The sequence below is a fragment of the Carcharodon carcharias genome, chromosome 8 (assembly GCF_017639515.1).
Source record: "Carcharodon carcharias isolate sCarCar2 chromosome 8, sCarCar2.pri, whole genome shotgun sequence".
Classification (NCBI taxonomy): Eukaryota; Metazoa; Chordata; class Chondrichthyes; order Lamniformes; family Lamnidae; genus Carcharodon; species Carcharodon carcharias.
This window is the reverse complement of record NC_054474.1, coordinates 159,600,196-160,176,911: the sequence shown is the minus strand read 5'-3', so window position 1 is coordinate 160,176,911 and position 576,716 is coordinate 159,600,196. Positions and strand designations below refer to the sequence as shown.

The following is a 576,716-nucleotide window of genomic DNA, read 5'->3' as shown; positions in this document are numbered from 1 at the left end:
GAGGAGGGAGCTCAAGACCTAAAGTTGTTGAACTCAATATTGAGTCCGGAAGGCGGTAAAGTGCCTAGTCGGAAGATGAGGTGTTGTTCCTCCAGTTTGCGTTGGGCTTCACTGGAACAATGCAGCAAGCCAAGGACAGACACGTGGGCAAGAGAGCAGGGTGGAGTATTAAAATGGCAAGCGACAGGGATGTTTGGGTCATTCTTGCAGACAGGCCACAGGTGTTCTGCAAAGCGGTCGCCCAGTTTACGTTTGGTCTCTCCAATGTAGAGGAGACCACATTGGGAGCAACGAATGCAGTAGACTAAGTTGGGGGAAATGCAAGTGAAATGCTGCTTCACTTGAAAGGAGTGTTTGGGCCCTTGGACGGTGAGGAGAGAGGAATTGAAGGGGCAAGTGTTACATCTTTTGCGTGGGCATGGGGTGGTGCCATAGGAGGGGGTTGAGGAGTAGGGGGTGATGGAGGAGTGGACCAGGGTGTCCCGGAGGGAGCGATCCCTACGGAATGCCGATAGGGGGAGTGAAGGGAAGATGTGTTTGGTGGTGGCATCATGCTGGAGTTGGCGGAAATGGCGGAGGATGATCCTTTGAATGCGGAGGCTGGTGGGGTGTTAAGTGAGGACAAGGGGGACCCTATCATGTTTCTGGGAGGGAGGAGAAGGCGTGAGGGTGGATGCGCGGGAGATGGGCCGGACACAGTTGAGGGCTCTGTCAACGACCGTGGGTGGAAAACCTCGGTTAAGGAAGAAGGAGGACATGTCAGAGGAACTGTTTTTGAAGGTAGCATCATCGGAACAGATGCGACGGAGGCGAAGGAACTGAGAGAATGGGATGGAGTCCTTACAGGAAGCGGGGTGTGAGGAGCTGTCGTCGAGGTAGCAGTGGGAGTCGGTGGATTTGTAATGGATATTGGTGGACAGTCTATCACCAGAGATTGAGACAGAGAGGTCAAGGAAGGGAAGGGAAGTGTCAGAGATGGACCACGTGAAAATGATGGAGGGGTGAAGATTGGAAGCAAAATTAATAAATTTTTCCAAGTCCCAACGAGAGCATGAAGCAGCACCGAAGTAATCATCGATGTACCGGAGAAAGAGTTGTGGAAGGGGGCCGGAGTAGGACCGAAACAAGGAATGTTCCACATACCCCATAAAGAGACAGGCATAGCTGGGGTCCATGCGGGTACCCATAGCCACACCTTTTATTTGGAGGAAGTGAGAGGAGTTGAAGGAGAAATTGTTCAGTGTGAGAACAAGTTCAGCCAGACGGAGGAGAGTAGTGGTGGATGGGGATTGTTCGGGCCTCTGTTCGAGGAAGGAGCTAAGGGCCCCCAGACCATCCTGGTGGGGGACGGAGGTGTAGAGGGATTGGACGTCCATGGTGAAGAGGAAGCGGTTGAGGCCAAGGAACTGGAAATTATTGATGTGACGTAAGGTGTCAAAGGAATCACGGATGTAGGTGGGAAGGGACTGGACAAGGGGAGAGAAACTGTTTATACTGTTCCATCATTACATCCCTGCTTTTGCATTCAATACTTCATCCAAAAAAGGAAAGCACTCCATATGCTTTTTTAAACCCTCTTATCCACCTGTCCTACCACCTTCAGGGACCTGTGGACTTGCACTCCAAGGCCTTTCACTTCCTTAACCCCTCTCAATATCCTCCCATTTATTGTGTATTCCCTTGCTTTGTTTGCCTTCCCCAACTGCATTACCTCACACTTATCTGGATTGAATTCCATTTGCCACTTTTCCACCCACTCAACCAAACCATTGATGTCTTTCTGGAGACAACAGCCATCCTCTTGACTATCAGCTACATGGCCGATTTTTGTGTCAACTGCAACCAGATCATACCTCCCACATTTAAGTCTATTAGTCTCCATTCAGTTTGGATAAAGATGATTCAGACATATATTGACACAAGTTTCTGCTTTTATGCATTAGACTTTGTTAAATGTCAGGGTACTAATCTCTACTTTCACATTTATGACTGCAGAGAAACGTGAAGGGACTCTTGATCAGGAATGGAATTTAAATGTGTTTGTTGTTGGAACATGAATTGTTTGCTTGAGCTTGTATGTTAAGGTAATTGCAAAACAAAATTTTTATGCAGTTTTGGAAATTGCCTTGTACAAATTTATTTCATGATCTTGTAGAGCTCTCTTCTTGGACTCTGAAGATTCTATTATTTTGTTTTGCGAAAAGTGAAAGTTGGTAATCAGTAAATACTTGAGATATCAGTAGCAGCATGGATACGAAGTTGGATAAGTGACAGGAAATGGAGAGATGTGGTGAAGCTTTGTTTTCTCAGACTCGAAGAGGGTACAGAGCGCCGTTCTGGCTCAGTACTAGGACCACTTTTCTTGATTATATGTTAATAACTTATACTTTGGTGTACAGGGTACAATTGCACTATTTGCAGATGATTCAAAACTTGGAGGTATAGTGAACTGTGAGGATAGTGATAGACCATTCTGTAATTGTAAGCCTAAACTAAGGATGGAAAAATTGGTCAGCCAAGCAAAGTTTAACATTTTAATTATTAATGTAATTGTTAAGATAAAAAATAGTAATTGTGGGATGTGTCCTGTTTTCATTCTTGACTAACCTGAAAAGTAAAGAATTTTTAAAAATCCTAATCAATGAAACAATGCTTTGTCAGTCACTGTTGATGACTGCAATTTGAATAAATGCGTAACAATTAAGTACACTGAGCAGACCCCAAATTAACATAATTTATTTAGAGATCCACTAAAAACATTTATAACTTCTGAACAAGTATTCAACTTGAAGTAAAATCAAAAAAGTGTCTGCCTTCACAATGAAGTTTGCTACTAGTTTGTTTTATCATGTTCCTGCACAAAATAATCAAATTGTGTGGTCGTTGCAATTTGATTTGTTAGTTAATTCAATGTAAAGAGAGTCTGAATTAACCAACCTTGAATTAGGAGTAGATTGAAGTTCAGATAACATGAAAAAATTGACTTCAAACCAGTCAATTAACACAGCAGTTATTTAAAGCTAACTTCATACACCACTGATAGATAATTTAAAATTATCCAATGTTACACGTACATGAAAACTGCTTTATGTTGTGCCTCAGCCACAAGCTCCATAATATTGGTCTTGCATGGTCAACAGTTACATGAAAACAAACCTGTCAGATTTTTTAGACCAGTGAGCAGGAGGATCCTTTTTTATTGGGTCTTCCTGACTAGCCTTCCTGGAGCCAATAAGTGTGCTGCTTCAGCAATAGCAGCTACTATCTTGGAACAACACCATCATGTACACATACTGCCGTTTGCTGTGTAGAGATGTCATGACAACATTACTGTTCCACACAGCAAGTCTAGAGAAATATTAGAAAGGTGAATGTGGAAGACCAGCCCAGTTAACCCTACAGACAACAGTATAAAAATAACTTTCATTTACTAGGGTTATTCACACTAGCCATTTTATGTCACTGTGATGCCAATCTACATTTCTGAGCTGCAAATAGTTTCAATGTAAACAGTCAGAAAGTTTCCAGTCAGAAATATAACTGGAGTAAATAACTCAACACCCTGAATATCTCTACATTAATTCAAACAAAGTCAATGCAAATTTGAAACTGAATTGTACATTGAGTTTAAAACTTGTGTTTAAACAGTGGTAAATGTCATATAATCAATGAAATCAGTTGATATCTGAAACACATCAGTAAATAGAATAGGGATGACTATTTCTGTAACCTGGACAGCTACTGTTAGGCCTGTTCTTTCAGTCATGGCCTGTCACTTTACTCGAGCTCTAAATTAATTGAATGTGAAAGGCTGAACTGTAATTGCATTTTCAGTCACAGGGGTTTTGAAATAGGAGCTTAGTTCTCTCCAGTGCTTGAGTTTGACAATTAAGTTGTGTATGTCATCCATAGGGGGAGTGTACAATTATTGTAATAGCTTCGAACAGCATAATTACCTCAGTGATAGCATCTGCTCAATTAACTTGTGGAGCACAGAGAAAATCCAAGTCTCCTGAAATTGTTGGAATTTGCAGCCTTCATAAGCCTGCTATGAGATCAATTCCCAATGATAATTGAATCTGTTATCTCTCCCTTTCCCTACCCATATTTAATAATCTCTGTTTGAAATGGGTCAGAAAAGGGTTAAAACCGTAGGATTTAATTATCAACCTGATTAACAGGAAATGGCAAAGTGCGACATGTAATAAGATATCGATAACAGGATCAGCCCATCAGGTTCAAAGAACTTCCAGAAGTAGTGAACACAATTAACCATAATCTGTCTGATTTTTTTTTTGGCAAAATGAGTCTGGGCCAGTAAACCTATTATAGCTGAGTTATCACAAACTCAACAAAGCCAGTGAGTCAAGCATTCTCAAACTATATACTTGAGGGGAGGTGATGGCGTAGTGGCATTGTCACTGGACGAGTAATCCAGAGACCCAGAGTAATGCTCAGGAGATCCAGATGTGAAATTTGAATTCAATAAAAATCTGGAATTAAAAGCCGTTGTCGATTATTGCAAAAACCCATCTGGATTAGTACTGTCCTTTAATGAAGGAAATCTGCTGACCTCACCTGCTGTGGCCCTACATGTGACTCCAAACCACCCGCCATTGACCTAGGCACCGGAAATGACAGTGGTTAATTCAGCCCTGCCCACCTTGCTAACATCTGGGAGCTAGCACCAAAATTGGGAGGGCTGTCTCACAGACAAACGACTCACAGGAGGAGGTTCCACAAATATCCCCATCCTCAATGATGGAGGATGATGGATCAATGATGACATAATTTGCTACAATCTTCAGTCAGAAGTGCCAACTGGATAATCCATCTTGGCCCCCTCTGGAGGTCCCCAGCATCACAGATGCTAGTCTTCAGCTAATTCCATTCACTCCACGTGATATCAAGAAATGGCTGAAGACACTGGATACTACAAAGGCTATGGGCCCTACAATGTTCCGGCAATAGTACTGAACTCCAGAACTTGCTGCGCCCCTTGCCAACTGTTCCAGTGCAGCTATGACACTGGCATCTACCCGGCTATATGGAAAATAGCCCAGGCACTTCCTGAAAACAAAAAGTGGGATAAATCCAATCTGGCGAATTACCACCCCATCAGTCTATTCTTGATCATCAGTAAAGTAATGGAAGGGGTCATCAACAGTGCTATCAAGTGGCACTTGCTTAGCAATAACCTGCTCACTGACGCCCAGTTTGGGTTTTACCACTCAGCTCCTGACCTCATTACAGCCTTGGTTCAAATATGGGCAAAAGAGCTGAATTACCAAGGTGAGATGAGAGTGACTGCCCTTGACATCAAGGTCGCATTTAACTGAATGTGGCATCAAGGAGCCCTAGCAAAACTGGAGTCAATATAAATCAGGGGGGAAACTCTCCGCTGCTTGGAGTCATACCTAGCACAAAGGAAGATAGTTGTGGCTGTTGGAGGTCAGTCATCCCAGCTCCAGGACATCACTGCAGGAATTCCCCTGCGTAGTGTCCTCGGCCCAACCACCTTCAGCTGTTTCATCAGTGACCTTCCTTCCATCATATGATCAGAAGTGGGGATGTTGACTGATGATTGCACAATGTTCAGCACCATTTGTAATGACTGAAATACTGAAGCAGTCCATGCCCAAATACAGCAAGACCTGGATAATTTCCAGGCTTGGGCTGACAAGCGGCAAACAATATTCACGCCACAAAAGTGTAAGGCAATGACCATCTCCAACAAGAGAGAACCTGACCATTGCCCCATGACATTCAATGGCATTACCATCACTGAATCCCCCACCAGCAACATCCTGGGGGTTACCATTGACCAGAAACTGAACTGGACTTGCAATATAAACACAGTGGCTACAAGAGCAGGTCAGAGGCTAGGAATCGTGTGAGGAGTAGCTCACCACCCGACTCCCCAAAGCCTGTCCATCATCTACAAGGCACAAGTCAGGAGTGTGATGGAATACTCCCCACTTGCCTGAATGAGTGCAGCTTCAGCAACACTAAAGAAGCTTGCCACAATCCAGGACAAAGCAGCCCACTTGATTGGCACCACATCCACATTCATTTCCTCCACTACCAACGCACAGTGGCAGCAGTGTGTACCATCTGCAGGATGCACTGCAGGAATTCACCAAGGCTCCTTAGATAGCACCTTCCAAACCCACATCCACAACCATCTAGGGGGACAAGGGCAGCAGATACATTGGAACACCACCACCTGGAAGTTTCCCTCTAAGTCACTCACCATCCTGACTTGGAAATATATCACCGTTCCTTCACTGTCGCTGGATCAAAATCCTGGAACTCCCTTCCTAACACATTGTGGGTGAACTGCAGCAGTTCAAGAAGACAGCTCACCACCACCTTCTCAAGGGCAACTAGGGATGGGCAATAAATGCTGGCTCAACCAGCGAAGCCCACATCTCATGAATGAATAAAAAAAAATGTAGGTCTGGGCAGACACATTGTGTGAATTGTGTGCTCCCCCACTGTCTCCCTCTCTCATCCAAGCCTGTTTCAATGTTGAGTTTAATTTTTTTTATTTGTTCTTGGGATGCAGACATTACTGGCAAGCCAGTGTTTGTTGCCAATCCATAATTGCCCTTGAGTGGCTTGCTAGGCCATTTCAAAAGGCAGTTAAGAGTCAACCACATTGCTGTGGGTCTAGAGTCACATGTAGGTCAGACCATGTAAGGATGGCAGATTTTCTCCTCTAAAGGACAAGTGAACCAGATGGGTTTTCACAGCAATCGATGATGAGACTAGCTTTCAATTCCAGATTTGTTAACTGAATTCAAATTTAACCAGCCTGGCCAATTTGGTGGGATTTGAATCCATGTCCCCAGAGCATTGACTGGGCCTTTGGATTACTAGTCCAGTGACATTACCATTATGCCACCATCTCCCCCTAAATTGAAAATAGTAATCCAAGCACCATGCATATTGTTCCTCTCAACCAAAAATGGAACATTATTGACGCAGGAGCCCAGATTTTGCTGTCAAAGTAATCGTACAGCTAATGGGAATCTGTTATTAACATGCAAATTGTACAACAACTTCAGGTGAGGGGTAAATGTGTGGTTCAGTTCAAATATCCAAAGATTACTGTCTGCCTCAACATTGAAATTCATTGATTAGTGTAAGGTTGCTGTATTTGCAAAGTAGACGCATATTTGCCACAGAAAGTTCAGATTGTTTCAAGCCTAAGTACCCTTCTCGCAGTGTGAAGAGTGTTAATTACTGCCAATCAAATCCTCTGGCATTAAAAATTAATTCTCTCAAGTATAGAGACACCTTCCCTCCCCCTTCCCCCTTTCTCTTTCTGTAACTGATTTGACATTCACCCACTCCAGCGAACAGTCTGCTCAATGTTTTTGCTGTTTATTTTACAGTTCTTCAATCTCATTGGTTAAGGGGGTACACAGTTTCTGCACTGTTCACTCTGGCCCTAGATGCCCTGTTTCCCTCACAGTGTCTTATCAGCTGGCACTTTCAGCAACTTATCGCACAAATTTAAAACCTAAATATACGTGAGCAAGTATAATTAATGGCAGACACTGTTAACTGTCCTGGTGCAGCAAAATTTGGCCCATGGTAATGTTAAGGTTACTTGGATCTCCATTGTGAGAAACCCAATAATCATTGAAGCCTCTAAAGAAATTGAATGGCGCCTTGTTTTTCTAACTTAAAAGCACAGTGCATGCAATGGAAATTGATACACCCAAAAACATTTATTATAAACATAAAGAAGAAAGGAAAGAATTTGGATCTACATAGCGTCTACTGTGTCTCCCAAAATCCCAAAGTACGTAATAACTAATTACTTACTTTTGAAGAATAGCCTCAGTGGTTATGTAAGCAAACATGGCAGCTGATTTGTGCACAGCACGATTCAACAAAAACAATCTAGTATATCATGCTATACTAAAAGTAAGGTCTGTCATGCTGATTGCCACCAAAGCTGGAGAGAAAAAGGGAAACATCTTTGTTGGACATAGCAATGCTTTTGGGAGTTTTAAGCTGTTTCTACAACTTAAGTCTCAAGAATAAGATTGTTGCAGTGTGCAGCTGTTCTTCTCAAGAGCCTCCACTGGGAGAAGAACATTGAGCACATACATATAGCTGATCTTGTCACTTTGGCCAATATGCATGCACCAAAATAGTTGTTCTGTGAGATCAGCAACATCTAGGAAGGCCCAATGAAAAATTGGACTTCCATGTAGCCAATAAAACAGATCGTAATCTGACAGTATTATGTTATTATGACTGCTGACTGTAGACAACTGTAGGGGTCTGTTTTATGACCCCTTATACTGGGTCCAATCCAGTCCAATGTTTCCTGATGACTTTGCTGCCACACTCAATCACACTGCAAGTTTTGATGTTACGGTTCAGGCTTTCTGGTTAAGAAGAGAGTTTCTGTAAATAGACAATCTCCTATTATCCAAAATCTGCACTGTTGTGTGCTGTGAATAGTTTAGCATGACATGGAATCAGCAATTAACTATAATATGTTGTACTAATGCTCAACACGCATTCTTCATCTTCTTCTTGAGTTCTTTGCCCGAGGACAGGTTCCACCCACAGCAGCACAACCTGCTCCATGGGTAGGGCAAGGAGGAGGGCCCCGAATCCACCCCAGATAGAATGGGGATCAAACTCCGTGTTGTTGGCACCAATCTGACCCATACCAGCCACCAGTCAACTGAGCCACCAGCTGTGGCAGCATAAATTTTTCACATGCATGTTTAGCCTGGAGCTATAGATGGTGATGGTACAGGCTCCAATTTCTTTCCATTGGAGAGCTGAAGAGAATCTCTCCCACTTTTACCACCTGCCTTTGCTATATGTTGGAAGGATCTACAAGTTGATACCTATTTGGCCACGTTATGAATGCACGTTTCTTGGCCATCAAGCCCTAGAGTGGGACTTGAACCCAGCACTTCTTGCTTAGAAGCATGGATGCCAAGACCTCCGTGTTTTACAAAAGAAAATAAATATCACATGTCCCACTATTCTCTGGTTCCAGCTAATTGACTGATTTATATACAGGTGTTATGATCCCTGTGGGAAAACTGTAAACCAAACTAACCAAATTTACTGAATGGCCCCCAAATGAAGAAAATACCAATAAAATTCCACTTTTGTAGCTTTTACTTTAACACAAATTACACATGAATTAACAGCCAAATTATACTTCAATTAAAAAGGTAAATTTTATTTTAAATAGTGGCTACAACAAAGATGTGTCTCGCGCAACTGCAAGCATTCACGTCACTCCCATACAAATGTGGCACCACTTGGCTACACAGTTCCACAATACGTTCTTCTTTATTCAGGCAGGGTGGGTCAGGAGTCCTATTCCAAAACAGCTTTCACCGTTGAGCTTTACTGATACAATATCAACATCAAGGCACACTTCTATTAACCCCTCTCTTCCCTCAGGTCACAACAGACTTGAAGGTGTAGCTTTCCAGAATTCATTTTCAACCAACCAACCAGCAACACCACCATTTGGCCACTTTTGGGAAAACACCCAGCTCTTTAGTATTATGACACAGCCGATGGTAAAGGCTGAGTTGTTCAAATCCCAGAGGGAAACTTGAAACAACTGTCATAACCCATTTTGTAATTTGTATGTTTCGAGATGCAGGCTTTGAATTCAATAGTAATAAGACCACCTAGTCTTGAAGTTTTTTAATAAAACTAAATTATGCATTTATTAATATAAGAAAGATTATAAACACATACACATGCCTACAAAATTGCTACTATAATAACTACAAAAATCCCCTCGTTAATCTGACTGTCAATTACATCCTGTTAAGGCAACAGTAAAAATCATAAATTTAAAGAGACACCTGGCAAAGCACAGCCTGGACAGTTGCATTCAAAATAAGTTTCTTTCAGCTCTGGATCCTTGCAGACAGCAGCTTTAAGCTTCTCACACTTGTTGAATCTTAAAATTGCCTCTGCTTTACATACAATCTCCTTTCTGCTTTATACATATTGTTCTCTTTGAATGTAAATTTTCCATTGTATCACTAGGCTTTTGATTTTACCTCTTCTAACAATAACATCTTTTCATTCCACCAATTTTATTAGTAAGCTGAGAAAAATGGATTGCTTGGTGTCTTCTAGCTAGGTGCAAGATTTCAACCATTCTTTTGAATGGGTTATTTAAAAATGCAAATTGCCCCCTTCTCTATGTTTCTAAACTTCCCCATGTTTATCTAATTACCATTTCAAATCTATGCCTTTCTATACATCAAAGCCTCTAGACCAGCTGGCTTTAATCCAATTAAGGCACACACACACAAACACCACTAAATACTATTTTAAAAAATAATTTCCAATAACATTATAGACATTAATATCTCTTCATGACATTAGTGTCTCCAAGCTATTCACACACCTGTCTAGGATTTAGACCTTTCTGGCCAGCTCCTGTCTTTTCTTCTGCCAAACAGAAAATATGACCTCTTCCTGAGAATGATTTGCTGCTTCTCGCAATTCAGTGCATTCCTCTTTCTGTCTCTGTTAACTTTTTTTCGTGTGTCTGCATCTGGGCCTTCAACCTCTAAAGCCTCTGCTTGTAGCTCTCCTTGTGTCTAGTCACACAGCTTCTGGTCTTAATTCTTGGCTGTTGGAACTACTTCCAGGTCACATGGATCAGCATTTTTTTCTTATCCAATCATCCACGAATTATTCAAACAAGTTTTGTCACAGGTGATGGAAGCAGAGTCTTTGAGTATTTTTAAGGTAGAGCTAGATAGATTCTTGATAAACAAGGGGGTGAAAGGTTATCAGGGGAGTAGGCAGGAATGTGGAGTGGAGGTTACAATCAGATCAGCCATTGAATGGCAGAGCAGGCTCAGAAGGCTGAGTGGCCTACTCCTGCTCCTAGTTCATGATGTATGTCTGTATGTATCTTGTGTATGGAATTGCATGACAGCATGCCTTATTCAGTCCTCACGTATCAACTGATTTTTTTTGACTATGCATAACTTGATTAGGACCTGTGACAAAACTTGTATACCTTGACTAAATTTTAGGTGGCAACCTTGGCTCACCGGTAGAAGCTGCCTTTCTGAGTTACATGGTCATCGGTTCAAACTTCACTCAAATTTCTGTGTACACAATCTGGATAGCAAAGCATTGAGTGAGTGTTGTGTGTCGGAGTTGCGTTCCTTTGGATGAGATGTTAAATTGGCCTCCTGTTTGCTTTCTAGGGATCCCAAATAAATTTCTATGACACTATTCAAAGAAGAATAGGGGCGTTATCCCAGTGTCCAGGCCAACTTTTATTTCTCAACATCCCCTAAATTCAGATGAGATAGTCACATTTCTTTGCTGTTTGTGGGATTCTGTGTGCAACTTAGTGCTGTGTTTCCTACATTACAATCGTGATTGCATTTCAAAAGTGCATCATTGGTTGTAAATGCTTTGGGACACCTTGAGGCTGTGAAATTCAGTGTTGCCTGGAGTAATGAGGATATTGTCTCCCTGTAAACTATCTCACTTCTGAAAATTAGCAAAAGCAAAGTATAACAGGTGCTGAAAACCTGTAATAAAAGCAGAATGATGGGAATACTCTGCAGGTCAGGCAGCATCCGCCGAAAAAGAAACAGGTTATTGACTTGAAACATAAGCTATCGTCGAAACGGAAAGATAGCATCAGTTATTTAAAAGAACTGTTGCTATTGTGGAATTATACTTAGTGAAAATCGATAGAAATAATTTAAAACATGAGAAATAAAACCAGAAATCTGACATCCATCAGACATTCTTGGCAAAAACAGAATTATCTGGAAAAACTCAGCAGGTCTGGCAGCATCGGCGGAGAAGAAAAGAGTTGACATTTCGAGTCCTCATGACCCTTCAACATAACTCATTGAATGTTAGAAGAGGGGTGAAATATAAGCTGGTTTAAGGTGGCGGGGGGAGGGGTGGGGAAGTGTTGAAGGTGGTGATATTATCTGAACGCATGTGCTAATTAAGAATGGATGGCAGGGCACTCAAGGTACAGCTCTAGTGGGAGTTGGGTGAAAAAACTAGCCCAGCATACAAGATTTAAAAATAATGGAAATAGGTGGGAAAAGAAAAATCTATATAAATTATTGGAAAAAAACAAAAGGATGGGGGAAGAAACAGAAAGGGGGTGAGGATGGCGGAGGGAGTTCAAGATCTAAAGTTGTTGAATTCAATATTCAGTCCAGAAGGCTGTAAAGTGCCTAGTCGGAAGATGAGGTGCTGTTCCTCCAGTTTGCGTTGAGCTTTACTGGAACAATGCAGCAAGCCAAGGACAGACATGTGGGTAAGAGAGCAGGGTGGAGTGTTAAAATGGCAAGCGACGGGGAGGTTTGGGTCTTTCTTGCAGACAGACCGCAGGTGTTCTGCAAAGCGGTCGCCCAGTTTACGTTTGGTCTCTCTAATGTAGAGGAGACCGCATTGGGAGCAACAAATGCAGTAGACTAAGTTGGGGGAAATGCAAGTGAAATGCTGCTTCACTTGAAAGGAGTGTTTGGGCCCTCGGACAGTGAGGAGAAAGGAAGTGAAGGGGCAGGTGTTGCATCTTTTGCTTGGGCATGGGGAGGTGCCATAGGTAAGGGTTGAGGAGTAGGGGTTGATGGAGGAGTGGACCAGGGTGTCCCGGAGGGAACGATCCCTACGGAATGCCGCCGGGGGGGTGAAGGGAAGATGTGTTTGGTGGTGGCATCATGCTGGAGTTGGCAGAAATGGCGGAGGATGATCCTTTGAATGCGGAGGCTGGTGGGGTGATAAGTGAGGACAAGGGGGACCCTATCATGTTTCTGGGAGGGAGGAGAAGACGTGAGGGCAGATGCGCGGGAGATGGGCCGGACACGGTTGAGGGTCCTGTCAACGACCGTGGGTGGAAAACCTCGGTTAAGGAAGAAGGAGGACATGTCAGAGGAACTGTATTTGAAGTAGCATCATCAGAACAGATGCGACGGAGGCGAAGGAACTGAGAGAATGGGATGGAGTCCTTACAGGATGCGGGGTGTGAGGAGCTGTAGTCGAGGTAGCAGTGGGAGTCGGTGGGTTTGTAATGGATATTGGTGGACAGTCTATCACCAGAGATTGAGACAGAGAGGTCAGGGAAGGGAAGGGAAGTGTCAGAGATGGACCACGTGAAAATGATGGAGGGGTGGAGATTGGAAGCAAAATTAATAAATTTTTCCAAGTCCCGACGAGAGCATGAAGCAGCACCGAAGTAATCATCGATGTACCGGAGAAAGAGTTGTGGAAGGGGGCCAGAGTAGGACTGGAACAAGGAATGTTCCACATACCCCATAAAGTGACAGGCAAAGCTGGGGCCCATGCAGGTAACCATAGCCACACCTTTTATTTGGAGGAAGTGAGAGGAGTTAAAGGAGAAATTGTTCAGTGTGAGAACAAGTTCAGCCAGACGTAGGAGAGTAGTGGTGGATGGGGATTGTTCGGGCCTCTGTTCGGACATTCTTGGCTCTGTTTAAGGTCTTGAAACCTTTGTACCAAACATTTTATTCCCCCAATAGGCTGGAGACTAAACTCCAGAAGCCTGTATTGTTGGAAAGTGCTCTCAGAACATGCAGCTCCATAGTTTTTTATGCTGCTTAGCTGCCATTTTAGTAGTTCTTCATGAAGGCATGTGAGACTGGAAAGATCAGTAGACCACTGTTACTTAACTCCAGTCACACATTCATCTTTGAGACTGCGGATGGAGAATGGGAAAGAAATTTAAGGAATCACTATTGCTGGAAGCCTATAGCTGAGGTGCATCTTTTTGTGCATGTCTCCAATCAATCCTCTTGGTTGAGTAAGGTCTATCGGACAGGAAGACCATGGGAGATAAAGTAGGAGAGGTAATTGAGTGGTCCTTGAGCAAATCACTGCATAGAACTGCGGCACTCAGCCAGACTTACTGTGTACTCCTGGTTTAAGAGAACATGAATGCTAATGACATGCTGGGATTTGAGCACATGTGTTAAGATTATTGTAAGCATATAGAGGTTTCCTCTTAATGGACCATAGTGTATATAATCCCTATCTACCAATTCAAAGGGGCCAGGGACAATCAGCTGCTGTAATAAAAAAATCTGTGAAAACTTGCCAAAATGAAGACATTCCTCCATCACTGGAAGTCCTGTGTGCTTTGTCTGTCACAGATTGTAAAACTCTAGCATTGAAATTATGCAGCAATGAGAGCATAATGTAAATCAATCAGCAGGTTTGGGGTAAAATGCAAAATTAATAATTTCATGATCATTATCATATATATACTATACAGGCTACCAGCCACTTTGTGTAAGAAAAGTAAAAGGGGCTTTCGTCACCTTCTCCAATATATAGGTGCCTTATAGCGTACACTAAAATAGTTTAAAGTTACAAATCCATATTTGATTATGTCTGTATGTCAATCCAGCTTTATGAAAACTAAGATAAAAGCAAAATACTGCAGATGCTGGAAATCTGAAACAAAAACAGAAAATGCTGGAAATACTCAGTAAGTCTGGATTGACATACAGAAATAATCAAATATGGATTTGTAACTCTAAACTATTTTAGTGATATGTCAAAAGGCACCTATATATTGGAGAAGGTGATGAAAGCCCCTTTTTCTGTTCTTCATCTGAAGAAGGGTCATACAGACTTGAAACGTTAACTCTGTTTCTCTCTCCACAGATTCTGCTAGACCTGCTGAGTTTTCCAAAATTTTCTGTTTTTGTTTATGAAAATTAAATTGTGTTTAATGAAAAAGCAAACTTTTAGACTTCTAGTTTTGACTTCAATTTAGCTGCGCATAATCTCATTTGAAACTAGTTTGACTGCTGCTTCATACACAAGCTTGTTGTTGTTGTATTTAAAAGAAGCTTGAATAATACATTTTGCATGTCAAAAGCTTGAAAGGTGCTTTGACGCCTTGCTTGACTCAGGCATACTGTTCACACATCTTAATACCAATTTATAAGACAATTTACAAAAGCAAAATACTGTGAATGCTGGAAATCTCAAATAAATATAAATCAGTTCTGCTGGAAGGTTGTCGACCTGAAACATTAATTCTGTTTCTCTCCACAAATGCCGCCTGACCTGCTAGGTATCTTCTGCATTTTATGTTTTTGATTACAAGAGAATTTACTTCCTCCCTGCCCTCTTTCTGCAGGAAGAAATCAATGGAGAGGAACCTGCTTTTCCTTGCTAAAGACCCATTAACAGTTCAGATCAGAATTGAACATTGCTTTTAATGGAATTGTATTTGCATTTTAGAGATCATCTCATTTAAAATGAACAGGTGGCTAAATGCTCTCAAGAGAATGCAATTCCTTAGTTCAGAAGCTTGAATTTTACTTCAGTAGCAACATATATAGGTCTAGTGTGTACCTTGTTTTGAGGATTGAAGGACATAATTACAGGAAAAAATTCTCAACCTAGTTAACTATCTCGTTGCTATCTTATGATTTTTTTTCTCTCCCTCTTTCACTATTGCATTTGTCACATCCCATTTTTTCCTTATAGGCTCCAGGGAATAGTCACCACTTCATATATTGCGCCGACTTTTTGTTTTGTCACGTCATTTATTAATGTAAAAGGTTAACAAATCCTTTTTTTATTAAAAGGTGAAGCAAAACAAACAGGAGTTTAATTAAAAGGCTTGGATTTTCACAGAAAGAAAATTCTGTACTTAATTTTCTGGTGATATTGGGCCATATGTAGCTTTGAAGGTTTTAATTTTTCTATTCCCAGTCTTGCCTGCAAACTCATGCATTTTTCATCAATGTTCATGGTTCTTTCTTCCAGTGCTGTGAATAGTATTGATCGCATGATTAAGTCATCAACCTTCAGTAAACAGCTTCATTTTCTTACCATAGCCGTCTGTTTTGTGAGCTCCTCTTGCCTACACCCCCTACCCCCCAGCTTTTTTCCTTTTTAAAGCTTCTATGCTGCTCTGCTCCATGCTTCAGCCCATATTGTGGGATTATCCATGGCAGGAGGTGTGTGTTTTTGCAAGGTGGAATTGCTGCAGTCAATTTTTCACTCTCATATTCTCTCAATGAGTACTGCAGCTAGTGCCCATTTGACAACTGGTGAAACTTGTCCAACATTGAATGATAGTCAAGGGGATGGTGGTTTCATGGCTCTTAATAAATGCTTTATTTCATTGGATAATGTTTATGTCTGCATGACAAGTCACTGCATTTTGATGAAATTCACTGCATTTGAAGAACTTTTGCATATTAGAAATGGGCAAGCCTCCTTATTCTTTCCACATCATTTACCATATTTCATCAAGTTCAAGATCTTGAGTTCAAATAGAAAACTAAAAAGACTGCTTTCTGATTGTCATAGTGCTTTAGCCATGTTTGTCATGGAGAGGGTTGAACTTCATGCACTTATCATCTCCAGGTTCAGCTGAGTTTTCAGATCATGGTAATTAGTATAGATTTGAGCAAGTTATAAAGGGACCTAAGTTAATTGTATAGACAAAATGATGACAGAGTTAAATGTGGGGAAATGTGAGGTCGTACACTTTGGATCCAAGAAAGACAAATTAGACCATAAGATCATAAGACGTAGGAGCAGAAGTAGGCCATTCGGTCCATCGAGCCTGCTCCACCATTCAATGGGATCATGGCTGTTCTTCTACCAGTTACTTGACAAATCGTCTCTCCCCCAGTGTAATTGATACTGTTATATTCAAATTAGACATTATCTCTGGAACCCTTCAATATCCTGAAGATGGAACTATAAGATAACTCCCATAAAAATTCTTCCCCCACTTCCCAGTAACCTCCTGCAGAATCATCTCCACCCTGTGTACCATGCTTACTGTTATGGCCAAGGACAGCACAGAAAACCTGAGAGAAGCCTGTAAATAAGACTTGTCTGTTAAGGCAGGAGCAGCAGCAAGAGACAAGAAGACAGATTTTGAACAGAATCACCTGCAGCAAAAGACATGAAGGACAATTGAAGATCAGACACCACACATATCATACCTGACACGAGCTCCACAGATTTCATTCTATCATATTGTTGGTTGGACTGTAGCAAAATGCCATCCTCCTGCACGTACTCCAGTTATGCTTCTGTATCCAGATAATAATCCAGGGCAGGTCTTGTAATCCCAGAGGACACCGCTGAATGTTTGTTGGATCTCTGCACTGACTCTCAGTCATCAGTTTATGGATGGTATTAAATTTAGCCTATGTATTTTATTCTACACAAACATTTGCATTCAAAACCAGAAGTGAGAGAAAGAAGAGTGGAAAATTGCAACTTCCCAGTAACCTTGAAACGTTAGGATTATGACTGATATTGCAATTTCAGAAGATACAGCTGAATCTTTGGGCTTGCACACTGGAGAATGAGGATCCCTGCAATCAGCTTCTAGCATAACAATGCAACTATTAATTATTACTGTCATTGATACCAGCCTATTAGGAAAGAGCATTTGATACAACATAAAGTAACTTAAAGGTGAATGTTGGAACATGAATACTGTCAGCATGTGTCCTTCATTAGCGATGTGATTCCTAACTGTAACCATGACCCAACCAAGCCAAAGTCAAGGGTGGGAATTTAATGATCCTCAACAACCTTACAGAAACCAGAGCATGGTCACACACCACGAGTTAGGAAATGTTAAGCTCCTCACACTATGTATTACATCAAATTCTTTCCTTTTTTAACAAAAAGCTTAATATACAACATATATATCTCTAGGAAAATAAGTTATTTGTTTTAAAAGTTGCAACTTCTTTCAGGAGCTGGAAATTAACATTGCATTTTGAAATTGAGTTTCACATTAGGGGAGAACAGTTATTTTCCACGATGTGAAACTTTTGACTTTGTCAATTCAAGACAAATGACAAACAAAGGGTTAGCAGTTCTCTATGTATGACATTACATTCAGAATCAGTTTTTAGTATGTCACAAAATGTGTACAGATGGATATTCTGTGTCCCTCCATAAACACAATGCGGTGTCAAACTTTGGAATGATCCTTAGGCCTAAAAAAGCAATGAAGCATCGATGGTAATATGATAATCCCAGCTGTGAACCTTGAAAACACGATGAGGATGTGCCCACTGCTACTTCGATCAAATTTGGCTGAGTTTGTCGGGTGCTACGCAGCTGTAGATATTTGCATCCCGCTGACTTCCAGTAGACAGTCTGATGATGAGCCATTGATCTGTGACCAGAATGAATATTTCAGTAGTGTGCTCACAACTGCAGGGTTGAACAGACAAAACTAATCTTCAGGTTGGGCTTATATAAGTCAGTGAAACTAAACGTCCTCTTGGTGCAGCACCACTCGAGCAGAAAGGTGTATTTTTCCTATTAACCTGTTAACCTTTATCCAAAACCCCTTCAGCCAAGCTGGGAAAACATTAATGATCGGACTATGTGTAAATCCAACACTTCTGCCTAAAAGAGATCTTTTACTCTTTCATGTTTTTGCTATAATTTCAGGAAAGTGCACGGCAATATAGCAAGCTGACAATGCTCGCTCTTTATTAACCCAAAATTCATCCACTTTAACTCACTTTTAAGGACCTCAAATGTTTTGGAAGTTCCGGCTTCTTTTAGTTAAAGGTTTGTATCACTTACCCACTTTGTGCACTCAATTAGCAGGCATGGTGATTAGTGTAGATTTGAGCAAGTTATAAAGGGTCATAAATTAAGTGTCTAGACAAAACGATGACAGCGTCAAATGTGGGGAAGTGTGAGGTCGTACACTTTATATCCAAGAAAGACAGATTACACCATAAGATCATAGGACGTAGGAGCAGAAGTAGGCCATTCAGCCCATTGAATCTGCTCCACCATTCAATGAGATCATTGCTGATCTGATAATCCTCAACTCCACTTTCCTGCCTTGTCCCCATAACCCTTGATTCCCTTACTGATTAAAAATCTGCCTATCTCAGATAAGAGAATATTTTCTAAGTCATTAAGAGCTAGAAACCATGTGGAGGAGGAAAGGGATTTAGGTGCCCAGATATGCAAATCACTAAAAGGTAATACATAGGTACAGAAAGCAATCGAAAAGGCTAATACTGTGTTGGCCTTTACCTCTTTATGATCGTGCCTGTATTGGTATCAATGACATAGAGGGATGAGGTCCTACAAGCAGGTTTTAGGAGTTAGAAAGGAAACTTGCAGGCAGGATCTCAGAAGTAGCAATCTCCAACCACTGGTAATAAGTATGGAAATAGGAAAGGACAGATGAATGTGTCGCTTGAGGGATGGTGCAAGATGGAGGGTTATGGATTCTTAGGACCTTGCAGTCCTGCAGAATGTGGGACCTGGTCATGCCTTTTGGGTTGTCACCTCAACAGGGATGGGACCAATGTCCTTGCCAGTTCCATTGAAGAGGGTTTGAAATAACATGGCAGGGCAATGGGAATCAGGATTAACATTAGAAAGAAAAAACAAGATGCACAAAAGAGTGGAAGGGGCAGATAGCACTAGTGAAAGAAATAGTAAGGCATTAGGTGAGGTCAGAGTAAGAGGAAATGCAATCAGGTTCACATTAAGTTTACACTGCAAATGTGTGAATGCACAGAACATGGTAAATAAGGTTGGTGAACTGCAAGTGCAGATAGACACAAGGGAATATGATATGGTGATAACAGAGATCTGGCTCAAAAAAGGACTGGACTGGATATTAACTATTTCTGAAAAAAGATGTTCAGGAAAGATAGGGATGGAAAGAAAGGAGGGGGGCCGACAGCATTGATTAAGAAGAATATTACAATGCTGGAGAGAGAGGATGCTCTAGAGGATTAAAGTACAGAATCTATTTGATTAGAGCTAAGAAACAATTAAAGTACTATTATACTGCTGGGTGTATTCTATAAGCCATCAACTAAGAGAAACAACTGCAGCAACTTGTACTCTGCTTATTCTCAGCTTCTGGATCTGTCCTTTTCTTCTGGAGTCTTCTTCAGCTCTTGTTCTGCTCTAGTGGACTCAACTACTGCACAACTTGGACTGATCTGTGTCCTTTTACATCTTTTAATAAGGCTTCAGTTTCAATTTCCCAACATTAGCTTGCTCCTGATTTCCTTAAAAACTGGGAAGTTCAGTTTCATTACTAAGTTTACTTTTTCTGCTTCCCTTTTAGTTTCATTTTCAGTTCAGCTTCTGTTTTGAGGTAGGGTTTACCTAAAAAAAAAGATTAAATTTAAAAATGTAGAATCCCTCACAATGGAGTGAAGCTGAAAAAGGGGGTTTATGACATGTCAGGTTGATAATACAATTTAGAACCAGGCTGAATATAGAAAGTTCAGAGGGGAAGTGAAAGATGTAATAAGAGAAACAAAGAGAAAGTATGAGAAGACAGCTAACATAAAAGGGAATCCAAAAGTCTTCTGTAGGCATATAAGTAGTAAAAGGAAGTAAAAGGCTGATTAGAGACCAGAAAGGGTATATACGCATGGAGATAGGTGCATGTCTTAATTAGTTTTTTGCATCTGTCTTTACCAAGTCAGAAGCACAAAGTAAGAGGTCAGAATAAAAGCAGAGGTAGTTGAGACACTGGATGGACTAAACATTTGAGAAAGAGGAGGCTAGAAAGGTTAGCTGTACTTACAATTCAATCAGTCACAAGGACTAGATGAGATGCACCAGAGGGTATTGAGGGAAGTAAGAGTGAAAATTGAGGAAGCATTGGCAACAATCATCTAATCCTTCTTAGACACAGGATGGTGCCAGAGGACTAAGGAACTCGAATGTTACATCCTTGTTCAAAAAGAGGTAAAAGGATAAGCCCAGCACCTATAGGCCAATCAGTTTAACCTGAGTCATGGGAAAGCTTCTAGAAATGATAATCTGGGACAAAATTGACAGTCACTTGGACAATCTGGATTAACGAAGCAAATTCAGCCTAGATCTGTTAAAGGAAAATCATGTTTAACTAACTTGATTGTGTTTTTTGATTAGGTAGAGGAGAGGGTTGATGAGGGTAATGTGGTTGATGTGGTCAACATGACTTCCAAAAGGTATTTGATAAAGTGTTATAATGTAAGAGGCTTTCAGCAAAGTTAAATCCCTTAAAATAAAAGGGACAGTGGCAGCATAGACACAAAGTTGGCTGAGCAACAGGGTACAGAGTAATGATGAATAGTTTTTACGGACTAGAGGAATGTATACAGTGGGGTTCCACAGAGGTCAACACTAGAACTACTGCTTTTCTTGATCTGTAAAGACCTAGACTTGCATGTGTAGGGAACAATTTCAATATTTATAGGTGACACAAAACTTGGAAGGATTGTGAACTGTGAAGAGGACATGGACGGGCTGGTGGAACGGGAGTATATGTGGGAGATGATATTTAATGCAGCGAAGTGACATATATTGATAGAAATGTTGAGGAAATGCAATAAAAAATGATACAATTCTAAAAGGGGTGCAGGAACAGAGGGACCTGAGGACATAATGTGCACAAATCATTGAATGTTGCAGGGCAGGTTGAGAAAGTGGTTAATAAGACATATAGGATCATGAACTTTATAAATAGAGGCACAGAGTACAAAAGCAAGGAAGTTATAGTGAACTTTTATATTTAAAAAAACTGATCCGGCCTCGACTGAAGTATTGTGTCCAATTCTGGATGCCACACTTTTTAGGAAGGATGTGAAGGCAATAGAGAGGGTGCAGAAAAGATTCATGAGAATCTTTTCTTCTTTTTTCATAAATCTTGGTCTTTTCCTGCACCTGACCTTTCTAGGTTTGTGAGTAGGTGAAAAATCTGTAGCTTTATTTGTTACCGCGTGCATGTATATCTTCCAGTGCTAACAGTGGATGCACGAGTGATCACCAAAAAGTGTATCTCTAGCGTGGTTGATGTGTACTATTTAAAAGGGAAAGAAAAAGACATGGGTGGAAATGTGTCAGAAACTAAGTATTCTGATTATTCTGCAACGAGTGGCCCACCTGACTCCAAAAACCCCACAAACACCTACAAAGCACCAGTCAGTGATGGAATGCTCCCCACTTGCTTGGATGAGTCCAGCTGCAACAAAGCTTGACACAATCCAGGACGAAGCAGTCCACTTGATCAACGATGAGGTAATGCAATAATAAAAAATATACATTTTATATCCATCACCTTAGACATTCACTCCCTCTACCATTGGCTTCGGTGTGTACTATCTACAACATGTGATGCAACAAATCACCAAGGCTTTTTTGACATCACCTGCCAAATCTGAAACCTTGCAAGACATGGGCAGCAGGCACTTGGGAACACCAACATCTGCGAGGGCCCATCAGTGCAAGCCATTTATAAGATCGGAAGGTTCAGTTTCTATAGGCCTGAATTTTTCTCTGTGTCACATGAGATGGGGCATGTTTTTATTTTTCAGAGAAAGTTTTTTATTTAATTTGTAAAAGGCTTCAGGAAACCTCATCCCCCTCGTGGATGAGGTTTCCTAAAAAATTTAAAGGCCCCTGGGCCTTTTCACCAAGCGTGAAATTCAGGTTAATTACCGAGTTAATGGCCTTAATAGGCCTATCAATTATCGGCGGGCATGCAGCGGACTAATAGAGCAGAATTTATATTGTAACCACCTTGGTTTCAATTTTTCGTTTCTGCTGACTTATCTGATGTCAGGGCGCCACTGGGAACACGAAAAGTTGCCTATAGGGTAGGAAAGGAAAAATCAGTCAGCATTCCTGTTCCTAGTTGCCTTCCAGTGACTCTTAAGAGTGGAATATATGAATATAAAGAGCAGGTTCAACTGTCAAATGACCTGCCAACAATCACTCTCTCAGGTCCCAGATAAAGAATAGGCACTTAGTTGAAGTAAGGGACAGACCCTAGTACCCGTGAAACTGCACAGCAGCAAATGTCTATTTCCTTCCTCTGCTCTTGAAGGCATTATATTTTTAAGAAGTGAATTTACCCTAAGTAAGTCCCAGTCTGACTCTCTTCCAATTTTTTAATGTAACCATAATGTAGTCTATTACATTAAGATTTTAAAAATTTTATTTTGCAATCTAAAATCTAATTCCAATATGTGCAGTGAGTTTGGAACCTACGTGTCCTAACAAGGAGCTTTTAAAAGATGTAAAACCTTTTGCTTCTGATGCTTTTTTTAAACTAAAATGAGATGTGACCTTTTGCTTATCACGTTGTTGGAACTTCACCAGAATAAAGGTGCAAATGAAGTGACAGCAAGTACACAGCACTTTTGCTGATCAGCTCTCTTCACTGCTAATGGAGTATATTAGGCTCAGCATTTGGTGTCAAACATGAAATCCTGAGAAAAGATTGCTACGAAGCAACCAAATGAGCAAGTTCAGTTTTGATACTAATTACTATAATTCATTCATATACTTCCATTTTGATAACTTTATTATGGCTATGAAGAATGTACAAATTTTTGGAAGCTGTTTGTAGGATGTTTAAATTGCTGACTTTTTTCCCCAGTTGCAGTTCCCCGCTCCCAGAGACTGGATCAATCTTTGCCCATGTGAAGAGGTGACTGAGTGAGTTAATATAACAGAATCATATAAATAAATCATATAAACAGCTCGGGAAGATACCATTCAATGCATCATATCTGTGCTTGGCCTTTGCTAAACCAATCCAAAATCGATCCCATTGCCCTTTCCCCGTAGACCTATATCTTCCTATGATTTAAATGTTTATCTTCCCATTGACAGCCTATCATATCATGAGACAAAAGTTTGCACCCTGGTGGTCAATTCTGTTTAAGCATCACCTGGTGTGGCTCAGGAATCTTACTCTGGCATGGCAATCTCGGCTGCATTTGCTAAAGAGGAGGACATTAGACTGAGAATATACAAGATTAGCTGGCCAATGTTTTCTCTCAGCCCTATTCTTGACCACCTGAACTTTCTATTTCTGCTCACCTCTTCCAATGCCTGTCCAAGCAGCTAGCCTTCAGAGGTCATGGCTGTTGGCAACTGTCTCCCAGATGTCAATGTCAGTGCCCGCCATCATCATATCTTGCTTGCAGGTATCCTTGTAGCAGAGGTCTGGACACCTAGAAGATCATCAGTGGCCAGTTCACTGTACAGTAGGTCTTTGGGTGTCCAGCCATCATGTTTATCTACTTTTTCTTTAAAATATGGAATGGTCTGCCTCAGCTGCTACTTGTGGCACAGTTTTCTGTGAAGAAAGAAATTTCAAATAATCTTGATCTTTTAGTGATAATTCTAAGATAATGAATCCATTATGATTGTGAAGATTTAGGTAATTTTGTTTAAAAATTTTCAGCGGTGATCAGAGTGAGTATTAACATTGCAAATAGAACCCTTTATCAGTCAAGCACTTCAAAGGCAAGTTTAGCACAGATTCAAAGTAAACCCCCTACCACTGTGCTCCAGCAATGTGCCTTAGCCCCAACCTCAGAAGAGGGTGTCATTTGCATTTCCCAAGTCAGATATTTTATATCCTTATGTCCTCACTGTGTTGTGATTGCCAACTTGTGTTGAATTAGGGGAAATATGTCACTCTTGATCTGTGCCCAAGTAGGAGCAGAGTTAGGACTGTTTAATAATATTTTACTTATGATCAGCAGAGAGTGAGCCTCTTTTTTTCCCTACCAGTTTTCTTGGGTTGAAACCATGATACAGAGTTAAATTATCAGCGAATTTACCCAACCGAGTCCTCCTGATATTTTATTTGTATTTTTGCTTTTCTCTCATCTTATCTGAAACATTATACTATTAGTATTCTCCCTTGCAGGTTGACACATATACCACAGGCTGAAGTATTGTGTTCTAATGAGACTTACTGCTGATTTTTGTTCTCCACAGTTATATATTTGGATATAAGGATTCAACAAGAATATTATAATTGATGGCTCATTAGTGGAAGGTAACCCATAAGGTTAACAAATAGTCTGACATAAGCTGATTAGTCTCTTTATTTATTCATTTCATAAATGTGAGGAGTTCATCACAGCCATTGCAACTAATCAATATAAATAAGCTGATTCTAACAACATAATGTGACACTTTCAAATGCTGTGCAAGTGAGATCACACATCGTCGCCTGTATGTGTTTCTCCCAATTCAGCTGTTTCATTTGTTAATTAATCACATTCCTATTTGATCTATTTATACAAAGTTTGAGATGGCCTACTTACTGTGTTAGCAATCGCTCCTACTGTGTGCTGCAATGTATTGAACTTCTCAGATGATTTCTCATTAGCTGCATGTGGTTACCCACCAGGCACCCTGAGGACATCACTACTGAGACCCAGATCATTAAGCTCTGATTCTCGCTAACCGTTGATAATGTAGACGAAAAATGATGGTGGATGTTAGGTATCCTGGGTGCACCATGTAGATTTAGGAGGTTCAAAGTTCAATCCCTAATCCATATTTAAAGAATATTATGATGGTTATGATGTCCCCTCATGGAGAATTGGAGAATACCTTGCTGCGATTCATTGGCCTGGCTCACATGTGGGGAATATGGGTAAGGTGCCAAAGACAAGTAGGGTCAAATTTTTGAATAAATTCAAACGTTGGAACCCCCTTCCTAAAAAAAAAACTGATTTGTCAAAACAATGTATTCGATATACTAATGTACAAATGAACAAGTCATAGATCTCTAATCAATCTAATCTATTTAATTGCAACCCTAGAAAGTTTAAAACAATGAAAATGGGGAGACTGTATTGCAGATGTTGGTTAATCCACCGTGATTGTCAGCAGTGTCAGTGGGTGGGCTACCATAAGTTCTTGAAACTTTTCTTTTGGTGTAAAATAGCAAGGCTTAGAAATTACATGTTTTGCTGTTTTTGCAATTTATAATCATGACAGGCAAATTTTGGGGCTGCAAGAGGGCATAGAAGCTAATTGCATCAGTTTACCACCCCAAAATCAATCCCCATCAAATTCCTTCATGCTTTTTCATCTTTGCTATGATTCACCTGTTAAGTTGGAGTGAACTCATTTACACATACTGTATTATAAGGGCAAGTGGCACCACAGTACTGAGTATGCAAGTTTTACATTCTCAGTGCATGATGCAACCTAGGTAAGTTAGAATAAGAATTATTGCCAGGATCAGTCAGGGAAGGTTGAAGTGAAGCACTTGAGAGATGGAAGAGTGTGACAAGATTCAAAAGTGAAGCTGGAACAGCAATTTGCAGCAATCATTTTATTTAAAAAAAACTGGTATTTTGCATACACTGATTTGGACTTCTGCTTCTGACAGCATTGAAGGTTTCTCAGGAGTAGTTTGACATTCCCTATGGTCATATCCCTATATGGTAATAACATGGAAGAGGAGTAGGAGCAACAGCGCACATTAGATCTAAGGCATGTTAGGCAGCATTTAAAGAGTATGGACTCCACCAGATAATTGTTCTCCCATGAAATATATAGGCAGCACAACTCGTATAAAGATCTTAGTGAGGAGATTTATAAAGAGAGTGCATTTCACAAAAGGGGCAGTAGTGGAGCACTGCCTTCTGTTGTATAAGGACCTATAGCCATTGTAATCTGCCCACCGTGCTCTCTCTAACTCTGAAGATGACAATTGCTCCTCATTTTCTCTGTCATTAGGACATTGCAGACAGTCAAGGGGACCTCTAATGCAATGTGGGAATTTGTCAATTTAACAGGAAATAGGACAGGGGACCATAAGGAAGAAGATGCCCACAAGAGGTCATGGGTCAGCTTCAAGTCCAGAGTCCAGCTTCATCTCCCTCTTCATCATCATCATCGTTGATCACAAGGAAGTTGTATCTCTGTTCCTCGTCCCCCTCCTCTTAATCATTTTATCCTCAGTTGCAGGAAAGAAGGGTACAAGCTAAGAATGAGTGAGTATTACCCCTTTGAAATTAAAGAGAAGGATTTGGAAGTTTGTGTCTTCTGTGGTGCTTCATGTGAGTGCTACAAGGACTGGGTAAGTCTTCAGTCACTAGCCTGACTGGTACTATGCTCCCAACAAGAGCAAAATCCCTGTCCACGCCTTATAAAATCTGAGGTGTTTTTAGTTTGCGGATTCCTCCTTTGGTAGCTTGCCTCTCATGGGAATTATGCACCATCTTCTGCTGCAACAGCATCGAATATATAAGTTGATGGATAGCTTCTGAGCAGTGAGTGCCAAGTAGCTTGAGAAAACTGAAATAAGAGAAAATGGCCTTATCATCCTGTAAAGTGGAAGATAGTCAGCTCTTGCTGTATGGCTAACTGAGGATGAACAGTGCTGATACTTATAAAAACAAAAAAACTGCAGATGCTGGAAATTCAAAACAAAAACAGAATTACCTGGAAAAACTCAGCAGGTCTGGCAGCATCGGCAGAGAAGAAAAGAGTTGACGTTTCGAGTCCTCATGACCCTTCGACAGAACTTGAGTTCGAGTCCAAGAAAGAGTTGAAATATAAGCTGGTTTAAGGTGTGTTTGGGGGGGGGGTGGTAGAGAGAGAGAGAGAGAGAGAGAGAGAGAGAGAAGTGGAGGGGGTTGGTGTGGTTGTAGGGACAAACAAGCAGTGATAGAAGCAGATCATCAAAAGATGTCACAAACAACAGAACAAAAGAACACATAGGTGTTAAAGTTGGTGATATTATCTAAACGAATGTGCTAATTAAGAATGGATGGTAGGGCACTCAAGGTATAGCTCTAGTGGGGGTGGGGAGAGCATAAAAGATTTAAAAATATTTAAAAATAATGGAAATTGGGAAAAGAAAAATCTATATAATTTATTGGAAAAAAAACAAAAGGAAGGGGGAAACAGAAAGGGGGTGGGGATGGAGGAGGGAGCTCAAGACCTAAAGTTGTTGAATTCAATATTCAATCCGGAAGGCTGTAAAGTGCCTAGTCGGAAGATGAGGTGTTGTTCCTCCAGTTTGCGTTGGGCTTCACTGGAACAATGCAGCAAGCCAAGGACAGACATGTGGGCAAGAGAGCAGGGTGGAGTGTTAAAATGGCAATCGACAGGGAGGTTTGGGTCATTCTTGCGGACAGACCGCAGGTGTTCTGCAAAGCGGTCGCCCAGTTTACGTTTGGTCTCTCCAATGTAGAGGAGACCACATTGGGAGCAACGAATGCTGTAGACTAAGTTGGGGGAAATGTAAGTGAAATGCTGCTTCACTTGAAAGGAGTGTTTGGGCCCTTGGACGGTGAGGAGAGAGTAAGTGAAGGGGCAGGTGTTGCATCTTTTGCGTAGGCATGGGGCGGTGCCATAGGAGGGGGTTGAGGAGTAGGGGGGTGATGGAGGAGTGGACCAGGGTGTCCCGGAGGGAGCGATCCCTACGGAATGCCGATAGGGGGGGTGAAGGGAAGATGCGTTTGGTGGTGGCATCATGCTGGAGTTGGCGGAAATGGCGGAGGATGATCCTTTGAATGCGGAGGCTGGTGGGGTGATAAGTGAGGACAAGGGGGACCCTATCATGTTTCTGGGAGGGAGGAGAAGGCGTGAGGGCGGATGCGCGGGAGATGGGCCGGACACGGTTGAGGGCTCTGTCAACGACCGTGGGTGGAAAACCTCGGTTAAGGAAGAAGGAGGACATGTCAGAGGAACTGTTTTTGCAGGTAGCATCATCGGAACAGATGCGACGGAGGCGAAGGAACTGAGAGAATGGGATGGCGTCCTTACAGGAAGCGGGGTGTGAGGAGCTGTAGTTGAGGTAGCTGTGGGAGTCGGTGGGTTTGTAATGGATATTGATGGACAGTCTATCACCAGAGATTGAGACAGAGAGGTCAAGGAAGGGAAGGGAAGGGAAGTGTCAGAGATGGACCACGTGAAAATGATGGAGGGGTGGAGATTGGAAGCAAAATTAATAAATTTTTCCAAGTCCCAACGAGAGCATGAAGCAGCACCAAAGTAATCATCGATGTACCGGAGAACGAGTTGTGGAAGGGGGCCGGAGTAGGACTGGAACAAGGAATGTTCCAAATACCCCATAAAGTGACAGGCATAGCTGGGGCCCATGCGGGTACCCATAGCCACACCTTTTATTTGGAGGAAGTGAGAGGAGTTGAAGGAGAAATTGCTCAGTGTGAGAATGGGTCACCCAAGAAAGAAAAGTAAGACTAAAGTTAATTGGTCAAGTCATTAAACATTCCACGCCAGCAAGTTGCAGTTTTGGAGGTAAAAGAGTTGGCACTCATGCTACTGCAGCCTCCCTCCACGTAGCACCACTCATCATCTTGGCAGATTTTCCGCTGGGATCACCTAGCCATCTGTCCTTCCTTTTTTTGTTTCTCTGAGGAGGGTTTACAGGCCAGGCTCAGTGAAATTGTGGCTTCTTATTCTCTGCCACTGCCTTTGTCGTGCCCAGCTGCCGCCTTTGGCTCCATCTGCCTGGTTCTTCTGTATTAAACATTCCTGTAAAGTGGCACAAAAACAATTGTGATACATCCAATCAAGTTGGTTGATAGTCAATACACTTAGCTAAATACTGCTCCTTTCCTGCTGGCCCCCTAACCCAGTGGCTTCTTAAAGGTTGCACTCTAATATTTATGCACCCCAGCACATAACTCTTGTTTTATACATATTTTGATATCACCAGTATAATAGTTATGCAAATAAGCTGATCCATGAAATACCTCTCCAGATCATTGTCAAGCAAAGTGCATTTTTTTATTAGTGTAAAAGCAGTGCAGCTCACCACATGGAGTTCTAGGCTCATGTCTCTACTCTTCACTTTTGGTCACCTCTTAAATTGTTGCCTTCTACAAGTGTCCATTTCACTCATTGGCTAATGTTGTGAGGATATCCAGGAACTTGGCTGTTCTATAGCAATTTCGAACAGAATTCCGAAGAATTGAGCCATGATTGATTTCTTTTTAATCTAACATCCTCTTAGAGTCTAGTTGCCGAGATCAGACGTTTTGCTTGGGGTGGAAGCGGGGTTGACTTTTGGCGGCTGGGACGCACAAAGGTGCAGCGGAATTTAACAGCAGGACCTCATTTGGATTCTCAGCTCTGTTTTCCAACGCAATAAGCAACCAGGTTAAGAGGCTGACCATTTGTCAGGTGTGAAGGCCTACATTAAGGAGCTGCAGCCAGGGACCAGAGAAGAATGAAGGAGGAAAAGATCGGAGGGAGGTAGGTGGGTTAGTTGGGGGAAATTGTGCAAAGGCGAACACTTTGGTTTCTCCTAGCCCCCAAGAAGCCCTGGAAAAGCACCTAGCTGCTGGACCCCACAGTTCTTGCCTCCCTTTAGCTGCCAGGTTATCCAAGCTGTGGGAAACTCAGCTTCAAGCCACTAAATCGAAATGGCTGATTAAAATCTGAAAAACGCAGCCTCCTTATGGACGCAAGATTAGATTACTCAACTGTCCTTCAGCTCTACCCCCCTCCTCCTCCCCCCCCCGAAAACGGTTAAACTGGAACTTTGGCCCCTGGGTTGGGGGTGTGTTTCCCACTTAAGAATTTAACCCTGCCCCTAATCTTCCCAAAACATAGGTTTTGAGATTTAGGACCTAAATTGTTATTTGTTCCCAGGATCTCCTGTTGTCAAAAGTAAACTCATGCAACTACTCTTTAAAGAATAAGTTCAGCTCATGGTTAAAACTTTAGCAAGTAGAACATTAGAACCAACTTTTAAAGTGTGCAGCTTTAACGCAAAGCCAACTTTGCAGGATGATACGTTATGTAGGAGGATGTCTGAGGAAACACAATCCCTGTCTGGAGACTCCAACTGCTTATTGTATAGAGAAAATAGCTTTTTATTTATCTGGACTTTAGAAGGATGGCAATCAATGTTCTCACCGCTGGAGAATTTTTTGACATTTGTTGAATTGTCAGCAGGAACTGTACAATGAAAAGAATAAAATGGATGGAAGGGCTAAATGCAAGTCTTAAGGATTGGGTTATTCTCTTCAAATATTTCACGCCGGCAAAGGAGTCCTGTACCAGCAGGCAGCTCTCTCTCTCTCTCTCTCTTTCTCTCCCTCTCGCTCTCTCTGCCTCTGTCCCTCGCTCCCCCTCTGCCTCCCATGCTTCCCCTCTGCCTCTCGTGCTCCCCCCTCTGCCTCTCATACTCTCACTCTGTCTCTTAAAGCAATGTTCATATTTTTCAATGTGGGGTCTAATTTATTGCCACAGAATATTAACCCTTTTATAGGTAAACCATGGAAAGAAGTGAATAGCTGAAATAGCCAGCCAATAATAATCTCAAAAGTAATAATCAAAAACAACTACTGAAAATACTACATACAACAGATCATTCAGCATCTGAAAGACAAATGGCAGGTTAATATGGCAGCAGGTTGCTGATGACAGATTCTGACCTGAAATATTAACCTGAAAAATTGGAACAAAGCATTTTTATGGCATACAAGGAGGTTATTCAACCTATTTCACCTGTGCCTCCACTCTAGAAGATCTGTCTGCCTATGTCACTTCCCTTTCTCCATACTTAATTTATTTCCTTTTCAAATATTTATCCATTTCCCTTTTAAAAGCTATTATGCATTCAAGCATTTTCAGTCTGTGTTGCATAGTTCCCATTCTTTGCAGCTTTCCTTTGATCACTATTTATGTTAGACCTGAAAAGACTTGGAGTGAGCCTTTTCTTCTGTGTCTTTGTGTTTAAATGTCACTGATAAATATAAAAAATAATGTCTCAGCTACCACTTAATTGTGTCTCAAATTCAAAGTCCAGGTTAAATTTCAAACAATTCTATTTGCGTATATGGTGAAAATAAAACCAGACCATATATTGGCTTAAAGCAAGTTAAAAGGGAGAGCTCTTGTGGTAATTTGAAATACGTGGTTAGTGTCACGCACTTGAGAGGACCGGATTACTTTGGATCTGTGGCTGCCAAAGCTCTCGACCATTGGAGTTTTTCTTGTGTCACATCTCAGCCTGTTGTAGATGAATTGATGTGTTTAGTCAATAGCTCCATTATTATATCATATGACTTCCAGGACAGTGGAAGGTGAACTAGATCACAGAATTGTTACAGTGCAAAAGGAGGTCATTCGGCCATTGTATCTGCATCTGCTCTCTGAGTGAGTAATTCACTTAGTGCCATTCTCCCACCTTCTCCCCATAACCCTGCATCTTCTACCTTTTCAGATAACAGCCCAACTCCCTTTTGAATGCTTCAGTTGGACCTGCCTCCACCACTAAGGGTACATAGGAAGTGTACAAGAAGGCCCGAACAATCCCCATCCACCACTACTCTCCTCCGTCTGGCTGAACTTGTTCTCACGCTGAACAATTTCTCCTTCAACTCCTCTCACTTCCTCCAAATAAAAGGTGTGGCTATGGGTACCCGCATGGGCCCCAGCTATGCCTGTCTCTTTATGGGGTATGTGGAACATTCCTTGTTGCAGTCCTACTCCGGCCCCCTTCCACAACTCTTTCTCCGGTACATCGATGATTACTTTGGTGCTGCTTCATGCTCTCGTCAGGACTTGGAAAAATTTATTAATTTTGCTTCCAATCTCCACCCCTCCATCATTTTCAAGTGGTCCATCTCTGACACTTCCCTTCCCTTCCTTGACCTCTCTGTCTCAATCTCTGGTGATAGACTGTCCACCAATATCCATTACAAACCCACCGACACCCACAGCTATCTCGACTACAGCTCCTCACACCCCACTTCCTGTAAGGACTCCATCCCATTCTCTCAGTTCCTTCGCCTCCGTCGCATCTGTTCCGATGATGCTACATTCAAAAACAGTTCCTCTGACATGTCCTCCTTCTTCCTTAACCGAGGTTTTCCACCCACGGTCGTTGACAGGGCCCTCAACCGTGTCCGGCCCATCTCCCGCGCATCCGCCCTCACTCCTTCTCCTCCCTCCCAGAAACATGATAGGGTCCCCCTTGTCCTCACTTATCACCCCACCAGCCTCCGCATTCAAAGGATCATCCTCCGCCATTTCCGCCAACTCCAGCATGATGCCACTACCAAACACATCTTCCCTTCACCCCCCTTATCGGCATTCCGTAGGGATCGCTCCCTCCGGGACACCCTGGTCCACTCCTCCATCACCCCCTACTCCTCAACCCCCTCCTATGGCACAACCCCTTGCCCACGCAAAAGATGCAACACCTGCCCCTTCACTTCCTCTCTCCTCACCGTCCAAGGACCCAAACACTCCTTTCAAGTGAAGCAGCATTTCACTTGCATTTCCCCCAACTTAGTCTACTGCATTCGTTGCTCCCAATGTGGTCTCCTCTACATTGGAGAGACCAAACGTAAACTGGGCGACCGCTTTGCAGAACACCTGCGGTCTGTCCGCAAGAATGACCCAAACCTCCCTGTCGCTTGCCATTTTAACACTCCACCCTGCTCTCTTGCCCACATGTCTGTCCTTGGCTTGCTGCATTGTTCCAGTGAAGCCCAACGCAAACTGGAGGAACAACACCTCATCTTCCGACTAGGGACTTTACAGCCTTCCGGACTGAATATTGAATTCAACAACGTTAGGTCGTGAGTCCCCTCCCCCATCCCCACCCCCTTTCTGTTTCCCCCTTCTTTTTTTTCCCAATAAATTATAAAGATTTTCCTTTTCCCACCTATTTCCATTATATAAAATAAAAAAAAAACCCACTAGAGCTACCATCCATTCTTAATTAGCACATTCGTTTAGATAATATCACCAACTTTAACTTTAACACCTATGTGTTCTATTGTACTATTGTTGTTGACATCTTTTGATGTTCTGCTTCTATCACTGCTTGTTTGTCGCTACAACCACACCAACCCCCTCCACCTCTCTGTCTCTCTATCTCTCCGCCCCCCACACACACACCTTAAACCAGCTTATATTTCAGCTCTTTCCTGGACTCGAACTCAAGTTCTGTCGAAGGGTCATGAGGACTCGAAACGTCAACTCTTTTCTTCTCCGCCGATGCTGCCAGACCTGCTGAGTTTTTCCAGGTAATTCTGTTTTTGTAGTGTACAAGAATGTTGCCTGGACTGGAGAATTTTAGTTAAAAGGAAAGACTGGATCAGTTAGAGTTGGTTTTCTTTGGAACAGAGAAGGCTGAGGGGACAGCTAATTAAAGTGCATAACATTATGAAGGTTTGAGATAGAGTAGATAGGAAGGCCTTAATCCCTTTAGTTGATGAGTCCATAACCAGGGGACATTTTTTAAAATTCATTCACGGGATGGGCCAGCATTTATTGTCCATCCATAGTTGCCCTTCAGAAGGTGGTGCTAAGCTGCCTTTTTGAACTGCTGCAGTCCATGTGGTGTAGGTACACCCAAATAGATTTAGAGTAGGAGGTAGGAGGTTTAGAGGGGATTCAGGGGAACAGTTTTCACCCAGAGGGTAGTGGGGCTCTGGAACTCATTGCCTGAAAGGCTGGGAGAGGCAAAAATCCTCACAACATTTAAAAAGTACTTATATATGCACTTAAAGCACTGCACCTACAAGGCTCTGGACCAAGAGCTGAAAAGTGGGATTAGGCTGGATGGTCAACTTGTGGTCAACATGAACACAAAGGGCTGAATGGCCGCCTTCCAATGTGTAAATTTCTACGATTTTTATAATTCTATGAAACAAGGGAGCACAGTGTCCCAAAAGACTAGCAGAGGAATGCAACAGCCAGCCATCTTCAGGATTTCTGCCATTCAGGCAGCACCTAGGAGGAACATAAGATAATATTCCAAAACCTCTACATCACATATTGGCACCAAAGAGAAGTATAGTGGTAATAAGCTCTAGGTACATGTGTACTGTATGGGCTTCAATTTTAAATGATAGTTGCAATTAATCTGTTTACACTGACGTTGCTCCAGGCAAGATTCAGAAGTTGGTTCCAGCTTCCAGCCAGGAAGAATGAAGGGAAGCTGTGCATTTTGCAGTGCACATGACTGAACAGTGATGGGGAGATGGATGTACATCTGACTGTTCATGGAGTGACCAGATATAGTGAGGAGAAGGGCTTCTGTATCAGTGTGGCACAAGTGTGCATTACAGTCAGCAAAAAGTTCTTCCTGTCATCTTCAGACTGCTGCTGCTTTTTGCACAAATGCAAATAGGAATATCTCTGCCACACCCCTTGGGGTGGAGTTAACTGGGTCTGTGCCATGCATCACTGGCCTGACCTCCCTCCATTCTATTCCTTATTCTCTTCCTGTTCCCTAAGGGAAATCTTATCTGGTGGGATGGGAGAGACTTGGCAGCCCCACAGGAAATGGTAGAAAGGCATGTGCTGAGCAAAATATTAAAATATCTTAATTTAATTCTGCAAAACTTCCAAATTCCATTCCAGTGCACAATAACCATTAGGGTTGCCAACCCTCCAGGATTGGCCTGGAGTCTCCAGGCATTGAAGATCAATCTCCAAGACACTGCTGGGTGCAACCCTGGAGAAAAGTCATAAGGACATAATTTTCTTTTGTAATTTTCTTTGAACGTTTCTCTTTACCTGATATAGAAATATTGAAAATGGGGTGGAAGGGTTAGGAGTGGTGCGGAGGAAAGGCTGGCTGACGGTCAAGCATCATCCAATTGGATAATGAGTCTTTTTGCTTTGCAATTGGCATAGGAAGGCAGCATGTCACAAGGATAGATATGTTGGCCGACTAATGGCTGGAGTGGAGGTGCAAGTCTTGCGATGAAACCTCCAGGAATACATTTAATCACAGTTGGCAACCCTTGTAACCATGGAGACCTGTATACAACGGACATGATTGCCAATGATGTAAAATGTGCTCTACAATCCTTCAATCAAATCTTCATTCTTCTGACTGACCTTTAATACATGCCCCTGCCTTTGCCCAACCACTGGCAGATGTATTCTCAGCTGCCTAGGTACCACACTCAGAAATACCCTCCCAAAACCCTTCCACCTTTCTACCCCTCTCGATCCTTTACAACCCTCCTTAAAACCACTTTGAGCAAGCTTCTGGTAACCCACCTGATACCACCTTCTTTGTCATGGTGCCTATGTTAAAAGATGTTATTAGAACTACAAGTTATCAACGTTAGCAGGTTATTACCCATCTAAAGCTCAGGCACTTCCACCAGCTACTGAAAATGATAGAACTTTGGAGAGATGGCAACGTGCAGATGTATCCAGCCCTAATGAATTTTTGCCTTTCTGATTACCACTCAAAAGATTGATTAGTATTTGGCAGAAAATGCAGGTTCAGACCCCACACAGGCCAAAATTCTGTTTCAGCTCTCACAGGGCATTCAGCTGTGCATCTTGTTTTCTGTTTGAATGCAATAAGTTTCTGGTCTCTTATCTTCATCTCTGTCACATTCAGCACCCACAGAGTTAAAGCTGCAGCATTTATCCTGTCCTTTTAGGAGGTCAACGAGGTGAGAAAGCTGAACTCCAGGTGCTGATTGTATTTGTCAATACAATCTTCAGAAAGTGGAGAGAAGTGCTGTCTTTGTGCAGCTGACCTTGTAGATCAACAACTATGGGCCACTGCCCATTACCAACCCAGTGTCCTTCAGCAGCCTCCCAGAGTTCATAAAGGCACATTTTCTGCCACATTACTTTCTGTATAATTAAGGATCTTCAAAATCAGTTCCGATGAACAATTTAAAAACTTTTGTTTTTTCGGGGGGTTTTTTTGGTGTAAAAAGGGAGAAAATAAGTGAGGAATTTAGATCCCAAAAGATCAGGTAAATTCAGAGAAAATCAATGAGAAGAAATTTTATTTGAAGATCGCTAAAACTCATGAAAACAGCAAATGTTTTTTTTAAAAAGGTACATTAAAGCCAAATAACAACTACAAATATTTACACAGTTCTTGCACACCATTTTGATCGGGCTCCCATTTAATCCCTAGATCATTGTATTTTTAAATTGAAATTAAGATTATGTTCTTACGTGCCACTGTGATGGTGGGATAATAAAAATTGTTGGAATAATTCGCAAGGGAACTGTTGCAGTCTTGTTTTCAGTGAGCAATGCATTTGGTGTGTGACCTAGTTCTTGACCTTGGGCTTCAGGGGGCTGTCAATGTGCTAATTGTGTCAATGCACTGTTGTTCTTACTCCATATGCAATCAGGAATGAAAGGCTGACAATTGCTGTTGTATAAAGAATATGATGGTCACATCAGTACCTAAAGTTTTCCAGGTTGCCTTAAAATGTTCCATGTTGTACAGTTTTCATTTCTCATCCTGCAGAAAATTGCGTCCAGAGATGTACGTGCAATCAACAACAACATAGGACCAGGAATAGGCCATTCAGCACTTCAAGCATGTTACATCATATAACTAGATCATGGTAGATATGTACCTGAATTCTATTTACCTATTCCATATCCCTTGACGTTTGATGCTCTTACCCAAAAGACATTTATCAATCTCATTCTTCAAAATTTCTATTAACCCAGCACGCAGCCTCTTCAGGGAGAGCAATGCAAATTTCCAGTATCCTTTGTGTGAAAATATGTTACCTAATTTCACTCCAAAATAGTGTATCTATAATTTTAAGGTGGTTCTGGATTTCCTTGCCCGAGGAAATAGTAACAATCCTATTGAACCTCATTTTCATTTTAAACAGCTCAATTTGATCACCCCTTCAACCTTCTACAAGGGAATACAAGCCATGATTATGCAACCTGTCCTCATTATTTAACCTTTAAGCCCTGGTATAATGCTGTGTGGCATTTCTTCCAAGGCTAATATATCTTTCATGAGATGTGATGCCCAAAACCAAACACAGTACTCCAGATGGGTGTCAGAACAATTTTACTGTTGTTTTCCTCCCAGCTCTCCCTAGTGCAGGAGCTCAACTGCCCCATTGCCTAACTGGCAGAGACAGGTGTCAAACCTAAAAGTTGTGATACAGCACAGTCCTATACTGGGCAATCCTTTTACATAGAATTATATGGAATATACAGCACAGAAGCTGGCCATTCGGCCCAACTAGTCCATTTATGCTCCACTCAAGCATTTCTCATCTCATCTGATTATTAGAATACTCCCCTATTCCCTTCTTCCTAATATATTTATCTCGCTAGCCTTTAAATGTATCTATTCTACTAAACTATTGGCCTCAGCTACCCTTTGTAGTAGCAAGTTCCACAGTCTCACCACACCACTCTCTGGGTAAAGAAGCTTCTCCTGAATTCCCACTTTGATTTTTGGTGACTGTCTTGTATTGATGGCCTCTAGCCTTGCTTTTTCCCATGTGGGAACACTCTCTCACAGTGCCTACTCTGTCAAAATCTTTCATGCTTTTAAATACTCAATAAGGTCACCAATCAGCCTTCTCTTTTCACATGAAGAGACTCTTCTAATCACAAGGCTATCAAGGGAACTCTCAGCAACATTTATAAAGTAAGATTACAGGTGGTGGTGCAGGCTTATTCTTCCATGTTGCTCTGATTCTTGTCTCAGCTGTACAAAGATACAAAGCAGGGATCAGGTGCACTCCAGCTCACAGTTCCCACAGGTAACAGAGAACAAGAGGATGATGCATTTCACATCTGCCCCCACCCCCCCCACACACACACACACACACACACCATTCCTTAGCAACTGGTGAAAGAGCAGTGATCAACAGAGCCTGAGAGCAGGTCACTGCTTTCAGTGGCAGGTATTGGATGATCTTCGACAGGGGGCAAAAGGCAAATTGATGCCAGGAAGCTTTTCTTTGCACATAGAGTGATTGGAATTGTGAATAAATTTTCAGGTAGGCATGGTCACAAACTCCATGGAATCAAAAAGATACGATTGAATGTTGTAATAAGGGGCTGTACCGCTCTGTCACTTTCTTTCTACTCAGATGCCCCAGCTATTCTGTAAAGTACTTTGGGCCATAAATTGCATGAATAATGATAAAGTATCATTCATTGTTGGTTTCTATGGAATGAATAAGCTGAATGCCTAGACACCAAGAATTACACAGACACAGACCCAGTGGTCTAAGCTGCATCATTTCGTCCTTTGGACATATTCTTTCTTTTCCTTTCTCCCTTATGTACTTATTTATAGCTTCCCCAACACATTTGTATCAATCCTGTGGCAGCAGTTATAAAATTACGTTATTAATAATGGGAAATAAAGGTTTCTTTAGCTGCACCATTCAGTGACTAAATCTGGAAAATTGCATTCAGTAGGTTTTTTCATAAACAGTTTACAGGTTTCTTTATTGGACTTTTGATCACTGATGGGCACGCGATGTGGGGGAATCATTTTCTTTTTATTCATTCACAGGATGTGGGCACCGCTGGCTAGGCCAGCATTTATTGCCCATCCCTAATTGCCCTTGTTCAGGGGGCTGTTAAGAGTCAACCACGTTGCTGTGTCTGGAGTCACATGTAGGCCAGACCAGGCAAGGACATCATTCCACTAGCTGTCAGTTTACAGGATTCTTTCATGTGCTGAAAAAGTGTCCAAGATTGTAAAACTAATACAGCCTCTCTGCTTTTTGACAGTTTTTTTATTATTTCATGTCATGAAGATGGCTAACTGTCATGTGGTAAAAGACAAATGCCTAGTCATTCAGCTCTTGCTATAGCCCACCGTTTCAGGAGCAATCTGGTCACAAACCAATGTGTCGCAGTAGGGATGGTGTGCGTATTTTGTGTATTTCATTCTTATCCTCTTTTAGGTCGGTCACCCATGTCCCATTTGCTTGTTTTGATGTGCTCTTGGGATTGTTATTCTGAAACAAACCACCAGGATGAATGTGATGGTACCCCACCCCTTAAAATGACCTTTTCCTCCCCTCCACCTTCCCTGTGAAAATTAAATGTTGTGGAACAATTATACAGTGAGTCTTGCAAAGGATATGGTGAGAAGGTCAGTAGCTGAGGTCAATTCATGGAAAAGTGATGTGTTTGCAGGACTCTATAAATGTCTTTTCCTGCTCATGTGGGGCTCTGCAGGATTATGTGATTTATGGTGGGTCCATATTTTACTTCAAATCAGTTGTGCTGCTTTTATGGCACTGATTAATTGTTCCTCCATTCCTTCCCACCAGTGTCTCTTCCTTTGTAGATCTGAGCTGTATTTCTGCTGGAACAATTCAAGACTAATCTTACTGTTGTGCTGCCTTCTTATGGACTTGCATCTTCCTCAGTTTTGAATATTTAGCCTGTTCTTTACACTCGCTGTGTAAAGAAATTTCTCCTAAACTCTTCTTTTTCTCAGTAATAACTTTAATTGATAAGCTCCCCACCGACCCCCGTCACTGATTCCGCAAATAGGCGAAATCAGTATTTCTTATTCACTCCATGAAAGCTCTTCAAAATTAACTGTTCTAAGTCATTAACTATGGACTGAATCCATGAAATTAGAGGCAACATGAAGTTTTTTTACTTAGTGCTCTGGAATGCGCTGTCTCAAAGAGTGATTGAAGCAGATTCAGTAGTAACTTTCAGAAGGGAATTTGATAAATACTTGTACAGAAAAGGCTTACAAGGTTATGGAGAAAGACCAGGGAGTGGGACTAATTGGATAGCTCTTTCAAAGAACTGGCACAGGCACGATGGACCAAATGGCCTCCTATGACTCCTGCTTCATCAATATGGATGTTAGAAGGAGGAGAAGTATACGGATCATGCACAATTGTGAAGCCTCCATGGTTGATTAAGCTGCTGACACACTGTTATGAATAACAGCCACTTGGCTGAGATGTGAAAGGGTGACCAGCACCTTCCTGCAAGACATCAATGTTTTCAGGGAGAGGAACACAGGAAAATAAACTGACACTATTATGTTAAATAGATGACAATAGATTTTTATGACATTTAAAAGTGAACATTAATTTTTTATTTCATGGATAAATATGGGTGATAAAAGCCAATCAGCCCATTTTAGTTCACAAATCCAGAAAGATCCCCCCATCATAGCACCTCATTGTTCCTTATGTGTTTTCAGTGTCTACATCACCACTATCTTGCAAGAAAGTTCATTCCATGTGTTGATCATCTTTTGTGTGAAGAACTCTCTGACATTTGACTTTTACTAGATTGAATCTCTAACCCTTTGTCCCCCTCTGATTTTTTTGAATATACTTTTCTAGACTCTTCCATCCACTACCCTCACTTCCTTGTTTTTTTCTTAACACAATGATACATAGTATTTAGAGTACAAGCTATTAGGCCCAATAGGTCTATGCTGTTGTTTATGTTCCACACGAGCCTCCTCCTACCCTCTTCATCTAACTCCATCAACACATCCTTTTTCTTTCTCCCTGATGTGTTTATTTGGCTTCCCCTTAAATGCATGTATGACACATGTCTCAATTTCTTCCATTTCGCGATATTGGCCTTCATTTGCTACACTGACTCTTTGAGATCTGACCAAATCATCACTTGATCAACTCAAGTGCTACTCATTGTCCTCAGAAATCTCCAGGCTTTTGCCTGCCTTTGTGTTCCTTTACTATGTAACTCTTTCCTTAAGCTTCTTAGAATAATGATATTTTGTATTCATATTGCACTTGCAACAGAAAAATACCCTAAGGTGCTTCATAGGGGTGCAAAAAAAAGGACTCTGAAAAAGAAGAAAATATAAGGAGGAGAGTTCAAAAACTTGGCTAAAGATGTGTGTTTTAAGTTTTTCACATCTTTCTCCCGTGGTTAAACTTACCATTTATCTTCCATCCTAATTATGAATAATTGTTTCCGTGCTCTCCATTTAGTTTTAATACTTTCTGGGATTTCCCTTTTATTTTTCATAGTTGCCCAGTCCCCCTCTTTGTAACTTTACCTCCTTTAAGGTGATCCCTGTTAATTTTAGTTATCAGGTGCCCCCTTTTTAAACTTCCCCATTGCCCCCACACCATCAGCAACCCCCACCCCCACCGCCACCACTTTCTCTGCACCTTTTATAAGTTACCCAGCCTCCACTGATAACTCACCTCACATCAATCTGAGGATTCCGGAGAGTGGAAATCCCCTCAGACAAATATCTGCACTGCTCTCCTACCTTAATAATAATTTAAGTGCATACTGCTCCCAATATAGTCACTCACCCAACTTTTAATCTTTTGCTGATTTCTTATTTTGCAGAGTCTCCACACCTCAATACAGTTGGAATAAAGATTGTTTCTCCTAAGGAACAGTTATGCTAGTTGATTGTAAGTTGACTTGTCCAACGTTAAGTATTTCGTTCCAGTCTATGAAACATTGCTAGAATACATTGTGATTGTCTTTTTTTCAAGAATAAAAGTTTATTTCCAATTGACAAAGTTCAGGTAAGCCCATCTCACCTGCTTCTACCATTCTTGCCAACACAATTTGCATTTATATAGCACCTTTATTGTATTAAAAGTCCCAAGGTGCTTCACAGCTGCACTATCAAACAAAATTTGACACTAAGCAACGCAAAGCAATCTTAGGACATGTGACCAAAAGCTTGGTCAAAGAGGTTAGGCTTCAAGGAGCATGGTAAAGGAGGAGAAAAAGAGAGAGGAAATTTCACAGCTGAGGGTCCAGTCAGCTGATGCTTGGCTGTCAACAGAACCATTAAAATCGAAGATATGCAAGAGACTCGAAATGGAGCAGTGCAGAGATCTCTGAATGTTGTAGGCTGGAGGAAGCTACAGACTGAGGGTGGGGCAATGATATGGATGGTATTTAAAAACAAGGTTAAGAATTTTAAAATCAAAGTGCTGCTGGACCAGGAGCCAGTGCAGATCTGTGAATACAGGGATGATGGGTGAACAGGAGTTGGTGCGAGTTAGGGTATGGGTAGTAGAATTTTGGATGAGCTCAAGGTTATGGAGGGTGGAAGATGGGAGACTGGCCAGGAATGCTTTGGAATGGTCACGTCTATTGCTCTATTTTATTTTAAACAGATTAATACTTGCTTAAAAATAACTCTTGTGTATTATACTATTTTTACTGGATTTGCCAATAGGAAATATATACAATAGTGACAACTTTACACTATAAATTTTGCATTGACTGTAATACACAATATGTGGAAATGCACACCATTATTACTCCATTTGTTTTCCATTAAGATATTGTAAGCCTGCATTGTATTTAGGGTTGAGTAAAAGATTAATGGGGTGAAAGTTCATCAAAATTTGTCTTCAGTGGATTTCATCTCCCACTTAAACAGTTAATTGTCAGCAGAGCTTCCAAACTTCTAGAATGTGTCCCTACAATGAACTGCACTTCTCTGAAGAGCCTTTTCTCTTCAAGCACAAACTAACAGTCCTTGACCATGCAGTGACCGGCTAAATAATTTTAAACATCAATCTATAACTTAGGATGAGAGCTGTGCTAAAATTGAAATGATTAGTCAATCGAAGGGAAAGCTTTTATGCGAGATAGGGTCCTGGAGTGTTGTATGCTCCATTGGGAAGATCAGCAAGTGTTCATACAGATGAATTGAAGAAAAGGAACAAGTGCAAAAGCAGGTAACAGTCAGCCTAATGCCATGTGGATTTCTGAGGCACTTAACACCACAGCAAATAGTTGGATGCCCAAAAATAGGACCTCCTCCAGAGGTCCCCAGCAACACAGATGCCAGCCTTCAGCCAATTCGATTCACTCCATGTGATATCAAGAAATAGCTGAGGGCACTGGATAGTGCAAAGGCTATGGGCCCCGACAATATTCCAGCAATAGTACTGAAGACTTGTGCTCCAGAACTTGCCACGTCCCTAGCCAAGCTATTCCAGTACAGCTACAACACTGGCATCTACCTGGCTATGTGGAAAGTTGCTCGGGTATGTCCTGTACGCAAAAAACAGGACAAATCCAACCCAGCCAATTACCTCCCCATCAGTCTACTCTCAATCATCAGTAAAGTAATGGAAGGGGTAATCAATACTGCTATCATGCGGCACTTGCTTAGCAATAGCCTGGTCATCGACGCCCAGTTTGGGTTCCGCCAAGGCCACTCAGCTCCTGACCTCATTACAGCCTTGGTTGAAACATGGACAAAAGAGTTGAACTCCTGAGCTAACTGCCCTTGACATCAAGGCTGCATTTGACCGAGTGTGGCATCAAGGAGCCCTAGCAAAACAAGTCAATGGGAATCATGGGGAAAACTTTCTACTGATTGGAGTCATACCTAGCACAAAGGAAGATGGTTGTGGTTGTTGGATGGCAGTCATCTCAGCTCCAGGACATACTGCAGGAGTTCCTCAGGGTAGTGTCCTAGGCCCAACCATCTTCAGCTGCTTCATCAGTGACCTTCCTCCCATTATAAGGTCAGAAGTGGGGATGTTGACTGATGATTGCACAATGTTCAGCACCATTTGTGACTTCTCAGATACTGAAGCAGCCTATGCCCACATGCAGCAAGACCTGGACAATATCCAGGCTTGGGCTGACAAGTGACAAGTAACATTCATGCCAAACAAGTGTCAAGCAATGACCATCTCCAACAAAAGAGAATCTAACCATCACACCCTGATGTTCAATGGCATTACCATCACTGAATCCCCCACTATCAACGTGCTGGGGGTTACCATTGACTAAAAACTGAACTGGACTAGCCATATAAATACTGTGGCTACAAGAGCAGGTCAGAGGCTAGGAATCCTGTGATGGGTAACTCACCTGACTCCCCAAAGCCTGTCCACCATCTACAAGGCACAAGTCAGGAGTGTGATGGAATACTCCCCACTTGCCTGGATGAGTGCAGCTCCCACAGCACTCAAGAAGGTTGACACAATCCAGGACAAAGCAGCCCTCTTAATTGGCACCACATCCACAAACATTCACTCCCGTCACCACCAACGCATAGTAGCAGCAGTGTGTACCATCTACAAGATGCACTGTCGGAATTCACCAAGACTCCTTCGACAGCACCTTCCAAACCCACGACCATGACCACCTAGAAGCACAAGGGCAACCAACAGATGGGAATACCACCAACTGGAAGTTCCCCTCCAAGTCACTCATGATCCTGACTTGGGCAAATATTGCCGTTCCATCACTGTCGCTGGGTCAAAATCCTGGAACTCCCTTCCTAACTGTACTGCGGATGTACCTACACCATATGGACAGCAGCGGTTCAAGAAGGCAGCTCACCACCACCTTCTCAAGGGCAACTAGGGATGGGCAATAAATGCTGGCCCAGCCAGCGAAGCCCACATCCCGTGAATGAATTTTTAAGAAGTACTGCATTTTGGAAGTAAGAGTATGGGAAAAATTCACCTTAAATGATAAGATTTTATGTTGAGTAGAGTTGAGTGGTTTGCAAACTCTTTCGTCTGCGAACCATTTAGGCAAGGCATAAGACTCCATGGACCACATTCTGGCCCTGCCCCACCCGCTTTCATTTGCCATCACAAAAAAAAATCTGAATTAATGGGAAAAATGGTGTTGCTTTTGATGAGCCCTCAATGAGGTGAGTTTGATTCCAAGCTTGGAGAGCTTCAGCCTCATGTTGGGCTTCACGTTCAGCTAGTTTCTCTTTGTTTTCAGCCCCACAAGTGTTAAAAATCCAATCTCGCAGTTGTATGTTGTGGCAGTAACACAAATCTTACTCATGGAACTACATTGTTGTTGCATGCGCTTATGATGACTTGTGCCATGCTTGCAGGAGCCAGTCTGGTTGTGTGACATCACACGAGCGGTGGGATGAGGGTTCTAGCCTGTTCTCTTATATGGATTTGGCTGTAGCATTGCATGTCAGTGACTTGCACTTTACACTGGCCCATTCACCATCTGTAGGATCCTTGGGCAGACCACATTTTGAGAACCACTGGGGTGGAGTGATAGAGGGATCTTGATGTGCAGAAGTACAGATCAGTAAAGTTGTAGTACATATAAATAAAGCCTTAAAATGGTAAACGGAATCCTCCTAGTGACATAGAATACAAAACCCAAATAGGTAATATTAAATTTGTACAAAATTGGGTTGGCTGCAGTTGGAGTATCCTGTAAAGTTTTATCTTGCTCTTATGGGAAAGTTATCAAAGTGATGGAAAAGGTGCAACACTGATTCTTGAGGGTCTTGTGAAGGATGAGGATTTATTGTTTGAAAGGTTATAAGTAAGGTGAATAGTGATAGGTTGTTTCCACTGATCAATGAGATGCTAATAAGGGGACAGAAATTTAAGGTCATTACAAAAACACATTAACCAGGAAAAGGTTTTTACACAGTGGCTGGTTAGAATAGGGAATTCCCTGACACCAAAATTCAATTATTGAAGCAGGGCCCTTAAGTTATTTCCAAAGGGAATTGGCAAATTTCTGGTCTAAAGGAATATTAAAGGGTAAGAGGAACAAGCTGGACAGTAGGATTATATTAGATGGCTCCTGGAGAAAACCACTGTCTGACTTGATTGGCTGGCCATATGACCTGCTTTTCTGCCAAATGCTTCTATTATACAAAGAAAATGTGTGTCTCAGTGTGCTTTAAATTTGTTCACCTAGTATCTCAGGAGAACCACACAGCAATAAAAAAATTCCCAAAGTGTTAACAATAAGTATGCATACCTTAAAACTGAGTGATACACTGCCTTCAGATCTCAATCTTTCATTGAGCATAACCTCAAATGAAATGACGATATCCCACTAACTGGCGCTGGTAAATGTTCAAATCAAATTCTTTCGTCAGCCTCCAGAAATCTTCAATAAGATGTTGTTGATCTATGTTTTTTTACAAATTCACTCAAACAATTTAAATGAGTAATGGAAAAATTATAGCATACATTGAGGATGAGGGAAGACTTATCAAAAATCACATAACCTCTAGGCTAGATTATGACTTCCTACCTTCGGCTTGTCCAAAGTTTTGCTGCCTGTATATCCTTTACAACCAATATTTGTTCACCCAACACCCTTGTCCTTGCTGATCTACATTAGTTCCTCGTCTCCCATTGCCTGAAATTTAAAATTCAAATCTTCATGTTTAATTTCTTCATTGCTACCTACTTACCCCTGTAACATTCTTCAGCCCCATAACCCCTCAAACAGTCTTGGATAGAAATTGGCATACGTTGAGCATGTTTTGTGGGCATAAAATTCCAATTTAGCAACGGAACAGCCTGTGCCCAATCAGCATTTAGGTAGATGCCCAAAGCAAACATTGGGCCCCTAATGTACATGTTTAAAGGTCCAATGCCCGTTGAAGGATGCCATCCAGAAATAAGTCAATGATGCACAGAGCGAGTCTGCCGGACTCAGAGTTCTTCAGCATCTCCCACGATCATCAATGAAAGGTAAGCCAATGTTTTTCCCTTAATAAAACCATACCTGCTCCATGGGAACAAGAGTTGGCTTTTCAAGCCCTCGAGTCTATTCTGCCATTTCATTAGATCACTGTTGACTTGAACCTTAATCCCTTTTCCCCTCCTTTGTTACAAATCCCTTGATACCTTTACCTAACAAAAATCTATTACCCAAGTCTTGAAAACTTCAGTTGACCTAGCCTCCATCCATAGCATTTTGGGGGAGAAAATGCCAAACTTCTGCCAGCATCTGTGTGCAAAAGTGCTCCTAAATTTTACTCCTGGTTGGCCTGGCTCTAATTTTACATGATGTTCCCTTGTTTTTAATTCCTCCACCAGAGCAAATGGTTTCTGTTTATCTGCTATTGAATCTTTTATTCATTGTAATACCTTGATTAGGAATGTAAGCTAAATTTATCCAACTTTCCCTCATAATTTAACTTTCCTAGACCCAGTATCATTCTGGTGGATCTGCCAACACCAAAATATTCTTCCTGAGATGCAATGCTCAGAACTGAACACAATACTGCAAATGGGGTCTGATCATGACTTTGTACAACTGAAGTATAACTTCAACACCTTTGTATTCCAGTCTCCTTGAGATAAAGGCCAATTTTCTTTTAGCCTTTTTGATTGTGTTTTATGCCTGCGGTATAAAACACAATCTTTTATTATCTGATTTGCATACACGGAGACTCAAATCTCTGGTCTTTCATTCTCACTATTTAGAAAATACTTTGGTTTATCTCTCATAGATTCAGAGTGGATGAACTTAGAATTCCCACAATGGACTCCATTTGCCACAATGTCGTGCACTCAGGGCAGATTCATCCAATTCTGCAGAGGTAGGCTTGAAGGAGGAACCGGGGGAAATTTTAAAATGAGAACATTGGGTCAGCAGCCCAACATATTCCTGCCTTCAAGCAATCTTGCCAGAGGCAAATAATGAATGTCAGCAGCTACCAATCCAGCAGAGGCAGGTATCCAATTTAAATACTTAAGTGCCCACTTTGGGTATACTGGGGACACTGCTAGGCTTTTCCCAGGGACAGAGTGGTCCACCATGCTGAGGGCGAGCCCTCTGATACTTACCTCCCCACTGAAGCTGCTTCTGTCACAGGGCCACAGCTGCCCCCTACCTCCACCCCATGTGCAGTGTACAGCTAACCTTCATTTGGCACTCCTAATGTGTTTCTGGAAAATTGTGAAAATTGAAAATCCTGAAAAGTGAAGATGTGCTAATCAAAAATTACTTTCCCATAAGAAAGCATGTAAGGAAAGTGGGTTACATCCTTGACCTGTAGTTTTTACATTAAAAACCTATTTTTATGTATTAATATATTTTATACAGAGCTCTTACACTACAGCACAGCTAGATGCACAATTTTCAATGAGTATCAAATAAAATGTTAAGTAAGTGAAAATAATGCACCAGCAATGAAATGATGTTTCTAACGAGTAATGTCTTCGCTGAACACAGTTTTGATGTGCTTCTGCACAACCTTCAACAGAACAATTTTTTGGTACCGTTGTCATTGAATGCAGATCTCGAGACTCTGGCTTTTTTGCCATGAACACCGAAAATTCGCTGGTTCTGCTGTTGGTTATGGCTCGTAGCCCTGAGCATGGGACCTCTGTCTAGCCTTAGGTCAACTCAAAAGATCAGGGATGACCACCCACTGAGGTCTTAAATAACCCTGCTGCCCTGCTTTGATAACTAGGTGCACAAAAATCAGTTTAATTTTAACTCTGTCAAGCAATCATTTTTGCAATTAAATCTAAGCCCTGAAAAGTCATCAAATGGATATGGAGAGCCCCTGTTGGTTGTTCTCCCAATGTCCTCCCAAACATTTGTGCTTCAAATGTCAATGTAACAGATTAACTGGCACTTCTCTTCAACTGTTTATGGGATTGTGCTATGTACAGATTGGCTGCCATGTTTGCCTGAAAAATGACAGTGACTACACTTCAAAAGTAATTTATTAACCGTGAAATGCTTTGGTACATTGCAAGGAAATGAAATGGCCCAGATGAATACAATTTCTTTATTCTTTTCTTGAGTGGCTTCCCACTTCAGTTGTAATTGACTCCAATTTGAACTGACTTCTATTAAACTTCATCAGCTTCTGAATTAATTCAACCAAGTGACCGTGCAGTCCACATATCACCTTTTATTTGTACATGTCCAATGTCAGTGACATTTGAAGTCCAGGCACAAAACCAGCACGAAGCTCTGCAATACAATCAGAAATTTATTTATACCGCTAGGACAGCATGGCTTGAATCAAACAAAACTTGGCGCAATATCAGGAGAATGGTTATCATTTGGGAAAAGTAATTTAGTTTTCTTATTAAAAGGAGTAGCAAATCTTTGCCATTCATTATAAATTAAACCTGTTCGTGCCTGAGGTTGTGTCCCAGTGCTGACTGGGATCGGCTGGAAACATCACAGTGCAGCGAAATCACAATATTAAAATCATGATCAAAAGTAGGTTGTAAAATATCACTAAAAAGTGCACTGTTAAAATGTTAAAGCCTAGAACCTTTTACATACTGTCTGATATCAGAATTCAGACACCTCATTAACAGAAATGTTTTTTAAAATCTTGTATTTTATGCCTTTGGCTCATTGGTCTTAAAACTCATGCTTGAAGGTAGTGTCAGTGGACAATGCATCCCTGCTTCGGAGCAATGGCACTCTGAGTATTAGGATAGAGCTTCATGCCTACCATTTCACACATGGGGAAAGAATTGGTCTAGTCTCTGTTCATAGCAGCATTGCAAGGAGGTTCTTTTTGAATACATTTATAAAATCACTGCACATGGTGACCAAGGCAGTTCTTTCCCTGTGCTGTGTTCCCAGTCTCAATTGTCCCATTAATGGAAGAACCATGGGAAGTGAGGCACTCACACAAGGGGAGGGAGTGTGGGCACCTCTGTGCAACTTGATCGAAAGCAGCACAGATAAAGCCTGCCCAACCCCTTGCCCCCAGTCTGCAGAAATAAATGTGAGAAAGATGCTCAGTAGCTTTAACAGCCTTTTCTGTCCAATCCATTGTTTCTTTTCATGGGGTGGGATATGTTTGTTTAAGTGATGATCACTGACAGCATTACTGAGTGTGACAATGTCAACAGATCTACTTCAAATGACAACATTCCTGAAGCACCTTTACTTAATGATTGTCTATTGATTTTAATTCAGCTCCCTTACAACATGAGTAGAGCAATGACTCTATGATGGGGATATTGCAAATGATAAACTGTTAAGATTACCAGCAATTGTAATTTTAGTTCTTTGAGGCTAATTTTAGTATAATGTGGAAACTCCCTCTTTAGGTAGCTATAGGTAGTGTCCTGGTTTAAACCAGGAATTTTTGTAAATGTGAGTTTTTGGATCACCTTCAGAAGACTGTAGGCACCCTCCAGTTTAAGATATTGGCTGAATGAATTGAGTTCCTTTTTATTGAAGAAGCTGAAGGTCCTGTCACAGTTATTCACTGTACAAACAAACTCTCGGATTATAGAAATTGGACTTTGTGGTGTTCGCTTGTTCTGATCTCTCCAGTTTGCGTAGGTTTATGGTGTGCACCACATGTGAAGGAGGTGTGTTGTGAAATGTTGTGTGTGGCAGGTGGGAAAATACCCTCCAAGTAGAAGAAGAAATAAAAGGGAGGACTTGCATTCATATAGTGCCTTGTAATGACTCTCAAGCTGCTCTAACATTGCCAGTTCCCAGTACATGGGCCTCTTGCACCTGGCAACAACCCCAGTGTAAATCTGGCCTTGCTAAGGCTAGCCACCAGGAAGGCCCATTTTTGTACATGAATTCCTCCAAGGCCAAAATAAAATCTGCTTTAGAGCTATCTCAAAGTGCTGGATGTGCAATCAAGTAACTTTGAAATGCAAAACCTGTTGTTAAGTGGGAAAATATGAAGAAAGACCAAATTCTTCTATTATTTTGTTTTTCTACCTCCTAGCTTTCAGGTTCTTTCGCTTAAATGAATGTAAATCTTTTCGCAACCTAATTTCCCCTCCACGTAACCAAATTTATCCCACAGCATTCGCTCCATCATCAAGGGCTACTCTTTTACGATGACTGAGTAAGACACATTCTGCTCTTCTTTTCACGGGATTAAGGGATCTTTTTGATTTGTATGAATGATCAAGATTGGGTAGACAAGGCATGATTTCAAAGTTTGGAGATAACATCAAACTTGGAAGTGTAGTGAACAGTGAGGAGTAAACAGTAGTAGACTTCAGGAGGACATAGACAGATTGGTGAAATTAGCAAATGCATGGCAGATACAACACGGTGCAGAGAAGCGTCAAATGATGCATTTCAGTAGGAAGAATGAGGAAAGGCTCCAGAGGTGAGATGAGAGTAACTGCCCTTGACAGGCAGCAGTTGACTGAGTGTGGCATCAAGGAGCCCTAGCAAAACTGGAATCAATGGAAATCAAGGGGAAAACTCTCTACTTGTTGGAGTCATACCTAGCACAAAGGAAGATGGCTGTGGTTGTTGGAGGTCAATCATCTCAGTCCCAGGCCATCACTGCAGGAGTTCCTCAGGGTAGTGTCTCAGTCCAACCATCTTCAGCTGCTTCATCAATGGCTTTCCTTCCATCATAAGGTCAGAAGTGGGGATGTTCGCTGATGATTGCACAATGTTCAGCACCAGTTGCGACGACTCAGATATTGAAGCAGTCCATGTCCAAATGCAGCAAGACCAGGAAAATATCCAGGCTTGGACTTACAAGTGGGAAGTAACATTTGCACCACACAAGTGCCAGGCAATGACCATCTACAACAAGAGAGAACCTAACCATCGCCCCTTGACATTCAGTGGCATTACCATTGCTGAATACCCCACTATCAACATCCTGGGGGGGTTACCATTCACCAGAAATTGAACTGGACTAGCCATGTAAATACAATGGCTATAAAAGCAGGTCAGAAGTTAGGAATCCTGCAGCGAGTAGCTCAACTCCTGACTCCTCAAAGCCTGTGCACCATCTACAAGGCACAAGTCAGGAATGTTTAGGAATACTCTTCACTTGTCTGGATGAGTGCAGTGCCCACAACTCTCAAAAAGCTCAGCAACATCTAGGACAAAGCAGCCTGCTTGATTGGCACCCTATCTATGAACATTCATTCCCTTCGCTACCGAAAAACAGTGGCAGCAGTTTGTACCATCTATAAGATGCACTGCAAGAACTCACCAAGCTTCCATTTTTTTCATGAGAACTGCAAATCAGTAGCATGTCTCTCCTCAGATTGAAGAATTAGAGGCTGAAGTCACAATGTCTCCTGAGATACCATCAGTGAACAACCTGTTACAAACAGTGCAGATCATCCCATCTCTGACTGTTTTTCCTATTATTTTCCCTGCTTGTAAGCACTGATATCTCTTTGAATCCTATCTATGCTGCCATGGCTTGCTTGTGTGTGGATAATACCATGACATTGTTCATCACCTACCCAGAAGGTAGAATTGTAGTTAGCATTCTCACTTGAAAATTGATGTCATGTTGAGAGGAGCGGAAACAGGCTAAACCTGTGTACAAGTGATCCCAGTGGTGATCAAAGACACAACCTCTCCGTCTGCAGGCAAGAACACGACCAACTGTGACAGTGGGCCGAGGTGGGGAAAGCATTGCTTCTATTCCACAGATTTAAGAAGAAAAAAGGTTGAGAACATAGAGGGAGAAAGATAAATCAAGAAGTTATTTTCTACACAAATTGTAAATGCTTGCCTTGCTATTTTTATGGATGCAGCTCAGATGTGTCGTCTTTCTCTGAGGATTAATAATGTAAATCACATTGATTGCCCTCTTGTCAGCTCTTTACTGATTTTCCATCGTCTCACAAATATTGCACCTGTTTAATCCATGGTGTCCCTTTCTGGAGCCAGAAAAGCAGAGGTCATTCCTAACAATATGATAATCAGCGGCTAATCGATTACTGCTTAATCAGCTGATCAATACAGCCTGCTGACATATGTGGCACAGAGCCCAGACCCCACCAGGGAAAAACATGCTGAGGAATGCTCAGCAAATTGATACCAAGCATGTTGCCGACATCCATCTACTCCTGACATATTTACTGTATAAATGAATAGTTAAATATCGGGCGCAAAGTAAAAGCAAAGTCTCACGAGGGTGATTTATTTTCCTTCTTAAGTTGTGTGCTCAGAATGAGTAAAAATACATGTGTTAAGGAACTCCCTCCCTAACAGCACTGTGAGTGTACCTACACCACATGGACTGCAGCAGTACAAGAAGGCAGCTCACAACCACCACCTCGAGGGCAATTAGGGACGGGCAATAAATGTTGGCCTAGCCAGTGATGCCCACGTCCCATGAATGAGTAAAACAAAGCAGGTTTCAAGTACATCTCCATGATGCAAACAAACTAAATCCTGATGAACCATTTTTGCTATTCGATTTTTCTGCCTGGTTTAGGATTTCTATAAACTGCTGGTAATAAAATGACCCCTTTATACTTGATACCTGCAAAAACTTGTGCTGATTGAGATTCCAAACCCCAGTAGAGAAATAAAAACAGAGATTGCTGGAAATACTCAGCAAGTGAGGCAGCATCTGTGAAGACAGAAACAGAGTTAACCTTTCAAATCGATGATCTTTCATCACATTTGGAAGAAGCTTTAAGCAAATATTGAGATAAGGAAAGTGGGTAGTGGAGGAAAGAATATGGAAAGGTCTGTGATAGGATGGAAAGCAGGTGAGATTAAATGACAAGGGATGATGTTGCAAAGCAAAAAGGGGCTAGTAATGGGACAGTTAGTGAAGAAACACAATATCTGCCAATAGGAAATGGGAATAGCAGAATTATTACTAACAACTGCTGTCCAAAAAATGGGCAGTGGTTATAAGCTTAAATTGTTGAACTCCATGTTAAGTCTGGAAGACTGTAAAGCATTGCGCTTTGAACTTAAGTTGGGCATCATTGTAACAATGCAGGAAACCATGGTCAGAGTGGGTTGTAGAATTCAAATGACAGGAAACCGGAAGCTCAGCATTATATTTGCGGATTGAATAGAAGTGTTCCACAAAGCAGTCATCCACTCTGTTCGGTCTCTCCAATGTAGAGGAGATTGCATTGTGAGCAGCATATACAAATCAAAAGGAGTACAAGTAAATCACAATTTTATTTCATAATGGTGTTCGTTTGAAATAATGCAAGATCATACGAACTGTCCGCCATGTTGCAAAACCGTATCATGCTAAGCATGGGGATGTGAGGGTTTTTTTTAAATATGAGGAAAACGTTGCTATTTTATCAAAATTTTCAAGATATTGCTTTTTGAGGAAGGATAATGAAAGAAACACAAAAAGCAGATCCCGAGGGTTCAAGCAATGTTCCTGGACTCAAGGGAGGAAAGCAAGCAGCTAAAAACTATGGTTAAAGCTTTGTGTACTAACAACAGTGCCAGTAGTGGCAGCTGCAGCAGTATCAGTGGAAGTGCAAATGGTGCTAATTGGTCATGTCAGGCAAGAAGAAGTCACCACATTCTAACAGGCCTGCATGAAGACTTGGCTGATTATGAGCAATACTCTGACTCAGTCTCCTATGATGTCTATGCTGAACAGAAACATGGGAGCTGATGGTTTCATGATGATACCAAGATGGCCAGCACAGCCTTGGTTTGCAAGGTTGTTGAATTGACTACTGCAAGAACCAGTGAATACCCCCTACAAAGAAACATTTAATTTCTCAACTTACTTCAACAATATGCCAACCATTGTACGAGCGTTTTAACCTTACATCCTGCAGATTATCAGGAAAAACCTACAAGACGAGGGCCTTTCAGCAGAAATTGCCGACATCATCCTATCTGCCTGGTGGCCATTGACCAGGAAGCAGCACACCAACTTACATCAAGCAATGGATGGATTTTTGCAGTAGACAACAAAGTACTCCACTGCAAACATCTGTGGAAGCTGTTTTGGAATTTTTAACTTCATTATTTCACAGACTGGGCCACAGTACCATGAACACAGAAAAGCTTTGTCTTCCTTTGTTGTTTTGCCAGGGGTTACACTTTGGGCTCTTGTGCACTGGTCACTCGTTTTATGAGAGATGTTTAAAACCTCAAACTACCAGTGCCAAGGTGAGATGTGAAGCCTGTGCTACACTACCTCCGAGAGCTTTCACCTGGTTCGTCACTTTTCAAGAATTGTCAGTGAAAACACGTATGTTAACGGCTTTGGTGCCTGTACAGCATCAGCAGACCATACGTCTTCTAGACACAAGCAATATGCAAAAAAAACTCCTGTGACCCTTAGTTTCCAAGTGAATGATCTTTTGAAGTAAAGCAAACTAGGGAAAACTGGTTGCAAGCTTGTGCTGAAAGCATACCCATCAGATCCATGTTTATGTGTTTACATTTGTGAGACTATTTGCTTCGTACTGCACACCTTTGAAACAATGAGAAATACCTTTTTGTGAGTTTCAGAAGACCTCACTAAAGAGTCACCAAAGACACTACAGCTAGATGAATAGGTCATGTCATAATCAAAGCTGGAATCGAAGTTAATGTGCTCAATATGCAGCCGCATCTAAAGCTGATTTAGCCATGATCCCAGAAGCGGACATCATGCAACATAGGATGGAGCAGTGAAAAAACTTTTCAAACATCCTACAATAAGCCCATAAAAGAGAATGCAAGTACATTTGCAATGACACTCTTGCAGCACTAGAAAGTACATTGGTACCTGCTTTCATGAGGGACATGCTTGTAAGAATAGTGTTGTTTCAGGATTAAAGACTTGAACTGTCTTTTGCGTTTTTGAATTGGATGCAATGTGATCCTCAGGAGAGGGAAAACACCTGGGAGAGTATGTTTTTCTTCTACATGTACTTGGATTTGCAACACACAAACAGGTGAAGCGCAGTATTGGGCATTACTGCCTCTGTTTCTTATATGTGCAATAGTCAATGGCTTGCATTGAAAGTGTTACAGAAACTGTGAATTTAACTAGATTTGTTATTCGTCGAGCTGGCATTGTGAGGCCAGAGTTTTGCTTTGAAAATCTTGCATTGTTTTTGAACGGGCACTGTTACAAAATAAAATGGAAAGATTAAACAAGACCTGTTTGATCTTCATTTTATGATGAAGGTGGAGTGCATTCCACCTCCTCCCATTGACTTTTCGTACAACTTTAAGTTGACATGGAATTGTATTGAACTACATAATAGGCCTATATGTTTTCACATATATTTTGGGCAGAATCTTGCCCTTGGATGGCGGGCGGGCTCCACCAGCTTGGCGGCGGGTGGGCAGCCGACCCCCGCCACTGAAACGGGGCCCGCCGCCATTTTGAGTGGGCAGGCCAATTAAGGCCTGCCCAGCGGCCTGCCCGACAGGAAGCGCCATGCGCTTCCTGTGCGGGGTATGGAGGGAATCCCCATCTGTCAAAGTGCACTCTTTCACGCGCGAAAGAGCTCACTTCTCCCTGAGACAAAGTCCTGTCTCAGGGAGACCAGTGACGGTCCAAAAAACTTTAAAAATACAGAAGTTAAAAAATTATTAACGTGACCCCCTCATGTGACGATGTCACATGAGATGGGACATGTTAATAAAGAACACATCAACTTTATTAATTTTTTTAAAATACGGACATGAAACATCATCCCGCCAGTCGATGAAGTGTCATCAATAATCTGGAGCCCGCTGGAGCTCCTGGCCTGCAGGCCAGCCTTAAGGTTGGACGGGCAGGTCTTTAATTGCTTTAAATAGCCTGTGGAATGGCTTCAATTGGCCATTGACAGGTCGGCGGGCAGACAGCTAATTCCGCCTGACGTCATCCCGCGACATTTTCCCCTCGACGAGCGGGCCCCGCCCCTAAATTGCCAAGGGGAAAATCCTGGCCTTTGTTACTGATTACATGTGCCACTCTACACAAAAGGGAATTTCAATAGTTGGCATCGATAGAGTTCATAAACTCCGCCCTCAGCTTTAAGACTGGCTGCACATGCATGCACGGGATCTCACATTATCTCTCACTCCGCCTACGTCACGAAATAAAGATGAAACATCAAACATGTAAGTTCTCGTTTAATCTTTCCATTTTACCCGGAAGAAGTATTTGGGGTCCTGGATATTGGGATAGGGAGCAGGTAAAAGGGCATGTATTGCGTCTCCTACCCTTGCATGGTAAGATGCCATGGAAAGGGGAGGGGATGTTGGGAGAGATTTAGGAGTGAGCCAGGATGTCACAGATGGTATGATCCCTTCAGAATGCTGAAAGGGGTAGAGAAAATACGTTTGATTGTGGCATCGTGCTGGACGTGGCAGAAATGCAGAGAATGATCTGTTGAACATGAGGCCGGTGAGAAGATGAGTACCAAGGAACTATATTTTGGTTCCGGAAGGGGTGAGAGCAAGTAAATGGCTCAGACACAGTTGAGGGACCTCTCAACCATGGTGGAGGGGAATCTTCAATTAAGGGAAAAGGAAGGTGTATTGAAAGGAAGGTGGCGTCACCAGAACAGATGTGACAGAGATGAAGAAACTGGATGAATGAAATAGATTTCTTACAGGACGTGAGGTGGGAGGAAGTGTAGTCAAGGTGGCAGTCAGTTTAGAGTAGCAGATACTTCCCACTTATGCATCATCTCAACTATGTTTGTGGAAATGATCTCCATTGTCTTCACATGACCAACACCCTAAATCATTGTTAGTTTGAAGATTGCAACCCCTGAGATCTAGATCTTTAGCTATTTAGCCAAAACTGACCATTTCTCTCTCAGTGAAGGAATGACACTCTCCTGCTATTCAACTCCTAAATTCTAATTCTTACATGTTCATTGACTCACCTGCTGACAAGTCTTCTAGAGGTTTAACTAATTCCTGCTGAATGTTGATGCTACTGCGGAGTAGATGAGGACATGGCAACAACTCTGGATCTAGAAGTGCCCACATTGGAATGGCTGGCCATTTTCTCTGATGAACTCCCAATGATGTGAAATCCAGAAAAGATTTCACACACATTCATTTGTCCTTGAAAAAATAGCAGTATGATCATTTCCAATATTAGAGAAAGCAAATTCAGCTGAATATACATATGAGGAACCTTGCTGAGCCCTTCCCAACCTCCTTGTGCCTATTTTCTTTCAACCTTACCCTCCTCCAGTTTTTTTTAGGGTTCTCCTATGTGTTGCCTTTTAAATACAGAGCCTCCTCTTCTTTCAGGTTCAGGCTTATTAGTGATATTAGCACCCCCCACCACCTCAGCTATTCTTCTGTGGTTCTGATCGTATGCCATTTTATTCCTTTTGGATGGAGGGAATAAAGTTGGTACAAGCCTGTGAGTATCATTGAGATGCCCCATATGAGGTCATGTCTACTATCATGATTAAAGATACAGGAGTCTTGACCCTTTAATGAAAAGTCCTTGAGGATTAGTGGAAGCCCTTGTAGGCCAAGTTGGCTGAGAAAGTGATCCAATTGAACAAAGTGTTTGGCATGTTCCCCTTTGTAGTAATGACTTTCCCTGACACCCAGCTGCCAAGGGAATAAGAGTATGATAGGTAAGTAGATGAGTGACTTCAGTGGAGCATAAAATCGAACGGGGTGTAATTGGGCATCTGACCTGACGCTACCTGTTTCACCAGGCAGTTTAAGAGGTACACGGTCAGCAAGGGGAACTTTGGCCTGAATGAGACAGAGATCTAGTGAGGATATTTAGTTCAAGTGGGAATTCAGTGGATTGGAGAATGAGGTGCTGTAGGTAAGGTTTACTGCAAGAGGTGCGACTTACAATAAGAGTGCTAGGAGTTGGGTAATTAAGGGAGTTAGGGAAGGAAGTGAAAGGTGTGTTCTTTTGCTTCCTGCTTTCTAACTTTCTCAGCCTTCAGGAAGTGGTCGTACTCTGCTACAGGAGAAGAAGCTTGTTATTTGGTGAGTACCTAGTAAGTGACTAGGGTTTATTCTGTTCCTAAGGTTCAAAGTAGTCTAGCAACTGGTGGTAAGGTTGATAAAATATATAACAAGTAAAATACATAATTGAATAAAATAATTAAATAGTTAATTAGAACACGTTAAGGATGTCAGGACAGATGATGTGTCACAGCTACAGCATGTGGGAGCTCCTGAATGCCAGTTTGATCCAGGGCAAACGCGTCTACAGTAAGTGTTTAAAGTTTGAGCAGCTTCAGCTCAGGGTTTATGAGCTGGAGGCTGAACTACAGACACTGCGACACATCAGGGAGGGGGAAAGTTACCTGGATTCTTTGTATCAGGAGGCAATCACACCTCTTAGGTCAAGGTCTCTGACTTGGTCAGTGTTCAGGGACTGTGAGTAAGGCAGGTAAGGGGAGTTGGAGCGCAGGAGTGTGAGTCTCTGCAATTGTCCAACAGGTTTGAGGTTTTCTCAGCTTGTTTGGATGAGACTGGGGGCTGCAGGGTGGATGACCTAACTGGCTGTGGCACCGTGATACAGGAAGCCATTCAAGTAGGGGGAGCAAAAAGGAATCTAGTATTAAGGGATAGTATAGTCAGAGGGATTGACACCATTCTCTGCAGCAAAGACCGTGAGCCCAGACGGCTATGTTGCCTACTGGTGCCAGGGTGTGGAACATATGCTCAGGTTTGGAGAGGAACTTGCAGTGGGAGGGGGAGGACCCAGTCATCGTGGTCCATGTAGGTACCAATGACATAGGCGGGACAAAGAAGGAGGCTCTGCATTGTCAGTATGAGGAGCTTGGCACCAAACTAAGGAGCAGAACCTCAAAGGTCATAATCTCTGGATTATTACCTGAGCCATGTGCAAATTGGCATAGGACAAATTAGATTAGGGAGATGCATGTGTGGCTCAAAGACTGGTGTGAGAGATGTGAGTTTCGGTTTGTGGGACACTGGCAACAGTGCTGGCGAAAGCAGGAGTTGTACCATTAGGACGGTCTACACCCGAACCAGTGTTCCTGTGAGCCATATAACTAGGGAAGTAGAGAGGGTTTTAAAGTAAATAGTGGAGTCAAGGGATCAAATTTGGGAAGATTGATAAATCAAAGAGAAGAAACAAGGCAAAAGAGAAAGGTATTATTACAGGAAATGATATGCGGACCATGACGAGAAGGGATGGAGAGTATAAATCTAACAGTAAATCAAGAGATGAAATTACAAGTTGTAAAAAAGAATAAACAGATAAAACTAAAAGCTCTGTATCTGGTTGCATGCAGCATTCAAAACAAAACAGATGAACTGAGAGCGCACATAGAAATAAATAATTACGATTTGATAGCCATTACAGAGACATAGATGCAGGAGGATATGGATTGGGACCTGAATATTGAAGGGTACAGGATATTTAGGAAGGATAGGAAGTGAGGAAAAGGTGGAAAGGTGGCTCTGTTAGTACATGATGGTATTAGCACAATAGAGAGGGATGACCTAAGTTCAGTAAACCAGGATGTGGAAACAGTTTGGGTAGATGAGAAATGGTAAAGGCAAGAAGTCACTTGTGGGACTTGTGTATACGCCCACTAAAAGTAACCACATGGTAGGGTTGAGCATAAAGGAAGAAATAATTGGAGCTTGTCAGAAAGGCACAGCAATAATCATGGGAGATTTTAATTTACTGGAAATGTCAGATGGACAAAGATAGCCTAGATGAGGAGTACATTGAATGTTTTCAGGATAGTTTCTTAGAACAGCGTGTTCTGGAGTCAACCAGAGAGCAGACTATACTAGACCTGGTATTGTGCAATGAGCTCAGAGTAATTAATGATCTCATAGTGAAGGCGTCCCTAGATAGCAGAGACCACAAAATAATTAAATTTTACATTCAGTTTGAGGGAGAGAGGATTGGATCTGAGACTAAGTTTTTAACTTTAAATAAGGGCAATTATGAGGGCATGAAAGCTGAGCTGGCGAAAGTGAATTGGCAAATTAGGTTAAGGGATAGGTCAATAGAGATGCCGTGGCTAATATTTAAGGGGATATTTCAGAATGCACAGAATAGATACATTCCAACAAGTAAGAAAAAGTCCAAGGGATGGACACACCATCCATGGTTAACTAGAAAGATTAAAGATAGTATCAAACTTAAACAAAAAGCATACAATTGTGCAAAGATAGGTGGAAGGCCAGAAAATTGGACAGAATATAAGGAACAGCAAAGGATGACTAAAAGACTAATAAGGAGGGAAAAATTGGAGTATACGAGAAAGCTTGCCAGAAATATAAAAACAGATAGTAAGAGTTTTTATAAATATTTAAAAAGAAAAGAGTTAACTAAGTAAGTGTTGGTCCTATAGAGAGTGAGTCTGGAGAATTTATAATGGAAAACAAGGAGATGGCAGATGAATGGAACAGGTATTTTGCATCTGTTTTCACCATAGAGGATACAAGTAACATCCCAGAAGCTGCTATAAACCAGGAAATGGCAGTGGGGAAGGAAGTCAGGAAAACTACTGCCACCAGAGAAGTGGTACTGAGTAAAGTGTTGGAACTGCAGGTTGACAAGAGCCCGGGTCCTGATGGACTTCATCCTAGGGTCTTAAAAGAAATGGCTAGTAAGATAGTTGATGCATTGCTTTTAGTTTTCCAAACCTCCCTAGATTCAGGCAAGGTGCCATTAGATTGGAAGATAGCAAATGTAACTCCGTTATTCAAAGAAGGAGGGAGACAGAAAGTGGGAAACTACAGGCCAGTTAGCTTAACATGTGTGGTAGGGAAAATGTTGGAAGCTATTATTAAAGAAGTTATAGCAGGGCACTTGGATACACTCCAGGTCATCAGGCAGAGTCAACATGGTTTTGTGAAAGGGAAGTCGTATTTAACCAATTTTTTGGAGTTCTTTGAGGAAGTAACATCTGCTGTATATAAAGGGGAACCAGTGGATGTACTGTACTTAGATTTCCCGAAGGCAAAGTGCCACATCAAAGAATATTGCAGAAAATAAAAGCTCATGGCATGGGGGGCAATATATTGGCATAGATAAGGATTATCTGGCTAACAGGAAGCAGAGAGTAGGCACAAATGGGTATTTTTCAGGTTGGCAAGATGTAACAAGTGGCACAACACGGATTAATGCTGAGACCTCAACTGTTTACAATTTATATAAATGACTTTTTAAAAAATTCGTTCATGGGGTGTGAGCATCGCTGGCTAGGCCAGCATTTATTGTCCATCCGTAATTAACCTTGTTCAGAGGGCATTTTTTTTTATCAAAGAGTCAACCACATTGCTGTGGGTCTGGAGTCACATGTAGGCTACATCAGGTAAGGATGGCAGATTTCCTTCCCTAAAGTATATTAGTGAACCAGATGGGTCTTTATGACACTCTGCAATGGCTTCTTTGTCATCATCAGATTTTTAATTCCAGATTTTTTTTTATTGAATTCAAATTTTGCTATCTGCTGTGGTGAGATTTAAACCGGGGTCCTCAGAGCATTACCCTGGGTCTCCGAATTACTGGTCCAATGACAATACCACTATGCCACCATCTCCCCGTATGGATGAAGGGATAGTGGCCAAATTTGCTTATGACCCAAAGGTAGGTAGGAAAGTAAGCTGTGAAGAGGACATAAGGAGGCTACGAAAAGATATAGATAGGTTAAGTGAGTGGGCAAAGACCTGGCAGATGGAGTATAATGTGGGAAAATGTGAAATTGTCCATTTTGGCAGGAAGAATAAAAGAGAGGCATATTATCTAAATGGTGAGAGATTACAGAGCTCTGAGGTGCAGAGGGATCTGGGTGTCCTCGTGCATGAATCACAAAAGGCTAGTATGCAAGTACAACAAATAATTAGGAAAGCTATAAGAATGTTATCAACAAAAATGGGGAGTTTATGCTTCAGTTGTACAGGACACTAGTGAGACCACATTTGGAGTACTGTGTACAGTGTTGGTCACCTTATTTAAGGCAGGATGTAAATGTGTTGGAAGCAGTTCAGAGAAGGTTTACCAAACTAATACCTGGAATGGGTGGGTTGTTTTATGAGGAAAGATTGGACAGACTAGGCTTGTATCCGCTGGAGTTTAGAAGAGTAAGAGGTGACTTGATTGAATCATATAAAACCCTGAGGGGTCTTGACAGGGTGGATGTGGAGAGGATGTTTCCTCTTGTGGGAAAATCCAGAACTAGAGGTCACTGTTAAAAAATAAGGGGTCGCCCGTTTAAAATAGAGATGAGATGAAATTTTTTCACTCAGAAGGTCGTGAGTATTGAACTCTCTTCCTGAAAAGGTGGTGAGAGCAGAGTCTTTGAATATTTTTAAGGCAGAGGTGGATGGATTCTTGGTAAGCAAGGGGGTGAAAGGTTATCAGCAGTAGGTGGGATGCAGATTTCAGAGTACTATCAGATCAGCCATGATCTTATTAAATGGAGGAGCAGGCTCAAGGGGCTGAATGGCCTACTCCTCCTTGTTCATATGTTCGTATGTTTCATATACCCCCTCAGCATTCTTTTTTTTAGCTTCCGTTTTATATGTTTTATATTTCACACAGTCTTTTGTATCATGCGGGCTATATTAATCGTATTCCTCTTTTTAAAGTCTCACTTTTTCTCTCCATTTTATTTATCCATTGACTCCTTCCCCTCTTTTATTGATATAGGGGAGATGGTGGTGTAAGGTCACTGGACTAGTAATCCAGAGGCCCAGGCTATGTTCTGGGGACATGAGTTCAAATCCCACCACGGCAGCTAGTGGAATTTGAGTTCAATTAATATATCTGGAATTGAAAGCTAGACCAAGACAACTTTCATTGATTGTTGTAAAAACTCATCTGGTTCACTAATGTCCTTCTGGGAAGGAAATCTGCCATCCTTAACCTATCTGGCCTACATGTAATTCCAGATCCAGGGCAATGTGGTTGACTCTTAACTGCCCTCAGAAATGGTCCAACAAGCTACTCAGTTCATGGATAGTTAGAGATGGGCAACAAATGTTGGCCTTGCCAGTGATACCCACATCCCATGAAAGAATAAAGGGACTCCCCTTACTCCTACTCAGAATATATCTGACCTGTACCCTCTCAATCATATTTAAATATGAATCATGTTTAAATAAATCTCCCACTAATGGCCCATCATTTGTTTCCTATTTTATTCTAAACAATTAATCTGGGTTACATCCTTCATTATCCTGGTCAAATTGGCTAATTTTCAAACCAGCAGCTTTACCTCTTTTATACTTGCTATTTTTATCTTCCAAATGAATTTAATTATCTATGGTCATTATTTACTCAATCTTCTATTTACCATTTACTTCTATCTTCAGGCTGCTTATTTGTCCTGCATCAATACCCAAAATGAGATCTAGTACTACATTCTTCCTCGCTGGGAATGTAATATACTCAGGATAATTTTAACCTATCTTGGTCAACATGAAACTGCTAGAATCAGATCAACCATCCAAACATAACTTCTTAAACTCATTTTGGAAAACCATGTCATTGGCTCCAATGTGAACCAACATTACAGGCTGCGACTCTTTTCCACTAACGACTCCACTCACTTGATTACTGTGCCTCACCTTGGTACCTAGATGGCAACAAGTCATTCAAAACTTCTGATCACAGCTGCATAAAATACATTCTTTCCTTCTAAAGGAAAAATTTGCCATTATATTGCACCTTTCATATCTTCAAAACATCCCAAAGTGCTGCATGTCCACTGAATTATTTAAAAGTGTTATCATCAATTTTAATATCCCTCACGCCAGCAGTCTTTGCTCCACACTAATACTTCTTCTTCCCTAGTATAACTCCTTGAACCATGGTGCATTATATGATTTCCTGTCTTTATGTCACTGTGCTTGCCAGTACCCTAGGAATTCTTCTTTCCCTCCTCTGGAGAAGTGTCACCTACTTCCTTTTGTGAGTATCACTATTCATTTCTATCTATACGAAGACCACTTTTTAAAATTTCCCAAGCACTGTTATTCCTTCTCTGTAATACAATGGTGTGCAACTGTCTCTCAAGCTCAGTAACTTTGAACTTTCCACCAGAAGACACATTTGACCTGGTGGTTGTACTAGACATTCATGGTTTCCAGAAGCCCTCCAATCGTGCACAGGGAGCACAGAGTTGGTGGTGAAAATAAAAGGAGAGATTAATAAACAAGATGCTGAAAGGAATTCTGACTTCACCATGGTTTAGTTATCCTTTAGCTAAGATAATTTTCAACAATTTGCTTTTCTGTTACCATGATTTCAGAATTAGCTATTTGTAAAGTTTTTTTAAATCAATACAAATGTTTACAGATGCAGAGCGGTGAGCTCATTTGGATAAAAAGGCATTTTAAATGGTGCTTTGTGAAGTAACTGCTATGTTCTGTTCTTGGGTATAAAAGGCAAGTGGTTTCAGCGTAGAATTCTGTCTAACTGTCTGTGTAATACTGCTCTGCAATTGACCTGTTTTCCCCTTCTTTAGATGTTCTCTTCTGCCCAATTGCTGCACCATACCACATGATCTATGCACATTGTGTGCAGAACTAGGGAACTCTACCTAGACAATTGGATTTGAGAGGCAGCATGGCAACAGAATTTGGTCTGCAATAAGTATTAATTTACACTCCTTTCAAGTGAAGCAGCTTATCACTTGCACTTCCCTCAATTTGGTCCACTGCATTCGCTGCTCCCAATGCGGTCTCCTCTACATTGGAGAGACCAAACACAGACTGGGTGACCGCTTTGCGGAACAGTTACGGTCTGTCTGCAAACATGACCCAGACCTCCCTGTCGCTTGCCATTTCAACACGCCACCCTGCTTTCATGCCCACATGTCCGTCCTTGGCCTGCTGCAATGTTCCAGTGAAGCTCAACTCAAACTGAAGGAACAGCACTTCATCTTCCGATTAGGCACTTTACAGCCTTCTGGACTTAATATTGAGTTCAACAATTTTAGATCATGAACTCTCTCCTCCATCCCCACTCCCTTTCCAATCCCCCTTTTTCCAATAATTCATAATATTTTTACAAATATATTTTTCTTTTCCCAACTATTTTAAAATTTATTTTGATTTATTGTTTTATCTCCACCTTTTAGCCCATTTCGATCCCTTCCCCCCCTTCCCCCCACCCCATCCCCACTAAGGCCATCTGCCACTAGCTTGTCCTGCCTGCTACCCTTAATGTCCCCATTCGCACATTCCTTAGATAATATCACCACCGTCAACACCCCTTTGTCCTTTTGTCTATGACATCTTTGGCAATCTCTTCTTTGCCTTCACCTATCACTGGCCCCCTATCGAGCTCTACCTGTCCCAACCCCCTCGACCAGCTTATATTTCACCCTATTTCTCTATTTCCTTAGTTGTGATGAAGGGTCATACGGACTGGAAACGTCAACTGTGTTCCTGTCTGCAGATGCTGTCAGTCCTGCTGAGTTTTTCCAGGTATTTTTGTTTTTGTTCTAGATTTCCAGCATCCGCAGTATTTTGCTTTTATTTAATTATTCGTTTGCAGTGCAGACCACCTTTTCCATTGCTGAAGAGCTAAGAGTGTCTATGAACGGGCACTGTGACATTATGGTAAGCACCCTGCGTAGTCTCCACTATCTCCTTTGCCCTATGACATGGACCAGGATTTTACGGGATATTATGGTCCTGCTGAACTGAATGAAGATTTGAATGGCTCGCCACATCCACTTGGGGGAGACACACCACGGCAGGGCCATAATATCCTGGCCATGATACTCATTTTGTCCTCAGAATATTCAGGAATTTAATGGACTCTGTTAGGAATCAAACCTAGGATCTCCTAACCCTGAATTTAGCACTAAACCAACAGACTGAAGTGAGCCTGTCCTTGCTCAGCTACCAGACCCACAAAGCCCCCATGAAAATTATGTTTCACTTTCAAACTTAAAAGGAGCTTTGCAAGCAGGCTGAACAAATTTGAGTGCTGCTTTTTGATTCGGAGCTGAGGCATGCAAGATATTTTTGGTCTGTAATGAAAATTTAAATCCAAGTTCCTTCAATGGCATGGTGAGTAGGTGCATTGGTTGATTGCAAAATATTACAACTATTTACAGTGCAGAAACACACCTTCTGTCCCAACAGGCCCATACCAGTGTTTATGGTCCACATGAGCCTCCTCCCACCCCTACATTGTTTGACGTAATACTGAATCGCCCAGTCCCAGATTTGATCCTCAGTCTATGTTGAGCGAGGTGTTTCAGGTAAAATAGCAGTTGAAATGCAACAATTGACTTAATTGCCTCTGGGCTGAGGTGACTTTACCCAGTGAGACTTACTGTGCCTGATTGCTACTCAACCATCTCTGTTGAAACACGTACAGCATGTTCACCAGGTGAGGACAAATATTGGACATCTGACTTTACCTGTAGAACTGTACCCATCATTGAGTGATCAGGGAAGGAAGGGGAAGAAGAAAATCTGATGCTAAGTTTCCTATTTCTTGCTAATTTCTGTAATTTGTTGTAGCAGAAAATATTTAATTTGTAAAGTAAAGGAAAACTGCTAACCTAAGGCCGAAATGCTAAAAGTAATGTTAATCTATCTATGACTTTCTAATTTTTCTATGGACTGGTATTTCTGATGAGAACAAGATGCTGAATTTACAGAATATTATTTTGAGCTGTTGCGTGCCCGGAAATCAAAAGTGATCTCACATGCTAATAATAGTCATTATTATTAGCATAGTCATGTAACAAAAATCTTGTAATGTGTTTCCTACCTCAGCTATCTAGAAAGGTGTCTGCTGGCTTCTAAAAATATACTGCATTGCCTTTAACAGATAATGTAAGTAAGTGAATAACATTTAAACTCCACTTGTCCTGGCTTTAGAATCAAATTAGAAGGACTACCTGATTTTAAAAAAATATTGATTAATGAATAGGTTTCACCATCAATGCCATTTTTTAAAAGAAGTAAAACATTTGCTGATAATTTTTGCTATTTGTTGTTTTTTTTCTGAATACAGTATTTTTTATTAAACTTTTGTGTGCTGACCATTGAGGAGCTGCTCGGCTTTGCAGTGTGAGTGAATTGAATTAACGTACAAATTCAAATGATTAAGATCATTAATGCCCTGGTTAATTACATTAGCTACTGAAAGAATTGTATCTGGGTGGTACAGAGTGGGGCTGCAAGACTTGATACATGGTTGGGTGCTGTAGTGAATTTAAGATACATTGTACACTTTTCTTTTCAAACAGCTTAGTTATATTATGCGTTCTTTGCATTATCCAATTTTCTATCAGTCACATGTTCCTCTCTGATCACTGTACAACAATCACCAGTACTCTATCTTATTTTAATTATTCGTGAGATGTGTGCATCACTGGCCGGGCCAAAATTCATTGCCCATCCTAATTGCCATTGAACAGGTGGTAGAGAGCTCTCTTCTTGACAACTGTAGCTTGCTAGGCCATCTCAGAATGTAGTTAAGAGTGTTGTGGGCCTGGAGTCACATATAAACCACATCGAAAGACTTCTCCAGGAACACACAGAGGCAAATTTGAGGTGTCAAAGAGAGTGCCCAAATCTCCAAAAAGGCCATCTACCCAACCCTTCAAGCATCAATTGCCCTCATGTGGCAAAGTCTGCAGATCACACATTAGACTTATCAGCCATCCCAGACCCCATCAAACTGGAGTGGAAGCAAGTCAACCTCGATCCTGAGAAAATGTCTCAATGCCTAAGAAGAGAAGGATAGGTCACACCAGGGACTGCAGAATTCTTTCTCCGAAGGGCATTTGTGAACCAGATGGATTGATTATCTGGTAGTTAAATGGTCATGATTACTGATTTTCCTTCAGATTTATTTAGTTAACTGAATTTAAATTTCTCAGCTGCCATGATGGGATTTGAACTCATATCTCTGGATCTTAGTTCAGGCCTCTAATTATTAATCCAGTATTTATGTAGAATGAACCAATCATAAGGCTTGGATTGCTTGTCTAACATTGCAGTATAGGTGTACAAAATGGTAAAGGGTGGAATGGAGATATGGGTACAGAGGGGAAATTAGTTTTGATACTGATACTGGCATGGACATGATGGGCCGAATGGCCTCCTTCTGTGCTGTAACTTTTCTATGGTTCTATAGTAAGTGTGATGGATGGAATGGGCGAGGGACTAAATTCTGTCATTAGTTTGATTCCAGTTTTGCTTTCAGGCATTTCAGCTCCATGGTGGTTCTGATTTGACATACAGATGATTTACTGGGTAAATATTTGACCCACTGCCTTGTGTTCCAGTTTCATCCTTGATAGGCCACTAGAACATATAACTGCAAGTGGTCCCAAGTGAGATTTGCTAACTCTTTTCCCCTCCCTATCCAAGAGTAGTATTTAACCTCCCAGACCCATGACCCTGGGGAGTCTCTCCCCATGGAGCAGATTTCATATCTAGTTTTGGTATTGATGTAACCAGAAGCAGCCTTAATTTTTTTCAAAATTTTCTTTCAATGTTGCGCCATATTTTATTGCAGCAGTACGTAGCGCCAGAGAGAAGTGATACGCCTCCATTTTTCTGCATTACCAATCTCTGTGCCGCTGTGGAGAGTTGTCCAGCAGAGTTCAGTGACTGGTCCACATTGTAAGTTGAAGGAAAAGTCATTATCAGATCCTAGCAGTCAGCTCATAGCCACGCTATTACAGGTCTGGTGCCAGGCCAACTCATCATTCTGATGAGCAACTTTCTTAATAAAAAGAGACAGAACTGGCAAAATGCAGGTGCATAACTTAACAAAAACAAAATAAAATCAATTTCCATTGTGTCAGTGGAATTCCAGTAATTATCTGGAGCAAATCACAAGATGAGGACTCCAGAATCAAATTATTAACCCATGAAATTATGTAATTTGAAAAAAAAGTGGGATGCAGATAGGATTTGAGATTTTACCAGAATTGCAATTCAATTAGTAAGAAGCAAGAGACAACTTCAAAGAGAATGCCATATCTGTCAGAATTTAATATCACTTTGTCACCATCAAAGAAGGCACACTACTCTACTATATTTACCACCAGATGTTAAGCAGACCGAAGCCATTGTTTACAGCCCCTGCTATAAATTCTGCTCAATTACCACTGATTTCATCCCCCTTCTCAGCCACTGACTCAGGTTGACTCAAACCATGCAAAACTTTAACACCCTGTTGAACCCTGTGCTGTGCTTCAAATCACACATCCCATCACCAGAACTGCCTATGTTGTGCAATGTTACCCATCTTCAGCACTAACGAACCTCATTTCCCCCATCCACTGCTGAAACTCTTAAGCATTGGTTTGTCATCTCCAGCCTCAATTACTCCAATGCTGTTTCTTCAGATTTCCTATCCTCCACCCTTCACAAAGTCCAAATCTCCCCAACAAAGCCACTGTAACCTGGCCAGCAATAAGTCCTTCTCATGTATTACTCCAATCCTTATTGACTTATCCTGGCTCCCTGCACCACCCGCCCCGCTTCCTCACACCCCCATTATATGAAACCTCTCAACATAATTTTCAAATCCCTTCTACCATCTTGTCCCACCTTATCTCTGCACCAATCCTCCCCTGGTTTTCCTTATCTCCACTCCTGCACCCTTCACTTCTCTGGCTTTCTTTTCTACAATCCTTTTCTACAGCCAGCCATTGATAATAAAGCCATCAGATGCTTTAGCACCACTCTGTGGAACTCCTTGCCTAAATCCTTGCACCTCTGTGTTTCTTGTGCCTCAGCATAGGCTGGCATTTGAGCCTCAAGCCTTGCTGGTTAGTTTGATCCATCAGCTCAGTGAATCAATACATTCAAGCAGCAGAGACCCTATGGAGCATCCTTGACTGCAGAGTCTCAGCTGAGGACAAAAGGGAGATTTACATTGCCTCCAGAGAATACACAGGCAGCAAATATCATACAAAAATATTACTGAGGAGTTGTGCACAAATTGGCAATGACAATCTAAGTATAAATAGGTTTTATATACAGGAGTATTAAATAGAAAAGCAAGAAGTCAGAGCTGAATCTATTCAAGGCATTGGTTAGCCTACAGTTAAAACTACTAGGGCAAGATTTTAATTCACTCACAACCCATTCACTCATAGGGCAGAATTTTCCCAGAATTACATTAAATGCAGTAGCGGGCAGGTAAAATGGACTTCTACACGCCAACGAAAATGGTGGGTTTTCGCGCCTTATCATCCCAAGCCCGCCTCATTATTTATTCACTCCTGCGAAACACGCCTTTTCCATGGATGGCCCGCCCACCATTACCCCACTGTTGCATCACGCCAGCTGCCACCTTTAAAAGGCAGCTGCTAGCAAAGCGCTCATCGCCACCAGCTCATCGCCACTGCCTGGGAGATTTGGCCAGCAAAGGAAAAAAGACTGTAACCCCCTGCTTCAATGATGGGTCCCTTGAGCCATCGTTGAAGCGGGAGCTGGATGCCATGGTGGCCCGGCAGGATGGGCTCTACTCCCGCTCTGGCCGCAGGATGGGCAGCAAAGTCAACAACCTGGCTTGGGAGGTGGTGGTCAGTGCAAACGCCCTGCAGAGGAGGAGAGGCACAAAGTGCTGCAAAAGGATGAATGTTCTGTCAGGGTAAGTCACACTTTTCATTATTCCCAACTCTCTCACACTCAATCCCACCCACAGGGCCCTCACTCACTGCCAGCGCAAGGGATATCACCATTCACTCCTTCACTCACACCATCATTGTCCTCATCCTGTCCATGGGACCACTCACCACCCACACAGGCTAGGCATACTTATCATCTCTTCCGGCAGGCGTCCTGGTACACTCTTCCCATCTCTATCCATGCAGGACAAACTGGCACACAACAGGAGGGAAGGGCTGCAGACAGGTGGAGGGATGCTGGAGATTAAAGTTCTGACAGAATTTGAAAACAGAGCAATCCACTGGCCGGCGATGACGGGGACTGATCCTGTGCTGACAGTGAGGTTGGCACTGCTCTTCCAAATGAGGATCCAGCGGTGAAACATCCACCAGACAACCATGCTGTGAGTGATGTGTCCTGTTTCACAGGAAACTGCCATGCACTAATTATCTCCCCTTGCTTTTGCATGCACATCTGGCAAACAGCCGACAGAGTCCATGACCAAGGGCCTCCAATCAAGCCCCATAGAAACCTTTGAAGAGGAATCTGGAGGCACCCTCCCTGAAGTCCCATCACAACGCTCACCCACATTCTCCACCAGCGCAGAGACACATATCTCAGTGGGACTTAACTTTAGAGTAGCCTCTGGATCACAATCTGGTGAGCATCTCGCACTTTCTCATCCATAGCAGGCGGAGGCAGGGACATTCCAGGTGTCCGGCATTCAGAGGACTGCTGGAGGCCAGAACATGCTGGGTCCGAGTCAGATGATGAGCCTGTGGACTCGGTCATGTCTCAGTTGCTGGAGCTGCAAAGGCAGGCTAGGGAACATCAGGAAGGGATGTCCGCTGCACTCCTCAGATTACACGGCACGATGGAGGAGTCCATCCGTTTTCAGGCTGAGGTGAAAGCGCCGGCATTGCAATGCACTGAGGTCAACACCAGCAGGATGGTGTCCGCCACGGAGACCTTGGTCCAGGACGTCACTCCTGCACTGCTGCACAGGCTTAACTCAATCACTGAGGCCATAGTTGGCCTCCAACAGTGTGTACGTGAGAGGGGTGCTGGTCAGCTCAATCTCACTCCAGCTACTCCTTCTGCTCAAGGAGTCAGTCAGGGGCCCTCAGGCACTCAAAGGGAGGAGGATCAGCAGGTACACACTCCAGGGCCATCAACCCAGGTGACTATGGGAGCAACTGGACCATCTGAATCCCTGTGACCTCCACAGCTTAAGCTTCACAGGCCAAGGAGGGTGCCACTGCCACACAGCAGGATCCTGAAAGCAGGCCAGGGCCCACCAAGTCTGGGCCAACCAAGTCTTTGCCCTCCAGAAGACGCCCCCAAAGTCATCACAGACAGGGCGTCACAGTCAGCAGGCGACCTCCACCTCTGCTGTGGATGTCCAGGGAGCACCAAGACGTAGCGGCAGGGTTAGGAAACTTAAGGAGAATTAGCTGTACAGCCTGGCCACTGGTGTTGATCACGTGTACGTACTGTTCACTATTGTCAATAAAGTTCTAAGAATGTCTCCCTGCAAGTGGCTCCTTGTTCTGATGAGCAGTGTTCTTGTCACTCAAATGTGAAACCTTTCTGCACAAGATAAAGGCAGGTGTCTCAGTCCAGGGCCTCTTCCCTGTGCTCTGCAGCCTTCAGACCACATTGATGGTCCAGCCTCTCAGGACCTGGAAACATTACTGATGCCTGCACCTCGGTGGCACTTGTCATTGCTAGGCAGGTGCTCTCTGTGTGCTCTCAGCACCTTTTAAGGTGGGGCTGGCCCCCATCACACCAACATCTGCGAGCATTGATGCTGTGCACCAGCTCTTGAAGGGTTGAGGTGCTGAAGGTGGACACAGCATCAGATGCATCTAAAGTTTCATGGCTTTGTCTCTGAGATGGCCCTGATCATGGAGCGCAAGCGAGCTGTCCTCAGCCAGACAGGAATCAGATATTCTCAGAGGCTATGTGAAGATCTATGGAGTGTCTTCACTGCATCTTGTCATCATCCTCCTGTGATCGAGCGACTGTTAGGGCCTCCGCTGCATCTCCATGACAGGAGCATTCTCACAGAGGGTATTGGCGCTGCCATAAGCCAGACTGTTCACATCATGCGATGTGAGAATCTATGGGGACACCTCACTGCATGTTGTCATCATCCTCCACAAATCTGGCAGCTATGAGGCTTCCCTGAGCACGGCTGCCTCATCTAGCCAGTGAGAGAGCCTCATCCCCATCATCTTCACCACCGAGGACCCCCTCACCCTCATCCCTGTCGACGTCGTCCTTATCCAAGGGGAGCTCCACTCCTGGAAATGCACAAAGTTGTGTGCCATGGAGAAGATGGCATCCGTGACCTCATGGATGCATTTGTGGGTGAGAAATTGTGAAATCCCATAGAGGTCATCTGTGAAGCCCTGAAAGGAGCCTATGGCATAGAAATTGAGTACAGCAGTCACTTTCACAGCCACTGGCAGTGGATGCCCTTCATGCCCCTTTGGTGCCAAATCCTGCAGTAAGTGGTGGATGTGAGCCCCCAGGTCCTTAGACATGTGCAGTCATCGGCATCACTGGTTCTCAGTCATCTGCAGGAATGGCAGGCGGTGTCTATAAACCCTGGGTGTCGCTAGGCGCTGACCAGCCACAGCTTGGTCACTCCTGGGCAGCATGTGCAGGAGCCCCTGTTGCCCCTTCTCCATGAGGTTGCTGCTCCTGCCTTTGAGCAGCCAGGAGCCTCAGTCGCTCTCTTCTCCATCTTCTACAGTCTCTGTAGCCACCAGGCATACAGCTAGGTCACCAGGGTCCATGATCCTGACGTGGTCCTCCTGCAGCATGAAAGAGAGAGACTTGGTTATCATGGCTGTACTCAGCATCTTTCCTGGCCCTGTGCGACCGCCCCTTAACGCTTCCCGGAGAGAGCTGCTCACCCCTCGGAGGCCAGAGATGAGTGCGCTGCATGGTTGCCCTTTCAAACTGCACCATGGGGGACACTGGTCCAAACCGGGATGCTGAGATTGCAAGGGGCTGGGAGCGCCTCCAGCAGTGACTGTTACATGGCCAGTGTTGGTGAGGAGATTGTACAACATGTGTGGTCCAACTGCAGTCCAATAAAGTGGTGGTGGACTCGATGTCTGTGCCGGGGGCTTGGAGGGACCGGGGGAGGGGGGAGATATGGAGCGGTTGGTGGCCCTTTGCGTTGCTTGCATGGGCGGGCAGGCTTGGAGCCCAACCCCAATCATATCACTGTGGCTGTGCCTGATCTGTCTCATTTGCAGAAGCATGGTCAGTTTATACAGGTGTCCCTAATGCGTGTCCACCTCCCTCGCTTACCCTGACCCCCCCACCGTGATTGCCTGCGTGTGGGATGCAGCACCAGGGTGGCACTTGACAGCCCCTACCCCCACTGACAACCGTCACCCCCGAGGCTGGCCAGCACTTGGCCCCGGATACCCTACCCTCACCCCACCCCTCAGCAGTCGCCTCCGGGGCCAGGCATCAGTTGCCCCCGGCGCCCGAGGCCTGTAAACAAACAGGCGGGCTATGGAGAACACGGCTGCTCACTCACCTCAGTTCCCCCAAAGTGAAGGCAGCCAAGTAAGTGCACGTCGTCTGTGTGCTGTTGTGAAACACGCCCGCCGGCGTGGACGGACGATACTGTGGGGTTCCAAGAGCCTGGTGGGGAAGGCCTTTGAATTATATGCTGATGTATTACAATTAGCTCCCCTCCGACCGATGGCGGGAAACGCAGCCCGCTGTCGGCAGGCTGGGCGGTGAAGCAGGTCACACCATATTTTCCGCACACGCCAATGATCACACCCCCCCCAACCCGCGGGCTCGGAAAGTTCCACCTGTAGAGTTAAAATCAGGCCAAATAGATATATAGATTTAGCACAAAACCAAAACAGAATTACCTGGAAAAACTCAGCAGGTCTGGCAGCATCGGCCGAGAAGAAAAGAGTTGACGTTTCGAGTCCTCATGACCCTTCAGCAGAACTGGGTGAATCCAAGGAGAGGGGTGAAATATAAACTGGTTTAAGGTGGGGGAGGGGGGTGGGGGGTGGTGGGTTTGGGTGGGGGAAGAGAAGTGGAGGGGGGTGGTGTGGTTGTAGGGACAAGCAAGCAGTGATAGGAGCAGATAATCAAAAGATATCACAGACAAAAGAATACAGAGGTGTTGAAGTTGGTGATTTAACTAAATGAATGTGCTAATTAAGAATGGATGGTAGGGCTCAAGGTATAGCTGTAGTAGGGGTGGGGGGGCATAAAAGCTTTTAAAATAATGGAAATAGGTGGGAAAAGAAAAATCTATATAAATTATTGGAAAAAACAAAAGGAAGGGGGAAGAAACAGAAAGGGGGTAGGGATGGAGGAGGGAGTTCAAGATCTAAAGTTGTTGAATTCAATATTCAGTCCAGAAGGCTGTAAAGTGCCTAGTCGGAAGATGAGGTGCTGTTCCTCCAGTTTGTGTTGGGCTTCACTGGAACAATGCAGCAAGCCAAGGACAGACATGTGGGTAAGAGAGCAGGGTGGAGTGTTAAAATGGCAAGCGACAGGGAGGTTTGGGTCATTCTTGTGGACAGACCACAGGTGTTCTGCAAAGCGGTCGCCCAGTTTACGTTTGGTCTCTCCAATGTAGAGGAGACCACATTGGGAGCAACGAATGCAGTAGACTAAGTTGGGGAAATGCAAGTGAAATGCTGCTTCACTTGAAAGGAGTGTTTGGGCCCTTGGACGGTGAGGAGAGAGGAATTGAAGGGGCAAGTGTTACATCTTTTGCGTGGGCATGCGGTGGTGCCATAGGTAGGGGTTGAAGAGTAGGGGGTGATGGAGGAGTGGACCAGGGTGTCCCGGAGGGAGCGATCCCTACGGAATGCCGCCATTGGGGGTGAAGGGAAGATGTGTTTGGTGGTGGCATCATGCTGGAATTGGCGGAAATGGTGGAGGATGATCCTTTGAATGCGGAGGCTGGTGGGGTGATAAGTGAGGACAAGGGGGACCCTATCATGTTTCTGGGAGGGAAGAGAAGGCATGAGGGCGGATGCGCGGGAGATGGGCTGGACACGGTTGAGGGCCCTGTCAACCACCGTGGGTGGAAAACCTCGGTTAAGGAAGATGGAGGACATGTCAGAGGAACTGTTTTTGAAGGTAGCATCATCAGAACAGATGCAACGGAGGCGAAGGAACTGAGAGAATGGGATGGAGTCCTTACAGGAAGAGGGGTGTGAGGAGCTGTAGTCGAGGTAGCTGTGGGAGTCGGTAGGTTTGTAATGGATATTGGTGGACAGTCTATCACCAGAGATTGAGACAGAGAGGTCAAGGAAGGGAAGGGAAGTGTCAGAGATGGACCACGTGAAAATGATGGAGGGGTGGAGATTGGAAGCAAAATTAATAAATCTTTCCAAGTCCCGATGAGAGCATGAAGCAGCACCGAAGTAATCATCAATGTACCGGAGAAAGAGTTGTGGAAGGGGGCTGGAGTAGGACTGAAACAAGGAATGTTCCACATACCCTATAAAGAGACAGGCATTTAGCCCCCGATTTAAAGAAAAGCTTTTAGAGTCATTGAAAAGATATACACAGAATCATAGAAGTTCCACCATGGGAGGAGACTGTGGTGCCTTGTTTTTGCTAGCTCTTTAACTGGTCCAACCCTGTTCTCCTGCTTTTTCCTCAATATCCTTTTCTATTCTGTTTGAAATAATGAGATTGTGGGAGACATTAATGAACCTATGTTTGTATAAACTGACAAGATGTTTAAAAGGTGCAATGTGGGAAGTTAAATTGTTTAGAGTTAAGAGTTTTGATTAATTTATGAATAATGTATTTATTTTTGAATAATTTATTATCATTCAATACAAATTAATTAGAGACTGAATTGAGAGTTGTAATTAAATGTAAGATACTTTGATGAAGTGGCATGCCTGTATTTTCTGGACGATGGGAGCATTTTGAGTGGGTGTAGGTAATTTACGGCACTTCACCAAATGGGTCATTATCATTGTGAGCCTTGATGAGTGTTGACAGAGTCCTATTCACACCTGCATCCACATACACTAATTTCCAACAGGGGTCATTGCAATAGTTAAAAGCAGGGAACTGTAGCCAATTTTGCCCCTTTGCTAATCTGCACATTGTGATTAATTGTAGCATACTACTGGTTCCCTGCCCAAGATCAGCCAACTCAACTTGGACTGGGGATTTGATACCTTCCTGACTAGTGTGGTCCAGGGATGGAACCAAGAAAAAATGTTATGCGCTTGATGAGTATGTGAATCCATTCTGTAGCCTAATATTACTGAGTGTAACTTAACAGCATGTAAGAAATTTAATTTCCAAGCGAAGTACAGGCATTATGTTTTAATCAGTCTTGCTTTGACTTCATCTATTTCACATTAAAATTATGCGTGACTTCCACTTTTTGCATGATTGTCCAATCCAACATGTTCATAAGCTTTAGCACTTTACGACAATACTTCTCTCATGGGTCCAGCTGAGAATTAAATAATATTGTTGTGTGTGAATCTGTTAGTTATTTGTCTCCAGGCTAACTATTGTCCAACATTCAATAATGGTACAAGCCATATATATTGCAAACAAGTGTTTAGAAGCATCAGCTGCTGAGGTGTACCAGTGTTTGAGTGTGGAGCAATAACTATTTTATTAAGGATAACATATAAAATTATTGTATAGCGAGAAATGCCCCAAGCATTTCACAGAGACATGAGGAAAATGGAAATGGCACAAATCAGAAGAGAAGTGGCCAAAAGCTTGGTTAAAAAAATCTCTCTTAAGGAGGCTCTTAATAGAGTAGAAGGAGGTGGACAGGCAGAATGTTTAGGGAGGGAATTCCAGTCAGTGGGATTTAGGCAAGGTCCCGATAGTGGGGCAAAGAGAGGATGATGCAAAAGAGGTGGAACGGCGAGCTCCTTGCTACAGTTCAATGGGCACTGGTCATCTTCTGGTATCTCACATAAGTGATCATTATTCACATGTTAGTCTTGACTGGTCATGAAAGCTCTTAGTAGACACAACTTAGAAAACTTGTACGAAGTGGAGAACAGTGTCAGCGCTGATTAAAATAGGTAAAGTGTGTTCAAATCCCAGTGTGAAGTAGTGCATCACTCTGAAGGTAGCCCAAAAGGTACCCTTTTCCCATGTTTCTCTGGCTTTCTGAAAGAAGGAGAGTAAGCCAAATTGGAATGGGGAAAGTGTGTTACATTAGAGTTTGAACACACAGCTTCTGACAAGGTTACTCAGGTGGTAGCCATGACTGTGTAGAGACATTTTTGGGTTGGATCATCTCACCTCACAGCACTAAATAGAATGGGCTAGTGGACCAGTGAATAGAAGTATAAGCAGCTTATAATGTAACCTAGTCACTACAGTGCTGTAATATAGAAGAACAGATTATGTCACTTCAGTATAATGTTCTGTAATGGATATTTTGGTCTGGATATTTGTTGTCCTCTCTGATTTTCTTCCTTTAGTTCCTAAAAGCTGCTGAATCATGCTGGCACATACAACCATTCAGTAAATCCTCCAAATTACCATACTTATATGTAAGTCTAAACAGTAAGGTAGTAGGCTACGAACTATCATAAACAACCCAATCCTGTCCTCACCCAAACCAACATCTTTACACATTTTTAATCAGAGTCATTGAATAATGATCAGAAGCAAGAGTCCTGGTTGAATTTTCCCACTCCTGAGTTTGGGAATATTTATGCCAATTGTAATGTCCCTCTGCACTACTTCAGCTGAAATCAGCGCAGCCCAGGGATTGAACCCAGGATCTTTCAACGAAGTTTGTTATAAACCTGGACAACAACCACTCAAATTGACAGGGAATATTAGCTTAGTTGTAATGGTTCAGTAGCACATCGCATGATGTATTTACCCCAGAGCTATAGAAGATTTCGTGGGGGAAGATTTCTTTGGGGATTCCCCAATCTCTTGCTGCAACTGGTATAAGATTGACAGAAAGCTTGAAAGAATGGTTTAAATGACCAATTATGTTTCTCTGGGATGTCACAGCAGATGATAGAAGAACCTTGCACGGAAATACCATGGAATGCCTTTCGGCATTCAAACACATGCTTACACTGCACGCACATGCAATCTGAGGTGCTCGGGTATGTGTTCTGCCCTGTGAGCACCATACCCATACTTTGATAAAACATACCCATGAATTGTATTAAAAGGTTTGAGTTTTATAAGTTCCATTTATACTTTAAGTCCATCAAGGTCAAACTTGTTCAGTCAGTGTGTCCTAAATTGAATGCAATTGTCCCAAGTGGTTTACAGCAAGTGCCTCGTGTAACAAGTTTGTTTTTGCTCCGGAAGATATTAAGTTACCTGTCTATTCCATCTGTCAAGTTTGATTTACAGCTGAAAACAGCAGGAGATTCATTCTAGACTTCACGGATCCAATTCTCCTGCTTTACACCCAAGACAAATTCAAAGGGAAGCAATTTTTAACCCCTAAACCAAATTAAGACCATTTACTGCCATCCTGGTCCAAATTAATAGCATTCAACTTTGTATTATATGTGTACTCAGTAAGTGTGTGTGTGGAGCCAAGGTAAAAGGCACCAGTGATATGTCAGGTCTCGCTTTGCTCGGCTGTTGCCAGAGATTTAAAATTGTTCTCACTGAAAGTATTTCAAATCTGATTTTTTTTTCAACTTAGGAAACTGAGCACCAAGTGTTATGGAATGTAATTTCACTGATAAAGCAAAGCATATAGTCAAGAATTTCAGTTCAGCCATCATCCCATGCTGTTTGGTGAAGTGGCACTGAATGACTGGGCAGGGATTGAATCGATTCACAGTTTCCAGAATCATAATCGGATTTACAGCAGCTGATTGTAAAATTGCATTCTTATTGCAAGGGATTTTGGAGTCATGACTCTTGACAACAGCAAATCATTGTTTGCATTAGCATCCCTGCCCACCTAGAAGATCACATCACCAGGTACAATGGCTGGTAGCATGTAGGTAATACTCAAACAGTAGGTATTTGCTTGCTGGGCTATGAAAATCGATATAGCACCTTCACACCCATCTTGTTATTTAATAGTCCAACTAAGATTCAGTAATTCTAACCAAACCCCAAATTGGGCAAAGCTGCAGTCTTCATGAAAGAACTCAGAATGGCTTAATTTGGATTACTCCCCTTTCTAAATTCACAGGACTCAAATCAGGCTTCAAGGCAGCTTCGTTGGTTTGTTGTTATGCAGATGGTATTTGGTTCCCTCTAGTGAATTCAACAAATCAATGCACACAGCAGTGTTGCTTCATTTTATTTATTATTTAATGTGTTATGATCCACATGAAGACGGATGACTTTTAAAAGGAGATTAATTTCCCAGTGAATGATGGAAAGTCACCTTTTTAAGACTTTGACTGTAACAAACAAACAAACTAAAAAATCAACATCATTCAAACATTAATTAACAGGCAACTAATACATCTAATTTCATATGTTCAAGCAAGCTACAGCAACTAATTCATTGTGTATGCACAAAGAATGTCTTACCTTGGTCAATTCCCAAAGGAAAATGCTCTGTGTTTGGATAGAGACATAGTCCATGCAAGAACACATTGGGAATATCAGATAGTAGCATGATGCTATCTGCCAGTGCATTCCTGAAATGAAGTTTTGAAATTGTGATGTCTAACATTTGCATTTGTTGATGAAATTGGGATAATTTCTCAAACTGTAAGTGAATTCTTTCTCTGTACATGGCCAGACATTTCTACATCATAAGGGTGTACATTCAATAACAGATGTATACATGACAGAAATGTACCATTTTTGGCAAGTACTGGTTTCCTTAATTTTGTCATCATAGATAACTGGTTTATAAACCTAGCTTCACTTAAAAATCATACCCCATCTGAACTTGATAGATTGTTAAGCCTATCGTTTGATTGGTTAGTGCATTGTTTACTTGAGGGAGGGGCCAAGCCACTTGATTCAAATACTAGCATGTTGTGTTCCTTGTTCAGAGAGGTTTCTGATTGTCAGTTTCTTTTTCAATTCAATTGTTATTTAAATTCACTAAGCTCCTGTTACTATTTCAGAGGAACCTGCCTACCTGTTTTCCTACCCTTCAATTTGAACGGGAGATTCCAAAGCTAGCTTGTCTGCAAAGAGAATAAGTGGGCCGAAACTTTTGAGGCGTGGCAATTACTGTCGTATTGCCACCCCATTCCTACTCTTTTTTTTACCTTACACTGGAATTCTGCATTTCTGGCCCGAACTTCCAAAGCAGACCTCTTCAGAAATGCAGAGTGTACCTCATCTGGGAGTTCTTCAAAGGGCAGGTTCATCGGGGGAAGCCAAGCCCCTCACGTTGTCTATGGCACTAGCTTCCATATTTTGGCAGGTCTTCATTCACTAACACGTTGAAAAGATTTGGGACACTTAAATAGCTTTTCACTGTGTTAGTGAATGAATGTGAGTGGGGCATGTGGACAGGATGGTTAGAGTGCCAACTGGGTAGTGTAGCAGGGTGGATAGGACTGTGATGTCGAGTCAGGTCAGGTGGGTTGGGTTGGGGGACGGAGTCAGGTTGAGGGGAGTTGAAGGGTTGGGATGGGAGTCGGAGGGTCGTGGGGGATGTTGGAGGGTCAGGTGGAGCCTGAGGGCCAGGATCGGTGGGGTGTTAGGTCAGATTGGAGGTCAGGGGGAGTTGAAGGGTTGTGGGTGAGAGTTGGGGGTGGGGGTGGGTGGTGGCAAGCATCAGTGTGAATGATTATATATAGTTACCCAGGAGTTGGAACTTTTTTTTCTGTCTAATGTTTCCTGGATAATTATCCAGTAAGTGAGTCGGAGCCCTCCAAAGTCACCAGCTCTAACTCAGAGTTGGAGACTTTTTTGGGGGGTTCCGGATGCAGGGGAATTGCTTATCAGAAGTCCAAACTTCTTTATCAAGCTCCTCGCTTCAGTGACACATCCCTCAAGCCCCTTTTGAACGCTGTGGTGGTCTGCCGTGATGTCCTCTACCCCTGCTTTGGCCACAGGATGGGCAGCTACATCACCAATCCAGCATGGGAGGCAGTGGCAGCGGTGGTCAGCGCCAGTGCCCTGCAAAAGAGGTCAGCCACCCAGTGCTGCTACAGGATGAATGGTTTCAGCTGTTCTGCCAAAGCAACTCACTCTTCTCATCACTCTCAAAGAACAAAGAACAAAGAAAAGTACAGCACAGGAACAGGCCCTTCGGCCCTCCAAGCCTGCGCCAGTCATATTGCCCGTCAACTAAAACATTTTGCACTTCCGTGGTCCGTATCCCTCTATTCCCATCCTATTCATATATTTGTCAAGCTGCCTCTTAAACATCACTATCGTATCTGCTTCCACCACCTCCTCTGGCAGCGAATTCCAGACCCTTACTACCCTCTGTTTAAAAAACTTGCCCCGCACATCACCTTTATAGTTTTCTCCTCTCACCTTAAATCTATGTCCCCTAGTAATTGACTCTTCCACCCTGGGAAAAAGCTTCTGACTATCTACTCTGTCCATGCCACTCATAATTTTGTAAACTTCTATCAAGTCGCCCCTCAATCTCCGTCGCTCTAGTGAGAGCAATCCAAGTTTCTCCAACCTCTCCTCATAATTAATAACCTCCAGACCAGGCAGCATCCTGGTAAACCTCCTCTGCACCCTCTCCAATGCCTCCATATCCTTCTGGTAATGTGGTGACCAGAATTGCACGCAATATTCCAAGTGTGGCCTAACCAAGGTTCTATACAGCTGCAGCATGACTTTCCAGCTTTTATACTCAATACCCCTGCCAATGAAGGCAAGCATGCCATATGCCTTCCTGACTACCTTATCCACCTGCGTTGCCACTTTCAGTGACCTGTGGACCTGTACACACAGATCCCTCTGCCTGTCGATGCACTTAAGGGTTCTGCCATTTACTGTGTAATTCCTGCTCACACTCTCAAATCCGTCACACATCCACAGGGATCTCACACCTCAAGGGACAACACCACTAACTCTCACACACACCCTCATTTCTCCATCAGGCTCATACCCTCTCGAGCTCACATCCTCATCCTGTCCATGGCTCCACTCACCGCACAAACATTCCACGCAGTGCTACATGTCCTGCTCACACTCTCTCCATCTGTTTCCAAGCAGGAGAAGCCTGCTCACATCAACAGGGAGAGGCCCCAGACTGGGAATGGACTGGCCCACATTAGGCCCCTCACTCACTTTGAGGAGTGTACCATTGTGCTGACTGGTGAGGACATGGACCGTGCCTGTGGTGATGGTGAGGTTGGCAGCGAACACCCTCATGAGGATCCTGCACCACATCATTCCTCTCTCAATGCAAATGTGAGTGCTCTGTCTCCTGCTTTTGACTGTGTTGCCATGCGCTACTTATCTCTACTTTGGTTCACACGGAGCTCTGCCAAGCAACCGACAACGTCAGCCAGCCAGAGCTTTAGCTCCATCCAGGTCCTCATCTCCAGCCAAGAGAACACTTTCTCCATTGAAGAGCTGGAAATAAACAGCCTGGAAGACCTATCACAGCCCTTACCCAGACCCTGCACCACCATAGAGACAAACACCTTGGTAGGACCTAGATCTAAAGCAGGCTCGGCTTCACATCCTGGTGGTCACCGCACGGACATATTTCCGCAGCAGGAGGAAGGCAGGTTTGGCTGAGCTCCCAGGCACTCGGAGGACTGCTGGGGAAGAGGCATCTGTGAGGTCCAAGTCAAATGACGAGCTCTGGATTTGGCCTTCCAACTCATCCTGGAGTGTCAGCAGAAGGTGGGGGAACATCACTCAGAACTGTTGAAAGCCCTCAACAGAGTAGCATGTGAGATGGAGGAGTGCATCCGCCTGTTCTCTGGTGTTGCCCACGTGTGCATATGGAAGCCTCCATGGAAGGATGGCGGACACCATCAGAATGCGGAGATGTGTACAGACCTGCACTCCATTGTGGGAACCATGGATGAGCTCCTGCAGTGACAATACAAGAGGGCAACGGGGCACCCCCAGTGCTCCTTCTCCTCAGGGAGTCAGGCTGGAGCCCCAGGGCACCAGAAGGGAGGAGGAGCAGCAGCTGGACACTCCTGGGTCATCCACCCAGGAATCTCAGAGGCTGCCCTCTCCCTCTGAGTCCTCTTTGCTTTTGAGCCCCTCAACCTTGTCCTCTGTCACCGCAGAGGGAGCAGCTGGCCAGTGAGTGATTCTGGAGGGAGAAATGTGTGTGTGGCAGGACCTTTTGGAGCCTCATGCAAATGCACTCCCACGCATGCGGATCCTTCACATGTCGCACTCACCTCAATGTCCTGAGCATTTTCAGTGCTGCCTGCTGGGGTTCACTTTCAGTTGTCCATCTGAGCTGACCTGCATCTCAGCCCACCCACTGATCACACTCCCATGCAGCACCTGATCTTGCCCACCACAACGGTCATTTCACTTTCATTTTAGACAGTGTGGTCTTGATTCGGTTTTTTGTGCCCTCCCCAGTCTTTCCCCCTCCCCCAGTCACCCATTTCCTTTCCCCCATCACTGTTGATCCCCTGGCATCACCTTCCACTTCCCCTCCATGACCTACCAGCCACAACCCTTTTCCTTCAGGAATGCCCAGGTGAACGTACACGTACACTTCCTTCCCGAAAATCCCACCCCCATCCACATTCACCTCCCTGACCACCTCCTTCCCGTCCCCAGGGTCCGTGTCTGCCTCCGGGTCCCCATCAACCACTTTCGCCGCCCCTTCTACCGCTGCCATCAAACCCTCATCCTCCCACCCTGCCACCCCTCTCTGCCCTCGGTCATTCTCACCATTCCCTCATTCCATGCCCACCCTCAGTTTGCTCTCCAGGAGGCAGTCATGGACTTGTCAGAACCCTCCCTTGCACGTTCACCTGGACACCTGGAAATCCCCCCCCCCGGACCCTCCTTCCTCGCTTTGGACACGTTCTCCCCTCCCCAGAACCCATCGGACTCCCCCACCTTGGTGCAGCTCCGCACCGGACTCCACCCCTTGGTCCTTCCCCCTTCCTGTCTCCTCCAGCCACCCTACTTCTTCCTCCAGCCTTAGTCCTTCCTCCTTCCCGACTCCTTCCTCCACCCTTCTTCCTCTACCTTACTTCTTCCTCCAGCCTTACCCCCTCCCCTCTCCACACTCCTCTTTTGTGCCCCCAGATTCCCTCCCCTCTCTGTACTTCTTCTTCCCCCTGGATTCCCTCCCCTCTCCGCATTCCTTCCTCCCCATGGATTCCCTCCCCTCTCCGCACTCCTTCCCCCCTCCGGACTCCTTCCCTTACACTTTCCATCCACCTTATACCTACCTCCCCAGTTGCTGTCTTCTCCCCTGTTATCCCCTCCTCCCCCTCCCCCCACCCAATCTCCTGCCATCACCTTCATTCCCCTCTTCCCAACCTCACCCCATCCTAACATCTCTTCCTCTCCCAGCCGATTCTAGACCTCCCTCTCCACCCTCTCAACCATCATCCGTTGTGAGCAGACCCCCGGTGGTGACTTTCCAACTTCTGTGGGCTGCTTCCCAGTACAGCCATGACCATGAGAATCTGCCCAGCGTGCCTTGAACCTTCTTCCAGCGTGCCATTGCTGTCGGGTTCCAGCATCTTCTGCTCTTTAGATGCCCGCGATGTGAACAGGGCCCTGGTGGTAAATCCTAACATCTGCACGGCACATTTGTCAGGACGTGTTGGAACAGGTTGGGGGGAGAGCTTCTCCCACTTTTCAGGTATTGCTGTTTATTACCTTGGCTGCTTAGATGACTCACAGTTCGATGGTTTTCTGATGGAAATCTGTCTGCAGAACAGCTTTTTGCTATCATTTTAAAAGCAGACATAATGGCTTCCTCACCATGTGACTTGTAAAAGTTCAAAGTCTTTTTTCCAAAAACAGGTGTGTTCATTACACTTCCTGTGTTGTCATTTGATACTTTGAAATTCACTCAACCTAGTTTGGATGAGAGACCATTGTAATACAATGGAAAGTTGATGGAATCCATTCATGTTTTTCTAACACACCTTGAGTTTCATTGTTTATTTTGTCTGTGAAACAGAAGACGAGTCAACTGGAACACCATAGTTCTTTTGTTGATGGTCCATCCTTAAACAAAGGGATGTGTGAATTCCCTGGGTGACTGTGAATGTCCATATTTAATTAGGTATTTGCTTGAGACTCGGGACTGTCTGGAGCTCAAAATGCCCAAGGTCATGTGATTTGTAGTGGCCATTTTAATAGTATGTTTGTGTTCAAAACTTTCTAATATTGACTGAAAGTTCATTATATACTGGAACATGACATAAGTGAAAGCTGGCACTCAAGAGGAAGAGGACCCAAAAAGGTAAAGTCAAAATTAATTTTGGAGGGACTGGAGAAGCAAAAGTGTTTCTCGGACTCCACGAGAATAATGTGCGCCACTGCTGGCCAGATTCCTTCCTTCCTGGATCTATTTTCTTGCCAGCTAGGTCAGCCTCTGAGCCACCTGATGTGCCAACCTAGAGTAGCATATTTCACTGGAACATCTGTTTGAGGCATTGCAGCTCTCCAGGGGCATATTAATGATGTCCTGTCCTCGAAATGAGGGCAGAAACGTTAATATCATAATTCATATTTAAATTTTATGATTACTACTGTAAACATGCAAAACATAATGACAATTTTGACTGCAAATATTTCAACAGCATTGGTATTTATTTTCCTTTTTTTGGTAAACCTTTGTGTTTAACAAAGTGAAAAGTGCCACAACCAGAAATGTCAACATCCAGTACCCAGACTGTTCCTAAAACTCAACCTGAGACACCCTTAATGAATCAGGATAAATGTTACCATTTCCTATATCAATCATTCTTGGTCTTCTCTGAGATTAATTTGTGGGTGTTTTTAGTTTACTGTAGAACCATGCAGATTGCCCAGTCTTAACTCTCATAAACCTTTACACCAGCAGAGAAGAGATTTTAATCCCATAGACTGCCTGCTTTAGGGTTTAAACTCAAATCCAATAGGTGAAAGGACCTCTTCTAACCCATAAGCCACTGACCTCCTGCTATTTCTATATACCATTAATCTCATCAAACTATTTTTCATTCGAAATCTTGCACATGCAGTGACATTGTTGAAGGTCTCAAAGGACACAAACCTTGTGGCCCCGGTCAGTGTGAAATGGTGCAGGGCATTAAGAATATCTGATGAATGATGAAAGTTGGGTCTCTTGGTTACATACGCACATTGCCTTTGAGATCTAATGAAGAAAGGTGGATCGCAGTGAGCTGGAAAAGGCTCAGATGAAAAATTTATCAGAACTGTAATTACAACCAAAAGAGATTTAAAAACATTCCCTTCTCTTTTTATCAGCGACATTTACTCTTACTCTTTGGTTCATAACTGCTGAAGCACGGTCCTTTCAGAGCAGCTTATTCTGGAAAACAAAAACACTCTGTAAGCTTTGATAGCTCTTGCTAGACCCTGTTGCAGTATTTGGATGCATTCCAAGAATATCCTGGTAGTGCTGACCAATCCACTGGAAATTTTATAACCACCTTGTCAGCTAGAGTCATGTATCCTAACTCAAAAGTTTTATGATTCATTTATTTGCTTTTAGTGAAGAAAATAATATAAATTCAGGTCCATGTTGCCGGGATGGTTGGATTTAGTGACAGCTGGAAAGGTCAGGTGGTAAATCTCTCTTATTACACAAAGCAAGTTGTAGACAGTGTGGCTCGGAATGGGAAGATCCTGTTATATTTTTATCATTCAAGTATAATACACACCCCTAAAGCACACAGTGATTTGTCACAACTGTGGCTGTACAGAATATGCACTTAATATGCATGGTTGTCCATTCCAATTTCTTCCACTGACTCTCCTGTGTGGTCTGGCTTAGGCAGATTGCCGTCAGCTCATACACTCATAACAATCCTACTGCAGTGAAAATAGCTTCAGAAGCAGATTGTCTTGCCTTGGTACAGGCACCTCTAGAGCACTGAGATTCCATATTTATCTCCTTCGTATTTTCTAATTTACATGTTGCATCTTGGAGACTGTGGTCTCGAAATTTGGTTGTTCAGACTACATGGTGGGCAGGGAGCATAGAATCATTAAGAGCCAGAAGTGTGCCACCCGCCAATTGGTACAGGTAACTGTGTTGGCATCAGGAGCACACATTTGGATTACGTCAAAAGTGGAGAGTTCTGTGCAGGACCCAGTTGTGATTTTGATATGACCCACCACATAATCACCATGTGCTGAACTCGCCCAGCAACACATGTGCTGACCAGTGGGTATGGATCCCTCGCCAGTTGAAAGGAACATACATTGTCTACAGGTTGGATCCAGGCTTGTCATTTCAGGCTGCTGTTTAGCTTCTGAGCATTTCATCATTCCTGAAAATTTACTGTCCAAGGAGACCAAACTATTCTTGGTACAGTAATGTTATTGGCTGCTTCGCAGGTTTGTTACAGTCATGGGTGATCTCTTAAGTGTAAGTTCTTTTGAACTTAAATCCCAATTTTGTTCATTTGAGACTTTAACCATTCAGGCAACAGGAGACAGTTTGGTGAAGTAACTTAAAACTGTTCCTCCTCTTTTGCAGCTGTGGCACCAGCTGGGGGAATAAGCTGAGCGCTCATAGAGGCTGTACAGGTGATTTGCAAAGGCTCTGGGGGACTCATGGTTTAAATGGTTTGGCTCGTTATTACAGCCAGATTCAATTTCTGAATCCCGAGTACATTAAGAACCTGCATGAAAAGCTCACCATACTGCTGGTCAGGTTGAAGGACATCAGCAGGGAGATCTGCCCTCGCAGAATTTGAGCATGATGTTAGCAGGACCCACTTCAAGTCTGGATCATCTAAAGCACTGTGGGCCTTTCTAAAATCACCCTATTGACTTCAGTAAGGTCACTCCCCGGTTCAATGGGCCTAACTCTCGACCCAACCACTTCATTTTCTCCTGGGGAAAGGGGGCGCACGTGAATCTCTGTAGCTTGGACCTGGCTCTGTGGGTCATTCACACTCCGTGCACTAACCACAGCAGCGGTATGGCTAAAGCTCTGTAATACGGAGATAAATGCAAGAAGGGCCTCTTCATCGGTTGTTCTGTAATTCTAAAATCCTGTGGTGCTTTTCTCTGTCAAACGAAGCTGAGCAGAGTCACATGATATTAACTGCTGGTGTCCTCTGGTGGTTACAGTTTAAAAGGTGAGAATACTACAAGGTTAACTGATCAATATACTTTATTCGTGTGATCCAAACTAAAACTAATCACTAAGCATCATTTTCCCGACATAAGCTGCTATTAGGGCGCCAGGGCCAGGCCAAGCAACAAGGAAGACACCAGGGGGAGAATTTTCTCCCTGTTGAGGGGATTGTGCGGGGATGCATGTGAACCCAACTGGTGCCCCGGATTGGGTCCGCGCCGCTATTTTACATGGGCAGGCCAATTAAGGCCCGCCCAGCGTGACGCGTGCCTGGAAGCGCTGAGTGCTCCCTGTGCGGGGGTTGGGGGTTGGGGAGGGGGGGGGGTGATTCCCTGAGCCGGGGCCTGCGACATGGCGAAAGAGCACAGAAATCTGCCTGAGACACAGAGGTGCCTCAGGGAGATTAGTTTAAGCTTTATAATGCTGAATAAAGGGAAGAAAACCTTTTAAGACATGTCCCCTCATGTGACAGTGTCACATGAGCTGGGACATGTCAATGAATTTCCTTTTAAATGTTTTATTCAATTTATAAACACTTCATGAAACCTCATCCTGCCCATGGATGAGGTTCCATGAAAAATGCGAAGGCCGCCTGGACTCTTCGCCTGCCTGTCAACTTTGAGGTTGGACGGGCAGCGTTCTTAACTGCTTTAATTGAATTTTTAATGGCCTTTATTGGCCACTGACATTTCGGCGGGTGCACAGTCGGGTTGGGGGGGGGGGGGGGGTGGGTGGGGTGCGCAGAGAGAGGGCAGGGGGGGAGAAGGGGGTGGTTGCTCTTTGGGGGCTGCCCTTTGATGTTCACGAGGCAGCCACCCCACCCCATCCCCCCAAACCCAGACTGAATCCCCCCTTCCAACCCACCTCCTCCCCACCACTGCCCCTCTCTCTAATGATCCCAAGACCCCGGACTTACCGGCTCCAGGGATCATAGGCCTTTGGCTCCACTCCAAACCAGTGGAGCTGGCGACTGCCACTGATGCCTTTGCAGCACTGCCGGGGCTGATGGAGGTGCTAGCTAATCTGATTGGCTGGCAGCTCCGGAAGGCAGATCTTCCATCCCACCGAGGGGGGCACGTCCCACCTGGCCCTTGTTAAACAGCCCCGCAGCACTTCATTGCTGCAGGGGTGGCTCAGCTCGGAGGGTGTTAGCTCCATGGCCAACATGGTTTCTGGTAGGGGCAGAGGGTGTGTGCTGTTGGCCCCTGCCCCTGCTGCCCCTCCCCCCCCCCAACCCCACCCAATAAAATCCAGCCCATTGGCTGCAACAGAGAAAGAGAGGGTTGTGAAAATGTTGCAAAAGAGAATGGACTGTAAGTTTAATGTCATAGGGTTGTTCAAAATGTTAATATGTTGAATATCTGAAGTTTTGTTTGCAGTGGAGGCTTTCTGGAGGGTAACTATACCCCTCACCTGCAAGCAAATCTCTAAGATTGTAAAATGGATGGGGGTGGAAGGCGTGAAATCTTCAGGTTAGGGGACAGAACTCATTGAAGCTCAAACCAAATAGGAGTCAGAACTGGATGTGTAGGGAGCATTCTGCCATTAAATAACAAATGATAAGCTTGTCATATTTAGCAGCTGGGTCGAGCAGAGACATCTAATTGCCTTAGTAGTATTCTGTCAATAAAATAGAGATGCTGACCTTGTCATACACCCTATGACTGGCTACAGAAACACTACCCTCGACTTATCCTTTTAAGTAAATCTCATTACGTGGCATTACATCTTTAATTACACTGCAATTTAAATAATCACCACAGAACTGAGCTCCTCAGCATATAAGCTTGACAAGCAAAGTTAAAAATTCAGCAAAAAAAAATCTAGTGGTGCAGCAAGAATGTCAATGTTATGCTTGTGATTAAACAGAAAGATTCAATAGAGTATCTTAACATAAAGCTTACATGTGATTTTCCTCCCTGCCCCCCACCTCCCACCCCAGTGCTCGTCAAGGTCTGTATAAATAATACATATATGTGTCTGTGTGAGTCTCGGTCTGGCTGGTGCCTCAGGCTGTTTTACATTTCCAGATAATTTGTCAGCAATCCCTGGGATGGAAAAAATGGAGCTCATTAATTTTTACTAATCTGCATTCTTCCACTTTAATAATATATTGATTACTCTGGTTTTAAAATTCCCTTGTTAGCACTGTGGGGAGAGAGGATCATGCTTTTGATGGATGATTCTGCCGGAGCCCATAAACTGCCTGTTAAATGATGAGGTGAGCACCTTTCAGATTGACCTTCCTACAGCGGGATGCCAGAGTTGTACATTGGTTCAGGTTGTAAGAATCAACACTCCCTTCCTCACTCCCCGGCCATAAATATGCACAAATGCATCATTGGTGAGTGTCCCCATTCGTCTGTCAATCATGTTGAATCCGTTCTGGGTATCTTAATGCTTTGCCTGCCCCTGAACATGTGTTAATTATTTCTGGGTGCCCCTTCATCTGTGTATGCACGTTGACTGCTACTGAACAGCGCCATGCATTAGCTAAGTGCATTCATGGGTTAGTTCGTTATTGTTGTGAACAACTTGTGCATGAATTTATTTGTATTATGGGAAAACATGCATCAATTGGTCAATGCATCTCCAATCCATGCATGAATTTATCAATGCCAATTGGCTCTCCAGTAAATTATTTGATCACGCTGAGCTGCTACCTTCCCCACCTTGTATCAGTCATCATTCATCACTGACAACATTATTACCAGCAGGAATAGTTTTTGTCTTAAATGTCTGATTCCACTGAATTTGAACTATGAACAATGTGCAACTTGTTAGAGCAGTGCAACAGGAGATCACTAATGAATGTGGTTCACAACATGTAGAAAGCTGATGAAAGGACATTGACCTGAAATGTTAACTCTGATTCTCTCTCCAGAGATGCTGCCTGACCAGCTACGTATTCCCTGTGTTTTCTGTTTTTATTATATATCTTGATGTTTTCCAACAGTACACAAGTGGAGGCATGTATTTTTCCCCAACACTGCCATTGCTCACCTTCATGAAAACATATCTGTATCTATATCCAGAATAAATAAGAATTAGTTACTCAGAAGTAAAGTCTTATCAGGTAAAAATTAATAGAACTTTTAAAATCTAATTTGAGTAACCAATTCAGCTGACCTTTTTCAACTTGAAATTTTCACATGAACACACCTTGAAGGAATCAAGTCCAGTACATAGTAATTAAGACTGCCACCACACTTAGCCTATAAGCCATTACTGCTGACATTACAAACAGTTGCTTTTTATGTTCACATCACAATTTTATGCTCCTGAATTCCAGCAGAAGCCTGAGCCATGAACCTGTCCCTTGTGGGTCAGCTTTCAGTATGAGGCGAACACTCAGTGCAGCAGCTGCTGGATGTGGAATAGTTGCACTTCCAAGATGAGAAGAATTTTTGCATTTGCCTTTCTGTAACGTGACCTTCAGTTTGCTGTGTGACAGAAGGTACCACAGGGAATTAGGGAGAATTCCTTAGCACCTAAACCTCATCTAAAAAGGAAACAGTATTTATTGAAGGGAAAGAGGAGATAGTAAAAATCAGCTTAAAGAAAGGTTTTACAAATCTCTACTGCACCCTAAGTTCACCCTACCCTGCACCGTCCTGTTTAAAATCTAGCAGAAGGTGGTCACACTGTGGGACTAAAATTCCTCTGGGGTGAGGATTCCCTATCATCCATTGTAATGTTGGCAAAAAAATCCATTGAAATCCCATAGAAACAGCATAAAAGGCTCTTATCATAAAGGACCTTTACAGAATCCCAGTCCTATGATTTAAGTGCTTCTAGAAATGATTCCTTTCGGGATTTTGCTGTCACATTTTTTTGCTATTGGAGCTTCTTATTTCTTAATTACATTTTTCCACTTAATTTGCCTGTTTCTCTCATATCTCAAACAATGATTAGAATTTAAAAGATACTATTTGCACATTTATTTAGTACAAATGTAATGAAACATCATATGGAACCTGTGGATAGGCTGTTAATTCACAGTATACAACTCAATTGTACGACAGTGGGATGGTGCCAGAGGAGTCAGAATGGTAAGGTTGTATTAGCTACAGAGTGACTTCTTTGTAGCAGTTTGTAGCATCCATTGGCTGCTCTATGATTAATTATCCTTAGAGACTCAGCATTGGGCCTCCAATTTCATCATTGCTACATTCACTCTGCCTACTGCATGTAGATGTAATGAAAGAAAGACAGAAACTACATTTATACAGCACCTTTCACAACGTCCCAAATTGCTTTATAGCCAATTAAGTACTTTTGAGTTGTAGCCACTGGTATAATGTAGGCTATGTTATCAAATAGTAGAACAGACCTGATGGGGCTGAATGGCCTACTCCTCCTAAAACATATGTTCGTATGTCATTCTCGATGGATAAGATAAACTGGGATAGATGGCCTTCGTCATCCAAAATTATCTTGTGAACAGAGGATGGAATCATGGCTGGAGTTCTGTTTATTTTGTTGCTAATGAAAGTTTACTGTTAGCTGACTTTGTGGAGTGAAATTGCCAGGACAGGAGAGCATAATAGGCTCATAGTGAATCAGTAATCTGTTTTATCCTGCACATGATTCTCAAGAGTCTTTTCTATTGACTTCAATATTGTCCTTTTGTCTACTTATCTATTATCCCACTCTCTCTTGGTGCTTTTTGAGTTTTTTGAGGTATCGAAATATTGTGATAAAGTTGTGTTGCATTGTAGATATTGAAAATATATTGTAGTGAAAAGCAGCAATCAGCAGAATCTTCAGACTTGCTGATCAAGAAAACATATGTAATTGTGAACCATTCAGTCATTGTCCTCTGGCCTCTTAAAAGTTGTGTCATACAGAGACACCTGAGGGATCCAACACTTCTCACTGACAGTGATGACCTATGTTGTTCAGTCATCCCACTTCATTGCTTAGGAATCATTTGATTTTTCTACCCTGTAAGATTACTGATAAAATAGAATCCAGTTACATGCCCTGTATGAAATAATTATATGGAATAATATCATGCACTCAAGCTGAAGAAAGTCATCTTCTTCTTCTACAGAATGGAAAAGGCCTTGTGCAGTTAATCTGGGTTGCAGGTATTGAATCTTTCCCCAAATATGAATTTACTGTCATCATGCCCATATGGTGCAATGTGCAGAATATGTTAATGAGGACTGAGGCAGTCACTAAAATCAGTGTTGTCGTCTGCACAATGTTATAAATGACTAATGGGATATTTTCCTGTTAACAATGTTGCATGTTAAAGTAAAATTTGTACTCTCTGGTTTGTTTAATAGTTGTGGTGGGATCATCTATATGGTGCACACAAACTAATGCTGCATTACATAATTGCTGTTCTTAATAGTGGTGATCTATGCTGCATATATATGTATATTGGATGATATTTGTAACCCAATGTCAACAATGGGCATTATCATTTTACTAGTACCTTTCTGTGATTGGTGAATTGATCGGTGAATCTTGAAAGGGGAAAATATCGTGCATGATTGGGGGGGAGGATTAAAGTGGGGAGGGGGAAATAAGGGGCCTGGAAATAGGAGAAGCGCCATGGCCTATGATTTCTCTCCCTGGCCCATTTTGGGACTGATTGGATTGCTCCACAGAAAGCTGGCATGGGTTTGGTGGACTGAATGGCCTTGGTCTATGCCATAATTACTTTATGAGAAAAACAGAAAATTCTGGAAAATGCTGTTTTTCAGATTTCCAGCATCCAAGTAGTTTTCATTTGTCGAGTAAGGCAGAACCTGTTCATAGCTCCACCCAGGCAGGATAGTTCAGAATGGATCACACTCCACAGAAAGTTCATGTTTTCTTCTTTTGATGCCAGGAGAAGTCTTCATCAAACCGCTGTCCTATTTTAAATGCTAATATTTCAAAAATGTGTCAGTAACATCCAGTGGATATTTTGATTTGGTTCTGTTTATTTTGATTTAAATGTTTTCCCTCTAGTAATTAGATTAAAACTTCTTGGTATGAGTAGGATTTTTCTGACAGTTCGAACTCCTGGAACAGTTGCCATGAAAATTCACCTGAGGTGTTACCATGTCACCACTGAGGTGAGCTCGTGCTGAAGCAGGCAACTTGTATGTCCATCTTATGCACTGCTGAAATGTCATATATGAACTTTATAAGAGGACAGTGCCCCTTTAAGTGGCAGGTATTTTGAAAGTGCCTTTTAAGTGCATTGCCAAGAATATACAAGTCAACTTGTAACTTTCAGAATGTTGATAATACTTTTGATGGAACTCCAAATCCAACTCTGACATTTAACCAAACATCAGCAAAGCTTTCTGAACCCTCTAAAAGCTTTACTGCCATGCAACGAAATTCTTGTAATAAAGCTCTATAGCTCAGCTGGAGTGTGCATTATTGTATAAGGTTTGGAGTTCAGCTTGTACTTAGTAAAGTAGCAGTTGGAAGCATTATGGGGAGCTTCATACAGGGCAGTCTTCATTCACAATGTCACAAAAGCTGGTCTTCCTTATTGTGCCGTCTCACGCTGACATTAAAAGCTCCTTCAGATTCAGCTTTCTCCCTCTCCTGAGCCAACGTCAAAAAATATTAATAAATAATCAAATTGATCCAATGGTTTGTTATTCATTGGACCTATAAATAGTTTCATATCCAGAGGAGCAATTCAGCTGAAACAGCTGGTACTGAATCCTGTTTAGTACGGTAATAGCTTACAACCTTGAGGAACAAAGGCTTCAAGTGCCTTCACATCAGCTTCTGTTACCTTTAAACAACCTTTTTGACCTGCTCTTTGGTTTGTATGTCATGCTGTATTTTTTCTTTAACCCTTTCCTTGTTGATGTACCCTCACTGATTTTACAATCTAGTTTACTTCACCTAGTTAATTTACTCTCTAGCTGATCCTACCGCTTTCCTAATTGTCAAATGTTCTCTCCTTTGCTTACTTTGAATTCATCGAAATATTTGGTCAGGTGAGGAAATTTGCTGTGATAGACTTCATCAGGCTTGGAGAAAAACAGGAGGCGTATTTGGCAAGGTTAACACTCAGCCACAAAGGCTTGGATAAAGAGAGAACAAAAGTTACAGCCTTATTGTTTTAGCTTCTCAAGCTTTTCCTATACCACACTCCCAGCGGCTATCTCTCAGTTGTCTTTGTTCTCTAATCTGAAGGTAGTAGATGGTACAGAGGCACGTACACCACAGCTCTGCTCACCGCTGGGACCTGGGTGAAAATACATTTTAGAGAAAGCTTCTCCTCTGTGATGGCTATTAAGTTGCTTCAAAGTTGTTCTTTGAGGTGACATGAGCTTCTAGAGTAGCAATCAATTGCATAATGGACACAAGCCAACAGTATAAAGCAGCCCACAAACGAGCAGAAAATCAGCTCTCATTCAGTTACATCTTGAAGTGCCTGCTGGAACATAAGCAATACGAAGGAACATATTCATGTGGTTCTTTCCTGCTGATTACATGGAAAGCGAGAATGACTTAGCATTTAATATTGCAAGCTTCATTTTCTTTGGGGGAGGAAAGGACAGAATTGTGGATTTTTCTAATTTTGCTGTTGCTTCTGCTACTGTTGTTTTAAACCTTCTTACTTGCTGCCTCCCTCCCAAAAGCCACTCTGCACAACCCTGCTCAGACCCCCACAGACTTGATCTTTCCTGTTTTCCCTTTCCTAACATGTTCAGAGTTCACTGTTTTCCACTACGCTTTAAAGATGTATTTTTATTTACCTGAGGACGGGTGTAGGAACATGAATTGCTGTTTTTGTGTGTTACAAGAACGCCCTACAGGACATCATGAAACAGTCTATAATTTGACACCCTTGACAATCTCACTCATAGAGTCGTAGTCATAGAGGTCTACAGCACAGAAAAAGGTCCATTGGGTCTGCACGGGTCAAACAAGTACCTAACTATTCTAATCCCATATTCCAGCACTAGGCCCATAGCCTTGTATGCCATGGCGTCGCAAGTGCACATCCAAATACTTCTTAAATGTTATGAGAGTTTCTGCCTCTACCACCCTTTCAGGCAGTGAGTTCCAGATTCCTACCACCCTCTGGGTGAAAAAAATTCTTCCTCACATCCCCTTTAAACCTCCTTCCCCCTATCTTAAATCTATGCTCCCTGGTTATTGATCTCTCCACCAAGGGGAAAAGTTCCTTCCTGTCTACCCTCTCTATGCCCCTCATAATTTTATACACCTTAATCATGTCCCCCCTCAATCTCCTCTGCTCCAGAGAAAATAACCCCAGTCTATCCAATCTCTCCTCATAACTAAGACTTTCCAGCCCAGGCAACACCCTGATAAATCTCCTCTGCATTCTCTCTATTGCAATCACATCCTTCCTATAATGCGGATTTCAGAACTGCACGCAATACTCTAGCTGTGGCCTAACCAGCGTTTTATACAGTTCCAGCATAACCTCCCTGCTCTTATATTCTATGCCTTGGCTAATAAAAGCAAGTATCCCATATGCCTTCTTAACCACCTTATCTACCTGTCCTGCTACCTTAAGGGACCAGTGGACATGCATACCAAGATCCCCCTGATCCTCGGTACTTCCCAGGGTCCTACCACTCATTGTGTATTCCCATGCCGCCTTTGTCCTGTCCAAGTGCATCACCTCACACTTATTCGGATTAAACCCCATTTGCCACTGATCAGCCCGTCTATATCCTCCTGTAATCTAAGGCCTCACTATTTACCACCCCACCAATTTTTGTGTCATCAGCGAACTTACTAATCAACCCTCCTACGTTCAAGTCTAAATTGTTTATATATACAACAAACATGGACATGGGAAATTAAAGAATTTGTCTCACAATGAATGCTTTCAAGTTCATGTTAAGGCACAGATTAGAAAGCAAAACAGGTCCTTTATTCTTTGTCTGGCCACATTTCGCCTAGCCTGAGCCTACTTTTTGTTTATTTTTCATTCATGAGATGTGGGTTTCGCTGGCTGGGCCAGTATTTATTGCACATCCCTAGTTGCCCTTGAGAAGTTGGTGGTGAGCTGCCTTCTTGAACGACTGCAGTCCATGTGGCATGGGTACACCCACAGTGCTGTTAGGAAGGGAGCAACAGTGAAGGAACGGCAATTTAGTTCCAAGTCAGGATGGTGTGTGGCTTGGAGGGGAATGTGCAGGTGATGGTGTTCCCAAGTGTTTGCTGCCCTTGTCCTTCTAGATGGTAATGGTCGTGGGTTTGGAAGGTGCTGTCTAAGGAGCCTTGGTGAATTCCTGCAGTGCATTTTGTAGATGGTGCACACTGCTGCTTCTGTGTGTCGGTTGTGGAGGGAGTGAATATTTGTGGATGTGGCGCCAATCAAGCAGGCAGTTTTGTCCTGGACGGTGTCAAGCTTCTTGAGTGTTGTGGGAGCTGCACTGATCCAGGCAACTGGGGAGTATTCCTTCACACTCCTGATTTGTGCCTTGTAGATGGTGGACAGGCTTTGAGGAGTCAGTAGCTGAGTTACTTGTCACAGAATTCCTAGCCCCTCACCTGCTCTTGTAGCCACAGTATTTATATGGCTGGTCCAGTTCAGTTTCTGGTCAATGGTAACCCCAGGATATTGATAGTAGGGGATTCAGTGATGCTAATGCCATTGAATGTCAAGGGGTGATGGTTAGATTCTCTCTTATTAGAGATGGTCATTGCCTGGCACTTGTGTGGCACGAACGTTACTTGTCAGCCCAAGCCTGGATATTGTCCAGTTCTTGCTGCATTTGCACCTGGACTGCTTCAGTATCTGAGGAGTCACGAATGGTGCTGAACATTGTGCAATCATCTGCGAATATCCCCACTTCTGACCTTACGATGGAAGGAAGGTCATTGGTGAAGCAGCTGAAGATGGTTGGGTCGAGGACACTACCCTAGGGAACTCCTGCAATGATGTCCTGGAGCTGAGATGACTGACCTCCAACAACCACAACCATCTTCTTTTGTGCTAGGTATGATCCAACTAGTGTAGAGTTTTCCACCTGATTCTCATTGACTCCAGTTTTGCTAGGGCTCCTGAATGCCACACTTGTTCAAATGCGGCCTTGATGTCAAGGGCAGTCTCTCTCACCTCACCTTGGGAGTTCAAGTCTTTTGTCCATGTTTGAACCAAGGCTGTAATGAGGTCAGGAGCTGAGTGGCCCTGGCAGAACCCAAACTGGGCATCAGTGAGCAGGTTATTGCTAAGCAAATGCCACTTGATAGCACTGTTGATGACTTCTTCCATTACTTTACTGATGATTGAGAGTAGGCTGATGGGGCGGTAATTGGCTGAGCTGGATTTGTCCTGCTTTTTGTGTATAGGGCATATCTGGGCAATTTTCCACGTTGCCAGGTAGATGCCAGTCTTGTAGCTTTAGTGGAACAGCTTGGCTAGGGACACAGCAAGTTCTGGAGTGCAAGCCTTCAGTACTATTGCCAGAATATTGTCAGACCCATTTGCAGTATCCAGTGCCTTCAGCCGTTTCTTGAAATCACGTGGAATGAATTGAATTGTCTGAAGACTGGCACCTGTAATGCTGGGGACCTCCGGAGGAGGCCGAGATGGATCATCCACTCGGCACTTCTGGCTGCAGATTGTTGCAAATGCTTCAGCCTTATCTTTTGCACTGATGTGCTGGGCACCCCCATCATTGGGGATGGGGATATTTGTGGAGCCTCCTCCTCCAGTGAGTTGTTTAATTTTCCACTACCATTCACGACTGGATGTGGCAGAACTGCAGAGCTTAGGTCTAATCCGTTGTTTGTGGGATCACTTAGCTCTGTCTATCACTTGCTGCTTATGCTGTTTGGCACGCAAGTAGTCCAGTGCTATAGCTTCACCAGGTTGACACCTCATTTTGAGGTATGCCTGGTGTTGCTCCTGGTATGCCCCCTGTACTCTTCATTGAACCAGAGTTGATCCCTTGGCTTCATGGTAATGGTGGAGTGTGGGATATGCCGTGGCTATGAGTTTAAATTGTGTTTGAGCACAATTCTGCTGCTGCTGATGGACCACAGCACCTCCTGGATGCCCAGTCTTGAGTTGCTATCTCTGTTTGAAATCTAAACCGTTTAGCACGGTGGTAGTGATACATAACATGATGGAGGATATCCTCAATGTGAAGGTGGGACTTCGTCTCCACAAGGACTGTACGGTGGTCATTCCTACCAATACTGTCATAGACAGATGCATCCAGCGGCAGGCAGGTTGGAGAAGATGAGGTCAAGTATGTTTTTCCCTCACCACTTGCTGCAGCCCCAGCCTAGTAGCTATGTCCTTTAGGACTCGGCCAGTAGTGGCGCTACCAAGCCACTAATGATGATGGACATTGAAGTCCCCCAACCCAAAGTACATTCTGCGCCCTTGCCACCCTTGGTGCACTGATTCATCAGCTGAGGGCGGGTGGTACGTGGTGGGAGTTTCGTACATGGAGGTTTTCTTGCCCATGTTTGGCCTGATGCCATGAGGCTTCATGGCATCCAGAGTCGATGTTGAGGACTCCCTCCTCACTGTATACCATCTCTGCAGGGATGGTGATGTCTGGGAGATTATCTGTAAGGTATGATTCCGTGAGGATGACTATGTCCCAATTTTGGCACTAGCCCCCGGATCGGGCTAAATTTGCCATTGTTGTTTCCGGTGCCTAGGTTGATGCCGGGTGGTCTTTCTGGTTTCATTCCTTTTTTTGATACAACTGAATGGCTTGCTAGGCCATTCCAGGGGGCATAAGATTTAACCATATTGCTGTGGGTTTGGAGTCACATGTAGGCCAGACCAGGTGAGGACAGCAGATTTCCTTCCCTAAAGGGGGAGGGCATTAGTGAACCAGATGGGTTTTTATAATTCCAGATTTTTACAGAATTAAGTTCTACTGCCATGGTGGACCCATGGTGGGATTCAAACCCAGGTCCCCCAGAGTATTATTTTGGGTTTCTGCATTACTAGCCCATCTATAGTACCATTATGCCATTGCCTCCCATCTACGTCTACTTGATGTAAATAATGAGTATACAAAGTAATGGGTTCAATCCCTCAGTACTTATATCTCTCAGCTAAATAAGAACAAAATTCATCAAAAGTTTGAATTTTAATTAAGTAGCTAAACTATCTTATTCTGCATTCAGAGGAAAAAGCTCTTACACCCCCAACTATGAAAGATTTATCACAAGTACTAGTTCTTCATGGCAACTACCAGAACAAATAATTTTGCAACTTACCTCATGGAGCAGGAAATCTTGCTTTATGAAACACGGGCTAAAAGTTCATTTCCACTTCATTTATATATATTTTTTCTATTTTCTGGTTCAATACTTTACAGTACCTCCCAGATATCCCCCGACCCTCATGTGTTCCCCCATCTTTGGCTGTGACACCATGCCTCAATTATATCACTCTTGCCTCTGAGTCAGAGGGTCATGGGTTCAAAGCCCACTCCAGAAACTTGAGCACTTAATCTAGACAGGCACTTCAGTGCAGTACAGAGGCAGTGCTCTGCTGTCAGAGGTGCTGTCTTTCAGATGAGACATTGAACACAGACACCATCCACTCTCACATGTGAATATAAATAATCGATGTAAATGATGCACAATTCGAAGAAAAGCAGGGCGTTCTTCTGATGTTTTGGCAAATATTTCTCCTCCAACTGTATTGCTAAATCAAATTATTTGGTCATTATATCACTGTTGTTTGTGGGACTGCTGCTGCTGATGGACCACAGTGGGACCTTTGCACAGATTGGCTGTCATCTTTCCTACATCACAACAGTGACTACATTTCAAAGGCTGTTCGCTGACAGGAAAGCAGTTTGGGATTTCTTGGTGTCCTGAAAAGCACCATATGAGTGCAAGTCATTTCTTTTCCTCTCCTAAGGAATATAAATTGTATTGGGACATGGTTCCATATGCACTGGAAATCCTCTGGTACATCAACCAGGTTGGCTTTCTTCATTTATGAATGGCTCAGTTCTTATCTGATGTCCACAACGAGCATTCTAGAGCAGGAGTCTCCAGATACCAACCAGGGGCAAGACCTCTAGATTTTTTTATGCCCTTCTCTAAGTCCCTTCTGCTGTCTTGTTTGAGATCAGCTAACAATTCAATCAGATCTAGGATCCACCTGTATCTCAGGACAGCTCCAACCTGGACACCTACCCTTTAAGTCATAGAGACACACAATGTCAATTTCAAAAGGAAGATACATGTAGGAGCTGCCTCCAAATGCCCATGTCACGTTTTCCTCAGTTTTGGATAAAGTCATTGAACGTGAAAAAGGTCATTTTAATTAAAAGAATTGTATATACTGAACAAATTGATGTATGGCAGTTCTACTCAGGAATGTATTTTGAATTAAAATGTAAATGCCAAGGCAAACATTGCACCCTAGTAAATGTCAAAGCATGGCCAGCATTAACCACATCAGCCTTTTGAACTCTGCACAGTCAGCTCCCACAGCATGTGGAAGTGCAACTGAAACCACGTAATTGAGAATGTCCTTTATCGGGGACATGTCCTCCCGCACCCGGTCTTTGAATTGGTGCCTTTGCTAAATGGAAACAACTAGGTGAATGATACAATTCCATGTGCCATCCCTTAGCCACAGATTTTGGCTAGAAAATATTTGTTCAATCTGCAATGTTCTATTTTTAAGCAACAAAAGGCAGTATTATAAATGAATAATTCAGCTCAATGACAGGGAGATGTTAGGTCTAATCTGCTGGACTAGACTTCATCACTCAGTAGCACCACTACAGACTGAGCTGGCTGAGTCCTAAACAACATAGCTTCTAGACTGGGTCTGCGACAGGTGGTGAGGGAAGCAACGAGAGGGAAAAACATACTTGACCTCATCCTCACCAATCTGCCTGCTGCAGATGCATCTATCCATGACGTATTGGTAGGAGTGACCAATCCACAGCCCTTGTGGAGACAAAGTCCCACCTTCACGTTGGGGATACCCTCCATTGTGTTGTGTAGCACTATCATTGTGCTAGATGGGATAGTTTTTGAACAGATCTAGCAAACACAGGCAACCATGAGGTGCTGTGGACTATCAGCAGCAGCAGAATTGTACTCAATCACAATCTGTAGCCTCATGGCCTGGCATATACCCAACTCTACCATTACCACCAAGCCAGGCGATCAGCTCCGATTCAATGAAGAGTGCTGGAGGGCATGCCAGGAGCAGCACTAGGCATACCTAAAAATGAGGTGTCAACCTGGTGAAGCTACAACTCAGGACTACTTGTATGCCAAACAGCGTAAGCAGCAAGTGATAGACAGAGCTAAGTGATACTACAATCAGATCTAATCTAACAAATCAGATCTAAGCTTCGCAGTCCTGTCACATCTAGTTATGAATGGTGGTGGCAATTAAACAACTTGTTAGAGGAGGAGGCTCCACAAATATCCCAATCCTCAATGATGGGGGAGCGCAGCACATCAATACAAAAGATAAGGCTGAAGCATTTGCAACAATCTTCACCAGAGTGCCGAGTGGATAATCCAACTCAGCCTCCTCCAGATGTCCCCAGCATCACAGATGCCACTCTTGAGCCAATTTGATTCACTCCACGTGATATCAAGAAATGGCTGAAGATACTGCAAAGGCTATGGGGCCTGACAATATTCCAGCAATAGTACTGAAGACTTGTGCTCCAAAACTTGCCGCACCCCTATCCAAGCTGTTCCAATAAAATTACAACACTGGCCTTTACCTGGAAACGTGGAAAATTGCCCAGATATGCCCTGTACTCAAAAAGCAGGACACATCCAGCCCACCCAATTACCACCCTAACCATCTACTCTCGATCATCAGTAAAGTGATGGAATGGGTCATCAACAGTTCAAGCAGCAATTGCTTAGAAATAACCTGCTCACTGACACTCAGTTTAGATCACTCAGCTTTTGACCTCATTACAGCCTTAGTCCAAACATGGACAAAACATTTAACTCAAGAGGAGAGAGTGACTGCCCTTGACATCAAGGAGCCCTAGCAAAACTGGAGCCAATGGAAATCAGGGGGAAAGCTCTTCCCTGGTTGGAGTCATACCTAGTACAAAGGAAGTTGGTTGTGGTTGCTGGAGGTCAATCATCTCAGTTCCAGGACATATTGCAGAAGCTCCTCAGGATAGTGCCCCAGCCCCAACTAACTTCAGCTGCTTCATCAATGACCTTCCTTCCATCATAGGGTCAGAAATGGGGATGTCTGCTAATGATTGCACAAAATTCACCATTCACAATTCCTTAGATGCTGAAGCAGCCCATTTTCAAACGTAGCAAGATCTGGACAATATCCAGGCTTGGGCTGACAAGTGGCATGTAACATTCATGCCACACAAGTGCCAGGCAATTACCATCTCCAACAAGAGATAATCTAACCATTGTCCTTTGACATTCAATGGCAATACTGTCACTGAATCCCCCACTATCAACACCCCAGGGGTTACCATTGACCAGAAATCGAACTGGACTAGTCATATAAATAATGTGGCTACAAGAGTAGGTCAGAGGCTGGGAATCCAGTGGCAAGTAACTCACATCCTGACTCCCTAAAGTCTGTCCTCCATCTACAAGGCACATGTCAGGTGTGTGATTGAATACTCTCCACTTGCCTGGATGAGTGCAGCTCCAACAACACTCAAGAAGCTCAACACCATCCAGGACAAAGCAGCCTGCTTGATCGGCACCCTATCCATTAACATTCACTCCCTCCACTACCGACACATAGTGGTAGCAGTGTGCACCATCTACAAGATACACTGCAGGAACTCACCAAGACTCTTTGGATGGCACCTTCCAACCTCACAATCACTATCATCTAGAAGGCCAAGGCAGCAGATGTATGGGAGTACCATCACCTGGAAGTTCCCCTCCCAGCCACATGCCATCCTGACTGGGAAATATATTGCTGTTCCTTTACTGTTGCTGGGTCAAAATCCTGGAACTCCCTAACAGCACTGTGGATGTACCTACACCACATGAACTGTAGCGGTTCAGGAAGGCATCTCACCACCACCTTTTCAAGGGCATTCAGGGTTGGGCAATAAATTCTGGCCTAGCCAGTGATGCCCATATCTCATGACTGAATAAAAAAAAAGTCTTATCTTCCTATTTAGCATGAACCCAGGTGATCACCAAGGTTTACTCTTCAGGAGATCTTGAAGGTTGAAAAGAGGAGGGAAGACACTGTGCAAATCAGGAAACATTAATTAAGTTGCATCAAATTTCAACTTAAAATCCAGCAGATAAATTATATGAGGTCAGGAGAGATGAGGTTTGAGAATGTGTGTGTGACCAAAAGAGGTTAGGAAACTTTCCCAGAGGATGCCTTTTCTGTATGGACAAGTGAAATTTAACTGAAGAAATTACTGCCCCTGGCGTGAAGGTGAATCCTTCTCCTTTTTGAGACAGTATCCCTGGTGAGTTCAGCCCAAATATACCCAATGGTACTGTTAAAGATCCCAGAATCACCCTGACACTAAAGTCTAAGTATACATCTCTCAGGTGAGGAGCAACTTTACAGTAACTCATCCAACTATTGTCCAGGGACAGCTTTGTGCAAATAGTATCAAATGTGGCACAATAATATGTACAGACATTCTGTCCTGAGTTTTGTTTTTGGAAAGGTCTTTCCCTATCCACTATACAATGTTCTTCTCTCCTGAAAGTGCTGACGACTCCTGAGGTTTCATCCTGCCACATATTAGTCATGCTTTGTGTATGAGTTTACACAGCAAGTCTCAGGAGGATACTCAATCTTTGAGGGATCACAGCTAAATCCAATCCTGTCATTAGCCAACATCAGCACATACTTTCCAGTTGGGATCTTTGGGCAACAATGGCTGATTCCTCCTCTTTTTCTCTCTGTAATATGTGGATGTCAAGGCCAACTCTAGCGTTTCATCACTGACCTGGCTGATATTAACTGATTCAACAAAGATAACAGATCAAAGCAGGATTGTTCCTACTTCAAAATCGTTCAGTGACAGACCAACCAGTCAGTGCCTTTACTCTTTGAGAACTGAAAGAGCAATAAAATGATGTGCACTTGCTTGAAACTCAGAAAAGTATCTGTTGTTGTACTAAGGATGTTTCCATTACCCACAATCAGTATCTGTCCCTTCTCTCTGAGGTTACTAAACAACTTTCAGTGTACATCAAATCACAGAACACCCCTTGTGGGCTCGCTGCATGAAGACGCTCTGTACTCTTTATTAATCAAAGCTAAATGAAACTACTTTTAATGATGGTAATTTCAACCCAGAACCTGTCAATAAACTTGGGACTACTGTGGTTCAAGTTTTGCTCATGACGTTTAGCATGGACTCTAGATCGGTTACGTTTTTTATTCGCTCATAGGATGTGAGTGTCGCTGGCCAGGCCAACATTTACTGCCCCTCCCTAATTGTCCTTGAGAAGGTGGTGGTGAGCTGCCTACTTGAACGCTGCAGCCCACAGTACTATTAAGAAGAGTGTTCCAGGATTTTGACTCCACGACAGTGAAGGAACGGCAATATAGTTTCAAGTCAGGATGGTATGTGAGTTGGAGGCGAAATTGCAGGTGGTGGTGTTCCCATGCATCTTCTGCCCTTGTCCTTCCAGGTAGTAGAGGTCACAGGTTTGGAAGGTGCTGTAAAAGGAGCCTTGGTGAGTTGCTTAAGTGCATTTTGTAGATGGTATACACTGCTGCCATGGTGTGCCAGTGTTGAAGGGAATGAATGTTTAATGTGTTGGACGGGGTGGTGATCACGCAGGCTGTTTTTTCTTGGATGATGTTGAGCTACTTGAGTGTTGTTGGAGCTGGACTCATTCAGGCAAGTGGAGAATTTTCCATTAATTCCAGACTTGTTCCTTGTAGGTAATGGACAATCTTTGGAAAGTCAGGAGGTTAGTTATTTGCCACAGTTGAGTTAATTCACAACCTCTGTTCCTCTCTTGTAGTCAGAGTATTTATTGTGTATGGCTAGTCCAGATATGGCTCTGGTCAGTATTAACCCACAGGATGTTGATGGAAGATTCAGCAATGGTGGTGCCATTGAATGTCAAGGTGAGATGGTTAGTTTTTCTTGTTGTAGATGTTTATTGCCTGGTCCTTGTGTGTTGCCACTTATCACCCCAAGCCTGAATGTTGTCCAGGTTTTGCTGCATGCATGCACGGGCTGTTTCAGTACCCTTGGAGTTGCAATTAGTACTGAACATAATCAGCAAACATCCCTACTTCTGACCCTATGTTGGAGGGAAAGTTATTGATGAAGTAGCTGAAGCTGTTTGTGCCCAGGACACTGTCCTGGAGAACTCCTGCAATGATGTTGTGCAGCTGAGATGATTGCTCTCCAAAAACCACAACCATTTTCCTTTGAGCTAGGTATAATTCCAACCAGATTCTCATTGGCTTTAATTTTGTTAGGGCTCTTTGGTGTCACATTCAGTCAAATGCTGTCTTACGTCAAGGACAGTCATTCTCTCCTTATCTCTAGAATTCAGCTCTTTTGTCCATGTTTGGACCAAGGCTGTAAGAGGTCTGAAGCTGAGTGACCCTGGCAGAACCCAAAGTGAGCATCGAGGAGCAGTTGTTGCTGAATAAGTGCCACTTGATACCACTATGACATCTTCTGATGGATAGTAAACGGTGGATTGGATTTCTCCTGTTTTATTCTGGACAGGACATACCAGGGCAATTTTCCACATTGTCGGGTAGATGCCAGTGTTGTAGTCTTGCAATTACTTCTAGCTATTGGGCAATATGTATGAGTTTATGGGGTTCCACAGCCTGACATGGAGCCTCCTTACATGGAAGCATGGATTAGAGATACACCTATAAGGCTTTAGAATTCTGTCATATGTGTTCCCATCTTGCAAGGCCATTCTATGTCATGCCAAATATTTCAAAACATTGTTGGGATTAGACAGGCGCAAAAGTAGTGGTGGTGGGGTGGGAGGTAGCCTATAAGAATGTAAAATTAGGACAAATGATATAAAAAATAGCTAAATTGGCTAAACTTGTAAAAGACAGACTGGCTTATAATTTTTTCTGGGGTGCACAAATACAATTACAGTTCTCATGAAGTTATGAGAGTCAAAACAAGCAGAGAGGAGGCTTTATTGTGGAGAAGAATGTCCTTTCTTGACTCAATTTTGTTGGTATGTTTCATTGTTGTGTCTTTACACTTCATTGTCACATCTCCTGGGAATTTCTCAGTAGGTGCTCGCTCTGCAGCAAAGCAGCTCCCTAGGGTTGAGTATTATGAGTGACTAGACTCGAGGATTTCCTGTGTCAGTGCACTAGTGATTCACTGAGGTTGACACCTAGAAAAGCTGCTGTGGCTTCAGCATAAACTGGATTGTGAGCTGTATTTTGATCTGACCTGATACTAGAAAGTTAATCAAAGAGAGAATTACCTGGAAAAAGTCAGCTGGTCTGGCAGCATCGGCGGAGAAGAATAAAGTTGACGTTTCGAGTCCTTATGACCCTTCAACAGAACTGAGTAAAAATAGGAGAGGGGTGAAATATAAGCTGGTTTAAGGTGGGGGGGTGGGGGAGAGAAGTGGGGGGGTCTGGTTGTAGGGACAAGCAAGCAGTGATAGGAGCAGATAATCAAAAGATGTCACAGACAAAAGAACAAAGGTGTTGAAGGTGGTGATATTATCTAAAAGAATGTGCTAATTAAGAATGGATGGTAGGACATGCAAGGTACAGCTCTAGTGGGGGTGGGGTGAAATACGACTAAAAGGGCATAAAAGGTATAGATTTAAAAATAATGGAAATAGTTGGGAACAGAAATATCTATATGAATTATTGGAAAAAACAAAATGGAGGGGGAAGAAATGGAAAGGGGGTGGGGATGGATGAGGGAGTTCAAGATCTAAAGTTGTTGAACTCAATATTCAGTCCGGAAGGCTGTAAAGTGCCTAGTCGGAAGATGAGGTGCTGTTCCTCCAGTTTGTGTTGAGCTTCACTGGAACAATGCAGCAAGCCAAGGACAGACATGTGGGCAAGAGAGCAGGGTGGAGAGTTAAAATGGCAAGCAACAGGGAGGTTTGGGTCATTCTTGCGGACAGACCAAAGGTGTTCTGCAAAGCGGTCGTCCAGTTTGCGTTTGGTCTCTCCAATGTAAAGGAGACCGCATTGGGAGCAACGAATGCAGTAGACTAAGTTGGGGGAAATGCAAGTGAAATGCTGCTTCACTTGAAAGGAGTGTTTGGGCCCTTGGACGGTGAGGAGAGAGGAAGTGAAGGGGCAGGTGTTGCATCTTTTGCGTATGCATGGCGAGGTGCCGTAGGTGGGGGTTGAGGAGTAGGGGGTGATGGAGGAGCGGACCAGGGTGTCCTGGAGGGAACAATCCCTACGGAATGTCGCCAGGGGGGTGAAGGGAAGATGTGTTTGGTGGTGGCATCATGCTGGAGTTGGCGGAAATGGCGGAGGATGATCCTTTGAATGCGGAGGCTGGTGGGGTGATAAGTGAGGACAAGGGGGACCCTATCATGTTTCTGGGAGGGAGGAGAAGGCGTGAGGGCGGATGCGCAGGAGATGGGCCGGACACGGTTGAGGGCCCTGTCAACGACCGTGGGTGGAAAACCTCAGTTAAGGAAGAAGGAGGACATGTCAGAGGAACTGTTTTTGAAGGTAGCATCATCAGAACAGATGCGAAGGAACTGAGAGAATGGGATGGAGTCCTTACAGGAAGCGGGGTGTGAGAAGCTGTAGTCGAGGTAGCTGTGCGAGTCGGTAGGCTTGTAATGGATATTGGTGGACAGTCTATCACCAGAAATTGAGAGAGAGGTCAAGGAAGGGAAGGGAAGTGTCAGAGATGGACCATGTGAAAATGATGGAGGGGTGGAGATTGGAAGCAAAATTAATAAATGTTTCCAGGTCCCGACGAGAGCATGAAACAGCACCGAAGTAATCAAATCAATTTTTATCCCTAGAAAGTTAATCACCCGTTTCGTTTTAGGGGGATTGTACTTAATACATATCCAATCCTCATTATTACAGCCTTGTAGAAAACAGCAAAATATTATGCCTAAGGAAATGTTATCTTTTTGCAGTTTATCCTCTGAAACGTCATTAAAGCTTCTATCTCCTCAGTGCTTAAGGCAAAGCCTTTTCTCTTCTCCCCCAGGTGTTGACTTCATGCTGGGATGTAGCTTCTGAGGCAACACATAGCCTCTGGCACTTTGCCTAAGCAGCCGCTTCTTAGGTGTGGAGCTGGACAAGGAATGCTGGCGAGCGATCTGACCATGAGGATGCACGTAAGAGCCGGGCCTTGTTAAGAGTCGCTGCACTCCTCGGTCCCCCACCTCAGAAATGCGCCGGGAGTGCGTTGAAATTATTTAAAGTGGAGGGCCCTGGTGCGTTTATTGGTTGCAGGGGGTTGCTCCAGTTGTATTGGAGTGCACAGATGCTCTGCGATCACAACCAACATTTCCCTTGCAAATGCCAGTTGATAAATATGCTGATAGCGGAGGGCAGTGTGTGCGTCTGCACCATTCCCCACTAAATCCTGGAGGCTTGATCGGCACCGCTGCCACGGGTCTCGATATGCACCCCAACAAGTGCCAGCGCACCGTGGCTGCAGTCTGTACTATCTGCGGGCTGCAACTGATAAAACTCGCTTTGCTAGAAACTCCCAGTTTTATTGCTCCCACCAAGAAGAAGACGAGCAGCAATATCATGGGAACACCATCACTCCAATTTCCTTGCCGAGCCACTGAGCAATAATATACCGCCTTTCCTTTATCATTAGCTGACTCAATATCCCCACCTAGCAGAATTGCACCGTCACCACAAGGAATGCATCTGTCCAATGGGATGTGTCCCCCGCCACTTTTTCAGGGACAGGCAATAAATGCAAAAAGTGTTAGCATAAGCCGTGGAACACTGAAAAATATAAATGGAGGTGTTTTTTTTAAAGTCAGACATCTTTGCATTACTCAACGCGGTGACACGGGGAAACCATCCACTAGCAGCAGGGCAATAGGTATGTTGGAAAAAAGGATTTTGTTTGGATTTTAATCGGGGAAACCCATCTAAAGCTCTTCTACGTAAAGGTGATGTTGCGCCAAGTTATGCCTCCTAAAAGAACAGAACTGACACTTTGTCCCTCTTCAATGCAGACAGGAATTAAAAAAAACATACAGCTGCTGTGGAATGGCGGGTACTGATAATAAGTTAATAAGACAGTGATTAATTGCACATCAATATTTTTTTTTATGTGGTGAGGCAGCAGTATGTGTCAGGTATGTTTGGAAAGGAAAGACCAGCAATCTTGCGAGTGAGGGCATTGATTGCCCCCCGCCCTCCTAACAACCCCCCCACCCCCCAGTCATGATGCATTGTTTGCATTTTGACCCCTCGCAATGGTGACGGGAAATTAGGCTATGGTCAAGTTGCATCAAGGTAACATGACAGGTCTTGTTTTGAAAGGCAGTTAACATCTGCCATCGCATAATTGGAAACACCGACATGTTTCTGCTTTGTAGAGATTTATAAAAATGTGTTTGTTGCTTGGAATGAAACATAGCAGGAATATTCTATGCATTAAACAGAAGCTGTTTGCAGTTCAAAAGTTTTCCTTTGAGCCTAAAGAATACTCCTGAGACTTGCTGCCAGCTATTTCCTTCCAAGAGCTGACCTTCATCAGCTTTAAAAGCATTCCTGTGACAGATCTTACAGCTCTCTACACAATTGAGTAGTGTATGCTGCATAATTGATTGTTGGAGGTGCATATGAACACAATCTGGCTTTGAGCACGTGTTATAAATGCAATATCAATGCAATATATACTCCCAGTAACATGCAGTGTGTTATAACATACATAGTGGTTGTTACTCTAATTAAACTTCCATTATGTTATAAAATGGAGGTCACTATTATTTTTGTTAACTCATATGGACAGAAAATTGACCTTGCTCATTTCCCTGTCTGATTTCTGATTTCCTTCTATGTGATCTATCCAAGTGAGCATGTGCATCTTAGTGTAAAAGATTAAATTCTGTCCCAGAGACTGCCATTTTTCTGTAATCTTCATCTTGAGCAGTCCCTCGGGATTGAGGATGACTTGCTTCCACTCTGGTTTGATGGGTTCTGGGATGGCTGATAAGTCCAATGAGCAATCTACAGACTCTGCCACATAAGGGGGCAGGTGGTGCTTGAAGGGTTGGGTATACGGATTGTTTGGAGGTTTGTGTGCTCCCTCTGATGCCTTGACTTCACCTCTGCATGTTCCCAATGAAGACCCTTGATGTGTTCTGTTTTTTCTCAAACATACAAACATATGAACATATGAAATAATAGCAGAAGTAGGCCATTCGGCCCCTTGAACCTGCTCTGCCATTCAATAAGATCATGGCTGATCTGTTTGTGTTTCAAGTTCTATATTCCCATCTACCCCTGATAACTTTTGATTCCCTTGCCTCACAAGAATCTATTTACTTCTGCCTTAAAATATTCAATAACCCCGCTTCCATTGCCTTCTGAGGCAGAGGGTTCCAAAGTTGCACAACTCTCTGAGAGAAGAAAAGTTCTCTTCATTTCTGCCCTAAAAGGGCGACCACTAATTTTAAAATAGTGCCCCTTGTTCTGGACTCACCCACAAGAGGAAATATCCTTTCCATGTCCACCTTGTCAAGACCATTCAGGATCATATATACTTCAATCAAGTCATCTCTCACTCTTCTAAACTCCAGTGGAAACAAGCCCAGCCTGTCCAACCTATCCTCATAAGATAAACTGCTCATTCCAGGTATCAATTTAGTAAATCTCCTCTGAACCGCCTCAAATGCATTTACATCCTTCCTTAAATAAGGAGACAGAAACTGCACACAGTTTCGAGGTGCATATGCCCTAATAAGCCTAATATCCTTACTTTTATGTTCAATTCCTTTCATAATAAAGGATAACATTCCATTAACCTTCTTGATTAAATGCTGTACCTGCATACTAACCTTTTGTGACTCATGCACGAGAACACCTAGATCCCTCTGCACTCGTTCTCTGTTTAAGTAATATCCTGCTTTTTTATTCTTCCTGCCAAAGTGAACAACCTCACATTTTCCCACATTATACTCCATCTGCCGACTCACTCAACTTATCTATATCCGTCTGCAAACTCCTTATGTCTTCTTCGCAACATAATTTCCTACCTATCTTTGTGTCACCTGCAAATTTAGCTACCATGCCTTCGCTGCCCTCATTTAAGTCATTGATATAAATTGTAAAAAGTTGAGGCCCCTGCAGGACCCCACTAGTTATATCCTGCCAGTCAGACAAAGATTCATTTATGCATACGCTCTGCTTTCTGCCAGCCAGCCAATCCTCTATTCAGGCTAATATGTTACTATCTACACCATGAGCTTTTATTTTCCGCAATAACCTTTGATGTGGCGCTTTATCAAATGCCTTCTGGAAATACAAAGAGCCTTCGTTTTCATTGGTCACAAGCTAAGATCTCCATTGAGTTGATGGGTATATTTGACCTCTTCAGGGATGCTTTGAGAACATCCCTAAAGCATTTCCATTGCCCTCCTGGGAGTCTCCTGCTATGACTGAGTTCAGAGTAGAGCAGTCACTTTGCGATTCTGTTGTCAAGCATGTAAACGCCATGTCCCACCCAACAGAGCTAATTTTGAGTGATTAGCTCCATGGTGCTGGGCAAGTTAGCTGGGAGAGGACACTGCCTACCTTTCTTGCCATTGAATTTGGAGGATTTTGCACAGGCACTGCTGGTGGTACTTTTCCAGTGCTTTGAGGTGCCTGCTTAGGTTGACAAGTCTCCTAAGCATGTAGGAGTATAGGGTTCACAGCTGCCAGGTAAACCATGACCTTAGTCTTGGGCTTGGGATCTTGGTCCTTAAATACTCTTTACCTCAGTTGGCTGAAGGCTGAGCTGGCACATGGGAGGCAAAGATGAATTCCATCATCTATGTGTGCCTTCAAGAGGAGGCTCCAAAGATACGGCAAGTGGCCTACGTTTTCCAGGTTCTTGCCGTTGATCTTAATTGACCGAGGGAGGTGTTTAGCTGTGGGAGCTGGTTGGAAAAGGAACTTAGAGAACTTCTGTAATACACTGTATGTTATAATATACAGAGAGGCCTGTTATTTCCCTGTAATACAATGTGTTATAATATGCAAAGAAGCTGCTATTTCCCTGTTGTACACTGTTATAAAATAGTGTCTGCCATTCTCTGCTAATGTACAATGTATATAATATGCAGTGACTGTCATTCCCCACTAGTATACGATGTATATAATATAGACAGTATCTGCCATTCCCAGCTAATGTGCAATATATATAATATAGACAGTGTTATTTATTCCTTCATGAGATGTGGGTGTTGCTACCAAGGCCAGCATTTGTTGTCCGTCCCTAATTGCCCTTGAACTGAGTGACTTGTTAGGCCATTTCAGAGGGCAGTTAAGAATTAACAACATTGCTGTGGGTCCGGAGTCACATGTAGGCCAGACCAGGTAAGGATGGCAGATTTCCCTCCCTAAAGAATATTCATGAACCAGATGGGTTTTTACAGCAATTGATGATAGTTGTCATGGTCACCATTACTGAGACTAGCTTTATATTCCAGCTTTATTAATTGAATTTAAATTCCACCAGCTGCCATATGATGGGATTCAAACCCACATTCCCAGAGCATTAGCTTGGGCCACCCTTGTTGTTTCATTGTAGGTTTAAGGCTCAAGCCCAATTTTGGCATTGAGCTTCATTTGAACGGAAGCCCTAAACTGCAGGTACCAATCGGGTATCCTGATACAACTAGCCAGTTGGGTCCAGCAGGTTCTGATGCAGAGCCAGGCCTGAGCTGACGCACAGGTAGGTCCGTGGGAGAAAAGCAAAGCCTTGCTGGATCAGTCCTAAGGCCAGTAGCAGCCCTCAGTAATTTTATTTAATCAGGGGAACACTCTTGTTCCATCTCACAACACAAAAATATAGTTTGGGAAAAATTGTCCAATCATTTTTTAGGCAGTGGTCCCTTTAAGACTGTTTAAGACCTGACAAGTAGGCAGAGCTTGCATTAAACACATTTCACCCATGTATAACTGAAGTTTATATCAGGGTCACTAGTGGAGGGCCTTGATTTACGTGGAAAAAATAGCCATGCACTCATGCCCTTGTTTCAGGCGCGCAGGTTGCTCACCCATTTATGAGACCACTTGAATATGACTTCGGCCAGGCTTTGGGCATTAATAGGAGGATCTGAGGTGTTCAGACGACCCCCACCCCCCCAACCACACACACACAACCCCATATTCAACTTCTGATCATCAATTTCTTGAATGCAAATAGGACGGTTGTAAGTTGAATTTCTCCATACAGCCTGTCATTCTCCTATAAAAGCTCTAATATACACAAAGATAAGAGTCCTCCCAGTGGCTACTTGGTGGTACTGGAGCTTAACTCCTGCAATTTGACTACAGTACATCTAATTCCTTCTAGAGATAACACACCTTTGAATTCAATGTTAACGTTTTCAGCTCACCTTATGAGTGGAAACATTATCATGCCAGCTGCAAATTGATTCTGAGGGAAAACATGTAAATATATCCTAAAACCAATATTTAAAACATAGTAACAAAATTAAGTGACTATATAAACTAAATATGAAAAATAATAGAATTGAATGTAGATTGCAGCTTCAGACGGAATGAGTTATTTTACCACATAATTGATGGCCCATTTTTGCAGTAAGAGTAAAGATGAGGCTATTAGTGCTCACCATTTTTAAGGAGTAAATTGGACAGCAACTTCCAGTGTCTGTACATGCGCAATGGAAATCGATAATTAAAACCAGAAAGTGCTAGAAAAACTCCAGGTCTGTCAGCATCTGTGGGGAGAGAAACAGAGTTAACGTTTCGACTCCAATATAACTCTTCTTCGGAACAAGAAGTTAACTCTGTTTCTCTCTTCACATATGCTGCCAGACCTGCTGAGTTTTTCCAGCACTTTGTGTTCATTTCAGATTCCCAGCATCCGTAGTATTTTGCTTTTATCATCTTAAAGCTGCCCTGGTCCCCAGTATAATTCCATTCTCCAATTTATCCGAAGCCTTAACGAGAGACTTTTTCTCTTTCATTCAGGTGCTAAGAGACACAAGCTCCAACAACTTATGGGTACTCATGCCCCCCCCACTCCCCAGATCCTTCCTCCCCTTCCCTTCCCTCTGACTCCACCTCTTCTTCTAATCCTATCTCTTGCTGTGTGTTCACTATACTCTCTGACCTTCCCCTCTCTGATGCTGAATGATCAATGGTCAGCAAACCACTCGGTTTTATCCCCTTTCATCCTCACTTTAATGAATTTTAGGCTCGGCATGACGTTGAACTCTCTTTCCTGTGCCGGCACCGCCGTGCTGAGTTCTCTGGACAGGATACCCCCACCCCCCAGCTCAACGAACCCTTTCACTCACCTCCAATACTCTCTCTCCACCTGGACTCCTCCCTCTGACCTCTTACCCACTCTTGATCTTTTCATTGAGAACTATTGGCGTGACATCAGCCATCTTAATTTCTTGCTGTCCTCACCCACTCTAACCTATCTCTCCCTCTGAACTTGCTGCACTCCACTCTCTCTGGTTCAACCCTGACTTTCTTATAAAACCTGCTAACAAGGGCAGTGCTGTTGGCATACCGACCTCTACCTTGCAGAGGCTGAGGCTTTCCTACCTCACCCTGGACCATGATTCCACCACTGAACATCGAGGCATCATTTACAGTACCATCACTGACCTCATCTCCTCTGGATTCTTCCCTTCACAGTCTCTAAACTTGTAGTACTTCAACCCTATACAGCCCGCTTCTACCTCCTTCTCAAAATCCACAAACAGGACTGTCTTGGTACACCCATTATTTCAGCCTGTTCATGCCCCATTGAGCTTATTTCTTGCTATCTTGACTACATTTTCTCTCTCCTCGTCCAGTCTCTTTCCACCTATATTCATGAATCTTCTGACGTCCTAAATCATTTCAACAATTTCCAGTTTCCAGGCCCTAACCATCTCTATTCATTATGGACTTCCAATCTCTCTATACCTGCACAGGATGGTGTGAGGGCTTTCCATTTCTTCCTTGAATGGAGACCCAAACAGTTCTCATCCACCACCACCATCCTCTGCCTGGCTGAACTTGATCTCTCATTGAACAATTTCTCCTTTAGCTTGTCTCGAAAAAGAAGGGTTCCAAACAGTCATAATGGACTCAATGTTAACGTTGTTTCTCCCTCCACAAATGTTGCCAGACCTTCTGAGTTTTTCCAGCACTTCATTTTTATTTCAGGTCTACAACATCCACAGTATTTTGCTTTTATATTGCTGTTTGAATTGCGCTGTTTGCTACCAGTACCTCAGATTCTGCATTCACACATGTGCAATGGCATGGAAGTGGGCAACATATCCATTAGACACCCACAAAACAAGCCAGAAAAAGTTCATGCAAATGCAAATGAAATTTTAACAGTGTGGTAGCTCTTAATTACTGCCAAACAACCTCTCTGGCACTGAAATTTTGTGTGTGGACTTTAATTTCTTCAGTTTTTAATTATCGTTAGAGAGGACAGTAAAAGCTTCTTTCAATATATAAAAAGGAAGAGAGAGGCTAAAGTCAATATAGGCCCCTTAGAGAATGAGGCTGGGGAAATAATAATGGGGAACCAGGAAATGGCAGAGGAGTTGAATAAACAATTTGCATCAGGCTTCATGGTAGAAGACACTAATACCAGAAATACTAAATAATCACGGGGCAAAATGGGGTGGGGGAGGACATGAATACAGTAACTATCACTAGAGAAAAAGTACTGGGGAAACTAATGGGACTAACAACCGATAAGTCACCTGGACCTGATGGGTTGCATCCTAGGATATTAAAATAAATAGCTGTAGAGATAACGGATGCACTGGTAGTAATCTTCCAAGAGTCCTTAGATTCTGGAAAAGTCCCAGAGGATTGGAATGTAACACCCTTATTCAAAAAGGGAGGGAGATAAAAGGGAGGGAGACAAAAACACAGGTAATTATAGGCCAGTTAGCTTAACATCTGTCATTGGGAAAATGTTGGAGTCTATTATAAAGGATGTAATAGCAGAGGATTTAGAAATGCATAATCTAATCACGCAGAGTCAGCATGGCTTCACGAAGGGGAAATCATGCCTGACAAATTTATTAGAATTCTTTTGAGGAGGTAACAAGCAGGATAGATAAAGGTGAGCCAGTAGATGTAATATATTTGGATTTCCAAAAGGCGTTCAATAACGTACCACAAAAAAGGCTACTTAATAAGATGAGAGCCCATGATGTTGGGGGTAGTGTATTACTATGGATAGAGGACTGGCTAACTAATAGAAGAAAGATAGTTGGGATATGGGGGTCATTTTCAGGATGGCAACCTGTAACTAGTGTAGTGCCACAGGGATCAGTGCTGGGGCCACAATTATTTACTATATATATTAATGACTTGGATGAGGGAAATGAACATACTATCGCTAAGTTTGTGGATGACACAAAAAAAGGTGGGAAGGCAAGTGGTGAGGATGACACAAAAAGCCTACAGAGGGATATAGACAGGTTAAATGAGTGGACAAACATTTGGCAGATGGAATATAATGTGAGAAAGTGTGAGGTTATGCACTTTGGCAGGAAGAATAGAGGAGCTGAATATTATTTAAATGGAGAAAGACTGAAGAAAGCTGCAGCAAAGAGGGATTTGGGGGTCCTCGTGCATTAATCCCAGAAATCTTACATACAAGTTCAATAGGTAATAGGTAAGGAAAATGGAATGTTGGCCTTTATTTCAAAGGGAATGGAGTATAAAAATAGAGAAGTCTTGCTAAAACTATGCAAGGCATTGGTTAGACCACAGCTCGAATACTGTGAACAGTTTTGGTCCCCTTATCTAAGGAAAGATACACTGGCATTGGAGTTAGTCCCGAGAAGGTTCACTAGGTTAATCCCAGGGATGGAGGGATTTTTCTTATGAGGAGAGGTTGAGTAGGTTGGGCCTGTACTCATTGGAGTTTAGAAGAATGAGAGGCAACCTTATTGAAGCATGTACGATTCTTAGGGGGCTTGACAGTGTAGATGCTGAGAGGTTGTTTCCCCTTGTGGGAGAATCTAGGACCAGAGGGCATAATCTCAGAGTAAGGGGGCGCCCATTTAAAACAGAGATGAGGAATTTCTTCTCTCAGAGGGAAGTCAATCTGTGGAATTCTTTACCACAGAGGGCTGGAGAGGCTGGGTCGTTAGGTATATTCATGGTTGAGATAGTCAGATTTTTAATCAGTAAAGGGAATCAAGGATTAAGGGGAAAAGTCAGAGCAGACTCGATGGGCCGAATGGCCTACTACTGCTTCTACATCTTATGGTCTTACTTAAAGATTTTAAAAGTTAAGGTAAGTTTTTTACTTTTTTCTTTTTTGTGCCTCATCACCCTCATTCACTCTTCTTAATCCCAACTCTTTCCCCCTCTTTATTTAACTTCCTGTACATGATTTTACATTGAATTAACTTACGTTTATCTTAGTTTAGACTCTGTAGGGGAGAAATTCATTCACATATTCTAGCTGCAATATGCAAACTATATTGAATCCCCGGGGGCAGGCATCACTGCCTGTGTGGCCCACATGAACAAATTTCTCCTCCTGCATGGCTCAGTGAGGATCTTCAACCTGATTGGTTGCTTGCCTTGTTCATACAGATCTCAGATCCCCGGCAGAGCACTTTGCACTGTGTAAAAGCCCAAGTGGGCAGGTGTGAGGAATAGTGAGCACCATTTGTTCATCACTAACTGTAAAATTCTGGGCAATATGTGATGTATGCTCTCAAGGCACCCTCTTTGTACACAACAGTCTCCCACTTGCACAAATAAGATAAAAAGCCAAGTTAATCTTTTTGTTTATATGGGAACAGGTACACTAGTCACTGTATAATGCCTCAGTCAAAGGAAGACACTTCCTACAATACAGCACACTTAAACATGGCACTGTTTTATTAATCTAGAGTCTCTTGACCTTGATGGCAAAGATATTGGAATGATAAGAAATCTTTATTAGGAACAATTTGCAGCTGTAAAAGTTGAGAACGATCTAACCGATTTTGTGAAGATTAAAAGAGAGGTCAGACAGGGGAGTGTGTTCTTCCCAGATTTATTCAATTTGTATCGTGAAAATATTCTTAGATTGAAGATCTTTCTGGATTATTAGTTGGAAGTTACAATTTTAATAATATAAGATATGCTGATTACACCATTCTTATTGCTGACTCTGAAGATTTCGGATAGAGTAGTGAGTGAAAGTGAGAAGAAAGGGCTGAGCATAAATTGTAAGAAAACAAAATGTCTAATAGTGTCCCAAAAGAAAATCATACCAGAACGTAAATCACAGTGAAGAACGACAAAGTCAAACAGGTAGACAAATTTTCTTACCTAGGAAATATGTTAACATTGGACAGAAAGTGTGATAAAGAAATAAGACGAAGGATTCAAAAAATGAAAAAAGTTATGATCAACTTGAAATTAGCCATGAAAGCAAAGCTTAGAAACTTAGAAAGCTGCATCACACCAATTTTGATGGAAGCAAGTGTCGGATGATCAGTGAAGCAATGCAGAGAAGAATTGAGGTCACAGAGTTGTGTTTTTTGAGGTAAATAATGAAGATATCTTGGGGCAAATCACACTACCATTGAAGATGTGCTGGCTGAGATCAAAAGAACTCTGCTGACCAAGATCAGGAAGAGACAGTCGGAATTTCTTGGGCACGTAATATGCAATCATGACCTGAATATTGCCATCGGCGTGTGGGGGTGGGCCCAACATGCCGACACGCAAAATGACGTGCGATAACATCAGGTGTGTGTCCCGACGTCATCGCGTGTCATTTAGATCTTTCGTTTGGCTGGCACACACCAGCAGCGGCTGCAAGCCCGCCAAACTGTCAAAGGTCTATCAAGGCCATTAAAAAACCAATTAAAGTAGTTGTCAACGCTGCCTGTCCAACCTTAAGGTTGGTGGGCAGGCGAAGAGCATAAGTGGTCTTCGTGTTTTTCAGGAAACCTCATGCATGGAGGGGATGAGGTTTCCTGAAGGTTTTATTAAATAAATAAATAATGTTTGCACAATTCACAAACATGTCCCAGCTCATGTGACAGTGTCACTATCACTGAGGGGGCACGTGTAAATAATTTTTCTCTTTCTTTATTAAAAAATTTCAATATGTACTTTATCTCCCTGAGGCAGCTCTGTGCCCCTCCTTCCCCCACCCGCACCGGTGGTGCTGAGCGCTACTGGCTGTGCCTCACGCTGGGTGGGCCTTAATTGGCCCACCCACATAAAATGGCGGCGCGGTGCCGATCGCAGGGGGTGATCAGCTTCACCCCCGCACCCGACCAGCCCACCAGACACAGGGGAGTTTCTCCCCAATGATTTTGGAAGTCTGATGCTGATGGGAAAGATCAATGGTAAAAGAGATTGAGGTAGACAAAGAGCCTCGCAAACTAAATGAACGTACCACCAACAAAGATGATCCACGCCTCTAGAGCAAGATTAACATGGAGGTCCGTGGTTGCCAATGACCTCTCAGAGCATGGCACCTGGAGAGAGAGATTATGTGATTAAACTCCTGGCATGGAGTTCAACCTGACAATCCACTGACTTAAAGGGAAAAGAGCTGTTAACCAAGTCAAACATTTAAGTAGCAATTAAATTTTGAGCACCAACCTAATGTTTAAATCTCAGAATTTTAAGTAAAGATTTTTTACTCTGTGTTCAATTAAATATGCCTATTAAAGCTGTAGTCATACAGTTCTTCTCTTGCCCCTACTTGTTCCCTGGAGATGCTGGCACTTTCTAGCATATCATTATTGGCACCAATCAAAATCTGTTACTTTGTCTAAATGCACTCTGTGTGAATTTAGACAGTGAATGCTGGTAGGCTGCTTGACTGTGCAAGCATTGCAGCCAATGATGACTTCATCGCTTGTGTCTATACAAGCAGCACTTTGAATTTCAGTGGGGTGCAAAACAGATGGTACGGAAGCTGCTGCCCCTTATCGCTTCTGCTCGATTTTCCTTTTCAATGGATGTATGACAGTGACTAATTTGCGACCACCCATTTTAAGTCCCCATCAAAGTTCTGCACACATGCACTTTCCAGTAAAGGGGTCATGAATAGCGATCAGGAATTAGAACCCTGGCAAATTTCCACCAACCTAGACCAAAAGTCCTGACGCCAACTATAAAGAGCGCAAGCCCTGACTCTCTCACCTCCCCTCCCCACCCGCACAGGTAGCGCTATCGGCCATGCATCACACTAGGTGGGCCTCCCAACCAGCCCGCCTGACATTCAGAAAATTCTCCCCCATATTTCCATTCAAAATTCCTTTGTCTACATCTATAATGGGAATTTTGTTTCATATATTCCTTCATGGGCTGTTGGCCTTGAGAAGGTGGTGGTGAGCCATCTTCTTGAACTGCTACAGTCCATGTGGTGTAGGTACACCCACAGTGCTGTTAGTAAGGGAGTTCCTATGCAAACTTCCATTGCTATAATTACACCCTCCTGCCAGCAAGTTACTATGACAGAAAGCATGCAATATTTTTAATAACTTATAGATATAAACTCACAAAATTCTTTGGTTTATGTGGTTAATTCTGATTTTGCAAAATTAAAAAAAAATTGAAATAAGCTGCATCTAAAGATCCTCACCATTGCAATTGCTTGCATCTATGAAAACCCTGTAAGCTCTACCACTGATCCTCAGACAGCAGATCAAAGCCACCATTGTTATACTGCAGACCCAGCAACCATCTCATCATGTACATCAATCAGCAAAATGAGCCAGCCTCCTGATTTACACATAGCCACTTGATGATAGATTCTTTCTTTAACTCTCCAATGAAGATTTCCAAGTTCAGGCATTTTCAGATAAGGGAGTTAGCCCGCCAGGATTTCTCAACAAATGCCGCCAGTTTCCCCAGTCGAAATCCAAGACTTCTTTTGTTAGATATCTAAGATCCTCAAGCTGTTTTGTCTAGATACTTATATTGCAGGACATGCACCTGGAATATGTGGAAGCCTCCTATCCACACTCTCCAATTATTTACCACTAGTAAGATTACAGTAGTGATTAAGTGCACCAATTTTCCTTGACTGCTCAAAATTACAATGAAAGACTGTGTAATTTTGTCAGATGAAGGAAAATTTCTTGAAGGCTCACAATTTGTGGACAAATGTTAAATATTGTAAAATTCCTTTTTGCATATTTTGGGAGGGGTAATTTTTTTGTGATTGCCAGTGAGAGGGATAGGGATGTGGATTTCAGGGTGGAAATTGTTTGCCATTTTTGCCAGTTGGTGTCAGCAACACACTGTCCTTACTCATTAATAACATGAGTCAGTCACAGCAGGTAAGATTTCTACTCTGCCACAACAATGGGCCAGATTTTGCAATCTAAAGAATGGTGAGGCTAATGGTGCCCATTGTTATTTATGCGCAAATGGTACAGCAACTTCAGGCAAGGGGCAAATGTGCAGATAAACTCAAAACTTAAAGATTGCTGCTTGAGTTGTACCAACCTGCCATTAACTTTGTGGAACAAAAACAAAAATAGCTGGAGAAACTCAGCAGGTCTGACAGCGTCTGCGAAGAGGAACACAGTTGATGTTTCGAGTCCGTATGACTCTTCATCAGAACTAAGGAAGTAGAGAAATGAGGTGAAATATAAGCTGGTAGAGGGGAGTGGGACAGGTAGAGCTGGATAGAGGGCCAGTGATAGGTGGAGGCAAAGAAGAGATTGCCAAAGATGTCATAGACAAAAGGACAAAGGGGTGTTGACAGTGGTGATATTATCTAAGGAATGTGCTAATGGGGACATTAAGGGTAGCATGTGGATGTGGCATTTCACTGCCTGCCACACCAGTGAAATGTATTACATGGCGTGAAGTTCCTGTATTGCGTGATTGATGCAAACTAATCTTGCCGCAGTGAGTTCAAGTCTAATTAGCTCTTTTAATGTATTATAAGTGTAAATTACCACCAGTTAACTTCCCTGGCACTGAAAATTAGCGATTACAAGTGAGATCCCACTTTCCTTCAGATTTATATTATTTTACTTTTTTTCTCTCTCTTAACCTAATCCATCTCCCCTTCGATTTCTCTTTCTGCACCTGATCTGAAGTTGAACTAACCAACATATCTTTTTTTATGGTGCACTGTTATGACCGATGCAGTTGCTAAATTGGAGTTTTTTAAAAATCCCAGAGGGAAGCTTAAAACAACTGTGATAACCTATAACTTTAAGTGTTATGTTTGAGATGTGACTCTAAATTAAGGAATCAGACCACCAGTTCATGAGGTTTTACATTAAACTAAAGGAAACGTTTTAATAATTTACACAGGTTAGAATAGATATACACAAGGCTACAAATTACTACTATTGCAACTTTTAACAAACTCCCAAACTAATCTCCATTAAGGCAACAGCAACCCACAGACTTAACCAAACATCAGGAAAAGCATTTTCACCTTAAGAATTCAAAACCTGTGGAGCCAGTTGGTGGCTTGCAGCTGCCTTTTGATCTCTCATTGCCTCTGCTCCGAACACTTGAAAACTACTGAAGTTGTACCTACCAGCCCCATTGAGCGTTAATTCTCATTGTATCAACAACCTCTGAACTAAACCTCTCTAACAATAAAGCCCCTTTCATTGTACCAACTTTATTTGTGATATAAACATATTGCTTGGTAGCTACTAGAAGGGCATCAGTTTTCACCCCACTTCTTGAATGCTCTATTCAAAAAATGCGAATGTACGCTATCTCTCGTACATATCAAAACTAGTACCCATCAAATCACCCAGACTAACCCGGCTTTAATCCAGTTAAGACACACCCGCAGACTAAACCTCTATTTTAAAAGAAAAATATTTTCCAAAATATATACACGATTAGCTTCATGCCATGCACGGCTGATTTGTTTAAGTGTGGGGGTTCTTTTTTTTTTGCATGGCTGCGCAAGTACTTGTGTGCAGCCTGCAGGGGAACCTTTGGATTGCTGCACAGCTTAGAAGGAACATTGACCCACATCTTCTGGCCAGTGGTGATTCTGGGGCGATCCCTGCTGACTGCAAAGATCGCTCCATCCTTGCCTTTTCGCGCCCTTCTAGCCAAGATTTCCTGTCCCAGCTGCAGCCACGATGCTTTGGTGCAGCCACCCACAGAGAGCAATGGCGGAGAGGAGTGGCGCAGAGGATCCCTTTTTATAACATCAGCTGCCGTATTCAGTTAAGTACTTAAAGGTCTCAACGGTTCCAGCAACTTGCCATGCAAAAAATTTGTAAACCCAAACATGCAAGGGCAAATCTACTTGATGGCAGACACTGTTAGATGCCCTCGTAATGCAAATTGTGGCCCAATGTGTTCTCAGAAAAGAGATGTGAAGGGAAACAACATATGCTCCCATTAAACCAGCTACCAATAATGCAAACCATGGCTTTTTTCCGGGTTTTAATTCAGTAGTTGAGTGAATTGTGATACATCTTACAATAACAGAAAAACCTTTCAAATATTTATGACTAAACATTTGCACAATTTTTGCAGAAGTAATTACATAAAACTCAGAAAACAATAAATTCAAAAGTCTCGTCGGGACTTAAAAAATTTATTAATTTTGCTTCCAATCTCCACCCCTCCATCATTTTCACGTGGTCCATCTCTGACACTTCCCTCCCCTTCCTTGACCTCTCTGTCTCAATCTCTGGTGATAGACTGTCCAGCAATATCCATTACAAGCCTACCGATTCCCACAGCTACCTCGACTTCATCCCATTCTCTCAGTTCCTTCACCTCCGTCGCATCTGTTCTGATGATGCTACCTTCAAAAACAGTTCCTCTGACATGTCCTCCTTCTTCCTTAACCGAGATTTTCCACCCACGGTCGTTGACAGGGCCCTCAACCATGTCTGGCCCATCTCCCGCGCATCCGCCCTCATGCCTTCTCCTCCCTCCCAGAAACATGATAGGGTCCCCCTTGTCATCACTTATCACCCCACCAGCCTCCGCATTCAAAGGATCATCCTCCGCCATTTCCGCCAACTCCAGCATGATGCCACCACCAAACACATCTTCCCTTCACCCCCCTGGTGGCATTCCGTAGGGATCCTTCCCTCCGGGACACCCTGGTCCACTCCTCCATCACCCCCTACTCCTCAACCCCCACCTATGGCACCTCCCCATGCCCACGCAAAAGATGCAACACCTGCCCCTTTACTTCCTCTCTCCTCGCCGTCCAAGGGCCCAAACACTCCTTTCAAGTGAAGCAGCATTTCACTTGCATTTCCCCCAACTTAGTCTACTGCATTAGTTGCTCCCAATGCAGTCTCTACACTGGAGAGACCAAACGTAAACTGGGCGACCGCTTTGTGGAACACCTGCGGTCTGTCTGCAAGAATGACCCAAACCTCCCTGTCGCTTGTCATTTTAACACTCCACCCTGCTCTCTTGCCCACATGTCTGTCCTTGGCTTGTTGCATTGTTCCAGTGAAGCCCAATGGAAACTGGAGGAACAGCACCTCATCTTCCGACTAGGCACTTTACAGCCTTCTGGACTGAATATTGAATTCAACAACTTTAGATCTTGAACTCCCTCCTCCATCCCCACCCACTTTCTGTTTCTTCCCCCTTCCTTTTGTTTTTTTCCAATAAGTTATATAGATTTTTCTTTTCCCACCTATTTCCATTATTTTTAAATCTTTTATGCCCCCCCACCCCCACTAGTGCTATACCTTGAGTGCCCTACCATCCATTCTTAATTAGCACATTCTTTTAGATAATATCACCAACTTCAACACCTCTGTGTTCTTTTGTTCTTTTGTCTGTGACATCTTTTGATTATCTGCTCCTATCACTGCTTGCTTGTCCCTACAAACACACCACCCCCCTCCACTTCTCTCCCCCAACCCCCGCCCCCCCCACCCTTTCCTTGGATTCACCCAGTTCTGCTGAAGGGTCATGAGGACTCGAAATGTCAACTCTTATCTTCTCTGCCGATGCTGCCAGACCTGCTGAGTTTTTCCAGGTAATTCTGTTTTTGTTTTGGATTTCCAGCATCCGCAGTTTTTTGTTTCTTTCCTTTTTTTTCTCTAAATTTTAATCAACGTTTTTTTGACTTTGCGCCCTCAATGAGGAACCTTTCCTTTTGAGAGTGCAGATCCAAACTTTGGATATCTTGTGCACATGATTTTCCATCCACATTGCAGACATTCGTGAGTGGTAAGAACAGCAAAACTTAAAACACCCCCGAAACAAAAAATGCAAGTCCTGAAAGTATGCCTTAAAAAATGTTTTTTTCTAAAAATAGAATAAATTTCTTACAATTCAGGTTGCATCCCAAGACTTCCTCATGATAAATGAAAATGGTCACTCCCATAAACAAGCTCCTGTTGTACAAGGACCAAAATGTTATATTATGCGTGTGACCATTGGGGTAACAGGCCACACGGTTACACAAGCTTTCCCTGATGCTATCACAGAAGACATTGTGAAACTTGTTGCAATTTTGGCAAACTATAAATTCCTAATAATACATAAATGTTTATACGATGCCTGAAGTTTTATGGTCTGAAATAGGACAGTCTGTCACACTTTGTATTTCCAGTTTTTAAAAAAATTGAAGACTGCTACAGCTTAGAGCATGAGCATTGATATCACTCACTTCAAATGTCACACATTGTTTGAATTGAAATAATCTGGTTTTATATTCCATAGCTGAAGCTTCACCTTCACTGATTCTTCAGTCTTAAAGAGAAAATAGCCTCAGGTCAGCTTTAGGCATAAAAGGTGCATTTATTTTTCTAAAACCTGTTCCAACTTGATCTCACAACAATACAGATGGAGTCCTATCCAGTAGATTGTGGAAAGCAGGCAGGAAACTATGAGCAATTTTGCTCAATTTTTCCCCATTCGTTTCTCCAGTGTCTTTACAATCTTTCTTCTTCCAATTTCTTCTCCTCTGAGTTGGAGTCTAGAGTGGGGTGGGAGGGTGGGGCAATACCTTAAGCACTGACAGAACTCTGCCAGCTCACCCAAATCACCATTACGTAGAATTTACAACACAAAAATAGATCATTTGACCCAACTGCTTATGCTCCACACGAACCTCTTCTATCCCACTTCATCTAAATCCAGTGCACATTCTCATCAGGTGTGAACGTGAGTCAGAATTACATCAAAGACATTGTAGCCCCAATTCTTCCTGCTCCCTGTGCATTTGCAGTGAGCAAATCCCTCCCCAGCAGCTGCAGAGCCTTACCCCTGCTGCTCCATTGTCTCTTTCTATGACAGGGTTTCCATGTTGTGCTGGCAGTTAACAGCTCTCTAGGCTCAAACAGATATCAAATGTTAATTAACAACCCCTGCCTATCTGCATTAATGTATCAATTAAACCAGCGAACTCTCACTCTCAACACTGATTCTGGGTTTCTTGTTTTCATGAGAATTTTACCTTTATTTTAAAAAATTACAAAATAATTTTTTATGTTAGATGTTCCTCATATGCCTGTGCTTTCCAACAGGTGACACTGGCTAGGAAACAAAGGGTGGAATTCTGCCCCCCCACCATTACACTAAGTGCAGGAGCGGGCATGAAAAATGGCATCTATCTGCCAGCCGCAATGGTGGGTTTTCACACCATATTGTCTGCTCCCCGCTGCATTAATTATGCACACATGGGAAACACGCTAGATCACTGGCAGGCAGCCTCTGATTCTCCTGCCCCGCCATCAGCTAACCGCTCCCTCACTCTAGGCGCCATATTTAAAGTGCAGCTGCGCATAGTCTTCCCGATGTCGGCAACCCAGGACTGCTGCACTGAAGACATGGTCCTGGACCCCAAGAAAACGGCAGCCCCCAAACTCAGTGGCACCTCACTGGAGTGCCTGCTGGATGCAATCGAGATCTGCCACCATGACCGCTACCTCTGCTCTGGCCACAGGAGGCCTGGCAAGGTGACCAATCCAGCTTGGAAGGCAGTGGCAATGGTGGTCAGTGCCATCGTGGTACACAAGAGGTCAGCCATCCGGTATAGGACGAGGATGAATGATCTCATCTGTGCCACCAGGGTAAATCAACCATCTCATCACTCTCAACTCACAAGCCCTTCACACATTCACGTTGATCTTATACACTGCCACTCACTCTCCCACACACGCCCTCATATCTCCATCTGGCCTCATCTCCTCTGGAGCTTGTGCCCTCAGCACATTCATGGCTCCACTTGCCACCCAGACATGCCAGACATCCTTGTTATCTGCCCTGGCATTCATCTTGCTCACTCTCTCCATCTGTCTTTATGCAGGACAAGCTCATGCACGATCGCAGGGAGAGGTCCCATACTGGGGGTGGAGTGCCGGAAAGATTAACATACGAAATAGGAGCAGAAGTAGGACACTCAGCTCCTCAAGCCTGCTCCGACATTTAATAAGATCATGGCTGATCTGTTTGTGTTTCGAATTCCGCATTCCCATCTATCCCCGACAACTTTTGATTCCCTTGCCTAACAAGAATCTATCTACCTCCGCCTTAAAAATATTCATTGACCCCGCCTCCAGTGCCTTCTGAGGCAGAGTTCCAAAGTCGCACAATCCCCTGAGGGAAAAAATTCTCTTCACCTGTCTTAAAAGGGCACCACCTAATTTTAGAACAGTGCCTCCTAATTCTGGACTCACCCACAAGAGAAAACATCTTTTCCATGACCACCTTGTCAATACTGTTCAGGATATTATATACTTCAATCAAGTCACCCCTCACTCTGTACCTGCTGTACCTGCATACTAACCTTTTGTGACTCATGCACAAGAACACCTAGATCTCTACACCTCAGATTTCTGCAGTTGTTCTTCATTTAAGTAATACTCTGTTCTTTTTATTCTTCCTGCCAAAGTGAACAACTTCACAGTTTCCGACATTATACACCATCTGCCAGATTTTTTGCCCACTCATTCAACCTATCTATATCCAACTGCAACCTCCTTATGTCTACTTCACAACATTCTTTCCTACCTATCTTAGTGTCATCTGTCATTAGCTAACTTGCCTTCACTCCCCTCATCTAAGTCATTGATGTAAATTGTAAATGTTGATGCCCCAGCACAATGGAAACAATCCCTGCCTGTCCCAGCCTTTCCTCATGAGACAATCCGCTTATTCCAGGTATCGATCTACTAAACCTCCTCTGAACCGCCTCCAATTCTTTTACACCCTTCCTTAAATAAGGAGACCAAAACTGCACACAAATTTGAGATGTCATCTCACCAATGCCCCATATAACTGAAACATAATGGTAGGATGGTGGTCACCATGGAGACCTTGGTCCAGGACATCAGTCCTGCATTGGTGCAGGAGCTGCACTCCATCACTGTAGACCTTGCTGGCATCCATCAGTGGCCATGCGAGAGGGGGGCAGGGGCATCTTGATCTCACTCCAGCTGCCCCTTCTCCTTGCATCAGCCATGGGCCCTCGTGCACCCATAGGGAGAAGGAGCAGCAGCTGGACACTCTGGGACCATCCACCCAACTGACTCTGGGACTCTCCAGCCGATCTTAAATTCCCTCTTCCTGTGACCCCCATCACCTACAGCACCACAGGCCAAGGAGGGTGCATCTATCCTACAGCAGGACACCCAAAGCAGGCTGGGGCCCTCCAGATCTTGACTCTCCAGAGGACGCCCGCCAAGGTCATCACAGACAACAGGGTGTAGCAGTCAGCAGGCTGCCTCCACCTCCGTTATGGATGTCAGGGATGAGCCAAGATGTAGCAGTAGGGTTAGGAAAGGTAAAAAGATTTAGGAGCACAACGGTGGCACGGGGTATTCACAACATGTTATATAATGTTTGCAAATGTAAATAGAATCGCACCTATTTCACAACTTCTCTTGTATATGCCTCTTTTTATGATGAGCTGTGTTGCTGTCAATCAGGTGTGATACCATGATCCCTGCCCCTACTCGTCACAGATGTTGCTTTCATGGGGATCTCATCTATGTTGTGAGTTATCACCACAGTTTGTGGTCCTTTTCCAGATCATTCTCGACATCAGTAATGCCTTGACCTTAATGTTAAATGTGCTTGGGGAAAAAAACCTCATTCACATGTTTTGCAGGGTTGTCTCATGTTTATTCTTGGCTATGTAAAATTGAGGCAGAGGTGTTCTATCTCATCTGTATTCTTGAAAGGTGAAAGTGTAGTATACAAGGGCAGATGTGTTACCGCTTGGAGAAGAGTCATATAGTGTGCAACTCCATGTGCGCTCTGTCCCTTGGCAGAGTTTTCGTGCTATGAGCCCATGCTTGGAACTCGTGCGATCTGCTGTCAGCCAATTGCGATTTTGACTTTCAGAGTGTACATCTGCTAAGCTCAACAATAAGTGAGGGCACCTTGCTACCTCAAGGTGGTAAAGCCCTGCTACATTATTGTTCTGGCACTCAAATGTCCAACCCTGAGCATCTCTCACCCTGTAGTTGTGTCTATTGTGACAAAGCTTTTGTCACAAAGTAGGGATGCAGCGCTGTGCATCCCCTCACCTGAGCACTAGCCGAGGCCACTGAACTAATTTCAAATGATGATTTCTGGCAGGCAAAGAGCCTTTGAGCTGCTCTGGAAGTGCACATCATTGCTTTAGACAATGTGGAGGAGAGCAATGGGATAGGAGCGAGGATGTACTGAAGCTGAAGCGTGCTCTTTATTAGCAATGACTCAAGACCTTGAGGGCTTCATGGTGTAGACCATAAGACATAGGAGCAGAAATTAGGCCATTTGGCCCATCGAGGCTGCTCCGCCATTCAATCATGGCTGATAAGTTTCTCAACCCCACTCTCTTGCCTTCTCCCCATAACCTTTGATCCCCTTACCAATCAAGAACCTATCTATCTCGGTCTTAAATACACTCAATGACCTGGCCTCCACAACCTTCTGTGGCAATGAATTCCATAGATTCACCACTCTCTGACTAAAGAAGTTTCTCCTCATCTCTGTTCTAAAAGGTCTTCCCTTTACTCTGAGGCTGTGCCCTCAGGTCCTGGTCTCCTAATAATGGAAGCATCTTCTCCACGTCCACTCTATCCAGGCCTTTCAGTATTCTATAAGTTTCAATCAGATCCCCCCTCATCCTTCTAAACTCCATCAAGTATAGACCCAGAGTCCTCAAACGTTCCTCATGTGTTAAGCCTTTCGTTCCTGGGATCGTTCTTGTGAACCTCCTCTGGACCCTTTCCAGGGCTAGAACATCCCTCCTGAGATACGGGGCCCAAAATTGCTCACAATATTCTAAATGTGGTCTGACTAGAGCCTTATAAAGCCTCAGCAGCACATCCCTGCTTTTATATTCTAGTCCTCTCAAAGTAAATGCCAACATTGCATTTGCCTTCCTAACTACCGACTCAACCTGCAAGTTAACCTTAAGAGAATCCTGGAGAATGACTCCCAAGTCCCTTTGCCCTCCAGATTTCTGAATTCTCTCCCCATTTAGAAAATAGTCTATGCTTCTATTCTTCCTACCAAAGTGTATGACCTCACACTTCCCCACGTTGTATTCCATCTGCCACTTCTTTGCCCATTCTCCTAACCTGTCCAAATCCGTCTGCCGCCTCCCCACCTCCTCAGTACTACCTGTCCCTCCACCTATTTTTGTATCATCTGCAAACTTAGCCAGGATGTTCTCAGTTCCTTCATCTAGATCATTAATGTATGAAGTGAAAAGTTGTGGTCCCAACACTGACCCCTGTGGAACTCCACTAGTCACCGGCCACCATCCTGAGAAGGACCCCCTTATCCCCACTCTCTGCCTCCTGCCAGACAGCCAATCTTCTATCCATGCTAGTACCTTGCCCCTAACACCATGGGCTCTTATCTTACTGAGCAGCCTCCTGTGCGGCATCTTGTCAAAGGCCTTCTGGAAGTCCAAGTAGATAACATCCATTGGCTCTCCTTTGTCTAACCTACTCATTAGCTCCTCAAAGAATTCTAACAGATTTGTCAGGCATGACCTCCCCTTGATGAAACCATGCTGACTTTGCCCTATTTTACCATGCACTTCCAAGTATTCTGAAATCTCATCCTTAATAATGGACATTAAAATCTTACCAACAACCGAGGTCAGGCTAATCAGCCTGTAATTTCCCGTCTTTTGCCTCACTCCCTTCTTAAACAGGGGGGGTTATATTAGTGATTTTCCAGTCCTCTGGGACCCTCCTGACTCAAGTGATTCCTGAAAGATCACCACTAATGCCTCCACTATCTCTTCAGCTATCTCCTTCTGAATTCTGGGGTGTAATCCATCGGGTCCAGGTGATTTATCCACCTTCAGACCTTTCAGTTTTCCTAGCACCTTCTCCTTGGTAATGGCCACCATACTCACCTCTGCCCCCCAACTCTCTTGAACTTTGGGGATGTTACTCGTGTTTTCCACTGTGAAGACTGACGCAAAGTGCCTATTCAGTTCCTCCGCCATTTCTTTGTTCCCCATTACTACTTCTCCAGCGTCATTTTCCAGCCGACCAATGTCAATTTTTGCCTCTCTCTTACCCTTTATATATCTAAAAAAACTCTTGCAATCTTCTTTTATATTACTGGCTAGTTTACCCTCATATTTAGTCTTCTCCCTCCTTATTTCTTTTTTAGTTGTCCTCTGTTGGTCTTTGTTGGCTTCCCAATCCCCTGGTTTCCCACTGCTCCTCACCGCATTGAATGCTTTCTCTTTAGCTTTTATGCTGTCCCTGACTCCCCTTCTCAGCCATGGTTGCCTCGTCCTCCCTTTAGTATGCTTCTTCTTTCTAGGGATGAATTTTTGCTGTGTCTCCCAAATTACTGCCAGAAACTCCTGCCATTGCTGTTCCACTGTCTTTCCTGCCAGGCTCATCTCCCAGTTAATTCTGGCCAGCTCCTCCCTCATGCCTCTGTAGTTGCCTTTATTCATCTGTAATACTGTTAGATCTGATTGCAGCTTTTTCCTCTCAAATTGCAGGGTAAGTTCTATCATATTATGGTCACTTCCTCCTAAGGGTTCCTTCACCTTAAGCTCCCTTATCAAATCTGCCTCATTACACATCACTAAATCTAGAATTGCCTGTTCCCTAGTGGGCTCCACCACAAGCTGCTCCAAAAAACCATCTTGTAGACATTCCACAAATTCCTTTTCTTGGGATCCACTACCAACCAGATTTTCCCAGTCTACCTGCATATTGAAATCCTCCATGATCATTGTAACCTTGCCTTTCTTACACGCCTTTTCTATCTCCTGGTGTATCTTGTGCCCCACATCCTGACTACTGTTCGGAAGCCTGTACATAACTCCCATTATGGTTTTTTTACCTTTGCGGTTCCTCAACTCTACCCACACAGATTCTACATCACCTGACCCTACGTCATTTCTTGCTATCGATTTAATTTCATTTCTTATTAACAAAGCAACCCCACCCCCTCTGCCAACCTGCCTGTCTTTTCGATAGAATGTATATCCTTGGATGTTTAGCTCCCAGTCCTGATCCCCTTGCAGCCATGTCTCCGTGATGCCCACCACATCATACCTGCCAATTTCAATCTGCGCCACAAGCTCATTTACCATATTTCATATACTGCGTGCATTCAGATACAACACCTTCAGTCCTGTATTTCCTGTCCCCTTTCTCATTGTCGTCCCTTTATCTGATGTGCATGAAGTTATATTCCTAGCCCTAGAATTTTAGTCTGAGAATTTTGGATTTTGCAAGGGCCAGGGTTGACCTTGAGGGCACAATGCCTGTGTTAAAGAGGAGGCATTTTAATGTCTGGCAGGCAAGTGTTTGACATTGTCATGCTCAAGTGGCCTGCATCCATATCAAGCTGAGGATAAATACAGCCCAGGATTCCTAACTAGAATGCCGGATGTCAGTATGATTTGGAAGAATGCACCAGAGATGACTGAGTCATCTTTAAATGGATTCAGAGCAGTGGAATGTCATCGACTGTCTTGTCCTAAGTGTGAATTATCTGATTCACCATCAATGTTACAAAGAATGCATTGTTCTGTTGCTTGAGATGGATCTCCTTGAGGAGCCTTGTCAGATTGAAGACATACAGCCATGAGCCCACTGAGGATTGTGCAACAGCTCCGGCTTCTGGAAGGTTGCCATTGTGACTGGGATACTGGAGAGATGCTTGAAGAGGCTGCACCTTCTGATGTCTGATGCCGGGACGCCTTCCTCCAGTTAGCACTGCATCTCAGCAAGGACACATGCCGAGGCTTCAGCATCCTTCATAGGATCAGGTCTCTGTGAGCCTAATGTGTAACTATTCACTCTTATATTGAACTCTTATATAACTCGAGTGATCGTATTCTCGGAGACCAGTCATCTTAAGAATGGCATTCCGGGTTCCCAAAGATAAGATGGTGCCGAAGGACGGGCCATACAGTGGGAGTGAAGTGCTTTTCCGCGCTCTTTCATTCTTTGCACCGCATGGAATTGTGGAAAAATCTCACCTGAAAGCAAAACGATTTCGACATATTCACTCTTATATTGAAGTACATGGTTGAAATGAGAGGAATAGCAATGCTGGTGTATATGCTGGCCCATGATGGAGGGCACTTGTCCAAGAGGGTACTCACTGCAATTCGTCACCCCCCCTCGTGGAATCTGGTGGCAATGAGGGCCTCTCACGCACATGCACACCAGCCTTGTCTGGCCCGTGCTACAGTATCTTCCCCTGCAGTCTCGGCTTCTTCGAACTCACCACCCTCATCCCTTTGAGATCCTCCTCATCGGAGGAGAAGTGCAGCTACTCCATCTCGTCACCTGGCAAGTCCTCCCCCTTTGCCTCTCTCCTCATTTGGGAATGCACAGTTTGGTTGGGTACCCCATTAATCGGCCTCCCCAGTGCATGCACCTGCCCTCCAATCTGCCCGCAGATCCCTCAGCAGCAGAGCTTCTCCTCATTTAAATTCTGTACTGCGCCATCACTGCAGGTTGGAAGATGGTGGTGCTGAGCTCTCACTGCCAGACCAGCTTGGACCCTCCCTGTGTGAGTGGGGAAGTGCCTCCTATCATCCCAGAGGAGCTTAGTGTTCAGGTTTCCCTCCCTCACGGACCCCTCAATCCTTTATTCCTTGATCCCATTGCGTTTGAGGTGCATATACGTTTGTTAGTCTCTGGACATTTTGAAGTGGATGTGCCTGTGCCTCTTGTGGACCTCATCCCTCCCCATCTTGAGGCCACTTACACAGTTAAACAAAGATCCTCGGATACCCCCACAATGCCTTTTCCTTGTCTGTAGGCTGCAGATGCCTCCCCTGACTGAGTGTGCCAGCTGTGGCACAGTATGATTCCAGAAATCTCTCAAATTGAGGCGCGGGATGTTACAACCACACCCTGTGCACAACATGCTGGGCACGACTGACACTGGACTGACATGCCCTCCCCCTCCCTGGTCTGGGACAAGGACAGTCTTTGCAAGCTCGGCGATGTAAACTGAAACGCTTCTTCACTCAGCACTCCTCCCATTCTGGCCCCAAGTGGCTTATGACAATCTGTAACATTATCTCTCCCCGTCCTGCCACTGAGAATGCTAACCCTCTGCACCCACCACCCCCCCAGTCATGTGTTTGCAACCTTCCCTTCTCGTATCCCCCAGTGCAACTCTAGCCCTGCAGCCCCTTCTCCTATGTGAGGCCGGTACAATCCTAGCCCTGCAGCTCATTAAAAGCCTCCCCCCACCTTACCACTGGTCTTGTAGATAGAGACCTGCCTCTGACTCCTCACTGAAAGCAATGAGGTGCTGCCTGTGAAGCCTAGCACTGATTCCCATGAGCTTTGCGCAATACAAGGTAGGCAAACTGACCTCGAAGTCACGAAGCCGGGTGCAATGTCGCTTATAAACGGTTGTGAAACACGTCATTCTAAATCCACGCCGACATTCCCAGATGATCCAAAGCAGGGAGATGATTCTGGTGAGGAGACCTTATAATGAGATCCAAATGTATTGAAATGATGTTCCCGATATGCTGCGGTGGGAATCACGGCCTGCCATAGATGGCTGGAGCACGCAATCACGACGATGTATGGCCGATTTTTGGTCTTCTCGCAATATTTTCTGCTCCGGCCCACCATGACGCTTGCTGTGAACAGGAGCGGAAAATCCAGGCCAAAGGATATGAACCTTGGGGTACTGATCCCAGTTGCAGCATCTCAACTGCTCCCCCAGCTAACAACACCGCTCAGTGATGTTTTTCTTAATCTGTCCATACAAATGTGTGGTTTTTATGTTCCATCTGAAAGGTTACTAGGAACATAAGAACATAGGAACAGGAGTAAACCACTCAGCCCTTCAAGCATGTTCTGCCATTCAGTGAGATCATGGCTGCTTTGGTATCCTAACTCCACCCATTGGTCCTGGCTCCGTATTTTTTAATACCCCCGGCTAGCTAAAATCAATTGATCTCAGGTGTAAAGTTATTAATTGAGCCAACAGGTACTGCTTTTGTAGGAGATCATTCCACAGTTCTACCACCTTTGATGTGAAGACGTATTTCCTAACTTCTCTCATCTGCCTGTGATCTTACGGTTATGTCATCTTGTCCTAGACTCCCCCTCCAGCAGAATGAGTGTGTCTCTATCTAACCTGTCAATACCTTTCAAAATCCTAACAACCTCTATGTTCTCAGTCATTATTGAATGCTGACTGCAGATTGCATTTGTTGCTGCATTTCGTTGATGCCTTGAACCTTCACCTGTTTTCCCAAAAGGATGAAAGAACATCAACAGAAGTGTGAATGAAGAGAATTATGATATTTTGTCAGCTTTACTGCCTGCATTTCTGTTTCGGAGGAATGGGTGGGGACAGGGCTGTATGGGGTTGAACACTTATAGTATATTCATCAGAAATGCAATTAAAGGATGCTGGACGGAACTTTTAAATTTCAGGACTATTGTCATTTCATCTTTGAACAGTTTACACGTTGGGTAAATCAAATACTTTGTTGTTGGCTACTTACATTTTTTGCTTGTGCAATTTTAACAGTTGTAAGTAAAATTAACTGTTGGCTTAGCCTGACAGAATTGTCTTTTCTGGCTTTACAGGGAAGACAGAAGATGGTAGGCAGCCATTGTTGTCTCTGTTGTGTAATACAGAGGAAAGGGTCATTGTCTCTCCTGTGGCATTCTGCCTTTTTATATTAGCCACAAGTCATAAATGTCAGTTCATAGGAGACTCCTATTTACTGTGAACATGAAGTAAATGTGTTGGCAAGAAGCCTAAAGTGTGGCATTGGGGATTCTGGATTCTCTACTGCACTGTAAAGAAAGCAAATTTTAGAGCAGGTACAATCCTTTCATTGAAAGTGATGAAAAAGTAAAACTGCAATGCTCTAGTCAGTACATTTTCTCCACCTCTTCTAAAACAAAGCTTTTCTTACAAAATAAATGATCAAGATCTGACTATGGTGCCCTTTTGATGTCATCCTCATTATGTTGTCTTCAGAGAAGCTGCAGTGTGCATCTGAGGAAACCACTGAACCAAGTTAATCCTCATCTACTCTGCAGTAGCAGCAACACAGTGGTCTGTGTTCAGTCTCTTATTTTTTCATTTATGAGTCTGTGGACTAGCTTAATAGTTGTGATGATTCCCAGCAAAGAGGACCTTTCTGTGTCATAGAAATGTATTGATACCAGTAAAGAAGTAAAATAGAAAATATTCTGTCTTTCCTCCATTTTTGGTATTCCAATGATATGTCCCTTTGACAGGTAAAAGGATAGACAGAAGTTCTCTCAATCCTCATCTAACGTATGTCTGAGTCTGGATATTTGGAGATGCATATTCTATTAATATTATTTATTCTCTGTGTTTCCTTCTCTCTGATTATCTCTGATACTATCTTTTTCTTTAGGAACCTCTTGACTCTGCCAACTGAATTTCTTCAAGTGATGCATTCCAACCCCACTTATCAGTGCGGATACCATGTAAAACTCTCACACTTTTCTGCTCCCCAGATACACAAACAGCTGACAACCATGATGTTAAGCTACTCCTTTGGAGCTTTTGAGCAGCTAATTGTTGTAAAGTTGTTTGGTGTCTCACTAAGAGGTCTGGAGGCTTGTATAGTTGACCATAAACTGTTTATTGTTAACACACAACTATATACATATCTCCAAGGTATAGGCGTGACAAGGTGCTATCTTCATGCTGACTTCTTTCAGATTCTCTCCACGGACAGTCTACCATCATGTGACATGCTGCATTATAATGGGCGGTACTGTTTCCCCAGTCCCACACTAACCCTTACTACCCGAACACCCTTATACTACACTGATCTAGACATTTCTTAAATTACAGTCCTGCTTCCCAGATCTCAGTGCAGATTGAGCAACCAAGTAGAAATTAAAAGATAATTCAGAGCTGCATAAGATTTAAACTCAAGTTGGGATCTGCTGTGATTGCAAGAATTGTAGTGTCTTCACTAATTCCTGATCTTCTGTATTGAAAGTAAAACTCATCACACAATCTCCTACACTAACTCTTTTGGTGCCATAGTGGTAGTGTTACTGGACTAGTAATCTGGAGGCCTGGACTAATGCTCTGGTGGCAGGAGTTTAAATCCCACTAGGGCAACTGGAGGAATTTAATTAATAAACTTGGAGTAAAATGCCAGTCTCATTAATAATGATAATTGTAAAATCTTCTCTGGTTCTCTAATGTTCGTCAGGGAAGGAAATCTGCCAAGCTTACCTGGTCTGGCCTATATGTAACTCCAGGCCCATAGCAATGTGGTTAACTCTTAATTGCCCTTTGAAATGGCCTGTCAAGTCTCTCAGATGATGCTTAAGGGAAATTAGGGATGGGCAATAAATGATGGCCTTGTCAGTGATGCTCATATCCCAAGAATAAATAAAAAATAAATCTTTCCTAGGATCTCAAAAATTTTAATATCCCTCGGTATTTCCTATTGTTCAACAATGAAGTTTTTAAATCTCAAGCATAGTGTTCATCAAATCTGATTTATTTTGTCTTCTCTTTTATTCTTTTAAAGTTTACTGGTATCCGCATTCTTGACTTTGGTCTTTTGGTATGGTTTCTCAATTAGAAAGGTACTCTAAAAAATCTCCCACCAGTCCAGCTTCAGCTTGGGAACTATTTAACTTTTATTTTAATTATAATGCAAGCCTGGGGCTGACTTTCCTGTCAACACTTTGTTTACATTCCGATTAAAATTTTACTGGAATATGGGTGCTAGTTCAGTGCACCTGTGAATTCGAGTACGCAGTTCGTAGAAAGGTTTAGGGCCAGCCGTAGAACTTGTGTGTCCTGCCCAACGTCACTGAGTGGATATCAGTCTCCCACCTGTGATATAAGTGCACAGGATTTGGATAAACACTGTAGTAGAGTTAAAAGGTGTAATGTCTAGGTAGGTACTGGTGATTTTTTTTAATGAGTTTACTTTACTGGGCTGTAATTATTAATCATAATACTTTGTTATTTTTGTATTGGTATATTTGTTCAGTTTGATTTGAGAATATCTTGTGATTTTTGGATGAGCTGATTGTATTGTAAATGTTTTGTAAGTTTTACTCCACTTGTATTTACTACTTTTTAACCCTTTGTTCAGATAAAAGGTCCCTTCTGAGACACTGGGTTGGAATTTGCTGGAAAAATAAAGGTGTCTGAAGAACACAAGCAGTTATTAATGTGCAAATTGGCCAACAACTTGTGTTGAAGAAGCGAAACCCTGGGAATTGTGAAGCGCCACAAATAGTTGGATGAGTTGCGCAATACGTTGTTAACTTCTCAAAAACAGCATCTTAACCTCCCCATGCGTTCCTTGAAATTGCTACATTTGCCTATTATTTGCCCATTGGTCATCCATGATGGAGAGAGGACACGTGGTGATGTGAGTGATTGAGATGGGACTGCCAGGAAGAAGGAGATGGAGAAGGCCTTCTTCTAAGACCAGATGGAAGGATGCAATAGTGAGAGACTTAAATAGGTGAGATTTGAAGAGGAATAAGTGTTGACGGGAAGAGATGGAGAAGTGTGATCAGCCAGCATTGATGTGACCCCCAAGTAAAATGCAAGAAGCTGAAAGAAGGTAAATATAGTTGTATCTCTCTGCACAGGTGCTGACAGACATGCTGAGTATTTCCAGCATTTACTGGATGTAATAGAATGTTACATGGTGCTTGATAGGAGCATTAGCAAACAAAAATTGACGCTGAGCCACATGAGATGCCTGACAAAGCTTGGCCAGAGCTAGATTTTAAGCAGGGTGACCCAACGTCCCTTATTTAATAGGATCGTCCCTTAATTGAGCCTACTGTCCTGTGTCCTGGGTTTCATGGATCCAGGATGCTGTTATTCCTGTAATTTGGACCTTTAAATCTTGTGCAGTACCCTCTGCTGGTCTCACAACTCTTGGCAGTAACCCCCCCCCCACCCCCTTGCTGAAACAGCTCTGCCATCATACCCCACCCCAATGCCGGAATGTCCCTTGATTTTCTCCATGAGAATTGGCCACCTTAATGTTAAGGAGTGTTTTTAAAAGGAGGAACGGGGGAGGGGTTTCTAAAGCTTAGGTCCTTAACAGTTTTTTTTTTAAAAAAACCTTCTTCCATGGGATTTGGACATCAAGCCAGGCCAGCATTTATTTCCCCTCCCTAATTGCCCTTGAGAATTAAGGTGGGGCGGGGATGAGCTGCCTTCTTGAACCGCTGCAGTCCATGTGGTGTAGGTATGGTGAAGGCACGGGGCTAACAGTGCTGGTTTTATGAAAGCAAAAATGTTATGTCAGGTTTACCATCACCCGCGGTCTTTTATGTTTATTTGAAATATGAGTTGCCGCCGGCGAAGTGAGTGTCGCGAGGGGGGAACGGCGGGCGGGCGGGCGGGCGGGGCACCCGCGGCGATTTGACCCTCCGGCCGCTGGGCGGCGCTGAGCTCGGCTGAAGGGCGAGTTTCGAGAGGGGGGGGCGGGGCGGGGGCAGGGACGGGGGCTCCTCCTTCGCTCGGGGCGGGGGGGGGGGGGGGGTGGTGGCAGAGCCGGTTTGTCGTTTTTTTTTAAAAGTCCTTCGTTGCGGGTCGCCTCCTCCCGCGTCCGCACTGAGACCGAGTCAAGTCAAGTCCAGTCAGTCAGTCAGTCAGTCAGTCAGACAAGAGTCCCGTCACCTCACCCCCTCACAGAGACGCTGCCCTGCGGTAACGGCTGAGTCGGGGGCGGGCGGCGGCGGCGGCGAGGGGGAGAGAGGGAGAGAGGAGGAGGAGGAGGAACACCACCATCACCACCACCATGGGGACCGTGTGAGCGGGATTTCTACACATCAAAGGGGTTGGGGGGGGGGTGGGTGGGGGGGGGGGGTTGGAGGAAGAAAGAGAAGAAAATCCGCGGGCCGGCGTCAGGAAATGTCCGGGAAGCTGGAGAAACAAGGTGGGCAAACAACGAGGGGCGGGAGGGGAGGGGAGGCTGAAGGTCATGCGGCCGCCAGCCAGAGTCTCGGCTGCCCTCCTCCCTGCTGCCAAACCCCCAGGCTTCCGAGCAGCCGTAGGCCTCGGCGAGGCGGGTTGCGGGTTCTCTCCGCGGCCGACGGCGGTCGAGCCCTGATTTACTTATTTATTTATCTAGGTAGTTTGTTTAAGCGCCTGCGATGATTTGGGAAGTGGCAGATGCCACCGGCAGCATTCTCCGCTCTCCCTTATTTGGTTCTGCGAGATGTTTAGAAGGGGGCAAGTCGACAAAAGGATGCCCGCCGCCGGGAAAGTCGGGCGGTAGCTTACGGGAACGTGCTGCTCATTTTAAAGAGGCTGCGAGGAGGCTTCAGCCCCGCTCACTCAGTTTGTTGTTTGTTTCTCCTGGACTCTGCCTTCATTATTTTTTTTTTCACGGCCCCCCCCCCCCCCCCGTCTGACTGAACCTGGGTTTATCTCCAGGAGGCGCCGGAGAGCAAGGGGCGGGGGTTAGGGGGATGGGTGATGGGTGTAGCCCTCACCTTCCCCCACCCCAAGCTCTTCACTTTACTAATATCCTTGTGGGTACTTCACTTGCTTTTTGCCACCCTGCAGACCATACTGCTGAGATCAGGAATCTACTGAATGGGGAACTGGGTCCAAACTTTCATCCTGAGGTCTTTGTAGATCTTCACTGTTTATGGGTGGTTGCTGTTGGTCCACTACCGTGCATGTATTTGAAGCTCAGCTGTGTGGATGGTGGGTTCAGTGACCTCTGATTTCAGTGTGAGCTTAGTGACCCCTGTGTCAACAACAATTTATTTATAAAGTGCCTTTGATGTAATAAAATGTCTCATGGTATTTGACAGGAGCATTAGCAAACAAAATTTGACACTAAGCCACATGAGATGTTAGGGCAGGTGACCAAAAGGCTTGGTCTGAGCTAAATTTTAAGGAGCGTTTTATTGAGAAATGAGTGGTGGTGAGGTTTAGGGAGGGATTTCTAAAGCTTAGGACCTTGGCAGCTGAAGAAGGCATGGCAATGATGGTGGAGTGATTTAAAATTGTGGATGCTTAAGAGTGCATAATTGGAGGATCACAGCGATCTCAGAGGATTGCAATGCTGGATGAGATTAGAGATGGGGAGGAGCGAGACTTTGGAGAAATTTGGAAACAAGAATGAGAATTTTATAATGGAGGTGTTGCTCGACCAGGAGCCACCGTAGGTCAGCAAGGACAGGGATGATAGATGAATGAGACTTGATGCAAGTAAAGACATTGTCATCCAAAACTCTGCTGCCTTTGAGTTGTGGAGGGTAGAATGTGGGAGGTCGGCCAGGTGTGTGTTGGAATAGTCTAGTCCAGAGGTAACAAAAGCATGAGTGAATGTTTCAGCAGCAGATAAGCTGAAACAGAGGTGGAGTTGGGCGATGTTACCAAGATGGAAATAGCTGGTGTTAGTGATGCACTGGATATGTCATTGAATTCTTTACCTGGTTGAATTGTAAACCATGACAGAGAACAAAAGGGGGCCATTTGGCCCATTATAATTGTCTTTTTTTGCACCTTGCCACTTCATGTCAACAGAAAAGATGTTCAAAATAAGCTATTTATTTGTGGGGTGGAATTAGTGAAGAGAAATAAATTAGCCTATTGAGTTGGTGGGGGCTAATATACTGCATGTTTGAGTATTGGTGAGGATTATCTTATGAGGAAAAGTTGGACATGTATCCATCGGAGTTTAGAAGAACGAGAGGTGATCTTATTGAAACATGTAAGATCCTGAGGGGACTTGACAGGATGGACGCTGAAAGGATGTTTCCCCTTGTGGGAGAGACTAGAACAAGGAGACACAGCTTAAAAGTAAGAGATTTTGCATTTAAGGTAGAGATGAGAGGACATTTTTTTCTGAGGATCGTGAGCCTTTGGAACTCTCTTTTCTGAGGAGATGGTGGCATCATGGTAATATAATTGGCCTAATATTCAAGAAGCAAAGGCTAATGTTCTGGGGACGTGAGTTCAAATCACACCATGGCAGCTGATGGAATTTAAATTCAATTAATAAATCTGGAATTAAAAGCTAGTCTCAATAACAGTGACCATGAAACCATTGTTGTAAAAACCCATCTGGTTCACTAATGTGCTTTAGGGAAGGAAATCTGCTCTCCTTACCTGGTCTGGCCTACACGTGACTCCAGTCCCACAGCAATGCCCTCTGAAATGGCTCAGCAAGTCACTCAGTTGAAGGGCAATTGGAGATGGACAACAAATGCTGGCCTTTCCAGTGAAGCCCAGATCCCTTGAAAGAATAAAAAAAAAAGTGGAGGCAGGGTCACTGAATATTTTTAAGGCAGTGGTAGATAGATTCTTGACTAACAAGGGAGTCTAAAGGTATTGGAGATAAGTAGAATGTGCAGTTGAGCACACAATCAGATCGGGCACAATTTTATTGAATGGTGGAGTAGGCTCAAGGGGCCAAATGGCCTACTCCTAATTTGTATGTTGATATGTAGTATAAGCTGTGAATGAATTTTGAATGAAAGGTTGCTGTTGTATTAATGGTTACATGATAAGTAGGGCAATAACAGGACACGATAAGTAGAATGGTTTTCTCTTTTTGGTGGGTGAGTGGAAGATTGAACAATTGCATGTTCCTTGTCTAGTGCTGTTGTTATGTTTCAAATAACGGTGAGAACGCTGAGCAGTCCTATGATTGTATTCAGTAGTGCCTTATATTTGAAATGTTCCAGAAGCAGATTGCTGAGGTCAGGCAGTTCAGATTTTGCATATGGTTTTACATAATTATTCAAGTTAAATTGAAGGCCACTATAATTAAGTGGTTAGGAAAATGTGGTTGCTGTGCCTACTGAAGGTAGTGTGACCAGTCCATTTCCATACTGTCAGGGGATTCTATTAAAGTGAATGTAACAGCTTAAAAAAAAGACCATGTCTCAACACTGATTTATAATGGAATGTAGAACTGAATTGAATCCATGACCATGTTGTTTTATGTTGGTGGAGGGGTGGGTGAATAATTTAAAATAGATACAGCCTTTATTTTCTGACTTCCTAAAAGTGAAAGCAGTCTTTCCATAGTTTTGATGGTCTGAATCTCTAAATTGCCTATATGCTTGAGATTTTTTGCTTTGTATGAGAATGTTTCGAATTTCTCACTTTCAGCAATGGTTGATGTATTTTTTCCCCCTGGGTTTTCAGTGCCCTGTGTTGAAATCCTGTAACTGAACAGAAGCTGCAGTCTTCTGTCTGCTTGAATTTGTTTGGTGCACTGCATTGATTTATTTTCTTTCTTGTCTTGTCGTAAAGTTGTGCATTGCAGTCTTAAATAGAAGACACACCCCGCCTAAGCATGGAAGTAAAGTTTGCCCAAGCATAAAGGCAGCAATTAAAATTGAATTTTTTATTTTTCCTTTTTTTTAGTGGGGTGAGGATGGGTGTTAAGTGTGGGGAGAGAAAAGAGAGAGGCATTGAATTTGGCTGCAGAATTAGCTGACTTAAAAAATAATCAAATGTCTGCAGCAGTTGTAGAATAATCATGTACTATATTGGCTGCTAAGTTTTTGTTTTAAGAAAAAGTCAGGTAGTAATATGAAAGGCAGGCATAGATAGAAAGTTGGCTGGCAAAACAGAGTTAGAGTAATTGTGTGCTGTTAGAAATGGAGAAGGATTTGGAAGTTGCATACCTATGGAGCCAGTGCTGGATGATTTTCAATTTTTAATATTTGTAGATGTTTGGCATTTGGAGTATAATCTAGAAATTTGCTGGTGATCTAAAAGTGGGAAGGGGGTTTGGTAAACAGTGATGAACGCAGTGAAATACTCAGGAAGATGCAGGTTAGCAGAATGGGTGAGTGGATGGCAAATGCATTTTAATGTATAATGTCCCAGACTTTTGAGGTAAACAAGAAGTGGGAGTATGAATTGATTAAAATTATGAGCAGTTAGATAAAACCATTCAATAAATAAATATGTGCAACTAAATTACTGTGTGCGTTTTTGATTAGGCCATCACAGAAAGGAGATTAAAGCCATGTAGAATACACAGCATTGATTCACCATGATGATGCTTGGGCTGGGAAAGTTGAGTGGAGATTTGTGATCCTGGATCCTTTTCCATTGGTGCAGAGAACATGAAGAGGACTTTTAATAGAAGTCTTTACAGTAAATAGGGAAGGACTATTTCCACTGGTTGGGCAAGATCATCGCAATGGTTCATCAGTTTAAGATCTTCATTGCGAGTGAGCACATTTATTTATGTAAAGCATTATTCCAGCATAGAATGCTTTGCCAAAGGGAGTGGTTGAGACAATAACCATTGCATCTTTAGAGGGAAAATTGTATATAGTATTTCAGCAGAGAGAGATACCATATTAGGGGGCCAGGGCAGTGGGATTAATTTTCATTTGCTGCAATAAAGAGCTGAAACAGATGTTATGGTCTGAAGGACCAGCTTCTGTGTTGTAAACTTCTATATAGGCAACCAACAAGGTGACATTATACTCTCGTTATTGCCTCAGTTCATTTCCTCTTAACACAGAATGCCTAACTGTGGCCATAATCTTGGAATGTATAATTCACCCCTGATCATAATTTAAATCTGATCTGAGCAAAATATTTTATTGCAAGCTAAGTTTGTTTGAGCTTTTGAGTTTACTTTGTTGCTGGAGGCCTCTCTGATTTCAGGGCAAGTCTGCAGACATTAATAGTTGGTTGATCGCTGAATTTACAAAAGGTTACTAAAACTGAACAGTCTGTGAAATTGTTGCTTTCTTCTGGAAATGCATTATCAAACCCATAAAATGTACCATGTTTTAGAATCCGACAGCTAGGACCTCAGGAGAGATGAAAAGTTTTTTTAATATTATTTGTTCATGGGTTATGGATGTTGCTGGCAAGGCCTGCATGTATTGCCCGTCCCTAATTGCACTTGAGAAGGTGTCCATCAGCTGTCATCTTGAGCGGATGCAGCCTATGTGGTGTAAGTATGCCCACAGTGCTATTAGGAAGGGAGTTTCAGGATTTTGACCCAGCAGCGATGAAGGAATGGTGATATATTTCCAAGTCAGTATGGTTATGTCAGGCTTGTGACAAGAACATTGACTGAAAGATTTCAAACTGCTGCCATTTTGTACCTTGATATGTTTTGGAAATATGCAGCAAAGTAGCTTTAAAAACTGTACCTATTGATTGTTGGCCATTGGAAGCATCCATTCCCATTTCTTGATTTTACAAAAATTGTATGATGAATATTTGGATTTATTTACAGATGTTTTTCTGTAATGCAGCACAGCTCTTTGGTCTTTGAATTTTTATAGTGTATTCCTAATATGTTCCAAGTTAGCTGAATGATTGCTTTATTGATAGAATTCTAATATTGACAAATTTGTATAAAATTTATACTCCCTAATCTGCCAGCAGTCTGCAGCTGTGCATTCCTAAGTTTGTGGAAACTGATATAGAGTTTCTCAGTGGGCGGTGTGGAGGTCGTCATAGGCTTGCTGTCATGCATGTCACACTAGGTATCCTCTTAGGAAATAGGGTCAGATGCATAAACCCAATATCCTTTGGGGGATGTCTTGCACTCCATGTAGAAATAAGGTATAAAGTCCCTTTGAATATGTAATGGCTCCAATAATGAAACTGCTGCAAGTTTGTGCTGAGTAAGAACTGGCAGTATAGGAATAGAATCATGGATGCACAGATAGCGGACATTTAGCCCGTCATGTCTGTGTCTACTCTTTGTTGGAGCAACCTAACACTAATCCCACTGCCCTAATTTTGCTCCATCATGCCCTATCTTTTCTCTCTTCAAATGTGCGGTTTGAGACACTTTGTGCATTTTCACGGATATGCTTTTTTCAATTTTATTAGTGCTTTATGCAATTGCATCCTTAGTTGAAAAATTTTTAACCTGAGTAACAGCTACATTGGTTTATTAGTGAAATGATATTGTGCAGATAACTTCAATGAATAATCATCTGGTTGTGTAGCTTTCTTAAAATAGTAGTTGGATTTTTTTTGTTAGACTTTTTTTGTTCTTTAGCTTCAGGGTCAATCTAAGGTGAAAATGCATTCTTTGATTTGAGATTTATCTTGTACTTTGGTTGTACTGCTGCACCCACACAAATGCCAGATTGGGAGAAAAATGGAATTCTGGCAACTGACTGAAATATTACAATAGAACCAGCTGAAAAGGCATGCTAGCAGACTGTCAAAGAAGCAGCTTATTTCTTAACTAGATATGTTTTTTGAGTGGTGGATGTGTTTGCATAAACTTCACCCAGATTTTAACATCTTGCCCTCCTGGAAATATTTGACTCTCTCATTTCAATTCTTGTTTTCTTGGTGCACTTTGAAGCTTTTGTGTTGTGGTGGGTGCGGTAGATGAATAAAAATGGAAATGCCCCTCACTGAGGAGGTCATGTGACTAACCATATTGGTTGACCTGTGTAAGTTGCACTGAGTAGATCGTGAATTCAGATTGGTTAGAAATTTCTGCACTGGTACATTAATTTACATGGAGACCAAGTTGACATTCTTACAGAGATAAAAACAAAAAATGCGGATGCTGGAAATCCAAAACAAAAACAGAATTACCTTCAACACTACTTTGTTCCTTTGTCTGTGACATCTTTTGATTATCTGCTCCTATCACTGCTTGCTTGTCCCTACAACCACACGCTCCCCCCTTCTCTCTCTCTCTTCTCCCCCCCACCCCCTTAAACCAGCTTATACTTCACCCCTCTTCTAACATTCAGTCAGTTCTGTTGAAGAGTCATGAGGACTCGAAACGTCAACTCTTTTCTTCTCCGCCGATGCTGCCAGACCTGCTGGGTTTTTCCAGGTAATTGTTTTTGTTTTGACATTCTTACCTCAGTTTAGAAATCGTGTGGTATGTGTGCTTGGGAAATCATGCTAAATTCACTTGGATTTTAATTTCATGTTACCATTGAGCATTTACATTTAGCAGATAATTGCCAAAAGTCCACATTCAAAATCAGTAAATTACTTTGAATAAATCTCTGTGTTCCCTTATAACAGAGTGACTGATACCTAATCTTCTCTGGTCAAACATACAATATTGTATATCTAAGTACCAGTGGAGGTGATCAAAAATTACTATCACTGAAGCCTGTTCAAAACTGGCAATCCATGCAGGGCACAGAATCTTGAATTGATGTTGCAGTTGACCCAATAACATTCCTTTCCGGCAGTGGTTCAAGTCCTATTACTACTTCACAATGTAAATGTTAATGCTCAGGTTCTTTCTTCCGTGTTCTTTCTTTGGTGTTTGATCCTCTTTAGCTAACAGTCAGCTGAATATTTCAAGTTAACAAAGCCACGATTGTTTCTGTTCCTGTCGTTTCCAACTAAACTTTACCTCAGTTGTCAAAATATTCATGACTTATTCATTTCCTTTATAGCATTGTCAGAATTTCCACTTCCTTCTTTAACTCAGAATTTCCGCTTTATTGAACTTTCCAAACTTCCCAATTTGCACTTCATGTTTCAGAATGTCATCTGCATCCTAATTTCTCATCACCTTGCTGTTCAAATGGCCTTTGCTTCAGTGCAAGATTGCCATGCTGGCCCAGATTCTAATGCAGCTTTAACACAGGCAAGAATTAATGGAGAATATCTCACCGTTTAGAGCAATATAGGAGTTTTCAACAAAATCACTAATTTCTTGGTAAAATTACTGTTGATGTTTCTTTCAGCTGTTCCTTGCTGATATTAAAATATTGGTTGATGATGTGTTTGAGGTATAGCTGCAGGGCTGTAATTTAATCTGCTACTTCCTGACAAGATGCTGAAGTAATGATTGTGTCACAGCACTTTACTGCATGCAATCTGGATGTGGGGATAATTTTTTATGAATTACTCAATTCCAAAATACAGCACAAACATGTAATTGCTCAGTTGTTTTGGACAGCTGTAACTTCTTTCTTACACCTCTTGTTTTCTTTCACTTTTGCACTTCTTTTAGGCTCTTGTCTCTTTTCTGTCCTTCCTTCAACCTGCTTTCTTCCCCCTTCCTCATCACCATTTTCTGTTGCTGGTACATCTTGTATATGAGTATAGCCTTACCTGTAGTACTTGCTTCATTTACTCTTTTACCATACACCAAATGGTTGAGTGGCATCTGGCGATTGCCCTGTTAACTTTTTTAAAGAAGTCCCAATCCCTTACTTCAGTATGTAAAGCTGCCATGTTACGCAACATGGAAGCATGTAGACCAGTTGCTTTCATTGCGATGAAAGGCCATCGACCTGAAACATTAAAACTTTCTCTCAGGTGATTCGTATTTCTAACATATTCCGTTTTTATTTCAGAATTCAAACACTTGCAATATTTAGCTTTTGTTTTGACAATAGATAATAAAAGCAAGAAAATACCGACTAGAGCTTTTGCTTCTGCTGACCATCCTGTGCCCCTCCCCTACCAACTTAGAAGTACATTATATGAAAATGTGGATGTCCAGTGAAGACCAGATCATAATTGGAATAGCTGCTATTGCCTGCTGACACCCACTTACCTGCTAACCTGTGATGGCAGCCCTTGTGAGGTGCTGCCCACAGACTCCAAGCCCAGTGTGAATGAAATCATATCTAAAGAAATACATTGAAAATATAATTAAAGATGTGTAATATGCTGTAGGGGGTGTTGAGCGTCTCAGCAGAAGATTGTGGTTTTGTCTTTAGACTGCCTATCACTGGAATCTGCCTACAATCACAATCATGAGTTCAGTCGATTTGTGAGAAGGATACGTGAAGCACAGAAAATGCTCCCTCAGGTGTTGGATGATATGCCTAGCTTGTTACGCTTTAATTGTTCGACTTTACAGCTAATTCTGAAGCAGTATTTAATTTTCTAGCCTCCTGCTTAGATGTGCTTGTGAAGGTTAGCCTTCAAAAAAGGAAAAAAAATGTTCAACCATTGAACTTAACTCAACTTTGTATCTTGACATTAGGAAATGGGAGGCAAAAATGGCCAGGATTAGAGTATAATTTGTTGTAGATCACGGTGTGTATATTGACCCAGCATGTAGGACAATAAAAAATCATGTTTTTCACATACTTGACATATAAGTCGATGCCCCTGGCCCCCCCTTTCAGCCACAACTATATTCTCATTAGTAGTTGGCCTCAATTTTTGACCCCACAAATGGATGTTTTACTCACCAGTGCCTTATAACTGGGTGTAAGGAATCAAGCAGGCATTACGGTCTGTGTTGTGAAGATGTGTTGTAGTTTAAGACACCCCCAGAAAGAACAGACCCCATATGACAATTGACAAAGATGTCGACCACCCATACCCACATTGAAAGCTTACTTTTATACTTGGCATATACATCAATCCCTGCTTTTGAAGGGATTTCTCGAGGCTTCAAATATCGACTTATATACCGACATTTACAGTATATATTTTCGCATTCCCCATCTGAAGGCATTGATTTCTTCTGGGGTGTGGTTCATTAGTGGGGATAATTATTTTAATTATTTTTCGGTATCTCACCAAGTTATTTATTCGTTCATTGGATGAGGGCGTTGTTGGCTAGAACAACATTTATTGCCCATCCCTAATTGCCCTTGATGAGTAACATGAGGTGGTGAGCTGCCGCCTTGAACCTTTGCAGTCCATATGTTGTAGGAACACCCACAGTGCTGTTAAGAAGGGAGTTCCAGGATTTTGACCCAGCAACAGTGAAGGAATGGCGATATAGTTCCAAGTCAGAATGGTGTGTGACTTGGAGGGGAACTTGCAAGTGATGGTGTGCATCTGTTGCCCTTATTCTTCTAAGTTGTAGGGGTCGCTGATTTAAAAGATGATGTCAAAGGAACCTTGGTGAGTTGCTGCAGTGCATCTTGTAGATGGTACATACTGCTGTCACTGTGCGTTGGTGGTGGAGGGAGTGAATGTTTAAGACGATGGATGGGGTGCCAATCAAGTGGGCTCCTTTGTCCTGGATAGTGTGAAGCTTCTTGAGTACTGGAGCTCCACTCATCTAGGCAAATGGAGAGTATTCCATCACACTCCTGACTTGTGCCTTGTAGATAGTCAATAGGCTTTGGGAAGTCAGGGGGTGAGTTACCCTCTGCAGAAGTCCCAGCCTGCTCTTGTAGCCACAATATTTATATGGCTGGTCCAGTTCAGTTTCTGGTCAATTGTAATCTCCCAGGATGTTGATGGTGGGATATTCAGGATGGTAATGCCATTGAATGTCATGGGGAGATGGTTAGATTCTCTTGTTGGAGCTGACTGTCACTTATGAGCCCAAACCTGAATATTGTCCATATCTTGCTGCATATGGACATGGGGCTGAGAAGTCGTGAATGGTGCTGAACATTGTACAATCATCAGCGAACATCTCCACTTCTAACCATATGATAGAGGGAATGTCATTGATGAAGCAGCTGAAGATGGTTGGACCTTGGACATTACCCTGAGGAATTCCTGCAGTGATGTCCCGGGTCTGAGATTGACTTCCAACAGCCACAACCATCTTCCTTTGTGCTAGGTATAACTCCAACCAGTGGAGAGTTTTTCCCGATTCCCATTGTCTTCAATTTTACCAGGGACCATTCACCTTGTACAAGCCTGGACAGTTAAGTATCAGCAAGCCACTGATGTGGGTACTTGTTCTAGCTTAAATCTGATCCTTCTGTAACCTATGTTTACATGTGTACTTCCAGTGGAAGTCATAGTATAATGATCAGGAAAAGGTGTCATTCAGAGTTTTTCCCATTCTTAGCTAGGGGACACCTAGACCAATTTTAACTTTGTTGTTTGAACCCTTTCTAGTGCCTCTTTAACAAAAATGCAGTGATCAAAACTCAACACTACTTTGCTCCAAATATGGTCTTGCCCAGTAGTAGTCTTGACGTTACTCCCTTGGATCCACAACTGGGACTATTGATGTACATGCTGTCTTTGGCAGTTACTTTGAAAATCTGCTTGGCAGAGTTAGAGTTAAATTCATGGATATGTCTTGGCCAGAAATAGATTCTGTTGCACCGTTGACTTGCTAAGTTGGAATGAGCATAGTCCTGTGACTTACTATAAATTCAGAAACATATAAAATGTTTCTGCAAATTGGAGGCTGGCGGTAATGTGCAGTAGGAATTTTTTTTTCTAAATCGGGAAGCCTGGGTGAAGGGTTGAGACCAGCAGTGCAGGACACAACTAAATAAAATAGAGCAGAAAGAAGAGCATGTAAAGCAAAACTATTGATTATGCACTGCCAGGAATGGGTTTCTTAAGCCGGTAGATGGTAGGTAGAAACACTGGGAGGTTTAAGGGATTGCGTAGTTTTGAAGTCCCGGTATAGAATCGGTTAGCAAAACTCTAGAAGTGAGATGGCAGTGATTTTCCTTGACATCAAGGTAGCATTTAACCAAGTGTGGCATCAAGGAGGCCTAGCAAAGCTGAAGTCAATGGGAGTCAAGGGGAAAGCTCTCCTCTGGTTAGAATCAGACCTAGCACAAAGGAAGATGGTTGTGGTTGTTGGAGGTCAACCATCTCAGTCCTGAGACATTGTTGCAGGAGTTCCTCTGGGTAGTGTCTGTTGTCCAATCATCTTTAGCTGCTTCAGCAATGACCTTCCCGCCATCATAAGGTCAGAAACTGGGATGCTCGCTGATGATTACTTAATATTCAGTATCATTTTATTGGAGTTTTTTTGAAGGAGTAACATGTGCAGTGGACAAAGGGGAGCCTGTAGGTGTACTGTGCGTGCATTTCCAGAAGATATTTGGCCAGGTGCCACATCAAAGGTTATTACAGTAAATAAAAACGTATGGTCTAGTGGGTAACATATTAACATGGATAGAAGATTGGCTGGCTGGCAGAAATCAGAGTATGCATAAATGGGTCTTTTTTTGATTGGCAGGACATGATGAATGGAGTCCCACAAGGGTCTGTACTGGGGCCTCAACTTTTTATGATTTACATGAATGACTTAGATGAGGGGAGTGAAGACATGATAGCTAATTTTGCAGATGAGACAAAGGTAGGTAGGAAAGTATATTGTGAAAAGAACATAAGGTTGCAGATGGATATAGATAATTTGGGCAAAGATCTGGCAAATGGAGTTTACTGTAGGAAAATGTGAAGTTATTCACTTTGGCAGGAGGAACAACAAAGCAGAGTATTGCTTAAATAGCGAACAGCTGTATAATGCTGAGGTACAGAGGGATCTAGGTGTTCTAGTACATGAGTTACAACAAGTTCAACATGCAGGTACAGCAAGTAATTAAGAAGGCTAATGGAATACTATCCTTTTTACAAGAGGATGTTATGCTTCAGTTATACAGGGCATTGGCGAGACCGCACCTCAAATAATCTGTGCAGTTTTGATCACTTTACTTAAGAAAGGATGTAAATGCATTGGAGGCGGTTCAAAGGAGGTTTACTAGATTGATACTTGGAATGAGTGGAGGAAAGGTTGGACAGACTGGGCTTGTTTCCATTGGAGTTTAGAAGAGTGAGTGGTGATTTGATGAAGTATACAAGATCCTGAACGGCCTTGACAAGGTGGACATCAAAAGGACATTTCCTCTTGTGGATGAGTCCAGAACTAGGGGGCACTGTTTTAAAATTAGGGGTCACCCTTTTAGGACAGAGGTGAGAAATTTTTTGAGGGTTGGAATTCTCTACATCAGAAGGTGGTGGAGGTGGGGTCATTGAATATTTTTAAGGCAGAGGTTGATAGATTCTTGTTAGGCAAGGGAATCAAAGGTTATCAGGGTTAGACGGGAATGTGAAAATTGAAACACAAGAAGGTTAGCCATGATCTTATTGAATGGCAGAGTAGGTTTGAGTGGCCGAATGGTCCACTCCTGTTCCTATTTCTTATGTTCATTTGCAATGACTCAGATATCAAAGTGGTCCGTGTCCATGTGCAGCAAGAGGTGGACAGCATTCGGGCTTGAGCTGACAAGTGGCAAGTAACATTTGTGCCACAGAAGTGCCAGGCAATGACCATCTCCAATGAGACAGAATCTAACCATCTTTCCATGACGTCCAATGGCATTGCCTTCACTGAAGTCCCCACCATCAACATCCTGGGTGTTACCATTGACCAGAAACTGAATGGAGCCAGCCATATAAATACTGTGGCTACAGGGCTCCAAGAGCACGTTAGAGGCTGGGAATTCTGCAGTGAATAACTCAACTCCTGACTCCCCAAAGCCTGTTCATCATCTACAAGGCATAAGTCAGGCATATGATGGAATACTCTCCATTTGCCTGGAAGAATGCATATTGAATGACATTAAAGAGGCTCGACACCATCCAAGATGAAGCAGCCCACCTGATTGGCACCGCATCCAACACCTTAAACATTTACTCCCTCCCACTGATGCACAGTGGCAACCATATACTCTGCGCTGCAGCAGCTCATCAAATCTCCTTTGACAGCACCTTCCAAACCTGCAATCTCTTCCACCTAGAAGGACAAAGACCACTGATGACTGGGAATATCACCATCTGCAAATTCCCCCCAAGTGTCTCACCATTCTGACTTGGAACTATATTGCCATTTCTTCACTGTCGCTGGGTCAAAACTCTGGAACTCCCTTCCTACCAACACCGTGGGTGTACCTATACCACACAGACTGTGGAGGTTCAAGAAGGCAGCTCACCATCACCACCTTGAGGGCAATTAGAATGGGCAACAAATGCTAGCCAGTGACGTCCACATCCCGTGACAGAATTAAAAAAAATAGAATCGGCCTCATTAGACTTGATTTTGATATGGCAAGGTTGCAATGAACAGGAGTGTGTAGGATGGCATATTTGAAGTTTGTAACAAAAACAAAAATTGCTGGAAAAACTCAGCAGGTCTGACAGCATTCTTGGCAAGGAAGACAGTTAACTTTCTGATGAGGAGTCCTATGGACTCAAAACGTTAACTCTGTCTTCCTTTCCACAGATGCCGTCAGACCTGCTGAGCTTTTCCAGCAATTTTTGTTTTTGTTTCAGATTTTCAGCATCTGCAGTATTTTGCTTTTATTTTATATTTGGAGTTTTGCTGGTGCAAGGGAGGAAAATTTAAAGGAATGTGGCAGCATTGACCAGAGACGAAGAAAGATGGGGGAGTGGGAGATTATTCATAAGTGAGCAAAAAAAATTACCTGTCACATGACCACTTAATTTTTTTGTATCCTGTCCCAAGAGTGTGAAGAGGTGCCAACATCCCTAAATGTAGGACCAACATCAGTGATGTATTTTAATTTTGAAGAGCTAATTTATATAAAATTTCATGATTTAAAAACTTAGGTATGACTATAACAAGTAAAACCTTGTGCCTCTGGTAGTTTTTACAAGAAAACTTACATTTTGTAAATTAATACATACAAGCAGGAAAGTTTTTTTGAGGTTTGAATTCAGGAGATCCTGAAGGAAGTAGTGCAACTTTGAGTTACCATCACACTTCTGCGCTTTTCCTTGATAGTTTTTAAAAGTGATGTGAAGTCAGTGTGAGTTTGTGTCCTACAATGGTAGTGCTAAATTGCCTGTTTTTACAAATCTACATTTCGCCACTAAAATCCTAGCTGTTTGACAGTCCAATTTTAAAAATTGGCAGCCTCTTCCTCTAGTGACAATGTTTACATAGGCCAGTGAACGTACTGTCACACATAAGCTCTCCCTCAACTTCCAGCCAAATTTATTCTATTTGTGTTTATATTGAGTTGTTTGTTTGCCCTGTTTAACTTTTGTGGAAAGGGCAGTTTGAGTTTGTTATATTTTTAATTTTGATGTTTCATTGGATTCAGCATCACTCAATGTCCCATAATAAGTGAGTGTCCTCTACAAATGCCTTTGCCTGCCCATTATCTAGAGCTATCAATATCTTGTGTTGAACAGAGATGCCTTGTCAATTTACACTGGCTCCCTGGAATGTAACCTGTGGTGTCACATGATCTTCATGTCTTTTTAATTCCCTTAAAGGATGTGGGAATCACTGGCTAGGCCAGCATTTGTTGCGCATCCCTAATTTCCCTGAAGAAGGTGGTGGGGCACACTCTTCTTGAACTGCTACAGTCTGTATTGTGTAGGTAAACCCACAGTGCTGTTTAGGGAGGGAATGTCTCCAGGAGGTAGATATTCTGAATGTCCTATCTATTACAACAGGAATTGTTTAGTGTTCCAATCATCAAGGAAAGAGGAAGTGTTTAACCATTGCATTTGTGATATTTTTTCTTTTCTATAACTGTGAAAGTATGTCATTAATGTTTTCCTTTGAACTATAATTCTTGTATTGCTCACAGGTACTGTGAAAATATTGTACTGACATGGTACAGAAAGCAAGTAGCCTGGAGGCAATCAACTAGCTAAACCGGGTGGTGCAATGAGCGAATGTTGTTCTACAAAGCTACCTAGATAAATTGTCTAGTTTTTTTTCCCCTTCTTGTAAAGACGGAAGTGTATCATTTTGGAGGATGTGGTTTTGCCTGCTCAATTTGCTGCAAAATTTACTGGTCTAAAAATGGGCCTACCTAGCACCTGCTTTTAGTGAATGCTGCACGTTTATTTTGGGGTTGTTGTTGGCTGTGAGACATCCTAAGTGTTAAGCCAATAGCAGTAACAAGGTCCAGTATGAGGCTCTATTTGTGCCATGAGAAACCAGAGATTGCCTCAGTGAGGGGAAATCCTCATTGAAACAACCTGTAAGCAGATTGGTGGCAAATCTTCTATGCTGGGAATGTGCAAAAATAAAGCCTGGAGGGAAGGGAATATTTAAAAAAAAACTTTTTTTTTCCTCCCTTGCCTTTTCTATTTCCCTCTTTTCCCTTCCATTTTTGAAGAAATCTGAGTTCTGAAGCCTAAAGAAATCAAATTTGCAGTCAGAATTTGAGACTTAGATAACTGAAAATGAAGCTGGAAAAACACCGAAGTCAAAATGGGAGTGTGCATGTTCGGTAACCCAACCTTGATTCAGAAGTGTGAGCTGTAGCCGTAACATTTGGGTTGTCAAATCTTTTGTTGTGACTCAGTTATTTCCTTTCTCTTTGTCCTTGCCAATCGGGAATAGATGGTTCCGACATCAGAGTGACTAGAGGAATGTTCTACTATGTCGTTTTGCTTTTGAATGTTTAAATGGTATTGCAGTGAGGTGATGTTCAATCAGTTGTATTCTGGCCCTTATATTTTTTCACCTTTGCTAATTACCTTGTTCTATTTGCTATACTTATCGTGCTTCACCATCAATTTAGATAAAATTGAAAGATGTTTAGATAAGACACCAGGTCTGCATGTTAGGTGATGTTGTGGCTATTGTGAGTAACCAGTTGTTTTTTTTTTAGGGTTGCTGTTGGTCATCAGCTTATTGCATTATTTCCATTCTGCTGTTTTCCTTTGTAAATACTATGTTTAATAGCATCTCCTGTCAGTTCCAAAATGAGGTTAGGAGGAATGAAGCTGTTAATAGTAAGTAATTTGATGGAAAGGAAATAACATTGCAGTATAATGTAACCTGTAAATGAGGACTGTCTCCTTAAAGGAAATCTAGTTCCATTTGACTTTTTGTTTCTGTGTACAATCACTACCGTGACCATTTCAGAGTTGCGAAAGCAGGACCTGGCAGGGGAGACACTTTTTGGCCATCTGGACTCCTTGAGCTGCGGCAGCATTGACATTAATGACTGGTTGCAAGCTCCTTCCAACCATTCAAAATGGCGATAACATGTCCATCAAGCTGCATCCTGCTTTGAGTCACAACATCTTGATAATGAGGCAGAGAAGAAAAGTAAAGGAATCAAATAACACACACTGGATCCCACTATCTTGTGGGACATCCTGTCCTGTGTGCCCTAGGATCTGAGTTGAGAATTAGCCTGTTCAGTCACATGAAGACCCATGGCAGAAACTTGCGACCCTAAGTAGACGTCATTCTTGAATGGAGAGACAGCTGCCACTTACAATGTAGGGCTCTTGTTTACACTTAAAATTCATAGCTTTTGAAAATGTAGGGTGAGGATGGGAATTACAATGTTAACAAAACAATTGAAATGCAATGAAGTGAGGCAGATGTGACGTTAGCTTTGGTTTAGTGGTATCGAGTTCTTGCCTTTTGAGTCAGAAGTTCGTGGTTCAAGTGTCACCTCATCCTTGAGCATGTAACCTAATCTGACTTCGGTGCAATACTGAGGGAAAGCTGCACTATTGAAATTGCCGTCATCTGGATGAGATGAAACAGGAGAGCCCTGTCTGCCCTTCTGGTGGATGTAAAAGCTTCCACAACAATTTTCAACAAAGAGCAGAATAGTTGTACCAGTATCCAAGGCATCATTTACCCCTGTACCAATGTCACAATGGTTTGCAGGACATATTGTCAGCATGAATTGTCAGCATGAATTGTCAGCATGAATTGTCAGCATGAATAACAATAGTGACGGCGCTTCAGAAGCACTTCAGGCCATCCCAAAGTACTACTCAGCCAATGAATTTGTGGAAGTTGCTATATAAATGCAAATATTTTCTTTCAAAATGAGAAATGGAGTAAACACTTTGATATTCACATTAAGTACCAGAATACATATAAGGTTGCATATTGTTTAACAATGGTTAATGTGTTTAAAGTTTAGCATTAGAAACAGCAAAGGTTGATGATATCACAGAACAATTTGTCTGCACGAACTAAATCACTCATTTTTTGACGCGCAACTCTTCCAATTAGACATGGTTGTTGATCAGCGTGCATGGTAACTAGGTTTTGTCTATTTGTTGTGTGGTTGCGGCACTCGTCCTCCCAACACAACACAATTTTTTGTTCTCCTCCCCTCTTTCCCTTCACTCAAGTCTACCTACTGTAGGAGTAACCAACCAGAGTTTGTGTTAAGAATTTTGCTGAGACCAACGACATTCACCATTATTAAGGAGCAAATCAAATCCAATTTCAGTCTTTTAACATGAGCAGTTAAATGTGGAGATCTGGAAGTTGCTTTCCCAAGTTATCCTGCTATTCCAAAAGCTTTGCTATCTTGGCATTGAAATATATGAAGTGTGTGAGTTTGTACTTTCCGCTAGACACTTACTGGACAAGCTAGCAAAAGTTATGACACATCCATTCAAACCTAAGTGAATTTTTAACGATGTGATTGATATCAGTTAACGCTTAGCAATCCCTCTGGCATTGAAAATTTGCCTTTAAATATTTGGAAGCCCACACCTTCAGACTTTAATTATTGTTAGTGATTTAATTTTTTAACTTTTTCTTTCCGCTTCTTACCTCAATTCTTCCTCCCTTTTTGCTTTCTGTACGTGATTTTAAATTGAATTAACTATTCTAACTCACTTCTGGTTTAGACTCTGTCTTAGTGAGGATTCTTAAATATGTTTGATCTGGATGTGTTGCATTCCCTGTTAACGGAAGTTCTAGACCCTCTGATGAGGGTGCTGTGCAGTTTCAGCCCTCTAATAAATTGCAGTTTAAAGCCCATAGAAAATCTGTGGCAAGTGTAGATGCAATAAATGGCGAGCACCGTTAGTTCATTGCTGGCTTCAAAATCCAGGCCATTGCATTTTCCAAGCCTTCTCCATGACAACAAGTTTGTCTTCAGAGGCATTCAGTGTTTCATTACAGGTTTTTAGGTCTAATGCATTGGCAGGGATGAACCTGACCACAGCCAACTGAGAATGACATCAGTGCTATCAGATGATGTGCTTAAGTGATGGATAAGGGAATTGACTGTTCCATTATGCCACAGGATAATATTGCCATCTTGATTTTTGTTTCACTGTTGGCATTTCATGGATAAAGCACTATGGTTGTAATGGTAGCACTGTGAACTTCTTTTCTCACTTCCATACACCAGAACCTGTGTGCAATCTCTGTCAGCATAGCTTGAATTTAATATTTTCATTTTAATTTGAAATGCACATCATCCTATGATTTCTTAACATTCACCTGTGAGGTTAAAGCTATTTGTGAACCAAAGAGTTATCCATATAAATTGCTTCCCAAATCTCATTGTGTATCCTTTATTCACTTGCTTTAGGAACAATAATATATTCTATTGTCATTATCAGTGACTTTCGAGGTTGTCTTTATTTAGTATGGAATGCAAGACAACACAAAATCACAATGTTTTGATTAGGTTTTGACCCTATTAATCAAAGTACTAAAATTAATAGATTAAAAATTGCCCTTTGTAGGAATATACTTTGTAAATTGAAGTTATCTGCTTGGAGCTATGATAATCACACATTGACCAATCTAAAGCTCACCTGACTGGAATGTGCGACTATGTGATCCCTGGTTTTGTCGAAGAATCTCCAAACACTAAAGTATGACAATTTTTTAAAGATTACTCCATCTAGATTTAGGCAACTTTAATAGCTTTAATATATCTACTTGTCAAATGTCAGTTTAAGCAGGTAGCTTCGCTAATTGTTGCCTGATTTCCACTGTGCATTAGTGAAATTCCTCTTAAATCCCCTTAAAATGTTGCGGTGTGCATCTATTTTCTATTAAATTCAATTTCTAAAATTGGATATTGTAGAATTAAAAGTGTGGCATTAAGCACTTAACTAGATGAGCTGCATTTGGTTATTGCAAAATCATAGAGGTTGCTGCATTCTAGTTGTGCAAGAAAATTAGCCCTTCACATTTGAACTTTAAGCATCACTGGTCTCACATCTCTGGATCCAATTATGCCATATGTTAGGCTAGAATAGAATGGCCAGATTATTGAAGATATACACTGTAACTTCAATTTACCTGTGTAGTTTGACATTTTTTCTGTCAAATTAGTTTTCTACAACTACACCTAAAATAATATTTAATACCATTAGAAAAGATTTTTATGATCAAGTCTTATCACATTAAGTGCTTCTTTGTTTTTTTTATATGCCCGTAATATATAATTTAAGCTTTTCAGCCAGAGTTCTATTTTTTTTGCTAGATTAGCCTCTGTTATGCTAATTTATGCACACATTTTTAAATTTAACAGCCTGGAGCATTCCTTGAAGAAATGTGCTATCAGTGTCTGCTGGACAAAATCTAAATTATATTTTCTAAAACTGCTTGCAGAGCTTTGAGTGTAATCTTTACACCAGCCAGTCTTTAGCAAATAAAACATTAGGATTTGCACTACTCAGAATAAGATCATTGAGTGAGTTGGGAGGGTCTGCTTTGATTCCGTCTTGTATCAAATTCTGCTTTGTATATAAAATGCAGAAATTGTATTTCACTGCAAACCCAAAATTAAAAACTGTTTTACACTTAGACTATTTGTATATTATTAATCCCTAGCTAATTCATGAAATGCTTGCCAAATAATTGTTACAAGACATACAATAATATAGTATATGATTTTGAATAGTACACTGAAACTTGAAAGCGAAGCTGTAACAGTTTATGGGTATAAGCTGAATCTGAGATTGTGGTGTAATCTTTACTTGCCTTCTGTCTCATTGCATTGCACATTCTGTTTCTACTTGTGGAAGCTGTGCATTAGGAGATGTTTCATTATATTATGAGCACATAGTAAAGCTTTGGGGGTTTTTTTAGGCGATTGACTAAATTTTTCTCAGCTCTATTTCTCACAGCCCAGTACTTATGTGAAAATGGGTGGTGCTGAATTAAACTGTTTCCTCATTTACATCCTGTAACATTGCTAAGCAGTCCAAGGTCAGACCACTAACATTGCCTGGCTTCTACTCCATTAGCTCGATAAGAAAGAGAGACTTGCGTTGATGTAGTGCCTTTCACAACCTCAGGATGTCCCAAAGCACTTTATAGTTAATAAAGTATTTTTGAAGTGTTGTCACTGTGTAAGATAGGAAATGCAGCTGCCAATTTGTACGTTGCCTCATCACATAAACATCAATATGATGAACAGGTAATCTCTTTTAATGATTTGGTTGTGGGATAAATATTGGCCAGGACCTAGCAGAGCTCCCCTGCTCTTCTCGGATATTGCTATGCGATATTTTGCATCCACTTAAGGGGATAAATGGGGCCTCGTGTTCCGCCAGTGCCACTTGACTCCAGATCTAATTACAGGCTTGATCCAAACATTGACAAAAGAGCTGAACTCCAGATTTCATATCACTTCATCCATCTCTATTCATTTCAAAGCCTCTCATTAGAGATGAGATAAGGTGGAAGTGACTGCTCTTGACATCAAGGCAACATTTGACTGAGTGTGGCATCAAGGAGTCCTAGCAGAACTGAAGTTAGTGGGAGTGGGGGGGAGGTGGAGCTCTCCACTGGCTAGAGTCATACCTAATACTAAGGAAGATGGTTGTGATTGTTGGGAGCCAATAATCTCAAAGCCAGGACATCACTGTGGGAGTTCCTCAGGATAATGTCCTAGGCCCAATCACCTTCAACTGCTTCATTAATGACCTTTCCTCCATTATAAGGTCAGAAGCGGGGATATTAATTGACGATTGCACAGTATTCCATACCATTCGCAACTTCTCAGATATTGAAATGATCCATGCCCTTATCCAGTAAGACCTGCACAACATTCAGACTCTGGTTGATAGGTGGCAAGTGAACTTTTTGCCACAAGTGCTAGGTAATGACCAACTGCAGCAAGAGAGAATCTGACTATCCCCCATGATTTTAAATGGCACTATCAATGCTGAATCTACCACCATCAACATCTGGGAATTACTGTTGACAGAAACTGAACTAGACCAGCCACACGCATGCTGTGGCTACAAGAGCAGGACAGAGACTGCAGTGAGTAACTCACCACCTGACTCCCCAAAGCCTGTTGACCATCTACAAGGCTCCGGTCAGGAGTTTGATGGGATAGCCTCCATTTGCCTGGATGAGCGCAACTCCAACACTTGAGAAGCTTGGCACCATCCAGGGTGGTATTACTTAGTAATATTATGTTGGGCCACAATGCCAACCAATGCTCTGGAATATTGTAACATGGTATGATTGGATAAGAGTCAGCCTTTTCCCCTCCTGATTCCAGCAGGACCTTTAGCTGATTTATTTTACCCTAGGCCAAATTCTTTAAGACCAGATGGAGGTTTTACACTGTTGTCTTGGCCGAGATTAGCTGAATTGATACACAGGTTTTTAAAAACATCAAGATTGTAGTCGATTGGTAAGAAGATTGAGGGACCTTGTAGCAAAAATTAAATCAGATTAGAAGACAGTGATATCCTGATTTGGATGTATTGGTAGTACTAGATGCTAATATTCATACTTGGTAAAAGATACAAAAATACTTGATTCTTTCATGTTCTGCATCAGTTTGAAGAGTAGTGATTGGGTATCTCTTTGTTAGAATGCTTTGACCTTTCTAGCCATTCGCATCATTGAAGCATTTTAAAAGAATAAAAACACATTTCAGTTATATTTGAATACAGATGTAGTTTCTATTTGCAACTAGAGGAAACCTATTATCAGTAGCTGTTAAATTGCTTCTTCAGGCTATTATGGGTGCCCTGGAGCCTCTGTTGAGAAAGGGGCAGGGGTGTGTAAAATAGGTCATAGTGCAGGAGAAAGCTATTTATGTGGATTTTAATAGGTTTTTGACCTCTTCAATTAAAGGTTAAGTTTATGGTATATAACACCTGACAAAACAGGTCCCCTTCACTGCTCTGAGCATTGACAAGATCCAGAGTGGATTTATGGCAAAGAGGAGGCAATATCTGTAGGCAAGGAGTGTTACTGCCTGCACTGGCTGTTGCTGATTATCCTGGAGGGATAGATATCTGATGGGCAAGTTCTTTTGCGAAGTTCCTTTCACAAGAATCTGGATTGAGCCGATGGTGTTGAACATATCTGCTACCAGTACTGGGCACCTAAAACTGCAAGGTAATTGGCACTACATAGACTCCACAAGACAACAGCAACTTGTATTTATATAGCACCTTTAACAGAATAAAATGTCCCAAAAAACTTCACAGGAGTATTATAAAGCAAAATTTGGGACCAAGTTGAATAAGCAGATAATAGGGCAGATGCTTGAAAGTTTTGGTCAAAGAGGTAAGTTTTAAAGAGCGTTATAAAAATGGAAAAAGAGATTTAGGGAGAGAATTCTCTAGCATTCAGGGCTTAGGCAGCTGAAGATATGGCCACCACTGGTGGTGCAATTAAAATTGGGAATGCTGAAGATACCAGAATTAGAGGAGTGCAGATATCTTGAAGATTTGAGGGGCTGGAGGTGATTACAGAACTAAGGAGTAGTGAGGCCATGGAGGGATTTGAAAACCCCAAGATGACCATTTTAAAATCAGTAACCACCAGCCACTTGGCTAATGGGTGGATCAGACTTGGTGCGAATTAGGACCCGGGAAGCAATGTTTCAGGTGACCCAAGTTTACAGAGGGTAGAATGTGGGAGCCTGGCTAGGAATGCGTGGGAATATTTTAAGTCTAGAGGAAATAAATGCAGATGAACTGTGATGAAAGCAAAATACTGAGGATGCTGGATGTCTGAAATAATAAACAAGGTCTGACAGTACCTATGGAGAGGGAAACAGTTAATGTTTTGAGTCCAATGTGACTTGCCTTCAGAACTGAAGAAGGGTAGAAATTTCTGCCCTTCAGTTCTGAATACGAGTCACATTTGACTTGAAACGTTAACTTTGTTTCTCTTGCCACAGATGCTGCCAGACCTGCTGAATTTTTCCTTTTTCAATTCAGATGAGCTGAGGCAGGGGTATAGTCGGGTGAAGTTATACAAGTGGAAATAGGCTTTGGTGTGGATATGTGGTTGGAAGCTCATCTTTGTAATCCTGGTGGCATATCTGACCCAAACAGTCTAGTCCAGCATCAGGCAGTTCTCGGGGAGAAGGATGAAGCCAGTCGTAGCAGGGATTGAGACAATGGTGTCTGTATCCTCAGTTTTTAATTGGGATCTGTACTGAATGCCAGACAAGCAGCCTGACAATTTAGAGACATAGAGTAAAAGAGGAAGGCGGTGGTGAGATTGAGCTAGGTATCCTCATCATACATGTTGTTTAACAGGGTTAACTGACTTATCTTTTTGTCCCACTCCTGAGTCGGTTATAACGAGTTTGAATTTAAAAGGGAAGCGATATTGCTAATTTAATATTTAACTGTGTATAGCTTGGTGCAAGAAATAAGCCAGCCACGGTCCTTATGTTAACAAGTAGAGTTAGTTTTATTGCTAAAACTCATATCTGGTAAAGATGCAAAAATTATTAACAAAAGGTTTAAAATGTACGAATATGTCTAACTACCCACTAATACAAAAATGACGTACACATAATCCCCCCAAACATGCACAAAAAGAGAGGAAACTCTGCAGAGTATCAATTTAAAAAAAAACTTAGCCAAGTAAAGTTTAAAAAAAATTGTGGATAGTCCTGAGGCTTGTTTACAGCTGAAGGATCCTTCTCCACAGTGGGGCAGTTGATCTGCAGTTGTGGCTGGTCGATTCCGAATTCTCCTTTTTAAGAACTCTGGTTTGCAGCAATGAGATCTTTTGGTGTTTTTTTTTCAAATCACAAACTGTTCAGCTTTGAGAGGGATGAGGTAAGGCTATTGTCCCTGTGGCAGTCTCTCTGACTATTCTAAATCCAGTATCCATTTTATAGCCAAGAACAGGACCACATGACCTCTCTCTAAGAGCCCTGTAGTCTGTCTCCATAAAAAGCAGCTTGTGTCCTTTGCAAATGTAACATAGTTGCTGTATATCCCCAGTTGATGACATAAATTTATTATTTTATATAACACATCTTCATAACAATCTGGAAATTATTTTCTGATGATGTTGCCAAGGGGCAGCATGTAAAAGGCAAATGTCTGTTGTATGATACTAATGGAGGAGCAGTGAGATGAGACAACAGCTGGAATCCAGATATGGGAATGCATGCTCATCAATCCAGATCTTGGTGCTACTATGTTTAGGTTGCAAAAGAATAAGCCCATGCTGTACACCACCATTTAATGAGATGTAGTGTGGATCCATGATGTGGACAGGCGATGCCCTCATATTTTGTGTTCCATAGGCCACTAGCAAGGAATTCCAGGGACCAACCATCCAACTGGCAAATAATTCAAATTTATGCTTGTCAGATGTTTAATAATGAACAAATATCCTCTGGTGAGGAGAGGTAAATTGCATCTCCTTGCAGTTGAAGTAGTAATACGGCAGTACTCCAGAACATTGATGATTGATCAGTCAGCACTAATGCAGTCTTGCTAATTAGGCTGGGATTCTTCCAAAAAGGTCCAGATAAAGCTGGTAACCAATTCCAAATAGGTTGAGTAATCCTAGTTGGGCCACCCTCTGGAAGCTTATCCTGCTCTGCACTGATAAGTTGTGTTAATTTAGATGTTTAGCAGGACATTGGAGTCCTTAATCTTTTTTCTCTCTAGATTTGGGTAAGTGAGGTGTCCCAGTGAAACCTACCAGGCAAGCAAAAGTCTGCAGGGGTAGCTTTCAGTAGTTTGATGAAGTGACTGTTAAACAAGGTGGTTCCACACACCTGTCAGAATGTTTGACCAGTTTTGAAATCAATGTCAGTATTGATAATGTGATTATTTAAAATCGTGGAGGTTATAGAAGGCAAGTAAGACCTGAGGGAACTAACAGTTTTGATGTTGTGGAATGTCTGTGGGAGATGAGAATGATTTCAATACTAATGTATTGAAGAAGAATAGCATTAGAATGACACATTTGGGGCTGGGATGGAATGAGAAAATCACTCATTGTAGGTTTAAAGTGGAGAGCTGATTGTATTTTGGGTGTAAAATGCAAATGGGTGTAAGTTGTTTTTGAGTTTTGATCTATAATTAAATAGCAGATGGCAGATACGCAAGTATGAAATGGCCTCATGACATCAGTTTTTTTTTTGTTGACTCTAGGAAAGTTTATCAAACTACTTCTAAGCAAATTGATCAGTGAAAGGGTCACCAGATGCCTGTTGGATGAGTAGCAAAGTATCCAGTGGTATGGAGAAGTAATGTGAAGACGTGTTGCAGCCACCCTGAGACTTGGATCTAATGAGTTTTAGCATTGAACATCTCTTCTCTACAGAACACACCATTTAAAACTGAAAGGTTGTTGTTTACCCAAATGTAATGAAACGTTGTTGTAGTTGAAACACTTAATTGCTTTTTGAAACAGAGCAATGAACCGGAGTTTTGCATTTTTTGGACAGATTTTCGATTGAAGTACATAAAAGTACATTCTTACACAAGCTGTGATGTTAGAATTGTATTTTTTCTAATAGCGGTACTTTTTATAAAAAAAACTATAATTCTCTCTCTCTCAAATGACAGCCATTCAGTTTTAATAGAAACATTTTTGTGGTTCATAAATCTGTGATTTTCTTTTTCCATTATATACAAACACATGAATGAGGAGCAGAAGTAGACCATTCAGCCCCACGAGCCTCCACTGCCATTCAATTAAGATTATGGCTGATCTGAATGTAATCTCAACCCCACATTCCTGCTTACCCCTGGTAACCTTTCACCCCCTTCTTAATCAAGAATCTATCCAGCTCTGCCTTAAAAATATTCAAAGCTTCTGCTTCCACCACCTTTTGAGGAAGAGTGTTCCAAGGACTATGAATCCTCAGAGAAAATTTCTCCTCATCTCTTTCTTAAATGAGCAACCACTTATTTTTAAACAGTGACCCCTAGCTCTAGATTCTCCCACAAGAAAGTACATCCTCTCCACATCCGCCTTGTCAAAATCTTTTGGGATCTTAAAGGTTTCAATTAAGTCATCTCTTACTCTTCTAAATTCCAGTGGATACAAGCCTTACCTGTCTAGCCTTTCCTCATAGGACAATCTACCCATTCCTGGTATTAGTCTAGTAATCCCTCTGAGCTTCTAACACATTTACATCCTTCTTTAAGGAGACCAGTTCTGTACACGATACTCCAGATATGGTCTCACCAATGCCTTGTACAAGTGAAGCATAACATCCCTACTTTCGTAATCAATTCCCCTTACAATAAATGTTAACATTCTATTAGCTTTCCTAATTACCTGCTGTACCTGCATATAACCTTTTATGATTCATGCACTAGGACACCCAGATCCCTCTGAATCTCAGAGCCCTGCAGTCTCTCACCACTTAGATAATCTTGTTTACTCTTCCTGCCAAAATGAACGATTTCACATTTGCCCACATGACACTGCATTTGCCAGATCTTTGCCCACTTACTTAACCTATCTCTGTCATTTCGTAGCCTCCTTACATCCTCTTCACAATTTACTTTCCCACCTATCTTTGTGCTGTCAGCAAATTTATCAACCATTCCTTCAGCCCCTTCATCCAAGTCATTTATATAAATTGTAAAAAGTTGAGGCCCCAACTCTGATCCCTGTGGCACACCACATATGCTTAGTGGTGTTGGAATGTTTTTGAAATTATTGTCATGCTTGAGCATTGGATTCCAGAATAGTGCAAAAACCCATTTAGAAATCCCTTTCATCTGGAGAATGATTAATTATACATGCAGGGCTTGTATTTTTGATATTGTCATACGTTCTTAATAACATGAGTATTCAAGATATTTTTAAATCAAGTACTTCTACAATTCTGTTTAGCATAATTTCTCTCTTTCAACTTGGTGAGCTGTCTGGCAGGGTTGTCTTTCTACTCCCCATGCAACTATCTCCCCTTATCTCCATTTTACCTTTATCAGGCAGGTTTTTTTGTTACTGCCTAAATGCTCCTCTATAAAATTCTTTTTTTTTTTTTGCTCCTGAATAGTAAAGGCCATTTCCATTTAATTTGATCCTACACCAGATTTGTGGCCTGAGAAATGAAGCTTTGTTCCAGATGGTCCATATCTATCTTGGCACTCTCCCTCCTTGACTTTAAACATATTCTCCTTTGCCCTACTAGTACATCTATGAATACATACTTTAACTTGTTTTAAAATTTTTGAAAATGCTAAATTAGTTAATGCCCATGGTTCGAAGTAGCACAAGACAGGAATTTATATGAATGCAACATTAGGTGTGCTAGAAATTACTCGAATCAACTCCACTTGTTTTTTTAAAGACTTTTTCCTCAGTGTAAAAATAAAACTGAAATCCGATGTTGAGTATAAAGTTTCACTGTTTGACACATCTGGCATCAGGACTGTGCTAATTGTGCAAATATTTAAGGCATTGAAATTTATTCTAGACACAATTTAGCACTAATAATATCTGCCACATAATGGTTGAAGTTACGTAGATAATGGTTTATGGTTCCTAACAGGCAGGCCTGCTGACTGTAATTTGTTATACTCAATGCTGCACTGTTTTAACCACATCTCCATTTGCTGATATTTAACAGCAAACCTCTTCAGTCACATTTGAAGATGCTGCTCATGAGTGCAGAGACATTGGCCTGGATTTTTGTTTATTCTTCATGGAATGTGGGCGTTGCTGGCTAGGCCAGAATTTATTGCCCTTGAGAAGGTAGTGGTGAGCTGCCTCCTTGAATCACCTGCAATCCATGTTGAGGTGAGAATAATGGTGAGGTTAATGGCATCACCTTTGGAGTAAATCAGGCAGCAACTTTTGGAGTCTGCCCAAGTGTAGTTAGATGTGGAAATCTATAAGTTGTTTGTGTCCTCAGGTTTGCTGGTAGATTTGGCATTGAAATCGATGTAAGGACAGGAAATTACAGTACTCTCCTTTAAGAATTTAAGTAGCGTTGAATTTAATTTTACTTTTTCTTCTCTCTCTCTCTCTCTCTCTCTCTCTCAAAATTCCATCTTTGTTTTGGTCTTTGGTTTGGTTTCCGTACATGATTTAAATCTGACTTGCATCAATATAAAAACAGAAAATACTGGAAAAACTCAGGTCAGGCAGCATCTATGGAGAGAGAAGCAGAGTTAACCTTTTCAGCTCAATGACGTTTCATCAGAACATCAACCTGGAAAATTAATTCAGTTTCTCTCTCCACTGATGTTGCTTGAACTGCTGAGTATTTCCAGCATTTTCTGTTCTTATTTCAGTTTTCCAGTGCCTGCGGTATTTTGTTTTTGTGCCCTGCGTGTCTCTGAGGATTCATCAGTCTGATTGGTTGAAGAGACACTGTTGCTAGCCCTTCTCTCTTAAGCATGCATCCCGGGTAGAAAGTGCATTGTTGGATCAGATGTCCGATGAATGGAAGTCTCTACTCAAAAGCCTGCAAAAACTCTGTGCGGGTAGTTGTCAGCCAAGTGAACGGTGAGCATTGTTCCTTTGCCGCTGACCACAAATTCCAGGCCATTAATACTTATTTTGTTTTTACTTATTTGTCTTTGTTCCCTTTTTAAAAGTAATTCAGAATCCAGTGGTGTACAAATATTTTATCTCAAGTAATTCACCTTGCCAAGCAACCTATGAGAATCAATGTATTATAACTGCACAGCATGCAATGAGTAATTTGTGTTCCTGGAGCATATATTTTGAAGTCTCACATTTTTCTGTAAACTACCACTCCCTGTTGCACATATACAGAGGAAGTGCAGGTTATGTAATATAGAAGTGTGAAATTGGACTTGTAAAGTTCCATTAGGTTGAAAACATTTTAAAAAGCCAACTTATATCCAATAGGCAGTCATGAAAATAACACTATTAATTGTCCAAATGCTTAGAAACTTTGCCAATAACTGGGTGTGCTGCTAACGGTGTGTATTCCTGGAGCTAGCCGTAGGGAGAGATTCCTTTTTCAGCTCCCAAAACAACGTTGTAATTCTCAGCAATTTGCAGGGAATTGCTTCAGGATCGAGTTGATTCAGCTGAGATAGACACATTGGTGGGTGTAAAAACAAAAAACTGGGGATGCTGGAAATCCAAAACAAAAACAGAATTACCTGGGAAAAACTCAGCAGGTCTGGCAGCATCGGCGGAGAAGAAAAGAGTTGACGTTTCGAGTCCTCATGACCCTTCAACAGAACTGAGTGAATATTAGGAGAGGGGTGAAATATAAGCTGGTTTAAGGTGGGGTGGAGGCGGGGTGTGCTGTGGTTGTAGGAACAAGCAAGCAGTGATAGGAGATAATCAAAAGTTGTCACAGACAAAGGAACAAAGGTGTTGAAGGTGGTGATATTATCTAAACGAATGTGCTAATTGAGAATGGATGGCAGGGCACTCAAGGTACAGCTCTAGTGCGGTTGGGGTGGAAAGACTAGCAGGGCATAAAAGATTTAAAAATAATGGCAATAGGTGGGAAAAGAAAAATCTATATAATTTATTGGAAAAAACAAAAGGAAGGGGGAAGAAATGGAAAGGGGGTGGGGATGGAGGAGGGAGTTCAAGATCTAAAGTTGTTGAATTCAGTATTCAGTCCAGAAGGCTGTAAAGTGCCTAGTTGGAAGATGAGGTGTTGTTCCTCCAGTTTGTGTTGGGCTTCACCGGAACAATGCAACAAGCCAAGGACAGACGTGGGCAAGAGAGCAGGGTGGAGTGTTAAAATGGCAAGCGACAGGGAGATTTGGGTCTTTCTTGTGGACAGACCGCGGGTGTTCTGCAAAGCGGTCGCCCAGTTTATGTTTGGTGTCTCCAATGTAGAGGAGACCGCATTGGGAGCAACGAATGCAGTAGACTAAGTTGGGGGAAATGCAAGTGAAATGCTGCTTCACTTGAAAGGAGTGTTTGGGCCCTTGGACGGTGAGGAGAGAGGAAGTGAAGGGGCAGGTGTTGCATCTTTTGCGTGGGCATGGGGAGGTGCCATAGGGGGTGATGGAGGAGTGGACCAGGGTGTCCTGGAGGGAACGATCCCTACGGAATCCCGCCAGGGGGGGCTGAAGGGAAGATGTGTTTGGTGGTGGCATCATGCTGGAGTTGGCGGAAATGGCGGAGGATGATCCTTTGAATGTGGAGGCTGGTGGGGTGATAAGTGAGGACAAGGGGGACCCTATCATGTTTCTGGGAGGGAGGAGAAGGCGTGAGGGTGGATGTGCGGGAGATGGGCCGGACACGGTTGAGGGCCCTGTCAACGACCGTGGGTGGAAAACCTCAGTTAAGGAAGAAGGAGGACATGTCAGAGGAACTGTTTTTGAAGGTAGCATCATCGGAACAGATGCAACGGAGACGAAGGAACTGAGAGAATGGGATGGAGTCCTTACAGGAAGCGGGGTGTGAGGAGCTGCAGTCGAGGTAGCTGTGGGAGTCGGTAGGCTTGTAATGGATGTTGATGGACAGTCTATCACCAGAAATTGAGACAGAGAGGTCAAGGAAGGGAAGGGAAGTGTCAGAGATGGACCATGTGAAAATGATGGAGGGGTGGAGATTGGAAGCAAAATTAATAAATTTTTCTAAGGCCTTTGAGTGCCCTGCCATCCATTCTTAATTAGCACATTCATTTAGATAATATCACCACCTTCAACACCTCTTTGTTCCTTTGTCTGTGACATCTTTTGATTATCTGCTCCTATCACTACAACCCCACTGCCTTTAAACCAGCTTATATTTCACCCCTCTCCTAATATTCACTCCGTTCTGTTGAAGGGTCATGAGGACTCGAAACGTCAATTCTTTTCTTCTCCGCAGATGCTGCCAGACCTGCTGAGTTTTTCCAGGTAATTCTGTTTTTGACATTAGTGAGTGTGCTGTACAAAATCATACTTTTTTTTAAATGGATGCTGATGGATTCCCTCCCATTACTCATTTGGATCTGACTGTGATGTTCGGCCATCAATCGGCATAATGTTTTTTGAACCGAAAGTCAAGTTTTGAAACAATTAGCCTTTATCACCCAAATATCACCTGTGCAAATAGCAGTGTGGGTGTGCCCACATGGACTGCAGCGGTTCAAGAAGGAGATTCGCTACCTTGAGGGCTAATATGGATGGGCAATAAATGCTGGCCCTGCTAGCAATGCTGACATTCCATGAATGAATAAATAAAACATTTAGAAAATATAAACATTCTAACTATCAACAACAGATACTCACCATTAGTCTTAATTTTTGCTGATGTTTGGAAGCTCTAACCAGCAAAACATAGATAATGTAACTTTTAGATTTTCTCACAGCTGTCAGAGAGACAGACAAAGGTGCAGGAACAGATGTTTACAAAGGCCAATTAAAAGCCACAAATCGGTGCAAGCACATATAGATTCCTCTTCCCTTACTACTGACAAAAAAGCTGAATCTACCAGTGACTCAACATTGAGTCCAGAATTTCAGATCATAACCTCTGCCCCCATTTTTCAAACGGCAGCTATTTGTGGTGATTCTGATATTCTTATTTACATCTCCTCTAGACCCATCTTTGGTTTCTTTACTTGTCCCTTTACCATCACCTCCTTTTGCCTTGCTATCATCCCTTTTGTCATTTAACCCCTTCTGCATTCCACCTTATCACAGTCTCTTCCTTTTGTTCTTCTCCTCCCACCCCCTTCCCTGCCTCTGTACTTGCTTAAAACCTGTTGCATCTGACTTTTCCTTATCCTTAGGAAACGTTATTGACCTGAAATGTTAGCTGTTTTGCTCTTTCCAGAAATGCTGCAAGATCTGCCCTCTTCCATCATTTTCTGTTTTTGTTTCAGATTTCCACCATGTGCAGTATTTTGTTTTTATAATCAACCAATGAGTCAAGTCTCAGATTTATCCTCCAGGTGTGCTCAACACCCGTTATTCTATAGTTTTGTAGAACTTCAGATCAAAAGTACTCAACATCCTCACCCCTAAATGCTAAACTATCAGCTCCACATGATTACTGTTAAACTCTGGAAATCTGATCCCAGTATCACAAAACTGTACAACCATCTCCCAGTTCTTTCAAAGTGCAGTGAAACCTCAACATTGACTCCTGCAATTTTAAAATCAAAATTAAATACAAAGCTTAAAAGATGTATCTACTTTTATAATGGAAATTGCCTATGTGATTGTGTAAGATTGAAATTGAGGTGCTTTAGGCAGGAGGGTGTAATTTTAGCCTGTTGAGTTTACACAGGCTGTTTCCATTATTGAATATTTATAACTTATAAAGGAAATATAAAATTAGCAATGTGTAACTTTTAAAATGAGTGCTGAATTACATCTACATTCCCTAGTTCAGTCACACCTCGCCTTCTAATGCTTCCTCACCAGAAAATTTGGTTTTGACTCCATTTGCAACACCGCAGGAGATTGACTAGTCTACAAAGTAAAAACAAGTTATTCATAGTTTCAACAGAATACTGGTCAGAAATGTGGAATTTAATTCTCCAAGCTTCCAAAATCTGAGAATAGCAATTAAGAACAATGGAATTTTATTTATTCAGGCACTGTAAACAATGGTTCTAATGTTATATCCAATATGGTATTAAAAGTCCATGTTGTTAAAACCAACAAATTATCCACCTCACTGTGAGCATACCATAGGAGACTTGGTAACAAAAATACTTTTGATACCTTTCCATTATCTGGACTCGGTCACCTTGATACCAGCCAGATTCTTAAATTCATGGTCAGTGTATTAACCATTATGAGTGACCTAGTTTTCTCTCCCTAACTGAAAATGTTTTTGTTTTTCTAGGTCTACCGTGGTCAATAAACCTCAGGTTTTAATTTTCTGTTGGTTGAACAGTGGCAAAGTTAACTTGGGAATACAATGTATACTTGCCTAATCCCATTATGATTTAAGTATGCTGCTATAACCCACTTTAATAATGGATCTAGCATTTTCCCTGTGACAGATGTTAGGCCAACCTATAGTTTCCTGCTTTCTGTCTCCTTCCTTTCTTGAATAAAGATGTTACTTGGCTGTTTTCCAATCCACTGGACCCTACCAGAATCTAAGGACTTCTGGAAGATTTTAACCAAAGCCCCTACTACCTCTGCAGCCACAGAACAGTTATAGATTCTTTTATGGCAATCTTGTACTGTGTGTAGAGAACTGTGACACTAAAATTTTTTGTACTTAACAGTCTGTTACTATTAGAAGTTGGAGAAATTTGAGGTGATAAATTAATAGGATGAAGAACTGGCTTGCGTGCAGTTATTCATTTTGGTGCATTGGGAGTGCAATGCATTAAATAAACCTAGCATCAGTATTGAATAGCTGGCAACCTTTCTGATTAAAATCTGCTGGAGATGGATCACTTGCCAGTTTGTTGGCAACAATAGTTTAATCTGAAACATGCTTCATTTAATCTAGTAAAAAACATTTCACAGATCCCATTGAGTTTCAAATTTAACATTCAGCGAATCTACATCTTTTCCCCACTCTGCACTGGGGACACTTCCTCAACACGCTTGCATTCTGATTCAGGTTCTCGAGGGAAAGTTTGAAGGCGCCTTGTGACTGATTTTGCTTGGTTATTTTTATTGCAACTTGCATACTGCTGAAGCCATAATTGCTTCATGGGGCTTGGTTTTGCGCATGATGCAGGAAGTGAATTGAAATGCTGCATTGAATTTTTGTAACATTGATGTTATGTATTTTTTTAGAATCCCGTAGACCCCATAGATTACTGCCTGGCCTTTAGAATTTTGTATTCTGATCAGATCTAAAAACAAACAACAAAAGATACTACAACTGGTTCAATAATCATACAGATTACTGTTGACAGTGTCATCTGTGCCTGTTTGCGTTTGCAGTAATTATTGCTCTTGGCTTTTAGGATTGCTTCTGCTGTCAGTGTATTTGCCTTGGGCATTACCAACTGTTTCATTCTTTGCAGTGACCCATAATTTATTCTTTACAAGATATTGTATCATAGCTTTAGCAATGGAAGTTGGCATAAAAAGTAATTTCTTAATATTAGCTTTGGGATCTTCCCAATCATGATACTTGATAGGAACTTAGTAAGAATGTTAGTCATGAATCTATTTAGGGCACCGTTAACATTTATTTTAGCTCTGTTTTGTGCCTTAGTAGCTATTCCCATTTCCTCCATTGCAGGATACTTACAGTATTAGTGACAACTAAGTACTAAAAAGTGCTTATTTCAGCCTTTTGAAAAATAGTTGATTTCTTCTGTTTTCATTTTTTGAATTACCTGTATCCCTAAAAGCAGTAAGCCCCATGATTTATGAACTAATAACACACTGTTTTTAATTGGAGGCCAGCTTCAGCTCAGGTAGTGAAGTTTGTTAAGCTGATGCCATATGAAACCCCCTATTGGACTAATAAAAGTGAAAGGAGATGCTAAGTCTGGACCAGTTCTGCTTCCTTATTTCAGCTCCTGAAGGTGGTGTGGGGGAGCTCTTTGAAAGCCTGAGCTGTTTTGTAAATCCTTTCCTTTTATATAACACCTTGCATGTCGTCAGGATATCCAAAAGCACTTCAGAGCCAATGAAGCATTATCGAAATGTGGATCACTGATTTAGGAAAATGCAGCAGGCATTTTGTGCTCAGCAAGGTTCTGAAAACAGCAATGCAAATGAATTGCTAGTTAACTTGTTTTAGTAGTATTGTTTGAGGGCTAAATAATGACCAGGGTGCTAGGAAAGCGCTCCTGCTCCATGATTAGTACCATAGGATCTTTTAGGCCTGTCGGATTAGGATCTCTGTTTCATACCTCATCTGAAAAACATCAGTACAGTGTTCCTTCTATTGCATTGAAATGTCAGTCTAGAAAATGAGCTCAAGGCTCTGGAGTTTGACCTGAGCACAACCCTCTGCTACTGCCATTGAGCCGAGGTTGGTGAGAATTAAAGTATTTTTGGTGAATTTTGAGAATATGTTGTTGAAATGACAATGGACATGGTCATGTGCACTTAATTGAAAAGTTTACTGAATCTAGCAGTGTCAGGAAACTTGAGCTAACAGGCATGGATAATGCAGAAGTATCAAAAAAGCCATAACTCTACCTCTGCTGCTTCATTTTCTTTCTGTTGTTGATTTGGTGGCTGCTTCAAACAAATCCTGACATTAGTCCACACTATTTTAAACAAAAATATAGGCCACAACAAAAGGAGGTTTATCTTAATTCCTTAAGTACTTTATTTTTAAAACAGATCTCAATGGAAGCATTAACTCTGTTCCTGTTTCTCTTTCCACAGATACTGCTAGACCTGCTGAGTTTTTCCAGCGTCTTCTGTTTGTATTTCAGTAGAAGCCATCTCTCTCAATTTCTGGTTCATATCTATGATGAGTGTGTGTTTTTCTGAACAAAAGCTTACAATTCTCAATTTTTGGTTATTTTAGATTATTGAATCTCAAGTCTGAATAAAGTGCTAAAACGGTCGTCATTTGAGGATCTGAGTATGCATGCCATTGAATCTATCAGGCCTTACTAAAATGGGAAGAGGAAGGATATGAAATCGTTAAGTTAATGGCTTGTGGAAAATTGCACACTACAATGCACATGTGTATTCAGTATTGAGTCATTATATTCCTCAATAAGCCAGTGTCCACATGTTGCATTTATAGAGATTTTGGTGCATCTGCAGGTCTAACACAAGGACAAGTATTTAAATACCTGTAAATGTAGACAAATATTACAGTTGTGAACCTAATGGCATGGCATTAGGTTGATTTTTCAACACAAGGTTGTTAGTCTAATTTAGTGATTCAGTTTAGATTGACCTGTAGCTTTGAGCTTAATGAAAATTTAACAGATGCTTAAGAACTACAAAAAGAGACATTGTGCAAGAATACAGGTATTTTGGCCTATGAGATTTTTTCTTTTTGGAACTAATTACCAGAACTAAACTGGTGAGATCTGAGCAAGTATAATGAAGCAAAGGGCAACACGTCTAAATAAATTGTAGCCGAACAATAATAGGTAAATTGTGAGGGAGTGTAAAAATATTTTCAGAAGTACAGCCATCACTGTTTTTGTTTTGGTATTAAGGAGTGACAGTGCTGTTACATGACTGATATGCTTGTGCCCAGTAGAGTTAAGCATGCTTTGTTACCCAGGAAACGCTGGCTTCAAATTTGGTACTAAATTGGCCTTCTCAGGATGCAAGAGTGCTCAAGGGAAAATTGGCATTGTAAGCATTTTTTAAACTAATGCACATTGGCACAGTAGACAAAGCTTAAACTGTACCCACCTTAGTTGCAGCTAACTCCTAGTGTTTGATCTTGCCACAGTGCCGGAAGTGTTCCACTTGCCTCAGTATATTTGACACCAGAATTTTTCCTCGTATGTTTTGGAGTTATCAACTTCAGCTAATTCTGCCAAAACCACTTTACTGTAATTTGTTGACTATCAATAGGGTTGGCTTGGGTGTGTGGTGGGGCTACCCCTTTAAAAGTAGATATTGTTATCTTATTTTTTTCATTTATAAGGTGTTTCCTTTCAAGATTATCTTTACTCGTTACTTGTTATCGAAGTCTATAATTTGTGTAAAGCTCAAGCGCAATCAAAGTCTCATAAAGACTGAATTTGACCTTGAGTTTTCTTTCGATTTTTCAGCATTTCTTTTGCTGGGCAAGAGAGGTTAAAATCTGCCATAACATTGCAATATGTAACATCCTTTCACTCAAAGCTGAGCCCTAGTTTTAGCCAAATCCAGGCTTTATGATCTCCAAATTTTTTATGAAAATCTTTGAACTAGTCAATGAACTAGTGCTAATAAATTGGCATGAGGAGGGAGGGCTGTTACTATTCAACTAGCAGCTTGAACTTAGCTGCTTTTATTGGATGTCTGTTGTCCATCCATAATTGCCTTTGAAGGTGGTGGTGTGCAGTCTTTTTTGAACCGCTGCAGTCCATATGGTGTGGGAGACCCACAGTGCTGTTATGGAACGAGTTTCAGGATTTGACCCAGGGACAGTCAGGATGGTGTGTGACTTGGGTACATGAAGTTAGCTCCCAGATCAGTATGATTTCATTGACTCCTGAAAAAGTTTAAAAATGATTCCACTAACTATTAAGCATTGTTGTGTTTTTCTTCCTTTATCCCACTTCCGGTGAAAGTGGCGACTTATGCTGTGGCCAAGTTGTCACGTTCTGAGCCTAGATAGTAAGTACAAATGGAATATTTTCCTGGGAGGAAGCCATTGCAACAAATCCTATGCCAATGGTACAAAGATAAAGTTTTGGTCAAGAGGTGGGGTGGGGGGTGATGTGGATGTGAGGAAGAATGTTTTACATGCGCATGGTAAAGACCTAGAACTTGCTGCCTATGGGGGTGGTAGAAATGGAGACAGTTATTTTGAAAGGAAATTGGACGGGCACTTGAGGGGAAATAAGCCTGCAAGGTCTTTGTTGTCAAACATACTCTGCCATGGTTTGTACAAGGCTGCCTTTAAGTATATGCTTAAACAAAAAATGTAGATGTTCCAAATCACTGTTACAAATACAGGTAAAGTTTGAAAGGCTTTTTGGGGCTATCTTTTTAAGTTAAGGTAAAATGGAGGAATGAAGGGGGGGTCAATGTGTGACCTGCTCTAATCTCTGTCCAGCAACAAGCCTGGGTGTTTTGATTGTTGAAGGTTTAAAGGAAGGCCCAGATTGTCTTACTAGGTAGAAGATGCAAGATATTTACACCTGTAGACAATGGCAAGAGCTTCTGTGCTGACTTGTTAGTCTCCAATCTCTCAGAAAGGAATGTCAGGTTTTAAAAACTGTTATACTTTAAACTGCCCACTTAACTTTGAGAGAGAATGGAGTTGGGGGAAGTCTAGAGGATAGCTGATTAGCATTTCTACCTGGATACAAGACTTATGTGATTCTTGTTGCCATGGAAACGGACCTTGAGGGGGAAAGAGCCCATAGAAAGCCATTGCAGTATCGAGTTACAAGGTTTCTAAATTATCCCTGAACCAAGAACCTGAAAGTGAGCAGGCAGATAGGGGCAGCCTAATTAAACACACGTGTTCAACAAAGGACAAAAAGCTTGCTCTATGTTCCTGGGTTGTTGCAGCAGTGTCCAGGTGATTAACTTTCAATTCCCAGAGACCCCAGGGCAATTCTGAAAGGCTGGCAGCCTGACACGAGGAAAATTGTTTCAGTTTTGTTAAAGTGTAGGCCGTTACGTTTGTATAATTCAATACCCGAACTGGTCCAAAATTCCAGGAATCTGAGCTCTTTTTACACATGCCTCCAGCCATACGTTTCCATCCCTCACCTGGCGGTTTCTTTAATGGCCAATTTATATACACTTGCAGTAATCCTGAAATTTTTTTGAGGCCCTGCCAATTCCAGAAGACTCTTTTGCAGAACGCTAATTTTGTTGTTCCTTGTTGGTGCTGACATGAACTAAGACTTTGGATTATCCTCCTATCACACTTCCAACTATTAGATCAACTCTTCCACCGCCACCACTTCTACCCCCTTTAGGTAACCCCTTGTTCCATAGTGTGGTGCATTACTGTATGTGACAACAGTGATCACCTCAGAAGTAAATTGTTATGAAACATTTTGGGATGCTATGAAGGCATATAAAATGCAAGTTCTCATTTCCTGTTCCCTACCTTGTGAATTGTTGGCAATGCAAAAAATGCAGCATCCTGTGACGATGCATGGGACTAATCAATGCAAAAATTGTACTTGTATCTAGAAGTCTGCTAGATTTGATTCAGACACTTGAAAAGCCAGTAGCTGGTTTAAGGTAATCAAGTAGAGATGTTTCTAACCTCTCCTGACATAGCATATACTAAATTCCGGCATGGCAAAATACCTACAGCCTTTTCAAAATAGTCAATTTTGGATTGCTTGGATCTTTTTCTGGAATGATTAATTGGAATATCGACTATCCAGTGGATGAATGTGAATTTTTTCAATTTTTGTCACAGTTCTGGTAAGCAAGTGAAGTGCTCTACTTGAGCATTTTTGTAATAGCAGGTTATAGGTATTGCAGTTCAGTTATGCTAGGCAGTAATTGGAGTTAATAGAATCCTACTAAATGTCCTGCATATTCAAGTTAGTTAGCAATTCATAATCTAAAAATATTGACACTTTTGTTAGATTATTGTGCCGTAGTAAATGCAGTATGACTTGTTTTTGCATCAATTTTCAGAAACTGATCTGATACACTCAGCAATTCCTTACTCCCAGGGCAGCAAAGAAGTTTGATCTTGCCAGTAACGTTCACTGATTGCAAACCAGCAGAAGTGCGAAAAAGCATCAATGATTCAGTTTGACCAGTTAAGGTTCATTGGTTGCATTTGCTGGAGGTGACCAAGGAGGTGTAAGAACGTTTATCCATAGCTCACTGACTTGCTGGATGCTTGGAGGAAGTTGCGTCTCAGTTCTGCCAATAAGGCATGAAACGTCTCAGCGCATATATTCCAACACTGAAATATTTGAAACCCCAAACACATTCTTACTCATTCAATACTTCATGTTTAAGATTTTGGGAATACAATGGAGTAAAATACGTCCCAAACTTAGATTCGTACTTAAGAAAATTAAGTAAATTTAATCAGAATAGAAAACTGATTATCAAAATTCTCAGATGGATAATGGCCAAAGAAAGTCTTAGATTACTGGCAATGCCAAGCTTGCTAAAACTGAGTCTTCCTTAAAGCACTCTTCAAAGCTCAGAATGTTGTTACAATCGGACTTGATGCCTCAGTCGCTATGCTGTATTAGAAATGCACTATTCCTCTAATTTCAAAATGGTCACAGATTTGGCTTCAGCTGGTTAGTCTTTAGGTAGCCAGTAAATAGCATAAATACTATAGCTTTGTGCTAATTCTCTGTAAACCTATCTCATATTAATGCACTATAACTTGTTGAACTGAGATGTCTTGTGGTTGAGTTTGAATTACGGATAGAAAATTAGAATTGTAAGGGCCAGCTGTTTCCACCTAGTTCCTCTCATTGGGCAAACTTTGCCAATTTCTGGATGAGTTACTAAAGCGGATACTTTGCAGTAATGGATGGAGAGGGAAAGACCTGGAAATATGTTTTATATTGTTGGTGTTATTGGCAGGCATGCAGTATTCCTGCCTCCAGCACATTAGTAAGTAAAAGGGAAGTGAATTATGCACCAGGTCAAGAATGATGTTGTCAGAAGTGCCTGAAAACATTGCTGGGTGTAAAAAAAAAAGGTAAGCAGAGCTTCACTTGGGTACAGTTGATACCGCAATCCCGAATCAATGTAAAAGCTTCAGTGGCTACAACAAAATAGGCTTATAGCACCTCTCAACATAATGAAACATACCAAGGAGCTTTATGAAACAAGTATGACATCAAAACACATGAGATATAAGGTCAGATGCGTCAAAGAAGGTTTTAAGAAATGTCTTAAAGGAGGAAAATAAGGCAGAGGGCTGGAGAGGTATAGGGGGTAGGTACTCCAGAGCTTGGAGCTGAGGCAGTTGAAGACATGGCTGCCAATTGTGGAACAATTATAATTGGGAATGCACAAGAGGCCAGAATTAGCCTTGCTAAATATTACCTGGACTAACAGAAGTAGCACTCGTCAGTTACTTTTGTCAGGCTGCAGTGTTGATAGTGAAGAATGTTATTAAGTAGTGTCCTTCGCTCAGTTCTTCCTGGCTTGGATGTGTAAATTTATCACTTATTGAATGTAATAGCTGGTATTTTGCTAAACTTCCTTCTATATTAATAAACTTCTGGTTTTGGTGCATTTGGCATTGGGGTCTAATGTCCATGCTTTCAGATAACAAACTAAACCATGAGGACAGGTTGCTGTTGTTTCCCTCTTACTTAAATAGCTCATGAGTCATACGGGTTGCATCAGAAGCTGTGTCCCAAGTATTTCCTTTGTCCATCCCCATACTTTCCCCTTTTAGCTCTCCAAAGTAAAATGCTTATTATTTCTATTATATCAGTGCTCAAATACTGTCCTCCTTTGACCAAACTATATGGGGAGAATTTTTCCTATGGCGGGTGGGGCCAGGCACGGAGCCGATCGCCGCCATTTTACGCAGGTGGGCCAATTAAGGCCCGCCCAGCGTAACGCGTGGCCAGTAGCGTTCAGTACTACCTGTGCGGGCAAGGGAAGGAGGGAGAATCAGGGCCTGCGCTCTTTCACACATGCTCGTTAAAGAGCACAGCAATCTCCCTGAGGCAGCTCCGTGCCTCAGGGAGATTGAATGGGTTAGAAAACTTCTTAATAAATAAAGCAAAAACTTATTTAAACATGCCCGCCCATGTGACAGTGTCACATGAGCTGGGATGTGTTTGTGAAGTTAGGAAAATTTATTTATTTATTTTATATAAGCTTCAGGAAACCTCATCCCGCCCATGGATGCGGTTTCCTGAAAAACACAAAGGCTGCTTGGGCCCTTTGCCTGCCTGCCAACCTTAAGGTTGAACGGGTAGTGTCTTTAATAAGTTTAATTACTTTTTCAATGGCCTTAATAGGCTGTTGACAGTTTGGTGGGTTTGCAGCTGCCTCTGGCGTGAGCCCGCCGAATTAAATATCGAAATGATGCACGCCTGTAATCTTATGCGTTGGCATGTCAGTCCTACCCCTGCACGCCGACCGGAAGACTCCGACCAATGATTTGTTTTTCTCATAACACTTGTAGTTTTTAAACCTTGAAGGGCAGAAACAGCATTTCTGAACTAATTAAACTAGAACATGGCATTTTTTTTTTGTTTCATTACAGCATTACTGTGAATTTTCTCTTCTATTTTACATAAATCTTAGTTGGGGCAGTTTAGAAAAACTGAAAGGCTGTCATTGTAGCTTATTTTTCTCTGAGCCTTGCCATTGTAAGCTGTTCAAGAGATGCCAGTGTTTTTAAAAAAAAAAACAACCTGCTTTCAAACTCAAGACTGGGTGGGATCTAGATCTACAGTCTGCTTCAGAATGAGAGGTTGAGATTGATTTCAATTGTAGGACAGCAAGAAAGCTCTACCACAAAAGTAATTACAGCCATTGCAAAGTTTAGCAGGACATGTGTGCATCAATGGTGAGATGGTGATCTAATTTCCTCTTTGCAGTGGGTATGCCAATCTTGGCTTGTTTAGCCAAAGTGAAACTACATTGTTTCACTCTAGTAGCCTTCTAAAGGGTGGTGAACTGTATTGTGACCATCTCAGAGAACCATTGTACTGCTTGTTGGGGCAGTGGGAGCACCACCCACTAAAACGTTCAAAATGGCTCTCCTCTGAACCTTTAATGCCATAATTTCAGTTTAATTGTTAACCTTGGTTTGATTTATTTTTATAATGTGCATTTTAAATAGTGAAGCAGTCTACTTCATTTGTGTTTAAAAGGGATTTAAAATGAATGGCAGAGCAGGCTCAAGGGGCCGAATGGCCTACCTTTCCTATTTTCTATGTTCCCATACAGGGAAATCTTGTAAAATGGGACCTTGTGTTCTTGGGGGTGGATGTGGACTGAGACAGTAAATTTCCATACTAATGTATGAATCATTTTCAAGTTGTATTAGATTTTTGAGTATCTGATCATCTTGTTGCTGCACTTTCCTTCCCCACTGTTCCACTCAGGCTCTGGCTCATGCCTTTAGACCTTCAGGATGCATAGCTCTGGTTGTAAAGAGCATTCTAGAGAATGTTTCATCATTTGGGATGCCTCTGCGCAGCTGCGGTTGGCAGAATTAATTTCGATGTGAATCTGATGAAATCCAACATGACTACCAAAGCCCCTTAATCCTTGAACTTGATCAGCAATCTTCTAACATAATTTAGTTGGATGTTTGCAATACAGTGAAGCTAAATCATTTTTTCCTTCACCACTAATACAATGCTTTTATTCCAAGAGATGCTAAGTGGACTTTTTGAGAGAAGTCAATTACACCACCTGCAGCAGACTAATTACATATTTGGCTGTCCTTGGTCATGCACAAGAACATAGCAACAAGAGTAGGCTATTCAAGCTTGCTCCACTATTCAGTTAGATTATGGCTGTTCTGTACCTCAATTCTGCTTTGATCCATAATTCTACTTTTTCACCAAACTTTCTGTCCAGTTGAGGGTTAATTTTGTCAACCTCCTTTCCATCCACTCATCACTCTTATGTTGACCCCATGGAACATAACATAAGAAATAGGAGCAAGAATAGGCCATAGAGCCCTCAAGTTGTTCCATCATTCAATAAGCTCATGCCTGATCTTTGATGCCCTCAACTTTCCCACCTGATCTCCATATCCTTTCATTACTTTAGAGTTCAAAAATCTCTTGATCTTAGATTTTTGTCAATTTTGTCAAACTCATCACTCCCACTGCTGACCTCATGGATTGATCCAGCAGATCAAAATATCACTGCCCTTCTCCACATTTGCCTCTAGAATGTCTGTCTGCTTAGTTGTGAGCAAGACGCCTTGACATCCATATATATATAAAAACAAAAAAACTGCGGATGCTGGAAATCCAAAACAAAAACAGAATTACCTGGAAAAACTCAGCAGGTCTGGCAGCATCGGCGGAGAAGAAAAGAGTTGACGTTGCGAGTCCTCATGACCCTTCGACAGAACTTGAGTTCGAGTCCAGGAAAGAGCTGAAATATAAGCTGGTTTAAGGTGTGTGTGTGGGGGGCGGAGAGATAGAGAGACAGAGAGGTGGAGGGGGGGTTTGTGGTTGTAGGGACAAACAAGCAGTGATAGAAGCAGATCATCAAAAGGATCTTTTGATGATCTGCTTCTATCACTGCTTGTTTGTCCCTACAACCACAAGCCCCCCCCTCCACCTCTCTGTCTCTCTATCTCTCCGCCCCCCACACACACACCTTAAACCAGCTTATATTTCAGCTCTTTCCTGGACTCGAACTCAAGTTCTGTCGAAGGGTCATGAGGACTCGAAACGTCAACTCTTTTCTTCTCCGCCGATGCTGCCAGACCTGCTGAGTTTTTCCAGGTAATTCTGTTTTTGCCTTGACATCCATGATCGTCTTGTAGATGAGTGCATCAACATCATACTCTTAACTGAAATTTGGCTAGCATGTGATGACACCATAGGAAGTCGCCCCGCTTGACAATACTTTCTACTACCCATCCAAGCTGTCACAATGATGGTGTGGCCCAGAACACCGAAACTTTCCTTGGATTGACCCCCTTGTTCCTCCAGCAATTTCTGCCTTGTGCACCTCTTATTGTTTCAAACTTCTACCTTCTCCTTTAAAATGTTTGGCCCCTATTGACCCCCTCCCCACTTCCAAGTTTCTCACTCAGGTATCTTAAATGCTTTCCTACTTTTCCATCTTTGTTCCTTTTGTGTTCGAGGAATGCTGATTTGAATGTTAATTTGAATGCTCAATCATCACCCTGTGCTCACTGATCTTGTTTGATTAGATAATTTAAAAATCCTCATCCTTGTGTTCAGATCCTTCCATGGCCTTGCCCCCTCCTTATCTGTAACCTCTGACAATCCTCTGGGAGTTCTGCATTTGTCCAACTCTGGCCTCTTCTGCATTTCCCACTTCTTTCACCCGCAACATTGGCATTTGTACTTGCAGCCACCTAGGCTTTAAGCTGTGGAAGGCTTTCTACCTCTCCTTCCTTTAAGACGCTCTTTAAAGCATAGCTTTTGGTCACCTGGCCTAATTTTTTTTGGCTCTGTTGATTTTTGTCTTCTTACATTCTGTGAAACACTTTGGAAGATTTGCTGTGTCAAAGGCACTAGCTAAATGCAAGTTGTTATTCTTTGCTCTTGCCAAACAAAAATTTGTTGGAGTTGGAGTCTTGAAATTTTTAGTTGCTTCAGCATCCAGGGATTTCCAAAATCTTTTCATGCAGGGGAAAATGCTTCCTGATTTCACTCTTAAACAGCTTAGCTCTAATTTTAAGATTATACCTGCTTGTTCTGAATGCCCCCACCTGGAACTGCTACAAATAATTACTGGGCCACCCACTAATATGTGTTTTATGTTACCTTGCTTAACAGAGCCTAAGATTTGGTTTCTAAATGTATCTGCAGTCAGATGCAGATGAATGCTTGTTGGCTCCAGTTAATTGTTGTGCGTTACTTTATGATGTTGGATGTGTGGCACAGCCCCTAAGGGCACAGAAATGAGCTTCACTGATTTAGATCCAAGCACTAATTAGATCCAAGTCGAGTTAGTATGGTTGCAGGCTGACTGATCAGATGGTTGTATTGAGTTGCTTCCTTTCCCTTCAGGTGGTTAGAACAATGGAGTGAATAACAGTGGTGACTGGATTATGTTTTAATAGAACTGCTGCTTGATTGATGGAGCTTTGTTTTATCTTGGCACCTTTGTATCTCCTGTTTGTAGGGACCATCATCTGAGTGGAATTAATTCCCCCCACCTCTCAAAAAGTGGGCTGCAAGGCGGGATAGGGTGCCCTGTAATCGGGTAGAAAGGCATGAGGTGGAGAGCTTGTATTTTCCTGACTCTTTCCACCTCTAATGAAGTCAGGCAGGGAAAGTAGTGGTCAGATTTCCCCTGCCTAGGCCAATTTAGGCCTTTAAGTGACCAGTTAAGTGCTACTTAAGGGCCACATCCCACCGCCACTGCTAGGGGTCATACACCACATGGTGAGGCTGCCAGATGTACCCCAGCGGTCTCCGTGAGATCTTAGGGGTGGGGTGGTATTTCCGATTGGGCACCCTCTGTCCCATGGAGAGCCCCCCCCAAACAGCAAGGGCTGCCTCTAATGGAAGACTCCTTCCCTGCTCTGCACACACTCTCACCTCCTCCCTTCTCACTGGGGCCTACCTGACTTGCCCCAGGGAGTCCACCCCACTCTTTTCTCTTCCGGGACCTCCAGCATTGCTTCTGGCCTGGGGTGTGCTGCAGCTCCACCAGTGACCACTGCTCTTTGGTACTGTTGGGACTGAAGAGCTGAAGGTCATCTGTTTGGCAACTCTTGGAGGCATGGTCTTCACCTCAAAAGGCCCAGGAGCCTTGATGGCTGGCAGCAGACTGCCTGGTAGGCAGTTAATTTTTTTGGGACTCCCAGAAATGACCATGGCAGGGTTGCCGCCGGTTTTCAGACTGGTGGATGGGGCCATCATTGCAACCGTTAAATTCAGCCTACTGAGTGCACAAGTAGGCATTTGGCCCCTTGTGTGCTTCACCCCTCTTAATGTCACTTTATTAAATAGGCAAGATGTTACATTTGAATTTTAATTCTCCCTTGTTTGTTCTTCAGCCCCTTCAACTGTTTTACTTTTGGTTTCTCCATTCCATTTTGCCACTTTTTTGTTAATGTTCCAAAGAATTTGCAGCTTTAAAATGCATGGGAATTAAAACTGAAGTTGAACATACTCTAGGGTTTTGTTGGAGTAAATATGGAAAAACTGTTTCCATGGGGTTTATCTGGCAGCCTCCCCACATGGCAAATGACCCTCCCCGCTAGTGATGGTGGGATGAGGCCCTTAAGTGGCACTTAACTGGCCACTTAAAAGCCTCAATTGGCCTAGGGGAGGGAAGGCTGACCTCTGCCTTCCTGCCTGACTTCTTGGGAGGTGGGGGTAAGTTGGGAAGGTGATGCGTTCTTCACCTTGCACTTTTCCACCTGATTTATGACATAACTCCCAACCCACTGGCCAGAAGTGTCGGTGACAAGAGAACATAGGTTAAGGTAATTGAAAAAAGAGCCAGAGGGAAGATGAAAATTTTCTTCCTGCGAAGAATTATGATCTGTAATGCAATGTCTGAAAGGTTGGCAGAAGCTCTTTGAAGAACCTGCACAGACATGACTTACTGACTAGCTACCTTCTGTGTTCTGAATCCAAGTCTTGAAATTTGTTGGAATTTTAGTGAAATATTTTAAGGGCTCAGTTTTAATGACTTTAATTCGTTAACTCAAAGTTTGACTTGATCCCATGGCAGAAATTACCCAAAATACTTTTCCAAATAATTAAAATACTGTAATGTATACTGTAGTTCCAACTCTCAATGCCTGGAACATTTTGCTGCAGCAATCAGGAAGTACGGTTTTATTATATTTAGTAATGCATATCAACTTGGCTTTGGGGAAAGCAAATTAATGCAGCTTGCACTTTTTATACATGTCCTGTTCAGTTTTGAAAGAAAAATTGAAAGTGGATGAAGTCTCACTTAGCTGAAACTGACACCCTATTTTTGTTGCGCTTTTATGGAAATTAGTCACTTCACATCTTGATAGTGGGAACAAAATTGATGAGACCTTAGTGGCTTCATAACTGATTGTTTCTGCTCAAGAATTTGGCACTAAGTTACCTATGAGTAATGCACACTTTTTGGTAGACAAGTTGTTTTGAGCATTTACACCAGCATAATGCAAATATTTTAGTGTTAAATTACTCCCTGCTGTTCTTTACCATATACTGTGCTTCAGATACAGTTACTTGATGTATATGAATTGGAAGGGAATTATACTTAGTGCAGGGAGAGAGATTTTGTACATTAATTCTTGTAATAAATTACTTTTGGAAGTCACAGTCTGAGGTTTGGAAGTAATGTACTCCTAGATTCAGTTGTCTGAAGCTCATGAGGATTTATATTGCGTGTCTTGGCTACTTCTGAAAATTGGTTGTGTTCTCACAGTAAATTAAGAGAAACATTTCACTCACGTAGGTGCAGGAATGACTCATAATACTTCAGAGGCAATATGTTGTAAATTTGAAAGTAAATTGTAAATTATTTCACAGCTGAGTGTCAAATTTCTAAGACCTGAACGGGGTTGCATTTTATTAATGGATTTGCCAGTATTGACTGGATTTCCAAGGAAAATCTTTTTAACATATGAATATTAACTAAATTTAGAAAATTTTCAAAAAGCTATTACATTAGATGAATAAACTACCAGTGTATCCTTTTAAAGAAAAAACAAGAAGCAAAACTGATCGAGTGGTACCATTTTAATAGAGAATCAGCAGTTTTATTGCATGGGACAATTCTAAATTTAAATGGAATACTGATAAATGATTCAATTTAAAGGACTGGTAACAAATTAGCATGTTTTATCTGCATGTCTGAGAATGGAATTCAAATTCACACTCAGTGCTGTGGTTTCTCTGGATTGACACACTAAGCAGACATTGGACACTTATGGCAAGATTAGATACTTTTGGGCAATAAAAGCTGAATACTGTGGATGCTTGAAATCGGAAATAAAAATGCTGGAAAAACTCAGCAGATCTGGCAGTATCTGTGAAGAGCGAAACAGAGTTAACATTGAACCTAATATGACTCAGCATCAAAACTCATTTGATGAAGAGTCATATTAGTTTCGAAATGTTAACTATGTTTCTCTCTCTCCACAGATGCTGCTAGATACTTTTGGGCATGGACCAAATGGCTATCCATTTGGCAGAATGGCAGAAAATTGTCCATTGTTGATCTTGAATTGCTATGCTTCTGATATAAAAAAAATAGCTGAGTAGTAGAGTGTTACTCAGTTTTGGAGTAAGCCATGTTGGAGCAGAATAGTCTGAGCTTGACTGGTAACTCATTTCTATAATTGACCAGAGAAAGATGTTCCAGTTTTCAACGGCACAAGTCACAATTGAGGGAGAAAACAATTGGGAAGGGTTTCTTTTGGAAATGATCCTGATTTTAAAACTAAGGATGCAATAAATACAAATTAATAATTTCTGGAGTTCATTTGCGGATGATAACTTGAAACTTCTGATACCAAGTCAGTCATTCTTCCTAGCCTGTCGTATTCATTCTGAAATAAAGCTTAATGTTTTATATTATTCATCAGAATACTTGCTTTGACAAATGGAGTAAGAGTTAATAAAACTGCCATATTAACTCCGTGCTATAGAGAATAATGGATAGTCATTTGTTTATTCTTCAGGCAGTAATTTCATTGAGGGTGGGGCATTTTGATCGTTTAACTTCTATCCATAGTTTAGGGAGATTGAAGCTTTTGGATCATTCTAGATTTTCTCTTGTAGAGAATGTGACCAATGCGAAATACCTTGTCAGCTATAGGACTAAACTGTTATGTGGAATGGCCTGCTCCGTGTTGGAGAAATCTATAAAGTGCCAACATTTTAAATGAGTTACATTTGTATATAATATCTGCTTAAAGTAGAAAAGCTTCTAAAGAAGGAAGAAAGGACTAACCCCTCCCATTGTGGGAGACCTGAGAAGTGACCACAGATTCGTTGGAAGACAAGTTTTGTGAAGGCTTTTTAAGTTAGAGTTTATGGAGGGAGTTTGGAGCCGAGATTTCTGTCATCGGTGGTTGGGTGGTGTGGATGGCATTGATAGATGCAAGCCAAGAGGCATACATAATGTGGCCAGTCAGAGCACAGGAAAGGGACATGTTGCTGAGGAGGTTATCAGCGTAGGTTGGAGGAAGGCTGTGGAGGGATTTGTAGATGAGGTCAAAGATTTTAAGTTCACTGCAATAGGGTCAGACTCGCTAGGTCAGCAATGACTGGTGTGATAATTGTCTCAATTTTTTTTACCCCTCCTTTGTGATAGATTTTTTTCATTTCTACTTTGTTCCTGTGATTCTGGCTCTGACCTCCCATTTTCCAGCTCTGTGAGCTTTAGGGTTAGAATTTGTTTAATGGACATGGAAATGTGCTACTTCTAAATCAATTGTGATGTTTTACCATAATTTTAATCATAAGCATTTTACTTTCTTTTATACCCTCCATCACTTCAAGTAGGGCACAATCCTTAATCAAGGTAGCCTCATTTCACTAGAGATTAATTTTAAAGTTTTTACTATCCTAACAGCAAAGTTTTTGTTAGTCACATACAGAAATAAAATTTGAAGTAATTTTTACTGGTTCGGTAAGGTTGCAGTCATTGGCAATGCAGCCTGTATAAAGTAGGCAGTATCCGCTTACAAATAACTGCTTTCAGATCTCATTAAAAATCTAATGATATTGGTGCAAAATGTTACCTTTGATCTGAAATCTAATATGCAGTCTGATCTTTGAGCAGTACCTACTGTAATCACTGCAGTATTTTAATCTTCAGTGAAATGATGCTACCTTGATAGAGGGTTGTGCCCTATTTGAAGTGATGGAGGATATAAAAGAAAGGAAGATGCTTATGATGTGAGAGACAAAATATGTTGTGACTTTTGAATTTTTTGCCAAGCAGAGCATTCAGAAGGTCATGCAAAAGCTTTTTTGCATTTTTTCCACGAAAATAAACAATAATGATCTACTAGAGGCAATTAAAAATCTAATCACAGGGAGAAAACATAGATCTCTCAGGTGCAAGGGCAAGTAAAAACTTGTTGAAAAATAATTGCTGCAACATACCTAAAGGAGGAATGTATCACAGTCGTGTGCATAGTCTTGAAGTCCTTTAACCCTTTACATATTAGACGCTGTGGCCCTTTCAAAATATTCACATCTTTCATTTTATCTCTAAAACATGATTTTGCTGTTTGGAATGGAGCTAATTATGACTACAATTGAAATAATCAGAGTAGCATTTTGGGGAGAGAGGTGATTTTCAACCTATTGCTGAATCATTGTCTGCATTGTTGAATTGAGAGAGAATTTGGCCACATGCAGTCCTGATTCCTAATTGGCATTGGAACAGAGCCATGCTAAAAGATCAAGTATTGTTTTATCCCTTTAATAAGAAAGGAATATTTGGAGGAAAAGACACAGCTGGGGTCGTCCTGTTGCTTTGGGGAGTTGATTTAATCTGTTTGGGAGAGACCTCTGCCAAAGTGCAAGTGAAGCGGGGGATATTTGGGAACCCAGAAGGAAACACGGTTTTGTATTCTAAAAGTTTAGAATCAGAATTTCCGTGTTCTCTAAACTGCTCAGATAATCTTTTGTGAAGTTGTGGGTATTTGTGAAGTTTGCTGTTCTCTTATTTAAAAATGTAATGTGTTACTGAATCTTGTTCCTTTTTTTCCATCAAGTTCTAGTTTTGAAACTAACATCACTTATTTCTCTTTCTAACTTGCATCCAGTTTGTAGAAACATCATAAACTGTGGCCTGGCCTACTTGGAGCCACACTTCCATGACCCAGAGAGAAAAGCACACATCCAAGTTTCCTGCCTCCTTTCCCACATTGACGCCTGCTCTTTTCTTTATCCAAAGCAGGGTGTCCCTCTACCCTTTGACAGAACACCGCTTTCTCAATTATACAATTTCTGTGACATTATCTTCCTCTAAGGCATATATCATATTGCTTACCTCTTTCTCTATAGGCTTGTATTTTACACTCACTCTTGGTTTCTTGCAGTTTTGGCTGTGGTAGTGTACTTGTGTTAACACATTCATTTTGTTCTTTATTCATTCATGGGATGTGGGTGACACTGGCTAAGCCAGCACTTATTGTTCATCCCTAATTGCCCTTGAGAAGGTGATGGTGAGCTGCATTGAACTGCTGCAGTCCATGTGGTGTAGATACACTCATAGTGCTGTTAAGGAAGGAGTTCCAGGATTTTGACCCAGTGATGATAAAAGAACGGTGATATATTTCCAAGTTAGGATGGTGAGTGGCTTGGAGAGGAACTTCCAGGTGGTGGTGTTCCCATGTGATGGCTGCCCTTGTTCTTCTAGATGGTAGTGATCTTGGGGTTTGAAGCTGCGTGCTGCAAGGAGCCTTGGTGAGTTCCTGCAGTGCATCTTGTAAATGGTGCACACTGCTGCCACTGTGTGTTAGTGGTAAGAGGGAGTGAATGTTTGTGGATGGGTTGCCAATCAAGTGGACTGCTTTATCCTGGATGGTGTCAAGGTTCTTGAGTGTTGGAGTTGCACGCATCCAGGCAAGTAGAATGTATTCCATCACACTCCTGACTTGTGCCTTGTAGATGGTGTTGGACAGGCTTTGGGGAGTCAGGAGGTGAATTACTTATTGCAGGATTCTGAGCCTCTGACCTGCCCTTGTAGCCACAATATTTACATGGCTGGTTCAGTTCAGTTTCTGGTCAGTTCTAATGCCCAGGATATTGATAGTTGGAGATTCAGCAATGGTAATGCCATTGAATGTCAAATCTCCCATTTTGGAGATGCTCATTGCCTGGTACTTATGTGGCGTGAATGTTACTTGACACTTTTCAGCCCAAACCTGGATATTGTACAGGTCATGCTGCATTTGGACATGGACATAGAAATTATTGCTCATATAAATTATTTATCCAGGGGGACCAAACTTGAGGGAAGGGGGGCAGTTGGGAGAAGGGGGAAGGGAAGCACATTATGAACTTTATTTTGGCAGCTATATTTGAGGTTACTTTAAAGCTTTGGATCTCGAGCCTTGGACCTCTGTGCATCTGTGATTTTAAATGTTCTGTTATTTGTGAACATGCTTTCAGCTGTCTAGGCCCTAAGCTCTGGAATTCTCTCCCTAAAACCTTCTGCCTCTCTCCTTTTTAAGATATCCTACTTTGATCAAGGTTTTGGTCATCTTTCCTGATTTCTTCTCCTTTGGCTTTATGTCAAAAAATGGACAAAATGTATTTTATTGATATTGTTCTTGGGTGCCTTGGAGTTTTTTTAACCATGTTAAATACACAATATAAAGGGAAGTTGTATTATATCCTGTGTGTGAGATAAACTAATTAATTGCGTCAGTGCTCTTTATGCAACTTTGGCTCTATTAGGTTCCATTTCATTCAAGTTTATTTGGTATATGTGGGAAATGTCTGCATGAATAAAAATTAGCTGGGTCCAAATCCAGGAATGTTTGGATACATATACAATGTGTTCTTTTAACTGAAAATACCTCTTGTAACTGAAAATACCTCCACTGGAGTTTAGAAAAGTGAGGGGTGATTTGATTGAAGTATACAAGATGCTGAACGGCCTTGACAATGTTGACTTTGAAAGGATGCTTTCTCTTGTAGGTGAATCCAGAACTACGGGGCACTGTTTTAAAATTAGGGGTTGCCCTTTTAGGACAGAGATGAGGAGAATTTTTTTTTTGAGGGTTGTGAGATTTTGGAATTCTCTGCCTCCGAAGGTGGTGGAGGCAGGGTCATTGAATATTTTTAAGGCAGAGGTAGATAGGTTCTTGTTAGGCAAGGGAATCAAAGGTTATCGGGGTTAAATGGGAATGTGGAAATCGAAACACAGGAAGATAAGCTATGATCTTATTGAATGGCGGAGCAGGCTTGAGGGGCCGAATGGCCTACTCCTGTTCCTATTTCTTATGTTTTATTGCAGAATAATTTTTCTTCGCATAAAACATTGTGCATGCTCAGTACCTGGTCTTGTATAGTTCTCAGTAAGAGAAGTGATGTACAAAGCCCCTGATAATTGTGTTTTAGTTCGCTGTGACATTTTTGGACAGCCTTTGTGAGAACATGGCCAAATACAGAATAAATAGCTCACTTGAGTGTTTGGCCACTTGGAAGGCAGGCAAATTTTATGTACAAGGATCTCAATGTCCTGAGTGCTTGTGTCAGTTGTGATGGTGACAATTGACAACTATGGTTTAATTTTGCACAGATGATTTTGTACCTTAGGTATTTTTGCTAAAGGTGCTGTAGTTTTTTGTGATGTGTTCGCTATGTTGTTTTCATTAACTAGGCCACAGACAATTTTGTTGCAATTGTTGATTCACTGTAGCTGTCATGTAGTACTCCTGGATATGACATGTCTAACCAGCTGTATAGTTCCTGTTAACTGTCAGAAAGATATATATTATACATCTCTGTTTGGTTGGATGGCCTTACCAAGAAAGCTAGCTGTGTCCCTCTTAACTGGCAGTTTAGGTGAAGGGTTATAGCCTGTCAGTGCTGCAGTGCTTGTTTGACTACTCCTGTGCAATCTGTGGAAGATGATGAAGCTGCTGCACAGTGCTCTAGTTAAATGCGAGCTGATCTGTTAAGATTTTGCTACAGATGGATGGTCAGGCATGTTCACTTTTGTGGTTTCTGTATTGTGCTTGAATGCCTTTTATTGCTGATGTGGAACTGTGACTCAGCAACAGGATTTGCATTTTGCATGCTTCATCCTTTAAATTGTGTTACTTGAGGCAGACACTGCTACAGATTAAATTACAGCTGTCTCTGATAATTCAAGTGTGTTAATAACTTGATACTATGAATTTTGGTAGGCAAAACATGCCAGTGATTGTGCTCCACACAAGCCCCCCCCCTTCATCTAACTCCATTAACATATTCTTCTATTCCTTTCCCCCTCATGTTCATTTAGCATTCCCTTAAATGCATCAATATTACTTACCTCAGTTACTCCTTTTGGTAGCAAGTACCACATTTTATCCACACTCTGAATAAAGAAGATCCTCCTCAATTCCTTATTTGATTTATTAGTGAGGATCTTATTTATGGCCCCTAGTTCTGATCTCCCCTGCAAGTGGAAATAACAGCCCATAATTTCCAATCTCTGGTCGTACCCAGGATGTACCCCAGAAGGTGTGTCCCCAAGCAAGGACTGCATGGAATTGCCCAGGAAGTTCAAATTTCTGATGGGAAACTGCCCCACACTGGGAACCATTGATATGCTAATTTAAATCGGGAGACTTCAGGATGGTTCCAACTGTCATAGCAGGATAGTTACCCAGGAAAAGTTAGAAGAATTAAAACCACTTCTAACTCCTGGGTAATTCTAATACTGACCACCCCCTGCAACTACCGGCTACCCTCCTGACCCCGCACTCACCTTATACACTTACCACCTTCTTGATTTCTCGGTGACCTTTAAACTTACCTGCTAGACTTTAGAAAAGAGCCCAAGCCTGTTCAATTTTTCCTGATGGCTGTAATCCCTCAGTTCTGGTACTATTCTAGTATATCTTTTTCACCTTCTTCAGCTGTTTCTATATCCTTTTTGAAATATGAAGACCAGAAATGCAGTCTAACCAGTGATGTATGTAAGTTTAACATGACTTCTGTTTTTCAGTTCTATCGCTCTAGAAATTCTATCCCTCTCCAAATCCCCAGCACTTCTACATTTTTGTGGCTTTATTAAACTGCATCACTACTTAGTGATTTGTACATCTGTACTGCTGGATCACTGTTCTTCTACCCCATTTAGACACTAATTTCCAAGGAGTATGTGTCATCGGTCTTCCTACTAAAATGTACCACCTCACAATTCTCTATATAGAGGTTCACTGGCCAATTACATGTCCGTTCTACAAGTTCAATGTGGAGAAACAGTGCATCATCCTATTGCTGGAGCCATTATTTAACAAGACAGACTTGCATTTATATAGTGCCTATCATGACAGGATATCCCAAAAGTGCTTTGCAGCCAGCAAAGTACTATTGAAGTGCAAGTCACTGTTCTCATGTAGAAAATACGGCAGCTGACTTGCATGCAGCAAGCTTTTTCAAACACCCGTGTGATAATGACCACATAATCTGTTTTTGTGATGTTGACTGAGGAAAAATTATTGGGCAGGTCATTGGGGATAACATCCCCTGCTCTTTTTCAAAATAGTGCTGTGATCTTTTACATCTACCTCGGAGCTATTGGGGCCTTAGTTTAATATCTCTTTCGAAAGTGACAGTGCAGCACTCCCTTAGCACTGCATGGAGTGTCAGCCTTGATTTTTGTGCTCAAGTCCTGAAACAGTACTGATTCTAATTCTTGAGTGCTGCCTACATACAAGAAAGAACAAAATAGAAACAGAAATCAGCAAATCAGAAGACCTGAACACGTATTTCAGGTCAGTGACCTTTCATCTGAATGAAAGTTTAACGTATGATTTTGCTTTTAGTTTTGTGTTGGAAGCTCATTTGAATCAGCAGACTTGAAGAAAAGATTTGTAACAAAAAGCAGCCAATGTTATTTTGAGACCAGAAACCCAAACTGATTGCAGCAGCAGGAAGTAACATGATGACTTTCACCACTGAAGGTGGATGGAAGTAATGTTTTCATCTCTATTAGCCTGTTTGTGAACAATATATCTCAAAAGTTAATGGATGGACTTAATGAAACTTGGTAAAGAGAGGGTATTGCCCAAGGAGAAACTGATCAGTTTTTAGCGATGTGGATCCAAATCTGGATCCTGGAAGTTTTAAAAAATCCGTTAATGTTGTGAAACAGGATGAAATTACTTTTTGTTTTGGAATATTGTGGATTGTTTTATTTAGAATGTTGTGAATTTTCTCAGCAGTTGTGGAATTTGTCAAGCTGTCAAAATGTGAGCAGAGTTTTCGAAGCAGATTGTTATCTGTGGATTGGCCTGAAGCTGCCTTAGTGAGATGGAAGCTCTTCATTTCCTTTTTCAGCTTAGTTGCAGAATATTTACTAGATGGAAAAACCTCAACAGAGAGCTGTATAATTATAATAATTATAATTTGTTGTTATTGATACTGATCTAAGCTTCAGAGCTATGAGGACATTTTGTCACTGCCCTGCTTTTTAAAAAATTTCTGACTTTAAACTTGGTGCTTCTATTTTGTTTACCTGGTTTGGAGCGATTGTGTCCTTGTGCGAGGACTCCTGGCTGGAACTAAACTAGATAATTGTATATTTTTCTTGTTGGTCATTTGGGAATTTGGTCACAGAATTATCTGCGTATGAGATGAAAATGGCAACTGTAAGATCTTATGTAAAGTGTTTGGACACTAACACTCAGTGGAAGAGAATGCTACAGTCTACATTACATAATCAAAGATGGCTGATATATGGAATATAAAAGTTCATGTTGGTGGCTCAGGGCCAATATTCTGAAGCTGACTTAAGGCACGTTATTTTGGGCCATATAGGTGAAAAGCTATTCTGCATCCAAATAATAGCTGACTTGAGAATGCTTGAAGCTAGCACCGAGTGCAAAGAATGAATTGATATCCTACATCACTCATGTTGAGTGCATGAAAAGCTCTGTAAACTTCCCATAGAGCCATAGAAAATTTACAGTGCAGAAAGAGGCCATTCAGCCCATCGTATCTGCATCAGCCAAAAAGAGAAAAAAGAAACTAGCTGCTCATTTTAATCCCACTTTCCAGCACTTGCTCTGTAGCCTTGCAGGTTACAGCACTTCAGATGCAGATTCAGGAATCTTTTTTTAAATGAGTTGAACGTTTCAGCCTCAACCACCAACTTGGGCAGTGAATTCCAGACACCCACCACCCTCTGGGTGAAAAAGTTTTCCCTCATGTGCCCTCTAACCCTTCTACCAATCACTTTAAATCTAAGTCCCCTGCTAATTCCCACACCCCCCACCCCTCCAGGCTAAGGGAAACTAGCTTTTCCTGTCTACCCTATCTAGGCCCCTCATAATTTTGTACACCTCAATTAGGTTACCTCTCGGCCTCCTCTGTTTGAAGGAAAACAAGCCTAACCTAGCCAATCTCTCCTGGTAGTTGCAATTTTCAAGCCCTGGCAACATGCTTGTACTCTCTCCAGAGCAATTATGTCCTAACTGTAATGTGGTGACCAGAACTTACACAAAATTCCAGCTGTGGCCTAACCAGTGTTTTAATCAGTTCCCATCCATTGCATCTGTGCTTTTGTGTTGAATACCTTGACCAATAAAGGAAAGCATTCCATATGCTTTCTTGACCACCTTAACCACCTCTCTTGCCACCTTCAAGGACCTGTGGACATGCACTCCAAGGTCTCACTCCCTCAACCCTTCTCAGTAACTTCCTGTTTGTTGAGTATTCCCTTGCTTTGTTTGCCCTCCCCAAATGCATTACCTCACACTTATCTAGATTGAATTCCATTTGCCACTTTTCCGCCCGCTCAATCAAACCATTGATATCATTCTGGAATCGACAACTATCCTCTTCACTGTCAAGTACGTGGCCAATTTTTGTGTCATCTGCAAATTTCCCAATCATGCCTCCCACATTTAAATCATTAATATGTACAATAAACAGCAAAGGGCTCCTACACTGAACTCTGTGGGAACACCACTGGAAACCATTTTCCATTTGCAAAAAAATCCATCGACCATTAACCTTTGTGTCCTGTCACTGAGCCAATTTTGGATCCAACCTGCCATCTTCCCCTGTATCCCATGAGATCTCACTTTCTTGACCAGTCTGTCATGTGGGACTTTGTCAAATCCCTTGCTGAAATCCATGAAGACAACATCCACTGCACTACCCTCATCAATCATCCTTGTTACTTCCTCAAAAAAATCCCATTAAGTTAGTAAGACACGATCTTCCCCTAACAAAACCATGCTGACTATCCCTGATTAATCCGTGCCTTTCTTAGTGATAGTTTATCATGTCTGTCAAAATAGTTTCCAATAATTTGCACACCACCAAAGTCAGACAGACAGATTGACTGGCCTATAATTTTCTGGCCAATCCCCTGCACCCTTTTTAAATAATGGTACAATGTTTGCAGACCTCGAATCCTCTGGGACCTCACCTGCATCCTCTGGGACCTCACCTGCATCTAGTGAGGATTGGAAAATGATCCTCAGAGCATCTGTTTTTCCCTCCCTGGCTTCCTTCAACAACCTGGGATACAATCCATCTGGCCCTGGTGATTTATCCACCTTCAAGGATGCCAGTCCCTCCATAATTCCCCCCTCATTACGCTTATTGTATCTAAAAATTCACACTCCTCCTCTTTAACTAGCATGTCTGAAGCATCCCTCTCAGTGAAGACAGACAAAGTACTCATTGAGAAAAAAATAAAAACAAAAAAACTGCGGATGCTGGAAATCCAAAACAAAAACAGAATTACCTGGAAAAACTCAGCAGGTCTGGCAGCATCGGCGGAGAAGAAAAGAGTTGACGTTTCGAGCCCTCATGACCCTTCAACAGAACTTGAGTTCGAGTCCAAGAAAGAGTTGAAATATAAGCTGGTTTAAAGTGTGTGTGTGGGGGGCGGAGAGATAGAGAGACAGAGAGGTGGGGGGGCGGTGTGGTTGTAGGGACAAACAAGCAGTGATAGAAGCAGATCATCAAAAGATGTCAACGACAATAGTACAATAGAACACATAGGTGTTAAAGTTGGTGATATTATCTAAATGAATGTGCTAATTAAGAATGGATGGTAGGGCACTCAAGGTATAGCTCTAGTGGGGTTTTTTTTTATATTTTTTTATAATGGAAATAGGTGGGAAAAGGAAAATCTTCATAATTTATTGGAAAAAAAAGGGAAGGGGGAAACAGAAAGGGGCTGGGGATGGGGGAGGGAATCCTGCTCACATCTTCTGCATCAACCCACAAGTTACCATGTACATCTCTGATAGGCTCTACCTTTTTCTTAGTTATTCTCTTACACTTAATGGTAAAATATCTTAGGATTTTGTTTTATTTTACCTGCCAATATTTTTTGTATCCTTTCTTTTCTTTCCTAATTTCCACTTTTACTTCACCCCTCTACTTTCTACACTCCCAGAGGCTTTCTACAGTATTAAGTCTTCTGTGACTGTCATCAGCTTTCTTTTTCCACTTTACCTTGGCCTGTATGCTTCTGGATAACCAGGGGGCTCTAGATTTGCCAATACCACCCTTTACCTTGTGGGGATATGTCTACACTGTGCCCATAGAATCTCTTCGAATGCATCCCACTGATTTGACACAGTTTTCCTTCTAATAGTTGTATCCAGTCCACTCTTGCCAGCTCACCTCTCAGCTTTGTAAAATTTGTCTCCCCTAGTTTAGAACTTTTACTCCTGCTCTATCTTTGCTCTTTTCCATAATGATGCTAAATCTAACTATTACAGTTACCATCTCCAAAATGGTGCCCTGCTGCTACTTCATCCATTTGCCCAGCTTCATTTCCTAAGACCAAATCTAGAATTGTGCCCCTTCTCGTTGGGCTTCTTACCCGCCGGCTAAAAAAAAGTTCTCTTGATTGTAGTTCAAGAATTTTGCCGCCTCTGTGCCCTTCACGCTTGTATCCCAATTGATATTAGGGTAGTTAAAGCCCCCAACTATTACTGCCCTATTGTTTTTGCACTCCAATCTGTCTACATATTTGCTCTTCTAACTCCTTTCCACTATTTGGGTGTCCATAGTATACTCTTAGCAGTGTGGCTGCTCTTTTTTTTATTCCTGACCTCATTTGATGCTTCATTTAGTATACCATCCCTCCTCACAGCTGTAATTGATTCTTTAACAATAATGCTACACCACTACCTTTTTTAGCTACCTCCCTATCCTAGTTGAAACCATTATATCCAGGGATGTTGAGCTGCCATTTTTACCCCACCTTAAGCCAAGCTTCCATTATAGCGATGATATCATGCTGCCACATGTCTGTCTGTGCCCTCAGCTCAGTGGCTTTATTTATTATGCTCCTTGCATTTGCATTTATACCTTTTAATACTGCCAAATTCCTGTGCTGTACACTTTTTAACCTGTGCTGCTTCTGTCTTTCACTAATTCCCCATCACCTGTTCCCTGCTCTGAATTTGCCCTCAGGTTCCCATCCCCCTGCCAGCCTACTTTAAACCAGCTCCACCCCTAACAGCACTAGCAAATCTCCGTGTGAGGATATTCGTCTCAGTCCTGTTCAGGTGTAGACCATCCGGTTTGTACAGGCCTCACCTTTCCCCTGAACCAGTCCCAATGCCTCAGAAACCTGATCTCCTCCCTCCTACACAAGCTTTCCAGCCACTTGTTTATTCACTCAATTTTCCTATTTCTGTACTCGCTTGCACGTGGGACTGGAAGTAATCCTGAAATTACTGCTTTAGAGGCCCTCCTTTTCAATCTCTATCCTAGCTTCCTAAAGTCTGCTTTCAGGACCTCATCCCCTTTCCTACCGAAGCCATTGATACCAATATGGACTATAACCTCTGGCTGATCAGCTTCCTATAGAAGGATGTCCTGCAGCCATGCCATGACATCTTTGACCCTGGAACCAGGGAGGCAACATACTATCCTGGAGTCATGTCTACGGACACAGAAATGCCTGTCTGTTCCCCTGACTGACGAATTCCCTATTACTACTGCTCTTCCCTCTTCTTTCTTCCCCTCCTGTACAGCAGAGATGCCTGTGGTGCCACAACTTGGCTCTGACTGCATTCCTCTGAGGAACCAACGCCTTCGCCAGTGTCCAAAATGGAAAACCGGACCCCAGGGGGTTCCTGCACTACCTCCCTAATTTTCTTGGGCTTCCTGGCAGTCACCCATTCCCTTTCTGCCTCCAAGCTCCTAAACTGCGGTGTAACCATCTCTCTGGATGTGCTATCAACGTAGCTCACAGCTTCGTGGATGTGCCACAGTGACTCCAGCCGCTGCTTGAACTCCAAAACACGGAACTCGAGGCTCTGCAGCTGCTGACGCTTCCTGCCCATGTGGTCGTCTAGGGCACTGATGCCATCCATAACTTCCCATACATTGCAAGAAATGCATTCCACACAACTGAGCTGTCCTGCCATGGCTTCAATTTACTTTCCTTGTGTTAACTTTACTTTGGTTTACTTATGCAACTTTATTTCCCTATTGCTTGTGTTTCTTAAATGTAAGTAGCCCCTTTTAAAAATGTTTCTTTCAAATTCTCAGCTACTTGATGACACTCCTTAATGGCAGTTTCTCACCAATCAATGCACTTATGTTTAGGCGCAAGTTGCTGCTGATTGCCTAGCTTGAGGTCCTCCTCCTGCACTCTCCTCTAGGTGCTACGCTGCCTGGCTAGGGGTCCTCCTTTCATAATCTTCTCCCTTAATAAGATCTCAAAAATTGCCTCGCTTGTGTAGTGGTGCAAAATGCTATCCCTGAACAAATACCATCAACAAGTAAAGTAAAGCTTTGCTGATGACTGTAGAGCAAACTTTAAAACAAACTTATAACAGTGCTAGAATTTTTGATAGTGTTTTTTTATTTAGAATTAAATGCTGGTTAATATCTAACCAAGCCCCACTTTGAATTAATTCATTGCTAAATATACCTATTAGGCTTTTAGAAGCTCCAGTGTCATTACACATATAGAATTAAAAAAAAATCTGTTTCATTCTATAACTTTTCTGAGTGCCTCTGCATCATAAATGACTTCAAGGTGACTGGTGAATACACCAAGCAATTTTAAAACATAAAATACGATCCACACATTTAGGCTAATTTCAAGCCCAGTTAACTTTTTTTATGCCATTACATCACAAGACTTTGATAATAAAATATCTTTGTAACCGGCCAATACTCTGTTCACTGACCTATGTTTTGCTGTATTCAGTTTGATCATTAAATGTAATCTGGCTCTTAACCTGATACCGTGGGCATTTGTATTTTCGATGTTTTAAGACCGATAGAAAAAAAATCATAGATGTTTTCACTTGTGGGCAGACTGACACTAGGGACCAGAAATATGCGATAGCCACTAATAAATTATATAAGTAATTCAGGAGAAACATCTTTATTCAGAGTGGTGAGAATGTGACATTTGTCACCTCAACTCCTCCTTGTGGTAGCTAGATGAATGTGAAAGAGAAAAGAATGGATTATGCTGATAGGTTTGGAGGAAGTTCATGAGCATAATCACAGACATGGGCTGGTTGGGCCAAAAGCCCTGTTTTGCTGCTGTATGTTCTATATAATCATGTAGTCAAGCACAGACAACAATTAGAGGGGGTAAAAAAATTACATCCATCTTGTATTGTTAAAGTCTTGCCTCCATCCAACTAGTTGTGTAGTGACATTAATTATGTCAGCATTGACTTTCAATGTAATGATGTCTGAAACAGAATCTTTCTGTTTTCTTATTAAAGCTTTTGATCTTCAACACTTAATTTCTCCTGTGGCCTGTATCACACTTGCAGACACTAGATATGCTTAAATTTATATATTATCTTTTGCTTTCTCTCATCTCTTACTGTTTTACCTCATGAATTCTATTTGGTGTTGTGTCAATGATTCGTAGGTAATTATGTCACAAATTGTCATGGGATAAATGACCAGTAAATGTCGTCTCTTACTTAGTATTGGTTGGGGGAGAAATGTTGATTATTGCACTAGGAGAACTCTAATGCTATGAATTCTTCCTTAAACCAAACAGGCTGCACCATGTGAAAGACAGTACCTCGACATTTCACATACTTGCGATATCAGTCTGGATTATAAACTGGAGCTCTGACCAAGACAAGTGCTACCCAGCTGTGCCAAAATTCCCTCTTTGTGACTAACCATGTGAATTTTGCACTGCTGGCTTGTACAGACCTTGCCCTGAAGTGGTGATGGTGGCAAGAGAGCTATACAGCTGGAAATCAGTTGTGACATTAACTCTTCAGCATGTATTACACAGCACTAGCAAAACTGTAGCTGTTAAGAGTTTTGACCACCAGGAGCCCCAGCACGTTGCCGAATCCAGCCCGTTCACTTAAAATGGTTCGGCAATAAAAGCTAGGCCGGAGATTTTTTGGCTTGTTTTTGAATGACTTGATTTTGCTTTGCCAAGCTAACTCAGCTTTCCAATGCTGTAATGATCTAGCCTAATGACATTGAGCCATAGAAACAGAAAATACATGTGTAATTTCCTTGTTGGTTATGTTATAGAGCTGTCATTATCCTACTTATTTTCTTCATTTGTTTAGTCCATATATTAAGCTTGGGCTGAAGTCTCCTTAAAAATTAACTATGTTATCTTTAGAATCGCTGAAAAAAGACCCTTGTCAAAGCTTTTCATCTTGTACTCATCAGGACATTCACAAGAATGCCAAATGTAAAGGGAACAACAACTTGTAATGTATGAGAAGAAAGTGCTGATTGCTTGGCAAGTGGACTCTGGTAAATCTGTTGCCATGGAGAATGCACCAGTTACTGATGACTTGAGAGTTAACTTTTTTAAAATTCAAACCGGGCAGATTGACTCCGATTTTGATAGCTTACCTGATCTTAAATTAGCTGTGAGTCGAATTATGTTGTTGTTATCCAGAATTTGGTGTTTGTTGTACCTGTCTCACACCCTGAGTTTTTGGAACTCTCTTCCTGAAAAAGTAGTGGAAGCAGAGTCTTTGAATATTTTTAAGGCAGAGGTAGATTCTTGATAAGCAATGGGGTGAAAGGTTATAGGAAGTAAGTGGAATGTGGATTTAAGGTTACAATCAGATCACCCACAATCTTGTTAAATGGCAGAGCAGGCTCGAGGGGCTGAATTACGTACTCCTGCCCCTAATTTATATGTTTGTATGTAACTGGTGCATTCTCCATGGCAACGCCTCTACCAATCAGTCAACTTGCCAACCAGTCAACACTCTTTCTTCCCATGAAGTATAAATTGTTGTCCCCTTTATGTTTGGTATTCTCGTGAATGTCCTGTGAGTGCAAGACTAAAAGCTTTGACATGTCTTTTTTCAGAGATACTCCAGTTCTGTCCTGCCAAATGACTGTTGTATCTTTTATTAGAACAGTACGTTTTGGTTACTGTGTACTCCTTCATTCTTCCAGATTCCCAACGCTCCCACCTGACCTCGTTCACCATGAAGTTGATGGACAAATTTCATTCACCGAAAATAAAACGAACCCCATCAAAAAAGGGAAAACCAGTGGAAATAACTATTAAAACCAACACAGAAAAACCTCCAAACAAGGTAAGTTCCTCAATGCTATCCATTGTGTAAAGAGAATGTCATGTTAAAAACTTTGTTTACTTTATAAATTTTAACTTCCTTTCGGTTACAAGACATACAAATTAAAAATAAGAAAACATTTTTATTTTTCTTTACACCCTGTTCTCACAGTTCAGAGTCATTAAATTGTATGTTTCTTGTAAATAATTGTGTTCTATGCTAGTCTTTTAACTTTCCTCTTCTGTGGCCCTGTGTTTAATAGTTTCCCACTTTCTAATTCAAACTTTGCCATTGCTGCCATTTTATTTAGTCAGCAGCAAGGCATTTCCTGTTACCCATGGACTTGACTTCTGCATTCAATGTCTTTGGCAGGATCGCATTTCATTATGCAAGAGGATTTGATTATCATAGCAGAACTGACGCGAAGTAAAGCCTAGCCAAGACTGCTAAGCACAAAGCGAAGTCAGCTAATTGGCCCAAAGATGGGGAGTGAGGATCTCATGTCATTGTATTAATCAGTCTGTATTGAAAACTTCAGCTTTTATCTTGATGAGTGCAGAAGCATAATCAAAAATGTTTTTTAATTCTCAGAAAGGTAGAGCTGGGCAGAAAATACATATTTTCAGTATGATGTCTTCCTCCAAAAAGCACATACAGGGAAAAAAATAATTGTTACTTGAAATGAGAAATTGCCATCTTTGTAATCAAAAAAATCTGTCCGTGACCTGCCATTATGTAGTTCAACTGGAAAAGATCCACTTTGCTTACGCATCAGTGGGCCTATTAGTAAGCAGCTAATTATTTTCTAGCAGTAGTCATTCTAGATACCAGTTCTGATAATCCCCCATTTAAAATGTTCAATACTGACTAGATCTTAAGGCTTCCTTCAATTATTGCATCCACTGATGCAATGGCAAAATTTTCATTTGGAAGCAATTTGTGATGAGTAGCACTTTTTATGTTGCAATTTGTTTCGGCTGTGTGCAGTGTTTTCCTTATGGGACTGTGTATTAATGGAAAAAAATCATCTGGATCTAGTCTTCTGCTTAAATGCCTTTTTGTTGATCTCAACAAGTGAAGGTTATTATGGATCCAGATGCTATTTTCCTGATGCATATTGGTTGAGGAATTTGGATTGTCTAAGGGTAGTGTTCGGGGGTTGAGGCAAGTAAGCCATGGTGCATCAAGATAGCCTTTGGGTAGCTTATTGAGTGGCTGCAGTAGAGGTGATGTTCAGGTACCAGGAGTTAGTTCAGACATTTTTTTGAGGTTCCTGCAATCACAAGTGCAAGTTAGTAATCTTCAAGCTGTGAGGTCAGAAGACTATAAACAAACTCAGTTCCTAATATCTTCATTAATTGCTGCCCTTGGCTGTCTCATACGAATGGACAGAACTTAGTGCAATTCTCAATTTAGACTGATGAAATTTTCCAAGATATCTGCCAGCCGTTGGCACATCACTTGTTTCAGCAATGACTTGGACAAACCATGTAGTTTTAGCATGGTTCAGCCTTGACTGCACCACTGATCTGTTGCAACCTTATCGACGTGTGGTATTGGAACTGCTCCAAAAATCTGTTTGCAATGCTCAACTCTTCTTTTTGCTAGACTGCTAAAAATAGTTGTATAATATCTGAGGTGGTCACTGTATTCATGTACTTTTCCTGTTTTAATGTTGTGCTTGATGACTCATTCTCCTGTCCCATCTACAGTACTTGTCTTCTGAGTGGTTCTTTAGAAAGGCACTCAACCCAACAATTATTCTTAATCTCCATTAGAAACAGTGTGATTAAGAATTAACTTTTTGTCTTCGATGATTATGCTAAATTCTAAGTAATGTACAAAATAAATCCATTGAAGCATCCTGTGCCAGTGTAGTCTCACTGCTTTTGTATTCTCCTTTTGCTAGTTTATCATGCAGGTTCCACTCCCTCTGTTCTATTAAATCTACTGATGATTGGTTTACTTTATAAATGTTAATTGTAAGCCCTGTCGTGTATTGCATAAAATTTAAGCCAGCTCTTCAGGCAACCTGAGGTGACTTTAATATGCATGAACTTTTAGTTAAGGCATATTGGAACCAGACCAAGTAATAAATTAGATGAACACATGTAACCAAGTTAATTTGTGCATGAATTAGTATATGTAGTCAAAATAGCATGTTAAATATCTGCTTGTATAGAAGACATAAGTGCAATCGCCCTGTCTGCTCCAGAGATTTCAAAATGCTCCCTTATGCCAGGCAAAAATGTTTCTTTGATTTGTGTTCCTGTCGTCAATCCATAACTAAATGTTGGCTTTTAACCAGCTGCCAATACCTCACTTCAGCATGCTTTAGTAAATTAATTTGTTTTCCTGTAATTCTAATGCACTGCAATTGTGTTATAAGGTTGCTTTTACATTGTACGTAATTCACTATACTCTATTTTCATAGCTTCAGATTGCAGTTTTATAGATTTCTTAATTCAAAAATCAATTTTATATTCCAACATTAAGTTTCATTATTTTAAAACTGTCAATGTGGGATTTTCTCCACATTTTATGATCCCTGTGAGTCTTTTAAATTTTAGAAATTGTTATTCTAGTGTTTTAATCATTGTGGGTGATTCAACTTTCATGTGCCAGTCTTTCAGATAAATGTGACATAGCTGGTACCTGGAGCAGGCCATGGAACTCCAAAAAACTGCTGCCTAAATTCTAAGGCAAGATTGAGCATTTTGCCTGTACCAGTTGCTTCATAGACCTTTTGTCTTCCAGATTACGTTTTGACTCTCTTTGAAGACCCAATTTTTTTGTTTTCAGTAATATTGTCATTCATTTAGTGATAGAATAATCTAATCTCTGAAATGTAGAAGAAAAGCCTAAAAGGGACATAAAAATGTAGAGAAAATCCTGCAGTGTCGGCAGCACGTTTGTGTCTCTATCCGTATCCTGCTCGGGATAACTGAACTTTATGTACTTAGTACTGTTTAATTGTTTTGATGCAGTAATGTGAGCAGAGTTGAGTTTCATGTGAAAAACACACTTGTATGCAAAAACTATTGAATTTTTCAATCCTTTGTCATTTTTTGTATTGCATTTCATGTTAAAATCTTTGCGTTAAATGCACCCAAATCAATTGTTCCTTTAACTTATTGTGTGTGATATTTTCATAAATGGTGGCTGTTTCTGAATTACACACAGCTGACTTTAATTTGTTTGTTGCAGACTTTAAATCGGCTAGAGGAGCAGGAAAAGGAAGTGGTGAGTGCGTTGCGGTATTTTAAGACCATTGTGGATAAAATGGTGATTGACAAAAAAGTGCTCGAGATGTTGCCAGGATCAGCCAGTAAAGTCCTGGAGGCTATCTTGCCATTAGTACAAGTGGATCCACGCATTCAACAGAGGTGAGTGAGTAACGTTCTGTGACTCCCAAGAGTTCCGCTGGGTGCTCAGAAGTTAATTAGTGATGACGTACAAACTTGGCTGATGTGATTTTTTTTGCATATTTAATTTTAAAAAATTAATACATAACTGATCAAATGTGGAATTAAATTCTTTTGTGCAGAGTTTCTGATTCAGACAAAACCATGTCAATAGTGCAGTTTTGTTTGTGCATTGATGGTTAATTATTTACCTGGTTCCATTCCTAGCTGTCCAAGTGCAGCGCCTGTATCTCTAGCAATTTTTCTTCCACTTTGTGCAGTTGCTCTGTTGAAGCCTTATGGTTCTATCTTTGGCACATTCCTTTTACTTCTTAACATTTTGCTCCTTTGATTATAGCGTCCACAAATATAAGCCCTTTCAGTCCATTCACTCCATCCTACTGTGGACACAAATTCCCCACAATAACAATCTTAAGTTTCAGGTACTCTGCCTAACCAATCCAGTCAGTGTTCACTCGCCACATGAGCTTAGTCCTAAGTACATTTAGCTGCCTTGTTCCTATATTGCCTTATCCTCTTTGCCTCCTTTCAGCTTCCAATCCAATCTTGAATACTGACATCGTTTTTGCCACAACTGCTATCACTGAAATGAATTCTACAGCCTTACAACTCTATGTAAAGAGGTTTCTGCTGTTTGGTGAACCTCTGTTCACTTAGTTCAGTTCCTAACGATCTAACAGTTAACACTGAATCACCTACAATGGCTTCTCTCTCTGCTTACCGCACAGTTACCTCTGTTAACGTGTGGTTTATTGTGAAGAGGATAGCTGTTGACTCCAGAATGATGTTTGGCTGAGTGGGCAGAAAAGTGGCAAATGGAATTCATTCCAGACAACTGTGAGGTAATGAATTTGGGGAGGGCAAACAAAGCAAGGGAATACACAATGGAATGCTTTGCTTTATTGGACGAGGTGTAAAGTGCAAAAGTACAGTTGTAATGCTGGAACTGTATAAATTGCTGGTTAGACTACAGCTGGAATTTTTGTGTACAGTTCTGGTCGCCACATTACAGGAAGGCAGAGAGTGCAGAGGAGATTTATAAGAATGTTGCCAAGGCTTGAAAATTGAAGCAATGAGGAAAGATTGGATAGGCTAGGGTTGTTTTCTTTGGAACAGTGGCAGCTGAGGGGTGACAATTGAGGCATACAAGTTGAGGGGCCTAGATAGAGTAGACAAGAAAGACCTGTTTCCCTGAGCGGAGAGGTCAGTTACTGGAAGTACAGATTTAAGGTGATTGATGCACGGATTAGAGGGAACATGAGGGCAAACTTTTTCACCCAGAAAGTGGTAGGTGTCTGGAATTCGCTGTCTGGTTTGGTGGTGGAGGCAGAAACCCTCAACTCATTTAAAAGGTATCTGGATGTACACCTGAAGTGCTGTAGCCTGCAAGGCTATGGACCAGCTGCTGGAAAGTGGGATTAGAATAGGCAGCCAGTTTTTTTTTTTTCTTTTTCAGCTGGCGCAGACGTGATAGGCTGAATGGCCTCCTTCTGTGCTGTAACTTTTTTATGGTTCTATGATTCTACCCAAAGATCTATGATTAGTCCTGTCCTATTTCTTATCTGTGTGTTATCACTCTGTGACATCATCTGGAAAAAAGTCAGCTTTCATATGTATGCTCATGACACCCAGCTCTCCCTCACCATCATCATCTCTTTACTGCTCCACTATCTCTAAATAGTCAGACTACTCGTCCGGAAACCTACACTAGATGAGCAGAATTTCCTCCAGTTAAATATTGGGAGGACTGAAGCCAATTTCTTGTTTTGTGGATTAAGCTTTGTTTCCTGGCCACTAACTTCATTCTGCTGCCAGGCAATTGTTGAGGCTTAACTGTTCGCAACCATATTTTAACCTGCGATGAGCTTCCAACCACACATCCATGCTATTACTAAGGCAGTCTATTTTCACCTCCAAAACATTGCCCGACTCCACCCCTCCTCAGCTCATCTGGTGAAACCCTCATCCATGTCTCTGGTACCCCTCGACTTGACAGTAACATACACCTGGCTGGCCTCCCACATCTTGCCCTCTGAACTTGAGGTCATCTAAAACTCTGCCTGTTTCCTAAATTGCACCAAATCCCATTTACCTATCAACCATATGTTCACTGACCTACATTGGCTCCTGTTTAAGCACTGTCTCAATTTTTAAATTCTCATCCTACTTTTTCTCAAATCTCTCCAAGAGCTTGCCCCTCTTATCTCTGTAATCTCCTCCATCCCACGACCCAATTTTGGCCTCTTGAACATTCTCCATTTTAATCACTTCATCTTTGATGGCTGTACCTTCAACTGCCTGGGCCCTAAGCTCTGGAATTCCCTCCCTAAACCTCTGTGGTTTTATCCCGCTTCAATTTTTTAAGACACTCCTTAAAACCTATATCTTTAAGCAAGCTTTTGGTCATCTGTTCTAACATCTTGTGCGGCTAGTTGTCATTTTATTTTATAATTTCCCTGTGAAATGCCCTGGGATGGTTTAATGTATTAAAGGTACTATATAAATACAATTTATTGTTCAGCTGTAAATCACTTGCATGTAGCCTTGTACCTGGAATATCGTTCAGCTTGTTCTTGATTACTTCAGCATCTGCATCCTCTGATATCATTGTGTTTACTAAGGACAAATGCAAAGTACTTATTAAACAACTTTTTTGATCAGCATCTTCAAATTAAGAATCTTTCCAGCTCTGTCTTCCTAACTTCCTTTTCAAAATTCTTCTTACTGATATACTTTTGATGTCCTATTACCATTACTGTGTCCAATTCCTTCTTGGGAAAGACTCCAGAGTTTTTGCATCCACCGTCAGAAAGGCATGGTGTTGGTTTTTACATGTATTTTGAGAGCATTCAGCTCTCCCTTTGCATCACTTCCCTTGATTTCACAGTTACCTTGTGCAGTTAAACTGCCTGTCTGATATCCTATTGTGGATGAACTAGGATTTATTCCAAATTGACACGACATTATTGGAACCATTGTACATAGCCCCACCAAGCCCTTGCCACTGATTTTGTGTCTCTACCTAACTGCTCATTCAGACTGTGCTGGACTTGTGCACAGCAGTGGTGTCCTGCTTAACCCACAGCTGAGCTTAAAATCTTGATTTTATTAATTGAGGGTGTGTGTGTTCTTTAGATACCATATATCCTCCCATCTGACTGCCAAAACCCAAGTCTCATATTTGTATACTGTATTTCCAAGTGCTGTTACTACTTACTACAACTATCAGATAATATAATGGTTATTCAATGGTTCTTGCTTTGCCCATTAAATTTTGTGGGTCATTGCTTCTGTTCGTTTTAGAACAATTGCTTAAGCTTAACATTTTTTTCTAAAAAGATGGTTTAATTGGTTGAAGCTTAATCCCATTTTTGCCTGTAATTGTCGCATTTTAAGGGCATGCAATGTTTCAATGGATATAGTAGAGAAGGACTGGAAACACATGTCCCAAACCTATGTAAGCAACTCTATGGGAAAATCTTGTGTGCATAGTTAGCATTGTTTCCCATATATTAAAAATCTTAGTCTGCACAAACATGCAGTCAACTTTTCTCCATTGTAAATTCTGTATGCACATTTGTTTTGCAATCTCTAGCCTTCTAAACTTGCCGTAATTACACCTCCCATTCCCCTTGTATAGGTGCTTCAGTGTCACCACTGGCAGACAAGTACATTTACAGTGAGAACTTTATATAGTCTCTGCCAATTGTACATGTAGATGAGGAATGGAAATATGAAAATAAGGATTGAATATTTTACTTTAAAATGGAGATTAATTGCATCTGTGTGGCCTGCACGCCTTAGTGTCCTGTTTGACCCAGAGTTTGAAAGTCCATATATCCTAGCCCATGAGCTAAGTTGCTTGCTTTCACCCATGCCCTAATTTCACCCCATTGGAGCCAAAACCCTCATCACTGGCTCCCAAACCCTCTTCAGCTGAGCATTGCGCTTCCTCTTTGCATAAAATACCATAGGAGAATCCTCCTTAATGTATTAAAAATAATTTTTCTGGGCACTCTGTCAACCTTTCCAATACAACTTGTTGTAATCTTATTGATGGGATCTGCCTTTGTGAATTTGTCATTTATAATTACATTTTATCACCAGTAGTGACACCTTAGCATCTCAGTATTGTCAAGTCCCTTCATCTGTACTGTAGAGGAAATACTGTGTAGCACCCTGCTGTTTCCCAAATTCCTGTACGTTTTTCTATTTAAAGATAATAAATTAAAGTTTTGGGGAATTAAAAGAACAGGCTGTACGTTTTAAAATGGGACCTAAATTATTTTTGCATCCCCTGGTCCAGTCATCACCCGCTCAATTATTCTGCTTTATCTAAATTCAATAATTGACCCTGACTCGCCCATGTGCACCATCACAGGAAATGAGCTGGTTATTAAGGGTATGTGTAGCCTAAATTTTCTGAAGGCATTTAACTTTTTCTCCCTCTGGTCAATCTTGTAAGTGGAATGGCACAAGGTGCCAAATTGTGGCCTGTTTTTCAGCTTCCTGCTTGTGCACTAATTATTGGCTGTTCAGAAGAGAAAGGGCCTTGAGGCAATTCTAGCCCAATTTTCATTTTGTTTTTTGCTACTTTCTGCGGGGAGGTGCAGTGCATTACTCCTTCATACTACTTCACAATGCACCATTGAGATCGAGATGTCTAATTTGTGGTTATGTTCTTGTATATAGTGACATTCATGTATAGTGACATCTCTCCATTGCATTGGACCATTGAATTTCTCTATGTTCTGCCTTTGAGGAAAAGTATGAAGTGTAAAATTGTACTATTTCATCGATATCCATTCTAATCATATCCATGATTTTTAACACCCTATTTTACTTTATCCTCCCTCATTCTTAATTTTTCAGAAATTACTTTTATAAAAGCTAACTCCACCCTGCAAGTAATGTATTTCACTTTTAATCTAGTAGCTTTTGAACTTTTCTGAGATACCCCTGTAAAAATCCATCCCTGAGATTCTGTAATCCATAGAACCATAGAAAAGTTATGGCACAGAAAGAGACCATTCAACCCATTCTGTGTAAAAGTCTGTTTGCCACCTAAAGGAAAAACAAGCTTTCGCTACTTGTTTGTGCACAGCAGCTGAAAGAAAAGGAATGATCTGCATTTATATAGTGCCTTTCGTGTCCTCGGGATCCCAAAGTGCTTTATAGCCAATGAAGCACTTTTTTTCTTTTGAAGTTTAATCACTGTTATGATCCAGGAAACATGGCAGCCAATTTGTGCATGGCAAGCTCCCACAAATATCAATGTGTTAATGAGCTGATAAGTGTTTGTGTTGATTGAGGGATGAATTTTGACTAGGACTCTGAGGATAACTCCCATGCTCTTCAAAGTAGGGCCATGGCATCTTTTATGTCTCACCTTAGAAAACAGACAAGGCCTTGCTTTGACATCTCATTTGAAAGACAGCCCCTCCAACAGTGCCAGCCTAGATTTTTGTGTTCCAAATCTCTGGAATGGGACTTGAATCCACAACCTTCTGATTTAGGGTGAGAATACTACCAACTGAGTTATGGCTGGTACAAATGTACACCTTGTAGAGTTCCTGGGATCCCGTTATGGGAAAAGTGGCGCTTTAGTCAAGGTAAATTTTGCACAGGAGATTTTTCGCAGCTTTGCTAAGTTTTACCAGTTTTTTGATTGACGGACAGAGATTAATTTTGGTAGCTCCCAATATTTAGAAGTATGATTAGCACTAATGCCTAACAGACTTGATACATAACTGAGGGCAGCCTGCTTGACAAAACAAATTATTAATTTTGATTTCATGTCCAACCAGTGAGTTGTGTGTTTCACATGAGAGCACATAATATTCTGTTAAGAATAGCTTTGATGACAACCTTGTATTTCTGGCAACATCGGATATAACAAAGAAGAATTTAATTGGCATTTATAGTAGCTTGGGTAAATAAAATCCAGATGGCATAGAGCACTCTTTGATTTAAATATCAGGATATTATGAGGTGTAGAAAGTAATCAAAAGGGATGTTGTATTATAATGTGTTAATTATTTAAGGATGTTGCCTCCCAAGCTCAGTAAAACCATTGTAATTTTTCCTAATTACCTATGAATGCAGCAAAGAAATTTCAAAATAAAAAGCACCTGCAAGATTAGAAATACTTTCTTCCTTTCATTTTGATTTTTCATTGTTTATGATGACCTTGTGTAACTTCTGATGTCCTAGAGTATTATCATTTTGTACTTTGGTTCTCTGGTTTCCATCAGAAGCAGCATAGTAATGGTGTTCAGCAATCTGAACCAATGCCTAGTCAAACACAATATGTTGATTTACAAAGTACGGCCTTTACTGCAATGCGTTTTAGAGCAAAATTTTACGCAAGGGTGGTGACATTGTATTTGAATACTTTAATTTCTAGGAACAGGATTCATATCCAGTACAGATTGTTGGAATGAACATCTCCTTAATCAGCTGAGTGTAACACATTTACAACCTTCCTGAGGTGAAATCAAAATGTATGATACTAGTTTTTGTGTTTAAATTTGTAAAATTCTGCTGTTTTGAGGTGGTATAATGTGATGGTAACTGAAATGTTGGTGTCTTTTTAGGCTGATATCACAGTTTGATTTTCACCTCCTCAACCCCTATTGGACACAAGTGTAAATTACCATAATTGTGCACTAATTGGCATTAAATTAACATTTTTACTTGGTATAGCTGGTGTAGGGAATTAGTCTGTCCAACAGAATAGCAGGTTATGCTGGCCTAAGATTTGAATGTTGTTACTTTGTTGTATGTTAGGGAATTCTACTGTGCTTCTGACTCTCATACTTGAGTCTTTCGTGCTGGCATTGGGTTCAAAATATTTTTTGCCAGCATGTGGGTCTTTTACACTGAAATTCCTCTTGCATTGGAACCATGCAATTTTGTGCCCTGACATTTTGCCCTATCAATACATTAATTTTCCTATCAACATGCTGAGTAATAGTAAGAATACAGCTCTGCTCTGGATTGCTGTTCTATTATTGGACTATGCAAACCTGATGATATGGCATATGCAGCCTTTCACATCTGGCTGGAGGAACTTATTCAGCAAGTTTTGGATGGATACAGTGCATAAGATGACCTGTCCAGTTTTCTGAAAACTTGTCAGAAGCTGGTATCACCTGGATCACTCGCTGCTCCGTTTTCATACATGCATTTGTGCAGCTATTAGGTGAGGACAGACTTGGCTTAATGCACTTGTGATGAAATTGTCCATGACACTATTAAATAATGGCTACTTCTATGGAGGACTGCGACATTAGTGTAATCATAGAACCACCAGCATCATCAAGAGTGGGAAAATTGGCAAGGTGCGGGGGGGGGAGGTATAGAAAAATGAAAAGCTGAGAACAGAAATAATTTAAAAAAAAAACTAAATGATTCTATGTTGTGTAGGTTCAATGAGTCGAATGCCTGGATCCTCAGGAAGTATTTTACTACAATATCAGTGTTTGTATCAGCGTGGTAATTGAAATTGTAAAAATGGTAGGATAGAGCTTCCAGCAGTATAAGGTTCACAATTTACAAAATAACTAAGGTAGTAAATATCTTGAATAAAAATTTAAATTGTTGAAATCTAAAATTGAGCTAACACAAAGGCAGCCAGGTAGCCTCTTTGGAAAGTCAAGACAAGTTGACGTTTCAGGTGTGGGGTCCTTTGTCAGAACGTTTGATCTGTTTCTAAAACGAATTAGATGAGACAGTGATGTTCTTGAAGCTGCCTTTTTCCTTTGAAAGATTGTGATCTTGTAATTGTTTGGGGGGGGGGTGGGGTGAATGAGCATATTTTGTAAGTATGTTAGATTGAGCTGGTGCACAGATAGATATGAAAAGATTAAGGTAATAGTTTATTTTCATTTAAGTGCCTTCCATAAGAGGGTGTTACATTAAAAGATGAGCACTTACATGTTCACTGTTATAGTGTTGGTCTATTCAGTTGTATAATTTAATCAGGTTATTGGGGTATTTTTCAAGATTGCCTGATTATTTTTGGTCATAATGGGTCAAATTATGAAGACAGTGCGCATAAACTTGGATTTGTACTCCCATGAGTTTAGAAGGTTAAGGGATGATCAAATGATGGTCTTTAAAGTGAAGGGATTTGACGGTGGGGAAAATTCAGAATCTGGAGCATAATCTTAAAATTAGAGTTGATCCATTTAGGAGTCAAACTGGGAGGTATTTTTTTCTCCTCACACCCAGTGTAGTTAAAATGTAGAACTCTCTTCTGCCAAGATTGTGGTTGCTGGGCCATTTGAAATTTTAGGTAAGAATATTAAGGAATGTGGACCAAAGGTAGATAAGTGAATGAGATGGAGAGCAACATGATATAACAACTGGTGGAACAACATGGTAGTCTTGAGAGTTGAATGGCCTACTTTTGTTCCTACGATCAAGATTTTATAATTCAATTCCACTGTGGAAGATTGAAATTATTATCCACTGTCCTTTTGTCATAACTTTAGAACTGGAAGTATTTTGCTGTAAATGACCCAACTCTCCAGATTCTTGAGCAGAATCAATGCCTTTCACTTCACAATCTAAATCATGGGGCACATATCAACTCATTCAATAAGTAACCATAAGAGTAGAATAAGTTGACCTCACTTGTGAGCACCTTGCTGTTGTGTTAGGAATTTAATACTGATTACTGACGGGTGGTTCAGAGTATGGCTTTTAGCTGCAACCAATTTGTGGGAAGGGTATCAACTAGCAAAATGCTTTCTGAGGGTACAGGAAATTGCAAGAGAGTACATCTTTGGGAATTTGAAGTGGGACCTTGGCTCATTTCAACCGGTATTTGTATCTAACATTTCTACAAGAAGTGTTTGATGAATAGATGTTCACAAAAATTGGATATAATTTTTCACATTATTGGACAAGTAACAATTCAGGAATATGCCATTACCAACATAGGACCTGTAAGAACATGAGTTTGTTTTTAAAAAGTTGACTTGTGCTTGTTACATGATTTCTCAGTTTTCCGGTTTCAAGATCAAACTTGACTTTCATAGATCAGAACGTGGCTGTATGAAGGAAAATGTTTCAGTATGTACCTGATGTATGTTGCAATCAGTATAGAATCATGCTCAAAGATTAATGCATTAATATTCACAAGATTTGACAAAAAAGATCCTGATTACAGAGAAGGACCACACGAGATTGGGAGGTTACTCACTTAAAGAAGGAATTGCCATGAAATCGATACGTCTTTTTTGTTCAGGTGCATTGTAATTTGTGTGACAAATATGCAAACGTACAAATTAGGAGCAGGAGTGGGCCTTTCGGACCTTCGAGCCTTCTCCACCAATCAGTCGGATCATGGCTGATCTGATTGTGGCCTCAACTCTGCTTTCCTTCATACCCCTATACCCTTAGATTCTTGATTGGCAAGGGAGTCAATCTAATTCAGCCTTAAAAATATTCAGTGACCCTGCCTGTACTACTTTTTGTGGAAGAATTCCACAGACTCTCAACCCTCAAAAAAAAAAATTTTCCTCACTGGACTCTGCAACTGCAGAAAAACATCCCTAATTTTATATTCCATTCCTCTTGCAATAAATGCCAACATTCCATTTGCCTTCCTCATCACTTGCTGTACCTGCATACTAACTTGTGATTCATGTATCAAGTCAGCCAGATCCCTCTGTACCTCAGTTCTGTAATCTCTCTCCGTTTAGATAACATGCTGCATTTCTACTCTTCTTGCCAAAGTGGGAAAGCTCATATTTTCCCACATTAGACTCCATTTGCCAAATTTTTGCCCATTCGCGGAATTTATCTATATCCCTTTGAAGATTCCTCATGTTTTCTTCACAACTTACTTTCCTAAACCTGCTCCCATTTCTTTTATTTTGTTCTTTTATTTTGTTCTTTTATTTTGTTCTTTTATTTTGTTCTTTTATAAATAAAGCCTGTGACTTTCTATTTCTGTTTGTTATTTTTGTTAATGAAGCCCTCCATTTTGTATTGGTGTATCATGTAATGTCCACAGACCCAAAAAATTCATTGAAATCAACTCCTCTATTATTCCGGTCAAACATTCCTATGATGGACATAACAGTCTTTGGATTGAAGGGTGTGGGTGAAATCCTGTGAAGATCATGAGCTCTTACTGGTTCTCAGGGCGGTCACAATCAGAGGCCATAATTAATTAGTGACCTTGGTTTTTGGGCTATTCTTTGGTAATGTTGTGGAGATTTAAAAAGAAGGGAAAGATTATTTAGCTTTTTCTGTTGTTGATTATGTCATGATGTCATGATCTCTACATCTGCATTGTTCTCTCTGGCTGTGCATAACGTTATGCAGATTCTAAAGACTTTATTTAATACCTTGTTTTATACCTAACTATCCCAGTGCAGCGATTACACCTCAATTTCTCCTTTTGTGTCAGCAGTAACTTTCCCTGTGACAACCAAAGTTCCTTATTCATTATACACTTGTTACACCTGATATCATCAGCACAGGCTGCATGGAACCTAAATCTCCACCTTGTCCTCTTTTTAAAATCACCTCTGGCCAACTTATAGTCAGCCCTCTGCATATCACCTTTGACTTAGTGTCAGTTTTTGTTTGAATATGCTCTCTGAAGCACCTGGAGTCATTTCACTACATTAAAAGTGCTATACAGATGTAAGTTGGTGGTTGTGTTTATGTTGCTTCTAAAGTATTTTGAAAAGTTATTTCTACTTTAATATTAATGCAACTAGTACCTACCTTAACACATCTTATCTCACACTCTTTTCTGTAATTTGTATTGGATTACATTTGTATTTGCTGTTTTTACTTATTTCATACTTCAAAAGTGGCAGATTTTCAATTTTTATACTGCCAGATGTGTTCATGTTAACTTAAGTATAAAATTGCAAGCATAAATGGGTAAGTATCAAAAATTAAATAGTGTTGCTAATAAGGCACTGGCTATTCAAATTTTGGTTTAATGGCAAGTTGATTTTGTAAACTGTTGTTTTCTAAAGCAGAGAAAAGACTTTTGAAGAATAGGAAAATTTGACCTTCATTTTTCAATGGGCAGGTGCAACTGCCAAAGAAAGTAGTGCAAAGCTGATCAGTAACTATTTTTTACTCTTGAGACGCTTGCTGAAAAATGTATTCATATGCAACTGTTTATTTTAAAAAAGTGCATTCATGCTATTAGCTCTGAATTCGCATATTTGAAAGCTCTGAAGTCTGTGATGTGATTATATTTAAAGTATGCAGAGAGGGAACAGGAATGTGGAGCCTTTGGACACTGTCCTTTCACTATTGGAATCAGTATTTGAATGCAGTATTGACTGACATTTTCTTTTGAGCAGCTTTAATGTTCCTTGAAGTTCTTCAAATTGAGCACTTGGATTTGCCAAAGGGGCCATTGGTGTGGGAAATGAAAATATGCATTGTTGGATTTCAGAACAATAAAAGAATATATTATTGGGCTGGTATAAGGAGTTTATTTGCCATGTAATCTATGGTACACTTGGTTGCACTTTTATCTGTGTCCGCTGTCTGTGTGTTCCATTCTGTGCCATCATCAATCTTAATTTAAATAAGCCAAGTAACAATTAATAAATGCTCTGTTGTACTAATTACAGGACACTAATCAACAGGAACCAAGTGGTGTATTTGTGGTAGGCTCATACTTTTGACTTTTTTTGGTGGAAAGCTATCCAATTCAGGAATTTCTAATTAACACTGGTTCTTGTAAGTGTTTGAGGCTATTGCTTTGTATGAACAGTTAATTGTTAACTTAGTAGCATAAAAGTTTAGCTGTCCTTATCCAGTAATTGACGTGCATCATAAATGACAAGGAATAGGAAATATAGCTATACAGACAACATTTTTGCTTTATTTTGCCACATCCAAGTGCTCAATACTTTATTTTTGCTTGATTAATTAGCAGTTAAATGCATTTATATTACATTAAGTGCAAGAGTTAGCATTTTGCATGGGGAAGAGGTGGGTGCGAGGAAGAGGCAAAGGAATTTTGAAAGCGAAAGGCTGAAGACTTTGGCAAACTTTTGAAAGCCAAGAGATAGCAAGGTGAAAGTAGGATTGAGAGAGAGTAGAGACATGACAGCTAAATAATTAGCTGTGGAAGTGAAGACCGGCATGGGAACAGATGCAAAATTGATAGAAAAATGAAAGGTGACCTCAATGAAACATAAAATACTTAGTGCTTGACAAGTTAGGTGCTGAGGGGCTATTTTCCCTGGCCGAAGAGCTTAGCACTAGGAGTTATGATCTCAGGTCAACTACTTAGGATTAAGATGAGGAGCAATTTCTTCACTCAGGGTTCTGGAATTCTCTACCCCAGAAGACCGTGATTACTTGGTTGTTCAGTATATTCATGACTGAGATTGATTGATATTTGGACACTAAGGGTATTGAGGGATATGGGGATAGGGCAGGAAATTGGAGGTGAAGTAGAAGATCAGCCTTGACCTTATTCAGCAGCAAGTAGACTTGATGGGTTGTATACCCTATTCCTGCGCTGATTTCTTGCGTCTATAAATGGAGGCTAATAGCTGGACATATGGGTGGAGAGGATTTCCCAAATAGGGTAAGGCAAGGGCATAGAAGAATTTTAAAACAAGATACAAATTCTAAACATTGATTAGATGAAGTACATTGAGTCAGTGTAGCCAGTACAGGATAGAGTTGTGTGTTACGTTTTGTGCAGCAGGGGACATGGGCTGCACTGTTATCTGAAGGGTGGAGAAAGAATTAATCAACCGAGATGATGAATGGGTAGAATTAACACAAAACATAACCTGTGTAGAGCTGTTTTCTCCATATTTTTAGGATAACTTAAATGCAAATCTCCTCTCATGCTTATTGTATTAAAAAGGAAAAATAACTTCTTTCCTGTAGGTGTTTGGTTTAAATTTCTCAACAGTTGCCTGTTGGTGAAGGGCTCAGAGACTGGTGACCTAGTTGAAAATGCACATCAGACTAGTCAAAACCTGTTGCAAGATGAGTTTGTACTTCTGGTGTACAATCCTTCATTTGAACCACTTCTGATGAAGGGCTGTATGACTGAAAGGTTAATTTGTCTGTTCTCTCCATAGATACTGACTGGCCCGATGCGTATTTTCAGCATTTTCTGGTTTTGTTCTGATTTCAGCACTTGCAGTTTCTTTTTGCTTTTTAGTCTGCCAGCTGGCTTCTTTTGAATCACCTGAGATTGGAGCTTCAGTGTAAACTAGGTGCAGCATTACTTGTTTTCTTTTCCCCTTTTTCAGCTCGGCCATCACATCCTGTTTAAATCAAGTATATCAGAGCCTGGCCAATCTAATTCGCTGGTCTGATCAAGTGATCTTAGAAGGTGTGAATCTAGATGACAAGGAAAGGGTCATGGCGATGATTAAAGCAGTGCTCGATGGAGTAAAGGTATGTACAAAAACACTTGGACCATCTAAACCTGTGGTCTAATTTCTGACATTGCCTTTCATTGAGCCCTGGGAATGGGATGCTAGGTGGAAGAAAAAGTAACTGTATTTCTTGTCCTCCACCATTTGAGTCTGCATGCCACAAAACATCTCGGCCAGAATATTCCCAGATTTCCTGATCTATGTTACCTTCATTCTTAACTCTCTCTCATTTCCCTGTGGAGAAACACCTGATCCCAGATTGGCAGCACCCAGAACAGCAGGACTGAGATTGATTGTTCACTGCATAAATAGTGGACAGAAGCCCTTTCACTTCCATTTCTTCCATAGGCAAGTTTGTGATCTCTATTTGATGTGACTTAAAATAAAGATTTTGTTCTTTTTATAAATATTAAACAACACATCTCTAGAAGAAAGGAAATAATAATATTTTCTATTTAACGTGAACTTGCAATTTGATACGATGGGATTACTCATTTTCCCCTTGATTATATTTGCTTTCCAGCCAAAGGTTTCTGGATAGGTTTTGCTGATTTTTCAATTCGGTGTATACTTAATTTTAAAATAATTTGCCGATACCAATTTATGTTTAATTCCCAACATGTTGGATGTGCTCTCTTTTTGAAAATGTGAATGGACTGTATTGGCGAAGTGAACCGACCAAATCTTGAAGACAACAATGGAAAAGTGAGCGTCAGCATGACTTTCAACCCACTGAGGACTGTTTTAGTATGAGCAAATGCCTAAAATCTATATACGTTAATTGGCATTCCAGTTTGTGTCCATACTGATTTTAAGTTCTAATGTTTTAATGAAATGATAGTAGAAGCAACAAATTTCACAAGTGGCTTGTTACTAGGAACCAGAATTTGCTGCTCCTGTAATAACTATTTCTTCCCAGTGGAGAAATCTGAAATTCCATATCCTGGTGAACCAATGTAATGAATATACTTTCAATGGGTAAAACCAAAATCAGGGTTCACCTCAGCAGTTGGAAGCTTTAGATGATTATTTTTAAAGCTTTATCAACAGATATTGCACATTTTAGAAATTGGCTTTATTTTAAAGTTCTATCCATCCTTGTCATTGAAGAAAGGTTGAATATCAAACAACTAATATCCCAGATGAAAACCAGACAACTGGGGCAGTAACCTGTAGTCACCTTTATAAACAAGACAGCACAATATTTATGAGTGCTACTTTTGAAAATTTCGGTTCACCAGTAAAGCATTTTCTCCTGATGTGGTAGTTGCTGTTAAAGTTAACCTATGATGAAAGGGCATGAGGACCAGGATAAATCCCAGCCCCTTGCTCAACTTTCATATTTCAGTTCTTTTCCAGAATTGTTATTTCCTATTACTTGCAGTTTTATTTTACGCTTGTCCCATCAGCTATTATATGTGGCCTGTTTAATTCAACTCAGTTGTCCATAGGATAAACATTTTAATCGTCACTAGTTTTAGAGTTAAGTTGGGTAAATTCCCCTTTTCCTCCACTGATTGAATTTGAAAATTGGACAAATCTGTTAAAATCTGAAAATTAAAATTTGCAAACTGAAGTACTGGTGTGATGTACCTGATTTCCTATTTGGAGCAGGAAGCACCTTGTCTCCATACTGTCATGGTGTCCTATCTATCAGATTTACCCCACATACATGACTAAATAATGGTCCAAAGGAGAGGAGCACTAAAAATGCAACAAATGATGCGCACCAGCTCCCTTTAGTGTTTTACTTTGTGAAGGCAATTATAAGCATTTATGATAGTCTTGTAAATGTTGCTGGCAAATGTGTTGTTTGATCAAAATTTGAGTATAATTTGGAATTGCATGAGATAAACCGCAAAGAAAGAAAACCACTGGTCATGTTTGTGGTTGGCCTATCCCTATACTTGGCGTCCCCATTCATTCATGTTGGGATTTTGGCATTGCTTTTTCAGTAGAAAGAACTGTATGAGACTACTGATTGTCATGTGTAAATTTAGCTTTTGAGATTCATGTGCAAGTTTCCACTGAGTGTAATAGCTAAATGAACCAGATTTCAGTACATTAGTCAGCTATCTATCGATTAGATTCTTCTGAGTATCTTGACTTGTATGCACCTCAAGAATACGTAATGACCCAATAGTTAGTTTATTAAATAATCAATTGTATTATGCTCTGCTTGTTTTTCCGTAGGAACTTGTGAAACTGACAATAGAGAAGCAAGAACAGCCATCTCCTACCTCTCCTGTGAAACCCAGCCAGCCAGCCTCTAAAACTGACAGGTAAGAATGATTTCCTTATATAAACAATTCAAGTAGATAAATAACAGAGCAAATCTTTACTTGACCTGCAGTTTAAATCAGTCAGTTTCGATGTGATGTAGTATATGAAGCTTGAATTAATTAAATGCTCATTTTCCCTCCTTTACACCTCAAGTGTAGCACCTTAGGATTTTGATCTAGGTTAAAGGTGCTGTATAAATAAAATTGCTATTAACAATAAAAATACTTTTCAAAAATACTTTGCAGTGTTACTCTGCTTTAGAACTATGTTACAGATAATGGAATATACTGAGAATGCTGATCTTCCTTGCCACAAATAAAATATCCAAGGTATTTTTGATCTTTTCAGGGAGCATTTCTCCTTGAATTCTGCAGAAACGTTTTCTATGGATTTTTAATTTTAATACTTTCTTTCCTGTGGTGGATGTTTTATAAGTGGCAATCCCTGGTTGCTCTGAGTCATCGTGTGTAGGCCAGATTAGGCGCACATAGTGAATTTCCTGATAATGGGCATTAGTGGGTTTTATGGCCATGTTTTTGGTGCTAGTCTGCAGATACCAGATTAATTTACTTCATTTTCAAATGCAAAGGGATCCAAATTCTCAATCCAGAGGTATCTCAACTACAAGACTACAGCACCCATCATAGTGGGTGGCTTTTATCTAATTATTTTGATCTTGGGCTTGACTCTTGCAGTACAACAGAGCTTCCACTGACTGACAGGGAGAAGGAAATTCTGACTAAAACTACTCCAATGACAAGATCACTGGAGATACTTCCAGACTCTGTGGAAGTAGAATGCGCCCCACCAAAACCACCATTGCCTGGTATTCGCATCATGGAACACAGGTAATGGATTAAAGGGACAATTCCTTGTGATGTTTTGTATTATTATTTCAGTAATGAAAAGTCAATCATTAAAGATGAAGGGTGCTGAGGAAGCAGTGATTTAAATTAATTAAGAATATCTTCATGTTGTTCATCATAAATAATTGTTTCGCCAGCTTATCTTGATATTGTATTAATATATCTCTTGTGACATTACACACAGTATGTTGTTTTACAATGATGGGACTGTTAGACCAAAAAAAACAAAAAGCTCAGCAAGAAAAATCCATCTGTGATTTCCAGGGAAGTTAAGAATAGTGTTAGATTAAACCAAGAGGTTTATAATGTTATGAAGAATAGTGGTAAGAGGATTGGGAGAGTTTTAGAAACCAGTAGAGGGTGATCAAAACTTTGATTAAAAGGGAAGAATATCGAATTAGAATAAATTAGCCAGGAACATTAAAACACCCTTTTACAAGTATATAAAAAGGAGAGTAGCTAAAGTAAATATTGGTCTCTTGGAGACAGATACAGAAGAAATTATCATGCAGAATGAGGAAATGCCAGACACATTAAACAAATTGAAATACACAAATTACATACCAGAAATAAAGGGTGACAAAGAGGCTAGTAAGAATGAGGAACTTAAAGTGATTAATTATCAGGAGAGAAAAAGTATTAGAGAAACTTAAGGGGCTAAAAACTGACATCCCAGGACCTGACCGCCTGCGTCCTAGGGTTCTAAATGAGGCATTGATAATTGATGCGCTGATTATGATTTTCTAACATTCTCTAGATTTTAGAACAGTTCTTGAGGTTTGGAAGTTAACAAATGCAACTATGTAATTCAAAAAAAGAGGGTGAGAAGAAACTACAGGCCAGTTAGTTAGCCTGACATAGTTGTTGGGGAAAATGCTGGAATCTTTATTAAGGAAGCCTTAACAATGCTACAATTGTGCAGTGCTTTGAGACCACACCTGGAGTACTGTGCGCAGTTTTGGTCTCCATGTCGAAGGAAGTGTATACCTGCAGGGGAGGTAACACAGTGAAGGTTCACTCAGTTGGTTCCTGGGATGACAGGGTCACCTATGATGTAAGGCTGAGTAAATTGGGCCTAAACTCTTAAGAATCAGAGGTGATCTCATTGAAACATACAAGATGCTGAAGAGGCTCAGTAGGGTCAACACAGAGAGGTTGTTTCCCCCGACTAGCAAATCTAGAACAGAAGTGCATGGACTCGGGATAAGGAGTTGATCATTTAAGACTGAGATGAGAAATGCCTTCACTTGGAGGATCTTTGGAATTGTCTACCCCAGAGGATTCGCCGTGGATGCTGTATCATTGAGCATATTCAAAGCTAAGATAGATTTTTGGGGTCTCAAGAAATTGAGGGATTTGGGGAATGAGCAGGAAAGTGAAGTTGAGGCAGAAGGTCAGCTGTGGATCATTTTGAATGGTGGAGTAGGCTCAAGGGGCAGTATGCTCAACTCCTCCTATTTCTTATGTTCTGATATTACTATGTAACATGCAAGGTATTGTACGACAGTGAAGGAGCGTTTAAATCTTGATGGCCCTTTCCTAATAAATATAGTGTGGCTTGAGGAGAGCTATCTGCAGCTTGGGGTGTTTAGAGGGTTGTGGGAATTGTTTGGAATTCTCTGCCTCAGAAGGTGATGGAGGCAGGGTCATTGAATATTTTTAAGGCAGAGCTGTATAGATTCTTGTTAGGCAAGGGAATCAAGGTTTATTGGGGTTAGATGGAAAAGGAAACAGCTATGATCTTTATTGAAGGCGGACCAGGCTCGAGGGACTGAATGATCTACTCCTGTTCCTATTTCTTGTGCTCTCCCTATCTCTTTAGGGCCACAAGGTATTCCCGTGTAGAAGTGTTTTAATTAGATACATAGTGGATAAGTTAGGAACTAACTGCTATTGCTCCAGGAAGTTTGTCTTTAGCTGGACAACTGATTGTCAAGTCTGTCTCCTGTCTTTCAAGATGTTAATTTATTGAAGTTATTAAGCTTGCAGGAATGACCAGCTTTTCCCTCTCCCTCTTTCTATTCTTTTAAGGTTGTTCAGATGTGATTGTTCTATGGATATATTTTGAGCCAGTCATCAATCCGATGTTTGACTTTTAATATTTGGCTTGCCAATTGCAAACAGTGCTGTGTCCTGAGGAAACTGATGTTGAAAATGATTTATCATTATTTTGAGTGTTTACTAGGTTGACTGAGCCTTGAAAACAAAACTGTAATCTTGGTAGAATGGAGTAGGCCACTAAACCTGTTAAAAATCTTGTTTAATGTGAACCAATTGCACTAACTTGTGTATTTATAGAAACATTGACCTCAGGAGGTTGCAAGGTAGAGCCCTTGTCTTGCCCTACTATGTTATTATGTATGTGCGCGTATTATTGCATGGTTCAGGTTGCATCTCATATTGCAAGGTGGGAAGTGATACATTGCTGGTCATTGTGCATGCCTGTTTGTGGAAGTGGTCAGTAGTCACCAGCAGGGATCCAAATTCTCACCAATTTGAACGCTTCTTTCTCAATGTCATAGTTTGGGTCATCTGTTCAACCCTGATGGCATTTTATTTTTGTATATTGATTAGTAGTGTTTAAAGAAGACTCATATTTGAACTTCTGAAAAAAAAAGCTATTGCTCTGCAATTCATTTATTGTGACTTAAAGTGCTATTATTGGTGTCATACCAGGATATTTGTTTCCAGTTGGCATAATACTGCTGTATTATTAAATTTGCATGAATTTGTTTGCAATACAGAATATTATATCTTTAATCACTACGTCCTTTGCCCTGCAGCAGTAATATTTCTCCAATCTTACCACCCCTACCACCCAAGAAGAGGCAGTCTGCACCCTCCCCAACAAGAGTTGCAGTGGTACCTCCCATGAGTCGAGCTGCCAGTGGTTCTAGCTTACCTAATACCAAACAGGTATGGCAAAGCCTTTTATAGTTTGGGTGGTTGGAGAATAAACCAGATAGGATAAATGGATCGTCTAAATTACACATACAGTTACTGAATAAACATCTGTATCTAGCAACTGTTAATGCACTAATTTAATGTTGGCAATTGGCAAAGTCATGAGTGTATTAGGATATCTGATTCTCCTGTTGAAGCAGTATCATGTACAATAGGCTCTCAATCTCTGCTGGATGAGTAGAAACATAAGTAGAAATTACCTCTCCCTATTCAAAAATAACATTTTTAAGGACTATTGACAAACTAAAGATGAACTTTTCCTCTTGATGCTGGTGATGCCATGTGTAGCAGTGAAAGACACTTAAGTGCATTTACCTTGGCCAAGTTTGCAGTGAGTGTTTCAATCATTTAAGCTACCTAACAGTAGTTCATTATTTCACCAATTCTGAAGGAACCAATATGGAGCACAACCCTGTACATCACCTTTAATTAGGCTACAATTTCAGTAGTGAAATTTTGGGTCCTCACTATAGAAAGGGTATTAAACCCATGGAGGGTAATAGCATAAATGATAATAGCATAAAAGCTGTGTTTAATTGGAGAGACTTGAGATATTGAATTCTTTCCCACTGAAATGGAGAAAGCTGAGAGAAAATAAAACATTTTGTTAGTGATGAGGGGCCATTGATTCAAATTGTCAGAGTGGAGCAAATCTTTAGAAGAAATCCCCTTATAATAGAGCATTATTAAAGCATGAAATGCTTTGCCACAGGAAGTGATTGTGTCAAGAGACCATTATAGTTTTTAAAGGAACCAGTGTAGACCAGCTGGGCTGATTGGCAGCACCCTGTGCTGCAAACTTCTACAGTTCTATTATAATAATGGGAAACCAATCCCAAGTTAAGATATATCTCCCACTAATAGTTTGGAAAAACAAATTAGATGAAGAGCTGTAATTACCAGATAACGGTAATGTTGCTGTAAAAGCTTACCTCTGATAAAGGCTTGTTAACCTTCCGTTAATATCACTTGGCACAGTGGGTGCACTATATTCTGAGTCATGTAAAGCTCTAAGTACTGTAATATATTTTTAATTAAAATATATTAGCTGATGCAGAAAATGTTAGTTCATTCACTGATGGTCGCTTCTTAAGCTTTTTTTTTAAATGTAATAATACCGAATTCATTACAGGTTTGTTCATTTTCCCTTGTATATCTTGCATGGATTTTTGTAGATATACATGAGAGCAAATTAGTTCTCTTGCATCACAGTATCTCTGTATAACATCAAGATGGTCAAGATGTTAGAAAAATAATTACTTTCTTATATTTAGGACTTTGACGGTTTGGATTGCTATCTGCAAAGGCGGTTGTCTGGTGGCAGCCACTCCTATGGTGGAGAATCGCCAAGGGTATCTCCCTGTAACAGCATGGGAAAGCTGAGTAAATCGGATGAACAGCTATCCTCATTAGACAATGATAGTGGGCAGTGTTCACAAAACACAAGTTGTGAAACACTTGGTAAGACATTATTTGAAAAGTCAGTGTACTAAATTGATTTTCTTTTTTGTTTCAGCATTGCTCATTCTTATCCTTTTACCTTTTTCAATGTATTTTCTCCCATTTGAAAGGCATGATTCTTCCCCTTATGATCCCCTAAATCATGCACCAATCCCCAGCCACCTGGTTTGTTTCTGGGTCTCTGGCCTAGCTGCTTCTGAGCTGACTGCTTGGAGGTAAATTGAAAGGAGTTCATGAAATGTATCATCTTTCACCTACCCTGCTGCTCAAACTCCTTGGAGAAATGCTTGATTTACTTTATACTTGCAGTGGTCTGTGTGGCATGCATTCAGAGTTATTTTTGAGAAGAGTAAGGAGAAACTGATTCCAGAGGCAAATGATCAGTAACCAGAGGTGACAGGTTTAAAGTGAACCAGAGATGATGTAAAACAGTGGCCTAGATCGTCATCTACCAACAGCAGTGAATGTTAAGATGTTCGCCGCTGTTGTGCACTGAGACCCTTTGGGAGTCCTGACCCATGCACAGTCATTGCCTGGGAAGCTTAAACTTCCGATGAACAGATTGTGCTGCCTGGGCTCCACCGAAAAATATCCCTGACACTGTCCTCTGTGTCGGAGACTTGGACCTGTTGCACGATACTTATCTAGATACTTGGCCCACTGATAATTTTTGGTGGAGATCAGTGATCAACAGTGGAGCCCACCCACAGAACCCCACCCCCCCCCCAACAAATACATCCAACCCCCCACACTTCCCACCCCCCACCTGACTTCCCACCATCTTGTGCTGTTGCAAGCTATGATTCTTCTAAGATTGTGATAATCAGAGGCATGTATCAACATGATATCACTCTGTCAGGGCTGTGGAGTCAGCTGACAAGTAGCAGAATTGGCAGTAAGCTGATTACCAAACAGAAAACTGGAGAGGTTATAGGTATTTATTCAGACTAACAGAAGGTGGGAAGTGGTGTTCCACTAGGATCGTTCCTCATACTATTGTTATTCACCGTTTTACGTTAACTATTTATACCCTGAAACAGGTGTACAATTTCAAAGTTTGTGGATGACAAATTGGGGGTATAGTTAATACTGAGGAATACTATGACAAAATACATGGCATTAGTAAACTTGCAGAATGGTTGTATAAGTAACAAATTAGTTTTGATTGTAGATAAGTGTGAAGTGCACTTTGGTAGGAGGAACACCCATGCGACAAGGAAAGTAGGAGAAAAATTAGGCATTGGAATAAAGGGATCCAGGGGTACAGATTTCCAAATTTTAAAAATACCAACACAGGTTAACAAAGCCGTTTAAATACAAACAAAGCAATGGGATTCTCTTCTAGCGGAATATAATTGAAAAGTAGATGAACTATGTTAAACTTATATAGAATTTTGGTTAGACCACTCTTGGGGCATTGTGCAAAGTTCAGGCCTCCATGTTGCAAAAAGGATACAGAGGCATGGAGAAGGTGCAAATATAATTTACAAGGATAGTACCTGAATTAAGAGGTTATACTATCAGGAGACACTAAACAGGCTAAGGCTCTTTTCTCTAGAAAAGAGAACACTTGAAGTGTAACCGGATAGAGGTCTTTAAAGGTATGAAGGGATTTGAAAAGGTGGATTTTGAGAAAATGTTTCCACTTAAGGGAGGTTGGAATCCAAACCTAAGGGCCATAAGTGTAAGTGAGTCACTAATAAATCCAATAAGGAATTCAGGAGAAGCCCCTTTACCCAGGGAGTGATTAGAATGTGGGATTTGCTGCCACAAGGAGTAGCTGAGGCAAATTGTATAGATGCATTTAACGAATAAATGTGAGAGGGAGAAAGGCATAGAAGCCTATGTTGATAGGGTTAGATGGAGTGTGAGGAGAGTCATGTGGAGGATAAACACTGAACTAGACCATTGGGCTGAATGGCCTGTGGTGGTGTTAATTCTATGTAAAATACATTGGTGTTACCCTAATGATGTATTATCTAATACTTTGTAAAACAAGTATAGAGGTACAACAAATGATGAAAATACTGACATATACTCACAATAGCAATTGATGTGTTCAAGCATTTCTTTGAAAATGGTCTGTTGATTGGGGCTTGTTCTTGGCCAGTATTAATCCACATTTGGTCAGCAAGGAGACACTATTCAAGTGTGAATGAGCTATTGTATTTCTTTCCAACAATGAACAAACCATCTCGAAATAAGACAAATGAGGTTAGACAAGAGAAGCTTTTGCACCTGAGAGAGTAACCTATGTTGGAAATCAGGGGTTCAATTGCTTGAACTGTTGAAAGGTTTTCAATTTTTAATTACTGTTAAATCAGTCATTTACTCCCAAGTAATATTTGCTATCGAGTTAAAAGATATTGTGTCTAACGGCATTTCACTTTGATACTTTTTTTGCCTCCCAGATAATCCAGAAAGCTATGATCCCGATTACGATTTCCTGCATCAGGACCTTTCAACTGTTGATCAGATTCCTCAGCACATTTCTGGCATGTTAAGCCCACTTCCAGAGTCAGCAGTAGAATCCGGTTCACCTCTTCCTGGGCAGACATTTACATCACCACTTTGTACTTCACAACCTGTGCATGACTGGAGGCAGATGCCACAAACTGGTGTTCCACCTCTGCAAATGCCGCCAGCATTACCAGAGAAGAAGCGACGGAGTGCTCCTTCGTCAGATAGTTCAGGATGTAGGGTCTCATATGAGAGGTTTCCATCCCAGTATGACAATATCTCTGAGGAGGAAATGCAGAATTCTGTTGTACCAGCTGTCCAGCTTCCTCCATTTGCTGTAGTGTCACCAAGGCAGCAAGGAATTCCATCAATTTCAGTTGGATTCCCAAACATTGATGTTTCAGAATTAGCAGGAGTAACAGAGAAACCACCTCCACTCCCAGAGAAAAAGAAAAGGCAAAGTGAGTATTTACCTTGCAACCATATAGAAAAATGTGCGTGTGTGATATAATTGTGTTAAAAATAACATTTTATTAAAGTATTCTATATTGAATATGTGATGTAGACTTAACATTATCCTATACTTCTGGCTTCAATGCTTCCCAAGATTGACGATGCTAACATTGGCCTTTAGAGACAATGTGTTTTAAAATGTGAAGTGCATCCTGTGATATTCCTTAAGGTAAAAGCAAAATACTGCAGATGCTGGAAATGTGATATTCCTTAATCATCATATTGAATTTTGCCATTACTGCCACCCCTATTGATGGGTGTATAACTGAGTTGTAAAGCTAAAAATGCTAGTTCTAAATATGGGCCCCATTTGGAAGTATTAAGTCTATCATTATACTCCAGGAGGTTTTTTCACGGTTCAAGTTCATAGGGCATGAAGAGTTTAACCCATCGTTATGCTCTACAGAACTTTTGGTGATGCCATTGAATGTAAAATTTGACCTCAATAGTAGTATTGTAATACAGTAAAAAAAAATGTTTTATTCGTTCAAGGGATGTGGGCTTCGCTGGCTAGGCTAGCATTTATTGCCCATCTCTAATTTCCCTTGAGCAGGTGGTGGTGAGATGCATTCTTGAGCCGCTGCAGCCCATGTGGTGTACAGCACCGCGGTGCTGTTAGGGAGGGAAACCTTGACCCAGTGACAGTGAAGGAAAGGTGATATATTTCCAAGTCAGGATGGTGAATGACTTGGAGGGAAACTTCCAGGTGATGGTATTCCTATGTATCTGCTGCCCTTGTCCTTCTTAGATAGTAGCGGTCATGGGTTTGGAAGGTACCATCTAAGGAGGCTTGGTGAGTTCCTGCAGTGCATCTTGTAGATGGTACTTGCTGCTGCTGTGCGTCAGTGATGGCAGGAGTGAATGTTTGTGGATGGGTTGTCAATCAAGCGGGCTGCTTTGTCATGGATGGTGTCAAGCTTGAGTTGTTGGAGCTGCATTCATCCAGGCAAGTGGAGAATATTCCATTACACTCCTAACTTGTGCCTTGTAGATTGTGGGCAGGCTTTGGGGAGTTAAGGTGAGTTACTTGCCGTCAACTGGTTTTATGTCAGCCTGCTTGGGCATAGCATCTGTCACAAAGGTTACTGTCACATGACTAAAGTCTTGCTAGTAAATTGCTGCCATAGCTATATTTGGCTGCGGCAGGGAAAATGTGGGTGCAATTAATGGCATTCAACAGGAAAATTTGTAAAATTTGAACCAGATCCTGAGGATTGTATATGTCTTGGGAGTGTAACACCCAATCCAAGCCTGAATTTAAAAAAAAAAATCAAACAATGCATAGTAGTCACAGATTGTTACCTCAATCTCCTCAAATATCAAAGTGTACTACAAGGTTGCGACACCTGCTGTCTGCACAATTTATCCATTGTTTACCTTTGCAACAAGAGTCTGTACGTTCAACAAAAACAGTTCGACTGTCTGGGCATCTTTTTGTTCCACAAGAAATGCAAAGTTGCTGCATCATGGAACAAACCTATAGAGCCTTTTCTACCTGATTTTGTTTATAACCTCTAAAATGAGGTCATGTAATAAGCCAAGTGATCAGTGATAATCTGCCTCAAAGTATCTTTATAACTCCTGCACGATTGGGAAGAGAATTAGAGTGCAGGGGCTTGGTTACCCTTTTGCTTTTCTGTCCCAATTTACTCAAATCCAAGAAAGATACAGCACTTTCATTGTGATCACTCTTTAATTCAAAACTTCTTCAATTTCCCTTCCTAAAAGCACTGTGGGTGCACCTACACCATGGACTGCAGCGGTTTCAATGAGGGATGGGCAAGATATGTTGGCCCAGCCTGCGATGCCTACACCCCTTGAAGGAATATTTTTTAAAAAATCCACTACTGCAATGATATGCTTTGTCTTCAGAGACTATACGAAGGCTTGCAATGAGCATTGTGTCTGGCACAGAAAAGATGAAAACTTTCGTTAGATTGGTCAGTTCAGATTGTTCCAGGCCTCCGGCTGTGCAGTAATTTTATAAGTTTTATCAAAGGTTTGCATAATTAAAAATAGCTAACAAAGAGCAGTGTACCTTGTACTGTTTCATAAATGACACTTTTACAAATGAGCAGGAATTGGGAGAGGATCAAGAGAACCAATTGAAGGCAGAGGATCTTAGGAAGAGGACACAAAGATAGGAGAGTAGGACACGAAGAGGACATAAGGAGTCTGCAAAGCGATATAGACATGTTAAGTGAGTGGACAAAATTTGGCAGGTGGAGTCTAATGTGGGAAAATGTGAACGCGACTACTTTTGACAGGAAGAATAGAAAAGCAGTGTATTATTTGAAGAGAAAGACACTGCAGAACTCTGTGGTACAGGGATCTGGGTGCACTGGTACATGAATCACAAAATGTTAGTTTGCAGGTACAGCAAGTGATTAGGAAGGTAAATGGAATGCTGGCGTTTATTGCAAGGGGAATAGAGTATAAAAATAGGGATGTTTTTACTACAGTAGTATGAGGTATTGGTGAGACCATATCCGGAGTACCGTGTACGGTTTTGGTTTCCTTAAAGGATATAATTGCATTTGGAGCAGTTCAAAGAGCGTTCACTTGACTGATACCTAAGGTGAAGGGTCAATAGTTACCTTTTCCTATACGGGCTCTTAACTATACGGGCTCTTAACTGTTAATTTACCAAATCTGTTAATTGTTTAAAAATTATAAACAGTTGAGGCATATTCCTCAGCTGGGAGAATCCAGGCTGCAGGCTTTTCTTGAGCACCTCCAGTACTGCTCTGAGATGAGGTTCTCAGCTATTATGTTCACCCACTGACAATTGAAGAATGTTCAAATGACCTCAGCTGCAGTCATAACACTCCAATCTGTTTGAGGGAGACATAAAGCCAACTCAAGATTGTTTTGAATTTATTCCCCAAATGGAAAGCAGGAGTATAAAGAGGAGCAAGCTCTTTAATGGTTTGTTTAACATCACTATGTCATTACTTTGAGTAAGTTGGCTGTTTGAATTCTTAATGGTGGTTACAGATTCCATTTCCATGGAATACATATAATTCCCCCTGCCTTAACACACCTTTTAAGCACTCAGCAAACAAATGCATTTATGTATGCGCATTGTATTTTGAATATATCATTCATTGTTTCATTGAAGGTTGTAACAAATGTCAGTTTAGACTTTGTATTCATTAATTAAAAATCTCCTGCTTGGTTAGGGTTAAGGATGAAGTTGTGGTTGGCAGAAGAGTTAAAGCTGCAGCAAAATGTTGACCGATGGCAGATTAAGTTTTAAGTTGGCAGGAAAAGCAGGTTGCAGAAGGCAAGGATCCTGAACTTTTTGTTGTTTAAAATTTGAAGTTTTTCCAAAGCTAATGTGGAGAGCACTGTGCTTAAAAATAATGGTTGCAGAGAAATATGCTTAACTTTACCAGTTTTTCTTAAAATTTATGATAGAATGAGTATTGAAAAGCTTGCGATTGGGTGGCTATGTAAGAGACTTAAATGTGATTGAAATGAGAGATGAATTAATAAAGTTGTAATTCATGATTGTTTAGGCATGCTGGTTTAACTGCTCCTCTTGTTGCTTTTCAGTTCCCTTACAGGGTCACACTTTAACTCCTTTCAGCCAGCTTCAACAGTCTTGGATGATCTAAATGTACACTGCTGAAATAAAAATTGGTACCTCTACAATGCTGCAGACAAATTTGTTCTGTTAGGCATTGGGGTTGTCACCAAGTTTGCTTGTCAGCAGAGCTTCTTCCTGTTTTGATATCACTATTAAGCTGGGCATATCAATTATCTTTGAATCAACAATCAGTTCATTTTTGGAAAGATTTCCCCGCACTTCTGAACAGCTGATGGGAATTGGGAAGATGGAATGTAAAAGATATCAAAGTTTATCTTTTTTTAATGGGAAAAATAAAAAATGGAGGATGGATTAAATGGGATGAGAATTAATGCTAATTATATTTTTAAAAAGAGGAGCAAAGTAGTGATTACAATGAGGAGAATTTTTAAAAAATGTTTCATTTAAAATTATGCTTTAATTGTTTTGGATATTTAATTTATATTATGATGGATATTATTAGTGTAATATTAGTCCTAATTTCAGCAGTGTGGTGAAATTGCAAACATGACCAACCATGGCAAATAGCCATTTATCTGGTAGACTAGAAGTTTTAGACTGAAATGTTAATCATAATTTGCAGCAGGTTAATTTTAAGAGAAATGCTATTGATGAAACATAACATTTCAAACCTTGTAAGGTGCTGAGGCAGATCTGTGATCAAGGATGAAATTGGTGCTAAATTGAAGCCTTAGAATTCCTTAACATGTCGAGTAACCTCTGAGTATTTTGCCAGAAGCAACAGCAATGTAGTTTTTGCTGCTTACTACTGCAGCTACAGCTTTCAAAACTGCATAATGCTGCATTGCAGATCACTTGACAAAGCAGTTCCATAATTCATTACACACACCAAGATGTTGTCTGGCATTATTCTTGCCTGCAAAGGTCAAAGACTTGAGCACTTTATCTAGGTTGACAATTCAGTGAAATGCTGAGAAATCGCTGCATTGTCGACGATGCTGTCATTTGGATGACATTTTAACTTGTGGCCTAATTTGCTCTGGTGATCCCCATAACACTGTTTTGGAGGACAAAATAAGGAATTCTTCTCCTGGTGCCCTAGCCAACCTTGCTCCCTCATCAGTGATGCCAAAAATTGATTGGTTATTCATCTCATTTATAGTTTGTAGGACCTTACTACACGAAAATTGATTGTTGTTTTTGGCTATTGCACTTCAAAATTAATTGATTGTGAAGCACTTCAGATATTCTGAGGACCTGATTAGATGCTTTGCAAGTATAATTTCTTTCAAGTCAGATTTAAAAATATTGTCTAAAGTTTTGATAAAATAAACTTCTGGCAATCTGTTGTCTTTCAGTCCTCTGTTGCGTTTGTTTCTTTCACTTTTTGACGACTTGGGTCACCCTGTGCTGCATGACGACCACCAGTCAAAAGGGCTGGGTGACCTTTTCCCAGGCCTGTCAGTGTTGTTGTGAAATCACCAATAGGGGGGTGAGAAGAAATGACTTAGAGTAAAATTGGTCTCTTTTGTGCAGTTCAGCCTTTCATGGCTTAGTGTATGAAAGATCATTGGCACAGCTGTGTCCCATCGCTGAAAAGCACAGCATGTTAGAGTTCCAAATTTCTGCAATATCCTGCTGTATTCCTAAAATCTAGATTACATTTCTATCAAAAGAGATGACACAGGCATGATGGGCCGAATAACCTCTCATCATATCATTATATGCTGTCTTTTTTTACAACTTTTAAAAATAGCTTTTTGTAGGCTCTCTATTCAATACACATTTTCAAACGCTGGTACTTCATTTTCTTGTCAGCGTTCAGTACATCAGAAGCTGATGTCGCTGGCATGAGTTCTGTGCAGCTGGTCTTCTTGGCTGCCATCCTTTGCAATTCCTAGCAAGTTTACTTTTGAGCTGCAGCCAGCTGCCTGGCATCCATGTATTGGGATCGGCTGTCACTTGGGTGGGTCTTAACGCAATCTAAAAGTAACTTCAGCTTCAACTGGAATTCAGTCAAGTACCTCATAGTATTATAGTGAGGATGGCCAATGTTGACCTAATTTGAGAGTTCACCTTGCATGTTTCTCTGAGAAGACCACATCCCAATAGTGTTATTGGCACATTTTCGGTTTACCATTTGAACAAAAGGCAATTGGACAATGACCATAAACATTCCCTGGAGACTAATTATTCCTAATGCTAATTTATTCTCAAGTTCATCCAATAATGTGTAAAACTAATGATGAGCACTGTTTTCCCTTTGAGCCTATATGCATACGTAACACAATTCTCCTTTTCTCTGCTTTATGATTTGCATGCAGTTACAACTGTATTGTAAATGATCTATAATCTCCCATTGAACAAAAAACTGCCATACAACATCTAGTTGTCAGTTTCTTGACATCAAATGACATGTCCATTTTGTCTAGTTCAGTATAAATAATATTGGTAGAATAACAGTAACTAGTCTACTGTTATCCAGAAATTAAGGCTAATTTGTGGAAAAAAGAATCAAATGAGTCTGGGTTGACATTAACTTTACAGGATACGTTATTTCAGTCCTTTGATTACATCTTAGTTGCCATTCAGCCACCTCAGTCAGAGCTTCAGTATACAGATGATACTTGTGTGTGCGCTGACTGAGTAACTGAGCTCCAGGTCATTGTTGTCGACACCGAATCATATGAGAAAATGAGCCTTTCACTAAACATCTGGAAAACGAAGGTTCTCTTCTAACCAGCTCCCACAGCAAAACACCACCCCCGTTAATTAAGATCAACGGCCCAAGATCCTGGAAAATGACTCCATGGGAATGTTTATGGTCATTGCATTTTGTTCAAATAGCAAACTGAAAATGTGCCAATGGCACTGTACCACTATTAGGATGTGGCCTTCTCAGCGAAACATCCAAGATGAACCTTCAAATTAGGCCAATCTTGGCTATCCTTATTTTAATAGTATGAGGAACTTGACTGAATTCCCAGTTGAAGCTGAAGTTACTTTTTAGCTGTGTTAACACCCCCCCCCCCCGCCCAAGTGACAACCAATCCCAACACGTGGATGCCATGCAGCTCAAAAGTATCTTGGGAGCCTCCTCTCAACAAAGGCAGACATAAACTCCAGTATGCCAGTTCAGCCTTCGGCCGACTGAGCAAGTGTATTTGAGGACCAGGATCTCAAACCCAAGACTAAAGTCATGGTTTACCAGACATTAGTGACCCCTGCACTTCTATATGCTTCGGAGACTTGGACAGACTATAGCAGGCACCTTGAAGAGCTGGAGAAGTGCCACCAGCAATGCCTTTACAAGATCCTCCAAATCTGGTGGCAAGAAAGGCAGTCCAACAGCAGCATCCTCTCCGAAGTCAACATTCCCAGCATCAAGGCGCTAACCACTCAAAACCAGCTCCGCTGGGTGGGTCATGGCGTTTGTATGCCTGACACCAGACTCCCAAAGCAACTGCTTTACTCTGAACTCGGTCATGGCTGGAGACTCCTTGTATGGTAGAAATGCTTTAGGAATGCCCTCAGTATCCCTGAGGAGGCCAGAGAAAACCGCTGACCGATGGGAAACCCTAGCCTGTGAGTGACCAAATGAGAAGGTTTCTGGACATGATTCTTTTCTCTCTCTGACCTATACTGCAGTGGCCTCAGCAAATCATTTAAGGGTGGCTTATCAGATCTTTTACCACATTCTATGGAAGAGCTTAATTGAGACAGGTCTTTTGCTTTGCGTTTAACCTGTTGCTTTAAATGGCAATTGCTCTTTGTTTTTACATGATGCTTTCGAGGAACATCATTAAATTGTGTAAATGAGTATCTGAGGAAATTAATTCACAATTTTTGGGGGAGGGAAGTTGCTTTCAAGGTGATTTAGGTGACTGTTGTATGCTCTGACCAGAAAAATCAAATAGAGAAACGAGTGGATGTATTTACTTAGAAAACATAGATTGCATTTAAGCAGGTGGTGTTCCTGCAAGATTATAAAATTAAAGTTCTGACTAAATGCCAAATTAAAGGTGTTTTTCTTTATTCTTTCATGGGATGTGGATGTCGCTGGCAAGTCCAGCATTTGTTGCCCGTCCCTAAAGGCTTGCTGGGCCATTTCAGATAGCAATTAAGAGTCAACTGCACTCTTGTTGTGGGCCTGGAGTTACGTGTAGGCCAGACCAGGTAAGTGAACCACATTGTTTTTTATGACAATCGCTAGTTTCATGGTCACCATTACTGAGACTAACTTTCAATTCTAGATTTATTGATTGAATTTAAATTTCACCAGCTGCCATGGTGGGATTTGAATCCATGCCCCCAGAGTATTAGTCTGGGCCTTTGGATTACTAGTCCAGTAACATTACCACTATGCCACCATCTTCCCCTGGTGGGGGGGTGTCTGTATTATTTAACATTGAAACTAGGAGCACGAGTAGGACATTTGGCCCTTCGAGCCTGCTCCGCTATTAATTATGATCATGGCTGATCATCCAACTCAATAGCCTGCTCCCGCTTTCTCCCCATACCCTTTGACCCCTTTAGCCCCAAAAGCAATATCTAACTCTCTCTTGAAAACATGCAATGTTTTGGTCCCAACTACTTTCTGTGGTAACAAATTCCACAGGCTCACCACTCTCTGGGTGAAGAAATTTCTCCTCATCTTAGTCCTAAATGGTCTACCCCATATCCTCAGACTGTGACTTCTGGCCCTGGACTCCCCCACTATCAGGAACATCCTTCCTGTATCTACCCTGTCTAGTCCTGTTAGAATTTTATAAGTTTCTTTGAGATCCTTCCTCATTCTTCTGAACTCCAGTGAATATAATACTAATCGACCCCATCTCTCCTCATATGTCAGTCCCGCCATCCCAGGAATCAGTTGGGTAAACCTTCGCTGCACTCCCTCTATAGCAAGTACATCCTTCCTCAGATAAGGAGACCAAAACTGCGCGCACTATTCCAGGTGTGGTCTCACCAAGGCCCTGTACAATTGCAGCAAGACATCCCTGTTCCTGTACTCACATCCCCTCGCTTTAAAGGCCAATATACCATTTGCCTTCTTTACCACCTGCTGCACCTGCATGCTTACCTTCAATGACTGGTGTACAAAGACACCCAGATCGCGTTGCACATTCCCCTCTCTCAATTTATAGCCATTCAGGTAATCTGCTTTCCTGTTTTTGCTACCAAAATGGATAACCTCACATTAATGTAGTAAAATTTTCTCAGGAGTAAAATTTGACAAAAGTATCGAGCTCAATGAGCTGGTCGAAGCAGTGGGTTTCAAGGGGCATCTGAAAGGATGAAATATGACTTGGATTTTTTTAAGCACTATTTATGGTTTTGTATCAAAGAAATAACAGGCATCACTGACCAAAGATTGAGACCATAATATGAAGAGGTGTCTGAAGATCTCACTTGACCACACAGTGAAGGATAGGAAGCCTGTTTCTGGGCAGTGATGTCATTTACCTAGTAAAACAGAATAAAACCACAACTGCAGCACAGTTCATTCACCACCAGTGCCAAAACATTTTGGCTGCTGTGCATTTTACATTTTAGCTGGTGTGCGATGGAGTGTGGTATTCTTTAGATTTTTAAACTTTTACGATTAAAGGATTACATGTGGTTGTTGAATTTATTTTGGAAAATAACATTTACGTGATCTAGCATTTTCCATTGTTGTCTTTGCAGTTACTGTGTTAGTATTGTGTCCAATTCATCTTACAAGTGTTACAGACATTGGGGTAGAAATAAATTGAAGCCCCCAATTCCCTTCCTTTACTGTCCACAATCAGTGTGGTTGTTTTGGAAAGGTAGATATGTTTTTCTAAGTCTCCCTTTAGATAAAGAACCAGTAGCAGACTTTCATGAGGTTAAAAATGAAGATGATTATTTATTCACCCTGAGCCTAAACCCAACGTCAGTTACACACCACATTCAAAGCTATAATTAAAGAAGATAGTGCTGATCTGCAATTGTTGAACCAAAAGATTAGTTCACGTGTTCAGCTTGTTGTAGGAGATCAGGCATTGCGGGCCAAGTAGAGAGAAAAATCCTTTTCCACTCTTGGATTGTAGTTCGGATTGGTTCAAATAGCTGAAGTCATATCCAGATTGTTGCAGGATTCCCTCAAGGAGATTAATGTTCAGTAGGTCGTGAAGCTAGGTATTTGTAGTTTTCGTATTAATGGGTTAAATTTCTTTAGATGGGCTTGTAGTTTTGGAATTAGGCTGGGAAGTTTTAAACACTTTTTATATGCTCTTGGTTCTAAAAGGCAAAGATGGTGCTGCCTTTTCTGCAGTTACTGTGGCTTGTGGTGGTCTTCTGCAGACTGCCCCCCAGCCTCTTCATGGGTATTGGGATAATAAAGAATTTCCATATGAGGCCAGTTTCAGTCACATGATCAATGGCCATTTGTCCACCCAGAATGGCTTAAAATTAAACGGCATTGATATACAATAAGAGATAGGTGGTAATCTTTCACACTTTTATTTTGTGGATTACTGTCTCTTCAGCTCTCTTTTGTGAAGCATTGATCTGGGAGATGTAAAGCCTGCAGGTTTTTTTTAGATAAGTCACAGACAATAGCCTATGTAAATCCCACAGATAACATCTGCCTTGGTATGTCCATTCCAGGATGAAGTCCCCAATTAGGGTGCTTAAATTAGAACTTTCAGAAGCTTGAGAGAGTTTGTATTGAATAAACAAAGGCCAGCTGACACTTGGCAGCTATCTTAGCCACCTTGAGTGTCCGTTTTAAAATATAAAGGACTGTTCAGAAGCTTCCACAAGAACACAGCCCATGTTTGAAGTTATGAATAGGACATCCTTCACTGGGCGTAACATAAGTTAACAATTAGTAATGATTGTGATTTTTAAAAAATAGTTTTAATTGTGCACTGTATGTGAATTGGTTCCAGTGCAGATGAGAGCCATGCAGCTTATAATCTATTGTTGGAAGTTGGTAGAAAAAAGTTCATATAAAGCTTTTTAAAAACAAAAATTAACTCCATCTTCAAGAAATATGAAGAATGTAGTTTAGCAGCTACTTTCAGAAGATAGATAACTTACTTTTATATACCACTTATAAATGTTGAGAAGGGTTCCCAGATGTTTCCCAAAAGTATAATAGCTGTCTTCTGCTTTGGCTCAGCAGCCATTCCGAGGAGGTGACTTAAAGCTTAGTCAGAGGGGTAGGTTTGAAGGAGGGTCAGAAGAAAAGAAAGATGACAAAGTTCGAGGTTTAGAGAGGAAAGTTTAGAATATGGGGCCTCCACAGCTAAAGGCATGAATGCAGGCAGTAGAGCAAACAGAGTGGAGTGCATACAAAACGGGAATCGGTAGGTTGCTATTTTCTTGGAGGGTTATAGTGCTGGATGGGTTTTCAAGAGAGGTTGGTGTCAGGATTTAAACTGAAAGATGCGCTCTTTTTAGTTTCATCTCCTTTTACAATGGAAATATTTAAACCATCCCTTTCACTTTGAACATCCCCCCCCCCACCCCCAACTTGTGAACCTGCATTGTTAAAAATACTAATTGTTGTAGCTATCCCTAACTTAAAATGTATAACTGCTTGTGGCTTTGGCCCCAACTGGCAGTATGCCAGCAGTATAAGTCCTGTATAGAAAGGTTATTGAAGACTTGCAGAGGCCTGAACGTAATGTCGGCGCATGTAGAAAGCTGTTCCTATTTGTGGCTCCACTCACCTTGTTAATTTTGACACGTTCAGGCTATCAGTTACCACTCCAAAACTACCTTCCTAATATATTTGCTAACCTGTCAGTCCCACCTTTATCTCCTTATCACTACCCTCTGTTAACAAAAAATATCGTCATGGTGGTTGCAAAGCCCCCATGGCATCACCAAGAAGCTTGATATAAATCTCCTCCTGTGTTCATTACACTTGGCCTTTAAGTTATACTTTCTACTTCCCATTCTCTGTGGCACCAACCACAAAAGCAACTAGTAGCATCTGTTCTGTTAACCCTGCAGCATTGTTGTCACCATTTTGAGGAGAATGAGTACGCATTTCTAGTGGGAATTCTACTCCTGCACCAAACCTATTGACTGTTCTCTTTGCATTAAGGTAAATCACTGCTCAGTACCTCTGTGCACTGCCCACCCCCCACTATCCCTGCTCGATCAGCCTCTCAGTCACTCTCAACATTCACTCCCTCCATCGGCACACTGTAGCTACAGTGTGTACCACTACAGTACTACAGAAAATCACCAAAAGATTCAGTAGTACTTCCCAAGCTCATTATGACCACAAACCTAGAAGGACAAGGGCAGAAAGTTTATCCTTCCAGATTCTCCTCAAGTTGCACCCCATCCTGACCTAGATATGTTCCTTAATTGTCATTAGATCAGAATTTTGGAACTCTTAGGACTGTGAGGATCTCTTCACTACTTCGGCTGCAATGTTTTAAGGAAATGCCTCACCACCAGCACTTTGAGGGAAACTAGGGATGAGGCATAAATACTCGCCTTGCTAGTGATGCTCATATTGAGTGAATAATTTTTTTTTTAAGTTTGCAATCTAAATTTTAAATTGTGATCTGTGTTGTTATGAGGACTACAACTTATCTCTGAGTTGAGAGCAAAGGTTGGGAACTTCAACTCCCGATGAACCTCTGAACTTTTGCATGTGTGCAGTCTGGGAGCGGGCTGCACTTGCGCAGTTCTGCGTTACAAGTTCTTTTGGCCCAGGACAGGCCCAGCGGCCTGTGCATTAAGAAAGAAAGGGAAAACGGTGTGGAAACCCGTGTCATGTGACTGGGAGTGGCACACCATGGAAGACTAGTGTCCCAGGCAGGGGATAGGGAGAGGCCCCAAAGTGAGAAGGAAACAGGTCCCAAAGAATCCCGGAGAGAGGGCAGGAAAAGGTCCCAGTTTAGTGAAAAGGAGAGCAGCAGAGAAACATGCTCTAAACAAGAAAAGAGCTGCAGAGAGCAGACTTTAAGTGAAGAGGGTTCAGGAGAAGCCCTGAAGATCCAAGAAGGCAGCCAATGCTGGTGACTCTGTGCTGTGGGCCATTGGGCCAAAGGTACCGCTTTGGAGCAGTAGTGTTCTGCTCGGCATGGCTGAAGAGCTGAAGTTGTACATGTGAGTTGGTGCTTGTGTGTGTATTTGGGAGTCCAGAAGAACAGAATCTGGAGATTGAAACCCTGCGAGGTGAGCTGTCATTGATTACGTCTGAGTTGGAGCAACTTTTGGAGAGAATTCGCAGGTTAGATCTTCAAAGGTGAAGACTGGATATCCTCATGAGGGAGTTTTACACTGAGTCAACCAGTCTCACTGTGAGTGATGCCTGGGTGGGTTGTTGAGAAATCCATGGAATTGGTTTTGGTCACATTTGGCATTTATGCAATTTGGTCGACCACATTGTGTCTGTTAGCTCACAAATTAACTCAAATTAACCCTGAATATTAAATTATAAGATAGATATAAGAAATTGTTTTATTTTTCTGGCCTTGTATAGCAAAGTTTATTTTTGTTTGTTCAAAACCGTGGAATCTTGTGATTTTATTCACTGAACAAGTGCCTTAAATCTCAAATTTTGTTTACTTTAAACAAAACATTATTGGTCCATAATTGGATCTTAACCAAAACTTTGGGACCTGGTCTAGGATCATAACCAGGTTAAGATCTCCTGGACCAGCAGTTTTGATTTCATATTAGTTTTGTGCTGTGTTCTTCCATACTCATTAGTAGTCCAAATCTCGCTGCATGTTAGGAACTGAAAGGTATAATCATTGATAAAAGGCCAAAAATGTATGCTGGAAATTTAGACTGTTGGTAGAAGCCATTGGCAGTACAATAATTTGCACATTGCGCTTTATTCCATGGTTTTTCTATAGCATAGGAGGTCAGGTATTAAAGTACAAAAATACAGTATGTATGGCAGTTAGTACATGAAGAGAAGATTCAGGATCCATCTTGATGCTCTAATAACCTTACTAGGAATTTTAGTTTAACATTTTCCATCCTTCTCAAAAAAAAATTAAATCAATTCTGAAGTGCATTCAATTCCTCTAATTGTTTATCCTGTTCAATGTTGGAGTCTGCCAACTTCATTAGCTTCATATCATCTGAAATTTAGTCACTGCATTTGAGACTCCTCTCCCCAGGTCATTTATGAAGGTATTAAAGAGAGATCTCAAAACACAACCCTGTAGAACCCAATGGTAACTTTTCATGGGCTTATGATAATCACTGTACAGCCTCCCCCTGGGTTCTGCTGGTGAACTAATTCTGTAACCACTGAAATATTTCTACTGATTCCTGCTTTATTTTCAGTATCAGCCTTTCCTAGAGGAGAGGTATCAAAGGCCTCACTGAAATCCAAGTACACCACTTTCGTTTCTTTCCCTCAATGAAGCGCCTTCGTCACACAATGAAAATTCACTAAGTTGGATTGACAAGCCCTCTCCTTCATGAACCTATATTAACTCTTCTTTGATTATTTCTACCTAGATGATTAGGATCTTACTTTTAACAAGGGTCTCCATATCTCTGCTTACAATGGACAGCAAACCTACTGGTCTATCATTTCCTGGATCACTTGCAATCTTAAAAAAAAATTTAGAATATTTGCCTTTCTCAAGTCCCCAGATACTTCTCCAGTATTCAGTGATTTGTGGCAGTGTTCCTGCAAATTCCACCCTTTTTTCCTCAAGGCTCCTTGGATTATCCATCCCCTGTGTTTAAGGTGCTATTAGTAACTCTTATCACTTTGGCCAGTGTTCACCAGCTGACATGCAAAACAAGTAATAAGTGCTGTCAGGCACCTTCACTGGTTATTGAAGAATGCCATGCAATTCTTGGTATATATTTTATTAGTATGAAATTGGTGTGTGAGCCATCTTTGCCTATCTGCTAATATGTTTTTAAGCAGTTTTTCCCCCCAATTGTGTAATTGCACAAGTGAAAAAGTAACCATACATGTACTTATACATATGCATAGATCTTGATAATTGAGTTTTTCTTCAGTCTATATATTTCCATTTGTGGTATAATAGACAGCAGTTTTGCAGATGGAATGTGGATCTAGATTTGGAATTCGGAAACAGCTGCTCTGTTTTCCAGCCCTCACCAAAAGGCACTTTGTCAATGAACATCTGTTCTAAATAAGATAACATGGAGAATTTGATTTTCTTCACTTAATGTTATATGCTACAGCTTGAAGCTTTGTCTTTATTTACAATGATACATTGCACCCATTTTACACAGGAACTGAACAGGATGTGATGTAGACACCATCTGTATAGAACTGAGATGATATAAATGTGGTTAATTGCAAAATCATGTATACATTCCTATTGAATGAATACTTGTTCTGGAACAGTGCCTCTTTCTGTATAGTCGCTGAAGAGGAAGAAAGATTTAGCTGTGAGAAATTTATTCCTGAGTTGTGGAACCACAATGTACAAAAATGTTCATAACATAGCAGATAAGTTTGACATTGGTCCTTTTATGAACTAGTAGACTCTCTAATGCTGTCAATGGGAGGCATCTTGTAAGTTCTTGAGTTATATCATTCCACCACGTGAGCTTCTTACAGCACAAACTCAAAAAGAGGGAAAAATAAATTTTGGACTGGTCTAGTTCTAGTAATTGGTTCTGTTTTAACAGAGCACTTGTACTTGCTATTTTGAAGCTCCTTATATGGTTCCCAGGCCTGCCTTTGTTGGAGGGTACGAAGGAGGGAAGGGATCATATTTGGTATCAGTTCAGTCGACATTTGATAGCCAAGCAAATGACCACTCAAAAAGCATAGAGCAATAAGTCTGCTAAGGCCCGTATAGAAAGGAGTCAGGCTCCAAATAGCCTCCACTGCAAGGTGCAGCCAAAGTCATTAGAAGTAAATAAATTCTAAAATATTGAAATTAGTTTATTATATCCCACATTGATAGACTACATTAATTATTAGACTGATACATGGTTGCTTCTTGTCTAAACTTTCTTTATAGTGGCCTCAATTATAGAGAATCCACATGAGCTATTCTCTATGCAGTGTAACTCTACTATAATGCATTGAGCAAAATACTACAAATGCTGGGAATATGCAATCATAAAAGGGAACATCTGTAAATACTCGGCAAGTCAAGCAGCATCTGTAGAGAGATGGAACTGCTTTAGGTGTGAAGTGTGGTCTTCAACCTGAAATGTCAACTTGCTGTTTCCCCATCCATTGTCCGATCTTCAATATATTTAAATCTGTAATGCACTTTCAAATCTTGTACACTGCCTGCTTGTTGGTTTCTGGATAATCTGAACTGCTGCACAACCTTAAGGTCAGTAAATCTCAGGCTGGACAATTGAAGCAGCTTTGAAGGGAGAAAAGGTGGAATTTGCAGGAAAGCTGCCCCAAATCAGAATACTGAAGAAATGTTTCATGACTGGAGAAAGGCACATGTCACACTTTTTTAAAAAAAAAAAATTGATAAGTGATCCAAGAAATGACACGCACCAGTAAGTTTGCTGTCCATTATAAGTGGAGATAATGAACATCTAAATAGAAATAATCAAAAGAGTCAATATGGGTTCATGAAGGGGAGGCCTTTAAATCTAGTTTTTAATGGGTTTTCTTTGTGACAAAGGAACTTCATTGGGAAATGAATGTGGTGTATTTGGATTTCAGCAAGGCCTTTGATCCTTTTCCCTAGAAAGGTTTTCACTGAGAATAAAGTGGGAATCAGTAGAAATATTTTACCGTGGTTACCAAAATAGTTCAGCAGTAGAACCTAGAGGGCAGTTGTACAGCGATTGTCATAAACCCATGCAAATATTAATTGTGGGTTCTATAGGGATAGGCTTTGGGGTCTCTCCTTAATATCTTAATAAATGACCTGGAGCAAGGAGTGATAAACACAGCGACTAAATTTGCGGATGATACAAAGCTATTGAAGTTGGTAGATTCCAGCATTGAACAGGATAAGCAACAGGAGGATTTGAATACACTTAAAAACTAGGCAGATAGGTAGCAGATGAGATTCAATGTAGAGAAATATGAAGTACTTCACATTGGGACTAAAAGATCCAGAAAGGAACTTTTATTTAAATGGAAAGAAAATAATGTGCATGGAAAGTGAAAGAAATCCGACTTTCAGTAAATTGAAGCTGTGAGTAATCCAAATCGGATGGGACTTATTTAATGATCAATACTAAGCTGATTTAGTAGGCAGTCCTGCCATATTATAAATCATTGTAATGACCACAGTTCTGGTTGCCTCTGTTCAGATAGGATATTGCAGTTATTGAAAGGCTGCAGGAGAGCAATGAATGATTAAAGGGATGGGATTATGATGAGTGATTATGTAAATTAGACATGTACTCATCTGTAATGGAGAAGCTTTGGGGTGGGGGCAAGGGGTGATGTGGTTCCTGTTTTTTTAGGATTCTAAAGGGACTAGATAATATATTGGTTTGCCTTATTCAGAATAGTAGAATAAAATGACAAGCCCTATGCTTGGGGGGTGGTGGGGAGGGGGTAAATTCTAAACTAATGTGCAGAAATGTTTTTTAGTGAATAAATGGTAAACCTTTGGAATAGGTTTCTAAGTGACATGGTGGAAACAAATGGTACTGATTTAATTCAAATGTAAATTAGCTAAATTCCTTTCAGAAAATATTTTGGGATGCAGTATTTGAGACCTGACCTGTAGTAAGTGTAGTGTAGCATGCTTGATATGAATCAATGACTTTGGGCCTATTGTTCCCAAATCTTTCTGCCAAAATGTCAGCCAGGACACCAGAAGCACACTTCTCCTGTTCTTCAGGATCTTTTGCAGGTAGACGGGCACTTAGTTTAATGTCTCATCTGAGATATAAAGGATGGTACTTCCAGCAATGCCGTGCACACTCGCTATGCATCACAGCACCAGCCTGAATAATGTGCCCAAGCCCTACAATACGTTTGAAGCCATGTAATTCTGAGTCTAGTAAGAATCTTACATTAGAAGAAAATCAAAAGCACTTCATTGGCTGTAAAGTGTTTTGGATAAAAATTGCAATTATTAGTGATCAGCTATTGGTTTTCTTCAGACGCTGGCAGGCTTGTCGTGTATCACAAGGACTTTCTGATTTCGTTATCTTTCTATTCTCGCTCCCAAAAATTAGCAGCTATTTTGTCCCATTCTTAGTTCTAAAAGCAAAATAAAATCAAAGGGAAGTGTCATGTTTATTCAGTCAAAGGTGTATAAACAAATTAGCCTTCAGGTCTTTTACTGCAAGATCAGCAAGGATTTCCATATCTACTACTCCCTTCTATTCTCCAGTCTTCCTACCTTCCCACTTCCTACTATTTTGTAGCTGTAGGATGTTTTCTTAGTGTTGGAGGCTTTACCCAGGAACCTAAGAAATTAATCTCAATGATCTTGATAGTACGCTGTCTAACTGCTATGCTGCGAAGTTCCCATTATCACTGATGACTAGGACAAATCCATCCTAATATAGCTTGCTCATTTGTTTTTCTCCTTTTCCTCCCTCCTCAAATTTTTAGTCCATGCGTATATGCAGTTTGTGGAGGATTATTCTGAGCCGCAGCCTCACGTTTTTTACCAGACACCACAGAATGAGCATATTTATGAGCAGAGAAACAAACGGTTTCAGGAAGTCTATGGAATCAATGACTCGTTCAGCAGCACTGATTCATCTCTTGAGATTCTGCCTCCTCCAGTTCTCCCACCCAAACAAAGGCAGCTGGTGAGTTTGACTTTATTGTTTTTGCCAGGAATTCATAAATGTCTAGTTGTATTAGGGTTCAGTTACAAGGCTCATAGATCTGAGAGTCGGGGAGCGGGTGCAGCAAAACTGATGGGAAGGAATCACTTCAGTGGGCTGCAACTAATAGATGTTTCCCATTTTGAGAAAATTGGCTCAAATGTTAGCATCCATCATAGTGTCTCAATTTTTTTTATAATTTAATGCTTATTGGATGGAAAAGATTCTAAATATGTGCCTAACTATATCTTTTAATTGCTAATGGATTTTGTTTTACACAGTTAATTCTTGCTTGTAATAACTTACTATAATGTCTCAAAATAGGTTGCATATTCAATAAAGTACTTAATAGAAAATGGACTTGACCACTCGAGTTACAACTTCTTCGTTTAATGTGCAACTTGTCAAAAATAATAGTGATGCTATGTGCAGTTGAAAATACTATGATCTGTGCAGCCTTTGTGTCTCATCCAGTCCCAAACTAGGCCCTTCCAGGTCTTCCAGTAACATCTGTGTAGCACCGCTTACTTTTCATTAAAGCTCAAGGATGCTTATATTATTCAGACCATTTATATTTTTTTCTGGGTTGGAAGAAGTGTGGTTGGCCAAAGGGAAATTATTTACAGGCAAGAAAACAAATCCGAATCTCTTTTTGAGCTTGCTTTGGTCAGTTAGATGTTGAACCTGAAATTTCTAGGTATATGGTTGATTACTGTATATTGTAGCCTTTGGTGAGTAAGGTCATTACTCAACACTTTGTCTCTCTCCCCACATCCTAGTTCCATGTACTAGATAATGTTTAGTGCCCCTGTCTGTTTTGGCACAGAATGAAGTGTTTAGCTCTGTTTTGCTTAAACTAGTGGCTTAAGTTGTCAAAGCTGTCAAAGACTAATCATTAAGATAAAAGTAAAATACTGCCGATGCTGGACATCTGAAATGAAAACAGAAAACGCTAGAAAAACTCAGCAGCTCTGACGGCATCTGTGGAGAAAGGAACAGAGTTAACGTTTCAAGCCTGTATGTTTGAGTGTTAAAGGAAACTTTAACTCTGTTTCTCTCCCCACAGATGCTGTCAGACCTGCTGAGTTTTTCAGCATTTTCTGTTTTAATATTATTGAAGACTAATCATTCTTGATCTATTCAGCTTTCATAGTTTATTGTCATACTTCTAATTTTGCCTGCTTATTTTGCTGCTACATGATTTAAGAATGCAACTGATGTTGGGCAAGTTTATGCTTGGTATTGTTAAATTTGGTTTCGCTGCCTGCCATAATGTAACTTATGGTCAACTAAAAAAAATAGTTAAGGATTTGGGAAAGAAGGTGCAAAACAACACTGTCAGTGCCATTGCATTTCCCATCCGGTCAATTTTTTAAAATTTAAATTATATGCAATGGGTAAATCTGTGACCACTTTCCTTTTCAGGAAACAGCTGACACAATTATAAGCTATGTCTTCTGAAAATATGTTGTTGGAAATAATGTTGTGTGTCTATATTTTCAATTTTCTACATGAGTATAAAATGCTTTTAGCAATCCATTTCACTACATTTATTCCTTCCCTAGTCTTATTTACCTTTTTGCTAGACCCTCAATGTCTGTTTCCATAACAATGGAGAAAAATAGTGCTCATTATGCCATATTTTGTGCAGTTACTTAAACCTGTATGCATTAGGGAACTTTTTTGTTGTAAATATGTATATCATGGCAAAGCATTGGATTCAAATCATCTGAGATTAATCCTAAAATGGTGTTTTATGACACCCTTTATGCAAGTTTTTAGTGATGAACATGCAGGATTATACGAGCATTGCTGCTTTTGTAGTTTTGTCCTATAAGATACTAGAAATGGCCAAACTTTCAAAGTTGAGTTGATGGTTGTGGTTTACAAGATCAAGTATTTCACAACTAGAAATAGGAAAGACAACTTGTGGCATGAATTCTGCCTGGTGTAAAAGCATTCGTTAATTCAATCATTAGGTGATATTGAGAGATGTCCTTTGCTGGTTAAGAAAAACACTGTTGATTTGTGGTAGGATTTTTGACTTTCTTGGAAGGATGCAGTCTTTTGTAATTTTAAAAGTGAGAATTGATATTTAGTTGCTGCTTAGAGTGGAAATGGCTAGTGATCCTTTTGGCAGACTTGTCATTTTCTCCTATTTTGCAATGTGTTGTTATCCTTCATCTTTTTAATCACTTTTCATGGAGATGCTGCTTTTTTGTATTTTTTTTATTCTTTGATGGGATATGTCAAGGCCAAGGCCAGTGTTTGTTGCTCATTCCTAATTGTGTCAGAAGGTGGTGGTGAGCTGTTGCCTTGAACTGTTGCATTCCATGTGGTGTAGGCACATCCACAGTGCTTTTAGGGAAGGAATTCCAGGATGTTGACCCAATGACAGTGAAGGAACACTCATAGTTCGAAATTAGTATGGTGTGTGTTTTGGAGGAGAACTTGCAGGTGGTGGTGTTTCCATGCATCTGCTGCCCTTACTCTTCTAGGTCGTAGAGTTTGAGGTTTGGAAGGTGCTGTCGAAGGAGCCTTGGCAAGTTGCTGCAGTGCATCTTGTTGATGCTGCACATTGCTGCTGTTGTGCATCGGGTGGTGAATGTGACGCCGATCAAGCAGACTGCTCTGTCCTGGATGGTGTCAAGCTTCTTGAATGTTGGAGTTGCACTCATCCTGGCAAGTGGAAAGTATTCCATCACACTCCTGATTGTGCCTTGTAGATATTGGATAGGCTTTGGGGCAGTCAGGAGGTGAGTTACTTGAGGCAAGCCCCCAGCCTCTAACTGGCTCTTGTAGCCACAGTATTTATTTTGGCGGTCCAGTTACGTTTTTGGTCAATGGTTAATCCCCAGGATTATGGTTGATGGTGGGGTTCAGCACTGGTAATGCCTTTGAATGTCGAGGAGATGTAGCAAGGGTTAACTGCTGGCTATAAATTTGGAAGTTGAATAACTTGAGAAGATTTTGCAAAGATAGAGTTAAATTTTGATCCTGTATTCAATTATAGTACCACAGTTGTATTTGAACCAAGCAGTGCATTTTTGTACTGTCTTACTGGCAGATTACATTCTTTAGAAAAGAGAACAATGGAGTGTAGATTTCTGACAATTCTTTGGAAAAATAGTGCAGTACATATGTTGGCTTGAAACTTCTGAATGCATTGAGTCTGCTAAAGTAAACAGACTTTTTTTAAATAGTGCAGTTATTGAAATAAATAGGGAAGTGACCATCTGTTGACCCAAGCACATTAAACAATATTAACTCGCACAAACTCCATCAAACGACAGGTTAATGCTAGAGACTGTCCAGTGAATTTGGAGCATAGAGACACCATTCTGGTCAGACCCTTGAATTTAAAGGTTATTACCGTGACAGTAAATACGTTTTTTTAAATATTTGTCATTTTCTGAATTGCTGATTTTTTTAAAAATCACAATATTTGGGAAGAATTTTTGATTATAGAACATGGTTTAGTTTCGCTAAGATTTTTTTTGTCAAGCCAAATGTTTAACATACATAGAAACCTATACACCATCTAAACCAAATTACTGAAATCCACACACGGTTCCTGATATATGGCGCAAACACTTAGGAAGGCGCAGCAAGTGCCAAAGGCCCAGGGATCTCCAAAGCATAGTACTGCTCGAGATTAGCCAGTTTACCATCACACATCACTGACAAGCTTCCAGCTACATGTTCAGCTGGGATCATTGTGTTCATTAGGATATTGGTTTAGTTATTTCTGGTTGCATGGGAAGAATCCTAGCCCTAGTGGCAGGTCTACTTCTATAGCACCCAATAAAGTCAGTCTTCACCAGTGCACTGCAGACCTGCCAGTTGCAGGGATGAGGGAGTTCAGTTACATGAAGAGGTTAGAAAAGCTGGGATTGTTCTGCTTAAAGCAGAAAAAAGATTTAATAGAGGTGCTCAAAATTCAGAGGGGTTTTAATAGAGTAAATAAGAACCTGTTACGACCAGTGGATGGGTCAGTGAGCAGAGGACACATATTTAATACAATGGACAAAAGAACCATAGAGGAGATGAGAAATGTTATTACATAACAGGTGTTATAATCTTTTTTTAATAGGGTAGTGAAAACAGATTCAATAGAATATAATTTCAATAGGTGATTGCATATAAAAGGAAAATTTTACAGGGCTGTGGGGAAAGAGCAGGAGACTGGGACTAATTGGATAAATCTTACAAGGAGCACAGATACAATGGGCTAAATGGCTGTCTCCTGCACTGTAAGATTGAGATTCTCATCAGATTACTGAGTAAACCAAGTAAGATTGGCTAATTTCAAATTTGCCATCAGATGTTTCACTTTGGAACCAATTTAACACCAAAGAAAGAGCTCACAATCACCTGCAAACCCTACCACCCATCCCACTCCTCCCCAGTTAACACCTTTTACACTGCATCTAGGATGATCTAATAGATTTTGATGTGCAGTACACAGCTGTAGCTAATCATCATAGCAGCTCACTGCATAAAAGTGAAGCAGTTGAAATTAGCAGCCCTCTCCAGGGACACTTAGGCACAGTAAGTCCATTAACTATTGAAGGATTGCAGAAAATTGTTAGTGACGTAGAAATTATTTTGCAGTTTACTCAACTTAGTTTGAAAGCATGATGTCTTGTGCTTTGAGTGTCTGGGCACAGAAAAATATCCTGAATTGATGTTGCTATTTTTGATTCATTTCATATTTTGGTTGATTTGAAGCCTGTTGCAGTCTCTCCGAAATGTGGTTTTGCCAGCAATGAATTGTATTCAGATGAATAAACTAATCTATCAATCTGTCTGGAGGAGGTGCTGAGAAGAAGCACTTCTCTGCAGAAATTGGTGTCTTGTACACAAACAGTATCAACAGAAATTGGGAGCAATTATTTTTTTCTTTGAATTTGGGAAAGGCTAGTGGCATTGGGGTGACTGAAAGAAACTAAAACAACAGCCGTATTGTTTTTACATAAGATGTAAATCCGGATTTTTGGGTTCCTTCACAAAACTTTGCACTGACTACTTGGTTGGAAAAAATAAACATGGACCATTTGTATGTGTTATATGAGAGAAGGAAAGATTGCATGATACAGGACTAAACGAACCTTCATCTAGTGTTTTTACCCAGTTAGATTATCCAAGGCCTATGAAGGATAATTTGAACAATCTAGCACTTAAAAGTGAGTAATTTGCCTTTTCTGATTAGCACTATTTGTGTAAACAACTATTCTCCAAGAATAAAATGTTAAACATGGTAAATTATGCTGTGTAGATTAAGCTATACGTTAAAACTATTTCAACGGAGACTGTCCTTGGAAAAAGAAATGTCAAAGGTGACTTTTTGGTAAAACTTTGCTTGAATAAATTCCACATGAAATATTACGGGCAAACAGTTACTGAGTACCACCTGTGACATTCTGTAGATCCGCTGCAAATGTCAAAAATCAAATATCTTTTTAATTTGTACAGTTGTGTAAATATTTCAGCTTTAAAAGTTGACTTTTTATAACATTAAATATCCTCCAATTTATAGTTTATTCCCTTTACTATTGACATTTCTGTCTCTATCTCTTTGTGTGTCTGTCCCTCCACTGATGTTCCAAGCAGGCATCCTGTGTTGCTGCTTCATCTTCCTACTCCTCTTCCTTCTCTTCTTCCTCTTTCTATCTTCAGCAGTCGAAGGTGCTTGTCCTGCCTGAGGGCGCCAATACTGCTACCAGTATCAGCATGTCCGTCTCCAATTCCTTCCTGAGTCGTCACAACTCCTTATCCTCATCTTCGGTGAGTGTGCTGACTAAAGCTTGTGCCTTGTGATCTTCTGTGTGAGCGTTCTTCCATCTGCCTTAGCGAATCAAAAATTAGGTCAGACTGGACTATAATAGTTAGGCTTTTGAAGAGAAAAGCACTACATTATCGCCAGTTTGAGAATTGCGTGTTGGTTGTTTGTTTGGGGTGATATAACTTGTCAAGAATTTTCATTTGCACTTTTCTGAATTAAGAGCTCAGCAACTGAAATTGTAGGATGGGTTTGCATCATATTATTAACCAAAGCTTACATTGGATGGCCATACAGTTAACTCTAGTTCTTTGTTCAGGTTAAGTGCCTTTCAGAACTATGGAGTTCTCATCAGAATTTTTCCTTTTCTTTTATTCTTTTACGGGATGTGAGCATTGCTAGTGAGGCCAGCATTTATTTCCCATCCCTAATTGCCCTTGAGAAGGTGGCGGTGAACCGCCTCCTTGAACTGCTGCAGTCCATGTGGTATAGGTACACCCAGTGCAGTTAGGAAGGGAGTTCCAGGATTTTGACCCAGCGACAGTGAAGGAACAGTGATATATTTCCAAGTCAGGATGGTGTGTTGCTTGGAGGGCATATTGAAAGTGGGGGATTCAGTGATGTTAATACCATTAAGTGTCAAGGGGAGGTGGTTAGATTCACTATTGTTAGAGATAATCATTGCATGGCACTTAAGTGCTGTGAATGTTTATTGTCACTTATTAGCCCAAGCCTGAATGTTGTCCAGGTCTTCCTGCATATGGACGTGACTGCTTCAGTATCTAAGAAATCATGATTGGCCCTGAACATTGCACAGTTATCAGTGAACATCCCCACTTCTATCCTTAAGACGGAGGGAAGGTCATTGGTGAAGCAGTTGAAGACAGTTGGGCCCAGTACATTTACACTGAGGAACTCCTGTATGAGTTATTATATGAGCAACTGGTATTTCAAGTTACCGAGCAGAGAGGTTCAGACTCCTAATTTCACAACATTAGAAAAAAATCACCAGTATCCTGTGAAATAAGGCTGCATTCTGAGCACCTTTGGTACTTAAAAGCATAATGTTGTGACTGCAGTGGTCAGAAGGCTTGGGAGAGGAGGAGCAGATTATTGCTGGGCCTCCTCAGAAATCCTGGAAGTTTTCTTATTATCTAGGAATGCGTAGCAACTACAGATGCAGAATTTGGCATCATTTAAATGGGTTGCTCACCTTTGCCTTTGCTGAATAAATGTTTTCTAAGCTAATAATTTTTCTTTTATGTAGTTTACCTGCCTTTGTCATGAAGTTCATACTTTGATAAGCAGACCGTTGATCAAAACATAGAATTTGCCAGTTCTCATCTTTTTATTGGTAGAGATTCTGCACCATACAATTTCTTGTGACATTAGTTAATTGCTTATTATTGTTCAACTAAAGTTTCTTATTTTTCATCTGAGTTTCTTAACCTTGCAATGCACATATACAAACGGTTAATATTGTAACATGAGCCATTATCAAGCGTAGAAATGACAGTGAAAGGTTGCTGTTTTGTGCAGTTAATCATAGTCTTTTCAGGAGTCCAATGTTTGTGAACCAAACCCAAAATATGACTATTTTCTGATTTCCTAAACATCTACTGTAAATAGAAACCACTTGTGTGTACCCATTCTATGAGATTCAACATAAGTTTCAAGAAAATATATATATAAACCCATTGCCAATTTCTCCTGTGAAGATTATCCATTGCTTTCACTCCTACCTCCCCTCATTCCACCTAAAACACAATGACTTCCGCAATTCTTCCTATTCCTCTTGCAAAATTTAATGCCCACTGCTTGGTCAGCACAACCAGTTAAATTCTAGGAAACCAATTTTCAATCAGTTTCCTCCAATTGAAGTGTTGACTGCCAGGGTATCTTCACTTCCTGAGTCACCCTATTACTTTCCTGCAGTGCTGAGGATTTTTGTGTGGAGTCAACTAATTGTGCACGATTAACAAATCAATATTAAATGGTTACACAGTGAATGTTTTTAGGCATTAATCCAAAAGTATTGTGAACCTGAACCCTTTGCACTTGAACCTGATTGTTATATTGAAATTAAATTATCTTTGACAGTGTTAAGCAAAATCCAACTGCACTAATTTTAAAAAGTGGTTGTTAAATAAGACTCATCGCAAAGAGCCATATTGGGTTAAAAATGCTGTACTGTACTTGCAATCTTCAAAAATTGGACTATTCTGTGTATGTACAAATTAAAATTCACATTAGACTCAACAGCTGAGAACAACATAGCAATTGAACATGGGACATTAGGTTTTTTTAAAAAATCTTTATTACACCACCAGCAGTACTTGCACACACAGCTGTATTCTAAAGAAAAATTTCTCTGTCGCTGGCATATTTCAAGTGTCTTCAGCAAAATCTGTGGAATAAACAACTAAAGTAACACTTTCCAGCGCAAAAGTTTGTAGCAGAAAGGAAAATCCTAATGTTAAAAAATGCTAAATTGAAACCTAGGCAACCAGCATCAGAAGGATCCCTGCTAGCACAGTTCATGCTGTCATGGCTCATGGGAATTGATGACATATATGGAGTAGGAGAGATAATTAACAACATGCCTTATTTGTGTGATTCATGCCCTGCTCTTGCCCCAGCAAGTGACAGCATTCAAAACATTCCAATGCTGTTCCAGGCATGTCAGGCAGGCGGCTTGTGGCTGGTCACTTTGATTTTTGGATTCGGATCAGCATGATATCAAACTGTAGTGGGGGTGGGGATAGATCACAGGAAATTAATTTCTAGTTTCTTGGTTTGATCTAAAATAATAGTGAATTGGTAGGTTTTTAAAATATTTTCAAGGAAAAATTGATTTTACCTACATTCTCATAACTAAAGGACCTTCTCATAACTAAAGGATCACTGACTTATGTTTGGTTTAGTAACTGTGCTACCTGTATTTTTGTCTAATATTTTGTCAAGTTAGAAATGGCTACAAATTGATGGACTTAAAAAGAAACTGGTAAACCTAGAAATTCAAGTACCTTATAACTTGCTACTTCTGTTGACTTTTTTGCTTATCCATTTAAAAAATCCATTTTTGAGTGGAATTGTGTGCTGATACCAAATTAGAGTCTGGCATCACCATAGAGAAATGGCCAATTGAGGAGCTACATGATAGGTGTAAATTTTAATTTTTCGTGTTTGTGTTAGTTTCTTTTTAAAAAGGTTTTTTTGGAATACCTGAAGTTGTCACCTTGTTCCCCCCACTTCTCCCTTCTCTCTTTCCACCCCCCCCAAAAAAAAAGAGTAGCTTCCCTTTTCTACTGTGCAGTACTTTGAAACACAAGTAATGAATTGCTGCCAGCTCTCATTCAATGCTGTTTATGAACCGAGATGTTAAATATTTAAAGGTGATGCAGATTAACTCTCTTCCAATAGACTCCCCCAGTTCAAATTAGAAACTTGCATGTGAGGAATTGCAGGGAAAACTCTGTCTCCTATTTACTCTGCAAAACACAATATTGGTCCACCATAGAACTGTGAAAACTGGGCACCTTCAAATAGGTTTGAGCTGTCTGGTTTACTGGCAGTTATGATTTGTTCTAATACAGAATCTGTTTTTTTTATAATATTAATAAGATTTTAATCAGCAATAATGTGCTGACTGGACTGTAAAATGTATCCTATTTCAGTAGGATAAGTAGTGTATGAGAAACCACAAATTAATTTGGTTCGCCATTCTACACTTGCCAAGAACAGATAGTAAGGTACAGTCTGTTGTGTTTAAGTCATTACCTGATTGCTGACTGATTATTTTAAATAACTAGTTTAAGAGCCCAGATTTTCTGCCCTTTTTTGTTAATTTCTGTTAACTGAGTCCCCTTATGACTAAATACTAGGGATTTAGAACTAATCACTTTTAATATGTCTAGATCATGCCTCTACTTCTGAACTTTGTAAATTGGAGCATGCATGGAGACTTTCAGAACAATTATGTTGTGGGAATAATTAAACCTAAAATTGTAATTTATCTTTTTCAGTATTTGTAAAAAGGTTTATTGTTGTAGTTATTTTTTTAAATGGCATATATTGTCTACAGCCTTAACAACTTAGAATAAGTTGGGGAGGGAATGGAAGAGTGACTACATAGTTAAGGAGATGGAACTGTCAAACATCTAAATTATAAGTTGCCACAAGTAGACCTTTTGAAGACGGTGAGAGAGCAAGCGAAAGTTATTTCGGGGGCATTTCAGAATGTAGAATCCAGTGACATCACTAAACTGGGAGAGGTAAGTGTGACTGGTTGGTTAGCTACAGCATCTTCAAAGACCTAGGAGAAAAAGGGCAAGCATTGAAGAATTGAAAAAAATCACAATCCAACTTTAAAGGAACGATTCAGATGATCCAATTTTAGAAACTATAATGCACGCAGGAAAGTAGTGTTTTTAAAAAGTTTATTGCAGTCATGTAGCCATTTTATTCTCTCTAAGGGACCATTTTGGCAGCTTCTGCAGAGTGATCTACTCCTGTTGGAATTTTGCAGTGTACTCTGAAAATACTATTGTAGACCAAATTTAGGGCAGGTGGAGGAAAGCCTACACACAGGATAAAAACTGAACATTGCAAACAAACACAGCTATTCTTTAGTTTCAATGTAAGTTTTAAACAAGTGAGGGGATTTGAATGTGTATCATAAGGTTAGTGCTTCTGGTGAAATTTGAAGTTATTAATTCAGAGCACTGAAAATCCTTTGCTACTTCCAAATCATACATATTTTCTGTTATGTAACATTTGGAATAAAGTTGTAGTGCAAACAATGGTATTGATTTTCATTTTTTTCTGATATGACTAAAATTCAATGTTTACTTAAAACTCTCTCATTTTCAACAAAAACACAAAATAAGACTGGGGGTATATTGAAGCCACTGAACTTTGGACAATCCAGGTCAAGTTATAAACTTGTGGGGTTCCTCTTGTTTCCCATGTTTAATGGGGCTCGCTACAATGTTGGTTGATCACCTGTATACCAAGCATCATTTCTGGATGTGGCAGGTGGTTTCACAGCCAGGTGGCCTTCTTGCTGCTAACCTCCCCCCACCACCCCTCTTATCAACTCCCTGGGGACCAGTACTGATGCATGCTGGCTTGCTTGCACCCGTGTCTGGGTTCTTTCGTAGCCAACAAGTTCTTGAGTGGGACTTCAACCTGGGACCTTCCGGCTCAAGTGGCAGGAGAGCTACCCACTGAGCTAATCCATCTCTAAGTTCTAAAATTATGTGTTCTTTTTAAAATGAACTGCACATCACCATTGCTGCAAGAAGTTGATGGTGATTTTCAACTACTATAGCCCATGTTGATAAGTTCTTCATCCCTCATTTGGTTGGGGGAGGGGGCACCCAACTTTGGATAAGCTTGCACTGTGGGAGAGCAAATTTGAACAATTAATGATGTTGAAACTGGTATGACCTGACATTCATATCAAAGTGTCATGACATTTTTTCAGCCAGACTGGATTCAGCACCTACAATGGACATTAATTGGCACCCCTTAACTTCCTGTAATATCTGCTGTACACTGGTTCCAGACCATATTCAAACAGGTTATGGCAAAACAAAAACAGAATTACCTGGAAAAACTCAGCAGGTCTGGCAGCATCGGTGGAGAAGAAAAGAGTTGACGTTTCGAGTCCTCGTGACCCTTCAACAGAACTGATTGAATATTAGGAAAGGGGTGAAATATAAGCTGGTTTAAGGTGGGGGGCAAAAAATGAGTTTGGGAAAGAATTATACCTAATGCAATGCAAGTTCTCATTTTGAAATTTTACTTTAGTATTCGCCATCATTCTTAAGGTACCTTAATAGACCTTTAATTCAGTGTTGCTTAAGTGTTATCATTCATTAATATGAAAGATTTCTGCTCTAGATGCCATTAAAAGATCATTTTAATGATCACTGCTTTACAATTGTCCCAGTAATAATTCACTCTTCTAAAACTGCCCTCCTGCCACCGGCCCCCCACCGATAAAAAAAAAAATCATACTCATTTCTGCATCTATGGTCGGTAAGTATCATGCAAGAGGGCAATCAAGGTCAACAGCAGAAACTTGTATTTACATTTGCACCTCTAGCGGTGTGTAAAATGCCCCAAGTTGCTTCACAAGGCGAATGATTTTGAACAAAATTTGACAGACATAAGATACTAGGGTAGGAAGAGGTCAGTTTTAAAGGAGAAGAAAGCAATGGAGAAATGAGAGAGGTGGAGAGGTTTTGGAAGGAAATTTGAGAGATAAGGCCTAGGCAGTTTAAGGTATGGCTGCCAGTGGTGGAATGATAAAAATTGGGAATGTGCAAGGAACCAGAATTGAGGAGCTCAGATCTTGGGTTGGAGGAGGTTGCAGGGCTGGGGAGGAATGGGGTTATAGACGAACCTGCAAACCAGCATGAGAATTTTTAAATCAAGGAGTTGCTGAGCCAATGTAGGCCAGCAAATATAGGGTTGATGTGAACAGTAATTGATGAAGGTTAGGATATAGGTAACGGAGTTTTAGATGAGCTCAAGTTTACTCGGTTGAAAGTGGGAGGCTGACCAATGATGTCACTTTGTCGTTGTGTAGCCTTTTAACTTGGGGTAGCTATATTATCTTGAGAATTAAGACAAGTAAACTAATCATAGATAAATACATGGGATTTTTTTCCCCATCACACATCTGGCTTATCCAGTCTGTGTTTCATTATGACATTACAATGTGAAACTCCTAACTCCTTTGTTATGAAGGTTGTGGATAAATAAATGGAACTTCAACTTCAGATTTATCATGGCATTATAAAACTTAGACTTCCTTATGATACCATAAAGTTAATTCTTTGATAGCCATGTGTAATTTCTCTGGTTCAAAAAATGCTAACCTACATAAATTTAGCAGTGCTTTCCAGACAAAGAAAATTTAATTTGCAAGCTGTAATAGTTATTTGTACTAGTTAAGTTGCTTTACACATTATGAAACGGTAGATAAGTGCACAATTATGAGAACTATGCCATAAATCTGATGTATTTTTGATATTTTGGGGCCCCAGTGTAACCCAAATCTATGTAAATACTATCTTAGAGAGTAGACAAAACAATTGGCTCTCAGGACTCTTATCGTTATACTATTATTCATTTAGTGTGGAAAAAATGACTAAGCACATTCACTGCCAGCTAAATTATATAAATACAACAGCTTTGCGCCATGCAGTTAGACTTTTCTATTTCACTTTGCAGATCTCAGCCTTTGTCTCCTGGCTGTCCTGCAGATCAGTTATGCTATTTTTAACACAAATGTAGAGAGATTGAGATCAAATTGTTGGTGCCAGATTTTAGGATATCTGTGTGAGTGTAGTTTGTGTCTGGTGGGTGTAAAATAGTTCAGGACTTCACTGTTCTCCAATGCCCTCTGTTTTATTTGCCAATTTTCTGCTGTTACTGAAGGATGTAGATGCTCATCACTAACTGATTCTGGTACCTCTCTAGAGTGGTCATTATTTAAGAATGCCTTGAGTGTTAGTTGGTTCTTTGACGATGGAGACATCACAGCTGAGCCTGACCCTGTCCAATTTTTTTCTTGACCTCTTTTTCTCTAACCTGAGGCTGCTGAACTCAATTCTTGCTCAATTCTGCCACAGTAGACAAGATCAGCAAACTGCACAAAGAGTCAGACTTGGGGCAATCCTGGTTTGTATGGTTTAGCTATGCACTGAATAAATAAATGTTCTTTTTTCCATTTATTTAACATCAAAGAAAACAGCCAAAATATCTCATTTTTTCTGCAATGAATTCTTTGACTGATGAGAGAGTTTGTTGAGGTGTTAGTATAATCCGAACTGGGATAGCATCAGAAGTGGGTGCCATCCCATTTGAGTCCTATTATGACACAGCTGATGGTAAAGGCTGAGTCATTCAAATCCCAGGGGGAAACTTGAAACAAATGTCATAACCCATTTTTGCAATTTGTAAGTTTCGAGATGCAGGCTTTCAATTCAGTATTAATAAGAACATTGAGTCTCGAGGTTTTTTATAAACCTACATGAAACATTTAGTAATACAAAGGTTGTAAGCACATACATATGTCTACACAATTAGTACTATAATAACTACAAAAGTTTCCTAATTAATCTGACTTTCAGTTACACCCCAGTTAAAGCAGCGGTAAAATGCATAGATTTAAACAGACCCCCGGCAAAGCATACCCTGGACAGTCACTTTCAAAATAAATTTCTTTCAGCTCTGGCTCCTCACAGACAGACTTGAGGCTTACAGGCTGGAGGCTTTAGATCTTAGAATCCCCCCTCCTTTTACCAACAGCCTTCTCTCCCTTTATACGTATTTTCCTCTTTGAATGCAAATTCTCATTGACACTAGGTTTTTATTAAACTTTAAATCTTTTAACAATAAAACCCTTTCATAATACCCACTTTACTAGTAAGCATTGGAAAAAAATAAACACTTTCTGAGCTTCACCTGGTTAGGTGTAATATTTCACCCACTCTTTTGAATGGTCTATTTAAAAATGCAAATTTCGCACTTTACATCTCACCTTCTATTTCCCTATGTTTATCTAATTACCATTTCAAACCTACTTCTCTTCTGTACATCAAAGCGCCTAGACCAACTGGCTTTAATCCAATTAAGACACACACACACACCACTATGTTTTAAAATAATTTCCAATAACATTATGGACATTATTATATCTCTTTGACAGTCCAATTTGGCCTTTTCAGTCCGAGTTAGTAAGTTCCTTGGCAAGGATACATTGATCATACACTAAGACAGCTGATCAATGGCGTCATCATCGATAGCTGATTTCTTTAGAAAGTTTTAGAAATAAATTCTCTTTTCGGGATCTGATTTTTGTCTAAGAAGGGTGGTTTCATCAGTGCTGTTACTGTGTGCAGCTGCTCAGTTGTGGGCCAAGACTGGTTTATCATAAAAGTTCATGTGACTCTGGTCAACATGGGACTGCAGTTTAACTGTAACTTTGGTCTAGCAGATGTGTGTCTCAATTCTTCGTACAGCCTGGACTTATTTACAGATATTATCATGCGCTTGATCATCTTGATGGATGACTTGATAAATGCAGGTGGTGTTTTTCATCATCTATTCTTTCCATTTCATTTTTATCAAACCAGTTCTAGTGTTTTTGGATTTTTGGGCCCACAGCTTCTGAAGCTGCATTGTGGACTACACCCCCGGAGCAGTTCTAGTCAGTTTCAATGCCACCAGAAGCTATATTTTACAGTGATAATTTTTTTCAATACCTGTACAGAGTTCTTGCCTTGAGCAAACAGTTTGCCCACACTTAAGAACTTTTTTTGCCTCAATTTAATGTAAGTTATGACTTCTAGGCGAATAAGGCAGTGATTGATTCAGCATCTCTTTTCTTTGGTGATCTTGACATTTTTTTTTCTTCACTGATTAACATGTAATCACTCAAATGCCAGTAAATAAACTCATCAAACCATCAGAAAAGCCCCCAAACTGTGTTCATCCAGTGGGAACATATATTGTGCAAGAGAATAAACGTAAGCATAAAACAATCCAAAAGATTCATGGCTAGTTGGAAATGTTGCATTGTTTTCTGAAACCCTACATTAATAAAGAACAAGGCAGTAGTGCCATCCGGTTGAGCCCCCCCCCAGTTGGGTTCTTGGGTGCATTCACCCTCCTGAGCTCGTTTGATCCCCAACATCAGTGCCTAAATAGATTAATAAGATGTATGCAGATCCAACGACTAGTCAATGCCAAGTTAGACATGATCTCAGTTTGTGATTGATTCTGTAATATTACCTTCACTAAATGCAATCTCTTGCTTTCTATACACAAAAGTTAGCAATAATTATTTGCTATAACTATTTCATTGTAGTGACAAAAAATACTGTATTTAAAAGCCAGAAGTTATTAGGGGTGGTGGGGGGAAGTTGTCATACTTGGAACACAAAATTTCAAGCTCAGCAAAAATTTTAAAAGTGATTGGAGCTAGCTAGCTGGTTCATTTGGTTGTTCTGTGAAGCATTGCCCTCTGCTTCCTTATTAGCCTGCATTGATTCTTTGGGCACAATATGATCTTGAGACTGACCAGAAATGTTGCTGTCACGTAGAAGCTAGACGTTGTAGTTGATTCGATAATAGTGGTAGAGCTTAAAATTGCGTAAATAGGGTTATGACTGTTACAACTTTTATTGGATGAATCCAACTGTAAAACTGACCATATTACAGCAGTGTGAGAGCTTGCCAAATCTGAATGCTTGTAGATTTTTTGTAGATCTATAATTTGAGTTTGAAAGCCATTGTTTCTATCAAAAAACAATGATCAACGTTTTAGAATTTTGTCTGAAGACACCAAGCACTCATTTGAATAATATTTTTTGTCTTGAACTAACGATGGTTATTTTGCAACACATTATGGTTTTTGCACCAGTGAAACTGAACCACTAGGCTTGCCGTGCAGCTCTTTACTCCATGCTTTCTGTTCAAAACATTGGTTTAAACAATCTAAACTTGCTGCTGTTGGATGGGGAAAATGGCGCTCAATATATGTTAGAAATTGATCATAGAAAAGAAATAAAAGTAGTTAAAAAGACTTGGTGCATGGTGGGGGAAGGGCAAATTCTCTTAAAGAAATTACTTTTAAGTTACTACATTATGGGATTGTCTGATTTTTTTATATTTGACCTGTGAACCTCTCCTTTTTCTCTTCTCAGTTCAAGTCGGTTTTTAGGTCCTATTCGCAGGACTTTGTTCCTCACCATCACACCTCTGCATCTCCTTCTCTCTGCACTATCACCTCCCACTTTCCAGCTGTGCACCAATCGAGGAGCTCCGATCTAACTTTACCGGGCTCGGCTGGCATAGTGAAAGCTACGGAACTGCTGGACTGCTCTCATGACAATGCAAAGCCTGTTCCTGTCTGCCTCCCTCCTGAATCTGCTTTTCCCACCTCTCTCCAAACTTCTTCGGTGAGAACTACTTATGAATGCTTTGGTGCTTTACAAATCCTGCATTCTCACTTAAACTCCCCGAAAACTGAGATTGGGTTAGGGAATTTGGTTGATGTCTTGATATTTATTCACCCGCCTCAATCATTTCAGCTTGCTTTAAATGTACAATGACCATTTGTACACTATCCACTCAAAATGAAAATCATCTTCAGAAAAGTTTTTTTAAAAAGGGATGTTTGCAAGATCTCTCATCACTTTTTAAAGCAAATGGTCTACCGGTAAGAAAAATTGCAACTTGTGCAGTGTCGATAATTTGGACTCTTAATGTTTTATGTTCCTTACTGTGGAATCACTTGAGGAATCACATAATATAAAGTATAAAGCAGGCAGGGTCAAATTCTGTAGGCTTGTTACAAGCTTTAACCCTCAACTCCCAATCATAGCATATCCCCACTTAGCACCCTAACTGCTTTTGGGTTGTAAAATTTTAAAATTTCCAGTTGTGATATAAGCCCACACTCATTGAAAACTACACAAAGTCCCAAACGTCGAGGGACTTGCCCTATCACATTTGGAGGAGAAATTGGGAATAATGAAGAGGCAAAATAGTTCAAATTTAAACATAAAGTATATGGAGAGACATGTAGAGTAAGAGGAGCTTAGAAGAAAGAAACAGAAAGGAAGGATTATGAGAAATGTGAATGGGTCAGGTTGCAATGTCCATACAATTATGTGTAAATATTGGAAATAAAGACAAGGAATTAGAGAAACCAATTGGAATGGAGGGTGATGTTGTTTGTAGCCTTAACGTAAATGTAGCTCTAACTGTTGTAAAATTGTGAATTAACTTACCCTGACATATCATTCTAAAGTTGGCATGATATGGTTGCAGTTTTTTTCAATCTGTGATGAGACCTCTAGATTTCCATTTAAAAAGGTTATTCAGACTTGAGTACAAGAGAAATGACATTAACGTTTGCTGATATCACCACATTTGGGGCATGACATACTATGAGGGAGAAACGTTACTGGTTCACCAGCATCTTTTAGGGAAGGAAACCTGCCTTCTGTACTCGGTCTTGCCCATGCAAAAATTCTGTCCCACACATAGATGTAGAATCCATACAGGTGGAGATAAGAAATAACAAGGGGAAGAAGACACTGGTGGGAGTAGCCTGTCTATAGGCCTCCTAACAGCTATACTGTTGGACCGAGAATAAATCCGGAGATAATGAGGGCATGTGATAAAGACAGTATATTAATCATGGGTGACTTTAATCTTCATGTAGGTTGGGAAAATCAAATTGGCATAGGTAGCCACAAGCAAGAATTCATAGCGTATTTGGGACAGTTTCCTAGAACAATATGTTGTGGATCTAACCAGGGATCAGGCTATTTTGGATCTGGTAATGAGGCAGGTTTAATAAATCTGAGTAAAAGATCCCCTAGGAAACAGTGACCATAATATGGTAGAATTTACCATTCAGTTTGAGAGTGAGAAACTTGGATCGGAAACAACTGTGCTAACCTTAAATAAGGATAATTACAAAGGGGTGAAGGCAGAGTTGGCTGGAGTGACTGGGAAAGGAGTTTAGCAGAAAAAATGACTGATGCACAATGTTCATGACTCACAACAAAGATATATCCCAGTGAGCAGCAAGGATTCTAGGAAGGGGATAAACCAACCATGGCTAACTGAGGAAGTTAAGGATAGCATGAAATTGAAAGAAAAAACATACAATGTGGCAAAGATTAGTGGTAAGCCAGAGGATTGGGAAAGTTTTTTAAAAAACCAACAAAAGATGACCAAAAAGTATTGAGGGAGAAAATAAACTTTGAGGTTAAACTAGCAAGTAATATAAAAACAGACAGTAAGAGCTTCTTTAAATATTTAAAAAGGAAGAGAGAGGCCAAAGTGAACATGGCCCCTTAGAGAATGAGGCTGGGGAAATAATGGGAAACCAGGAAATGGCAGGAGAGTTAAATAAAAACTTTGCATCAGTCTTCACAGTAGAAGATATTAATAGCACTCCAAAAAATACTAAATCAAGGGGCAAAAGCGGGCGGTGGGGGGGAATAAATACAATAACTGTCACTGGAGAAAAAGTACTAGGGAAACTAAAGGGGCTAAAGGCATGATGGGTTGCATCCCAGGATATTAAAGGAAGTAGCTACAGAGATAGTGGATGCATTGGTAGTAATCTTCCAAGAATCCTTTGTTTCTGGAAAGTCCCAGAGGATTGGAAAACTACCAATGTAACACCCTTATTCAAAAAGAAAGGGAGACAAAAAAACAGGTAGCCAAAGACCAGTTAACTTAACATCTGTCATTGGGAACTTGTTAGAGTCTACTATAAAGAATGTAATAGCAGAGCATTTAGAAATGCATAATAAAATCAAGCAGAGTCAGCATGGCTTCATGAAGGGGAAATCATTCCTGACAAGTTTATTAGAATTCTTTGAGGAGGTAACAAGCAGGATAGATAAAGGGGAACCGGTAGATATAATTGGATTTCCAAAGGCATTTGATAAGGTACCACACATAAGACTATTAAATAAGATAACAAGGTGTTGGGGGGAGTATATTAGCATGGATAGAGGATTGGCTAACTAAATAGAAGACAGAGTTGGGATAAGGGGGTCATTTTCAGGAAGCAACCTGTAACTAGTGGAGTGCCACAGGGATCAATGCTGGGACCACAATTATTTACAATATATATTAATAACTTGGATGAGGGAAGTGAATGTACAATCGCCAAGATTGCAGATGACACAAAAATATGTGGGAAAGCAAGTGGTGAGGATGACACAAAGAGCCTACAGAGGGTTATAATCAGGTTAAGTGAGTGGGCAAAAATTTGGCAGATGGAATATGATGTGGGAAAATGTGAGGTTATGCACTTTGGCAGGAAGAATAGAGGAACTGGATATTATTTAAATAGAGAAACTGCAGAGAGCTGCAGCACAGGGATTTAGGTGCTGTCGTGTATGACTCGCAACCTTATTGAAACATAAGATTATTAGGGGGCTTGACAGTTAGATGCTGAGAGGTTGTTTCCCCTTGAGGGAGAGTCTAGGACCAGAGGGCATGATCTTAGAGTAAGGGGTCACCCATTTAAGGCAGAGATGAAAATGAATTTCTTCTTCGAGTGTAGCGAACCTGTGGAATTCTTTACCACAGAGGGCTGTAGAGACTGGGTGTTAAGTATATTCAAGGCTGGGATAGACAGATTTTTGATTAGTAAGGGTCTCGAGGGTTATGGGGAAAAGGCAGGAAAGCGGAGTTGAGGATTATCAGATCAGCCATGATCTCATTGAATGGCGGAGCAGACTCTGGGCCAAATGGCCTATTTCTCCTCCTTCTTATGATACATAGAATTATTGAATGATTACAGCACTGAAGGAGGTCATTCGGCCTGTAGTGTCCTTGCTGGCTCTCGGCAAGAACTACTCAGCTAGTCCCATTCTCCTGTCCTTTCCCTGGAACTCTGCAATTTCTTTCACTTCAGGTGATTATCCAAGTCCCTTTTGAAAGCTCCAATTGTATCTGCCCCACCACACGGTGCATTCCAGTTCCTAACCACTTGTGTAAAAATGCTTTTCCTCGTGTTACCGTTGGTTCTTTTGCCAATTGCCTTAAGTCAGCATCCTCTGGTTCTCGACGCTTCCTCTCTATCTACTCTTGACTACACCCCTCGTGATTTTGAACACTTCTATCAAATTTTCTTTCAATTTCCTCTTCTCCAAGAGGAAAAAAACAGCTTCATCAATCTAACCATGTAACTGAAGCCCCACATCCCTGGAACCATTCTCATGAGAGGTGTTTGTCCGATCAGTCTGGGATGTCTTTGAATCAAGGTCTCCAGGATGCTGTATCATCCACCTCTCTTCCCCAGTCTGTCTTTTATCATTTTCCATCTCCTGTATTTTCCATGAGAAATTGAAAAGTCATGCTATCTGAGCTTGGCTTGTCAATGGCTTGTCCGGCCTTTTCACATTTATTTTTTGTGAAATCTTCAATACAGTACAAAGAAAGTTTTTGTCTTGTCCCAAGCTATAAAGCTGATGGTAAAAGCTCCCCCCCCTCCCCCCCCCAAGAAAAGTGCAAAATGTTTAATAATTATAAACTCTTTTGGACTACAGTCCACTGGTGGTTTAGTTGTTTACATTCTTAAACCAATTATTCTATAGTTTGAATTGAACAATGTAAATAGCACAGCAAAGTGGGAATTTAGTGGTTTAAAATACTAATTATCAGAAAAGCTGAATTTAGAAATTTTGAATTAAGGGGACTAAGGGTATTCACGTCAAACACTTAGTAAAACAGTTTATCGCTGCTTATTTCTGAGAAATTGTTGGGTGTTGGTAATAAGGCCACTTGGCAGAGGTAGTTTCTCACTGATGCAGCTGCTGTTCTGCTGATTTTACATATTTAAAACCTGCTATTTAGAACATACTCACCAAGAACTCTTGTTGCATTTCTAATGCTGGGAAGAGCTGATGATATTGTGGACTCTTTTGCATTGAAATTTTCACCATCAGAGTCTGTTGGGTAAAGCTGCTCACTAGTTTCCCAATTTGAGTTGTACAGCTGAGCAGTACAAGTCCAGCTAGATCAAAAATACTCCTGAATATTGCAGTCTTGAATCATTGTAATTAAGTATTTGACACAGACAAACAAAAGCATCATTTGATTAAATAGGTTAGAAGCATTAATTTGTTTCTTTAAATAGCATTGGTAAGCAGCTGTCCTCAATAAGCAGGGTGGATTTTTATTATTCAGCTAGTTGACTAGGTTGTAATGTGTATGTAGATATGATGAGTGTTGCATTACACAAAGATGTCCTTTAAGGAAAGTTCAGTAAATACTCTGGGTAAAACTAGTGTATAGGTATATAATTCAGGAATAAAACTTTGATGTATAAAGAAAATAGTTAATTTGTGGATTTAAAGGAAGGGGTGTCACCACAGAATTCCCAAGTTTTTTTTTTGTCAGTCACTTTAAAGCAGTAAGATAAACTGCTGCTTAGATATTGTCTTAACAAGATTAACTCTCAAGTCTGATGTCAAATTAACTTGCAATTTGTCTAATTGTTTAGCTTGCAAGCCAGATAATTTATGGAATTCTAGCCAAGCTTAGTTTTTCCTGTTTCTAAGACTGTTCTTGATTTTGGGTTTTTTTTTGAGTTTGAGATTTAATTTTAGCTTTTTATTTGGTTTCACCAAATTAATTGCTTTAATTTGGTCACTGTCTGTGCCAAGTAGCACACAGGATTCATGCAGAAAAGGAATTAAGGCATGTTGAATTGCATGGTCACAAATTTCTAGACCCTATCGGACTAAGTTTAATAGCAAGCAATTTTGGGTATTTTTCTACTGTTCAGTTTAGCAGACTTCCTCTAGGCTTGATGGATTAGTTAAACCTGAAAAGTGGAAATCCTAATTATTCAGTTTTGCCTAGGTTGCACACTTTCTAGAAATGTAAATGTTTGTCCTTGCCTTTGTTTCACATCTGTTAATTGCGCATGGCTGGCTGTTCACCTATCCAATCATTGCTGATCTGTAATTCTTTGGAAACAATTCCATTAATTTGCTGCCTGAAGCCCTGCCTGCTGTAGAAGTCTTCTATAAGTAGGCTTGTGTTTCTTCAAATGTGCAGCCCTAATGCCTTTGAGTTGATCCATGTTATATGCAAATAATTTATATTGTGACCCATTAAAAGCACAGTATTCATTTATTAAATATTTTGTTGAGTTGATTCTTATACAACCATATAATTTCTAATTAGATTAATATCTTAGATTGATTTTCAAGAGTACATATACTTTCCACAAAATATACATAGAATAAAAATGTAATCTTTATTTATGTTTAATAGTCTGCTGTTAAGCAAAGTCAGTATTTCTGCAAGACCGAGGCCAGCAAGAGAAACAGCCGAAATGGTAGTAAATGGATGGTAACTAATCCTATGGACCGATGAATAATCATGGTACAAGAATTCTATTTCAAACGTAGGCAGCTATGCTCACAGACTGATTCAAATTTACGCTTGTGTGTAAAGCAAAATTAGTGTTGAATGACAACTTTCTTGGCCATTGACATTTATATTTGCCATATCAGTTAATGATCCCAAGACTGGCAAGTAGCCATGGGTCACTTCTGCAAACACCAACATTTAATTCACTGAGTTCATCATCAATAACAAAGTATTTTTTATGGGTGATTTACATTTTGATGCTTGAGATATTTACTTACTGAACAGAAGCAAGTGTGTTTTCTTTTACTCCATACTTAAGGAACAATGAAAGACTTTCAAAACACTATTGTGAAGTCTGTGGTATGTTACAAGGGTGCTGTAAATAGCTGAAAATTAATTTATTGGTGACTTATTATCAAAAGGAATTTCCCCCAGACATGTTCAAATTCACAACTCAATTTTGGATGCGGATTTGTTGAGAAATGTACCACAACTCAGCTGGACCTTTTTTTTAAAAAGTATGTGCCACATATTTGGTATTGGAAATGTTTTGTGTTGAAACTTCTAATTTTGGTATCCATGAGGCTTTCCTCGATTGGCTTAAATTTTTTTGTGAAATAATTAATTTAGAAAATAAACATTCAAAATCTAGAGAGAAATAAAAACTACAAATGTTGGAGACCTGATGAAATAGATATACATGGTAGCTCATCAGAATCTTGGGGGAAAAAAATCAGGCCAACATTTTGGGTGGAGGCCATTCATCAGAACTATAATTACAGGCATGTAAAGATGAATCCAGTCGTGGTCTTGTAGAAAGGCTCCTCATTGTTAAATACAAGCCAACTGCGAAGTGGAGTGAAGGAAAAATGATACTAGTGTATTTCTGCTGCAAACTTGCAGGTTTTGCATAGACTGTCATTGGCTGGTGCACTAGTGAAGGTCCTTTCTTGCTGTTTTGCTGTCCAAATGAAATATGCTGTACCTCACTGGAGCTGTGATAACTTTATGCTGGATGGAAAAACATATTGTGCATCACAGCACTTCAAGAATCCTTAAGAATGAATAGGAAGTGAGTAAACATGGGAGTTTCGGCTGAAGATACAAGTTTGATTAATGGGGTTTAGCTCTGTATTGATTATGGTCTTAAATTTGGAAACCATTGTGCACAGAAATAGGAGTGAGTATCTTGAGACCTTATGGTCTTGTCTCCTGTAGAGCGAGAGCAATAGTGAGGATGCTGGTGAGGGTGAATATGTCAATCTGTATTCGTCCAACCAAACCAATGGAGACGTGTCTCACCCAGAAGCAGTAAGTAGCTTCACAAGCATGTTGAGTAATTGCTGCTTGGCTATAGAGGAAAGCATGCTGGAAATTGTGGTTTTTTTTGTGCTACTCATATCATTGTGCTGTGCAACTCATCATTAATAATCAACACCCCAACCATCCACCCAGTATCCTTATGTTTTTGCCCTGTTTAGATAGTAAGGTATCTAGCAAGTACAATGTAGTTGGAAGGTTTGAGATGTCATCTCTGGTCAGGAAGAATTGCTTTTTTTGCCAAATGAAATATAGTTTAATTTAAGATATAATTGGCAGTTTCTACCATTAACAGCATTGAAACAAAACATGTTTAGTTGACAGGTGAAGTTTTAGAAAAGATCTAGCGCAGTTCTCTTTCTTTAAGGTTACTTGCATCTGAGATGCACTGCTCCATCTTGTAGTAGTCTATAAAATCTAAAGCATTACTGCAACACAGTGCACTGCAAGCCTAGACCAGGAACACTTCAAAACACGATCAGAGCTAGGATCTGATAGCTTCCCCCAACTTTATATTCCAGGTCCAACAAAAATTTCAGTGGGCTGGGCCATGATTACATAGCATTGTCTCGACATCAAGACTGGCATGTTATATCCAGTTTTGAATTTGAGGTGCACACAAGTGAAGGATGACAGTGCTCTGTCTATTCTTTCATCTGCAGCGCAATGGTCCAGTTGAGTTGGAGGAGCAAGAGACAATTTCTACATTAGTACCCAACACCTCTCCACAGGAAAGTCATCAGTAATGTTGTATGACTTAGACATTTATAGCAGGGAATAAATCATGTTTCAGTGCAGAGATCTATGCACACTTTCTGCACCTGGTTCTGCTGTGCACACGATGTGGAATTGCTATTCCAGTCGTTGATCAAACATGTAGTTGAGAAGTCTGTGGTTGTTGGTCTTGGTGTAGCTTCTTCTAAAACATGCGCCTTTAACATGACACATTCTGCTACATATATAACTGCTTGCATGGACTATGGCTATGGCCATTGGACTGTTTTTTCTCGTGGCTGCAGTAATGAAAATTGATTGGCTTTCTACTCCAGCCTTTCTGCATGAGTACATATTGAAATATAGGGCTTTCAAGAATAGTAATTGTGTAAATGACTAAACATTTTTCTTATGTACATGTAAGTATAATCACCAATTGCTGTATTATGCCTATCGTTGCTTCTGTATTGTGCACTATATTAACCTTAAATGATATGCGCTAATACTTGTACAGATTGGAGGCTAAACAATTACCCATTTAATTTGGGGTGATATTTGACTGGGTTGACCTGGGTCTGTTCTAACTATGGCAAAATAATCAATTTTAACTCTGCTTTCTGAAAATATAATGTCCTAATTGACCACACTGCTGGAATAGCGGATAAAATGCTCACTTTATAGTTTGAGGGCACAGCACCAATCCCAGTTTGGAGAATTTGCTATAGTTCTAGCAACACGAGGCATAAAATTTGCTGCCTTAAAGTGAGTATAATATCCTCTGTGCTAATGAGTTGCCTATTTAGCAGTTATTTTGTTATGGCCAGCAATTAGGGGCTACTCCTACACTAACTTTTAAAAACTATTTTGGGTACTAAAATCTCTTCTCAGTCAAAATATATACCAGTGCCGACTGCAACATTTTCCAAAAGTGATTTTCTGCATATTTTGTATGTAGTTTTTAAATTGCAGAGCCATGGGACAGTTGCAATTTAGCAAATTTCTACAGATTTAAAATATGTTGCCTATTAAGTGGTAATCTTATTTGTTGGAGGAGGATCTTGACAGTGACTATAAAAAGTTCACAGAATATTATTTTGCACCCTCTCACGTCAAAGAATTCTGTGGTCCTGTACATTTCTCTAGTTTACTATATTCAGTATTGAACATTTGCAGAACATCATTTTTTGGATACCATACAGTAGTCAACTGATATTAAGTACTTAAAAGGTTCATATTTCCTGGGAACGAGGAACCCGGTGTTAGATAGTCATCGACCATTTTTATTCTTTCTTTCTGGCCATTCAGGAAATACCGATGTGTGCTGACACTGTAAGTGATTCCATCTTTAATGTTTGGTTTAGATTACTAGTACAATTGTACCCGGCATCTTTTGACATGTTTTTTGGACATGCTTGAGAATGGCTATAATTATTATGGGCTCTATTTATCAATACATTGAAAGATCATAATAGCTGTACTAGTTGGGGTGCTTGTGTATTTAAATTCAGTCAAATATGTGCTGCTTGTTTGTTAGCCAAGTTGAATTCCTGATGTGCACTATTTTTTAAACCTTGCTTAACATAGCTTGTTTCCCTCCAGGAGCCTGTAGGGTCTCCGAGTGAACAAGAAATAAATCATCACAACTCTCCGAAATCAACTAATGAAAAAGAAAACCAAGACAGGGATGAAAGGTGGGATTGTAGACAAAAACCTACTCTCCTCTCTCAATCAAAATAAAACTGAACCAAATTTATCTTGGGTTATAATTACTCAAATTTGACCATATGCTGTCAGTTATCACTGGTACATGTACAAAACATTTTTTGAAGGAATTTTGCTTCTATTAAGTTTGTAATTTGTTCAGATACAAGTTATGTTTTTATTCATCCATGGAATGTGGCACTGCCGAGGCCAGCATTTTTTGGCCACCTCTAATTGCCCTTGTTCAGAGGACATTTTTAAGAGTCAACTACATTGCTCTGGGTCTGGGGTCACATGGAGGCCAGACCAGGTAAAGGTGACAGATTTTCTTCCCTAAAGTACATTAGTAAACCAGATGGGTTTTTGCGGTTTTGTGGTCGTCATCAGACTTTTAATCTTTTACTGAATTCAGATCTCACCATCTCCCCTGGTGGGATTTGAACCTGGGTCCCCAGAGCATTACCCTGGGTCTCTATAAGAACATGAGAACATAACAAAAGAACTAGGAGCAGGAGTGGGCAATTCAGCCCCTTGAGCCTGCCCCGCCATTCAATACAATCATGGCTGATCTCATTTTGGCCTCAACTCCAATTTCCTGCACTCTCCCCATAACCTTTTAACCCGGTACTAATTAAAAATCTGTCTATCTCCTCCTCAAATGTGTTCAGTGTCCCAGCATCCATTGCACTCTGAGGTAGTGAATTCCACAGATTCACGACCCTTTGAGAAAAGTAATTCCTCCTCGTCTCTGATTTAAATCTACCACCCCTTAGCCTAAAACAATGGCCTCTCATTCTAGAATGCCCCACAAGTGGAAACATCCGCTCCATGTCTATTTTGTCTATCCCCTTTAGCATCTTATATACCTCAATTAGTCCTCCTCATCTTTCTAAAACACTAGCGAGTATAGGCCTAAACTGCTCAGTCTCTCCTCATAAGACAAGTCCCACATCTCTGGAATCAATCTAGTGAACCTCCTCTGAACTGCCCCCAATGCAACTGCATCCTTCAAGTAAGGGGACCAAAACTGTGCACAGTACTCCAGGCGCGGTCTCAGTTGCAACAGCACTTCCCTATTTTTATACTCTCTTCCTTTAGCAATAAATGCCAAAATTCCATTTGCCTTCCTTATTACCCGTTGTACCTACATACTAGTTTTCAGCGATTCATGCAGAAGGACACCCAGATCCCTCTGCACTGAAGCATTCTGAAGTTTCTCGCCATTTAAATAATAAGTCACCTTTTTATTCTTCCAACCAAAATGGATAACCTCACACTTATCCATATTAAACTCCATCTGCCAATTTTTGGCCCATTCACCTAACCTGTCCATATCCATTTGTAAATTGCTTATTTCTTCATTGCAACTTACTTTCCCACCTATTTTGGTGTCATCTGCAAATTTAGCTATAGTACCTTCTATCCCTGAATCCAAGTCATTAATATAGATTGTAAATAGTTGGGGCCCAAGGACTGAACCCTGTGACACCCCACTGGTTACAGTTTGCCATCCAGAAAAAGACCCATTTATCTCGACTCCCTGCTTTCTGTTGGTTAGCCAATCCTCTATCCAAGTTAATATATTACCCCTAACTCCGTGTGATCTTATCTTGTGTATTAATCTTTTGTGTGGCACCTTATCAAAGGCCTTTTGGAAGTCCAGATATACTACATCTACAGGATCCCCATTATCCACTTTGCTTGTCACATCTTCAAAGAACCGTAGCAAATTAGTCAAACACGATTTACTCTTCATAGAACCATGCTGACTCTGATGGATTGGATTTTGACTTTCCAAATGCCTCATTACTACTTCCTTAATAATGGATTCCAACAATTGGCCAGTGATAGACGTTAAACTAATTGGTCTATAGTTTCCTACTTTCTGCCTCCCCCAACTTTTTGAATAAGGGTGTTATATTAGCATTTTTCCAATCCACTGGAACCTTTCCAGAATCCAGGGAATTTTGGAATATTATAGCCATTGCATCCACTATCTCTGCTGCCACTTCCTTTAAGACCCTGGGATGTGGGCCATCAGGTCCTGGGGACTTGTCACCCTTTAATCCCAATAGTTTGCTCAGTACATTTTCTCCAGTAATAATGATTGTTCTAAGTTCTTCCTCCTCTGTACCCTCTGCACTACCTGTCACTATTGGGGTGGTACTAGTGTCCTCCACCGTGAAAACTGAGGCAAAATATTGATTAAGTGTCTCTGCCATTTCTGCGTTCCCCACTGTTAACTCCCCAGTCTCATCCTCCAAGGGACCAACATTCACTTTAGCTACTCTTTCCTTTTATACACTTGTAGAAGCTTTTGCTATCAATTTTTACATTTTGTGCTAGTTTTCTTTCATAATTTACCTTTGCCCTTTTTATTAATTTTTTAGTAACCTTTTGTTGATCTTTAAAAGTTACCCAATCTTCCAGCCTGCCACTGACCTTTGCAATTTGGTATGTCTTAGTTTTTGCCTTTATGTTACCTTTAACTTCCTTGCTTAGCCATGGATGCTTTTTCCCCCTCTTACCATCTTTCTTCCTCTTTGGAATATATTTTACTTGGGAGGAATTGAATATCTCCTTAAATATCTACTACTGTTCATCAACTGTCCTACCTTGTAGTCTTCCTGCCCAGCCCACTAGGGCCAAATCTGTCCTCATGCCTATGTAGTTACCTTTGTTTAACTCCAGAACACTAGTGTGGGACTCAAGTTTCTCACTCTCAAACTGAACTTGAACTTCTAGCATGCTATGATCATTCTTCCCTAGAGGATCCTTTACTATGAGATCATTAATTAATCCCATCTCATTACACAAAACCAAATCCAGAATAGCCTACTCCCTGGTTGGTTCCACAACATATTGCTCCAAGAAACAATCTCTAATACACTCTATGAACTCTCCCTCGAGGCTAGCCTCACCACTTTGATTAGTCTATTCTATATGCATATTAAAATCACCCATGATTAATGCCATGCCTTTCTTACATGCTCCCAGTATTTCCTGGTTTTTACTGTACCCTACTGCTGAACTACTGTATGGGGACCTATAGATTACTCCCACCAGGGACTTCTTTCACTTGCTATTTCTTATTTCTACCCAGACTGACTCTACGTCTTGCTCTCCAGTGCCTATATCATTGCTCACTATAGCACTGATCTCTTCCTTTACTAATAAAGCTACACCACCTCCTTTTCCTTCCTGCCTATTCTTCCGAAACAGAGTACGCTTGGATATTCAACTCCCAAACCCGTTCTCCCTGTAACCATGTCTCTGTAATCGCCACCAAATCATACCTATATATCTCTATTAGCACTGTTAACTCATTAGTTTTATTCCAAATGCTACGTGCATTCAGATACAAAGCCTTTAAGTTTGCCCTATTGTCAATTTTCCCCACTCTCCTCTGATTCTTTGGTGCAATATGGCATTCGCACACACTGACCCTTGCTTTCACTTTTTGGTAACAATCAACCTCGCCATTAACCTGCACTCTTACCCTGTCCTTTAGCTTTGATTTTTTTATATTTCCATGCAACTGAACCCTATCCCCCCCCACTATTTAGTTTAAAGCCCCATCTACAACCCTATTTATGCAATTCACCAGGACACTGGTCCTAGCATGATTCAAGTGGAGCCCGTCAGAACGGAACAGCTCCCTCTTTCCCCAGTTCTGGTACCAATGTCCCATGAATTCGAACCCATTTCTCTCACACCAATCTTTGAGCCACGCATTTACCTCTTTAATCTTATTGACCCTGTGCCAATTAGCCTGTGGCTCAGGTAGTAATCTGGAGATTATTACCTTTTTGGTTCTGTTTTTTAATTTATACCCTAGCTGGTCATATTCCCTCAGTAGAACTTCTTTCCTAGCTCTATCTGTATCATTGGTACCTCTGTGGACCACGACAACTAGATCTTCCCCTCCCACTCCAAAGTCCTCTGCAGTCCAGATGAGATATCCTTAACCCTGGCACCAGATAGGCAACACAGTCTTCGGGACTCTCGACCCTGGCTACAGAGAACAGTATCTATTCCCCTAACTATTATTATCCCCAATTACAACTACATTTCTCTTTTCTCCCCCCACTTGAATGGCTCCCTGTACCACGGTGCTATGATCAGTTTGCTCATCCTCCCTACAGTCCCCGCTCTCATCTACACAGGGAGCAAGAATCTCAAACTTGTTGGTTAAGGGCAAAGGCTGAGGCTCCTGCAGTCCTACTTCCTGGATCCCTCTACCTGCCTCATTCATAGTCACACCCTCCTGTCCCTGACCACTGGCCGAATTTAAGGTAGTTAATCTAAGGGGTGTGACTGTCTCCTGAAACACAGCGTCCAGGTAACTCTTCCCCCTACCTGATGTGTCACAGTGTCCGAAGCTCAGACTCCAGCTCATCAACTCTGAGCTGGAGTTCCTCAAGCAACCAACATTTGCTACAGATGTCACTAGGAACCACAATAGGGTCCACCAGCTCCCACGTCATGCAGCTACAACACATCACCTGGCCTTGCATCTCTATTTTATTTAATTTTTCAATTTGTTTTTAAATTTCCTACTGGTCTTTAGTTTATCAATCTGTAACTATTTCTCCTACTTGCCTTTAACCTGAAAGCAAGTTAGAATAGAGATTCAAAATACACTTTTTAAAATCAACTGGAACTCGCTCTCTCTGCTGAGTTGAAGCTGAAGTGTTAAGTCTCTGATCCTGGACCCCAGTAGTCACCTTCAATCTGAAATCAACTTAGAATAAGTAGTTCAAACTAGCAGTTACTTATGAACCAATGAACTTAGTTTTCCTGTGATGTCACTTTTTTTTTTCACTTGGCGACAGTGACTGCAGAGGACACTCTTCCCAGACTTTAGAATGCTAGCCTAATGACAATAGAGCTATGCCACCACCTCCCCTCTAAAGACATTCAGAATCTGTTTTATTATCCTGAAGCTACAAGATCTTTATTTGTATTTCCTATAGTGATTAGAATATTTCAGAGTATTAGCTTCACATTGGCTTTAAGATTCAGTGCAACAGGGAAGTCAGCTTGATGTTGACTAGTATGACTTCTGGAATAACTACTTAAATGAAGGCAAACACACATTTATGTAGCACTATTAAAAGTAGAGAAACAATATCCCAATCGGTTTCATGAAAGGGTAAAAATGAGCACTGAACATAAATAGGAGAATTGGGAGATGAGAGCAAAACTGTGGTCAGGTAAGCAGATTTTGAGAAGGTGCTTTAAGGTAGCAGGAGAGAAAATGAACTGGAGTGATTTATGAAGGGATTTCTGGAGGGTTGGATTTAGACAGCTGAAAGCTCTACACAGGCTCAGGAGGCCACAGTTATAGGAACAATGGGCCAGATGATGTCAAAGGGTGGGAAAGGTTATAAAGGTGGGCAAGGCCATGGATTTGTAGGTGAAGATTTGAAATTCATATATTGGAGCAATGTGCAGATAACCTAAGTAGGCATAGGTTGGAGTTTAATTAAGTGAGACAGTGCAGGACAAGGAGGTACAGAGGTTAACTTTGTCCCAGTTGGAATTCATGGAGATTGAGAAACTGGTGCAGGAAATGCGATGATTGTTGTAAAAAATCAAGGAGGTGACAATCACACGGATTAGGATTTCAGTAGGAATAAGGTGGGGTGAAGGGTAAAAGCTAAAGTAAGCAGCCTTGTTAATGCCCTTTTGTATTTCAGCTCCAGATCAAGCAAGGTTATATACTGTCTGGTGCAACCTAATGGCACAGTCAGGACCTGAGCAGCAAAGAGAGGTTATGGTGGAATCCAGCTATGAGACTAGTCTCCTTAATGTTCAATTGTGATTCTGGCTCAACACCAACTTAATGTCAGACAGTCAGAGTTACTGAGGTATAGCTGAGTGTCACCAAGATACAAATGGAAATGAATTGTGAATGATATTGTTGAGGGGTAACATAGAGGAAGAAAAAGAGACTGCAGGTGTATCCTTTGCACGAGGCCAAAGCCTATACCACTTGCATTGGCTGAATTTAGACAGATAGAAAGGAAGCCATACAAGAGAAGTTTAATGAAGATGGATCCCAGAAAACAGCTGACGGAGGAGGGTGATGTGATCGCCTGCATGGAATACTGCAAAATGGACAAGGAGGGATAATGTGTCAGTCACAGGAGTTTGCATTAGTGACATTGACCACAGCTGCCTTGGTGCTGTTGCTGGGATAAAAATCAAACACTACTCCCTGTTTCAACCTCTTTTAAGAGAGTTGGAAAGCAAGGGCCATTCAAGGACCTTGGGAGATAACTGGCAGTTAGGCAAAACAGTAGTTGAGGATGAAGCATTTGAAAGGAGAGAATTCCATTAGAATTAAACTGGGAAAGGAAGTATGAATTGGGAGGCTGGTAAATTGGATGACATTTAGGATATAGTTTTTGAAGATTGGAATGAAACCATACTGTTAGTCCACTCTTCCTTTGTTGCAATTGAAAACTTAGAAACCTAGAGCAGTCCATTCTTCAGTTACAGTCTACCCCTGTGCATTACTTGGGATAAGATATTCAGTTGATTTGTTTTCACCCACTTAAACTACAAACTTTAGCTTGCTACCATTACCTGAGCATGGCCTATAGATGGAAGATACCAAAAAATCAACTATGTTCAAAGCTCAGTTCCCCTCAGAGTTTGCTCACTTTGCATATTATATTTGTTTGTGTATTCTGTTTCCTCACTTATTTTGGTGTTGCGTGAACTCTGTGTCTAATATATCCATTGATCTTTTCTGTATTGGATCTCTTTTTTTCTAGGCGGGGAGACGCACAGAATTCACCAGATTTGGATCAAAATGATATAACGGATGAATTGTCACTCATAGATCATGAGGAGATTGTGGCTAGGTTAACACTCAAACAGGAGGTAATGTATCCTTCAGCATAGAATGTGTTTAGACTGGACTAATTTGTTGACTTTTCATTCCTTTAGTTCTAAATTACCAGCTGAGCAATATTTACCTACAAAGGAATTCATCCTTTAATTCCTGTGAGATAGCAACACCATCATCTGTTGCTAGGTTAAAAGTTAGTGCTGTTGTGTGTTAAAGTAAAAACAATAAACTCAGCAATTTTCAGAAATGTTATTTCCCAGTTGCCTGAGGTCTGCTGTGGCGCCATATGGCATAGGGTATGTGGAATGCTCTAATGTTTTGAAACTACTGTATTCTTTAGACCATAACATCTGAGTTGTTCAATAGATACTGTACCAAAATTTTCTATCTTAACCATTACAATTCTGGAAGCTGATATTTAGTAAGAATTTCAAGATCAAGGATTTAGTTGCAACAAAATAATTGCTTTGTTTATAAAGTGCCTTTAACATAGCAAAACATCCCAATGTGTTTCACAGGAACACTATTAGGCAAAGTTTGACACCAAGCCACATCAGGAGATATTAGGAACAGCAGTCGGCTATTCAAACCATGGCTGATCTGTAACCTAACTCCATTTACTCATCATGGTTCCACATCCCTTAATGTCCTTGGCTAGCAAAACTCTTGAACTCCAATTTAAGATTATAAAATGCAAACTGTTTAGGCAAAACTTCATGAAGAGCCCCAGAAATGGCATGCAGGTCTTTTGACCAGTAAAAACACTCTGGATATTTCTGTCTTGTGTTATGAACCAGGCACTGCTGGTTTCAATTCTGGTTTGGATGCAAAACCATAGGATTCTGTATAGAGTTAGCTGCAAATGGCCTGCAACTTGACAGAGTGCTCTCAGGTAGCTTAGGTCCCAGTGAAATAGAGTATTAGGTCTACTGATGGTTCCTGTTTTCTCCATCATTCACCATGGTTCTCCCTGTGAACATCTTGTCTGTCTTCCCTGGAACAGTGAGCATGCAACTGATGAAGCAATAAGTGGTTCTAAGCCATGACTCATTTGGACAGGTTATCTTTGATTCAAAGATTCCATATCATTGGGACAAGTTGAAGTGATACATTTGCATTCTCTGCTTGGATCAGTGATTTAGTATGTAGTAGGTGTGTGCGTTGTCCAGTACACTGACTATCTCCAACAAGAGAGAATCTAACCATGTCTCCATGACATTCAATAACATTACCATTGCTGAATCCCTCACGAGCAACATCCTGCGGTTACCATTGACCAGAAAATGAACTGCACCAGCCATATAAACACTGGCTACAAGAGCAGGTCAAAGGCTGGGAATTCTGCAGAGCGTAACTCCCCACCGTACTCCCCAAAACCAGTCCACCATCTGCAAGGCACAAGCAGAAATATGTTGGAATACTGTCCACTTGCCTGGATGAGCACAGCTGAAGAAGCTCAACACCATCCAAAACAAAGCTTGATTGGCATCCATCCACCATAATAACCATTCAGTCTGTCCTCCACCGACACAGTGCCGCAGTGTGTACCATTGACGAGATGCACTGCAGCAACACACCAAGGCTCCTTTGACAGCACCTTCCAAACCCGCGACCTCTACCATCTAGAAGGATGGGGACAACAGATGCATGGGAACAACAACACCTGCAAGTCCCGCAGTAAGTCGCACAGTATCCTGACTTGGAACCATATTGCTGTTTCTTTACTGTCGCTGGGTCAAAATCCTGGAACGCACTTCCTAACAGTACTGTTGGCGTTCCTACACCACAGGGACTGTAGCATTTCAAGAAGGCAGCTCACCACCATCACCTCGTGGGCAATTAGGGATGGGTAATAAATGCATGCCTAGCTAGCGATGTCCACATCCCATGAATGAATAACAAAAGGAGTGTGCTTTTATCAGATTTAAATATAATAGAAACAAATGAAAATACAGTAGGATCCTCTTAAATAATCTAGTCCACAATGAAACTTAGTGAGCAGTCCTACAAGCCAGGTATCTAATTTTTCTCATTGCTTCTGTTACATAGCTGTCTCAATTTATCAGAATAGTTCGTGCCAGTGTTGTTTGGATAGAGCCTTGGTTTCATTAAACAGCTGATTGAATTGCCAGCAGAATAGGTGAATTGCAATCACTGGGAACATCATAACCTGCCTTTTCTCTTTCGGAATACTGACTGGTCTGTGCACTTCCAGCATTTTCTGTTTTTGTTCTCGAGCTTTTTAAGTGGTCTACTACATATTGCCCAAGAACAGACACAAATTATTTGTTTTTGGTAAGAAGGAGCCACTGCTCTGTACCCGGCCCTTGAAGATTTAAATTGGATCAGAAAATGACTGTGTAGAGAAATCTAAACAGAGTTCAGTCATCTCAATTTAAAATGAGAGTTTAAAATATTGCATCCAATTGTCAAACTGTTGTAGAGTTGCATAAATGATTTATACCATGTGTGGTGTAGATACTGATATTTTTCACATTTCACAGTGCCATGGAAAGTTTGTTTAGACAGAGTTTATGTGACGCATAAACAAAACAATATGAGAGAGGATCATGTCTCTATTTCTGATGTTAGTCACAGCACACAAGCCCCTTTATTCCCGGAACATTTGCTATTTACTACATGTTGGCCATAACATGACACTGCTCATGGAGCAACTGAGGTGTTGAAAAGGTTATGTTACTTTCACTGTTGCAAACAGGAGGTTGTGATAAATGGTGTTCATTGCTTTATGACAACATCTATATATATGATTCTAAGGAAATGTGCGTGATGCTTTTCATCAAGGACCCAATATATGTCATCAAAAGCATTTGTCTCATGCAGTCAATTTGCTAAATGTTGATGTTTCACATCAGTCTCTAGTCTACTTCAAAACAAATATGCAAAATTAATTTAATGAGTTGCAAGATTCATCCATTATACCTTTTATAAAGTGGAAACTAATGATTGAAAGGCTGCACTTGGTTAAATTGGTTAGTGCCTTAAACGTGCAATAAATTTGTTCACTCCATTTGTGACATTCAACCTATTAGAATCTAGTTTCAAAACTGGAGTTGTACACTGGGGATAAAACACGGGATCTGCTCTAGGCTTTTGTACACGTGCAGCGTGCAAGTAAAGTTTTTCATTAACCACAGGAAGCCAATTACGTTCACTCCCCTTTCTGCCCCTGAAAAGAAAGATATCAAAAAAGGTACTTTAGTATGGACTAGTCCTCATAAAGATTACATTAATGGTAATAGAATAGAAACTCAAAAATTGTATTGACTGTGGCCAATTGTTTTCTCAGCTTTAGAAGCATGATCTTAATATTCAGAACAGATGCAGATATGGCCAGGACTAGGTGTGCCATGAATTGTTTTACTGACTGCCGGAGGAGGCCTTGCTGCTTTATATAGGGATTGATTTTGAATTTTGGCAGCAAAGCCCCTAGTAATCAGCAATTGCAGCACACAATCCATCTTTACTCAGAGCCTATGTGCCCCTTGATGGGGGTAGCGGTTGGGGGATGATGCAGTGGATAAGTAGAATTGGCATAATATGCAGATATAAGGAAATTGGCAGTGTACAATGCTCCTACTGCAAAACAAAAAAATAGATTGCAGTTTTATTGATCACTCTGAATTAAATGTCAAGTTTGAGTTTTAAATTTCTGAATTTCTATTGAAATACCGTATGCAGCATTTGATTACCATTGGTGTGGTTGAGGATGCTACCTTGGCCATTTAACTTTTAACGTAATTAAATGGACTAATTAAGTATGAACTTACAAATTGAGCAATAAAATTTCCAATGGTCACCTTAAGACACTTCTGAATGTCTAAGCATGGAAGGGCTGTGCATTTTTGATGTTCAAAAGATATGCTATTCGTAAGGGGTAATGCGATGCAAACAATTCAGCCTTTCACATGGAATTTGATGGTTTAGCCTGTCTGATACCTCCTTTGCCGATTCCCACCTTTTAACCCACATTCTATTAGAAATCTTCACCCCCGGTATGCATGCCACTTGCTTCCATATGTACCACTTTTATAAATACTCATCCATTCTTGGTACTTGAATCTGATTTTTGCAGTACTTCATGCAGGTAAGGGTTGACAAAAAAAACAAGAACATTGGAAATTTTTAATTTTTCTGACTACTGTTCCCTCAATGTACTATGACCAGTAAGGATTAATTTTATATTAGTCACTTTGTATCCTGATCTTCCATCTGTTACTTTAATTTCATGACTATGGAGAACTTGGAACCAAGAAAGTTGTTTTGCAGGACACAGGTTTTGAGGGCTAGGAAGATATTGTTTAAATTAAAGGATGTCCAAAGGAAATAGTACAGTTGTTGGTTAATCATATTAATTTTAATCTTTGGTTGCTTCTGCTCTTTGTCCTTTCTTACCAATTGATCATTCACCTTGACTATTTATACTTGCTATTAACCTAATTGAAATCTTCCTCTTTTACTACTTTTATAGTTAGTCTCAGTTTCTGCTCCATGTTCCTATCCATCCATTCCCCATCCTATCAAGCTGTCTAGTTCTGTGGGCAATGACCACATTGCTCTCCCTGAGTTTGAAGCTTCTTTTTGTGCTAGGTTGAAACCAGCAAAGAGATCTTTAATTTTAGACCCCTTTTATTGTCAATGCATTATTGCACAAGTTTTATATGGATTCATGTTTCAGTGACTTGATATTCTTTTTCCTACTTTGTTTTAAATGTTGTGATTGCTCAGGGCTAATTTAAAGTTATATCATGTTACAAATATTATGTATCATTTCATAAATCTGTATTATGCAAGCTGTTTGTTAGTAACCTTCCAGATCACTGTCATTTTTTTATTCTGCTTGTATGCTACCACAGTACAATAGTAAAAGTAGGAAAAAGTGAATATGATTTGTATTCAATTTTGTAAGCAACAACCTATACCTGACATAAAGAAAGTAATTCGGCCTCTAGGATTTTTCACTTTCATAAATCCATTGCAGTTGAACATTGAACATGCTCAATTTAACTGTTATGAAGATAAAATGTAAGATGACACTCTGGAGCAGGAAAATAATAATAGATCAAGAGGACAGTCCCAAAGAAAGTCTGCAGGTACTCATGATTTCAGTAAGCAAAATATAAGATCTGCAGAACATTTTGATGATTGCAATTTTAGTAGTAGAATGTTGGGAGGTTATCAGTTCTGACTCCATCTGATGCTATCCACATTCTGACAATTTGCTGTCCTTGCACTTAAAGTAACCAAACAAAAACTGTGGTACTAGTGAAACGCACAAGAGACATTTGTTCCTGTTTCGAAAGAGAAGTGTTGCTCTTTACATTTTGCAGTTTCTGTGGGCTGCTCTGCACAATGTAGAATGCAAATATGCAAGTTGAGCTTTTTGTACACTTAACACTCTGGTAATCTTGACCAAAAACATTTTTGGACTTGACTCTTCTTGGGTCTCCAATGCCATCTATTCCTGGAACGACAGACTGTTTACATAATGGAGAGCACTCAGAAGTACAAACTCCCCCTGTTAATAAGCTGCACCTTTATGGGGCTTCCATTTTACACAGGCACAGACTGGCTGTAACATTTTGGCCAATCTCCTTGTATGGTGTATATTATGCCATTATCTCAAGGAGGATAATGGTTTGTGTGCACAGCAACTGCCTCGAAATGCCTCATAAGGACTGACAGTCGTCGGAAAGATCCAGTGAAAAACTCCCAAGGTCATTGAACTTTATAATAAACTTGTTAGAATGTTTATGCAGGAGTCGAAGTCCGGTATAAAAGCAGTTGATCGTCATCCAGACTGTTTTGCCATCCTAGTTAAAGTTTCTTGTGATAGAAACATACTTGTGTGTTAGTTCTGGAAATGAAGAAATAGTTTGAGAGAAAATTCAGGATACATGCCATAATGGTAAACACACACATTTGTGTATTATGTGCAATTACATAAGCATTTTCCAATCATTACATCTATAGTCTAACAATTCAATATCTTAAAGTTTGGAAACTTAATGAATGAAAGTTTACATGGACATATATGCAATGGGAGGAGCTACGGCCCTTGGAAGCATTCTGGTTTTCTTGCATTTCACTTTAAAATATGAGTTACAGATATCCAGCATGTAGGAATACATGCTGCTGACATACATGCAGTTTAAATAATCCAAAATTCAAGATGCATTTATCCAATTTTTCTTTTTTGCCCTGAATACGACAGTCTCTTCACATCAGAACATGTTGCATTCACATACCATTCCCATGGATCTGTCACCTCTGGTTGAACGTATTCCTGGAGGTTTCATTATGTGTACTCTCACCTCCAAAGGCCAGACGACATCCTTCTATTCATTCATGGGATGTGAGCATCACTGGCAAGGCAATTTGTTGCTGATATACAATTGCCTTGAGAAGGTGGTGGTGAGTGGTCAAGTTACAGTCCATGTGGTTTAGGTACACGCCCAGTGCTGTTAGGAAAGAGTTCCAGTTTTTTTGACCCCACAACAGTGAAGGAATGGCAGTATAATTCCAAGTCAGGCTGGTGTGTGACTTGGAGAGGAACTATGCCTCGCCAGCCCTTGTCCTTCAGAGCATTAGAGGGCAAGGGTTTGGAAGGTGCTATCAAAGATAGCTTGGTGAGCTGTTGCAGTGCATCTTGTTTTCCCATGTGCAGCTGTTTCCACCTGTTTACCCCTTTTCAATATTTCTATTACTAATAAACAAAAGTGCAAATATATTTTTTTGATGCCGTTATGATTTTATCCTGGATTGTTAACATCATTGTCCAGGAGATTAGTCTTTAATTCCTGGAAACTTAGCAGCTCTACCCTTCCCAACAGCCTCCTTAAACATCAGCTCTCATTTCTTAGTTTTATTCTTAAAAGAGAAATAATCTGAAAATCATAGGCTAAAATCTGCTAAGGGTTAAAATTCGTGAACTTTGTTCTCTTCAATGCCTTCCTATTCTCTTTGCGGTTTTGTTGGGCTTTCTTCCTTTCATACACTGTTCTCTTTATAATCCATTGGAGCATTTCCCTGAATTGATACAAATGTTCCAAAACCTCTTATTGTCCTCCTCTGAGCTGTTCATGGGGAAGTGCAAAAGTATATTAATTGACTGTAGATATTTTTACTGTGTGCAGTCGGACTCTGCCCCTGTAAATCAGAACATCTCACTGCAAGCAACCTATTCCGATGCACCAAAAAAAAATTCTGAACCAGATTTAACACTCAATCCTATTTATCACCTGCCATTCTCAAACCATAGATTCTCCTAATTAATTTATGTGCGATCTTCAAATAAATTGACAAATCAGTCGGAGTAATCGACCAGTTAGCAGTTCACTGAAGCACAGTTTCTCACTTTCACAGTTGTGAGGAATTTTATTAACTTTATACTTCATTGGTTTATATATAAAAAAAATTGTTCACAGTACTTTCTACTAATTTGTTGTTGTTCTACATTTTCGGGAAAGTTATACATTAACCAAATAACAATAACCAAAAGTAGTGAAGCAAAATATTCATCAATTTAAATATGTATCACTCAGTTTTCCATGGTGTTGCACACAGATTCAAGATCAAGTGTGATTGTCAGGTTAAGTGTGGCTAGATAGTTGGGGTGCAGATTTCATTCAGCCCCCATTTTAAAGTCTTACATTCTGTCCTTATTTTTGCATTTCTATTATAATTCCAGTGTCTGCATTTATAATAGAAATTGCTGATTTTATTTGTCACATAATTGTATCATTCATAGCACCATCAACATGAAACTTTATAATAGAAAAGATATGGGTAGTTGCAAGATCATGGAATATAAACATTTTATTTATATCTGCATTAAAATTTGACCAAATTTTGTTGGAAAGAAATTGGGCTAATACTATCAGTAAGATAATTGAAGGGAAATTAATCAAAGAATCAGTTAGAAAGAAGAAGAAGAGATAACTCTGAGCATACTTATTTCCCCACCCCCCCATTTCACCTTTTCTGTTCTCTTTTTTCTTGTCCTTCCCTCATCTGCCTGCCACATGAACCAAGCTTCTTGTATAATTGTGTCTCCACTATTTTCCATCATAAGCGGCAAGGAGTCACAGCGACATAGTGGTAATTTAATTGAACTAGTAAACATAGAAACTAGGAGCAGGAGTAGGCCATTCGGCCCTTCGAGCCTGCTCCGCCATTCATCATGATTAAGGCTGATCATTCAACTCAATGCTCCTGTTTTCTCCCCATATCCTTTGATCTCTTACGCCCCCAAGAGCTATATCTAACTCCTTCTTGAAAACATACAATGTTTTGGCCTCAGTACTTTCTGTGGTAGTGAATTCCACAAGCTCACCATTCTCTGGGTGAAGAAATTCTTCCTCATCTCAGTCCTAAAAGGTCTACCTCTTATCCTCAGACTGTGACCTCTGGTTCTGGACAGCCCCACCATCGGGAACATCCTTCCTGCATCTACCCTCTCTAGTCCTGTTAGAATTTTATAGCTTTCTATGAGTTCCCCCCTCATGCTTCTAAACTCCAGCAAATATAATCCTAACCGACTCAATCTCTCCTCATATGTCAGTCCCACCATCCCAGGAATCGGTCTGGTTAACCCTCACTGCACTCCCTCTATAGCAAGAACATCTTTCCTCAGATAAGGAGACCAAAACTGCACACGCTATTCCAGGTGTGATCTCACCAAGGCCCTGTATAATTGCAGCAAGACATCCCTGCTCCTGTACTGGAATCCTTTTGCTATGAAGGCCAACACACCATTTGCCTTCTTTACCACCTTCTGCACCTGCATGCTTGCCTTCACCGACTGGTGTATGAGGACACCCAGGTCTCGTTGCTCATTCCCCTCTCTCAATTTATAGCCATTCAGATAATCTGCCTTCCTGTTTTTGTACCAAAGTGGATATCCTCACAATTACCCACATTATACTGCATCTGCCATGCATTTGCCCACTCACTCAGCTTGTTCAAATCACATTGAAGCATCTCTGCATCCTCCTCACAGCTCACCCTCCCACCCAGCTTTGTGTCATTTGCAGATTTGGAGATTTTACATTTAGTTCCCTCATCTAAATCATTAATATATATTGTGAATAACAGGGTCCCAGCACTGATTCCTGCAGTACCCCACTAGTCACTGCTTGCCATTTGGAAAAAGACCCGTTTATTCCCACTCTGTTTCCTGTCTGCCAACCAGTTTTCTATCCATCTGAATACACTAACCCAATCCCATGCGCTTTAATTTTACAAAGTGATCTCTTAAGTGGGACTTTGTCAAAAGCCTTTTGAAAGTCCAAATAAACCACCTCCACTGGCTCCCCCTCATCAACTCTACTAGCTAGATCCTCAAAATTCCGGTAGACTTGTCGAGCATGATTTCCCTTTTGTAAATCCATGCTGACTCTGTCTGATTCTGCCACTGTTTTCCAAGTGCTCAGCTATTAAATCTTTTATATTGGACTCTAGAATTTTCCCCACTACTGACGTCAGGCTGACTGGTCTATAATTCCCTGTTTTCTCTCTACCTCCCTTTTTAAATAGTGGGGTTACATTAGCTACCCTCCAATCTGTAGGAACTGTTCCAGAATCTCGGAAGATGACCACCAATGCATCCACTATTTCTAGGGACACTTCCTTAAGTACTCTGGGATATAGATTATCAGGCCCTGGGGATTTAACGGCCTTCAATCCCATCAATTTCCCCAACACAATTTCCCTACTAATACTGATTTCTTTCAGTTCCTCCTCCTCACTAAACCCTGTGTTCCTTAACATTTCTGGTATGTTATTTGTGTCTTTTGTGAAGATAGAACCAAAGTATGTATTTAGTTGGTCAGCCATTTCTTTGTTCCCCCTTATAAATTCCCCTGTTTCTGACTGTAAGGGACCTATATTTGTCTTCACCAATCTTTTTCTCTTCACATATCTATAGAAACTTTTACAGTCAGTTTTTATGGTCCATGCAAGCTTACTCTCGTACTCTATTTTCCCCTTCTTAATCAACCCCTTGGTCCTCCTTTGCTGAATTCTAAACTGCTCCCAATGCTCAGGTCTGTTTTTTTTTTTTAGCCAATTTGTATGCCTCTTCCTTGGATCTAATACTATCTCTAATTTCCCTTGTAAGCCATGGTTTGGCCCCTTTCCTATTTTACTTTTGCGCCAAACAGGAATAAACAATTATTGCAGTTCACCCATGCGCTCTTTGAATGTTTGCCATTGCCTATCCACCGTCATCCCTTTAAGTAACGTTTCCCAATCCATCATAGCCAATTCGCGCCTCATACCATCGTAGTTTCCTTTATTAAGATTCAGGACCCTCGTCTCAGAATCAACTCCGTCATTCACCAGAGGCCTAGGCTAATGCTCTGGGACACTGATTGAAATCCCTCCATAGCAGCTTAGTAAATCTGGCATTAAAAGCTAGTCCAAAAAACTAGATCATGAAACCATTGTCGATTGTCATCAAAACCCATCTACTTCACTAATGTCCTTTAGGCAACGAAATCTGCTGTCTTTACCGTGTCTGGCATACATGTGACTCCAGACCCACAGCAATGTGGTTGATTCTTAAATGCCCTCTGAAATGGCATAGCAAGCCACTCTGTTGTATCAAACCACTATGAAGTCTAAAAGAAATGAAACTGAATGGACCGCCAAGCATCGACCTAGGCATCAGAAATTACAACTGTAAACCTTGGGGACTTGTGCCAAAATTGGGAAAGCTGCCCCACAGACTGGTCAAGCAACAGCCTAATAGTCATACTCAATGAATCGTACCTTACAGAGAGTGTCCCAGACGCCACCATTACCATCCCTTCGTGTGTTCTGTCCCATCAGCACTGCAGACCCAGCAGAGGTGGCAACACAGTGGTATACAGTGGGGATGGAGTTGCCATTGGAGTCTTCAACATAGTGGGCTCCATTAAGCCACATGGTGTCAAGTCAAACATGGGCAAGGAAACTTCCTCCTGATTACCACCTCCTGCCCCTCAGCTGATGAATCAGTATTTCTCCTTGTTGAACATCAATTGGAAAAAGCACCAAGGGTGTAAAGGGCACAGAATGTCATGTACTTTGGGCGAGGGTCTTCAATGTCCATCAACAAGACTGGCTAGGTAGCACCATTACTGACTGAGATGTCCGGGTCTGAAAGGACATAGATGCAAGGCTGGCGGTGAGGGAAAAATATAATTGACCTTGTCCTCACCAACCTACCTGTCACTGCATCTGTCCATTACAGTATTGGTTGGAGTGAAGACCATACAAGCCTTGTGCAGACCTAAGTCCTCCCTTCACATTGCAGATGCCCTCCATGGTGTTATGTGACATCACCACCATGCCAAATGGGATAGATTTTGAACAGATCTAGCAACTCAAAACTGGGCCAGCAGCAGCAGTATTTTATCTAACCTCATGGTCCAGCATGTCTCCCACTCTACCATTACCTTCAAACTAGGGAGTGAACCTTGGTTAAATAAAGAGTGCAAGAGGGCATGGCAGGAGCTGTGCCAGGCATGCATAAAAATGAGACAACATGGCGCTACTTGCGTGCCAAACAGTGAAAGCAGCTTGTGATAGCTTATCACAACCAGTGGATCATGCCTAAGCTCTGCAGTCCTGCCGCATCCAGTTGTGAATGGTGGTTGACAATTAAACAAGTAACTGGAGGAGGAAGCTCCACAAATATCCCCATCCTCAATGATGGGGAGTCCAGCACATAAGTGCAAAAGACAAGGTTGAAACATTTCCAACAATCTTTAGCCAGAAGTGCTGAGTGGATGATCCATCACAGTTTCCTCCTGAGGTCCCAGCATCAGAGGTGCCAGTCCTCGGCCAATTCAATTCACTCAGTGATATCAAGAAACTGCAGTATCGATGTACTTTCAGCTAAGGCCCTGACAACATTCCAGTACTAGTACTGAAGACTTGTGCTCCAGAACTAACCATGACCCTAGGCAAACTGTTCCATTACAGCTACAATCTTGACACCTACCTGACAATGTGGAAAATTGTCCAGGTATGTCTGTCTGCAATAAGTAGAACAGATCCAACCTAGCCCATTACCACCCCAGCAGTTTACTCAACAAACAGAAGGGGTTTTTGCCTGCTAAGTGGCACTTACTCAGCAATAACTTGCTCACTGCTCAGTTTGGGTTCTCCTCAGGCTACTCAGCTTCTGACCTCATTATAGCTTGGTCCAGACACAGACAAAAGAGATGAATTTGATGCGTGAGAGTGACTGTCCTTGGCATCAAGGCAGCATTTGACTTAAGTTTTGGCATCAAGGAGCGCTAGCTGGAGTCAATGGGAATTGGGGAAAACTCTCCACTGGCTGGAGTCATACCTAGCATAAAGAAAAATGGTTGTTGGAGATCAATCAGCTCACTACTGGGACACTGCTGCAGGAATTCCTGGAGGAGGTCCAATCACCTTTAGCTGCTTCATGAATGACCATCTCTCCACCATAAGGTCGGAAGTGTGGATGTTCGTTAATCTCTCAATGTTTAGCACCATTTGTGACTCCTTGGACACTGAAGCATTCTGTATTCGTATGCAGCCAAGACCTGGACAATATTCTGCCTGGGGCTAAGTGGCGAGTAACATTTTGCACCACACAGTGTCAGGCAATAATCATCTCCAACAAGAGGCATCATTGACCAGAAACTGAACTGGACCAGCCATGTAAATACTGTGGCTACAAGAGCAGGTCGAAGGCTGGGATTTCTGCAGCGAGTAGCTTGCCTTCTGACTTTCTAAAGCCTGCCCACCATCTACAAGGCACAAGTCAGGCATGTGATTAAATACACTCCACTTGCCTGGATGAGTGCAGTTCCAACTACACTCAAGAAGCTGGACACCATCCAGGACAAAGCAACTCACTTGATTGGCACCCCATCCACCACCTTCAGCATTCACTCTGTCCACCACAGACACACACTGGCAGTTGTGTGGACCATCTACAAGATGCACTGCAACAACTCACCAATGCTCCTTCCGACAGCGCCTTCCAAACTTGTGATCTCTACCACCTAGAAGGACATGGGAACATCACCAACTGCAACTTCCCCTCCAAGTTACACACCATCCTGACTTGGAACTATATTGCTGTTCCTTCACTGTTGCTGCATCAAAATCCTGGAACTCATCCCTAACAGCATTGGGTGTACCTCCACCACATGGACTGCAGTGGTTCAAGAAGCCAGCTCACCACCACCTTCTCGAGGGCAATTAGGGATAGGCTATAATTGCCGGCCTAACCAGCGATGCCCACATCCCATGGACAAATGGATAAAAAAAAGCAAGCCATTGCAGGAATTGAGGTCTGTATAATGCCGAATGTCGTGACTGCTTTACCCATTAGTTTGAGACTTTTAACGCCAATGTACAATGCCATGAAGGATATAGTTTGAATTATAGTTCTTTCTCCAAAGTTATCTTTTGGTTTTCTAAATGGTACTGCACCACTTTTCAGAAATATCCCAAAACACTTCATATGCAATAGATCACTTTTTGGAGTGCAATTGTTTTTACATGGTTTGCAAGGTTTGTTATGACTTAAAGCGGAAAAAGAAAGTTCTTTGTCCTTTGCTTTAAGGATTAATGGAAGACCGAGCAACCACCAACCATCCTTGTTTCTGAAAGAAATAAATTACTTTCTTTGAGTAGCCAAAAATAAATGTAGCTCTCTAGTAGGAAACATAGGCTTTTCCTGATTAAGAGTCTTGGAGGAAATCGTATTTCTATCCCATCGCCTATTTGAAAGTATTCCCAAAGAATGTATAATTGCAGATTTATCTCAAGTTACTGCTAGTAAAGACGTAACACCAAGCAAATGCATTGAGTGCGGGAGAAATCTGCTGTGTTGATATAATGTAAACTAATCTGTGAATATTGTTTGAATCCTCTAAACCCAAATTGGTTGGGCTACTCTGGGTTTGCAGCTTATCAGGCTAGATGCTAACCATTTTGTATGTGCGCAAAACTCCCGCTATCGTTGTTGTAACACAATATCTGAAATTTTGGATTTTGATCTGCTAACTTCAGTTTTCTTTTTTCCCTCCTGAACTCAGTCCCTAGTCCCGAGTGAAGCCTGGGTTTCACTTATTCAAAATGTTTCTCACTGAGTTCAGAAAAACAGTTGACATTTGTGAGGACAGTAGGAGGGAATTTTTTCTTCCATGTTCCACCCTCCACTCTGAAACATCTACTTAAATGGTATTTAAGGTGGAATAACTGATGCCTTCTGTATTTCACAAACTGTTGAGATGTTTTGAGTATATTCTGCTAATCATAGATGTTCCCATATGTTATCAATTAGGAATGTACTTTGAGAGCCTTTGGGATGTTAATATTGCAATGATTCCATACTCCTGTAATTCAGTGCACATAAATGGAAAATTTAAATGGTCTACCATTTCTTGTGCTGGTCAAAGGCAAGAGAGTGAATCTAACTGTTTTGCATGTTCCGTACATCATTTTTGGATATGGATGTATGTGTATTCTCACTCAAAAAAAAGGTCCTTTGCCTTACCCAATTACATTTTGAACACTGAAGTGGAGAAGTCTGGTCAGGTTAATCCAAAATCATCATAAAATTATGAATACAGAGCTCTGTCCATAACATTGATTATCAGTTTTCCAGTTACTATAAATATATTGGACCGAGAAAAGAGGCAGACTTTAATTATTTGAACTGCCTTTAAATATCATTAGTGCTGGTCTTTGATATTTATTGATAGATTTTATTAAATTAAGGTTCCTTTCTCATTCATATATATTTCAAGAGTTTTTCACTTGAACTTTATTCTAGGGAGAGGATGGCCCAGAGGTGCGAGGAGGCTCTGTAGATATTCTAATAGTGCATGCAACTGAAACAGATCGTAAAGGTAAGATCTTCACTTATATGCACTAGAGTACTGCAATGACTTCCAAAGGATGAAGTTCTTTGCAGTTTTTTGGATCCATCTTCCTTTTGTAGAAATCAGAATTAATTAATTTGTGGTGGTCTTGTTGGAAATTTAGAACATTTTTACATTTCGAACGTGAACACAAATTGGCTTTAATTACCTATTTTAGTTAATTCCTTTTTAATGTTGTATTAAATGCCCTGATTTGAGCCAAAGTTAGGCTACTTAAGATTGCAACTATTTATTTTTCACAGTCCTTGATTCCAATTGTGTACTTGTGTTAGATTTACCCAAGTTATTCATTGCATACATTGAGGTGCAACGTTTTTCTTAGGTCTACAATATGGCTGTGCTGCTGGTAGACAAAGTCTCGGTTTGATTATTGGAGCAGTGACTGTAAACCAGACAAAGTGTGTCAAAACAGATTCTATAAAGTTATCAACATATTGTGCTTCGCTAAAGGAGTGTGATTTTTATTTTTATAATCAGTTCTAACCTTGAGGAGCACTGTAGACATATGAGATTCATCAATGTTCTGGACAGTTGGATCTTATCATACATGCCTGTCTTGCCCTCTAGATCTGGTCCTTTACTGTGAGGCATTCCTGACCACTTACCGGACATTCATTCCACCCGAGGAGATCATCAAGAAACTGCACTATCGATATCCTTTAGTGATTTTGCAGGATTGCTGGCTATAGCTTGGCATGAAAGGACAGGTCACTATGACGCAACAATAATGTGCACCAGAAAAGGACATTAGGGGTGCAGAAGCTGTGTTGCACCTCTAATTATTCTTGTTGATTTATGTTCTCCAACCTCCCTCACTCTTTTCAACAGCTCTTGTATAGCTTATGAGCTCCTTGGATTGGGAAGGCCTTTCAGCCATTGGGTTGTTACATCCTCAGACAAAAGAGGCAATCGCTACATTGACAAGCAGTATCATTGTTATCCTAATTTTTCCTAATCGCAAGCCTTTTTCTTTAATTATAACTTATGCTTTGGAGTGCTGGACAATTCTGTGACTCAAAATTACTATCCACAGATTAGTGAGCAAAAGCATTTTACTGGTTGGGCTGCCAGGTGACCAGTTTTGTCCAGTTTGCATAAGTCTGAAAGTTTTATAGATTGTAGATATTAGGTATTTTTTTTAAGGATGAGGGAGAGGTTGAGTTTTATATTAGAGAAAAAGATTACAAGGCAGACTTACGGATTGAATGATAGAGTTTGAATCCCAATGGTTCAATTAGCCTAGCCCTCGTTGAGAGTTTATAGCTCGCCCACTAGATACAGGACCACATGGGGTTCCAGCCAAAGCAGCATATGATCATCTTTCCTGTGGGACTACATGTCCTTGTAAAGTAAAATGAGAAGTGCTGTAACAAAATCTGTGGGTCATAATTTTTTGGTTATACAACAGTTGACTTTGTTTCTTACTTAACTAATGACCACTTATGAGAAATTTTGCCACTGTCCAGACACTTTCAAAAAACGGGTGAGCAAGAATACGTTCTTCGTATTGGTGCGTGTGGTGGATGAGCTCTGGTGAGTAGTGTCAACTCTCACTACATACTAATACTGAAAGTGATTTCTTTTCCCCCCACAATATGATTTAAGAAAATCCGTAAGTTCCAAAGTATTGCATGCTCCCATGTTTTTTTAATAACAGAGCAAGATAAGTCGTATTTAAAATGGGGGCCAAAAGTACTTTATTTTTGCTACTTTAGGCTTATGACAGCAATAATTATGAAACATGTCATGTATCATTAACAATCAGCTCTGCTATCACACTAAATTTCTCCCATGCCAAAAATTCACAAGAGCCCCAATAGAAAATACCACTGATGCACTACTTCCAAATAATGCGCGCACTTATTTATCCACCCACCCTCAACAGAACTTGTTGTACTGCTGTTGGTCTGTCATCCATTACTGGATAAGCAGAAAACTCCCCCAATTATATATTGAGAAGCCCAAAGTCATTGTCTTCAGTCCCTGCGACAAACTTCATTCCCAACTACACATTCCATCCCTCTCTTTGGCAACTGTCTGAGGTTGAACCAGACTATTCGCTAAGTTGATATCGTATTTGACCCCAAGGTGAGCTTCCAGCCACATATCGCACCATCTCTAAGACTGCCAGTTTCCACCTCTAAACCAATGCCCAACTTCACCCTTCCTCAGCTCATCTATTGCTAAAGCCCTCATTCATTCCATGTGACCCCTAGACTTGACTATTACAACATGTTCCATGCAGGCCTCCCAGGTTCTACTCTGCATAAACCCGAGGTCAGCCAAAGCTATGCTGCCCATGTCCTTACTCAGATCAAGTCCTGTTCACCTATCACCCATCTGCTGGTTGACCTATGTTGACTCCCAGTCAAGTAATGTCTAAATAATGTCAAAATAATCTCTAGTTTCAAATCTCTTCATGGCCTTGCCCTTCCCCATCTGTAACCTCCTCCAGCTTCTCAGATATCTACGCTGATCTAATTCTGGCCTCTTGAGCATCCCAATTTTTATTTGCTTTACCATTGGAAGCCATGCCTTCAGCATCCACCTCTCTTTCCTCCTTTGAGATGCTCCTTAAAACCCACCCCTTTGACCAAGCATTGGGCAATCTGTCCTAATATCCCCTTTTGTGGATGTGTTGGTTTTTTGCTTGTAAACGCAGCTGCGAAACACATTGGAAAGTTTTATTATGTTAAAGGGGCTTTATAAATGCAAGTTGTTGGTGTTTGTTGATGAGTTTCAACTGATAAACATGTCCAACTATTCCCTCAACCTCATGGGGACAAAGGGAATGTAACATCATGAGGACAAAGGGAATGTACAGGAGTGAAAATGATCAGGCAGGCTCAAAAATTCTAAAAAATGTCACCGTACCCTATTTCTTTGAACTTTTCAGTTGCTTCTTCCCTGTCTTCCCACCCACATCCTCTCTCCAAAGAGAAATTATGCAATTCTCACTCTCATTTATGACATTACCCACTATGGCAGTTTCACTAACACAACCTTGCCCTACACGCTCATCAGTTTTAACTGCTTCACATAAAAGGCGAAATGTTTATTCACCTGTCTTTTCTGAGCATCTGTATCTTTTTGTTTCCAGTTATGTAGGAGGGATAGTGGTGTAGTGTTAATGCCACTGGATAATGTTATGGTGACATGGGTTCAAACCCCACATTGGCAGCTGGTGGAATTTAAATTCAATAATTTTTTTTTAAAATCTGGAATTGAAAGCTAATCTGAATAATGCTGACCATTGTCAGTTGTAAAAATCATCAGGTTCACTGATGTCCTTTAGGGAAGGAAATCTGCAGTCCTTACCTGGTGTGGCCTACGTGTGACTCCAGACCTACAGCAATATGACTGATTCTTAACTGCCCTCTGAAATGACCTAGCATGTCCCTCAGTTAAAAGGCAATTAGGGATATACAGCAAATGCTGGCTGTGCCAGTGATGCCCACATCTCATGAAAGAATTTTGTTGCTATGTTGTAGGTAAGGCTGTATTTATCACCTATCCCTAGCTTTGCTGGAAAGATGCTGATCGGAGGCTGCCACCTTCATCCACTGCTTGTGGTCATTTTATTTGCAGCTATGATGTTAGGTTGGTAATTGCATGATTTTGCCCTAGTGGTGGTCAATGGCTGAACAATGCCTAGTCAGAATGGTGTGTGATGCGATGGTGTTACCTCTAATTTATTAGGTTTCACTGTATCCACACTGAGGTGACTCAGGATAGGTCTTATTAAAGTTGTCAAGGCTTCAAGAGTTATAAGCGTTCTGCTTGCAGCGGATTTGGCAATATCTATTCTCCAATCCCCTTTTATAAAGTAGGATGTCCCACTGTAGTACGGTGATTAGAATTGAACAGAGTATTTCAGATGGGCTGAGCCAATACTCTGAATAAGCTCTATGTAGCTCTCTGTTCTTGATCCATTTCGTTTGGCTGTACAGAGATTTTTTTGTTTGTCATTGCTGCTGTTGATGGTTTTAATGTGCTATCTACCATTGCCCCTTGTTCTTTCTCTTGTGTCCTGTAGCTTATTACACTTCATTTTTTGATCCCACTGCTTATTCACAGTAAGTGCATTTGTAACTTGTCAGGCTAATTGATCCTGAAAACTAACTTATTCCATTTGCTCCATCTAATTTGCAGATTCCCAAAATTCTAACACTACTTGTAAGCCCTCTACCTATTTTTGGGTTTCACTAGTTTTTTTTTTAAATAGATTGCAATTAACTTTTACAGCAATAAATTAATTATATGGAAATTAAGACTGTTAAGCTTTGAGGAAGTTATTCTGACATCAGGGAATCTAGAATTACTTTAGAATTTGTGTTGCAGCACAGTCCCTTCACTCCACTGGGGGCTTTAAATATACAAAGTGGCAATAAGTAAGTACTGTGACATCTAAATTGATGCCAAATAATGAGCAGCATAAATTAGGTTTTCACACGCAATGATGGATTCTCCCACCACTTCGATGTATGAGTGTTCAGCAAAAAAGAGGTTTACAGCCTGCTGTCATCAGGTGTGACGTTTGACCAAGTCTCAATTTGCATAACCAATTGTAAACAATGCATATGAAGTCAGTGTTGGAAGGATGGATGGAGGCATTGGCTTTGATCTGCACTAGCTTGTCCTGAAGGCACTTGACTCTGTTTTCCTCAAATGTCAAAATTGTTTGAAGACAGAGACTTCTCCATTTGGGTCTGTCTAAGATTGTTTTTTCCCATGTATTGGGATCCAACTTGTAAGATCTGAGCTTGGCTTTCAGCTTGTCTGTATATCTAAGTTTGGGACATCTTGTGGTATGGGTTTCTGTGCTTAGCTGGCTATAGAGTACTGCCTCTGGTATGTGGGAATCCTCCATGGATCTACATGACTGACCCAATGAAGCTGAGTTCTGATGAGCATGCTCTTGATGCCAGGTATGCAGCACTTTGCAAGAACCTCAATGTTGGGGATTTTATTCTGCCTCATGTTGCAGTAAAGATGGAATGCTTCTAGTAGCTTTATATGATGCAGGTATGTTGTCCCAAGTCTGAACACCCATAAAGAAGTGATGGAATCGCTGACTGCTAAACTTGATCTTTGTTCTGAGACAAACTCCATGCCATTTTCAAAGTCTGAGAGTGAGCCTGCCAAACGCTGAGCTTATTTTTGCCAGGCAATGATTGACTTTGTCACCTAGCGTACTGTTATTGGAGAGGATACCCCAAGGTAGCAAAACTTTCGTGCTGAATGGAGGGATGTGTTGTTGATTGTGGCCGTGTGGTCTTAGAGTATGTGGCCAGAGTGGATTGATATAAGATCTGTCATCCTCAGACTTGTTGTCAGGCCAAAGTGTTCTGAGGCTAGGGCAGAGTGATCAACAAGCAGCTGACTGTCCTCCAGAGTATGCACAATGAGAGCGCAGTTGTCCGTGGATAATAGTTCACTCAGTAGCTGTTCAGTTACCTTCGTGCAAGCCTTGAGCCTTTGTGAGTTGAAGTCGGTCCTGAATTGAATGTGTACTCCTGTGTCAAGAATGTTTAGTGTGTACATGGAGTGTGGAGAAATATATGGCAGAGAGCTGGAGCCAATGCACAGCCTTGCTTAGTGTGGTTGGTGATAGGAAAAGCCTCTGATGATGTATCACTTTGTATCACATTGGCCATCATGCCATTGTAAAATGAGCGAATGACACTGATCACCTTTTCAGGGCACCACCATTCAAACTGTCTAGTTATGCAGCCTAGGAGTAGATTGCTGCCTTCTCTTAGTGAGAGGTTCGTTAAGCACGTACCAACTTTACATGAATTAACAAAGTACTTCAAAGAGGGGAAACTAATTGCTTTGGACCTCCAATATGTTTCATTACAAAGCAGTAGGATGAGAGTTCCTCCCACCCCTCCCCCACATTCCAAAGTTTTGTTCATGACAGCTGGTGTCACTAGCTTCACTTGCAAATTTGCATTAATGGATTAAATGTATTGAGTGCTGTTTTATGAGTGTTTTGAATGAATTATGTAAGGTAAGGGCAGTTAAACATCTGTAGTGGTTCCTAATGTAATGGCTTGGGCCATTTTGATTAGCACTGAACAAGATCCTGTTCTCAGTAAACAGCTTTAACCTTTCCGTATACTGAATGTCATTTCTAGTTTTGAAGCATGCATACTTCATAGAGTACATTTGCCAAAAGTCTTTAATTTGTAGAATTTGAGAAATGTGTAGATTCTAGACCAGGGAGCAATTTTACATGAATATGTTTATGGATGGAGATCTTATGTAGTACTTGCCTTTAGAAGATTGTGGGCTAAATAATATGGTGAACATTGTTGTACATGGGTGGTAGAAGGAATAAATTGAAAAAAAAAAATTTTGGTAATGTAGTTTTACGTCTGGTTCAGTAAACCCATTCTTTCAGTGATGGATTAGTTACTATGAGGTGAGGTCAAGATGCAAGTATAGATGACAGGAAAATTATAATTACCAATAGAAATGTGTAACATTTCCTCCCCCAATTTAAAAATAATCCTTTTTTAATTCCCTTTGCTCTAGTCACAGGTTAGCAGCTGACACAGGTTAGTAACTCATAGCAGTTCTGACTTGAAGGATTCCTTTCTTAGCAATAATGCAGGGAGGATTAGGGAAGTGAGGATAGAAGGAGAAACAAAAACAAAAATACCTGGAAAAATTCAGGTCTGACAGCATCTACGGAGAGGAATACAGTTAACATTTCGAGTCCATATGACTCTTCACCAGAAGGAGAAAGTAGCTCCAGATGAGATCAAATATTACCTTTACTTCAGATCCTTCCCCTGGTTGCCCTTTTCGGTTTATCATAGTGAAATTTTCTGTTTATGAAAGAAAGACTTGGATTTATATGGCACCTTTCATGACCTCAGGACGTCCCAAAGTGCTTTACGGCAATGCAGTACTCTTGAGGTGTAGTCACTTTTTTTTTTGTAGGAAATGCTTACCATTTATCTTTGAGGAAGGATGCAAAGTTAGCTCAGGAAATGGTGAGCAAATCGCGTATAAACCTCATAACAATTGTGTGTGTTTGTGACATGAAGTTATGGTGACAATCTTCAATTAATTTCTCAGTTAAGGGAGCACTTGACTGGCAACTAGTGATTTATGTTGCACCTTCGATATTGGAATAGCAAATTTACAATGTAGAAGTATCCCTGCCATGCTGTTTTTAATATTTGCACATTTCTATTTAATCTTCCTGTATGTTTTTCAGAAGTCTGCTTTCTAACTGTTGAAAATGGCAAATATTCAAACTGCTCTGGACTACAATGAGTTTTGCCCCACTGAACTGCTGTGGTGTTTATGCTGTACTTGATAATAACCATCTGATCAATTTCTTTTTGGTGCATTGTTTTCCAGTTTGGTAGAGCTATCAGATGACATCCTGAAGTTGCTGACGGAACTTGTGTTCCGTTTAGTGTGTAGTGGTGAGCTGAGCCTGGCCCGGGTTCTGCGAAAAAATATTCTGGATAAAGTAGATCAGAAGAAAACTGTGAAATTCGCTAGTTTGATGAAGCCATTGGCTGCACGAGGGGTAGCAGCTAGGTAAGAGTTGTATGCACACTTTATAAATAATGAATTTTGTACTGTTTTCTGGGTTATACTGAAAAGAGTTGTAAATGTGTCAATATTAAGGGCAGAAATGAATAAGTATCTACCTGTTAAGCAAGGAGTGTAAGAGAATGTGCAAAATGTGTGGAGACAATATGCCTGAAAGGCATTAAACAAAACTGCGAAAAATGAGGCTACAGACCTCCGTAATGCTTGTTTATAAGTTACTGGAAGTGCTGATTAGCAAAAATTAAATAACCAGATGGAAATGGGCAGCATCAAAAATATTTTTGTTGGGGAAAATGGGGGAAATCTGGTGAATGAAAGCAGAATTTTTCATGTCCCTATGACTTCCTGTAACCCTTGGCATTAATGTCTTTTTGTTCCTCATGCAGGCCTGGAACCCTTCATGACTTTCATAGTCACGAGATTGCTGAGCAGTTGACACTGTTGGATGCTGACTTGTTCTACAAAATAGAGGTAATTATCTGAAAGGTAATATTTCTGTGACAGCCTCAACAGATTAGTATATTTTAATGGGTTGAGTTGACATGGGATTAGCTGTCAAATAAAACCAGAACTGTTCCATTTATCTAAACTGCTGAAGAAACAATAAGTCTGTTTGACTGATTGCAAGTCAAGGGTTCAATTGAGTAGAAGAATAAGATCAGATCAACAGAAATGAGTCTTAATAGATGCCTGCAGTCAAACAGTCTCTGCTTGTAAAAAAAGAGCAGTACAAACAACTGACTCATGAATATAATTGATACTAATATGGTCTTGGTTTGTAGAGAGAGGGTATAATGTTGAAAACACTTGAAGTCAAAACACTTCCAGTGGGAGACACCCAAAAATGAAATGTACAACAATATTCCACTGGTAGTTCCTTTGTGCCACATTTTTGAAACCAAGGGTACTTCATGGTTCTGATCTAATGCTGCAAGTCTAGCAAATAATTTGGTTTCCTTTTTCGATCATTTAATGACAGATACCTGAGGTTTTACTCTGGGCTAAAGAACAGAATGAAGAGAAGAGTCCAAACCTAACGGAATTTACAGAGCACTTCAACAACATGTCCTACTGGTGAGGACAAGGCATTATTTCTCTTTAGTTATCTGAACAGCCTGAACCAAAAATGTGATTTTCTTGAAGACAACTGAGTGGTGGCTTTGTTGAAGTATTTCGTAGCGTCGTAATCTCCTGAGACCTGTATGCATAAAACTGGCCCAACTTGAGCGCAATGCAGAAAGTTACCTTGTTCTTTCTTATTCTTTGATGGGACATAGGTGTTGCTGGTTAGGCCAGTATTTATTGCCCATCCCTAATTGCCCTTGAGAAGGCGGTGGTGAGCTGCCACCTTAAACTACTGAGTCCCTGCGGTGTAGGTACACCCACAGTGCTGTTGGGGAGTGAGTTCCAGGATTTTGTCCCATCGACTGTGAAAGAACAGTGGTATATTTCCAGGTCAGGATGGTCAGTGTCTTGGAGGGGAACTTGCAGGTGGTGCTGTTTCCATGTATCTGCTGCCCTTGTTCTAGGTGGTAGCAGTCGTGGGTTTGGAAGATGTTGCCTAAGGACCTTGTAGGTGGTATACAATGCTGCCACTGTTTGTCGGTGGTGGAGGGAGTGAATGTTTGTGGATGGGGTGCCAATCAAGTGGGTTGCGTTGTCCTGGATGGTGTTAAGCTTCGTGTCATTGGAGCTGCACTCATCCATGCAAGTGGAGAATATTCCATCGCGCTCCTGACTTATGCCTTGTAGATGGTGGACAGGCTTTGGGGAGTCAGGAGGTGTGTTACTCGCAATAGAATTCCCAGCCCCTCACCTGTATTTATATGGCTTGTCAAATTCAGTTTCTGGTCAAAAATAGTCCCCAGGTTGTTAATAGTGGCGATTTTAGTGATGTTAATGCCATTGAATATCAAGGGGTGACGGTTAGATTCTCTCTTATTGGAGATGGTCATTGCCTGGCATTTGTGTGCCATGCATGTTACTTGCCACTTGTGAGCCCAAGCCTAGATATTGTCCAGGTCTTGCTGCATTTGGACATGGACTGCTTCAGTATATAAGGAGTCATGAATGTTGCTGAACATTGTGCAATCATCGGCGAACATTCCCACTTCTGCCTTATGATGGAAGGAAGTTCATTAATGAAGCAGCTGAAGATAATTGGGCTTAGGACACTACCCTGAGGAACTCCTGCAGTAATGTCCTGGAACTGAGATGAAAGACCTCCAGCAGCTACAACCATCTTCCTTTGTGTTAGGTATGATTCCAACCAGCAGAGAGTTTTCCCTGTGATTCCCCATGACTCTGGTTTTGCTAGGGCTCCTTGATGCCACGCTCTATCAAATGCTTCCTTGATATCCAGGGCAGTCATACTCACCTCACCTCTTGAGTTCAGCACTTTTGTCCATGTTTGAAACAAGGCCCTAAAGAAGTCAGAAGGTAAGCGACCCTAGTGGAACCCAAACTGAACATCAGTGACCAGGTCATTGCTGAGCAAGTTCTGCTTGATTTTTACTGTTGGTGACCCCTTCCGTCATTTTATTGATGATCGAGAGTAGACTGTTGGCTGGGTTGATTTGTTCTGCTTTTTGTGTACAGGACGCAACTGGGCAATTTTCCACATTTGTCAGGTAGATGCCAGTATTGTAGCTGTTTTGGAATAGCTTGGCTAGGGGAGCAGCAAGTTCTGGAGTACAAGTCTTCAGTACTATTGCCGGAATATTGTCAGGGCCCATAGTCTTTGCAGTATCCGGTGCCTTCAGCCGTTTCTTGATATCACATGAAGTGAATCGAACTGGTTGAAGATTGGTATCTGTGATGCTGGGGACCTCCACTTGGCACTTCTGGCTGAAGATTGTTGTGAATGCTTCAGCCTTATCTTTTGCACTGACAAGCTGGGCTCCCCCATCATTGAGGATGGGGATATTTGTGGAGTTCCCTCCTCCAGTCAGTTGTTCAATTACCCACCACCACCATGACGTGCCAAACAACATAACAAAGTAACAGACAGAGCTAAGCGATCCCACAACCAACGGGTCAGATCTAAGCTCTGCAGTCCTGCCACATCCAGTCTGAAATGAAGATCTTTAACCTAAACAAAGAATTACGAAGGTATGAGGGGCAAGTTAGCTGAGGTAGATTGGGGAACTGCTTTAAAAGGTGGTAGGAAGGCAATGGCTAGCATTTAAAGATTCTCTTAGATCAAAGGAAGAGGCATAAAAAGTTGCTAAGAAAAGTAGTAAGCCTGAGGATTGGGAGCATTTTAAAATTCAGCAAAGGAGAACCGAGAAATTGATAAAGAGAAGGTACAATATGAAAGTAAACTAGCGAGACTAAGACTGTAAAAGCTTCTACAGGTATGTAAAGAGGAAAAGACTAGTGAAGATGAACGTGGGCCCATTACAGGCAGAGAATGGAGAATTTATAATGGGTAATAAAGAAATGGCAGAGAAACTAAACAAATACTTTGTCTTTATGGCGGAAGATATAAAAAACCTCCCTGAAATATTGGGGAGCCAAGGGGCTAGTGAGATTGAGGACCTGAAGAAAATTAGTATTAGTAAAAAAAAAAAGTAATGTTGGAGAAATTAATGGGATTGAAAGTTGATAAATCCCCTGGATCTGATGAGCTATATCCCAGAGAGTTGAAAAAGGTGGCTGTGGAGATAGTGGATGCATTGGTGATCATCTTTCAAAATTCTGCAGATTCTGGAATGGCGCCTGTGAATTAGAAGGTAGCAAGTGTAACCCCACTATTGCCAGGAGGGAGAGTAAGGAAAATGCTAGAGTCCATTATAAAGGATGTGATAACTTGGCACTTGGAAAATAATGGTAGGATTGGACAGAGCAACGTGGATTTATGAAAGGGAATTCATGTTTGACAAACCTGCTGGAGTTTTTTTGAGGATGTTACTGACAGGATGGATAAGGGAGAACCAGTGAGTGTGGTGTGTTTTGATTTTCAGAAGGCTTTCGACAATGTCCAACATGAGGTTAGTAAGCAAAATTTAGATCATTTGGGATTGGGGGCAATATACTGGCATGGATTAAGGATTTGTTAATAGACAGAAAACAGAGTAAAGATAAAAGGATCATTCTCAGGTTGGCAGGCTGTGACTGGTGGGCTACCGCAAGGATCAGTGCTTGGGCCCCAGCTATTCACAATCTATATCTATGATTTAGATGCGGGGACCAAATATAATATTTCCGAGTTTGCTGATGAGACAAAACTTGGTGGGAATGAGAGTTGTGAGGAGGATGCAAAGAGGTCTCGAGGGGATTTAGACAGGCTTAGTGGGCAAGAACATGGCAGATGGAATATAATGTGGAAAAATGGGAAGTTATCCACTTTGGTAGGAAAACCAGAAATTCAGTGTATTTCTTAAATGGAGAGAGATTGGGAAGTGATGTCATCAAAATGGACCCGAGTAGTGGTGTTCATAAGTCACTGAAAGCTAACATGTAGGTGCAATAACCAATTAGAAAGACAAATGCTATGTTAGCCTTTATTGCAAGGGGATTTGATCTGAACTTTTACAACTTGAGGTTGAGTTTGGAAAGTTGCAAAAGTGCCTAATCGAAAGGTAGGTGCTGTTCCTCGAGCTTCCATTGATCTTCATTAGAATAGTTTAGGAGGCTGAGGACAGATAAGTGGGAGTGGGACAAAAAATTAAAATGGCAAATAACTGGAAGCTCGGGGTTACGCTTGCAGACTGAGTGGAGGTGTTTAGCAAATTAACCACCCAATCTGCGTTAGGTCTTCCAATTTAGAGGAGACAGCATCATGAGCAATGCATACAATACACTAAATGGATCGTGGGAAGCGAGTATGTCAAATAGCAGCTTTTGCACCCCCTGCACTTAAATAGGGCAGCACTCTAGGGAAGAGGGAGCAGGTAATTGAAGAGTGGACCAGGGCTTTGCAGAGGTAATGCTTCCTTTGGAATGCTAAAAGGCAAAGAGAGAGGAGATGATGTTTTTGGTGGTGACGATGCATTAGAGGCTGGTGGAGTGGAATGTGAGGGCAACAGAAGCCCTATCATGGTTTGGGGAGAGGGGTGGGGAATGGATAAGGGAAGAAGTGCGGAAAATAGTTTGGACGTGGATGAAAACACATCTGAAACACTAGAAGGCGACGTAGTCAGAAAACAGATGCGACGGAGACGAAGAAACTAGAAAATGAAATATTCCTTATAGGATGCAGGGTGTGAGGAGGTGTTTTTGAAGTAGCTGTGGGAGTTACTGAGCTTGTAGTTATAGGTTGGCAGCCTAACCCCAGAAAATGAGATGGAGAAATCGAGAAAGACCACGGGGCAAGGGATAGTTAGAAATTGGAAGTAAAGATGAAATTTTCCAGTTCGGGATGGAAGCAGAAAGCAACATCGATATAATCATGGATACTAGAAAAAGTAGTAAGGGTAGGGGCCTGAGTCAGACTGGAACAATGAATGTTCCGTCAATCCCATGAAAAGACAGGCATAACTAGAACTTGTACAGGTTTCCCTAGTAACATCTTTTTATTTAGACATATTGAATGGAGTTAAAGGAGTAGTAGTTCACAGTAAGAACAAGTTCTGTTATGCGCAGAAGGGTGGTGGTAGGGGGTTGATTGGGTCTCAGTCCGGAAGAAACAGAGGTCCTCAGGCTGACCTGGTGAGGGATGAAGGTGTTGAGGAACAGGACATCCATGGTGAAAAGGAGGCGGCTAGCGTCAGGAAGCTGGAAACTTAAATTGGGGAAGGTGGCAGAAGAGTCGGAGTAGGTAGGTAGAGGCTGGACAATGAGAAAAAATAAATCAGATTAGAATTAAGTTCAGTGGGGCAAGAACAGACTGAAACAATGGGTCTACCAGGGCAATCCTATTTATAGATCTTGGTAAGGGGGAATATGTGGACTGTATTGTTAAAGGGACTGAGTTTGGAGACTGTGGAGGTGATGGGGTGGGGAATCTCCAAAGGAGATGAGGTCATTGGTCTGGGAAATGATGGCTTGATGTTTGGTGGGTGGGGTCATCTTCAAAATGTAGGAAGCTGTATTGGAGAGTTGGCATTCGGCTGCCTTTAGGGAGAGGTCAGTTCACCAAACAACAGCAGTGCTGCCCTTATCAGCAAGTTTACATCAGGATTGGCCCTGGGAGAATAGAGTGCTGCCCTCAGATGGGCTACATTAGAGTGAATGAGGGGAGTAGAGAAATTGAGACAGTCATCTTCGTGCTAAATCATGTTAAAACACAAGATGAAAAGGATGGGATGGATCTTCAGACCAAGAAATTTGAGTGTGTGAGAAGAGAGAAGAACTTTCAGAGAGATGATTTTGGTGTCGAATGGTTCCCGTTGTGCTTTAAATTTTTTAAATTCTGTAAAGTCTGAGCCCCGTACTATGGGGGAGGGTGAGTTGAAGAGATGAATCACGAACTGACTAAACCATATTGCTTGCATATGTAATAAATAAAAAGAGACCTATGGTGATTGACCTTATGTGCATGCACTCTTCCTTTCTGGGGGAAGTGCCTGATATTCAAATCATTACTTTCCCATAGGATGTTTGGGATCAACGATTTATTCTTATTGAGAACTGTGACAAGAAAACCCATATGCTGCTCATTCCACAGCACTGCTATTAGGAGAGGCACAGCCCCTCGCCATAACTATCTTTCATCTTCTCCCCTAGTTTTATTTTGAAAATGCTTGCTTGTTGGACTGCAATTTCATGGATGTCAACTGCTCGATCAGGTAACATTCATCATTGAGTATCAACAAGGCAATTTAGCCAGAAGACATTGCAGCTGACCCTGATCCATCTTCACTTAGTGTCGGTACGCAGGCATTTTCCTGCCAGGGTCCCTTGGTGGTATTTGGGAAAAGCTGTTTTTTTTCACTTTCCACCAAATCATCCAAGGGGAACTGAGGTCAGCCTTGGTGCACTAGCAGTTAAGATTAGCTAATTGACTTATCGCCAGTGATTGGGTCTGGGACATTCTGCTCTGTATAGCTCAGCAACACACCACACTATGCACTTTCCCAAGGAGTTATGTCAATTTTTGTTTTTGCGGTGGGTGCTACAAATGTGACTTTAGTGATTACTTCCACAACTCCACCTGCCTCTTTATGCAATTTGAAAGCTGATAAAAGGAGCCACAAGCTGATTGTTGCTCTGCCCTGAATTATGATATTGCTTTTTCAATTGTTAAATTCTCTTGGTGTCTTCCAGGGTGCGGTCAATAATTATTCAACAGGAGAAAGCACAAGATCGGGAACGGCTGCTCTTAAAGTTCATCAAAATTATGAAGGTCTGTGACCTGGGACAGGGTTTAAACCATATTTGTTGTAACAAGCCACTGCTGTCAAGATCATTAATACTGAGAGTTGCAGCATTTTATAAAATAATGTGATTACAAATATCAGAATCTTGCAACTTGGGTGATGATGCGCAACTGTTCAAGAGCCAATCCAAAATATGGTGCAATTTTACACATGTGAATTAAATGTGTGTAGGAGAGACTGCCTTTTTTAATGCATGTTGACTCTGTGACTTGTTTTACTTTGAAGAATAAGTAATCAGTGCTAATGCAAGTTTCCAGCTAGACGGAGAGCATGAAACAAATCAGAACAAAAACAGAATTACCTGGAAAAAACTCAGCAGGTCTGGCAGCATCGGCGGAGAAGAAAAGAGTTGACGTTTCGAGTCCTCATGACCCTTCCACAGAACTTGAGTCCAAGAAAGAGTTGAAATATAAGCTGGTTTAGGGTGTGTGTGTGGGGGGCGGAGAGAGAGAGAGAGGTGGAGTGGGGGTGTGGTTGTAGGGACAAACAAGCAGTGATAGAAGCAGATCATCAAAAGATGTCAACAACAATAATACAAAAGAACACATAGGTGTTAAAGTTGGTGATATTATCTAAACGAATGTGCTAATTAAGAATGGATGGTAGGGCACTCAAGGTATAGCTCTAGTGGGGGTGGGGAGAGCATAAAAGATGTAAAAAAATAAAATAAATAAATATTTTTTTTTTCTTTTTCTCTTTTTATAATGGAAATAGGTGGGAAAAGGAAAATCTATATAATTTATTGGAAAAAAAAAAGGAAGGGGGAAACAGAAAGGGGGTGGGGATGGGGGAGGGAGCTCACGACCTAAAGTTGTTGAATTCAATATTCAGTCCGGATGGCTGTAAAGTGCCTAGTCGGAAGATGAGGTGTTGTTCCTCCAGTTTGCGTTGGGCTTCACTGGAACAATGCAGCAAGCCAAGGACAGACATGTGGGCAAGAGAGCAGGGTGGAGTGTTAAAATGGCAAGCGACAGGGAGGTTTGGGTCATTCTTGCGGACAGACCGCAGGTGTTCTGCAAAGCGGTCGCCCAGTTTACGTTTAGTCTCTCCAATGTAGAGGAGACCACATTGGGAGCAACGAATGCAGTAGACTAAGTTGGGGGAAATGCAAGTGAAATGCTGCTTCACTTGAAACGAGTGTTTGGGTCCTTGGAAGGTGAGGAGAGAGGAAGTGAAGGGGCAGGTATTGCATCTTTTGCGTGGGCATGGGGTTGTGCCATAGGAGGGGGTTGAGGAGTAGGGGATGATGGAGGAGTGGACCAGGGTGTCCCGGAGGGAGCGATCCCTATGGAATGCCGATAGGGGGGGTGAAGGGAAGATGTGTTTGGTGGTGGCATCATGCTGGAGTTGGCGGAAATGGCGGAGGATGATCCTTTGAATGCGGAGGCTGGTGGGGTGATAAGTGAAGACAAGGGGGACCCTATCATGTTTCTGGGAGGGAGGAGAAGGCGTGAGGGCGGATGCGCGGGAGATGGGCCGGACACGGTTGAGGGCCCTGTCAACGACCGTGGGTGGAAAACCTCGGTTGAGGAAGAAGGAGGACATGTCAGAGGAACTGTTTTTGAAGGTAGCATCATCGGAACAGATGCGACGGAGGCGAAGGAGCTGAGAGAATGGGATGGAGTCCTTACAGGAAGCGGGGTGTGAGGAGCTGTAGTCGAGATAGCTGTGGGAGTCGGTGGGTTTGTAATGGATATTGGTGGACAGTCTATCACCAGAGATTGAGACAGAGAGATCAAGGAAGGGAAGGGAAGTGTCAGAGATGGACCACGTGAAAATGATGGAGGGGTGGAGATTGGAAGCAAAATTAATAAATTTTTCCAAGTCCCGATGAGAGCATGAAGTGGCACCGAAGTAATCATCGATGTACCGGAGAAAGAGTTGTGGAAGGGGGCCGGAGTAGGACTGGAACAAGGAGTGTTCCACATACCCCATAAAGAGACGGGCATAGCTGGGGCCCTGGGTATCTTTTGCACTGAAAGGAAGGAAATATCCTTAGCTGGAGGTGGGGAGTTGGAAGAGGAGAAAGGGAAAAACAAGTCTATGGCTTTACAGAAATACCTATTTAGCTGTGCAGCTTTCAAATCCTTGCAGCGTGTGCTGAAATTCAAACATTCTCTTTTTTCTTTCAGCACTTGCGCAAACTGAATAATTTTAATTCATACCTGGCTATATTGTCTGCATTAGACTCGGCACCCATCCGTAGGTTGGAATGGCAGAAGCAGACTTCGGAGGTAAGGCCGTTCCTGCCCCCTTCGGGCTTTTTTGTGCTTTAATTCAATTTAGCAAATGAGTATGTAACAAAATGTTCAGCTTCAATCCTTGCAATGACAGGCTTATCCATAAATTTGAGCAAAATGCCTTCAGGGCAGCAGTAAACTATATTTAGGTACATGTTGTCATCCTAATTTTATGTGGCTGCCAGAGTATCATATTTGTATGGCATTTCATGAGTGCATAGTTGCATGTGTATTTCAATCAAGAAATCAGATTTTTTTTTAAAAAAAGGAATTCTTTGGAAATGAATGGATAATTTACTAATTGCAACATCCCATGGATAGCTGATGATGGAAGTGTCAGATGAAATGAAGGATGCTGTTTATCCCAGAGTTGATGTTGATGCACATGATCAGGGTATGGTAAAGGCACTTGACTAGTGTCCATCCCATAATACATAGCAGTTGAGAGTGGTTGGTTAATATTAACACTGAATGCAAAGGGATAAAAAGTTCCACACACTCATCCTTCACTTAGAGGAACACAATTCCTGAAAGATAAATTGAAGCAATAAGCCTAACCATGGAAAGCTAGAACTCTAATAATAGCAAGAGCATTTTCTGTAAATGCAGTGTGGTGATTAAAAGAGTTACTTCCAGTACACCAACTTTATTTGCTATAAATAAAGCTGCAGAGTTCCATCTACATCTGTTGCCACAGTTGTATGCAGCTTAAAATACATGCAAATTATACAGAAATGTTTTTCAGCCAAGAGTTTAGTTCCCTCTACTGAACGGTGTCTCAATCTCAGCCATGTGTCGCTTTTCACCACCACTAAATTAAACAGTTCTTTTGAAGTTGGGAAGAAACCGTGAATGCTGGAAATCTGAAATAGAAATAGTCTAGGACATGTACAGCCGGTCATTCTGAATCAAAAAGAAAAGCTAGCAATTCTGGTGGGAATGGCAGTGATATTTCTTGATCTTTAAATGTAACTGGAAAATTGTAAAGTTTCTTAAAAAAAAAATTGATTCCCACGGACTTTTGTTTTACCACACCACAAATTTTCTGTGTTGCAACAGCAAAATGGATTTAATTTCTTAAAATACGTAAATAGGTTTAAAAAAAATAGCTATTTTCTAGACTATTGCCAGGTGTAAAAATATGATCCTTGAGATGAAAGAAGTCTGCAGCCATGGGTCATCCTCTGAATTCACACATCTGCACCAACTCTTAAATCCTCTAAAAAGTTGCTTGATTTTTAGTTTTGCTTTTATGTGGATTCAAGGTTGCATCAAAACCACTTACACTTAGGCCAGTATAGCCTCCAGCTGTCCACACCATTCTGCTTAGTTGACGTGCTTTGGAATTGTGAATTAAATTGAACTTGGTGAGGGAGGAGGCAGCAAATGAGAAAGGAAATTATTTTCTTTTTTATTCATTTACGGGATGTGGGCTTTGCTGGCTGGGCCAGATTTTATTGCTCATCCCTAGTTGCCCTTGAGAAGGTGGTGGTGAGCTGCCGCCTTGAACTGCTGCAGTCTGTGTGGTGTAGGTACATCCACAGTGCTGTTAGGAAGGGAGTTCCAGGATTTTGACCCAGTGACAGTGAAGGAATGGCATTATATTTCCAAGTCAGAATAGTGAGTGACTTGGAGGGGAACTTTCAGGCGGTGGTGTTCCCATCTATCTGCTGCCCTTGTCCTTGTAGGTGATAGTGGGTTTGGAGGGTGCTGTCTAAGGAGCCTTGGTGAATTCCTGCAGTGCATCTTGTAGATGGTACACACTGCTGCTACTGAAAAAGAACAGTGAAAAGGTGACCGGAAAGAAACATTGAAAGGTTGGTAGGAAGTTGAAGACAAAGGAAAACAACTGAAGACATTTATAGCAGAATAGATAGATAGAACAAAAGTTTGAAGAAAGACATCAACCTGTGACTTGGTACCGTGGAGAGGCAGTAGCCTCACAACAAGCGCATCTCTTAATGAAATGCCTTGGATGTCAGACCATCACCCACATACTGAACTCCTGCCCTCAAAGACTTATTCCTGGTGGCAACTCGAGCATTCACACGGCATTAGCTGAAGCTGTTTAATGGATTGTTAACCTCAGCATCAAACTATAGCCACTTCCTCAGCCATACAAAATATATATATTTCGTAGACTCAATAATCTAATGTCTAAGCCATGTAGAATTGCTTAGAAATTACAACCCAGGAAACGGGTCATCAAACCTGTTATCCTCCACATATTTTATAATCCTAATCCCATTCTCATATCTGTCTATTCTCCTTTCCTTCAATCATCTATCTAATTCATTATTAATTGTTGGCATGGTCCCTGCTTCAGTCACTAGCTTTGTTAGTACAGCCTCGCAACCTACCCTTGTAAAAACAAAGGTTTCTCCTGCACTCTGCCCTCTGTTAGTTTTCTTTATTGCAGGCATCACTGGCTAGGCCAGCATTTATTGCCCATCCTAAATTGCCTTTGTTCAGAGGGCTTATAGAGTCAACCACACTGCTGTGGGTCTGGAGTCACATGTAGGCCAGACCAGGTAAGGACGACAGATTTCCTTCCCTAAAGAGCATTAGTGAACCAGATGGTTTTTATGATAATCGGCAATGATTTCATGGTGGTCATTTGACTTTTTAATTGCAGATTTTTATTGGATTCAAATACCACCATCAGGCGTGGTGGGATTCGAACCCGGGTCCCCAGAGCATTATCCCTGGGTTTGCAGATTAACTTTGCAGTGACAATACCACTACGCCACTATGATCCCTTGTTCCAGGTCCCTCAGCTACTGGAAAAGCTCTTTTTGTATCTTCTATGCCCCATACCTTAATTTTAATTTTACACACCACTCACCTGTTCTAAAGAAAACAGCCTCACCTTGTTTGCCGTACTCCCAAGCCACATTTGAATCCAGCGGCCTGGCAGATCTGTAAATGGGGCCTGGAGTCCTGTCCACTCCCACAAACCAGAGCTTTAACATGTAGGCCAGTTATAACTGGACAAACTTACCAGTGTTTTGTGCTGGTAAGATGTGTGATTTCAACTGGTTAACCTTGGCATTACTCTGGAAAATTTGATGAGGTGAGGTAGGCCTTTGCTTTTACATCCTGGCTCACTGAACCTGACTAAGCAGGATGAATGTGTGAACTCACGCCATAACCATGCAAAAAGAATTGTGGATTTTTCAGTCACCTGGTTTAGAGACCCTTGAGCAGGGTTTTGCACTTGTCTGGTATCTACCTGGCCAAAACAAATGAAAGCTGAACTAACAAAGACGGCCCTAGGAGAGATTTTAAAAAAAGGCCAAAGTGCAAGTATCCTGAGAAATATAACAAAGAAAAAGTGCACATACCCAAATGAATTAAAATAGAATGCGCTAAAAATAATAAAATGATAGAGAAAGAAAAGTTGAAATAGAAAAACAAATAAAAAATGTATGAAAATGATTTTCTTCAAATTGATTGTGCAAGTAGACATGGCCAACTTCACCACAAGACTGAACAAATGCAGTAAAAACCCTCAAATTTGGGATTCATATATTACGTTTTCATTCCTTTGGTCTCACCAGACTAGACATCTTCTGCAGTGGAGAACAAGTGACCTGTTCCAATTACTGTGTAATTTGCTGATTTTAAGAATGCACAAGAACATGGTTGAGAATTGCTAGATTTTTAAAAATGCCCAAGATTCATCTAGTTCACCTACTATTATCCTGGTAGTTGCATGATACAATGATAAAGGAGTTGTTAACTAATCATTGCAGTCAGTCTCCATTTGTTGATCTGCAGCTGACCCAAGCATGAGCCGGTGGTGGAGAGCTTTTGGTTCAGTTAGCCCAAGCATGCTACACTTACCGTAGATCATGTCTCAAATTGCTCATGTACCGTATCCCAGTATGTTATTTTCTGAAAGAATACTACCCTGTCTCTGTTTTTGAATGAATCTATGCTATCTGTTTCCATCATCTCCATGGAGATATAGATTTACATAGATTTACTACTTGCGCAGTGAAATAATGTTTCTGCAGGTTAACATTGATTTCCCTGCCCCCTAACCCCACCCCTGCCAAACGCCTTCAAGTGCAGGCTGCATCCTCTGGTTCTGCTGTTCTGGATATGGTGAAATAACTTGTCATTGCCTACATTATCCAGTCCTTTTAGAATCCTAATAGCAGTAATTGTTTCATCTCCACCTTCTCAGTTCTCATGAAAACATGTTCAATTTACATAATCGCTCCTCACAATCCAGTCTCTCCCCTTTGCTCACTCTGGTTCCTCTTTTCTTTATCCTTTTAATAGTTGCAGTCACTTTTTTTTTTGTAATTTGTAATGCCAAGAACTCTCTTTGGCTACTTTTCACACATTTCACCTATTGATAAAAAGCCCAAATCCTCCATGAAGAATGAATTTCTGCCTTTTTAGACTCCCATCTAAACTGCAGTCTATATTGTCTTCATATCAAAGGTCACAGTTTCTGTTAACTAACACACGCTAAACATATTTAGTGTCCTGCTGATTGTTGCAACATTATTTTCTACTGTATTTTGCCTCATCATAACTGATGCTCCTTTCATAATTAAGTCTATCCTACAATGAAGTCATGTCTCTCTGTCCAAAATTAGAGGTTGGCCAAAGGCTATGAAAACCTTCAGCACTTCAACTGGATTCTACACATGTCTGTAGCATTGTTTGATAAACTAACTACCATTTTATTTTCAGGGTCTGGCTGAGTACTGTACACTCATTGATAGCTCCTCTTCTTTTCGAGCATATCGAGCTGCTTTGGCAGAGGTGGAACCACCCTGTATACCTTACCTGTGAGTATTGGAATGGATTGTGCTCTGAAGGATGAATGTGGTCTTAAAATAAAAATTAATACACTGTTGCCCACGGTGAGTCTGGATTTGCTATCTTAAACGTTGACTGAAATGTAGCAACTGGACGTCTTGGGCACACTTGTTACTTACCCTGGAAAATCTGCTATTTGGGGGAAAAAATAATTAGAAATGGGGGGTATAGGCCAAAACATTACCTTCAGTATTATTGGTAAGTGTAATGATATCTCTTTCGATTCTGCAATCTGGCCACTACTGGACATGTGACCAATAATTCAACATTTTTAGCGCTAACCAATCAGAATAATTGACTCAATTGTTCTTGGACAAGTTTCTATATAACTGTGTACATAGTGTACACTGCCTGTACCTGGAGGAAATCATGCTTACTTCTCTCTCCCATACTAATTGCCATCCTTTCACATACTTTTATTATGCTTAACTATGAAGACTGAGCTATATGCCCAAGGCAGATCGTAGATATCTCCACAGTGGTACTCGAGAGAGCTGCCAGCAGGCCATGCTCGATGTTTCCTGCTCTGTCTGCTCACCTTTCACGCTGACCTGACCTGACCTGACCGCAAAGCCCCATAATGCCTATTCACTTCTCCCTCCACCTACTCCTCTTTGAATAGCATCATGGCATCTAAGTCTCCCTGGGATGGTGGAAAGGGTTATGGTTTAATCTCTCATCCAAAAGATGGTACCTCTAACCGCGCAGCACTCCTTCAGCACTGCACTTAAGTGACAGTTTATGTACCCAAGTCTCTGGATTGGAACTTGACCCACTGACCTTGTGACTGAGGCAAGATTACTACCCACCCTGTAAAATAATACATTGTGTGTCAAATAGTACAACAGACCTGTCTCTAGAATAACATATCAGCATGGAATTTCCATATTAAAAATCTTATTTTATAAGACTCCACTGTTATTAAATTATCAGACTACTTATCCAACATAGCACTGGAATGAGGAGAAATTTCCTCCAATTAAATATGGGATTTCTTTTGGGTCCCTGCTCCAAACTCTCTTCCCTAACTACCAACTCTATCCTTTTCCCTGGTCTGAGAGTAAGCCAGTCTTGAGATCAATACAACCTTGGTATCACAGACGAGCCTGAGATGAGCTTCTGACCTCATTCATCTCATTACTAAGAACATCTATTTCCACCTCCATGACTTCATCCTGTCTCAGCTCATTCATGTTTTTGTTACTTCTAGACTCGACTATTCCAATGCACTCTTGGCTGATCTCCCACCTTCTACATCTGTAAACTTATCATCCAAAAGTCTGCTGCCTGTATCTTTTTTTGCACCAAGTCCTGTTTCCTTGACACCCCTGTGCTTGTTGACCTACATTGGCTCCCGCTCAAGGTCAAGCAATATCATGATTTTAAAATTTTCATCTTTATTTTCAAATTTCTCCGTGGCCTTGCCCTTCCCTATTTCTCTAATCTCCACCAACTACATAACCCTCTGAAATTTCTGTGCTCCTTTAATTCTGGCCATTTGTGTATCGCTAATTTTAATTGCTGCACCATTGGTGACCTCACCTTCGGCTGCCTAGGATCCAGGCTCTAACAGATCCTCCGGACACTTCTCCGCCTCTTTACCTCGCTTTCCTCCTTTTAAAACACTCCCTAAAACAGGCTTGTCCAACCCATGGGCCACAGAAGCCCCTTTGTGTGGCCTGTGGGAGCGTTTGTCGAAAATGCCAGTATGACGGGACAGTGAGTTTGAATATTTCTGTAGGGGGACTGCTCCTCCAATGAGTCTGTTTTTCTCCCACATTTGCTGCTGATAGGTGGGCCTGTCATTGGAGGAGTAGCGAACGCTGGCAACTGGGAGTATGTGAAAATAGACTCTGGGGTGCACTGGGCCTCCGCTCACCAAGCTTTCCTCTGGCTATGGCAGCTCCCCACCCCCCCCCACTGCTCCTGGTACAGTGGCCCGACCCTAGCTGAGTCTCATCGGTTCACCCTGCGTTCCCCTGGTTCTCTCTGTGGGGTAGGGGTGGGACACTCCCAGACTCAGGGTTCTCATTCACCCACGCACACCAACAGGCACTCATATCCACTCTCACAGTGGATGAATGTCTGTGAGTGAGCACTCTGAGACTGAGTGTTGGACACGCACACTCTCACCCTTTCGCATTCTAATGCCGTCTTTCTTTATTACTCATTTTTTTTAATTGTCAATTTATTGTTGTGACTTTTTTTGGCTGAGCAAGTTGTTTCTTTTCATAAGTCAGCTTTTTTTGAAGTCCATCTTTAATGTTGTGTCAAACCTTGTATTTCCAAAATTTGCTGATCGGCCCTCCAAGCGTGAGAAGAATTGAAATGTGGCTACCCCGCACGAGAAGGTTGGACAAGCCTGCCTTCAAACCTACTTTCACCAAATATTTTGACATCTTCCCTAACATTTCCTTAATCGACTCGGTGTTATACTTTGTTTTATAAGTGCCTTGGGATATTTTATTATGTTGAAGGTGCTATACAAATATCAGTTGTTGTTTATGCACTTCCTGTCAGCTGCTTTCGTTATATATGTCTATATCCAAGTTTAAAATGGAAACAGCGCCTCTACCCAGCAGGAGGATGTTATTAGTGTTTCAAGCTGACATTGGCAATTTCCATTGCAAACATGGATTTAGGACTTTATAACGGAAATATATAAAAAGGACAATATGTGACTGTGAAATGAGGACTGAATAAAGTCTGTGTGCCCTTGTCAATAGTTATTCTCTGCCCTGTAACCCTCCTTCACTTGAAGACTATAATTGATTTCAAACCTGTGTGCTTCATCCCTTAGAGATCAATATGTCTTTGTGCATATGTTGGTACATATTGTGAATATGGTGGTGGACAATTAAACAACGCACTGGAGGAGGAGGCTCCACAAAGATCCCCATCCTCAATGATGGGGGAACCTAGCACATTAGTGCAAAAGATAAGGCTGAAGAATTTGCTACAATCTTCAGCCAGAAGTGCTGAGTGAATGATCCATCTCGGCCTCTTCTGGAGGTCCCCAGCATCACATGCCAGCCTTCAGCCAATTTGACTCACTCCACCATGATATCAAGAAACGGTTGAAAGCACTGGATAGTACAAAGGATATGAGCCCTGACAATATTCCGGCAATAGTACTGAAGACTTGTGCTCCAGAACTTGCTGAGCCCCTAGCCAAGCTGTTCCAGTACAGCTACAACACTGGCATCTACCTGGCTATGTGGAAAATTGCCCAGGTATGTCCTGTGCACAAAAAGCAGGACAAATCCAACCCAGCCAACTACTGCCCCATCAGCTTACTCTCAGTCATCAGTAAAGTAATGGAAGGGGTCATCAACGGTGCTGTCAAGTGGCACTTGCTTAGTAATAACCTGGTCACTGATGCCCAGTTTGGGTTCTGCCAGGGCCACTCCTGACTTCATTACAGCCTTGGTTCAAACATTAAGAGCTGAACTCCCGAGGTGAGAGTGACTGCCCTTGACATCAAGGCTGCATTTGACAGAGTGTGGCATCAAGGAGCCCTAGCAAAACTGGTGTCACTGGGAATCGGGGGAAGACTCTCTGCTGGTTGGAGTCATACCTAGCACAAACAAAGATGGTTGTGGTTGTTGGAGGTCAGTCATCTTAGCTCCAGGACATCACTGCAGGAGTTCCTCAGGGCAGTGTCCTTGACCCAACCATCTTTAGCTGCTTTACCAATGACCTTCCTTCCATCATAAGGTCAGAAGTAGGGATGTTCGCTGATGATTGCACAATGTTCAGCAACATTCATGACCCCTCAGATACTGAAGCAGTCCATGTCCAAATGCGGCAAGACCTGGACAGTATCCAGGCTTGGGCTGACAAGTAGCAAGTATCATTTGCGTCACACAAGTATCAGGCAATGACCATCTCTAACAAGGTAGCATCTAACCATTGCTCCTTGCTGTTCAATGGCATTGCCATCACTGAATCCCCTACTACCAACATCCTGGAGATTACCATTGACCAGAAACTGAACTGGACTAGCCATATAAATACTGTGGCTACAAGAACAGATCAGAGGCTAGGAATCCTGCTGCAAGCAACTCATCTGACTCCCCAAAGCCTGTTCACCATCTACAAGGCACAAGTCAGGAGTGTGATGGCAAAGTCCCCACTTGCCTGGATGAGTGCAGTTCCCACAACACTCAAGAAGCTTGACATCATCCAGGACAAAGAAGCCTGCTTGATTGGCACCCACAAACATTCACTCCCTCCACTACCAATGCACAGTAGCAGCAGTGTGTACTATCTGCAAGATACCCTGCAGGAATTCACCAAACCTCCTTAGACAGCACCTTCCAAACCCATGACCACTGCCATCTAGAAGGACAAGGGCAGCAGACTGACGGGAACATCACCACCTGGGAGTACCCCTCCAAGTCACTCACCATCCTGACTTAGAAATATATTGCCATTCCTTCACTGCCACTATGTCAAAATCCTGGAACTCTGTTCCTAAACAGCACTGGGCTTACCTATACCACATGGACTGCAGCAGTTCAAGAAGGCAGCTCACCACCAACTCCTCAAGGGCAACTGGGGATGGGTAATAAATGCTGGCCCAGCCAGCGAAGCCCACATCCCGTGATTGAATTTTTAAAAAAAAACTATAAATATGCTTTGAAGAATGGTGAAATCATTAGGTTTCTGTTCACTTTCTGTTTGGTCGATGCTAGCTATTAATCATGTGCTTAGCAGCAATTATTTTATCCCATTCACCACCGAGAGGCATTTAAAACTGTATCTTAGGTCAACCCTTGTTAGTATGAATAGAAAATAGTAACAACTAACCCCAAGTAGGTGGTTAACTTGATATTTTATAATTCAAGTTTGTTATGGACTGCAAAATGCAAAAGTGAATTGTACCAGTCATCTGCAGAAATATTGTAAATTCCTACCAGGAATTTATTCATATTCTGTTTCTTAGCCTGAAGCCACACTCGCAGAGAAAGCTTTTGATTTTGGCTATTTTATTTCTATAGGGGCCTCATTCTACAGGACTTGACCTTTGTGCACCTAGGCAACCCAGATCTAATTGATGGAAAAATCAACTTTTCTAAACGGTGGCAACAGTTTAATATCTTGGACAGCATGCGACGTTTCCAGCAAGCGTAAGTACTCATGAGAACTAGCACTACGGAACTTCCACAAAAACACAGCTTCACTCTGAAGAGAGAAGCAAACTTGTGATCATGGATCCACAGTAATAGCTACATTATATTACTGTTTGAGATCCACTATTGCCAGGGTAGCATGATGCAGTTTTTAGAATTAGCCTTTTAGTTTTTTTTAGCTGATTGTATTTTTTTATGTACCATGATTCCCAAGAAGCTAACTAAACTGCTGCCCTCAAATGATGAACAGATTGAACTTTTAACTGATTGTTGGGAGGTGCATAGCAGACTAGTGATTTTCCTTCTCTCCCTAAGGGACAGATGATTTAGCATTTCATAATCTCTCCAACCACATAGCTAAGATAAAAATCTTGACATATGCAGCCCTTGTGTAACTTCTCTTTGTTGGGTGTCTTCAGAAAGTCTTGAGTATTATATGTCATAGTCTTTCCATTTTTCTCTTTTTACCCCTCACCATGCATAACACAGTTAAGATTCTGATAGTGAAAATAACTTTCTTTACTTCTCTTTTCAGTCATTATGAACTAAAGCGCATTGATGACATTGTTACGTTCTTCAATGACTTCGGCGACCACCTAGCAGAGGAAGCGCTGTGGGAACTGTCATTAAAAATCAAACCGCGCAACATTCAGCGACGAAAAACAGAGCGTGAGGAGAAAACCTAGGATTCAGCGGTGAAGGCTAAACCTTAGATGGCAGCTAATGAACCCCATTAAGTGACTTGCTTTACTTGAGCTGCAGAAGCCAGTTCATGCCAGTGTGCTTCACCTTTGGAGCTTTGTTTTTAAACAAGACCATAGAGCAGGTGGCACCACTCTAGGGAAACGTTCCAAGTTTTATGCCATTGCCTGCATTCAATTTCCTTTCCTACCATCCGTGCCAAGCTGTTTATTAGTGTCCAATGTTGGACCCATTCATACAGCTCACTTTAACTGGCAGACCCAAAGTGGTCTGCAGATAGACTCTGCTTTGGAGACTGTTTAACATTGTTAGGTACAAAGGTACGACAGTTCACTCACTGGTTGTGGACTTCTGTTTATAAAGTAACAAATAGTGGTACTAGCAATTGCACAGGAAACCTTAAAATATAATTCTGTACTGTAGGAGAAAGACTGGCTCACTGTAAATACCAGAATACTAGTTTGATGTTCTGTATTGGATTTTTTGTTTCTTTTTGCATGAGTATGACTGAATGCCAGTAATTGAGGATTTGTTGGGAAAAACAAGCGAATTGTACATAGAGACTGGAAGTGTTTTAGCCAGGCTGGTACTGAAAGGGCTGGGATCGCTCCTAACCATCATTCTAAGTCATCAATTAGCAGACTCTCAAAAGGTGTTAACACATGTGGTTGTACATTTTGTGCATGGACTCTGCATTATGGGGTTTTAAAATGTTAAGCAGAGTTTTTTTTTAAAGGACTGTCTCTTTTTTTGTTTACTGTTGAGAAATGAGCTGCAGTTGACCATTTTCAGTAATGGGAGAAAGTTCTGAAGTTGAAATTGGAGGTTTCTGTACATAGTCTACAAATTAACTCTTCAAAGAGTAGGGTTGTCTACTGAATTTGACTGTTCAACTCTTCAAGTAGTCAGTGAATTCACCTCTATTTGCCAGGTCTTCATATTAACTTGTGAAAAATAGATGCTGCTGGGTAGAGTGTCACCCTTGCTGCTTTAGGTTGCTAGGCACACATTCAGGTTATTAGTGTTGTCTAAGTCTGCACATCTAGAAAGGGAATCTGAAACCAAGTTTGATTAGTTGTCAACAATTATGTGTTCAACCTGAAATGTTTCTTTCCTGCATTTGGCAGAGTGGAAAGTGATCCTCAATAATGATGTAGCACATTAGTTCAGGTAAAGAAATAATGCACCTGTATGTGAAGTCCATGTTAATTATTCTCAATATGACCATGCTGACTCTAAATACTTGTATAGGTTTAAGCAGTCAGCATTATTAGTTTTAACACTTTCACTAGCAGACTTGGAATTGTGAGGAAACCCAATATAGTTGAAGAAATGCATGGATACCCTGAAATATATTTAATGTCAAATGTGTTAATGTTTTTGGTTTTCTCAGAGGGAGGTGTTTTAACTTGACCTCTTATCAAAATCATCTTTCAGCACCTTTTTCACTGCAGTTCCTGTTCTCCAGCAGATGGCTCAGTTTGCAAGATGGAACAAGCCATGGGTATATTTGATGAGTGAGTTAAATGTGTCTTTTATGAACAAAAGAACCTGGTTAAAATAATCCGTAAATCGCACAAATTTTACTTCAACTAGCATCTCACCCCAGTGCACTCCAGAAATTTCAAATTTAGCACAGTGTAGTCAATTTCATAAGATTCAGTCAAATTATGAATTATTTAAAAATTATTGAATTTGGTACAGGAAGAACTTTTTTTTACATGAACATTGAGCAGTGAAATGGTTAAACCTAGTCTGTGGACTTCAGATTCTTAAGCCCTGAGCTACATTTGTTGTTTTGCCTATATTAATTTAGATGAATGCAGGGCCTGCCAAGTGGGTGACACACGCAATAGTAGTTTGGTTGTACGAGCGCATTGTGCCCATTAACCGGTTCAGAATTCGGAAAGCATGTTGAGGAAGAGAACATTTTGTGTTGAGACATGTCCGTAGAGTGATGTGATGACAACTTATGTCCCTTTTTCTGTTGCAATAAGTTAAAAGATCACCTGTATGTGAGTTTTACTTCAAGTGCTGACCCAAAGGCTTTCCTTTTCATTCTATTTGCTCAACTTCAATAGGCTAAAATGAACCGAGTAAGCAAGTTTGGCCTTGATTTGGAATAATTTTGAATTCAGAGATTGGTTTCTTTATCAAATGATGGCAAGCTTATGGTTTATGTCTGATTTTAAAATATCAATCATGGTAGATCAAAAAGAGGTTGGTTAAGATAACTGGTGCATGGATAAAAACTAACACGTACCTACTGTGTGTGGTCAAATGGATTGTCAAATAAGAGGTGCATCACCCTCTGTTAAAGTTAATGGAAAAAGGGTGGTATAAATATAAATCAAAAACTCGTAATGTTTGTGAACAGCAAAATATGCCCCAAGTTGTCCAAAGTAGCCATATTTTGGCCTCCATTAGTTACAAGTGAGTTTAACTTGAGCTAGCAGTGATAATTTTATATTGTTTTAAAGTTTTGTTACAGGCTATCAAAATCAGACATTTGCAAAGTTTTATACTTGGATGTTGATTATTGTCTTTACTAAATCATTACCTGGAGAAAAGTTCCATTTCTAGGAGAAGTATTTCACAATTACCAGATTATTGGTGGTTTGTATCCCATAATGTTAGAAAACTATAACTGACATCTGAGCATCAGAATTAAATTTTGGTTAAGATTTCCAATTAGATTGCACATTTTGTTATGTTCAGCAGAGTATTTGTGATGCAATTGATATCTGGGCATTTAAAGTCAGGTTTGCTAACTTAGATGACCTAAAATTTGAAATATCCAGTGAAATAACTTTCTGGCTTTGTGCTTCCTAGCTTGCACATTAAATGGATAGCATAAAGCATTGAATCAGTTTCTGGTATTCAGCATGCTTTTCGGTCTGCAGAGCATCCTTAAGCCTGAAAGAAATTCTGCTCCTAGACCAGCAGGGATTGGAAGCTTAGTGTTTCATTGCTCAAAAAAGAGACGTCAAAGTTTTTCATCTTGCACTCTTCAGGATACTTCCGAAGAGTACCAACATAAGGGGAAGACAATTATGTGAAGAGAGTGCTGATTGGTTGGAGCACTCTCTTCGCATACATTATGAATTGTCTTCCCCCCCATATTGGTATTCTTGCGAAGTGTCCTGATGAGTACAAGACGAAAAGCTTTGATATGTCTCATTTTTTCCAGCAATACTCAAGTTCTGTACTACCAAATGCCTATTTAGTGTTTCATTGGGTTTTCTATTGAAATTCTCATTGTAGATGTATTAGCACATTGCAAAAAAATTCCTTTGAGGTGTAGCACATTACGTAAAATTCCTGAGATGTCCATCCACAACCATGAAAAGTAGCAACTGTAACAAATAATTTGCAATGAATCCCCAAATACTTGGTCATTCAAAATTGTACTTCAGATGCCAGTAGGGTAAACCATCACCTATTTGGTGTCATTATCATATCTTGTGGCCCATCTTAGACAAGTTCGGACTCAATTCTTCCTTCTCCAAACCACTGTCTTGTGCTTCTCTTCTCCACATGACCTCCTATTTTTCAGGTGGTCCAGATATATCCCTCATTTACTCCCCCTTGATCTTATGTTCTTCTATTGTCACTAGCTTTTTCATTAGTCCTTATCTCAGTTGTATAATCAATGTCCTCTTTCTATTAAATGCAGTTTATTCCATCATCACCTCACCAGCTTGTCACATCTGCCAGCTTCTATAATTATACACCCTAGGTATTTAAATTCCCCCCGATGCAACTTGAGGGCAATTAGGGATTGATTTCAAATGCTGGCCTTGCCAGCAAAGCTCACTTCTTGTGAAAGAATAAAATTGTTCCTCATTTATTAAAATGCCCACTTCCACCCACATTCCTAGAAACCTTTATAACATTAGTTTTGCTTGCATTTGATAGCCTGAACACTAGCAGTGGGTAATCTGCCAACAGCTGTAGTCCATTTATGATATTTGTTACCAAGACTTTGTCATCAACACAACTGATGACTTTCACTCCTGCTAATGGAAGACAGAACTTATTTAATTCAGTGTGACGATCTAGTCGCTATTTGATAAGCTGATTGAATGTCATTGATTTTTCCATCCTTGCCATTAGAATTTTATCATTTTAAGATTGATATTGGCTATTTCACCACCAGATTTTCCACTATCTGTTCATCCAGTGATGCTCTCAGCAGTGGCCTTAATCTTTGCCCTAAAGTTTCTTCCAATTTCAATCTGAATCCCCTGCACAACAATGTATAGAACAAGGTACTTTCACATATACTGTTGTCAATATTTTGCATTAATAAGGTTGATGAATCATGAAAGCCATGGATACCAGCTGTACCCTTAGATTACCACAGATTTGATTTCCTAGTTGTGCCCATGCACTATTTTAATCTAGAGCTTTTGGTGTTTGATTGATTGTCCCAACAGTGAGAATTCACATTAGTGAAAACTTCACATACCAGTAAATTACTTTCTGGTATTTACTGCTTAATGATAAGTGAAATAATTTTGATCTTGTGCGCCCATACAAATAACAATGTGTTGCATGATTGTGTCTCTAATGTTTGATTGACAAGATAAATCTTTCAAGTTAAAAGGACAATCTTCCCAGTCTAATGTCCTGCATTGGAGCCCTGGTGTTTCACTTTGTAAAATGGTACATCGACTCAAATCTGACTTGGTTGGGAGCGTACTTGAATTCAGACTTTTATGGAGCCATTGAAACCCCCATCCATTTGGGGCAGAATGCAGTTGTCTTGGGCCCATTGTTTTAGGGTTTTTGTCTTATCGCACTCTATCAGAGCAGATTAGTATTTGAGGAAATGTCTCCTGGTTTCTCCTTTCCAATGAGATGATGTACAAAGTGCTTCATTTCGTAACCTTGGAAGTAATGACGCTTTCTTGTTGAGTGGAGTTCAAATAGCTTAAGTAGAAGTTTCGATTCTGCTTCTCCACCCTCTGAATAACTAAGTAACAAACTCCGTATGCTTTTTTTTTTAAATTTCAAATTTTCTTCTGTCAGGTAAAAGTATTTCCTATGGAAAATTATTCAGAAATGATATTGTAGTTTGCTGAAGTAAAGGAACCACAGACATTTTGGATTGTTTAATTCTCGTTGCATATACATTTGAAAGTTTTTGATTTTTTAACTAGTAGTGGTTAAAAATGTATATTTTTGTTTCCACCCTTACTGGGCATCCATCTTTGAGTAACATCCAATAACAGGGAAGTATGTCATCTAGATTGGCCTATCTTGAGTGGATTGTGCTTATGAGAAGATATTTATTTGTTTATTGCAGTGACCCAGTGCAGAACTAACAGTTCCATTTCAGCAGTGTTTTCAGTTGACCATCAGCCCTTAAACACAACCTGAAATTTAACAAACTGTTAAAATGTTAGGTGGATATTAAAGCTTGTAAGAATTCTGAGAGCAGAATGGAATTAATTTGCATAGAAACAAATAGGTATTGTAAACTCCAGTTGAATGGAATGTATCTTTGCTATTGAGAACTCAAGTCTGTCTACCAATGTGGTTGTTTAGACTGATCTTGGTTACCATACAATTCAAACAACTAAATTTAGTATCATTTTGTTTTTAAGAAATCAGCATAATTGATTGACTTGTTTGGGCTTTGGTCCATGATTACCTATTGATCACTTCACCTATGAAATTTCTCACTTTTTACATAGAGAAGTGCATTGTACAGAAGAGATGAACTAATGTGGACTGTCTTGAGTTGTGTTCATTTGGACTGCTGGAGATGGCAATTATTTTTTTGTTTCTCTGCTAGCAAGATTAAAAAATGGAAAGCAGAATAAAATAAATACAAATTGTTGAAGGAAGGAGGGGCCCATGATGGAGTTGTATAGAGTACTTTCATTTTAAAATAGGATACACCAGTAATTTGGATCAGATTAAATAGGATTGGGCTTTCAATTTTGAAAATGTTTTGCTAAAAAGTAAGCACAATGCACTTGGGGTAACAAATTTAATGTTAAAACTGAAGTTGTAACCATTTAAATTTGTGCTGACTCACTGATGGATTCTCAACAGCCTAGACACATGTCCACCTAACTTTTGAATAGTGCTTTTATGTGCATTGTTTTCTTTTTGTTGCCAAAATAGCAACTTCACAATCAATACAGCATTTTTTGTATATATACTTCCAACATTTTTATATATATATAGATATATTAAAAAAGTAACCTCTGAAGAGCCATTTTTGGATTTAATTTTTCTTTTTAGTTTTGAATAAAAAGGGAGCACAGGGCATTTCCACATACAGGGCCACCCACTGAGACCTTACCAAAGCACCTTACTTTATGATTTTGTGGTGTGGAACTTAACACCAGCTACAGTTTGACAAACAGGAGTAGGTCACTTTAAACATGCTGCAGTTATAATTATGCTTAAAAGATTGTGTAATTGGAAAGCTTATGCCATGGCACCTGTTAATAGCCAGCTGACTTGGGGACGAAGTGAATGGTATGTCTCAAACTCTTAATGACTAATTGATTTGTGTTTTTTTAATTGGTTATGACCACAGACTGGTGGTTGCTTATTCTAGGTGTGGGTCCCAGGTAAATTAAACTAGATTGGTTAACTGTGATGCAAATAATACAAGTAATTAAAAAGATAAATTTTCTAGAGTCTTGAAGAGATGTGTTTAAGCTCAATCGTGTTATCTTATTGTTGAAATGATGTGTTGTACTAATTGCTCAAAGTGCCCTAACTTTTTGAAGAAATTCTCCCAGAGTCACAGCCTAACACTGCCGATGCCGGCCTCATCTTTGCTTGAGTATTACCTGTATATTCTAAACTGTCATGTTCCTGCAACCATTTCAGATGTGTAACTTTTTTTTATAAATAAAGGCTAACATTCATGTTTACAGTGCATGCAGCAGACTGCAGATTAAAGAGACAATCAAATTCAGTGGGAACCTGGTGCCTCTTCATTTCACAGAAGTGCAGAGTTGTATACTGGGGGAAAAGCAGAACTGGATGCCATTGCTGCTAATTTTCACTTGGTTCAGATTTTCCACTGGCCTGTCACCAAACTCAACTCCAATTGTTGCACCCCATTGTAATTTATTCTTCCTCTGGTCTATGCATAAGATGGTCTGATAAATGTCAGTTAAGTTCTCTCCCAAGCTGTTTAAAAATTGCACAATATTTGGACCGCTTTAATGCACAGGAAAGAGCCATAAGAGGCTACAATCACTGGATTGTGTTCTGATTCAGGATTTCCAACAGCACAAAGAACAGTACTTTGGTCAACTTTACAAGAAATCTAAATTGCATTGGAATTGGTTGCATAGGCTTTACTCCTTCAACAACTTCCTAACCAAGTCTGTAATCGTGAAACGTTTTATTATATCACAACAATTTGAAAACTGCAAATAATCTCCAGATGTCCAAAGCTCATTCCTGGATTGCTAAAGCGCCATTATATACTTTAAAATGTTAGTTTGTTTCTATATATTTAGAGCAAAAATATTCAGTATTAACTAGTTATCTACAGTTAGGAGAAATTTTACACACTATTCTATTCCCATTAATAATTCAATATACAGCAGTGACTCATTCTTACCTATTGGAATCCTATTCAAACTTGTTAGTTGGCAATGCATGTTTCAAGTTGAAGCCACTGACTATATGAATAAAATGTTTTTAAATCACTTTGCTAACAATTTTGGGAAATGTATACAATTAAAATGAGGAATATCAAAAAAAAAATCAGGCTAGGTAATGGCAGTGGAATGGAAGGAATATTAAATAAATTACTTTGCCTCTGTTTTTGGTGGACATAGCAGCAGATAAGATCAAAGAACGGGGGGCGGGCAGGAAATAAAAAATGATAAATGAATCCACTCGGTGATGATAAAACCTGTTGCTCTAGATGGATTGCAGCCACACATTGTTCCCTTTACACATCAAAACTATGGCAAACAGGTAATAATCCTATATTTAAAAAGAGAACTAGAACACATCTAGACCATTTAGTTTAACAGTGGTGGTAGAGGAGATAATGGATTGTTTTTCTATTGCATCTTTGATTATTCAAAAGGAAAAATGCTCGTAAGAGGTACTGGAAAGGGTGGCAGAAATTAGCCTTAAGTGTGCAGATAATCTACAGAACAGATGGGCTGCTGTTCAAACTATGTTCCTTCTATCCACGACCAAACTCAAATTAACCTCAGTCATTAAGCTTTGGTATGCAGATAATGCTGCACTGAGCTGCAGCTCATTTTTGGGCCCTTCACTAAACCTCCAGAAAACTAAAACTTCCCACAGCAAAATACATTTTCCCCCTTCCCTTCAGATTATTAACAGCAAGATCCTGGAAAATGTGAATGATTTTTCTTCATCATGGGAGCTTCCTCTTGCTGAAGATGAAATTTATCGTTATCTGAGGACGATGGTCTCAAACCAGAGACTGAGGTTACAGTTTACTGGACAGCACTCCTCTGTGCTTTGAAGATATGAATAACCTACAGCAGGTAACTCCAAGCACTGGAGAAGTATCACCAGAGATGTCTTCTCTCAATCTTCCAATGCATAACTCTGTTGGGCTAAGAAACGGGCTAATGATAACTAAAAGTGACAGCTAGTTCTCAAATTATGATTAAATATTAAAAACATTGGTACCTGTATTAGCTGTGCACATTTTTTTCTTTATTCTTGTGTGGGGTCACTAGTAAGGCCAGCATTTATTACCCACCCCTAATTACCTGTAAGAAGCTGGTGGTAAGCTGCCTTCTTGAACTGCTGCACTCCATGTGGTGTAGCTATGACCACAATGCTGTAAGGGAGGGAGTTCCAGGATTTTGACCCAGCAACAGTGAGCATTGACAATATAGTTCAAAGGCAGTTTGGAAACTTGCAGGTGGTACTGTACCCATGGGTCTGCTGCCCTTATCCTTTTAAGTGAAGGTGCCTTGGTGAGTTATTGCAGTGCATGTTGGAGATGGTTCTACATGCCACAGTGGAGAGTATTTCATCACACTCCTGCTATGGGACTTAATAGGTATGTCTACTCAATACAGGATTCCTAGCTACAGTATTTATATAGCTAGTCCCATTCAGTTTCTGGTCAATGGCCCAGGATGTTGATAATGGGGGGATTCAGTAATGGTAATGGCATTGAATGTCAAGGGGAGGTGGTTAGATTCTCTCTTGTTGGAAGTGTGATGCAAATGTTACTTACCGTTTAGCAGCCCCAGGCAGAATATTGTCCAGAGGTCTTGCTGCATATAGTCACAGACGGCTTCAGTATCTCAATTTGTGAATGGCACTGAACACACTGTTCATCAGTGAATATCCCAACTTCTAACTTTGTTGGAAGGAAGATCATTGATGAAGCAGCAAGCCCAGGACCCTGAGGAATCCCTGCACTGATGTCCTGGGACTAAGATGATTGACTTCTAACAGCTCTTTCCAATGGAGAGTTTTCCCTGATTCCCATTGCCTTCAGTTTTGCGAGGGCTCCTTGATGCTACACTTAAAATCAAATGTGCCTTGGTGGCATATACAGTCATTCTCTCATCCATATTTGGACCAAGGTTGTAACAAGGTCCGGAGCCTAATGGTCCCAGCAGAATCTTAACCGAGTGTCAGTGTTACTAAGTGCTGCTTGATAGCTCTAGGGACAGTCTCTGCCATCACTTTGCTGAACAGGACATATAGGGGCAATTTTCTACATTGTAGCTGTAATGTTCCTTGCAGCAGTATGAAGCAAGCTACCTATCACAAATTTATCTTAATTTTTTTTGCTAATGCAATAAATGAATGTTAACTAATGAAGGCTTGTTTAAAAAACTATCTCCTGACAGGAAGGAAACAGTAGGACTTGCCTCAGCATATACACATGCTAAATCACTAGAAGATTTAGTTAAACGTGAGCTATGAAACCTAGGCACTCAACTTTGTCCATTTACTTGTAAATACTTGAGTGCACAGATACAGTGTTCACAACATTTATCAGTGTAACAAACACAAATTGCTATATGTTTCGTGCAGTTATTCTGTTGTCCAATAGTAAGGGCTGTATGACTTGAGGACAAACCCAGTAACATGGTCTGAACTGAGCTTTTTTAAAAGAAATTTGACTAACTTTCTGCTTTGATTTTAAATTATACAGCAGTATTTCTTCATAGAAAAATCAATATAAAATAAACAGATACACATGCCTTCATTTAAGAGATGTCAAAAACACACCGAGGATAGAATCAAAATCTGGATAGTTGCTGAAACTTTGGCCTTAACTACCCTTTTGCCTTAATTTTCAAATCTTTCCATGCAGCAATCTCTTTCCCCCTATAGTTCTGTAGAACTAAAACACATTCATGCTTATCAGGAATGTTCTTCATAAATGCCAAATTCTTTTTGGCTTTTTTCTCCCAACTATGTTTTTAACCATCTCTAAAAATGTTTATATTGAAATATGCTTTGGACACAAGAAAAGAAATCAGTTTCTTAGGAGCCCTTAAATTGTCACATGAAACAGCAATTCCATTGGTAAGTTGCAGACTTACTACTAAAACAAAATACTGGACTTGAGATTTTACAAACTTGAAGTCCCAGTCACAACTAATGCTTGGACAGTGAGGAGAGAAAAAAGAGCAGTCTCATACTAAGTTACAATATTATCAATAAAACTGTCCATGAACAGCTACTTTTACGCAACCATTTCTAAACTGAGAAGGCAGCGTATAATGGGGAGAGTCAAAAAAGTTTTTTTAAAATTAAGATATTTTGACTGCAAGTTATTTTTCCAAGCTTTAGCATTGCAATAAATAGAAAAACAGTATGAGCTCTGGAAATGCTGAACATTCTACACATGTGGCAATTAACAAAGACTTGATGTTAATGCCACCAAGTCAAACCCAACTGAAGTTATGAATTCACCAGGTGATGTATGAAACAGATCAGATTTCAAATGGGCAGCCACAAAAAAAGAGTGCTTTTTAATTTAAGTAAAAATGTAAACTCAAGTACTGAAACACAGAGTAAAATTAGGCACTAAATTTACTTCCCTCCGTAGAAGAAATAAGCTCAATAGGAATCAAAATACCAACAGCTGATCTGGTAGCAGTAACTGACAATGACTTGTAAAATGTAGTGGTTGAATCTAATACAGCTGAATGCATTCTACAGATCAGTGGTCTGCACCCAGCCCTGGCAATATGCTAATTTGTTCAGACACAAACCAGAAACCATCACAAGATTTTCAGTTTATTCCGCAGCTTTTTAAAAGCTTTAAAAACAAACTATCACAAAAAAGGTAGATGAACATGTACAATAGTAGAATTAAACAATATTCCCAACAATAAGTTACAAACAATGAATGGCAGTTTCACAAAGTGACTGCAAGATGAGTCTTTCCATCACAATCATAGGAACAGTCAGTCAGAGTGACTGAAAAGTCAAACTCTTATGACAGGATTCCTGAATTTTCACTGATGTTTTGTGGAATACATTCCTTGTTTTAATTAAACTCACTGATTTAGTGTGTTTATTACCAGGATAACACGATTTTTAACCAGTGTTTTGGGATTCATATTCTATGATTATGTTTAACAATTAATCAGTGATCTTAATCAGTGTGAACTTCTTTCTTGAAAAATTGCTTTCAATCAGCAAATTCCCTGCCACACTTTGCATTAAAGACAATGGGACATCAGAACATTTGGCGAAACTGGAATCCAGGCAGAACAATGAGCTGTAATATTGTTAAAATATAGCCCACATTTGGGAGGTCAGTTAAGCTTTTTAAAATTCTTAGCTACTGCTGAAGGAAAAGGCCATGTACTTTTATGAAACATGCATATGTTTTCTTCACTGAAGAAGTATAAAGTAGTGGTCTGCATTTCACAGCCAATGGAGGAAATTACGGCCCACCATTGCTTCTGATCCCATCACAGACATACACAGGGCCGTCTCCAATTATTGCAAAATCTCTCTCAGATGAAAATGAAGTATCTAGTCAAAACTAAATTCAATAAAATGTTTTTGCTGATTTGAATGGAAGGATTTTTTTTTTTAAAAACCCATCAACCTTTTAATTTCTTCTGTAAGAGCTAGAGTATTTTACTTATTTAAACCTCAGATCTTACTAAAGTGACTAAGATTGCTTTGCCCAAACATGCTTCAAAAGATTGCCAGTACTTGTTTTTGGTACTATTTCTTTGTTCAGGTAGCTCCTCTAAAAATGCCCAGTGTACTTACACACAGAACAAAGCAGCTGCAAATACACATCCAAGATTCTTTGGACATTTCCTGCAGAACTTAGCAAAGGATGAAATGCGTGGTATATAAAGTAAAAAACAGCTGTAAAAAGATTATAAACCATCCTGGCACTCCTAACCAATCTGAAATGTTGTTTCTAGCAGGCAACACACAAACCCAACCAGAGGATGCTTTGTTTCCACAGCAACTTTCACTGGCAAACATTCAGCATGACGAACATATTTTAAATTTGTAACAAAATTGGATTTAAAGAGGCTATATAAAATGTATTGTGACACAGCGCATTATATCTCTTCAGAATGCCTTTTCTTGCGCCTCTCCTGTTCATTAACACTTTATAGTTCTACAATACAACAGAAAGTCTCAAAAATGACTTCAATAGAGGTGGTTCCTTACTGTCATGAAACTTAACGATACTACTGTACAATGCTACAATTTATTCTAATAGGCTGCCATGATTATATTCTGTAACGTAATTCTACACTTTAGCTTTGAGACAAAGGACTGGTACACTTCAAAACTGTTACCCCAAAAAAAGTTTTCAATAACAGCTTCAAATAAAGTTGCCAACCATTAAATACATCCAGTGTCTCATTTTGACATGTATTCACGTTATCTTTGGTCAGTAAAAACTGACACTGGAAATCGTTGCAAGTGAAGTTGTATACAGTCCAGAGCTGGAAATCATTCAAGTTTAACATTATAGTTGATCCCTCTTTTATCTCTGAATCTGTCGAACAAAGGCCTGAACCAACTGGATTAAGGGTTCCTGGTTCTCAGGACTCAACTTGGATAAGGAGCAGGTGGATTTGTTCTGAGGAGACAGCAGTAAGGCTGCAGCAGGAGAACATGGTGTACCACGACGAGAATAGCGGGAAATGCTAGACAGAACGGTACTCTGAAACAGTAAAAAAAGCCACAATAAATATGAAGGAAGGGTTTAATAAACTGTAAGTCTTAGTATATTCTACTGCAGGGTTGCACACTTCCTTCTAATTGAAACATTAAGCTCTATAGAATAAACAGCTGCTTTATGGATTCATTTGTAGTTTCATTATTAGTAAAATATCCCAGATTGTCTCCTTACACCAGGTTCACGACCATAAATTGATTGTAAATTATGTACCATAGATGAGTGTTTTGTTTATAAGCCTCACCTCCTACAATTTCATTATGGTAAAATGCTTTATAAATCACAATCATATGTTTCATGGGTGCAAAGCACATATACAAGACTGAATTTGTACTCTAGGGGCAGAATCTTCTGCCTGTCAGGCGGGCTGGTCGGGAGCGGAGCCAATTGCTGGCTGTGTACCGCCATTTTACACCTGGGCAGGGGTTGGGGGGAGAGAGAGGAGGCGGGACCTGTGCTCTTTCGTGCATGTGCGCAAAAGAGCGCAGAAATCTCTGGCACAGAGCTGCCTCAGGGAGATAAAGTTCACTTTTAAAGTTTGTAAAAAAGGAAAGATGAAAAATTATTCAAACATGAGCTGGGACATGTTTATGAAGTGTCAAAAATGTTTTATTTATTTAATAAAACCTTTACAAAACCTCATCCTGCCTGTTAATGACTTTCATGCAAAATGCGAAGACCACTTGGGCTCTTCATCTGCCCGCCAACCTTAAGGTTGGACGGGCGATGCTGCCAATTTGGTTAATTAGCTTATTAATGGCCTTAACAGGCCTTTGACAGTTCGGCAGGCATGCAGCCAACTCCAGTGTGCGCCTGCTAAGCGGAAGGTCGGAATAACCCGCGGTGACGTCAGGGTACACGCCCGACATGACCACACGTTATTTTTATGTGTCAGCCCCCTGCACACCAACAAGAAAATTCTGCCCCAGAATTTACAATACTGTGGGAAGATACTTATCTGACCAACAGTTATCTAAGCCAAGATCTTCCAGTACACATACTGAATAATTTCCTCTTACTGTGTACCAGTTTCCATACCGAATAGAACTGATTAATGCAGAACAGTAGATTTAAGTGTTCAGGTATCTGAATTATTCACCTTGTTAATCAGTTTAGGATAATGACATGCTAAGTGTTTTAGTCTCCTCTATAGTACAAGCAGCCTGTAATTTCTCATTTGCATTGGTCAGTATGGCTTTAATCCTATATTTTCCTCAAATTGTGATAAGAATAAAGCAAGTAGCCAACCAGACAGAGAAATTTTCAACCAATAGGTTGGATAATCATATCTGACGTGAGAATAAGGCAAGAACATTACAACTTACTCCAACTACATTATGCAACCTGGAATCTGGGCAAAAGTATTTTCCTTAGCAAACTAACAGCTTATTAGGGTTAAAAGAACTTAGGACTTAAAAATGACAAGAGAAGGCAACATTGGGGCGAAAAATGCTGAAAAGCAACAAGTCTATGAACAAGGACCAGAATTGGAGACAAGCACAAAGGCTCAGGAATAAAAACACAGGAAATGGCAAAAAAAGGAAATTCTACAAACAGACAGTAACAAAAGTAAACAAACAGAACATTGTCTGAACAATGCACAAAGCAATTTTCAATTAATTTCTATACCATATTTATACATATATACACAATATATTTTCCTCCTTTGAATTTTTGTTGATGCTGGCAAAAAGTCAAAAGAATATAAACACATGGATTTGGTTTTATACTTAGAGCCAATTTTTTGCTAACATTGTTAAATGGAAGAAATGACATCAAAATGAAGATGATGTGTTCACTATTCACAGTAAAACTGTGAAGAATGCTGTTACAATTTTTCCCCAATATTCCTTAAAGTAAAAATATTTTGGATCACTATTTGTGAAGTTATTTTCCTATGAACTCTTTGCAGGAAATGTTCAAATGAGGAAACAAGAGTTAGATATCAAGCAGGCCACATTTGTGCAGTGCCTAATTGATGCTCAGTATTGCTTGTTATTAAACAGCTTAAGAGCATTGCAAAACTGAAAAGTTACCAGCTCTGAACTGAGCTCCTGTTTCATCCTCTGCTTGTCACGTGAGTGAACAGATGGATCCTTCAGATACCGGACCGCTTGTGAAATCAGCACATAGAAACAGTTTTCCATCGTGAACATCAGGAGGGACCTACAACACAAGAGGATATGACTGGCCTTATTAGGGAAGGGAGAAATGGAACTTGCATTTTAATTAAGCTACCTTTAAATTCATGAAATTCAGCCACTGAAGTCTTCTGAACATTGCTCATGGCAAGTTAGAAAATGGTACAAATTTGTAAAAGGTATGCGCAGAAATCGTGAAGTAAGTGTATGAGTTTGTTTCTTGAGAAACATAAATTGACCCCGAAAAGTATCGCAATATATAAAGAATAGAAATAAAAGCAAAATACTGCAGATGCTGGAAAAACTCAGCAGGTCTGACAGTTGAGACCCTATGAAGAAGAGTCATATGGACGCAAAACATTAACTCTGTCTTTCCCTCCACAGATGCTGTCAGACCTGCTGAGTTTTTGCAGCATTTTCTGTTTGTCCTTCTATAAAGAATAGAACTTCCATTTATTTTTGTCTAACTAAGTACTTTCAATGTTTATTCACCGTTACAATGTAATACAAAGAAGCGTATCAGGCAATTTACACACATGGAGTTAAATGACCAGCTAATCCGTTTTGAATGATGTTGGTTGAGGAATAAATGATGGCTAGGACTGGGAGAACTTCTCTGCTCTTGTTCAGATAATGCCATAAATCTTTTACCTGAGAAGGCACACAGGACTGCAGTATAATGACTAATTCAAAGGTTACCACTGCAGACACAGCTTCAGCCTAGATTATAGGCTCAAGTCTCTGGAGTGGGGCTTCAATCCACAACCCTCTGACTCAGGCAAGAGTTCAATCACTGAGTCAAGGCTTATACTACCATAAGTCACATGGGTTTTTGACATAGTTTGGACAGTGGCCTGATTTTTACGAAATATTAGTTAAAAACCATGCAAGTACACGGTATTGCCAATTTCAGTAAATTACTGATACTTAAATTTTGAGCAAATATAAACCTTGTAGAAAACCAAAGAACAGCTGGTATGGATTAAATTACCCTCCTCGATCATAAAACTTTGGCTCTTAGACAACTATTTTAAGCTATACCACACGTGGGGTCTGGGAACAGCAAAGAATTTTTTTAAGAGACCTCCAGACTCATATCATGGAAACAAACCCATCTAATGATTATATTTTACTCTTGGTAAGTTTAATCAAATAATAAAACAATAAAAGTCTCTCCAGTTGTGACATGGAATACAATCGACTCACGACTTGGTCAATTACAGATTATGCAGTTGGCCTCACGTAATGAAACATTTATCATCTAACTTCCAGCCACAACAGACATTTTACTTCTTTAGGCATTTTAGGTATTTGTTTTCCTCGGGTGTGGAATGTGCTGATATTTCCCCACTTCTTGTTATTACAATGGCGTGTTTATAAAAGCGAACCAGCATACTCCCTCAGAACAAAAGACAGACCCCATACCAGAAGGCAGGATGTTGTAAAGAGACATGTAAATGCTTGGGAATGAGCCTTAACCATTGAACCTATGCCAGATAGAATCAGTGGATACCGCATTGTTTACCATAGTTCATGACACATAAAATTGGAACAATGCACAGATTAGTATCCCATGTGACACATTAACCTAAAAAGATAAGCTTGAATTTGTTTTAAAATCAAAAGGAGACATCTGAGCAATCTAAAAAAGTTCACATTTATTTAAATTAATTGCCAAGTATTAGCAACCCAGAATTGAAGAGCTCAAATCCTAAAGTGCGAGATGTGAATTTAAATTCAGTAAATTGAGCAAGCCAATCAGAATAAAATGGCCACGAATGCTGGATTGTTGTTAAAAAAAAACATCGAACTAGCTCACAAATGTTCTTTAGGGAAGGGGAAAAGGCAGCACTATTCAGTCTGGCCTACATGTGACTCCAATCTGCACTATGTAGTCGGTTATTAGTGCCATCTGAAGTGGCCGAGCAAGACACTCAGTTGTGCTGTTTCCAGCAGCAAGTGCAGTTTTCACATCCCAAGAATAAATATAAAACATCTGTTCTAAAAGATTCAGGCTAACATTTTACAAGATATACAACCTCTACTTCAGAGGGTGGCCAAATCACCTAGTTACAAAAGCAAAAGTTTATGAAATTAAAAGGAAAAACTATACCCACAGAGCCTGAAGATGTAAATTTTCTTCCACAGTGCTCGATCACAAGAACGTGGTGCAACACAAATGTTTATCAGAGTTGGGCGTAAAATGTTTCAAGCTATTTGATGCCACAGGTGAAACCTGTGCAACCCAATTCTGCATCACAAGGGAGGGGGAAGATGTTTATTTTACTGATTTTACTGTAGAAGTGTTCATTTGATATTATCTATATCATTAAAAAGTGTAAAGTTCATTTGTCAAACTTCATGGTAAAGAAGTCTCTAGGTGACAGCAATCACAATATGATGGAATTTCATATCAGTCATGTTCAGTTTTAAATGGAGGGGCGCGCATCCATGACTAGTGTTTTAAACCTAAATATAGATTTAATAAACTAAGAGTATGAAAGCAAAGCTGGTCAAGGTGAACTGGGAAACTAGGTTAAAAGGTAACACAGTAGAGTTGCAGTGGCAATTTTTAAGGAGGTACTTAATAACACTGAGGAAAGATTGATCCCACTGAGAAAGAAAGGCTCTTTGAGATGGATGGATCATCCGTGGCTAAATAAGGAAGTTATTAAATTATTAAATTGAAAGAAACACTAAAAATCTACAAAGATTAGTGGTATGTCAGAGGATTGGACAGATTTTAAGAACCAGCAAAGAATGACTAAAAAGACAAGAGGTAGAAAGCAGACTATGAGAGAAAGCTAGCCAGTAATATAAAAGCAGAAAGTAAAAGTTTCTGCAAGTATTTAAATAGGAAAAGCGTAACTAAAGCTAGTGTCGGTCCTCTGGAGTGAGTGTCTGGGGAACTGATAATGGAAATGGCAGAGGCAGTGAACAAGTATTTTGTGGCTGTCTTCATGGTAGAGGACTTGGAAAACTTGCCAAAGATTTTTGAAAGTCAAGAGGTGATAGAGAGGGATGAACTTAATAGAATCACCATCACCAGGGAAAGGATGCTAGGAAAACTATTAGACCTGAAAGCTGACAAGTCCCCAGGGCTGGAATGCCTGCATCCTAAGGTCTTAAAAGAAGTGGCAGCACAGATAGAAGATTCTGGAAAGGATCCAATGGATTGATAAATAGATAATGTAACATCTTTATTCAAGAAAAGAGGGAGACAAAAAGCAGGTAGCTTTGGCCAGTTAGCCTAACATCTGTCATAGAGAAAGTGCTAGAATCCATTATTAAGGGGGCTATAACAGGATACTTAGATAATCACAATTTGATCAAGCAAGGCCAACGTGGCTTTGGCTTTGTGAAAGGGGAATTGTGTTTAATCTGTTAAGAGTTTTTTGACGAATTAAAATTCAAGGTGGACAACAGGGAACTGACAGATGTGGTGTACTTGGATTTCTAAAAGACTTTGATTACATGCCATATCAAAGGTTACCACAAAAGAAAAGAGCACATGGTGTAGGGGTAACATATTAGCATGGATAAAGGATTGGCTGGCTAACAGGAAACAAAGTATTTGAATAAATGGGGTCTTTTTCAGGTTGGCAAGCTGTAACTAGTGAAGTGCCACAGGGATCAGTACTGGGTCCTCAGCTATTTACAATCTATATCAATGACTTGGATGAAGGGACCAAACGTATGGTAGCCATATTTGCCGATGACAGCAAGATAGGTTGGAAAGTAAGTTGTCAAGAGGAGGTAGAGTCTGCAAAGGGATATAGGCAGGTTGAGTGAGTGAGCAAAAATTTGGCATATGAAGCATAATATGGATAAATGTGAACGCAGGAAGCAAAGAAAAGCAGTATACTACTTAAATGGAGAAAGATTGCAGAACTCAGTGGTACAGAGGGATCTAGGTGTCCTGGTACATGAATCAAAGTTAATTTGCAGGTGCAGCAAGTGATTAGGGGGTCAAATGGAATGATGGCATTTATTGCAGGAGGAATGCAATATAAAAGTAGGGAAGTTTTACTGCAGATATACTGTGGTGAAACCACATCTGGCGTACTGTGCAGTTTTGGTCTCCTCATTTAAAAAAAATATAATTGCTTTAGAAGCAGTTCAGAGAAAGTTCACTGGACTCATTCCTGGGATGAAGGGGTTGTCTTATAAAGAAAGGTTGAATAGGTTGGGCCTTTACCCATTGGAATTTAGGAGAATGAGAGATGATCTTGTTGAAACATATAAGATCCTGAGGGGGACTTGATAGGGTGGATACCCAGGGGATGTTTCCTCATGTCGGGAGAGACTAAAACTAGGGAACATGGTTTAAAAATAAGAGGTCTCCCTTTCAAGAGGGAGATAGGAGAAACTTTTTCTCCAAAAGGGTCACCAATGTGTGGAATTCTCTTCCCCAGAAAGTAGTGGAGGCTGGGTCTTTGAATTTATTCAAGGCAGGTTTTTGTTAGGCAAGGGAATCGAGGGTTATGGGAGGCAGACAGGAAAGTGCAGCTGACACTACAACCAGGTCAGCCATGATCTTATTGAATGTTGGAGCAGGCTCGAAGGGACAAATGGCCTACTCCTGCTTCTATGTTCCAAACAATTTCTATTTCTTGATGGTCAGCTATACATAAACCATTTTATCAATTCATAACCAGGGCTTTACTGAAGAATGATCATCCTAATCACTATTTCAATATACAAGATCTGCAGCAAACGTCCCAACACAAAGGGAATATACATTAAGACAGCTGGCTAGGCCTATGCACAGAGTCTAACGTATACACTGCATGTTTCAGATTCTCTCAAAGTAGAGTGACAAACTTAGCACAACATTTGATTTAGTTTGCTCCCATATGGCCTTAATTAACTGTTTTTCTGATAGTCACCCAAAGAAACCACTCAATTCTGGTGAGATACTGCGGCTGGCAATTAAATGTTTTGAGATTTTGCTTCTTGAAACTATAACCTAAGAGACAGCTCGCCTTCCTTAAACTTACTTTAATGATTTTGCCTCTTCAGATGAAGTTAGTGGTCCCACATTCAACGACATAGGTTCCTTCTTCTTATCGATCTAGAAAGAACAAAAATCATCCAAGTAAAGACAAGATACATGGAAATATAACATGCATGCTACATTGCCATTCTAGAAACAATGGAAATGTCAGTGTGTGAATATTCTCTATTTGTACTGTAAGCCTATGTATTTAGGTTTTTGCTTTTTTTCCCTCCTTCCTCGAGCTCCACATATGATGACTACCTTCTGGTACCTCACTCAGTTGGTCGTTCTTCACAAGCCAGTCAAGAACAGGCCATCCAATAATGGGCCTAAACAACTGAGCTGATCCTGAACTCACTCACGAGCCACACAAACTTGCCAGCAGAAGCCATTTGATAAGCATTAGAAGCAGCAACCACAACAGCTTACATCCTTCCCTATTTTTGGGGCTTTCAGAAGTGAAGCCCTTAACATTCTGACCTCAAAGAATCTACAAAAAAAAACGTAGCACCACAGATCAGAGATCTCCATTAGGTCTTTTGTCTACAAATCGAAGAAATTAATTGTTGCTGTATGTGTTTTCGGTATAACGAGAAAATGTTAGACAATGTCTAAAAAAAACTGCCATGAGGAAAAGATGAGTTTTGCCTGAAACTTATGTTTATGTGATTACCCTTGTTTTGAAACAAAGAATGACATGTATTATGCATCTGTTAATCTACCAGTCGTTCTTCACATAATATCCTACATGGACGTGGAAGAAATTTTTAATGATAGAGGAAAATCTCCATTATCCAGCGTGTTCTGGGAATGGAAGGTGCTGGTTAATCAAATTTGCCAGTCAACTAAGATGTAAGGAGAGTTCTCTGTTTTCATTCAATCAGAAAGCTCCAGGCTGATCGCGTGGGTGTCAAGGTCTCGCGGCAAGTGCAGGAGCGAGTGAATCTAGTGAGCGGCACTGAAGGAACGTGGTGCTGCAGAACAATGGGAGGCTAAGACCGGAGCGAGGATAGGCCACTGATTACAACTACCAATGAGTTTGACATCTCCAGTCAAAAAAAAACAGACCCAACCCCAGAATTCCAGTTAATAGAGGATTCCAAGTTAGATAGAGTGCTGGATATCAGAAATGTCATTATGTTGAAGGATAGTTTGTGATTAGTGGGATGTTTTATCACCACAGATACAGTCAAACATCACAGGTACAGTCAAAGATCATAGGCACAGTTACAATATTAAACTCAATCTTTTAAATTGAAACTAGCACATATTCCACAGCTTTGCTTACAGTATAAAACAGTATATCCTTTAACTTCAAAGGGCAGAAACATTGTAGCACATAGCATAGAGAGTATTTCTGGTAACTTGGAGCCACCATCAATGTCTAATTGCTATATAGACAAATCCAGAGATCAATTACAGACAATTTTTCTGAGGCAGATCCTGACATCAATTAGACCATATTTCATTTGGGAGGGAAATTTTCTACATTGTTTGTAAATCAATAGCACAAAATGTTTTGCCTCCTTTAAAAATTATGTCCAGCAATTTGTATACATGATGCTACATTTGAAAACATACATACGGAAGGGACATTTTACCCCACAAGCAAGGAAAACTCAAACAAAACTAATGGCCATGAATGAACTGACAGTGCATTCTGTTTACATCAAAAGGCTGAAAAACTTAAAACTGCTGAACAACAAAGCTCACTCTTGGGGTTTTCTGATGGTTCATTCAGTAAATGCACCATCTGGTATAGTACCAAGTCATTCAGACTAAAAACGATGTGCATTTGATCCCCAAGCTGTGCAGAGTTACCAAATCTTGACAGGATAGCGATTTTGGCATTACAATTTGACTCAGTCTCCAGTAAACTTTGCTGAAAATATGAATGTATGGTAAGGATATCTGGTAGCCCCATCAGTCAAACAGTCTACTAATGGTCACAGTCAAGGCTAACACAAGAAAAATGACCATCAGGATGATGCACTGGAAAGCAGTTGTGGATCTGTACTTCAGTAAATGTCACTAATTTGATAATATAGAAAATTAGATATGGTGAAGGCAGTATGGATTCATTACTTTGAGAAAGCAGCTGGAAACCTCTAATGTGGCAAAATGAAGAAGAATCATAGAAGCAAATTTAGTAACCCTGAAAAGCTGAATGTCTGTAGTCTAAATTTTCATTAAACACTGATTCACGGATGTGACATTGTATTGCCATCTTAACATCATGCCTCCTCAGCCTCTTACCTCTCCCTGCATGTTCAAGACAACATTTACAGTTGCTAGTAGGGTACCAAATGATGGAGCAACATCAGAATCAAATGCTGGAGTAGTAAAGCTCAGGACAAAGAGCATGTCATATTCAGCCAGATCCAGGGACTGTAGAAATAAAATAAATTCATTCAGAACAATGGAAAGGAGAGAGGGGGTGCTCATTAACTTCCTTCTGTACATTTATTAAGGCAAATGGAGTTCTATCACACAGTAGTGAGATTTCAGCAGTGTGATTTTTCTTAGCCCATAAAATGCCCACCACATCTGCTCCATCTAATAAGTGAGCTATTGAGATTAAGTGATTTCAAATCTTAATACACAATGGACATTCACACTCAGCTTCCCACTAACAATGGAACTTGCATTTCCTGACCAGGCTTTAAGGAAAGGCAAGGAAAACTTATATGGATTACAGTCTTTCCACACAGTTCAAATGCCTGTTGGATTAAGCCAAAGCAGCAACAAAAATCACATCTGGGGTGTAATTTTGAAAAGGAAATGAAAAAAAATGTGTTGCTTTGAAGAGCAAATTACTTCTTTCATAATAAAGGCACTCTTGCTTTAAATTGCTGACTCTCGGCAAACAACTATGTTAAACAGCCATGATGAATGGGTCCCGATTCATCATATCCATGAGGTTAGTGGTACTGTACTGATTTAAATACAGTTGGAACTGAGCACTGGGAGAGATTTAACTGGAGTGGCAATCGCCATGTCAAACAAAACAAGTTCACTCCTTCGAATCTGTGATGCATACATTCTAATTTTATTTTAAAAGAAAAATACAAGTATTGTACACTCAAAGGCAGAAAACAGTGGAGTGAACATCATGATATGCAAGGAGTGCAGCCATCATTAGGAAAAGGTATTATTGCATTAATGGCTCCAAGCCTCAGGATCAAGAGAGTCAAATTGTTAGCCTGTTCAAAGACCCAGCTTTCAGTTTTGCAGTATCCAACTATACACTGGGAATCTCAGCAACCAAGAGTGTCTAAACTAACCACATTTGCACTTAATATCAGCCTTGCTTTCTTTCATACTAAGAAAACATGGACAATAACTATTTACCTGGTCTAGCAGTATCTGGGAGAGGTCAGGGGTAAAGTGTCGAACAGCAGCCAATGTCTTACTCAGAATGCGGAGCAGACTGGACTGGACTTTCAGCAGTGCACGCTGCTCAATTTCCTCTTTTTCTGTGTTTTGTTGTTTTGTTGGAGTCTGAGTAGGCTTTGATTGCTGTGGGAGAATTGCAGATGGAATAGTGTCTCCATTCTTCACCTGTGGGAGGCAATCATATTTGATGAAATCACTGTACATTTTCTCCTATTGGATTTGCCTTATCCCCAAATACAGTCACATATAATAGTGAGAAATATAAATATCGGGAGTCAATTTTCTGTAACCAGTTGCCAACAGACTTCATTCAATCTCCAAATGACTGGTGCAAGATGGAATTTAAACTTTGTCTTTTTAAAAAAACAAAAAAGACAGGGTAACTAAAAAGAAGCTTTGAAATGAGGCAGTTAAAATGTAACAATGTGGAGGCATTCAAAATAGGATATAAGACAGAGACAATAAATTAAAAAGATTACTTCAAACAAAAATGTATGCATTTTCACGTTTTCAAAAAGCTATTGACCAGAAAAAAAAGTTTTCCCTCTGTTGGCTGCAGTCCATTGTATAAAGCAGCCCACCTGCCTCATAGGCCACCAAAATGCAGGTGGTCTTTATGACAAGAGAGCCAATTTTAGTAAACTAATATTGGTTAAATATTCACCATTGTAAAACCCGGGAGAAACACTCATTCTGATGAGTAGCCCTGTATGACCTTTTCTTCCCGATTAAAATTGTCTGAATTGAAACTACTCCAACTCACTTTTACGCAACTGTCAGCCCTTCATCACGGCAACCCTACTATGAGTGACTTGATTTAAATGTTTGCTGCGGACACAAAAACATTTATTCCTCCATTGTTTCAACTTCTTTCCTCTGGGCTATAGGGACAGATCAAAGGACTTGTTTTTCTATTTTGGTCAGCTGTTTCTAAACCTGATCCACTGGGAAAAGAGTAACAAGCAGATTGCCAGCAGAATAGTTATGTCATTTCATTCATAAAACCCACAGCTCAAGATTCAAGTGCCACACAAAGCCATTACTCAAGTCACCAGATAGCATTATATGCTAAGCTGAGGGATTTAAAATTTAAAAAAAGAATTGCAATCATCTTAAATACCATTAACCATATACTTTTTGAATGAATTGCTTTAAATATTTGATACTGCACATATACATAGCCAAAATGCAATTAAAAGACACTGTACTGACCTGTAGATAGTGCTGAAGCACTTTGGGGCTGTGAAGCAGAAAAGTGCATGTCTGGCATAGGTAACAGAGGTTCACCTGAAATACACAGAACAACTGGTTAACTACAATAAGGAATATTTTCCCCACAAAAATCTCATTGGTCCTGGACTAGGAATTAGGGTAAATAAAAAAGCTAGGATTCTCGTCCCTGATTACATTTGAAATCAGTGCAACTAAAACAATACAATGAGAGGATTTTTTTTTCAATCATTTGAATGGAAGAAGTAGCAATCACTTAAGTTCAAGACTGCACCTTGTCTGAGCAGAAGCATACCTGCACGTCTCTAAGGAGCTGCGGCAGATGAAAACGCCACTCTTTGATAAAGTTGGAGAGCTGAAGAATGAACCCAACCGTGTGATCAACTTCATCCAGGCAAGCCAGGCTCTGCACTTTCCGAACTGCATCCAAGCACTATGGAAGAAGGGTCAAAAATAATTACAGGTGTATTGATGCACCTAATACAATCAACATGGTTTTTAACAAGGCCATCTATTCTTCATTTAAAAATGACCTAAAACCATCTAAAAATAAAAAACAATGTTTTGCTTCAGGCAAGACTGTTAAACAACTGGATTTTTCAAAGGTGTCTCATGCCAACCCAGGACAAACAAGCAGAGGCAACTGGTGGTGAGACAACATAGCTGTTCCGTTGAGACCATGATATTCTTCTGTAAAGTGCACCATCTAGTGGCCTGGAAGATATTCACCATATATCTCAGCTGTACTTTGGAAAGCAGATCATGAGCACATAAGAAAAAGGAGTAAACCATATGGCCCTTCGAACCTGTTACACCATTCAACAAGATCATTGATGAAGTTTGACATCAGCTTCACTTTCATGCCCTATCCCCTTGATTCCATTTAGTGCCTAAAAATCTATCAATCTCAGTCTTGAAGATATTTAAATACAGAGCTACCACAGCCTTCTGGGGGGGGGGCACAGCATTCCAAAGCTTCACAACTTGAGTGAAGAAATTTCATCTCATCTCTTCATTCAAACGGCCAGCCATTTATCCTGAGACTATGACCTCTCCTAGTTCTAGCCTTTACAGCCGGGGAAACAGCCGCTCAGCATCTACCCTGTCAAGACCTCTAAGAATTCTATATGTTTGAATGAGATCTCATTCTTTTAAACTCCAGAGAATATAAGCCGTTGATACTTAATATCTCTTCACAGGAAAATCTTCCCATCCCAGGAATCAATCTAACAAGCATTTGTTGCACCCCCTGTAAGGCAAGTATATTCTTTCTTATTGGAATAACAAGCAGTTATAGTTGGCTGGTTCAGTAATTACAATGCCAGAGCACAGAATTCTTAACTGGCAATTAGGCTGTAGCCTCAGCTCGGTCACCCGAATGAAAAACGTTTCATCAACAACGTGCTTTGGACATTCAGTTTTTAAGCAATTTGGGTCTTTTCAGTGCATAGGATGCTGTAATAACAATCCGCATGAAACATGTTCCACTTCAAAACTATGCTAAACAGTACTGGTGAACCAAATGTAAAATTGTCATTTATAGAAAGATGTTAAGTAAAGGACCTTTAGCTTCAAACAAATTCTACAAGTTTGGCATAGTTTAGTTTTAAAAATGTCATAAAATTTTGCCTCCACCTGCAGAATCCGCTCCTGATGGACTCCAACAAAGTCTAAGGCTTCTGAAAGGAAATTGTAGCGCAGTGATTTTAAAAGTCTTTCCATCAGCGACATGGTGAGCCGATAAACACCTGGCCAGGAGGGGGAATCCAAGGACTTGCGTGAGGATCCCAAAGTCTGAATTATGGACAAGATAAATAAAAGCATTGGAAAAAAGACATCAACCTGTAATTATTAGTTCATCTGACACATCAGACAAACATTGTGTGTGTTTCCAGTTCATTTCAAATAATTGAAAGACAGGTTGCTTAAAAATGTTAACAAACAGGAAAGTTAATAAGCCAAAAAAGTTAAAAGCAAAAAAACTGCAGATGCTGGAAATCCAAAACAAAAATAAAAATACCTGGAAAAACTCAGCAGGTCTGACAGCATCTGCAGAGAGGAACACAGTTAACATTTCGAGTCCGTATGACTCTTCAACAGAACTAAGGAAAAATAGAAAAGAGGTGAAATATAAGCTGGTTTAAGGGGGGGGGGGGGGGGAATAGGTACAGCTGGATAGAAGGCCAGTGATAGGTGGAGATAGCCAAAAGATGGCATAGACAAAAGGGCAAAGAGGTGTTGAAGGTGGTGATATTATCTAAGGAATGTGATAATAGGTGACATTAAGGGTAGAAGGCAGGACAAGCAAGATACAGATAGCCCTAGTGGGATGGGGTGGGGGGGGAAGGGATCGAAATAGGCTAAAAGGTAGAGATAAAACAATAGATGGAAATACATTTAAAAATAATGGAAATAGATGGGAAAAGAAAAATCTATATAAATTATTGGCAAAAAGGGAGATCGGAAAGGGGATGGGGATGGAGGAGAGAGTTCATGATCTAAAATTATTGAACTCAATATTCAGTCCAGAAGGCTGTAAAGTGCCTAGTCGGAAGATGAGGTGCTGTTCCTCCAGTTTGCGTTGAGCTTCAATGGTACAATGCAGCAGGCCAAGGACGGACATGTGGGCATGAGAGCAGGGTGGAGTGCTGAAATAGCAATTGACAGGGGGGTTTGGGTCATGCTTGCGGACAGACCGGAGCGGTCACCCAGTCTGCGTTTGGTCTCTCCAATGTAGAGGAAACCGCACTGGGAGCAGCGAATGCAGTCGACTAAATTGAGGGTAGTGCAAGTGAAATGCTGCTTCACTTGAAAGGAGTGTTTGGGCCCTTGGACGGTGAGGAGAGGGGAAGTAAAGGGGCAGTTGTTGCACCTTCTGCGGTTGCATGGGAAGGTGCCTTGGGAGGGGGTTGAGGTGTAAGGGGTGATGGAGGAGTGGACCAGGTGTCCCAGAGGGAACGATCCCTGCGGAATGCCCGTCGAGGGGGTGAAGGGAAGATGTGTTTGGTGGTGGCATCATGCTGGAGTTGGCGGAAATGGCGGAGGATGATCCTTTGAATGCGGAGGCTGGTGGGGTGATAAGTGAGGACAAGGGGGCCCTATCATGGTTCTGGGAGGGAGAGGAAGGTGTGGGGGCGGATGCATGGGAGATGGGCCGGACACGGTTGAGGGTCCTGTCAACCACTGTGGATGGAAAACCTCGACGAGCTCGAAACGTTACCTGTGTTCCTCTCCGCAGATGCTGTCAGACCTGCTGAGTTTTTCCAAGTTAATAAGCCATCTTGCTTAGCTCAATTACAGAGCCATAGGCATTAAGTGAGTCTGTGGTACAGCTATAAACATATCTGATAGTTATGCAGAAGATGTGACATTGTACTCAAGATAACATGTAAATGTATAATATTCTTATGAGTTCTACAATGTATGTATTAATTGAAAACCTTGTGGCCATATGCATGTCTCAGCATTTTAATATCAGGCTGAAAAGTGCAAGTTCTGATAATAGTTTAACAGCTAAGTGGAATTAAAAAGTTTCTTCAACTCAACAGCACAGAGACATTAATCAATCACATCACTTGTGGGGAAAGGAAGATATGGCACTTAAATCAAACAGAATTGAAGAGGATAAGCAGGATAATAAAATTAGGAACATTAAAATTGTCAAATATAACATTCCCTGGAAACTATTTGTAAAATTAATTTGTATATAATTAGAACACAATACATTGAGACATAGTAGGAACAGGGTCAATAAGAGTGTAAAATTGGGGTTTACCAAGAAGATTATTGATCGAAAAATTGCTTTGTGGGAGCTATAAAAATAAGAAAATATCATTCAGCCTGTCAAAGCTGCTCCATCCACAGAGGACATCAATCTCCTATCATCACTTGAGGTGGTGGTGGTGAGCCATCTTCTTAAGCTACTGCAGTCCATGCGCTGAGAGGGAGGGAGTTCTAGGATTTTGACCCAGCAACAGTGAAGGAACAGAAGGAATAGAGTTCCAAGTTAGGATGGTACATGGCTTGGAAGGAAATTTGCAGATGGTGGTGTTCCCAAGCATCTGCTGCCCTTGTCCTTCAAGGTAGTAGAGATCGCAGGTTTGGAAGGTACAGTCGAAGGGGCTTTGGTGAGTTGCTGCAGTGCATCTTGTAGACCGTACAAGATAATAAAGCATTTGGCATTCTGGGCTTTATTTCAATAGAGACATGAGAGTACAAAAGTAAGGTATTATGTTTATACTGTATAAAATGCTGGTTCAGCCTCAATTAAAGTACAGCAGTTCAGGGCACTGCACTCAGAGAGGGTGCAAAAAAGATTCAAGATAACGGTTCCAGGAATGAGGAACTACAGTTATATAGATAGATTGGAGGAGTTGGGACTTTTCCCCTTTAAGAAGAGAAGAATTAGAGATTTGACAGAGGTATTCAAATTATGAGGGGGCTTGACAGAGTAGATGGCAAGAAACCGTCCTCATTGGTGGAAGGATCAAGACCATGAGGGCACAGATTTAAGGAAATTGCTAAAAAAAAAAGCAATGGCGACATTAGGAAAAACTTTTTCATACAGGGTCATTAGGATCTAGAATGCACTGAGAGTGTGACGGAGGCAGGTTCAATCGAGACATTCAAGAGGGAATTGAATTATTATGCGAGAAGGGAAAACATGCAGGGCTATGGGGAGAAGGCAGGGTAGAGGCACGAGGTGAATTGTTCTTTCAGACAGCCGGCACAGACACAATGGGCCAAATGGCCTTCTTCAATGCTGTAACCATCTTATGATTCTAAGCCCTCAAAACTGGATAGAATTTCAAAAGCACATTTAAAGCATATCTTAATGAGATGTACACAGAGGTATACACTTCACATGTGAAGTATGAACCCTACACTAAGATCCACTTTGACCTCCATGAAACAACTCCCATCATTCTGTGTATTGCACTTCAGTCCTTGTTACCTGGGTAGTTCCATTGGTGCTGAGCTGGTAAACACTTAGGAGTGGCAAACAAATGCTTGGTAGGACGCCAGCTCCTGCCACTATAGCTGCTCCCTGAAAGTACAAAGCAAGAGAAAAATGAGGAATTAACAGAAAACAATTTCTCCAAAAACCATAACATTTAACGAATGATTACACATGCTCACAGTATTACACCACTGTATCATCAACAGCAGAGGTTATCCTCAGTGCTTGGGCCACAGCTGGAGCCAAATGTAATATTTCCAAATTAGCTGATTACACAAAACTAGGTGGGAATGTGATGAAAGCAAAATGCTGCAGATGCTGGAAATCTGAAATAAAGACAAAAAATGCTGGAAAATTCAGGAGGTCTGGCAGCACCCTATGGAGAGAGAAACAAAGTTAATGTTTCAGTCCGTATGACTGAGTTCTGGAGAATGTGAGTTGTGAGGAGGATGCAAGAAGGCTTCAGGGGGATTTGGACAGGTTAATTGAATGGGCAAGAACGCAGCAAATGGAATATAATGTGAATAAGTGTGAAGTCATCCACTTTGGCAGAAAAAAACAGAAAGGCAGGATATTCCTTAAATGGTGAGGGGTTGGGAAGTGTTGATGTCTAAAGGGGCCTGGGTGTCCTTGTTCATGAGTCACTAAAAGCTAGCATGCAGGTGCAGCAAGCAATTAGGGAGGCAAATGGTATGTTGGCCTTCGTCACAAGGGATCTGAGTACAGGAGATGTCTTGTTGCAATTGTATAGAGCCTTGGTGAGACCACATCTGAAATAGTGTATAGTTTTGGTCTGCTTATCTAAGGATGGACGGACTTGCCATTGAGCGAGTGCAATGGAGGTTCACCAGACTCATCCCTGGGATAGCAGGCTCATATGATGAGAGATTCAAGAAACTGAGCCTGTATTCTCTACAGTTTTGAAGAATGAGAGCTGATCTCATTCAAACTTACAAAATTCTTACTGGGCACGACAGGGTAGATGTGGATAGGATGTTTCCCCTGGCTGGTGAATCTAGAACTGGGGGCACAATCTCATAAGGGGCAAGCCATTTAAGAATGAGATGAGGAGGAATTTCTTCACTTGGAAGGTGGTGAATCTTTAGAATTCTCTATCCTAAAGGACTGTGGAAGCTCAATCACTGAGTATGTTCAAGACAGAAATCAATAGATTTCTGGATACCAAGCAATATGGTGATAGCGGGGGAAAAATGGTGCAAGAGGTAACTGATCAGTCATGATCTGTTTGAACAGCGGAGCAGGTTCGATGGGCTAAATGGCCTACTCCTGCTCCTATTCCCTACGTTCCTATCTAAAACTCCGTATCTTAACTTACACCAAGTCTGGTTTCCCTAATACCCCTGTGCTCGGCTGACCTAAATTGACTCCCAGCCAAGTGATTACTTGATTTTAAAATTCTCAACCATGTTTTCAAATCCCTCCATGACCTCACTCCTTGCTAGCTCTGTAATCTCCTCCAGCTCCACAACCCTCCAAGATATCTGTGCTCCTCTAATTCGGGCCACAGAGCATCTCTGATTCTGTTCTACCTCCGGTGGCCACAGCTTCATTGCCGAGGCTCTAAGTTTTGGAATACTCTCCCTACACCTCGCTGCCTCACTTCGCTCCTTTAAGAGGCTCCTTAAAATCTACGTTGTTGATCAAGTTTTTGGTCATCTGGTCTGTCATATTTTGCTTCTTAATGTTCCTGTGCAATGCCTTGAGATGTTTTATTATGATCAAGGCACCATATAAGTTACTGCTGCTCTAAGGCACCTATCGCAGACATGTAATATTTTATATAGATTTAGCATGAGGGAGACTTGAAAATAAAACTTGGAAATAATGAGCTCAGAGTTCATTGCCTTTTAAATCTGTAATCATGTTTTCCCACTTTTCAAATATTTAGAAACATACATCCCATTTTTATGTTTGCTATATATTAAATGGAATCTGCTGGCATTGGAACAATGATTTCTATAGCGGCAGTTTATTCTTTTTAACTGCATGGTCTTCAATGCTACAACTTTTCTTTACACTGTTCGTTCTTTTCAGCCTAATTTTATATTAAAAGACAAAAAGTAAACTTGTTGAAATCAAAGCCATTGCCAATACTGACATGAGGGGCCAGCACACATTGACATCCTAACAATTATCAGCATTGTTGGTTCTAGTAAGAACTCAATTCATATTTGGCAAAGTCATATGTAGATTACAATTGTTCAAGGATTCAGCAAAGGGTGTAGAATAAAGTGTTACAGTAGTGAGAATACAGTTTAGCAACTAACCAGCTGCTTAGATGCATGGAAAGACAACTTCTATTCAACTGTGAAAATCATCAACATGCACTCAAGCCAGAGGGGCCCTAGTCAATTGCTTGTCTTTCACATTTAAAAAATCATAGAATTATACTTGTGAGATACTCAATTCTGTCACTGTACAGTCTATACTTTCTTCATATTATTTGGATGCAAATATAAGCAAGGTCAATGGGATTTGATAGTGGTCCATGTTCGTGGCAAAATCTAAGTTGAACACCCAACCCAAATAAGCTTCTGGGTGTGCTTGTTTCTCTCAAGTTAACTGATGTTTGAGGTAGCTACCCTTTATTTCCAATTTTTCTTCCTTCCCCTTCTGTTGGACTACACAATAATAATAATGGCTGAACTGCTCCCAAGCCAACAGAAGGAAAGGGGGAGCCTGGAGACATTTGGTTGTCCACATCTAATTCACTACATTACAATAACGGCTACAACTTTCAAAAGCATTTTATTTGGCAAGAAGTGCTTTGGGATGTCTGGAAAAGGGCCATAAAAATGCAGATCTGTTGCTTCTTTAATTTCCATTATACTCTTGGAAAGGAAAACCAAGCCTAACAGACACAAAAGCAAGATAGTACAGATGCTGGAAATCTGAAATAAATTGGAAAATATTGAAAAACTTTTAGCAGATCATGCTTCAAGTTGATGACCTTTGAAATCTGCTGTGATGAAATGACCAACCTGAAATGTTAAACAAAAACAAAAACAGAATTACCTGGAAAAACTCAGCAGGTCTGGCAGCATCGGCGGAGAAGAAAAGAGTTGACGTTTTGAGTCCTCATGACCCTTGGACAGTTCTGTCGAAGGGTCATGAGGACTCAAAACGTCAACTCTTTTCTTCTCCGCCGATGCTGCCAGACCTGCTGAGTTTTTCCAGGTAATTCTGTTTTTGTTTTTGTTTTGGATTTCCAGCATCCGCAGTTTTTTTGTTTTTAAACCTGAAATGTTAACTGTTTCTCTATCTCTCTCCAGATGTTTCCTGACCTGCTAAATATTTCCAGCATTTTCTGTTTTTATGAACCCGCACAGATAGCCAGATATCCTCAAAACTATAAAGGTTAAGGAACATTGCTTACCTGCTGAGTCCTGGACAGCACTAAAAGCAAGTGCAGAGATGCCTCTGCAAAATGTAGATTTTGTTTGACTCGAAGACTTAGCTCCAAGGTGCTAAGCATAGCAGGAAGGAATGGAACCTTCCGAGTGATCAAAAATAAGTGGTTGCCACTCTCATCCATTTCGTAAAGTTCTTTGGCCAGATGCAAAGCCAGCACACATACCTAGAGACATGAAGATTGATAATAGCCAGAGGCCGTAAATGCAAGAGGTTAAAGTTAGATCACCTAGATATATAAACAAACAATTGTTTTCTTCCCTTACCCCATCTTTCTGGTCCTTGTGCTGAAACCGTGGTGCACAGTCTGTCTCCATACTATCCTTGTCATCAGATAAACCAGCATCTCCTGTTGTCAGCGCATGATGTGTTTGGTCAAACAGAACAATCGCCTCATTATGTATGGTCTCACACACAGTCAGGAGCATTTGAGAATACTGGGAGATGTCAGAAACTAAAAAGTGGATTAAAAAATTATGAACTGTGCACTGGCAGATAGCTACAAGTGAATTACAAGGCAGCGAGATAATTAAATTTATAAAGCGTCATTAATCAGAAGTGTGTACAGCTCAAGAAATTTATATCGTATACACACACATAATTGCATACAATGTAGAAAATACTTGTTTCCAGCACACCCATCCTCTAAATGACATCCCTGTCACATTTGTAAATGCTCCAATGTAAAGTGCACCACACTTCTTCAGTTACCAATCTGTTTAACTACACCCTCACCTCCATTTCAATACCCTCGTTCCAATTAAAACCATTACTCTCTCTCTCACCCTAGCCATTTCCTTAGTGTGGCCCTCATGTCCATTTCCTTTAATCCGAGAGTCAACAGACTTGAATATATATGGTGGAAAACCAGTTTAGCTATTCAGTGCCAGATCTGGTTGGAGCACTTAAAACACCATCACGTCATGTTCTAATCTGTGAAAATGGCTCCATTATTCCAGGATCATGCTGGATCTCTATGGTAACACCACTCCCGGCCCCCACTGTCGTTCCTTTTTCCTACTGCACGACATCTTCTTAGATCCCTCTCTCGTCTCTTCCACCCCAACAAGAATGAGGAGCTCATGGATTTATTTGTCGCTATGATTGAGTCCTACCAATCAACTGCCTCTGCCAATTCCCTCTCTTCCCTGATCCACCAGGCTTAACTTCCTTCAAGATTTCCCACTGCCCTAACCAGAGTTCTTCTCCCCTCTTTCCTCATGCCCTCTCCAAACTCACCTTATCCATGAGATCCAACTCCTGCTCTTGCAACCCCACTCCCATTAACCTAATGAGCAACAAACTTCACCTCCTGGCTCCCATGTTAGCTGGTTCTATCCCCCTCTCCTTCAAACCTGCCATCATCACCCCTCTCCTCAAAAAGGCAACTCTGATTCCACCATTCTTGCAACCTACTGCCCCATTTCCAACCTCCCTTTCCTCTGCAGAGTCTTCAAACATACTGTCACCTCCAAATTTCATGCCCACGTTTCCCGGAACTCCATGTCTGAATCTCTCCAATCGGGTTTCTGACAGCTGTTTTAATGCTGTGGGAGTGGCAAAGTTACAAATGGCATCCGTGTGACTGTGACAAAGGTAAACTATCCCTACTCCTCCGCAGCTTTTGACACAGTTGGTCACAGCATCTTCATCCAACTTCTCTCCACCATCATCCAGCTGCCTGGTTCCATTCGTATCTAATTGTATCAGAGAATCACTTGAAACAGCTTCTCTCCTGCACAGTTATCTCTGGTGTCCCTCAAGGATCTATCCTTGGCTCCCTCTTTCTCATCTACACTCTTCCCCTCGGCGACATCATCCAAAAACATACCAGGTTCCATCTCTACAACAACAGAACACCCAGCTCTACCTCACCATCACTTCTCTCGACCCCTTCACAGTCTCAAATTATCAGGCTGACATCCAATGCTGTGTGAGCAGAAATTTCCAATTAAATAATGGAAGGACTGAAGTCATTGCCTACAGTCCCACCACAAATACTGTTCACTCACCACCAATACCATCCCTCTCCCTGGCAACTGTCTGAGGTTGAAGAGAGACTCACGGATGTGGGCTTTGCTGGCTAGGCCAGCATTTATTGCCCATCCCTAATTGCCCTTGAGAAGATGGTGGTGAGCTGCCTTCTTGAACCGCCACAGTCCATGTGGTGTAGGTACACACACAGTGCTGTTAGGGAGGGAGTTCCAGGATTTTGACCCAAGTCAGGATGGTGTGTGGCCAGGAGGGGAACTTCCAGGTTGTGGTGTTCCCATGCATCTGCTGCCCTTGTCCTTCTAGATGCTAGAGGTAGTAGTCATGGGTTTGGAAGGTGCTGTCTAAGGAACCTTGGTGAGTTCCTGCAGTGCATCTTGTAGATGCACACTGTTGTCACTGTACATGGTGGCGGAGGGAGTGAATCTTTGTGGATGGGTTGCCAATCAAGCAGGCTGCTTTGTCCTGGATGGTGTCTAGTTTCTTGGGTGTTGTTGGAGCTGCACCCATCCGGGCAAGTGGAAAGGATTCCACCACACTCGACTTGTGCCTTGTTGATGGTGGGAAAGTTTTGGAGTGTCAGATGGTGAGTTATTCACCAAAGAATTCCTAGCCTCTGACCTGCTCTTGTAGCCACAGTATTTATATGGCTCGTCCAGATCAGTTTCTGGTCAATGATAACCCCCCTCCACCCAGGATGTTGATAGCGGGGGATTCAGCAATGGTAATGCCAATGAATGTCAAGGGCGATGGTTGGATTCTCTTTTGTTAGAGATGGTCATTGCCTGGCACTTGTGTGGCGCAAATGTTCACAGCCTTGGTGTCATAGTTGAGCGAGTTGAGCTTCTAACTACATATCCACGCCATCGTTTAAGGCCGCCTATTTCCAACTCCATAATATCAATGCATTCTGCCCCTGCCTCATCTGTTCTGCTCTGAAATCCTCAGCAATACCTTTGTTACCACGAGACCTGACTATTCCAACACATGCCTACCTAGCCTCCCACATTCTACCCAACTAAATCGAGGTCATCCAAAGCACCTCTGCTCAGGTCCTAACTCACAACAAATCCCATTCACCCATCATCCCTGTGCTTGCTGCCCAAAACCAGTTCACTGTTAAGCAAGGGATTGTATTTTAAAATTCTCATCCTTGTTTCCAAATCCCTTCTTGGCCTCACCCCTCCCTGTCTCTAATCTGCTCCAACCCCACAACCCTCCAAGATATCTATGCTCTTTTAATTCTGGCCTCCTAAGCATCCCTTATTTTAATTGTTCCATCATTGGTGGCCATGCCTTCAGATGCCTGGGCTCTAAGCTCTGGAATTGTCTCCCTAAACTTCAATCTCATTTCCCTCCTTTAAAGCACACCTTAAAACCTATTGCTTTGGCCAAGCTTTTGATCATCTGACCTAATATTGCCATATGGGGTTCAATGCCATATCTGGTTTTAAATTGCTCCCATGAAACACATTGGGTCATTTTATTACGTTAGAGGTGCTATACAAATACAGGTAGTCATTGTAAAGTGTCACTTGCTTATCTGGCTCATATTCATAAAACAGCAACAAATCACAATTCTGCTCTGGTGTAGTTAGAATTTTTAAACTTTCCTCAAGACAATGTTTTGATTGCTACAAAAGCAAATTATTGTAGATGCTGAAAACCTGAAATTAAAAAGAAAATGTTGGAAATGTTCAGCAGGTCTGGCATCACCTGTGGAGAGAAAAACAGAGGCAATGGTTCTGGTCTGTGACCTTTCATTAGAAGTTTAGATGCAAAGTCACAGGGCTGAAACATTAACTCTGTTTTTCTCTCCACAGGTGCTGCCAGATCTACTGAGGGTTTCAAGCATTTTCTGTTTTTATTTCAGAATTCCAGCATGTGCAATATTTTGCTTTTATTGTTCATTTCCCAAACTCATTTTTAGCATTCTAATTCAATGCATCAATTACATTTTTTTTTATTCGTATTACTGGAGAAGCAGTCATAATTTGATGTTGAGGTTAACAATCTATTTAACAGCTCAACTGACGCAATGTGATTGGTGTGCCATCAAGAGGTGCAGCTATCATCAGTTTGTAGGGTGTGGAATGTGTTCAAATAGGGACTACAGGATTACAAGTATAAGCTATTGCTACTCACCAGAATAAAGGTAAAGTAAAGCCTTTCCTTGAAATAAATTGGAGTAATTGACCAAATAGCACATTACACAAACCTTGACCACTTTCCATTCCAAAGCAGCCCGTATTTCTCTATTTTTCAACAAGTACTGTTGCAACTGTCTGCAAATTACACGTTTTTGGATTTGCTCCAGGTCTCCCTATAGGATACATTATACCCCTACTGACAGGATGAACAGCCAATGCTACTCATCAATTATCAAATGAATGAGCATGAAGCACATCATCTCTCTCTCTCCAGTACTTGGCTCGCATCTTTTAAGTTGCCTGTTATTAAAACTCACTGGATTTTTGATGTGCCTAGCAAAGAAGACTGGTAAAATAACTTTGATTAGGACCATGAACTGTCAGAAGAGAAAGTGTGGGTTCCCAAGATTGGGCGGGCGGGGGGGGGGCGGGGGGGGGGGGGGGGGGGGGGGGGGGGGGGTGCAAATCAGTAATCATACAATGCTTACACAGTAAGACCCATTATGCTTTCTCCTCTGCCAGCCCCTAAAGTTGTCCCTGTTATCTTCATCCATATAGCTCTTCCTACAAACATTCACACTAGCTCAGCTTTAGATGTGTATAGTCCTTTTCCAAGTGAGGCCAATTCCATTATCTTTTAAGGGTGCTGATCTTTAGCCACTGGGCATATTATCATTTCCCATGGCAATCAAAATCTCAAACACTGTTTTAAAGTAACACAGGATACAACCTCTGGAAGAAAATCATTTAAAAAGGAAATGGCAGTCTCACCTTGTAGTCGTTTGATCTGAAGAGTAGTTATGATAGCTGAAAATATTTTTGCCTTTGTCCTCTCCATGAAGTATTGGTTACTCTGTGACAGGCTCTCCAGAATTTGGTCCAGGGGATCCAAGATTTTAGAAACTTGAATAATGATGCTGAAAGGAAAAAAGTTGGAAAATCAGCATGCTGTGCCCTATTAATTCATTATGGAACATATGCTCTTTACTATAAAAAATTATCAACTACAAAACCAGAGCAACATCCAGAACGATGCTGATTCATATGCTCTTGGATCTATAACTGGGAAGCAGAAATAAATTTCTACTTTGAGCAAATTCAAAAGACATCATACATTGTATTTTTACTTCAATTTTAATGTTTTCTAGTAAATAGCAAGTAAAATAAAAGTAAAAGGTAGAATTTTGCATATGTTACAACAGAAATCCACAATACATGTTCAAAGATGCAAAAGATATTCATTACTCAAATGGGTCAGTGATTGTCATGAACACTTTAATCGCAAAGTGGTTCATCTTCAAGGACTTCGGACATTCTGGAAGAATGTGTGTTTTAAAACACTGTCCCTTCAAGAGTTAACGCAGGACTCTGATTGCTGTTCCTGGAAAAATCATCCTTTTAAAGGGTAATTAAGCAGTTGAAAAACAACTGTCAACCTCCTGACCCAAGTGAACTGTGTACAAAGGGGATCACATGGGATTTTATGGCTCTGAAAAAAAACATGCCTGGAAGACTGTTTTAGAAGTGGGTTTTGACTTTGCTTTGAGAAGGACCAACAGCTTGAGAAAGAAGACAACAGCCTTTTGAGTCCAGAGCCAGTCCACAGCCAGAAGTCATTATTATAATGTTTCTGAGATGCTCTACATGCTGGAATAGAGTATACCATGAGTCTCCTGAAAAGCAGTGCCAGAGCCATTGATGGTTCCTTGGATCAGTGATGACAGACCAACTGTATAACCCGGACGCCATTTCAAGAACTCCACCATCTGTCCTTTGCCCTAAAATCATTAGATGCTTCATTTCTATTCTATTTCCTTTTCTTTTGTGTGAGCATATACTTGAGTGAGAGCGAGACACAAACAGACAGGCTTAGGGTATCCCGAAAGAGTAATTAGTATAATTTCATATCCCATATTGTATGTTGATAAGCTCTGTGTTACTTGACAAGACCGGTTTTATAATAAACTAATAAGTTTGTTGTTTATCAAAAGAAGCCTGGCTAATGTCTCTTTTATTCTGTGTGCCAGTAGTGAAGGTAAACAACTGGCCACGTTGGTGAGTAACTTAAACTTTTAAATTAATGGTACAACCTGAAGAGTAGTGGGGTTAGATCAATTGCGCACTCCTCCCATCCCAGTCGTAACATGATCAATACCCAAACAGGTTATTCTTTATCTTCAGCTGAATCTCCTCACTTCCTACCTTTTCCACTGTTTCAACAGGATTAGAAGTAGTGTTGCCAGCATAGATCCCATTCGCAGACAGGAAGCAGATGAAGGCACCAACAGCTATCAAAAAGAAAGACAATTTTAAAGCGAGACAGCCTAGTATAAAGGGCAGACTGGAAATCAACTTGCACACTGTCAACAAATGTCAATCTAAAACTGCTCATCAGAAAATGTATAAGAGGTTTCTGTATGCTGTACATCTGCCAATCCTAACAATATAGCTAAGACTGAATTTGATTGCAATTATAAACAAAGTAACTCACCAAAACTTTGGTTCCCTCCAGGACATCTTGTAGTAACTGCAGCCGTAGTGAACAATCACCTAGATGCATCACCTCCACCTAGTGAATAAAATAACTAAGAATAAAGCTCAATTATTTGGCTGCAGACATGCTATTTCACAAAACAGTGATTCACTGCACCTGCCCGTTAGCCACAACATTAAGAAAACCTCCCAGATTGGGCCGAGAAGGTCAGGGGCTTAAAAATTTTAAAGTGGGGAACACAACCCCCAATCTGCTACATAGCCACCTGTTGCCATTTTCACATAATTGAGAAATGCAACAGCAAAAAGGTGGAAGCTGCTGGCTCAAGGTGGTAAGTACTTTAATACAGCACTCCTTGTGGGCCAAGTGGAGCAGCGCTTCCCGAGGGCCCTAAAGGAAGCCTCCGTTGATCACAACCTCTCTAATCCCTGCTGCTATCCAGTCTCCTTTCCCCCACCAACCTCTCTCTCACCTTCCCTCTCAATTGCCACTCGCTTCCACACCACCAAACACCACCCCCCCCCACCCTGCCAACAGACCCCAAATCCCACTTTCTCTTTTCCTCACTCCCAATTGCTGGAGCCCAAGGATTCCCCTTCCTGCAACCTCCTCAATTTGAATGGCTACTGGGCAGGAAATGGAAGAAAAAAATTATAATGAGACCCTGCCAGATTTTCCCCTCACTATCATGCTCCCTGTAAGTCAAATTCAAACAAGGATTGATCTAACTTTTCTTTGAAAATGGGGAGTTTAATCATGGTCACCAGGACATACTGTATTTTACTGGAGCTGGAACTTATGGGGACAGTGGAGTGGTGGTTATGCTAATAGGTAGCAACCTAAAGATTTCAGGGTCATATTCCATAAATTGTATTCAATAAATATGGTCCATTTGCGGACTAGCACCCAAAAGTTATCATGTTGTGCAATTGTAGTAAAAATCCTGAGATGACATCTGGTCTGGCCTACTTATGCACCCCATTCCCACACGATATGGTTGACTCAATGTCCTCAGGGTTATAAAAACTGCCTTTCCCATTTTGCCCACATCCTAAGAAAGATAGGTCATGCCTGACGAACACAACTGAATTCTTTGAAGAGGTGACAAAGGTAGCGGAATGCTTATGGTTGTTACTTCATATGGACTTCCAGAAAGCATTTGATAAAGTCCCTCATAAAACATTGTTAATTGAAGTTGACGCTGATGGAAAAGGTGGTAAATGATTGACCTGGTTAGGAAATTGTATAGAAGGCAACAGAGTAGGGATAGTGGGGCAGGTTGTAACTAGTGGCGTCCCATAAGGATCTGTGTTGGGGCTTCAATGGTTCATCATCTTTATTCATGACTTAGATAATGGGATAGAAATCCACATATCCATGTCTGCTGTTGACAAAAAGATGGCACTGTAAGCAATGTAGAAGCTTAAAATTATGAAGACATATTAATAGATTAAGTGAATCGGCAAAAGTATAGCAAATGGATTTCAATTAAAGCAAATGAGAGGTCATCCACTTTTGACCTACAAAGGATAGGACAGAGTACTTTCTAAATGCTTTGAGACTCTAAAGTGATCAAGTGCTTATATAAATGCAAGACTTTTATTCCTCATATAAAACAAGAACCTACGCTGCTTTTAATCTCCACTACAGGCACACTGAGATACAAGGCAGTAGGCAGGAGCATTTGGCATGGGTTCCAATTATATTTGCTGCCACTCACCACCATAAACAGGATTGACAGTTTTGTGTGTGTTTAATTTTGGTGTCCATTTTGTACCAAATACTGCATCAGATACTACCTCAACATCAGCGGACGGGCTACAACATTGTAAGACTACTGTCTGCATAATACAAGGTGATGCCTTAACTTGTGTGGCAAGAGTCAGGCAAAGCAGGGAAATTGGGAAAGTCATCCAGATTCTGAACAGCTGCAATCAGTTGGATTTAACTAGATGGCCCAGATGTGTCACTTCATTAGCATCTATCACTATAACAGTTACTGAAGCTAGATCTGAGCCAAAGTGTCTTTGAAAGTTAAACTTCCTGTAAGATGCTAATGCTCAGAAAACCAATGATATTTTATCCTTACATAGCTGGTAGCCAGAACGAGAACCATTCTCCACGCAGAGACTACCATCTGGAACTCTAGAAATGTGGCGGCCCCCTCCGTTTCTGTCTCCATCATATGGGTGACAAGAGATTTGATATATTCAGACCAATATTCGTACCGCTTCTTATCAAAGAACATCTTCAGTGTGTGCTTTAGGGATTGGTCCAGAGAACCCCTGACAGAGAAAATAAAATGAATCAAACATTATCTACACATTGTCATCATTTCTTAATTCATGCTTGGCTCAACTCAGCTCATAGAGGGCTGGACCAATACATATGCACCATTGTAAGGCAAAGTAGTGGGATTTGCCAATCAAAAGAAAAATAGTCAAAAGACAAGACTAAGTTGGTATTGTGAATCCAGTAAAGCCTGGCATAATTGTGAGAATTATCAAGGATGGTATTTTTTGTTTTAAAACCACAGATTTAATTTACTTACTGCACAGGATAAATCAAGAATAAATTTGTAGTTGCACAGATTAGGATTACGAAAGAAAATGCTGTTCCACATTCAGCCCATCCATTTAAAAACAACAAAATAAACATCACCCGAAATAATTATGTCCTGCTCTTAACACAGAAGATGCAAGCATCTCGGGGAAGCTACGACCGTTATGGGAAGAAGATCTTATGTGTAAATCCATAAACTAAAACTCCCATAAGTTTGGAGTTATACAGCACACAGCCACAACCAAAGGATAAGTTTCAAGAATTTGACTGGATGAAAAATGTAAAAACTGCAATTACCATATGTGCACCAGGACATCCAATATATTAAAATGAATAGCAATTTACTGGCACATTTTATCATTGCGTATTATATAGGTAATAAAACAAATTTATCTTCAACCAAAATTCACCTTTGACCTACTGTTGCAAGTAAAGCAGATCTCCAACACTGTTCATAAGTCCCCATAACTCTGTTCCAATCTAACCAAAGATGAATCCTATCAGCTGAATGTTTTTACTTTCCAGACATTCCAACAACTGACTTGAACAAACTAAACTGAACTTATATGTACCACAGTGAAGCTGCTATAGCAGTCAAACAACAATGATAACTTGTATTTATATAGCACTTATAATTAGTAAAGTGTCCAAAGATGCTTCGCAGGAACATTGTCAAACAAATCTGGACAACAAGCCACCTGGGAAATATTAGGGCAGATGACCAAAAACTTAAAGGAGGAAAGTGAGATGCAAAGGTTTTAGGAGGAAATTATGGAGTTTAGGGCTTTGGCAGCTGAAGGCACAGTTGCCAATGATAGAGCGGTTAAAATGGAAAATGCTCCTAAATACAGATTTGGAGGACAGTAGACTTACAGGAGATCACAGAAATAGGGTGGGGTAAGGCCATGGAAGAATTTGAAAACAAGAATGAGGAATCTGAAAACAAGGATGAAGAATTTTAAAGTCAGGATCCAACATAGGCCAGTGAGCACAGTCCATTTTCTTTTATTCTTTCACAGGATTTGGGCGTCACTGGCTAGGCTGGCATTTTTATTGCCTATCCCTAATTGCCCTTGAGAAAGTGGTGGTAAGCCACCTTGTTGAACTGCTGCAGTCCATGTGATTTAGGTACACCCACAGAGCTGTTAGGTGGGGAGTTCCAGGATTTTGGCCCAGCGACAGTGAAGGAACAGCAATAGTTCCAAGTCAGGTTTGCGGCTTGAAGAGGAACCTGGAGGTGATGTTGTTCCCACGTCCTTCTAGGCGGTAGAGGTCACGAGTTTGGAAGGTGCTGTCAGAAGGAGACCTGATGAGTTGCTGCAGTGCATCTTCTACTAGATAGTACACACTGCTGCCACTGTGCATTGGTGGTGGAGGGAGTGACTGTTGAACATGGTGGATGGGGTGCCAGTCAAGCAGGCTGCTTTGTCCTGGATTGTGCCCAGCTTGAGTGTTGTTGGAGGTGGACTCATCCAGGCAAGTAAAGGGTATTCCAGCACAATCCTGACTTGTGCCTTGCAGATGAAGTGGGTTTTGTGCAACTAACGCAGAAATGGGCAAAACGCTCAATTTAGAAGGACACAAGAGAAGCACAGACAGAAATGCCATCAAGTTTTAATTCACTTAAGCCAATGGAATTTGTTGGTCATGGGTGTTTCAATATCAAGGTGGAATCCACCAGTACCTATTATTATAGGAATAGCTTATGGTTTAATAAATAACACTTCTTAACAAACAAACTGCTGCTGCTTCTGAATCCTTAAGAGTTATACCTGACAACGTAGTAAATTTCCAGGCAGATGATCTTCAGGGTGAAGGCACAGGTTTCCAGGACGCTCTTCTATAGAGGGAGAGCTAACATTAATTATGGCAGAACTCATTAATACAGAATACACTGATCTGGCTGTGCATTGTTTACAAATATTAATTTACTTTAAAGTACTGTGATAATGTTTGCTGCCACCGAAGATTTTGGAGACAGGAGGGGCAATGGAGAGAATGGCTGGTAATCAACACAAAAAGTGGAGAGAGAAACAGTTAACGTTTCAAGTCCATATGATTCTTCTTCAGAGTGTTCCTTCTTCTGCTCTGAAGAAGGGTCATACGGACTCGAAACATTAACTCTGTTTCTCTCTCCACAGATGCTGTCAGACCTGAGTTTTTCCAGCATTTTCTGTTTTTGTTTGAGATTTCCAGCATCCGCAGCATTGTGCTTTTATACGACTGGTCATCATTTTGTAGGAGGCAGCGAGAGCCTAAAAGGCTGGCCAGAAGACCTGAACATAATTTGCGTCAAAAGAAAAGCATTTCAAAGTTTGCAAAGACATGGACAGTCTTTGCGAAAATGTTTGATAAACACAATTAGGGATCTACAACAATAACCTTTCAGCAGTGCTAATGGCCGGAAATTTGCAGTCAAAGCTTCCCTTTTGAAATGCTGAATGCTAAAGGCCTGAATAGAACCAAGAGGTGCTCTTTGGGGAAGAAGAGGATAACCTATTGAAAATTAGGTCGTTAAAAAAAGTTTATAAAAGTCATACCTCCGTAATGTTAGAGGGTGCTGGCAGTTCTCCAAAAAGCACAGATGTCAAGTTTTCCCAGAATCGATCCCTGAAAAATAGAATCCATTGCACAAAATAGCTTGTAATCGCAAAGAAAATACTATATTTTTCTGCAATAATGTTTTGATAACAGAAAGTCTAATTAAGCCCATTCATCAGTGTTGTTGAGTTTCAGTATTTTAAGGCATCCTATACTACTACTTGCCTTGGTTAAAAGAGCAATCAAGTCTTTTGGTTTCTTTAAGTTGCCTCTACTCTCAACTCTTCAAGGTTCTTTAATAGCCAACAGATATTCTAACAGGATAAAATAAGCAGATAACTGCTAGTCTAACAATGCCCATTGATTGGCCAACAATGAAGGGAACCTCCAATTCAGTTACAGCAGGTTAGCACTCCTCTGAATTTAACAATCATTTTCTTTTCTCAATCTCCCACCACAAAATTTTGTAATATGACATATCTGGTTTCCTCCCACAATATGTATGTGATCCCCATGTAACTTCTAAATTTATAGAGTTCATTATAATTTAGGTGAACAGAGATGGTGAATAAGGACTAAGGAGCCACCTAAACAAAACTCTCTTTCAGGCTGCTTATTTTTCTTTTGTGCCTATTGATTGCACATCTTTAATTTCAATTGAGGCAAATAAAACAAGAATTATTCTAAATTCTTTATTATTTTTATCTTCAGCATAGTTACACACTTCCATGTATTGCAGGATAAGAGGAACAATCTTTGTTCTAATTCTATTCAGGTCCCCTTCCTAACTTCTTCCTATATTTCGCTAATAACTGCATTGGTACTGTTGCCTGCCTTTGCTGACTGTGGGAATTTATTTAACTATGTTTCCACTTCTCAACCATCCTTGATCTGTATGCAGTCATCTCTTAATCCCCAACCTTTACTGACCATCTCTCTTGCCCTCTCTGGAAACAGGTTTTCCATGGACATCTACTCCAAGCCTACAGGCCCCTCCAAAATGACCTGAATCGTGCTTCTTCCAATTTCCTTAAAGACTCCAATTCTTTTTCTCAACTTTTCAGTCCTTGTTGTAACTCTTCTGGTGAAAGCATTTTCTCCATCAAAGCCTCTGAAATGCCCTGTTTACTCAACTAAAATTTCCTTTAACAACTGATCACATCCCTGGCCATATTCAATATTTCCCCAAGCATCTATTTTCATCTCTTGAATGTTTTCCTCACATATTCCCCACTGATCTCCATAACAGCCAGATTATCCTGCACTTCAATCATCTACAACCAAACTTCCACAACAGTACTTAATTGGCTGCGAAGTACCTTAGGCCGCCCTGATGTCACGACAGGTTCTAAATAAATGCCAGTTCTTTTTCTTTCAAATGTTTATTCCCTTCTCTCTGCATTTTCCAGACAGATTGGTTCTCTCTATAATACCCTTGTTCATTCTTTCACCATCCCCACATTTAGCTACCCTTCTGCTGGCAATTTTCCATGCAACCACAGCATGTTCAATTCACCACATGCTACACTCTTGCAAGAACTCCAAACATTCCTTCCAGCACAGAAATTTGCATGAACTTCCACCAATTTAATAGAGTTATTGCTAATTTATTGCTGAAGGTGAGTTTCCTTCTATGCAGAGGAGTGGGACTGCAGATGAAGTGGTCACTCTGCCAAACACCTATGTGCTGTCCACAAATCTAACCCTGACCTCTCTTTTGATGTTGCCAACTCAAGTAACTCCCTTAAGGTCAGCACGCTTGCAGTGCTATGGTGAGTTTTTTTTTCCAAGTTTTTTTTCTAATTATTTCTAATATTTCAAAGACTTTTAACTGCTGTTGAGTTTGCGATAGACGAGTGTTAATTGTTCAGGTTTAATTTTAAACAACTTTTTAGGCATACCTGATACAGCCTCCATTGTCAATCACCATTAACCTAGGTCCTACGCCTGTGATTAACATCGGGAGTATCCTGGGATATATTTCTGGATAAGTTCTGGGCTTCAAGTCCAAGTCTCCAAAGCTAAGCTCAGTGTCTGAGACATTCTTTTGGAGGGGCCCGGGCAGCTCATTGCAGTTCCATTTGCAATTCCTCAGAAAATGAAGCAGTCATTCCCACATATAGCAAATCCTGGGCAACATCCAGGCTTGGACTGATAATTGACAAGCAGCAGTCAAGCTACTAAAGTATCAGTCAATGATCATCTGCAGCAAAAGTGTCTAGCTGCCTTCCCTTGACATTCAGCAGCATTAGCATCGCCAAATACCATATCACTAACATTCTGGGAGTCACCATTAGCCAGGAACTTAACTGGACCAGCTGTATAAATATAGTGGCTGCAAGAATAGATCAGATGCTGGGTATTCTGTTTGAGTGACTCATTTCCTAATTTACCAAAGCCTGTCCACCATCTTCAAGGCCAGGCTGACTAACCATCCCAGATATTATGGGACCCACAATTGATACGATTGTCCTGTCTCCCGCATTGTATGTTGCTGAGTTTTTCCCATATTTCAGGCATTTAAATTTTGTGCACGTGCAGAACACATCTGCATGTTTACACTACTATCAGCTGTCCAATTGCCTGCTCATATGGTCCCCCATTCTAAAGTGTTCCTTAATTCGCCACTGCCCCCCACCCCCCCGAAGAGAGTTGATCACTCTGTTCAAGGCATAAATCATGAATGGAATACTCGCCATTTCCTTGATTGGTGTAGCTCCAACAGCACTTAAGAAGCTCAATACCATTCAGAATAAAACAACTTGCTTGATCAGTAACCCATCCAGCTAACATTCACTCTCTCCACCACTGGTGCAATGTGGCAGCGCAGTGTACCATCTACAAAACGCACTGCAACAACTTGCCAAGGCTTCTTCAAGTGCACTTCCGAAACCTGCAACTCTGTTAGCTAGAAGGACAAGGGTAATAGGCACATAGGAACACCACCGACAGTGGAATACATATCACCGTTCCTTCATTGTCATTGGGTCAAAATCCTGGAACTCACTATTTAACAGAAAAGGGGAGCAGCTTCACCACACGGATTGCAGCAGTTCCAGAAGGTGGCTCACCTCCACTTGCTCAAGGGCAACTGAGAATGGGCAATAAATGGTGGCCTTTGCAGCGACACCCACATCCCGTGCTGAATTGAAAAACAGTACTCACCATCGATCATGGAGTACATTAGGTTCATTTGTAGTGGAAACTAGACAATCCTGCTTTCCTAGCTTAGAGAGGCTATCACACTAACTCATGATTATTAATTATATGATTACAGTAAAACACCCCTTCTGTTTGCCAGGAACTCATTTATAGCTAGCTATATAGTTAGACTGCAAATCTCAAATACAAGAACTATTTTCTTAGTCCTCGAGAACATAATTAAATTGTGTCACAATCCTACAGCTGTCTAATCAATGTAACTAATTCTGCATTCTGGGCCTTATTACTAAAATAAAACCAACAAAGCTGTTGTGGGGTCAAAATATAGATTATGGGCTACAAAAAGGCAAAAACACTTTATAATTTTTTTAAAAATGAACATACTTGGCTCGCAAAACGGTCATGGCACTGTCCCTGCGATCCTGCCACAGTGCATGCAAAAAAGCAATGGCAGCACGATGGATGAGAGGGGGACACCAATATTTTCCTTGTTGCTTGGAGTCAATAAATTCCAGTACCACTTGCAGACAACTCCATTCCCCCAGAATAAACTCCTGTGAATACATGCCACAGAACCATCAGTTTAAAATTAAATTTGGTCAATGTGGTATTCAGCTTTTAGTTGCACTGAAGTGAGCCCTCCACTGACAGGTTAATTTTTATTTCTCACCTTTGACCCAACTGCATCATCTTTCACTTCCAGGTTCAGGAAGAGCTCAATCAAGCCAGGCTGCGTTTCCACAGCCACAGTTAAAAACTCCAGAATCATCACCTTAATCCGCATGTCCTGAAGCACAGAAAATGTTATTTGACATTTTAACAGCAGCTGGAGGAACTTATTTGCTTGCACAGTTATCTTTAAACTTCCTTCAGAATTATAATTGAAATATACTGTATATTTGCTTTTATCCGAGTCAGTAGCATACGGCATTGGCATTATCATCTTGCAAAACAAGAAAACAAGCACCTCTGTCTTGCTCTGCAGTCTATTAAGAAATGCATCACGTATTGCTGCAGCATCACTTCCAAGGCAGGCATACACCGACATTGGAGCCACCTGGAAAGTATAACACAAATGTTTCAATGCATGTTTTTTAACCCTTCTCTACTGTACTATCATTAACTTATCCATTCCCACCCACCCCCAAGTAATGTCTTCTCACCATCTGCTCAACTTTAGCTGGGATCATGGGATGTTCGGTTCAGACCTTTTCAAAAAAATTACTTATTTCGTCAGGCTTCTAAATCAAAAGACTGAAAAAGTTCTTTTTCTTTCTTGCTACACCTCAGTGGATTTCATTGTTTACTTTTAAGAGGGCATCCATAATTTTTAACATTTTATAAGCATACTCTTTGTGGAGGAAGTATAATATTCTACATATGCTATATAATTACACTATGGTAAATGGTACACAAAGACATGACAAGAATAAAAATGACTTAAAAAAGATAAAAATGATAAATTCTGTTAGTTGACTGACTATTGGAGATTTTGGATCTCTATTACATTACCTTCAACAAGTTTACACCAACAAGTCAAAGTTATGACTTTTTAACAACACTCATATTCCATTTAGGGTGGGAGTGGGAGCTGAGTCTCAAAATCGGAGCTCTTTATGCCTTGATAAAGAAGGTCCAATTCAGCAACAACCCAGAGGTGGGACTCAAGGCAACATCCACTCAAACCACACTGCTGGCAGAGACTGACAGAGGAATTGTAAACAGAGCTTCCACACTGGCATTACACATTCCTCCTCCTCATTCACTCCTCTGACTGTCTCACTACAGTTACCAACTGGTTGAAAACAGAATGATGGATGTTGGAGAGCAATTGCGAGGCATTATCATCATCATTCAGATGTGACAAGTCTCAATAACGTATTTTGAACAATTTGAAACAGCTGTCTGTACCCTACGCCCCCTCAACCCCTGGTCCACCAAATCTTGACCTAGAGGCTGCCTTTAGCCCCAACTGACACCATGACTCAGAACTGGAGCCTGGCCATAGATCTGATCCAACCCAGTGTACACAAATCTAATGTACAATTTCAAATTACCATTAAAAAATACATCACTAGTGCAAAACAGAGTAGCTCAACAAATCTGTTTCTGCAGATTTAATTGTTGAATCTGGATTATGGCATTAGAACTCATCAAAATGAGATAGGAAAATTACTGTGATCTTCACATTAGAGTATTACAATGTCCCAAAATGACATTGCTTCCCAGGATCTAATAGTCTACATCCTCCGGTTCCAAAAGAGAGTGGACGCACTGGTTATGATTTTCCAAAATTACCTATTTTCTAGAATGGGCCTAGCAGTTTGGAAATTAAGAAATGTAATACCACTATTCAAGAAAAGAGGGAGAGAAAAGAAGAGGAGCTACAAGCCAGTTGTCTGACATAAGTCATCAGGAAAATGCTGGAACCTATTATTAAGGAAGTCTTAACAATGCACTTTAGTCAACATAGTTTTACAAAAGGGAAGTAGTGTTTGACGTGCTTAGGATGGACAAAGGGGGCAGCAAGGGTGGGTGTCAGTGAATGTTTCATACTTGGATTTTCAAAAGGCATTTGATAAGATGCCACACAAAAGGTTAATAAGCATATTAGTATGAATGAAGGATTGGTTAATGGACAGGAAGCAGGGATTAGGGATAAATGGGGCTTTTTAGGTTAACAAGTAGTGAAGTGCTGCAAGGAGCAGTGCCTGGCTTCAGCTATTTACAATCTATATTGATGATTTATACTAAGAAACCGAGAGTAATGTATCCAAGTTTATTGATAATACAAAGCTAGATGGGAATTGTATGACATGAAAGCACAAGTGGCCTCAAAGAGATTGATGGGTTAAATGAGTAACAGTTGCAGTTACAGTACAATGTGCAAAAGTGTGAGGTTATTCACTTTGGTTGCAAGAATAGAAAAGTAAAATATTTTTTCAAATGTTCATGCTCAAAGAGTCTTAGGTGTACAAAGCTAGCATGTAACTCTTTCAAGAAAGAGGCCTGTATTTGTAACTCTTTCGAGTACAAACCCATTTCCATCTGTTTCAGATGAAGTTACATTGTTTCATAGTTTGCCATTGTGAGATTTGAACTCTTGATCTTGGGGTTACAAACCCAGTACCATAACCACTTAGCTATTTAGGCCAAGCAAAGCTAGCATGTAACTCTTTCGAGTACAAACCCATTTCCATCTGTTTCAGATGAAGTTACATTGTTTCATAGTTTGCCATTGTGAGATTTGAACTCTTGATCTTGGGGTTACAAACCCAGTACCATAACCACTTGGCTATTTAGGCCAAGCAAAGCTAGCATATAGGTGCAGCAAGCAATTAGGAAGGCAAATGGCTTGTTAGCCTTATTGCAAAGGGATTGGGGTATAGAAATAAAGAAGTCTTGCTACAATTGTACAGGGCTTTGGTGCTACCTCACCTGGAATGCTGTGCATAATTTTAATCTCCATATCAGGGGCAGGATATACGTGCACTGGCGGTAGTACAGAAAGGTTCGTTAGATTGGTTTCTGGGATGAGGGATCCTATGAGAAGAGGTTGAGTAAATTGGGCCTATATGTGCTGGAGTTTAGAAGAATGAGAGGTGATCTCACTGAAATGTACACAATTCTGTAGGGGCTCCAGAGGGGGGAGACAGGCTGTTTGGGGCATAGTATCAGGATAAGGGGTCGATAATTTAGGACTGAAATGAGGAGAAATTTCTGCACTAGAGGGTTGTGAGTGCTACATCGTTAAATATATTCAAGGCTGAGATAGATTTTTGGCGTCTCAGAGAATCAAGGGATAAGAGGAGTAGGCAGTAATGTGAAGTTGAGCCAGATGATCTGGCAAGATCATACTGAATGGCCAAGCAGGCTTGAGGTGCCGCACGGTCTATTCCTTATGTTCTTGAGTGACAAAAATGTAATTCCATTTTGTAAGACAAAGTGTTTAAGGAGCATGAAACATATGTGCTCCAAGTTAAAACACTCAATCAGTTAACATTCCCACACATTTGCAACATAAACCTAATTTTTCTCCACACATCTCCTTTGTTGCACCAGTTATCTCTCAATGCCTTGTGCAAGTCATCATTCTTGATACACAAATCTAGATACTAAGTGCCAGCAGGCTATGAACCACAGATGTGCTAATGCTGCTCTTAGCCAATATGCATACTGGCACACTTCCAGCAGTGTTTGGTCAGCAATCGGGAGTGAGAACATTTGGTTGATTTTCCTCTGCCAACCCCAGGAATTCAGAAACCAATACTAGTGTTCTACTGAGATCAGCTACCTCCACAGGCCAGAGATCAAAGTTGAGATGCATAAACTTTAAAATATAACCTACCATAGCAAGTCTCTTCAGGAGTTGGATAGCAAGGCGTGGCAGTGCAGGATCATGTCTGTGGTATATATACTTCGCCAAAACAGCTATCAAATTATTACCGTGTGTACCTGAAATAGTTAACATGAATATAAAACAAAATCAAAAGCCAAAAAAAAAATCTGTAATATTAACTCACTTTTAAGAGCTGAGTTAAAATCATATTGGTGCCACCAGACTTTACAGGAGGATTACAACAAAAGGTTCACTATTTGTTAATTTTCCATAGCATCAGTGATGATTGGATCGGAATAAAGAGCAAGCAAACTATGATCAGCCAATAGAAAGATCAATTCTGCTCACGTCCACATTGTGGACAATCCTTTCCTTCTCCCTCATATTTTTACAAACTGCCACTCTGTTGAAAAAAATGGACAGAAGAGTCTTTACCATCAATGTCTTTAGCTTCTAGGTATACTGCCTCTTTTTCCAAAATATTACTTAATCTTTGATTTCTAATATGTCAAGTCACCCAGTTAATTTAAAAGGTGTTAGTTTTTAAACTTGTCTGTATCCACTTTCAAAAACAGGTGTTGCTCAGCCAGCTGGAAAGATGCCATGGAAGAATATACAACTATCAATGCCACACTTACAGTAGCAGAAAGCACAATTCACGGCACAAGCTTAAATATGCTTTCTCATAGATGGAAATCAAAGTCAATGGTAACAACCCATTGGACACAACATTCCTATTTGATGTTTATTCCAGTAACCATTTCATTAAGCATTTAGAAATTAAGTAATTTTGACAAACTGGTCAATGCATGCTCCTGATAAGCATTTAAATAATTTTTCTCTGGACAAACAATACTCAATAATCCCACCAGATTCAAAAGTAGTTTGCCCATTTCAACACAATGTCAACAGAAGGAACATCTACTGCTCCATTCTGGAAAGCTAGCTGTTGAAGGATGATACTGAAACCAGTCTTTACTCAGTCTTACATTTATTTACAAAGTCAAACATTACAAGCCTACACCTCCTAACTCAACCACACCACAGTTTCGGTAAGTGTCACCTTATACTTGCTCAAGTGAAGCCCCAATTAATGACCTCCACCTGCATATAATTAAATACAATTGATATACAGTTAACATCTGCCAGTGCAATAAATGAATTCCATCTTTCTATTCTGATTTATAATTGGTTAATTGCAGTCCTTCTGTAAACCCAAAATGCATCACTTAATGCTTCCCTAGAATTACTTTACCAATTGAGTATCTGGTGTGTCACAACAGGCAACTAAGAACAGGTTAAAAACCATTGCAAAATATTAACTGCAGTAACAATTCCATTGTATTCGTAAAATGTCACTTCTGATTATTCATTGCTTCCCATGTTAATTACATACCATGTTGTGTTAGGGCCTGCTCCAACGGCGAGACCATTTCTGATGATGGTTTCAGTTTGATGACATTGTTAGTTATAGAAAATGCTAACTTGATCGTCTGAATGAGGGTCTGACCTGATCCTTCAGATCCACTGCTGCATATACAGTTTTGGCAGTTGTTTGAGAATAGAAACGGGAAAAAAAAGAAGTTAGATAAAATTTATATTTGCAAATCAGCAAAACAAGCAGATATATAAATACTCATCATTAGGAAAGGGTAAAAGTTTCATATTTGCAATATTCTTTAAAGAGATAACATATCAGTAACTGTAATTATTTTATTCTTTTACTCTCGTTTATTTATATGTGGTAGTCTTTTAGTACAATGCATCAGTCTTCGGCATCAAAGACAAAGCAGTATAGCTATGCAACATAGTGCAAGCAATCTCTATATTTCAGTTCTTAAAATACAATCATTGCCACAGTCTTTAACGTTATACCTTCAACACCCAATAACTTTGGATCAAAATCACTAAAATGTTTCTCTAGCCTATGAAAATATTAATACCCCAGCATTAACTTTTAATTACTATATGATGACTGTAATAAACTGCAGTAAAATGTACAAGCATCTACAACAACTTGCATTTGTATGGTGCATTTAATGTAGGAAAAAGGCCTAAGGAGCTCTATAGAAGTACATTTGGACCAAAGCTAGCAATGGGCCAAAGGAGGAGATATTGGGACATGTGACTAAAATATTAGTCAAAGAGATAAGTTTTAATTAAGGTCTTAAAGGAGGATAAACAGGTGGATAGTCAGAGAGCTTTAAGGAAGGGAATTGCTGCATGGAATATTGTTGAATCTATACCCTCTCTAAACCTCTCACCTCTCCCTCCTCCTTTAAGATCCTCCATAAAACTACTTCTTTGACCATTTTTTTTTAATGAGGAGGATCTAGGTCCTCATGCATGAATCACTGAAAGCTAGCATGCAGGTACAGCAGGTAATAAGGAAGGCAAATGGAATTTTGGCATTTATTGCTAAAGGAATGGAGTATAAAAATAGGGAAGTGTTGTTGCAATTGTACAAGGCATTGGTGAGACTGCACCTGGAGTACTGTGCACAGTTTTGGTCCCCTTACTTGAGGAAGGATGTAGTTGACTTGGAGGCAGTTCATAGGAGGTTCACTAAATTGATTCCACAGATGTGGGGCTTATCTTATGAGGAGAGATTGAGCAGTTTAGGCCTACACTCGCTAGAGTTTAGAAAGATGAGAGGAGATCTAATTGAGGTATAAAAGATCCTACAGGGGATAGACAAAGTAGACGCGGAGCGGATGTTTCCCCTTGTGGGGCATTCTAGAACAAGAGCCCATTGTTTTAGGTTAAGGAGTGGTAAATTTAAATCAGAGATGAGGAGGAATTACTATTCTCAAAGGGTCGTGAATCTGTGGAATTCACTACCTCAGAGTGCAGTGGATGCCGGGATGCTGATAGACAGATTTTTAATTAGTAACAGGTTTAAAGGTTATGGGGAGAGGGTGGGAAATTGGAGTTAAGGCCGAAATGAGATCAGCCATGATCGTATTGAATGGTGGGGCAGACTAGAGGGGCTGAATTGCCCACTCCTGCTCCTAGTTCTTATGTTATCATCCCGATAGTTCCTTTCTTTGGCTCAATGCTACTTTTTTGCCTGATTATGCTTATTTTAAATACTTTGAAATGTTTCGAACTTAAAGATATTAATAAATCTAGGAATTGAGCACAAAAATCAAGGCTGCCACTCCAATGCAGTACTGAGAAACTGATGCACTATCAGAGGTGCCATCTTTCCTGTGAGATATTAAACCGATGCCCCATCTGCCCCCTCCCCAAAAAAGGTCTCATTGTACTATCTCAAAGAAGAACAGGGGAGTTATCTCCAGTGGCCTGGCCAATATTTAACCCTCAATCAACATCACACAAAACAGATTATTATCAATTTGCTGTTTGGGGGAGCAGCGTTTCCTACAGTAGAACAATGACTGCACTCTAAGTATTTCAATGGCTGGAATGTGCTTTGTGATGTTCGGTGGTCGTGAAAGGTGCTATATAAATGCCTTTAAGTGCAACTTGTTATTGTTAATGATGAATACATCATTTTTTTCTCACAGTCATCCATTTACTTTCTTTTTAGTTTGCTTCTTTACCTTTCCCTTGCCTAATTTAAACATCCACATCTATCATTTTAGGTGAAGCCCATCCAGCAGGAATAGCTTCCCCATCTTTGTTATGACACAGCAGATGATGTGTGCCAGGCAGATCAAATCCACAAGGGAAACTTGATCACAACAGTTTTGCAATTTATATTTATTTCGAGATGCGTGCCCCGAATTCAGAAGTAATAAGTCCACCAAGACTTCAGAGATTTTTTAGAAAACTAAATTAAACATTTGTTAACAAAGGAAAAGATTTCAAGCACATACACAGGTCTACAAATGACTACTATAACATCTCCTAAAACCCCTGATGAATCTGGTTTCCAGTTACACCCCAGTTAAGGCAACAGTAAAAAAAAACAATAGATTTTTAACAAACCCAGGCAATTCAACACAGTGCCCTGGACAGCAGAATTCAAAGTGGCTTTTCCCAGCTTCAGTTTCGGTAGACAGCAGGCTTAATGCACAAACACTGGAGGCTTCTCACACTTCTGTTACACCTTAGAATGCTTTCCCTGACACATTGCCTCATTCTCCTTTATACATGTTTCTCCCTTTTAAACATAAATCCCATTGTTCCCATATGTCTCTGGAACTTTACCTTTCTTATAATATAAATCTTTTCATGGTGCTAATATTGTCAGTAACCTTCGGGGAAAAAATAAACACACTGCTTGGCCTAGCTTCTCTGGCTAGGTATAAACACTCTACCATTTCTTTGAAATTCAAACTGCCCTGATTTATCTAAAAATGCAAATTCTCCTCACCTTACATTCTAAGGCTTCAGTCATGTTTATGTATTTAACATTTCAAACCTAGTTTATTTTTATGAGTCAAAGCCTCCAGACCAACTGTCTCCAATTCAATTAATTCCTACACACAAACATAGAGAAACTATCCAAACCCCACTATTAACCTAGTTTCACAATAAATCACAATAATATTATGAGTTATTATACTTTCATGACAACCTTTCAAATGTTCTAGCAACCTGAACTCCTCCTTTTACACTATTTTTAAGCAATGCTTTAATCTATCTTACTTGCTCCCCCTAATTAATTAATTAAGTGCGCAACAAAGGGAGTAATCCCAAGATTTTCTTTTCTTGGTCAAAAATAAGACTCCCATGTGAAATGCGTTTGGGTAGTCTCAATTGAGTTCCTAGTGAGCATGAGTTTATAGTTTAAAAATGTCTACCATTCAGCTCTAAAATCTTGCAATCATGTTCAGTGAAACAACAAAGACAACTAGAAAAACAGAACTGCCTAATAAAACATCAACACCTACTTTTCTAAGATGTAATTACTGCTGATGGAAAAAGAAAAGGTTTTGCTATGCATCCAACATGTGCAATATCTCACCTGAGAGTATAAGGCCAATAATGAAATGAAAAGGTTATAAAATTATCTATTCATCACTTGATGTGCCGTGCATTTAGGTGCACATAAAATCGAAAAAAATCTAAACAATCACCTACATGTAGATTATTTGAAGTTTACCAAGTGTGACAGGTTTTATATGAACCAATTAAATGCCACCCCTCACACACACACTACCATTTAACCTTTTAGAAAATTTTATGAATGCAGGTATTGTATATTGTACAGAATTTATAAAGCTTTCTAGTGACGTTGATCAGTAGAATCCTCCCTAACAGCACCTTCGGTGTATGTAGATGGACTGCAACGGTTCAAGGGCAGCTCACCACCACCTTCTCAAGGGCAATTAAGGATGGGCAATAAAAACGCTGGGCTGAAAGTGCAAAGGAAGTTGATTGGAGTTCATTTAAACTACACCTTGCCTAACCAAATTCATCTCACAACATACCTGCTGGGTTGCGCTGCCATTACCACATCAATGGTGTCCACCCCAACAGCCATAATATTTATGATGGCCTGCCCAGCTTCTGTATTTGCCAAGAACTTGGTGCACAAAGTCTGAAGACTAAGTGAGTTACTAAATGGAAGAAAGAAAAATGTCAAGCTTTGTATAAAACAATGTCTTCCCTCTAATCAGCCCTCCCAAAGAATAAATTTAGACTGCAACCTTGCACCATACCTGCCCTGTGATTCCTCCGCTGAATTCAGATGCAGGATGGTATAAATAAGTTCAAAAATCAGACAACCTATGAGATTGATAAAAGAACAAAATTGCAAATGGATTAAAATTACAACACACACAACTATTTATACAGGTACCTGTGCTCATATTGCTCATTTTAATGAATGAAAGTTTCAAAAATTAGGAGGGACCAAAGATAAATATTGCTCGATTTTGTTTTTTCCCACAGTTTCTAATATTTAACCTGTTTCCAGAGTAATTATGGGGCATGGTTACATAACAATATGAACATGTACTGGCAGACATTAATTTAAATAACCAGTATTTTAAGTCCAATCTGGGATTTACCCTTGGCCCACTTCTTTTCTCTGGCCCACTTGCCTTCAACTGAAGCCCTCAGTAGAAATGTTGTTCCTTGTAATGGGTGGAAAGTTTTGTCCCACATCATGTCATGAAATACCTGTGTTAAACCTTTCCTTACAATTTTTTAATTAGTCCAAATATGGAAAATTTAAATTGAGATTTTACTAACTGCTTTTTGAAAGGAATGTTTTAGTCTTTGGTGCATGGGTGGGTGAGGTAGCTGAGCCAATGTAGATTATCAAAGTTATCACACACTAATTACACCAAAACCATCTCCCTCTGATTACCAAAAAAATAGTGGCTCGCAACTGCATAATGTTTCACTGAGGCAGTTGCCATGCAAGACTGGAGCCGGGGCGGGGGGGGGGGGGGGGGGGGGGGGGGGGGGGGGGGGGGGGGGGGGGGGGGGGGGGGGGGCATATATGTCTCACTAACTCTGGATGCACAATTAAAAAAGATTAACAATTGAATGAGAAAAAATTTGGAATTTGTTCAGACACTTGCCTTTTGTGAAAAGATCAGCTTTTTGCACTTTTAATGTAATGCAAATGGGGATGTGCATTTAGTACTTGATCTGTCAGCTGTCTGTTACTCAGTGCAACTTTATTATATCCTCACACTGTTCTGAAGTCATTCAAACTCGAAACGTTAACTCTGTCTTTCTCTCCACAGATGCTGTCAGACCTGCTGAGTTTTTCCAGCAATTTTTATTTTTGTTTCAGATTTCCAGCATCCACTATATTTTGCTTTTATTATATACCTTTTCAATTGGAAGGATATAATGGTGAGACAGGAGCAGCTGCAGGGAATTAATGCCTGCGCTTACATAAAAAATCTCAACGGACCCTTTTTAAAAAGTTTGGAAGAGGATTCAAATTAAAAACTTTATTTTATAGAATTGGAATAAGTTGTGCTTAGGTGTGATATTATTCAGCTGTTTTCATATTGTTAGTGTTCAGTCCATTTGTAGCTTTAGCCTGAATTAAATGATTTGACAGTGCAGTGATTTTCCAGCTTGTGAATATGTCAGACAAGTGTGGCAGATGTCCAGTCTTCTAGTGGATAGCCCAACGATGAGAATATTTTGTTGCCCAAGACGGTTTACACCCATCCACTGGATTTTATGAATTGTAAATGTCAGATCAGAGAGTTAATTTATGGAACCTACAATCTGACGAAAATGTAGAGCAAGTGTTGGGAAGGGACATATTACCTCTCTTTCTTCCTTTAAGATGTTCCTTATCTATCCCAATACCTCCTTGTTTGGTCAAATGTCAACTTTTTTGGGTACAGTTCCTGTAAAGCAGCTTGGGATGTTTTACTATATGAAAGGTACTTAACAAATGCAAGTTGTTGTTGTTATGCTTGAACCAAGTCTCACAGCCTGCCAAGATATTGCCGAAGTGAACTGCATCGTTCTTTTTTTCTCTTGCTCTCCAGGGCGAGAAAGCAAATAAACATCATTGGAAGCTGAATGGGTGTGGTACCGCACAGGCCTTTCCCTGTGAAAAATGTGCACGTGCACAAAAATGCATAGGGACTGCGCACTGAGGAAAAAAAAGTCACTCAACAATTACATTTTAGAGGGAACTTTGGTCATTAGGAAACAAAATTATCTCAAGTGTCCATTCAGTAAATGCACTTAAACTAATATCCACCCAACTTTAGTAGAACTATCATTCTTGTGGTTTTCCCCACTATTTATGTTGGAAAGTGTCTGAATTTCAATCAGCAACTTCAAATCAAGAAGCGTGCATGAGGCATGTTTGGGCTGAGACCATTATTCCCTATTGAAACATACTCCAATATTGTTGACAACAGTCCTGAACAAAAAGTTAATTATTTGGAATAACAATTGCTTTTCTACTCTGCACACTGAAAAGCTCTCCAAGCAATGCATGAACTCTGCTATGATAGACAATTACCATGGTTTCGCAGCATGCCTAATAGATTAATAAAATAATTTATTTGGTACCAATGGGACTGGTAAAAGGAACATACTCTGTGGTGCTGAAGAAATGAAAATTTATGAGCTTCACTCATGGAAGTAGTTCTCTGATGGGCTTTCCCATACAAGAGTCAGAAAATGTGGAACCACAGGTAAGCCAGACAACACAGGTACAACTATATGCTGCAACAGTTAAAATTAATAGTGTACTATTGGAAGTGCGTATCAAAATAGACATGATAGTGAATTTAGGTTTTAAAAATGGAAATGAATACAACTTACTTATATACCACTTATTTAAGCCATACCATTAAAGAACAGTTGTTACTATGGGCAATTCATGTAAATATTCAAACTACCAAGTTACTTCCACTTCCAGGACTTTACAAACTTAGTACTTTTTCAAGGAACAGAGTCCAAGGCAATAAATAATGCGTGCCACATAGAGCAGCTTGAATATGGCAGTAACCCCCATGGCATTAATGCATATGCACATACTTTAAATGTGCCAATAGATTAAATAGGTAATGTAAGCTAAGCTCAAAAAGCAGCACTCTCACTCATATCAAAAACCCAACTCCCGAACTTGACAACATATTTTATGTTGGCACCGCAATAAATTATTGAAGAAACACACATTGTCAGAGCCACCATCTATCAGAGAAGATATCAAGCCAAGGCTTTGTCTGACTGCTCTGCTGGCTCAGTTGACTATTGAAGCTTTCATGTCATTATTTGTAGGGAGTTCTCCCACTGCCCTGTCCAATATTTCTGCCTCATTCATCACCACCAAAAACAGATCAATGATCATTACTGTTAACTGGAGCTTGCTGAGTGTCAAAACGGCAGTTGTATCTACTTGCATAATAGCAATAACTACACAATTTAATTCTTTATATGTGGAATGCTTTGAGAGTTTGAGAAACACACCAAGGTTCTACATAAGTCTTCTATCCTAAATGGAGTAGAGGTTTACATAACGATTCGTACAAGAATCCTTACCAATTTCCTCTCGTATGCCATAAATGTTGTAGCGCCATTTATGGTAGGTTGGCAGCAACTCTTTCAAAACAAAGACCACACAAGGCAGAAGACCTCGACTCTGAGTACTTCCCAGCTGCCCCTGTTGGAACACACAAAAACACCATAGTGACATGATCTATGCGAGGCATACACTAAATTGGATTATTTAGATCTAATTGTATCTGTGGCAGTGACAGATACAACAAAGCAGGATACTAAGAAAATGAAAGACCAAGAAGAGGCCAAGCCTATGAAGTCAAGTCCATGATTTTAACCACGTATACTTTTCCTATACACCAGTGTCACCATTGTTTTATCTAGGTATTAAATATGTGCCATCCATAATTTAGTTATGGAGAATGGATTGTATTACAGAATTCAGAAGGTAGTTCTAGCAATGCCATTAATTTTGCTGTGCTTTTTAAAAAAAATCAACATAAACCACTAGTAATTCTAAAACATTCACATATCACCTAGCTCGCTCTTTTCTACAATCCTATATTTTGACATTGTTGAATAGCGTGCTGCTGAGAAAACACTGAACACTTATGGCATTGCTGTGTGCACTGAAAATGATTTGTGATATTGCCATATTGTCGTGATCTCATAAATTAGTGAAAAATATCATATACCCCACCCGCCCCCCGACCTCCCAGTTACACTGCTCTAGATCTCGGAAGTTACAGCCCTCTGTGTCTTTGATAGTGTCACATAAATTTACTTGGATAGTTAAAAGATAGAAATTATTTATTATTAAATACTTAATTATGAAGTTAAACAAACGGTAATGGTGATTAATACAAAAGCTTGTGCATTCAGATTACACACACTCATCTGGTTATTTTTTTTTATTCATTCATGGCATGTGGGCATCGCTGGCCAGGCCAGCATTTATTGCCCATCCCTAACTGCTCATTCAGAGGGCATTTACGAGTCAACCACATTGCTGTATCTCTGGAGTCACATGTAGGCCAGACCAGGTAAGGACGGCAGATTTCCTCCACTAAAGAGCATTAGTGAACATGATGGGTTTTCACAACAATCAGCAATGGTTTCATGGTCATCATTAGACTTTTAATCCCAGATTTTTATTGAATTCAAATTCCACCATCTGCCATGGCAGGTTTCGAACCCGGGTTCCGGGGCATTACCCTGGGTCTCTGGTTTACTAGTTCAGCAACAATACCACTACACCATTGCCTCCCCCAATTTGGACCAACTGCAGCAGTTTATTTTGCAACAACTACCGCACAGTTTAGTTATGGTTGTTTTCTTTAAGCTCCCAGTTTACTCTCTCCTCTCAAGGGTTTCAAAACATGATGGACTGAATTATTGGATTTAGGTTGAAAGGAGGCAGATCTGGGAGGTAGTTGCTGCAAAATAACCCAAATGATGTTGAACGAAAAGTAAAAGCTTGTCATCTGTCCGAGACGCACTGGTATCAATGTTCAGCAGGCAGCAGTGAAAATGTTCCAACACACCATTAACTATAGTCTTCTTTATATCTCCAAAATAGTTTTGACTTTGAGAGATTATTTAATTTTCAAGGGAAAAGTTAAGCAATTTAAACATGTGTTTAAGGAGAAGCTTTACCTTGACAAGTGTTGTAACCAGTCGGAGAAATGCCATTGTGACACTGTACTCGCCCTGTGGTCTTTCAATGTTCAACAGCAGGTTACCATAACTACCAGCCTGCATTCCTTCAGCCCTTCAAGAAAAAGAAAGTTGATTGGTGTCTGTCCATTTCCCCTATCAATATTACAATAAAATTCAACTCAGAGGCAAACTTTCTCAGAAATATTTGTCAAATAATCTGGCAAAAGCAGCAGTGTTAATAAGCAACTTGCTAGAACAAATTAACACTATTCACCATGCCCTCAGTGAGTGTGAAATTTACCACCCCTCCCCAACAAGACTGTAAAAGGCAAGTCAAATGAGGGGCAGGAAAAAGTTTTAAAAGCCCATTAGGATGGGTGGGTGAGTGAATGAAAGGGGTATTTAAGAATCAAGACTACAGAAACAGAAGACAGTGCAAGGTTGGCCCATGTCTTCAAAGCCAGCACAAAGCAGTGACCAAAGCTACAAGAAATCTTCCAAAAAAAAACCCTAAAAATATAATAGGGATAAGCTTTGCATCATAATCCAACACCTTTCAGACCCTGGAAGAAAATTTGTTCAGTCACTTACAGAAGTGACTGGAGTAAGAAGGCTCCGAGAGCACAATCATAGTAAAATGAAGGGAATCCATAGAGTCCTTATTTCTGAAGGTTCTGCATTCAGATGTATATTATTTACAATGCTTTAAAGATCTAACCTAAATGCATCTCTAATACTGTCTATATTCTGCAACACAAACCTTTTTATTCTCCAAGCACTCAATGATCGTTATTGCTTGCATCCTCTTAACATTCCTTTTATTGCAACTTCTTGCATCATCAACTTTGATCAGCCTCATTGCTGTAATTTTGTATAAGATGATGGTCAAAAGTGGGTGCATGTACAAAGTGAACCAGATTTGACAACATAGGAACAGGAGTTCCCATTTAGCTTAAGCCTTTTCTACCATTAAATGAGATCATGACTGATCTGTGACCTAACTCTTTATACCAGCCTTTATCCCATATCTACTAATATCTTTGGGCTTACAAAAAAACTACCAATTTTAGTTTTAAAATTAACAATTGATCTAGCAAAGAATTAATACATACAGAGGGTTTTAAAATTTTATTTTTAAATATTTAATACACACAAACTACCCAAGCATTCTCTCCCAACCCTCGCCCTCCCATCAGCAGCAATCTTCAATTTAAAATTAGGCATTTTGAGAGCAAGGTCTTCATAGGAAGAAAGCATTACTGGTCACAAGAGGTCATTACAATTCTCAGATTTTATAAGGTGGTTATGTTTTGGGACTGTATCCTTTAAGGTAAAATGATGGCAGCTGTGTCCTGTTTTGAAGTCCGCCTGATATCAGGTCTGGGTGACATAACTACTAAAGATTAAGGATGGCCCAGATTGTTTTGCTGGTAAAATGGTGCAGGCTGTTCACACTTGTTCTGTTCTTAGTGGTTAGATTGGTGGTCTCTAAAGTCCCACAGAGATGTTGAGAATGTCAGATTGTAAACAGTTGTTCTTTAAATTGCCCATTTAGCTCCAAGACAAGACAGACTTGGGTTCTGTAGTTTAATGTATGGACGCCTACAAAAGCAGTATTTAGTCAACAGTGTTTTTAGTTTGTTTATTACAGTAAAATGTGAAATTGAGAAATGTCATCCTTTCAGCTATTAACTGGAAGCCCACATTTCTTTTTTTAAAAAAGTTAACAGTCCCTACAGCAATCATAACAAGACAAGCAAAGAAAGTAACAGGAGTGACAATGACATTTAAAAAGTTAGAAAATATAACACACTTTAATCAGTAAGTAGTCCAAAGCAATCAGTCTTTTTTTCAGTATCTTACATTTTACATTGTGACAAAATTTGTAACAGAATTTATAATCAAATACCTGAGGGACTGAGCAATCCCAGTGACTTGTGTTACAGAGTACGGCAAGAAACCTGTGTGCTGTAGATCTGCCCACACCTAAGTAGAGAAAAGAAGTCAATGTAGTACGTTTCTGTTAGATACACAATAAACGTAATGAAAACTTCAACATGTAACCAAATAATGCATCCAAAGGCAAACAAACAGAAGGAAAATGCTTTAAATTATTAAGTTAAGCGCAGCTTAAAAACACTTATCTCAAAGTCTGAGCTAAGTAATTAATTCGCAGCAGAATACCTATTTAATATTTAAGTAAATCTCTAAAAATTACTCTCTACCATTGCACAATGCCAAACTTAAGTACAGTTTTGTTATGGTTGTGTGTTAAATCCCACTAATTGATATCCATGGATTGTACTTGGGCTGCAATTTGTTATTCCATTTAATTTTTGGTAATATCTTTAAAATGTCTGTTTTCTCCCACCAAAAATTAAGCAGGTAAAATGAAGGTATATCTGTAGATTCTTTTGTTCTTGCTGGATTCTGAAGGCTGCTTAGACAAAAGAGCTTTGTCATTATTTGGCTTATATTTCACTTGAAATTCCCTAGCTGAAGGATACAGTTCAAGACCATATAATGGTGCCATGAGAAGGCTAGTCTGACTGTTAACATCACTTCCAGTTTTCAACACTCGGCTCATTTTATTCTAAGAGGCTGCTCTCATTGTTGGAAAAGCATTAGTGAGTGCTCAGATGAACAATAGATAATAAATCATAGTTATCTTGCACTCAAACATTAGCCCAATTCAGAGTATTTTATAGCCCTAACTAAATCTGATTAGTTATTTTAGCCTGTTGAATCTCTAGTCTGTATGTTAATATTTTCTGTTTATTTAAAATGCACATGAAAGAGGGTATACTTAATCCAATGGCCAAACTGCAGTTGGGATTTTGTTAATTCCCAGGTCCATGCACTGCAGTGGTCAGAAAGTAAAAAGGCGCAGATTTCAGATCAAAAGGGACTAGTCTGCTTTGGAAACAATCTAGTCATGGAATGAGAAAAGAGTGCAAAAGAATCAAAATTTTAACACAGGAGATGAGTTCACATCCACAGTTCCTCACATGGCGAGTTGCTAATCTCACCTGTGGTATCAGAAGGAGGTTGCCAAATAGAAGCTTAGAGCTTTCCCACAGAAAGGACAGAAGAGGATAAAAGAAAAAGAGCGAGTCAACCTCCGCTGAATCCATGCCCTTCTTAGCAGCTAACTTAAGAATGGAACTGCATAGGATTGGGAACAGTTAGCCTGCCCACACTCTCAGCCAGCGCAGGGAGACCTAAAAAGATGGGAGAAAATAAAAATTCCGTGGCTTCCTTAAGAAAGTACTCTATCACAAAGTCGTTGTCCCAACACTGATTATTCTCATCACATTTTACCTTGGCTGGCATCCGAGTGGCCAGAACAGTTAGGGTGTTTACACAGGAAGCAATCACGTCAGTTGGCGGGTTTAGCACTGAACTAAGTCTGCAGCAAGCACAAAAAGAATTAGCACAAAAATAAAAATAAATCACATTTTCTATTACAAACCTAGACATTGAAATTACTGACTAATCTATCTAGCACTGGAGAGCATAAACATAAGAGAACGCTATGTGAACAATTCTGTTGTTGAATCAGAAGATGCAAACAGCTTTTACAAAATTGAGATCTTATATTGATCCCTGGGCAAAGGGGTTCTTAGCTGAAGAGCACAATACCTCAAACTTGTAGTCACTAATACTGAAGCAATTTGGCAGTCATCTTTGGTTTCATTTCCAAAATTTTGATCATGTCGAGACGACACTATCACTGTACTATATAGTTTTACAGGCAAATACAGATAAATACCAGCTAAAAATGTATTCTTAGCACTCTTAGTTTCATAAAAATATTAATAAAAATTTTACCTTTGAATTAACATGTACAAACGTGAAGTGATTGGCAGCAGATAATCAGTAATAGACCAATCGGTGCTGATTATTTTATGTACCAGGTCAATGATTGGTTTGACCTTCTGGCAGTGAAGAAGAACATCTAGAACAATAAGACAAAACTATACATAAACTCTGAATACATCTGTAAGATTTTACTATTTAATGAATACGGTAATGTTTCTGTTAACCGAACAAAATGTCTTGTGCCAAATGATACTATAGGTTAAATGATCAATCTGTTATTAAAATGTTAGTGGAGCTGGTTTCTTTATGCTATGCAAAACATTTTTTATTAAGTTCAGCTTTATAGGCAAAAAAAAATATTAATTGATATCAGGTGAACTGCAATGTCTTTGTCAGTTCAATTGTTCAGATTTAGGCAATAGAACAAGTTACATAATCCAGCAGCAGGGCTATTGTATACATTGTATTTCACATGAAAATGTTTTCCAAAAAATACGACTTTTTAAAATTTGCTCTGAGCATTACTCCTGATAACTTGAAATTTTTCTGCACTTAAATTATTCCTTCAAATTATTTAACTATGCAAATACCAAAGGACGGTGAGCATTTAATGCTTTAAAAAAATTCATCAGATAATTTTAATTAAGGGCAGTCTGTACACTTGTAATAAACAGGCAGAAATTGAGAACATTATTGGCCTGAATTTCATAGCACTAATGATGGCAGAACTGTCAGCATCATTGTCTTTACTCCTCTGAAACTGACAACAACTTCCGGAGTCCACACATGCATTGCTAAACACAGAAATCTAGAAGCTGCTATCAATGATTCTATGCTTTTCTAAAGGGTACACCGTTGAAGTTCCCCTAGTTCTGCAACCAAATAGAAATCACTGAACTGACGAGAATGCGCCCTTTTACATTAGTCATGCTGTAAAAGTCCTTAAAAGTTACATATTGTTGAATGAGGTGTAACTGGATTTTTAATGCAGTGCTAAGTTCATAATTACTGAACAGCCTCACTGGTCCTGAAAAATTAATTTCATATTTATGGAATGTCAAATTTCTCCATTATGATAAAACAAAATCACATTTTTTTTAAAACCTTATGATATTTCAGTTTCTGTGTTAATCCTATGCATGTCCCAATAATTTATCTTGCTCTCTAAAACGTTAATAGAAGTGAAGTTCATCAGTGCAGTTACTTCCTGGGTGGAAGTCTGTAAGAATACTACAATGTGATTGGCTGCTTAGTTGCTTGATGAAATCACTGTTATTGGACATCTGGCAATCCCTTTGCCTTGGCACCATATTCAAACCAACATAAGAAAACGTAAAATTCATGTCACAGAGATCACTGGATCTTTGTCCATAGCTTTCCTCCAGGTCAGCAGTAAGCACTACTGTTTCAAACTTGACCAGAAATCCAGGCCGTTATATTTTGACTTAACAAAATTTGAATTAAACTTTTGTTACTTATGAACTTTTTGAAGTAACTTCTGTTACTTTAAAATTACAGGGTATAACAGCAAGAGTTGTTATAGTTTTCACACAAAGCAACTGCTGCCAAACTCACCTGCTGTTGAAACCACATGTAACAGCATCTCAATCTCACAAGTGAAAACTGTCCAGGAGCTGTACGAGAAATCCCAACGTACAAGAGAATCCTGGCCTGCAGGCATTACAAGTCCATATGTACCTTGCGGCATGCGTATATTAGCCTGACCAGATCCTAGGATTAGGTAAAATAATGAAATTTATTTAATGCAGGAGTTACTTTTTACTTTACATGATTATTTATAAGGATTGCATCCATTTTAAGTATATTCTGACATACATCAATTTTAAGTCTACTTTGATGTCTAGTGTCAGCTTAAAGGTAATGTTTCCTTATAACTTATATTTTGCATCTTATATCCTAGAATAGAAAAGATTATACAGATAGTTCAATATCTCTGTGCATTAACGTATTAATGTACTTCAGCACAGCATCTTAATATACTGTCATTATTAGTTTATGAATTCAGGTTATCTAGCAAGATACCTATTGGAAAAGAGGCTTCAGCCAGAAGCATTGAGAAAAGTCAATCTTTCAGCATTCAGAAAGTTCAGGTTTCAGTGCAAGTCCACTCTTATTTCTGCTTTCTCCCTAGGGCACAAATCTTTCCCTGGTTAAACGAACTCCTTCCATATAAGCATGTGCAAGATTAACCTCTTTCCCACCACGACTGCCTTCCCTCCTCCTTGTAACTGCTGTATAAGGTTATCCAGCTGAGTTCATAAACTTACTTTACAAGTGCTACTTCCAATTCTAACTCATCACATTCAACACATCAATTATGTACAAGAGGTTTTTGTGTGCTTTGCATCTTTGCCATGGTGGTTGTCAAAAGGGTCAACAGACATAGAAGAGAATCAAGAAACACAAGTGAAACCTCAGCAGCACAGTCAGGAATTTAGGTACATCATATCTGTTTATATTCATGCATCTACAATAATTATCCAATTAAAAATATGGAGGGAAATGACCTAAGAACATCAGCAAAGGAGATGCTGGCTATTCAGTTCTTCAAGCCTGCTCTGCCATTCCTTCAGCCCTACAGTTCCATGTTCCTGCACCATCCCTCATATCACTCAATTCCTTTAGTGTCCAAAAATCTATCATGTCTATTTTGAAAGAATCTTACATTTAAATAAATGAAAGTGCATGTCTGTACAAAGTTCCCAGAGGCTGTGCAAGAATATCTGGAACAACTTCTTACCAAGAGGATAAAGCAACTTTGGCGTTTGCCTCTTCCACCGGGTTCCATCCTCATGTGAAAGTACGTCATGAGGTTTGTGCTTATACGGCTCAGTATAACATGTCATTTTGTCCAAAAAGCTGTAAACCTTCAAAAGAAAGTAAATGTCAACAACTGAACACAAACTTACCTTTTTAGTTGTAAAAAAAAATTAAAAATTGTGGTAATATTCTACATCAGTAAATCAAATTATATTTAATTTAATGAAGATATTGGCTCATTTAGTACTATTTCATTTATATTACAGTAAATAACACTGTCATTCCCTAATATTGTATTACAACCATTTACTGTATTTAAAAGCAGCATTGTATCAAATTAGGAATTTTGCATTAATTTGCCCTTTGGAATCTCCCTTATCAAAAAATAGGTTTGGTAAGCTTATTCATACCTTTTTAGCAGTGGATTTATCCGATATAAGTGCAGATAGTAGCTGCAGCAGCGGTGCCATAGACTGCGGGAACATTCCACAATTGTTGTCCAACAAAATAGCAATACCTGCTGTGGGCTCCTTGATATATATATATTAAAAAAAGGAGGCAAATACATATGAAAGGGAATCAGAATTTACACTAAATGTAAAACTCATTGCTATGCTAATTTTACCAAATAAGACAATTCTATTAAAAACCAACTAAAAATCCTGGGCTTCTCCCATTACTCTTTATTTATGCTCATAGCAAGCAAAGTTGGTTCTATAGGCAGTTATATACCTATTAGCTGAAAATGTGTAAAACCTTAAGCATGGAGTGAAAGGGATAGGGTGCCATTATATTAACAAATACTCTTTACCCAAGTTGCACTCTAAAAAGTTTTATGGATACCCACTATATGTTTAATTACTTTGATAATCAGAAAAACACTCAAGTGGTAGACCACAGGAAAAAAGGAATGCAGGAATTGGTAAGACAAAAAAAACCTAATAACTACATTGGAGCGACCAAACGTAAACTGGGCGACCGCTTTGCAGAACACCTGCAGTCTGTCTGCAAGAAAGACCCAAACCTCCCCGTCGCTTGCCATTTTAACACTCCACCCTGCTCTCTTGCCCACATGTCTGTCCTTGGCTTGCTGCATTGTTCCAGTAAAGCCCAATGCAAACTGGAGGAACAGCACCTCATCTTTCGACTAGGCACTTTACAGCCTTCCAACTGAATATTGAATTCAACAACTTTAGATCTTGAACTCCCTCCTCCATCCCCACCCCCTTTCCGTTTCTTCCCCCTTCCTTTTTTTTCCAATAATTTATATAGATTTTTCTTTTCCCACCTATTTCCATTATTTTAAAATCTTGTATGCCCTGCTAGTCTTTCCACCCCACCCCCACTAGAGCTGTGCTTTGAGTGCCCTGCCATCCATAATTAGCACATTCGTTTAGATAATATCACCATCTTCAACACTCCTTTGTTCCTTTGTCTGTGACATCTTTTGATTATCTGCTCCTATCACTGCTTGCTTGTCCCTACAACCACACCAACCCCACCAACTTCTCCCCCCTCACCCAAACACCTTAAACCAGCTTATATTTCACCCTTCTCCTAATATTTACTCAGTTCTGTTGAAGGGTCATGAGGACTCGAAACGTCAACTCTTTTCTTCTCCGCTGATGCTGCCAGACCTGCTGAGTTTTTCCAGGTAATTCTGTTTTTGTTAAAAAAAAACTAAAGTCCATCTAAGTTCACCTGGCAACCAGGCAGTTCCATGATAAAATGATGATCACAGCAATCAATCCAGTGCCCCATCTCTTCAATCATTTTGATTTGCTCTGTTCTGTATCATCTCACTGGCTGCGATATCAATATTATACTGTGGCAACCAGAACAGCACACAGCATTCTAACTGTGGTCACAAAGTTATTACGTGGAAACATTACCTCACCATTTCAGGTCAATATTGTCCTTATAATACATCCCAAAATCTGAATTGCTTTACTCACTGCCCTGAGCATTATTGCTGAAGCTTAAAATGCATTGTCAAAAGGGCTCCAACTCTTATTTTCCATGCACATCTTTTCCAGTTAAGTACTATTCCCTTCCTGGGTATTTTCCCCCATGTGAAGCACTTCGCATTCCTCTACGTTGAATTTAATTTGCCACCTGTCTACTCAATTCCCAAGCATATTCAAATCCTCCCGTAGCTTCAGCTGTTTAACTTGAGTATATCACCTTTTAAGCTTTGTCATCATCTGTATATTTAGACACTGTGCTTGTGAACCATAGCTCCAGATTATGAAAATATTAAACCAATAGATCCCAAACAGATCCATGTAGTAACATTTTCCTAGGCTAATGACAACTCTACCACCACACTCTGGGTTTTGTTAACTAGTTATGTTCCATTATAAATCATTCCTACTAATTAATGCTTTCTTTTTTTTTCAGCACTAGCCTTTCCAGACATGCATGTCAGGCTAAACTACAAACAGCATTTACTGTAAGAAAAACAATTATACTGAAACAAAAAGCGCAATGTAATATTGTACTTAACTTTTGTTGGTAATTTAAACCATTTTCAGAGACCATTTAAGTTTCTCAAACTTATTAGAATCCTCATATGGGAACTATGCTTCATGCAGTTTTGTGTCTCACTATATCATGTGGCTAAATGACTGAAGTAAGTTAGCTACAGACCCAATGAAAGGCTGTACAAGATGTACCCAACATCTTGCACCAACAGCACAGTTTTCACAATAGGTAATAAAGAAAAAACAGCTCTTTATTAACATGTCAGTAATCATTAATAATTATTATTTCCATCACCCAGCAGCAGCAAAAAAATCTTGCTTCATCGTCTTTGGAATTTGTAAGTGCATCTGGGATGCCATTGCTATGATAACCAATATAGGAACGTAAGGACAGGAGTGGGCCATTTGTCCACTCAAGCCTGCTCTGCCATTCAACTAGAGGGGAGGCGATGATGTATTGGTATTGTCACTAGACTAGTAATCCAGAGAACTAGGATAATACTCTGGGGACCAGGATTGGAATCCCACCAAAGCAGATGGTGGAATTTGAATTCAATAAAAATATTTTGAATTAAGAGTCTAACGATGACCATGAAACCATGGTGATTGTCGTAAAAAACCACCTGGTTCACTAACACCCTTGAGGGAAGGAAATCTGCTGTCCTTACCTGGTCTGGCCTATATGTGACTCCAGACCCACAGCAACGTGGTTGGCTCTTAAAATGCCCTCTGTTGTACAAAACCGCTAAAAACAAGTCAATAAGGAATGAAACGAAAACGGCAAACTCAGCCCCGTCGACCCTGCAAAGTCCTCCCTATCTGGGGGCTTGTCCCAAAATTGGGAGAGGTGTCTCACTGCTCATTTGGAGAGCCAGTGCAGTCATGAAAGGCCAAATGGCCTCCTTCTGCGCAGTTAAGATTCTGTGATCCTACAGTACTTTTGGCTGATAGAAACTTGCTATCTTGAATTAACTTTTTGATCCTGCTGCAGAAAATCGACAATGTCAGTAGCATCCTTATAATCTTTAGATAAACACAAGCTAATGTACTCACAGTATCCCAAAAAAGTTCAGCCAGGTTAGGGGCTGTGAACACCTCACAGGCGACATTAATCAAGTGCTGGAAGAGAAGAAAAACTGGGTCAAATCAGTCTACTTCCGAAAAGTACATGAAGCATAAATAATAGTTATTACCAAAATATACGAAGGTTAAATGAAAGCACAACTACCTACGAGCGAGTATCAGCCAAATAGAAAATTATGCCAATTGCTGATCATGCACAAGGACAAGCCACCACCTACTGCAACTGCAATATTGAAACAGGATAGCTTCTGTTTCCTCAGCAAACATACGTTTGAAACAGTTTTTGCTATTAATGAGGAACAATTCTATACAGGAGAGCACTTTAGTTAAAAAGATTTTATCTTAAAAATGAGGAGGGAATATTATAAACAAATCTAGCAAAACTTTGAAACTTCATAGGAAGTCCCTTCGCTAATGCCAATGACAAATCTATTCGCAAACTTTTTTTTAAAAATGTATTATTTGGGGAAGTCCCCTGTTCAATTTTAAACTCCACATTAGCAAGAGATGTAGCAAAATTGTATGGCATGTTGGGAATAGTGCTGAGGCACATGCCTGATCCCTGCAAGACTGAGCTCCTGATTCTGGCCATGCCTCTGAGTAGGTGGGTGGATAAAAATGAAAGGAACAATTTTCCAAAGGACATTCTTGAGCAGTTCCTGAATATCAGTTAAGAAAGGCACTGGTTGAGACCTGGCTGCAGGTTATGATTCAACACTGATAGGTCCAACTCCAAAGAAAATGAGGAAGCAGGTAAAGAGGAGAAAACAGGTAGTTATTTCCAAATTAAAAAAAAAACAATTGTGTCTTGATATGTACCATCACTTTGACTTACATCAGTGGTCATAAATTTATTTATAGGTTAATCACAAGATTTTTTTCCTATGAGTACAAATGTAATAAAATGAATGATTTGCGCCAAACCAGCAAGCCTGTCCATTCTGTAGAAACTTTATAAAGGCGTCACATAAACACAATTGTTATAATCTTCACAATAAACTGATTCATAGGAAAATTGCTCTGCTTTAATAATCAGCAATATAAATTATGCATCAAACTTCCAACAATAAAGCAATCCAAAACATATCTATGCGCCATCACATCCAACAGGATTATTAGACACTTGTCGATCTCCTTTTATTTACCCATTCATGGGACGTGAGCATTGCGGGCAAGGCCAACATTTATTGCCTTATCCAACTGTTCTCGAGAATGCAGTGGTGAGCCACCATCTTTAATCACTGTAGTCCATTTGGTATAGGTACACGCAGAGTGCTGTTAGAGAGTAAGTACCAAGATTTTGACCCAGTAATAGTGAAAGAACAGCAATATAGTTCCAAGTCATTCCAAGTCAGGATCTTGTGGGACTCAGAGGGGAACATGCAAATGATAATGTTCCCATGCATCGACTGCCCTTGTTCTTCTAGGTTAGTGTTCGTGATTGAAAGGCCCGTGAGCCAATGGCGGCTTCCATCGATGTTAAGTGCAGCTCCTTGACCAGTGGTGTAGACCTCCAACCAGGGTCCGGAGAGCAGAGCGCTGGGGTCCCAGAGAGGAATGGCTGGCTGCAAGGTCCAGGGCCCCTGTAAGGAGAAGCTGGCTGCTGGAGTGAGCCTCCGTGGAGCGGAGCCCCAGGCCATGGGGTGGCGGTGGTGGTGGGGGAGTTGTGGTGGTGGTGGTGTGAGAGGAAGAAGCTGACAGAGTCTGAGTGAGGGTGAGAGTGCCTGCATGCAAGAGCGAGTGAGTAGGTGAGTGAGTGTGAGAGAGAGAGGGGCAGCAATCAAGCTGGCTGCAGTCTCTTGGATATTGTTGGAGCTGACCTCATCCCGGTAAATAGAAATTATTCCATCACTTCTGACTTGTGCTTTATAGACAGTGAACAGCCAGGCTTGTGGGGTGTCAGGAGGAAGTTACTCATCACAAATTCCTAGCCTGTCATTGCATACCGGGAGTGAAGATGAACTATAGTGTTCAGGCTAAACTGGGTTGGGCTGCAGGAGGTAATTGGGCTAGGCACAATTCAGCCCCAAATTTAAAGTTGGATATTGTCATGTTCAAATTATAATTTATTTCATATTTATGGTAATATTTTATGGACAAGATTCTTTTTTTCACAGGTATATTAGAATAGTCAATGCAAATGTCATATTCTGTACCTGTTGATCGCCCAAAGTTTCTTCTTCAAAAGATGTCAAGACAAATGAGAGCAGTCCATAGATGCACATTCGAGCAGTACTGGCTGTACACTGAAACACACACAACACATTCTATCAGTGCATTTTTAAAGTTATCTGAGGTAGACATAAATATCCTGCAATCAAGTAGGCAAAAAGCAGAATAAAATATAGAGAAAATAATAGCAGTTTCATTCTGTTCTTAAAATTTGCCCAATGTCTAACTTGTACAAAAATTAAAATTACACATGCAAAAACTTCCCCTCAGTGCTAGACAAACATCATCTTCACCCCCCAAAATATAACCTGCCGCATAGTACTTGTTAACCATAAATTGAAGATTACTTTATTTGTTCAACTTAGAACAAGACCATTTTTAGAAACAGGAAAAGGCCCATTTTCCCCAACAAACCTCTCCCATTTATATCACCCTATCTCTTTACACTATGTTCAGAAACACATTTATACTGTGTTCCTCCAACTCTTGTCTTTGGATGTCCTTGATTTCCTTCACCCCGCTACCAGGGACCATGCTTTCAGCTGCATAGGCACTAAGCTCTGGAGTTCATTCCGTAAGCCTCTGCATCTCTCCTCCTTCAATGCACTCCTGAAAAGCTACCTCTCTGTGACCAAGCACATGTCCTAATATTGCCTTTGAAAGGTCAGCACTAAAATTTTCCTGATTATGCAGTTTGGGATATTTGGCTACATTAAAAGCACTATTATAAATACAATTTGTTGCTATTGTATTTGCTTCAATGATTTTCCATGGTAACTTATGCCACAAATGTATCACATTTGAATCTCACACTGCTCAGCTAATTGGGGCAGGATCTACTCTGCTCAGTAGGGTTAAACTTCAGGAGTTCCAGTTGAAGTATTTGCCCAAATAATTGTTTCAAACCTTTTCCTAATATTGGAAAATTCAATTAAGATAACACTACAAAGAATACAGACCAAGTCTACTGCAGTGGATCTGGCTTGTTCATATATTAGAGACAATAACAATTCAATCAATTGTGAATCTTTATAGTTCTTTCCATCTACAAAAACGATCCGCTGGCAATGCTATTTAGCTGGAACTGAGGATTGCTATATAGTATCTGCCCCATGCATAGATTGGCTTTTGCAATACCATTCCCTTCACATTTTCTTTCCTTTTCAGCTTCTTGAACCTCACTTTTTCACTTTGTCTTTCGAATTTATCATTTCTACCCACTGATTGGTACTGCGATATTACACACTACTGGGTATGCCCCACATCTACATGGTTGAGATGGGGATAATGCAAAATTGATCCTTAGTTGAATGACTTAAGGCAGGTGGCAAATGAACCTACATAAACCCTACAGCATAATTCTCTAAACCAATCATGGCTTCAATTTTAAACAGTACTCGTTCAAGCTCTGTCACACAATACTATACTACTTTCCCACACTACTCACATTATTTCCCCCACTGCCAAGTGCCTTAAGCATCTGTGTCATGTACTGGAATACGTTCTGCTGAATAGCAGTGCTTCCCAAACGCCTAATTACATGAGTTGATTCATCCACGTTCAACGTATGACGCAAAAGAGCCCAAGACAGCAGCACCGGTGCATGATGCGATATGTCCCCTAACGTCAGCAGCAACTTGTCCATCTCCTGCAAGGGAGAGATAAATTTCATAGAAAATTTGAATCTCACTACTTATAGAAAGTGAGATTAAAAGGTTCTTCTGTAAAGATGGCACGACTGACACAGAACTCGAAATAACGAAATACTGAATTTGTTGGCTAATATCAGATACAATTTACAGCACATACAAGAATCAGGTCAATGAAAATCAGTCCACTGTTAACTAGTTTTCAATCATTGCAAAATCTGGGGCACTCGGTGCAGAATACTCTACATCTTTCAAAACAACTACTGCTCTATCATGTAACATCCTCAAACACAATAGAAAGAAAAACAAAACAAAACAAGAAACACAGAATCACAGAGTGTTTCAGGACAAATGGATTGGGCAATGCATTTGTGCATCTCTAGTAAAACGCTCAATCACAATCCATAGGATTTCCACCTTGTTCTCAACCAAAAGGTGAGCAAACAAAGCTGCTTTTAAACCTAAATAATTGAACAATTGTTAATTCTAGTGCAGTTTGGTCAGCTTAAGAGAGGTATGGTGGGAAAACCAATTGATCATTTCAGAATTAGAGCAAAATGCTACTACTGTAAAAGATTTTTAAAAATACCTAAAATATCCCATTAAGCCAAGGACAAGGCAAAATTATTGCAATACACAAAATCAACAGGAGGCATTTGCAGCAAACCAACTTTTATTGCTCAATTATCCGAGTGAAAGTCAAACTCTCAAATTCCAGTTTCATAATGTTAACCTGTAATCTGCAAGCAGTTACAACAAACAAAGCCATGATGGGCCTGAATTAATCATACTGATTATTTTGCTACTCCATTCTAGTCCTCTCCCACTACACTGCACCAACATGTAGCATTTCAGTGATTAAGGAAGAAAAGGTTACCTGGCAAACTTCCCGAGCGTTAGCAAACTGGTGTTGCTCCACTCGCTCCTCTAGAGCACATTTATGTAGGAAATCAATGTCCATTCCTTCCACCAGGATCAACGTGCTGAAATACCTAGAGAGAAAGGTCAGAGCTCATACAGCTGAAAGCCCATGGGAGAAAGGACAGAGGACCTATATGACAGGAATGTATACATATAATCAATGAGACAAAAAATTACTGTAATGTTTAAACTCTAAATTTCCCATAGTTAAAACTGCTGGAGATGCAAAAAGTAACAAATATTCAACAAAGTGAATTGGGGCTGATTAAACTATTATTCATAACCCTTTGTGATTTAAAAGGACTTTTTACTCCTTAATTCACCTTTCTGAAAGGATCAAAAACTTGAGTATGGCAACGTAGACACCAGTCACTTTTGTTATGATATGACAGATAATGTGTGCCAGGCGGATCAAATCCACAAGGGGAAACTTGATCATGGTGTCACAACTGTTTTACAATTTGTATTTTATTTCCAGATGGGTGCCCTGAATTCAGAAGTCATAAGACTACCAAGACTTCAGGTTTTTTTTTAGAAAACTAAATTAAACATTTATTAACAAGAGAAAAGATTTGAAGCACATACATAGGTCTACAATTACTACTATAATAACTCCTAAGACCTTTAATTTTAATCTGGCTCCTAGTTACACCTCTGTTAAGGAAACAGTAAAAACAAAGATTTAAACAGACCCAGGCAAAGCAACAGATACCCTGGACAGTGACATTCAAAGTGAGCTTTCTTAGCTTTGGTTCCTGTAGACAGCAACTTAAAGCACAGAAGCTAGATGCTTTTCATACTTGTGTTAGATCTTAGAATGCCTTCTCCTCTGACACATACCCTCATCACCTTTATACATGCAGATTCCATTGTTCCAACATGTCTTTGGAACTTTACCCCTCATAATACAAATCTTTTCATCGTACTAATTTTATCAGTAACCTTTGTAAAAAATAAACACACTGCTTGACTTGGCTTCTTCTGGCAATGTTAACATCTTACCATTTAAAATTCAAACTAACCTAATGTATCTAAAAATGCAAATGTTCCTTACACCTCACGCTTAAACTTCAGCCATGTTTACATATTTAGCACTTCAAACCTAGCTTCCTTTTTGATGATGACTCAGACTCCAGACTAACTGTCTCCAAGTCAATTAAATCCCATGCACATTTACAGAGAAACTATCCAAAACCCCACTATTAACCTACTTTTACAATAAATCACAATAATACTATGAAAATTATTATATTTTCATGCCTTGCTACTCTTGTGACATGGATAGTATATTAACAAACTATTGTTCTACACAAAGTGCATCAAATCTGAGCCCAATTCTGTCCTCAACAACTTCCAGCAGAGGTCATGATGCTGAACAATTGTCCTCTTCCTTAACCCTTGAGATGTAGCACATTTACCACCAACCCATCTTAAATCACCGTAAGCTGGGCATTACAATTATTGGGCAATCACCAGGGATTTCTCATGTATTTGGTACAAAGCCCTTGCATCCTATAAACTAAAGTATGACCTTAAATGCACAATGTAACATTACCCAGAGTGAAATAGAACAACCTCGTTAGTTTCTAAAAATAGAAGTAAATAAGAACTAAAACTGAAGCCCTATCATACCCTCCTAGTCATCAGATATTAGGATAATGGTACCAGGCCATTTTGTTTACAGGGCAAAGCCAGCTCTGTTAACCATACCATCAGGAATATTTTCAGCAGCAGCCTTACGTGTGTGTGTCCAATATAAGCCTGGTGTCTTTCTGGTCTGAATGGACCTGCTACTCATTTAGACAATTAGCTCAGCCATTAAGATAATCCACTGTTAAACATTTAGGTATTATTCTATACAGAACTCCAGGATTTACTGTGCACAGAATTGTTAAATGTAATTGTCATACTGGAGGAACATCCATTCCTGTCTCTTTTTTTTCCTATTATAGTAGTTGTAACAGTCCATGCATTTTACATTCATCTTCAATTGAAGCTCACTTGACTACTTGTATGAAAGCAGAAATCAAATTATGATTAAGTCAGAAACTAGTGGGACACATATAATCAAATATATTTTAAGCACACTGGACAGCGCCATTTTGCATTGAAGCAGCGGAAGCAAGAAACATTCTAATGTATTGCTTAAAAAGTAGAAGGGGGTGACTGAAAGTAGAGACATCCTATTGTCGTCAAAATAAACTGTGGCAGAAGTGGTGCATAACCCAAAGTGTCAAATATGATTTTCAAACATTCTGGACCAGTGCAGAATGTAACATTCGGTAAGTGATGAAACTTACACATTTTTTCAACAGTTTATTGTTGGATATTTGAAAATTTATCCATATAACATTACATTATAAATCACAAAACACTTCAACTGAAAATTCTTAAAAAAAAATCCATCTCAAAAATTATTTAACGACTTGCACATCAATCTTTTCATCTCTAACACATACTCACCCAATACGATCAACTAGCCCATCCATGCTTTCGTCTATAAGATGCCTGTTTGTTTGTCTTGTTCCAAATCCTTGCTCTTTAAATATTCGTGCAAAAGCCAGGAGGTCTTCTGGTCCCATCTCAAAATAGGCATAATATAGGAAGATAATCTCCAAAATCAGGGCCTGCTCCTTTAGGCACTGTACAAACCATCGAGACACTTGACGTTCCGTCTACAGAAAACATTGAAAGGAGGTAACGTAATATGGTCTGTGCTAATTGAATGCAGATTAATCAGGGAACAGGGTTTCTGGAACAGGTAACTGAATAATTGTTACAAATGTGAGCTTTTGTGAGATGGAAGATTTGGGACAATGCTTAATATTGGGTAAAATGGAGGAATGAAAGTGGTCACGTAGCCTGTTCTGAATTCTGTTAATAGCAAACCTGGGTGGTTTCATTGTAGGCAGGTTCTTTTACTGGGAAGAAGGTGCAACGGCAGAAGCATCCATCTGACAGAGGATAGACTTTAGATCTCCCGAGTCCCAGGAAGTTATTAAAGAATGTCATGTTTATAAACAGTTATGCTTTAACTATCTATTTAATTTCAAAATAGAATGAATTTGGGAGTCTAATTGGATAGATAATCAGTATGTCTACCTGGATACCAGGCCCATGTGATTTACATGGACATGGAGATGAGCTTCAAGAAGGGGAGGGTGCCTAGGTAGCCACTGTAGGATCACAATACAAGGTTCCCCTTTAATATATATCCCCAAATTTCAGACAGAGCAGATAGAGGTGGTAATTCTCTACAGTTCCCCGCACAGAGATACAGGTGGGAGCTCAAGTTCAGATTGAAAAGACTAAATTCATGAGTATTTAAAACTAAGCTGGGAGATTTACTTAGCTTGAGCTAGGGGGAGAATCTCCAGGAAAATCTTCACCGTGAAAGACAGTTAAAAGTTATCAGGCTGAGAAAAGAAAAGAACAGAAGTAAACCCTTGGGAGTTAGGAATCACTTTGGACTGGTTCCGGTAGAACTGAATGTTTACTAAGGGACAGTGTAAGTTATAACTATAGAACAGGAGATTTTTGGGTCATTTCAAACATTAAAAGGGGAAAATTCTAAGTTTAAGTTGCCTACAAAAATAGTGTTTGGTCAATGTTGGTTTAGTTATTTGTCAGTAAAAGTTGTAACGCTTTAAATCTTGTGATGTGATCCTTTAAGCTGGTCACTGGGAATTCAAATTTCTTTTTAAAAGTTATCTGTTTCTACACAGATCATAATGATGGAAGGTTCTGTAGCATAAACTGCCTTTGGAGATTTCTGAAATGTTATACATAAAAATAACTATCTTATTCAGGTTAAGTCTGAAAAGGGTGACCCCAAGAAGAGAGAGCATTCTAAGTATACATAATTAAGCCAAAGCACTTAAGCTTGGAGAAATGGCTGCACAGTACTGGCTACAATCTATACATCTCTATTAAGTAAGCTAATCACTGATTCACAGGTGAACAATTGAGGTTTATTTACTCTCACTGAGTTTCAACAGATAAGGAGATAAGCAGCAGCAGCAGGCCCCATAGAAACACTTCAGGCAGAATTTTCTGTACCCGCTGGCAACGGGCGTGATAGGTGGCGTGACCGATTGGTTTCATGACAGTGGGAAGGTAGTTCCTGACTGTCTGCTCGGCCCGCCAATGGCAGGCCACATTTCCTACCATCGATCGTCGGGAACATCATTATAATACATCAGCATATTATCAAGCCATCCCACCAGGCTCTCACACCGTAGCTGGATTGTCTGAGGCAGCTTCTGAGGGTGGGATGGGGGCAGGGGGAAACAAATGCAGCATCGCCTTCAGGTGACCTATTTGGTGGTGGTGGTGGTGGTGGTGGGTGGGTGGAGAGTGCAGACTTGCCTTCAGGTGATGGCAATTGCAGCCTTGCCGTTGAGGTGACTTGTTGGGGGGTGGGGCCAAATGCAGCCTTGCCCACTGAGGCGACTGGTGGCAGGCGGGTAGTGGTGGTTAAAGGGGGCCCTGCCTCTGAGGCAATTGGTGGCAGGGCAGGAGGGGCATGGGCAAGAGCAGCCCTGCCGTTGAATATAGCACACAAGCAATTGGGGGTGGGGGAGGGAAGTGGCCATGCATTCGGGAAACCTGTAGAAAGTGACCATTCCTCTGCAACTGAGACAGTTCAGGCAAAGACACACTGATATTATTGGGGTCAGGCTCCAAACTTATCTGGCCACTCAAGCAACGCAGAGACATCAAAGTGCCACCAAGTTCTGCAGAGCCTCCCCAACCCCCTCCATCCCCCCGACACAGACTGCAAATTCATGAACACTTCAGTGGGCTGCAGAGCAGTTGGACTGCACAGAATGTACAATCTCTTGCTAAAGCTGACCATGTAGCAGTCACTGCTGGAGGCGCTCACAGACTCTTGCAACGTCAGCATCCCAGTTTAGAAGTCTCCCCAACAGTTCCAGCTAACATGGCAGCCACGCAACATTCTAATCTCCAGCCATCCAAGTGGTGGGCAGCACTCTCCAGAAAGCGTTACGGGGCCGTCACACTTAACAACGACAGGTTCTTAATACACCCATGCTGACCACTTGTCTCTCTCTTCCATCCTGCAGGAGGAGCACTTATGGGTCATAGAGCCTGGTGAACTAGCTGTACACCTGATGGCCTACAGAGCATGAAGAAGAGAGGAGAGCGCGACTGAGGCTCCTGGCTGCACAGACGCAGGAGCAGCAGCCTTAGGAAGAAGGGGTGGCCAGGGCTCCCGCACACGCCTCCCAAGGGGCACAGCGAGCCATTGCTGGTCAGCACCCAGTGACACCCAGGGTCTACAGATGCTGCCTTTCATCCGGCAGATGACCAAGAACCCATGTCGCCGAAGGCTGCGCATGTCTAGGGAACTGGTTGCTCACACCTGCCATTTACTGCAGGACTTGGCACCATAGGGACATGGAGGGCATCCACTACCAATGGTGGTGAAAGTGACTGCAGTGCTCAGTTTTTATGCCAGTGGCTCCTTTCAGGACTCCACAGGTGACCTCTGTGGGATCTCTCAAGTCTCCACCTAAAAATGCAGCCATGAGGTCACGGATGCCACGACGGCACGCAACTTTGTTCGTTTTGCCCGGGACCAGGACAGCCAGGACGCAAGAGCGATTGGATTCGCCCAGATCTCAGGTTTCCCACAGGCACAAGGTATGATTGACTGAACTCATCTGGCGCTCAGATCTCCATCGCAACACACGCATCAATCGCAAGGACTTCCATTCCCTGAATGAGCAGCTGGTGTGCGACCACCAGAAACGCATTCGGCAGGCGTGTGCACGACGTCTACATCCTCAGTCGGTCACAGGTCCCTAGAGTCTTCAGGGTCCATGGAGGCTGCAGGGATGACTCCTCGGGGACAAGGGCTACCCGCAGAGGCCGTGGCTGATGACGCCCATTAGGTGGCCTCGGACTGCAGCAGAGTGACAGCATATTGAGGCTCAAGCTGCAGCTCACAACTAGGTGGAGCAGACCATCGGGATGTTGAAGATGAGGTTCCTGTGCCTGGACCGGTCTGGTGGAGCCCTACAACACAGTTCGCAGAGGGTGTCACGCATCGTTGTCATCTGCTGCACCCTTTACAACCTGGCGCTCCAATGAGACAACAAGCTAGCTGAGGAGATGGAAGATGTCTCCTGCGATGAGGAGGACGCCGACAGAGATAAGGCTGAGGAGCTCCTCTGAGGCGGCGATGAGAGGGACGTGACCCTCGCACTAGCTAACCGAGACAGCCGCGCTCAGGAGGCTCTCACAGCTGCTAGATTTGTGAAGGATGATGACAGCACGCAGTGAGGTGACCCCATAGTTTCTCATCACATTTGTGAACATTTTGAGTCCAGTCTGACTTATGGCAGTGCGAATACCCTCTGTGAGAATGCTCCTGTCATGGAGACGCAGTGGAGGCCCTAATAGCCACTCGATTGCAGGAGGATGATGACGACATACATTAAGGACACTCCATAAATCTTCACACAGCCTCTGAGGATGTCTGACTCCAGTCTGGCCGAGGGCAGCTCGCTTGCACTCCGTGATCAGGGTCACGTCATAGAGACGCAGCCATGAAACTTTAGAAATATCTGATGCTTTGTCTGCCTTCGACACATGAACCCTTCAGGAAGTGGAGCATTGCATCAGTGGTCACAGATGAAGAGATGGGTGCCAATCCCTCCATAAAGGCACTGAGGGCACAGAGAGAGAGAGAACTCCATGGTGCCTGCCTATTACATTCTGGCAGCAATGACAAACGCTGCTGAGGTACAGGCATCTGTAATGTTTCCAGAAAGTGAGGGCCCAGACCATCACTTTGGTCTGAAGACTGCACAGAGCACAGGGAAGAGGCCCTGGAAGGAGACACCTGCCTTTATCTTGTGCAGAAAGGTTTCACATTTGAGTGACAAGAACACTGCTCATCAGAACAAGGAGCCATAGGCAGGAAGACATTCTTGGGAATTTATTGACAATAGTGAATAGTATGTACAAGTGATTAACAATCCATGCCCAGGTTGTGCAACTAATTCTCATGTGCACGCCCTTCACTTCTTTGCCGTTGCCCGCAGCCCAAACATGCGTGCCTTGTTGCCGTCCAGTGACGGAGGTCCCCATTGAGGGGGGGCCTCTATGGAGGTGTCCTCCCGCTTTCCATCAGGGACCTGGGGTGGAGGGTGTTGCATGCAGCAGTTCCCTATTATCGTAGGATGTGTCGGTTCACGGACTCCCAAGATACCTGCCCTTTTTGCGGTCTTGTGGAGTCCGTGGACCACGTTTACAAGGAGTGTTGAAGACTGCGCTCCCTTTTCAGTTATTTAAAAAACCTTTTATTACTGTTTTGTTTGCACTTCAGTCCCACGCTCTGAATTTACGGGCACCCAGTGCGGAGGGGGGCCTGGAGGGAGGAGGAACTCCTCGTGAACCTGTTCCAGGGCCTGGCCAAGTTAGCCATTAACAGGTCCAGGCAGTGGGCGATCGAGGGGGTTGTCCGACCCGACTGTTTGCCCCTATTCCGCGGCTACGTTCACGGCTGGGTGTCCCTGGAGAAGGAGCATGCGGTGTCTACTGGCACCGTCCATGCCCAGTGGGCACCGCAGAGACTGCGGTGCTTTATCGACCCTCTTAATCACATTTTGGTTTAATGTTTGTAAGTTTTCTTTAAACTTTGTCTTTGGTTTTACAGCTATCCTAATTTAGGGGCTGCGTTTACTTTATCCCTCATTTTGTTTATTTAGTTTATTTGGTTGACTCTAAAAGAGTTAATTCTCCTTAACTGTCCTAACCCTGCCACTACATCTTGGTACTCCCTGGACATCCACAGCGGAGGTGGAGGCAGCCTGCTGACAGCAATGCCCTGTCTGGGATTATCTTGGCAGGCATGCTCTGGAGGGCCGCGACTTGGCGGGCCCCGGCTTGCTTTCATGGTCCTGCTGTGGGGCAGTGGCACCCTCCTTGGCTTGTGGAGCTAGAGCTGCTGAGGTTACAGGAAGAGGGGAGTTGGATGGGCCGGACACTCTGAGCCACCTGGGTGGATGGGCCCAAAGTGTGCACCTGCGGATCCTCCTCCCTAGGGGTGCCCAGGGACCCCAGGCTGACTCCTTGAGGAGCAGGGGTAGCTGGAGTGCGATTGAGCTGCCTGGCACCCTTCTCACGTACATACTGTTGGAGGCCAACTACGGCATCAGCGATGGAGTTGAGCCCGCGCAGCAGTGCAAGAGCAAAATCCTGGACCAAGGTCTCCATGGTGGCTACCACCCTACCAGTGTTGACCTCAGTGCGTTGGCATGCCAGCGCTATCACCTCTTAGTGAAGGGAAACGGACTCCTCCATCGTGCCTTGCAATCTGAGGAGTGCAGCAGACATCCCTTCCTGATGCTTCCAAGCTTGTCTTTGCAGCTCCAGCAACTATGACAACCGAGTCCAGAGGCTCAGCAACATTCTGGCCTCCAGCAGTCCTCCGAGTGCCGGACACCTGGGAAGTCCCTGCCACTGCCTGCAATGGATCAGACAGTGCAAAGCGCTCACCAGATTGTGATCCCAGGGCCACTCTAAAGCTAGATCCCACCAAGGTGTAGGCTCTGCACTGGTGGAGGATGTGGGTGAGCACTGTGACGGGACTTCAGGGATGGTGCCTCCAGATTCCTCTTCAGAGGTTTATTCGGGGGCTTGATTGGAGGGCCTGGGTCATGGCTGCTGGCTGTTTAGCAGATGTGCCTGCGAAAGCAAAGAGAGATAATTAATGCTTGGCAGTGGCCTGTGAAAGAGGATACATTGCTCTCAGCATGGTTGTCTGATGGATGTTGCACTGCTAGATCCTCCTTGGCAGAGCAGCACCGACCTCACCATCAGCACAGGACTGGTCTGGATCCTCACCGGCCAGCTGGATAGCTCTGTTTTCAAAGTCCATGAGGACCTCGATTCAGGCATTCTGCCACTGATCTCTCTCTTGCTGTGTGCCAGCTTGTCCTACATGGTTAGAGATGGAGAAAATGTAAGCAGGGCACCTGCCAGGCCAGATGACAAGTACACCTGGCCTGTGTGGGAGTTGAGTAGTCCCACGGACGGGATGAGGACAATGGAGAGTGAATGATGACGTCCCTTGAACCAGCTGTAAATGCGGGCCCTGTGGCTGGGTGATGGGTTTGAGAATGAGAGAGTTGAGTGATGAGATGAGTGACTTACCCTGACGCAACAGAGGGGATCATTCATCTTCTTGCGGCTGTCCTCTTTTGCAGGGCATTGGCACCAACCACCACTGCCACTGCCTCCCAAGCTAGGTTAGTGCTGTTGCTGCCCATGCTGCGGCCAGAGCTGGGGTTGAGGACATCCCAGCGGGCCTCCATGGTATCCAAAAGTCGCTTGAGAAATGCATCGCTGAACCTGTGGGCTGCAGTCTTCTTCAGTTTCAGGGCCATGTCTTCTGTGCAGCAGTGGTGAGCTGGAAGCACTGAGATGTGTGCTTGCAGCTGGACTTTAAACATGGCACCCGGTGTGAAGCAGCAGCAGGGTGATGGCGGGCAGGTGAATGAGAGCCCACCTGCCATGGAAACAGCGTGCTTCCCAGGAGTGCATAAATAACGAGGCAGGATCAGGACAACAGAGTGTGAAACCCGCCATTCCAGCCAGCGGGCAAAAAGTCATTTTACCCACCCGCTACTGCACTTAGTGCAAATTTGGGAAAATTCCGCCTCTCCTGTCAGCCGGTTATGGATGATGGCCATATAAAAGTCATGATCATGATGTTCCTGCCTTTCTCTGTGACGCAGGAAGTATAGCAACAGGAAACAATAGTTTGGAAGAGGGCGAGATAAACAACATAAAAAATAATTTAAATAAATACAAAATTAGGGATTATACATACCATTAGATTCCCATGTGTTTCCCAAGTTGGAGCTTCAGTTCTGAACAATTCTTCAAACTGCTTCCGATAATTCACAACCAGTTCCTTCTCCAGCTTGTCAACACATTTTGAATACTCAACCTATAGAATAAATCAATATAAATAGCTCATCAGTTGTTATAATTGACATACAGTACAACCAATAATAATTTTGTGCTATTCAGTTACCATCATTGATTTTCTGTGAAACCAAAGTACACAATGAGCAATATGTAGCAATTCATTACATACTTATCAACAGTGCAATATAGAAAGTAATTCAACTTTTAGCTCCAAATAGTAGTAGGTGCCATAACAATTCCCAACAACTTTTCACTAAGCAGTACAGTTTAAATATCATGTGAATAGTCCATTTCTGCATTAATTCAACTCACCCTGTAAGGGTGTCGTTCATCCTGAAAATACGTGAGTAGGTATAGAACACAGCGTAATGTGTACAGTCTTTCCTCATAATAGTATTCTGCAATCTGAGCACAGGAAGACAAGAAATACAGAATTTCAAGAAAAACACACAAAATGGAAAAATAAATTGCAATAATTACCAGCCAATTTCACGCTGAACAAAATATTAAGTTTTATATTTTTGAGTGGAGTTGACATTTTTTTCCTGTTACAATGTCACCTCCCACTGACACAAATTCATTGATGGACTAAACGATCCAAGTCACACTGCACAGTCAACGGGTCAGGCAAAATGGCAATTTTTTTCCACAGTCAAGATAAATGACTTTACATAAATTCTGGTGGCTTGGCTTTTGTAATTCTGCCCCAAAGAATGAACAGAAGTCATCACACCCGTGGCAGATCAATTAAAACCATGGCAACAGTGAAAACCACAACCCTCTGGACTGTTTATCAGAAAATACACTCACCAGAGTTAAAGGCGGCTATTACATCAAAGAAAAAAAAGCACTGAAAACATCTATTTCCCTAGTACCACCCAGTTTCTGAGCTGAAAGAAACATATAAAGCAGTATTTAATTGTCTATTTCAGATAACTACACATCAGACCAGTGACCATACATTGCTTTTGCATTCATTTCCAGTTTGCTATATAACATCAAGTACAATTTATCCCATTTCAGTACTTAAAATTAGGAAAGACAGAGTGGATTGATGTCATCCCACATCACAATGGTCTGAAACAAGATCAAAAAACAGTTCTGCTTAGAAAACTCCCAAATTGAGAGTCAAGTACTTGAGAATTGAACAGTAAAAAAACAAGGTGCTAAATTCAATTTTTAAACATAAGTGCATGTGCTAGGGAAATAAAAAACTGAACAATAACTTGAGAGTCGGGGACATATTTCTTTAAATGCTTCGTTTTTTTTGAAATCTTTCAAATTAAGATCTTAGGTTGTGCCTTAATCTCTTCCATTTAACTGTCTCCTGCGTGCAATCAGGTGACATGAATCTTTAATCCAACAGCAACTGTCCCTCTTTTATCTCCCCGTTGTGTGGAGTCACAACTTCCATTCAGTCTTCCCCGCAGCAGCCCGACAGGAACTCAGTGGGGTTTGTGAGGGGGCAGAGATCAAATTGGCATTCTTCATTACCACAGCCCTACCTGCTGGCTGCAGATGGGTGCTGTACTTTTTATGTTTAAACATAACCATATACCTTCAGTTGCAGGGCTTGGCTCTGTCTCTCATCCTGCAACACTGCCTGAAAAAAAACCAAAATAAACAAATGAACCAACTATATGGTAATAAATCCCATCTGTCAACACCCCAATAAGATTCTCTTGTGAAATATAGCACAATTGTGTATTTAATTCTGGATTTATAGTGGAAATTGAAGGGTGAATCAGAGCCTGATTCTGACTTGCAATTGTTGGTATAAGGTCTACATGTCAAAACAGTTAACAGTGTCAAGGATGTATCACTGGCTTTGTTTTCAAGTCTGGGGCAAATCAAAAGTAGTAGAAACAGCTGGTAGATACAGTGTCACATCCATTCCATTTGGTTATTCATTATGAAAAGGAAGGAAACTACTTTCATACCAAGTGAAAAATTACCTCTCCAGGTAAGGAAATGAGCTTCCTATTGCTCATGAAGTTTTATTCTACCACAAAGTATCCATGTCAATGTTCCCCTTAAGCTACATACATGCATGACCACACCGCAATGTGAATCCACTCACAATTTACAGTCCACTCAAACTGTCCACTGTAAGATACCACACGCGTGGCCATGCATTGAAATAAACAAAGAAAATTTTGAGGGATTATCGATCCACATTTGATCTATTAAAACATCAGTCAAAAGAGTCATACCTTTATCGAGCCCTGTGTGCCTCTGTAATCCTCTTGTAGATACGACTGCAATATTTGAACACTCTGCTGCTCATCCAAACTCTGCCCAAGAATAAAGCAATTATCACAACTGAATGCTATTGTAATAAACAAGCTGTGCATTTTTCAAGCTTTTTTTTCTAAAAAAAAATCAAAAAAATAGAATTTCACTTCAAGACTGTTCAAAGTGGAATAGCAGTACTGCTTGAATGGAGCGTGAAAAACAGAAACCGATCTAAACATATTGAACAAAACGGTCTGGTTTATAAGAATAAGTGACATTGAAAATTTAGCAATGAAAAATTATATTGAGGCCACCTAAAGTCATCCTTATAATAAAGAAACAAACAGACCAACTGGTCTTTACTACTACCGTCAGATTTTAGGTCACTTTGGGCTCCGAGCTTCCAAGTATTCGAAATGGGTTCAAACATAACTGAACTCATTTCATTTTGGATTTCCATTCCTTGTCAGTCAGATACACAGTCACAGCGTGAGACTTGGTGCTAACTCACTGACACCTAAAACAGTAATAGTGGCACGTACCAAGAATTTACTGATCCGTAGCCCAAGATCCTTCAGTGGCGATACCACTTCCTTATCAGCCTTTAGCTTCTCTCCAGAGGGCACACTGTAAGAGAAACAACCAGCTTTCACCTCAGTTTTATTTCCATCAATTACCTTACTCAGTACCTGCAGATGATAAGTTTAACAGCTACAGAACTAGGAAGTTATCTTGTCTTGAACTGCTATCGTTAGAGGCTATTTATTAATTTCACAAATAAAATCAGAAGCATTCTGGGTATACAAATATATCCACTGGGGTTCTTTACGTCCCCTGACAATATTCACTCGATGGGTTAATTTACGCCCAAAAATGGCTTTCCTGTAGATTTTATTTCCAACCAACAATATCTACTTAATGGAGTCTTTTATATCCATTACAAAACCTATTCTGATCCTCTTTGATTGCTAATTTTCACATACTGATACAAATTAGTCACCCACTTACGCATACTACACGATCCATACCCACTCTCAAAAGATATACAGTGTCTCAAACTAGGTGGAAAATAAATCTAGTTAGCCTTACAACAAAAAAGTAAGCCATATTATCCAGCTATGAATATAAACTTCACTTATGTTTAAAACATTTATTTATTTAAGGTACCATACAGTACCCCAACAATTGGTGATGCACGAAGTACACAAGTAATATCTGCATTACCTAGGGGGTTTGTAGTAAGACAGTCCAGCCAGCAACCGTTCACAATGCCGATCCAACTCGGCCTCAATCTGATCCTGAAAGAAAATAACATGCAATTCAAATCCGATTCTGTAACTCTCCCTCTTTACATTTTATACCTATCACATATTGATCCTTTCTTTCAACCACACCCTCCCAGTGGTTGCAGTTTTAGTAGGAATTGCTTCAATAATGTTGTATCATTCTTCCTGTGCAAGGCCCTAGTATACAACAACCTACTCCCAAGCCTTTTGCTGATGCAGTTCTATAGCTAGGCACTTAACAACAGTTTATGCAAGTGCCTTTTGATATTTCTAAAACTGGAGGAGCATTTTGCTTTTGATTAAAACATAAGATCCTGAGGTGTCTTGACAGGGTGGATGTGGAGAGGATGTTTCCTCTTGTGGAAAAATCTAGAACTAGGGGTCACTGTTTAAAAATAAGGATCACCCATTTAAAACAGAAACGAGGCGAAATTTTTTCACTCAGGTGGTCGTGAGTCTTTGGCACTCTCTTCCTAAAATGGTGGTGGAAGCAGAGTTTGAACATTTTTAAGGCATAGGTGAATAGATCCTTGGTATGTAAGGGGGTGTTAGATTATCAGGAGTAGGTGGGATGCAGATTTCAGGTGACCATCAGATCAGCCACAATCTTATTAAATAGCGGAGCAGGCTCGAGAGGCCGCTCCTGCTTCTTGTTTGTATATTCGTTATGTTCAAAAACACAGCAAGGATCTGCACGTTGCATTGAGGACTGTGGCTACAAATCTGGCAATAGCAGCCATTTAGCGTCTTTTGAAAATTCTTTTAACCCACTGGTGCAGCATTTCAAAGGATTATTCACACCATCAATAAATCGTAGTGTTACTTCTACTGGTAACTCAGGAGAAATACCAATCCTTCAACAACACCAAGAGAAGCTAAGCAACCAACTTCAAATTGGATAATATTTTGTCTGGGTTGAACTTACAGTCTCTCTTAGTGCTGACCTCCCCAGTAAAATCGTCCACAGCTCCCGACTGCTCCTGTGAACAAATTGATACTCTTCACACATAAGCCAGAATACAAATGCTATATACTAAAGACAACATCCATTTTATCTTAATAAAAATCAAAACTATCCTTCAATCTTACCCAAACAAATACTCACCCAATCACCAGGCAATCACTTAGTCTCAGCCTTACCGGCAACTTAATGATGAAACGTGAACGTTATTTCCCTGTGAACTTACGCCCAACATGAAGTGGAGTTGACATCGCCTCTCAAATTAATCTCAAATAGGGACCCTCACAGCTGTTAGACAGGCGAGCTTTTAATCTCCGATGTGAATTAGATGGAACTATTATGCTGGAAGGTGACACTGTTATATTCCATTATTCCCAGAGTTTTATATTTCTACATATTATGTATGCGTTTTGAGTGTTCTTCTTTCAGAATAATTTTAAGTTGCTTCAGAAGCTTCTGCAAAACGGAATCCCAATGAGGGTTTGGAAAAATGTTTTTATTGCTTTTAATAAACACAATGAATTAATAGAAAAACTTAATTTGAGTGTAATACCAACAAACAGCACTAGCATTGGATTTGAAATGCATGTTATTTTCTTTCAGGATCAGATTGAAACTGAGTTGGATCATCATTGTGAACAGTGTAAGGAACATACCTTTTTATTTCTGCTGGTCTGTTGTAAACAGCGTATCTTTTTATTTTCTTGGGCTGTGGCTTTAAAATTGGATTGTGGCTTTAAAAGCAACCATGGCTGCATGACATGTTCATTGGAACAGGGTAAGGAATATCTACAATGTTGCTATCCTGGAACAGAGTGTGCCATAAAAGAACAGGATGGTACCGGATAGGAGTCCTGGGCTAAGGGGAACTGCCTGATGACAGCATTTTAATTGGCTCCTGACCAGGTGACCAGGGCTTGTGTGGTAGCAGTACAGATCCTAGCCTGCAAAGAGGGAAGACCTAAAGCCCCAATCTCCTGTGTTTATAAGATTCCAGTAATTCAGCCATGGCAGCTATCTGGCTATTCCTCACATCTCTGTAACCTGTTTTCTATGAAAACCACTGTCAAGAGGAAAAGGGAAAAATCACCAGTAGAGACATTGAAAAGCAAGTTTTTCAACCAGTGAACCACAGACAAAGTGTTAGGAGACCACCTCCTGCAATCAACAACAAACTGTAAGGAATTTGGAAGACATCAAACAAAATCAACCCATCTAATCCTGTACTCCGGACTGGTAATAGCGAACAGTTTTTATCTTACCCTTAAAATCCATGTTTTGTGCGTCTTATGTGTGTGTGTTCGTGTATAGGGGTTTAAGAAGGAGTAGAGTTTAATTTATTGAGTTAGAAGTTTGCAGTTCATATTTCTTTCTTTTGCCAATAGTTAAAGACCATTTGTTCAATAAACAGTTATTTACTTATTAAATTTACAAACCTGGTGCTCATATTCTGTTAACCTAAATTAAACAGTTAGGTCGAATTAGGGCAATCTGGTGATTTAGTCAAATTTTTCACATTTGTCATGGCTCAGGGGGACTGTGGAGCTTGATATTACAGCGCACTATCCCCAGTAAGTCGTAACAGTGGTTATTGGCTGGACTGTCTTACTTCAAGCCCCTAGGTAATGCTGATCCCTCCTTTGTACTTTGTACATTGCCAATAGTTGAGGTACTGTGGTATCTTAAATAAATGGTGTTAAGCTCTACAATGATCTCAAGCATATAATCTAAGCAAATACTTCGGCACTGTACTGAGGGAGAGCTGCATTGTTGGAGGTGTCATATTTTCGATGAAGCATTAATCTGAGGCATGAGCCGGCAAAAATTCCTATGTCACTGTTTGAAGAGGAAAAGGAGTTTCAACATTGACTTGGTCAACATTTCCCATTAAACTAACACCTCAGAGCAGAACATCAAATCATTCCTCTTTGTCAAATGAACTTTGCACTCAAGAGTGAAGGATACTGGTCCTTGAAAACCATATCCTTCCCCCTACCTCACTCCTTCTGTCACACACTCTCAAGTGTGATCCAGGGTGTTAATAGAATAAGGTTTGAACATTCTTCCAAAAACTTTTAACTTCAGCACCATTCCCTTCTCAATAAACATCACATTTCGAATTTAGTCTTCAGTATCAATTAATTCCAATAATTTACCCTTGTTACATTTATTCTATTTACATTTTATAAGTCAGTCCAACGTACATATTTGTTACTTCATTTTTAAAAGTAATATAATTAAAATCACCCTTTCTCTACAATTTTACCTCTGCAATTGAGTATTTTTGATGACTACATGTTGTGCAAGTCTGTTATCCTACCTGTTGCACATGGGCATTGTTTTGCTAATAAACCAATAGGAAAGAGTTCCATTGTATTTAAATTTTCTCACCTACAAACACTAAACTCATTTATCCTGCTCAAACAATTCCATCTCAGCAAAATCAAAACATCAGAACTCACTCAACTAAAGTTAAGTTTTACCTACCTGACTCAATAGAAAGCCTGAGAAAATGTTTTGTTTTTTTATTAAAACCAAGATTAATCACTGTCAGAAGTTCATATTTGTCATCACTCGTTTAATTCTGGTATTGTCCAACTCTAATTTTAATAGATATTTCCCGATACAAAAAGCTGAAAAAAAAATCATCTGACTTTGTGACCCAGTTTTGGAATATAGGGGCCTATTCTATCTGCCATGCACACTCTAACCCAGATACAGAGCGTGTTAAAGGATGATGTGTGACATTCTACATGACCCAGCTGCCATTAAGGACTACTGGGAAAATTTAAGAGAATGCAGTCACTTAATAATTAGCGGTTCCAGTCTGATGAGAAACAAAAATTCTTTCAGTTACTAGAAAATATCTGGAAGGCTGAAAATAGTTTTTAAATATTTGTCAATCTTTCCAAACACCATATTAGGGAGATGGGGAATGGAAATAAGCAGCAGCCAAAAAGTAGCAGATTTTGAATCCAATGTCTCAGAACCACTCATTTTGCACTGTGGGCAAGTGACAAAATAACTACCTCTAAAACCCTTTAAACAAAGTAAAATTTACTGTTGCAAGATGCTGGTTTGAGGAGGGTTTGCCCATTTAGTTTACCCTCCAGGGCACCCACTCCACCAGATGGTGCAGCAGCGCACCATGGCTGGCAGGAAGTGATGGCAAGGCTCAGCATCATGCCCGGTATCTGCTGGACCTGGGAAGTTACAAATGTTAGAAAAGAGAGCATACCTTAAACAAAATTGACAAGATGCTGATATACCCAAATATACCATGTCTCAAGCAGTTGACACAAATTGCACATCACAAAATGCTACCCATCAACAATAACTTGCATATATATGGCATCCAGAATGCAATTGAGGGACCGAATGGCCTTCCAGGGCACTTCACAGGCAGATAACAGGACAAAATTAACACCAAGCAAAAGGAGGCGATATTAGGGCAGGTAATGAAAAGCTTCAGAGAGATAAATTTTGAGGAGGATCTTAAAGAGAGTGAGAGAGAGAGACAGATGAAGAAACAAGAGAGGTTTTGGGAGAAGCACCAAATAATACACTACTTAATTTTGCAAGTTAAAATTATCCCATAAATGAATGAGTTTGTCCTCATGCATAATTTTTAAGATGGCAATCCAGACAGTACTATTTAGCACATGGCAGAGATTAGGAAAGAAAACCATAAGAATTAAAAAATAGAAAAGGGAAAAGATGTACAATTCTCAGTATCTAAATGAAGAACAAAATGACAAGTTTAATATTTTCAAGAAAATCTCTCCACTAATTCAAAGGCAAGTTTTCACAAAAATATTAACCGTTATTTTCTCTTCACATTCTGGTTGCAAAATTTATAGGCAACATTGAATCATCAAGCGTTTGAAAGAAATTCTAGATTCCATAAGTAGATAACAATTTTACTCCACACTCACTGACCACATAAATTATCACACAGACTTCTAACTGCAGAACTCGCCAAGTTGCTACATCATAAAAGTTCTGTATGAACAGTGCTAGCTCATGATACTTTTCTCACTGGATAAAGCGAAGGGGATGGGGGCGGGTGGCAGAGATTAAAAATGCATTTCAGCCTGAATAACACAGCCAATTAAAGTGAAACCAAGCCTCTCACTAAAATGTAATGCGTATTCCAAAACGAAAGACTGAGCCTAGCAATCAGTCATTCTCACTCATGGTACTGGCACTGCACTGAGGGACATTGAGTATCCTTAGATTCGTAACACACACACGCACAGGGCCTGAGAGATGTTAGGAAGGCTGACTAAAACTGGATTTGTGGAGGTTTGCTAACATATCTGACTGCTGAACAGATCATGTGCCATCCACATTACTGGGACTACTTGTACGAGAGCCTTGTTCGCAAGACCTTCTTTGGTCGAGAGCTGAGAATACCAGGCGCTATTTGAAGATCCTGGGTCCCAGGCGTTCCTTTCAGATCAGTGAGTGGCGGGGGTGAGAGAAAGAACAGTTTCCTGTCAGGATTCCTGTAAATGTATGTCCCTTGACGGAAAAAATACCCGTAAAGCAACAATTTTGGAAATACTTGTTTGCAAACAGAGCGGGGTAAAAGATTAAAACTAATCTCCATGAGGGGCCAAAACCCCACTTGAGCGCAATTATCTGTCAGCCTGATGGAGAGTTTGAATGTAAACTCGTGTCCAGCGCGCTCTCACCCAGTTACCAACTGTAAATCCCCAGGAACTGTATGCACCGACCTCCGATTCGCCCTTTATTTCAAATAATGTACATTTATTCCGCACAGACACTTGGCTTTGATTCGAATTGGGTTTTCTTTTTGTTTTTAATTTTAAAAAAAGTTTCATGTATTCATCTTTACCTCACATACGGCCCCACTGCCGCCGCCGCCATTACCGACCCGCCTCACGTGACCGACGCTTGTGCATTGCCCCCCTCCGCACGTGACCTGCGTCGGCCCCGCCCTCTGTCCTGACCGAGAACCAGAGTCCCACCCTCTTCACGTGACCGACATCGGCCCGCCTTTCTTCCGCACGTGACCTTCGACGGACAACTTCTCCGGGCGGCTTGTGTCAGGTGATTTCCTTTTCATCATGGCCACCTCCTGGAAGGTGAAAGGTGTGTGTTTGTGTGGTGAGAGATATTTTTTATTACGGATGATGCTTTTTTTTGTATTTTTTCTAACTGTTTTGTTTTGCTGGTGGGATATTAAAGTGGGGGAATGTTCCTCTTTATTATTGTTTTCATATTCCCTACTAGCAATCGAATGCTTTTTATTCCGAGTGTTCCTAATCAGTAGCTGCTATTCTTAATCAAAAGGCACTGTAGAGATCCACGGGCTGCAAGACTATTTTTTTCCACCACTCGCCACTGCTAAAATTATTTAATAAACCCGCTGATCTGACAGTTTCTTTCTTAGACACGCCCACCCCTCCCTGTTTTTGAATTGTGACTGGAGGATTAGGGTGTGTACTATAACTGGAACTGATTTATCACTGATCAAAGTCTTTTTGAGGGAAGGTTTACTGTAACTATCCCACTTTCACTATTACACTTTCCTACCAGTTGTTTGCTATTTTTGGCTGACAATTATTATGTAAATTGAAATTTGAATATTGTATTTTGGATTCAGTTATTCAGTTTTCTTCATTTTGCCTGTTGGGCATTTTGTACTGGGCATATGCAATCTGTTTCCTGACCCCTGCAGTGTACATTTGGCCTGTGGGTTGTTGTCAGCTATTTCTAGCTCAGTACAGTCGCAAACCTCACATGTCTTGCTCATCTGGAGTGTAATTATCTCATTTTGGTTTTAAATGTCATCTGAGTTGATAGGTCCCTTAAAAATAAACACAGGTTGGTATCTTTGAAATTGATTACATGCCAATTGAATATTTTTGATAAGTAGGGATTATGAAAATCAGATTTTATTTTTCCAGCAATATATCACTGGACAATTAATCAGTTTAAAAACTGTCCCCTCAAATTTGTGAAAAAACCCACAAAATATTCCTTATCAAAAATCAGGCCAAGAGGTTAGCACCCACATTTGTATGTTGTCTATGCCATGCTGGCATCACAGATGAGTTGCACGCACATCCCCAGACCCAATGTTTGGAAGGAAAATAAAGAAATGCTGTGCAGTTTGTACTTTTATGACTTCTTTAGGACTATATTCTTGACACTGCAGCAATTGTCAATCATCCATTCCTCATTACATATTGAACAAGACAAGCACAGTTACCACATAGTAGTTCCCTGAAAACTTGGTTTCAGTCAAAGACTGGTTAATGTCATACATTGTTTATTCAAAGCATGAATGTACCACTTCCATGTACATGCTCCAGGAATATTTAACTTACACAAGCATGACAACAATTAAGCATCAGTTTTTCAATTTCAGGGGTTTTTTTAGGAGTTAAGTCAGCCTGCACTCAGTGGTAGAACTCTCATCTCTAAGTCAGAAGGTTGTCAGTTCAATTCCCATTGCAGAGTCTTGAGCACAGTGTCTAGGCTGACCAGTGCAGCCCTGAGGGAGTGCTGCACTGTTAGAAGTGCCATGTTTCGGATGAAATGTATATTGAGGCCCCTTCTGCTCTCTCAGGTGGATGTGAAAGATCCCATGGCACTATTTGCATAAAAACAGGGAAGTTACCCTCGATGTCCTGGCCAGAATGTATCCTTCAACTATCAGTAAAATAGATTATCTAGTCATTATTTCATTGAAGATTGTGGGACCTTGCTGTGTGCAAATTGGCTGCCAAGTTTCCTAAGTTACAACAGTGACTACACTTCAAAAATATTTACTTGGCTGTAAAGTGCTTTGGGACATCCTGAGGCTGTGAAAGGCACTATTTAAATGCAAGTGTTTTCTTCAAGTATTAGTCTGATGGTGAGTTGTGTTAAGATATTGACTGTGAACTGTGTAAGTAATTGTGATTTTTCATTTTGCTTGACTGCACATTTTTAAGGACTTTACTTGTCTTCTTGAGTTCTAGTGATGTTCAAAATAAAATTGTGTATAAAATTATGAGGGGCATAGATAAGGTAGACAGGAAGGAACTTTTCCCCTTGGTGGAGGGATCAATAACCACAGGGCATAGATTTAAGTTAAGGGGCAGAAGGTTTAGAGGCGATGTGAGGAAGAATTTTTTCTCCCAGAGGGTGGTGGGAATCTGGAACTCATTACCTGAAAGGGTGGTAGAGGCAGAAACCCTCATAACATTTAAGAAGTATTTGGATGTGCACTTGCGATGCCGCGGCATACAAGGCTATGGGCCTAGTGCTGGAAAATGGGATTAGAATAGTTAGGTACTTGTTTGACTGGTGCAGAGTCAATGGGCCGAAGGGCCTTTTTCTGCGCTGTAGACCTCTATGACTCTAAAAATTGCTGTTTGCTGATTTTCTCCAAATTTGCCTGGGTATTTTGGAACTCAAGGTTTGCCAACTGATTCACTGATTTTCTCTTTATTTGAATTAAAACCTGGGCTTTCAAATTGGAAATAAAAACTAGTTTTAATGAGCCTTAATTATAAGCTTCATTCAGAACAGAACCGTAACCTTGAGAACTAAGCAATAGGCCCTGTAGGTCTTACTTACAGTAAGAGGAACTTATTTTGTGAAAAGGTTTTAACTTTATCCATATGCACAAAAAAGCAACCAAGGTATTTCGATGGGTTTATAATCTGTCAGAATTTCTTTCTAACAAAAAATACACTGCTTCCGTGTCACCAATTAAACATCCTGCTGTTCATTCACGTGATTTGTCTATTTAAGATATATACTTTAAGCTAAAAATTATAACACACAGGAAGAGATATGAAACAAAAACATAAATCATATGTTACAGATATCTATGGATGATGCCAGAAGGATGAAGGACACAAGTAGCACTTCACTAAGACTTAGACCTGAAAAAAATTTCGTCGGGAAACAGGAAAAAGCCCAGGAAAGCATTGAAATACCCAAAGTCACAAAAATGCAGGAAGCCTGAACAATTTTAATTTTGTTTAGCGATTTTTGGTCACTGAAAGAGACATTCAGTGCCATGTATTGAAGCTGGTTAAAAAGGCTAATGAGATATAGGTCATTATCTAAAGAGGGCTGGAATTCAAAGGGGTCAAAGTTATGTTACAGTTGACAGAGCTCTGAATAGGACCCAATGCACTGCATTCAGTTCTGAGCACTGCACCTCTGAAAGGATATATTAGCCTTGGAGGTGGTGCAGCACATGTTCACCAAAAGGGTACTGGGGCTAAAAGTGTTAAATTATGAGGGCAGATTGCCTGGTATGGGCTATATTCCCTTCGATATAGAAGATTAATGGATGATCTAATTGAGATGTGTAAGATGATCAAAGTTGAATAAGTTGGGTAGATTGAAACTGTTTGCTCAGGTGAGAGAGTGTAGAACAAGGGAATGTAACCTCAAAAATAGAGCTCAGCCATTCAGAAGGAAGCTCAGAAAGCATTCCTTGACACAAGGGTTAATGGAATTCTGGAACCCTCTCCCTAGAAAGCTCTTGAGGTGGGGACAATTGAAAATTTCAAAACTGAAATTGATGGATTTTTGTTAGGCAATGGCATGAAGGGCTAAGGAACCAAAACAGGTAGCTGGAATTGAAATACGTATCTGTCAGAATCTAGTTGAGTGGTGGAACTGGCTCAAGGGGCTGAATGGCCTACTCCTGTTCCTATGTCACAACAGAGAACGCAAAACACAATGCACAATCAATTCTTGTATTTACGTTAATGATGGCAGGATTTATATATTTTGTCTGCTGGAATGGAAGATACAACAGATAGTCTACCCTCCTTGTCAATTAATTATATGTTTCCCAGTTAACTGCATCAGACAGATGGTATATAGAACAACAGCTGAAGCCTCCTCAGCCCAACTACCTTGGAAGTGTTTATTAATTCAGCAAAATGGTGGTATTGTTAGCACAATAATGTTAGTGATTCTGCATCAATCATTGGTTTTCAGTAGAATTTTTGCATTTAATTCGTTATTCTAAACTGGAAATGAATTGGCTAGTGGCTCCCTTCATTCAATGTATTCTAATCTGATGGCATTAACATTTTTCTGCCTGTTTATCACTGAAATAATGGGATGTCAAAAAAACTATTGTTACTCATTGCCAGTTGACTACTGAGGTCACATAATGATGAGGATATTATGTTTTTTATCAAGGGTCTTTCTGGAGACTATGTTGTATAAACTGGGTTCTGTCTATTCCACTCCCATAAGCTTCACTTTAAAGCATCACCCAGAGACAGAACCAAAAACATTTGAAAATCTCACATTATTTCTGTTTGTTGGGTGGTAGGTGGGGGTGGGGGGAAGGAATGTCACCTGAGCAGGAAATTCGCATGCAAATTGGTTAAAAACTAGACTGTGAGCTCAGCTTCAGACCGCATGGTGCTTAACTGCTGATCTCCCCAATACGAAGTGAGCTGAATTAAAGACAAATGTAAGCAAGCTTGGTGAATCTAACGGATTGTTAAATTTCACCCCTGTATCTGACTTACTGACATTCCTTTTGAGTGATGCGCAAATGGATGAAAAAGCCTCTCTACAACATTTGGCACTATTATCTTATAATCTAACTGTAACTAATGCAGTCTACATTACAATCTCTGTTCCAGGTCTGACAGTCAGTTAGATCTACCCAGTTGCACAGTTGGAAGAAAAACCAATCAGACAAAGGGGAAATTTAACCGAATAAATCTTGGCAAATGGAATGGAACCTCAAACACTTCCCTGGATTCTAGAATAATTAAAACTTTCTCAATACTCTGTACGTCAGAAGAAAAATCTGCAGCTATGTTGAAAAATCCTGTCTTTGTGGAGTCTAGCATTGTTTTCATCATTGTATTGTCTGTCCACGCTGTGATCTGGAACACCTTTTCCTGGTGCACACTTGCTTTGGCAATTCAGGCTCTTTACGTTCAGCACAAGTGGGACCGGCTACTGAAGTCTGGAAATGCAGTTTTTCAATATAGAACGGCCTTTAGTAGTGGCCTGCTGCCAGCCAGCGTGGTTTTGCCTCTGCTAGGAATCGTGTTAAAGGAGCAGTGGGAAACGGTCGGAAATGTACAGTTTGAACGGTTCTGCATTGTGTGTTCGGCTGCGGGAATGGCCATTGCTCTGTTCATCTCATTGCTGGGTTTGGGCCTCACAAAGCCACTGCCCACTAATACCAGCATTGTGTACGGTTTCGCAACCAGCGCCATAATATATGGTCTTAGGCACACTCTTTCTGTTTCTGAGGTCATCGAAATCCTGGAGGTGTTATTGATTTTTGTTTATCTTTCTCTCATTGTCCTTTATATTATGCCACGGAGCTTCACCCCAGGAGAAGTTATGTTGTTCTTGTCAGGTTTGAGCATAGTCACCAACCAGCTGATCAAACGTTCTTTGACTTTCGGAGATGGTGGATATGATCCACTTGCATCATTCCTCTTGGTAACTGTGGTTGGGACGGCCCTTCTGGGATTGATTTTCACTATTTTGTACTGCTTCATGGACTCTAAGACCTGGGCTTCATCACTGATTTTCCATGTGACAGCAGTCATTTTTGGATTGGGAATCATGGTGCCCTGGTTCTACCGACTGACCAGGAACCATCTTTTTGCTTGGCTTCTCAACTTCCTCACATCCACCAGAACCAGGATCTACCTACTGAGCTACTGGATCACACTGGCATTTCTTGCTTCACTCATTGTCTTTCATCAGAACAGTAAGCAATCATCTGAATCGAAAGAGTACAAAGCTTCCACAGCTATGCGGAAGAGCTTCCATTTCATTATAGTAGCAACCTACATCCCAGGCCTCATCTATGATCGTCCGTTACTCTATATTGCTGCTGTGGTTTGCTTTGCTGCGTTTGTGGTGTTGGAATATATAAGGCATTTTAAGATTAAACCACTTGGAATGATATTGAGACCAATGCTGGCCCTGTTTCTTGATGACCGTGATAGTGGTCCTTTGATCCTGACGCACATTTACCTGCTGCTAGGACTGACCCTGCCTGTATGGTTGTTCCCCGGAGTGTTTGTCCCAAACAGTTCTTTTCCGGGGGAGGTAGCACTAGCTCCCTATGCTGGAGTCCTGGCCGTGGGGATTGGCGACGCCATGGCCTCTGCTATTGGAAGCACAATGGGAGAAGTTAGGTGGCCTGGAACGAAAAAGACCTTTGAAGGAACAGCAACCTCTGTCTTTGCCCAGATCATTGCTGTTGCTTTGATTCTCATCTTTGACAAAACAGTGAGTCTAAATGGCAGCTACACCTGGATTATGGGATCTATTGTTCTAGTCTCACTGCTAGAAGCTTACACTGATCAAATAGACAATCTTCTATTGCCTTTGTATCTTTTCCTTATGTTGATGGTTTGAATGGGGTAATTGGATGTACGCTTATATCGTGGTGAATATTCTGTTTTTTTCAGGTACAAGGGCAGTATCCCTTTAACTGAAGTACAAAAACATACCAATGCCACCAGAAGAAGGAAATCATAATATTCAGAGGTGACTCAAAGCAAGTTAATATCTAACTGATAAATTATTAATTTAAGGCAGTGGTAACCATCATACAAAAGAATGTGTTACGGCTTCCCCAATACTAAATTCATTCCGCCAGGCGAAATTAAGCCGTACCCACAAGGAAGGTCCCCTAGTTTATTCCCTGGTCTATACTGAATTAACTTATCTCCCCTTGGCTGAGGGAGATCAATTAAAATAAATCAGCCAGGGTTTCCACTCCTCAAAATTTATAAAGAAAGAAAGATGTTAATGTTTCAGGCGTACCCCTTCATTCGAACAGAAGAATGAAGAACTGTGTCTGAAACATCAGAATGGTAAATGGCCACTGCTGGTGCCTTTCACATGTACCTCAACACAAGTCAGCGGTTTGAAGAGGGAAAATTTGTTGAGTGGTACTTATCAGTTTTTAAAAATAAAACAAAAATAATGCAATCAATTGCATTGATGCAATCATATCAATCTTTTTATTTCTGATGCTTGATTGGCCATGACCGCTGTTCTTTTCTTCACCCAATCAGAAGCCAAATTTTGCAATAAATAAACTACTGCAGGTGCTGGAAATCTGAGACAATAACCAAAATTGCTGGAAACACACAGCAGGTCAGACAACAACTGTAATGAAAGGCAAAATGGTTAATATTTAAAGATTAATCTTATAAATGTTCTAATAAAGGGTAATGGCTGAAGGGTTAACCTTTACCTTGCTTTACAAATATTGCCTGACTTGCAGAGTTCTTCCAGCATTTTCTGTTTTTGTTTCAGATTTCCAGCATCTGCAGTATTTTGATTTTGTAGACTCCTAGACTCCAGTGACTCCTTTTGTTGAACAGTTCTCATGTGGCTATTAGATAAGAATGGTTTTGGGCTCAATATTAAATGCTCTTTCACTAACCCCACCCTGCATAATCAAATAGAGAAGATGGGAGAATAGAACTGATAAGATTTTGTTTTTTAAAAAGAGCAAGTATTGACTAAAGAAAAATATTTTATTTGTACTCTCAATAAGATGATCTACTGATAGTAGAGTGTTATGGATTTCCATTGCTTGTAATCAGGTGCAGAACCCACACCTCAAAACATTTGCAAACCTAATCAAGCACTAAAGATTTTACTGAATGTAAAATCATGGCTGAATCCTATATGCTATACATTTTGGAAAATGCAGCGAACATTAGTCCTTAATGATTCCAAGTCAGCCAGGAATGGTACTAGAATAATTTGCAATAATGCAGAACCACACTCACAAAGCGTTTTTAGTATTAGGTATTCTGTTAAACTGTGTAAACGTAAGCAAGTTTTAATCTATCACTGGGGAAAGAAGCACTGCACAGACAGAAGGAGCTTCTTCAGAGTAAGTGAAGGCAATATTAGGCAGGGTAAAAGAATTGGTGAGCCACTCAATCCAAGTCACTCTGTCCATCTTACAGGAACTGCTCCAGAAAATAATCAAGACATGGAAATCAGTTGCCAGTCATTCAGCAGTGACTTGTGTCTTGTCCTAAATCATACATAAGAACAAAAGAAATAGGAGCAAGAATAGACCACGTAGCTCCTCGACCCTGTTCCATCATTTAAATAAGATCTTGGTCAATCATCTGCCTCGTCGCCATTTTCCTGCATGTTCCCCATATCCCACGATTTCCTAAGTGACCAAAATCCTGTCTATCTCAGCCTTAAATATATTCAATGATGGCGCATCCACAACCCTCACCCTCTGAGTGAAGAAATTTCTCCTCATCTCAGTCCTAAATGATTGGCACCATAACCAGAGACTGTGCCCCCGTGTTCTAAATTCCCCAGGTGGGGAAACAACCTCCGTGAATACCTTGTCAAGCCCCAATCCTAAAAGTTCTGGTTTTGGCTTGGTGTAAATTTTTATCTAATTATGTCCATATGAAGCCACCTTGGATACATTTCCGATGTTAAAGGCGCTTTTTAAATACAAGTTTTTGATGCCAGGAACAGAATGAGTGGAGAAAGACAGATATCCTTATAAAGCAACCTCCGAGACAAATACACACACAAGAAAAAGAGCTTACAATGGTCTTTAGTTGCTAGAGAACAAAATCACAACTATGTTGCATTCTGCACTAATTTATTTTTTTAACTTCTTGTTTTTCTCTTGCTGAGTGGGGCAGGTGTCACATTCCAAATTTCACCCCTAGGTGGATGTTAGTTTGTCTCATGTTTTCTGATTGGGTGATAGTTATCAGATCCACACCCACCTGAGAAAACTTAATCTCTTGGATGAAGAGGGGGAAAAAATTCACTACCTCATAATAATTGACTGGTGGACTCTTTAATAAACATTTTTTTGGGGTGCAATATTGCTGCTAAGGTAGAACATGAGTTTCATGACTAGGGCTGTGCTGATCAACTATCAGTTTAAACAGTTGCTATCCACCTTATCTTCAAAATAATGTATATTAAATAAGTTATATTAGAAAAGCTTGACTTTGTCGAGCTTTAGGATCAGGTAGTGGAATAAGCTAGGCATCTAGATGCTAGTTGCTATCTTGTGACGCCAGTTGGGAAACATGGGAGTACAGACATTAGGGCAGGTTCAAGCTTGGCTGTGACATATTTGTGGTAAAATAGGCTGACAACATTTACTGCCCAGGCATATGAATGAAGAATGACCACTGGACCATACACTGGAAGGATGTCAGACATGAGGAGCAGCAAGAGCGACTGCCTGCAGAGAAGGCGGCAGGAGACCAAATGTGTTTACACTGAAGTTTCTCCCTAATGCTAGTGTTGTATTTCATTCAAAACTAAACATAAGCACAAGTCATAGAATGCAACAAGAAGGATACCATCTCTTATCACTTCAGTTTGCTGGAGGACTGATAAATTGAAGCACTGTTCCTTCCATATCATGTTGGGACACTTTAATAATACAAGTTAAATATTTCCCACAGTTGGATGATTTTTCTTTTATTTAAGTGATGTTTTGCACTGTAAAATGATTGTTGTCTTGAAGAAGTTTATTGAAATGAGATTTCTTGATTGTAAACTTTTGATAAGGTGCATGTACAGCTGTTTATAATGGAATAGCATTAGGAAATGGAAGGTTCCGCAGGGCTACAAAACATTAAAAAAAACATGTAAAATAAATCTATAATTAAGTATCACTAGCTGTGATTACCCAATATGTGCTTTGTTAACCCCTAAGCTGATGTGTATAAGACAACTTCATGTAGTTTGCTTGGCACCCGGCAGTTGACCTAGAAGTTTTTAACAATGTTGCACTGATGTTGGATTAGTTTTCACGTGGCTATTGTCTCCAGTTATTAGTTTTAGTGATCCGTGAGTATTTGTTTCTATAGCCTCTTATCCCTTCTGGCCTATTCCAGTATCATCTCTGCTTCCTCCTATGCTGTCTCCTACACCCTCTCTTCTCTGTACCCTCTTCCCCATCCCCCCTACCATCAGTCATGACCAAAGAATCCTTGTGTATGTCCCCCAACTTCATGCCACATTTACCTGTCTGAACGTTCACAGCCAGTAGCACCCATACATCATCATCTGATCACCGCCATTATTATCCACAGAGGAAACAAGGTGTCTGGAACCATCCCTCTGAACCATTGGAGTGAGAAGGGGAGAAGTGGGAAAAGATGAAAGGAAGCAGAGATGAAACAGGAAAAATTCAAAGGCAGCCATGTATTTATAATCCCCATGCATACAGACATCTATATATCCCAGTGTAAGGAATTCATAATTTTAGCACTTTCGTTCAGTTCAAATTCCCACTTTGGGGCCACACAAGTAAAGCAGCTAATCAGGTCCCCTGAAATCTCATCACGTCTATTACCATGCTAGCCTACTGGACATTACTCCACAGATGCAACACATTCTGTGTCTTAGATATATTTATGGTACAGATTGTAGTGCAATTAATATACAGCCTCTTTCTTCCCCCACCCCACCTTCAAATGTGCTCAGGTTCAAATGGCCATCTCTGGTTTGGCTGCACTTCATCCGTGTATTGATTACCTTATATATTATGCTTACATTGATCTGTATTGTAGTGAAGTGTAGAAAGTTTGCACTGTATTCACTGAAAGTGTAAAATGTCACAATAAATTGGAACTTATTGATCATCCAAGTGGATTTGATGATCTTCTTTCCTTCCTTTTCATAATACTAGCTCTCTTTCTTCACAATTTCTGCACCAAGGGAACCAAACATGATGTAAACAAGTCTTCAAAAGGCGTAAACAAGTTTCCCAAGACTTGTTGATTCTAATTAATATTTGGGTATCTGAGCCAAGATCCTTAGGCATCCTCGCAAGATGCACAACTTACTTCAGTTTCTGTCAGGTTTATTACAGCATACTGAAATAATTAACTTCAATAAGTTTTCTTATTAAAAGTTGCAAATTACGTATTTCCATCAGAACAGATTTGTTTATATGAACTGAAATTCTTAAAATAGGAGGAATAACGCAAAGCATAGGACAGGTGAATTGCAGCTTTATATACTTGTGTATAAATGGTAAATTGTGAGGCCAATCCAAATCACAGTCAGAATGACAGAGTGGCAGATGAGCAGAAAGACAGTAGCAGAGGGATACAATTTATTTTACTTAAGTATGTGAGCATTGTAACAGAAGAATAGGCAGTTCATCATGGTGAAATTTACTTTGTAAATACACTCCCCACACCATAGGTATGTGAAGTTGTTCCTCTCCCAAAATGAATCCAATTAAAAGTATTATACTTTCCAGCTAACAGCACAATATGACATTACACGTCAGTACATAATGTATTCTTGCATTCCATTGACACTGGGCAAAAAGGTGAAATTTAAGAGTACAGAGGTGGGAACGGTAGTTCTGGAGTTGGCTGCAACCTGGAATTGAAAAAAAGAAAAAGCATATTCAGCACATGCATCGAAACAATGATCCAAACTTTATTCAGCCATACACTCTCTCAAATTATAGAATCATAGCATGATACAGTACAGAAAGAGCTCACTCATCTCATCATGCCTGTGTTAGCTCATTGGGTTATCCAATTATTCCCACTCCCATGTTCTTTCACCATTGCCCTATAAAATGCTTCCCTTTCAAGTATTTATCCAATTCTCATTTCAAAGTTCCAAGTCAATCTGTTTCCACCTTCTTTCAGGTAATATATTCCAGGTCACAACAACTCGAGTAAAAAAATTGTTTCCTCATGTTGCCTCTGGTTCTTCTGCATCAACAAAAGTGTGCAGCCCAGAACTGAATGCAGCTGAGGCCTAACCAGTGTTCTATATAGAGGCTTAGCATAACTTCCTTGCATCTATTATTGAAGCCAAGGACCAGTTTTTATTTTAAACAGCTTGTCCTTCAAAGATTTGTGTAGATACATTCCCAGGTTTCTCTGTTTCTGTACCTCTTTTAAAATTGTACCATTTAGCTTGTGTTGCCTTCCCTTATTCTTCCCATCAACTCTACAGCGTTAAGAGAAAAGTCCGAATGATGAAAGACCATGGGCAGGATTTTTCGGTTGGCGAGCGGGGGCGGGGCCCACTTGGATGACGTCGGGTGGAACTCCCGATGTTACTCGGTGTCATCTCCATTTTCAGGTCTGTGGGGGTGCAGCCGAGTCAGCTGCATGCCCGCCGACCTGTCGATGGCCTATTGAGGCCATTGAAACACTAATTAAAGTCATTAATGGACCTGCCTGTCCAACCTGAAGGTTGGCGGGCAGGCCGGGAGCCCTGATGGGCTTCAGAAAAAGCATGAAACCTCATCCACAGGCAGGATGAGGTTTCATGTGGGTATTTAAATTTTTATTAAAGGTTTCAATAAAAGTTATGGACAAGTCCCAACTCATGTGACAGCGTGACAACTCTCTTTCCCACCACACCCCCACTCCCAATGGGGGGAAAATTTTTCCCCATTTGTCCCACAATGTTCAGCCTCTAGGATACTACAATCCCTTCTTTGGCATCTAACGTCATTTGAATATACCCAATGCTTTTGCCTCTACCTTGTCTTGTGGCAATTATTTTACTTAAATCTTTGAGCATTGCCACAGAAGAATAGCCAGTTCATCATGGTGAAATTTACTTTGTAAATACACTCCCCCAACACCATAGGTATGTGAAGTTGTTCCTGTCCCAAAATGAATCCAATTAAAAATATTGGACATTTTATCACTTCGTCTTGCACTGTTTTCTCCTTAGTTTTGTACATTTCTCACAAAATGTATACTTGCTTTAAATATACTTCTTCATTCATTTTAATTTATATTCTCTATTTTGACATTCCTGGTTGAATTTGAAGTCATATTCAGGGACTTCCGAAATTGCGGGTGGAACCAGAAATTCTCAGCCAAAGTCAACGGACCTTTTGCTGGTCCATCAAATTTTCCATCTCACCTTCGATGATTCCCGCAGCGGGTGGGACCAGAAAATCCCATAGTCATGTATGAACACTTAGCAATTTAACTTGAAATTTCTCCCTCAAGCTATTGTAACAGGTAATCAATTTATTTTAAAAACCTAGCATTTATAAAGTTATTGTGGAACTTCAAAATTTAATAACTTCCCAGAATGAAAAAACAGTAAAAACTGGGAAATAAGAGTACTGGTCTTGTATACCTTAAAATGAAACACCAGTGAAAACTGGGAAATAAGAATACTGGTCCAAACTGGTCTTGTATACCTTAAAATGAAACACCAGTGAAAACTGGGAAATAAGAGTACTGGTCCAAATTGGTCTTGTATACCTTAAAATGGAACACAAGTAAGAACTGGGAAATAAGAACACTGGTCCAAATCGGTCTTGTATACCTTAAAATGGAACACAAGTAAGAACTGGGAAATAAGAATACTGGTCTAAACTGTTTTCTCCTTCTGGGTTTGCATGTACATGTGATCGAAGCAAACTGTAAAACAGGACATGAAGGCATAATTCATAGTTTTAACACAATACAGTTCAAGTTTCTAGGCTTCAACATAACCAGCATCTTTTATGATAGATTGTTCAATCTTATTTCCTAAATCATTGAAAATATTCTCTATTTGCTGCTGAGAGATCTCATAAACATTAACACAACATTAATAACATTAAAATAAACTTTGAATTATTCTTTCATATGTCATTTAGTTTGCTTCATGTGTACATCCTAGGTGTTTAAAGTTGCGCAATGACTTTAGAAACACCTTGTGAATAATACCTCCATTAAAACAGCACAGTGGGGAGTAAGATGGACATGTTAAGTATTTGAACCTTAGTATCCCAGAACATAATTGTAAGGCCTGACTTTATACCACCTAATATTTTAATTGGATATGCTGTATTGAAATTAGCCAGCCTCAATTTAGACGAGAGAACAGAAGTTTTAACCTCTCCAAGAAAAAGGCCAGTCAATGTCTGGCAATGAAAGAAAGTGATGGGGAGGTGAAGTCAGGGATGCATTTCAAAATTCACCAGAGTTTTTCAATCTCAGCCAGGGCAATAGATGGCGCACTGCACAGCAACACCGTCTCCTCCAGTTGATCAAAAATCATCTTGACCATTAGATCTTTCATCAGCTGCCAACAGACTAACATAGAGGTTGACAGTTTAGACAATACCATCACTTGTTAGGCAAAAGAAGAAATACTGCTGCTGGAAACAGCAGAAGGTTACATTAAGAGCAATAAAACCAAACCAACACTGAAGATGTTGTAAATGCAACTCTCTCATACACGCATTCAGGCATTGAGGTACTAACTGAAATCCTCACCAGTTCTCCTCACTCCAGTGACTATCCTGGGATTCCATCAGGTGGAAAGTGTAGACATGCCGTGATTTATCAGATGTGTTGGAAGCACTTTTGTGCACAACCTGTCCATGAATGAGGACAAGCCCACCTGCATAAAGCAAATCAACCAGCAAAAGGCAGGTGTCTTAGTTACACTTAGACAGTATCTTATTCGAATAAACATTCAGGTTAAGAACAAGTTATGTTTATTCATTTCTGTATTTATACTGCAGCATTGTTAAAATTAAATAAAAATAGTCCCACTGCCTCCAGTAGCACCTAGACCCAAAAGGGTTTTCTCCCCCCCCCCAGGCTCTGCCAGTATAAGACACCACATGCTCCAGGCCAGAAAACCAGGCTTTTGTGTACCTTCCCAACATCAGGGCAGGTCAGCAAGCAGCCTGCAACTTAAAGTCACAAATGTTGTTTGGGAACCATCCCTCCACTGTAATTGAGATAAGCTTGAAGCACCGGCAATGCTCACACATTGTGGGAACCGCCAGGTAATTTTAGTTCCATGTCTCCTGCTAGCACAAGATGGCTGCCAATACCCGTCTGCACACGTGCATTGATCTGCACAAGTGCAGAAATGCAATTATGTCACTCCGCTGCGTCCTGATATGTTCCTAGGACATTATTTCCTATTATCTATCCCATTATCTATCACCTTATTCATCACTTTAAACTGTAAGTGTACTAGATTGCTTTCTATGTACAGTTCTATGATTTAACGTGCAGCACCAGTTAAAACTATAGCTTTTTTTTTGTTGCTCTACACAAATTGTAAATCTCTGGCTAACATAATTCAACATCCACACAAACATTTGTTCTTTCTAAAATTAATCTTTTTCAAAGTCATTTTTTACTGTCTCCAAGGAAAAGATGGCAGCCAATATAGGGCTCCATTGTTTCTTCCCCTTTTAGAGAATTTTCTTCCACTGTTACAAAACTACTTCTAAACCTGTACAGGTTAGGCCGCTGCCTACTCTGTTTCTCGGAGTGATGTAACAGAGTAAAACACAAGAACTGTGCAGGGATGGCAACAAATGCAGTCTAATTTTAACAAGTAATCATTCATCAAATGATAAAATACTCAGCTGGCCTGCCTGTTTTGAGGACTACTCCAAAATTACTTTTAAAACAAACTCTCAGGCATTGTCCTGGGTTCAGGTGCCAATTCATGTATTGCTTCCTTCCTAGTTGGCCTAGTCTTGCTACCTCCCCTCTGATTTCCTCCCTACAGTTGCACACCCACAGTACAGGGAATCAGTACAGTAGACCATTTCATACTGTAGGATGGAGCGTCACATTACTGCTTGGTTAAAGTCAAATCTATTTCTATTGCACAATAATTTCTAAACAATGAAGAACATATTCTACAATTCCTTTTGTTTTTCTGTGAAAACCAAAAACCAGTGACCTTGGCCGTAAACCAAATAATCTCAAGAGTAACAGAAGCAGAGTTCAGTGTAGGAATATAATCTCATGGTTCTGCAGATGATCACAAGTATTTTTGACATCATCAGAGGCACCTGCTGTATTACTCGTAATGTCCCCTGATATTCCATAGCTACAGTTTACATCAGTAACTTTGACCTGCACACCACAATATATGGAGCTACTTTACAATACAAAGCATTGCAGTCGATCTCCATTACCATCCCAGTCTAATACAAATTGGCATCTACCTTTTTTAACTGGAACAGGGATGAAGTCATCATCTAGATAATCAGGTTCCTTTCCGATAAATTTGATCAGAGGATACTCTCCTTTTGCGGCACGCAACATCCTCCGTGTAATACCAGCTGTCAGTCAGAAAAACAAACTGCTGTATAATGGGCATAAACAGACTTTATAGTGTCTTAGATTTTCAATCACTAATAACACACATATTTGTATGCAAATTTTCCAGTTTTGTAGGGTTTTTTTCCCCTACTTCCTTTATGCCTACGTAACATACTTTCCTCAGCTGAGGAAACGTGCCTAATCTCAAGGCTGTGGAGAGATCCACCAGAGAATGGCTTGAGGTGTCTGCCTTGCCATCTTGCTACCCTGCCATAGAATGACTTCCATCCAGTACAAAGTAGCAGGCTTGATCATCACCCCATACCTTAAACATTTATCCCCTCCACCAGTGGAGCACAGTGGCAGCAGTATGTACCATCAACAAGATGCAATGCAGCAACTCAACAAAGCTCCTTCGACAGCACCTTTCAAACCCACAATGTCCACCACCAAGGAGAACAAAGGCAGCAGACACATGGGAACACAACTGCCTGCAAGTTCCCCTCCATGTCATACGCCATCCTGACTTGGAACTATATCACCATTCCTTCACTGGTGCTGAGTCGAAATCCTGGAACTCTCTTCCCAACGGTACTGTGGGTGTACCTACACCACATGGGCCGCAGTGGTTCAAGAAGGTGGCTCACCACTACCTTCTCTAGAGTGATTAGGGATGGGGAGCAAATGCTAGCCTTCTCAGAGACACCCAAATCCCAGGAATGAATGAAAAAAAACATCACTTTGCAACAGCAGCACAGCTGAGATTTGTGATTTCATAATTAATAGACAATCTCAAGGTCTAATGGTGAATTTAATAAGGCAGTTCTCTTAAAGTGGCATCCATGCACCATTACATATATGAGAAACCTCATGCTCATGGTAGTTAAGATTCCTACCTGTGTGGGAGCCGGGGATAAACCAAAGGCAGCCATTCTCCTCAGTTGCATCCTCCAGTGCAATCCAAAAACCAGTGATGCGTCCAAGAGGTTCTGTATATAGGAAGGTGGCATCCTGATGAGGGGTCACTGGAAACAGTAAAAACAAGATTTATTGGAGATTATTCAGGGATGAATCTGCTACTGGACCAAGAGCAGGTAATCAATTTACACCTGCAAGAAGCTATTGAGGCTAGGTCAATTGACCAGGAGAAGACAGGAAATACACACACCCTACCATTTCCTCTGAGTGCTGGCAGAGCCACCACTCACTACATCACCAAGGCTACTTCACAACCCTCCCACTGTTTAAAATAAAAGTGACAGAGGAATAAAAATGACCAAGCTAATAGTGAGATCATTGTTGAAAAAAGACTATGTTTATAAAAGAATCAGTCACAGTTCTTGCGATGAACGACATTGGGGATATTATTCCTTTTACCATCACCCAGTCACAAGAGCAAATGGAAGGACAACCAGGTGGAATTGGATGAATTGCTCTGAGAGAGCCAGCACAGGCACAAAGGGCCAATATGCCTCCTGCTGTGCTGCAACCATTCTATGATTCTATGAACGTAAATCAGGGGGAGAAAACAGTCCCTCCCGGTTTGTACAGCTCAAGTGCTCACTACATAAACTTAACTGAATTATCAGCAGAACCACCAAGGGAACTTCCAGGAAAAATATTCTATTCTCAGGCTGCCCCTAACTTACAGCTCCAAACCATAAAACACTAACAAATCAAAACACACATTCGTCTTTTGCTATTTTTAAGGAAGGCATGATAATACTGCATACCTATTAATTTATAAACTACACTGAAACCAAAACATATTACATAGTACAGTGGAGACAATATATTGAAAGGTGCATCTATATTAAATATTTTGCTTCAGGATTTATCTGGTCTTCAATAAGAACATAAGAAATAGGAGCAGAAATAGGCCATTTGGTCCCATGAGTATGCTTTGCCATTCAAAAAAAGTCATGGCTGATCCGATTGTGGCTTTAACTCTTATTTCCTGCCTACCCCCATAACCTTTGACTCTCTTATGGATCAAAAATCTGTTGTATAGGAAGGAGGTTTGGCCATACCTTCACCACCAATTCCTGGTTGCTGAAGAAGAAAAAATGTTGTTAGCATTTTGTATAAGCTTACAATGCAGCAGCTCATTAAAGTACAAAAACATCCCTAAAATATCCTTAGACAAATTATTCAAGCCAATTAGTACATGATAGTTAACATGGGATTAAATTGATGAAGTTCAGTAACATGGCTAATAATCTTAGCATAGGCAGTCTAGTGGTGCAGTGGTAGTACCCTACCACTGGGCCAGAAGCTCTGGGTTCAAGGCCATGCCAGAACTAGTCGGTCACAGAAGGAACGTTCATGGTGTGATTCAATGGGCTGATAATTTGCCTGGGAAACCTTCCACCACCACTATTCCCCAAAGGGAAAAAAATGTGTGAAGATATGCTAAAAGAAGAATCTTAGCATGTTCATGGCAGGCATGTCAAAGAATGTTACAAAAAGATCAATAGTTCCATCAGTGTTAAATGCTGGAGAGGGTTCAGGTTACTTTATTCAGGTTCATTTATTGCTCTGCAACGGAGCTGCTGCTGCAAAATTAAGAGACTAATTGACAGAAACAAAACATTAAAAAAAGAGGTAAGGTACTCAAAAGCTTTTGCTCTGTAGCTTATAAACATAAGTTAAATAGAGAAGAAAGAACATTCACCTTCTCCTTGTTTATCCACCCAGAACAAATTTATTGCTTCCCCCTACTATTTCTTAGATTTTTCCATGCTTTTGCCTCCAGTATTTTACTAGGAAGTCCATTTCAATAATTAGAGGTACAATAACATAATGGTAATGTTGCTGGATCGGCAATCCAACACTGTAATAATAAAGTTGCTAACTAATACTCCAGGGTCATGAGTTCAAACCCCACCAAGGCAGCTGGGGAAATTTAAAATTTAATTAATTAATCAATCTGGAATAACATTCTAATATCATTAATAATGATCATGAACTGCTGGGTTGTCGTACAAGTCCATCTGGTTCATGAATGATCTTCAGGGTGGAAATTTCCCATTTTTAGCCAGTCTGACCCACACATGACTCCAGTCCATAGCAGTGTGGTTAACTCTTAACTGTCCTCTGAAATGACATAGCAAGCCACTCAGTTGTATCAAACCATTACAGACAAAAGAAATATGGGTGTACATACAGCACATGGACTGCAGCGGTTCAAGAAGACAGCTCACCACTGCCTTCTCAAGAATAATTGTAGATGGGCAATAAGTGCTGGTCCTGCCAGCGATGCTCATATCCCGAGAATGAATAAGAATTGAGCAAGTGGTGTGAAGGACCTCCTGAAGGAGATACATGGATATTTATTATTGTCTCCTTATTGTCATCTTTTATGCTTCAGAAGGGTGAGCATGTGTTTTGCATAACGCTCCCTGACATGTAACATCATCACAATCTAGTCACTTAATGGATGAAGAAAGGGACTCACAGTCCCATCACGCCCCACTTTCCTTCTAATTCACAGAATCACAGTGCAGAAGAGGCCCTTCGGCCCATCAAGTCTGCACCGACACATGAGAAACACCTGACCTACCTACCTAATCCTATTCACCAGCACTTGGCCCATAGCCTTGAATGTTATGACATGCCAAGTGCTCATCCAGGTACATTTTAAAGGATGTGAGGCAACCTGCCTCCATCACCCTCCCAGGCAGTGCATTCCAGACCGTCACCACCCTCTGGGTAAAAAAGTTTTTCCTCACATCCCCCCTAAACATCCTACCCCTCACCTTGAACTTATGCCCCCTTGTGATTGACTCTTCAACTAAGGGGAACAGCTGCTCCCTATCCACCCTGTCCATGCCCCTCATAATCTTGTACACCTCAATCAGGTCGTCCCCTCAGCCTTCTCTGCTCCAACGAAAACAACCCAAGTCTATACAACCTCTCTTCATAACTTAAATGTTTCATCCCAGGCAACATCCTGGTGAATGTCCTCTGCACCCCTCCAGTGCAATCACATCCTTCCTATAATGTGGCGACCAGAACAGCACACAGTACTCCAGCTGTGGCCTTACCAAGGTTCTATACAACTCCAACATGTCCTCCCTACTTTTGTAATCTATGCCTCGATTGATAAAGGCAAGTGTCCCATATGCCTTTTTCACCACCCCACTAACATGCCCCTCCGCCTTCAGAGATCTAATTCTGAAACTATTGAATTCTTGCTGAGGAAATGTTGTCCCAATATCAGGTGTCTTCCAATAGATTATCCAACTGAACCCCATGTGAGTCTTGAAAGTGAGTGTCAGCAGGACATTAGGTTGTAGGGAGCAACAAAGTTGACCTTGATCTTGCCATCACCTAAAGCTCACAGGCACACTCCAAATTGCGGTCATATGGATAGCTATCAGAAGTAAGAATGCTAGCTGATTTTCTTCCATGTAATCCAGAGAAAATGATGCCCGTTGTAGTGCCCCGATCATTGGTCTGGTGGAGATAATTGAAAACACTGGTTTGGCCTCAACTGGAGCATTGTGTCCAATTCTGGGCATCGCTTTATGAAGGATGAGAAGGCATCGGAGAGGGTGCAGAAAATATTTACAGGGGTGGTTCCAGGAATAAGGAACTTCATTTACAAGGATAGGTTGGAGAAGCTTTGATGGAGGTATTCAAAATCATGAGGGGCCTGGACAGAGTGGACAAGGAGAAACTGTTCCCTTTGGTGGAAGGATCAAGAGCCAGAAGACACCAATTTAAGGTGATTGGCAGAAGAAGCAACGGGCAACATGAGGAATTTTTTTTTAACACGACGCGTGATTAGGTCTGGAATATACTGCCTGAGAGTGTGATGGTAGCAGATTCAATCACGGACTTTAATAGAGATAATTATCTGAAGAGGAAATAATTGTAGGACTATGGAGAAAAGGAGGGTGAATGGAATTAGGTGAATTGCTGTTACAGAGAGCCAGCACAGACATGATGGGCCAAATTACTCCTTCTGTGCTGCAGCCATTCTATGATTCTATGAACACAACTTGGGGGTAGAACAGGGTCCGTCCTGGTATGTACAGCTCAGGGGCTCACTGCATAAGCTTATTGAACTATTGGCAGAGCCACCAAGGGGAATTCTAGGCAAATTGTCTGTTCTCAGGCTGCCTCTAACCTGCAGCTCCAAGCCATTAAATGCTGGAAAATCATGTGCCTTTTACTATATTTAATGAAGGCATGATAATATTGCATACATTTTAATTTTAAAAACTGCATTGAAATCAAAACATATACATCGTACAGTGGAAACAATAACTTGAAAGGTGCATCTATATTAAATGTTTTGCTTTAGGTTTTATCACGTCTTTCGTAAGAACATAAGAAATAGGATCAGGGGTAGGCCATGTGGCCCCATGAGTCTGCTCTGCCATTCAAAAAGGCCATGGCTGATCTGATTGTGGCCTTACCCCCACTTTCCTGCCTAACCTCCACAACCTTTGACTCTCATGTAAATCAAAAATTTGTCTAACTCAGCCTTGAATATTTTCAATGACCCAGCCTCTACTGCTCCCTGGGGTAGAGAATTCCAAAGATTAACAACCCTCTGAAAGAAAGAGTTCCTCCTCATCTCTGTATTAAATGGGAGACCTCTTATTTTGAAACTGTGTTCTCTAGTTCTAGATTCCCCACAAGGTAAACGTCCTTTCAGCATCAACTCCATCCTTAGAGCTTAAATGTTTCAAGAAGATCTCCTCTCATTCTTCTGAGCTCTTATTTTGTGCAGTCACCTTTTATATGGCACCTTATCGCATGGCTTTTGGAAATTCAAATACATTATATCTCCTGGTTCCCCTTTATCCATCCTGCTTGTTACATCCTCAAACAGCTCCAATAAATTTGTCAAACACAATTTCCCTTTCATGAAGCCATGTTGACTCTGCTTGATTGTATTATGATTTTCTAATGTCCTAAATTTCAGCTGCCAGACCTACTGAGTCACTCACTGATATTGAAAGCAGAGAAACAATCTCCTCACATACCTTGAAGATATACATGCTCTGCACAATGACAGGTTCCTTTAGTTCCAACTTCCGGGCTACTTCCTGTCAGAGACACAGATTAATTTCACAATGGATATATATTTTCTAGCCTTTCTTTGGATCTGTCAGATCTGCATCATTCCTCGAGCAATGAGGGCAGCCTAGCTGCCTCCTGTCAAACCTCAAAATGCTGCACACAGGTAGCTCACAGGAGGTGAGAACAACAGGGAGTCTTTGTTAGCTTTTCCTTCTCCCCTATGGAGGAGCGCATGGGTTTAAAATCAATGCAATTGAGACACATGGAAGACTTTCAATCCATGAGGCTGGTCATCAGCATCAGGAGGACTGATTAAATGCTAAAAAATCTCAAGCCTTTTCAGTTTTTAAAAGGTGGCATGAAGAAGGTATCTCGCACAGGTATAGAAAATAATAAAGGGCATGGGAAAAGTAAATCTGGATAACTAAGTTAAATTGGCAATTGGACAACGGGCTCATATTCAAACTAGCGAAAGTCAGGAAGCTTTGATGCAATAACCAATTCACAGAATGAATTACAGGTGTGCAGTGGAGGCAAAAATTGTGGAATCATTTAGGTGTAATGGGGATTACTAGAAATATTTTTAAATGGATCATCTAGAATGGATCAAATAGCCTTCATTGTCCATATCTACTTTGTGGATGCCTGTCCTGATGACACAATTTAAATCAAGGATGCACCACGTAGACAATCACAACCACACACTTAGGTCCTAACAATGACTCCACCAACTTCCAAAGCAGTATTTAAAAATGCAGAAAACATTATCAGTATATCAAAAATATGGAGGGTCGTGGGGCTGGAGGAGGTTACAGAGATAGGGAGGGGCAAGACCATGGAACGATTTGAACACAAGAATGAGAATTTTAAATTGGAAACAGTGCTGGACCTGGAGCCAATGTAGATCAGTAGGCACAGAGCTAACTCAGTGCAAGTAAGGATTCAGGCAGCAGGATGAGCCAAAGTTTAAAGAGGATGGAAGGTGGGAGGCTAACCATCAGTGCATTGGCACCTGGAGTTAACAAAAGTCAGCTGCAGCTGCAGATGAAACCTGGGATAAGGAGGTTATCTTATGAGGAAAGGTTGGACAGGTCGAACTTATATCCATTGGAGTTTAGAAGGTTAATAGGTGATCTCATTGAAATATATAAGATCATGAAGGGACTTGACAGAGTGGATGCTGAAAGGATATTCCCTTTGTGAGGGAGACTAGAACTAGGAGACACAGTTTAAAAATAGGTGGTCTCCCATTTAAGATGGAGATGAGAAGAAATTTTTTCTTTCAGAGGGTCGTGAATCTTTGGAACTCTCTTTCCAAGAGAATGGGGGAGGCAGGGTCACTGAATAATTTTAAGGCGAGGTAGGTAGATTCTTAACCAACAAGGGAATTAAAGGTTATCGGGGGTAGGCAAAATGTGGAGTCGTGGCCACAATCAGATCAGCCATGATCTTATTGAATGGTAGAGCAGGCTTGATGGGCTAAATGGCCTCCTCCTGCTCCTACTTCATATGTTTGTATGTTCATACGAGGCAGGGACAGGGACAGGTGACGGGGATGGAAATGGGGCATCTTGGTGATGGCGAAGATATGGGTTTGGAAAATCATCTCAGGGCCAAATTGGGTATCAAGGTTACAAATGGTCTGGTCAACCTCAGAGGGTAGCTAAAACAGGGATGGAATAGGTGGCTTAGGAACAAAGCTTATACAATGGATTGGCTCTTTGCAATATTTAACTGGAGATCATTTGCTTGACATACTTGAAAGAAAATCATTTGTGGGATGGGGGGATGGGAAGATGTTGCTAAAATTGAATTCAACAAAAATTTTATTTATTTCTACCTGGTTCCCAGCCAATTTGAAATGGCAGTAGCTGTAACATGATAATCTTTATCAGGCATCACTGCTACACAAGCTCCCATATGCCAGTATTTGCAGAGACCGTAAGCTCAAGAAAGACCCACCTGCACTTTGAGTGAATGTGTGAGATTTTTGAATGTAGGTTCCAAGGCATGAAGAGCTGTGGAGAAGATTCACATTAAGAGTGGGTATCTGAGCAAGAGAGACACACTGCATAAAATGAAATATTAGAATTAGTGACCAATGGGGCTCACTTGGAGCACAGTCTAAGCCTTGTCCCATCGGTCAGATCTCTTTTCATTATAACAGAGTCCCAGCTGACATAAGGTGCTTTATGAAACTTACTTTTTTAAAAAATTTCCTAAAAAGCTTAGAGTCTTACCAGAAATTTTATAAAAAGGTAAGTGGTTATTGGGGAAAATATTTAAACTTTCACATCAATATTTCTAACTGATTTGATAGACCTTCATTGAAAATAAAGAACTCATATTTCTACAATTAAAAAGACTCTATTGCTCTGTGGAGATATTTGATTTCAGTTTTGCCACAATGGGGTTATTTCAAACAGCCCTAGTTTGCCTGGAAAAACCATCAACCATTCCCTTCCCGATCACTTGAAGATAAACAGAAAGCCCAGTGAAATGGTTAAAAACCAGCTGACTGAGCAGACACAAACGCTTTGCAATTCACTCAATGCTCCCATCTGGTTTATGAGCATTTTGCTGATACTTGGAACCTAATAATTTCACTAAAACTTTCAGTGAATGCTGCTGGTCCGCTCAGCAGGATATAGTTGTGCTTCTTCAGACGGAATTTTAAAAATGGAATCATTCTCTATCTTCCCAAGTAGTGTAAACCAGTGACCTTACCATGTCCAATTTTATTTAAGGACTTCTCTTTTGGTACAAGAAGGTCACCTGAATGAAGAGGAAAATAAGCATGAGTAGATTCCTGACCTACATTGGATGAGTACGACATCTTTCTAATTCATCTAAGGATTCCAGACTTCCCAGTTGCTCAATTAAAAAGGCCACTTTCTGGTGAGTAGTTCAGCCATATATAAGGTCCCAGGTTTGACCCTTACCTGTGTCGTTAGCCTGGGCACAAATAGCCCTCGTGCTTTCTGGGTTAGGGAGAGAGAGGACAATAAAAAAAACAGCAAAGTCTCCACTCATGATCACTTTGCAGTGATTTCTATTTAACATATACATGGATGTTAAGTGAAAAGATGACTGATGTGCACTGTAAACCCTTGGCATTAAATACCACAACATAATTCACTGTCAAAGCCCAGACATGAAGAATCACTGTGTGAGCACAGTACTAGAGGACAGCCAGTGTCCTTGGAACAATATCCCAACAGGAGTCAGTGGCTTCAGGAAAGGAAAGGAAAAACAAATTATAGAGACATAAAGAACAGATGTTTGTATTGGCATGTTGGAGGTCCAACACACTGCACAACTGACAAGAGTTGACATATGATTCCTTACTTGTTGCTGGATTCCTGATCTTAAGCCATGGTATCTCTTACCAAGTGGAGACCATGGGGAGAGGGAAGGACCCATCCCTTATCTGTCCTCTGTCACTTTCTAGCTAATTATTATAGAATGGCATGGTGGAACAAGGAGAAAATCCACCAACTTCTCACCTGCAAAAATAAAAATGAGGACAAAATGCATCTAGAAAAGGTACAGTTTCATCCCAAAACACTGACACATGGTATATATTATCAGAAAGCATGAATGTGCATTTATATAGTGCCTTTCACATGTCCCAAACCACTTAATAGCCAGTGAAGTGCAGTCATAGCTGTGGGAAAACCATAGAATCATAGAATAATGCAATGCAGGAGGAGGTCATTCAACCCATCATGCCTGTGATAGCTTTTTAGTAGACCATCCAATTATTCACACTCCCAACTGGTTCTCCATAGCCATGTAATCCTCAGGCAGTGTCTGATTCTTTTGCCATTCAGCTTAAATCTGTGTTATCGGATACTAACCCTTCTGCCACTGGAATGAGTTTCTCCTTTTCTGCTCTTATCAAAACCCCATTCACCATTTTGAACAGCTCATATCCAATCTCCTCTTAACCTTGTGACAGCTGGTTTGCACATGGCAGAAATGAGATAAGTTATGAGACTATCTATCTTAGTGATGCTGGTAGGTGGGTCAATATTGACCAGGACACTGGGAGAACCCCCTTGCAGATTCTTACTTTGATGTCCATTATTAGAATCTCAGGACATAAACCTCCTTGTGTCTTGGTCAATGTTTTTGCCTCGGCCAATTGCACTTACAAACGGATTAAATGGCCAGGTGTTTCATTGCTGCTTCAGAGATGTTGCTGGTGCAAAATGGTCAGCATATTTGGGGAGATAATAAAAGTAACTGCACTTTAAAAAGCAATTCATTAGGTGAAGGACTTTGATGTGATAATAAAGGTTCCATATGAATGCAAATATTTCTTTTATTAACTAATCTGAACAAAGGTCGCATTTGCCTTTACCTTTGTTATCAAACACTCCTTTTTCAAAAAAGAATCGAACTTTGTCCCCACTTGTCAGGAAGTAATCTTTGCTTCCCTAAAAAAAAGTTGCAACAATCAACAGCAAGTGCTTGACAAACCAGAATTTGTTATGAAGCAGAGATCCATTATCCAACCTCCAACACACTTACTCACCTGCATCTTTTGAGGCCAGTCAGGAATGCATTAATACAAAGAAAAGAAATATGATTCATCTCAATCTTTTACGGCCTTCTAAAGTCAGCAGAGTTGGACTACATGTATTATTGAAAAGTAACTGAAAGTAGATCATAGGAAGAAGTTCTTTACTTAAAGACTGATAAAGCATTTGGAATAAACTGCCAGTGGAGAATAGTTGAGCTAAAAATATTTGGGACTTTCAAAATGCAGATGCTTTTCTGGTCCTTTATTTCTTTTCATTTCCATTCCAGGAGTACATACATTCCGCAACAGAAAGAGGGGATGCAGAATCATGTCCCAGATTCCATCACAGTCTTGCTCATTTAACTGGGAAAGGGACATGCCAGCAGCTATCTCAACTGAAATGGCAAGTTGGCAATACAAGCTTAGAGTACAAGCAAAAGGGTGTTAAAATTCCCCAAAAAAGGATCTAAACAATGCAAGTACAAAAGCAAGATGTTATTTTCAGCTTTCCTCATAGGTTTTATGGATCAATCTGAAGCAAGTCACCATTCATTTGGTATTTGAACATTTTAGTTAATTGAAACAACACATCCATAATCAGTCTCATTGCCAAGGGCTAACTGAAGCCAAGCGTCGATAGCAAAAACAGCGCATGGCAACCCGGGCACCCTATCCACCCATTCCCCCTACCGCCATCTGCCCCAGCTGTGACAGAGATTGTAGGTCGTGCACTGGACACTTCAGTCACCTGAGAACTCATTTTCAGTGTGGAAGCAAGTCATCCTCGACCCCGAGGGACAGCCTAAGAGAAGATAATCAGACACGCTGACATACATACAGAGCAATTGAGGCACATACACTTTGATCATTGGCACATACGCAGCAATACCCAGTATTTTCATACACACCTAAACACCAACCTGAGTTTTAAGCTGCTCCATTTCTTGTGTTGAGAATTCAGTGTGAAGGTCTTGGGGGACCACCATCTCATCAATAATGTATGATATCCGTGCTCTCAGGGAGTCACACTCATCCTCTGTGAAGAACCCTTCAATTGTAACAAAGCCATCTTTCCTGAACTGAAGATGGGAAGAAACAAAGTTTTAACAGACAAATTAAATCAGAACTTGCTCATTAACTTTTTTACTTATGGTCATCTTAGCAATAATCCTCTCACTTCAGAGTTGGATGGTCATAGGTTCAAGCCTCACTGTAGGAGTTCAGTGCATAATCTTGCCTATAGCTTAATTCAGTACTGAGTGAGTGCTGCACCATCAGAGGTGTCATCTTTCAGATGAGACATTAAACTGAAATTGCACCTGTGAGTTTGGGCAGATTTAAAAGATGCTGTTGACATTATTCAGGGAAGAGCAGGCAAGTTCTCAATATTTGTGTCTCAGCAACACAGTCAAAAACAGATTATCTGGTCGTTATCACGTTGCTGTTGGAGTTTTCTGCGCACAAATTGGCTGCGTGTTTCTGACCTTACAACATTGACTACACTTCAAAAAGCACTTTGGGATGTCCTGAGATTATGAAAGTTGCTATATAAATGCAAGCTTTTACACTAAGAGGAGCATTTGCACATTTGCGTGGGGCAGTGGTAAGGGATCTACAATTTAAGGCAGCAACTCCCTGGGGTTAGGGTGGGATTAGCTAGGGTTTTTGCTCCAATTTGTTATTCAATAATCCCTATCAGATGGCAAGTGGAGACAGCTATGATGCCCACTGGCACTATATTCCATTGTAGGGTAGAACCTGCCGGAATGGAGAAGCAAAATACACTTGAAAAATACACTTTCACGAGCTGTGCCTTGTCTCACAGTGATTAAAGCACTGAACTCTAGCTGAGAAAACAGGCTAGCAACCTGCTCGTAGAATAATGCCATCTCTGAAGTCAAAATTTAAATACCATCGGCGGTAACAATGGATGCTGTCCCTCCTTCCATCGATAATTTAAAATTGAGGTTTTCATGTGATGCAGGTGGATATAACATGGGATTATTGTAACGTGGATTCAATATAACAATGTGGTTTAAAACTGGCATAATGTCAATTTAATTTGATCTAGTGTGGTTTAAGTGTGGATTTGAGGCGAAATAATGTGGTTTAAATGTGGTAATGATGTAGTTTTGACACAAAAGCAAAATGCTGCACATGCTGGAAAGCACAGAGTGTGCTGGATATACTCAGCAGGGCTGACAGCATCAGTGGAGAGAGGAAGAGAGTTAACTTTTCAGATCCATGATCTTGCACCACCAGGTGACCACGAGAACCGTGGGTTTATTTTTTTTTAATCATTCATGGGATGTGGGCTTTGTTGGCTGGGCCAGCATTTATTGCCCATCCCTAATTGCCCGTTGAGAAGGCGGTGGTGAGCTGTCTTCTTGAACCGCTACAGTCCACGCACAGCGCTGTTAGGGAGGGAGATTTTGACTCAGGGACTGTTATACCAAAGCTACTATAATGCGGAGATCCAATTGTATCCAATATTTACGCTATATGTCCTGCGGTATAGAATCCAAACACATTTATTGGTAACAATGGAACAAAGCGAAGGTAACACAATCTTCCCTGGAACTTTCTAAAGTTGCCGAATCAAATTTTGTGTGTGTGACTGTCACTTACCGCTGTGCTGAGTTCGTCGGTGACCATGTTATCTGAAAATATATTCGCCTTCAGCCGAACAGCGAAACCGAGAAAGGAAAATGTCAATGAATAAAGTCCAGCTGCTCAACTCTGCCTGTCACATTCATGTGGACACTCCCCAGACACTCCGGTCAATCTGTTGCCGGCGTTAACCGATGCAGGTCAGAGGGGCGTGTGTGTGTGTAAAAACAAATATTTCACCGTGGCAGTGGTTCCCGAAACAAATAACTGGGGCCAGATTCGCCATATGACCGAAAAACAAGGTTAGAGTCAACGGAAAAGTTCCGAGTTGATTGGTCACTGATTGAGGTTAATCATTTACAAATACTGGCTAAGAAGCTTTTGAAAGGTTAATCTGTTAATTTTTTTTGTCTCAGGTTCTTACAGGATAACCGTGTACTTCTTACATGGCTCCTATATGAATGATTCTCACACGCCAGCTTCAATGTCCCGCTGAACAGTCTTCCACTGCGGCGTAGACAGACACTGAGACCAGTGAAACAAAAACAGAAAATGCTGGAAAAACTCAGCAGGTCTAACAGCATCTGTGGAGAGAAAAACAGAGTTAACATTTCGAGTCGGTATGACTCTTCATCAGAGCTAAAGTGAAGTAAAAATGTGAGGAAATTTACACTGTTTAAGGGGAGTGGAGCAGGTGAAGTAAATTGAAAATAGGGTAAAAGGTGAGGCTATGACAATGAATAAAAATGAAAATAGATAAAAAATAAGTGGATAAAAAATAAAAATGAATATAGAAAAAAGGGATAAAAAGGGGGTGAGGATGGAGGAGAGAGTTCATGATCTAAAATTGTTGAACTCAATATTCAGTCCGGAAGGCTGTAAAGTACCTAGTCGGAAGATGAGATGCTGTGCCTCCAGTTTACCTTGAGCCTCACTGGAATAATGCAGCAGGCCAAATACGGACATGTGGGCATGAAAGCAGGGTGGAGTGTTGAAATGGCAAGCGACAAGGAGATCTGGGTCATGCCTGCGGACAGACCAAAGGCATTCCGCAAAGCGGTCACTTAGTCTGAATTTGGTATCTCCAGTGTAGAGGAGACCACATTGGGAGCAGCGAATGCAGGAAACCAAATTGAAGGAGGTGCAAGTGAAATGCTGCTTCACCTGAAAGGAGTGATTGGGCCCTTGGATGGTGAGGAGAGGGGAGGTAAAGGGACAGGTGTTACACCTTCTGTAGTTGCATGGGAAGGTGCTGTGGGAGGGGGTTGAGGTGTAGGGGGTCATGGAGGAGTGGACCAGGGTGTCTCAGAGGGAATGGTCCCTACGAAATGCTGACGGGGGGGGGGGTGGGGGGGGGCTGAAGGGAAGATGTATTTGGTGGTGGCATTATGCTGGAGTTGGCGGAAATGGTAGAGGATGATCCTTTGAATGTGGAGGCTGATGGGGTGATAAGTGAGGACAAGGGGGCCCTGTCATGGTTCTGGGAGGGAGAGGAAGGTGTGAGGGTAGAGGCGCGGGAGATGGGCCAGACACGGTTGAGGGCCCTGTCAACCACAGTGGGTGGAAAACATCGGTTAAGGAAGAAGAAAGACATGTCAGAAGCGCCGTTTTGGAAAGTGGCATCATCAGAACAGATGCGACGGAGGCAAAGGAACTGAGAGAATGGGATGGAGTCCTTACAGGAAGCAGGGCGTGAGAAGCTATAGTCAAGGTAGCTGTAGGAGTCAGTGGACATGTAATGAATATTGGTGGACAGTCTATCATCAGAAATTTAGACAGAGAGGTCAAGGAAGGGAAGGGAAGTGTCGGAGATGGACCATGTGAAGGTGATGGAGGGGTGGAAATTGGAAGTAAAATTGATCAATTTTCCAGGTCCAGACGAGAGCCTGAAGTGGCACCAAAACATTCATGGACGTACCGAAAAAAGAGTTGTGGGAGGGGGCCCAAGTAGGACTGGAACAAGGAGCGTTCCATGTACCCTATAAGGACACAGGCATAACTGGGGCCCATGTGGGTACCCATAGCCGCAGCTTTTATTTGGAGAAAATGAGGCAAGTTTAAGGAGATATTGTTCAGTGAGAGAACAAGTTCAGCCAAATGGAGGATAGTGGTGGCAGATGAAGATTGTTTTGGCCTCTGTACAAGGAAAAAGCGGAGAGCCCTCAGATTATCCTAATGGGGGATGGAGGTGTGGAGGGATTAGATGTCAATGGTGAAGAGGGGACGGTTAGGGCCAGGGAATTGGAAATTGTTGATATGACGTAGGGCATCAGAAGAATCGCGGATGAAGGTGGGAAGAGACTGGATAAGGGGAGAGAGAACAGAGTCAAGATAGGAAGAAATGAGTTCCATGAGGCAGGAACAGACTGACACAATTGGTGTACTGGGACAGTCCTGTTTGTGGATTTTGGGGAGGAGGTAGAAGCGGGCTGCCCGGCATTGGGAGACTATGAGGTTGGAAGCTGTGGAGGGAAGATCTCAGAGGAGATGAGGTCAGTGACAGTCCTGGAAACAATGGCTTGATGTTCGGCAGCGGGGTCATGATCCGGGGGGAGGTAGGAGGAAGTGTATGAGAGTTGGCGCTCAGCCTCTGCGAGTTAGAGGTCAGTACTCCAGACAACAACAGGACCACCTTTGTTGGCAGGTTTGATGATAAAGTCAGGGTTGGACCTGAGAGAATGGAGTGCAGCAAGTTCAGAAGGAGACAGGTTAGAGTTGGTGATAGGAACAGAGAAATTGAGATGGCTGATGTCACGTTGACACTTCTCAATGGAAAGATCAAGAGTAGGTAAGAGGCCAGAGGGAGGGGTCCAGGTGGACGGAGAATACTGGAGACGGGTGAAAGGATCCATTGAACACGGGGAGCCTCCTGCCCAAAGAAGTGAGCACAGAGACGAAGGCAGCGGAAGAAGAGTTCAGCATCATGCCAAGACCGAAATTCATTGAGGAGGGGGTGTAAGGGTATGAAACTGAGTCCTTTGCTGAGTACTGAAAGTTCAACATCAGAGAGGGGAAGGTCAGGGGGTATGGCGAATACACAGCAGGGGCTGGGATTAGAAGACGGGATGGGGTCAGTGAGATGGGAAGGGGTGGAGGGTCCTGGATGAGCGTGGTATCAATGAGTTGTTGATGCTTGCGTTCCTTAGCACCTGAAAGAAAGGGACAAAGTTTCTTGTTAAGGCGTCAGATGAAGAATAAAATGAAACTGGGGACAAGGACAGCTTTGACATAGGGTGAGATAGGGTGGAGGGAGAGGCCGAGTGTGTTCATAAGGTAGCGCATGGCACCGAACGTGGATCTCAGGATGCAGCGAGAACAGCAGTCCAAGGAGCATTGTATGTCCTGGAGATACCTGTAATCCTGTATGGGTTCGAAACATGAGGGATGGAACTTCAGTTGAAATCCACGTGGGGTAAGTCAGAGATGGACACAGTCACTGAGGAAGGAAATATGGCTGCGAAAGTGAGTTTTGGAAAACATCCTGTCAAACACCAGGAGGGAAATGGAAAGCAATGAAGGTGAACAGGGCAAAAGAGACAAATGGTAATCCTGTCAGAAATCTCTTTTGCCCTGTTCCCCTCCATTGCTTTCCATTTCCCAGCTGGTGTTTGACAAGGTGTTTACCAAAACTTGTTTTGGTGCTGTATAAGAGCCAATATAAACTTCAGTGAAAAGAAAGCCTAACCAACAAAGGATAACCATTAAAATGTGATAAAAGTAGGCTGTATGAGAAGTATGTGCCATTGTTTCATTCAAAATCTATCTAAGTAATATGATAGGTGCATTTAGTTCAAATTGGTTGCTTTATTTCCTTACATCCAGCATCTATTTTCACGAGACATCAACTTCTTTGGAACTAAACTATTGACATCTGATGCTGTTAGATCTGACCACCACCCATCTTTTCCCGTATTTCTAAAGGAAGTGACTCAATAACATACTGTTCTATCAGAAGTCCACTAATCCTCAGTATTGGGCATTGCCCTATTTCCACAGGGAGTTTTTCCAAGAGGTTTCCTTGAAGTTCCAGCTGAGATAGTTGGCTGAGCTTTGCAATCTTCCCACTGACGGATGAGATTAAGTTATTGCTTAGCTTCAGAGTCATGAGCTTGATACATTTGAAAAGCTGATCTGGTAGAGTTTCTATTTTATTGTAACCCAAATCCAAATAATACAGGTTTTTGAGGTTCCCAACATCTATTGGAATTACAGAAATGTTATTGCTGTGTATGTCCAAGTAATGCAGTTTATCAATAGTGAAAAGGGCTTTTGGTAAAACCTCAATCTGGTTGTTTGATAAGTAAAGATACTCAAGCTTCTTGATTGAATTAATTGTTGAAGGGATGGTCTTGATCATGTTGAACCAGAACTTCAAACAGGTTAAGTTTTGCAGATATTGTAAGTTGGAAATTTCTTCAATTTTGGTAAGATTGTTACCTTTAAGGTCCAAGACATGAAGTTTGGATAAAGCATAAGTGGCACTTGGGATTTTATCCAGTTCACAGTTGTGAAGTTCAATTTGAGTCAGATTTACCATTTTCTTTAAGATACTCAGGCTCGAGAGCTTGGTCTTATCATTATGAATGCAAAGTTTGATTAAGTGGAACGCAACATCGATGATAGTGGAGGGTATTTTAGAAAGACTTGTTTTTAGATAAAGGACTTTCAGAGAGCGAAGACCCTTCATGGTTTCCAGTTCCAGAGCTTTTTTCTCAATGGCCAGCTTTCCAGTTAGGTATAGCTCTTTCAGCTGGATCAGTTTGTAGATCCAATCGGGGATTTCATCACGGCTCACATATTTAACTCCCACTTTCTTCAGTTGATTTCTCAGCCACATCAAAGCTGATGGCGTAACTTCGGTCACACAGTGTGAGAGCCAGATTTCTTCCAAGTGTTCAAGTTGGGTTATTTTGTTGGATATTTTAACATTGCTACAAAGCTCCAGCCTTAAGACCTGTAGGTCAGGAACTTCATAGACAGATTCAGGAATTCCTGATAGCATGAAGAGGTATAACTCAAGCTGATCCTTCTTAGTTTTTTTTACATGTTGCTTCACCTTCTCCAAAGTCCAATCATTATTTAAACTTAATAATTTTAATTTTTGTTCACTCACTTCTGAGAGGAAGACTGTAAGACGTTTGCAATACAGAGTGTCATACTGATCAATCAAATGCAACAAGAAGGCAAAATCATTTCTTCCATCAGGGATATCACCAAACTGGCTTTCGCCTCGTTTCTCAAAGGAGTATATTTTCAGAGGTTTTCTGAAAACCCAACATATTGTGTGGATGCCAAGTATCCAATAGATTATCACCAAACCTAGATACAGTAGGGCCAATTTCCCGATGAAACGAGCAGTGCTATAAGTACAATCAAAAGTCTTGTAAAAAACCAATTTTAGTGCATTAGGTTCACATAAATTATTAAAGTTGATAACATAAATATAAGCTGGAAAGTAACCAATAATAATTAAGCAATGTATTGTTTTGAACAATGTTTGGCCAGCATATAATTTATAGATTGTATCTTTCTCTTCAACATGGAATCTGAATTTCCTTACTTTCTCAAACAAAGCTTTGGCTTGCTCTGCATCCTTCTTGTCCATGGTTGAGCCAGGTATGGTCATGTTTGAGTGAATACGTGTGGGAAGTTTAATAGTTGATGTATCTCCTTTAGTACTGATGGTATCATTGTCATTTTCAGTGGTCTTTGGTGATGCCAAGGCTTCTTCCTGTTCACTGGCATCTACACAGATTGCTGTAGATAGTGCTTTGGATGTCCATGGTGACTGAAAACACTTTTGAAGGATGTCAAGAAATTGTTGCAATTTGGAGCTTGTTTTAGGATATGTGAAACAGAAGTTACTGCAGGTAATCAGGACAACTGTGTGGAATAAAATTAGATAAGAGAAGAACCTAGTAAACCAGGGAATTTGACTATAACACATTTGATTGATATACCAGTACTGCCAAACGTATAGCTTTGTAACCCTCCCTTGGCGGACAGAAGGAAATGCATCTGGATTCATAAGTACTTCTGGATTGGCACTGATATCAGACATTCCTTGAGTATCTAGCATGGGTGCACTAATCTCATTATTTTTGGGATGTGGCAAACAGAAAGTCTCATCCATGTAAAGCTGAATGCTGCAACCAAAGATAGCCAACAACAACATAATAATAGTCAGGTAATCCATGAAAGTGTCCCACCAAGGTTTGAAGACCTTGAAGGCAGGTTGCTTATTGTCTTCCAAAATTGAAATATTGCTGATCGAAAACATACCTGAAAATAAATGCAAAAATTTAAAGTGATATTTGAAACTTACATTTTGTAGACACTTAGGGGAAGGGTTGCATAGTGTTAATGTTACTGGACCAGTAATCCTGGGGCCCAGACACTTGAGTTCAAATCCCACCAACATGGCAGCTGGGGAATTTAAATTAAATTGATGAATAAACGTGGAACTTAAAAGCTGGTCTCAATAATGAGGATCATGAAATGACTGGGATTTCATAAAACTGATCTGGCTCACTAGTGTCCTTCAGGGGAGGAAATCTCCCATCCTTACCCGGTCTAGCCTATACGTGACCCATAGCAATGTGGTTGATTGCCCTCTGAAATAGTCTAGCAAGCCACTCAGTGACATGAAACTGCTACAGAAAAGTTAAATAAGAATAAAACCAGACAGATCATCCTGTGTCGGCCTAGGCACTTAAAGACAAACTCACACCCTGCCCAATTGAGCCTGGAATATCCGCCCCACTAACATCTGGGGCCTTGTGCCACAATTGGGAGAGCTGACCCACAGATTAGGCAAGCAATATCCTGATATAATCACACTCACCAAATCACACTTTAGAGCCAATATCCCAGATTCCTCCAACATTATACCCACCAGAGGTGGCATCACAGTGATATATAGTCAGGAGGAGACCTTAACAGTGACTCTGGACCTTATGAATTCTCATGACATCAGGTCAAACATAGGCAGGAAAACATCCTGCTGATTACCACTTATCACCCTCACTCAGTTGATGAATCAGTACTTATCTATGCTGAACACCACATGGAGAAAGCCAGGGCAATGAATGTACTCTGAGCGAGGGATTTCAGTGACCATCACCAAGAGTGGCTTGGTAGTACCACATCTAACTGAGCTGGCTGAATCTTGAAGCACATATTTGGGACTGGGCCTCTGGCAGGTGATGGGCAAACCAACAAGAAGGAAAATCTACTTGACTTCATCCTCACCAATCTACCTGTCACAGATGCATCTATCCATGACAGAAACGTTAGGAGTGACCACCAGTCAGGCCCCTTTAAGTAAAGATCCTTCCTCACTCTAAGGACACCCTCCATTGTGCTACGACACTACCGCTGTACTATATGGAATAGATTCAGAAAAGATTTAGCAATTCAAAACTGGACATCCATGAGGTGCTGTTTCCTGTAAAACAATCTGTTACCTCATGGCTCAGCATGGCCCTCAGTCTACCATCACTGTCAAGCCAGTGGACCAACTCCGGTTCAATGAGGAATATAGGAGACCATGTCAGGAGCAGCACCCTGCATAACTAAAAATAAGATGCCAACCGAGTGAAGCTACAACATAGGACTACAGGCATGCTAAATAGTGAAAGCAGCATTCTATAGACAGAGTTAAGCGATCCACAACCAATAAGATAGATTGAAGCTCTGCAGTCTTGTCACATCTAGTTGTGAACGGTGGTTAACAATTAAACATCTAACTGCTGGAGGAAGCTCCACAAATTTTTACATTCTCAATGATGGGGGAGCCTAGCACATCAGTGCAAAAGACAAAGCTGAAGCATTTGTAATCAGCTTCAGCAAGAAGTATCGATTGGATGATCCATCTCAGCCTCTTTTTGACGTCCCCAGCATCACTGATACCGATCTTCAGCCAATTCAATTCACTCCACGTGATGTCAACAAATGGCTGAAACTTCCAGATACCACAAAGGCTTTGGGCCCTGACAACATGACAGCAGTACTACTAAAGACTTAGCTGCATCCCTAGCCAAGCTGTTCCAGTACAGCTACAACACTGGTATCTATACAATAATGTGGAAAATTGCCTAGGTATGTCTTGTCCACAAAAAGCAGGACAAGTCCAATTCAGCCAACGATCAACTCATCAGTCTACTCTCAATCATCAGAAAAGTGATGGAAGGTGTCATTGACAATTAGCACTTAGCAAAAACCTACTCACCAATGCTCAGTTTGGATACAGCCAGGTCCACTTGGCTCCAGAACACTTCAGAGTCTTTGTCCAAGCATGGACAAAACAACTGAATTCCAGAGGTGGTTGACGATATCTGCCCTTGTCATCAAGGCAGCATTTGACCAAGGGTGGCATCAAGGACCCCTAGCAAAATTGAAATCAATGGAAGTCAGGAGAAACTTTCCACTGAGTGCGCTCATATCTAGCATTTAGGAAGATGGTTGTGGTTGTTGGAGGCCAATAATCTTAATCCCAGGACAATGCTGCAGGAGTTCTTCAGGGTAGTGTCCTCGGCCCAAACATCTTCAGCTACTTCATCAAAGACTTTCCCTCCATCATAAGGTCATAAGTGATGATATATGCGATAATTGCATAATTACACCATTCAGAACTCCTCAGATACTGAAGCAATCCATGCCTCCATGCTGCAAAGTCTGGTTTTCATTAATAAGTGGAAGTAACATACACAAAATGCAAGGCAATGACCATCTCCAACAAGAAAGAATCTAGCCATTTCCTCTTTACATTTAATGGCATTTCCATTGCTGAATCTATGCAATAAACGTCCTTTGGGTCATCATTGACCAGACACTTAACTGGAACAGTCATAAAAATGGCTGTGACTACAAGAGCAGATCAAAGGCTGGAAATTTTGTGGTGACTAACAGGCATTTGAACATTGCTGAGAGGCCCTGAGCAAACATTTCTCCCATGTTCAGGGGTACTATGCGCCCTCCGGTTTCTCAGCTGGCGTGTCGTTTGGTGGTGGCAGACCTGGAGGCCCGTCATCTGGGTGCTATGTTGCACTCACCTTGCCAGAATGAATGTTATTGAGCCTCTTTGGCACCGAACCAAGGTCCTCCTCACGATACTGCAGCTGCTCATTTGCTTTGCCATCTCCAGCCAGGCCTGTTTGGTTTGGCTGGTGACCTGTTCTTTCCACCCTCTGACAAGCAGACTCCTCATACAGCCTCCAGCATCACCTGAAAGATGGCATTAATGAACCGGGTGCCTGGCCTCTGTCTCGCCTCCTCCTGCCTGCCATTGCATTGCAGGATGGCTGCCAGAATAATAGTTGGCAAGCTGACTGGCACTTTCAGGAACCCAACTCCATCCCAAGACTGCCATCGTTAATTGGCCACCAAACCATCCTCCAGCCAATTAGAACCGTTCCCTGGGAAAATCATGACCCGTGACTGCTTCCCCCTTGGAGCGGGGTCAGGACTCAGGAATTGTACCAATATCACCATATGGAAAATCTTGCCCCATAACTCTTGCCAGAAAGGGGGATATTGAAGTGAGAATGGGACAGAGGCAGCTGTGATATCTTGAATAGAAGAATGCAAAAATGTGTAAAAGCAATCGGGCTACAGTAAATGATCACACAAAAGCAGTACAATGTATTTACTAGTTACATGTAGAAACAACAACTTATGAGTACAGAATGAGAATATTTTTCAAAGGCAGAGACCAATTAGTAGAGAAATAACTAGATAGGAAACAAATATTTTTACTTACTCAAGACGGGATTTTGGACTGGACTGAATATAAATAGATAGCTTTCTCATTTGTATTTTGTATTGAATTTGTATTTTACAACGTATAAAGATAATATAAGATTATTTAAAATTGCAACATTAATAATGTATTCAAACTGACTTAAAATTTAACAGGCATCTGCCTGAGAAATATAGATGAAGTTCTAACAAATAGATTCAGAATGTTTCTATTGATGATACTGAATTTTGAACTTTTGATTGTCTTCAATATTCCAATTCTTCTGCATTCATTCAAACTCTTGATGTCACAAAAACTGATAGGCGTGACCTATCCTGGAGCTGGGCTGTCATCTGTTCTTTGAATATATGAATGTCTTGAGCTTAGCACATGACCTTCACAGTTACAGCTATCCTATTTCAAAGTGTCATATCTTGTTCAATGTTTAAAATAACCTTAAAAGAGAGAGAGAGACCCATTTCATGGTGGGTTCTTCAGACCTGAATTTTACAAGTGATTACAATTGAGTTTACAAGCAGCTTGTGAATGTGCTTATTTAGACCACATATCTGTGGAGAGCATTTGATTAATGGCAATCCCTGGTCTAAAATGAGCAAGCCAGACTAACATGGTAACATTTTACAATCAGACGACGTGGGGGCAAAGCCATAGGAACTCTGATATTACTTTAATAATATACCATATGTAAAGAGTCTATTTGAAATATGACTTTGTACAACTGAAAAAGCAGATATGTTAAATAATTTCAAGCTTAAAGATTAGCTGTTTGGGTTCCCCAATGGCACAATAGATACATGCCCCATTTGATGCACTACTACTGAGCAATAAAGTGCACTACAGATACCCAAAACACAGGTCAAAAGTTATAGCATTGTTCATGCTAGGGAGTACCTCAAATATAATACAAAAGCAAAATACTGCAGATTCTGGAAATTTGAGATAAAAACAGAAAATTCTGGAAACACTCAGCAGATTAGACAGCATCAGTGGAGAGAAAAACAGAGCTAACATTTTGTGGCTTTCATCAGAACTGTGAAAACTTGGGAAAACTAATAGGTTTTGCGTAGGTGAATGGAGGGAAGATGGGAAGAAGACAAAAGGGAAATCTCTGACAGGATGAAGGGCAGAGAGATTGAATGACAAAAGTTTTCATGGTGCAAGCCAAAGGGTGTTCTAATGAGGCATGTAAAGGAATGGAAGATGGCAGAATTTTCAAAGAGGTGCAGGCTCGATGGGCCGAATGGCCTTTTTCTGTGCTGCTGACCTCTATGACTCTATGGCCAATGGGGGCTGGACTAGAAGCAGGCTGCCTGGAATTTCAAACTGGTGTGCCACTTTGCAGACACAATCCCTGAGCCATTTTTGAGAAGGCTGGGTTGGGGCAGGAATGGTTACCCACCTGCAAGCGGTGGGTAGCCAATTGAGATAATTGATAGGCCTAGTAAGGCCCCTGTCCCGTACTGACTGGAATTTTCCAGTTGGCTTGCAGGTCCCACAGCATAGCCAAAACACAGCCAGTAAAAGGAGGCAGCTTCCTGCTAAGAGATGAAGGGATGAAGGGGCCAGCACCCCAAACAAATTTAAAACCCCCCCACGACCCTGGTGCCCATGGCAAACAATCGCAACAGCGGTGGTAACTGTCCATCCTGTGAAGAGGTTCCCATTCCACAATGGCAGTTTTTCAGCTGTGGGTGATCTGATTATCCAAAATTTTCAAATGCTGACAGCACCACCATATCCCTTACCTACTTCAGCAGGCTGCCTTTCGGTACACCCCACCATCCTTAATTAGACAACAAGTGCACTCTCTGATAATTAATTGGCTACTGGTTAAAAAAAAATTATCAGGTAACTGTTTCCAATATAATGTGGTGTTGGGACCCTGAAGTTGTCCAGCGGTCACCAAAGTGAAAATTCAGCTTAATGTTTCTAAAGGAGGTGTGAATGGCAGGATTTTGAATAGTTGCTGTCCAAACGCAAGGTAAAGAAAATAAAAGAGCAAACGAAAATAAAACAAACCAGCAAAAAAAAAGAAACAAAGTGGGGAAAAAAGTTATGATCTAAAATTGTTGAACTCAATGTTGAGTTCTAGAAGGTTGCAAAATGCCTAGTCAAAAGGGGAGGTTCTGTTCTTCAAGCTTGCAATGAGCTTCATTGGAACACCATGGCAGGCCAAAGTCAGGGTAGGAGCAAGGTGGAGAATTAAAGTGAGAGACGGCTGGAAGCTTGGAGTCATGCTTATGGACTGAACAGAGGTGTTCCACAAAGTTTGTGTTTGCTCTCCCTAATGTAAAGGAGACCATATATTGAGCAGCAAATACATTATACTAAATAGGAAGAAATACAAGTAAATCACCGCTTTTCCTGGAAAGATTGTTTGGGGCTCTTGATGGTGCGGAGAGGAAAGGTGAAAGAGCAGGTGTTGCATCTCCTGCACTTGCATTGAATGGTCGTGGGAAGAGAAGGGGATATCATGGTGACTGAGGAGTGGACCAGGGTATCATGAAGGGAATGGTATCTTATGTGTGGAGGGGAAGGTGTATTTGATGGTGGCATCCATGGAAATGGCGGAGAATGATCTATTGAATATGGAGGCTGGTGAGGTAGAACGTGAAAACATGGGAACCCTATCGGGGATCTGGGAGGGTGGCAGCATAAGTGCATGAAATAGAATGAATATGTTGAGGGCCCTGTCAACCATGATGGTGGGAATCCTTGGCTGAGGAAAAAGGAAAACTTATCAGAAACTCTAGTATGGAAGGTTACATTGTCCAAACAGAAGTAATAGAAATAGAGAAACTCAAGAGAATGGAATAGAGCCCTTACAGGAATCAGGGTGTGAGCAAGTGTAGTCAAGGTGGCGGTGGGGGTCAGTGGGCTTATAATGAATATTGGTTGATAGCCTATCCTGAGAAATGGAGACAGAGAAGTCAAGGAAGAGAAGGGTTGAAATTGGAAACAAAGTCAATGAAATTGTCCAGTTCAAGGTGAGAGCAGGAAATGGTACAAATACAGTCATCAATGAACTGGAAAAGATGTGAGGGAGTGGGCCTGAGTAGGGCTGGAACAAAGAATGTCCCATATTACCCACAAAAAGGCAGACATTTCTCCTTCTTAAAAATGATCTCTATCCATAAGTGCTTACAGATCTGCAAAGAACTCTCCTCCAGGTCTGTTAAATTTTAAATATTTTGAGAACAGTGGCATGAATCCTTTAACACCTCTTAAATCTGGTGCAATGCTGTACTGGAGTTGCACCTCATGCAGTGTGAAACCCAACTGGTGTAAGAATGCCTCCTGTAGGGGTCTCATGTCACCCACCTTAGGTGTGAGGTTAGGACCTGAATCCTGAGTGATCCTGCAGCTGGAACATCACTGTGAAGGAGTCACCACTTTGCAGTGAATCGAGGCACCTTAATGCTAATTTAAATAATTTGAAATGTGTGGTTACAGATGGGTGCTTAATTGCAAATTATACCTCAAAAACAGACAAAACATCTTTTCTTTTTAATTTTATTAGGATTGTTGTATTTGTTCAAGTGGGTCTATCTTGCATAACTTTAAATGTTCCAGGGTGAATTTTGTTTCAGACTTTCACCAATGATTAACTAATCAATCCCAATTTGTACATTTGGTTTAATTGGGTTATACGTTATTTCATATTAGTTGCTCAATATACAGAAAAGGAAAATTCTTGACTTTTCATTCTTCATGACTTGACAAGGACAACCACACTGATCAACACATCCTGCTATAACACATACTGTGCAGCAATCTTAGCTCCATATACTTGCATTCTGAGACATTCCCAGAATTTCTAGCTGCAAATTTGGGTAAGAGGGTTCGTTTTTTTCTCTCTCTTTTTGGGTCCATGGGATTCTTTTATCTATGTTTTGATCACATTCCTTATTTTATACCAGGTGTTCCAAGTCAGAAAGTGACATTTTGTTGGGTATTATTAGCCTGACCTCGGGAGGAGGCTCGGGGTTAGCACTCATACTTATTTTGATTTGCATAGGAAGTGCCTCAAACATGTATTCATCCAATATCAGACCACTTTGTTTCAATTTGCTACACTGTGTTATCTCTACTGGGAGTTCGTCCAGTGGATTTCCTTTGAGTTCCAGTCTTGAAAGCTGGGAACATTGTTGGATCTTCCCACTAAGGGATGTGAGTAAGTTTTCGTTTAGCTTCAGAGTCTTGATCTTCTTACACTGGAACAGCTCATCTGGTAAACTCTCCAACCTATTGGAGCTTAAATCCAGGTACCTGAGATTTTTGAGGTATTTTATAGACGGGAGAATCACAACAAGGTGATTATTGCTCATGTCCAAATGTTGTAGTTTCTGCATAGTGAACATACTATTTGGCAATGTTTCAATCAGATTGTTTGATATGTTAAAGCGTTCAAGGTTGCTGATAAGACTAAAGGTATCGGGAATAGATCTGATTTTGTTGGAACTAAGATTCAAGGAGAACAGCTTGCGCAGGCGCTGCAGGTTTTCAATTTCTTCAATCGTGGTCAGCTCATTGCCCTGGAGGTTCAGCTCTTGCAGGCTGGAGAGGCCAAAAATGCCAGGTGGGATGGTCTCCAGATCACAGTTTTGTAGATCGAGGCGGGCCAGATTGAGCATACTCCCCAAATTGTGGAGCATCTCCAGCTTGTTCTTATTGTTGAGAATGGACAGCTCAACCAAGTGGGGCGCGACGTACAGCACGTTGAAGGGGACTTTCAGGAGGTTGCTGTTGATCTGAAGGATTTTCAAATAGCGAAGTTCTTTTAAAAATTCCAGTTCTAGACTTCTGTCGTCAGCATTGACGTTTCCTGTCAAGTAAAGCGCTCTCAATCTGGTCAGTTTTCCGATCCATTCAGGCACCTCCTCGTGATTCGAAAATGTGACAGACAGTGAATGTAACTGGTTGCTTAAGAAGAATAAAGCGGCCGGTTTGATGGTCACGATGCAATTTACGATTGACAGTTCCTCCAGATGGACCAGCTGGGTGACCTTGGTGCTTATGTTAATATCATTGCAAAGTTCCATCTTCAAGGCCTGTATCTCAGTAACTTCGTAGACCGCTTCAGGGATGCCTGTCAGCATGAAGAGGTGAAGTTCCAGTTGGTCCTTGCTGCCTCTGATCAGTTGCTGCCTCACCTTCACCGGCGTCCAGTCGCTGTTCAAACTTAACAGCTTCAGCTTTTTCTCACTGGTCTCAGACAGGAAGGTGGAGAAGTGTTTACAGTACAAAGGGTCGTACTGATCGATCAGATGCAACAAGAAAGCAAAATCATTCTTCACGTTGGGAATGTCGCTTAACTGGCTTTCTCGTTTCTCGAAGGAATATTGCTTGAGCGGCGTTCGGAGGACCCAGTAGATGGTGCGGATGCAAAGCAAGGCATAGATACCCACTAGGCACAGGTAGAGCAGGAGCAGCTTCCTGAGCAAGAAGGCAATGCTGAAAGTACAAATGAAAACCCCATAACCAATCACCGATTCTATGCCCGGTCGGCATATAATGTCAAACGTCACCACTTCAACAAAGACAGCAAAATAACACAAAATGATGATACACTGCAGGGTTTTTAAAAGTAGCTGCCCGACATAGAGTTTGTATATGGTGTCCTCTTGTTCCACGTGCAGCTTGAATTTCTTTACTTTCTCAAATAGGGCTTTGGCTCGCTCCCAATCCTTCTTATCCAGCAGCTTGTTCTGCCTCTGTATCACCAGGTTATTCCGAGTGAAGCCTCTGCTCGAGTCCCTGATACCAGGAGAGACAGGCTTGAACTGGGCGGGTGCGGTCTTGCGCTTCTCCTGCACCCTGACGTTGGTGTTGCTGCTGTGCTCGGTGACTGCCAGAGAGAGGACGTCGGAGGTCCAAGGTGACTCGAAACACTTCTCCAAGATAAAGATCAAATGTTCCATTTTGGAGCTCGTCTTGGGGTACCTGAACCAGAAGTTGCTGCAAACCATCAAGGCAATTGTGTGGAGCAAAATGAAGTAGGAAAAGTATTTTGGAAACCAGGGAACCGCTTGGAAATAGCATGCCCGGTTAACGAAGCGATACTGCTGGATGTCCAAGTTGGTCTTCCCCTCAGTGACAGCGTACACAGCTTCGCTATGTGAGAGTCTAATGAATTTTGGGTGAATTAGCCTGCCATCAATGTCAGTTACGTTGAGGGCATCAAAGGCATCTGCCGTGGTTGAGTTGGGTTCAACATATGAAAGGTTGCTGCGAGCAACAGTATCCTTAATTGGCAGACAAACAGTCTTGTCTTTGTATATCTGTGTGGTGCCTCCAAATACAGCGATCATTAACATCGTTAAGGCCAAATAATCCATGAAAGTATCCCACCAGGGTTTGAAGATCCGGAAGGATGGTGGGGCTTTACTGACGGAAGAAAGTTCCTCGAAGGTAAACATGCCTAAACACAGAAGAGTACAATTAGGATTAATTCTCAAATTCAGATAGGCAGATTCTCAAAGATGTATGAAGTCGACGATTGTGGAGACGGTGGCGTGGTGGTTATGTCGCTGGACTAGTATTCCAGAGATCTAGGCTAATGCTCTGAAGACATTGGTTCAAATCCATATGGGTGGAATATGACTTCAGTTAATAAATCTGGAATTGAAAGCTAGCCATCAGTGATGGTAACCATGATATTATCATCAATTATCATTGAAAAAAAAAACCAATCTGGTTCACTAATGTCTACATATGACTCCAGGTCCACAGCAATGTGGACTCAAGCCACTCAGGGATCAGCAACAGTTGCTGGCCTTGGCAGTGACACCCACATCCTGTTAAAGAATAAAGTAAAAACAAATAGTCACCATCAACTGTGGAGAAATTAGAACCTTATTATCCTGCTGTGGCTCAGTTGGGAACATTCTCTCCTCTAAGGGTCCCACTGCAGAACTTGAGCATAAAAGAGGGAGTGCTTTGGCATTGTTGGAGGTGCCATGTTAAAACCAAGGTCCAGTCCACCTCTCAGGTGGATGCAGAAGATCCCATGCCAATATTTCAAAGAAGATCAGGGGAGTCATCCCCCATGTCCTGGCCAATATTTATATCTCAACCATGCAACAAATTATCCGGTTATTGTCATGTTGCCATTTGAGGGAGTTTGCTGCCACATTCCCTACATTACTACATCCCTACATTACAGCGATGACACTTCAATTGACTGTAAAGCACTTTGACATATTTGGTGGCTGTGAAAAACACTATATAAATGCAAGTCTTTCTTTCTTAATATCTAAAAATACATTATTACAGGCTGCAAACATTGCCTGGTTAGCAGTCTTCTCAAAGACTACTACAACTAACAATAGCAACTTAAATTTATATAGTGCCCCTTAACATGGTAAAACATCCCAAGGTCCACAGAAGGGTTGCCATGCAAAATTCAACACTGAGCCACATAAACAGGTGACCTAAAGCTTGGTTAAAGAGATTGTCCTCTTTTAAGGTGCTTCTTAAAACCAGAGGTAAAGAGGTGGAGAGGTGTAGCAAGGGAATTCCAGAGCTTAGGGCCTCAGCAACTGAAGGTATGGTAACCAATGGTGGTTTGGTAAAAATCCGAGATGTGTAAGAGGCTAGATTTAGAAGAGCACAAAGATCTTGGAAGGGCTGTAAGCACTGGTGAAAGTTACAGGACTAAGGAGACAGGTGAGAGGCCATGGTGGAGTTTGACATCAAGAATGAGAATTTTAAAATCAAAGGAACAATGATAGGTTAACGAGCACACAGATGATGGGGAACTGGGATTTAGTGTGAGTTATGAGGGCAGCAGAATTTTGGATAAGTTCATGATTACATAGGGTGCAAAGTCGAAGGTCAGCCAGCAGATCATTGGAATAGTTGAGACTGGAGAGAACAAAGGTATGGATGAGGGTTTCAGCAAGAGATTGCTGAGGGAGGGGCAGAGATGGGCAATGTTACAAAGAAAATTGGTGGTCTTGGTCATGGAGAGAATATGGGGTCAGAAGCTAAGGGTCAAATAGAATACCAAGGTTGTGAATGCTTTGATTCAGTCTCAGTGTTGAGGGAGAGGGATAGTGTCAGTGACTAATGCACAGAGTTTGTGGCAGGGATGAAAGATCCCTAAAGACTTTGGTCTTTACAGATGAAATGTACAAAACCAAAATTCCACTTATTGCCTGGCAGCCAAGATGGAATGAGATAATGACATCCACCTTAGTGCATTTGTGTGATAATGAGACAGTCATTATTTTTACTCTTAGAAGAAGCAAATCTGGGTCCAAATGTTTCTCGTGCTTTTCATTATGATATGCTGAACAGTAGGCAGGAAAATTGGTCAGAACTGCTAGTCTGGTGACCTCTGTAATGAAATGTATCTGTATAGAAAGGAGCAATCTTGGCTATGATGGCTCCGTTTTCAGTTCAGATTCAAAGAATGTCCACTTGGATGATAATGTTGTCTTCATAGTGCTGTACCTTAGCTTGAGCCAACATCTTCAAGAGAGGAGGAGAAAGAATGGGGAATACTGGGAAAAATGAAAGTTCTGTCATTCACAAATCTGACTTATTTTCCCTAAACTAGCAGTTGTGCTTTAAAATTTTTAATGGTATACACTATAAGACAAGATAGCAGGTTGCTGAACTCCTCTTTATATAGATCCTTAAAGATACCATTTTTGGCAGGGCTAATTAATTAATAAAAACAAAAAAACTGCGGATGCTGGAAATCCAAAACAAAAACAGAATTACCTGGAAAAACTCAGCAGGTCTGGCAGCATCGGCGGAGAAGAAAAGAGTTGACGTTGGGTCATGAGGACTCGAAACGTCAACTCTTTTCTTCTCCGCCGATGCTGCCAGACCTGCTGAGTTTTTCCAGGTAATTCTGTTTTTGTTTCTAATTAATTAATGTTGTTTTATATATTGATTGTTTTAGAATTATTCAAGTCTGCTCCTTGTAGGTTCTTCCACCTGTCAGAAGATCATGCATAATTTCCTGGCCAAAAATATTTCCAGGTGACTTGTTTCTGACGCCTTGTTAATGTTGTTCATACACTGGCTATTGGAATTTTAACAGAAGATGCAAATTTATTTTCTTCATGTACCTTTCTGTGAATCATGTGACCATTAATTTGGATGACAATCTCCAATTCATCTAATTTCAGCATTTCAGTCTGAAGTGTTGCTAACACTTGTGATTCATCTTGTGAATGTATTTTGGTTAATTCTTTCATGGAATTTGGGAATCACTGGCAAGGCCAGTATTTGTTGCTCATCCTCAACTGCCCTTGAGCTGAGTAGCTTGAGAACAATGAAGAGTCAACCACATTGCACATGACCAGGTTTCTTTCCCTAAGGACATTACTGAACCAGATGAATTTTTTACAACAATCACTGATAGTTGTCATGATCACTGTTACTGAGACTAGCTTTATCTTCCAGATTTATTAATTGAATTTAAATTCCACCAGCTGCTGTGGTAGGATTTGAACCCATGTCCCCAGAATATTAGACTAGACTTCTGGCTCACCAGTCCAGTGACATTAGCACTATGCTGCCATCTCCCGACTTATACTGTAATGTTTCCACAATATGTTTAATCCTCACAGTTACCCAAATAATTACCTTTTACCTGTGAATCTAGACTGCTTACCATTTATGGGAGGTTTGAGAGTTTTCACCTGCTGCAGAACTGGAGTTTCCAGAGTAACTGGACAGTGATCGGATGTAGGAATGCTATCCTTCTGAACCCAGAGATAGTAGGGACCACTCGTGACCACCAAACCGTCATCTCTGCCAGGATTAATTGACCCTACATAATTGGTGGTGTTTGTTAGCTTATTGAGACACTCTCCTCCAAAAAGGAAGCTAGGTGTCAATCAAAAATTTTAAAATTGGAAGTATTAGAATTTTTTGTAGGTAAGGTTACAAAAGGTTACAGAACCAAAGTGGATAGATGGAGTTAAGATACAGATCTTTCATAATCTAATTGAACAATGGAACAAGCTCAAGATGCTGAATAACTTACTCCTGTTCCTGTGAGACCATAACAGATATTATAAAACATTTCAGCTGGAAGAAAGAGAATTTATTTCTTTAACTTAATTCCTGGGTTCAATGTCCTTTCACCTGCATGGGCTTGGCTTAATGACACAATCTGAATCACTTGACTAGATTACAGAACTTTTAAGTATCCATGACTATATATATATATATATATAGCTTTCTTGCAGACTATGGCACTGAAGTTCTGAACTGCGATTGTTTAAATCTCATATTTAATTATCCTAATTTTCCATTAGTGCTTATGGTTCAACAGTAGAGCTCGCCTATTACATCTAGTTACACTTCAGTTTTTCCATTTCTCATCTGATGAATAGTATTATTCCACTTAACACAATTCATTTATACTGAATCTGTTAAATAAAGATTCTTTGTAAGTTTTGGATTAGTAAAAATATAAACATTTCACATCTATTATCAATAATGATGATATATAATAAAGGGAAACATTTAAGGTGAATAGCCTCGTCTGCTGATGAAACTTCTTATCTGAGTATGGTTTCATAAATTGATGAGTAGATAAATACTAAACTCTGAAACAGTGTCATTAAAACAAATATTTATCAGTACATTTATTGTACCCTGAGGCATAATTTACCTTCTTGTCTGTGTCTCTACTTTTAAAAAACTTTGCTGTTCTCACCTGAAGGCTAAATCTTGCAGAAGTACAGTTGTTGGGTGTCTGCAGCCTTTTAACAGGTGAATGTTGGTAGTTTATTTGACTATGGCAGCATCACATTGCATCAGATCTTCATTTTGTCCAACAACCAAGCCTGGCCAGCATTGACCCAGTTCAATGCAAATAAAAGTTGGATGTTGATTTGTATCAGAGTTCTTTTTAACTGTTGTAAGATACTTTTGTCCTCTACTTTTCTGTGTTGGTAACTAGGTGCCCTCCTCTTCCTACCCAAATGACTGTAAAGCATCCTTCTTTATGAAGGGCATTTTAGTAAGTGCTATTACACTATTGAAGAACAGGGTGGGTCAGCAGCTCTCTAAAGAACTCTGCCACTGATCAGAGAACTCACAATAGGTTCTAAGACTTATTGTGTTTAGAATGTCTTTTATGATGTGAACATAAGAATTAGGAAGAAAAGTAGGCCATTTGGTTCCTCAAACTTGCTCTGCTTTTCAATGAGATCATGGCTGACTTGATTGTGGCCTTCACTCCACTTTCCTGCCTATTCCCCATAACCCATGACTCCCTAGTAGTTCAAAAACCTGTCTAAACTCAGTCTGAGCTGAGTTAACCAGAGCTCTGAATGTTTGTGTTCTTTCCTGCTTCTGTAGTTATTGACAAGGGTACAAGCCTGTCTATTGCTGTTTATTCCTGACCTGCCTGGACTAGCACAAATTATGACCAAGAGGACATGTGAGAGAGAAACCAGTTTTTCCATCTTCAACCTTAGTGCTTTTAACCAGCCATAAGAGATTTACTGCCTATTAATGTCTCTCCCACCGGAAGTGCCTAACTTCTACACAGTTCACAGACGTCTTCTCACCAATGTGGCTGACCAGAAACTTGGTGGCGAACCTCCACCACCACTGCGTGGTACCAACCTACCTTCAAAAGTCATACAACTCCACATTCACAGAAACTGAAGAAAGACCAATTCATTGGAGATAAAATTACAGGGACAATATTCATTAAGAACAATTCCTTTTCATCTTTCATTCTCCTTTCACGATAAGAAAGAATGTGCAGGGTCACTGGGAGAAGGCAGGGGAATGGCACAAGTGAATTGCCCATTCCGAGAGCTGGCAGGGACACGATGGGCTATTTGGCCTCCGTCTATACTGTAACAATTCTGTTATCTTTCCCCCATATCAATGTTTTGTGCAATTTGGAATATTATAACAACATTATAGTTGAATCTGATAGATGTTGCTAATTTTCCTGTGTTTTTGAAGACGTTGATGCAGTGCAGATGGAGTGCAATTCCATAAGTGTCAGATGCCTTCCGCTAACTCACCCAAATGTGCACTATTCAAGTGTTGGCTTAGATGGTATCAGCAAGCTTTTGAACTATGAAGAATGTTAATGTTCTCTGATTCTGGCTTAAGTTGATGGTCACACACATGCAGTTTCCCAATAGGGGTCACTAGAGAATGAACAATGTTTTCCCCCCTCTCTGATCCAATGACTTTGAAGCCAACTGTAGTATGCCAACAGCACTTCCATGGCTGAAATCAGTAAATCAACCTCTTAGTGCTTGAACCAGGGATCTCTGTTTTATTGCACACTAAGTGATGTACTCACATTTATTGAGAGAGAACGGAGGCTCAGCTAACACCAATGAGCAGCACTGTAGTTAACAGACACATTCTCAGCAAAGACCCATGGAGTATTCTTGTCACTGATACAGTAACACACTCTCAAATCCAGCAGCTTTGATTGAGGTAGGTTCAAGAGACTATATGGAAAATAGGATGTTCAGAAAGAGGCTGTCTTAGGAGAGCTGGACCATGAAGGGATAAATTTCAATGGGCTTTTCTTACCCTTGACTTCCATGTTCTGTTAAGGTACTGCATGTGTGTACTGGTGGAAAGAAGATCATTGGGCTGGAAATTGTAAAGAACCCCTTGGGCTGTATGACTCACATTGAATTGTTAGGAAATAGATTTAGTTTAAGTAAGTTATATATGTATTTGTGGGTGTTAGGAATGAGGTTAGCTTTAATGTTTAGGTTTGATTTGTATTTCTGTATCTGTGTGTTAAGAAAGGTCAAATTGAGTTTTGGTTCACTTTAAAAGGTGCTTACATTTCTAATAAGAGCTTTACGACTAAGCTAAGTTAAACAAACAAGGATAGTAAAAACACAGTGCTGTTGCCCAGCAACAAGGGTCCAGAGAGACTGGTCCCTCCCACAGACACACACAGAAGAAGAAAAACAGCAGTTTGGTTTGGAAGCTTTTGGAGTTCAGCTGGTTTTGAAGGTAGCTGCCAGAGAAGCAGCCTAGAAGGAGCAGATAACCAGTCCCAAGCTAAAGACCCCAAAATCCAGGGAAGTGGAACAGGGGAAAGTACCAAGCAGACCCTCTAGTCAAAGGAAGGAGAGGAACCTTGAAAAAGTCCAGTCAATGAAGTCAAGAGTGAGGGGCAGAAAGAATGGCACAAAACTTCAGATTTAGAGACAAAAGCTGAAGAAAGCAGATTTAAAGCGAGAACAGCTTGCAAGAGGCAAAAAGTCCAAAGAGACGGCTGGCTGAAGGGCTGTAACTCTGCTATGGGCATGTGAAGCAGTGGTACTGTTGATGGCTGAATTAGTGACAGAGTGTGGAAGATAGCTTGAATGCATGTGGTGACCCAGGGAAGGGGAACATCAGAAGGAGAGTTCAAAATCCTGGAGGTGAACCCTTGCGGAAGGCATCTGTGAGAAAGCATTGGTTTGGGAGAAGATTCCAAAGCATGTTCTTGGAGAGTGATGATTGGAAACTCTTGTGTGAAAGACAGAGTTCAATGAGATTGGTTGGTGTGACGAGTGTCTGGGGGGAGTTGAGGATAGATCTATAGCACCTGGTTGAGGTGGCATCTGTCACTTGGTTTCAGAGTGTGGTGTGTCTGACCACAGGGTGCCATAGATTTACATGGACTGTGTACTTATTGTGAACATTAGAGTATAAGATAGCTTTTGTAACTTGTGTTATCCTTACAAATCTGTATATATCTGTAAAGATACAGTTGTGGGTGAAGGAGTATTGTAATATAGTTAATCTTTTCTTGTTTAATAAATGTTTTACGCCTTTCTTAAAAATTAATTAGCTGACTCCAGTAACTCTGTTCAGTAGCTCCTCTCTATGCATTTAAACAAACAAATAAAACTTAGGATCTATCAAGCTGGGTTCCACCCTGGGATCAGGCTTGTCCAGGAGTAATCTCAGCTGTGATCATAACAGAATGTTTACAGTAGATATTACATGTATCATAATTGTATTGAAGCACCTCAGAGTGCAACATGATCTATGTAGAAAATTTGAATATTATTGCACTTTCTGTAATGACCATATTGAAGTGTTTGTAATGTTCTTTTAGATATTTTACAAATAACGTATATTTTTCAAAAAAAAAACCAGATAATTAGGTGAAACAGCCTTTGTTTCTGTCCTAGATACCAATATGGGCTACTCCATCTGTCTCTTGTTTTAGGCTTGGGTTGGGTTTGGTGTCATTGCTGTCCAGATCTGGCATTAAATTTCTTATCATTGACCAATCATGCATTTGATGCCTCAGTCCTTCTGAATTCTCAAGACTAATTTGAGACTTTCATTATTCCTAGGTAGTTTATTGGCTCTGCAGATCAACTGAAAAGCTTCTTATATTTTATCTGTACCACTATAGCACTTCTAATTATTATGAAACCAGTTGATGTTACTCCTGGACAAGTCAGATCCCAAGGTGGGACCCGGCTTGATAGATCCTAACTTTATTTTTTGTTTAGAAATGTGGAGGGTGGCTACTGAACAGTCACAAGAGTCAGCTGATTAATGAACTTTTAACAAAATAATAAAACATTTAACAAGAAAAGATGAATTATATTACAATACTCATTGATCCACAGCTATACCTTTACAGATGTATATAGATTCATAAGGATAACGCAAGTAACAAAAACTATCTTATACTCTAATATTCACAGTAAGTACATAATCCACGTAAATCAATAGGTGACCTGTGGTCAGACATGCCACACTCTGAAACCAAGTGAAAGATGCCACCCCAAACGGATGGTATGGATCTCTTATCAACTCCCCCCAGATGATTGTCACACTGCGAGCCAACTGGTCTCATGGAATTCCGCATTTCAAACTAGGGTTTCCAATCTCCACTCTCGAAGAACTCGCTTTGCAATCTTCTCCCAAATGTCACTTTCTCTCAGACTTCCTCCATAAGGGGCCACCTCCAGGGTTTCGATTTCTCTACACAAATTCAAATACAACTTACTTAAACTGTCGCATCTGTTCTGATGATGCCGCTTTTAGAAACAGTTCCTCTGACATGTCTTCCTTCTTCATTAACCGAGGTTTTCCACCCACAGTGGTTGACAGGGCCCTCAACCGTGTCCGGCCCATTTCCCGTGCATCTGCCCTCATACCTTCCTCTCCCTCCCAGGACCATGATAGGGTCCCCCTTGTCCTCACTTATCACCCCACCAGCCTCCACATTCAAAGGATCATCCTCCACCATTTCCGCCAACTCCAGCATAATGCCACCACCAAACAAATCTTCCCTTCACCCACCCACCCCCCCCACCCCCCCCCGGTGGCATTCTGCAGAGATCGTTCCCTCCTGGACACCCTGGTCCACTCCTCCATCACCCCCTACACCTGAACCCCCTCCTATGGCACCTTCCCATGCAAACGCAGAAGGTGCAACACCTGCCCCTTTACTTCCCCTCTCCTCACTGTCCAAGGGCCCAAACACTCCTTTCAAGTGAAGCAGCATTTCACTTGCACTTCCCTCAATTTAGTCTATTGCATTTACTGCTCCCAATGCGGTTTCCTCTACATTGGAGAGACCAAACGCAGACTGGGTGACCGCTTAGCAGAACACGTTCGGTCTGTCCGCAAGCATGACCCAGACCTCCTTGTCGCTTGCCATTTCAATACTCCACCCTGCTTTCATGCCCACATGTCCATCCTTGGCCTGCTGCATTATTCCAGTGAAGCTCAATGCAAACTGGAGGAACAGCACCTTATCTTCCGACTAGGCACTTTACACCCTTCCGGACTGAATATTGAGTTCAGCAATTTTAGATCATGAACTTTCTCCTCCATCCCCACCCCCTTTCCAATCCCCCTTTTTTCCAACAACTTATATAGATTTTTCTTTTCCCACCTATTTCCATTATTTTTAAATGTATTTCCATTCATTGTTTTATCCCTACCTCTTAGCCTATTTCGATCCCTTCCCCCTGCCCCACCTCCACTAGGGCTATCTTTACCTTGCTCATCCTGCTTTCTACCCTTAAGGTCACCTATTATCACATTCCTTAGATAATATCACCACCTTCAACACCTCTTTGTCCTTTTGTATATGACATCTTTTGGCTATCTCCACCTATCACTGGCCCTCTATCCTGCTCGACCTGTCCCACAACCCCCCACCCTTAAACCAGCTTATATTTCACCTCTTTTCTATTTTTCCTTAGTTCTGTTGAAAAGTCATACGGACTCGAAACATTAACTATGTTCCTCTCCGCAAATGCTGCCAGACCTGCTGAGTTTTTCCAGGTATTTTTGTTTTTGTTTTACTTAAACTGTATCTAGTTCCCCTAACACAACAATTTTGACATAAATGGTAACATTATTGCCAGCTAGAATATACTTATTACATTGATATTCTGGTTTATTTCCAAAATACTAAAAAGTATAAAATTAAAAAAGTGATAGACCCAGTCATGACTTAATTGAGAGGACACAATAGGTTAGACACTGGTCTTTTACCACAGGAACCTAGGTGCTTTGGCTGTTGGCTGTTTTGGGTAATCTCAATCCAGTTCCTTAAAACTAGGAGCCTACAGCATGAAGTGACACTTAATTCGACACTGAATTAGCAATGTGACTAAGACTGACTTAAGGAAGGTCAATTGGGAAATGGCAAAAAATTTCACAGTGGTGCAGAAGGGGAGAGAGATACTGAGAACACAGGACAGACTAGAGTGTGGTTTACATCTGTGTACATTGTAAAAAGATGCTGACAAATCAGTAAATTACTCATGGGAGGTATGAAGAGTCAAGAATTCTCATATTCATACCTCCAGTGAACAAAAGGAAACATCCAGACTAGTATTACTAAACGTTACTGCATTCAAGACATTTAATTTTTAGTTTTAGTATTTAGTTTTAATGACTATATGAAGTGTTAATCTATAAGACAAGTTTGAATTGCCATTCGCAATCGACGTTTACAGTCAGTCAATCTTTGGGTTTCAGGGATTCTCTGGGCTGCTTGTGGTAAAGGAGGATAAAGAGACAGGAAAAGGTCCTTTTTCACAATGGTCAGTAAGGTTTCTTCATGGGCTAGCCAAAGGGTGACATGAAAGGTGTTCATGATCATTTTTATGATCTGGAGTTTTCTGTCCTGAAACCCAAGGAGAACAGTGTGGGTGGGAGATGGAAGCAAAAGAATTGGTGAAAGAAGGGATCATAGAGGATATACAAATATGAAAAATGGTCTATTACTAAATACTATCAAGTCAGCATTAATTCTTCAGGCCACTAAGGATTTGAAATCTTGACTTTGGCCTGAATTTTTCAGTCGGTGGGCGGGCTCGGCAGGGGTGGTCACGGAGCTGACCGCTGCCCGAGATTGGCTCCGTGCTATTTTTACCCGGGTGGGCTAATTAAGGCCTGCCCAGCGTAAGATGCGAGCGGAGCGCTACCTGTCCGGGCGGGGTGGGGGGTGGGGTGGGTGGGAGAGTCAGGGCCAGCGCTCTTTCATGCAAAAGAGCGCTTCAATCTCCCTGAGGCAGGGAGCTGCCTCAGGGAGATTGAAGCGCTATTGAAATAAATTAATAAATGGCAAAAAAATTTAATTAAACATGTCCCCTCATGTGACTGTGTCACATGAGATGGGACATGTTTTTATATTTCAGAAAACTTTTAAATTTGATTTGATGAAAGCTTTAGGAAACATCATTCCGCTCGTGGATGAGGTTTCCTAAAAAACGTGAAGGCTGCTTGGCCTTTTCGCCTGCCCGCCAACCTTAAGGCTGGACAGGCAGCATAAACAATTACATTAATTAATTTGTTAAAGGCCTTAACAGGCCTATCAGTTATCGGCGTGCATGCAGCCGACTCTGGTGCGTGCCCACCCGCCGAATGAAACATCGCGAGACAGCTTGATGTCCCATGCCCGACGCCATCGCGAATTATTTTACGTGCCAGCATGTTGGGCTCGTCCCCGCACACCAACTGAAAAATTGAGATTCCTTAAAATGACACAAATATAATGAGGAACACACCAATTGTGAAAATCAAAATAAACACATACTCTTGTTTCTTCATGTATAACAGTATAATTTTAATACAAAAATGCGATTTGAGCAGTTAAAACACTTCAAACAAGAGATACAGTCCGGTAGTCTAACACTATTTCAGATAACAAAATGAAATGATTAATCTTTGCAAAATCTGATTTGGGCAGCATTATGTCAGAATACTCATGGAATCAGGTGATCAATTCTTTTTTCTCATTTGTCAATCTCCCTAATGAGGTCAGAACTTGAGGCAGCAATGTTCCTGTATAAATACAAGTATTGTCTACATTGTGTAGTAAAGGGTCAAACCTGAACCTTCTTGAGTTAGCTTGGTTTCACTTTGAGCAACGTCATTGATAACTGTATCTAACTTTTCTTTAATGACAAAAGACACCTGCTTCTTTAACAATGAAATTATCGTTGCTGTTGTGGGATTTATCAAACTAACCTTCAATGAAACCTCCCAATTGTGGCAGTACTAATTCTTCAGCTGTTGCTATTTAATCTGATTTTCTTGCCCCTTTTCCATATCCAATTATATTAGTAGCCCTTGGTATGGAAATAATCTAATTTATCATTTTGTTCTTCCTGTGATAATTCAAAGTCTATGCCTTCTTGTTGTCAATTTGCCAGCAAGTGGAAACATGTATTATGTACCCTCTGAAAATCCTTCATAAGGCCAGAGTTTGCAAAAATGGTAAAAGGACAGAGTTAAAGGCTCCGTATCTGAATGCATGCAACATTTGTAACAAAATGGATGAATTGTTAGCACAGATAGAAATAAATATGTATGACCTGATTGCCATTGCAGAGGCTGTTTGCAAGGTGACCAAGACTGGGACCTGAATATTGAAGAGTATTTGACATTTTCAAAAGACAGGTAACTAGGAAAAGGTGGTGGCATAGTTCTGTTGATTAAGAATGCCATTAGTACAGTAGAGAGATTACCTTGGCTTGGAAGAGCAAGATGTAGGAACAATTTGGGTACAGACAATAGGGAAGGTAAGAGATCACTTGTGGGGGTAATTTATAGACACCCTAACAGTAGTTACACTGTAGGACAGAGTACACAGGAAAAAAATAAATGGGTGTGTATGATTATTGCATTTACCGCAATAATCATGGCTGACTTTAATTTCCATGTAGATTGGGTGAATCAGATTGGCAAAGGTAGCCAGGAAAATGAGTTCATCGAGTGTATTCAGGACAATTTCTTAGAGCAGTATATTTTAGAGCCAACCAGGGAGTAGGCTATCCTGGACCTGGTAATGAATAATGAGACAAGATTAATCAATAACCTCATGGTAAAGGAACCTCTAGGCAACTGTGATCATAGCATGATAGAATTTCACATTCAGTTTGAAGGGGAGAAGTGTGGGTCTAAGATTAGTGTTTTAAACCTAAAAAAGGTAAATATATGGGCTTAGGGCAGAGCTGGCTAATGTAACCTGGGAAACTAGATTAAAGCATAGGACAGTAGAGATGCAGTGGCAGACTTTTAAGGATATATTTAATAACTCTCAGCAAAGATTTATCCCAGTGAGTAAGAAAGATTATTGGTAGGTCAGAAGACAGATTTTAAGAACCAGCAAAGAACGACTTTAAGAAAAAAGGGGAGTATGAGAGAAAGCTAGCTAGTAATATAAAAAAACAGATAGCAAGCGTTTCTACAAGTATTTAAATAGGAAAGAGTAACTAAAGCTGGTGCTAGTCCTCTAGAGGGTGAGTCTGGGGAATTGATAACGGACAAGGAAATGGCAGAGATGTTGAACAGGTATTTTGTGGGAAAAACAAAAAAACTGCAAATGCTGGAAATCCAAAACAAAAACAGAATTACCTGGAAAAACTCAGCAGGTCTGGCAGCATCGGCAGAGAGGAAAAGAGTTGACGTTTTGAGTCCTCATGACCCTTCAACAGAACTAGGTGAATCCAAGGAAGGGGTGAAATATAAGCTGGTTTAAGGTGTGTGGTGGGGGGGGGGGGGGGTGGTGTTTGGGTGGGGGGAGAGAAGTGGAGGGGGGTGGTGTGGTTGTAGAGACAAACAAGCAGTGATAGAAGCAGATCATCAAAAGATGTCACAGACAACAGAACATATAGATGTTAAAGTTGGTGATATTATCTAAACGAATGTGCTAATTAAGAATGGATGGTAGGGCACTCAAGGTATAGCTCTAGAGGGGGTGGGGGGAGCATAAAAGATTTAAAAATATTTTTAAATAATGGAAATAGGTGGGAAAAGAAAAATCTATATAATTTATTGGAAAAAACAAAAGGAAGAGGGAAGAAACAGAAAGGGGGTGGGGATGGAGGAGGAAGCTCACAACCTAAAGTTGTTGAATTCAATATTCAGTCCACAAGGCTGTAAAATGCCTAGTCGGAAGATGAGGTGTTGTTCCTCCAGTTTGTGTTGGGCTTCATTGGAACAATGCAGCAAGCCAAGGACAGACATGTGGGCAAGAGAGCAGGGTGGAGTGTTAAAATGGCAAGCGACAGGGAGGTTTGGGTCACTCTTGCGGACAGACCGCAGGTGTTCTGCAAAGCGGTCGCCCAGTTTACGTTTGGTCTCTCCAATGTAGAGGAGACCACATTGGGAGCAACGAATGCAGTAGACTAAGTTGGGGGAAATACAAGTGAAATGCTGCTTCACTTGAAAGGAGTGTTTGGGCCCTTGGATGGTGAGGAGAGAGGAAGTGAAGAGGCAGGTGTTACATCTTTTGTGTGGGCATGGGGTGGTGCCATAGGAGGGGGGTTGAGGAGTAGGGGGTGATGGAGGAGTGGACAAGGGTGTCCCAGAGGGAACGATCCCTACGGAATGCTGACAGAGGGGGGTGAAGGGAAGATGTGTTTGGTGGTGGCATCATGCTGGAGTTGGCGGAAATGGCAGAGGATGATCCTTTGAATGCGGAGGCTGGTGGGGTGATAAGTGACAAGGGAGACCCTATCATGTTTCTGGGAGGGAGGAGAAGGCGTGAGGGCGGATGCGTGGGAGATGGGCCGGACACGGTTGAGGGCCCTGTCAACGACCGTGGGTGGAAATCTTCGGTTAAGGAAGAAGGAGGACATGTCAGAGGAACTGTTTCTGAAGGTAGTATCGTCGGAACAGATGCGACGGAGGCGAAGAAACTGGGAGAATGGGATGGAGTCCTTACAGGAAGCGGGGTGTGAGGAGCTGTAGTCGAGGTAGCTGTGGGAGTCAGTAGGTTTGTAATGGATATTGGTGGACAGTCTATCACCAGAGATTGAGACAGAGAGGTCAAGGAAGGGAAGTGAAGTGTCAGAGATGGACTATGTGAAAATGATGGAGGGGTGGAGATTGGAAGCAAAATTAATAAATTTTTCCAAGTCCCGACGAGAGCATGAAGCAGCACCGAAGTAATCATCGATGTACCGGAGAAAGAGTTGTGGAAGGGGGCCGGAGTAGGACTGGAACAAGGAATATTCCACATACCCCATAAAGAGACAGGCATAGCTGGGGCCCATGCGGGTACCCATAGCCACACCTTTTACTTGGAGGAAGTGAGAGGAGATGAAGGAGAAATTGTTCAGCGTGAGAACAAGTTCAGCCAGACGGAGGAGAGTAGTGGTGGATGGGGATTGTTCGGGCCTCTGTTCGAGGAAGAAGCTAAGGGCCCTCAGACCATCCTGGTGGGGGATGGAGGTGTAGAGGGATTGGACGTCCATGGTGAAGGGGAAGCGCTTGGGGCCAGGGAACTGGAAATTGTTGATGTGACATAAGGTGTCAGAGGAATCACGGATGTAGGTGGGAAGGGACTGGACAAGGGGAGAGGGAAGGGAGTCAAGATAATGAGAAATGCGTTCTGTGGGGCAGGAGCAAGCTGACACGATCGGTCTACCGGGACAGTTCTGTTTGTGGATTTTGGGTAGGAGGTAGAAGCGGGCCGTCCGAGGTTGGGCGACTATCAGGTTGGAAGCTGTGGGAGGAAGATCCCCAGAGGAGATGAGGTCAGTGACAGTCCTGGAAACAATGGCTTGATGTTCAGTGGTGGGGTCATGGTCCAGGGAGAGGTAGGAGGAAGTGTCTGCGAGTTGACGCTCACCCTCCGTGAGCTAGAGGTCAGTGCGCCAGACAACAACAGCACCACCCTTGTCAGCGGGTTTGATGACAATGTCAGGGTTGGACCTGAGAGAATGGAGTGCAGTAAGTTCAGAGAGAGAGATTAGAATGGGTGAGAGGAGCAGAGAAATTGAGACGACTAATTTCGCGCTGACAGTTCTCAATGAAAAGATCAAGAGAAGGTAAGAATCCAGAGGGAGGGGTCCAGGTGGAGGGAGAAGATTGGAGGTGGGTGAAAGGATCCGTTGAATGGGGAGAGGACTCCTGCCCAAAGAAGTGAGCCCGGAGACGAAGACGGCGGAAGAAGAGTTCAGCATCATGCCGAACCCGAAATTCATTGAGGTGAGGGCGTAAGGGTATGAAACTAAGTCCTTTGCTGAGCACTGAACGTTCAGCATCAGAGAGGGGAAGGTCAGGGGGTATAGTGAATACACGGCTGGGGCTTGGATTGGAAGATGGGGTGGGGACGGAGGGACAAGCAGGGGTGGAGGGTCCTAGATGGGTGTTGGTGTCGATGAGTTGTTGGAGCTTCCTTAACACTTGAGAGAAAGAGAAAAAGTTTCTTGTTGAGGCGTCGGATGAGATGAAGAATAAAATGAAACTGGGGGCACGCGCAGCTTTGAAAAAGGGTACGGCGGTGCTGCTGGAGGGAGAGGTCGAGTGTGTTCATATGGCGGCGCATGGCACTGAGTGTGGATCTCAGAATGTGACGGGAACAGCAGTCCGAGAAACGTAATCCTGGGCGAGTTCGAAACGAGGGGTGGAATTTCAGTTGAAATCCACGTGGGGTAAGTCGGAGATGGAGACAGTCACTGAGAAAGGAGATATGGCTGTGAAAGCGGTTTTTAGTAAACATCTTGTCGAACACCAGGAGAGAAATGGAAAGCAATGAAAGTGAGCAAGGCAAAAGAGAGATACGGAAATCTTGTCGCAGAGACGAACAAAACTTCTTCAAGGAAGGCATTTCTTGAAGAGCAGTAGCAGTCAATTAAACACAGAGATAAAAACAAAAAAACTGCGGATGCTGGAAATCCAAAACAAAAACAGAATTACCTGGAAAAACTCAGCAGGTCTGGCAGCATCGGCGGAGAAGAAAAGAGTTAACGTTTCGAGTCCTCATGACCCTTCAACAGAACTAGGTGAATCCAAGGAAGGGGTGAAATATAAGCTGGTTTAAGGTGTGTGTGTATGTGTGTTGGGGTGGGGGGGGGGGGTATGGGGTATTTTGTGGTCTATCTTCACTACAAGACTTAGAAAACTTCCCAAAGATATTTGAAAATCAAGAGGGGAAAGGGAGGGAGAAATTTAAAACAATTGCCATTACCAGGGAAAGGGTGCTGGGAAAACAATTAAGCCTAAAGGCTGACAAGTCCTCAGGACCAGATGACCTGCATCCTAGGGCCTTAAAAGAAATGGCTGCAGAGATAGTAGAGGCATTGGTTACAATCTTCCAAAATTCCTTAAATTCTGGAAGGGTCCCAGCGAGTTAAAAATAGCAAATGTAACACCTTTGTTCAAGAAAGGAGGGAATCAGAAAGCAGGAAATTATAGGCCAGTTATCCTGATATCTATCATAGGAGAATTGCTAGAATCCATTATTGAGGAGGTTATGGCAGGATACTTAGAAAATCATAATGTAATCCGGCAGAGTTAACATGTTTTTTGCAAGGGAAATAGTCTTTTATTATTCATTTTTTTGACGTAATAAGCAAGGTAGATAAAGGGAACCTATAGATATGGTGTACTTGGGATTTCCAAAAGGCATTTGATAAGGTGCTACATTAAAGGTAAGAGCACATGGGGTAAGGCGTCACATAGATAAAGGATTGGTTAGTTTACAGGAAGCAGAAAGTAGGGATAAATGGGTCTTTTTCAGACTGGCAAGCTGTAACTAGTGGAGTGGCACAGGGATGAGTGCTGGGGCCTCAACTATTTCCAATCTTTATCAATAACTTGTATGAAGGGAGCATATGTATGTTAGCTAAATTTGCATATGACACCAATTTAGATAGGAAAGTCAAGAGGAAATAGAGAGTCAGCAAAGGGATATAGATAGGTTGAGTGAGTGGACAAAAATTTAGCAGATGGAGTACAATGTGGGAAAATGTGAACTTGTCCACTTTGGTAGGAAGAATAGAAACACAGTATACCATTAAGTAGAGAGAGATTTCAGAACCTGGTGGTACAGAGGGATTTGAGTGTCCGGTACATGAATCTCAAAATTAGTATGCAGGTGCAGCAAGTGATTAAGAAGGCAAATGGAATGTTGGTGCTTATTGCAAGGGGAATAGGTTTTAAAAGTAGAGAAATTTTACTGCAGCTGTACAGGGCCTTGGTAAGACCACATCTGGAGTACTGTGTACAGTTTTGGTCTCCTTATTTGAAAAAGGATATAATTGCATTGGAAGCAGTTCAGAGTAAGTTCACTCAACTTATTCCTGGGATGAAGGACTTATCTTCTGAAGAAAGGTTGAACAGATTAGGCCTATAGTCATTGGAAGTTTAGAAAAATGAAAAGTGATCTGATTTAAACATATAAGATCCTGAGTGGACTTGATAGGGTAGATGGTAGATAGTTGATAATGGTGGAGCGGTGAGTTAGACCAATAGTAATCCACCAATATGCATTTAGTTAAGCATATAGTTGTGGATAAAACTGAAGATTTCTACAATCATAATAATGTGCATACACTACTGAAAGACCAATGTCAATAATTACTATAATTTCATTGGTATTTTTGAGATGACAGTGGCAACATTCTGCCTTTAGTATTCACAGTTATGGCCAAGTCATTCTATAATATTAAGGCTGTGCAGTGTAATCAGTAGCAAAATTTGAAATTTTATAATGAACCACATTAAATACATTACATGGAATGCTGCCTGTTTCAAATTAAATCAAAATTAAAGAATCTAGCCTCAGCACCTAGTAAAAAGGTAGGAAAAAAGATCCTGGGGAATTCATAAATAAGAGAAATGCAAAAATAAACAACATATCTACTGACATCTGGAAAGAGATGTACATCAGCATTGTGGGTGGAGACCTGTCACTGTAGGACCACAGATTATTGCACACAAACACAAAAGCTACAAAATTTAAACATTTTTAGTTCTGTAAAAATGAGCAGCATTATTATTACAAGGTGTCTTAGGTATGAATAAGAGATGAGAGTAATTCCAGTTTGCCATGATCTCACAAAGTGAGTTAGTTGTAATTTTTGATACTTGAATATCTTCTTAATCAGATACAAAAGACTAAATTAAATACACATGTACACACATAGGTTAGATGATTGTTCAGCTTATCCACAATTAAGACTTTTCATTTTATTTAACACGGCCTTTTTGTTTCTTTAGCTTTCTCCCACCTCCGGTTTTCCCTCAATTTGGCTGTCCTTCAGATACTTGCATTTCTATAGTGCTCCTCAGAAACAGGAAAGTATCAAAATGCTTTATACTGAGGAATAAAATGTTTTACTTTCACTGACCTACAAAGTTAATTAAGTAAAATCTGATCAACAATCAAAACTATTCAACTTGAAATTCTTTAGATCATTTTGAGAAATGTGACAAATTGTTAACAATGATTTCTTGATTTAAAATGGGTTCCTATTTTCAGACTTGCACTTGGTTCTGGTTATTATTTAAATGACAAATCTGTTTCATGGATTTTCATAGCTGTAAAAAGTATATTCATAATTTGGATTTTACGTATTTAGTCTGTCAGGATTTGCCTTTAAGATCAATCTTCCCAGATTCAAAATTAAATACAGTTGTCTATATGTCAACAATAATAATTTAGGTTCCTGGTGACTTAATGTGTTACCCTGTGAGCAGCTGAAACATACAGATCTGCAAAGTTACTAATTTAGTTCCAGGTTGTTACGAAACTGGCTAATCTCAGCTAAGATAACAGAGTGGGTGCCTCAGAACCCGAGTTAGAGAGGCAAATATCAGCCGGAGTTTCAGCTCCTAATTCTTACTGGAAGTGCATGTTTGTGGGTGCCGGATGAAGAAAGCTACAGGCTGGCAGCAATACTGGTGAAAATTAAAATACTGGGTTTGTTTTCTTTAACTGAATATCCAGTTTTAATTCCCTGTTTACGCTGAGTTAGCTGATCTCAGCCAGACTGGTGGCTCACGTTCTATACTTGGTTTCTCCCCGGGCTAGGGAGGGGAAATATCACAATGGCTTCTGGTTGAAATGCCCACAGATGCTAATTTTCATGACTCAAATATAAAAGATAGGGAATTCTCAGATTTTGACTTGGGCCCTCAACCAATCAACTGGCCCTCAACCAATAAATAAGACAAGGGCACCAAACCACAGGAACACCATCACTTCCAAGTTCCCTGCCAAGTTAGACATGATCTGGATTTGTACATGTATTGCTTCATCATTGCTGAGGCAAATTCCTGGAATTCTCTACCCAACAACATTGTGAGATCATCCTCAACACAAGTGTTGCAGCATTCAAGGCTGCAACACACCAGTATCTTCTTAAGGTAACTAGGAATGGACAATAAATTTGGCAATGCCAGTGTTTCTACACCTGCAGAATAGATTTAAAAAAAATGATAACCTGGGCAAAGTACCAGAGGGCAGATGCATAATTGTGGAACCAAATGCCACCAAGTAGAGATGGATAAAGTTGGTAAGTAAAGAAAAATAAAACTGCTTAAAACTCAATATATACACATGCACATTCATCCCTTCCTTATTACTGCAAAAAATTTGGTTTTTTTGCTCCTACCAAATGAGGTGCTGTACAGTTCACTTCTAGCCACACTTTGTTACCAATCTTCCCCCTTGCAGAAGTAGAACTCCAGAGCTGCTGGCAGCCTTCCAATAGCTCAGCCTAATGGCCATTTTTCATGTAAACCTGGACAATATGTACAGGAAAGCTATTTGCTTGTGGGAGGGGCATACAGCCAAATCCAATCCTATTACCACTCAAGTTCCACACATGCTCCACACTGGAATGACTTAACAATGACCAGGAACAGGAGTCTTCATTGACATTCCCCCTCCCTGAGCAGCAGTTAATATAACCATAGTAAAGTTACAGCACAGAAAAAGGCCATTCAGCCCATAGTGTTTGCACCAGCCAAAAAAGAGAAAATAAAAGAAACTAGCCATTCATTTTAATCTCACTTTCCATTACTTGGTCCTGGTCCATAGCCTCGCAGGTTACAGCACTTCAGGTGCAGATCCAGGTACCTTTTACATGAATTGAGCATTTCAGCCTCAACAAAATCATAACAAGATTAGGAACATATTATAAAAAGTAGCTCTATATGTCAGTTATATTGTATTGAAGCACTATTTGTCTATTTGGCTAGTAATATAGAATGACACTTTGTTTTTAAGTTTAAAAAAATATTTTTCACACTCTTTCCCATTGTAAAAAGTTATTTCCCCCTAATTTGCTCATTCATCCCAAGTTTAAAGACTGTGCAGTAAGCAGTCCCTACATCTAAACTAGCCCCACAATCTTTCAGGTCCTGACTCAATCCTGTGGTCAACCAAAATTATCTGCCAATCAGTTGACTGATCACTGAAATGATCTTGCCACCAACAGTTGGTTCCATTACAGCACAGACTGCCAGGTAAGAGACTGGGCGAGGTGTGTATCTTATGTGGAAAGCTTTTTGTCTTTAGCAAAAAAAATCACCAGTAAAGAGAAAAAGTAACACACTGGCTCATTTAGTAACACTCTGGCATCTGAGTCAGAGATTGTGGAATTAAGTCCCATGATGGACACATTCTAGGAGAAGATGTTCAGGTTGACAAAAAGATCTTATGGCACTACGCAAATATAGGGAGTTCTCCTTCATTTGGCCAACATCTCTCCCTCCCAGAAAATAATGCCTAAGATACAGCAGTGACAGTATGCAATAATATGCATCAAAAGCTGAGGTAAATGGAGAATTTACATATACTAGAGGGAGAATCATGTGATTAAAGAAAGATTTCAGCGAAAATTACATTTACATCTAATGATTTATATTTAATTTTATATACCTGTAATTATATAAAGTCAATTAAAGGAAACATAAAACGGAGTATATAATGGACAACCAATAGACTCGGACCAGTTCCTCTACCATGAAGTTGAAACTTCCACTTATTGTCTGGACATTCATTTATTTACTGTTTGTATATCCTTGCTTGTTCACAAATTGGCTTCTGTGTTTGCCTCACTTTAATTCCAGTAGTTATAAAGCTTTATCAGTCATCTTAAGGAGATAGTAAGGCACTATATAAATGCAAGCTCTTTCTTTTTGGAGTAAATTCTCTGCAAACTTGACCAATGTGTCTAAAATCTTGACCTACAGTTAACTGATAGGCTGATGATTTATTTTTCCCAAATATTTTTGGTTGCAAAGTCAGGAGGTGAGGGAGGAGCAGGGGAGTCAACTTAATCACTTCACCTAATAAGTGAGTATATGTGCAGACAAGCAATAACATCAGAAAGTAAGACTTTAAAAGTCAGAGCAGTAAAATATATCACTAAGGTAAATGGTGAGTTTACATATACTACAGGGAAAATAAGATTACAGCAAAATTCACATTTACATCTGATGACTTGTGTAATTTTATACAATAATATAATTTACACTTAGATTTACATAATTGTTTATAATACACATTTGTAATATTTATATCTACTCTGAAATTGCATATTTTGTACATTATTAATGCTTAGCCATTCTTTGAATGGTGATGGACAGATGACCAACACAAATTTATTTGTAACAAGAGTGGGTGAGGGACACAAATTCATTTTTCAATTAATTATTCTTCTTGTTAAATTTATGAACACACAGAAGACCCACTCATTTATTTCAAAAAGTATAAATTCAACACACAATTTCTTAAGATTTTGATCTGGGAGCCAAAAATGTTACAAAGTCATTTTGGTTTTAATGTAATACCCTTTTACTGATCATCTTGTTTTTAATGAGACTCTGCATATGAAGGTCACTGGCTGCTTGTTTTTGTGTCAAATGCTTGTATTTGGAGGAATTTCACAATAAGATTTTTTTTTTGTCCCTGTATAGCTGTATAATACTCATTTGGTTTATTTCAACAGCAGAGGTGATTGTGGTTTCTGAATGCTGAACAACTTTAGGCACCCAATCATGATGGGAAATCAGATTGCCATTTCAGAAATGTAAGTATCTTGTCATGTGAGACAGAGAAAGAAAGAAAAGGCAAACAGAAAGGTAGATGAAGGAAAGCCAATATTGAAGCACATGCATGTAACCAATAATTTTGTTTCCAAAGCAAAATCATGATCTAACTGAAACAAAATAATTACAATACTGCAGAATATGAATAATCTTGCAATTTATTCCTTGCAATTCAACTTCTGTAGGTAAAAATGCCAGATTTTACCATACTGACACGAGGTAAATTCAAAATTGATGGGCTTATTATTGAGATATCTCACGACATCCCAACTGAGATGCTGACTATTGAAAAACACTGCAGCTTTAAAATAGGGCTATTAAGACATGAAATTAACAACATTTCTAGTTACATTTGAAAAGAAATAAAACAAAGTAGGGTTTCAACATAGAAACTGTGAATAAAGCCTGTTTCACAGCATTAGATAATACTTTCTGCTGCTTTGAACAAATGTGTAAGCAAATCAACACAATTACAGTCACTTACACGTTTAATAAGCCAAACGATCAAAATAACAAACCTGAGAAAAGTGTTGCTACTAGTTTGAGGCTTATTCACCCCTGAGGAGACAGAACTGAAGTCTTAGCATCAATGACAATTGAAAAATAATGAAATCATATATAGCATCCAACTTAGGTACAAAGCAAGCCAGTCCCATTAAAAGCACACTGCAGTAGTTATTTCATTCTTAAGTGAGTAAAATGGAGATCATTGCAACATTTTCCAGTAATTTGAGCATTAACAAAAATAGAAGCATAGCACATACATTTTCTTAAGAAAACATTAGAACAGAGGCAACAATTACCTTGAAGAATACCCTTTTCTTTCCCCTGGTTGGCAGATGTTAGTGTCAGTATCAAGCTCTCACAGGTCAGGTACAACTTGATACACTGTAAAGCTCCCTCTACTCTGCCCCAGCCTTGGTGGAACACCACAACTTCAACAGTGTGGCATTTTTTTCCCAACCCATGCCTATCTGTGTGACATTGCCAACTAATCATAATTTTCTGCAGTCGGTCCATGTCCACTAGAGATTGTCCAAAGAGCTAGCAGACAGAAGACCCTTTGGTCCCATCAGTCTGGGTTGAATTTGAACCTACCTACCATAGGTGACAGGCCTACTAACCCAAGGCCACCCATCTCTCCAAATGCCATTTCTCCTCTAAGTTATGATACACATACACTTCAAATTTCATGTATTATCAATGTACCAGCCAGCATAGTACTGACATAATCAAAATGAATTGAAAAGAAGAAAAATGTGTGAATGCTTACAATAGAAACAGAAAATATTGGAGAAGTACAAATGGCTAATCAGCATTTAATGGAGGCTTCCATGGGTCCCTCCCAAACTGCTATCTTTCTCTCAAACACAGGAGGGCCTGTTGTGAAATTACTGAATAAAATTGATTATTTTCTTCCCATGTGCCTTTGATGCCCCTCCTTACTTCTCAGTGCTTCTTCTGCCCTCTTTTCACGCTAATTTTCATCTTTTGTTGATCTTTTTCATATTGCCAATTTATTCTTTATGTCATTTCCTTTCTCCATTTCAGGTAGGATGAGGGCAGAGTGTGGAGAGGACCAAGGATGACAGGTTACAGATACAGAGCAGGAAAACCTACAAAGCACTGGTAGAATCAGTGGTCTGATCTAAACAAAAATATGGCAGCAAGACCAGGACACTTAAAAAAGCACAAGCTGGTTTGGAAGAGCAGTAACAAAGAAGAGAAAACATAACTTGAGCCTGGGATTAAATAGTGGAACTGTTAAGAAACCAGAAAAATTAAATAGCATGGGCAATTGTCACAAGCAAACAGCCACACTGCAGCATGCAGGTTCACAAATAGTACTGTTACAAAGGTTAACCCTGTACTGAACCTAAAAGGTACAGTACACTATGGGTGAGGGGAATATTTTATACAGAAAAATATTTTTAAATTAATCATTAAGTGAATTTTTCCATTTTATTTTCCACCCACCAAGTGCTAGGGTACAATGTTCTGGATATCATCTCTCCTACCCATTCTTCCTTTGTGAACCTAGATAATCATGACAGGCTGTATGACAACAGAGGCATCCCAACAAAGCCCACTTCCATCCTTAACCGTGGTTCACACAGATGCATTTCTAGCAGGGGTCACTGGACAGTAAACAGGAGCAGGAACCCTCAGCTCCCCTTCAACTCCTTCTGCTCCCTACTCCCACCCTCAAACATGCTGATTTTTCACCTCCCTTACCTAGGCTGCTGAGATCAGATAACTCACAAACCAGGTACTGAACCTGTGCCACATGCTGCATCGACCCACTAAGTTAAATGACTGTTGAGTTACAGTAAAAGTTAGAAACTGATTTGCCTCTTCCCTCAAGTATCAGTAGAGGAACATTTCTAATGTGTATACTTTATCTTCAGTATTGTAATTCAAAGTACTTTTGAAGAACAGTTACATATGTCATGGAAAATAGATTTTCTTTCCTTACAACTTTTTTTTTTAAAATGAAGGAAGTGCCCCAAACAACTTAATTAAATTGAACTTTTAATAAAACACTATCCTTTAGTTTTTTAACAGCTTCATAAAAAAAGAAATCTCTCCAAACAATCCTCAAAACTCAATACTCGCTCCTTTCAGAATAGTGCCTACATCAACAAAGACAGGCCGCCATGGAAATTCCGCATCCTCTCTTCAACTGTTTTGCCAACAAAACTGAGTATTGTGTCGTGTCTTGCTCTATTTGGAAGGGAATGATGGAAAGGACGTCAAATCTGAGTTCAGTTTAATCATCATGCTAAATAAAATAAGATCAGCTTGATGAGTAACTAACATTTTTTGGCCTAAGATGATCAAAAAGGGATTATTTTTTCTCTCTAAAATATCACCGGTTGTTTCATGCAAAGGTTGTATTGCCTGTTTGGGGCAGATACAGTACCGGTCCCTAATACAGTACCAGCTTAATTAATAAATAACAAGGCATTGGCAATATCAGTCTGTTGACATGTCATGGCTATGAACATATTAGCTTTTTTGTGATTCATTAAAGCAGAAATACTAATTGTGTTAAGATATTTAAACTCTTTAAGTGATTCTTTTAGTTACTGGCAGGCATTCCATTCTGTCTATCGCTCTGTTCCGCTTGGAGAGCACCAGTTCCAGGAACAGAAAACTAGACACATTTCCATTATATAAACAACAGGACAGGAGATCTGCTCAATCATTCCAGTACAGCAGGCTTTCAAAATCTGCTGGAAACTTGGCAAGATAGAATTTTTTCCCTTACAATGTAAATAAAATTCAGGCTTGTTCCTTGTCTGCTCGCCACAGTTGCTCCTTGACCTCAGATGGGAGTGTATTGAAGAGATCATCCTCTACCACGAGGCCACTTCGTTTCAGTAGCCGGCATTCCCCCAGCTCCACAGGGAGACACTCTAGTCTGTTTCCACGAAGCTCCAGCTGTGTTAAACTCATCAGCTCACCAACCCGCGATGGCAGTGATAGCAGGCAGTTATTGCCTAGGTTTAGAGTCCGGAGCTTACGGCACTGGAAGAGTTCAGGTGGTAGGGTTTCAATCTGCAAGATGGGGGTGAAGTGAAGAAAGAGAACAAAAATGTTAAATATTTTAACTGCTGCACTTGCTGGACTGAAATAGCATTTATTAAGCATGTTAAAAAAAGCTTGTTTATTCAGAGAATACCAAAGACATTTTTGTAAATTCTCCAAGTTTTATCTCATATTATAAACATTAGAAATTTGGAGGAAGTCACTAGCTATAGAACAGAAGACATGAAATTAAACTTCGAAAGGACTAAAAAAATTCACTTCTTCATAAAGAGTTCTCCCAGCAAATCACTTGCAAATTTTAGTCTATGTTTTATGCCTGTTTGCATGCATAGAACGTGTGTAAAAATCAATGCAGGAGGAAGTAATATTTTCATTTGATAAAAACAAAAAACTGCGGATGCTGGAAATCCAAAACAAAAACAGAATTACCTGGAAAAACTCAGCAGGTCTGGCAGCATCGGCGGAGAAGAAAAGAGTTGACGTTTCGAGTCCTCATGACCCTTCGACAGAACTAAGTAGAAATAGGAAAGGGGTGAAATATAAGCTGGTTTCCACATACACACACCTTAAACCAGCTTATATTTCACCCCTTTCCTATTTCTACTTAGTTCTGTCGAAGGGTCACGAGGACTCGAAACGTCAACTATTTTCTTCTCCGCCGATGCTGCCAGACCTGCTGAGTTTTTCCAGTTAATTCTGTTTTTGTTTTTAATACTATCATTTGGTCCATTTGGACAGCATGCATCTCCACATCCTCCAACACAGTTTAACAATGGTGTTTATTTATGAAAATGTAAACCTGAAAGAAATTTTTTTGGAAGTGGTTACTTTAGGTCGTCTAGTCTCATTCCATCTTTCTGCTGGCAAGAGAGTGCAGCAGGATTAACGTTTACCTGCTTCCTAATCCTCTTTGTGAGAAGGTTTAAAATGATGTATTGAAATGTCAATTAAATTGGTTTGAAAAGCAAAAACAAATAAAACAAACCAAAAAACCCAAAATCGAATTTACACTTAGCATGTGTAAAAATGTCACAGCCGCATGTTAAAAAGGCCTGTACTTTTGTAAAACTACAGGCTATTCTCAATTGACGTAATTATTGGTGTAAATGCTCTCTGCAATAATCAAGCAAAGATCTGGCAGTCACTGTTTGAAGGATTGAGTAACTGTAGTGCAAACAGTTAGTAGATGCCTCAAAGGAGACAGTTACAAATCAACGTTCTGCACTTGAGAAAACTCAGACTAATTAAGTTCAGATTTGCAATTTAAAAGGTAGTGGATAAAAAAAACCATTGGAAAACTGGAAAGTTTAAAAAGTTAACCAAAAGCAAACTACTACAGACCAAAAAAGTATATACATGTCAGATGTCAAAACTAGAACTCAAGGCTCCGGAGATCATATCCCAGTCGAGTTTCCCTTACAGGTAGTTAGTTTCATTCTAGTGGAGGAAAGGACTACTTAGCGTACGTACTTTGGGTAAGTAAACAATAATATTAATGAAGTCCACAGACATGTTTAGATTGTCTTACCCTATTGATTAAAAGGCAGCATTAATGATGTGCAGAGCAACAACTTAAATTTATGTAGCATCTTTAGTGTAATACAATGACATAATGCTCTTCACAGGAACATTAAAAAGTAAGACTGTACACTGAGGAGACATTAGGGCAATTGGCCAAAAGCTTGCTCAAAGGGGTGGATTTTAAAGAGAGTGTTTAAAAGGAAGAAAGAGAAGAGAGGCAGAGATCTAGGAAAACAATTGCAGGGTTTGGGGCGCAGCCGGCTGAAGGCACAGCTACCAATTGCGAAACAATTAAAATCAGGATGCTCAAGAGCCAGATTTAGAGGAATGCAGATATCTTGGAGGGTTGTAGGACTGGATGAGATTTCAGAGATAGGAAGGGGTGAGGCCATGCAGGGACTTGAAAACAAGTTGGATAATTTTAAAAATCCAGGCATTGCTTGACGAGGGGGTAGGTAATGCAGGTCAGCGAGCACAGGGTGAGCATAGATGAATGAGACTTGGTGAGAGTTAAGCCAAAGGCATCAATCTTTTGGATGACCCAAAATTTACAGATAGTGAAATATGGGAGACCAGCCAGGCGTATGTTTGAATAGTCAAATCGAGAGCTAACAAAGGCATGAATTAGAGCTTCAGCAGCACATAAACTGATACGGGATGAAGTCGGCCAATGTTACAGAAGCGGAAATAGGCGGTCTTGGTGGTGGATCAGAAAAGGGGTTGGAAGTTCATTTTGGGGTCAAATGTGACACCAAGTTTGCAAACAGACTGATTTAGTCCCAGAGTGTTGCCAAGGAGAGGGACGTAAGTAGCTAGGAAATGGAGCTTGGAGCGGGATCAAAGACAATGCTTTCAGATTTCCCAATATTTAACTGGGAACAGGACAAAATAGACATAAATGTAGATGAATTGTCCACATATACATATGCACACTCACTCTGTTTGCCGTGACAGCGAAATACTGCAGATTCTGAAGGAATCCAATGTCCTGCGGTATGGAGGTTAGGTTGTTGTGACTCAAATCTAAGTACCGCAACTTGCGGCAATAGAAGAGCTGAGCGGGAATCTTTTCAATTTTATTCCGGTTCAGGTACAGCCTTTCCATGTTGGTCAAAGTGCCAATCTGAATGGGGATATAGGCAATGTGGTTATACCACAGCTTAAGGCAGACAAGGCGCCGTAAGTGCTGGAAGCTGATAATTTCCTCAATTGTCTTCAAATTGTTGTCTTTGAGATCAATCTCCTGCAAGTTATGAAGACTGAAGATGGAGTGTGGGATTCGTTCTAGATCACAACGGATCAACTCCAATTCTGTTAAATTAACCATCTTCTTTAGGCTATTGAGGACCATAAGCTTGGTGCCCTCATTGTTGATCGACAATTTCTGCAGATGGACTCCAACATCTGTGACAACCTGTGGCAACTTTGTTAGGTTGCTCTTTAACCTCAAAACTTTGAGACATTTGAGTTCCCGCAATCCATCAATCACGATGTAGCGATTGTTCTCAGCACTCAGGTTCCCAGTTAGGTGAAGTTCCTCAAGGTTCTTCAGGCTATAGATCCATAGAGGGATCTCTTTGATGTCTGTAAACTTGATATGTAGTGACTTCAGGTGCTCTCGTAAGAAGGCAAGAGCTGGTGCCTCAATCTTTGCTGGTGTGTGGTACAACCAGAGTTCTTTGAGGTTAGTAAGTTGGGCAATGATTGGAGGAATGGTGACATCCAAGATCATCTCCAGTTTGAGAACTTCTAGCTCAGTCAGGTCAAAGATGGTGTCTGGGATTCCACTCAGCATGAAAAGGTGAAGTTCCAATTTGTCCTGAGAGTTCTTCATGATCCTCTGCCGGAGTTTCTCTAGGGTCCATTCATTATTCAGATTGAGCTGTCGTAATTTGTTCTCACTAACCTCGGACAGGAAGACAGCAAAACGTTTTGAGTACAACGGATCATACTGATCAATCAGATGCAACATGAAAGCAAAATCATTCTTGACATCAGGAATGTCGCTGTAGCTGCTCTCCTCTCGAATGGACTCGAATGAATACTTTTTCAAAGAAAGGCGTAGCATCCACCAGAGTGTGTACATGCAAATGAGTCCATAGACAATCACTAAACTAATATAAAAGGATGCAAGGATCTTGAACAGTGTAGCTAATGGATGAGCACACTGATACACACGGTACCCTGTGAGGTTCTGAATGTCCACTATACAGGACACATCAAATTTTATATCATCAACATAATAAAGTGAATAGCTAATAATAAGAGCAAATTTGATTACTTTAATAATAGTCTGTCTCATGTAGAGTTGGTAAACTATATCTCCTTCCTCTACATGAGTACGGAATTTTTTTACTTTTTCAAACAGGGCTTTAGCTTGCTCTCCCTCCTTCTTATCCAATACACCTGTTTCCGAGCGATCAACTATTCCCTGCTCGATGCGAGATTTTGTTCTTTGCAGCATGGGTACGCTGGCCTCCACATCCTCACTCACTGAGGAGGATTTCTTTACCATTGAGCCATTCATTTTAACAAATGATTGCTTTGGGTCACTTTCCTCCACCACGGTTTCAGATAGTGCCCGTGTTGTCCATGGCGAGTCAAAACATTTCAGAAGGATGGATACAAAGTGTTCCAGCTTTGAGCTGGTCCGAGGATATTTGAACCAGAAATTGCTACAAACCAAGAACACCAGTGTGTGCAGAAGTACAAGGTATGGAAAGTATTTTGCAAACCAGTGAAGTTTATTCTCATAGCATACTGCATCTACATAGTTGTACTGGTGCCGGTCCAAGTCATACTGGATACCTGTGGGTTCACTGGAAAACGGGTGAAAGACTGAATATGGGGGGAGGGATGCATTTGGGTATTCAGTGGTTGGTGGCTCTTTGGACAGTGGCTGAACAGGTTCAACACATGTATTGTTCATAACCCACTTGCAGGGTAAACAAATCATTTTGTCTTGTGTGACTTGCAGTGTGCCACCAAACACTGCTATCATAAGCATTACAATGGAGATGTAGTCCGTAAACACGTCCCACCATGGCTTCAAGATGCGGTAGGCAGGCTGGGTGTCAGCGAAATATCGTAGTTCTGTCACTGGAATCATCACGCACCTGGAATTAACAGAAATAAGTAACAGCAGATAGCACTTGCACCTAAGAGCATACTCACTAGGATCTTATAAAGGATAACAGTGGGCACTTTAAAATTGTCACACTGCATACACCCAGCAACATAATTATAGATTTACCTCTTTCTAAATGGGTTATGTCTGCATGGAAAAACTATTTTTAATTATATAATGGCTGCAGCTTTGTCACAAGAGGCGGTGTCGGCAGGAGCAAATTAAGGTGATGAGTTAAGAACATCGCATAAGTAGAATATCAAATGTTAATGGAGATACGAGCAACTCTGAGGCTTGTTCATAATAGACTGGAGGATATGCTATTTCTTAAAGTCAGAAGCATTATACCAGGTAATGCATAATGTATTATAAATGCTTCTAAGCAGTAGTTGTGTGTAATTATACCTAACTGCAGTGGTTACATTTACATGACATTGAAATCATTGACACTTGTGCACCCAATGTTCTTTATGGTGGGGGTGTCCAAACCTTTGGAGCGGAGGTTGGACCAGAACCACAAGCCACAACAAGTGAGTGGACCACATGGTTAAAATGGTTTTGTGTCAGGCAACGTGATGTTTAAATATCAGGTGCAACTTTCACTTTCTTTTTGACAAAAGAATTTCCATATTAAATGAAGCATGACTCACAACTATTTGAATAAAATACTTCCAAAATTCATAGTATTTGTCGTTGTTAGCAACACTACCCAGTGCATCCATTGATACTCATGAAGAAAAAGACATAAGCCTGAATGTAAAAAGAAATCGTCCATTCATTAAGAAAAAAAAATCGAACACTTAAAAGGAATTCAAAGCCATATAAAAATCAAAATTGTCAAAATTGCCTGTTTGGGCGTTGTTTCTCCATTTGCTGCTGGTGCTTATTCTGCTGCATATCCCAGCTTCAGCTGGCAACGTCTACTTCCCAGCATAGTGTAACTGTCATCTGTCACTGGGTGTGGTTGCTCTTGTGCAGCTTACTTCCACCACTTATCTGTGCCAATACCTGCTCCTGAAGTTTTTGAAGGAATGAAAAGTGTTCTGCTCTCGTGGCCAAACAATAAGGGCTGTTCCTTGATTAATCTAAATCTCCCGAAGAAGTAGCAGGCATTGCCAAAGCTCCAGAGTCAGGAAATCAAAAAGCTGAAGCCAGCAGCAGAAGACACATGAACACAAGCATGCAGAGAGAAAATAACCCAAATAGGGCTTTAACAGGAGCTTGGATGTCCCACCAGCTTCAATGCCTTCTTTGTATCTCCATTATAAATATAAACATAAAAGTTAGAATGAAAATAAAAAAGATAAAATTTAAGCTGGTGATTGACACCTGCACACGAGTCCAATTATTCCTGCTCTCTAACTCTGCTTCTAACGTAGACTACACAGTGCGCAACACCTGATGAGATTGCCTAGTAATATAGTGGTACACTTATTTCCTGTAACGCTTCTCGGAGTTTGCTTGTTACAACATCTCCTCCATTCACCGTATAATGGAGGATCTACTATGATAAAAGTGCTATATCTCGAGTATATTTCCTGTCTGTCACACTTCAAGTATCAGTTTGCAAACATGTCACATAAAGGTAGGTAGGTACTAAAATGCACAAAGCCTCATAACAATCGAAAATACCTGAATTGATGTAGTAGCTAGAATATCAATAACCCATGACTGACCTTAACAATCACACATAAGCCCAATTATATCTGCCTCCATCACACTCTCAGATAGCACATTTCAACTTGTTTGAAGAGAGAGCCAGGATTCTGAGTTATAACTGGAACAGCGGTAAAACTCCTGTCCTCACCAGTTTTCCTACAGCAAGTTAGCACACATGTGCTACAGGACTTTTAAAAAGTTTTGAGGAAGTCAATGCACCTGGTATAACCAGTTTAATTTTACAGTAAATGAAAGCATCATTGATCCCCAGAATTGGAGTAACAAGATATTGATCACCCAAACCAACAGATGGTACAAAATCCTCCTGTTTACACTGCAGCATACTTCAGGTATTAGAATTCAGTCTGCAGGTCAATAAATACAGATGGCTGTGAAATTACATAAGTTTAGCATCACCTGGTCCATGAAACACACAAATGAAAGGTGGACTTTTGCACTATTTCATACCTCATTAGGCAATCAGTGGCAGCCTGTTTTATATCAAGAATTTCCATTGAAATCAATGCTGCTGATTTGCATTACTGGCAATGATCTATTTCATCCCCGTATTTTTACATAGAACGAAGAGGATTATATTTTTTCAGCTAATATAACATATTGCTTAAGATAGAAAGTAACATAAATAGTACAGTACTAGTAGTATATAACTGAATAAACTTGAACATAAAAGAACACTGTGACTCACCCTTATCTTAATGAGTAGGATAAGCCTGTTTCCTAGCGCACAATTTGTGGAACCCTGCTTCATTTTGGAAAGGTTTAAACACAAATCAGTCTTGACATTCAAGCTGCTTCCAAACTTGCTTTTTGATGTAAATAAGCAAAGAAAAAAAAATTCACAGATATATGTTGAGGCAAAGTGGACAACTATTTCAATGGATTTCTGGGACAATTCAGGGAACTCTTTCCAGTGAATGATGTAGCTTATCAAGAGTGGCGACTTTTCAAATTGGTGCACAAACACTCAGTGTCACCAAGATTAATCAAATTCTCTTTTAGATTCACAGGACTCTTGACTTTTGCTACAAAAATGAATTTCAAAGCCAGACAAAATACTGCAACTCATCTGCCTCTCTTTCATTCATTGAATTTTGGGCAAAGCTTAGACAAATGCCCTAGAATTACACCTCAAGCTTCCAGAACTGACATTTTACAGTGCCAATAATAACAAAACTGTTAGGAAGGTAGTTATATTGTTTTACAGGAGGGAGCTACTCCCTACTGAATATTTTTGGTAAAACTTTGTACTTTTCCGTCCAAGTTCCCAATGTTACAGTTCCTACCTTTGAAAGGAGCATTGAGGCTACCAAATTTTCCAGCGAAGTAGCCCAGTAAAACTTGGAAGCGCCAGTTGTGGAACTGATGTTGAAGTGAGATTCAGAATGAATCAAAAGCCATGCAATGCAGCATTCATCTCAGAGTTAGCAGATTCTTAGCAAAACTTTACTACAAGACAGCCATTGAACTTCTTCGATTATCTTCATCTGTTCTCTCAATTAAAAGAGCTTTCATTTGAAATGGTCATGTGGTTTATTTTCAAGGGTAGCATGTTTGACCTCCAAACAGTTTAAGAAGATTTCATGCTGTCTTGAACAAGGAAGTCAGCACAACCAATATAATATGGTTGACAATTGTTGGCAGACCAGTAAGTGTGAATCCCAAGTCCAAGTAGGGAAGATCATTTTTCCTATTTTACTTTTGCCCGCCTCTATTTGTCCCTACACAGGATCAATTATCCTCAACTTTACACTTCAAAAAAAAAAGTTCCATTCCTTCACAGTTATCAAACACCATAGCTACGTTAGTCATACAGCATGCTGCAGAATAACATCATGTACGATACCAACAGTAAGTCCTGTGAGCAGAACAAAATTCAAAACAATATATAAAAAGTTCTGTACTGTGCACCAGAAGCAGCACCGATTGATCCATTTTCCACTTCTAGAAACCACCAGAAATTCAAACATTGTGCTATACTAAGATCACCCTTATCTGCGTGTAGTATGCCTTTTCTTTGAATTTAAACTTAAATTTTAAAGATACTGAACAAACTTAAAAGAAATTCAGACTTTCAATGCAACTCCTCTGGCTATCCAAGGATATATTGATGATTCTCCTTCTTGGCCACACTGTCTCTTCATGTCTCAGCCAATACCTTGTCATGCCCCCTATTGTCCAAGGCAGAGGTTCCCAATCAACCAGCTCACTTACTGTTCCCTTCCTCTGGAGCTGCCCATTAGATGACCCCTTCAGGATTATGAACAAAATGATCAAGAATATCAATGTGCCCCATATGTGGCAAATGCACTGGTGTGTTCAAAGGTATTGTAAAAGCTGATGGTTCCTGCTATTCCTCACAGGCTCATGGATGTTTACGGCACAGAAGGAGGCCATTCGGCCCATTGTGTCCATGCCAGTCAACAAAGATCTAACTACACTAATCCCATTTTCCATAAGGCTACCTCCATATTTTAATACAATTAATCTCTTAACTCCCTCAAATTTGTTTTCAAAAACTTTAAGTCAGCGCTTCCCAAACTGTGAGCTGTGTGATGGTGGCGTAGGGTAGGGGCACACAGGAACTGCGGATGGGGTTGTTGGCTCCCCAAGCTCTGGGACTATGCCCCGCACTGGCACTGAGGGCCAGGCAGTTTCCGGCCCTGCCCTTTCTCTGCTTGTCTCTTAGTCTCTCTCAGAGGGGTGGCAGAGGATAATGATGCACCTGGTGGGTGATTGGGAGGGAGGGGGAGGGAGGTGAACACTGCAAAAACACCCAGTGTAAGCCTCAAACTATAAATAAAAAACTACAGATCCCACATTTACGCCAAGCAGGCAGCTGCGGACTTCTTTCGGTGACTAGCTCCAGTTAACAGCTGTCATCTTTCTAGGGGGCAAAGTGCAGTAGGGCGTGTGCACAGCTGCCATCTTTATAGAGGACAAATTGTAGCAGGACATTAGCATTCCTGCCATCTTTATATGGGGCACTTTGCAGCAGGGCACATGAATGGCCATCCTGGGCCTGGAGCCTTTATTGAGTCTTCTGTCATTGGAGAATATGGAGAACTTGACTGAAACCTACATAAGTACATTAAATAATAACATTTCTGCAAAGTAGATTAAAATACAGATTTTCATATTTATATGTATTATATGTTGATCTATAATGTGTAAACTTAATTATATACTGAATATTACTATGCTGCTTTATTGCAGTTTTGTTTTTGTTGGCATCTGTGGGACACATTAATTTTCGAATGTTAAAATGGGATTACATTGGAAAATAGTTTGAGAAACATTGGTTTAAACGCTTTCTCTCACCTCCCTCCTAGAATGAGTTTATTATTTCCAAGTGAAGTGGGATAGGATTCAGATAAGAGATTCAGGGACTGGCAACACGAGGAGAGTCTTATTAGCATCAATGAATAAAAATGAGTCATGCAAACACTACAAAGGAGGAATACAAATTTACTGGCCTCATCAATAACCTAACTGTTTACCCACACAGAATATTTGTCAGCTTCTTATCACTAGTCTAGCCAGGACCACCCTACTAATTAGGGATTTCACAGTCCTGAAGCCAATTGGGAAGAATCCTAGATTCCAGTGACAGGTCCCATTAATAAGCCAGGCTGATTGGTCTACTGTCAACAGTGCTTTAGAATGGTTACAGACCTTCCTGGCTCAATAATTGAATTTCAAAATCTGCTAAATTGTTTTTTTGGGTTGCCTGGCACTTGTCTAGTGAATATTACTTGCCACTATTCAGCCCAAGCCTGAATGCTGCCAAGGTTTTCCTACATTTGAGCATGGACTACTTCATTATCTGAGGAGTTACAATCATCAGCGAGCATCCCAACATTTTACTTTATGATGGAGAGAAGGTCATTGATGAAGCAGCTGAGGATAGTTGGGCCTAGGACATTGTCTGGGGAACTCCTGCAGTGAAGTCTTGGGGTTGAGATGACTGGCCTCCAACAACCTCAAGCATCTTCGTTTGAGTTGGAATAACTAATTTCCAATCTTCCATCACCAGAGACCTGGTCAACTGTCAAGAATTTCAGTCTGTTGGTCATTTGATATCTACAAGGTTGAATCCTTGGTAGATGGATAGCAAATATTAGAAATTGCAAGATGAGCTGCACTGATTATCTTTAGGTCTGCCATGATCTTGACATTGGTATGGAGCTCCAGAACTGATATCTTAATCTATGTTCACTCGTTCTCATAAACCAGGTAATGCTATCTGAAAGCAAAGGGCGCTGTAACAGCCTTACAATAGACATCTATCTTCAGTGTGATGCAAAGGACCTACATAGTATAGTTTGAGGCATGACAGCCAACCTTTATGTTCTATGTATTTATAAGTTCCAAAAGAAGTTGAAAATTAGTTTCAATTGTTTGCATATCCTCAAACAATAAATAAATCTTGTTCAGCTGTCACCTCATGCCTTGTCAGGCATGGCTGGCACCCCCTCCCTTGAAGGATAATTGCCTGGGGTTTGCATTCAGTGAAGAAGCAAAGGCACTTGCTGCTGACCTCTAAGAAAGCTGCTCACGAAGATCAAGTGATCACTTTCTGGACAGCTGTCAAGGGGATGCCTTGGTATGCAGCAGTAATAATGTCAATAAGCAGCCAGTAACATTGAAATATTAACACAAAGCAAACCAGGGAGTTAAAACCACTGAATCCCTTCACCTTTCAGTTTTAAAATAGCAAAATAAATAATGATGATTCCACTAAGATAGCAGCTAAAATTAAAAGACAAACTTTAAAAAATTTAATTTTTTTAAAAATGTGGATTTATCTTATTATGGCAAAGCTTGCTACTCCACAATAATTCTCTCTTCAAGGCCATTAAAGGTATTTAGCAGTAATTTTTAACTGGGTATGTTAAAAACCCAGTTACACCTCTCTGAAAAAGATGCAACTTTTTCCAAGACTTTTCACCATGATATTAAGAGTCTAAGAATGGAAATTTTTGTCAAATCATGACTATGATGGAGATTGCAGCCTTTGAGGACCCCTACACAGCATATCCTCCGGAGAGGTACAGAATCATTGACGCAACTTCTGGATTTCCACATTATTCTACGCACATGTGGACTCCCAAAGTTACTGGCAGTTTTAGTGGAGCAACGATTGTGAGCTTTGATACTTGCCGTCATTACTACTGCAATATCCAGGCTAATAACTTTAGAGACTATATAAGATTAATCAGAGTGTGAACACGGAAAATGCAGTTTACTTAAGTAATTTAATGGAATTTGCTGATCAAAAGGTTACTAATCACATTGCAAAAGTGAAGGCTTCTAACATTTAGTTTGAAAAACGTGATGTTTTAAGCCACAATGCACCACTACACGTTACTGACCAAAGGTGGAGGTAAATGAATTTTTAACTGAAACTGATTCCTGAAGCACTGACCACTTCATTGGAATTGTTAGCCTAACTGAAGAAAGATATATATTTGCTCATGAGTTAAAATTTCATCTCAGTAAATGAAATATAAACAGAAACTTGATCACTTATTAATTGGGAATTAAGGTTTTTAACTGTTATTGCTCCTTATATGGAACAGTTCTTAAACTCTTGATCGAATCAGATAATGGATAGGCGTAGCACTTGGGTCCACGTCAAGCACACATGTCAACATCTTGAAAACATTAACCTTGTAAAAGGGGACCTCATGACTTTAGCATAAAAAATTGGTCTCAAAAATTCAACTTTTACGTGAGTACATATATGAAAATTGGCTGTTCCATTTGTATACATTACCAAATGTCATTCCACTTAAAAAGTAATTTTTTGTATGTGAAGCACTTTGGGATGTTTTGGCAGATGTAGTAAGGTGCCAAAATACAATGTTTTTTTTTCATGGGATGTGGGTGTCACCAGCAAGGCCAGTATTTCTTACCCTTGAACTGACTGCCTTGCTAGGTCATTTCAGGAGGCAGTGAGAGTCAACCACATTGCTGTGGACCTGGGTCACTTGTAGCTCAGACCCAGCAGATTTCCTTCCCTAAAGGATATTAATGAACCAGGTGGGTTTTTACAATAATTGATGATAGATTTCACGGTCACCATTACTATTCTGAGACTAGCTTTATATTCCAGATTTATTAATTTAATTTAAATTCCATTAGTTGCCATGGGATTTGAACCCATGTCCATAGAGCATTAGCCTGGATTACTAGTCCAGTGGCAATCCACTGTGCCATTGTCTTCTTTCATCTTATACCTTCATCGCTTTACTTTTTTCAGACTATGGGGAATTATGGGTTTATTACACCACAATGAAGCAACCCAAAGTGGCTCCACCATAGTTATTAAAGCTGCTGCTCCAAACATTGTTGTATGGTGGGAAGAATTGCAAGATTTGGCAATTGAATTTTGGTATAAGGATCATACTTTAATTTCATCTGAATATTTGGGTGAAACTTACACAGGTGCATAACCTAATGACTGAATTTCACAGAAATTAGAAATCTACATTCTGACTAGCACTCTGGGGACTGGCCAACTCAATGGATCAAGGACCTTTCACCCCTGAGACTTGTGCACAAATTTAGTCCTGACTGATGGGATGAAAATTTCCTGTCTGCTGGCTGCAAGGGTCCCACGTGAAATAAGTTTACTCAGTCTCCGACCACTTCCTGTTTGGAATAAGCCCACAGCACAACCCAGTTAATTAGCAATGTTAGTTACAAAAGCCACAACGGGTGTGGGAAATGGAAAAAATGGAGGGCAAAAATCAACCTGATGAATAGAATACACTCAACAACAATTTAGTTTTAAATGCTTTAAACAAAATAATAGGAAAGATGTTTCCTTTTCAGCAGTCTGGCAAATTGCTCTGACATTTCAGTATCTATCTAGTAGACTCCAAGTACATTCAAAACACACCCATTCTCCTGAGAGAATCAAGGAATGAATCACACAGCTGGTGAGATTGACAAAACAAAAGTCTCTCCCTCTCTCTCACACATACAGCACTGGTCTCCTGGAGGCTGGAATAAGTCCAAATTCAAGCTATTTGAAACAACAGATTTCTGTAAACACATTCAGTTTAACTTACCAGAGGTTTTTACAAGAAGAACTGAAAAGACCTTCAGATTCTTTTTCAAAGTGAAAGACAATCCCAAGAACAACATTTTCCCATGATTGAGATACAGCTTGGGGCCTCAATTATGAAACTAAACACTTTGTAACTTGGCTTGCGAGAAAAAAAAAACTGTCCCAATCTAGATGGTGCAGAGATTTTATTCTGTTAACAGATGGAAGAAAAGTAAACACCATCTCTCGTTTGCAGATTGTATCATGAACCTAGAGTAGTATAAATATGTGATAAACACTTTGAGCCTTTTTTTTATTGTGAAGGCAAACTGTACATGAAATTATCACCTGGCTATAGAGGTCAACAGTAATGCAGTACTAGATTTTACAAGTACTCTCTTAGTCTCATGAACATGAAACTGGAGATCAGTCTCAGGTAACACACACAGTAAAGTAATCCTAAGAATACAATAAACAATATATAAATAAGAGACATGTCGAAGCTTTTCGTCAGCATTCTCTTCTCAAGAGTATAAATTGTTGTTTTCCCCTTATTTTGGTACTCTTGCAGTTTCCTGATGAGTGCAAAATGAAAGGCTTTGACATGTCTTTTTTTCAGCATTACTCAAATTCTGTACTACCAAATGACTCTATATACACAAGTTTAAAAAGTTAAAAACTGAGAAATTGCACTCTGACAATTTAACTTTTCTCTACACTGTAACTTCCCATTATCAACATCCAGCACTGTACAACAGACCTGCTCAACTAACAACTGTACATCAAATGAATGCCAAAGTGATTGGAAAAATAATTATATTTTTAAAGGGTTCTTCAACAATTTTCAATTCACACCATTAATCAAGAAATCCTAATACTCTACAGCAACATGTAAAAAGCAGAAAGACAATAATAAGCATTGCGATGAAAGTTTACCCAAAACAGACATTAAAGTCAAAACCAAACTAATGGTTAAATGTACAAGTGAGTAGTCCCTACATGAGACTTCAGCATTACTTGCACTATTATATAATGCACCTTTAAATTTGGCAATACAAAGTCACGACAACGGTTGATCAGATGGATAAGTTTCTCTATTAGTGAGGCTCGAAGCTCTTATATCAATTCTTCTGCGCATTCAATCTAACTTCAGCTGCCAAGACTTGACTTCAATAAACTGAGCCAGATTTTCCCACACAGAACATTCAATGTGACCAGTAAAGATTCAGTGTCCAGTCAACAACATGCTATTGTGTGCTGTTACATAGCCCTTGGCTCATTGAATGGAAATAGATACATTAACCACCCCAACCCCAAAGCTAAATGGTACCTATCATACTCAATTGCAGCAGAAGAAAAGGTGCAGATATAATTTCAAGAGATGCAGTACAGCTAGGTTAAGGAGACCCAGTAATGCAGATCAATACTGTACAAGTTACTAAACTACACAACCATAAAATGAATTTTCAGGAAGAAAATGCTTGGTCAAAGGTAATAGTTATTTTAAGAAATTAAAAAATGGTGTAAACGTAACTGTAGGACATTTTATATCAACAGCAGTATATGACCCTAAAAGCTAGGGTGCTACAATCAGGAACAGGGGCAGGTTAGAAATTATGGGTAGCCTATGATCTAGCTTCAGCCTGGTAGCCTAAATCTGATGTCTTTGTTCTAATGTACAGCACATTCATAATAAAATTACTGACCAGACTCAGTTGGTTCCTTACTAAACCTGAAGAATGTGGCCTTCTCCTGAAGAATGCAATAGTTCACATTTTGATTGATTAGTTAACCAGACAACCACCTTTTTTTTTAAAAAAAAAAGTTTTGGGTTCATTCTCTGCACTTCCTCTCCTACCCGACAACCTTTTTCTCCACTCTGGTCTCTCTGAACCATTTGTCTCCTGTAGCTGGTACGTAACTGGCTCCCACATCTTTACAACTCTGCAGCTGTTGAAGAATGTGCCTCTCACCCGTGGTTGACTCTACAATTTTCACTTCCTCTCTTGCGTCAGGTGACCTGCACACATTGCCTCCCACACCAGAGTTACTGATCCAGATTGGGAATTCAGATCTGCATCTTACCACTCTAGCGATTCTCTGCACTCGTGTCAATTCTTTAAATCCCTTGACTCAAAAAGATGGTGTATAAGTCATTTTAAAATGGAGTATTTCTAAACAGCAGTCCATATAATTTAAAACATTTCAATTGGTGAAACAGATGTAACAACTATGTCATAGTAATTTCTGTCTACCCACACTAAGTGCTGATTTCAGAATTGTACATAGCAAGCAGTACAGCTCCTTGAAGGAAAAAAAATTAAAGCTGACAAACCCTTGTTACAGGGAAAATCATTCCACGCAAAGTAAGCACAATTTATTATTCAGGAAATCACTGATTATAGTTTCAGCGAAGACATAATTCAATAAGTATATAATCAATTGTAGTTTTTGCTTGCCGAGTTACCTAATAGCACAGGAAGCGACTTCACCTAATATCTGGGGGCATCCATTTGCAAATATTCAAGACTTTCAAAATGCTTTGAGATGCATCATCGCACAGACAGCCGCTGCTGTAATGTGAACCCTGACCCATTTAGTAAATGAAAGCCTGAATATGACTAACTGGATAAACAGATGTGTTTGGGGTGGTTGGGAGGAAATGCGCAGTCTTCCTGCATTCCTAATTCGGTTACATCCCAGTGTAGTCTCAGGCCCAAAGTGGTTTTACAGTTTTTAACTATTACAAAATTAGGGACAGCCCAAATCACAGAAAACACTGGAGCTAAGTTACAAGGGCACAAAGCTCACAAAGTTAAAGCAACTGTGAAATTTTTCCTATGGTGGAGGATAACTGTTTCTTAAACAGTGCAAATCCTGCTCCTTTGATGGCTGACAGTCTATCCAGCAAGTAGCAGGACCACATAAAAATAAGATAGGCTAGTGGAATGGGCAGACAAGTGGCAGAAACAATTTAGCGTGAATAAATTGAGATGATATATTTTGGGAGAGAAAAACACTAGGGATAGGGAAACTGAAAAGTGTGGAGGAACTAAAAGGTTGATGTTAAGGTTCAAATATATCATTTCCTGAAAGTGAAAGTAGAGATAGTTAAAACCATGTGAAAGGCCCACTAAACTGGCATTTATCATAAGTGTCAGTGTACAAAGGTGAAGAAGCAATGAAGAATTTATTGATTAGATTAGTTGGAGCTGTGCGTGCAGTTTTGGGTGTGTCATTATAGAAAGAACATTACAGCACAGATTTTCCAGGAATGGGAAACTTTATTTAAGAAAAAAGACTTGAGATACTGCGACCATTTGCACTGAAGCAGTGCAGGCTAAGAGTAAATTGAATATAGAGTTTAAAATCCTATAACTGGCACCCCAGCCAACAGCAGGAAATTCAGGTCTGCCAGAATTAATTTAAATTTTAAAAAAATTAAAACACAAATTTTCTAGAGGAAATGAGACTCCATACTTATAAAGTTAATTTTTATGGGCTAGAGATGTTATTCAGCAGTAATTATTATTTATCACACCATTAAAAACTTTAACTCCTGAGTGCACTAGCCCAACTTTTTCAATAATTTCTAATGTGGAACCAACTAGTGGTCAGAAAAGCAAGTTCATGCCGTTGCAGTCATTTCCATGCACAGTATATCAGCAAGGACCGCAACATCACATTCTGTGGAAAAATAGGGTATCTCTGATAGCAATTCTGGATTTCCACGTTTAACTGCCCATGTGCATATTTCAGAAGCTGCCGTTAAGATTTCTTCCATTTAACAGTGAGCTGATAGCCTCACTGCTATTTTCATTGCAAATTCCAAGCCATAACTTACTTTATACTACACTAGTGTTAGCTTAAAGTATTCACTTGATTCGAGGCATGAACTGCAATCTGCTGGCCCAGAGGCGACAGAGCCACTAACCATGTCAAAGCTTTAAAAAAAACTTTCTGCATTCAACTTGACCAATTGCTAGCTCACTAAAAAGAACTTAGCACAAAGAATGACTATACCCTTTGATAGAGTTGTTACATTTTATGACCATGCCTTTCAACAACATAAGAAAGCACAAAGTTTTATGAAAAGAAAAGTGTTTGAGACACGTTTATTACAGTTTTTTGAGCCTATAACCAGTAGGGTAGATAAAGGGGTGCCAGTAGATGTATACTTGGACTTCCAAAAGGCATTCAATAAGATGCCACACAAAAAGTTAATATGCAACCTAAGGGCTCATGGAATTGGGGTAATATATTAGCATGGATGCAGGAATGGATAACAGACAGAAAACAGAAGTAGGGAGAAACAGGCCAAAGTTGGCAGGCTGTAACTCGTGCAGTGCCTCATGGATCAAGGCCGAGGCCTCAGCCATTTACAATTTATATTAATGAATTAGACAAAAAGACAGAGAGGGATGTATCCAAGTATACTGATGATGCAAAACCAAGTGGGAATGTAAGCTGTGAGGAGAATGCAAAGAGGCTGCAAAGAGATATAGGCAGCTTAAATGAATGGGCAACAAGGTGGCAGATGGAATATAATGTGGGGAAATCTGAGGCTATTTGCTTGGGTAGTAAGAATAGAAAAGCAGTTTTAAAAAAAAAGAATGAAACTTGTAAATGTTCAAAGAAATTTGGGTATACTCATAGAAGGAACACAAAATGTTAGCAGGCAGAGACAAACATTTAGGAAGGCAAATGCCATGTTGGCCTTTATTGTAAATGGACTGAAGTATAAGAACAAGGAAGTCATGCTACAATTGTATTAGGGCTTTGGTGAAAGCATGCCTGGAGTACTATACTTTTGGACTCCTTATCTGAGGTGACAAGATGAAGACTAGATTGATTCCTAGGATGATAGACTTGTCCTATGACGAAAGGCTGAGTAAATTGGGCCAATACTCTATGGAGTTTAGAAGAATAAGAGGTGATTTCATTGAAACATAGAAAACTTTGAAGGGGCTTGTCAGAATAGATAATGAAAAGCTGTTTCCCTACTAGGAAATCTAGAATGTGAGGCCACAGTCTCAAAATAAGGAGTCAATCATTTAGGACTGAGATGAGGAGAAATTTCTTACTAAGAGTGTTGTGATTCTGAAATTCTACATGCCAGAGAGTTGTGGATGCCCCAGAATTTATACTGATAGCTGGGACAGATAGGTTTTTGATCTCATAGGAATATGTGGAATGGGTGGGAAAGTGGAGTTGAGACAGAAGATCAGCCAAACAGAGCAGACTTTAGGGGCCATATGATCCTCTTTCTCCTTTTTGATGTTATGTTTTTCTTATGAACTGAAAAAACACTTCAGCCTTTGAAAATCATTCATTTAGCAAACCACAACTATTTTCTACAATACAAATTCTACACTTTACCCAATCCATGTAATCAATTTGATTACCATTTGGGGAGATGGTGGCATAGTGATAATGTCACTGGATTAGTAATCCAGAGGCCCAGACTAACGCTCTGGGGACATGGGCTTAAATCCCATTGCAGCAACTGGTGGGATTTAAATTCAATTTATAATATCTGGAATTGAAAGCCCATCTCAGTAATGGTGATCATAAAAATCTGCCATCATTACTTGGTCTGGCTTACATATGATTCCAGACCCACAGCAATGTGGTTGACTCTGGAGTACCCGCTGAAATGGCCTAGCCACTCAGTTCAAGGGCAATTAGGGATGGGCAACAAATGCTGGCCTTGCCACTGATGCCCACATTCCATGAAAGAATTTAAAAAAAATCACTTGGAGGGAGAATACCACTTCAGCCTTGTTATTAAGAGGTATAATGTCTTTATATATGTCTATAATGTTATTGGAAATTTTTTTTTTGGAATAGAGTTTAGTGGTATCTGTGTGTATGTGTGTGTCTTAATTGGATTAAAGCCAGCTAGTCTGGGTGCTTTGATGCATAGTAGTTTGAGATGTTAATTAGAGAAATGTAAGGAGGAGAAGGTAAAGTGTACATTTGCATTTGTTGAATAAAGCATTCAAGAGTGGGAGTAAAATCTTGCACCTAGCTGGGAGATGCCAAGCAATGTGTTTATATTACCAATAAAATTAGTGGGATTTGTTTAAAAAGTTATTAAGGTAGTAACTTGTAGACATATGTATGTGTTTAATTTGTTGTTTAATTAATAAATGTTTAATTTAGTTTTATATAAAAAGCCTATTGAGGCTTGGTGGTTTTATTTCTGAATTCAGAGCTACATCTCAAACATTCCAATTGAAAATATAGGTTATGAAAGTTGTTCAGGTTTCCCTCTGGGATTTAAACAACTGTGTCATAACCTTCCACAAAATTAAATTGATGCAATTCCTCTCCTGAATATCAATCCCATTTACACTGTTTGAATTGCATTTTTTTATTCATTCATGGGATGTGGACATCGCAGGCTAGGCCAGCATATATCCCACATCCCCAATTGCCCTTGAGAAGGCAGTGGTGAGCTACCTTCTTGAACTGCAGCAGTCATGCGGTGTAGGAAACAATTCAACAATTTTAGATCATGAACTCTCTCCTCCACCCCCACCCCCTTTCTGATTCCCCCCCCTTTCCAATAATTTATATAGATTTTTCTTTTCCTACCTATTTCCATTATTTTTAAATATATTTCCATCCTTTGTTTTATCTCTACCTTTTAGCCTATTTCGATCCCTTCCCCCAAACCCACCCCACCCCCACTAGGGCTATTTGTACCTTGCTCGTCCTTTCTACCCTTAATGTCACCTATTAGCACATTTATTAATCAATATCACCACCTTCAACACCTCTTTGTCCTTTTGTCTGACATCTTTTGGTTATCTCCACCTATCACTAGCCCTCTATCCAGCTCTACTTGTCACTTGTTCCTCCCCCACCCCCCGCAAACCAGCTTATATTTCACCTCTTTTCTATTTTTCCTTAGTTCTGTTGAAGAGTCATACGGACTCAAAATGTTAACTGTGTTCCTCTCCGCAGATGCTGTCAGACCTGCTGAGTTTTTCCCAGGTATTTTTATGTTTGATGTGGTGTAGGTACACCCACAGTGCTGTCAGAGACGGAGTTCCAGGATTTTGACCCACAGATGACTGGTTTCACAGGTTATAGTCCTAAAATTTATAGTTTTGTATTTTCTACAGTACACGTAAGTCACATTTGCAGAAAATCTGATCACCTAGTCCTATTAAGTACAAAACCTGAATAGCCTTTAATTCTGTACAGCTGCCCTTCAGTTTTCCAATCAGAGCACATAGTTTAAATAATTGGTTTCCATCTACAGTATTTACACCTTGCCATAATTTTATAGATCTGGATTTGGTTACCTCTTAAACTGCTCTTCATATATGAAAATTCTTGTCCCTTAATAACTAGGGCCTGATCACAAATCATTATCACCAAGTTCCTCTGTACATTCTCCAATGTATTTGTGCTCTTTTAAATTAAAATAGATGTTAAAACTAACATAGAATACAATTAAAATTTTAGCCTGTCACTTTTTAAATGCTGTTATTCCTAACTGTGTACATAGCGTTTTCTGTTGTTTCAAGTTTCCTGCAATTCTTGTTTTTATTTCTTTTGTAGTGTTGTTTTAAAAAAGGTAGAGCAGCTAACATTTCATGCAATATTTGAAATGTGACCTTACTAATAAATGGTATCAGGTCAGAATAGTATGTTAACTTATAATGAAATGACCATTGGATGCAGCCCAGATAGCTGTTTCACACTAATCTAAGACTTTAGAGTGAATGGTTTGTAATACATTTGGATCCTTCTCCACCTTTGTTAATGACAATCTATCCACTGTGCACCTAAGTTTTGTATTTCCTGTTCCAATATACATGAAAATCTGGTATTCTTCAGGCTGTTCATTTATTCAAATATTCCCAAAGTAATTACTTGTCCATGCACAGTCTACTCCTCAAAGTCAATTCATTCAAATTATTTGATAATTCAGATTTTTTTAAAGCACTAAATATCCACATTGCTATGCTGTTTACTTCAACTCAAAATAATTGGATAATTTGCATGTTTAGTGTAAAACCTAATCTTGAAGAGTAGTTTTTATTTCTCAGACTCTAACAAATTAAATAAAGACCAGCCCAGAAAATAGAGTTCAATAATAAAACTGAGTTTTAAAGAAATACTTTTGGCTAGTGAAAACTATTAACTCAAAAATGAGCACATAAATTATTTTGGATTGTATTTTAGTCTGGAACTCCTTGCTGAACAGCATGGTCGCTATTCAGTAGTTGAGTTCCTCTTTACTCCTTGAACAACAGTTACTGATGTACCTGAATGTGACTAATTACCCACTGGAACTTTCTGTGCTATAATGCTGTTAGTTCAAAGCTTTGGATGCTCTAAAGATATTTCCTCTTTGCCACTCTGATGGGTTTTGACAATCTTGCTTTTCTCCTTTAGTCCAATTGTCTTTGTTTAAGTTCTGCACCAAAAAGCTGCTGTATAATCATGTCTCACGCATTCCCGAGTTAATATGTGGGTTGCCAATTGAAATTACAGTGCTACAAGTGGCTGTTGAAATGAATTTCAGCACGGGCCAAATCACTCAGCCTTTAATGAAAAAACTGGCACTGCAGTTTTCACCGAGATTGCAAAGGTGAATTAATGTGGTCAAACTGAACTTGAGGTACAATAGAACAGGTGGAAGTGTTCTATTGAGCAGGTACAATGTGTTATTTTATATCAGAGAAGTACACAATATCAATTGAGAATGTTAAAGCCTATGGATAGAACAGAAGCAGACAAATGCATTACCTAGTGTGGTGCTAACCACACACATAGCTGAGTGCTGAAGATATTCTAACTTGCCTTTTTACCACCCCCCCTCCCACACTTGAGAAGGGATAAGGTAACTCTTGATTAGTTACCCAGCAGAATTTTCATATGTAGTTCAAATGAGCAGTGCGGTAAAATGGGCAAGTCTTGCTGCTTTTGATCTCATACTAGATATACACAGCACAACTTATGATAATAGTATGTGCTTTTTTGTTTGTCTGTCCAGACTGTTTCGATTGGTCAGTTTAAGAGGCTCATCTACTGGTGGGTTGATTTGGTGGGTGGGGCTTGACGCACAAAGAAGCACATGGTTAGCTTCTCAAAATGTTTTGTGCTTCCGGTTCTAATATACACAAAATCTGGTATTCTTCAGATCATTCATTTACTCAAATCTCCCCAAAGTGATTACTTGTCCACGTACAGTCCACTCCTCAAAGCCAACTCATTCAAAATTATTTCATAATTCAGATTTTTTCAAAGCACTTAATTCCCACATCGCTGTGCTGTTTAATTTGACCCAAAATAATTGGATAATTTGCACTTTACTGTAAAACACAACCTTGAAGAGCATATTTTATTTCCCAGATGCTAACAGATTAAATAAAGACCAGCCCAGTAAAGAGTTCAACGATAAAACTAAGTTTGAAAGAAATACTTTTGGCTAGCATAAACTATTACCTCAAAAATTAGCGCATAAATTATTTTGACTGTATTTTCGTAACAGTCTGGAAATCCTTGCTGAACTGTATGGTCACTACTCAACAACCAAGTTCCTCATTACTCCTTGAAGAACAGTTACTAATGTGCCTGAAAATAATGTGACTAATTAATCCCCACTGGAAGCTTTGAATGCTCTAAAGATATTTCCCCTTTGCCATCAAAAACCAGAAGCCAATCTTTATTCAGTTTTAGATTTACTCACAGTGTGACATGACAAATGTATAGCTCCTAACTCTCTAATCCACCACCAGTATCATAAGTGTTTCACTGTAAATTATTAATTCTCTATTTGCCACAGTTGGATTTAAACCCATGAATCCAGAGTATTAGCCTGGATCTCTGCATTTTGTCCAGTGAAGTTACCATTACACCACCATCTCTGTATACTCTTTTGATTATCCACTAACAAATGATTAACCCTTTTTGAAGGGGCATTTCATACGAACATATGAATTAGGAGCAGTAGGCCACTCGGCCCTTGAGCATGCTCCACCATTCTATAAGATAAGGTTATCGGGGGGTAGCGTGAGATCTGTTTGTAATCTCACACTATCCCCGATAACCTTTTACCTCCTTGTTTATCAAGAATCTACCTCTGCCTTAAAAATATTCAGACTCTCTTCCTCAAAAAGCAGCGGAAGTAGAGTTCCAAAGACATTACTACCCTCAGAGAAAAAAATTCTCATCTCTGTCTTAAATCGGCGACCCCTTATTTTTAAATAGTGACTCCTAGTTCTAGATTCTCCCAGAAGAGGAAACATCCTCTCCACATCCACCCTGTCAAGACCCCTCAGGATCTTAAAGGTTTCAATCAAGTCGCCTCTTACTCTTCTAAACTCCAGTGGACACAAACCTAGCCTGCCCAACCTTTCCTTATAAGAAAACCTGCCCATTATTGATATTAGTCAAGTAAGCCTTCTCTGCACTGCTTCTAACGCATTTACATCCTTTTTAAAATAAGGAGGCCAATACCACACACACTACTTCAGATGTGGTTTCACCAGTGCCCTGTACAACTGAAGCCTAACCTCCCTTCTTTTATATTCAATTCCCCTCACAATAAACAATAACACTATTAGCTTTCCTCATTATTTGCTGTGCCTGCATACTAGCCATTTGTGATTCATGCATTAGGACACCCAGATCCCTCTGAATCTCAGAGCTCCGCAATCTCAGAATTTAGATAACATACTTCTTTTTTATTTGTCCTGCCAAAATGGACAATTCCACATTTTCCCACATTATACTCCATTTGCCAGGTCTTTGCCCCATCACTTGCCCTTTCTACGTCCCATTGTAGCCTCCTTATGTCCTCTTCACAACTTATCCCTATGGCATCTTGCCAACCAGAAAAAGACACATTTAAGCCAACTCTCTGCTTCCCATTAGCTAGGCAATCTTCTACCCATGCTAATATGTTACCCTCTACAGCATGAGCTTTTATTTTCTGCAATAACCTTTGATGTGGCACCTTATTAATGTCTTCTGGAAATCCAAGTACAGTACATCAGGCTGTTCCCCTTTATCCACAGCATATGTGACTCATTCAAAGAATTCCAATAAATTGATTAAACATGATTTCCCTTTCAATAAAACCATGTTGACTCTGTCTGATTGCCTTGAATTTTTCTAACTTGAATTTTTCTAACTGCCCTGCCATAACATATTTAATAATAGCTTCTAACATTTTCCCTACACAGATTTTAAGCTAACTGGTGTGTAGTTTCCCGCTTTCTGTCTCCCTCCCTTTTGAATAAAGGAATTACATTCACTTTTTTCCAATCTAATGGAACCTCCCCTAAATCTAGGGAATTTTGGAAAATTAAAACCAATGCATCAACTATCTCACTAGCGACTTCTTTTAAGACCCTAGGCTGAAGTCCAACAGGAACCAGGGATTTGTCAGCCCACAGGTTATGGTAACAAAAACAGATAGTTAAATGGAAACTTATCAAATTAAAATAATATTTTGGGAAAAGTCTCTTTATACTCTTCTGAATAAGTCAAATATACAAACTAACTAATAAACAAATTAACAGCCCCTTAAAAGGGGCACTGTAACAAAAACATTATTTTAAGGAAAGTTCTCTAACTTAAAATTAAAATAATACTTGGGGGTAGGTGATGCACTCCAGCTCCTGCGGCACCCAATCATGGTTGCAGAATAAATAAGTTCACCAAGAATGAGAAATGCTGAAACCCAGGATTGGCTATGGGCCAAGTGCTGATAAATGGTATTAGGTAGATAGGTCAGGTGTTTCTCACATGTCGGTGCAGACTCAATGGGCCGAAGGGCCTCTTCTGCACTGTGCTTCTGTGATTGAACCAGGGACCTTTAGGTCTTCAGCCTAACACTCCAAACTGAGCTATTTCAGCCTTCATACACACTCTCTCTCTATATCTGCACAAGTAATTATCTAAAGAGTGCCCCACAACTGTGCACATTTAACCTTAAATTTACACAATTTACAGCACTTGAGGCACACAGGCAGGTGGCATGCCCAGACTGCAGTGCATGTCACATGTGCAGGTTGGGGGTTTGGTACAGAACAAAGACAGTGGAAGGTAAGTGGAGTCCAACAAAGTTATCCTGGTTAGAGAGTTGTTTCTGTGAGGGTCAGGATGAGATTCATGGAAATGGAAAGAGCAGGATGGGATAGCATAAGAAGGGACAAGGCGTGGGACAAGGATGGCATTGGAGGGGTGGAGAGGATGAAGGAATTGGTTAATTGTTACAAAATTGCAGGACAATTGTATTCAAAAGCTATTCTTTGTGCTAAAAACTAAGACTCACTAGACTTGAATGAAAAAAAAGTTTTAGAAAAGCTGCCAGGTGAATTAAAAGAATACATCAGTATTGATTCTACAGGTGAAGATGGTAACAATGTATACCCTCCAGAGTTTCTACACAGTCTAAACCCAATGGACATGCCACTGCGCAAACAGACTTAAGGAAATGGCAGTTACAATGTTGTCATGAAATTTGAATCCTAAACAAGGACTTTGTCAAAGGTCGTTTGGAGGATGTTTTCTTCGATGATAGATGCTGAAATTATAACAGGCAGATTTCAAAGAAATAGAGTGTTTATTGCTCAAATAATATTGAGCCCATCAGATGTCAACCTGCCATTTAAACTCAGGAGAAAACAGTTCGCAAATAAGCCTTCATATTCTATGACTATAAACTAGTCATAAGACCAGACTCCTGAAAAATTTGTATTTATATTCCTACCCCCTTTTTTTCCCCACAGAGAGCTTTAAGTAGCTTTTTCCAGAATGAGAAGTTTGGATTCTGCTGAAGTCTTTGGCACAAGGGTAACTAGAAATCTGAAATTCAAAGAAGCACTGTTGCAACAAAGATACTTTGACTGCAGATGTTTTGTGGGTCTCATCTAGTTTAAAATATTCATGAAGTTCATGATTGCAGCTGTGGGGATCTGGCAATGTAAATGAAATAGATATGGATATCATAACATGACTTTTGATGAGCTATTTTTAAAGGATTATTTGCTAGAAACTTTTCAAGATTATATTCTCAATACAATTCTTATTCTTAATACTATGGTTCGATTTCTTCTTTCAGGGCAGTTGTTAATGATGTTAAAGTACAGTAATCAAAAAAACACAACTGGAAAACAAATAGCTAAGTTTAGCATTGTACAATCAAGTAAGCATCATAGATCTGACAAGCCTATGGGAAGCTAGATGCTTCACATCAGCTGTCTTGAGTGGTTCTCTAAATCAGGCAATCAGCTGACAAGATTCCATAATCTAAAAGATCACAGAAATATAACTAAGCATAGAAGAGGAGATGACAAAGCAGGAGAATTCTCACGCAAGAGGGAGGATGGGTGTGCAAATGAGAAGACTGAAGGTGCCAGGAGAGCTAACACATGGTGATGCTGATTCTGATGGATCAGAGTTATGTTTTGCTTCAAATCTTGTAAGATATATATTTGTTAGATATTTTAAATATTTCCTTATGGGATTCTGGTAGCCTTCCAGCTTGTGGACACTTGAATTTGTGCCCAGACAAGCAGCGGAGTACCAGAAGGCGGGAGAATGGGGTTGAGAAACTTATCAGCCATGATTGAATGGCGGAGCAGACTCGATGGGCCGAATGGCCTAATTTCTGTTCCTATGTCCTATGGTCTTATTAACTGTATCGTGGTGATGCCACTTGAAAGGCAAATGAGTCATTTCTGTCCAAGTGGGTCATTTCTGTCCAAGTGGGCAGCTTAACAAGCATCAGGTGCAAAACTCAACTAGGCTTTAGATACATTTAATATTGACCACCAGGCCATTACTTGGTTACATGGCTTTATAATTTTTCCATCAGAGGTTCTTGTGTTATGATCCCAGTAGAGACTGATAACTTTTACAAAAGAAATTCGAACTTCCAGTTAATAGCTGAATGGATGACAAGATTTCAGATTTTAAGATGTTTACTGTAATAAACAGACTAAAAGCACTATGACTATTTTTGTAAGCAACTTATACTTTAAACTCTGGATCAGAACTTTTAAACACAACTGAAAAAACCTGCCATCAGGTATATATTACACTGTCCTTTAAGTATAAATCAATCCAAAATGTCTTATTGTCAGGTATCAAACAGATGGCTCATTGTTGCACCTTTTCCAATGCTTTGCAGTTCTCCCTACAATACGATGACCAAAGCTCCACACAGTACTCCAGAGGATAAACACTGTGTTGCTAAAAAAAAACTTCAGACATAACTCTGAGAAACACAAGCTGAGTGAAACTAGTAGACACTGCATACTGATCCTACATTACAAATTGTGCCAAGACTAAAAAAGGCACGGATCCTGAAGGGCAGCCTGAGCCACCAAAGTCATTCTACTAGGTGAGGTCATCAGTTCCACAAAGATGCATGAAGTGACACTGACCAGTCAAAAGCCATCTCATCTATAAGGACATAGTCCTATGTCTCTTAACAATGGATCTGATTAAGCCAATCGACATCACTTTACATAAATTTACTGCAGGAAGTATCCACAGGCATTGGATGCTTTCACAACAAACATGAACTTAATCAAGGACATAACCTTTTTCTGACCCTGCCAGCAATTCTTGCTGTGCCAAGTTGAATTTTTCAATCTAATAAAAGATTGAGCATTTATGGTATTGTCAGCTAATAATTTGTCTCAAGAAGAATACCATAGAGTGTTTCCTCCTTCAGAATTCCTACATTTTATTATAGATTCCCTTGTTTGGTCAATATAATCGGCAGCAAAATCACAACAATAACTTGCATTTATATAGCACCTTTAATAGAAGAAAGTTCCAATGGTACTTCACAGAATTATAAAGAAAAGAAATGAAGGCCGAGTCAAAAGAGATTTCAGAAAGAGCGATCAAAAGTTTGATCAAAGATGTGCTTTATAAGGAAGGTCTTCAAGGAGGATAGGAAGGTTGAGAGGTTTAGGCAGGGAATTCCAGAGCATGAGGCCGATGTGGCAAGTCTTGTGGCGCAGTGGTAGCATCCCTGCCTCTGGGCCTGAAGCTCCAGCTTCAAGTCCCACCTCAGGACCTGATGGTCACAGATGTGTTCATAATGTGGTCAAACAAATTGATTAACAGCCTGTAAATCCTTCTAATACACCTGAAGGCAGGTGGAAGGGGTAAGAGAGTTTCCTGGTCAGCCATACTTGTCAAGAAGATATAATAATTCTTATAATGTTATTGGAATTTATTGTAAAATAGAGTAATAGTGAGGTGTGTGTAAGACTTAATTGAAATAGTCTGGGTGCTTTGATCTAAGAAGAGATCTAAGTTTTGAAATGTTAATTGGATAAACATGGAGAAGTTTAAAAACATAGGTGTCAAAGGAACATTTGCATTTTTAAATAAACCAGACTAGATTGTTTTCAAAGGATGGGTGAAATGTGTCACCTAGTCAGGTGAAGTTTAGAAACAGTGTGTTTATTTTTTCCAAAGATTACTGGTAAAACTTAGTGCTATGAGAGGGTTTTATTGTTAGGGAGATAAAGTCCAAAAACATAGTGAAACAACGAGGAAGATATGTATAAAGAAGGGAAGGCTGTTATAAGGGAAGACATTTTTAAGATCTTACAAGTGTGTAAAAAGCGTTCAGCATCTATGTCTCAAGCTGCTGTCCTCAAACGACTGAAGTAAAGAGAACTCACCTTGAATTCATCTTGTTTAGGGTATCATGTTTTTTTGTATAGGTCTTTTAAAATCTGTGTGTCTTACTGTCACCTTAACGAAAGTGTAACTGGGAGTAAGATTAATTAGGGGATTTAGAAGTTATCATAGTAGTAATTTGTAGATCTATGTATGTACTTAAAATTATTCCTCTTATTAATAAATGTTTATCTAGTTTTATAAAAACCTATAAGATTTGGTGGTCTTATTATGACTAAATTTAAGGCATGCATTTCAATACAAATTGAAAATTAGTTGTGACAGTTGTTTCAAGTTTCCCCCTGGGATTTGAGCAGCTCAGCATTTACCATCGGCTGTATCACAATAATACTGCAGAAAGCAATGACAAACCACTGCAGTACTTTGCCAAGCATAATCATGGACCAATCCAACGGAAGTACATGGTCACCAACACCCTCTTAGGGCATGGGACCTGAAGGAGGAAAAGGGGGGCTAGGTGGCTGAAGGCACAGCCTTCAATGATAGGGCTGAGGAAGCATGGCTGCACAAGAGGTCACAGTGTCAAAGGAACAGAATGTTTGGTGATTGGTGGGGAAGAGTGGGAGTGGGTTGAAGTGCTGCAGAATGCTATACTCCAGGAGTAATTACTCTGCTTTCAAGTTAAAAAGACAGATTCCCTCTTTGCCTAGTTCTCAAAAGCTGTGTGAGAAATAGACCACTAGTTTACCAATTTTTCTTCTTTCCATTGCAGATGTTTTACACCTACTCTTAAGTGGTAAGAAAAACCCCTGTATCTGGGAAATCAATATGTTACTTGTCCATGGCTTGCTGTGCTGCTGCATTACCAAGACATCCAAATCCAACAGTACTGTTCATACACAAATCTTTAATTTATAGCAGAACGGACTATATAAATCCATATCATTTGGGGACATTATATCAGTTTGGGTTTAAAGTTGCAGACACACAAAAAACTAGGAACAAAAAAACTCACTATGACTTTTTCAGATACCTTGCAACATTTAACTGACAGTTACTTCAAATTTCCATCTAAATATGGCTCGTTTACCTTATTAATCAATCTGTCAAATATTCTGGTGAGTAGAAGCTGCTTAGAAAATGGAGATCCGATATGAAGTTTGATTCATTAATACAGCTGAAGATGGAGATCACTTCTTTGCAAGATACTAACTAATGCTGCAACTTCAGTCAGTTGTGTCTGTACTTTTTGCTCCTTAACTTGATATATTTTCTCAAGGTTCCTCAGCCTATACCTTGTGTAATGAGTCAAGTCCCACTACTGGTGTCTGCAGCTCCAATGTTCTGTGTTTACACAAAACACACAGCACAGAAACAGAACTCAGCTGACTTCATAAACCATTCAAATTGTGCTCTTATGGTTTAGAATTTCCTCTAACAACTTGACTGCCCCATATCTTTGTCATAAGCAATCATTGTTCTCATCTTGCGCAGAAAAACTTTTATTCAAGTCCCACTTGTTTCCTATTAATCCTCATGTTATGCAAGCAAAGCTATGTCATAAGAATATTGTGCTTAACAGAGGATCTTTCTATAGACAAAAAATGAATTTCTCATAGGGGAATTTTGTAATATACGTAAATTATTTCTACATTCTGATTTTGTTCCTTACATGGTTAATTACAGTTTAGTAATACACAAAGCTCATTATATGTTTTTCACTAGTTATAACATTTTTCTTTTCTGTTCAGTATAGTATTTACACTTTTATTTCACTCACAGTATTGCTGGTTGTTATCTGTACTCAGATGCTCTATGTAACAGGCAGATAGCCCTCTGTGCTCGATCCCCACCAACCCTGGGCACCTTGTACTTTCTCAGCGCCATAGGAGCAGTTGCTGTCACTGAAATTTTAGAAAACAGAATTCATTAGAAAGTTTATCTGACCATCAGTGGATCTTCATAGAAGTCTGTATTTTATCTCAATCCCAGCTATAAGCAACTCTCCCCACTCCAGCATTTTATTTGTTATTCATGTTCATTAAAGCTCTGTTAGATTTTTTAAAAATACAATCTTAGAATAGTGCAAACTGTAAACCATTCTAAAATAGTTTTGCTACTACTGAAATTCACCCCCCTGTACACAACAGAGCTGGTGTGATACTATATAAGCAGAACACAGGAGCAACACACTGTGACAGCTGCCCCTATTTTGTACTTCACAGCAAGGTATTTCTGTCTCCTGGCCATCTCAAAATTTATGTCAGCAGAATTATTTATACTTGAGAAAAGCAAACCTGTAAGAGATAATGTCAGGATATACTATTTAACAGCTTCCACTTGTAAAATATACTAACGTATATGGAAGTTTCCATGCCAATTTCTTCCTGGAATCTTCCATTTTAAATTCACAATTTATTTTTATTGTCAAACTGACACTTTGATCTCTCATTGCCTTATTTATATGTAACTAGATTATAAAAGCCAATGTATAAGTCATACCTTTCCAAAAATAACCTGGAATTTTAAAATTGTACAGCAAACTATTTCTCACAATAGTGCAAACCATCCTCCAGCTCATAAATCATAAAATGTGATGAGCCTGGTAAAGTGGTTATCTACATAAACTACAGGATTATGTGAACTTCTGTCCTGAATATTTATCATGGCAGTTTAAGAACCCAAAAAAATACAAGAATGAAAAAAGGACCATCGCCCACCTCATGTTGTTGATTGTACAGGTATTAATTAAATTCATTGAAAGTCAGACAATCAGGCAAAGGAAAGTTAATATTGCCTTTTTTCATAAAATCACACATTAGACATAACTTAAATCTACAAAACCTGACAAACCTTCCAAAAATTAATTGGTGCGTGAAATAATTGATGGCATGCATTCTTACAATGAACTTACAGTTCTGCTGTAAATCGGTGGAATACATGCTGAATCAGCAGACATCAATTCAAAAACAGAAGTCAAGCTCCAACCCAGACTGACATTGTTTTAATTCTTTCCTTCCCAGAAACTGGAAGGGCAAACATCTCATGGGAACTCACAATTCTATGCTATTCCAGTGGCTCAGTCTTAATGTTTTTGTTTGAGCTAAAGACCAAAAACCTTCCAGATTCTCTGTCTAGTCTGCTTCAAGTTTGCGCAGCTACAGCGTTGAAATTGGCCACAGAAGACAAGATACAGGGAAGAGAAAAATCCAATTGTGACTGATGTACACTGACACTTACTAGGAGTGTAACAGGTGAGGACAGGATTTGGCTTGGTTGTAAAGATCCTACATGGACAAGATATCAGAAATCAATTGCTGCCTGTGGAATTGTACTCTAGTTGTGCAATCAACACTTTCAGGAGAGGAGGGATGGGACGAAAATAAAAACTAAAGTACCTATTGATGTATGTAACTTCATTTCATTACCATAAAGCCATAGTGCACACATGAATAGTTCTGCAATATTACAAAGCATAGTACAAAATAATTGTGTTTATGAAGAAAGTCATTTGATGCATCTCCATCCACCCACAAACACGTCAAATCCGTGCAATTTTCACCAGCTTCCCTCACTGTCCCATATCTTGTTGCTATTAGCAAAACATTAGCCTAGTTTTCTCAATTAGTGTTAATGTTAGTGGTAGCCACTTAAAAATAATGGGGTAGTTGGCATTAAAATACTACCAAAGGGAAAGCCTACAATAGCCTCAATGCTACCTGAAGAATGTGTGTGTGTGTGTGCACATGTGTATGGGGGGTGTTGGTGTGGTGCTGCCAAACTAGAGACAGGTAGATCTCCTTTGCGTTGAGATGGCTCCAACATTACACTCCTGACAATGGAACACTGGAATGGGAGTCAACCATTCACACTTGGCAATTTGTTAACAAACTAGGCAGATCTGCAGTGTTTGACTGCACCGCTGATGAAACAGTGAGCTTGGCTCATTAGTGGAACTTGGAAGGGTGTATACCCATTGTGGAGGTTTGGCTACTTCCTACTCGGCTTCGGGATATCTTGCAAGCTAATGGCCTGACAGGTACGCTAGGTTTGGCTGCATAAGCATCCACAAGCTCACTTGTGCTCTGTGCATGTCTTTAGCTGGTTAAAATCCAGCAGTATCCCTGTGCATACTTATGTCTCTGTTCTTACTAACCAACTGGTGCCTAAACTTTGAGGTTGGGTAATTGGGATGCACTTGATATCAGAAAAGAGACTGTTTGAGTGGCTTAGTTTGAAAGCTCTTAAGTACATATTTTTTTTTGCGTTTTAGATATCTGGCTGACCAAAAAAAACCACTCTCTGAAAGGATAGCCAAAAATGGAAGGGATTCCAAGACACAACATTGTAGCTACAACATTCTTATGCCGGTACATAAATACCAATAAGGTTTACATCATTCTGTTTACACACTCTTTATGCAGTGTCAGAGATGTGTTTATGATCATGGCCTAGGCTCTCAATCATGGAAACATTGACCTTCAATAATTTCAAGTTCTACACGGGAGTAAGAAATGGGAATAAAATATGTTGCAAGATTGGCAAAGAATAGAGCTGATGATTATACTTTAAAGAATCCTATATTTATATAGAATTTCAAACTAAACAAACATAAATAGAATGATTAAGTACTGTGAAGATCTATACTCATCACAGTTGTGTAGTCAGCACTTGTATTGCTCCAGTTTTTCATAACAGTTTAAAATTACATTAGGATAGGAAAGGAAGAAAACAGAAGTTCAGTGACTCCTATTATTTGGAAATGGATAACCTTCAAGTAAAGGTTTTTGGGAAGGGTAGGTCATGGTTGCATTGAATGGTTCACAATTTCCACACTGTGGCAATTCTCAACCCTCCTGCCATTCCCAACATCAATCCTTGAGGAAAACAAAAAGTACCTTCTCCAAATTGCATATTCAACATATGGTGTACCTTTGATGCATATTATACCTGTAGCACCTTCTAGGCTGCTCATAGATTTAATTATTAAGTTCATAAAATTATTTACATTTGGTGGCAGTTATTTATGTGCCTGGCAAGTTCAACATCAGTAGAATTACAAATAGATTTACAAACTCAAAACAAAAACAGATTAGAAGGGGAAAAGTAGAAAAATAGGCAGTTTTTTTTAAAGAAAGTCAATAAAAAAGGGCTAATTTAAACCTCTATAGTTTTTTAGCTTTTCAATCAATCATTATCTTTATAGCAGCTTTCACAGGTTTAACAAAGTACATTTTCTTCGAATCTCACATACCTATTTTAAACTACATTCCTCAGCTCTTCTTCCTCAACATGAACACCTGCACCATGTTTAAGCTGATGAGCTGTCTACAAGCCTGTTACTTTTAAATTGCCTTCTGGGTAAACTCTCAGATTTGCTCCTTTAACATGGGGAAAGTGCTCCATCATAAAAGATGTAGCTGAACCTGGGGACACATCACACAGAGACTTACATCCATGAACCTGCATTGTATCACTTTGTCGCTGTTCTGCTAGCATCCATCACCACATTCTTTGTTGGATTATATTGTTGAGAAGGAAAATTGCTCCTTTTAGCGCAGTGGTGCATTTCACTGGTCTATTAGGTGACTGTTACACACAACAGGAGGATACAGGTTTACCCCTACCACTCATCACATGCTGAACTCTACACTCGTTCCTAAGCCATTGTTAAGAAGGTTATGCAGCAAGACCTGGACACTATCCAGGCTTGGGCTAATAAGTGGCAAGTAACATTTGTGCCACACAAGTGTCAGGCAATGACCATCTCCAAAAAAGAGAATCCAGCCATTGCCCCTTGATGTTCAATGACATTACCATCACTTAATCTCCCATTATCAACATATTGTTGGTTACCATTGACCAGAAACTGACTTGGACTAGCCATATAAATACTGTGGCTACAAGAGCAGGTCCGAGGCTAGGAATCGTGCGACGAGTAACCCACCTCCTGACTCCCTAAAGCCTGTCCACCATCTACTAGACACAAGTCAGGAGTGTGATGGAATACTCTCCACTTGCCTGGATGAGTGCAGTTCCCACAACACTCAAGAAACTTGACACCACCCAGGACAAAGCAGCCCGCTTGATTGGCACCACATCCACAAACATTCACTCCCTCCACCATCGACGCACAGTAGCAGCAGTCTATACCATCTACAAGATGCACTGCAGGAATTCACCAAGGCTCCTTCGATGGCACCTTCCAAACCCACAACACTGCTATCTAGAAGGACAAGAACAGCAGATAGATGGGAACACCACCATCTGGAAGTTCCCCTGCAAGTCACTCGCCTTCCTGACTTGGAACCATATCGACGTTCCTTCAGTGTCGCTGGGTCAAAATCCTAGAACTCCCTTCCTAACAGCACTGTGGGTGTACCTGCACCACATGGACTGCAGTGGTTCAAGAAGGAAGCTCACCACCACCTTCTCAAGGGCAACTAGGGATGGGCAATAAATCCCAGCCAGCAAAACCCACATCCCATGAATGAATAAAAAAAATGTTTCACAAGAGGATTTTCAAAGGTCTCCTTCGGTTATGATACAGCAACTGTTTGCACAGTACCAAAAATGGATAGCCTACTTGCTCTACTGTGACAATGGTATAGACTGAAACAACCCCGAATGCACAGGAAAAAAAATAACATCAGCTAAGAGGAGATGGTGGTGTAGTGGTAATTTCACTGGACCCTAGGCTAATGCTCTGGGAACATGGGTTCAAATCCCATCATGACAGCTGGTGGAATTTGAATTCAATTAATAAAATCTAGAATTGAAACCGAATGTTAAAAAAAACCCATCTGGTTCACTAATGTCCTTCAAGGAAGGAAATCTGCCATCCTTACCTGGTCTGGCCTACATGTGACTCCAGGCCCACAGCAATGTGGTTGACTCTTAACTGCCCTATGAAATGGCCTAGCAAGTCACTCAGTTCAAGGGCAATTAGGGATGGGCAACAAATGCTGGCCTTGCCAGCAATGCCCACGTTCCACAAGAAAAAACAATCCAGAAGACCTTTACAGCAAGTCAAAATATTTTTTAAAAAAATTACTGCTGAATTAATATAATTAAAAACTATAAACAAAGTAAAAGAACAGGATGGGTAGTTGCTACGCCTTAAATGCTATTAGACCTTTGGCTCCCAAGTTTGTCGTCAGATTCACTACAAACCATATTGTAGAACAATTGCACGCATAAATCTTGGCAATGGACTGCAACACAATAGGAAGAGTCTAGCAAGTTGATGAGAAGTTTTCAATGGAACTTCCTTTGATATCAGACAGTATGACTGCTAGTTGGCTCCAATCTCCACAATTCTTTCAGTGTCCTAATCCCAATGCACAGCTAAGTTTTAACTTTCAATTTAGAACAGGGACATTTTTAAAGTGTGTCTGTGGACCTTACCTTGAACTTATTGTTCTCTGATCTCTTGCACAATAGAGGCACTGTGGCCTCCATGTCTGCAGCCACAACCAAATGGAAATTTTAGATGAGTTAAAAATAGTTTGCGTTTATAAAAATGATGCCTTGGCTATGTATAAATTGTCATGGAAAACAAAATGACAGCCCTCATTCAGTATTTTTAAAAAAATTGGTTCCAAGACACGAAAGTTAAAAAAATATTTAAACCAAGACACTTTGTTCATCACCTCAAACTGCTGCAACTAGTAGCAGACCTATAACTGATAGTATTGCATTCTTCCTCAAAATATACTCCTTTGACACAATGCAAGTTCTCAACGACAGAAGTCTATAAGCCAAGAGTACAAGCTTTGTGCTTTTCTTAATTTAAGTGGGCACGCTATGGAACCGGCTTTGCTCAAATGACATTTTCACAGAAAAATTTTATTCCGCATTCAGTAAGTGCACAATTTTCTTTTATTAGTATTTACTTGTTTGTCTTGTCCTCATGTCTGGGCTGAGGGTATTCCTGTACCAAATGACTGAGACTAAAGTCTCAGGTCCAATTATCTGTCAATTGTAATCATTCAGTGATAATGGCAGAAAGTATAGGTCCCACTGTAACGAAAAAATTTTACACAACCATATTGTTTTACTAAAATTGAAATTTTACTGAGCAACTTTCTTCCCCCAACTATTCCAGTCTTGCTACTGCAAGATGAGGGTGCAATAAGAGTATGAAAATGAACTTACCCGTTTCAGTTTCTGTATTAATTTGTAAAGGACTTTTATTTCCTTTAAATAAAAATACAAAAATATGAAAAATTGACAGCACTTAATTTTCTCCGAGAATATCACATCAGCTTTTTTGACAAAAGCAAAATCAAGAAATCATCAAAAATTGACCAGTAATTCAAGTTGCAGCATGATGACTTCTAAGGTCGAACCCACCTTCTAGATGACTGAACTTACCTGCGCTGCAACCCCATACATTGTCAATGACTATGAGCCAGCTAACTACAACCAGCTAACAACACCCCACGGCCAGCTGTGCTTTGGCCACCCGACAAGATATGCTGGCTCCCCAGCTGTCAACTCATGAACACGAGTTCCATCAATTCTCAGCTGAGTCACTGGACAGCTTCTTAATGATGACTTCTGCCAATACAGAGATGAACTTTCCAGCCTTGCTAAACAACCTCTTTCCTGTAGTGAAGGTCACAGCCCATCCACATTCCAGTTTAAGAAATAAAACTGTATGGCGGGAAATAGCAACCCATCACTAAGTGACAGATAAACATGGCAATAACCTGAAGATGAATCGATCATGGGAATATTAACAGTTGAGCTTGATCTTGTACTCACCACATGTCCACAGACAAAAGCACTTGCAATAGGGACTGCTGGACAGTAATTAGCAGAATATATCTGGCCATTTGCTACTCCCTAAACCAGCATATCGAAAAGTATCACACACACAGTCACCTCATTGCGACTAAGTAACTTAGTAAAGACTAGTGATCAGCACAACAGGTAGTACAATTATCTACTGAGCTATTAGCATTTCTGTCTTTCAGATACCGGACTCTAAATTTTCCAAATTCTGTACATTTTTAAATTTGATCAACTACCATCTCTGAGTATATGATGATATAAACAACTTATATTTTATATAGTGCCTTTAGTGTAATGAAACATCCCAAGGCACCATTGGAGCATAATAAAACAAAGTATGACACTGAGTTACATTACATCAGATAACCAAACATTTGATCAAAGAGGAAAATTTTAAGGCATGTCTTAAGGAAAGCAAAGTAGAGAGGTGAAGAGGTGTAGGGAGTTAACCTAGAGCTAGGGGCACAGGCAACGAAAGGAACAGCCACTAATTGTGGAGAAATTAAAATTGGAGATGCACAGGAGGCCAGAAATAGAGGAGCACAGATATCTTGGAAGGTTGCGCTGCTGGAGGAGATTACAGAGATAGGAAGGAGCAAGGCCAAGGAGGGATTTGAAAACAAGGGTGAGAAATTTAAAGTCAAAATGTTGCTTGACCAGGGTTCGATGTAAGTCAGCAAGCACAGGGGTAAAAAGAGATCAGGACTTGTCATGATTCAAGACAAGTTGCAATTTAAGCAGAGTTTTGATTGTCCTCACATTTATGGAGGAAGAAAAAAAGTGATATCTATCAGATTGTAATAACCCAATGATAAACTAATTACTAGATGCTCCAAACATGGTAATATCAATGCCATCCCACAACCATTGATCCCCAAACTATAGCCTCTAAATACCAACATACACCAGCCCTTAGTCAATGATCCAGAGCCTGCCAACTTCAACCAAAATGCAAATCAAATTCACAGCCATCAATGCCCTGATCAACAGATAATGGATACTGATTCCCTAGCTGTCAATTCATGGACATCAGTGCCATTGTTATTAGTCAAATAGGCACCAAGGTCTCAGCTGCTGGCTCATGGCTACCAGCCCACCACATCTAGCAGACCTGGCTACCAGCTACCTTCACCCAGAGCCCAGGCTACCAGCCACACCCCCCACCCAGAGCCCAGGCTGCCAGCCACCCCCCCCCCAAATCAGAGCCCAGACTGCCAGCCACCCCCCCCAAATCAGAGCCCAGACTGCCAGCCACCACCCCCCCCCCCAAACCAGAGCCCAGGCTGCCAGCCATTCCCAGCAGGTCCCAGGCTGCCAGCCATTCCCAGCAGGTCCCAGGCTGCCAGCCATTCCCAGCAGGTCCCAGGCTGCCAGCCATTCCCAGCAGGTCCCAGGCTGCCAGCCATTCCCAGCATGTCCCAGGCTGCCAGCCATTCCCACACTGTGAGGTGTAAAAGCCAAGTTGGATGCCGGTAACATTGAGCCAGGGCAGCTCATAGACAGAAACACAAACAGAACCGCGCAGTCCAAGCTCACCTCCCGGGCACCAGCAGCGGGCCCCACTCCGCGGGGATCCTTTACGCTGCCAGCTCCTCTCCGGGGTTATCCTGTGTTTGGTGGGGTTTGGGAGTATTCTCCCCCCCGGAACAAACATTCCCTCCCCCCCCACCCACCCACCCACAGCCCCGGCGGAAGTGGCGTCACACGCAGGCCGGAAAAAAGGTACGATGTCCGCTGATTGGGGAAAAAAAATTGCTGGGCGGAGAATTTGCGCCAAAATTTGAACGGGGTAAAGAAGTGGCGCCGATCGGCCGTTTCCTTAAATCAAAACTCATCGAGTACCTTTGACGCGAGGGAGAGCCGGCGGGCCGGTGCCATTTTGCCCGGGGGAGGCGGGTGTGCTCCCCTTATTTGGGTCCGTGGTGGCGCACGGGGCGGCTGTTTAAAGCGTCCGTGTGTTCCCCACGGGCGGAGGGCACGCCCTTGCGAGCGGCGTCGCCCTGCCAGCGGCGTCACACTGCGGCTACTTGTCGAGCTCGGGGGTGAAGGCGGCCGCAGCAACAATAACTGTCGAGCCCGATTTCCGGTGTGGTGAGATAAGGGCTGTCGTTGCTAGTAAGTAAGGAATCTCCGGCGACGGGGTGGTGGGGGAGGGGGAAGAGACGCGCAGAAAATACTCCGAAAGACCCAGTTTTGACGGCTTGAATCAAGACCTTCGGCCAGAAGTTTCTAGATAGCAGCTGGATGAGTCCACCGTTTTTAAACCAAAAAATAAAACGGTTTTTGCCTCATTTTTAAAAAAATAATAATAATAATGCGTTTCCTTTTCATTTACTGAGGTGGGAAGTTATCACCGCCCAAGCTGGCAACGGGAGAGACCAGGAGAGTCACACGAGCCCATTTAAACCACAGAATGTTTACAGCCACAGAAGGAAGCCATTTAGCCCGTCCTGTTTTGTGCTGGCTTTCTGAAGGAGCGATTCACCTTGAGACAGAGACCCCCCCCCCCCCCCCCGCCCTCTTTTGTAGCCCTGCACATTCTTCCTTTTCAGATAATAGCCCACATCCCTGTTGAATGATAAAAGCAAAAAAAAAACTGGGGATGCTGGAAATCCAAAATAAAAATACCTGGAAAAAACTCAGCAGGTCTGACTGCATCTGCCGAGAGGAACACAGTTATGACAACCTGCTTCCACCAAACTTGGGCAGTGACATTCCAGATCCTAATTATCTGTGCCCTGTTGTTTGCGATCTTTCCACCGATGAGATCGGGTTTTTCCTATCTACTCTGTTAAGACTCATGGTTTTGAATACTTTTATCAAATCTCTCCAACTTCTCTCCTCCAAGGAAAACAGTCCCAACTTCTCCAATCTTTCTACGTAGCTGAAGTTCCTAATCCCTGGAACCATTCTTGTTATTCTTTACTGCATTCCCTCTAATTCCTTTTCATCCTTCCTAAAGAGTAATATCCTGAACTGGGCACAATATTCCAGTTGAGGCTGAACTAACATTATGTACAAGTTTAACATAATTTCCTTGCTTTTATATCCCAGCCCTTAGTAATGAAGCCTCCCATCATGTTTGAGCTGGGTTAATTGAGTAAAAATAAATCACCTTTCTTTTAAGGGGTCATGTCCTTCATGGTTTTGTTAGCTGTCCCTTGAATTTGAGGATGATGCCTCAGGGTTGTAAGTTTCTGCCATGGGTCCTCATGTAACTGAACAGGCGAATTCTCGACCGCAGGTCTTTGTGGGGTAGGATGTCCGATGAGGTTTTGGGATCTGGAGTGCAGAATTTTCCCTTCGTTCTCTGTTGCTGCTTTGCCTTAATACGGAATTGTGACTAAAAGTGTGGTGCAGCTTGATGGACAGGTAGCAAGCTTCTCCCAGTTATTAATGTTAATGCTGCTAGGCTTCAAGGAGAGCTTCAGAATGTCTTTGAAGTGTTTTCTTTGCCCTCCTCTGGAATGGTAGCCATTTGAGAATTGAGAAAACAGGACCTGACCAGGGATATGCTTTTCAGCCATCTGGACACTGCTCAATTCATCATAGTTGATGTTGCAGGAGTTTTGCCTGAATATTTTTGGAGCTGGCTTCAAGAAAGACATTAGCACTTGTTCAGTGGTGTTCCCGTTGAATCCAGAGGATGTGGTGGAGCTATTGCTGATGGAATTTCTGTAGCGTTTTTGTGTGTCCCTGATTACACGGTCCAGGTCTCACTGAGTGTAGTGACCACAAATGCTCTGTGTACTAGGACTTCTGTTGATTTGCAGCAATCTTAGTTGTCGAACACTGTCGTAGTTTGTAGAAGGTTGAGTTGGCACAACTGATCCAATGTTGGATGATCTCATCAATGATGGCCTTTTGAGACAGGTGGATGCCAAGGTATGGGAAGTGCTCAACATTTTCTCCTTCAACATGTATAGGTGGTGGAATATTTGGATGACCATGATTTGATGGGTTTTGTTTTGGCAACATTTGAGGACTGGCTGAGTTTCTTGGATGCAGAATTGAAGAGCTCAAGAGTGATTTGCAAATCTGGTACAGAGTGGGCAATGACACTGCAGTCATCTGCAAACTGTAGATCATCTATCTCTCTGGTGGTCAGTTTAGTTTTGGCATAGAGGTGACTGAGGTTAATGAGTTTTCCATCTAGACAGTATGTAATGCTGACACCAGTGGGCAGTTGATCTTTCAGGTGAACAGCCACTTTCAGATTTTAAATAGTATGGAGGCTATCACACAGCCTTGCCTGACCCAGGTCTGGAATTTGAAGGCATTTGTTTCAGATTTCCCACTCAATATTTGTAGTCATAATCATCATGAAGCAATTTCAGGATTGTGATGAAGTTTCTTGGACATGGAGATCTTTGGAACACAATCCACAGAACCTTGTGATTTACTGAGAAATGCTTTCTTTAGGTTGATGAATGTAACAAAGAGTTCCTCCTGTTGTTGTTCTGAACATTTTACTTGGATTTGACTGGCACAGACAAAGGGAAGGTCTAAAGCCACACGATGTCTCTGAGAGGATTTCCTCAGCCACAGGAAGGAGGCAAATCTGGAGAATGCATGTCAGGATATTTCCTGCTATGATAAGAGGAAAATACCTTACACAGCATGATTTATCTCCTTTCTTGAAGAGTTACAATTGTCGCACTCCTGAAGTTGGGGTGGGGGGAATGGTTGGGGAGATGGGGCAGTTCTTTTTCCTCCCAAATCTGTAGAGGAAAATGATCAATGTCTCAGCCACAAAGCAGCCCGACTGAAGAGAGGAATTCCAAGTGCAGCTCACAACCAATCTGGAAAATCTTCACACATCCAACTCAATTCCAGAACAGTGGAATCAAATAAAGTCAGCTGTACTAGACTTCTCTGCCCAAACCATTGGGCTCGAGCACATCGTCACCAGGGCTGGTTTGATGAAAATAATGCTGAAGTAGCTAACCTTTCTGGAACAAAAATGAGCAGCCCCCATTTGCCTGGCAGAACAGCTCAAGGTCGCAAGTCGAGAAGACCACAGTCCAGCAGCTCATATCTGATACCCAAAGAAAAATCCAGAAGGTAAAGAACAGGTGGTGGGAAGAGAAAGCCTGAGAGATCCTACAATATACTGACCACCATAACATGCAAAGCACTTTTGAAGCCACCAGGGCCATCTAAGTTCAAATGGACAAAATCTCCTTTGCTCACAAAATGGTGTTTCTCCTCTTAAGTATGACAATGCCATCCATCAACGGTGAAAAGAACATTTTCAACAACTCTTCAGCTTTGAATCCACAGTGGCAGCAAATACTCTCAAGGCTATCCCTTAGAACCCTGTACCATGGGTGAACCACCACCAATGGGAGAGTTGCAACAAGCAATCAAATGGATGAAAAACAACAAAGCCTGCCACCCTGATGGTATTCCAGCTGAGGTCATTAAAACTGGTGGGTGTTTGCTCACATCAAGACTCTGTGCATGCATCCAGGTCCACATCACTGCTGTAGTTATAGTCCAAATGTTGCCCAAATCCAAAGTTGGGCGCTGACCTGCCACCTGAGTTTTTAGACATTGAGCTCCCTTTTTTTAAAAAAAAAACAACTTGAAATAAACATCACTTCATGGAATATGAACTAAGAACAGATTAATTTCTAATCGTGCTGAAAATAAGGCACTTGAATGCACAAATATAAATTTAGAAGTGTTACTTAAATAAAGTACAAGCATAAACTTACTATTTGGAAGTTAATATAAAATATATTTTACAAAGCCATTCTATTCCATCAGGTGAAAGAGAACCGATGCAATTAAATTTGGGTTTCTGACGGAATAGTCAAAACTTGTACAATAAGGAAAACATTTAGGTTATCTTCCTTTTAACATTCTTACATCTGAAATTGATGCTTGAGGCCACAAATTTGTCTAGACTAGAATATGTGATACAAATACTTGAACTTGGCACCCAGTTTTTTTTATATAACTTGTTGTACCAAAGATGAGAATTCCAGCTGTGAACTGAATTAGTTTCATTAGGAAATTTAAGGTGTGTCAATAGACAGCATGCAACATAGGAATTGACATGCTAATTAGAGACAAAAGCAAAGATAACTGGATTTATAGAATGTTTTTGATATAAAAACATACCCTAAGGCACTTTGCAGAAGTGTAATTAAATCAACATTGGTACTGAGCCAAAGGAGATAATACTAGAGGTGATTAAAAGCTTGATCAAATAGGTAGGTTTTTAGGGAGGGTTTTAAAGGAGGAGAGTGGGTTAGGGAGGAAATTTCAGAATTTTAGTTTGAGACAACTGAAGGTGCAGCTGCCAATGTTGGGGGCGAAGGAAGTGAGAGATTCACAAGGCCAGAGTTGGAGTATTGCAGAGTTCTTGGAGGGTTGTAGAGCTGGAGGAGGTTAGCAAGATAGGGAACAAGACCACAAAGGGATTGGACACGGGAATGAGAATTTTAAACTGGAGGTGTCTGGAGAATATGAGCCAATGTAGATTGGTGAGTAGGATTTTGTGCAGGATTGGATACAGACAGCAGATTTTTGGATGAGCTGAATTTCATGCAGCATTGAGGATGGGGGGCTAGCCAGGAAAACTGAATTAGTCAACTCTGAAAGCAACAGTGGCGTGCATGAGGTTTTCAGCAAAAGATAGGCTGAACTAGGATCAGAACTTTGTGATATTGCTGAGATATAACTAAGCAATCGTTGTGATGGAGAGAATATGGGGCCAGATGTTCGGCTCAACTTCATAAAGGTCATTGAAGTTCCAAACAACCTGGAGCAGTAGTGGATGGGGGGGTGGGGGTTGGAAACAATGGTGAGGGAACCATTTGTGGGGTGGGTGGGTGTCACAAAAACGATGATTTGTTCATTTGTTTTCTCTCAATTTCCTGAAAGCTTTTTGCTGGAGTATGATTTAACATCAAATGCCATGTCGTACTTTGCCCACGTTGTAGTTAGTTACTCGTACATGAATTGTGCTGGCAGTCTGGGGGGGATGTTGGGGAGGGAAGGGAACCACAGCTGAGCCCTATCCTGTCTCTACCAATAATCCAACAACCTAGCTGATTTTCCTAATCCGAACCCAAGGATGCTGAGATTAGTGATAGGATGTCTTTTGCTGCCTCTTCACCCTGTTGAGATAGACTAAGTCAAGTACAGATGAACGATTGAGCCTGGGGAATTTCTTAATCTGTTAGCTTACCAACTCATTGGATAAACTCATTGTGCTTTTTTTGGAGTAGAGTTTATGGTCTCTGGAAATAGTGTGAAAAATGGCATGAGGTGTAGCAATATCATTAAGAGCCTGGAAGAACTTAGATAAGTTTATATAGTAGATATGGTGCAGTTATGTTCAGTATATGTTTTCTTCTTGTCATTTTTTATATAACCCCTTCCTCGTAATGTATCAATCTCTACAGGGAAATGGATCCAAAACTGATGTATTTTTTAAAAAGCTGTCTTTTGATGGCTATTAAACTATTTCAGAAATATTTAATTTTATGCAGTTTAATTTCCTGCTATTTACCATTATTTTAAATCCACTTTGAAAAATATTCTATAATAACAATTTACAGGGAGAATTGTTTTCACTGAATATGTCTGTAATTAAATGCTTATTCAGTGTATGTGCTTTCATTTTCAACAGATGATGGTAAGAAGACTGGGGTGAGTTGTAAATAGCCCTCGTTACGGAGGAGACAGCAGATATGCTTAGGGCACCAACACACACAATCATAAGGAATAACAACTTGATCAGCAATATTTTGCACAGGAGAAAGGTGAATAGTTCTCTTTCTGCAATAACTTAGCTATGAAGAATCGAGTCGCAGAAAAGGAAGATGTCTTTCGTAATGTCTTAAAAGCACTTCAAATATAAATGAGGTGACTGTAACATAGTAAAACACTGCATCTGCTATGAACTGTGCAGTTTCTCACAGCCAACAATGACTAATTTGTTTTTGGTAATGTTGATTGGAAGATAGAGCCACCAGATCTTCCACTTGATGAAGCACGCAGAACCTCAGCTTAATGTTTCATCCAAAGGATGACATCCTTCAGTAACACTGCATTGTCATTCTTAGTAATGTGCTTAGCTTTTACAGTAGGCCTTGCTTTCTCTCTGTCTTATTGAAACTGATATGATTGTTCAGAAATTGTATTACTCACAAACTATTCAACTTAAGGCTATCTTTTGACAGAAAGGGGTATTTAAAATGATAAATCTGTAATCAGCATCCCAGACTGAAATAAAAGACAACAAAATATTGAAGATATGAAGGAGGTAATTTAGCATCAAAAGAGTAAAGATAGGTTATGATTTTTTTGTGTGTGAGCTCTTCAGTTTGATGGATAACCGCTGTAGTTAGCAGGCTGATTGATGAGTTGTTTGAGGCCATTCAGATAGCAAAGTCATTTGTGTCAGTCCGTTCAGTGGAAGAGAAGAAGAGGAACAGTTGTTGATGGTGAAGATTGATGACACTGAGAATCGTGATTTCATCAGAGGAGAATTCAATGATGAGGGACTCCATTTTGTTGGATAGCAAGTTGGAAATTCTAAAAAGTTATTAAGGATAGCTGAGTAGGTAGTGATAGCTGATGAACTCCTATCCATAGATACTGTATTTGAAATTGGGTGATTGTAGCAAGCCAGTGTTCATCAGAGGTATTAGAACAAATGAGTACAAGGTACTTTGTGTAAAATTAAAATGGTAGATTAACAACACAATATAAATGCAAACTGTCATTAGTGATGTAAAAATCTGAAGACACATCACAGATTGAAGTGTGCACTGCTCCCTATTGATACCCCAAAACACCCTGACCGATTCCTTCCGGATTCTTCTTGCCAGGTGATGCTCCCTATTTCTCAGCACCAAGTGATGCAGTACCCATTTCTTTCACTTCTCATTTCATTATATCTTCACTGATGCTACTTCTGTCTACTACTTGTAGGCTAGTTCAGCTCAATGGTAGCACATTCACATCCAGATCAGAAGGTTTTTGGTTCAAACCCCCCTGTCTAACTTGAATACATAATTTAGGCTGGTGCTTCATAGTATTACTGTTGGAGAACTGCACTGTGGGAAGGTACAAACTTTTAGATGAGTCATTAAACTGAGACATCATCAGCCTATTCAAGTGGATATAATAGATTCTATGGCATTATTCAGAAAAGAGATAAGTTTTCCCAATCCCCTAGTCAAAATTTATCCCTCAATCAACACCACCAGAAAGGATTAACCAGTTATTTGCCTCGTTGCTGTTTGTGGGCCCTTTCTTGTGCAAATTGGCTGCCATGTTTATCTACGTAACAATAGTGGTGTAGTGACTATGCTTCAGAAGTAATTTATTAACTATGAAGTACTTTGGAGACATGAAAGGCACTGTGTAAATACAAGTTTTTTTGTTACTGACATTGTGAGCTTGTGAAGGTTTGGCCCAAGATTTGTCATACCTTTTATGTATCCATTTTGTATCAGATATTCAGATAATTTGTTACCATCCGTTCCAACTGATGTGTGGATTGTTGCCTAGATCTGCTGTCTTCTGTAACAACATTGCAAATAAATCACCAAAACTGGACCAATTTGTCTATGCTGATACTTAAGCTTCACACCAGCTTCCTCCCATCTTACATCATTTCAGCCTATTAATATATCCTTCTATTCCTTTCTCCCTCATGTACTTAGCATGGATGCATTTAAGGGGAAGCTAGCTATTTGCATCAACTACTCATTGTGGTGGCCAGCTCAACATTCTCTTACACTCTGGCAAAAAGATTTCACCCGAATTTCTTATTGGATTTATCAGTGACTATCTTAAACTTATGGTCCCAAATTTTAGATTCTCTATAAGTGCAAATATCTGTATGCCAGCCCTTTTAAAGTCACTTCTCAATCATCTCTTGTTTAGAGAAGAGAGCCTAGCCTGTTCAGACTTTCCTAATAGTTGTAATATCTCAGTTAAATCATCCTAATTAACCTTTTTAACACTTTTTCCAGTGCCAGAACTGTGCACGGTACTCCAACTGTGGTCTAACCAAGGTCCTATCAAAGTTTAACATAACTTCTACATTTGAATTTTGTTCCGTTAGAAATGAAGCCCAATGTTTTGATTTCACATTTATGGCCTTGTTAACTTGAAATGCTATTTTAGTAATTTGTTAATGTGCACCACTAGATCCCTTTATGTCTTCATCGCATTTAAACTATTTTGCATTGAGTGGGTGACCTCCTATACCTAAAAAATGCAAGTACCTCCTCTCTCCTAGCTATATTGAACTGAATATACTATTTACACAGTCATTCTGCACCTGTATTTTTCCATAATTCCTCAGTATTAACTAAAATCCCATTTGCTTGTGAAAGTTTGTTTCCTCTATAAGAGATCCAAGCTTTTGTTTTAGAATAGCATCATGACCATATACAAGGGTTAACTTGATTTTTTTGTTGTGGTTTTGTGTTTTTCATTTGAATTGCTTGATTTTGGTGTTTTTTGGCCACTGTAAATAAAATCTATTCTCTATACATTATTCAGGTAAAGATGTCCCAACAGATACATTCTCGGAGAATTGAAGGATTAGACAAGAATATTTGGTAAATTGATGTTTTGCTTATGGGGGTAATTTGCTGACTACAAAAAGACATTGAGGAACCTTGCCTGCTGTCAGATATCAGTGGATAGAATATCATGGTGCAATACGTTTTGCTGTGGCAGTAGTAAGATTCTTCACATTGTGCACTCTTAAGAATTGATAATGCAAAGCTGATATTATGAAAACCCATACAGTTTCATGATTCAGTATTTTTTTAGGATTGCTTCAAATGTGTTTTTCTTAAAGTTATAGATTATCTTTTTTTAAAAAAAACTTAATGGGCAAGAAATTGGGCTGGGTAGCATCCATCCTTTGGCTGTTTAGAGATCCAAAATAGCATTTATGGCATGTGCACACATACTTGTTATGCAAATCATGCTGGACACCATCTCAGTACAGGTGTCAGGGCGCACACTAAAAGTCTTTAGGAAATATGTATACAGGGCAGATTATGGCATCAGTCAACATGCAATGCTGATTTGATGCTAGCGCTGCCATGTTGCAGCTCCACGGTCCAGGAGATGCCCTCACTTAAGCTCGCATAGCTGAACATGCGTTAAACAGTAGAAAGGACATCTCCCATCCCTCCCACTGCCCCCGGGTGCTATTTAAAGGAATCATCAACAACTTACAGCTGAACTGCTGGTTATTTTTTTCTGGTTGTTGCTAAAATTCTTCATGTTTTTGGTGCTTTCCATCATTGTGTTAAGTTTTTAAAAGTCTACAGGGAGTGGGCTGACAAGTGCTGAAGTATGTTTTGTTCACTTCAAGGCTCCTGCACAACTTGTTCCTCCTAGATATGCATGCACTCAGTAGACATTCCTCTTGGAACTGAGCATGGCTAGGAGAATGCGAAGAGGCTATGCAGAGCAGGACAAGCTGGCCAGAAGGGAAGAAGGGCGCTTTGAAGGAGGCCATATCTGCCCAGTGTGTACAGACAGCAATTTTCCTATTTAACCCTCAGTAAGAAACAATATGAGACATTTGTGCTTTGCTAGAGCAATCCTCTCTGACATCTGCCAACTTCTGCCGCCATAGCTCCAACCTTGAAGTGGGGAAAGGACTACATTGCCAGTGGCTGTGAAGGTGACTGTGGCGATGAGCTTTTAAATGTCTGATGCCTTCCAGGCTGGTGCAGGAGATATTAGCAACACCTCGCAATTTGCTGCTCACTGTTGCCAAAGGACATTACTGAGGCTCTCTATTCAAAGCAAGCTAACTTCATTTTCTCTTATCAGAGACATGCAGGTGGATCGAGAACCTTGGATTGCTCAGTTTGCATGCTTCCTTGTTGTGTAGGGTACATTGACTGCATGCACATTGCTTTGTGGATTCTCAGCACCTGCTCCATCCATAATGCACCGCCCCTTTAAGAGGTGAGGGCTAGTTTTAAGCAATACAGGCAGGCTTTAACTAGTGCTAACAAGTACCAGTTTTGAGCTCTTTGCAGATGTGCTTAGCAAATCAATATTGTGATACTATGCTACCAGCATTTCTTTTAATGGGCACAGGTTAATCGTGCCTGTTTTTTATGTGTTGCACAATTTAGCTCCCAGTATGTTTCAACTGCAGCTAAGGATGAATGGTGAGTGCCACAGCAGCTCATTTGGCCTTTGAGCAGGTGCAAAATGAGGGGAGATGGTGGCATAGTGGTAATGTCACTGGGCTAGTAATCCAGAGGCCTACACTAATGCCCTGGGGACATGGGTTCAAATCCCACCATGGCAGCTGTTGTCAATTGTCGTAAAAACCCATTTGGTTCACTAATGTCCTTTAGGGAAGGAAATCTGCTTATCTGGTCTTGCGGAAAAGTGACTTCAGACATGTAGTAATGTGGTTGACTCTTAACTGCCCTGTGAAGGCCCTAGCAAGCCACTCAGTTCAAGGGCAATTCGGGATGGGCAGCAAATGCTTACCTTGCCAGTGACACCCACATCCCAAGACAGAATAAAAAAAAAGGAGAAAAATATGAGATTTGGTTTACTTCAGCCATTCCTGGACCTATTGGCAGAATTGCCATAGTATCTTGGTAGCTAATGACTTGCTCCCCCTTGTAGCAGGGTAGTTGTGCTGAGTAGTACCACAGAAAGGGTTGTGGAAACAGCTAAAAAGATTTCTAATGTAAGTTTCTTTCCAATGTTTTCAGGATAGAATTTACACAGCTTACTGCTAATCATCCAGTTGTCAACCTGGGGCAGGGATTTCCTGACTTCTCACCTCCAAATTTTGTAAAAGAAGCTTTCACGAGGGCCATAAACAGTGACCTGAACCAGTACACCAGGGCTTTTGTGAGTATTTATTTTGTTAATGCAGCAAAGCATAGGATTACTCAGTGCACTGCAGTTATTGAACTAACTTTGAAGAGCAGTTTTATCATGCATTTCGAGATGAGCCATGTACCGTAACATTATAAAGAGATACTCTCAAAAGTTTGTTCGCTCTGATGGAGTACTTTTAGCTAACACTCTGGTAAATGTTCATTCTGATAATGCAACTTGAGCAGAGTAATGGAATGCTGAGTATCAGTTCTAACAACCCACTGACTTTTTCATTGAGCCAGGTGATAATGAAAAATCTTTTGTGCTGACCTTTTCAGTCGTTGCTGATGAGGCATTCATTCCCTATGTTATCCGTGTTGAAATGGATATGGCTAGTGGCTACAAGAACCCTGACAGATAGGATGATGGTGAATTGAAAAGACATATACCTCCACCGCTTGTCTAATGGGTAAAAACACCACTGTGGATAATATAGAGAAGATACAGAATCTATTTTGAGTATATCTGATAGGTCATTAGAGTTGCCTCAGCACCTCTGAGCAAGAGATAGGAAGATCACCTTGTCTTCCTGCTTCTAATTGCTATCCTTCTGATGGAAGGTGTTTGTGAAGCACATGTCAGAATAGAATCAGGCTTTGCAGTTCAATAAATTACCACCATTCACTGCCTAGATTCATAAATGAAGGATGGTCACTTGGACAAGATGACAGACAGAGAGTGGTCAGGACAGACAAGAGTCAGTACCTATAGGAAAGATGGAGAGAAAATTTAAAAAAGGGAAGAAAAGAGTCTAATATTTGAATTAGTCTTATCTTCTTGCTCTGTCAGCATTACCCCTGGTGTTCCCGAAGAATCTCTTCTTGACCCCCTCCTATTTCTTATCTTCAAACTGTTCCTCAGCGACATCACCTGAAGGCACATCATTAGTTTTCACCAGTACGCTAAGGGCACCCAGGTCTACCTCACCACCACCTTTCTCGACTCCTCCACTGTTGCTAAATTATCAGACTGTTTATCCAACATAAATCCTGCAGAGATTTTCTCCACTTAAATATTGGGAAGACTGAAGCCATTGTTTTCGGTCCCAGCTCCAAACTCTGTTCCTTAGCTACAAACTCCTTCTCTCTCTCCTTGGCAATAGCCTGACAAGCCAGCCTGTTCACAGCCTTGGTGTCAGATTTCATCCCAAGATGAGCTTCTGACCTCATACTTGTGCTATCGCCCTTTTCTCTGCTCATCTGCTGCTGAAACCAACATTTGTGCATTCAACACCTCTAGACTCTATTATTTGAATGCACTCCTGACTGGTCTCCCACATTTTACCCTTTTGTAAACTTGAGGTCATCCAAAACTCTGCTGTCTGTGTCGTAACTTGCAGCAAGTCCCATTCCTCTATCATCCCTCTGCTTGCTGACCTACATTGGCTCCCAGTCAAGTAACGTCTTGATTTTAAAATCCTCATCCTTGTTTTCAAATCCCTCCCTATCCTATAAGCTCCTCCAGTCCCAAAACACTTTGAGTCCTCTAATTTTGACTTTTTGTGCATCCCAATTTTAATTGCTCCACCCTTGGTGCCTTCAGTTGCTTACGACTCAGCCCTGGAATACTCTCCCTGCATCTCTCTCTACCTCTTCTTTCTTTCCACAAAGAGAGTGTAATGCTTCAGCTAAAATATCTTATGGATAGATTCAGCTCAATGATAGGAAATCCTTCTGTTTCTTGTTGCAAACATCTCAGGCAAGGTTTCCTGATGGCATTAACACCAGAGATTAGGCCAAAGTCAGTATGTTGGAAATATCTTGATTTATTGCAGATGGTAAATATTCATGTCAATAAATGTACTTCAAAATTAATCTTAACGTTATCAATTTTTGATGTTAAAAATTATGTAAACTTCCGGTGCAAATTGTAGATGCAAGTGTATAATTCATTAAATCCCATCCTATATCTCACACTGTCATGGTTGCCCATCACCCCCTTTTCTTCACAACTGTTCCCCAGTTCCTCAAATTTCCATTCCTCATATTAAAATTACTCCGTTGTCTCAGTTTTCCCTAGTTCTGTAATCTCTTCCAGCTCTAAAATTGCCAAAGTTCTACCCCAAATTCTCCTTTCTTCTGCCTCTGACCTCTTGTGAATTTTTCCCTCTCTCTTTGCTACCATTGCCAGCCATGCCTTCGACTCTCTATGTTTCAATCTCTGGAATTTCCTTCTTAAACGTCCTCTGCCTCTCTATTCCCTATTCTTCTTTAAGACCTTTAATAAAAGCCTCCTCTTCAACCAAGCTTTTGGTTACTGCTCCAAATCTCTCCTTTATTCTTGTGCCTCTGTGAAGAGTTTTGGAATGTTTTTTCTGCATTAAAGGCTATATAAAACTTATAAGAATGACAAACTCAAAAACAGTCTCACAGGCCTATGGTAAAGCAATTACAATTGTTTATTTTTACTTTGTTAGATTTTTTACCTATCTCTTCCCCCTATATTAATTCTGGTTCTGGCAGGGCTGTGAAGTCATGTGCAAAGACATGTGCAGTAATGGACCTCCTGAGGGCCATAAGTAAGTGAAGTGGGCAGAAAGTGACCATGTTATGACTGCCACTAGTTAAAATCTGGTGAGGGCGTGACAGTTATGGTCCTGGGCTAGTAATCAGGAGATCATAAATTCAATTCTTAACAGGCAGTTGTGAAATTGGTCATTTATGAGCTCAAACAAGAATAAGTGACCATGAAAGCTGGACTGTCATAAAACCCATCTGATTTACTGATGTCTTTCAAGGAAGGGCATCTACCACCCAGTCTGGCCTACACATAATGGTGTACACTGTGGTTGATCCCTCTAAAGTGACTTAATAAACGGTAAAATTCAAGGCAAGAAGTTTTAAGAAAACGTACATCATGTTGCCCGTGTCCTGAACAAAATTGATTCTGAATTCGACCAATGGTTATAAGACTAAGGCAAGCTGGCTTTTGTGTGCAAACGAATCTAAAATATGTTTTGTTTCTAAACACTACATTACACAAATTATAGTTTTATTTTTTCAACATTTTTAAAGAATTTACTGACCAATAAAATATTTTTACAATGTAATGGTCATTTCTGGTGCAATCTAGCTTAACTGATGTTAGACCCTCCATTTATGGGTTCAGTAAAAATGTGTCACATTTCCATCATGCTTCATACATTGTTCTTTCTTTCTTTCTTTCTTTCTTTCTTGCTCTCTCTGCATCCTCTCAGGGTCACCCTCCATTGGTGAAGATCCTAGCAAAGTTCTTTGGGAAATTACTGGGACAAGACATTGATCCATTCACTGAGGTGCTGGTGACGGTTGGAGCATATGAGGCCCTGTTCTGTTTCTTCCAGGCACTAATTGATGATGAAGATGAAGTAGGTGGAAATTGTCAATGTCCCAGAAAAGTTAGACTCATTAGAGCAAAGCAGAATGGTATTGATAGTATTAACTTTTATAGAGATTTTCATGACTGTTCAACCGTTTCTAAGTTGGCACTCCAAGCTTTTAAATTAAACTTTCCTAATTATTGGATTGTACTTGAGTCCAATTTCATTTATTATGCATGCATGTGTTTAATGAAGGCTGCTTTAATTTGCCCAAAACTATTTTTTGATCTCCTGTAAAAAAAATTGCATAGTGTGTGATCCGTGTGCATTTTTCTTTTAAAAATCAAATATTTTTGTTTTAAATTAGTATGATTAACAGGAGGTCTTGTGACACCATGAATAGTGTCCCTACCTCTGAGCCAGAAGCTCCAGGTTCGAGTCCTGTGGCCATCAAGTCCTGGAGTGGAAGATGGGTTTATAATGTGGCCAAACAAGTTGATTGCCAACCTACAAATATTTCCAATAGGTCTATGGCAGGCAGTAAGAGCGGGAAAGTCTCCTGGTCAGCCAGAACCTGCAGAAGACAAGAGCAAATCACTGCAGTACCTTGCCAAGCATAACCATGGACCAACACATGGAAGTTCATGGTCACTAATGCCCTCTTAGGACATGGTACTTGAAGAGAGAAAATGTGTGATTAACATCACGGGGAGTCCCTACTTGCAGGGGCTTACAGAGCCTGATCCTGTGAGGAAACAAAAGATGGTTTTACATTCTATCAATTCAATAAAGTTTCCTTCCTTTAGTTGCATCTCATGGCTTTACAAACCCAGCTTCTAGTAAAGAAACAACTGAGATAAATGCACTGTAGATTATTACTGGAAGTGATAGAGAGATACGCAGCTGAAACTTCCCATGTCAATTTACTTGGTTCATTATCTCCTCGATCCTGAGGATATTTTCAAACAAGCTCTTTTTTTATGGTGGAACTTTGGTGTTTAGCACAACTCGCACCTTGCTTCTGATCCTCAACATCTCCTATAGTTGGTCATGTTTCAGATAATAAATGAACAAAGTCATTACCTTCTTGCAACACTTGGAGCTATCCAATGTAGCTTAACAATATTGATTGCTTGTATATTTTATACCATAGACTACTTTGTTCAGCTTGTTAGCTCTTACAATTTATTTTCACTCATTTTTTAAATAATTCTTAACTACCTATAAAAGTAAAAGCTGAATCACCCAATGCAGAAGAAAAAACATTCACAACACCACAGCTAATGGGTAAAATTGAATGACCAATCTCTAATGAAAATCACCCCTCTCCACTCCTTTGGTGGCTCAGCCAGTAAATTGGAAGTGTAACTCAGCCATACAGACTAGAAGGTACCAGATTTGATTTCTAATCTGTGCTAAGTGGGCTGTTCTCAGCATCGTGCTGGGCGGCAGCAGCATGCCTAGTTAGGAAAGGGGGGGAAAAAATCCGGGATTCCCACCCTTGATTGAAACTACTTTCTCTGCTCCAAAACAGGTGATTATTATTGAACCTTACTTTGACTGTTATGAACCAATGGTGCGAATGGCAGGTGGTCACCCAGTGTGTATCCTGTTGCATCCGGTGAGTCTGTGCAGCCAAATCACACTGATGGCAACTGCTGACTTGTTTAGCTTAATGATTAGGATGATAGTACAGTTCACGCTTCTCCTAGTACATTTAAGTTTTCATTTCTAGCCTTGCGTAAAAAGAGCACCAAGTTGAATAAACCATGACTGATATTCTCCACTCAGTGAAGGAACACTCAAAAAACTTTGAAGAATTCTGAAAAAAAATGTATAATTAAATTATGCAAGTCTAGAACACTGTGATTCTAAAATCCACATTGGCAAATGTTTTTTTTCTGATACTAGCCAGGAATGTACGCAAAAGCTGACCTTGTACACTAGTGAGGGCATGGCACAAGCTTCTGGTCGAACATTGATGTTCTCAAATTGCTACCTTTGAGATAAGATAAAAAACTTGGATTTTTACATGAGATAAGATCCTGCAGTTCTTCAAGTTGGGTTAGGAAATCTAAAGACTCCCACAGTATGATTTTTGCCCTTAGCACTGACTGATCATACTCAAACAGTTTTGTGAGAAGATCCATCAGGCTATAGAAACAACAGTTAACAGTTTAACTAGAGAGCTAGTTTCTCAGAAATTTTCAGTGTGACTTTGCTAAGCGTTATATTTAGTTCAGAGTCTGCACTCGGGACACTGCCTAAATATTCTTGAGATTGTCTCCAAATCACCACACAATTGTAAATTTATTGTCTGAAAGACTATTTAAGACTTATGCTATTATAGCAATAAATATTGTGAATTATGTCTATAAACAGAATGCTATTTCATTCTATAATATGCTCATTTGTCTTGCTTACCTTGAGTAATCTCTTTCCTAAGCAGCTCAAACAGCAAGTATAGGAGTTAAATATTGAAATGCGCAAATAAGGAGGATGGGGCTGGAAGGGATTCCTGTTGACTGGACAATGCAGAAATACTCTCTACAGATTACAAAGTTAAAACCTATTGTTCTTTCAGAAACCAGTATCTGGAAGGTTGATGACCAGTGCTGACTGGGTATTGGATCCTGCTGAACTATCAAGTAAATTCAGCAAGCGTACTAAAGCAATCGTCATTAACACTCCAAACAACCCTCTTGGCAAGGTAAGATTGAAGAGGATTTGTGCAGTTATAGGCCAGTTTATGGCAGCTGCTTGTGATTAAGGGTTGGTGTTGTGGTTTCAAGTCCTAATCTTAAAATACACCTGCTCCATGCACGGAAGAGTTGTTTAGTTCTTCACTAGAGCACTATCAGCACCCTTAGGGATAGAGTATCGCACCTCCATTTTTTTTTCTTCATTAGCTCCATGTCAGATGTAGACATCTATTTGATGGATTGTCGACATTAGAAGAAGTTTAGTTGGAAATCCTGTTAATATAATTAATGTAGGGGAATTATTGATAATCTACTGCTAAATGCCATAGTCTTCAAACATTTAATACATATAAACTATTAAGATATTCTCCTGTGGAATTGTATATAGACAATACCGAATGCTGTATTCGGGTCACAGGGTTAACGGGTGATGGATAATTTGACCAAGGTGGGCAGGAGAAAGAAACCGATCAGGAAGGAGAGGAGGTTGAGCTGTTGCCTGACAAATATGGCAAAGTTTCCCAGATGCTACTTGGAAGGATCCGGGTGCAAAGATACTCAAGGCATTTGTGGCATTGGCTGGGACAGACATTTCTGTTCTTCTGGTGGAAGTGGGCTGCGGGTCTTCAGAAAGCATTGAAATATCTTCCCAGGTGCTTGCAGGGAAAGTGCAGTTTTGTGTCATGGTGCTATACAGACAACTCTTAGATGATCTTGGTCTGCACATTCTGTTGAATGAGTACATACCTATAGGTAACAAACATCTTCTGTAATGTCTAAATCTAGCTTCCCCTTATTTAGCCTTGTCCTATTCAAAACAGAAATAGAGGGATTTTCATTGAGAAATCCATTGCTAGAGTCCAATAGCAATTTTTGCCAAGCTGACTAAATATGGCAAGGAAACTATTTAAAATCAATTTATAGATAAAGAACAATTAATCTTTTCCTCCATCAAATAAAATGCCATCCTTATTGCAGTATCCATCTCGGGGGCAGTGTGCTATGCTACTTATAGTGCTAATGGTATAGTGACTGATTTATTTAGGATCAAGTTTGGGCTGGAAGTTGGGGGAAATGCAGTGGGAATATTGGCCATTCTTACCTAATTCTATTTTAAGTATGTAGGATAGGCTGCAAGCAGATATTAAAGGAGAATGGTAGATTTTGGGGAGGAAAGTTCCAGTGCAGAAATTGAGGTGGCAGGCTTTACCTCCCCAACTTATTCTGTTTAATACTCTTAATTTGCTGAAAATTGGCTGGCTCTTCAAAGGAAAATCCAAACCATAAACTCAGTCTTGTTAGTAGCTGGGTGTTTCTGCAGTTAGCTGAAACATTAGCAAAACCTCTATCACAGCACCACCTACAGGTATTATCAGAACATTTTAATGAATTTTTTTTCACATAAATTCCCTGGCTTTGATTTTCCCCTGAAGCCACTGGGCAACCCAAATTGGCATCTGCACAAATCATTGCAGATGTGGTACTTCATACACAAATAGAACATTAAAAGTTCTCTGGGGTGCATGACTGTGGTCACCCAGAACAGAACATGGAACGTATGAAAACAGAAAATGCTGAAAAAATTCAGCAGGACTGACAGCATCTGTGGAAAGAGAAACAGATTTAACGGTTTAAGTCCAAGTGACTCTTCAGAGCTAAAGAGAAGTAGAAATGTGATGGTTTATACTGTTCAAGAGGAGGGGGGGGGGTGGTGGTGGAGCAAAATAGAAGGTCAGGAATAGGTGGGAGCTCAGGAGAGATTGACAAAGATGTCATGGACACAAGACCGAAGGAGTGTAAAGGCTGGTGGTAAAGACTAAAGAAGGTGCTGATAATGACAGTTGTGCTTTCACAGTGCGCTGACCCTTGATCTGCTATTATCACATTTTGCTATCTTACCTTTATGCCTCTATCAGCACCTTCTTTAGTCTTTAGCAGTGCCATTAACAATCTCTTTGTCTTGTGTCCATGTGTCAGAAAGATATAATAATTGTCCTGTTATTGGAATTTATTGTAAAATAGAGTAATAGTGGGATGTGTCTATGTATCTCTGTGTGTGTGTGTGTGTGTGTGTGTGTGTCTTAGACTTAATTGAATTAGAGGCTGCTAGTCTGGGTGCTTTGATGTAAAAAGATAAGTTAGGTTTGAGATGTTAATTAGATGAACATGGGGAAGTTTAGAAACATAGAACAAAAACAGAAAATGCTGGAAAATCTCAGCAGGTCCAACAGCACCTGTGGAGAGAAAAACAGAGTTAACATTTTGAGTCCATATGACTCTTCAGAGCTAAAGAGAAGGAAAAATGTGATGAAATTTATGGTGTTTTAACGGGGTGGAGCAGGTGAAGCTGGATAGAAGGCCAGTGAGAGGTGGAGGCAAAGGAGAGATCGCCAAAGATGTCATGGACAAAGGGGTGTTAATGGTAGCGGTACTGGCTAAAGGAGGTGCTGATGGCGGCATTAAGGGCAGAAAGCAGTATGTGATAAGAACAGGACAAGGGTAAGCACTCTGGAAAGAACACCTTGAGCAAGTGACAGATGGCCTTGTGGGGGTGAGGTGGGGGAGGAGGGGACGGTGGTGGGAAAAAAGATTGAAAATAGGATAAAAGCTGGGGATAAAACAATGAATAAAAATGAAAATAAAATGAAAAAAATTAAAAATGATAAAATGAAAATGAATATTGAAAAATGGGGATAAAAATGGGGTGAAGATGGAGGAGAGAGTTCATTGTCTGAAGTTGCTGAACTCATTGTTAAGTCCAGAAGGCTGTAATGTGCCTAGTTGGAAGATGAGATGCTGTTCCTCCAGTTTGCATTGGGCTTCACTGGAACATTGCAGCAGGCCAAGGACGGACATGTGGGCATGAGAACAGGATGTTGTATTGAAATGGCAAGCGACAGGAAGGTCTGGGTCATGCTTATGGACAGACCGAAGGTGTTCTGGAAGCGGTCACCCAGTCGGCTTTGGTCTCTCCAATGTAGAGGAGACTGCATTGGGAGTAGCGAATGCAGTACACCAAATTGAAGGAGGTGCAAGTGAAGCACTGCTTCACCTGAAAGGAGTGTTTGGGCCTTTGGACAGTGAGGTGAGAGGAGGTAAAGGGGCAGATGTTGCACCTTTGTGATTGCATGGGAAGGTGCCGTGGGAGGGGGATGAGGTGTTGGGGGTGATGGAGGAGTGGACCAGGGTTTCCTGGAGGGAACGGTCCCTACGGAATGCCGACAGGGGAGGTGAAGGGAAGATGTGTTTAGTGGTGGCATCATGCTGGAGTTGGTGGAAATGGTGGAGAATGATCCTTTGAACGCGGAGGCTGGTGGGGTGAAAAGTGAGGACAAGGGGGTCCCTATCATCGTTCTGGGAGGGAGGGGAAGGTGTGAGGGTAGAGGTGCGGGAGATGGGTCGGACACATTGAGGGCCCTGTCAACCACAGTGGGTGGGAAACCTCAGTTAAGGAAGAAGGAAGACATGTCAGAAGTTTGGAAAGTGGCATCATCGGAACAGATGCGACAGAGGCGAAGGAAATGAGAGAATGGGATGGAGTCCTTACAGGAAGCAGGGTGTGAGGAGCTGTAGTTGAGGTAGCTGTGGGACCAGTGGACTTCTAATGAATATTGGTGCACAATATATCACCAGAGGTTGAGACAGAGAGTCAAGGAAGGGATGGGAAGTGTCGGAGATGGACCATGTGGAGCTGAATGTGAAATGCCGTCCAATTTTTCTGACTGGAGAGAACTATGCAGTGGGGTTCTCCAGCGGTCAGTATTAGGATCATTGCTTTCCTTGTTATATATAAATGACCAGGACTTGGGTATGGGGAGTACAATTTTGAAGTTTGCTGTTGATACAAAATTTGGCAATGTGATAAATCATGAACAGGTAGTAGCAGACTTCAAGAGGATATAAACAGTCCACTGAAATGGGAAGACAGTTGGCAGATGCACTTTAAGTGTGAAATGATGTGCTGTAGGAGGAGCAACATGGGGAGGCAGTATATATTAAATGGTACTATTTTGAGGGGGATTACAAGAGCAGAAAAATCAAATGGTGCATATACACCAATCCTTGAGGTGGCAGTTGATAAGGTGGTTAAGAAAACGTATGGGATACTTAGCTTTGTAAATAGGGGCAGTGAATACATAAACAAGGAAGTTATGCTAAACTTTTACAAATCACTGGTTATATTTTGGTGGGAATAGTGTGTAAAATTCTGAGCACTGCTGTTCAGAAAGAATATCAAGGCCTTGGAAAGGATACCAAGGAGGTTTACCAGGATGATGGCAGGGATGTGAGATTTAAGTTGCGTGGAGAGATTGGAGAAACTGGGATTGTTTTCCTTAGAGCAGAGAAATTGAAGGGGAGTCCTGATAGATATATTTAAAATGATAAGGGGTTTTAATAGAGCAAGTATGGACTGTAGCAAATGGATTGGTAAACAGAAATCACCGATTTAAAATAATTGGCAAAAGAACTAGAGGGGAAATGAAGAGAATTGTTTTTCATATAGAAGGTTGTTAAGATCGGAATGTACTACCTAAAAGGGTGGTGGAAAGAATGTCCATAGGCAAAAGGCAATTGGATTGTACTTGAAAGAGGACTAATTTTCAGTGTTATGGGAAATCACCAGGGTGCGAAATTAAACTGGACAGTTCTTTCAAAGAGCTCCCACAGGCATGACAGGCGAATAGCCGCCTTTTATGCAAGATGTTATGATTCCGAGGCATCCCGTCCTTAGGGAAACCTATACCTTAAGGACAGTGAAGATGGCTCTGTGGAACAGATAAGTGCTTTGCAGCTCTACTTGTGGGCCAAGATGAGTACCTGTGCTACCTCCCAGCCCACTAAGCATATCTGTTTCTCTACATGCGATCAGAACATCTTCCCCCACCCAGACTTCAGGGTTTCTCCACAAAAGGTCCCTTCCCTCCCACTCATGAAACTTGCTCCAGCAAATTTTGGGGCCTTTCATTGAAACAGTGCTTCAGATATGCAGGCTGAGTGTTTTTAATTACATACAATTCGGTGACTTTTTTTTATTCGTTCAGGGGATGTGGGCTTTGCTGGCTGGGCTTGCATTTATTGCCCATCCCCAGTTACCCTTGAGAAGATGGTGATGAGCTGCCTTCTTGAACACTGTAGTCCATTTGGTGTAGGTACACCCATAGTGCTGCTAGGAAGGGAGTTCCAGGATTTTGACCCAGTGACAATGAAGGAACAGCAATATATTTCCGAGTTAGGAAGGTGAGTGCTCCCATCTATCTGCTACCCTTGTCCTTCTAGATGGTAGTGGTCGTGGGTTTGGAAGGTGCTGTCTAAGGAGCCTTGGTGAGTTCCTGCACTGCATCTTGTAGATGGTACACTGCTGCTACTGTGCATCAGTGATGGAGGGAGTGAATGTTTACGGATGTGGTGTCAATCAAGCGGGCTGCTTTATCCTGGACAGTGTCAAGCTTCTTGAGTGTTGTGGGAGCTGCACTCATCCAAACAAGTGGGGAATATTCCATCACACTCCTGACTTGTGCCTTGTAGATGGTGGACAGGCTTTGGGGAGTCAGGAGGTGAGTTACTCATAGCAGGATTCCTACAGCCTCACCTGCCCTTGTAGCCACAGTATTTATATGGCTAGTCCACTTCAGTTTCTGATCAATGGTAACTCCCAGGATGTTAATAGTGAGGGATTCAGTGATGGTAATTCCATTGAACATCAAGGGACGATGGTTAGATTCTCTCTTGTTGGAGATGCTCATTGCCTGGCACTTGTGCGGCACGAATGTTACTTGCCATTTGTCAGCCCAAGCCTGAATATTGCCCAGATCTTGCTGCATTTGGCATGGTCTGCTTCAGTATCTGAGGAATTGTAAGTGGTGCTGAACATTGTGCAATCATCAGTGAGCATCCCCATATCTGAACTTATGATGGAAGGAAGGTCATTGATGAAGCAGCTGACAATGGATGGGCCTAGGACACTACCCTGAGGAACTCCTGCAGTGATGGCCTGGACCTGAGATGACTGACCTCCAGCAACCACAACCATCTTCCTTTGTGCTAGATATGACTATTAGAGAACTGGTTAAATATACCTTTAGACTGTTATTTTTACAAATGGCCCACAAATCATGACCACAATGGTGAATTTTGTGGAACAGAATCCTTAAATTGGAATATTGCATTGTTAAAATAAAAGTGTTCCTGTCTAATCTATGTTAAAAGTTTAATTTAGTTCTCATTAGTCTGCAATAGACAGTTGGGTTGATTTTCGGATGAAGGCTCACTAGCTAAAGAGTTCCTATCTGCCCTGTTCCAATGGTTCAGGTGGATATTAGGGACTAGCTCCATGGTACTTGTTTTTTTAAATTCATTCACTGGATGCAGGCATCGCTGGCTGGGCCAGCATTTATTGCCCATCCCTAGTTGCCCTTGAGAAGGTGATGGTGAGTTGCCTTCTTGAACTGCTGCAGTCCATGTGATGTAGGTACACCCACAGTGCTGTTAGGAATGGAATTCCAGGATTTTGACTCAGCAACAGTGAAGGAACGGCAATATATTTCCAAGTCGGGATGGTGAGTGACTTGGAGGGGAACTTCCAAGCGGTGGTGTTCCCATCTATCTGCTGCCCTTGTCCTTCTAGATGGTAGTGGTAATGGGTTTGGAAGGTGCTGTTGAAGAAGCCTTGGTGAATTCCTGCAGTGCATCTTGTAGATAGTACACACTGCTGCTACTGTGTGTCCATGGTGGAGGGAGTGACTGTTTGTGGAAGTGGTGCCAATCAAGCGGGCTGCTTTGTCCTGTATGGTATCAAACTTCTTGAGTGTTGTGGGAGCTGCACTCATCCAGACAAGTGGGGAGTATTCCATCACACTCCTGACTTGTGCCTTGTAGATGGTGGACAGGCTTTGGGGAGTCAGGAGGTGAGTTACTCATAGCAGGCTTCCTAGTCTCCGACCTACTCTTGTAGCCACAGTATTTGTATGGCTAGTGCAATTCAGTTTCTACATCATAGGTACCATAAGACCATAGTTTAGCCTGCATCCTGACCAACATTCTTTCTGCAGTGAACATCACCATAAGAATATAAAAAATCTGAGCAGATGTAAGCCTTATGGCCTATGAGTCTGCTCTGACAAATAAAATCATGGTTGATCTCCTATGTCAACTCCATTTCCCCACAGATCCTCATATCCCTTGAGTCCCTTAGAGTCCAAGAATCTATTGAGATCTCTCTTGAATATGAGTATAGCAACTGAGCATCCGCAGCCCTTCGGGGGTAGAGAATTCTAAAGATTCACAACTCTGAGTGAAAAGATTTCTCCTAACCTCAGTCCAAAATGTCTGATCCTTTATTCTGGGACTGACCCTCTCTAGACTTTCCAACCAATGGGAAACAGCCTCTCAGCATCTACCCTGTCAAGCCCTCTCAGAATATTATAAGTTTCAATGAGATAACCACTCATATCCTCTATAGTTTAGAAGAAAACGCCCACTTTACTCAACCTCTGTGAGTTTGGTTATCTTAGATGGCTAGAGTGTGGTGTAGGATGATGCCAACAACAGCAGGTTCAATCCCTATACTACCTGTGGTAGGTCATGGAGGGCTGTCGCCTTGCCTTGCCCCATGCTTGATGTGGAGTGGCACTCCTCAAGCTATATAACCACTTGTCTCTTTCTAACAGAGAGGGATGTCTATGGTCCCTCGTGGACTATGGTTAATTACCCTACCTACTCAGCCTCTCATCATAGGACAATCCTCTCATCATAGAATCAATCTCGTGAATCTTTGCTGCCTCCCCTCTGAGGTAAGTATATCCTTCCTTAGGTATAGAAATTGAAGCTGCATGCAGCACTCCAGTTAGTAGATTAACTGCTTATTCGTTTCCTTACTGTTTGTGGGGTAAATGTTGTAGGGTAAATAGCAGCCATATTGTGTTTTAACACACAATATTTCAACAGGAAGTCATTCATTTTATGTAAAGTGCTTTGGGATGTCTTTGAAATATATGTTCTACAAATGCAAATTATTTTTAATAGTTCAGTCTCAAGGTGAAATCTTTTTGTCACAAAATGCTAAAACCCCCCAAAAAAAATTTCTTTTCCTCCATGCAGCTTGTGTTTGATAAGACATCTGTTGCCTACGGATGGCCAGACAATCATATCTACTTTAGCCAGGCATGTTCAGAATGAGGATTAAATGATGAGTGGAAGCAAAAATATACTATGGCTTTGACTGACATTCCTATCTAACGAGCAGACAGTCATTTCTGTGACCTGACTGGAAAGGGGGGCCACAAGAGAGATGAAAGAAAGATTCATCTAGCGGGATATAGTGCAAAGAGAGAAGGAAATTTAGATTGGTTTCTTCTATTTCAAACATATTCCTTAACAGTTGCTCTTGTTTTACCCCAACTTAGGTTTTCAAACGTGAAGAGTTGCAGATGATCGCAGACCTGTGTGTGAAACACAATGTGCTGTGCATTAGTGATGAGGTGTATGAGTGGCTGGTGTATGATGCAAATGAGCATGTGCGAATTGGTAAGAAAGCATCATCTGTACATTCTTAGCTAAACGCATGTGACCATGAAGTTCTAGAATGGGAGAATCTGATTTTAGCATCACCTTAATTTATAATCTATCATGAGACCAAAGCAGTCATATTCACTGTCTTCCTGTAATTTCACAAGAAGAGCATAATTAGGTCATCTGTTTTCACTCCCCTTATGTGGAGGGTTAGCTTAGGCTGATGATACCCAGCTCTGTCTTTCTGCTACCACTTTGAACTCAGAAGTCTATGTACTGTCGGATTGCTTGTCTGACACAGTCCTGGATAAATGTTTTCATCTCAACATTGGGAAAACTAAAGTCTTTTGCTCCTTCCACATATATCACACTCTTGCCACTGATCCCAGTGCCATGCCTGACCATTGTTTTAAGCTGAACTGGACTGTTGGCAACCTCAGCATTGGCTGACCTTGATCTGAATGTCTGAGCGTATATCCTTTCCATTACTTAGCCTACTTACTTGCACCTCCATAACATTGTCTGCTTCTGTCCTTAACTCAGCCCATCCACTGCTGAATTCTTTACAGACGGCTGCATCATCTCCAGGCTCAACTACTTAAAAGGCTTCCTTGCTGGCCTCCAGTCTTCGACCCTTCATAAATTCCAACCTGTCAAAAATGTTTCTGTTGTTGATATCCCGTTTCGCACCAAGTTCTGCTTACCTGTCACCCCATTTCCTGGCTGTGTATATATTCTGCATCGACCTGCCTGTGAAATGCGTTGGGACATTTTTATGTTAACAGTGTTGTATACTTGCAAGTTGCTTGCTCTTATTATTGTTTTGACCTAACTTTGACCTAATGACTTTGATCGGAACTGGAAAAAGTGAGAGATGTGTACTGGAATATAAGCAAATGAAAGGAAGGTGTGGGGGAGAAAAAACAAAAGGGAAAGTCTCTAATAGGATGGAAGATAGGATAGATTAAATGCCAAAAGAGTTGGTGATGCAAGGCCAAAAGGAGTGGTAATGGGGCAAGTAAAGAAACAAAAAATGTGCCGAGAGGAGATGTGAATGGCAGAATGATGAACAGCTGTTGTCCAAAAATAAAAATATGAATAAAACCAAAACCTACAAAGAAAAAGGAAACAAAATGGGGGAAGCGGTTATGGTCTGAAATTGTTGAATTCAGTGTTGAGTCTGGAAAGCTGTAAAGTGCCTAATCGAAATATGAGGTAATATTCTTAAAGCTTACATTGAGCTTCATTGGAACACGACAACAGGCGAAGGTAGAGTGTTCAGCATGAGAGCAACTCGGAGAATTAAAATGGCAGATGATCAGAAACTCAGGGTCACGCTTGCAGACTGAGCAGAGGTGTTCCGCAAAGCGGTCACTCAATTTGTATTTGGTGTCCCCAGTGTAGAGCAAATCATATTGTGAAGAGTGAATAGAGTAGGTTAACCTGCAAAAAGTACACATAAATTGCTGTTTCACATGGAAGAAATGTCTGGTGCCTTGGTCGGTGAGGAGAGACAAGGTGAAAGGGCAGGTGTTGCATGTTGCATGGAAAGTGGGTGTTTGGGGTGACAGAGGAGTGGACCAGGGTGTCATGGAAGGAATGGCCCCTTCAGAATGCTGAAATGGGAGGAGAGGAGAAGATGTGCCGGGTAGTGGTGTTATACTGGAGAAGATGCAAATAGTTGAGTATGATCCGTTGAACGTGGAGGCTGGCGGGTGGAAGGTAAGGAGAAGGGGAACCCTGTTATGGCTTAGGGAGGGAGGAGAAAAGATGAGAGCAGAAGTGCATGAAATGGGATGGACATAGTCAAGAGTCCTGTCACCGCAGTTGTGGGGAATCCATGGTTGAGGAGGAAGATGTGCTGCTATGGAAGCTTGCATCATCAGAGCAGATGTGATATCAATGAAGGAAACTGGGAGAATGGAGTCCTTACAGAGAGCAGGGTGTGAGGAAATGCAGTTGACATACCTGTGGGAGTCAGTGGGCTTCTAGTAAATCTTAGTGGATAGGCTGTCCCCAGAAATAGTATCGGAGAAGTTGAGGAAGGGAAGAATCAGAATGGACCCTATGAAGGTGAGAAAAGGGTGGAAATTGAAAGCAAAGTCAATGAAAATTTCCAGTTCAGGATGAGAGCAGGAAACAGCAGTAATTCAGTCATTTATGCGCATACTGAAGTAAGGTGAGGGGGTGGGCCTGAGTAGGACTGGAACAAAAAATGTTCCACATGTCCCACAAAAAGGCATACATAGCTAGTGCAATGCAGGTTTCCCATAACATAATTTTTTATTTGGAGGAAGTGCATGGAGTTAAAGGAATAATTTATATAGTAAATAAATAATTTATATAGTAATTTGTTGCAATTATTACTCTTGTAGGTAAATAGTAACAGATTTAACACCAGTTTTGCTTGAGTTGTATTTCTTGTGAGGTTCAACTTTGGGCATGGAGTCCTGCTAACAGTAATCACAGTTAGGAAAATTAGGGCTACACAGTTATAGCCCTAGCTCCACTTCTAATGAGGCTCCACACCAGCGTGGAGACATGCAAAAGGTACTCTTATAGTGTCATCTTCAACTCCCCATCTTCCTCATCCCTGACTGCCCCAACACAGACCCCTCTTGATCAGCTACTATTCATGTTTTCCTATTCCTAGCTAGCCTGCCAGGGATGTGGGAGCGGACGATCACTGTTGGGAGTGCAGGAAAAACCTTCAGTGCTACAGGGTGGAAGGTGAGTTGGAGAAAGTTGTCAGAAAATTTGATTAATGCGAAGACCAACTTTAGTTCTAATCCATTATAGTGTCATTCAGTTGTATTGTACATAATAGTGGGCCATCAGCTTACAAAAGATAAAACCTTGAATCCCTAACTAAACAACAGTAAATTCTATTCTTTAGAAGGAATGCTAATACAAAGAACAAAGAAAAGTACAGCACAAGAACAGGCCCTTTGGCCCTCCAAGCCTGCGCCAATCATATTGCCCGTCAACTAAAACATTTTGCACTTCCGGGATCCGTATCCCTCTATTCCCATCCTATTCATGTATTTGTCAAGCTGCCTCTTAAACACCACTATCGTACCTGCTTCCACCACCACCTCTGGCAGCAAATTCCAGACACTCACTACCCTCTGCGTAAAAAACTTGCCCCGCACATCTCCTCTATAGTTTTCTCCTCTCACATTAAATCTACGTCCCCTAGTAATTGACTCTTCCACCCTGGGAAAAAGCTTCTGACTTTCTACTCTCCATAACTCTCATAATTTTGTAAACTTCTATCAAGTCGCCCCTCAATCTCCGTCGCTCTAGTGAGAACAATCCGAGGTTCTCCAACCTCTCCTCATAGCTAATAACCCCCAGACCTGGCAGCATCCTGGTAAACCTCCTCTGCACCCTCTCCAACGCCTCCATATCCTTCTGGTAATGTGGCGACCAGAATTGTACGCAATATTCCAAATGTGGCCTAACCAAGGTTCTACACAGCTGCAGCATGACTTCCCAGCTTTTATACTCTATACCCCTGCCAATGAAGGCAAGCAAGCCATATGCCTTCCTGACTACCTTATCCACCTACGTTGCCACTTTCAGTGACCTGTGGACCTGTACACCCAGATCCCTCTGCCCGTCAATGCACTTAAGTGTTCTGCCATTTACTGTATAATTCCTGCCTGTATTAGACCTTCCAAAATGCATTACCTTGCATTTGTCCAGATTAAACTCCATCTGCCATTTCTCTGCCCAAGTCTCCAACCGATCTATATCCCATTGTATCCTTTGACATTCCTCTTCACTATCTGCAACTCCTCCAACCTTAGTGTCGTCTACAAACTTACTAATTAGCCCAGTTACATTTTCCTCCAAATCACTTATGTATACTACAAACAGCAAAGGTCCCAGCACTGATCCCTGCGGAACTCCACTAGTCACAGCTCTCCATTCAGAAAAGCACCCTTCTACTGCTACCCTCTGTCTTCTATGACTAAGCCAATTCTGTATCCTTCTTGCCAGCTCACCTCTGATCCCGTATGACTTTACCTTCTGTACCAGTCTGCCATGAGGGACCTTGTCAAGGGCCTTACTGAAATCCATGTATATAACATCCATTGCCCTTCCATCGTCAATCATCTTTGTCACTTCCTCAAAAAACTCGATCAAGTTAGTGAGACACGACCTCCCCTTCGCAAAACCATGCTGCCTCTCACTAGTACACCCATTTGCTTCCAAATGGTAGTAAATCCTGTCACGAAGAATCTTCTCCAATAATTTCCCTACCACTGATGTAAGGCTCACCGGCCTGTAATTTCCTGGATTATCCCTGCTACCCTTCCTAAACAATGGAACAACATTGGCCATTCTCCAGTCCTCTGGGACCTCACCCGTAGCCAGTGAGGATGCAAAGATTTCTGTCAAGGCCCCAGCAATCTTCTCCCTTGCCTCCCTCAGTACTCTGGGGTAGATCCCATCTGGCCCAGGGGTCTTATCCACCTTAATATTCTTCAAGACACCTAACACCTCTTTTTTGATCTCAACATGATCCAGGCTATCTGCACACTCTTCCCTAGACAAATTGACCGCTAAGTCCTTCTCTTTGGTGAATACTGATGAGAAGTATTCACTTAGTATCTCTCCCATTCCTTCCGGCTCCACACACAGATTCCCACCTCTGTCCCTGAGTGGGCCTACCCTTTCCCTGGCTACCCTCTTGCTTTTTACATATGTATAAAAGGCCTTGGGATTTTCCTTAATCCTGGTTGCCGGTGACTTTTCATGACCCCTTTTAGCCCTCCTGACTCTTTGTTTAACTTTCTTCCTACTTTTTATTCTCCACGGGCTTCATCTGTTCCCAGCCTTCTAGCCCTTACGAATGCTTCCCTTTTCTCATTGACTAATCTCGCAATATCCTTCGTTATCCAAGGTTCCTGAAACTTGCCATGCTTATCCTTCATCCTAGCAGGAACATGCTGGTCCTGAATTCTTATCAACTGACATTTGAAAGCCCCCCACATGTCAGTTGTTGATTTGCCCTTAAACATCCGCCTCCAGTCTAGATTCCTCAGTTCCTGCCTAATATTGTTATAATTAGCCATCCCCCAATTAGGCACCTTAACCCAAGGACTCCTGTTATCCTTATCCACCAGTACCTTGAAACTTACTGAATTATGGTCAGTTTTCCTGAAATGCTCCCCTACTGAAACTTCGACCACTGGCTGGGTTCATTTCCTAATACCAGGTCCATTATTGCCCCTTCCCTAGTTGGACTATCTACATATTGTCTCAGGAAGCCCTCCTGGATGCACCTTACAAATACTGCACCATCCAAACCCCTAGCACTAAGTGATTCCCAGTCAATATAGGGAAAGTTAAAATCACCCACCGCAACAACCCTATTGCTTTTTAAATGCAGTTTTAACCAGAGAATTAGCACTTATTTAAACAACTAGTTTCATTTGGGTTTTATAATCAACTGATAACTCTTCAAATGCTTTTGGCTGAACTGACTTGAACAGTACCAAACTTGACCTTTTGAGCTGGAGCTGTAACTCTTTTGGAATTAAGCCAATTATACTAAATTAACAAAATAAAGGATAAATCAAGCACAGCCCCTAAGTCAGGTCAGCTGTAAAACCAAGGACAAAGTTTAAAGGAAACTTACAAACTTTAAACTAAAATGTGATCAAAGGGGTCAATAAAACACCCCAGTCCCTGCAGTGCTCACTGAGCACGGAAGGCCTCAAGAGTGCCGGCAGACACCACGTGCTCCTTCTCTAGGGACACCCGGCCGTGAACGTAATCGCAGAAGAGGGACAAACAATTGGGCGGGAGAGCTGGAGCTGTAGCAGGACTTGGGATCAGCTGCAATGTATTGGGATGATGAGTTTGATCCTAAATCCCAATACATTGAGTCAAGTGATGTATTGCACTGCAGCTTAGCTACAGTAGTTAGAAACATCAGAGGAGAATTAAAATGAAGTTAAACTTCAATGCGTGGCACATTGGCTGCTGTTGTGATGATGCACCCAGCCACACTATAACAGGTATTACCAGTATATTACAGCTTATGTTTTCGTGTTAACTATGCTTTCAGAGTTAACTCAGCTGATAAGAAAAATCCCCATACAAAAATAAATCTGTTCAGCTTGCACTTTATTTAAGTATAAAATACAAAGACTTTTGAATATTTTCTTGTTGCAAATTGTGATATTTTATCTACCTGCTTATTATAGGTTGGCTGGGCAATTGGACCTAAGAACATCGTCAGGCACTTGCAGACTGTCCATCAGAACTCAAACTTTCATTGTGCCACTGGAGCACAGGTGAGAAGTACCAAAAGGATTACTTTTCACAGCTATGCCTGTGCGATGGCGAATAAATTCAGTTCTGTGCCCATCGAGCTGAGGAATGTAATGCTGTACAGCTCGCCCTGCATTTTCCTAATAATACACTTCAGTTTCTCATTCAGAAGGCTCCATTCCCCTCCCCAATTAGTACAGCATCAGTGAGGCATTTCCATAGCTCTTCTGTCTGTTTTTGCGATTTCTCTGGGCCACATTGCTAAATTCAAAACAGTTCCTCTTCAGAACAAATGTAAATATATTTTTTATTGAGATCTTTAGGTCAGCCATGAGTCTTAAGACGTGAAAATCCAGCAGCAGACTTGCAGGTGTCCAAACCAGACCAATGAAAAATCCACTTATGTGGAGATACCATCTGCCTATGGAGTGGAAACACTACCCACAAGGATACACCCCTTTACCTAAGCCTAAAATATCCAGCTATTACATGCCACACAAACTCCCACTTGTCCACAACTCCCATCCTCTTTGATCTACACAGGCTCTTAGTTCCCTACAGATTGGATTTAAAATCTTTGCTTTTAGCATCAAATCCCTCAGCAGCCTCGTCCCATTCTACCTCTGCAATCTCTTCCAGCCTTAACTCTCCCCATACTCTCCAGCCCTCTGAGTCATCTGTGCATCCTCCCCTTACCTCTGTTTAACCTTTGCTGGCAGAGCCAGCGGCTATCCCCACCCCCTTTTCTGGAACTCCCCCCTCCCCTGCCCCCCCACTTAAGTTTTCACCTTTCCCCTTCAAAAACCTTAGAACACCCATTTTTAAACCAAGCTTTTAGTCACCTCTCCTAATTCTCCCATCGTGACATAGCACCTGTAACTATATTTCTTTTATCTATTTATTTTCACCCCCTTCCACCGGTGGAGTATTTTTGAATTTTTTTTCCATGCTGAAGGTGCTACATAAAAGGAAATTGTGGTTAGGTACAGGTTGGCAAGATGATTAGGCACTTTCAATTGAGTAGGCATATGTTGGAGTTTAAAATCTCACACCACAAACCATTGGTAACTCTTCCATTTAAGAGCCACCTTATCCATCATGGCGTTTATTTGCAGAACTATATAGGCAAGCGAGAACAATGCCAGGCACCAGTGCCAGATCTGTCTCGTCAGTGAGCCACACTAGCTAGTTGTCTCGGATAGTGTGGACCTGCTTGGCAGAGGTGTCAGATTACTGAATCTACTGTGGATTAGTTCAGACCATCCACTGACGGGAGTATTATCTTGGATGCAATTTGAGTCCAAAGTTACCTCCCTCCATTACCCCACCACCCCAAGAATTTCATCGTTAGTGGTTTTCTGTAGGTTTGCAGCACCGAAGTGTATGACACAATACAAAAATGGCTTTTGAATCTGAATTGTCATTGAAGTAGATTGCCTATTTAAAAAAAACATAAGTTTTTTGTACCCAGCAAGCTGTAGCAGAGGGATTTGTGAAAGAATTTGAATGCCTGGGAGCACCAGAGAGTTATTTCACCGGTTTACGTCAGGAGCTGCAATTGAAACGTGATCGGCTTGCTGCCTACCTTGCGTCTGTGGGGTTAAAGCCAATTGTACCAGAGGGTGGTTACTTCTTGATCGCGGACATCTCAGCAGTCAGTGAGTAGATACAAGGAAAGTACAAACTAAGTAAACAGATGGGGATTTGCAATTTTGCATGTTACTTTAATGTCTGACCAGAGTGCAATATGCAGCCAGGGCAGCTGTTGTTGCAGACCATATATCAAATATACTCTTCTAGGTGGAAACGAGGAACTAAGATTTAATTTGCTTAGAACTAATCCACTAAGATACATGGTTTCCATTTGGTTTTGATGTTTAGTTTTGAATGAAATTTCCTGTTATTTTAAGGTATAATTCTCCCCATACCATGCACTTTATGTGGCCAGGGGTCTGGTGACCTGTTCCATTGCAGTCATGAACCTGGCTGCTAAGATGCACATGAAGTTGACTTGGAAACGAGTTCTTTGCTTTCTTTCCCCACCTCATCCAGTTGGGAAAGTCTGGCCTCCACTGATGTAAATTTATACAGCATGTATATTTTACATGTTAGCACAATAAAATTGAATTGGATGGAGTTTTTTTTTTTGCAAAGCTGTTGACCTTTCTTGTTCTGTATGTTTTCCTATCAGAAGTTGATCTGCCAGACTCCACTGAACAGCCGTATGATTATAGGTTTGTGAAGTGGCTCATAATCAATAAGGTGTGTAGCTTTGAAATGATGGGGCTAACTGTGTAAAATTGAGGCTAGCTGACCAAAATTTGTAGTTGTTCACTGGTCCTGAATGTGAACAGCCTGGTATGACAGCCTTTTTCCAATGCTTGAAGCAGCTCTGTATTTGTGGTTAGAAGATCTGTATATTGTTAAGATCAACACACTTATAGAATCTTTTGGCAAATTTTCAAACACATGTGGTTCATCCAGGTTACCTACCTATCATGCACTTATCACCAGGTATGTTGTATGCTGGTGATACAGAATATCTGAGTAGTTTACATTTCATATTGAAGAGCTAGAACTTGAAGGTCCAAAGAGACTTGAGCGTCCAGTTAGACAGATTATTAAAATATCATGAACACATACAGAAAATAATTGAAAAGGCAAACAGCATGTGGGCCTTTAAAGCTAGAGAACTAGAATACAAGGGGGTGGAAGTTATGCTACAGCTATACCAAACCCTGGCTTAGACTACACCTTGAATACTGTGAGCAGTTCTGGACATCACACCTTAAGAAGGATATGTTGGCCTTGGAGAGAGTGCAGGACAGATTTACCAGAATGCTGACTCCCAAGGGTTAAATTAAGGATAGAGATTACATAATCTAGGGTTATATTCCCTGGAATTTAGAAGCTTAAGGAGTGATGTGATCAAAGTTTTCAAGATACTACAGGGAACAGGTAGGCTAGATAGAGAGAAACTATTTCTGCTGGCTGGGGATTCTTAAGACTGGGGGCAAAATCTAAAAATTAGACAGTCCTTTCAGCTACACACAAAGGATAGTAGAAGTTTGAAATTCTGTTTGAAAAGCTGCAGTTGATGCTAGGACAACTGTTAATTGTAAAGCTGCGATTGATTTTTGTTAACTAAAGGTATTAAGGGATATGGGGCAAAGCTGGGTATGTGGAGTTACCTCATAGGTCAGCCATGATCTCATCGAATGGTGGAACAGGCTTGAGGGGCTAAATGGTCTACTTCTGTTCCCATGTTCACCAAAATCCTGTCTTCACTGTAAAACTAGATGCTATACAGATTCCTGTATATGTTGACTTCCCTTGGATTTTCCACAAACTCATGACTGAGGTTAGGAACCCTAAAACGGTGGGAAAGACACAGCAATATAATTTATATGCATTTGGTGTATAAAGTTAATTTTTATAGCCACATCCAATAATGGAAAAGTTGGTTATGAAAAGTAAAGAATTGGGAGGTCATGGTGAGTGCAGGTGGTGACTGGAACCTTACTACATTTATTGTCAAACAATATTCTGATTCTTTGCTATTACTTTTATTCACAGGGCTTGTCCACAATTCCAGTGTCTGCTTTCTACTCTTCTGACCACAAAAAGGGCTTTGAAAACTTTATACGGTTTTGTTTCGCTAAGGTGAGCTGTAGTAGGGATTGTGAAGTTCCTGCGGATATTGAGATACAACTGCAGTATAGAGCTTACACAGTTCTTACTTGCTGCAGTTTAAAATGGGTATGTACGTCTTGCATGCAGGCCCATACCTTGTGGCTTTGTGTACAGTCAGGACTTGACAGGAAGCATCCCGGCTTCACTGAGAAACAACCCCAGAACTCGTCAGAGCCAAAGCCATTTCTCAGCCTTGGCTCAGTGGTAGCAAACTCCTCTTTGAGTCAGAAGGTCATGTTCAAGCCCTACCAAAGAGACTTGAGCACATCATTTGGCTGATAACTGAGTGCAGTGGGTATGTTGGAGGCGCCGTCTTTCAGATTAGACATGAAACAAAAGATTAAGCTGCCCTCTCAGTTGGACATAAAACATCCTATGGTACCACTTGAACAAAAGCAGGGGAGCTCTATTGTCCTGGCTAACATGTATCCCTCAACAAATATTATTAAAAAAGATTATCTGATCATGTAACACTGCTGTTTGTGGAACCTTGCTGTGAGCAAAATGATTGCACTTCAAAACTATATGCTAATATACACATAATATGCTATGAAGTGCTTTGGGGCATTTTCCAATCATGAAAGCTGCTATTTAAATGCAATCTTTCTTACTGGCAAATTACATTTTTTCCCAATTTGTGTCTTTTAATTACTTTCATGTGACTTTTTTCTCCTGCCTATGAATACTCTTATTGGGAAATGGTTTCCTAACTATACCTAATGGCAGGAACCCTCCCAAATCTACTTACAGAATGCCTTTTCCATTATGCAGACTTTCTTGCAGGTTCAACTTTAGAAGATCAGCTCCTATCCTATATTAGCTTGATATTTCCAGTTTCCATGTTACCCATTATGTTGAATTTGAAGGCACCTCTACATTGTTTGCCTTGTATCCTCCAAACTGTGTTGAGAACAAACTTATTTCACTTTGGACGTTTAGCAGAGAGAAAACCTTTAATCTATCTATTCATCTGGCATTTGAACCCAGATACCAAACATATAAGAATGTGTGTCAGGAAAGGAGTGAGCAAATTTAAAGAATTGTAACGCATAAAAGCTGTTTAAACCATTTTCCTGTGTTAAATTCTGTAGGAAGACTCAACATTAAGCAAGGCAGAACAGATCCTGCAAGAGTGGAATAGGACAATGTTGACTCAGTGATTGCTCCAACACAGTGAATTTTTATTTTCTAATTCAGTAACTGGACATTTTTAATTTTATTTATCTTAATTGAAAGACTGACATTTTCAAATCTACACACAAATACATAGTTATAACATAGAATAAAAATACCATGAATGCTGCTTCAGATAGTCCTTCCTGACCATGTCTTGAGCGCTCAAGTGGTCAGAAGCACTTAGTTCAATCAACGGATTTCTGATCTCAACCCTACAGCCAACTCGAGCAATATTGACAGAGTGGATTGCCTCAGCTGGAAAACGTTGCAGAAACTGGCAAGACCATGACCCAAGAGAATCAGTGGCATGCAAAGAGCCATGACAATGTGGGGTTCAATCTCAATGGAAATAATTAATTTATGAGTACTGAAAAACTCAATTATTTTTCTATATTTTGATTTCATTTTAGATGTTCAATATTGAGTGCTCTTTAAACCCGTTTATTTGGTGCCTTTGGTACTTTTGAGTTGATTGGTTAATGATTTGGTTACATTAGTGGTATTAGTTATAACCTGTTGCTTTTTTATTCCTGTAGCTGTTGGATGGTGTAGTTTAAGACTGAACTAAGATTTACTTTATGCTACAGTTGTAAATGAGCAGAATGCTATGTATGTGCAACTCAAGACTATCACAATGATCATCCAGATAGTTTGTTCTGCAAGAAGCTCAATGCTGTAACTGAAGATTGTTTTTATTTCTTCCGTTACATGTTTAACTTAAATTCTGCTGTGTCCTAATATCAGAACATGAACTTGAATAAAAATCTTTCAACATTGTGTATTTGTATAATTTTAAAATGTTTTCTTCTATATTTTAGTGTATCAGCCATGGCATTATTCATGCATTTATATGACTTGGATCTCTGACCAGCTGATGCTAATCCCTGTGAGACATCTCAACTGAGATTGACACAATGCCAAGGTGGTTCTGTCTCTTGAGCTGATGTCCATGCAGACAGGGCAATTGCAACTCACTTTTGTAGAGTAGTATATACAAAAATAAGCATTGCAATAATAACACAATAATGATATTCCTGCTAATATCACATCCACTAATTTCT

The 576,716-nt window shown here is 40.8% G+C and overlaps 8 protein-coding genes across 30 annotated transcripts; 3 read left to right on the top strand and 5 right to left on the bottom strand.

The window, feature by feature from the left end:
- Positions 1–143,106: 143,106 nt before the first annotated feature.
- Positions 143,107–336,858, top strand: rapgef1b (Rap guanine nucleotide exchange factor (GEF) 1b). 7 transcript variants are annotated; one of them, XM_041193420.1, is made up of 28 exons: positions 143,107–143,175; positions 208,076–208,218; positions 211,405–211,583; positions 223,244–223,279; positions 224,894–225,041; positions 227,216–227,304; positions 228,001–228,153; positions 230,955–231,087; positions 232,410–232,596; positions 235,008–235,517; positions 253,623–253,825; positions 259,457–259,630; positions 270,350–270,604; positions 277,782–277,874; positions 279,903–279,926; positions 280,197–280,288; positions 287,084–287,192; positions 301,988–302,063; positions 302,664–302,748; positions 303,537–303,629; positions 309,474–309,659; positions 310,061–310,145; positions 310,654–310,748; positions 316,884–316,962; positions 319,129–319,230; positions 323,947–324,044; positions 329,079–329,207; positions 329,746–336,858. In XM_041193420.1, the coding sequence occupies exons 1-28, from the start codon at positions 143,151–143,153 to the stop codon at positions 329,894–329,896; spliced, it is 3,732 nt and encodes a 1,243-aa protein (XP_041049354.1). In that variant the 5' UTR covers positions 143,107–143,150; the 3' UTR covers positions 329,897–336,858. The 7 variants fall into 7 exon arrangements, with proteins under 7 accessions (XP_041049354.1, XP_041049355.1, XP_041049360.1 ...); XM_041193421.1 differs by lacking the exon at positions 223,244–223,279; XM_041193426.1 differs by lacking the exons at positions 223,244–223,279; positions 270,350–270,604.
- A 4,288-nt stretch (positions 336,859–341,146) lies between these two features.
- Positions 341,147–427,303, bottom strand: nup188 (nucleoporin 188). Of its 2 annotated transcripts, none has more exons than XM_041193417.1 (45): positions 427,271–427,303; positions 422,374–422,428; positions 421,387–421,460; positions 420,705–420,789; positions 420,141–420,221; positions 419,486–419,530; positions 418,240–418,332; positions 417,827–417,946; positions 410,425–410,636; positions 407,918–408,032; positions 406,839–407,039; positions 405,376–405,465; positions 403,190–403,255; positions 400,064–400,183; positions 399,634–399,760; positions 398,448–398,603; positions 396,882–397,008; positions 396,372–396,459; positions 394,960–395,036; positions 393,048–393,162; positions 391,434–391,554; positions 388,118–388,184; positions 387,887–388,015; positions 383,881–384,014; positions 382,494–382,600; positions 379,113–379,202; positions 378,816–378,932; positions 378,530–378,699; positions 374,983–375,052; positions 374,215–374,282; positions 371,970–372,165; positions 369,878–369,955; positions 369,589–369,674; positions 368,158–368,303; positions 363,511–363,698; positions 363,210–363,410; positions 359,807–359,899; positions 356,488–356,646; positions 355,148–355,285; positions 354,835–354,909; positions 353,578–353,787; positions 352,483–352,614; positions 350,228–350,301; positions 345,123–345,252; positions 341,147–343,071 (listed from the first exon to the last, which is right to left on the bottom strand). In XM_041193417.1, exons 1-45 carry the CDS (start codon positions 427,300–427,302, stop codon positions 342,892–342,894), a joined length of 5,238 nt encoding a protein of 1,745 aa, XP_041049351.1. In that variant the 5' UTR covers position 427,303; the 3' UTR covers positions 341,147–342,891. The 2 variants fall into 2 exon arrangements, with proteins under 2 accessions (XP_041049351.1, XP_041049352.1); XM_041193418.1 differs by having other exon boundaries at positions 383,881–384,011.
- A 142-nt stretch (positions 427,304–427,445) lies between these two features.
- On the top strand, positions 427,446–438,056 carry dolk (dolichol kinase). Of its 4 annotated transcripts, none has more exons than XM_041194009.1 (3): positions 427,446–427,527; positions 432,054–433,935; positions 435,378–438,056. In XM_041194009.1, the coding sequence occupies exon 2, from the start codon at positions 432,232–432,234 to the stop codon at positions 433,801–433,803; it is 1,572 nt and encodes a 523-aa protein (XP_041049943.1). In that variant the 5' UTR covers positions 427,446–427,527; positions 432,054–432,231; the 3' UTR covers positions 433,804–433,935; positions 435,378–438,056. The 4 variants fall into 4 exon arrangements, with proteins under 4 accessions (XP_041049943.1, XP_041049945.1, XP_041049946.1 ...); XM_041194011.1 differs by having other exon boundaries at positions 427,476–427,542; positions 436,571–438,056; XM_041194012.1 differs by having other exon boundaries at positions 427,476–427,542; positions 436,549–438,056.
- A 705-nt stretch (positions 438,057–438,761) lies between these two features.
- phyhd1 (phytanoyl-CoA dioxygenase domain containing 1) lies at positions 438,762–456,699 on the bottom strand. Its single transcript, XM_041194478.1, has 11 exons — positions 456,673–456,699; positions 454,965–455,123; positions 453,883–453,958; positions 452,244–452,291; positions 451,479–451,534; positions 449,480–449,542; positions 445,511–445,532; positions 444,377–444,505; positions 443,384–443,500; positions 441,678–441,804; positions 438,762–438,807 (listed from the first exon to the last, which is right to left on the bottom strand). The coding sequence occupies exons 1-11, from the start codon at positions 456,697–456,699 to the stop codon at positions 438,762–438,764; spliced, it is 870 nt and encodes a 289-aa protein (XP_041050412.1).
- Positions 456,700–460,534: 3,835 nt separating this feature from the next.
- Positions 460,535–462,934, bottom strand: LOC121281529 (volume-regulated anion channel subunit LRRC8D-like). The gene has a single exon (XM_041194477.1). The coding sequence runs from the start codon at positions 462,932–462,934 to the stop codon at positions 460,535–460,537; it is 2,400 nt and encodes a 799-aa protein (XP_041050411.1).
- Positions 462,935–470,325: 7,391 nt separating this feature from the next.
- Positions 470,326–472,731, bottom strand: LOC121281528 (volume-regulated anion channel subunit LRRC8D-like). The gene has a single exon (XM_041194476.1). It carries the CDS (start codon positions 472,729–472,731, stop codon positions 470,326–470,328), a length of 2,406 nt encoding a protein of 801 aa, XP_041050410.1.
- A 20,908-nt stretch (positions 472,732–493,639) lies between these two features.
- On the bottom strand, positions 493,640–538,736 carry lrrc8aa (leucine rich repeat containing 8 VRAC subunit Aa). Of its 4 annotated transcripts, XM_041193154.1 has the most exons (4): positions 538,615–538,736; positions 530,060–530,183; positions 501,717–503,895; positions 493,640–499,267 (listed from the first exon to the last, which is right to left on the bottom strand). In XM_041193154.1, the coding sequence occupies exons 3-4, from the start codon at positions 503,886–503,888 to the stop codon at positions 498,992–498,994; spliced, it is 2,448 nt and encodes an 815-aa protein (XP_041049088.1). In that variant the 5' UTR covers positions 503,889–503,895; positions 530,060–530,183; positions 538,615–538,736; the 3' UTR covers positions 493,640–498,991. The 4 variants fall into 4 exon arrangements, with proteins under 4 accessions (XP_041049088.1, XP_041049089.1, XP_041049090.1 ...); XM_041193155.1 differs by lacking the exon at positions 530,060–530,183 and having other exon boundaries at positions 538,615–538,702; XM_041193156.1 differs by lacking the exons at positions 530,060–530,183; positions 538,615–538,736 and adding an exon at positions 514,347–514,565.
- Positions 538,737–538,927: 191 nt separating this feature from the next.
- Positions 538,928–576,432, top strand: LOC121281013 (kynurenine--oxoglutarate transaminase 1-like). 10 transcript variants are annotated; one of them, XM_041193566.1, is made up of 15 exons: positions 538,953–539,193; positions 544,724–544,856; positions 547,615–547,673; positions 548,911–549,048; positions 549,819–549,960; positions 553,187–553,336; positions 554,823–554,909; positions 555,873–555,998; positions 564,393–564,513; positions 567,152–567,228; positions 570,720–570,809; positions 572,258–572,444; positions 572,978–573,048; positions 574,363–574,449; positions 575,571–576,432. In XM_041193566.1, the coding sequence occupies exons 4-15, from the start codon at positions 549,029–549,031 to the stop codon at positions 575,637–575,639; spliced, it is 1,227 nt and encodes a 408-aa protein (XP_041049500.1). In that variant the 5' UTR covers positions 538,953–539,193; positions 544,724–544,856; positions 547,615–547,673; positions 548,911–549,028; the 3' UTR covers positions 575,640–576,432. The 10 variants fall into 10 exon arrangements, 8 of the variants coding, with proteins under 8 accessions (XP_041049498.1, XP_041049502.1, XP_041049500.1 ...); XM_041193564.1 differs by lacking the exon at positions 548,911–549,048 and having other exon boundaries at positions 538,928–539,193; positions 572,978–573,020; XM_041193567.1 differs by lacking the exon at positions 544,724–544,856.
- Positions 576,433–576,716: the final 284 nt, after the last annotated feature.

What these genes read in the sequence shown, in the direction of transcription:
- rapgef1b (XM_041193420.1), top strand. Translation starts at nt 143,151, where the DNA reads ATGTCCGGGAAGCTGGAGAAACAAG. An exon ending in CCAGCCTCTAAAACTGACAG is followed by an intron (nt 227,305 to 228,000) that starts GTAAGAATGATT and finishes TGACTCTTGCAG; the next exon opens with TACAACAGAGCTTCCACTGA. An exon ending in CCACCCTGTATACCTTACCT is followed by an intron (nt 324,045 to 329,078) that starts GTGAGTATTGGA and finishes TTATTTCTATAG; the next exon opens with GGGCCTCATTCTACAGGACT.
- nup188 (XM_041193417.1), bottom strand. Translation starts at nt 427,302, where the DNA reads ATGGCGGCGGCGGCAGTGGGGCCGTATGTGAG. An exon ending in CTGAACTTTTTTGGGATACT is followed by an intron (nt 400,184 to 403,189) that starts GTGAGTACATTA and finishes ATATATATCAAG; the next exon opens with GAGCCCACAGCAGGTATTGC. An exon ending in GCGGAGGAATCACAGGGCAG is followed by an intron (nt 388,016 to 388,117) that starts GTATGGTGCAAG and finishes TCTTCCATTTAG; the next exon opens with TAACTCACTTAGTCTTCAGA.
- dolk (XM_041194009.1), top strand. Translation starts at nt 432,232, where the DNA reads ATGTTGAAAAATCCTGTCTTTGTGGAGTCTAGCATTGTTTTCATCATT.
- phyhd1 (XM_041194478.1), bottom strand. Translation starts at nt 456,699, where the DNA reads ATGGTCACCGACGAACTCAGCACAGCG. An exon ending in AGGAGTGTTTGATAACAAAG is followed by an intron (nt 452,292 to 453,882) that starts GTAAAGGCAAAT and finishes CTCTTCATTCAG; the next exon opens with GTGACCTTCTTGTACCAAAA. An exon ending in TATCCCCGGCTCCCACACAG is followed by an intron (nt 443,501 to 444,376) that starts GTAGGAATCTTA and finishes TCTGACTGACAG; the next exon opens with CTGGTATTACACGGAGGATG.
- LOC121281529 (XM_041194477.1), bottom strand. Translation starts at nt 462,934, where the DNA reads ATGTTTTCGATCAGCAATATTTCAATTTTGGAAGACAATAAGCAACCT.
- LOC121281528 (XM_041194476.1), bottom strand. Translation starts at nt 472,731, where the DNA reads ATGTTAATGATCGCTGTATTTGGAGGCACCACACAGATATACAAAGAC.
- lrrc8aa (XM_041193154.1), bottom strand. Translation starts at nt 503,888, where the DNA reads ATGATTCCAGTGACAGAACTACGATATTTCGCTGACACCCAGCCTGCC. An exon ending in TCGCTGTCACGGCAAACAGA is followed by an intron (nt 499,268 to 501,716) that starts GTGAGTGTGCAT and finishes CCCATCTTGCAG; the next exon opens with ATTGAAACCCTACCACCTGA.
- LOC121281013 (XM_041193561.1), top strand. Translation starts at nt 544,785, where the DNA reads ATGCTTAGGGCACCAACACACACAATCATAAGGAATAACAACTTGATC. An exon ending in CAAACAACCCTCTTGGCAAG is followed by an intron (nt 555,999 to 564,392) that starts GTAAGATTGAAG and finishes ACCCCAACTTAG; the next exon opens with GTTTTCAAACGTGAAGAGTT. An exon ending in AAATGAGCATGTGCGAATTG is followed by an intron (nt 564,514 to 567,151) that starts GTAAGAAAGCAT and finishes TCCTATTCCTAG; the next exon opens with CTAGCCTGCCAGGGATGTGG.